At 42.0% G+C, this 560,972-nt stretch overlaps 1 protein-coding gene, 3 long non-coding RNA genes, 1 other non-coding gene and 5 pseudogenes across 10 annotated transcripts, besides 13 other annotated features; 5 read left to right on the top strand and 5 right to left on the bottom strand.

The window, feature by feature from the left end:
* On the bottom strand, window positions 9,880-14,211 carry PDZRN3-AS1 (PDZRN3 antisense RNA 1). The gene is made up of 2 exons (NR_046681.1): window positions 13,814-14,211; window positions 9,880-12,367 (listed from the first exon to the last, which is right to left on the bottom strand). It is a non-coding gene; the product is annotated as a PDZRN3 antisense RNA 1 (long non-coding RNA).
* On the top strand, window positions 12,838-255,348 carry PDZRN3 (PDZ domain containing ring finger 3). 6 transcript variants are annotated; one of them, NM_015009.3, is made up of 10 exons: window positions 12,838-13,676; window positions 29,095-29,181; window positions 35,318-35,425; window positions 233,384-233,631; window positions 236,770-236,857; window positions 246,663-246,761; window positions 247,901-247,963; window positions 249,710-249,811; window positions 251,994-252,110; window positions 252,849-255,348. In NM_015009.3, the coding sequence occupies exons 1-10, from the start codon at window positions 12,954-12,956 to the stop codon at window positions 254,412-254,414; spliced, it is 3,201 nt and encodes a 1,066-aa protein (NP_055824.1). In that variant the 5' UTR covers window positions 12,838-12,953; the 3' UTR covers window positions 254,415-255,348. The 6 variants fall into 6 exon arrangements, with proteins under 6 accessions (NP_055824.1, XP_016861431.1, NP_001290068.1 ...); XM_017005942.3 differs by lacking the exon at window positions 29,095-29,181; NM_001303139.2 differs by lacking the exons at window positions 12,838-13,676; window positions 29,095-29,181; window positions 35,318-35,425 and adding an exon at window positions 68,264-68,628.
* Window positions 14,905-15,419: an enhancer, noted in NCBI's record as "H3K4me1 hESC enhancer chr3:73671511-73672025 (GRCh37/hg19 assembly coordinates)". NCBI's record gives its function as "activates a minimal SCP1, AML or CMV promoter by ChIP-STARR-seq in naive H9 embryonic stem cells {active_cell/tissue: H9 hESC(naive)}" and the evidence as "EXISTENCE:reporter gene assay evidence [ECO:0000049][PMID:30033119]".
* Window positions 43,777-43,839, top strand: RNU7-119P (RNA, U7 small nuclear 119 pseudogene; annotated as a pseudogene).
* LOC101927296 (uncharacterized) lies at window positions 68,005-116,457 on the bottom strand. The gene is made up of 2 exons (NR_121660.1): window positions 116,136-116,457; window positions 68,005-68,584 (listed from the first exon to the last, which is right to left on the bottom strand). It is a non-coding gene; the product is annotated as an uncharacterized LOC101927296 (long non-coding RNA).
* Window positions 135,043-135,112: an enhancer, noted in NCBI's record as "active region_20102". NCBI's record gives its function as "activates an Ori minimal core promoter by ATAC-STARR-seq in GM12878 lymphoblastoid cells {active_cell/tissue: GM12878}" and the evidence as "EXISTENCE:reporter gene assay evidence [ECO:0000049][PMID:35858748]".
* Window positions 138,205-138,284: an enhancer, noted in NCBI's record as "active region_20101". NCBI's record gives its function as "activates an Ori minimal core promoter by ATAC-STARR-seq in GM12878 lymphoblastoid cells {active_cell/tissue: GM12878}" and the evidence as "EXISTENCE:reporter gene assay evidence [ECO:0000049][PMID:35858748]".
* Window positions 152,675-153,208: an enhancer, noted in NCBI's record as "OCT4-NANOG hESC enhancer chr3:73533722-73534255 (GRCh37/hg19 assembly coordinates)". NCBI's record gives its function as "activates a minimal SCP1, AML or CMV promoter by ChIP-STARR-seq in primed H9 embryonic stem cells {active_cell/tissue: H9 hESC(primed)}" and the evidence as "EXISTENCE:reporter gene assay evidence [ECO:0000049][PMID:30033119]".
* Window positions 152,675-153,239: a biological region, named in NCBI's record as "OCT4-NANOG hESC enhancer GRCh37_chr3:73533722-73534255".
* Window positions 153,000-153,239: an enhancer, noted in NCBI's record as "active region_20100". NCBI's record gives its function as "activates an Ori minimal core promoter by ATAC-STARR-seq in GM12878 lymphoblastoid cells {active_cell/tissue: GM12878}" and the evidence as "EXISTENCE:reporter gene assay evidence [ECO:0000049][PMID:35858748]".
* Window positions 188,712-188,781: an enhancer, noted in NCBI's record as "active region_20099". NCBI's record gives its function as "activates an Ori minimal core promoter by ATAC-STARR-seq in GM12878 lymphoblastoid cells {active_cell/tissue: GM12878}" and the evidence as "EXISTENCE:reporter gene assay evidence [ECO:0000049][PMID:35858748]".
* LOC107986098 (uncharacterized) lies at window positions 320,310-542,545 on the bottom strand. Its single transcript, XR_001740754.1, has 3 exons — window positions 542,423-542,545; window positions 523,443-523,557; window positions 320,310-320,371 (listed from the first exon to the last, which is right to left on the bottom strand). It is a non-coding gene; the product is annotated as an uncharacterized LOC107986098 (long non-coding RNA).
* Window positions 342,751-343,251: an enhancer, noted in NCBI's record as "H3K4me1 hESC enhancer chr3:73343679-73344179 (GRCh37/hg19 assembly coordinates)". NCBI's record gives its function as "activates a minimal SCP1, AML or CMV promoter by ChIP-STARR-seq in primed H9 embryonic stem cells {active_cell/tissue: H9 hESC(primed)}" and the evidence as "EXISTENCE:reporter gene assay evidence [ECO:0000049][PMID:30033119]".
* RNU6-1270P (RNA, U6 small nuclear 1270, pseudogene) lies at window positions 395,883-395,990 on the top strand (annotated as a pseudogene).
* Window positions 445,407-445,701: an enhancer, noted in NCBI's record as "tiled region #9383; K562 Activating non-DNase unmatched - State 13:Ctcf". NCBI's record gives its function as "activates a minimal TATA promoter and a strong SV40 promoter by Sharpr-MPRA in K562 cells {active_cell/tissue: K562}" and the evidence as "EXISTENCE:reporter gene assay evidence [ECO:0000049][PMID:27701403]".
* On the top strand, window positions 454,423-455,910 carry GPATCH11P1 (GPATCH11 pseudogene 1; annotated as a pseudogene).
* Window positions 472,693-473,299: an enhancer, noted in NCBI's record as "OCT4-NANOG hESC enhancer chr3:73213631-73214237 (GRCh37/hg19 assembly coordinates)". NCBI's record gives its function as "activates a minimal SCP1, AML or CMV promoter by ChIP-STARR-seq in primed H9 embryonic stem cells {active_cell/tissue: H9 hESC(primed)}" and the evidence as "EXISTENCE:reporter gene assay evidence [ECO:0000049][PMID:30033119]".
* Window positions 526,343-526,904: an enhancer, noted in NCBI's record as "NANOG-H3K27ac-H3K4me1 hESC enhancer chr3:73160026-73160587 (GRCh37/hg19 assembly coordinates)". NCBI's record gives its function as "activates a minimal SCP1, AML or CMV promoter by ChIP-STARR-seq in naive and primed H9 embryonic stem cells {active_cell/tissue: H9 hESC(naive and primed)}" and the evidence as "EXISTENCE:reporter gene assay evidence [ECO:0000049][PMID:30033119]".
* On the bottom strand, window positions 526,600-526,785 carry RNU2-64P (RNA, U2 small nuclear 64, pseudogene; annotated as a pseudogene).
* Window positions 526,905-527,467: an enhancer, noted in NCBI's record as "NANOG-H3K27ac-H3K4me1 hESC enhancer chr3:73159463-73160025 (GRCh37/hg19 assembly coordinates)". NCBI's record gives its function as "activates a minimal SCP1, AML or CMV promoter by ChIP-STARR-seq in naive and primed H9 embryonic stem cells {active_cell/tissue: H9 hESC(naive and primed)}" and the evidence as "EXISTENCE:reporter gene assay evidence [ECO:0000049][PMID:30033119]".
* On the top strand, window positions 545,522-545,631 carry RNU6-557P (RNA, U6 small nuclear 557, pseudogene; annotated as a pseudogene).
* Window positions 555,689-555,792, bottom strand: LOC124906349 (small nucleolar RNA U13). Its single transcript, XR_007096316.1, has one exon. It is a non-coding gene; the product is annotated as a small nucleolar RNA U13 (small nucleolar RNA).
* Window positions 556,866-556,925: an enhancer, noted in NCBI's record as "active region_20098". NCBI's record gives its function as "activates an Ori minimal core promoter by ATAC-STARR-seq in GM12878 lymphoblastoid cells {active_cell/tissue: GM12878}" and the evidence as "EXISTENCE:reporter gene assay evidence [ECO:0000049][PMID:35858748]".

The following is a 560,972-nucleotide window of genomic DNA, read 5'->3' as shown; positions in this document are numbered from 1 at the left end:
TTTAAGCAGGGGGTGGTTCTGGACCATTTTTCCATTTTAAAAAGACCTTTCTGGCAGCAGTGTGCTGAATAAAATGCAAGGGTCATGCAGGGATGGGGGGTGGGGCTACTTTGAAAAGCATCCATTTTCCAGGAAAGAGAGATGGTGGCTTGAATGAGGATGGTGGCAAAGGAATGAAGTAAATGGATGGGAGAGAGATTTAGAAGGGAGAGTCTATAGCATCCTACAGATTAAACTCCCACTTTGAGATTTAAGGAAAAGCAGCTTTATTCATAATTTTTTTAAGCTAAGAGAAAACTAGGAAATGATCTCTATCAGCACGGTCCACATTGGGGATCTGATTCAGCCTCAGCTGGTCCTTGTCTGCTACTTTTGTCTTTTCCTTCTGGACTCAAATGCCCATTATTTGTCATCTTCTTTGGACAAAAGCCATCCTGATTCTCCCAAGCATGGAACTCCAGGCTTAAGTGACTCAGGATATAGACATAGAGTTCACAAGTCCCAAATGTAATGAGTGGGCAACCCCAGTGCTTGACATAAGCAAAGGGAGGATGTGACATGTGTTTTGAGACTGGCAGGCACCAAGGGAGACAAAAGCCTATGGTGTAATTATGCCAAGCATATAATATGATGCAATCACTTTCTGTCTCCAATATGCCCCTCAGCACTGTGAAAGGGCTTTGAATAGCAGAATGCTCCAGACCTGTGTGTCTGTGCCCTTGGAAGTCTGAGAAAGCCATGGCACCTTCTCTTCTTTCAGTCAACAATGCCATGGGCACTTATTGAACATCTACTCTATGCCAAGGACCATGCTCAATCTTGGGGACACAGAGGTGAATAAGACATGAACTTATGACTTCCTCAAACAAATAGCTCTCCAATTGCTGCCTCCAGTTGGTCCCTGTAAACAAAGGATGAACAAATGTTTTCCTCATTTGTTAAAAACACATTTTTAGTAATGAGGGCATCTTAACTGGCAATCTCAGTTATAGGGTTCCTGCAAAGTTCCTTTCGTTTTTTAGTTAGCATGGTGGACACATTTAGCTTTGAAAGACAATGACGTCTAGTTATTCACTTTCGAGGAATTGCCTGAAAGACTATTGGCACCATTTCTTTTTCTAAAGAGAGAGGACTTCGCGTTCTTTGCATCTTCATTTGTTTCACGTGCTGTCAAAATCGTTATAGTGATTAACTGGCTAATAAACAGAATAATAAATAACTACAAGAGACAGATGATTCACATGTAACTCTGATATGGTCTTTTCTTATCTTTTGTCCTCTAATTCCTTTATGGCAAAATTTGCCAGAAAACTGCTTCTTAATATCACTCCATTTCTCCCTCCATATCTATAGCCCATAACTAGTCATGTGCCACATAATGACATTCCTGCCAACCATGGACTGAATACACAATAATGGTCCCATAGTTTACAATGGAGCTAAAAACTTCCTATAGCCTAGTATTTGCTAAACTGTACTTTTTATTGTCATTCTAGGGTGTACTCCTTCTACATCTTTTTTTCTTTTTTTTTTTTTGTTTGAGACGGAGTCTTGCTCTGTTGCCAGGCTGGAGTGCAGTGGCATGATCTCAGCTCACTGCAACCTCCGCCTCCTGGGTTCAAGCAATTCTCTTGCCTCAGCCTCCCAAGTAGCTGGGAGGCTCATGCCACCACGCCTAGCTAATTTTTGTATTTTTAGTAGAAATGGGGTTTTACCATGTTGGCCAGGATTGTCTTGATCTTTTGACCTCATGATCCACCTGCCTCGGCCTCCCGAAGTGCTGGGACTACAGGTGTGAGCCACCACACCCGGACTCTACTTATTTTTTTAAGTTAACTATAAAACAGCCTCAGGCAAGACCTCCAGGAAGAATTCCAGAAGAAGGCATAGGTATCATAGGAGAGGACAGCTCCAGGCATGTCATTGCACCTGCAGACCTTCCAGTGAGAAAAGATGTAGAGGTGGAAGACAGTGACACTGATGATCCTAACCCTGTGTAGGCCTAGGATAATATGTTTTGTGTCTTGGTTTTTAACAACAAGTCTAAAAGAACAAAAATTTTTAAATTAAAAATAAGAAAAAGCTTATAGAATAAGGATATAAAGAAAGAATATACTTTTGTACAGCTGCATAATGTGTTTGTGTTTTAAGCTATTACGAGTCTAAAAGTTTTAAAAAATTAAAAAGTTTAAAAGTAAAAAAGTTATAGTAAACTAAGATTAACCTATTATTGAAGAAAGAAATTTTTAAAAATTTGGTGTAGCCTAAGTGTACAGTGTTTATAAAGTCTGCAGTAATGTCCTAGGCCTTCAATTCACACACCACTCACTCACTGACTCACCCAGAGCAACTTCCAGTCCTATAAGCTCCAGAGTAAGTGCCTTATACAAGTGTTCCATTTTTCATCTTTTATACTGCATTTTTACTGTATCTTTTTTGTGTTCAGAAACATAAATACTTACCATTGTGTCACAATACATGTTGTACAGGTTTGTAGCCAAAGAACAGTGGACTATACCCTATAGCCTAGGCATGCAGTAGGCCTTACCGTCTAGGTTTGCAAGTACTCTCTATGATGTTTGCACAACAATGAAACTGCCTAATAGTTCTTAGGACGCATCCCCTTTGCTGAGCAACGCTTGATTGTAGATCCCTGGTATCTTTGAGTTCCATGGCTCCAGGGCAGAGCATCTGGGCCTGGGCCTGGTTTGTGGGTGATGGCTTCAGGAAGCATAGGCAATCCCATCCTCCTTACAGCCATTCATTTAGTCTTAATGTTATTCAGCTCAGTGTGTGCCCTGCACTATGCCAAGCACTTTACCTGTGTTTCCATTTAATCTAGCTCAACTCTATGAAGCAGATACTAATAATATCTCCCTTTTACAGAAACTCAAGTGAAATGAGTGACTTGCAAAGGTTGTACAGCCAATAGGTAGTAGAATCAGGATTTGAATGTAGGTTTTTCTCACTCCCAAGTTCATACAGCACTACTGTCTCCTTTAAACAATCTTTTTTTTTCCTTTCGAGACAGGATCTCACTCTGACACCCAGGCTGGAGTTCAGTGGCATGATCATGGCTCACTGCAGCCTCGACCTCCTGGGCTCAGTTGATCCTCCCACCTCAGACTCTTAAGTAGCTGGGACCACAGGTGGGTGCCACCATGCTTGGCTAATTTTTAAAAAATTATCTGTAGAGATAGGGTCTCCCTATATTCCCCAAGCTGATTGTACAATCATTTATTGAGCATCTATTTATTATAAAGTCCATATTAGTCTATTTTGTTACCATGGCCTCAGTAGTCTGAAGTTCTAATCATTTTGTCTTGCCAGAAAAGCAGCATATTCATAGATAGTTGCGGAAACTAAGACAAACTAAGGCACATGTACCAAATCCAGCCCTTTTGAAAATAAAGTTTTATTAGAGCACAGCCACATGTATTCATTTACATATTGTCCATGGGCTGCTTTTGTGCTACAACATCAGATCTGAAGAGTTGTGACAGAGACCACATGGCCCGCAAAGCTGAGAGTATTTACTATCTGGCTCTTTGCAGAAAAAGCCTGCCAACCCTGATGCAGAGCACAATCATACATATTGTTTCTTTGATGAAATTCTTTCTAATGAACAGACTCGTCTTATTCAATGACTCAGGGTTGGTTTAACCATATATACTATTTGCTTAATTCAATGATTTTTTTATCAAATGCCAAAAAACCAAGATAAGAAGTCTATCCATGGGGTGAATTCTGCAAGGAGAAAAAAATGCGTCATTCCCAATTAAAGTATGGAATGTGGAGCATCTTTTGGCTCTGCCCAGAAGATACTCATAAGTCTTTGCTAGTCTCTGGAATTGTGTGCAATTTTCAGACCATCACGCTTCATCCCTGCCTACCCCATTCCATTTGTAAACTGGTTAATCCCCATCATGGCTAGGCAGTTATGACCCTTCTGGAAAAACAAAAACAAAAACAAAAAACATACATTACAAAAGTTAGAAACACTTCCTCTAGTTTAAAGAACCATCAGAAACTTAGAATAGAGGGAAAATCAGTAGGAGCTCTCTGATTCCAGCTTTATCTTCATCTGTAAGCTTACACAACCCACAGATAAATTATAAGTTACTACGAAGATTCCCACCAATGACAAACTGACTCACTGTCCTTCAAGTCCTTTCATCTTTCTGGATTCCACTTCTAAGGCTCTTTATATTCTGTCAAGATGGAGTGTGATGTTTGCCAAAATTACAGAGAGTATGCCAGCATTTGGACACATTTTCCATTTTACCTGTATAGAAAAATATTACCATTGCTGAAGTTTTTTCCACGATTACTTTTTGTCCCTGTAGAAGTTCATAGCCAGCTTTGTGAAACGTTACGTGTCTGTTCTTGTACAACAATGAAAATAGAATGAAAGGTTAAAGTGAACTTTGTTAAAATATAACAAACGATTATCCTAGAAACACCATACCACTGTAGGACCAGTTTTGTTAATATTTTGTTCTGGCTTTTTCATTGCCAAGTGCCAGTTTGATCTGGGTACCAAAACCACAGTCTCAGGACACGATTTCAAAGAACAGGAATGTCACATTTCTCTTGGTTGGCTGACATCTGAAAAATGTTCTGCCTGAAGCCCTCCCAGAAGAAAAGATGTTATTCTTTTGTCATAAAAATGATTAAAAAAAAAAACAGCAACAGAAAAACAAAACAAAACAAAGGGCAAGCCTAATTTTTTAGTACAATCAAATGACATTTAAATGAAAGCATTGTGTGCTATGTATTATGGGCAGGAGGCTCTCCGGAAGTCACTAGTTTTGAGAGCTGCAACACTGCATCATCTGTGTTCAGGTCTGTGTCAGCTGATGTCCCTGCCAAAGCAGTTTATATTTTACTGTAAAGAGGCCCCCTTGGATGAAACACTGAACACAGTTCTGGGTATTTGAGGCTCTAGGCATCAAGAGAAAGTGCTATCATACTGCAGGGTTTCACATGTCAAATCAGTCAGCAATGGGATGGCCCATGGAAGCAGTTTATAATATTCCATTCCTGAAGAGAATGCAATATTTGAGTGTGACCTGTCTCACTTGAAAACAGAAAGTTGAATCTGTACCACCACCCTAAAATAATAATACTCAGCACTTGTGTAAAATCTTCAGGGGGTTCTACATATAAAAATTAGTTAATTAACAATTATTACTGTATGCTACCTAAACATGGATTATTATTATCATAATTTTACAGACCGAGTAAATGAGAGTGCAGTAGAAGGTGCCAGGAGAAAAATTAAAATTAATGAGTTCCTAGATCACAGGCTTGAGCTGCAAGGACTTTAAAGAGCTTGTTTATGTTAAGGAACATACTGTAAATTGATACTTAAATATTGGAAAAGCAGCTTTTCCAAATTAGTTATTAATGAAATTAGTGCTTGTGTGTATTTCTATGTATGTGTACATATACGTATGCCTGTATGTATATATATGTATTTTTATGATTTTATAACTTCCCATGCATTTGTGATGATTAAGTTGTCTTATTTTTGACAGAGGAATTCATGTAATCATAAGTTATACTCTTCAGATGTCATGGCTTGATTTTTTTCACCTTAGGAATAACCAAGTATCTCTGAGGTTTAAGAACCAAAAAGTGTGTTAGGACCAGGAAATATATGGGTAAATTACAAAGCCAATCAACACGTTTATTGAGCGGCCGGTAGGAGCCAAACAACATCCCTGGTCCTGGGGATGCAACACTGACCAACATTACAGATATCTTTTACACTTTCAAACTTTAAGTTCCACTTCAGAAACTGTACCTTTCATGTGATTTAGCTGAAGGAAGAGGGTGATGACTACTGATGACTCTTGTAATAAGACTATAGTGGACATACTTTTTTTGTCTTTCTGGCATCTCTTTGTGGGAAACCCCTCATTCCCTTACCTTCATTTCCTGTGGTCTGGGTGAGAATGTTTCCACTCCCTGGCTCAGGAGTTGGCAGATAACCTAAGGCAGGTCAGGAGTCATGCCTTGAACACTTATTGGAACTATTAGGAAAACAGTGCTCTTTGTGCTAGGGATGATAAGGTAGTGAGATGCAAATATGGACTGCAGAAGGTGTATAACCATGTGGGGAGAGTGCCTGAGAAGGAAGCTAACCCAAGGGAAAGCAGAGCAGATTCTTAATGTGTTCATGTGAGCACCTGGATGCAGCCATGCCTGAAGTCACTTTACTTCCTGGACTTTTTAATGATGTGGCCTATTCTTTCCATTTTAAAAATTCCTATTCACTTTGAATTGGGCTTCAGAAACTTGCAGCCAAAAAGAGTCTGAATGCAATTTAATTCAGTAATCTTTAAACATGCAGCCTTTAGCATGAACAGGAAAATAAACCCTACTTTAATACAAATAATTTTGAAAACAAAAATAGCTTATGAATGTATCTAGACAAATGGAGAATGACACTTGTGTATCTAATAGCCATCAACCCCTTCTTCCTTATTAACAGAACCCTACTACCATTTTTGCACTTTTAGAATAGCTTTATCAAGATGTAATTCATATGCCACAAAATTCACCGTTTTAAAGAGTACAATTCAGTGTTTTTTAGTATATTCACAGAGTTAGGTAACCATTGGCACAATTAATTTTAGAACATTTTCATCATGTGCAAAGAAGAAACCTCTACCCATTAGCAGTCATTCCCCATTTCCCCCTTCCCCAAGCTTTTGCTAAGCCCTAATCTAATTTCTACCTCTACATATTATATATAAATGGAATAATAAACATGTGGTCTCTCATTTGTTCTTTCACTTAGAATAATGTATTCAATATAAATCCATGTTGTAGTATGAATCAGTACTTCATTTCTTTTTATGGTGAATGGTATTCTATTGCATGGATATACAACCTTTTGTTTATACATTCATCAGTTGGTGGATATTTGGATTGGTTCAACTTTTTGGTTATTATGAATAATGCTGCTATGAACATTTGTGTATGAGTTTTGGGGTGAACATGTGTTTTCAGTTCTCTCCATGAGAGGGACTCCTAGGTCATATGGTCACTCAATATTTAACATTCTGAGGAACTGCCAAACTATTTTCCAAAGTGGCTGCCCCATTTTACAATCCCAACAGCAACATGTGGGGATTCCAATTTCTCTGCATCCTTGTCAACACTTGTTACTGTCTCTCTTTTTGTCTTAGGTCGTCATAGTGGATGCAAAAAGTGATATCTTAGGGTAGAACCTATTAATATTCCAGGAAGCAATGTGCCTTTGTAAAAGAGTACATTTCATAAATTCTGTTGCTGCTGAGATGCAAGAGAAGGTAGTTGGGTGGAGCTTCCAGAAAAGCTCCTGAAGGAAGGGGCAGGCCAACCTGATTAAGTTAAGCTACTTCCCCTAGGTTAATCAGGTTGGCCTGCCCCTTCTTCCTCCATTTTTCTGCCTGGAATGGTTGGCTGTGCAGCAGCTATCTCGCTCCATGAAATGAGCATAGACGCCAGGCCCTACAGATGGTGGAGCAGAAAGAGAAAAGAATCCTGAGTCCCTGGTGACCTGGAAGCCACTATACCAGCCTCAGCCTGCTAACAATGGCTCATATTTTTTCACTTGAGAGAGAGATTAATTTCTAACTAGTTTATTCCATGGTTATTTGGATGTTCTGTTATGCTCAGCTAAACAATTTTTTTGTTCCACATGCATGTATGTATGCACGTACATGTATGTTTATAAATACATAGGTATGTATGTGAACATTTATATGTATATATACACATGCATAGTCTATACAAAGCCTACCAATTCGCAACCAGATAGTGATCTACTTATTCATGTGGGAGTTGGCTGTTCATAATTCTGAATTGATTTTGTTATGGGAACAATGTTCTAAATGTTGATAGGTACTCCAACTAGGACACAGAGGCCTATTTAACTCATACTGTGATACATATACCTCATGCTGGTAGTACCAACCCACGCTTAAGAGCTGAGCAGCAGGAACTTACATGGAGCAGGAAGAGGGAACAGTTATTTGTTCAATATTTATTACGTTTCTACTAAGTGTTAAACATGGGGGACAGAACGTGAACACGATTGCCCTACTCTATAATAGAGTGTAATATGTGGCATGGACACTAGACATTGATCAAGCTGTGCTCCTCTGCTGCCCAAAATACTTCAGTGCCAATCAGCACTAGAATCAATTCAATCTCTTTCCTCCACAGGTCCTGCAGGCCCGTGTCCATTTGGTTCTCGCCTACTTTTTACCCTTGTTTGATTCTTCTTCGCTCGGCTTACTCTGCTCCAAGTTCTAGGCACACTCTGTCTAATTCAAATAGACCATGTGCTTGCTTCGAACCTCAGCACTTTCTCTTGTTCTGCCTGGATTGTTCTTCTCCCAGCTATTGCTGGCTCAGTCTCACCCTTCAAGCGACAACTCACACTTCCCCTCCCCAGACAGCCCTATTTCAAATGGGCCCCTTTGATTTTTCTCCAGCATGTAAGCTGCTTTTATGGTGTTGACAGCAGTGATTCTCAAACTTTAAGTGCACACAAATCACTTGGTGATCTTGCTAAAAGGCAGATTCTGATTCAGTAGGTCCAAGGTGCGGCCTGAGATTCTGCACTTTCAACATGCTTCCAGGTTATGCCCATGTTTCTGGTCCCCAGACCACACTTTGAGCAGCACTGTATTAGGGAACTTATCATATTCCATAATCATCTCATTTATTATTCATTTATTGATATCTGCTGTTCCTTATCGTGAAATGAAGGCTTAAGAGGGGAGGGACACTGCTTATTATTTTTGGTAGCCTTTGTAGCCCCAGTGCAAGAACAGCCTCTTCTTTGCATATAATAGCTACTAAATAATTATTAGATAAATTAAGACATTTCAAGTGTGATCATTGTTATACAAGGGTATGTGCTTGGGGCTGTGGAAACTAATCCCATCTGGAGAGTTGGGAAAGGAGAGCCAGACTTTTGCAGACCAGAATTTGCTCAAATTTGTAAGAAGTATTTTCGCAATTCTTGTTCTTCTGCCTAGTGTCCCTACTGTGATAACTCATCCTGACTTACCAAAGTCTTCAAAAGTCTCCAGAATAGAGAACTACCTTCTCTTCTCCCTACCTTTCAACCCATGGCCAAACGAATGTGTCAGGCTCCAGGATGGCTAACATTGGCTATGTTAACAGGCAAGCAGTCTGACCGAAATGTTTCACACTTGTTTTTGTGGATGACTGCTGTACCTTATTACGCTCTGGTGGTACTTTCATTTGGTAAAAGCAGATCCTTATCTAATTGTATAGTGCTATTTTAGCTAGTAGAATACAAATATGTACGCCTGGGGAAGAAAATTTAAAAAACAAATGTAAAAACCCTTGACTTTCTTTTTGTTTGTTTTTTCTAGTACTGAAGCCACAAATTATCCAGACCCTACGAGCAGCTGAGGATTGATAACCAGCAAACATGGAGGGGTGGAGTTCTTATCCATATCATTTGTAAGGGAGTGCCTCCTGAGCTGGAGCTTATGGAGGAGACGCATAATGCTTATGGTGATTAAGAGTGAGGGTTCTGAAATTCTCCTGTTGACATCCCTGACTGGAGGCATACCTTATGTAACCTTATAAGGTACCTACGCCTACTTAGATATCTTATGTAACCTCTATAAACCTCAGTCTCTCCATCTGTAAAACAGGGTGGACAACATATCTACCTCTCTATGTGCAGTGAGGATTAATGAGACAATGAAGGTCAAGTGCTGAGCACAGTGCCTGATACCTAGTAACAGTTCCCAAAAAAGTGGTAGATATTATTATCAACTTCTGATTAAACATGCTGATGGAAAGAACACTAAAAACAGAGTTTAAAATCAGAATGGGATCGTGGTGAATATAGAAATAGTATTTTTATTAGGCTTGGGGCCACATTTTGGTTAGAAAGTGCAGAATCAGATGATAAAAGGAAGGGGTAAGAGCAAGAGGTAGTGGAAGTCGCAAAAATAATTTGCAAAGTGACCAATCCAGCTGTCCACAAGGAATTCATCCATATATAAACACTCAGATGTTTCTGGGACGGTTGAGTAAGTATCTAATCCATGTCAGAAAAATCAGCTACTTTTCTCAGGAGGCCTGCCACACCAAACATTCATCTTCCTACAGTTTTTATTCATGTTTATTGGTATGGTGCCTTGAGTTTTCGATTTATAATAACATCCCTCTCTCACTGTGCAGCATTCACCAGGTGGTTCCACAGCCAGCAGAAAATGTGGGCTGACAGCATTGCCTGACTTCAGTAATGAGCAGAAAGCTTCCTTAAAACTGTGGTTCTCAACCTGGTTGTCACAACAAGGGGTTGTTACTATGTCTATTGGATAGTGGCCAGAGATGCTCCTAAATATCCTGCAATGCAGACGATAACCAACCCCCCACCCCCACACACACCACAACAAATAATTATTTGAATGAAAATGTCAGTAGTACCAAGGTTGAGTAACTCTGCCCTCAACTCCTTTTTCCTAATATTTTTGGCTCTCGTTTCTCCTGTTAAGTTTGGTGACTGAAATAATAGTCTTGCCAGCTCTGACATTGTAGGATTTTTTTTCTAACCTCCAAGAATTTTGATACTAAAATTAACCATTGAGGAGTGGCACAGACTTTCCTTTTGCCTAAAGAGGCCAATCCACAGTAGGCTATGGCTTCTCTGTGGCCTCAGCTGTAGCATTTCAGCAACAACCTCTCAATCTGCCATCTGGGAGACCACCCGAGGGGTGGTAGAACATCTCCAAAAAAGTGTACACCCCAAGTAAGCACTAATTTACATTTATGGTGTAGGACAGAACTTCTCTGTTTCTCAAAACCAGTTTGGTTTGAAGATTATCACCCTGTTGACACTAGCTCATTCTGTGAAACTGACAAGCCCACACACCTTTGGTGAAAGAATTTGTTTCCTACCCATTATCTGAGAGCCCATGAGCAGTTTAATGAATATACTGATGGAGGATTCCCTGGCACAAGCTTATCTGAACAAAGGCCAATAATATTCCACCCCATGCAGAATCCTATCAAAGCAATGCATTAATTGATTAAAGCAATTAAAAGAAAGTCTCCACCTCAAATAGGCAACAAATGCCACCAAAACTGATTAAAGAACACTGTCCAGTGACCTCAACCATGCACTGAAAAATCTAGTGAGTGACAACTTTTTAAAGGTCAGTGTGAAACAAGTAATCCTTATGAACATCAAGGCAATTCTTTCACTCTGATGAAGCAGTTAAATAGTGAAGGTCATGGGGCTTTAGCAGCCACATAAAAGAAAGAAGGAAAGCAATTAGACAAAATGGATGCTGTAATCCCACTTTCCAGGCCCCAGAGTCTCGCTGAATACAGAGCTCCTGCTTTACTGTTCAGAACTCTCCCGCTTCACTGTTCAGAAACTGGAAGCAGATTCCAAATGAGAATTCCATAGCTTGATTCCACTCTCACCAAAAGCTGACTGCGTGTTTCTTAGGAATGTCTATAGCCTTGGGAGGTAAAAATAAAATAAAATAAAATCAATGGATGATGCTATGAACTTTACACCCAGTTTGGAATTCCAAAAATATTCCTCCATTGCTCAGGACTGTTGCTGAATCCTACCCAGCCAGGTTTGCTGTACTGCAGGGAATGAATGTCCAGATCTATGGATCGCCAGGGTTTTCCAATCAAGTGGGAATCCAAGGACCAGCATGGACTAGCAGCATTGGCATCACTTGGAAGTGCTTTCAGTATGGAGATTCTCAGAACCCGCCCCAGACCCACTGTATCAGAACCGCAACCACATTAAAATGTGAGAAACACTGACCTACAGGACCCTACAGGGCACTTTTGTTTTGTTTTGTTTTCTGTTTTGTTTTTATCCTTCTTCTAGCCTGAGTTTCCTCAATGGAAAGATGACAGAGTGTACACACAAAACAAACCAAAACTGAAGGAGGGCAGTTGTTGACATGATCATGGGGGTGATGAGTCTTCTCCCAGTTCTAACTTCTGCAGTCAGCATCGCTTCTTTTGTAATCACGGGAAAATAATTTTCAAATGGAGCTAACCCTCTCACAACATTGTACTAATGATCTTTAAAGCGACGGATTTAGAAGCGCTCAGCACCACGCTTGCCACACTGCAGGGCAGACACTTCAGAGGTGTTAGGTGAAGTGGATGGAGCCAGCACGCTGGCCTCTCCCACTCCGACAGCTGGCGAGCAGCTCTTGTCCACCAAAACTTCCCCGGGTAGATTCACCCACCGGTCCTGGAAACCTGCTAAATCCTGAAGGTTCACAGAACCTCTGGTCAGAACTGAAGTTGCAGCCGGAGCTTCCCGCAGGCTCTGTAACTTTCCCTGGAATGAAATAAATAAATAAAGACCGTAAGTGCTGAGATAGCGGGCCCCAAGATATTTTTAGTCCTCTGCAATCAGCCACTAGAGGAAGGGGGAGGGAGAAGGGAGTAAAAAAGTTTTGATCCGTTCGGGAAGGGGCTCGAAGAGAACCCTTGGGAGAAAGCAGTAGCCTCAGCTCCAAACTCAGCGAGCTTTTCTCGGCTGGCGTTTTGTCTCCTATAGCGTAGACTGTAAGAGAACAGAAAGGAGTTTCCCGAGAAGATTCAGGCTGGCGTCCTGGGCTGGCCCGTCCCTTCTGGCGAGCCTCAGTGTCCTCCCACGCGCTTCTGCCTTCCAGCCTCCTCCCTTTTTCGGGGGGCTGGCGGGAGGCATCCAAGGCACGATGTATGTGCGCTCGCGCTCGCGCAAATACGGCCGGAGGAGTCCTGTTCCTCGGGCATTTTCCGAGGAAGTCTGGATCAATTAGGCTCAGTCCGGGGAGAGCCAGCGAGCGCGCGGGCGGCGTAGCCGGCCTGTCTGGGCCGCCTCGTGGGGAGGGAGGGGGCGCCCGGCCGCCCGGCGGCGACCCCGGGGCCTGGCCGCCACCATGGGCTTCGAGCTGGACCGCTTCGACGGCGACGTGGACCCGGACCTGAAGTGCGCGCTGTGCCACAAGGTCCTGGAGGACCCGCTGACCACGCCGTGCGGCCACGTCTTCTGCGCCGGCTGCGTGCTGCCCTGGGTGGTGCAGGAGGGCAGCTGCCCGGCGCGCTGCCGCGGTCGCCTGTCGGCCAAAGAGCTCAACCACGTCCTGCCGCTCAAGCGCCTTATCCTCAAGCTGGACATCAAGTGCGCGTACGCGACGCGCGGCTGCGGCCGGGTGGTCAAGCTGCAGCAGCTGCCGGAGCACCTCGAGCGCTGCGACTTCGCGCCCGCGCGCTGTCGCCACGCGGGTTGCGGCCAGGTGCTGCTGCGGCGCGACGTGGAGGCGCACATGCGCGACGCCTGCGACGCGCGGCCAGTGGGCCGCTGCCAGGAGGGCTGCGGGCTACCCTTGACGCACGGCGAGCAGCGCGCGGGCGGCCACTGCTGCGCGCGAGCGCTGCGGGCGCACAACGGCGCGCTCCAGGCCCGCCTGGGCGCGCTGCACAAGGCGCTCAAGAAGGAGGCGCTGCGCGCTGGGAAGCGCGAGAAGTCGCTGGTGGCCCAGCTGGCCGCGGCGCAGCTTGAGCTGCAGATGACCGCGCTGCGCTACCAGAAGAAATTCACCGAATACAGCGCGCGCCTCGACTCGCTCAGCCGCTGCGTGGCCGCGCCGCCCGGCGGCAAGGTAGGCGCCTGCTGCCCGCCCCGACCTCCAGCCAGGATCCCTGGGGACCCAGGGCCCCGCCCCATCCCTTTGGGTACAGGGATGCCCCGAGCTTCCCGGGAACATCCTTGCTTCCTCCCTCTTCTTCCACTGCTTACCAGCTGTATCACTACTTGCAGGTCGCTGAACCTGCCTGAGGTGGAACACTGTGGTCCTTTATAGTCTAGACGTAACCGGTAAAGTATAGCTGTACAGCTTCAGGGATTCTGGAAGGACGAAAAAGAATTCACAAGCAAGTGTAGGATAAGAATGAAGAATGCAGCTCCAGAGTCAAAACTGCGTTCAAAGGCTTTGCTGCTCAGACCAGCTAGGGGATCTCGGGCAAGTTGCTTACCCTCTAGAGGTCAGAAACCTATAGACTGACACTTAGGAGAGGAGAGATGGACACATTGGGTGAATTGTATCCGTGCATCCTCTAGGATTCCAGAAAAAAAAATAAAGGGAACCCACAGCCAGTGTAGATTAAGTTAAGAAGGATATCAGAAGAGAGGCCTCTGGGGTAAAAGCTGGATGCAAGCGTGGGCTTTGCAGCCAACTAGCTGGCTGACCTTGAGCAAGCTGCTTAACCTCTCTAAAGTTGGAAACTATGGTCCCTAGAGACGTGGTATACAGAGTAAAAACACAGCCAGGCACCCCTGAGGTATTCATCCAGGGATTTCAGAAAGAATTAAAGGAGCACTCTGCCCCCAACAAGTATAAAGTAATAATTAAGTGTGAGTCCTCTGGAGTTAAAACTGTTTTCAAATCTGGGCTTTTTGCTGACCAGCTGGGTGAGCTTCTGGCTTAATTCCCAGATCCCTCAGTTTCCCTCAGTGCGAAAGGTTTTTGTCAGGCTTCAGGGAGAGAGTTTAGTAGAAGGGCCTCGTACTGTGCCTGGCAGAGAGTAAATAAATGCTCAACAAGTGTTACCTAGAATTATTTTTAACATCTCCACCTGAGCGGTCCCCTTGAGCGAGGGTTTACTTTGCTCCAGGCTGGGTGCTGCATTCTTCCCAGTCATTTCCTTTTTAATCAAGTGAGGTTGGTGTGACCCTTCCCACTTAGTAGATGAAAAAACTGAGGCTCATTAAGGGGCAGTTTCATGCCTGGGTCACAGCTTTTGGGTGCAAAGCTGCATGTTGAACCTTTGCGTGCCCATCTTTCCAGCCCACGTTCTATAAACTATCATGTTGCTCCTCAGTGCAACCACAAGGACCATTTATTGAGTGTTTATTAAGTGCCACCAACAATAGGAAGTACTTTACATGCATTACCTATGTTGTCCTTTGAGATGAGGGAACAGACTCAGAGAAGTTATATAACTTGTCCAAAATTAAGTAGTGACTCAGGGAGCAGAGCCGGACTCAGATTCTACCTCAGAGTTCTCAGTTTTGGGGCATATTGGCATTTTGGGCCCCATAACTCTTAGTTGGGAGGGGAGGTACTGTGCTGTGCATTGTAGGATGTTTAGCAGCATTCTTGGCCTCCCTCCCAAGTCGTGACAATCCAAATATTGTCAAGTGTCCTCTGGAGGGGCAAAGTCGCCCAGGTTGAGAACCACTGGTTTCCCTGATTGCAGAAGCCACATTTTCAACAGCTGGGTACTTCTGCCTTCCTGGGGAGGGGCCTGGGCCTGCTGCCACCGCTCTGGTTGCCTGCTCCAGATGGTGTGGCAGAAAGGGGAAAATATTTGCCCGAGGCTCCCCCAAGGGCCTGTGTCTGCTTTGCCTCTCTCTGCCCTCTCCCAGCCCCCTTTCCTTACGTGCACACCAGGCCTGCAAGTTTTCCGACCTGGCCCCCCTTCCTGGCCCCTGGCCTGTCTGTCAGCTGCAGTCTCAGCAGCTGGCCAGCTCTGGGCGAAGGGCAAATATTTACAGCTCCACAGCTTGCCCAGGACCTCACAGGCACACAAAAGACTGGTGTGAGCCTTCGAATCACCAAAACAGAGGGCAAAGCTTGGTCTTCAATCAGGCGCCAGATTTAGGGTGAAGGAGTTCCCGAGTTTCTGCTGTTTATGCTGTCATCTGGACTTCCTTCGTCGTTTTAAGTGACGCTTATTTATAAATAAGCCATTCACTGCCCCAGAGTTTATGCATCATTTATTGTTGAGCTAGTTTATTATTTCTTCTTAACTTTCTGTTTTCTTTCTGGAGTGTTTGGGTAAAATCTCCCTCAGAGTCAAAAATATGATACTTGAATCAAAACTGTGGATGTTTTTGAGGCTCTGTTGAGTTAGTGGGTAGCATAAAGAAGGATGTTAAGCTTAGAGACAAGATGTTGATTTTGAACTTACGGAGAAAGGTTTGTTCCGGTGTTGGAGCCCTGCTTGGAACTTTTACCAACCTCAGTGCCAGCCTTGAGAACAGCAAAGGATGGTCTGGCCCAGAAGCTGCCCTAGATAGTTTCCCTGGCCTCAGACCCAGCCTGGCCTCAGCTGAGGCCTTAGGGAAGCTTGCTGTCTCTCCTTGCCCCGAAATTAACCCTCAGTGGCCCTTACTGAACGCTTTTGCTGTTCCTGGGTCAACCATAAAACTCCTCCCATTGGAAGCTGTTTAAGAACTTGTTTATTTCATTGGGCCGGCTCTCTGCTCCTGCTGGGTACTGTTTATTCTCTTCTAAAAGGCAGAAGGATTTATATGTCCTGGAAACTCTCATGTGCAACATTTTTATTTTCTTTTTAAAATAAGCCCTAATGTTTGCTTCTCTGTTATAAGCTGAAGGAGATTAGAAACACTCAGATTTTCAGTACCAGCTCTTCAGCAGCCTAGAACTTGCACAAATGATGTGGCATTCTTTAAATTATCTTAGGTTTCAGTTTTTTTGACACCTGCTGAACGCTTAGGGTTTGTTAGTGCTGTACCAGCATAGACGTTGTCTCTTCTGTTCTACCATGTGAGCTATATTAAGGATTCTCAAGCCTTAGCGTGATTGGAGTCACTGGAGAGCTTAACACAGATTCCTCAGTCTCACCCCTAGAGATTCTGATCCATTAGGGCTGGCCAGGGGCCTGATATTCTGCATTTCCAATGAGCTCCCAGATGATGCTGGTCCTTTAAGTAGCCGCTAAGCTAGACGAAGAGCTTACGCTCAGGTAGATATAGACCAAACATGTATTGGTCTTCACACAGTTATGGTTTCACTGGTCATTGTCTAAACACCTTCCTAAATTTCTTAAGACCAGGATAAAATTTTAAAACCCAGACTGCCTAGGCCGGGCTCAGTGGCTCACGCCTGTAATCCCAGCACTTTGGGAGGCCGAGGCAGGCGGATCACGAGATCAGGAGATCGAGACCATCCTGGCTAACACGGTGAAACCCCGTCTCTACTAAAAATACAAAAAATTAGCTGGGCGCGGTGGCGGGCACCTGTAGTCCCAGCTACTCGGGAGGCTGAGGCAGGAGAATGGCGTGAACCTGGGAAGCGGAGCTTGCAGTAAGCGGAGATAGTGCCACTGCACTCCGGCCTGGGTGAAAGAGCAAGACTCCGTCTCAAAAAAAAAAAAACAAAAAAAACCCAGACTGCCTAGCAGTTAAATGACAGGTAATCATAGCCTAGACAGGCATCTCTGATCTCACTGAGGCCACATCTGAGCTGCAGCAGACTTGGGATTGCTACACTTGAGTGAGTTAAAGAGTTCTGCTCCCAGCCTCAGTTTCCCATCCTGACTTACCCCCTGATTCTTAGAGCAAAAGCACTCCAGAGCAAACATCTTTTTTGCTTTTCTTTCTGGGAAAGGAACAATTCTGGACATAACTTTCCTTGGATTGATTGAAAAACTTGAGATACATCCTCGATACCTTTTGTTCTTTAACCTCCCATCCGGTCTGTCTTTGAATCCTGCGGATTTTACCTCCTAAATACATTTTGAATCTATTCACAGCTCTCCAGCTCACTCAAATGACCACCGTGGTCCAAACCAGAGTTTCTGAATCAGCACTGCCAACATTTTGGAATGGATAATTCTTGGGTGTGGGTGTGTTGTTGGTGGTGGTGGTAGTGGTGATGGGGGTGGGAGGCTGACCTGTGCATTGTAGGATGTTTAGCAACATCCCGGGCATCTACCTACCTACCTACTAGAGGCTAGTAGCGCTTTCCAAGTAGTATCAACAGTATTTGTGGACATTGCCAAACGTCCCTTGAGGGGCAAAATTGGCCTTTGTCTCAGACACTCTTGCCTGGACCATAACTCTTTCCTCTACAAATCTTCTTGCTCCTCTTCAATTCCTTCTTTACCTAGCATCAGGAATTAATCTCTTATAAATGTGTATCTTTTATCACTCTCCCTCAAGCCTCCTATGCTGTCCCATTTCTCTTGGTTGGCTATAAGGTCCAACATGCTCTGGATCCTACCGGCTTCCACCTGCCTGGATTCTTCTCCCCTTCATCCTCTTCTTTCAGCTTCTCATGTCTCTGAGAGTCGATGCATGTGCCCCTGAGCTCCTCTCTGCCTCCAGGCCTTTGCACTTGCTCTTCTGTCTACCTGGAACAATCTTACCAAGTACTCTGCACTAAATAACCTGCAAAATTTCCACTTCTCTCCTCTTGCCCACAGCCTTTCTGTCTGCACTTAGGATTTGCTTATCACTAGACAATGGTTCTTTCTATTCTCATCTCAGCTGAAGCATCACTACCTCTAGGAAGCCAGGCCTCTCGGACCTCGCAGACTACATCTGGTGCCCTGAGACTCTTACTTTGGTTATCCTCCTGCATGGCATTTATCATAGCTGTAACTAAATAAGTGGAAGAGTCTGTCTTGTCCAGTACCATGTCTGTGGCACTAATCCATTGCCATGTGCACTGTAAGCTCTTGATATGTATTCATTTGGTGATGAGTTCAAGATTGAAAGGCCTGTCTTGGCAGTCATCAAAACTTTTCAGGTTGCTAACCAAAAGTGGGCTCGTGTTTAAAAAGAATGAGTTTCTCCGTGATGACCCAGTTAACAAAATTGTTTTCAGGTTTAGGGGAGGCATTATTTTTGTTCCACTAGATCCACCCAGATCAAGTTTTATAAAGCCCCAAATCCTAGAAACTATTTTGTCCTTTTCAGAACTGGAAATAAGTAAATCTGATAGACAATTGTATCAAAAGGTGTTCCAGATGTCCAAACACTTTGAAATGTATCTGTTAGAGTATTCACCATGAAGTATATTTTGTTTCTGAAAAGCTCCTGCACAGGGCCATTCCATAGTATATCTAACAAAACAGCGCACTTCTGCTAAAAAAAAGTTACAGATTGTCACTTCTATTTCATTTCTGTGATTTATAAGGAAAATTAGGATTTGTTTTACAAATATGTTACCCAGCTACACTGGATTAAATGAGTATAACCAGACAATTTGAATTGGCAATTCTGTTGAGATTTGTCTGTAAGTGGCTCTTTCTGTGTTCAGAAATGGTGCTTGCCTCGCTATAAAAATATTTGATGAGTAAGAATCTATTTATAAGGCAATTATGCATTGGACCGTAGACCAAGGAGCTTAAAAGAAAAGAAAATAATATTCATTGAGTTCCACTGGGTGCCATACACTTAAGGTGCTTTCTGTATGTGCATACATTATCTTCTCCATGTTCTTCATTAGATAGACCTCTTTTTTTAATGGGAGTAGCAGATTATGAAAGATTAAGGCTAGAAGTTAGATTCTAAATGTAGAGCTGGGATTTGAACCCAGTGTGGCCCATCTCCGAGCTCACACTGTTACCAAAATAAGAAAAGAATTTTTTCCTGGGGCGGTGCCCTTCTCTGAAGTCTCACACAGGCTTTCAAAGCACCATTATTATGTATGCCAAGTACTGTTTGGATTGGAGGTGTACATGCATTATTTTATTTCATCCTCAGAAAGACCCTGCAAGGTCGGTGCTCTTACCCATGACTCTTTCCTTCCATTTTACAGATGAAAAAACAGAAGCTCAGAAAGTTAAATAACTTGCCAAGTGTCCTCCACTGGCTCATGTTAGTTTGCCTGTTGGCTTCTGGTCCATGAAATGTTTTCATCCCATACCATGTTCCCATTTACATAGGTCCAGTGTAGAGCACATGGAGTACAAAACAAAACAGATCCTGGCTGTGAAAGAGATTTAGGCTGGGCATGGTGGCTCACGCCTGTAATCTCAGCAGTTTGGGAGGCCTAGCCGGAAAGATCACTTGAGGTCAGGAGTTTGAGATCAGTCTGGCCAACATGGTGAAACCCAGTCTCTGCTAAAAATACAAAAATTAGCCAGGTGTGCTGGTGCACACCTGTAGTCCCAGCTACTGGGGAGGCTGAGGCAGGAGAATTGCTTGAACTCTGGAGGCAGAGGTTGCTGCGAGCCAAGACCAGATCGTGCCAGTGCACTCCAGCCTGGGCAACAGAGTGAGACCCTGTTAAAAAAAAAAATAGATTTAGACAAAAAAGAGATGATGTCCTGGATGGAATATGAGAACAGCTCTTTAATTTTTATCCTGGTAATTTTAAGAGTGGTTAACAGTAGGAATGAAGTGAAGTTCTTCCAAATGTATTCTGCAGTTTAGCTCCTCACATTCTCATACCCCTAGTGCCAGGCCCTGTGGTAGGCACCATTGGATAGAAAGGTAAAACTGAGCAGCTTTAACCCAGGGGATCAATCAGACACCCACATATGCCTTTGAAAGCACAAGTCTTACTATTCTTTGCTCACCCAAGCTTTTATGCCATGGGTTAGCCTCTGTCTCCCCTTGACTAATAGTGTCCTAATAAGCCTGTTACAATAAGAAAGGGAAGTGGTATAACATAATGATTACTCTTGTAAAGAAAATAACTACCAGATGGACCTGAGCAGCCATCTTTCTCACTCATTCCATCCATATATTTACAGGGAATTTAAAGAGCAGAGGCACCGCGTAATCTTTGTATGTTGCAGGCCTTGCAGCCACCCCATCCCCAGGAAGGGCAGTGATGAGCTTTTCCCCTGGCATCAGCAGTGTGTGTGCAGAGAAGAGTCCTGGGCAGGAGATCACCCCTAGTATTTTGCTAAAAGCTGTTTTTAGGTGCCCCGTGTCTTTGCTGTGTTTGGATAGGTGAGGGATGAAGTCCCATCAGATCGTGGGTGAAGGTTAGATGCAGGCGTTGGGTCCACAGGCTGACTCCAAGGTGCCCTGAATAGAGCTAGTGTATTGCGTGTGGTTAGTATCCATATCCTGGGATCAGCAATATTCGGGTTCATGTGTTCTCTTTGCCCTGTTGTTGAGGGCCCCTGGGAGGCTCTTCTAACCTTCAAGCCTTAATTGCCTCACCTCTAAAATGGGATCATAATATGCCTGTTGTTAGGGTTGTTATTAAGATGAAATGAGATGATGTACATAAGGGCACAGTAAGTCTTATCAAGCATTTCTTGACTGTCTATTAAGTGCTGGACACCTGTAGGATTTTAACATTTTTTCAAATAAATCACTGAAGAAAGTTTAGGAATTTAAAGCAGTTGTTATCTAGAAGAAAAGAGATTGTTACTCAATAATTTGGTTTCATTGTAAGCCTCCTGCTGCCCCTGAGTAACCCATTCTCTGGATTTCTATCCTCTGTCTGTTTTGCAGTGGTGGAAATGTGTGAAAGAGGGATATTCAAGTTCATTTGGGCTAAGATGTAAAGGTGGAGGGCTAAAGCTTATGAATAACATATGGGTTACAGAGTTGTTTATGTTTTTCCCACCCAAATTAACAAAGCTATGGAGAGACTGGCCAGAAAAACCTCCTACCTTCATGTAAGCAAGTGCACTTATGGTTTTTTAGATGAGTAGCCTTGCTTTCTATCTTAGTCTATTTGTGTTGACATGAAGAAATACCTGAGGCTGGGTGATTTGTAAAGAAAGAGGTTTGTTTGGCTCATGGTCCTGCAGGTTGCACAAGAAACATGGCACCGGCGTCTGCTCAGTTTCTGATGAGGGCCTCAGGCTGCTTCCGATCATGGCAGAAGGCAAAGACTAGCCTGCATGTGCAGAGATTACATGGAGAGAAAGGAGGCAATGGAGAGAGAGAGGAGAGAAGTTCCAGGCTCTTTTAACAACCAGCTCTTGCAAGAACTAATAGAGCAGAGCTCACTCTCTGCCCACCACCACCCTGGGACAGCATTAATCTCTTCATGAGGTGTCCACCCCCATAACCCAAACACCTCCCATTAGACCCCACCTCCAATGTTGGAATTAGATATCAACAGAGATTTGGGGGGACAGTCATCCAAACTATAGCACTTTTTTCTTTATTTAGGGAAGAAAATGCTTCTGGTTGGTAATTGGATGTATACATTTGAAAACCACTCTGTCTTAGGCCATTTAGGCTGCTGTAACAGAAATACCAGAAACCACTCTGTCTTAGTGCATTTAGGCTGCTGTAACAAAAATACCAGAAATTGGATAGCTTATAAACAACAGAAATTTATTTCTCGTAATTTTGGAGGCTAGGAACCCCTAGATCAAGGTGCTAGCAGATTCAGGGTCTGGTGAGGACCCACTTACTGGTTCACAGATGGCTGTCTTTCTGTTGTTGTGCTCACATAGTAGAAAGGGTGAGGGTTTCTCTCTTGGGCCCCTTTATAAGGGCACTAATCCCTAATCACGTCCCAAAGGCCCCACCTGCTAATACCATCACTTTGGGGATTAGGATTTCAACATATGAATTTTGAGGGCACATAAACATTTAGATCGTAGCACACCCCATAAGTAAGTGGAAGTGTTAAGATGCTGTAACACCTTAAAGGTTTGTTGGTGTCATTTTTGGTGAAGCATTGCTTGTGGTTGTTCACCAGAAAAGCAGATGAGTCAGTGACAAAAATGAGAGAGAAAATTTGAAATCAAGCTCGTGGAAATAAGAAATTAGACATTTATGGATTTTTTCAGGTTGTGTAAATATAGTAGCAGACTTTTTTAAACGAGGAAAGTACTGAAACGTCTTCTCATATTAGTTTTCAAAAATATCTCGTTTGGCTTAGGACCATGTGAACTATTGTGCAGATATTATGACTCTGGAAAAGCTCTTGTTTTTTTTTCTACCTGTTCCCCCATGCCCTTTGTCTCCCTTCATTCTCTCTACACCTTTTTCTGATGACAGAAACATCCTATTAATACTTTTGTTGAGTGTCTCATCCAATTTCAACTTAATTTCAAGCACCGTCCTTATGACTACCTTCAGTCTTAGGCTTTGGAACAGTTTCCTCTTATGTTCTTCTGCAAGAATCACTTCCTTAGAGCTGGGTTGAATTACAAGGCAGGGCTGGTCCAAACTGCTTCACCATTAAGAATTTTAAAGTTTTAACTACAAAGAGGACAAAAGCATCTGAGCATAGGGAGTGAAGACATCAGCAATTCTTCAGTAAAGAATTTCTGGCAGCCAGCTCTACCTCTTGGTCCCCTCAACTCCCATCTCTGCACATTTTTGCCTGGAAACAGCCAAATATACAGTGCTTTCATGTCACTAGTCAACAGACAGAGCTGTTTCCCAGCTGTGTGAAGACTAGTGAGTCTTTGTGAACTTTGCATAATCTGAGGCTGCGAGGTGTTACATCACACAGACTAGCGGTCAGTCAGTTACATTTCTCAAAACCTACTGGGCAGCTTTCCAGTCTAGCCAGTTCTCTGCTGTGAGTCCCACAACAGACATCATTAGGGAACACCTGTCCTTAGGCAGAAAAGGAGTTTTTAAAAAGAGTCCACATTGACAGTGGCGTGGATGGACCCTGTGAACCACCACACTCATTAGGAGATGTCTTGTGTCCAAGCTTTTGAGGCTGGATGGTTTGGAGGAGAATGGTGACAGAGTAATACTAAAGAGAAAAGGGACTTTGCCAATAGATGGTTCACATTCTTGGATGCTTAAAAAAATGCAGCCTCATAAGATGTCATTTTGACATTCAAATTACATTCAATTTTTGATTTTCCACTGTGACTTTTCTTCCCCCAACCAATTCTTATCCAATTAGACCTTGAGTTGAAAGCTGAGAAGATTATTTGGGGTAATTTTAACATTGATCTAATAGTTACATGTTCAAATATGATAGCAAAGCTTCTTTTAAACAAAATCAACTGTATCTTCTTGAAAAGTGAGCTTGCATTTCTGCTTGTGACTTGGCTTAGGCACTTTGGATGGTTCATGTCAGTGTTAAGGTCTGGATACCCACAACCCCTTCTCCAAGGTTAATATGTCCCTGCTTTTTCTTAATCCTAAAGACCTAAGCTTCTCCCAGGGAGATCCTGTGTTGCATTAGGGGCCCAGCTAACCTCTTGAATTGGGTTTGGGTGGGGGCTGGGGTCCTAAGTATCTGATAGAGCTTCCTGCCAAGCCCAAGGAAACAGATGTCACTGGGCTCCAGAATATGACCAGAACTGCCCTTCTGCACCCTGCATCCCAGGTTCTGTTGAGAACTCCTCAGTCTTCAGGGTCGGGGTTACTGAAGGGAAGAGACACTTGCCCTCTGGGAAGAGTTACTGAATAGAAGGCAACTCTGTGAAAGCTGCCAAGAAGGTGCCACTCCATTTCCATTTGTTGTTTTTCCTCTGTTCTTCACCTTCTTTTCGTACCAATCCATCGAGACCCACTGATATGGTAGAACTTGGAGCAGTCTGTAGTGTGTAGCAATCCCCAAGTACCCTGTACTCCCAGACTCCCCAGCTCGTTTCTGTCTCCACCGTTCCTAAGTTCACCGTTTCTTAGTCTTGATGTTTCTCCTATCCTGTTGTGAGCCAAAATCTGTTTCCCTTCCCCTTTGCTCCTGTGGCCATCCCCTTCCAGGTGTGACCATGTTATGTATGTGATTTCCCCTTCTCCTGGCCCACAGCCCACTTGGTCAGTATCATCTCCCTGTCATATCTGTGCTCTACTGAAAGTCCAAGCGGAGCTGCTCCCCTCGTCTTCCTTCCCATGGCTCCTCCCACCACCTTCAGAATAAAAATTGTCTACCTGGTGGTCACTCCACTGGTCCCCTAAAATGTGCCACTCTTTTTCCAGTCATGGAGAAAGATAGATACAGTTAGGAATATATAATGATATTTATTTACTTAGCTTTCAGGCCCCAGCTCTTCCAAACTTGCTTTAGCCTAAGTTAAAGTGAGATTAGGCATTCTCCATTGCCTAGATTTTGTAGAAGAGTAATGTATGTGGGAAAAGAGCATCATGACCTCGGTGTTGAACTATGTGAATGTCCAGCTTAACACTGTGCCTTGTGTTTTGGGTGCTAATTATTGGCCAGATGCCATACTGAGGCAGTCTTTGGGTATCTGTCTATCTCAGTCATGCATCCTAGTAACCTGGTGACATGAGAACTGGTGACATGAGAAGGAACCATTATCATTCCCTTTCTGTGGATGAGGAAACATCACAGGTTCTGACTCTGATGTTGCGCCAATCTGAGATTCCTGAAGACATCTTAAGTCCAGCCCTGAACTCAGAGAATCTCTCTCAAGGGACAATTAAGACAATGCCCAAAACACATTTCTCAGCCAGACAGCATCTTGCAAAGAATGTTTTTGAACAACCAAGTTCACCTTCTCTGCTTCCTTGCCAGATGCAATGGACATAATGGTCCCAGAACTTAACCATTATGCTGCTCCTGTCATGGCATAATAGTCTTATTATACTTTTCAGGGTATAATAGACATTCTTAATCTTTGCAATTATTATTGCATAGTCCAAAGAAGCCTTACTTAAAACTCTAATTGCCAGATGAATTAATTGTCTGATCCTTCATGCCAGGCTCAGTCTTTGGAGGCAGAAGGATTTAGAACAGGGTGCAAACATTTACCAGCACAGTACAAAGATCGTAGGCACCAGAGTCACATGTGGACCTGGGTTCCAATCGTGACCTTCCCACTTTGCCACTATGTGATCATGAGCAAGTGTCTGATTTTCCCTGAGCCTCAGTTTGTCCAGGTTTAGAGCATTGATACAATGTCTGCTTCGGAAGGCAAGTGTGTTTGTTGGCTTATCAGTTTCTATGAAGTTAGGCTCATTTCTCTCTTTGTTTTACTATGTTTTGAGACCATTGCAAATCATGGGTTATGATAAACTACCCAAACAGACCAATATTGGTTAAATTTTCCTGTAAATGAAAGATGCTGCTGCCTATCACAGTTACCATGTCTGTGAACAGTCGGGAAAGCAGCTTCGATAAGAGCCTTTGCCCTTATCCCATTTACACCTCTTTTCAATTGGTGGGATGTAACTGAATGATAATTATTTAAGTACCCTCTATCCTGAAGCATTTTGACCCTAGGAACAGGTTAAATGGGTAAGCAGAGGTTAATGTTAACATGTTAAATGTTTTATATGAAGACTATCTGTTTACAATCTCAATTAATACTTCTTGTGAAAAATTAGAAGTTAAACTAAAGTAGTTAAGGTTGTTTGTGGAGAAAGGAGTGAAAAGGAAAAACCAGAATCACGTTGTCAAAGAATAGCAATTAACCTTTGGTAATTAGTTGGAGAAATGAAAGGAATTCAGCCCAGACTGAACATTTTCTTTTATCCCTCCCTGCATCCTGTGTCGAATCTTCTACATGTTGCTTTACTACTGTAAATCAACTCTAAAATAGGCAATGCAGCCTAAAGCCAATGTCTGACACTTGTGGACAGTAGACTAGATCAAGATGCTTATAGAAAATAAGAACACCCTTGTTTCTCCCCAGCATTGCATCTGGCAAGAAAGCATAGAAGGTCAGCTTAGTTGTTCAGAAACATTCTTTGCAAGATGCTGTTTGGTTGAGGAATGTTGTATTTCAGACAGTGTCTTAATTGTCCCTTGGGAGAGATCTCTGAGGTCAGGGCTGGACTTAGATGTCTTCACACATCTCAGATTGGTTCCTTTGGAGATAAATAGTTCAGTAAACAGTTTGGAATTTTGTTCTGATACTGGCCTCCTGGGTAAGCCTTCCTTTGATAAGTTCTTTTTTGGAATTTCAACAATAAAACCATCTTGAACAGGACCTAAGATGTTGCTAACCCATGTGGAATTATTTTTTATATTCTACACAGAAAGAGAGTAGTATAGAAGTGTAATGAAGATGTAGGATTGGGAAGTATGGGTCTGAATCCCAGCTCAACATTTTACTAGCTCCTTAGCATGGGACAACTTTCTTAATCACTCTACCTCAGTCTTCCCACCTATATCATGAGGATGGTAATAGTGCAATTTTTAAGATTGGTTGGATTAAAAAATGAAATAAAGCATTTTATTGTCAGTATAGTTTCTGGCACATAGTTTGCAGCCAGTAAATGTTAGCTGTTATCATTGTCAATGCAATGTAATAAGATTATTTTCTTCTTCTTTTTTTCTTGAATAAGTGGTTATCACACAGTAGATTGAAGACCAATCTTTTAAATCATATGATTGTGCATTATTCTTTGTGCATCACTTGAGATTGTCAAACTAAAGCCATCTGCCTTGGATTACTGTGTAACTGTGCAGTTTCTATCATTGATTAATTATGAAAGCCAGACATGTAAGATATGTAAGATAACTTGCCAAATTCCCATGTATTTCTAACTTTTCACCCCTTTAAGATAGCAAAGTAAGAAATGGACTTAGTGAGATTTTCAGCGTCCTAAGTAGAAAGACATAAACTGTTTCAATTTGAAAATCATGTTTATATCTCAAAACTATTAGGTTGATTCTGGATTTTCTTTTAGAGCAGTGAAAGTTATTGCCTATTAACTTGTTACAGTTCAAATTGGTTATAAAGAGGGATAGTGTTGATAGATGCTTTTGATGGTGGTGCTGTTTGTCAGAACATTTTTTAAAAACCAATAGCCTGTCATTAAAGAGGCTCTGCTGTTTTTTGTTGGGTACAGTAACTTGATAGAGACTAGCTTCTTTTTTATATATAATTCTGTATTTTATATATTGAGTAAGTGACTCTTAAGAAATGAATGCTGTGTTGTCCTTATAGGACACCTAGTTCTTTCATCAGAAACAGAGTATCTTTTTCTCAGAATAAATTGTCATTTTTGTTTTTACAGTGTATTTCTAATTGATGTTGAGGCTCACAAGAAAGTTCTGAAAATGTCTTTAATTTGGTTGTATAATAACTACTCGTGAGAAAGGGGTTGTGGTTATTAAGACTTTAAGCATGGAGATAATTCTACATGGTGAAGCCCATTGATCTTTCGTAATATTTTTTTAGCTCTACTGGGCACAGTTCTCCTGGCAAAATGTGAAACCAGAGTTGCACATTGACAGCCATAGCAATAAATGAAGCGGTGCTCCAGAAAACTCACAGGGCACTGCAGGTAGAAACAGTACTTTCCTTTGCCAGTGTGGTTGAGTCAGAGAGTTGCATTCATGCCTTTCCAATGTGGCCATTTATTTCCCCAGAAAAGGTAGAAGACAAAAGTTTGAACAGAAAGCAAAAATGTCAGAGTAAAATCTCTCTTGTCATAAGCTGTCAGTGTTATGTTTAAAACAGCTTATTAAATATTTTATATTTAAAAGAAATACCACATTTGAATACTACCATGTTTAAATAGAAAACGTTAAGTGAAGCAAATGCCGATTTATAGGCAGTACACAGGCTGTGATGTTTTGCATATCATCCATATAATTGAAAACTGTCAAAGGTGTATCAGCGAGTTGAATGTTTATGTCAAAGAATATTACGTGACAGTTTTCACATAAGGTTAAATCTATTTTTATCTGTCTGCTGTCACTTGAGAGTGTTAGTTGAGAACACTCTCCCTGGCATCTCTGTTGCCTTTGACTGTCGAACACTATGCTCTGTGACCTGCCTGGGTCACTTCTACTTTTTTGATTTAAAGGTCACATTGACCAGCCTTAAACAGAGTGCTTTCTGTTAAACAGCTCTGCGTCTCGTGTGGATTGGACAGTAATTACTTTGTGAAAATGCCCCCTCCCCCTTTTCAGTAAGATTCAGGATTTTTTGTTTTCTGTGTGTGTTTGCATCTCACTTTTCATGCACTATTTTTCCCCAAGTCTCCCAAACAGAGATGGCTATTGATGGGCCATGCATGCACTCACACTTCCGAAAGAATTGCTATTTGAACCTTTCATGACATGACATGAATGCTGCTGTTGAGAATGGTTGAGAAACAAACAGAAAGTAGCCGTCTAGACAGCCTGCGTACGATGGGCCGGTCAAAAGAAAGATGCATTTGCAGACCAAGGTGTCATTCATAGAAAATGTTCATTGGGCATGTCTGGACATCTCCAGACATTCTTAGGTGGTCATTCCAGGGTTAGATGGTATCTAGAAATGTTTATAAGCCCTTAAACACAAGACAGAATTTCAGATTGGGTTCCAGAAGTTTCCTTGGTTAAACTTCCCAAGAGATAACAGGATTTGTAATGATTAGCTGAGTAGTCCTTGAGTACACTTAGATAGAAGGAAAATTCCTACCATCTATTCCCTGTTGGTAAATAAAAGTTTGATCTCATTTGTTACCTGCAGGGCGAAGAAACCAAAAGTCTGACTCTTGTCCTGCATCGGGACTCCGGCTCCCTGGGATTCAATATTATTGGTGGCCGGCCGAGTGTGGTATGTTAATTACTAAAATGTGTTTTTCCTTTTCCTGGTGTAGCTGGAAAGAGAGGTCAAGGTTTGAAGGGGACAGTGAGGAGCAGGAAACTTTGCTCACTTCATTCTGCTCTCTGTCATTAGAGGGTTCATTGGCTGTCTAACATCTTCACACTTAGGGATTTTTATTGCGTAGTCTCCTAAAACAGCATTGGCCTAGTAATATAACAGCTAATTTAAACTGTTTGGTTTTGGGGGTGCATTTCTTTTTTTGTTAGGGGGTACATTTCTGTTTGTATAGCAGTTGGGCTGAATGAAGTTGCGTGAGATGTGTGCAGTTGGAACTGGGTAACCAGCCACCGTCCTAGACCGAGCTGGAGTGTGGTGCTCCAGACTGGAAGCCTGATCTTGAGTTCTGCTCTGTCAGCTGTTCATTAGTCAGAGACAATTCTCTAATTTGTGGGTGACTGCATCCCTTTGCTTTCTCTTCCCACTGCAGCTCTTTGACCACCACATTCATCAGCAGACCCTCCTCTAGAAAGAAGAGGCCGAATTCAAATCTGCCAGTTTAATTATGGGGAAAATGTTCAAAGAACGGGCTCCAGAGAGTAGCAGTGGATGTGTTTCAGAATCTCACACTTCAAGGGGGATTATCTGAATATGTCCCATCCTTTACCCTTTTCTTTTCCTGACCATCTCCTTGTTTATTAGCTTAAAAGGAAAGTAGTTAAAGGAAAAGAAAACAAAAATCTTTCATTCAACAAATAAGTATTGAACATAGGCTGTTTGCTAAGGGCCAGGAGATACAATGGAGGCCAGAAAGACTGAGGCCCTGTGGTCATTGAGTCCTGGTGGGGATGTCAGACAAGAAACAAGTGAATACAATAATTAGAGATTGGATTGGAAGAAGTATGATGAAGGAAAAAAAAATGGGAGGATGGCACATGGCAGATACCAGCCAAGAAGCAAAGGGTATCATTAGCTTGGGTTATCAGGAAAGACAAGAGGAGATAGTAGTAAACAGAAACCTAAAGGACGAGAAGATGCCAGCCATCCAGATAGGAATAGTGTGTGCCCTGCCCTCATGGAGCTCACCTCCAGATGGAGAGACTGATGAGTTGGGAGAGCATAGCACTGCTCTCATTGATGTACTCTGTGCCTGCCCACAGCTAATGATGCCCTGGGATGAGTTAACCCTGCGGGAGGAGGTGTCCTGGGGAGGGGCCGTTGGAGCTGAGTTCAGAAGGTTGAACAGGAATTTGCTAGATCAGAGGACCATATTTTATTTGTATATATAATGTGTACACAGTACCAAACGAATACATTATGTGCCTTATAAAAAGTTACGTACAAAAGGGAGTATTTTAAATAATGAAATTAAAATATGACTATGAAGAAAATGTGAAGTATGTTCTCCTGCCATTCCAATGCATTGTGTTACACGCATTCACCTGTGAAGACCCCTGAGCTAGAAGAAAGCGGTTGGACGCTGGGGTTTTGCAGGGGTGGGGATTGGCGCTCATACAAGGCCTGGAGCAGGAACAGAGTTGGGAACTGGGGGAGCTGCAAGTAAGCAGAGTGTGGAAAGAGTTGAGGGATGGGCAGGGAAGTGGCCAGAAAGAGGCCTGGTGAAGAAAACAAGGGCTTGACCCCAAAGGGCCTAAGTCTTGAGTCTGGGATTTAAATTACCTAGGGCGGGAGTGGCCAACACATGGCTTCAGTTGAAGGGAATGACACAAAGAGATTTATGATTAAATTCCCTTTGCTTTTAGCCCATTCCACAGTTTCAAAAAGAAACAAACAATGGCTTATTATAAGAAACAACAACTTAATTATGTGTTTGCAGTTGTTAAAATGATGAACATTATCTGTCTTATCAAACATACATATAAAAAAGAACATTTTAAATGGTGAGACTAAATTGTAAATATGAAGGTAGATGGGGACAGGGATAATTCCCACTTTATTGAGCCCCAGGGATGTCATCACATGGTTGTATTTCTTGCATTCGCTCTGTGGAATTCTTAAAAAACTATAGAACCGCGTGAGGTTGGTATATTTTTATTTTTTCCTTTTACCAGTTGTCTGAGATCCCAGGCTGCATGTCATCATGTGCTGTTCTGATTTAGTCCTTGCTGCCAGGGGTCCTCCGTACTCTCCAGCCTTCGGAGGGACTGAGGGAGCAAACTGCACTCAAATATCTAGACATTTGGCTCCAGGAAGCAGCAGGGTCAGACTTGAGCCCGTGGTTCAGAACATGAGCCCATGTTCTACAACTTACCATCAAGAACATGTTTTGCCATTTAGCACAGATGAGTTGGCTGTTCCTTGTTTACATTCATAATTATTCCTCCACCCTTTGTTACCAGTTTTGAGAAACAACTTTAATAAATTAAGATTCACTTCACAATTAGGTGTTTCACAAGCTATAGCAAACAAAAGAACCCAAACCAAGAAGACCTATTCCCTGCCCCAGGTCTAAACCACACCAAAGCCTACTGTTGGAAATTGCTCAAAATGGAGAGGCCTGTGGCCAAGTGATTGTTGGGAAACCTACTGTGTTAAAGCCAGTGAAGATGGTGTTCAGTTTCCACACTCACCAGGTGCAAAATGACATTCCAACCCCACTGGAATACAGTTCTTCCCTGTGCTTATCAAAGAGCATGTCTAAGTTATTTTCTTTTTCTTTTTTACAAAAGGTGCTTTAAGTACAAGCCAGACCTGATTTTGTAGCTTGCATTAGTATTTTCAATTTATGTGGTCTTTTTGCAAGAACTGCCTGCATGGTCCCCAGAGGAAAATTTAATTCCATGTGCATGTGTTTGCCATAGTGTTTTTCAAAATTTGCCCTGATTAGCAGAAATAGCATCATGAAACCTGAATGTATTCTGCACTGTTGCCTGGAAAATCTGGCAGGTCATTGAGTACATGCTAAAAAGCCAAGATGAGCAACAATGCACACACGTTGTTAGTTACTAGAAGAATACAGTACAAATGATGTCTGTGTTTCCCAAGGAATTCCTGTGTTAGATGCTTGGTTGGGTTGTGAAATAGCCCAGCCATAGCTCTGACATAAGGCTTTTCATTGCATGATCAGTATGCAATACTCTTAGCAAAATCATATCATTCATTTGTTAGTCCTCATAACCCTAAAGAAACAGCAGCTAGTCTGTTGTATCAAACCTCTCACTTAAGCCTTTGGGAAGTGTACTTTATCGTTAGGTACCCTTGCTATGAAAACAATCCCCTTTCATTTCTCTCTTACTCAAGGCAGCAAAACAAAATAAATTCCAAGTCATATTAGTTCACCTTGATAAATAGCTGTAACTAACTCTCTTAGGAGAGGAGCCAAACAAACTAAGAATAAAGAGATGCCTTTTAAGAGAGAAATCTAGCTTTTTTTTTTTTTTTGAGACGGGGGTCTCACTCTGTCACCCAGGTTGGAGTGCAACGGCACAATCTTGGCTCACTGCAACCTCTGCCTCCCAGGCTCAAGCCATCCTCCCACCTCAGCCTCCCAAGTAGCTGGGACCATAAATGCTCGGCTAAATTTTTGTATTGCTAGAGATGGGGTTTCACCATGTTGTTCAGGCTGGTCTTGAATTCCTGAGCTCAGGCGATCCACCAGCCTCGGCCTCCCAAAGTGCTGGGATTGCAGGTGTGAGCTGCCATGCCTGGCCTGCTTTATGTGCTTTTTGCATCCTTCCCCACCCCTCACCACTGTCTCAGTTTAATCTCACTGCTGGTGTTTGTTCTTGCTTCTTCCTCTCTGATTTTTGCTTGAACTTTCTAGTACTCCTTAAGAGTTATTACTTATGTGCAATGTGGTATTTTGCAAAACAAACGAAAGCCAAAATCCTATCCCCTATCTCCCTCTTTCTCTCCAGCCAAGAAATGCAAAGTGGTTAAATCAGAGTAAACACAGATCTCTTTTCATTTGATATATTGACATCACCTCTTAGGGAACTCAAGCTTGTTCATAAATCTTTTGTGGTCCATTGAGACTCTTCAAGTTCATCTAGTGGAATATTCCATAGCCTGAAATGTTGGACTTCTGAATTCCTGTGTGTTTTGAGTTTTCTCAGTGGGAGACAATATTGCACACAGAGCATGTAATGTGCAAGAGGATCCGCTTCGCCTCAGTTTGAAACTGAGCCATACCACTTTTTAGCTGTGTGACCTTGGATGAGTTTCCGAACCTCTCTCAGTCTCAGGTTTTTCACCTGTGGAATGGGTAATAATAGTACTTACCACTTGTGGTTATTGTGAGGATTAAACAGTGCACATAGAGCACTCACTATGTACCTGGTACCTAGTTTGTGCTCAGTAAAGGAAGCTGCTTTGCAGCTTTATACATATATTTCAGGTGTGCATGTAGGGAGCTACACGGATGTGTTCAGACTAGTGCCTCAGTAAGGCTGCCGTGAGAGAGGAAGGAGGCACAGAGGTATTCAGATGGTAAAGGGTTAGTGTGCAGGAGGTCTGTGCAGAGCACTGTGATGCTAGGCAGGGATGCCTTTTGAGGATAGATGATCCTACACAGCACCCACAGGCTCCCTGACCCTTCTCTTGGAAGAGCGTTGATGGAATCCAGATGCCAGTTAGAGACATATCTTTGTCATGTGGGGATAAATGTCAGGAAAAACACTTAATGCTCATTTTAGGTTGTGATTTTGGTTTCTTTTGGTGAATCATATAACATTTTACTCTGTGTGTGTGTGTGTGTGTGTGTATGTGTGTGTGTGTGTTTGGGGAAGTGTGAAGAAGGAAGGAGAGAAGGACTGAGAAATGTACATTTTTCCAAGCTTAGTTATTGCTGTTGCATTTGAAGGGGTAGACTGAATCACACTTGAAGTCGTTTCCTTCCCCCTTTAGAATATAGGGATTGTTTTTTGGTTTTGTTTTTTGCTGTTTAAAGTGGAAAATGTTTTATTTGAAGAGTTATTTTTAACAAATGGAATTTTTATGTATTTGTATTCAGAGTAATTGTTATTGAAATAAATCTTCTAATGACATACGGCAAGGAATTTACCATGACTAGATTTTGGAGTTTTTGTGGAACATTCTGAGCTTACATTTCAAATGATTTTGTTTGGAAATATCACATGCTTGTGCCATTTAATTTATAAATCCATCTGTTAATCACTAGAAATTTAATCCGTACACTTGGAGAGAATTCATTGCAGTGCTGTTTGAAAAGAAGTTCGTGAACAAGCTGTGAGGGTTTTTTATGAGCTTGTTGGAGCCTTTTGATTTTAAGGAAAGGAAGGAGTTTGAACAGTGAGCTGTCTTCGTTCCCAGAAAGTTTTAGTTCTGACATTTAATTCAAAGATCTAAAGAGATTCAAGGAGGTCAGAGATCAGAATTTATTAGGACTAGAGTGATGGTAGTGCATCGGAACAAAAACAAAATATCTGTTTTCACAGTCAAATTATTAGATATTTACAAGTTTAATAACATTCTGTGCAAATGAGGATGTGGGAAAACACTCTGTCTAATGAACAATAAGTATAAACTCTCTGAAAAGCCATTTGGCAATATCTTTGAAATGTACATATCCTTTTACCCAACAGTTCCATTGTTAGGGATTTGCCCTAGAACTATAATAGCAAAGATAATTTAAAATACAAGTAGGAGAGTATTATCACAGCATTGTTTAATCACAGCAAATGAAAACAGTGTTTATTAGCCTCATGTTGGATACTGTTCAGTCACTTTAAGAAGTAAGGCAGACACGAATTGGTAGCAGAAGATCTTCATGATTTTTAGAGTTAAATGAGAGAGGCAAGGACATAAGAGTCAGACTAGCATAATCACATTTGTATGCAAAAAGGAACAAATGCATATTTAGGAATATGATGTGTTAAAATGTTTTCAAAAGGATGCATAAAGTCAAATAGCTACCATAGGCGGGGGAAGAAGGACAATGGGTTGGAGATGGCAGGGATGCATCATTTTATGTCCTTTGGTGTGGTTTGAAATATTTTACTGTGTGTGTATTTTAGTTTAAAACAGAAATTAGGAGAAACAAATACCTTTTACCCTATTGCCACTCTTGACACAGCAAGAGTCAATTACTGTTTTAAGAGTGCAAGCTTTACTTTCATGCTCAACTTAATGCCTAGCATTCATGCATGTTTTTTTTTTTAACCCAAAGGATAACCACGATGGATCATCCAGTGAAGGAATCTTTGTATCCAAGATAGTTGACAGTGGGCCTGCAGCCAAGGAAGGAGGCCTGCAAATTCATGACAGGATTATTGAGGTATGTGAATACTGGCCAGTGTCTTTGAATAGGCTGAATGCCATCCCATCTTCGTCTAGCTCAAAGCAAGATGTTTGACTGGGGAGGGAGGCCTAAAGTGGTAGATGGTTGAGCGGGAGTCTCACTTTTCCCATTGTGTGGGACCAGATTGAGTGTTGATTGCCTTGGTGTTAAATTTTTGTTAAATGTAGAAAAGCCAGATTATGAGTGGAATGTTCACAATTTGGCTTTTTTCATGTGGACCTCAATCTGTTTCGTATGCATCAGTTACAGTTTCGCGCGAAAACCGTTGAAGAGTTGGATGTTAGAACCAGATGAACGAACCCTGTTGTACAAATTGTGCACCCTGTTCATATTGATTACCAGGGTACAATTGTGTCAGCTTTGGAGTCATTCTAATGTCCTCAGAGCTCACACAGCACACACTTATTTCTACAAATGCATTGTTCTCTCTGTTAGTTTGTCGTCTTTGCCTGTTGTTAGTTGTACAACCTGATTGCCCAGGGATTTGCAGGCAGAGGTTGATATTAGGGTTCACATATCATCACTTACTCCATTTTCAGTTCGTCATTCATCATTTCAAACTTTTATACAGCAGGTTTGTAGACTCATGTAGGGGAAGTGGATCTCTCAGCCCCACCAGACAACACTTTGTAACAGGGTTGCAGTGTTCTAGGATGCTCTGAGTCACTAAAAGGGAGAGAATGATTTGTTGCCTTCTCATATGGGCTCTTGTTGCAAAGTTTGATATAAATGAGTAATTTTTTACTGGTGTTTTGACCATTTTCATAGCTCTTTGGATGGATACACATATGGGCTAAATTGATTGGCTTTCCTATTAGGCAAAAAGTAAATTTGAGAATCCACGATGATATGCCAGACCCCACAAGAAATTCACCCATGGGCCACAGCCGTAATATAGTGCAAATAGAAGAAACCAGAAAAACAGCACCGATACCAGTGGGTGTTTGTTTTCCACATGCATTTTTATCATGTCTGTATTTCCTGAGTATTTTCATGGCCTATTTCAAAATTTAGGACTGAGTGGGAGCTAGGACCACGAGCTAAGCCATAAGTGAAGTTCACATCACTCACTGGAATGTGGCCACAGGCTTCTCCTGGGGAAAGGAGCCTCAGCAAGACAGAGAACAAAGTCTTGCATTTCCAGTCTCATCTGGACACATTCTGCAACGTGCAGTATGCTTCAGGATAATTTGTAATCCTCAGGAAAATACACAGTTAAATCTCACAGGGAAAGCAAACTGAACTAGTTAGGGTGTAAGGCTCCCTCCTCGGAGGGAGTGTGATGTGCTAACTTACATGCTAAAATGATACTTGATTTTGTTTTAAGGACATTATTAATATTGTTGCATCCCCTTTGAATGTTTGAAGGGTTCTTAAACTTGGAGCTTTTTTTGCTGCATGGTTTAGAGTCAGTCTTTGTACTTCCCAGGTCAGGAGACTGGATTTTCCCTAACAGGAATTTGCTTGGGCAAGAGTGCTTTCTTAAGAGCTCAAATGCGTTACTTACTGTCTTTTTTGAGAGTGAATACATTTTCTGAGACTATTGTTCAAAAAGATAAGTACAGCTTCCGTTGCCAAGGGTTTGGTGGAACAGCCAGTTTCTCTAAGTAATGGAATTTCATTGCTCTTGTGTTTTGCAAATGAGAAATCTACAGCTGGGCAGGATTTTCTCTTGGCAAAGGATGATCTGTATTTGAAATGTTGAGTACGGTTTCTGGTAAGTCACATTCCTATTTTGGACAGTATGTAAAATATTAATCATGTAGTGTTGAGATGGAAAGAAGGATGACCACAATAGAGAAACGATATATGTATAATTGCAATTGACAACACTGTGCCTTTTGCAGTCAAATTCTAATCTCTTTTGACATGATACAGTGATTCCCATGACTGAAAATATGTTCTCTGGTTTACCTCATCTGCGTCTGAGTTTATTACCAGGAGGCATAAATGTGATTATTTTGAGAGAGAGAGAGAGAGAGAGAGAGAGAGTGTGTGTGTGTGTGTGTGTGTGTGTGTGTGTGTTTCATTACTAAGAAGAGTCAAAGTCTCTAGTTTTCCACCAGATGTCTTCTTTTTCAGGGGAATGGGCAAACCACCACCAGATCTTCACCGTAAGACCCTTAATTCTTGCAAAGGGGTATTATTAAATCCAGAGATACTAATTGAGTCTTTTCTTTGCTGCAGAGTTCCTCTGCTCTTAATGGTATCTGTTCTCTGAGACCAGAGCAGCGGCTCTTACCCACATCGGTGCCAGCCCAGCTCCTCCCTGTTTTTTTATAAGAAATATTTTGGAATTCCACCAATACTGTGGTGAAATGAAATTTACAAGTAACATTTATATGCATACATACACAAATAATTGTAAAAATATATAGGCTGTTGCATAAAAGAAAATCAAAGGAAGATAATTTATAATAAAATATATCAATATGCCAGTGTTCTGGCACAGTGACATTAGATACCATGGCACTGTCAGATGCTCTCACATCTGTGTAGACTCACTGGGATGCACCTTATGTGGCTGCAGATGCTGCCAGATACAAGAGGCATCTGCTGGTGGCCCAGGCGCCATGAATGGCCTTGCCGTACAGGATGTGAATTTCCATGGTAGTGAACAGGTCATGGTTAAATTCTGACACAGGCAACTACAGTGTTGCTTTGATTTATACAAGAGTTGCATTTCTTGAAATGTCCGTGTGTGTATATGTATATATGGCAAGACATACATGTGGCAAAATATACATAACAGAATTTACCATTTTAACCATTTTAAATGGTTATGCAGTGGCATAAACTACATTGATTTATGTTGCAGAACCAGTACCACCATCCATCTCCAGAACTTTTTCATCTTCCTCGACTGAAACTCTACACTCACTAAATACTAACTCCCTCCCCACCTCAACTCCTAGAAACCACCATTCCACTTTCTGTCTCTAGGAATTTGATTTATAAACGGAATCATGTAGTATTTGCCTTTTGTGACTGGCTTATTTCAGTTAGCATAATGTCCTCAAGGTTCGTACATGTTGTAGCATGTTATAATTTTCTTCCTCTTTAAGGCTAAATAACATTCTGTTGTCTGTATTTACCACATTTTGTCCATTCATTCACCCAGTGATGGACACTTGGGTTGCTTTAACCTTTTGGTTGTCTTGAATAATGCTGCTGTGGATGTGGGTGTACAATGTGTGTATGTTTAAACTGCCAAAAACTCTGTTGTGTTTATATGTAAAACAGAGCTAGGTCTATGCTCAGGTAATTATAAAAAGCTTGTTATTTTATCTTCATGACTGTCTGGTGGGATATGTGATAGTTGTGCTGGAGGCAGAACCATTCTTCATTGCAGGAGATTCTTCGTGTCATCTCTGGCACATACCCCTATTGTTGTGATGGTGAAAAATGCCCCTGCAGATTGCTGAAACTCCCACTGGGGAGTGACAGGGACATCAGGGACAATCACTGAGGTAGAGGTTTGACTTATTCCAAAACCTTGAGATAGGAATTGAGTTGCTCAGGGACAGAGATGTCAACATCCCTTTCTTCCAGCTAGACTGCCTACATGATGTCCCCTATTTGGGTTCCCTACATGAGTGCTCCCAAGGCCTGGTAAGAAAGCCTGAGCTGGCCTGTCCTGGGGCTGTGGCTGGGAATCTGGGGCCCCCTTAGATGAAGTGCCCTTCCAGCCCACATGGCTGCAGGGCCCATGCTGTCCCCTGGAATCCTGTGTGTCCATCTGCCCTGGGCTTGTTGGGCAGACTTTGGTCATACCTATTCCATCTCACATTTGGTACTAGGATTCAGCAAGTTCTGACTTACTCAGTATTGGCTTCTGATTTTTTTGTGTCTTCCCTGCACTCCTCTTACCTGTGAGCTGTCCTGGTCCTTTTTACAACTTCCGACCCCACCTTTGATTGCATATACTTATTGCAGTTAGAAAACTAAATTTAATTTCTCCCTGATGTCTTTAATATTCATTCGAAACTGTAAATATCTCAGTGCCTTTTGTTTTTCTGCCTCTGAACCTACTGTCTGAACTATATTTTAAAGACAATGCAAGGTTCCTATACTTTAATATCACCAGATTTCTTAAAGGAACTATGCTCATATTCTTTCAAATAGTTTGAGAACTTTGGAAAAATTTTCCCAGTGCCCAAAGTGTGGGTTATCCAACTGAGGCAGATTTCCTCATCCACAAACACACCACCTTTCTCTGTGGACTCTGGAGTCTACTTTAGGCCAATCTTACTCTACTGAAAGTTATTTAGGAGAAGGCAAAAATGTGAAAAATCACATAAGATCAATATTACCCTCAAAATTCTCTTAGGGATGTGACACGTGGAGAACATACCATCTCTTCGTAAGTCCAGCCAGCTGGTTTTGCACAGCATTGGATCACCTCACTGTTTCTCAGTTGACTGTCATATGGAGTTTTTGGATTGTTCTGTGAATACCTCATTTGACAAAATGCTCACACTGAGAAAACACCGAGAAACTGAGGCCTACTAAGAAACCAGCAAATTCACTTTGAGGCATGTGCTGTTCAATATATTATTTCTCTCTTCATCTTTTTTTTTTTTTTTTGGTCATGGCTTGCCTATAAGTTAAACACTCCTCTGATGCAACTCCACTGAAATTCTTTCTCAAAGACTTGTAGAGGCCATCCACATCTATATTTCTTGCCAGTCTTCAAGCCATATGGCTTGGAGAACCAAGCTCATTTTTGTGTTACAGGAGGCTTGCCTTTGGTGATAAATGAGTCTGTGTAGTGATTGCGTGGGTTAAACGCTGTTCTGCTTTGAGCTAGCAATCTTGATTCCCTGGATCCAATGAAAGTGGGAGACTTAAGCCCTCTATTCCCAATAACCATTATTTCGTACAATCTTCTGTAAATATGCATTCATCTTGCAAGTGTTATGATTTGAAGACCCGAGGATATGATTACAGAAGCTGTGGAACCTCAAAGGCTTTTGTGTAAACCGGTCATTCTCTTTTTTTGTTTATTTTTGGTTTAGTTGGACTGTCATTGCTAACAAGGTTTGTTACAGGGTCAGCTAGAAAGGATTAGCAATGCTTTCCCTCCCAGAGCCAGGCTACTTGGTGGAACAAAGTGAGATTTCACTGCTTGTGATTATTAGGTGAGAAGATACTGTTCTGAGACCCACTAAAGTTGCAAAATGGAATGTGAATTAAGCTGGAGTATTTATTTAAAAATAAAGTAATAGAAGACTCCCCTTTAAAAAATGTTTCATTTCGACATAATTTCAGACTTGTAGACATGGATTTCTGTACACCGTTAACCCAGATTCCCCAAATATTAACATCTACTACATTTACTTTATTCTTTTCTTCCTCTACTCTTTATCACTAAATTCATCAGTGTGAACTTTTTAGGAATAAGACATTCTCATATGTAACAGTATGGTAATCTAAACTAGGAAATTCATGTTGGTACAAAACTGTTATCTAATCTTCAGAATTTATTCTGATCTTGCTAATGGTCCCTATGATGCCCTTTATAGCAAAATAAAACCACTGTCATGGGTTGTATTCCATTTTCATATTTATTTAGTTTCCTTTACTTTATAACAATTGCTCAGTTTTTGTCTTCCATACCATTGATATTTTTAAAGACTCCAAACCAGATCTTTTCTGGACTGTCCCTTAATTTCTGTTTGAAGTTTCCTCATGGATGGATCCAGGTCATACGTTTTGGGCAAGAATACCACAGAAGTGATAGCATGTCCTTCTCAGTACATAATGACAGGTCTCACATGAGGTGAAGTTGTCCCTTTATGTTAACTTGAACCACTTGGTTAAAGTCGTATCTCTCTGTCTCCACTATAAAGTTACCATTTTCTTCTTTATAATCAATAGTTATCCTGTAGGTAGATGCTTTGAGGCTATGTAAATGTCTTGCTACTCCTCAAACTGTCACACACTGGTTTTATCATCCATTGACTGTGTTTGGTTGAATCTGTTATTGTGATGATTGACAAATGGTGATTTTTCTAACTCCAATCCTTCCACATTAGTTGACTTTCCGCTATAAGAAGTAGTATTCCTTTTTCCCCTATTTAATCTGTTTATCTGTCTGTCTCTTCCTCTGTCAATATGGACTCATGAGTTTTTATAATTTGGTGGTCACATTGTCCCAAGTTTTGGCCCAATGGAGCTCTTTCAGGCTTTTAACCTGTGTTATTTTGACATGTTCCCATCATGTTTTGAGCACTTTCCTACTTCCTGGCACAAGATACTCCAGGTTAATCTTCTGTCCTTGCTCCACTTCTGACATGTGCATTTTTTTCAAGGACCTCTAGCTTCATTTAGTGGAGAATAGTGTTTAGAAACCAAAATATGGGTGCTAGGGTGCTCATTATGATTGAGATTTCATTGCTTCTAGGCACCTTCAGCAGATAGAGCTAGAAAATGTAAATATGTAATATAAACACATGTACACATGTACCACGATAATAACATATACATCTGTCTTTCTGCATTCATCCATCTGTATATCTTGGAAACTATGCCTATATCAATACCTCTAATTTCAGTCCAAGTCAGTTTGTAATCCAGTTTGTAATTCCTAGAGGAATCCTTTTTAAAATACTGATCCACGTGCTTTTTTCCTTTGAATTAAATCTGTGATCTTTGCTTAGATGTTATCAGTGAATTAAAAAATTATTGGTGAAAATTGTTTAAAGTGTTTTAATTTTTGGTTTGGTTTTGGAGAAAAAATATGCTGTAAACCAAATGATTTTGTAATTATATATTTTTTCATTTTCTTTCATTTCTTTAAGAAAGACTTGATATTTCTTGCTTAACTATACACAGGAAACTTATTTTGCTAAACACACACAGATATGCATAATCCATTTTTGGTTAATGTTAGAAATAAACACATGAGGCTATACTCCTCTCCTTCACAGGGACTGATCCCCATTTACCATATTCAGCAGAGGAGTATGAAAAGTTTGATAGCAGTTATCCACTTAAGAAGTAAAACCTATTCATGTTATTTGAAATCTCTGTTTTCTTGGTTACCCAAATATTCTGTTTTGATTAAAGAAACTTGATATAATTCAAGCTGCGTTGAGAAGATTCTTTGTTAGCTGCAAAAGTAAGCAGATTTTAGAGATCAGTTATTAGTAATGGACTCCAACTCTCCGTTTCCAAAGGTGGAAGCTAGAGTTTCTTCTTATATATCAATTTCAGTATACATAACGACAATGACATCACCTTGGATTATGGTGTCAAAAAATTCTGAGGACATTCCTGGATTGAGTGGAGATGAGCATTGTGATCATTTATTGATGTTTGTCATGGGCACATAAACAAGGAGAAGGGTGACTTTTTGCTGTGTATTTGCTATCTCTGGATAGACTCACTTAAATGATGTTTTTGGAACTATTGCATTGTCATTTGGTAGTAATGACTGTCTTTTCACTAGCATAGCTGCACTCTCAATAAGTCAGTACATCTCCATCTTTTTAGTCTCCACTTGTAAAATAAAGTGAATATCATATTTTCCCCTCTCTTATTTCCCGATTTAGCCACTTTTATCACTTTTGCTTTACCTTAATAGTCTTTACTACAGCAACAGAAGACTCTAACACAGGTAAGACTTCTCTGAAATGCAGCTGATCTCCTTACTATTAGAAGGAACATGTTGAAATGGAAAGAACCATTTAGATTTAAATCAGGAGACCCAGGTTTAAGTCTCCACCCAGGTATTCACTCTGGTGTTGGGATTCTAAATGTTGAGTCTTCATCTCTAGAATGGGAGGAGTATTTACTGCTTGTCTTTCCTACCTGTCATGCTATCTGGGTGGACCAAGGAAACAATGTAGGTAAAGGATTTTTGCAATTAAGTACAAAGGTGGAGAGTTGTTATTTCAAGTTAAAATTTTTGTACAGGATACGAGAACTTAAAGCCAAATATAGAAGTTAACAAAAACTTTTCTGAGATCTGTTTTCTTCTTGTTTATGTATATCAGCAAGTATGTGGAGCTGCTATAGAATTATTGAGAAAATCTTAACCTATTTCATGGAGACATACTTTCCAGAATTAACAAGATGACCAATTAAAAACAAATAGCCCTCCTTTAGTCCATGGTTGCCTTAAACAATATATTATGTATTAATTTCTTTCTAATGACTGTGCATAGCTTATTGTGTGGTATATGGGCTTTGTTATATTTATTACTGTCATTATTTTCCTTATTTTCCTATCAAAACTAGCCTTTCAGTGAATATCTTTCTAACATACATCACTTTATACTAGTCAGATAAATATAAAACTCAGGTGAAGAGTGGACAGTATGGAGTGCTACAACTCTTGCAGAATTTAGCTAGCAGGTTTTTCACTTTTTACTAGAAAAACCAGTAGAAACAAAAAAATAAAACATGGTATGATGCAATTTGTTTATTTTTAAGGCATTTATATTAGTCTTTGCAGGGGAAAAATGCTCTGAGCTAATGAACAGTTTATAGTTATTGTAGTTATTTTGTTTGATGGGATTATGGGGAACTTTAAGTAAAGCCACATTTCTGTAATGTTGGAGTTCTCCAAAGTGTGTGTGTGTGTGTGTGTGTGTGTGTGTGTGTGTGTGTGTGTATATTTATTTCGGTAAACAGTAAGAATTAAAAACTTGGTAATTTAAAAGTGTCTTTTGATTTTAAATATCACAAAGTGGACACCTGCTTATGTATTTCCTTTTAAAAGTCACTTAACATTCTCATTTCTACAAGCTCATAGCATATGGCGCCAGGTATGGAAACGCAGAGGCATCTGTCTCCTGCTGAAACCCTGCAGTCAGGATATTGGGTGCTTCTCTTTGGCAGAGTGTCTCTCCCATCCTCTGTCCGTGTTAGAGTTTACTTTGTATTGACATTATGTACTTTTTTGGGAGTTCTGACTCCACAGAAGTTTTAAATCTGTCCCTCAAAGTCTTCCTTTCATAAAAAGATTTAATTAGGTAATCCACAAAGCATTTTAAAATGAAGAATAAATTAGAAGTAACCAATGTCCGCATTAAATTCTTGAGTGAAGATTAGGTCAAAAAATTAAATCTTAGGTAATTTCCTGAGGACCATAAAACAAAACAACAAATTCTTGACAATAATACAGGTCAAATATATTTTATATTGTCATCTTTACATGTGATATCTAGACACTTATCTTTAAATATGGGGGTTTTGAGAGCAGTAACCTTATCTGTTTTTTTTTTTTAAGGAAGTTTTTGTCTTTTCATCTGTTGCTGTAACACAAAAAGAGCCAGATGCATTTTTATTCAATTTGGAAGGTGTGTTAGGGATGGGCTGACTTAAATGCTAATCTGTGAAGTATATGTAACATGAGCGAGCGCTAGGGGAACGCTTCAAAGCAGTAGGCAGACATCATTGTGGAGCTAAACTAAGCACAGTGCCTATAGACCAGGGTGCTATGAACAGGCGGAAAGAGTGTTGACAATCAGAAATTGTCAATGGTAATTGCAAATAGGAAGACGCAAGGGCAGAATGGCAGCTGCAAGCACTGATTTGCAATTATGCCACTTTCACTGGGAACTCTGAGTACTCCAGGGTGGGTAGCTGCTGCAGCTTGCTTTCTTCTAATGAGGATTAATGATTACTTTGAGCCTCACGGTGGAGAGCAGCTGGTATGGAATGAGTCTGCCATGCCAAGTGCCACAGTGCTCAGTGGAGACCTCTGGCTCTTACCCTGTTTAAATCTATTTTGATGACCACGTGAACTGCATAGAAACTGGGTCTCACCCCTTTTCTCCTGAGAGTGGCACTCCCCTCTGCCCTTTAGGCTCTTCTAATTCTCTTTATTTCCTTCTTTCATTGCTTCCTTCTTTCCTGCTAACCCTAGTGGGTCATTTGACAGCTTTCAGGGATCGGGAGAACTCAAAGCCTAAGAGTGTTTGGTTTCCTAGGCACTCCCACACCCCTCAAAAAAAGAAAAAATGCAAGTCAGCATTAAAACGAACTAAATATGTTTATTTTTTATTTTTCAATATTTGGAGACACTCTGGGGTGGAGCAAAATTGACAGTCTAATTTAAAAAGACAGGTTTTTTTTGTTCTTTTCATAGAATGATTGTTGCTAGGAAATGGACATATGTTTCCAGACATATTGATTTGAGGATCCGTTAGCCAGATAAATGCAACGCACATCCAAAAACTGGTTAGATGTTGATTTTAAACATTGGATAGGGGATGATTTATATAGCATGATCTGTATAATTGTTGTGACTTGTTAAAAAATCTTCATGTTGTGTGAGTTGTTAGGATAAGAGAGGATAACAGGGGAAGAGAAACCATTAGTAGACATATGTTCACTTGTTGGGTGTGCACTGAGTTCTGCCTAATATGAGATAGGTCAGGATACCCAGAGATAAACTCCCTGGCTCTAGGGAGTTTACATGTGAGACCTATGTTTATAGGAAAATAACACCAAGTTAATTAGAAGGGCAGCCAGTATATGCAGAGGTTAAGAGCTAAGGACTCTGGAATCAGATCAACTTTTGAATTCTAGTTCTATCATTTGCGAGCTTCATGATCTTGGGGAAACTTCTTATCTCTGAGCATTGCTTTCTTCTGTAAAATGTGGATAAAGTTGCCATAATAAAGAAAATATTCTTTGTGTGTCTGAATACTGCAATTTTGGCCCCGGAATAAATGCTCACCAGGTGGTTAGCTATGCTGTGTTGTTTCCTGTGGGTCTTTAGAGGCTGGGCTGGAGGAGGTTTCCAGCAAGCCAACACTTTGATGACGGCTATATGACACAGTTTCATAAACCTGAAATTACAGTTGTGAGTAGACCATTTTAATTTGTTTTTTATTTCTTTTTGATATTAGTGAGCCTTTGTATCTGCATTAAGAGCTGCCACTTCCTAAGGCCATATAAATCAGAATAATTGATCAATCAGGAATAATTCTTAATTTACATCTTAGTGTGAACAACATGGTAATTCATTGCATATGTGCTGACATAAGTGTTCCAAAAATAAAGTCAAACAATTGTGTGTTCAATATCAGCTATTTTTAAAGTGCCAAAAACATTAAGATTTCTGTTTTTATAATGACTCATGAGTAATATTGGGATTTTCTTAAAATTAGGAACAGTTCATCTTTCTTTAGCAAAAATGTCCCTTAAAATTGAAATAGTTTAGTTTCTTTTTAGGGTAACTTTTTATGTCTTGATATGAATGTAATACACCATTGTAGAAAAATTGAAAAATACAATAAGACATAAAGATGAATATAGAAACCCTTACTGATACTAAGTATTATCTTGACAAAATATCAGTTTGATCATTCAGGAATGCATATAATGGCTTCTGTGTTAGAATCTGATGGGGCATGGGAATTGCATAAGGATCACTAATATTTTCATTACTTGTTCTAAACTCTAGTTTAAATGAAGAGGGAGAACTTCACGTAAAATAGAATCGATTAAGTATGATTGTGTTGCAGCATTATTATTGGATTTCTGATGCTTTGTGTCATTCTTTGAAATATCTGAAAAAGTCAATGTGCTTGTAAGAAACATGAGTGAGATAATATTAACATATGAGGGGGACTTGGAATAGAATTGCTGGTGATACAGGAATTTGTAGAAGCAAGAGAATCAAGCAAGAGAAAATATTTCATCATTTTTATTGAAAGCTTGAAACTTTTTAATACTCTCAACAGAACAACATCTTAATTTTACAAGGTAAATTTGAAAACTAGAAAAAAGAACTACTTTCTTTTTAGATGATGGTACCAAAGTTGTTGACGTTTATTATTTCTCCATTCAAATGCCCAAGTTAGCATCTTAGTACCTAGAGAACTAATTCCCTCTGGTATGTGAACCAGTAGAGAGAGACCTAACCAGAGGAAGGGCACTAAGTGCCAAGTTAGACGGAATTGTTTTCTCAGAGAATTGTTACCTAAACCTTGGTATTTGCATTTTAATGAAGTTCCAGAAAACAGTTTAACTTTTATTAGCTACAGTCTTTTAATCTGCGTTTTTTCTTTTTTCATTCTCTTTCTTTTTTTTTTTTTTTTTTGAGACAGAGTCTTGCTTTGTCACCCAGGCTGGAGTGCAGTGGTGCGATCTCAGCTCACCATAACCTCTGCTTCCCCGGTTCAAGCGATTCTTGTGCCTCAGCCCCCCAAGTAGCTGGGATTACAGGTGCCCGTCACCACACTCAACTAATTTTTGTATTTTTGGTAGAGATGGGGTGTCGCCATGTTTTCCAGGAGGGTCTTGAACTTTTGACCTCAAGTGATCCACCTGCCTTGGCCTCCCAAAGTGTTGGGATTACATGCGTGAGCCGCTGAGCCCAGCTAATCTGCGTTTTGACAAATAATATTTTTCAGATTGCTTAGCATTAAAGAGCTTGTAAAATATATATGAATATATATGACTCTATATGAATATATATATAAATCTGAACATTTATGCCTGAACACAAGCACTTTGTTGGCTTCACGTTAGTAACTCATGAGATTTTGCCTTCATTTTGTGTAAGTCACTTGAAGACCCAAGACAAATTGGATGAAGTTTTAAGCTGTTTTGTATATAGTCTGTGTTTAATAATCTTCATTTATACTTTGTAAGAAATGAAAGGAGAATCCTTTGGGCAGATGGTATTATGTAAAGTGGTGACAAGGAAATCTTTATTTTGATGCAGGGACTTAATTACTTGTGAAGCCTATTTATAGGTAAGTTTAGGTTGATTTGCTTGATAGACTTAGTAAATCTTACAAGTGAAATTCAGAGATTCTCATCTATTAAACTTACCAGATTTAACAGAACATACAGGGAGTTACACTGATTCAGAGGGAAAAGGACAAGGAAGGAAATTGCTATTTCTATTTAAATAACATTTTTCTTTTCTCCTTTAGTTTGTTTGAAAGTTAAGCCCATAACAAGTGTTCGTTGCTTTTTGTCATGATCAGAATATTAAAGGATTCAGTAATAAGAGCCATTTGTGGCCTTTTGTAATAATCCATCCCAGTTCTAGGTGATCTTTTAAAACTTAAAATAGTAGAGATAGATGAGAGAAATTCAATGTTCTTCCTTTCATTCTGAGTCAGCTTCTTCCAGTCTTGATTAAGCACGTTGCTTGTGACAAATACAAACCAAAAGTGTCCCAGCTACTTGGGAGGCTGAGGCAGAATGGCGTGAACCCAGGAGGCGGAGCTTGCAGTGAGCAGAGGTTGCACCACTGCACTCCAGCCTGGGGGACAGAACGAGACTCTGTCTCAAAAAAAAAAAAAAAATCATATCTTCTGGGAGGATGGCCATTAAACTGTTTTATGAATATTCAAGAGAGGAAGTCAGTCCTTCTGATATATCACAGGGCAGTGGAAAGAGTCCCCCTTCATCGGAGAAAAATCAGAGTGAGGGATAGTCAGTGAAGCCTGTTTAGCATTTTGCATCGATCATCAAACCTAAACAAGTGTTTCTCAGACTTGAGTCAGTCATACACCACCTGCTCAGTCTTTGCTATATATGTGCCACCTGTTTTGCTAAATGCTCAACATTATTCTTAAAGCAACATTCTTTTAACTTTATTTTAAAAAGAAACTGTGTGTCATGACTGTAAATGGAAAGTCATTGTCATGTGTTGTAAATAGAAGATAAGAGTAAAAATAAACACTGAACATGTAGAGGTAGTCAATTTAAGCTAGACAGCTGAAAACTCTGGTCTTTGAGCCTTGCTTTCTCTTTGTCTAAGAGCAAAACTAATTAGTGGGAGTAGAAGTCAGGACAGTGGTGGGAAACAGGACTGAGGAGGGCTTTTGAGGGTGCTGGTCCCATTCTGCTCCCGATCTGGGCAGTAGTTCAGGAGCATGTTCACCTGTGTAAATACACCAAGATGTACACTTAGGATGAGTTCACTTTCTTTATGTTACATTTGGATAAACTTTATTTTTAAAAGTGGTGTTACCTGTTTACAATAGTAAAGATGTGGAACCAACCCAAATGCCCATCAACGATAGCCTGGACAAAGAAAATGTGGTACATAAACACCATGGAATACTATGCAGCCATAAAAAGGAATGAGATCATGTCCTTTGCAGGGACGTGGATGAAGCTGGAAGCCATCATCCTCAGCAAACTAACACAGGAACAGAAAACCAAATACTGCACGTTCTCACTCATGAGTAGGAGTTGAATATTGAGAACACATGGACACAGAGAGGAACAGCACACACCAGGGCCTGTTGAGGGGTGGAGGGTGAGGGGAGGGAACTTAGAGGACAGGTCAACAGGTGCCGCAAACCACCATGGCACACATATACCTATTAAACAACCTGCATGTTCTGCACATGTATCCCTGTTTGGTTTCGTTTTTAGAAGAAATAAATTTTTTTAAAAAACAAGTAGTGTTAACAAACATTTTTGCCTCAAATTGACTCTGTGCTCTAGATGTAAGCAGATGGGTTAGAGATTGACAATGGAGTGACTTGGATAACTTGGGTTAGAGATTGACAGTGGAATGACATCATGTCATTCAAGGTCGTTTTAATGGCAGAGCCCAGGGTCACCTAAAATAAAGTGAAGTGCTCCCTGACTTCAGCATGCCCAGGGCTGTCGTGTACCAGTCTGAGCTAAACTTTTCATGTGCCTGCTTTGGTTTGGTTGGTTGAGGAAAGAAAGAGTCCTTGGAGATTAGAATCCACTATAGAGAGGAAGAATTCTTTCACTGCTAAAACTTCAGAGGCAGGAAGATAAATATTAATGTTACTGACCAGAAATTGGGGAATCCCTCTTTGATAAACAAACTTTTGTTTGTTTTTATACAATTCTGAAAAACTATACTATCTTTATACATTTGTAGCTATTTACTGTATGTACATTTGTCCGTCGTGCGGCCTAAGCATAGATGTAAGTATGACTCAAACAGCAACTCATTCTACACTGTTCTTTGAAAGAGTATTCTGCAAACTTTTTTGGTACTGACCTACAGTAAGAAATACATTTTATATGTGACCCAGTGCAGCACTCACAAATGTAAGTGAGCCTGGGATGTATGTATAAAAATGGAAAAAAAGTTTCATGCGAGATATTTACCCTTACTGCATACGGTGTAGTCTGGTATTGGTATTTTACTCTTTTTCTTCTAATGCCATTTGCCACTCACTACATTGATTTCATGGCTCACTAAAGGGCAGTGGCCCACAGTTTGAAAACATTCTGCTTTGGAGGATAGGGCTGTGCCTTCGTGTTAACAGCAGATGTCTTTCTGATATTGTACCCTGGGGTCTGTTGGATCTGCTCATGGCAAAACTAAATCAAACCTGTTGCAAAAACAATGGAGTCAAATTTGATATTAGACTATATTTGTAAAAATAATCTCCTCTTCCTGTCACCTTTCCACTTATGAACTTCTTATTTGAGGCAAAGTTCATGGGCCCTGCACTCCATCAGCAGTTGGATGGCATTAACTGGTGGTCGTTTGCATCATCATAGACTTACCACAAAGGGACATAGCTCCAGCCTTTGGAGGCATAACTCATTTCTAAGTGTGTAGCTTTGGTGTGCAGGGTAATTTCATCTCCAGTTGAGGAGATTTGTATCAGCTTGATGTTTGATGGGGATGCTTTGTGTGGCATGTGTGGTGATTGCCTGCACTCTGGATTCTGGTAGGAAGGTAGTAAGTTACACCTAAATAGGTCTCTGAATCCAGCATCTCTGAGACCCCCCCGGTGAAGTGTCCCTGTGAGGTTTGCAGTTTGTTAGGAAAAGATCAAGGAAGGCCCTGCTTGAGTGTAAGCTCTTGAGAGCAGGGACACATTGATTGTGCTCTGCACACCGCATATTCTCAGTACTAGCACCATGCCTGGTACAGAGTATTCAATCAGTAAATGTGTGTTGCCTGACTCCGAAATAGATGTACAAGTCACACAATCAACTTCTGAGGGTAAAACTGCAGGCAGTCTAACATTAGAAGTATTCAGGGCAGGTGACAGTATGTCATGAGGCCTTGGGGACATTTGATACTTCGACAACACCTCCTGCAGACAGGTGGAATCTGCCAGCTGTCCATACAGGAATAGCAGCGGGTTAAAATAGATATCTCTCCCAGTGCCAGGAGGAATTTAGGAGTAAAGAGTTCCTTTCTTTAGAAGCAGGGGAATGAATGGGGTTGCCAGAGGGAAATCGTGAGGAATCCCTGATTTTGCTCTTTTTAAAAAATATAAATATAAGGGTATCATAAGAAAATTAGGAGTTTAATTTTTGGTATGCCACATTGGGTTTTGTAAAATCTAAACTTTAAAAATCTGCATTTATGAATTCCAGTATTTGTATTTCAAGTAAACCTTTTTCTTAGTCCTGTTTAACAATAAGACTTAGGAAATTGTGTTATTTCTGGTTAACTGGTTCCATGCAAGACAGTGTAAGTTTCCTTTAGCAGTTGTGCTTTTTGCTTATGAAGGTGCCAGCTTTGCCACCATTTTTGGAAAATATTTAACATTGGTCACCTTTGTCCTGTCTTCCTTCAATGACTTGGATCTTATCTGCCTGTCAAAACCCGTTTTGGCAACATAAAATCAGTAGCAACTAAGTTCTGGAAGATGCCTTTGCTGACACCTATTTTGAGTGTGCCATTTCTTCGATGGAAGTTTAGTCACTGTTGTTGTCACAGAATTTCCATCCATCTTCCAGGAAATAATTGCTTTGCCACAGCTGCTTAATTAAACTGAATTCTCAGTGAAGCAATAAAACACAGTGGAACTTTCTGAGGGTTTCTGGGGGTGTGGGGGTGCGGCAAAGGGGTGGATGCAAATGAGGGCATTAAGCAAAGGCCTTGAGAAAGGTCTTCATGGCTTCCTACCACCAGGCCACAACCTTGCTTTGATGAACAAGATGATGTTTAAAGCCTATTGTAGTAAACAGATTTATTTTACCTTTTTATTGTTAGCTATCTGCCAAAATGTTCATTTGTGTTCTGTGCTGAACTAGTGAGAAAATGTGACAAGCTGAAAATAGAGGAATATTCTCATAGAATGACAGTTATGCTGAACCCAATGTAAATCTTAATATAAACGAAGAGACCAAATAGAAACTTCCTAATAGACATTTCTGATCTGTTTTTCTAATATCATTTGCTAAGAAACTTTAAAACTTGAATTCCTAAACTTTAAAATGGTAAAACTAAGGGCAGCTATCTTAGTTTTTGCTTTAAACACTCAGCCAAGAAAGGAAACTAAAATTGTTTAGAGTTAGTGGGGCATCTGCTTATGTGTTTATATGCCAGCCAATTTAAAGCTGAAATGTTATCTCTTCAAAGTGGAGGCAGCCTGGACTCACATTAAAATAGTTTATTTTGAAAAAAAATTTTTTTAAAGATTTCTAAAGGAGTAAAGGAGAAGATAAAACCAGTGCAGTTTCTTTGTCCTTTTGGAGTGTTAGATGGCAGAAGTCATTCAAATGGATGTTTTTAGTGGGTGATATCCCAATTACAAAAGTTAAAAAGATAGTGATAAGCTCTCTGCATACTTAGCTGCTTATGTCAAAATATATTGGTAATTTTGAGTGCATTTAATGTAGCATTTTGCTTAGCTTGGTATTCTAACAAGAATGAACATATTAACTATAGAATGCAACGTAGCTTTTGTATTTAGAGAGACTGCCATGGAATGCTGTTAAGGACATACCATAGTAATACTAGAATCTAAATCAGAACACTAGAGGAATCAAAATAACTGTTACAAGTGACTTTAAAACAAACAAAAAACTAGGTAGTTTTATTAAATTTAATTAATATTTTCTCTGTTTTCTAAATCAGCTTTTATTTTCTTATCCACAACGCATATGCATACACACACACACACACACACACACACACACACACACACACACACACACCATTAAATGAAGCACCACTTAACTTGTGCTGGAAATGTAGCCACTTAGTTGGACAAAACTTGTTTTTAGCACTCAAGTTCAACTCCAAAGTGAAAGGGTCTGTCTGTCATTATCCTGTTTCCTGGATGGAAGTGGTTATTCTTCTCTATTGATCATTTTTTTCCTTTCCTTCCTAACTTAACCCCTGTGCCACCTAAAGTTCAGTAGTAATCTTGAAAGATGCTCCTGTAACAAGGATGCCAGATTCTGCTCATTAAGAGCATTGAAGTAAAAGTCGCAAGTTATAAATGGCCTGCTTTTTTTTTCCTCTTTTTTTTTTTTCTCCCCTCATTTACCACACTAGACAGAGGGAATGTCCTGGCCTTGTCAGAGAGAGAAGAGAACTGCCCTGGCATTGGAAGGGAAAGCACAAAGCTAATTGTTGGTGGCTTCATGTTACAGACCACCTAGGAGACAAAGTTAGAACTTGACATCATTTAGACCTTATTTAAGGAAACTAAAATGCCATTTTCATTTAATTTAGGGAATACTGAAAGTGGTGGTAGACACCTTGCTGAATGTCTCTGGAGATTGGAAATAAGCCATTTTTGCTTGATGTTAGGGTTGCCTAGTAGGTTTAATAAGCTGGTCATGGCATTCCTGTGAGCAGAGTCTAAGGTGGGATCAGTCCTTCCATCATACGTTTGTGAGCTATTTGCTATCATAAGTTGGCCACTTTGAGGGTGGACTCCTACAGTGACAGATTGTGTGAGGTACTGTGGTTTTAGGTGAGTACAGACCAGAGGCCATCCTGTGCTATTTTACTTGCAGAGTTTTCTCCCTTCCTGTTGTTAAATTTTGTTTTGGGTCCTGAAGGTGCTTATGGCTGCCATGTTTCCTTGGCAGAGTGTGACCAGATGGACACATAGGGAGAATGGGAGGAGGGTGCAGAATATCACAGTGGGCTAGTGTTGGGTATCTAGTGGAGTTCATGCATATGTTCCCAGGTGAAAAGGTCTGGAAACCAGTGCTGAGAATATCAACTGCTAGCCTGAGGCTATTTTCGCCATATAGTTAATCTGTTACTACATGATCCACAGAAGTGCTTATGTAGGAAGAATTTACTTCCATAAAATTCTACCTCAGTCGTAGCATTGAGCAGCAGTATGTATAGTGGATAAGGGTAAGCTAGCTGTGTGGGTTTGAATCCCAGCTCTGATATTTTTGCTACGTAGCCTTGGGCTAGTTCCTTAAATTTTCTGGACCTTCATGTTCTTGCCTGAAAAATGAGCACGACAGTTTCTATCTCATAAGGTAGGTGTGCTGATTTAAATGAATTAATAAATCTTAAGATGTTAGGGGCTGTTAGAAGAGTTCTTAGTACGTAGCAAGTCCTCAGTGACATTATCACATTATGATTATTGATAGTTTCCATTGTTGAGTGGCTCCTGTATGCAGTTGAGTACATACACAATGAGCTCAGGCAGTGAGTTGGTCCAAAAAATGCAAAAAATGTAAGGCTATATCAATAGAAGTATCACTGAATAAGCTGGGGTCACATCCATGTGATGAAATAGTATGCATTTATTAAAACCCGTGAGTTATATCTGTGTCTATTGGAGGAATGGGCTGTTTCCTAATGTGCTATTTCATTTCATTGTCCCCACAACACTGCAATAATACATAGTATCATTCTCATTTTACAAGTGACACCACTGAGACGCGGGGTAAGTGCCTTCTCAGAGGTCACACAGCTGACCATTGTGGATGACAGGATCCAAATCCATATCTGGCTCTGTGTGCTTTCCTTTATGCCACATTTCTGTCCAGCCAGATCCCATGCCAGTGGATAGTTGGAGCCTCATTAAGTTGTTGGAGCCTCTTCGAGTGAACAAGTATATACAAAACTGTGTGTGTGTATAAACAATAATCATCATAAAAACATTTAGCCAACTGTATATATATATATAAAATATACATTTTGTTTTAAAATTTATTTTTGTTAGTATAGGTATAGGAAGTATTGAGAATTTGTACACAGCAAGTTGCCAGCAGTGGCCTATCTTGGTGAGTGGAGTGGTTTCTGAGATTTTTGTACTATAATGTATAGTTCATTTTCTTTAAAAGAAATATTTTATTCAATGCACCATCCCCCAGATTAAAATGTTTTGTGGAGTTGCCACAATCATTGAAACAAGACATTTTAAAATAAAAAAAGACAAATCTACATGTGCCTTCCTCTCCTTTTCTTCTTCCCATACCCTGAGGTAAGCAGTTTGCAGCCCAGCACAAAGCCTTCCGTAGCCTTCTTCATGATTATACAAAATAGAAACACATGTACACATATGAGATGTCGGTTTTTCTTTTCTTTTTTGAGACAGGGTCTCATTCTGTCACCCAGGCTGGAGTGCAGTGGTGTGATCTCGGTTCAGTGCAGCCTCAACCTCCTGGGCTCAAGTGATCCTCTCACATCAGCCTCCTGGGTAGCTGGTACCACAGGCACGTGCCACCACACACAGCTAATTTCTTGTATGTTTTGTAGAGATGGGGTTTCACCATGTTACCCAGGCTGTTCTTGAACTCCTGAGCTCAAGCTATCTTCTTGCCCTGGACTCCCAAAGTGCTGGGATTACAGATGTGAGCCACCATGTTCAGCTTTTTTTTTTTTTAATCATTGTCTTTACACAGAAGCAACCCTCCTGTGCTCATTTTCCAACATGTTTTCTGTAATAGCATATTGTGCCCATTCCATCAATAGATACAAATATAACTTACTGGTTTTAATAAATGCATGATGTTGCATCATATGAGTGTGAGTCCACTTTATTCAGTGACAGTTCCATTGACAGAGCCATAAATAGTTCTGCATTTTTTTGGACCTACAAGCAGTACTGTAATAATGTCCCTCTACCCATTTCCTATAGTCCTGGGACTCGGACTCCAAGAAGTTGAATGTATAACATACACTCATACAGTTTTTAAAATTGTATTTTCCACAATAAGCAGATATTTCTTTATAATCAGAAATCTTAAATAAAATAGAAATGAAATCTTAAAATATAAATAACTAAATCATGCGTTCACACCCACACACAGACATACCCACACAAATTCCAAGGCTGGTTATTGAAAGATGTGTCTTCCAAAAGTAGAGTCATGTTTATTCAAAGACAAACATAACATAGTTGAGTGTGTATGTTCACAGCATGGGGAGTGTTTAGTGTGTTTTAAAATATGAGGAAAAATAAAAAACATCATAAGCAAACCATCAGTTCTCTTTGAGAGAAAGCTGCTCTCACACACAGGTGATTCTTTCCATGAAAACTCCAAAAGGAATGTTGCTTATGCTTTTGCATAGGTCTGTTCTTCTTATGTAGGAGTACATCTGAACTTTAGAAATTTACATTTGAGTAAACCTCAAACTCCAAAATGTATCCCTCCTCCCCAAAAAGGGACATTTTACTGAAATAAAATCTGTTGCTGGTTGCTTCTGGTATGTTATGTCAAAGTTGTTAACCGGATACAGCAAAGGCAGCTGCATTGTATTTCAGAATTAGTTTGAGGTAGATTTTATTGTTATAAAGCAAGACGCAATTGAAGCCACACTCTGGGAAAATAGCAGTAACACAAAACATAGTAATTTAGGCAGAATTACTCAGCCACAGATGTCCAGAGAGGTATAGGAAAAGGTCCATATGCACTTTTTGTAGGCAAACAAGTCAAGGTTAAATAAAAGCCCTATTTTGAGTCTTAGGCTGGATGTCAAGAAATTGCCTCACAGGTGAAACAGGTCCAGCCACAGAAGAGGCTCTGTTGTTACTTGAGTCACTAAACCATTTGGATGGAGGCCAGTGCAGCCTTCTCCTCTTTATGTCAAGTTCCCATCTGTAGGAAATAGTGCCTATAGTGCCTGGTGACATCACAGGATCACTTTGAGTCAGTGGTGAGTAAGGCATAATGCAAAGAGTAATGGGAAACACTCTACACTTGAGAGAATTCAGAAGAGCAGGGAAGATGCTGGCGTGTTTGCCTCTCTGGCTAAGCCAGCATGGCTGTGAGAGCTGGCTGCACAACAGACAAGAGGCCTGCGTTATCTCTCAGCTCAGATTCTTTGTGGTTTGGGAAAGACAGAACCCCATAAGGATCTGAGGAAAGTTATGGATCTTCATGCCAAAAAATTTACATTCTCAGAGGCTCTCATCCTCTCTCCCTCTCACTTGTATACATACAATTTCATGGGACTTGTGGACTCCTTGGGACCATTCGTGAACCTCTGTTAAGAATTCTTAAGTTCTTTGCAGGGTCCTAGACAAAGCTCTGAAAATTGATATTTTTCCTCAGTGAAGATCAACTCAATCCTAAAATGGATTTTCAGTTTTTCAGCTGAATAAATCAACACCCATAGGAGCACTTTACAGAATATGGAGACTTGGGAGTCTGAGGTACCAAATAACATGGAAATGATAGGTGGAGACTTCTTGGGGATGTGAAAGGCCTTCCTTTCATGGGTTAAGTTCATCGGGAATCATTGCTGCTTCGGTGAGATTTGAACTTACACATTTTTCTGTATAGGTCTGAAGGAGCTTAGTCTAAATATTATGTAAATATGACCCCATATAAATATATATACACACACACACACACAGAGACACTCCATACATAATGGGATAGATCCCATGGAGCAAACCTCAACAGTGGTGCCGTGATTTACAAAATAACCTCTCAGTTGCACCCTTATTACAGTCAGATCCTCAGTGGCGGGCTTCTTACTTCTCTCAGAGTGAAATTCACTCTTACACAGGGGCAACTTGCAGTGTGCCACATTCAGAAAAGCTCTTTAAAGTGTAGTCCCTGTCATTTACAAATGTGGGCTAATTCTCAATACCTGTCGACCTCTATGTTCTCATCCAAAATATGGAAATCATAGTAGTACTTTTAAAATAAGTTTGTTGGAATCTGTAAATAATAAAACAGTGTAAAGTATTTGTAAGGGCCTTGGCATATCTAACACGCTAAATAACTGGTAACTCAAATTGATTACTCTTTATGATTATCTAGCAGTAGCTGTTTATTGGCTTTAGACCCCACAGAGTAGGACTACCTTTTATCTATGTAGGTTGTTATAATAAAATGCCTTAAACTGGGTAATTTATACACAACAGAAATTCACTGTTCATAGTTCTGGAGGCTGGGAAGTTCAAGGTCAAGGTGCTGACATATTCATTGTTTAGTAAAGGCTGTCTGCATCAAAGATGGTACCTTCTTGCTTTCTCCTCACATGGTGAAAGGGGCAAGGGAGCTCCCTTGAGCCTCTTTTGAAAGGGCGCTAATCCTAGTCCCAAGGGTAGAACCCTCAAGACTTAACCACCTCCCCAAGACCCCACCTCTTAGTACTATCACGTTGGGTATTAGAGTCCAACATATGAATTTGATGGGGACACCAACATTCAGACCAAAGCAAGGACCTTCCAAAATCAGTGCACCTTGGAAAATTTTTGTCTTCAGATATTACTGAGGTAATTTTAAAAGTCTAGGGAGTAGGGACCGGCTAAGAGGAACTGTGTTTAACCATGTAATACTCTTTTAGCAAACCAAGTGCCTGCGTAATTTTTCACACAGTTCAAGAATGGAGAAATAATTCTGTCCTAAACTCTTTCCACTTCATTAGCTGAAATGTTCACATTTCTCATATCCAAGCAGAAAGGGGGGCAGGTTCCTCATTGGTCCCTAAAGCAAACTTGGATTAATGGCTCCTATTAATTTATCTTTGAAATAAGAAAGAAATCCTGTGGATCCCCAGTGTATTGACAGATTTTTAACACTTTACCCATAAAATCAATCAATCTCTCTCTTTCTACCCCTTCTTGCCAGGCTTTTACTTTTTGTCACTCATTCTCCCTTTCCTTTTCATCAAAACATTTTGTCCTAAAGGAATCTTTAATTTCCTTTTCCCCTATGTAACGGGAACAGTTACAGTAACTAAAGGTACCTTGAAAGAATGGTCGGCTGGGCGCGGTGGCTCACACCTGTAATCCCAGCACTTTGGGAGGCCAAGGCTGGCGGATCACGAGGTCAGGAGATCGAGACCATCCTGGCTAACACAGTGAAACCCCGTCTCTAATAAAAAAATACAAAAAATTAGCCAGGCATGGTGGCAGGCGCCTGTAGTCCCAGCTACTCGGAGGCTGAGGCAGGAGAATCGCGTGGACCTGGGAGGTGGAGCTTGTAGTGAGCTGAGATCGTGCCACTGCACTCGCACTCCAGCCTGGGCAACAGAGCGAGACTCCGTCTCAAAAAAAAAAAAAAAAAAAGAATGGTCAAAGACCATATCATAAAGGATCCCAGTAGTAAACAAATGGCACACTTAAGATAGGATCCATCAGAGAGTTTAGTAAAAGGACGATTTTCAAGGATATGAGAAGAGTGTAGGACAGAGATCGGCAAACTTCTGTAAAGGGCCGGATGGTAAATATTTTCAGCCTTGCAGGCCATGTGGCGTTTGCTTCAACCATTCAACTCTGTTGCTCTAGAGGGAAAGCAACCATGGACAGTACCTAAACAAACAGGTGTGTCTTCCAGTAATATGATTCACAAAAAGAGGCTTTGGGCTAGATCTGGCTCCAGGGCCATAGTCCATTAAACTCTGGGGTACAGGAAGAAGAGCATAGGGCAGTAACTGGGCTAGTAGCAATGCTGTGACCGGCCTTTGGCTTGAAGGGCAGGAGTGGAAGGAGGTACCAGAACCTAGAAGAAAGGCAGTCTGTGAAGAGGGCTGTCAAGACAGGAGCTGTGCACTCTGGAGAGAGTGCTATCAAGAGACATCCCACAGGAAGGAACTTTGGGGCGGGGCACAAATCTAGGGCGCATTTCTCCTCTCTCCCTTGGTTTTCCTCTGCTGTGCCCCATTGACTGGTCCCAGCTAGAAGCCAGGGAGCGAGGGAGACCAGAGAACCATTCTATACAAGGTATCCTCCCTGGGGACAGAGAGCAGGGTGGAAAAAGGGAAGCTCTCTGGCAGGAGGAGGAAATGAGATATGGCACACAATGCACTTAGCATGGATTCCCCAGGTACCAAGGACTCTTGTTATTTATTAATCCTTGTCATCACAAACATCTGCGTCTCTGATTACGTGTGGGGTTGCAATGTAAAACATAAGTGAGTAAAGGGAGCATGAGTAGAACTTTCCACAGAGATCCAGTCACAGCAGAAGCTAGTCATGTAAGGGTTTCTCATCCCTTGGGTTTATCAAGCTTTCCTTTAGATTCATCGTTCTGAAAAGTTGCTTTTGGAAAGACATTACACCAAGCTCTCAATTTGGGTTTGAAAGCTGGGAAAAACCCTCTTTGCTAGAATGAATGAATGAAAATTGACCTCTTATAGAATGATTCATCAACCATGCATGAGTGAGCGACTCCATTTAGAAAAGTATTAATTTAGTCATGTCCCAAAACATCACATCACATTGCAGATTAAGGTCAGCAAAAATGAATGTTTTGACAACCCTGTAATCAGTGCTAATAGAAGCATTGAAAATAAGTGTCTTGAGAATGTGGGTTGTGCTTGATTTAATGTGTTATTTTTTTTTTACTTATTCTAATTTAGTCTCATTGTTTCTCCAGAAATTTCACTTATCTCTAAGACTTTGACTTCTTTGTCTATAACTCTAAATGTATAGTAACACACACCAACAAGATGACAGTTCTGTAAAGTCCCACTTTTTTAGCACACAGGGTAGATATTCATGTCTATCAACAAGTGTATTTAGGCAGTGAATTCAATCATGCAAAATTGAAAAAGGCAAAAGTTGGATGATTTCACCAGGCTCTTTAAGAAACTTGTGTTTGGTGGTGATGCTTGTCTTGAAAAGATAAATTTCCTAGTACTTAGGGGGACTTAGAATTCTACTTGCATCACCCTGAAAACTTGTTTCTCTACCTTTTATATAGCTGGGATCACTGATTTTTTTTATACAGAAAGAAAAAGTACATGTAAAGTCCCTGCTAAAGTCAGGCTATGGCATTCTTCTTTGGCACACTGGAACCTAGAAACACTAGCAGTTGTCTTGACTCGTAGATTGATTATGGGACACATAGGTCTTGAGGATGCAGTTTCACTCGGCCTATATCACGTATATAGATATCAGCTTTATATCAGCTTTAGTTTTGAATGGCTTTGGGTAACACCTCTAATCATATATCTAAACTGTGTTATTTTAATCCATCTCAATTTAGACCTTATTCTCCCATCCTTAACACTGGATAGAGCTCATTTCCTCAGTTTGGGGTAGTGGAGGGTAAAGGAAAGAAGTTGGCAGAAAATAGGCAGCTCCGTATGCCACTGTGCATATGTGTGTGTGTGAGAGAGAGTATGCATGCATGTGTGTAATTTCTTCCAAAGGACATATAATGACTCCCTGCAGAATGATAGCAATATAACAGAAGATGACTTCGCTTGATTTTTCTCTCTTTTTCTCCTGTCCTCCTTTCCTCATCCCCCTGCCCCTCTCTGTCTCTCTTTCTATGATATTTCTCCTGAACTTCCAAATTGTGTGACTCTAAGTTTTGGCAGTCAAATATACATTTGTTAAGAGGCTTACTGCTTAGGTAATATGCAAAAATTGGTTAGATCACCATAAAGAATCATAGGAAAAATTTAAAAACTCAGGGATCAGTTAATTTGGTCTCCTGTTTGTCTAATGAGAAAACAGAGGCATACAGAGCTGAAGAACCTGTTCCCATTCCGTCATCTGATGGCTGCAGAGTTGGGACTAGAGCCAGTCTTCATTTGTCGTCTCTACAACACAATGCAGGTTCTTTCTATAATGCCCTTCTCTTTCTTCTTCTGAACTTTCTTGGATAAAGTTCACATTTGTCTATAAGCATTTTTTAAGCACACCTCACATTTTTGTCCCAACTGTAAAGTAAACATTATGAAATTTGGTAGTTAACTTTCTATTCAATTTGACTGCTGTTTCTCGCGTTTCTACTTGAGAAGGTCACTGTGTTTGATCAAATTCTGGGAGAAAAAGATGAGATGAGGCTTCTTGGAGCAACTTCTTCTTGTGTGGTGCTTCACTGAGCTTGTGGCACATGTTAGTTTGGAAAGGAGATTTGCCTTGAAAATGGGGTCTCTGAACCTTCTGGGAGGGATAAGGTAGTACAGTGGAGTTGGTCATGCAAGGATGGCTCTTCCAGGTTCCAGGCACCGACGTGAACTGCAAAAAACACACATACTGTATTTGCTCTATAGTTATTTGTGAACTTCTCAAGAAGTACCTGTGTAATTATAAACCCCTGTTCTTCCTTGTCAGTACAGTATAATGCTGCTTACGTTCATTACTTCTTTAGGCGATCATGTTGAATTACAGAAATACTAATTTTTGTGATAAACATGAAGTCCTTTAGAGCTTGGGGATTTTCTGCTGTATTAACTTACTAACTTTTTTATTTTTAAAAAACAAAACATCACTTTGCTCTCTTGTACAACACTTCAAAGGAATGACACCTTATCAAGCCCTTTGGTGAGCTGAGAGATATAAAACTCGGTTATATTTGACAGCATGCTCCAATAGGACTGTGCTGTAAATGAAGGGATTGTTTAGCACAGGGCTGAACTGCCAGAGACGGAAAGGGGCTAGATGAGGGGGGAAGTTGAATTTGTTGTAAAAAGCACCTTCTTATCTTTTAGATTTAGTCGATACTGGTTTCTGCCCTTTGGCTAAGTTTGCTGTATTAAAAGTGCTTGTTCCCCCTTTGGGAGGCCAAGGCGGGTGAATCACTTGAAGTCAGGAGTTTGAGACCGGCCTGACCAATATGGAGAAACCCCATCTCTACTAAAAGTACAAAAATTAGCCGGGCGTGGTGGTAGGCTCCTGTAATCCCAGCTACTTGGGAGGCTGAGGCAAGAGAATTGCTTGAACACGGGAGGTGGAGGTTGCAGTGAGCTGAGGTTGCACCAGTGCCCTCCAACCTGGACAACAGAGTGAGACTCCATTTCCGCCCTCCCCACCCCCCCCACCCCAGCCAAAAAAAAGTGCTTCTTCCTGTGAACTCATTGACTTTATTTCTGTTTTTAAAGAAGTGTTGTGAGGGGAGTGGCTAAGAAGGATTTCTCAGCTATACCAGCTCACTCTGCCTAATTACCATGGTCAAGTACTCAGTTTGGTTTTATCCTAGGGCAAGTTCTCTTGATGGTGAGAAGATTAGCAGTCAAGAGGCTCCAAGAGAGGGGTTAGAGTGTACTTAGAGGACAGCCTTTGGCTTTAGAAGATAATTGATGTTTGACATTTTTTCCCTTTGTAGGCTGAGTGTCAAATATCGGACAGGGCGAGAGCCCCCTCATTAATCCTGACAACTGTTACTTCTCTGTGATGTTAGAATAAAGGGTATTTGCCCTTTTAATGTCAGGCCTTCTTGCCTCCTGCAAACCACTCATGTCCAGAGGATGTACTAAGAAGCTAGCTGCATGCTTTTCCAGGCAGCTAGAAGTTTGCATATATGGCAAGGCAAACTTGGCCAGCTTATCTTGAATGGGATAGAAACACCCTTCTATATTTGCTGTGAATTTTTTTTAAAGTGGTACAATATGGGTTAATGTTTAGAGCTGACTATGGTAAGGACCGTATATGTATATGTATATGTATATGTATATGTATATGTATAGGTGTATGTGTATGTATATGTATATGTATATGTATATGTGTGTATGTATTTGTGTGTGTGGCTATTTTTAAAGCCTGCTAAAGTATTTTTGGTGGACTTGCATAGATTGGGAAAAATGAAAACCATCTCTGACGCTCACCTTTTACAACTGAGGTATTACCATAGAACGGGCGTTGGCAAACTTTTCCTGTAAAGAGCCAGATGGTAAATGTTTTCAGCTTTGGGGGTCATGCAGTCTTTGTTGCAGCTACTCAACTCTGCCATTGTAGTGTGAAAGCAGTTACAGGCAATATGTGACTGGATGAGCATGGCTTTGTTCCAATAAAACTTTATTTAATAAAACAGGTGGTGGGACAAATATGACCTGGTGAGTGACGTGTGTTAACCTCTGCTAGAAAGTTCTACTGCTTAAATATAGCTCTGGCTTTGTGGCTAGATTTCATCTTAGAGGACACTTTGCCCCTCACTTTGCCTCCTCGTCTTCCCAGATGCCACATTGCAGATTGTCACTTGCTACAGTCTGTAACAAGAACATATGATTCTGGGTGCTTTATATATACTCTGTCTTTCCCTGGCAACTGAAGGCCCTGGAGATCTTGCCTAGCTGTTGATCTGCTCTGGGGTCCTACCTTAATATGTTCTGGGGTCTTGTCTTGCCAGAGAGGGTCACTGTAGGACCTCAGAGAGGCCCTTGGGACAGGTAAGACAGATCAGCATTTCAACAGATGACCCCTGGTTTCCAGTCAACTATCAACAACCAACCTCTGTATCTTATTAGAGGCTCTGAGATAAGCCTTAATTCCGGCACACTGTGGGACACAAAAGAGCCTAAAACCTCCCTTTTGCTAATGAGTTGTGTGTTATTTTCTCACTTTATCTCAGTTCTCCAGCCTAACTGCTCCCGGAGCCATCTTTTCAAAATTCCAACAATTTTTTCCAAGTTTCCCATTAAATCATTGAAATCCAAATGATACATATGCATAGTTTTCCCAAATGCAGGAGGGAATCTGCATTTTTTTATTGAAAAAGGGAGGGGGCACTCTTGCAAAATAAAGCTACTCCCTCTGCCTCATCCCTCTTGGCTTGATGTAATTATTTCTCTGAGTATCTGATTTGTTGCTGTCTCTGGACAGTGCTGCTCCTTTTTTGTACTGCTGTCCCACTGCTTGCAGTGACTCAGGTGTGCTTGGAACAAGGACGCAACCAACTGTGGTTGAATTATATGCACCCTGACAGCCGGAATGTACAGTGTGATTTATGGGAGTTGTTCACACAGAGATCCCCAGATAGCCTGGTTTTCTGACATACATGTGAAGTTTTAAGGCCCAGGGTAGAGGAATACACTCCAAGGAACCAATGGATGCTAATGACATTTCTAAGCACTGTGATGAATCGATCCAGGACTTTTTTATGTCAACTTAGAGTATACTGGAATAGAACACAGCATTGGATTTCCATAAAACTGAGCTAGCAGCTAGAAGTTTAACCACATGAACTTTGTTACTTTGGAAGAGCTTATTAAAATCTCTGAAAGAGGGAGAAGAGATAAAGGAAGAAAACCAATCCTTGTGACCACACATTAAATGGGTCAAAACTTAGCAAATTCACAGCCCGGGCAAATGGATTTAATGGTTTATTTTTATCAATATTTTACAATAGAATTTGAAACAAGAATGACTTTGGACACCTGAATTCCACCTATTCACTCCAGCTTGCTTTTCTTTAAAAGAAAGGTACCAAATGAAATGATTTTTAAGACCTTTTTTTGCACTGAATCAACATTTTGTTGTCACAAACCTGATTAGATTTCTAAAAAGTATCATACTGTCCCTTGCTCAAGTTAAGTACAAAATTGCCTAGGAAATTTTTTCTAAACCCAATGCCATGTTCCATTCTTTACCCTGCCGTTTCCCAGCCCGAGGATTGGAGTGAGTGGAAAGTATGTTCCTGTTTTTTCAAAACGGTGCTCGGGACACATTTGTGACCACACCAGCTTCCATCTCACTGCCACTTCTGCTCTTCCGGTTCTGAGCAGCCGTCTTAGAGGTCAACTCTTGGAGCAGTCTGTTGATGAGGTGAGAGCCGCCTGCTCAGGGGAGATAAAGGTAGAGGTCTCCAGGCTCTTCTCTGGGGGCAGGACTCTCACCCCGGCAGCTGCGGCTTTGATTGAAAAGGTATGTGGCCCTCTGGAGCTGACTTCAACCAAATGGCATTGGTCTTTGAAAAATGTACTTTAGCACAGCCCCTGTGGAACGTGTTTACTTAAGGATTTTACCCTTGCTTTAGAAGTGAGAATGTGACTACAGCTGGACTGCCCCTCACTGAAGGCATTTGCTGCGAATGTGTCTTCTGCTAATATGTTTAAGGATCTATAATGAAAACAGAGTCATTCTGAAATAAAAGGACATTGACATAAAAAGCAGTAATGGTTGACGCTATCTGTTTTTGAAGATAAGGGTTTTGTCACAAAGGCACGATTTATGGTGGGAATACTGAATAGCGGGAGTGTGGCAGGTGATAAATCACTGTTCTCACCACTGGATATGGAGAAAAAAGGGATACAAAGACCTTTTAAAAATAGGAAAAATAAAAGCACTCCAGGGCATGTAATTTTATGGAAAACATGGTAGAGAAAGTACAATAGGACTGAGATTGTATGTTGTTGACTGAAATGTTTTAATCTCATTTGGAGGAAAACCATAGTTAAGGTAGATTTTTGTAAAACTGAATCGTCAAAAACTTAGTCCATACACTGAGCAGCATATAATCATGCTTTTTAATGTAGGGCTTCCATGGTAGCTATGATGGTGATAAAAATCACAATCTTTCTCTTCTCTTTATCTTGTGCACAAGTTTTCTTCTGCCCACAGCCAGGTAGATGAGAGCAAGCAAAAGCAGATGTATTTATAGGATGTTAAGGGCAAGAATAAAACTAATACCTTAAGAGACTTTTTAGGAACCTCTTGGAAGGCATGAGTCCAGGGAGGGGTTACAGAGTCTGGGGACCTCCTGGGCACCTTCATCCTCCTTCTCCTCCTCCTCTTTTCTCTGTGCTGCTGGAAACCTGATACATTGCCACATGGATGGGGGCTCATACGGGCCACCATTGATGCTTCCTTGTAGATGGGAAGGCTCTGCTCCCGGATCAGTCAAAATCAAGGGCTAGCTTTTGAGGAAACCTGAATCTAGGCAGCCGGTCATTTGGAGCAATAGATTATCTTAGAGAGGATTCCTTCTCTTTTAGAGGACTCTATGAATGCATAATCCCATCAGTAAGTGAGCATGTGGGTTAATGCCGCATTTATTACATATCTGGGGATATGTCAGGTGCAGGTGTGAGGATTCCTGTGCCACATAGCAGAACACCAAAAATCAATTCAAGAAGTGTATTCATACGCAGCCTTTACTTTTTGGCCAGTACAAAAGCAAGTGAAATATGCCGGTAATTGTTGCCATAAAATAGCAGTTCATAGTCTCACATTTTGTTAACATTCGTTGTCTCTTCTAGATGTATGCCTCATAAGTTAGTCAGTATTCGTTTGTTTTGTCATTCATTTATTTGTTTTTTCATTCATTCATTCATTCATTTGAGAAATATTTGAGACCTTCTACATGCCCATTGTTGTCCTTGGTGCCAATACACAGCAGAGAAGAATACAAGAGTCCTGCCTTCATGCTGCTTAATCCTAGTAGGACAGAGCCAGGCAGTAAGCGAGACCAAATATATAATGTGTCAGCGGGGTAGTATAAGGGCTTGGAAGAAAAATGAAGCAGGGTAAGAGAACAGAAAGTAATAGAAGGCTAAAGGCTGAAATGGCATCATTTTCTCACCCCCTCTCAGGAGTCAGTGTCACCCAACTCCTGTCTGCCTCCTGCCTTTTATCCTAAAAACAGCCCTGTGAGGGGGCAAGCAGGACTGTCATTTCCATTTACAGATGATGAAACCAAGGCACAGTGTTTAAGAGATGGCCAAGATGGCACAGCAGGTAGATATCAGGTCACTCAGAGCCCCTGTTCTCAACCCCTCGAGAGTTCCTTCTCTTCACCACTGCCAGCCCTAGTCCAGCCCAGCGCCTGGACCTTTGGCCAGGGGTAGGCTCAGTGAGTGCATGTTTGAACCAAGGCACTGTGCTAAGCACTAGGGAGGAAGAGAAAGGTAACCTCAGGTCCTGCCTGGAGAAGACCCCAGACACAGGGCTGAGGTTTGGCACAGGGCTGTCTGTCCTCTGTGTCTGTCAATGTGTGTGCGGGTGTGGGGGTGGGAGGCTTCTGAGAAAGCTTCACTGAGGAGCAGCTGATCTCATTGCAGAGAAGAGGAGAAAGGCATTCTGTGCAGTGGAAATTGTCAGTGTAGACGCCTCGGGGCTTAAGAGAACGTGACATGGAAGAGACAGGAAATATGTACTCTTGTACAGGTATGCGGCACACATGTGGCCCCCTCCCTCCCAGCCTCCTCACTAAAGATTATTAACCTGCTTATTCTCCTGGTTCACCTGAGGCTGTTTTGAGAGAATCTCAGTATCTCAGTCTTCATTTCATACGACATTCTTCGGGCTCCTCTTGTTCATCTTTGCAGACTGAAGTATTTATGAAGGACCTTCAGAAATCTGATTCCTCCTGATGAATCAAAGAGTAAAGAAGAATCAAACATGATTAACCAGGTGAGGCAATGTGATGAAAAGGGGTGTGTGATTTAGAATAGGTGAGCTGGGTTCAAAGTTCAGCTGCAGCACATACTTTGGGCCAGTTATTTTACTTCATAGGACCTCAGTTTTTTCATCTAGAAATGGGAATAATGATACCTACCTCCTGAGAGATAAAGGGCAGAACAACAATTTCAGCAAGGCTCTATCATTTCAGTTATCCTTCCCTGCTACAGTGCAAATCTCTCTTAAAGACTGTAGGTCTGGCTTCCGTGAATCAAATAGAAACAGTTACAGCATAAGCCTGGGCCACTGTGTTGCCTTGGGATATGCATATCACCTGTTTTAATCCCAGGATTTGACTTTCCTCCTAGTGCTGTGGCTGATTATTTAATTTTTAGATAATCATGTAGCAAATATCATGTATTAGAAGGTAGGGCTATAAAAAGAGTATGCCACAAACAGAGTTTGGTTGTTGGCCAGCAAGTCCCAAGCTGCCTCTGCTGCCATGTGCTACCATATCAAGCGAGTTGCCCGGGAATCCCCTGCTGACATCGGTCTGTCTCACATGCGTGATATTTGGAAGGTAGTTTTGGTGTGTATTTGTGTTGATCATTATAGTAATGACATGCATTTACCACAGTTTTGTAGGAGAGCGACTCTCAGCTGTGGTTTAGAGACATAGCCCTTTGGATCTCCAGGTATCTCAAAGGCTGTAAAACTTCTCAAGTCAAAACTAGTTTTAATTTTACTGCTTGAGAGATGCAGTATGAAACATATGACAGCAATGAGTGTCTATTTCTGTAGCAACTCAAGCCACCTGCTTTTTTAGGGGAAGATTTATAATAAAGGCACATAACTATAGGGCTTTTAACCTTGATTTAAAAAGAAAAAAAAAGACTTTCCTGTTCATTATCATATCTAGCTCTGGGGAGATAGACAGGTTAGTGATGATCTGCACCATTTTACAGATGAGATCCCTGAGGTGGCTTGTGGCTTTGGTCCAAGAAGCCATTTATTTTTGATTGCTGGCTTCACATGGCTCCTCCCTTGGCTGGCTCCTTCTTATCCCTAATCCCCTATCTTTGTTGCTTGTCTGTTACCTATCAAAAGAAGCCATGCCTGATTTCTCTATTGGAGGTTAAACTGCTTTTCCCACCTCTGGTTTCCCTTCAACTCCTTATTTATTTCATTATCGCATTAGCCACTAGTTTTATTTCTTGGGTTTTCAAATGGTAATTATTATTTAATTTTATTGATTAGTCTGTCTCCAGCATTAGAACAAAAACACATAAACTCCATGAAGGCAAGGACCCTATCGTTGTATTTCTGTTGCCCTAGGGAGGTGCCTGACATACCAGACACCCTTTGTTAACATGTTTGGAAGGGAGATAGAGGCTAAGTTTTAAAGACTAAGCTGATCATTGAGTTCCTATGTTCCAACAGTAGGAAACGGACTGGAGGAAGGCTGTTTGAGGTATGAGGATTATTATAAAAGGACATTTTTACAAATGAACCAGGTTTAGACTTCAATATGTGTAGAGTTCTCTGAATCATGTCTGGCAGATAAATAAGACTTGCTTTTGGGGGAGTTTTTTCTAATTCAGTGGGCTTTGAATTAGAAGGAATTCCAATGCTTGTTCTTGTTCTGCTTGAGTAGAATTGATAAAATCTGTTAATCATCAGTTTTGCTTTAAACCCTTGAGGAATTTTTAAACTTTGGAAACTCAGGTCATGATTTTGAACTTTTATTTCTAATAATGTACCTGGCATTTTTTTAAAAACAGATTTTGTTACTATTTTTTTAGATCATTCTCATATTCACATATAGTTTGAAAGTCTTGTTCCTAAATCTCCATTTGACAGATTGTAGAGTCCAACATATGCAAATAATTAAGGCATTGTCTGCTCGATGTGGAAGTATCCAGGAAAGTTATGAAAAGCCCCAGGAAGGATAGATGTCCATGTTGATCAAACTACCAGATTCTTATAACATGTTGCTTTTACATTGTGTCATATGGCTGAACCAGAACAATTCTGTTCTGGATGACTTTTTGAGGGCATGTCTAATAACAACTAGGTTTTTCTCTTATATTTTTCCACTGGGTCAACTCTATTACTTTAGATATTTGGGGCTACAAGTAATAGAGATTTCAAATCCAAATAGCTTACACATATTATTTTAGGTACAAGGACAGGTGATTCCCAGGTTAGTGAGTAGAGGAGCTGAGTGGCCTTGTCAAGGATCCAAGTTGTTTGTGGTCATCCTTAGCATGTTGGAGTAGTCTCCTCATGGTCAAAATATGGCTGCCACAGATTCAGGCATTGCATCTCGGCATGACAGTCTCCAGAGACACCAGCAAGACACCGTTTTCTTGTCTTTATAGGTGTGAAGAGAGCTTTCCAAGAAGCTCTAGAACAGGCTGCCCCTTGTTAGTGGTTTGTTGGACAGAATGAAACAAACCACTAATCCTATTATGGGCCATAAATTACCATGAATGGCTTGGACCAATTGGGATTTATGCACTTTCTCTGAGGGCAAATAAAATATGGGTCACACCATCAAAGGAAAGGCAGCAAAGAGATGAGTAGGCAATAAGTAGTCATTGCCATACCAGATTCATCCTACTGGAACCCCCCTTTATGGATACATTTTCTTACTCTCAAATAATGAGCATTTTCAAAATCAGGACAAAGGAGTGGTTCTTTTGTTGCAGAGTTCCTTACATAAATTCATATTTTCCTTCTAAATTTTCTAAGAGAATTTTATGGATAAAGACTTTCCTTCAGTATTTTCTCTTATGAGTTGAATGTTGTGCTCACAGTTCATGTAAATATTTTGAGAAAATGTTATAATTCCATTTTAATCTAAAGACTTGTGAGCCTGCCTGTTTATCGCTGAGGTTTTCTGCAATCCTCGTACTAGAGGAAGTGTCATTTTGTGTAAACCAGGAAAAGAAATTGGTTCAAGTAAGTCTAATTGCAAAGTTGCTGAATGAAGATATCCCTTTCTCTCTCTTACAACAAAAATTTAAAATATAATTTAAAATTGTCAAACAATGATCATGTCACATCTGGAAATTTCAGGTTTTTACTCCCTTGCCTTTTTTCCTAATTACCTGAATGCTCTGGATATTCAGGCTTTCAGCTGTTTGACTTTTCTGGAGGTAAGAAAAGGTATCCAGTTTATTTCACTTTTCTCAGATGTGACTCATGTCTTTGACATAAAAATCCTTATCGCACAGGATAAGCCTCAGGAATTGGTTTGAAGAATGAAGACAAACCTGGTTTTTATGAGAATAGGGAATTTTTTTTTTATTGGAAGCATAGTTTTCTGTGTGTGTGTGTGTGTGTGTGTGTGTGTGTGTGTGTGTGTGTGTGTTTTGTATTTTTAGTAGAGACAGGGTTTCACTATGTTGGCCAGGCCGGTCTCGAACTCCTGACCTCAGGTGATCCACCCGCTTCAGTCTCCCAAAGTGCTGGGATTACAGGCGTGAGTCACCGCGCCCGGCCCCTGAAGCATAGTTTTCAATGAAGAGTCGGCTTGGAAAGCGGTAGGATTTGTCCCAACTTCCCAGGGCGTAGTGGAAGGTGAAATAAGACCACAGATTTATCAACCTAATCCTTAGAGACAACATTCATAAACATGAACTGTCAGTTCATCCAACCTTCTCTCCTTTTCAGATGAGGCCTAAAGAGATTAAGTGACTTGTTCACTTCCATTAATTTTTGGTGGATATAGGCCGGGTATGGTGGTGCACACCTGTAATCCCAGCATTTTGGGAGGCCAAGGCGGGCGGATCACAAGGTCAGGAGTTCAGTACCAGCCTGGCCAAAATAGTGAAACCCCGTCTCTACCAAAAATACAAAAAATTAGCAGGACATAGTAGCAGGCACCTGTAATCCCAGCTACTTGGGAGGCTGAGGCAGGAGAGTTGCTTGAACCTAGGAGGCAGAGGTTGCAGTGAGCCGAGATTACACCACTGCGCTCCAGCCTGGGCAACAGAGTAAGAATCCATCTCAAAAAAAAAAAAAAAAAAAAAAAAAAAAATTGGTGGATATAGTATTTCCCTAAAGCCCTGGAGAACGGGTGGTATATACAGTATTACATAGTGCTATGCTGTCTGATATTGTGTGTACAGTTACCTTAACACTCTGTACTTGGGTAACTTTGATAATGCAGATGTAGAAATTGGCAGTGGTGGTAATGATGATGAGAATGATCATGAAAATCATAAGAGAGCAGCTACCTGACATTTATTGAGCACTTACTGTATGCTGGGCAACATGCTTACACCTATTAGCTGTAACACAATAATTATATTATTGCCCCATTTGACAGATGAAGAAAGTGAATTTAGAGGTTAGGCTTGCCCAGTGTCACACAGCTGGAAGTGGCAGAGTTAGCATTCTAGCTCACATTTGCCTAATTTCAGAGCCTGAGTTCTAAATTATGAGGCTTACCACTAATTATTGGGGAGGGAAAGGATAGTATTTATGATGCTGAGAAGGAAAGTTCCTGAGTGGTACCAGGAATGACCTGGAAGAGTGAAAAGCCCTAAGAGGGATTGGACCATCCAGTGAGCATAGGGGATTGTGTAGATCAGGTGAAAATTGGACCTGCCTCTTCAACCCACAAGAGAAAGTGCAGGGCGGAGAAGAAACCTCAAGGAACGGAGTTGAGCTTTGAAAGGAGAAGTTGGCTACAGGTGCTGGAGAGGGCTGATGGAATGTATTTGGGGCAGAGGTTGAGATCCTGGCCCTCCCATGTCACACACCCTAAATTGAGGCCACATGGCTGTCAGTGAAAACAAACCCAGGTGCTGGTTTCAATAAAAGGTGAGACTAGGACACAAAGAAGGGTAGGGAGGGCAGAGAACAGCTAAGGTCTGAACAGCTCTGCAAAGTAGGTACATGGCTCCCAGGATTATCAGACACATTTTTCACATGGGAAGACAGAATTTTCAAGATGTTAAGTGACTGTTCTAAATCATTCAGCTGAGACTTTCAGTCCCCATATTTGGGATATTTGATGTAGAGTTATACAGGTTTGGCTACAGAAGGCATGACTCAGGCAGAGAGAATTAGAGGAGCCAGGAAGAGGGCAGAATAGGCACAGCCTCTAAACCAGCAACCGTGCTCACAGCAGCCCAGAAGCCCAGGGGGAGAACATGTGTGTTCAAGGTGGTTGCATGTTCATGGTAATAATTACACTAATACCCAATAACAGAGAGGTTACCTTGTGGTTATGAGCCTGGGCTCTGGAGCCAGCCTGCCTCAAGTCCTACCTCTGCATCTTCTCGCTATTTATGTTCTGTCAGATTGTTTTCCCCCTCTGGGCCCCAGTTGCCTCTTTTGCAAAATTAGAATGATAATTATACCTCATAGGATGTTGTAAGAGTTTATTAAGCATGTAGAGCAGGAGTCAGAAACCTTTTCTATTAAGGACTCAATAGTAAATGTTTTTGGCATTTATGGCCATATAGCGTCAGTCATGACTACTTAACTCTGCCATAAGTTGGTAGAAAATTCAGGCATTTAAAAAATCTGTTTGCCATAGGAAATTTGCAGAAGCCCACAGCAGGCAAATGTCTCTTGATTTATAAATGAAATTGTATAAAATAGTAGCCATAGAAAGTAGACTTCTGATTCCAAATTATCAGCAAAGTCATGCAGAAAACAGGCAACTTTTTAAAAAATATAAGGTTTTAGTCTGTGTAAAGGTGATTATAAGAGGAATATTCCTTCTACGGGTCTGCTTAGCTTTCTCCTAACCACTGCTTTTGATTTATCCAGTTCATCATCTTTTTTTTAAATAGAAAATATAATTTGGCGGCTGGGCACAGTGGCTCACACCTGTAGTCCCAGCACTTTGGGGGGCCGAGGCGGGCGGATCACGAGGTCAGGAGATCGAGACCATCCTGGCTAACACGGTGAAACCCCATCTCTACTAAAAACACAAAACAACAACAACAAAAAAAAAATAGCCGGGCGTGGTGGCGGGCACCTGTATTCCCAGCTACTCGGGAGGCTGAGGCAGGAGAATGGCGTGAACCTGGGAGGCGGAGCTTGCAGTGAGCAGAGATCGTGCCACAGCACTCCAGCCTGAGCAACTGAACTAGACTCTGTCTCAAAAAAAAAAAAAAAAAAAAAAATATATATATATATATATATATATATATATAATTTGCCAACTTGCAGCCCATGGTTAAATAAGTACCACCAGAAAGTCTGAAAATGTATTTTCCATTCATAGAAAAAAGGATTAAGCTGACTTAGAAATGTTTTATGTTGACAGTATCACTTAAAGGAGATATACTTCATTCTTAATGTGAGAAGTGCATCTTGGAATCATTTCTGGTAAAGAATTCTCTTGCCCTTTCCCCAAATTAAAAAGAGGAAGAAAAGCAAATGAAGTACAAAAGCCTTAAATTTCAGTGAATAGACAGCTGTGCTCTCTATTCGGGCTTTGATGGTGGGATGGGGGTGAATCCATTGTACCCCAAATTATGTAAGCTTCAGAAGCATTTGCACTACCTGAAGTCCCGGAAATGTAGATGGCATGCATTTAACGGGGCTGACCTTGGTAAATATAGGTTTGTGATTGGGAGGATGGTTTTGTGACACAACTTCTCCAAAAGCAAAGTGACGTCTTAGTAATGATATACTTTGTGTGTAGTTTACAGGGAATGGAGACTTTTTTGTTTTATTCTTTTAAAGGGAATCTGGAAACCACGTCTAATTTCAATCTAATGAAACACCTCCTAATGCCAGGGGTTTCTCAGGTCAGTTTCCTAAGAGAGGCATATCATGCCCATCTTATACTGGATGTCCTATGTACAAAACACTATCTATATTACACTTACCTACTAGATTTCTTTTATTAGCTTTTACCCTGGTGATGTTAATGGTATTCTCATGACTCTTTTTTTATCTGTGGGACATTAATGTGTTAAGGGTTATTTAGCTCCCACTGTGTGCAATAGAGAGAGGTAGGGAGAGAATACTGAGATATCAGTTCATACATCTCTGTACATGTGAGTGTAATGGGGATTTAGGCTTTTCTATTCTGTTTTAGAAACTGTAAATCAAACCAGATCAAAAGATGGTTTTTGACCAGAATTTATGAATTTCCTAGTAAGTGTTGACACAGCACTGAAATTTAAGGAGCAGATGTATCTTCTTGAAATTCAGGAAGCTCACATGAATTCCTAATGAAAAACAAACAGCTTTTCCAGCAAAAAAAAAAAAAAAATGACTTGGGTTTCTCTGTGATGTTAATTGTACCAAGTTCTGATTATGTGTTTCAAATCACAGTAAAAATCGAGGAAAGAGGATTTTTTTTTTAAGTTTGCTTGTCCAGGAATTGAGACGTGGGATTTCAGGAGTTCTGGCCCAAACACGTGCCTCAGAAAATGGGGTAGACAAGTGCACAAGCATCCGCATGTGAGGATCCGCATGCGAAGATGCACGTGAAGACCACAGCTTCCTTTCTGGTGCTCACCATGTGAGTGCATCATTTTTCAACAGTAGTTCAGTTCAGCCTTTCTTATATAATAGCCTTGCAAGTGAACGGATAAGCAAAGTCAGTTGCTGAGAAATAACACTTCCGAGCTGACGCATCCAAATGTTTAGGATACACCTGAGATGTCTCTCTTACTGAATAGAAACAACATCCCTGGAAGCTCTAGACTTCTGAGGCACCCCAGCTTTCCCTGGTGAGTATATTAACCTTTTCCCTTCTTGACATGCTGTGGAATCAGCTGGAATGCTCATTTCATTGTAGCCACTGGACAAAAATGCAGCTTGCCCTGGTCACAGCAGTAATGACAGATAAAGTATGGGAGTTTGTCTAAGAGGGGGTGAGCCCTAATGGTTGAAAGGTTGACAGCTTTCAGAATGTTTGCCACCTCTCTTTAAAGCAGCTCCACCAGGGCAGTTTGGCAAATGTAAAAACAAAACAGTTATACTGCTTGCAGCTCTAGGATTTTAAATCACAAACAAATTCTATATTTTATTCAGCCATCCAGTAGATCAATGAGAAGTAAAGCATCCTAACTGAAGGTGAGAAAGTCATGTGTGTAAAGTTTATTGTCGGGATCTCTTTATGTGGTTATGTTCTGCTAATAGGCAAATTCATTTAATTTTTACATGGTTTCCCCAGAAGAGCTGTTTACATAGTTGCTTGTTCTTCTCTTCCCTTCCCTTGTCTTCCCTGCTTCTCTGACCATTACCATCTAGACCCAGCAAATAGACTTTAGTGTACAAATGTGCCAAACGCATTTCATGTGCACGAGCCGTGACTCATTGTCAGTCACCTGGAGCCTAGGGGGCTTTCTGCATTAAGAAATCTTTTACTCCTAATAATGCTGTTTTCTGGATCATGAATGAGGCTCAGCCATGGCTGTGCTAAATACAGAAATATCTGTGTTCTAAAATCTCCATCTCTACAAAATTAATCTGATGCTGATGCAAAGGGATCCATCTGCCGAACATTTCCATCCCATGAATATGGGAAAAGGGGCAGATACAATTGAGTATGCACAGGTGCATTTAAACATTTAAACAACCCTTTGAATGATGAGTAGGTTGAGTATTTCTCAATGGAGCAAAATGTGTCTGACATGCCATTGAGCAGGTATATTTAAATGATTTCCCGGTTCTTCCACCACATATACAGTGGTGCATATTTTCTTATGGAAGGTCTTGTTTCTCCATCTGTATATTGTGCTCCAGAGCTTTTGCCCCCAAACACACCCTTATATAGTTGGGGGATGAGGAGCACTCAGCCTCGAGGTTGAATTCTGTCCCTTATTCCGCTCACTCTCTCTTTCCTGGCCTCTGTTTCTTCATCGGTAAAATGGGGACAGTAATAATGGTAAGTCATAAGATGCTTATAACAGTCAAATTTGGCAGATTTGTGAATATTGTCCAGCATAGCTTTTGGCACATAAAAGGAGCTCTTCGAAAATGTTTTTCTTCTCTTGAGGGTTTTCAGGGAAAAGGTTTTGAAGAAAAAGATTTCAAGCCTTATTGGATTAAAGTCATGTTCGTACCTACAGATTGTTGGTTCTCTTGAGAGCAGGCACTGTCTGGTGCAGACTCTGGGAGATGTCCCCTGCAGAAACCTAAGTTTTAACATAACCCATGCTAATTACATCATGTCAGTGACAGTGGGCATGGCAGAGCTGCTCCCGCCCTTGACAGAAAATAGTGTATGTGATTTGTAAATGAACTGGGTGCTCACATGTTCTCTGGGAATGTAAATATTGACTCTAAGGAAGAACTAAGATAATTTTGTGGTGAGATAGTTTCTAGTTGTTTAGGCTTTCATTTTGCTTTGTTTTAATTGCACACACATTGAAACTATATTCCAGCCTTGGCCAAACTTCAGTCATTCAGACACCACCATCCATCCTTCTACTATCCATGTTTTTATTTAATATTTTTATTTAAATCCCCTCTTTTAAAGTGTAAACTTATTTTAAAAGCAAACCGTCTCTTTCTTACATAAATAGGAAACAAGTATCACATGCAGTAACTAGAAGGTGGCCTTGATGTGCAGTGAAAAACAACATCTTCAAATCAACTGAAGGCTCCAAGGCCTGAAACCCATGTGCAAGAGGGAGATTAGCAAGTGTGTGAGAGCCGTTTAAGACACTTTCACACCAGAGAGGTTCTCCTTAATATAGACTCCTGAGACAAGTTCGGAAGGTTTTCTTGTTTGGATTCTTGTGTCAACATATTTTGTAGATTAGACCTCATTTAACGTCATAATCTCATCTTTTATTAATATCATTATCATTGAGGGGTTTTGTTGCCCCTTTCCATAAAATGGCACCAGAAACAAAAGAAAATAAAGTTCTACACATTGCTGGGCCAAACTGTGAAACTGTGTTTAAAACAAAACAAAACCCACAGTTTTCAGTAACTCTTTCTCAGTTAAGCCTTCAGGTTGAGAACAACATTGTCAACCGGGCATAATATTAATTCCAAACCCACTGAAAGGCATCAGCCAGAGAAAGGTTGTGACAACCCCCGCCATCCCACTAATTGTGGTTAATTGTGTCTGCCTGTGTGTTCCAGTTGCTTGGTGTGCCTGGGGTCTTATTGAGGGTAGGAACTGTGTCTCAACACTACTGTAGCATTTCTCTTGAATTCTTAGCCTAGTAAGATGCATATGGTCAATTCCATCAATAGTTCTTGGGTAAACTTGAAGCCTCCCACAGCTTGCCAAACAGAGCAGACGCATGTCCTTGGAAGCACTTGTGATCCCTTTGCGTAGGCTGTCAAACAGTGCAGCTCTGGGCTGTTCCTGGCTTGCAGGGTTAATGTCGAAACTCATAGGCTTAAGAGAGTCCATGATTAAGAGGTTATTGTAAAGCTTACACAGCATATTTAGTTAATTACAGTTCTTCGTTTACCCTCTCCTGCCATTTTGCATTTGCAAGGAATAGAGGGAGCCTGCTGTGTTTGTCTTGGAATGGATTCTCCAAAAGCTTAGAGACCTACTTCTCCCCTTTCCTTATCAGGTCCTCTGGGTCCCAGCCCCTGACCCAGGGAGCGGGACCGAACAGGAAAAAGAGGAGGAAGGGGAGTTTGCTCATTCACATTTCTGTGTCTGAGTGGCTGTGTCTCTTGCTGCAAAAGGGCCAGTGAAGGATGAGTCATCTAGTTTATCCACTTTTGCCTATATATCTGTTTTGTTGGAGTAGATACCATAACTTGAGAGTATACCGTGGTTTATTCTGTGGAGAGTTGTTAATGATAAAGAAAATTTAGTTTTTCAAACAATATTTTTGAATCTTGCCATGATACTTAGACCTTAGAAGAAACTTATCACACTGTACAAAAATTAGGACATTTAAGATTCATATTTAGTACTTTGTTTTTTAAATTATCTCCCTGCTGACTTTCCAGATATGCTCCTGGATTTTTTTTTTTTTCACATACCCAAGCAGCTTTCCCTCCATGGTATAGAGCTAGCCAAAGATTTTATTTGCATTACATAAACATAACTGGTTATACTACAGAGGGCTATTTTTGGCAACAGAATTTCTGTATTTGATTTTTTCACTCCTAAAGAAAAAAAACATATATTAAAGATATAAACTTTTTAAATGTAAAAATTATGCATTTTCATTTTATAGAAAATACAGGAAAATATGTGACAAAGTGAAATTCTATACCCCAAAGATAATCACTTAAGATTTTGGTGTGTTTTTTCTTTTTATGCATAGAAAAAAATTGAGGTCATACAATTTAACTCTTGAGTTTTTGTATTTTTGCTTCTCTTGTCTGCAAGACATAAGTTGAAGTAAATGGTATTTAATGTTCTAAAATCACTGATTACAGAGTTAAGTGATTTTAAATGATATTTTAAAATTTTATTAAATTGCATACCTTTTGAATCATAACAACATAGTCTCCAATATCTTTAAATATTTTTTCAGAAATTTAATGTTAGTCATAAGACATAAGACACAACCTTTAAATAGTGAATGGCAGAATGGCAGAATGGCAGAAAATTGCCCATGAGATTAATTGGTTAAGAGTGCTGAGATAAGTTCCAGCTTTGTAATTACTTTTCTGTTATTTACGGCCGTTAGTTTGATTACATAGTTTGTAATATGAGGCCTTGGATTTAAAGTATATCATTGTTAACTTAAAATGGGAATAAAGAATAACCACATGCTCAATTTTATTGCCACACAGCAATGAAAAATTCATATCATAAGATGAGAAATAGTCACAGAAATCCAACTTAAAACTAGTGATCAGGTTCCGAGCGAAGATATTTCAGATTTTATTAACTTGAAGCAGCTGTTGTCTCTAATATGACACACCCCACAGAAATGGAATAGGTCTTATAAAGAATACTTGTGTTTTTTCTTTTTTAAAGCAGCTGGCTTCCCATCATTGAGCTGTTTTTGAGTTCAGGAACTCCAGCTCTTGGCCTTTTCCTTGTGAGAAGGAAGGCTGAGGCTCTAGAGATTTTTCCCTGTGCAGCTGCTGGGAGGACAGGGTGAAAGGGGAAAGAGCCTTTGACCAAGTTCTGTGCAGGATCTGGGCACAGTGGTGGGGGGATTGGGAAAGAAGGATGGATAAACCCTCCCTGCATCTATGAGCACCAGCCTTGCTCCTGGGCATCTCATTGTCATAAACTCTCAGTAATAGGAGGGACAGGACAGGGGACAGTCCCAGGGGCATGTGGGAGGGGCTGGAAAGAGGAAAACAGGCAGATTCCAAGGGGCAGATGCCAGGAGGGAAGGCTGCTCCTCAGTCAGGTTCAGGGTCCCAGCGTGGAATTCCAGGAGGAGTACTTGAATCTCAGCCTCCAGCATTCTTGAAAGAGACTGGTGGGGAAGACCCTCAGGCTGGAACGTACTGGAGTTCCTGGCTTGCTGCAGTTGACTTGCTGCCTGATCTCTGGTGTTCTTCAAAGAGCTGCTCAGATGTCATTCTTCAGGTCTGCCTTTGATTCCTGGCATGAAATCATCTCCATGCACTGGGTGGTTGTCCCTACCACAGCTTCTAGTTATGTATTAGCATGATTATTTGAGTAATATTTTCCTCCCCATATTTTATCCAACATTCTATCCCCAGCACCAGGCCCTGTACCTGGCATCCTAAAGTCCACCGTAAAAATTCATCAAAGGAAAAGATGACCATTTAAAGGTCATTTTACTTCTCTTTGCTTTATTTAGCTTTCTGAAATCTTTTGATAAAAATATATATGGAAATTTTGGTAGCTCTTTTTTGGGTGAGATAGCAGTGTGTTTTCCAACAGGAAAAGGACAAATTACTATTTGTATTATTGTATATTTATTATATTTCAATATAATTATAAAATAATTTGCTGTGTTATATAACTTTTATATCCTTAGTTTCTGAAACCATTTTTGGAAAAAATATCTTAACTTTCGATTTAAATATTTTTCTCAAATGAAAAACTTTCATAGATTATGATTATTACTTATTAAATGTGAGATTTTCTTGATGTTTAAGCCACTAGAAAAATTTCAAAGAGGGAAGAGTGTGTTGGCAATTATTATGTTCATTTTATGATGAAGATATTGAAAGTTAAGAGGATTTCTCAGTCAGTGGTGAATTGAGGAAAGAAAATTGGGAGGTGGGGAGCATTTCTAGGAATTTTCTCTTATGAATCCTTAAGCATATTTTGTAATTATTGCCTTTTCTGAATCACCCTCTTCAGTGATTAGCACAGTACTCTGCATGTATTAAGTACTGGAGTTACAATTGAATTTATGTGTGTAAGAACAATAAGGATGTGGAAGGAAGAGGTATTTCCAGCTATAGATAATCTTGTGTTTAAGCCTATTCTTTTTATTTTTCTACATTTTAAATAGCTGATTTCAATTCAGAAATAGAAAACCAAGGTTACCATTGACTTTCCTTTCACCTCTCCAAAGTTCAAATCCTGAACTTCGATCTTTTCCTAGAGTTTTCTCTTCTCCTGCTGTTAAATTCACTGGGTATATTTTCTGTCAGTGTTACCTCCCCAAAGTATAGGACTTGGTACACATGCCGTTGATTGAGACTCAAGCAATGTGGAATTGGAGGTCATCATACTGGAGCAAGCCTGAAGACAACCCTTATTTTCCATAAGGAAAGGGTATACCAAAGAGAATAATACTTTTAACAAAATGTCAGTGGGAAAGTTTTAATTACTTCAGAGAGTTGGATTCTTTCTAAACATCCTGGACTGCAGGAATCTCTGCAAATTAGGATTCTCCCTACAGGTTTGTGGATTCAGAGTTTGGCTCTGCATTTCAATAATCATTGCAGCTGTTTTATTTGTTGTTTTACTTTGAGAACAAAGGTGTTTCTTCCGAGAGCTTCCCCAGGGCCTCACACTCAAATTTTCTTCCTCGTCCCAAGTGACATGGCAAGTTTTAGTAACTAGTGCTTGTTCTAGGGAAACAAAGTTGTGGCTCCAAAATGTTCCTTAAAAATGTCAGTGATTATGGTATAATCATCCTCTCTGAAAGAAAAAAAAAATTACTGGCTCTGATTCAAAAAATAACAACACATTGGCTATAAATCCCCTAATTGCCTCTGAAAAGCAAAAACGGACATGTTTAATTTTTCTATCCCCCCTGCAACTTATCTGCTTTGTCTGGTGATTAAAATAGGCGACAGCCAGTCAGGCCTGTTGGAATCTGGTCCCTTCCCTGCCACTGAGGGCTTGGGCTCAGACCTTATCATGTGGAAAAATGTAAGAGAAAAATCTAATTGTTATTAGACATACTCTCCAAAAGTCACCTAGAACAGAATTGTTCTGGTTCACCCATTTGGCATGATGTAAAAGCAACACGTTTTAAGAATCTGGTAGTTTGATCATCATGGACAGTAACTTCTCATAACTCATTTTACGGATAAATTACCAAGACACTGAGAATATTTGTGTGAAAGAGCATATTCACTGCCAGTGAGTGTGGATGAAAATTGTGGAATTTGGCTTATTTTTTTTCTCTTACCTTTATGTCTTGGAGACCTTTCTAAGTTGGGATATGGAAGTCTTTACCTCAGTTTTGAAAACTGCAGTGTGACAGTCCATGGTATAGATATTTATTTCCTTGGCCATTTCCCTTTGAACGTACATTATGGTTTGTTTCTGATTTTTCACTGTTGCAAACAACGCTGTGGCCCATGCTTCTGTGAAGAGTGATGATGATGATGATGTCGATGACGATGATGACAGCAGCAAGCGGACACTTACAGAGCACTTATCTGTGTCTGGCCTTGTTCTCATCTTGGGAGTGTGTGTGTGTGTGTGTGTGTGTGTGTGTGTCTTCTCTCAACAATCCTGTGAGATATTCTTATATACCTTCTTATTCTCTTTTTATATTTGAGTAAAATGAGGCGCAGAGAAATTTTGTGACTTGGCCAATGTCACACCTCGTAAGCTGCATACTGGATTTGAATCCAGGTGGAACCTCATGGGTATATATAAGATTGTAAAAATACACGTTCCCCTTCACCAGGCCTTTCTTCTGACCTAAGTGGTGGCCATTCTCCACATCAGCCCTTGGCCCTCTATTCTCCATCTCAGGCTGCATATAACCTTCACTCAGCAGCTCTGTGCTGGTCATGCCCAGATATCCAGGCCTCATGGGCCTCTACTTTGTACCTCCAGCTGCCAGTGAGATAGTTGTATACAGTTGTCAGTTTCTTCCTTCCAGCCCCATTCTTTCTCATTCTTGTTTCCATGAGTCCTTATGCCCGTTGTGGCTCTGGCCAGCATGAACTTCCTGGTCATGTGTGTGCCATGCGTATTCCAGCATCTCCTGTCACCCTGTCCATGCCTTCCTCACCTATCCAGATGCCGCCACTACTTTGCCAGAGCTGAAGTAGGGATAAGGTACTCCCTGTCACCTTGGCCTACTCCTCCAGCCTGTATTGACATTTCTTCCTGCGTGTTCTGAAGTCACACCACGGAATTCTTAAGGATATACACTGTGACATTAGAGGGCTTGAGTTCAAGTACTGGGTCTGGGCTACTTTGCTTTGCTGCCCTTTAGTTTCCTTGTCTCTGAAATGGGGATAATAGTTCTTTTTTTTTTTTTTTAGATGGAGTCTTACTCTGTCACACCCAGGCTGGAGTGCAATGGTGCCATCTCGGCTCACTGCAACCTCTGCCTCCCGGGTTCAAGCGATTCTCCTGCCTCAGCCTCCCGAGTAGCTGGGATTACAGGCATGTGCCACCACGCCCGGCTAATTTTTTGTATTTTTTAGTAGAGATGGGGTTTCACCATGTTGGTCAGGCTGGTCTCGAACTCCTGACCTCAGGTGATCCACCCGCCTCGGCCTCCCAAAGTGCTGGGATTACAGGTGTGAGCCACCACACCTGGCCGATAATAGGTCTTACCTCATAGAATCAGGAGGAATAAATGAGATCATTGTGTCAACCGTGTTAATTATCAGAAGCGTAAGCACTATTCTGAACTTGGTGCATGACCTTCCCATATTGGTGCATTTTTACAGGCTATTTCTGAAGTTAAGACATGTCCGCTTACCTTGAGTCAAACATGAAATGTCTTACATTTTCAAAACACTTTCCCTTCCTTGTAGTCTCTACTTTAACCTTTAATTATTCCATTTTATATGTTAGCTTTCTCTCTTTCAATTATCTGGACTAGAGTCACCTGATACTCCTCTCCTCACCAGGGAATCAGCCACCGTGGTGAGCACGTAGTAGGTTGTGTTTATTATTGTGTGATCCTTAGTGAGTCTCAAGTAGGCTGAAGCTGCATGATGAGTCATCACACTGAGCAACTGTGCTCGGTAGGACTGTGTTGTTTATACTCTAATAGAAATATTTACCTTCCTTCTGAAGATCTGTTTTCCAAATACCTATTTGGGCATCTCAAATCCTAAACAGTGTTTATTAATCATACTTCTTCCAAGGACTAGCACCTGTTCTTCTTGGGCAAATAATCCGTAAACATACATCTGGATAGGTCCAGTTAGAATTCACTAACATAAATAGCGATGCCTTGTCAGTAATGTTTTAATCACATTTCTCTTAAGTTCTGCAGAATCTAGTTGATAAGAATGACTGTTCTTTTGAAAGCTACTGTGGACACACACACTCACATGCGCAAAAACCTCATACACACCATAAACATATGTTCTTTGTATTTTGTATTTCTTCCAGAGAAGAAAACACCCTAATTTTACAGGGTCATGAGGAATGAATGAGATAATTGTGTAAACTCCTCAGTGAATCTGCTGCTTAGTCCAGTTATTATCCATTTAAAGTTAATCATGAAGACACTTCATGAAGGAGAAAGTTTTGAGTGGTGAGAAAGTTACTAGGGTAGAAGTATAATAGTGATTATGTATATAATGCTATCTCCCAGGGACTGTTCTAAGGTGTTTGGGTACACACACACACACACACACACACACACACACACTCCTTTAATTCCCACGTGAAACCTAAGAGGCAACATTTAGGTGGGGAAACTGAGGTACTGAGATGAGTAACTGGGAGGATAGAAGACGAGGACGTGGGAAGGAGTGAGAAAAGGAATGTGCCCCAGGTGATTGGAGTGTTTCGCTTTGTAGTGCTGACCCTAAACTTAGGACTGTCCACAAAGAAGGAAAGGCAGTGAAGGGGGATGGAAGGTCATAGGAATCAGTCACTTGGACAGGCATGGGTATTTCAGCTCAGCCACTGCCTAGCAGTGTGGCATTGAGAATTACTGACCTTCTCCAGACCTCAGGCTTTTCACAGGTACAACAGGGGAAGGATAATGGCCTTTGTGTTGCTATGAAAAATAAATAAAATCACATGCAGGTATAAACATAGGCTTAGTCTACTGCTTCAAGAAGGTAGCATCTCAAAAATATGACCCTTTAGCACTTTTAGGATTTTCTCTGTAGGCTTCTAATATTAGAAGTGGGGAAATAATTATATGTTTCTTTTTTTCCTTTTTTTTTTTTTTTTTTTTGAAACAGGGTCTCACTCTGTTGCCCAGGCTGGAGTGCAGTGGTGCAATCACAGTTCGCTGCAGCCTTGACGTCCCAGGCTCAGATGATTCTCCCCCATTAGCCTCCCAAATAGCTGGGACCACAGGCACATGCCAATGCCACCATGCCCAGCTAATTTTTTTATTTTTTGTAGAGACGAGGTCTCACTGTGTGGCCTAGGCCAGTCTCAAACTCCTGGGCTCAAGCGATCCTCCCACCTCAGCCTCCCAAAGTGCTAGGATTACAGGTGTGAGTCACCACTCCTGGCCTCCGTAAGTTTCAAATGATGCAAAAGGAACATTAAACAATGATAGCCATTACTTTCATTTGACAGAGCTGATGATTTTTTGCTACATTGACTTTTCTTGGTTCCCTCCTTTTCTTCTTTCTATACCAAAGTATTTCAAAGCTCATCCAAGACAGTGTGTCATTTTCCCCTACAGACTGCAGTATCCACCTCTCAAAAAAATACATTTTCTTAATAAGCCACAACAGGAGTGACAAAATTAAACCTAAATTAAAAATTGGCAATATTACACCTTTGGCCCTGCACATACAGGGATGTTTAGCTGGTTTACTTGTTCCAAGTGATCTTGTTTCACTCAAATTTAAATGAATGACATCACAGTTTTTACAATTTCAAACACAAGGTGTTCCCTGAAAGCATCCAGCGTTATTCTGCACTGTTCAGTTTTAGCTAGTTTTCTTTCTGATAACTCTCATTATAAACATTTAAAAGAAAAAGAACATTTTGCAACATTCTGCTTCTCCAGGGCAGAGACACTTCAGAGTATTGCTGTCTGTATGACCCTTGTTCCAACAAATCTGCTGATTCCTGAAACAGCGTGTTTTTGTTTTGTTTTGGTTGTGCTTCTGTTTCAGTTTATTCATCCTTTCCTTACCCTGATCATTGGCACTTCTATTTCTTTATAATTCACAAACCTGATATTAGACCAGGACATCTTTGGGTAGACGTCACCATATACAGGTGTGCCTTCATTTTTTAGAAACCAGCATTTAATCAATAATAGTAAGTTGCTTTGGGGTAACTACTTGCAGTTATTGGCAATGTCTGCTGCTGTGAGATTTGGCTTGAAGCTGCACAGGGCAGGTCTGCTTACAACAGTGGTTTTCAATTTTGCCTTTGCAGTCAAATCAGGTGGGGGGCTTTTAAATAAAGACTGATTCCTGGGCCCTGCCTTAGAGATTTCTGGTTTAATTGGTCTAGGGTAAGACCAGGTATTGATTGTTTTTAAAAACAACCCTCCAGGTGATTATAATGTGCAGCCAGGATTGAGAACCAGTGCCTTAGAGTGTCCATTCTCAAACTTGAACGTGAAGCAGAATGACCTAAAGGGCCTGTTAAAACGCAGGCCACTGGGCCACACCCCAGAATTTCTGGTTCATTAGGTCTGGGGGGTTGAGGGGTGGCGGCGAGACTTTGCATTTCTAACCAGTTCCCGGATGATTCAGCTGTTGCTAGTTCTGGGAACCCACTTTGAAAACCACTGGCCTGCGGAGATCTTTCCAGTAGCTTTGTAAGATTTTATAACAAGAAAAAAGACAGGATTTCCTGTGCTTTTAAGTAAAACAACTGCTTAAGGCACAAATATTAAAATATTATGCTTCCCGGTTCATAGGCAAGTTGGACCATACCCTCTGTTTGCTAAGGCAGCATCTGCACTAACAGGCAGCCAGGGCCCAGGATCTGAAAGGACATGGATTAGAGGCAGGTGAGAAGTTGGTTTTTTAAATAAAAAATGCTACAAGGATCTATAGAATTGTTACTAAGGTTAGCAAATTACCTATGGATTGTACAGCTCTACTGAGATACGTAGCTTAAGATGTGAATAATTCCCTGGGCAGCATGAAATATGGCACAGAAGTACGAAGGTGACTCAGACAAACATGGTACTTGATCCCCTAAAGAGGGCAGTTTAACAGTAGAATGTACTGCCTGTGATGAGACATATCCATTTCTTATTTAAATTCACGCCCTACATTTCTCTTTCTCCGATTCTTGGGACTTCTAGTTCCATTTCCTTTTCCAAACCCTTCTCTCCGTCTTTGAGTGAAAAACCCTTTATGAAATGTTTGGCAACAAAGGATGCCACCTTTGCCGATTACCAGGAGTGTACTTGCTGCATCATCGTCCATTTGTCCTCACCTGATTTTATAGAAGTGTGAACTTGTATAAGCAGCTGTTCTGTGTCCAAAGACTTGGGATTTGGGCTTGCAGGGTTGGACTTTGAACCTAAGCCTGCAGCAGACAGGGCAGCTTGATTCACTCTTCCTGCCATGCAACTTCTCTCGGGTACAGTGCCCTTTGCTAGCTGGTAGAGAAGAAAAGAGCCTATTCTATCCATTTGACAGACCGCTAATGAATAGTAATCATGAAAATTGAAGTCGTGCACTGCCACTGCATTCACCATTGTTATATTAGCAATTCCTGGACTTCATGAACAGAGCACTCGTTATTCTGCAATTAAATGAAAAATAATGGCATCGCTTAGCTATAAGGAAGGAAACGTTCAAGTGCAGCCTCTGTATAATTAAGCTTAACATTATTATCAACAGAAAGTGATTGTAGTTGTGTTCAGAGGCGAGAAGAGATATGCCACCAACCATTTGACCTATCAAAAGAAAATGGCTTTTGTGATGTTTGATGTTCTTCCTAACAACCAGCTTTGTGCCTTGCATGGGGCAGGTGCCATTTTCTGCACCATTTTCTCTCTTTTCCAGCTGTTTTAAAGTTCTTTCTCATCAGTTCTCATGACTGCCTTTGTAACACTTGTCTGTTTTCCATTTTTCCTTATGTCTTCACCAGCATCTGTTGTCCTGCTTTTTGTTTTATCTTTTTCTTTCTTTGGCGACAATCTATTTTCTTGACTCAGACACACTGGCTTTCTGACATAAAATTAAAACAATCCATTTAATTTTTAACTAAAACAGGTGTTGAGTGATTGACCCTATCAAGCAGCTCCCTGCAGAAACCTCATTTACTACTAGCTTCTTTATTGCCCCCTCATAATTCATTAGCTTAATAAATGCTTGTGTGAAAAGGCAGAGGCCAAGATTACCAATCTTACAATATGGATGTCTGCCCACTCCCTCTCCAGCCCACATCCCAGGGAAGTCAACTAGGTTGAGCTCTCCGCAAGACAGTCGAAGCTCCAGGGTGTGTGCTTCAAAAAGCCTCAAATTAGTGAGTGCTCTAAAGTAGGATCCCTCCTTTGCTTCAGCATACAGAGTGTTCACCTCTCAGGGACATGCTGCCTGCATCCCCTTTAGTGGAATCTGGGGAAATAAAACGTCTGTATCTTCTGCTTCGTAACTCCCAGCAGCCAGCAAAATATTCAATGTTTTGGAGCTGGTTACAAGAAACTTCCAAATCCTCAAACATCATCAGAGAAAGCCACAGACCCCAAGCGCCTGTCACATTTGGGTATGTAGTGCTTGCTCTCTCTCTACGTAGCACCTAAGGTTAGCTGGTGGATATCAAAGCCCCATAGAGGAAGGGGTGTGGGCGCGGGGTTGTTGGCCTAGTCTTAATTTAGGTTCAGCATATGTCTGAAGCTTCCCCCGCTTTAACATTTTCACAGAGCCCAGACTTATCTCAGCAAGCACTCCACAACCTCTTCGTTCTGAAACCCCTGTGTATTATGAAGGAAATGAAATCCATATGTTTCTGATTCATTTACATGTAGCTCATCAAAATGTAGTTTTGTAAGAGCTCTTTGGTGTCCAAGAAGCCTTTGGAGCCTTTTTATAAGACTTTTAACCCTCCCCCGCTTCATTCTTCTTAGAACCAGGAAGTTGGGACTTGCCAAGAGTAAATAAAAGCAAGCTTCAGAGTTGACTCTGGCTCTGGCCTGACCCATCTCTGGTCTGAGTCTGCAGTGGACTTAGCTTCAGCAAAAACAGAAATGACTGTCTTTACCCTTTTTCTGGAGCCATGGAAGTAGGCACTAATCCCACTTACACCCCACGTGACAGTGAGTTTGGGCTCACAGCATCTCTTGGAGGCAGCCACTTGACTCTATGTAGTTATTTCCAGCTGAGCCTCTTCTCTCTGTCCTGTGAGCAGAGAGCTGATAGGGCCAGATGGCCACACCTGGACCAGAACCTCGAGGAGGAGCTCCTTTAAGCAGTGCCGCTCATCTACCCGCTTGCAGGCCACTGCACTGTATCTCCAAGACTTTCCAGGCCAGATTCTTACCAAGGGACTGCCTATGCATCAGGGACTTCTATCTTTTCACTGGGACCATGACAGAGGCACCCACAACTATACCAGGTTTCATGGTGGTATTGTTGGTGCTGCTGTCACTTAATGATACTTTTGAGTGTTTAGTTTTTCTTCATCAAGAAAGGCTTATAAGCTTTAAAGAAAACAACTATCTACTGCCATGAAGATTCCAGAGCTTTTACTCTGAAAAACCACAGAAATGAAATGAGTCAACCTGTTTCCAGAGTTCGGCTAGGGAGAGGTTGTGGGGTATTTTTTCTCCTCTATCCTAGGATGATGAATTATGGAAAGCCATTCAAGAGCTTAGTATTCCTTACTTGGGCTGTTGTCGTGAGTGGGGTGGAAGGAATTCTGCCCTCATCTTTGCACGTCCTGGCTTGTTTCCTTGATTCAGAATGGTGCTGTGCCTTTCAGAGGCAGAACCTGGGTACATGGAAATGCATAGGCATGTAGTTGGGAGTAGAGCTGGACCTGGGAGTTCTCACCTCATCTTCCAGCTGCTGAACTCAGGCTTTTTCCAGAGTTTTATTTCTTCATGTGGATGCATACGGTGTAATAAAAAATCATCCGCTCACTTACAAATTATATCACCTCCAAGCATTCATCTTCAGAAACACGCTTCATCTTCCAGGATACAGAATTTGATAAAGTCATTGCTCAGCTTCAGCGTGAAGACACTGCATTTAAATTTTACCATACACATTTTGTGTTATATGTAAATGGGAGAATCATTCTCAGCAGAATTTTTGAAATATTTCAGGGCAACTATAAAATGTTTTAGACAAGTTGGAAAGCCATCTGAATTACGTATTGCAGAACCTTGAAATCTGAGCTTCACCTGAAATCCCATGGCAGGGGAAGCCATTACAAAAAAGCTTGTATTGAAGCTGTTTCCTCACTGATGAATGGGCATGGCACAAGTATGCTGGGCTTATTTGGTTACATTTATTTCTCAAAATGAACAAGCCAGTACTTTTATGATCTAAGGACAGACAGCTGTGAGTCCATCCCAAAAGTACTTTCAAGTGGCTTTGAAATTTCCCTTATAGACAGTGACGATCATTTGATGCAATGTGGTGGTGAGATTGTCTTCGTTTTGTGTTGCCTCCAACAGGTCCGTACTCTCCAGTAATACTGGTTTACAGATAATGAGGCACTACACACATCTTCCTTTTAATACCCTCACTGGGTCGCCTGTGGTATCATGCCAGGTGGAGAAACAGAAGCTAAACTTCCTCCAGTGAATTTCACCCAGAGTTATTCATTCATTGATTTGCTCATTTATTCAACATATATTGAGTGCCTACCCTGTGCTGGGCCTTATTCTGTATACTGCGGACACAGTATACAGAATAAGACACAGGAGGCCCAAGTCCAAGACACAGGAGGCCCCTGCCCTCAGGCAGCTACTGTTCTTGTGGATGGAGCTTATTTGTATTTTAGCAGTAAAAGGGAGTGGCAGAGCCGGATGGTGACCTGGGCCTTTTAGCTTTGTTAAAAAAATAAAAGATCCTCCGATCCTCCCCCTCACCTCCCACCAACCCCTCCTCCCCGCAATAAGTGTCTTCCCTCAGAACAACCCTTCTAATGTGGTGTGGAAAAAACTCTGCCATGGCCCTCAGCAAAATCCACACACTAAAAGCCTTTGAGGGAAAAGCATTTTCATCAGAAAATTGCTGTGGTCAAGAAGTTTAAAGATCCAGCGATTTTTATTGACATGTTTTGAGTACTTTCTAGTTGATAGAGTCTCAAAACTGGAACTTCTGGAGTGTACCCTGTGAAACTTCTTTTTTCTTGTAGGTCAGAATGGTTGGACATTGGCAATTCCTCATAGTGCAGACCGTGACATTTGCCTCCTCTTTGTATCTGGTGTGTAGTAAGTGCTCAGTAAACATACCCAGAATTGCTGTTATGTCCCAGGCACTCAGACATCTCTGAGCAATCTTAACCATTTGCCTGTTGTCCAGTTGCATTTTTTTTCTTACGTAGCTAAAGTTGTAGAACATATTATTAAAATTTGGTTTTCATAAACTTTACAGCAGTAGCTACCAGGATTTTTCACAGTGTGATCCTCCCTTCCCCAAAGAGTTTCTTAAACCCTCTGATCCGCAGATTATGACCTTTCTAGGGAAGAGGTTGCTGTTATTATCACCTATGGAGGCTTTAATGAAAGGGGCCCTGGTGGCACAGGAGATAAAGCAGACTTGAATTCAGCACCATCCGTCGTGGTGGGGGCTTCCACTCATCCCTCCCCAGGCCCTGTCAGGAGACGCCAGGCGCTTGGCACCCAGTGTGGGCTCAGTAAAGGTTAGCAATGATTTTTGTTATTGCTACTAAATGCCAGTATAGGTAGGCATGCTGTAAAATGAACAGGATAATCTAAGCGGACCTTTTTTTTCCTTTTATTTCTTCCCTTTTACATCATTTCTATTGTTTTGCTGTTATTTGTATATATGTGTGCATGCATTGGAGATGGGGAATACAGCTACGGAGGTTTTGAAGAGGCACAGTATTGGGTTTAGTTTTCATATCAAATCTCACACATTCTGAAATCTGTGAAGAAATGTGTCACATGGTGATGCCTGGCATATAATCAGCTCCTCAGAAAATGCTGTGATTAACAGTAACTCCAACAGATATTTCCTTCTCAAAAGAAAAGCACATGATTTTATAGCATTTTTAAATGCCAGGGCATCTCATCAGCTCAGTCTTTTCAGTAATTTAAAAAAAAAAAAACCCAGATAGTGGAAATTCAGGGTAGTCAATGGAAAAAATTCAATAAAGCTGAATATCTCGGCACCACAGAGTGGTGTCCTTTGAATGTTTGTTTATCATTCAAATATAATAACACCAAAAAGAAAAAAGCATATGAAGTGACGGATATGTTAATTAGCTTGATTATGGTGATTTCACAGTGTATACACCTACTATCATATCAACTAGCATACCTTAAATTATTTTTATTTGTCAATTATACCTCCATAAAACTGGGGGGAAAAGCCACTCTTTTAAAGGCTTAATAGGAAAAAAAAAATCCAAAAATACGTAACAGTTCAAAATGCATTGTTAAAAGAGCAAGTTTAAAAATACTGTGTATAATATGGTCTCATCTGTGTAATATAATAATGGACATGGGAGTAGAATAACAGTAGAAAGAAACACACCAACGGTGTGGGGTTGGATAAGCACACAAAACTTTAACTAGTTCCTTTGTTTTTGAGACAGAGTTGTTGCCTAGGCTGGAGTGCAGTGGTGCAATCTTGGCTCACTGCAAGCTCTGCCTCCTGGGTTCAAGCAATTCTCCTGCCACAGGCTCCTGAGTAGCTGGGATTACAGGTGCCCACCACCACGCCCAGCTGATTTTTGTATTTTTAGTAGAGACCGAGGTTTCACCATGGTGGCCAGGCTGGTCTCAAACTCCTGACCTCAAGTGATCTGCCTCCTTCGGCAGAGCGCTGGGAATAGAAGCGTCAACCACCACACCCGGCCTTAAATTAGTTCTTTATACATGTTTTATTTTTTAAACTTTTTGTAATGAACCTATATTTATTTTGATAATAACAGCTAAAACTACTGAATCTCAGTTAGGCAAGTTGAACACCCTTTTTGCTTGTTGGTGTCTGGTCAGTTTTAATAGTCTGTTTTAGATGTTAAAGGTATCAGATGTTCTGTGCAATAGCCCCAAGGATTGACTTTGCTGAGCTAACTCTCTACAGCGCAGTTCATTTCTAAGTTAAATAGTTGGTCCAGTTTTATCAGCGTGCTCTAGCATCTGTCAGTGCCAGCTATGTTTACAGCTTTCCTTGGAATTGGACTGTGGAAGAGCTGAGAAGCCTAAAGGAAATATTGAATCCTTTGTCTGTTAGAAACCCTAGTAAAGAGAAAGAGAGAGCACCAAATAGCATTGCAAGCATGCGAGAATAAATTCTTCCATTGTAAACATGAAAGAACAAATTTAAAGTCTGGATGAGATACCTTTTTTCTTTTCAATGTTAAGACTCAATTTTGCCTCATTTGTAGAAGAGGGAACCCCCTCACCTCTCAGGTGCTGCCTACATCTCACTGCAGAAGCTACCTTTTTGCTTCTGAGGAGGTGATGGGCCAGTTAAATGTGTATAAGGCAGTTCTGCTGTGCTCTTGGGAAATCCAGTATGCTGGGTGCTCACACCCCAGTGCTGGCCTCCAAGGTGCAGGGCACTGGACTTGCTTGCCTGCTAAAACCAAATCCTTTGTCCCCTTTCTGCTCTGGATGCTGTTTGTCTTGGCATGCCACTCCTAATAACACTTGGAAATAGAAAACAATCCTGAATCCTTGGGGTTTCTCTCTAGATGTCATCTTTACCTTCTTAAAGCTGTCTTTGAATATGAGCAGTGTGTATTTGCATTTATCCAGGTAAAATATTAATCACCAAATAGAGTGTGGAGTGTCCAGAAGTACCAGACACTTGGAGTACACACAGGAAAGTATCTTTTGCTGTGGCAAACTCCAGTTATGGAAGGGGTGTGGATGCTTGAGGTTCCTGAAGTACCAAATTTGATGATGACGTTCCACATGACTGTATGAAGTTAATGTATATATGTGTGTCTCATGTAATGATCTTCAGCAAGAGAGTCTTTTTTATTTTTATTTTATTTTATTTTATTTTTTTGAGATGGAGTTTCCCACTTGTCGCCCAGGCTGGAGTGCAATGGTGTGATCTTGGCTCACTGCAACCTCCACCTCCCGGGTTCAAGCAATTCTCCTGCCTCAGCCTCCCAAGTAGCTGGGATTACAGGCGCCTGCCACCACGCCCAGCTAATTTTTGTATTTTTGGTAAAGACAGGGTTTCACCATGTTGGCCAGGCTGGTCTCAAACTCCTAACCTCAGGTGATCCACCTGCCTCGGCCTCCCAAAGTGCTGGTATTATAGATATGGGCCACCACACCCGGCCAGCAAGAGAGTCTTAAAATGCCTTTTTTTATGTCATGGTCCACGTGGAAGACTTGTTTACATTTAACCTATAAATCTCCTAGAACAATCAGTTACTGAAGATCCACTGAGACAATGTTGTTGGCCTGGGATTGATGCCCAGGCAGTGTGATTGTGGGGCCGTTGCTCATGGCAACCATGTAAACAAACAATCCTTGTATTCTTGCCCAGGTGCTGGTTACCTGTTGCTTTCTGGTCATCTAGAGAGACCTGTAAAATATTTCTGCTGATTTCATTTTTGCTTTGCCTTTCTCTGCCCATAATTATTTAATAAAGCCATCAAAGTGGGAATTTCATTGTGTACTTTTTTCCTTAGGTTGTTTATAGGACTGTGAAGACCTGTCCTAATGCAACCCCATTAATAGTTCCCTCTGCAGAAAAACTCCAGGTTATTCTTATCTTCTCTTTTTTTCCCCATAATTTTAGGTTCTAATGGCATCTCTTTTATCAGTAGCTCGGGGTCTAGAATATTTCCAAAGGTCTTTTGAAAATTATTACTCAAATACTACCTTTTAGCTTACCACTCTGCTGAAACTATTTCAAGCACCCATAGGTTTCTAGCATTTACAAACATTTACATAGTATGAGAAAATTGGAAAGTGGAAATAAAATAAGATGTGGTCTCTGCACTCAGTGACCTGTGCAATACATTGAGCTAAACACCACAGTGTAAAATACTAGATGCTTGAAATTGCTAAATTAGCCACTTAGGAGACTGTGTGGATTTGGAGACACCTAGAAAGTCTTCTTGGTAAAGATGAGACTTTGCTAATAGTTATTCAAAAAAATTGCTATAGAAGTCCAACATGTATATATCACATATATAATGTAGAAAAATGACTGGAAAGAAGTAGCAGAATCCCAGCCAAGTGACAGCATGTGTAATGATTCAGAGCTTGCAGCCTTAAACCAGAATGCCTAGTTCTTCCTATTACTGGCTGTTGGACCACATAACTAAGGTTACTTAACCTCTCTCTACATCAGTTTTCTTGTGTAAAAAGGAGATAATTATGGTACATAACTCATAGGCTTATGTGGGTTAAATGAATTAATATGTATCAAGAATTTAGACCACTGTCTGACCTAAAGAGTACTCAATAAATGTTAGCTATATTGGGCATATTTAAATGGTGAGATTAGGGGAGATTATATTTTCTTCATAGTCTTAAATTTTCCGGACTTTCTACAGTGAACATGTTGGACTTTGATAGAAAAAAATATTTCTAAAGTCAGGTCTTTCAGTAAGCTTTTAAAGATATGTATACCACAGGTGAGTCATACTTTGATGACTAAAAAGTCAATTTGAGCATATTTTAATGGAGGTTAGGCAACATTTTTTGCTGACATTCAATTCAAAATTTTTTATTAACCTCCATAAATGGAATTAAAAGTTTTCCACAAGTTCCCAGGACCCCTTTGCTTCTTAAGAAGTTTTAGCATACATTAGAGTAGACAGTTTGATTCCCTTTGTCATTTGTAACAGTAAGGTATAGTTTAAGAATTGGGTAAACATGCATCTCAGGGGTAATGTAATGTGTTACAGTTGTTTCCAGAAAATATTAATAAATGTAAGTGTTTATATCTTCTTAGAGTAACTTTCTGCTAAATTGTAGTCTCTAATCATTTGTTATACTCTTGTGCTTTATCATTGTGTTAGTCTGTTCTCATGCTGCCATAAAGAACTGCCCAAGAATGGATAATACATGAAGGAAAGAGGTTTAATTGACTCAGTTCTGCATGGCTGGGGAGGCCTCAGGAAACTTACAATCATGGTGAAAGGGGAGGTAAACAGGTCATTCTTCACATGATAGCAGGAAGGAGAAGTGCTGAGCAAAGAGGAAAATGCCCCTTATAAAACCATCAGATCTTGTGAGAACTCATTCACTATCACAAGAACAGCAGCATGAGGGTAACCGCCCCCATGATTCAATTACCGCCTACTGAGTCCCTCCCACAATACGTGGGGATGATGGGAACCATAATTTAAGATGAGATTTGGGTGGGGACACAGCCAAACCGTAACAGTCATTTTATAAAATACTACATATGTCCAATATAGAGGGTAGTTCCCTTATTTCCCAAACAAGATTCAAAAACATGTTTTTTGGTTTTGTTTTTATTGGAGGGGAGTAACCTGAACAGAATATGTAAATGTTTACAGAGGCATGTGAAATACCCATTCATAACATTTTTTTTTAGCTATATATATTTAGGGTCACAGATAAATCACATATAAAATGCTAAGTGAGAAATACTGACTTTTTCCTATTTTATGAGAATTTTTTTAAAATTTTTCTTAGTATTTAACACCAGTTATTTGCTTTGTTAGCTCTTGAGAACTGTTTTTTTTTTTTTTTTTTTTTTTTCATCCAACAGTTTTCAGAGCATCTGTCCTCACTTTTATCTAAGTCGTTAGAGACACGGCACTTCCTGAATCATACATGTCACAGGAAGTATTATCCTGAGCCATGAATCTTCATCCGTGCAGTACTTTAACATATTTTTTCCATTCCTTTTATGAAAGTATATTTATGCTCACCACAATTAACCACTTACTGATTGCTTTTTAAATTAATCTTAAAAGTTGTTTTCAGTGCCATCTGATGCTTGGAATTGTGTAGCTATACCTAGCAGGAATAAATACTAAGTCTGTGTCAGTATTCTTCCCCTTGGTTTCAGTTATCTATTGCTGTGTAAAAAACCATCCCAACTTTGTTGCTTGAAGCACCCAGGATTCATTGTTTCTCATAAGAATTTTCTGCTGGTCTCATGCGGACTTGCTCGTGTCCTAGCTGGGATGGCTGGATTGTTCATCTTGCAGTTGGTGCTGGACAATGGTGGGCTCTCTCTCAGTGGCTTTCATGCACAAGGAGGCTCACACAGGCTTCTTGATACAGCAGCCTCAGAGCATCAGAAGGGCAAGAGTGGATGCTGTCTGGTCTTTGAAGTCTCACTCAGAAGTCACCTGTTGTCACTTCTGTGTTCTATTAGTGCAACTGAGTCCTGAGGCTTGCCCAGGTTTGCACTGAGGAAATCGATTCCACCTCTTGCTGAGAGGAGCAGCAAAGAATTTATCGCCACTTTTAACCCACTACAACCTCAATTTCAACTGATTGTCTCTAATGACTTCTTCTGTAAGCATCCAAAACATCCCTTGATTGAAACTATCTCAAGGTGACCTATCTTCCTTCAACAATATTTTGTGGTTCGAAACTATGTCATTAAGAGAGTGACTTTGAAAACCTATATAAGGACCCAGATGTGAGGTGACTGCCTAGTCTGAGGAATAATGACTTTAAGTTATATTTGTAGAGAGGTGGTAAAGCCAGCGAAGCAGACCCATGGAGAAATGCAAATCTGTCATCAGCCTTGAAGGATGGGGCAAATTTGGTGGTGCCCTGGTTAAGGAGGAACAGCACTGTGTCTTGCTGGCAAAGCCTAGGAGACTAATTTGTAAAATTAACATTTCTTTGAGAATATGCTTTGTTACTAGAAAGCAGTTTGATCAATGTACTCTTGTATAAGCAACTAGATTAAGGAACAAAAGAGACACCTTAAAGAAACACAGTGAGCCTTCAGAGGAGGAGAGCCTTCATATCACTGTAATTAGCAAACGTCTCTTATGCATCAGTTGGGCTGCCATGAGGCTGTAATTACCAGGTCTTAGAGTTTGCCTCTACCTACATCATTGTATAAAATGAAAACCAGATGAAACAATCAAATGTTCTATGCAGGAGAAAAATGGATGCAAAACAAGGCTTGCAAAACTCTTAAGTGCTCTATATTGCTAAAGGTTAACTGCATTGCCTGACATAAGGAAAAACCAGGAAACTACTCTAAATGAGGAGTAGCATCAAGAAACCACAAAAGAAAGAGCTCGACATAATAAATACATTATTAAAATGCATAGTATACAGTGTAAAAGGCAGTCTGCAATTTTTGAATTATGTGTCCTATAAAAGTACATCAGGTAAATATGTGTAATTGGAGTCCCTGGTGCTCTGGCAAAGCTCATTTTGCTGACCTTCAGAAAACTACACTGACTTTTTTAGGAGTATTATTTTGATTTGAAAAAGCTCTTCTTTGCCAGTAAGGAAAAGTACAGTATTTACAGAAAATGAGACAACCACAGTGTACTTAAAGTGTATGTAGTGCATGCGTGTTCTCTGCAAGAAAATTAAAAGTCTCTGTTTTTCATTCAGAAGTAATTAGAGAATGTCTTTTGTGGCTGCTGGAAAACAGATGCAAGACTCCTAGAAGTCTGAAGTGTAAAATTAAAGTAGAATGTATCATTGGGTGTCCTAATCTTCAGGTAATGGCCCAGGCCTGGGAAAAGTGAACAGACTTTGTGTTCCCAGTTGTAAATGTGCTCCATGGAGTCTATGATCATGCTCACTCAAGATGTGACAAAGCATAAAGAGTCATTTTGGTCCAGAAATCCCTGTTGGAACATTAAACTGGGTGCTGATATTGACTATGATACCTGGAAAAAAGGCCTCCCATCATTTCTTAAAGAAGATAACAGTTGTACCAGGCACAACGGTTCACTCCTGTAATCCCAGCACTTCAGAAAGCCGAGGCGGGCGGATCATTTGAGATCAGGAGGTCGAGACCAGCCTGGCCGACACAGTGAAACCCCGTCTTTACTTAAAAAAAAAAAAAAAAAATTAGCCGGGTGTGGTGGCGCAGGCCTGTAATCCCTGCTACTTGAGAGGCTGAGGTAGAAGAATCGCTTGAACCCAGGAGATGGAGGCTGCAGTGAGCTGAGATGGTGCCACTGCACTCCAGCCTGGGCGACAGAGTGAGACACCATCTCGAAATAAATAAATTAATTTAATTAAAAAAAAGAAGATAACAGGTCTTATTGGCCTTTCATTAACTAGTACTGTCCATAATTTCAGAACATTCCATAGAAGGTGGAAAGTTGAGGCCCTTGCCTGGGAATTGTTGATGCCAAATATCAACACATTTCCAAATATTAGACTGATTAGTGTCACAGGTTTAAGCCACCTGGTCAAATAAAGCAAATTTTTCACCCTTATTAGAGTAGGTTAACTGCTGTAACAAACAACCGTAACACTTCAGAGGCTTAACACAATATTTATTACTTGTTCAAGTCAAGGGCCAAATACAGTTCAGCAGGCCAAGGGCTCTGTTCTTTGCAGGGATTTAGGAACACAGTCTTCTCCATCTGTGGCCCCACCTTCCCTAGGATCTCTGAATCTTTCCACTTGGAAAGAGGATGAAGATCCAACAGGGGAGATTTTTATGGGGCAGGCTCAGGAGTGGTGTACATTGCATCTGCTCACATTCTGTTGGCCAGAACTCTGTTACCTGACCCCCAGCCAACTGCAAGAGAGGCTGAAGGCTGAATTGAGCTCAGAGCCCAGAGCAGCATCAGTGAGCATTAGCAGTCTCTGCCCTAGCTTTCCTGTTGAGGACCAGGGCAGAAGGTCATGGCAACTGGGACTCTCAGACATAGTTTTCAGTCTGAGTACAAAATAGGAGGCCTCTCCAGTGGGCCTGGATTATATGCAACGAAAACAACTCTTGCAATACAGGAGAAATTCTCTGCAAACAGAGGGATTAAGACCCCACCTCTGCGACCCCCGTGACCTAACAGAAGTAAAGCCACTTGATCATATTTATCTCAGAGTCCATTTCCTTTCTTGTGTCTGATGCATTGGTTCTTGAATGTGGAAAACCTCTTTCCCTTGGGTAGAGACCTACCACCATGTGGGACTTAAGGACCAGGACAGCTGAATAACACGTGTGGCATTCTAGACACATGGCCTTCCTTTCAGTCTCTAAATTACGTATATTGGTTTAAAGAAGCCTTTGTTTCTTAAAATAAGTTCTCAATGCTCCAGATTAGAAGCAGCTGGAAATCTTTGGGAAGGGGCAGAGGTTTCAGATGTGCTTCTGTGTATTTTTTTCAGTGGACATGACAGATGCTCCAAAATGACACACATACCTGTCATGCCAGCAAAGCCACATCCTCAGGGTGTCTGCCTTAGCAGCAGTGATGCCTGGGTTGTCAGGGTGGGCTCTGGACCACCACAAGCAGTACTGCTGGGGATCCCATTGTGGGACACACTCCACCATTTCCATCCTGTCAACTCCTCTTGCAGGCAGGCTACAAGGACACCAGGAGAATATGGAATGGAGCACTGGAATCAGAATGCTCATTCTTGATATTTTATTAATTCAATGTAATGAAGCTTTCAACATCTCTGGGATGCACAGTTGGTTCCTTGGAGTCATTAAAGATAGCAGATGCCAAGACCTATTAGAAATGGCTTACAGTGGAGTGCAGTGGCAGAGACCTTTGTATTTATTACCATGAGCAAAGGTTACATTCTAAAGAAAGAAATTACAGTTACATTCCTTGGTATTGTTGTTGTTGGTGTAGCTCAATCACATTTATTGTTTGTATGTGTTAAGGGGACCTGTCTAAATCATATCATATTTTTCTTTTACTTTGGTGTTACATAATATATAATTACAGAGAAACCCCAAATCCAAATCCTTGTAAAATTTCCCTTTACCTGCAGTTAATTCCTAAGCCAAGTTACTTCAGGGCATAGCTAGAGTCTGCTTTGCTTGTTTTTGCAATATGCCATGCATGTGGGTGCGTAATAAATGGTATTCTACAATCACCTTCAAGGTGTACATTATGGGCGAGATTTACACCATATGTAACAACAGAGGACTGGAGAATGACAGTTTAGGAAATGCAGGTTATAAGCGTGCAATTACTCTAATTATGGACCTAAATGGAACTTGACTTGTTTTCACTCTGTAGTCAGTCCATGTGAACTGTCAGGCGAAACTTTCACAAGATATTCTCTCCCCAAAAAGGCAGCTCTGTGGATATGTGTCTGTTTTTATTTTCTCGAGAGCCTTTGCTTTCACTTTAAGCTTTGGGAATATGGATAGGGGCACTGATAGCCCATGGCTTGGCTGATACATCTTTGCCTTTGCTGTTACTGGGCATTTGTATCACTGATGCTCCAGTTAAGTCTCCATTCAGGTGTAGAGAGAGGAATCCTTGGATACTGTGAGGGCATTTCCAAGTCCTTATTTGCATATCTTGATGATATATTGGAGTGTGAAGAAATGCATGATCATCACAAAGTGATTGTCACTGTATTGCTCTGCTTAGAGTAAGCCCTGCTGCAATAACAAACAACTTGGAAAATTTCAGAGGCCTGCAACAATAATATATTTCTTGCTCTTGATACATTTCCATTTTGGGTCAGCAGCTGCTCTGTTCCATGTCATTAGCCTTCTAGAACCCAGGCTAAAGGAGCAGCCTGCCACCTGGGTCATTGCTGGTGTTAAGGCAGAAGGAAAAGACAACACGGCAGACCCAGGTGATGGTCCTTAGCCTTAACCCCCGAGAAGGGGCAACCAATGACTTCACAAGGCACATTGCATTAACAAGTGACAGGATGAAGTCTGACATCACCAGGGCAGGGAAGTATCATCTCCCCACAGAGAGGGGCAGCAAATAGACTGAGCAATAAATAATACAGTCTACTGCACTCAACAAGACACAAGAGTGACTTGCTCAATGCTGTCCTTTGTAAACCAGAAGTGTTTTGAAGACCGGATAGCAAACTATTAGAAAGATAGAAATGACATCTACCCTCTTTTCTGAGCCTCAGTTCCGTAAAGGTATCTTAGAATCATCAGTGTCAAAAGATATTATCTACAAGATATGAAGAGAAGAATAGGAAATCTGTGAAAAGTGGAGCAGAACAAGAGCTTAAGAAAGGCAGTACTGCCGAGGCAAGACCTAGGGGCTCCTGCTGGCCCACAGACTCCTTGTAAATCTTGACCCATGGTTTTCTGAACCTCTTGAGATCTGGTCATTAGTTCCCATGAACATATTCCTTTCTACAAGCATTTCATTCCAGGAAACTACTGGAATGAGTCTGCTCCTTTCACCAGAACTCTTAAGTGTTAAAATAACAAAAATCAACACATAAAATGAGATGCACTAGCTGTAAAATTCATTTCCAAAGATGTAGGGATGTCCCAAATTCAAAAAAAGAGAGACGGAATTTAACCTCCATTGGAATCTTGACTGAACATGGAAGATTACTGCCAATGGAATTAGCGTAGCTTCAGAATAAACAAGAGTGGGTCAACTCATTCACCCACTGATTCAGCCCTTCATTGTTATGTGCTGGGCATTGTTGCAGGTATTCGGGGGTTAGAGGAAAAGACTGAGACAAGCAGGAGCCCTGCTTCTGAAGCATTTACCTTCTAGTGGGTGTGACAGTTAATGATCAATCATTTGCTCACTTGTAAATTAATTATTCAAAAAAACCTATTATTAAATGTTGGGGACTCAACGGTAAGCAGAAGAATCAAAGGTCCAGTCCTCATGGATCTGCATTTTAATGGGGGAATAAATAGAAAATAAGTTATAAATAGAAAATAATAACTGCCAAATTGACATATAAGACATCCGGTGGTACTAAGTGATAAAAAATGAAGAAAGGAGAGTGGGGGTAGGGAATTGGGGGTAGGGACTACAGAGTTGTAGTCAGATGTGCTATTTGGTATAGGGTGGTCAGGCTAACCTCACTGAAGAGGTGACCTGCATGCAGAGGGGAGAAAATGAGGCTGATATTCAGTGAAGGAACACAAAATGCAGAGTGGAACACCCAGTAACACACCTATAGCTGATTTCTTTGCCTTCTCTATCCTGGGTTTCTTATTTTGTGTATTACACCTTGTAAGACCCTCCCACTTCAAATGCAGGGGCAACTGATGACTTCACAAAGATAGTGGTGGTTACTGTGGACATTTGGTGGATAATCTGTTTCTTATATGGGATACGTTCCCAACATAATCCCCTAGGCCACTCTTGTTACAAAATTTAAAAAAAAAAACAATTTTTTAAAGTCCTTTGAGTTTCTAATATGCCATGGATAGATATGTTTTCAATTATTGCATTTGGAGTTCAAAATAAAAAAAAGATTGATATGTGATTTAAAATTCTGGTGATTCTACAGCTCTGAAAGTAATTGAAATTTGTTTTTGAAAAGATTTGAGTAAGTGGATAGAGGTAGAAGTTTTGGGAGGAAGTTCTGTCCTTCGCAATGGCTCCATTGTCAAGCAAAATTAAGGCAAGTAAAAATTGCAGTTGGCTTATGTGCTGAATCCCAAATTAGTTTGGGATTCAGTTGCTTTTGCCTTAACTTTCGCCATAAACAATATGGAAACTTGATTAAGTTAACTTAATTAAGAGAGATTGCTAGATGAGGTTATTAGAAATCTTTTGTAAAATGCTTCATTTCTGATCCATTTGATGTCAAACATTTTTTCCTGTCTTTGATGTTGAAATAATCAGATTAAAATCAACTTGTTAAATATGAAACCTATGGACGTAAAGACCCATTGAGTTAAAGACTTCTCAAAGAGTTTCTAGGTTTGCCTTTTTTAAACTGTGATTTTCAGTAGCAGATTTGTTTGCGAATGCAGTTAGTGGCTAGATTTCTAGATTCTTCTGGTCAGGAACACTCTAGCCGGCAGTCACTACACTGAAGGGCTGAATGATAAATTTGAAATGAGATCAGATTTCTCGCTTCTTACATTACCACAATAGACCATTGACCCTCTAAACAACAGCCATGGCAATATGTGCCCCCAGCAAATAACATGGAGATCTGTAATGCCTCTTCACTTATTCTCCCAGGACTGAACATGCTCTTTCTGCGAGGTCATCTTTGTTCTTGGTTGTTTCTAGATGCAATTCAGGGTGTTTAGTGGAAAGCAGGTAGATCTTAAAGTCATGCAGACCCAAGTTCCAATCCTGCTGCTGTCGGCCTGTGAAAACTTAGACAAGGTATTTTCTAAGCACCTTTCTTCATGTGTTTGCCAGAAGTAACAATATCACAGTGAGTGTGTAATGAGGATCAAAGTGAGATGACTCAAGGAACGCCATCAGCACAATGCCTGGCGCACGATAGGTGCCCATTATTTGTTATTTATGTTTGCAAAGCTGGAGAGATGGAAATTATTATTCAGGTGTCCTGACCTTGTTTGGGAGTATCTCCGCAGTTGGTAGGCTTGAGCTGAATGTCATCAAAGAAGAGTTTTATTGAACTAACACTGTGCTTAAAAATGCTTGGAATTTGGCTGGGCGTCGTACCTCACGCCTGTAATCCCAGCACTTTGGGAGGCCGAGGTGGGTGGATCACGAGGTCAGGAGATCGAGACCATCCTAACACGGTGAAACCCCGTCTCTACTAAAAAAAAAATACAGAAAATCAGATGGGCGTGGTGGTGGGCGCCTGTAATCCCAGCTACTCGGGAGGCTGAGGCAGGAGAATGGCGTGAACCTGGAAGCAGAGCTTGCAGTGAGCCAAGATCGCGCCACTGCACTCCAGCCTGGGCGACAGAGCGAGACTCCGTCTCAAAAAAAAAGTTTGGAATTTGTTGCCAATGATTCAAAATTGGGAGACTTTTACAGAAAAGTCTGGAGTTTTGGCATTATTTTATACAACACTCTCCTCTCCCTGAGTCCCCACAGGGCCAGCTATCAGCAGGGGCTGAAAGTGGCTGCTTCCGTTGGGTGGAGATGTATGTGCTGGGTTCATTTCCCTCCTTCATGTTTCTGCCTGAACCCTGAATGCAGCTAAAGTATTGATGACACTCGGTCTAGACATTAGGCTGATTAGACTCGATGAGCAAATGTGTGTATTTTCTGTGTGTAGCATTGGGAATTTGGGAGGCTACATGTAGGCCTTGAGATGTGTTTGTCTCTGGACCAGGAAGGCAGTCCCTTATACACCAATGACTGAAGGAGAGATGCCTCCTTCTGAGGAGCCTGTCTCTTTGATTGAGAATGCAGCTTTGGTAGCAACTAATCAGAAGTAGTATTTGGGAAGAGGGTTGGGACACTGGGTCAGGCAGAAAGATCAGCCACTATAACCAGCCATGGAGCACAGTGATAGATACAATCCCAAGTCATCCTCAAGTGTAACACAGGCAAACATGGTTATGATAGAGATAGGAACAAGGGAAGATTAGGGAAATAGCATCAGTAGAATAGGACACATGACTGACCGTGGAGAAGCCAGGGAGAAAGGCAGGATTCATTTGATTCAAAACAAACAGGATAGTTCATTTTCCAACACCTTTTGGGACAGTGTTAGCACTCCTTTTTTTTTTTTTTTTTTTTTTTGAGACGAAGTCTCGCTCTGTCACCCAGGCTGGAGTGCAGTGGCGCGATCTCGGCTCACTGCAAGCTCCGCCTCCCGGGTTCATGCCATTCTCCTGCCTCTGCCTCCTGAGTAGCTGGGACTACAGGCACCTGCCACCATGCCTGGCTAATTTTTTTGTATTTTTAGTAGAGACGGGATTTCACTGTGTTAGCCAGGATGGTCTCGATCTCCTGACCTCAGGATCCGCCCACCTCGGCCTCCCAAAGTGCTGGGATTACAGGCGTGAGCCACCACGCCTGGCCAGCACTCTTGATAAAGTAAAGATAATTAGAAATTATAGTCAAGTAATAACCTTTTCCATTTATCTGGTTTTCTTCAGAGCTTTATCCCTTATCTGATCTTCATAACCTGCTAAATTTGTCACAACAAAGTAACAGAAGAGTTGTCAATATGCTGGTCCATTGAACGAATTAATGACATCTCTTTCTTAAAATTCAAAGTTTTGATTGATTAAATTTTGAGGTACATAAGAAATGAATAGAAACCAAAGATTTTCCTGATTTTCTCTCTAAGAAATAAATCCAAAATTTCTGGTTTAAATTTACTTTAAAAAATAAACAAAAAACATTTGATCTGCATTGTTCTCATCACAATTTAAGAGACTATATTCAGCTATGAATGCCATTTACGGTTTTGTTCTTATATTTGACCCAGATTTAGCATAACCAGGTAAACCAGGACTTTTTACAAGATCACTTTAATGGTTACTTTGATTTAAAAAAAAATTCTCAAAGCGCCAAGAATTGCCTTGGTTTTCATAAAAACTTGAATATGTTGTCATTGATACTGTGGTTATTCATGTTAAGTTCTCAACTAATGTCCATTTCTGTGAAGGATTTTGTAGGGAGCCAGTACATAATCGTGGTTTTGTCATTTGGTAGTGGTCTTATGTAACCACTTAATTTTTATTGCAAGAGTGTTAAGTCATAAAAAGTGTCTACACTGTGCTCAGTAAAAGAACCAGACCTCTCTAGACATCTTTGTGGTCATTGTTCCAGCATTCCAGCGTTAACTTCAGGCTGACAGAGAATTCAGATCAACAGAACCACTGTGGTGAGGCCAAAATTTGACCCCCAGAGTGCGATGGGAATTTTTGTTCTGTGGCTTTGCACTGGGCTTTCGTAATGGTTATCAGAGTTTAAGAAATTATGATTACATGAATGGGTAAGAAGTAAAATCATGCTAATAATGATGATGATGATGGTGACAGCTAACATTTATGGAATGCTTACACTTGCCCGGTACTGTTCTGAGGGCTTGCTGTGCATTAATGCATATAATTTTTACAACCATCCTATAAGGAAGGGACTGTTACTCTCTCCTATTTATAGATGATGAACCTGAGGCATAGTGAGATTAAATGACTTGCCTAATATAGAGCATTTAATGAAGTGGCAGAACCTAGACTCAACCCAGCCTGGCTGATGTTTGTTTTTGGTTTGTTTGAGGGAATTAATGAGTAAGTCAATCAAGATGATGTAGTTGGACACAGGCACTTTGAAACAGATTTCTTATCTTTCTATCCAGCCCCTTGGCATCACCTTGATAACCAGCTTTATTTTACTGTTTCTGTGATTTCTTTGTCCCACCCTCCCACAGCCCTTTTGCTTAACAAAGTGCTTTGCGGATAATAGAAAGCCAGTACTTGCTGGCTTGAATTAGAAATGGATGATCTGAGCCATACTAGAGTGCAGTGAGGCAGAAGGAGTCCCAAAGGTGGCAGTGCAAACGTTCTCACTGTAGCAGGGGTACAGAGCCATAGGGGGAGGGGTGGGGACTGTGGGCAGTGAAGAACATGTAGCAGAGAAACCTCAGGTCACCTGTTTGCAGCCCTGGATAGAGGCAGGTGTTTGTTTGCCCTGGCTTGGTACAGTTTTGTCTTAATGCCTTGGGACAAGCACATGGCCAGTGGCAAGGGTGCCGGCACCAAACACTTGCACGGTCTCTTTCCCCACAGCTACTAAACAAGAAGCTAGACCACCAAGCTCTTGAGATTTCTTAGTCCGTGTTTAGAAGATAATCAACAAAACCTTTATGTAGAAAGACAGACCGTAAGATTTTTTCCAGCAGAGGTGCTTACTTTTTATTTGCCCACATGGACCCCGGTTCCAAATCCTTGCTCCACAGCCCTAGCCACAGAGACACAAAACAAAAACCCCTGAAATATCTGTAAGTATACTTTAACCTTGTCAGAGTGATTTTGGAAAACAGGGTGATCAGCAAGTTTTATCCCCACTAACCTTTGGGTTAGTGATTTTTTTGTTTAGAAGGTTTGCTCTGTGTGTGCATGTGCGTGTGTGTGTGTGTGTGTGTGTGTGTGTGTGTTTCCCACAAAAGATTCTTAGGACTAAATGTGTCCACTTTACCTTGCCATTCCCCTTCTTCCTCCACTCCAAAAAGCATTGATGCACAGACCTCAATGCCAGATTGTGTACAACAAGAAATTCTTTACCAATATCCAGTCCCGCAATCTAGTTCATGCTGTTTCACCATCCTTTAAAAATGGTTCGTTTTGTTACTTTTTTTGATCTTCACAACATGGCTCTATTATATTCACAACATGGCTGTGAATATAATTGAAATCCAGCTGGAAATAGAGTGAAGAATAGCATTTAGTGTTTAAATTAGCAGAATTTGAGATCATCCTTATTACTTCGTAATCGCATATAAAAGATCATTCTCTTTCTGAGTCAGTTGTTTATTCTTGACAGTTTATCCCCAAGACTCTCTCTTGGGCTAAAACTGGGCCGTGTTTTCTTTTGGTAACATTACTCTAACTTTAACAGTGCTCCCCTGTATATTGCGTGATTTGTCTAATCTTTATTGATGATTGCTTGCCTCCATTGGCCATTCTTCCCATTGAAATGTTTTTCTCTACACTGGTAGCCTCGAGACTCCTTAGGAAGCTTCCCCTGGCCTTCGGTAAGGTTATAACAGATAGTCAGCCTTCCTGGCACACCAGTTAAAGCAGGACTGGGCGTTGGAAGGTTTTTAAAGCCAGCTGCTCAAAATACCTGCATCCCAGGCAGGTCTAAGGAGGAGAGATCCAAGGCAACCACGTCAGTAATAAGGAGCCATCCAGCCCTCAATCTCTTTAGTCTGGGGGAGCAGCCCTTGACCTCTGAGCCCACTGCTTTTTGACCTTGACCTCCATACTTCTGAGTGTCAGCAAGAGCGATTTGTCCAGGTTTATTGTGTGTGGACATAAGCCGGTGGGCTTTTGGCTATGCCAGCACAGAGAGACCTCATGAGTTGAGCCAATGAACATCTGCTCATCGTGGGATAAGAGTTCTCTGTAGTTCGTGTTTTGCCTCATGCGAGTAAATAGGGGTTTATTTCCATCCTTTGGTTTTTAGGTCAAGTGGTCTTTCTGGGTGGTCTGGGACATGACATGAAAAGTGATTATTTAGGATTCCTCTTGTCCTTCTTTCAACAATGCCGAGCCCACATTAACCAGAGTTCTGGAAAATGAGTCTTTCTACTATTAGGAGTGGGCAAATTCTTTTCGTAATTAGTTAGACCACTTTAAATAGCTCAAAGAAAGACAGCCACTTTCCCTGAAACAACTTTATTCATAGACCTGAGAATTCTGAGAACAGCTCAGAATGTATGATTTTTTTTTTCATGTCCTAGATTTAGGAATTGGAAATAGCGAGGCTGACAGTCAGATTCTAGTACAGATGGAATTTTTGATTCTTCATATTTTATCATAAGAGAAATTAGAAACTTTTAGAAAGAATCGCCTAACCTAATATCTACTGCACATTCGAGGACCTCAGCATTCTAGCTGCCCTTTACTATGAATGCAAGATATCCGTTTCTAATGGATTTTCAATATTGAATTGATAAGATCTAGGATGAAGTATAACTTGTGGCCTTAAAAACCATTTACTGGTTCATATCCTATGCGGAGGATAGGAAGTGAGTAATGGAAGCTGCCTTTTACTGAGCACCTACTTGATGCCAGTCCCTGCATGAGGCCTTCTCCATATATTGTCTCCTTTCATCCTTACCACTGTGCATCAGGAAGGTTATATTGTCCCCATTTCACAGAAGGTAAAAACTAAGACTCAGCCAGGTGCAGTGACTCACGCCTGTAATCCCAGCACTTTGGGAGGCCAAGGCAGGTGGACTGAGGTCAGGAGTTTGAGTCCAGCCTGGCCAGCATGGCAACACCTACTAAAAATAAAAAAAATTAGCTGGGGGTGGTGATGAGCACCTGTAATCCCAGCTACCCAGGAGGCTGAGGCAGGAGAGCCGCTTGAACCCAGGAGGCGGAGGTTGCAGTGAGCCAAGATCATGCCATTGCACTCCACCCTGGGCGACAAGAACAAAACTCCAACTCAAAAAAAAAAAGTAGCTGGGCATGGTGGCAGACGCCTATAGTCCCAGCTACTTGGGAGGCTGAGCCAGGAAACTTGCTTGAGCCCAGGCAGTGGAGGTTGCAGTGAGTCGAGATCACCCCACTGCACTCCAGCCTGCGCAACAGACTGAGACTGTCTGGAAAAAACAATAACAACAACAGCAACAACAACAACAACTAAGACAAAGTTTATGGGACAGGACTAGAGAATATGCACATTCTCCACATTGCTCTGTCTGTATGTCCTCAGTTCATAATTGAATAAGCTTTTGTTTCATGGCTACAGATTTGTTCTTCATAGATATATTGTACTTTGTTTCTGACTGCTCCTGGATGCAAAGTTGATGTGAAAACCTGACAGGAGAGATGTAATGGAGATAATGTTCTGAGTTTATGCTGGTGAGGTGCTGGCAAGGCTGGGGCTTAGAAAACAGAAGTCTCCAGCTCTCTAGTTCCTTATCTGTGGAATGGGTATGGGGATACTTGATGGGTTGGTATGAGAATACTCTGATTGAATTATGAATATACAAGTAAATTGATTTGATGACTCCTTATTCAGCATCTTTTAGTATTGAGGCTGTGGATGGCATTAGATATACAGTGGTGAATAATAATAGTGCTCATTTTACAAAGGGCTTATTATGTACCAGAGAGCGTATTAAGTGCTTTCCTTGCATCATCACTTTTGATTTCAAGCACAGAAAAAACATGAGGTAGGTAATATTAACCCTACATCTACTTAAGATGAAGAAACTACCGCCCAGAGAGGTTCAGTAACTTGCCGAGATCACGTAGTCCGTGCACAGCAGAGCTGAGATTGGGAGCCGACAATCTACCTCTAAAGCCTGTGTTTTCACCATGACATCCTAATGTGTGGCTCCATCTACTGACACAGAGGGTCCCTGCCCTCAGGAAGCTCACAGTCCAGTGGGGAAAGGACAGAAGCGAAGCAAACATAAAGACAATGCACAGCTAAGTGCCATGAAGGAAAGGGACAGAGTGAGATGAGAGAAACAAGCAAGGAAAACCACGTGAGACTGGCGAATGCAGGAAGCCCTCGCTGAGGGGGTGAGACCCAGAAAATGCAGGAGGCAACAAGTAGGGAGCAGCATGCCTCGCCTTGGCAGGGGGACCACCATGTGTGAGCCTAGACATGGGAAAAATCTGGATACCAGGGGCTCAACTAAAGTAGCTGCTCATCATGAGTGCATGTGGTTATTGGTAAAGAATACTTTGAGCTTAAAACGTATTCCCAATCAGTTGGAAGAAGAACTCTGCAGCTCTCTCTCCGGATTTAGTGCCTTCTCTATTTTGTTACATATGTTCAAATTTATGAACATGAAAGGGATTCAGCCTTTGCTTGAATGCCTATAAGTGGCCACATTTCACAAATCCTCTCCCTTCTCCCAAATGTGGGAAAACAGAAGGAAGGAGAAGTTTTGAAGTTCTGCCTCCAGATATTTCCTCAGTGGTCTTTTATGGGGCTTGATTCCTTAGAAACTGACATGTGTTCATAAAACATGGCATTCCTCTGCATATATATACACACACGTATACATAGATACATGACTTAACAAAATTATAACTATGAGCAAGGAAGCCCTCAAAAAAGCAGTTATTATAAATGCTGAAACATGCTATGCATAAAATTAATGAATGTTAATTTATTTGCTCTGCTTTTAACAGGGCCACATCATGGAAACCACCAGAAAAGATTTCAAGAAAAACCTTTCTGCTAGTACCTACCCAGACCTTTTGACTCTGGCATAGAAGGCAATATTTAAAAAAGAAATTATATAGATAATATATATAATTTTATTTATATAAATACATATATATTTTATTATAAATTTATAATTTCTTATATCTGTGATTTTCATATATATGAATCAGATCTATGATTTTCATATATATGAATCGGATCTGTGATTTTCATATGTATATGAAAGATGAAAGATCGTATATATATGAAAATCATAGATCTCCTGCCCTTCTGTGGTATGTTTCACCTCCTGAGACACACTGAATATTTTCCTAAAATTTAAACTAGGATTATGTTCACTTTTAATTTGCATGCCTGGGTAACAATGTCACTAACCTTTGCTACTCCTTTATAAATCGAAATTAATTAAACTGGAGCTTGCCAATGAAAACACAGCCTTTTAAACATAGATTTCTGGTCTGTAGCCCCGTCTAGGAAAAAAAAAATCTCTTTTATTAGAAATTGTTGATCTCACATCAAAGCAGCAAGAGAAAACCAAATTCTCTTTCATTTTTAATAAAAAGGCTTTCTGATCTCCAAGGGCACACCTGACCGTGCCACTTGCAGTACAGGCAGCCTGTGATAAGTGGCCCACAGCAGTCAAAGCCTGTGCTTTCAGAGTTCACTGTTTTTTCCGAACTTGATCTGTTCAGAGAGGCTAATTTGTTACTCAGAGGGAACTTGAAATCTCCCTGTGATTGCCTTGATAGCTGGTGGTAATATGCATCACTGTGGTTTTTAAGCTTTTTTAAAGACTTACTTTGACTATCTTTAAGAGAAAGGAGTTTTGTATTTTCTTGCTTTACATAAATTAAGCCTCAACTTTAAGTTTGCAGCTAGATTGTCTTCTGGTCTCCAAAATTCTTTGATATGTTTACAGCCTTGACTATTAAAAAGGATGATGGTATCTTGCCATGCCTTCTTTTTTGCAGGATTCTATATTAAATAGTAAAAGTCAGCCTGTTAGTCCAAATGTTTCCCAAATACCCTGAATATAGTGCCTTGTGAAAGGAGAGGTCCCGGGGAAGTGTAAGCATGCCCTGTGATATCTACTTGTAAGAAATATTTCATTTCACTGAAACTATCCATTACTGATTTTTGCAAATCCAATAAATTGACTCCCAGGCTCTGAACTCCTTTTACAGAATGCTTTGGATCCTTTGCCAGGGTCTCAGTGAATGCGTTCTCTACTTGTTCATTTCCTGCTGCTTTTTGAAAAGCCTTCTGCCTCCTTTCTGCCAGTTGCATCTGTTCATTCCTAAATGAGTGCAGCTTCCAGAAAGCAGTGGCCAAGGACATCTGAGCAATGGGAGGGCTGTGTGCTCTCCTGCTGTGTAACACTGAGGTTGATGCTTGTCTTATGAAGCCATTCCATCCCTGTAGTTGTGCCACCATATTTTTCTTCGGACCTTTAACCAACTGTTCTGTTTTTGTGATCATATTTTTCACTTATTTGAAGTGCTGTAGTAAATATTTTTTCATAGTATTCCTTATGACCCTCAGTAAAACTTTGGGTTTTTTTCTTCCTGCAAAGAATCCCTATACAGTGCTTTTGTTGTTTGATATTTTATATGCATAAATGTGTGTATTTGTATGTATGTACATATATTAATGTGTACATATATATATATAGCTATTGCAATTTGTGACTATTTAAATAAATGGTATTATAATTTGTTCTAAAGTTTCTTAAGGTAGTCCATTATGTAATCTCTAAATAATGAGAATTGTTTCTCTCTTTCAAATATCTCTTCCTTTTGGCCCCGTATGGTGGCTTATGCCTATAATCCCAGCACTTTGGGAGCCCAAGGTGAGTGGATCACCTGAGGTCAGGAATTTTAGACCAGTCTGGCCAACATAGTGAAATCCCGTCTCTACCAAAAGTACAAAAATTAGCTGGGCATGGTGATGCATGCCTGTAGTCCTGAGCAGCTACTCAGGAGGCCGAGGCAGGAGGATCACTTCAACCAGGGAGGTGGAGGTTGCAGTGAGCCAAGACTGTGCCACTGCACTCCAGCCTGGGCGACAGAGCGAGACTTCTTCTCAAAAAACAAACAAACAAACAAACAAACAAAAAAAACTCTTCCTTTTATTGTGTTTTTCTTGTCATATTTCATTGGCTAGAACATCCTGTGCTATCATAACTTTTCATTTAGACACACATCATTGAGGTTTGAGTGAATTCATAGTTAGCAATTATGTCCTAGAGTAGTAATTCCAATTTTGTCATAAAATATAAAAACTGCAGACTGATACAAGTAATTCATATTAGGTACAACTATTGAAGAACAAATTATGTCATCTCTAAATAATGAGAATTGTTTCTCTCTTTCAAATATCTCTTCGTTTTGGCCAGGCATGGTGGCTTATGCCTATAATCCCAGCACTTTGGGAGGCCAAGAGCAAATCTTCTGTAAAGTGAAATATTCCTCCAAAAACAAAGAGGAAAATTATTGCAGTTCCATTTATCAGGTGCTTCCAAGAGGTCAGATACCAGGTTCAGAGGTAAAAACTCACTGTATTTGATTCTCACATCAAATTTCTGAGGTCTTACCATTGTGCCCCTTTTACTGCCAAGGAGACTAAGGCCTAGAATGTAAGTAACTTGTTAGACATTGTCATAGCATGGCGATAAATGCAGACCCTTCTGAGGAGCACACAGCCTGCTCACTTTATAGCACTAGCATGTTTTGATGCTTATGGCCCCAAGGTAAGTTAAAATGTCTTTCATTTTTATGTCAGTAACTGGAAAGTCTAAAAGTTAAATTAAAAAGAATTCCACTTGTGAGGAAGATCATATCTGGATGTCTATCTCATGTGTATCTCCACATTTAGTGTTACTGTCGATCAGGGGCCAGCATACTTCTTTAAAGGGCCAGAGAGTCAATATTTTAGACTTTGTGGGTTATGCTGTCTCTGTCGGAACTACTCAGCACTACTGACGTGGCATGAAAGCGGCCGTCGACAAGATGAAAGTGAATGGGTGTGGCTGTGTTTCAATAAAACTTGATTTATGGACAGTGAAATTTGAATTTCATATAATTTTCACATGTCATAAAATATTATTATTTCAACCACTGAAAAGCTTATAAGCCTTACAGAAACAGCCCATGGGCCAGATTTGGCTCACAGGCTGTAGTTTGTCAACCCTGCTCACTACACTGAAGTCTTAGAACTTTGACAAAACAGAGAGGGAGAGGTGCATGCAACCACTGCTTCTACAACTCGTCCTTCCCCATGACAACAGGTATTTAACAAACATTTCTGAGGGCCTGCTACTGCATGACAGCCCCAATTTGGGCAGGAAAGATACAGAGACAAAACAAATGTTTTTCTGGAGGTTTTGTAGTCTACTTGGAGAGGCGTTGCAGGGTGGAAGAGGTAAAATAATAATAATAAGAAGAATAATTACAACGCAGTATGCAAAATGCTTTAGACTTACAGCAGAGTGTGCAGCAGCCATCGACTTCAGCAGGCATCTGGTGGATGCTGGGCTTCTAGAATCTCAGGCCCTCTGGAAGTGCATCTCAATCCCCCTCAGTATCTTGTAGCAGGCTAAGTCTTTTTGGAGAGACTCAACAAGTTTTTAGGTCGTGTGATGGAGTTCCTGATTGCACACTGCTGTGCTGGAGGCAATTCAGAGACCTCAGAGCAGCGAGCGAGCCCAGCATCTTTTTAATCTGGCGCCATCTGCCCGCCTACCCCTCCCAAATGCACATTTTGATCCTCTGAAGCTTGGCAAAGCTTTCCTCAGCTGATCTCAGCTCCTCAGAATGAGAGTTAATGGGGAATTGGAGGGCTGTGCACTGGCCCCAGTAAAGATGTCCAGAGCGTGAAGTCTTTCTGCAGGCTGAGCAGAGGAGGGGTGCTGACGGAGTGGCACGCACAACAACCCGTTTAACGAGTCCACCGGCAACCCAGTGCTCCTGAGGGAAAACATACATTGGCAGCACTTCCCCGTGCCTGTCTCCTCCTTTTTCTCTTGCTGACACGTCTCACTTGAATTAAATCCTGGGCTCTGCCATGCCAAGAGTCTTTGGTTGTATTCCTGCTGGCCTTTTCCAGCTGCCTAGCTTCCAAGCCATGTGCAACACATTCCTTCACTAGCTCCTGTTCTTAAATGTAGAGGTTCTCCGGGGCTCTGGCCTCAGCCCACTGATTTTCCAGTGTTTACACGCACCTTGAGTGATGTTATCCTTGCTTGTAGTTGTATTACCATCTGGGTGCTGATGGCTTTTGAATCAGTATTGCCAGTGAGACCTGCCCCCTAGCTTCAGGTTTCTTCCTCAAACTACCTCCCCAAGGGGCTCACCTCTTCCTTATCAACACCTGCTTGCCCCTGCTCCCCCTACCCCTGCTTTCATTTTTTTCTGTGTGTGTGTGCTTGTGTGTGTACAGACACGCATGTAATGTAGGACCTGGGAGTCTTTCATTGTCCTCCTTTTTCCTTTTCCCGCCCCTCTGCTAATTGAGACCCAAGTATCTGGAGGCCTTGATTCAGGGTTGGGCTGTAAAGACAACTTGGATTCTATTCAAAGAGTCTTTTACTTTAGTTCACTCTTGTTGTTGTTGTTGTCGTTGTCACAGGGTCTTGCTCTGTTGGCTGGGCGGGAACATGCAGTGGTGGGATCTCGGCTCACTGCAGCCTTAGCTTCCCGGGCTCAAGCGTTCCTCCTGCCTCAGCCTCCAAAGTTGCTGGGACCACAGGCACACGCCACCACACCCAGCTATTTTTTCATTTTTAATAGAGACAAGGCCTCACCATGTTGCCCAGGCTCCTCTTGAACTTCTGGGATCAAACAGCCCTCCCACCTCAGCCTCCCAAAAGTGCTGGTATTACAGGTGTGAGCCACCACACCTGGCCTAGTTTACTCTTGATATAGCTAATTAGCAGCCCCAAAGATATATAGGAGACAAAGCAGTTTGATATAGCTCTCTGTTACCTCTTTCTTCTCTAAGCAGAGTGCCAGGGGTGTCTTTCCATATGCAAACCTGATGATGTCATCTGCCTGCTTAAAACTCTTCTGTGTTCCCCCCTGCTTTAAGGGCTGACAGGTATGGATGGGATGCAGGTTTTGCAGTGCGCCACCCCCAAGGAACGCCATTCTCATCATAGTCTATGTGAATAACACCTCCTACAGCTGCAGGAGCATTGTACAGCCTGTACTGCTGTCTATGGCAGCTCTGGCCAGTAAGGTCTAGCAGTGCTTGGCCTTAGACTCCTGTCCCACCACATCACATATGACCCTCTCCCTGGTAGATAATCCCAAGGTTTCTGAGTCAGTAGTTCTGGGGTCAGGTATAAAAATCTGCCCTCCTATCACATTCCCGGGTGATGTGATGCTACTGTTCTGGGGAACACACTTTGAGAACCACTGGCATAGCCATAGCTTGACGTAACTTGATGTTTTTTCTGTTACGACTCTTTACTCACTTAGGGCTTCCAGGACATGCCTGGACATGGGCTGCCTAACCCAATTTTGCAAAAGCTGGGGGTATCTCCATTTTATAGAAACAATTAATGATCCCACTTACTCTTTTTAAATTAATATTGAACTCTCCATGAAGCCCATAAACACATTCCTTGTGGAAGAACTTGAAACAGTACAGATTAGTCTAAAGTTCCTTCTTTCTCTCATCTTTGCCCCAGAAGTTAACACTCTTGTCAGTTTGGTATATATCGCTTTTAGACTCTATTCTGAGTTTGCTGGTAGAAAATAGCCTTCGTGCTGGCATTTCCCCCTCCTCTTACCATGAATCACATCATACTGAACCTCCTGTTCCACAGCTTGCTGTTTTTCATTCAGCTGTATGCTCTGGCCTCCTCTTTACGCTGGCGTGTATAGATTTTGCTCAGTCTCCTTGCTCTTCACAGCCACTCTTTCCCACCCTACTTTCTGCCCAAGGGACTCCATCAGCCAGTGCTCCCTGGCTTCCAGGTGGGTGTGGCCAGTGGGAGGAGATCAGAGTGAAGTAGATAAGTGAGGTTGGGGTCTCTCCCTTCGAGGTGGTCTCATGAGGGCTGTGGCTGTGGAGGGAAGTTTCCTGAACTCACTGCACCTCTTCCAAGCACATTCTGCCCTCTGCACCCACTTTGCAATTAGACCTGATTCATCTTAAGTACGTCACTTGTCTCCTCAGGGAACCTCACTACATAGGTGCTATGGGCTGGATATTTGTGCTCCCACAACATTCATGGGTTGAAACCCCATCTTCACGGTGATGGTGTTAGGACGTGGGGATTGGGGGAGGTGATTAGGCCATGACACCTCTGCCTTCATGAATGGGATTAGTGATTATAAAGGAGGCCCCAGAGAATTGCATAGTCCTTTCCACCATGTGAAGACGGAAGGCAACATCTATGAACTGGGAAGCAGGCCCTCACTAGACACTAAATCTTCCAGTGCCTTGATCTTGGAGTTCTCAGCCTCTGGAACTATGAAAATAAATGTCTGTTGTTTATAAGCCACCCAGACTATGGTATTATGTTATAGCAGCCCAAGCAAACTGAGAAAGTAGGTATACCTCAGTCTTTTTTTTTAAGTTTTAAAAAAATTATTGTGGTAAAATATAAATAACATAAAATGTACCACCTTAACCATTTTTAAGTGTACAATTCAGTGGCATTAAGTGCATTCATGTTATTGTACAACCTTTACCATTATCCATCTCCTGAACTTTTTTATCATCTCAAACCAAAACTGTATCTGTTAAACGATAATTACCTATTTTTCCTTCCCCCAGCCCATGGCAACCACCATTCTCCTTCCTGCCTCTTGAATTTGACTACTCTAGATACCACATAGGTGGTATCATACAGGATTTGTCTTTTTATGACTGGCTAATTTCACTTAGTGTAAGGTCCTCAACATTCTTCCATGTCATAGCATGTATCAGAATTTCCTTTCTTTTTAAGGCTAAATAATATGGCATTGTATATCACATTTTGTTTATCCATTCATCCACTAAATGAACACTTGGGTTGCTTCTACCTTTTGGCTATTGTGAATAACACCACTATGAATGTGGGCATCCAAATATCTCTTCAAGACCCTGCTTTCCATTCTTTTGGGTATATACCCACAAGTGGAGTTGCTGAATCATATGGTAATTCTATTTTTAATTTTTTGAGGATGGCCATACTCTTTTCATCTCCAGTTATGTGTATTCTTTGCTTTGACCTGAAAGACATAACAGTTATAATTGCCCTATCTGTATGGTATCCCACATCAAAGAAACTTATTTTAGTCGTGCATGTGAGGTCAGCTGTTTTTGTCTTAACCATTTATAATTTTGATGCTGGAAAATATTTTGGTGCACAAAACATATTACCAAAGTATTATACATTACAGAAACTCTACATCGTCTTGCTTGTGAAATGTGAAGCCATTTTCAAAGCAGATGTGTAAATTACAGATATGGATTCAATTATATGGCATACTGAATATTTTGATTGCCATTGCTATAGATTCTACAAATATCCTGTAGTTTCCTCCCTGCCATTTTGAGAATATTCTCTTGTGTACATTTCATTCAGCCTTTTAAAGAATCTCTTAGCATCCTTTGGGGCCTAAGCCTCGCTGTGACGTTAACTTTGAGGGCTTTTGTTTACCTAGTATCTGTTCTTCTATAAGTAAATTTTAGGTGCCAAAGAGCTCTCGATAATTATGCAATGTTTTGTTGAGAGCTCTTTCACATAGAAACATGACCAGCATAGCTTTTTTCACATAGAAAGAAGACCTGTTTGGAAAATCCTTGGCAAACTAGGATTATAAATTTAAAAGAAACTGTGATTTGTTCTGAATTGTATTATAACTTGCCAAAAGTTAGTCACACATATAAATTATACAGGTTAACTAAGTTAGCCAAAGTCACAGGGCTAGGAAATGGAGGATCCAGAATTTAAATGTGGATCTTTCCACTGTATCACCTTTCTATCCTTCCACATGTGGCCACCTGTGATAGGGTAAACGCACACACACACCTCCTTTCAGATGTTTGGACTGTTTCAACATGCCCCAGATGGGAAGTGAAATAAGCACTTTGTATTCTCCCTTTCGTGATGGAATTTGGGTTACTGGGATTGAGGAGGGGCCACCAAAACTTCAGCATGGCTGTGATAACCGAGCACAGCAACTTGTCCTCATTTTCCATTGTGTGTAGTGTTTGCTTTGACCCGAAAGGCTCCTCATAGCCCATTCCATAGGCACATGAGCACAGCCAGCACCAGACCAAGACCATAAATGGATCTGTAGAAGGTTTGGGCAGGTGTCCAGGACTCCGTGTCCTGTAACAAGTGTAAACGTTTTCTGGAGTGTTTGTTTTAAATGTCAGAACTTGAGGATAATTTTGGCCAGGGTTGTTTTTACATTTTTCATGGATGCCTATTTATAGGTCTGAATCTAAATCTATTTTTTATCCAGCCTACCCAGAAACCATAAAGAAAAAGATTGGTCATTTGACTATATAAAAATTTAAAACTTATGTATGGCAAAAAACATAACAAACTAGCAAGAGGAGATGAAGGGCTAATTTTCTCCTTTCTTAACGTGTTTCTACATGTCAAGGAAAAAGACACACTACCCAATAGAAAAGCAAGATAAGAATATAATCAATAGACATGTGAAAAGGTACTCAACTTCATTCATAATTAAGAAAATACACAACCAAATGATGTTGGCAGAGATGTAACAGTTGGATAATAGGCAACATTGATGGGTGTGTTGACATAAGCACTCATAAACTGTTGGTGAGAGTTTACATTGGTGCAGCTTTTGGCAATATCTATTAAAATTAAAATGTTCATTCTGTCTGGCTTATAAATTCCATAATCTATACTGTGGATGTAATCACAAAAGAGTGTGCCAAGATATGTATGTATACAGGCACACATACATGCACACAAGAATGCTACTTGTAACATTATGCAATGGAAACCCACCACAACAATATATCCCTTCCTCCCAAATTAGAAACAAGATAAATGTTAAATAACAATACATCTATACGGCAGGAAGCCCTATTAAAAAGAATGAAGTAGAGCTCCAAACGCTCAGTTAGACAGATCTACAAACTTTGTGGCAAGCATTTATAGAAGTTATTTCTTAAAATGAGATCTCTATACTGGTATATGCTTTTATCTGAAAGGATACATTAAAAATGAGCAGTAGTTAAACTTTGGGGACTGTTGTTTTAGGTATGTGCATAGGCCTGGTTTGTCCTGCTTTTATTTTGTACTTTTTAAAAGGACTTTTCACCCATGCATTATTTACTTAAATTAAAATTTGATTGAAATCCATGTGAAAATGGTTCTAACAGTTATAGATAACTAAATTTAGCTTTAAGTCTTGATTTCCTCTCTGCAATATAATTGTCCAGAGCTATGCTTTTGGAAAGGAAAAAATGGAGCTGAGAGCTGATTTCCAGAGTATGATCTAGATATATCCTGGGCTCTGCTTTTCTGTGGAAATCGATCTTTAAAAAATATTGGGTGGAGTTAAATTTGAAATAGAGATTCTGTAACGGGTGGATGAGGTCATTTCCTTATAGGAACTTTTTGGAGTTGGGAGAGAAGCACATTTATTTCTAGGTGTTTAAGAAGGGCTGATTGGGCCGGGCGTGGTGGCTCACGCCTGTAATCCCAGCACTTTGGGAGGCCGAGGCAGGCAGATCACGAGGTCAGGAGATCGAGACCATCCTGGCTAACATGGTGAAACCCCATCTCTATTAAAAATACAAAAAAATTAGCTGGGCATGGTAGCGGGTGCCTGTAGTCCCAGCTACTTCGGAGGCTGAGGCAGGAGAATGGTGTAAACCTGGGAGGCGGAGCTTGCAGTGAGCCGAGATCGCGCCACTGCATTCCAGCCTGGGTGAGAGCAAGACTCCATCTCAAAAAAAAAAAAAAAAAAAAAAGGGCTGATTGTTGGTGGAAAAGGAGGCTCTCACCCAATTACCTAGTCAGAAAAGGACACCTAGGCTTTTGTGTCCTTGGAGTCCTTTGTTTCTATACCACCAATGAATCTGTAGGGGTAAAGTACTGGGGTGGAGTGGTTATTCATGTTAGAAAACAGTATAGGGGGATTTTGTTTTACAATCAGGTATGCTAGATTTAGATGTGGCTTCCATCGCTTTCTCACTTTGTAATCTAGCTGAGTTTGTTTACTCGTCTGTAAAATGGGTTTATAGATAATATCTCCGGTACAGAATTGTTAAGTGCTAAATGAGATTATGCAGGTGAAATGCTTGTCTTTGTACCGGGAACATAGCCTTTGTATCTGCCATTATTGTTGGACTACAACTGTACAATTTTAGCTCAAGATTGTGTTCATTTCTGCCAGGATGAAACCAGCAAGCTTAGTTCATTGCTTGGAATTCTGATAGTTAATTGGGTTATAGAACCAGCACTGGTCAACCAGGAAAGCCAAGTCAGAAGATCAGCCCTCAACCGTTGGCTAGGTGCCTGATGAGAAGTGCAAAATATAGAAGATTCAGACCAATTGGTTGAAATTTCTTACATCATATATACTGGAAATGTAGGAATTTAAGTATATTTGTGTATTCATGGCCCTTAAAGCCCAAATCAAGACCAGAAAAGTTGCCTAGATAAGATGTGAGTAAACCCTAAGTATCACTCTCCTTCCTCGACCCAGTCTTCCAGCCCAGCCCTTTTATCATTAACTTTTCTCAACCAAAATCTTGATAGAACTGTATTTTATTGTTACACACATGCACAGATTACACATTATAGTCCATTTGCGTAATTCATCCATCTGCCTCAGACCTGCCTTAACCCTGAAGAGTAGTTTAGGGTCATCTCACATGTTTAACAGCATCAATTCCAACTTGAACTAAGTAGAATAAACAGATCCCAGACCTCCTACCTTAGAGACCCAGCTTTTCAATCTTTTTTCTATCTTCCTTTCAACATGATCAAAGCAGCATTCCCTAATCCTGAAGACAACACAAGTACTTCTAAGTATCCTTTGTTTGTCTTGCTTATCCCAACCAAGGGTAATTTTACATTTGCATTACTAATCACCTTCCTAAAATGCATTGTTCCTAAAATTAGATTAAATGTCTCTAAATGGTTTTATTTTGTTTGACAGTGGCAGCCTGACCCTTAAATATCCTATCTGTGAATGTACCAACTAGAAGGACATAGAAACCTTGTATATAGAAACAAATAAGATTCTTCTATTTTGTCATCTCTGAAGTATAATTTCATCAATGCACTTAAATTTTGTGGGTGTCTCTTTTCGGGTGCAATAAAAATTCATCCAAGAACAACAAACTAAGCTATTACCAATTACCATTCAACTGTGGGTCAGAATATTTTAGTCTAGTGGGAGAGTAATATTTCTTTGGTTGGTTCAGTAAAGGTTCAAAAGTCTGAGAAAATTGAATGAGCTTTATGCTTAGGTCTTAGTTCTGGACCTCCATGTTAAATTCTTGGTTTGAGGCAGGGAAAGATGAAAACTTACTTGCAGTGTAGTTAGTGTAGAGAGAGAAAACAGTGGCTGTAGTTAGGAACAAGTGAATGTTAACAAGTTTGCTTCTCAGGGGCATTGGTTAAACAACTTCTTAACTGGCCAGGGTCCAGCACGTTAATCATTAACCTAGGGCTGAGCATCTGCTGCCTGATGTATCCAGAATTAGTTTATCATTACCTCTAACGACCATCTTTTATGGTTCCGAAGAGCCTCTATGCAGTCTCTTATCACCGCCATGCCTAATCTTCATTTACCGGGAGCAGTGTGCTGATGTTTCTTAGTTAGACCAGAGTAAGAAGTTTATGGTCAGTTGATGAATTTTTAATTATAACTGTTTAAAAAGAAGACGATGACTATGAACAGCAGCTCACTCGTAGCAATCTTTGGACAGTACTTCGAAGTGACCCACTTTCCCATTTAACTCTTGGGAAGCCTGGGTTGCCCTGTTTTCGACTTTGGAGGTCCGTGGGCTAGATTCAGAGTGCCCTGGCAGGCTGGCTTGGGTTTGAGGCTGTGGCTGCAGCCTCCGCAACACCCTATCTCAGCACCTGGGAACTGGCCCTTGGTACCCGATTCTTTCTTCTTTGTGTGTGTGTGTAAATCATTTTCATTTTTTCTAATGATCAAAGTATACATTAAAATAAATGAAAGCAATACAAGTCCATGTGTATGGTAGAAAATCTGGACAATACTAAAAATGTACAGAAATGGCTTTTAAAGATTAATTTTCAACCTATAAACTAAGCTACTTTTCATTTTAGTGTCTTTTTAAAAACAGCTTTTAAAAACATTTTAAAGGGCTCATCATGTTCAAGAATGAGGGAATGTTTGGCTACAAGGCCTTCAGTATGACTCTATCCTATAGCTGGAGGTTTAATAATCAATTATATTAAAGCTTTTCTAAGCCTCCAGAAGGGTTTGTCTGGGTCTTATTTACTATAACAGGCAAGTTAAAGAAACTTGAGTTTAATTTATATTTCAGTTCACTTTTTTTAGACAACAAGTGCAATTTGGGCTTTATTTATGGAAGGAGAGAGTTGTCCTTCTCCCCGGAAAAAAAAAAGAAAAAAAACAACTAAAATTCCCATATGACGCTATTAAATGCCTGCCATTGGGTTTTATGTTTCCAGGATATTGTCCACATAAATATATGCAATGTTAAAAGAATGTGGATGCCTAGTAGCGTGTACGTTTTAGCCTTCTGAACCAAGGGTTTATGAAACTGGTTGAAGAGTGTTTTATTGAAACAAGACAAATATTTATGAACAATTTAGAATCATCTGTTTTGAAATGTAAAGTGCGTTCCTAGTGGTGCACAGAGTTCCAGGTGTTTCCTGTCTGAATTTGGAACGGTTCGCTGCTGTGATGGGCTTACAAAGTTGTGCTCTCCTAGCTTTTAATCAGAACTGAAGAATCACGCAGCTTCCCTGCTAATGCCAGAGCAACTGAAAGCACTCACAGGAACACACTTGATTAAATGAGTAGAAAGCCTTCTTGAGACACCTAGGTGTGTGTATGCTGAGCTGTTACATTTGTCATGGAATTAACAACAATAACAAACTTGCTTACCAAAGGAGCGCGTTAACTTCTGCAAGTGTATAAGTGTATAGGCTCTGCTGCTTAAACACATTCGTACCAATCAGAAGTTTACTTTCTGGTCTCTCTGGCTTCTGTGTTGTCACCATCCCTGGTTTCTGTGAAATGGAAATATTGTGTATTCGCCCAGACGGTTGGAAGCCGTTCATGTAAATATGGGCCGTTGTGATTTAACTGTCAGCCTGAAAGGCCCTACTTCCAAGGGCTCCTTTTAAACCAAGCACAATGAGGTGTCTGTTTTAGATGCGGCCGCCAGTCCTTGGTTGCAAATACATGGATTTGTTAGCCGTTTGCCAGCAGAACTGCTTTTTACAACATGCCCCGCTTTGTCTGCTGGCGTGGTGGACGGTACTTTAGGGCAGTGAGAAATGCTGCCATTATCTGCCTCCATCCCCAGATCTGTTCCCCTCATTGGCTCCGGGTTGGGATTGTAGGGGGAGGCGTGCAGCAAATCATCTTCTCTAGGAGCAGTCAGAAAATAAGAAGGGAAAAGCTTGCCCCACAAAGAATGTCCAAATGCACAAGCAAAACCACATGTGAAATCCCACCACGTTCACCCCCTGGAAACCCAGCTCTAGAGGATGCAGACGGGGGGCCCAGCCGACACCCAGGGCTGGAGTAGAGGCGTTTTATAAAGGATGATCTTTTTTCTAGCATGGACAACAAAGGGCTAAGAGAGTCGTCCCGCTTCCTGCTTGGGCCTTTCTGTTTTTGGGTTGGCGGGAGCCTTCTTCAGTAGACTTCACTTTCCCTGATGGTGAGAGTGTCAGAGACCACGATGGGTTACAGGCTTGCTTAATTGTTTTTTACTGGGGGTAAGAGAGGGGTGAAAAATAGAGAAAAGCATGAAAGAGAAATGAAGTCACCATATTTCTGCCATAAAAAAGTAGCCACTGGTAACATTTTGCCGCCTCTGCCTTCAGTGTTTTGTTTTCTCCCTTTGTATATGTTAAAAGCGATATCTGAATATTTTTCCTTCATATTTTCATGTCAGAACTGTAGAGTATTTCAGTGGTCCCCCCAGCCACGGTTTCTCTGTCCAAGGTTTCAGCTGCTTGTGGTCAACCATGGTCTGAAAATAGATGAGTATAGTACCTATCATAAGGTATTTTGAGAAAGAGACCACATGCATATATAACTTTTATTACAGTATATTGTTTTAATTGGTCTATTTTATTGTTAATCTCTTACTGTGCCTGATCTATAAATTAAACTTTATCATATGTATTTATGTATAGGGAAAAAATGTTTGTAGGGTTAGGTACCATCTGTGGTTTCAGGCATGCATTTGGGCCCTGGGCAATATATCCCTAGAGGATAAGGGGGAGATGACTATGCATATATAATTAAAGCTGTCCTTGGATCTACCTCCTTGACTCCAAGCTCCAAACCAGCCTCCTCCCCACTGCAGGAGTCGATCTCTATGAATGTTATGTTTTCTTTCCTTCTGTATTTTGTGCTTATGTGGTCTTTTAAATTTCCTTCTGACTCAGGCCTCTTCACTGGCATAGAGCACATGCTTTATTTATTCCCCTATAACTGGATATTTAGACTGCAGCTTTTTTGCTTTTCCAAGCAATGGTGCTGCGAGCCTTCATAGACCTTTTTCCTTGTGCGTGTATATGTGCTAGTGTTTCTTCTCGGGTAGAGATCTAGAAATGGAGCCACCAGTTTCCAGGCAAGACCAGACGTAAAAGGTTGTACATAAGGAGCACTAGTTTTACATACCCATGAACTATATTTATTACGGTCGTGCTTGAGTTCTGGCTGAAGAATTACGTGACACAAAAATGGACAGAGTTAGCTACAGGAGGCAGAAAGCGTGCAGTAGGGATCCTGTTGAATCCTCAAGCTAAGTAGTTTACCAAGCTGGTTGCAAATCTATTTGGTATTTTCCTGATTATCAAAATACTTGCCACTGATAGGAAACATTTGTTTGAGGGCCTCTCCTCCTCCACCCCCAACCTCCAGTGTACGACAGATGAATCAGTCATGGTAGAAGAAACAAATGGCTTTCTGTTGTTACTGCTTCTTTAAAGATAATCCGTTGTTTTCAAAACATTTGCAACGATTGCTTTCAAGGAAAGGGTGGCTGGAGGCCTCAGCCCCTGATTTCCCCAGGTGGAAACATTTGCAGTGGGTTTTCAGGGAAGTCACAGAGAAGAGCCGCCCGCCCGTGCCAGGATTCAAGGCAGGAAGTTGTCTGTTTGGTATTTACTCAGGCGTCTTTGGGCAAGAATTGATTATTCAATCAGAGTTGAAAGTTACTGCTAGGAGTTGCTTAGGCAGTAAGAGAAGAGGCTGTTTTCCTTGGAAAGGCCTAAAAGCCTGAATCTCCAATTTAAAATTAAATTTTGCTGTGACTTTCCTGCAGGATCTCAGGTGAGAGATACTTCTTGCCCTCCAAGACTGAAAGCCTAGTTTGTCAGTACGTTAGTTGAGTACTGAGGGAACGCCCCTTTGAGCCATAGCACTGGGAGATCCAGAAGGGACATGAGCCACCATCTCTTTCAATGACCTTGTTTTTATAGAAGAGGAAACTGAGCCAGGGGAGATGAAATGATCAGCCTAGTGCCCACATGTTGGAGAAATTACAGGACAAACAGACAGAGGTCCAATTTCTGCACCTAAAGGGCTGAGACCGCATGGGTCTGCGTCCTCCTGGGTCCGCCCTTTCCTGTGCCTGTTGCATGGTAGATGCTTAGTGAGCGTGTTGCCCTGAGACCATCCCATCTCCAGATGGCTGGTTTCCAATGTGATTATGAGGGCAAAGTCACTTCCTCACGGGGGGCTTGGAAAGTAAAAAAGGAAAAGTCAAAACACATAAGAAATGGAAATAACAGAGTAAGCCTGTGTGTTTTAAAAACTACTATTTATATCTTGCCTCCTTCCACAAAGGATTTAAGGCAGCTTAGGAGAGTTAAACACCAACACCAGAGCCCTCACTACACAGTAAGTAACTAATTGCCACGTGAGGCTTACAGATAAATGCTGAGAGCCTGGGTGGGGGAAATTGTCTTTGCTGCTGCAGAGACGTTTTAGGCCTGTCTGGATAAACCATAGGCATAATATATAAATAGAACCTCAAAGGGACACTAGGGGCTCTGTTGCCAGAGGTTTATTTTTCTTTTTTGGTTTTTGTATGAGAGGGCCTTGGTTATGGCTAGGGAAGTGGACAGGGGAGAGAAAAAATATTTATTTTCCAATGTATCAATTTTGTGTGCCATACCCTGCCTTTTCACATATCTCTTTCAGAAAGTTCTCCACGTTTACATTTCTGGAGAAGTTAAAATGAAAGACCCTGTTTACATTTATAGTTAAAATTAAAAACAGGATTTACCTGGGAGCTAATACCCTCCAGTGACTTAAGGTTGGAAATTAAGGCTTCCTGGCTTATCTTTCTTAAGGATAGAAAACTGTTCACTCCTAAATCGCCCCCTAGTGGTCCCTTAAGTCACTGATAGTCTCCTGCCCGAGGAGCTGCACGGCAGGTCCCAGTTGGAGGCACCATCATCTGTTGCATTGCTCCAAGGTGAAATTGGCCATCACGATGACAGAATTCTGCAAGGAGAAACTTCGGTTGACTTTTCTTCTTTCACTCCCAGGGTTTTCCTTTATGTCTTCACTGCTGTTTCCAGATTTCTGAAGAACAGTGCAGGACTGAGTTTATGCACGAAGCTCTGAGGACCAAAGGTGGAGGGAGGTCTTCCTTGAAAATTACTTTGCTGAGGCCTTGCTCCTTGTTCAAGGCAACACTATGGGAGGGGTTGTATGGTGGTGGCTGCTGCTCAGCAAGGGTGTCCAGCATGTGCCGGGGAAGAGAGGTTTTTTGAAGTACATTTCTAGTCGATAGCCAAGCCTATTGTGAAGAGTGGGAACAGGGCTGGTAATAGCTGCATCTCTTTTTTTTTTGAGACCGTCTCAGTCACCCAGGCTGGAGTGCAATGGCACAATCTCGGCTCATTGCAACCTTCACCTCCTGAGTTCAAGCCATTCTCATGTGCCTCAGCCTCCCAAGTAGCTGGGTTTACAGGCACGTGCCACCATGCCTGGCTAATTTTTGTATTTTTAGTAGAAACGGGGTTTTACCATGTTGGCCAGGCTGGTCTGGAACTCCTGGCCTCAAATGATCGCCCACCTCGTCCTCCCAAAGTGCTGGGATTACAGGCGTGAGCCACTGCGCCCGGCCAGCTGCATCTCAGAATTTTTGTTAGCGAGTCTGACTTACAATTGCCAATACCTGAGAGTTCCTTTAGTATGCAGTTTTAGATCTCCACTAAGGCTTCATTTAAATACATCTTTTCTTTGCCAAGTGTTCAGCTGCCAGTAGTGATTTCTCATATGGCTGATTCTAATTAGACCTGACATTGTCAAACTCCATAACTTCTCCAAGTTACAGAAGTGATACAGTTTCATTTCTAAAAGCACTGGAAAGCTCAGAGTGAGAAGTAACCTGTCATCTCACAATACAGAAAAATACCTATGCCTTACGTGTGCTTCATGAGGGGGTGGTAGAAAATGAGAATGAAATGGCCGGGCACGGTGGCTCACGCCTGTAATCCCAGCACTTTGGGAGGCCAAGGCGGGCGGATCACCTGAGGTCAGGAGTTGAGACCAGCCTGGCCAACATGGTGAAACCCCATCTCTACTAAAAATACAAAAATTATCCAGGCATATGGTGGCAGGTGCCTGTAATCCCAGCTACTCGGGAGGCTGAGGGAGGAGAATCACTTGAACTCGGGAAGCAGAGGTTGCTGTGAACTGAGATCTCACCATTGCACTCCAGCTTGGGGGACAAGAGCGAGACTTCGTCTCAAAAAAAAAAATGAGAATGAAATCTATGCTTATATGTGTGCATAAATGTTTTTAAAAAGAGATCATTTTCTGAGTGTATTGTTGCCTACTTTTACTTTGCAGTGTTCCACAAACAATATTTTGTCATTAGGTAGTTTTTCAGCCTCAGGGCTTTTAATGGCTATGTAGTATTCAACCTATGCCTGTGCTGGCTGTGATGCAATTTACCTCACCTATTACTATGGTTATTTTTACCATTAAAAACAATGCTGGGTTGAAGTTTTTTTTGTTTTTTTGTTTTTTTTTTTTTTGAGACATGGTCACCTGGGCTGCTGGAGTACAGTGGCACAGTCATAGCTGATTGCATCCTCAACCTGGGCTCAAGCCATCCTCCTGCGTCAACCTCCCTAAGTACTGGGGTTACAGGCATGAGCCACCGTGCCTGAAGATAATTATATGTAAATCCTTCCATTAACTTATGTTTTCCTTAAGAAAAATTTCTAGAATTGGAATATTTGTGTCATCATTTTAGATATCTCTCCAGAAAAGTTGTGACTATTGCTTTCCCACAGATCATATTCGAGTAAGTCTTTTCCCTGCCCCTTCCATAATACAGGGTTATTTTCAACTTTGGCCATGTTGTTGAGTAAAAAGTGGCACTAGATTATTTGAGTAGCTGATTGTTATCTAGTTGGATTGAATTTTATTTTCTTTTTCATTAGCCAATTGTATTTCTTCTTTGGTGCAGTTGCTTATGTTCCCTGTTACTGGGCTGGGCTGTTTATCTTTTTTCTTATTGATGTAGAAAAGCTTTATTTGTATTAAAGATGTCAACCTTTTCATCTTTGTTGTACACATTTATTCCCTGAATATGGTTTGCCTTTTCCTGAGACTGGGAGATGCCAATCATTAATTATATGATCAGAAAACTGTTATCCTGCCCAGGCCCGACTTCAGAAACGGACGTTGCAAGATCAACCTGACCAGCCCTGGGGCCTGTGCTCTCTCAGCCCTGAGGTACCACCTGCACCCTGTTATTCTGCTTATGTTGATATTCAGACTTGAAATTGTTCTGAGGATATCTTGTGTATTTTATCTCAGTGCAGAGATAATGAGTTTCACATGGATGGAGGGGATCACAGTGGACACCATTTCCTTTATTTTTTTTCTACCTGCTCTCTACCTGCCCGTACCTGAGTTCCATGGTTTGTGGCTGTGTTGATTCATGGGAGTCTTAGGGGGGATACTTGTCATATTTAAATGAGTTCACTTGACCATCCAAAAGATGGTTGAGTGCCTCCTCTGTGCTTATTACAGAGGGATTGGTTGGAAAGTCGGTTGGGGGTCTCTAATCCAGCGCAATTTTATTTTTTGCCTCAAATTTTTAAATAGAGCTTATTTTTCCTCACACTGACTTTATGTGCTGTTTTTTTTTAAAAAAACAAGAGGACATATCAAATCACCTATAAACTGATGCAGTTTGAATATGTGTGCTCTTCTGATACCCAGTAAGTTTCTGATGATGAAAATAAATGACCTTTAATAAACAAGTTACTTAGTAATATGTATATTAAACAAATAGTAATTCGTATTGTAAGGTTCCAAGCTTCGAAGGCTTGACAAATTCAATAGAATATCATCCACAAGGTAGACAATTTGAAAAATCCTGATTTTCTGATAGGTCTACTGGTTTGTTAAATAAAATGTTTTTTTTAATTTGAATAACCAATTGATGTTTTGCAATTTTTGTTTGGGAGAGGTATTTTTGCATTATTATTTCTACCCAGTGTATTTGTAGTCTGATTCTGCTAAAACAATAACAAAAATCTTGATGGAGTAAAGATAGTTGGGTGAATTAAATTCTATGACTTTTAATTCTGTGCCTTGAATCCTGAAGCAAAGTCTATCTTTAAGGACTGGGGTTTTCTCAAAGGGCTCAATCAGAGGGTAATTTCATATCAGAAGTGCTCCCAAATGATTATTCGTGGGTAACCAGTTACATAAAATGTCATCGTGTATAAAAGTATAGTTTAGTTCTTAATTAAAAAGCAAAATCTTTGCCTTCAGCTTCGTAATCTCATACTCTCAAATTCCAAGCCACCTCCCATGGGTGTCACACTATCTTAGACTAGGAACGGGATTTGGCTATAAATAAAAAACTAGATAGAATATCATTTCCAAAGAGCCAAGGGCACTTGCTGGAGTTGCTACAGAGACTATCCTTTTCCTATCACAAGCACATTCATATGAAAACATTGTTGTTTTGCTTTTTCCATACTTACTTGGAGAGAATTTCCCAGGAAGCCTTTTTGTGTATTTCCCCACAGGTCAATCAATTATGTTGTTAATTAATATAATGAAAAATTAGATCATATACATGCACTTAAATGATACTAACGCAGTTATCTTTATATATACAAGCTAGTGACTTATGTGGGTATAAGACCTCCTTAATAAAAAGTGGTATACTTTGGAGATGGGAAAGTGGCTTGTGGTTGCAGGGAGGTGTTAAGTCACAGCATTATTTCACTTCTTGAAAATGAAGCCCTCAGAAAATGGAGTCATTACAAAATATGTCAGATCTGTAATCACCAACCAAATGATTTGTCAGAAGCAGCCCAGGTTAATAATGGCTGTCCAAGAAAGAGTGTTCAGATGCATGTCAGGGCCGAATTGAGTCCACTGGTGTGGCTGAGATGAGGAGTCCAGAAAAATAACATTCTCTGTTTGGAACCAGGAAGGTTGTCATGGAGATGAAAATCTTCCTGGTCCCATAAAAACCCTGCTTGTCATCTGACTTGAGCCCCGTATTTGCACAGGTGGTTCTCCTGAGAAGGGCTGAGTAAAAACAAATCTATTCTTCCTGAATGGCGCCTTTATGTGTCCAAGAGAATATGTTTCCTTTCTTCAGTCCCTCAATTAATGACCCATTATCAGCTAATTAAATCATGTAAATTTTATGTGAGTTCATTTGTTACACCACATGCTAACTAAGTCTATTCCTGTGTGTTTAACCATATAACTGTTTTAATTGTGAGAATGAGGTACATCAGGTGGGCATCTGGAGAGAATAATAAAGTACTCAAGAAAAGCAGACACACATACACAGCAGTGTAATATTAATTTCTGTTTATAAAGAAGGCAGAAATATGAATAAGTGAATGTCTAGCACATGCCCTGTGACTTCGGGATACTGTGTTCAACTCTATTCTCTACAGAAAAGGAGTCACATGGCTGGGTTTCTGTTTCGCTGAGTTACGTTTCAGATGCAGAAGTCGACTGCATGATACAAAAACACATCTGTTTAGGCTCTCCCCCTCCCCACTCTTGCTTTCTTTCCTATGTGTCAGAGAGCAGAACTTGATCTTTGTATACATTTTGTATAAAAGCCTTAATTCTAGGTTTAATTTCAGTTTGTGATACCTTTCTGCCCCAAAAAAGTTCAAAGCTTTTACCAAGTTTCTCAAGGCACGTTCATGGTTGCACTGAGAGAGTTGAGTTCAGACACAATAAATGCTGTGTTACATTTTTGGAAACGTACTTGTATTGTCATTTAAGACCTTGCAAAGTACATAGGGAAAAGCATTAGATGATGTCCTCTATAGTCAAAAACTACCAAACAAAGCAAAAGAAGAATTTTTTATTGTTCATTGGATAAGGCCAAGTAGACAGCAATGGGAATAATACTTTCATTAAAGCTTTACGGATAAAGAAATGATTTAAAGTGAAGAAATCATACTTTTTTTGAAGCCTGGTATTTAAAGAATGAAATCATACTTCCTTGAGGTTTAAAAATATTCATGTGTAATGCTAGACTTTGGTTATGCATTCCCAGATGTTTAACGCACTCATCATTTGTAAATGGAACTTACGTCAGATTTATGACCTCAGAATCTTCAAGTAAATAAAGGACCACTTATACATTTGCTTGTAAAGGTAGCACCTAATAGAGAAAATTTGAGGGAACCATTAAAACAAGTATAGGTTTAGCTTATAAAGGAAACACTAGTATCTAAAACTAGTTTAATTTCTTTTAAATGGACTGGGTTACCAAAGTACTTCATGACATTTTATGTTAGTAAAATGTTAAAATTTTTAAGTTAAAATCAAGAAAGCATTGAGATAAAATTGTTTTATTCAAAACAACAAAACTACTATCCATGATAGTATAATATTCTCTGACCAACAGTATTCATATACACAGCCCCAGAAGTGCAAAACCACAACTGTGTTTTCACACCTGTCTCTTGCAAATTCTTACTTAACAGATCAAAATGACCATCTTGTAGAAAGTATTTTGTGTAAGACACTGTCACCTGTGAGCCAGCAGGTGGTGCTCTGGTACCACGTCTTGATCATTCGTTTCAACTGAGAGAGGAGGGCTGCAGTCTCAATGATACCAGGCTCTAGGATTTTCTGTAAGATGCCACACAGCTGATCTTTAGAAATACCTGGCCTCTGGGGGATTTGCTTTCCATCTGACCATTTAACATCCTTGACCGAGCTGCCTTCTCTATAGCTGTACTGTTGAAATTTGTCATTTCTTACAGCTGCCTGGTTTCATGAGCTGCCAGTCTCAGAACATAGCATACCATAAAATAGGAATTCTGACCACGCAGCCTTATGGGTAAGGCAAGGGAGGGAGTTGAAGGGAAACCGCTATAGTAAAAGAAAACTCAGAAAGATAAATGTTAAATAGAATCAATGGATATTGGAGAAGATAATTTTAGTTGTTGGTGGCCTTAACTTATGGAGAACTCAGTATCTTTTCTCAGCTCCACCTAACAGTTCCCATCTTTTAGGAAAGCAATTATTTAGATGCCAGAGAACACCATTATGGAAATGGAATCTTTTTAAAATAAAAACCTATCATTTTGACTGCAACCAAGTTATAGTTTTGACTGAATGCATAATTATTACCCCAAACAAAAGGTTTTATACCTGATTCCATGCCATGATTCTTCATTGTGACCCTTTACTTGATTCTCCATCATGAGCAACCAAATCAAGATGCACATGTGTAAGTAGTGCCTTATTTTTTTCTCACTTAGCCCACTGTTGTTTCTCTTTGCTTAATAGCACAGCTCTAAGAAAACGGTTGCATTTGGTCTACAAGCTAGCAGCAATTCAAGGAGCTTCATTTTCTAATGACTTGTTTTATTTTATTTTATTTCATTTCATTTATTTATTTTGATACTGAATCTGGTTCTGTCACCCAGGCTGGAGTGCAGTGATGCGATCTCAGCTCACTGCATCTCCGCCTCCCAGGTTCAAGCGATTCTCCTGCCTCAGCCTCCTGAGTAGCTGGGATTACAGGTGTGTACCAACATACCCGGCTAATTTTTTGTATTTTTAGCAGAGATGGGGTTTCACCATGTTGGCCAGGCTGTTCTTGAACTCCTGACCTCAAGTGATCTGCCCGCCTCAGCCTCTGAAAGTGCTGGGATTACAGGTATGAGCCACCACACCTGGCCTTCTAATGACTTGTTTTAGAATGTGGATGTCAATGTCACCCACCTTATTCTCACCAAATATGGAGCTAGAGAGCCAAGTTTAACGAGGTTTTCCTTTGACACCCTGAGAGCCTCGCGTTGCATCCACTTCTTTCCAACATTATTATTTATGCTTTTTACATAGTAGGCACACAGCAGGTATTTGTTGAATGAGCCATTGCTAGATTAGAAGTGGGAAAGACTGACAGTCGAATCGTTAGGAGTCGTCTGCAGTCGTCAAGGTGAGTGATGACAGTGGCCTGTATAGGGAAAGGGGGAAGCTGGAGATGGGATGGATGTGCCCTGTTGGAGAGACAGATTCCACAGAATCTATGAGCAAACTCCAGGAACATGTTAAAAGTAGATGAGATCCTGAATGGAGGGCATCACCTCCAAAGCCCGTGTCCCAGTTGACAGTGGAAAGGACTCAGAGAGATGCCTCTAGCTCAGGTGAGGAGTGGATGTGATTTTAAGCCAAGGTGGAAAACAAGTGGGGAAACTGGTTCTGCTGTTAAGAGCCCAACAGCTGTGGCTATGTGTTTGGATTTTGCGACTCGAATCAGGTTCATTAATTATGGCCAAATGTTAGCAAGAGTTTATAATGATAAGCTGTGCAAAGAGTTTCAAAAATTACAAGTATTTCTGAATTGCTTACACGGACATTGGTAGGGAAAGAGAAGAGAAGATGGAAAACAAGGAATATACGACACCATGCTTGCCCTTGAGAATTTTAGAGTCTGTCATGGGAGACCAGACTTGCACGTAGGAGGCAAAACACCAAGTAAGAAAAAAAAAGAAATGATATAGCTCAACATGAGCAGAAGAGTTGGTGGATAGATTCACATAGGCAGCAGTGGATCAGTTAGGCTGTGTGAAGAAATGAAAGCCTTAAGATTGAAGGCTTTGGAGAGAAAAAGAGGTTTCTTTAGAAGGCATTGGTGTGGTGGACAGAGGTAGAAATGACCTGGAATAAATTTTTAGGTGGTTTAAAGGGGTGACCCAGCTTGGGAGGAGGCGAGAACTGGCAGGTGGGCTAGGCTAGGTTAGTAAGATGCCAACATAAAAAGATGAGGAGCTTTACCCTTAATCCACTCTAGAACAAGAAGGCATTGTTGGGAGGAAAAGAGCATGTTAAGGCTGTGTTTTAAGAGGATTATTCTGGCAACAACACTTATATAGAGTGGAGCCATGGTGATTAGCATTCAGCAGTCCTGGCAACTCAGCTCAGAAATATTCAGGGCCCAAAGTGAAATGTGGCAGAGCTCATGTGGAAATGGGGTTGGAGAGGGGAGTATCAGAAAGCATTTTAAAAGGCCAAGTTCAATCTTAGTGACAGATTAAAAAAATAATAATAAATAATAAGGACAGCCAGGCACAGTGGCTCATGCCTATAATCCCAGCACTTTAGGAGGCTGAGGTTGGAGAATTGCTTGAGCCCAGGAGTTCCATACCAGCCTGGGCAATATAGTGAGACCCAGTCTGTACAAAAAATTTAAAAATTAGCCAGCTGTGGTGGCATATGCCTGTAGTCCCAGCTACTTGGGAGGCGGAGGATCACTTGAACCCATGAGATCAAGGCTGCGGTTAGCCATGATCACGCCATTGCATTCTATCCAGGGTGACATAGTGTGACCCTGTCTAGAAGGTGGGGGAAAAAAAGCAAGGGCTTTCTTTGTAACCCCCATTCCTGTGGTGATGGGGTTTTCCAAATAATGAAAGAAATCCTCAACACTAAATAGCAATAACAACCACAACAATAATATTAGCTAATATCCACCAGGCTTTCTGTGTGGCCAGCTGTGGTCTAGGCTCTGTATGTTGACTCATTTCATCATCACAATAATGTAGAGGTAGGTACTTTCATTATCATCATTTACTATAGGCAAGGAAGTTATGTCATGGAGAGATTATGTAACTTGCCAAGAAAATACGACTAGGAGGTGGGAAACCCAGGTATGAGCCAGGGAAGCTTCCCCAGATCCCCTTACTGCTTTTTGTAATCTAACAGAAGACCCAACCACCACCACCACCTCAGGCTTTGGGCATTTTAGAGGATGTCATTTAGATGCCACAATATTAAAATTTCATCGATTTCTTATCTAGCGATTGACTAGAATAGTTTCAGAATTAGGATCATTCCAGAAAATCCAGAACTTGTGGTTGTTAATATCTAGAGCATCCACCCTGGAGCCTTACACGAATAGTAGCAGATGCCTCAGATATGTTTTAGGTGGTGAGTTGGTGTAAGGACTCGAGACAGAGATGACTGTGAGTCAGGTCTGAGAGCCTGGGAGGGGAGCGGCTCATGGCTCAGCCTACATGTGTGAAAACCACAGCGTGTGGCCATGTGAGTTACCAGCGTCACCTGGGGCCAGCCTGGGCCTCGTAGGTTTATAATTTGGTCATGGATGCTCCCTAATCACACTATACGGATTACAAATGAAAACTCCATGAGATCAGGACTCGCCGGTCTTCACTGATGTTTGTAACCAGTGCCCAGAGCAATGCCTGGCACCTGGCATTTGCTGAAGGGGACAAGGAAAGAGGCATGCTGTTGGCAGGTGGTAAGGGATCCAGGACACTCAGCAGAGTGATTACGGAGCATAAGAACCAGCCGTGTGGTTGTTTATCCCTTTCGTGCGGTGTCACCGGCCACTGGGAATCTCCTGGTTAAACCTCGTCTCTCAGGCAGGAACAGAGCCTGGTTTCTGCCTATGCTGGGACCCTGCTACCCCAGCTTGTATCTCAGAAGACAAGCAGCAAGCCTGACCAGCGACCCGCACAGCCAGCATCTGGGTCTATGCTGTGTGTATTGTAAAAAGTTAACATACGGGCCAGGCACGATGACTCACACCTGTAATCCCAGGACTTTGGGAGGCTGAGGCAGGTGGATCACGAAGTCAGGAGTTCGAGAACCAGCCTAACCAACATGTGAAACCCCGTCTCTACTAAATATACAAAAATTAGCCAGGCGCGGTGGCGTGTGCCTGTAATCTCAGCTACTCAGGAGGCTGGGGCAGGAGAATCGCTTGAACCCAGGAGGCGTAGGTTGCAGTGAGCCGAGATTGTGTCATTGCACTCCAGCCTGGGCAACAGAGCTAGACTCCATCTCAAAAAAAAAAAAAAGTTATGAATCACTGTGGGCTTGGAGCATCTCCCCCTTTCTCCTGCTAGCACAAAAAGGTAGCGTTAGGTTATAGGGAATAGCAATTAATTCATTGTTTTTGATGTTGCAGTTAGGGAAAAAGTACTCGACCATTTTTCAAATGCCTAGGTGGTGTTGTTTAACTCTGGTGAAAGCAGTGCTTAGAGTCCTGTGTTCTCTTTTGATACTGGAGCCAGCGGTAGTTTGGTACATACTACCAACTGTCCCCCAACACTAACCACTGAATGTCTACTTATCCCAGCTGGGAAGGCCAGGAGCTTTTCAGGTTAGTCGGGATACACATAAAGTCACTGTGGATGGACTTGATAGATAGAAACTCAAGTCAGGAGGATGGAGAAAATGGGATGGGTCTGGGAAGTATTTTCAAGTGGAGTGACAGGGATTGATGACTTACTATGTCTGGAAAGTGAGGGAGGGAGAAAGATGATTTTTGTATCTCTACATGACAGAGGCAGATAACCAGGATTTGTGGCCTTACCTTCTCTGGCGGAACTTCAGATATAACAGATCTCTGCCTAGAGGAGAGGAAGGAGTTAGAACCAGCAAGCTCAACTGTTGTTACCTCAGCATCTTCCCAGACCCTACCACCCTTTCAGGTCTCTCTTCAATTATCAGCATACTATACCTAAAGTGCTTCTCCCTTGGGCAGTGGTGGGGGGTTCTTGTGGGTGTGGGCCCAGAGGTTCGAGTCGTGCCCCTGTTACGTCCCCATCACTGCGCTGAGCTGTTGGCGGGGGCGGGGACGGGGGGCGCTGTGCCGGCCCTAAATGAGTTTTCTTTCCTCCCTTATATCCCTAGATATATATGGAGACAAATCTGTTGCTGTGTGCTGTCCCTGTTGTAAAACCATTTGAGGTATATTTGAAACAAGATTAACACGTTGATAACTGTTTAAGCTGGGTGATGGGTACGTAGAGTTTCAGGACGCTGTCCTCTACTTTTATATACGTTTGGAATTTTCCAGAATAAAAAAAATTTTACAATGGCAATAATCACCTTTAATTCTTGAGCCTTTCTGTACTTTGAGTTTTCTTAAATCAGGATGCACCTCTAATATCAGCAGTGATAATGAATCATTTGCTTTATAATAGTAGCTGATATTCCAGCTCTTTTGATTAGTAAAAAAGTTAAAAAAATTTTTTTAAAGTAGCTGAATTCACAAAAATCTGATCATTTGGCTTAAAGATGAGTTTTCATGGCTTTCTTCATTATTGATAAATACACCAAGAAAAGCAGGACCAAAATCCCACAGAAGCTGTTTCCACATTTACCTAAGTCTCCCTGTAAAATGCATGTGTGTTACTGCTCTCCAAATGTACATTTTTTTTTCTGTTCTGAGTGTAAAAAGCAGACAGAACAGGGAAGCAAATGTTCCTGAATGGCCACATTTAAATTAATCATATGCTGTCTTAAAGAAAGCAAAATAAACAAGCTCCAAACCGAAATACTCTGTAGTATTTACCCAATTATTTTTAAGCATAGAAAATAAGGCCCAAAGTGTGTATTAGTCACATTTTAACATCAGAGTCACCATATAATTTAGTTCATTTGTTAACCACATCAGCACACGTGCGAATCTCAAAACCCTGCCATTTGCTGTGCCCATACGTTAATGATTCTGCTGAAGACAAGGCCAAATACAGGACGGGAGAGGAAGAAACTGTGTCCTCAGTTAGCTTCCTTGAATATAATTAGTAATGGTCAGCGAGCTATTGATTACATAGTAAAACTTACAATTGTTTGCTAATTTGAGGGATGGATTGGCCACCTGGTAAAGCTTTAAGTAAAATATTTTTTAAATAATGTGGGGTTTTCTTGGGTTTGTATCTTTTTAATTTTTTTACCTTTTTTATTACTAACTATAAAAGGACTTTTTGTGTGTTGAAATTTGAATATGGATGGATGTTAGATGAAATTAAAGAATTGCTAATTGTGTTATGTGATATTAGCATTGTAGTTATAATTTTGTTTTTTTTTAAGTCCTCTTTACTTAGAAATACGTTATAAATTATTTCTGTGTGAAATGACATGGTCTCTGGGATTTGCTTTTAAAAAAAACACCCAGGAAATAAAAAGAATGGCGAGTTGACATATGAAACAAGAATGGCAAAATGTTGATTAATCATTCAAATTGTGTTGGGTACATGAGAGTTTATTAAGTTAGTTCTCTATGTTCGTATATATTTGAAAATTTCCATAATAAAGTGTTAATAAGGAATCAAAGGAAAGATAAACATAAAAATCAGAATATTTACCTCTCCGAAGAAAAAGAATGAGGTAATTGGATTGTAACCCTCAATAGGCATCAACAACTTGGAAAATGTTCTTAAGTTAAATGATGGGTACAGGGTATTTTTTATTCTTTGTACTGTATATACCGTGTGTGCATTATTTTGTATGTATCATACATTTCACTTTAAAAATAAATGAAGTCCATCAATATGGAGCAGTTTTTTTTTTCAAGTGCATATCTTGACTTGAGACTTAGTCTTTCAGGCTGTACTTTGATGAACAGATAATCCTTATAATTAACACATCAATTAAGAACAGATATATGGTGCTGAAAATCTTGGCAGGGGGGATGGGGATAGGGGGAAGGGTAGGGAATTAGATCAAGTAAAAAATCGATGTTGAGTACCAGCTATGGTTTCTATCTTAATTAGGCAACCTTCCTTAAAGATATAGCAGTTCTTGAAAAGCAAGAAGAGTGATCTGATCCTTAAAAAGTGGAGAAAAATAAACAACTTTCATTTACATAAACTTTCTTTGGCACTGCATTTTTGCTATTGCCAATATCATAAAAGTCTGCCTTGTGTTTTATAACACTGGAAACGTGAGCATAAATCAGTCCTAGAGAAGTTCTAGCCTTATGTGTGTAAAGAGGCTTATGCCTCGATGTTCATTGCAGCATTGTTTGTAATAGGGAAAAAGACAATCAGAAACATCCTAAGTGTCCATCAATAGCAGAATAATTAAATAAAGTATAGAATTAAAAATAATAAGACAAATATATGCGCACGGATAAGAAAGGTCTCTAAGACATGCTGTCCAGAGGAAAAAAAGTTACAAAATAATACATGATGTTTGATGGCATTTATGGGAAGATGCATATACATGAATCAATATAAATCTGTAAGTGAAAAGATCTGTGAGGGCATACCCCAGGTAGATGTCAGTGGTTTCTCCTTGGAAGAGGAGATGACCAAAAGGAATTTTAGCTATATTAAGCATGTTCTAATTTTTTTTTACAAGCAAAATATATTTGTTTCTTACTTCCATAATTAAAAATTCTTTTAAAAAGCAAACCACTTGCTGAAAGAATCTTGCTATCGAAAGAAGCTTTTCAATAAATGATTTTGTAAAATGATTGTTTTTCAGGGTAAAGTGATTGTTACATTTTGTAAAGTGATTGTTACATGGGCATATTGCGTGATGCTGAGGTTTGGGGTATGCTTGATCCCGTCACCCACATAGTGAGTAATACCCCATAGGCAGTTTTCCAGCATTTGCATTCCTCTGTCCCCCCTCTAGTAGTCCCCAGTGTCTGCTGTTGCCATGTTTATGTCCACGAGTACCCAATGTTTAGCTCCCACTTACAAGTGAGAATATGCATTATTTGGTTTTCTGTTCCCTTGTAACACTATCTCTTCAAGTTACATGTTTTCTCGATTGGGTGTTGGAAAAGTAAGCTATATCTTCTATACTGTGGAAAGTTAAGGAACCAGAAATCATGTTTTTCATTCTCTAAAAAATTATGTGTGCTCTTTAGATATTATCTTTTGATACTGAGACTACATAAGTGTCCTTCAAATAATGCAGAAGAAAAAGATCATAGGCAGGCAAAAATTACTTAATAAATTAAGCTTTTTAAAGAAGTGAAAGAATTATATCCAGAACCAACAGCTCTTAAATATTCTATTTCAATAAAAACAATTTATATACAATTGCGGTGAAACTTATTTTTGGCAAATACTCTTCCGTAAGTTATGAACATTTCTCTTGATAAATTTTATACTAGGTATATAAGTTCCTTTATTGGTGTTTTGGATGACAGCAAATGACTTTCCATAAGGCAGATGTAGATTTTATTCACACAACTTTTCAGGAGTAGCTTTATGTAAATATGTTAGGACTGTCCTTCCTTGAGCTTTACAGTTAACCAATGAAAGTGAGTTATTTTAGGGAATGGTTAGATTTGGACATGGACCAAAATTAGTTTTCTAATGAGTGGTGTTAAAGATGTGTAACTACTATTACAGAGATAATGTAAATGGCCTTCTACTTCTTAATTCTCTGATTCTGATCTTGTTTTGTAGTAAGAAAGGCTCAGTATGAATTTGAGGTACTTAACTAACTTGTTACAGTGGTGGTCAGTGAAGAAAGATTCTATCGGGCAGGACTCTCTGGAATGCATGTGTCAGAAGCCCAGCCCAAATTGGCCTCAGCAGAAAACAAAACATAGCGAAAAGCAAATGACAATTCATTGGCTAAAGCAATGGAAAAATACAAGGATATCTAGCTTGAGACTCAGCTAGAGCCAAATATTCAAATCTGGTCATCCAACGTTGATTGGTCTCTTTCAATTTACTTAGCTGTGCTAAACACTGTTGGCTTGGTTTTGGGGCACGTTCTTCTCAAACATGGTGAAAGTGGCCCCTAGCACCGCCAAGATTGATCCTGTCACAGCCCAGCAATCCCAGTGGTTGCTTAAAAGCAAGTCCTTTTCTTGATAATTCTAGCAAAAATCATAGGGAGGTCACCCATTGGCCCAGTTTAGGGCATGTGCCATCCCTTAACCAATCAGCAATCTGACTAGCCAGGCCTGAGGCACCTCTTCATCACTAAAACTAGTCGTGATAGAATCAACTTAAGTGGAACCCTGTTGAGAGAAGGAGAGGAGGGATGGCTGCCCTAGTGGAAATGAGCTATTACCAAGAGTGGATGAGGGCGGGCAGAAACAAGAGGTGCACATTACAGGGATACCAGGGATTTGAGTCTGCAGTCTCTCTGATTTTCCATGAGTGCTTATCTTCTTGGGGGAGGTGGGGGCGGTGTGTGAACATCCACACAGCCTCCTGCTCCTCCTCATCTACTGGGGCGCTCAGTCACCCAGGTTTGGAATGCTTCTGAGGTGATACTTAATGTTACAGTTCATGGTCACCGTGCTCCATGTACGTGAGGTCATGTGTATTGTGTATTGTCACTGTCTCTCTTCCCAGTTATTTTTTTCAGTCAGGTGCTAGGGAATTCTCCTTTTCTTACTATGTCATGGCTGTCCTCCCCACTCCATGGGGCTTTCAGAAAGACAGGTAGAACATAAGAGTCTAGAGAGACCTTGGGTGTCACCCAGGCCATTGAGGCTCCATCTGGGCTTGAAAGAGCCCTCACCTGCAGTAAAGGTGCCTCTGAGGCCAAGGAGAAATTATGGCATAAGAAGGGAACACCAAGGAGATGGGGGCCCGGACATACCCTCTCCCACCTCCTTCAGATTTCATTCTTTATAAAATTTCACATAAGGGAAGAGTCTCCAAAGTGTAAGGAGGGCCAAAAAAAAAAAAAAAAAAGGTTGAAAAGCCTTCCATCTAGTCTAACCCTAAGAGTACTCATTTATTTTTGTTTTAATTTTTAAAAATTGATACATAATAATTGTACATATTTATGTGGTACATATGATATTTCAATACATGCATACAATATGTAATGATCAGATTAGGTAATTGGCATATCCACCACCTCAACCATTTATCATTTATTTGCACTGGGAACATTCAAAATCCTTTCTCCTAGCCATTTTGAAATACACAGTACTGTTAACTGTAGTCACCCCACAGGCCTATGGAACAGCAGAGCCCTTTCTTCCTGTCTAGCTGTCCAAATGCCAGTGCTTAGCAGCAGGGCCTCAGTACCACACTGCCTCCTTGGGTGCTTCTCTGCTGAATGTGCCTTATCTTTTCACCCTTCTCTAAGCTCCTGTGAAGCGGGGTGTTCTTAAACACCTCTGCAGCCCCAGATCACTGAGAACAGCACCATGCACCCAGACATCCAATGAATACCCTTCACGTGTGCTTTGGATAATTGTTAAGTCCCATATTTTTTAGAGCATATTCAAGGCAAGGGTCATAAATTCAAATGCCCCCTAGGGCCAAGAAGGCAAAGGACAAGAGGGAATGAGACCAGGGACCGTAGCGAGCTCACAGGCACACAGCCCAGCCTATGATATAAGCTACTCCAGAGCCCTAGTTATCCCCAGGAGGAGATACAAGCCCACAGCTGCCTGCACATCCACATTTTTGCACGAGAAGACAGAAATCTGGGTTTTTCTGTGAAATATTTTGATAATTTTATTTTGGAAACCAATTTAGAAATTTCAGAGGCCCCTTGAAATTGGTTTGGGGGCCTGATATGCTCAGGAAAGGGATTCTACAGTTAGAGAATATGAGAAGCACTAGTTGAAACTTTCTTCACTGCTAGTTTTCAGAATCTTTTTAAGAGTGTTCTTTTCAGTGGTCTGTGTGTTTTTCCTTTAGAGAGGGTGGGGTGTGAAGAAGCACATATCAAAGGCAGAGGTCCCTAAATTCATTTCTTGCTAGAGCCTTGGAGTACCCTGAGACGTGTGAACCCTGCACCTCTGGTCCAATCAAGAACCTTCTGGCTTCATGGTCGCTCATGCCTGTAATCCCAATGCTTTGGAAGGCTGAGGCAGGAGGATTGCTTGAAGCCAGGAGTTCAAGACCAGGCTAGACAACAAAAAGGGACCCCCCAACTCTATAAAAAATAAGTTAAATATTAGCCATACACAGTGGTATGCACCTGTAGTCTCAGCTACTCTGTAGGAGGTGGGAGGATTGCTTGAGTCCAGGAATTCAAGGCTGCAGTGAGCTATGATTGTGTCACTGCACTCCAGCCTGGGCAACAAAGCAAGACCCTGAAGACCCTGCTTCTTAAAAAAAAAAAAGGAACCTTCCACACAAGGTTTTTCTTTTGCTCTTCCTGTTGACTGGAAGTCTGTCTACTTGAATTAACAAGGGCTCTTCTTCCCATGACCTCATACTCCTCTCAGTTTAAAATCTGCATTTGAGCAATGGATGCAAAACCTAACTGGCAATATAAATTTGCATCTTCTTGAAATGGGCTCCAAGAAGCAGGTTTGTGGCCAGTAGAGCCAGCTCAGAACCCAGGAGTGGTACAAAAAGCATTCAGATATCAAGATTCCCCTCCTGGCTGCATCTTCCATGGGGGAGGCCATGAAAGGGGCCCCTGGTGAACCATTGAGTCATTTATAGGCTAATCTTAGTACACTCCCTGAAGTAGGGAATGACATGGGCTGCAAGAATTCTTCCTAAGCACCCCAGAGAGAACTTCACCGATTTAAAATATGAGTTTCTGTAACCTGAGCAGGAGCTTGCGTGGTACAAGGGCTTATGCAGCCTGCCTGCCAGGAGGCCAGAGGGTCGCACTTATGAGCTTGAGCAAATGGGGCTTTTGGGAATCAGCAGCCTCCCTGAGCTTTCCTGGAGCGAGCTGAACTGACCCTGAACTTGGAGGGCTTGCCTGGCAGGCTTTTGCTGTCTCCTGATATTGCAGTTTCAACATGAGAGGGGCAGGAAATAGAAGCCCCGTGCGTTGAAGGACTGCTGTGCCTGCACTTATCTCTGGCCAGGGAGTCCTTGGACACTGTTTTCTTTGGCAGCCAGCTGGTCTAGGTCACTTGAATTCCTTTGAAGTTCAGGGATACAGGGAGCGGTAGCCACTGCCTGCATTCCTTACTCAGGAGGCAGGCATGGGGTCTGCCATTGCTTACCTGCCAGAGAACCAGGCCTTCATTAGAAAGGTCATTTTTATGTGACTATGACTGAATAGTTCAGCCTTTTCCCCTTAAGTGGGATTTTGTGCTGATTCAGCAGTAAAGAATAAGCCCATACCCCCCATTTTTGTTGCCATTGCTCACATTTGAATTTATAGGTGGAGAATGGGTGAAGAAAAAAAACCTTTGATCTTTGGTACAAATACAGCTGTGGGGCTGTTGCCCACATTTGCCGTGATGTAGATGCCCATCCCAAAAGGAGCAAGATCTGCTCTTGCAGTGGGTGTTGAGAGGGGCTGGGAGGCTTTTTCAGTCAAATATGGAGCTGAAAACTGTCAGAATGTGCTGGTTGTACATTATCAATAAGAATCCTAACAGGAGCACAGTGTGATTTCTCTTCGTAGTGGGCGTACATGGTCTTGGGTTTCCATGTGCAGCAGTGAGAGTTGGTCTCCAAAGCAGAACGGTCAGCATTAACTTCAGCCAAGCAAGCATTCTGTATGGGGTGCTCCCTTTAAGCCCAAGGGAAAGCAGGCTCTGCTGCTTTTGCCACCTTTCAGAGGGAGAGGTGTGCCCCACCAGGGGTGCAGGTGTGCTGGGGCGTGAAGATAAAATTAGTTGTTTGGAAAAAAATAATGTCTTTAAGTTTCTGCAGAGCAGATCGTACCAATTAAAATCAGTTCATCAGAGGATTTTTTAGTCAATCCATACATTCACACATAAAGAGATGTGATTATAAGTAACTTGGCTGATTCCACAAGCTACTCACAAAATCAGATCATTATTTTGTAATCACATTTGTGGGTTTAGATGCCTGAGAGACCTTCTGAACCATCACCGTTTTGGGTGCCTGTGAGAATATTTGAAACTACCGGCCGGGCGTGGTGGCTCACGCCTGGAATCCCAGCACTTTGGGAGGCTGAGGCAGGCAGATTACTGGAGGTCAGGAGTTGGAGACCAGCCTGGCCAACTGATGAAACACCATCTCTACTAAAAATACAAAAATTAGCCCAGCATGGTGGTGGGCACCTGTAATTCCAGCTACTGGGGAGGCTGAAGCAGGAGAATCGCTTGAACCGAAGAGGCGGAGGTTGCAGTGAGCCGAAATCATGCCACTGCACTCCAGCTTGGGTAAAAGAATGAGACTCCATCTCAAAAAAAAAAAAAAAGAAAAGAAACTGCCCATATGCATGGCTAGGACAGCCTTGATGTTGTATTTAGTCTTATGCAGGGCAACTCCTCTGAAGTCCTCCTCTCACTTCTCACTATCTTACACTATTTGTGATAGACAATGGAGAAAGAGGGTTTTCTTCAGCAGAGTTGGAGTATCTACTCTGTACTGGATGCTAAGGATACAGTGCTAAACAGGATCAGCCACATAATTTGCAGGGACCAGTGCAAAATGAAAATATGGGGATCCGTTGTTTGAAAAAGCAGGAAAAGGTACCATTAAAGATATGAAAATATAAAGCTTTTCCTTTTCTTTCATGATCTTTCTGTCTCCCTGTCCTGCTATTTGCTATTTAATGCCATGCATTTTCAGGCAAGGAAATATAGCACAAGTGGAAGAAGCTGCACCCTGCCCACTAGCTGCTGGGTACCTCTCCTGCTAGTCACCTGCTCAGTGCACTGTGCCTTGGCTGGGGCTGGGGAAATCAAGCCAGGTATCTCCCCCATCCCAAGGGCCTGCAGCCCTAATCCACACCCAATGCATGATGCCCAAAGATATGGCAACCAATGTGCCAGGATGCGTTAGGCCTATCGAACACACTGTGGCACTGTCATGCCCACCCACTACAGGCACACACACCTGACTCCAACCCTCGCCTCTCCCAGGCCCCACCAAGGATGGAAATCAGCAGCAGAGATGGGGAGGAGGGGGCCAGGAGGGGCCAAGCCTCCAGGTCCCCAGTGCATGCTCCATGATCCCATCAAATTTCACTTACAAAACACAAATTTTAAGATAAAATTATTTAGAATTTTAAGACAACCACTAGAGCATTAAGCCCCAAGCACAGGGTTCTCCTAAGTGCACGAAGCCAGCCCTGTTGGTAATAGAAAGATAGGAAGATGCCTCCCCTTACCTATGAATATAATTTCTTCTAAGGGCTAAGTAAGACATAAACAAAGAGGTCAGGACAAAGAAAGGCCGAGAAGGTGAGAGACTTGTAGAGATGGTAGGCAGGTGGCTTCTTGGATGACAAGTCATTGAAGCCAAGTCCCAAGCTATGAGAAGGTAGCATCCAAGGGAAGAGCTGGGAAGATTGTTCCAGGCAGCAGGGACAGCCTGTGCAGAGACCCTGTGGTAGGAAAGAACCTGGCTCATTGGAAAAACTGAAAGAAGGTTTTGTGACTGGGGCCTGGGGACTAGGGAGGAGAGTACCATGGGAGATAGTAGGAAAGGTTGATAGGGGCAGGCAGATATTTGGAGACAGGGTAAGTTTTATCATCATAGCCTTTAATTTCCCCAAGTGGTAGCTGTATCTTTCTACTCCTCCCCATCTTGGGTTAATTTCTTCCTAAAAGGCAGAGGCTTTAATCCCAAGGAAACCTTTAATAGAAAAATTTACATTTTAGTTCATTTGTTTCCTTAAAACGGGGTTTCATCTGGTAGCTATCAGACCTGTGCTGGCACCTGTTGTGGCAGTTAATTTAAAACTCAGAACACTTTGTGCCTTTCATTTGCCCCCTTGAAATATAAAAGCCTAGTGCCACCGTTGCAACCTTATTGAAAAGAGCTTATCTAAAATTGGGGAATATCAGCCCACAGTAGGCATATAATGTGTTTTTCTCCTACACACTGCTGTGAGATAAGAAAATGGTTTCTAGGGTTCTCATTAGGTGATGTTTCTGGGAGTCTTTGCCCTGTTGTGAAATGGCCTTAAAGGTGAATGCTTTAAGTAATGAGCAGCCAAAGGCCCCGCTTCTGGCAAAGAGCAAGAAATTGCTGGAAAGGTCAGATGGGTTTCAAAAATGTTCTGCATTTGCCTCAAATAGTGACACAGGAATTATTCAGCTTACATAAGAGCTGTTTATAGGTGCTTGGAGAAAATCAAGGTTGTGATTGTTTTGGCTATTTAATGGGGCATATCTGTCCCAAATTTATGGGGGAAAAAAAAGAAAGTAAGTTTTAGCCAGAGAAGAAAGCTTAGGGTCACAGGAGAACAGAGCTTCGAAACGGCCTGGACAGTCCCAGCAGTCATTAGCTGGGATCAAGCAATTGTGACATCTTCATCTTGTGTATTGTAATGAACTGATTAGTCCACCCCTCGGAAAACATAGAAAAGCAAAGACAGCCTTCTCCTGGGAGGTGTAAAGAGTGAACGTTTAAAATGACTGTCTAGGTTCCTCTGCTCCGTTTTATTATTTAAGTACTTATATTGGTGGCTTTTCCCCCCAGAGGTAAAAAATCATTTGCTTCCTTTTTAAAGAAGAACGTGACCCTCTAATAATAAGGCACAGAATTAAATGCCACTTAAATTTATTATAGTTAAAAAAAATTTTTCTAGAAAGTGGCTTGAATTTTAGAACCTGACACTATCATGTAGGAAATACCTATAAATTTAGAGATATTGAAGTTATTGAAAAAAAATCCAGCAAGTTGACATTTAGATGCCCCTATTAAAAGTCAATTAATATTGTGGATTTTTTATTATATTGCTATAAAAATCCATTTGATTCTCATGTAGATGAGAAGTTTTGAATATTTAGATGTCTTAACTAATTTATTGGGGGAAAGAGGAGACAAGGTGTAAAATACAGTGGGCACCAACTTTGGAGCAAAAAGACATTTTAACTAGACAAAGATTTAGCTTATAATAGGCCATAAGTTTAAGGCTGTTTCTTAGGTTGATTTATTTATATCTCTCCAGTCCTTTCCAAATAATCAGTTTTCCTGATATGAAATAAAATATCTGACCTTTGATATGTCCGATGATAACGTTTAGTTGTTATCTATGCCAATCAGTTACCGCCAGCTTTGCAAATAATCACAAAACAAAATATCTTCCAGCTCTGCCTCCCAACTTAACCAATGCTACATTGAGGAAACTTTCATAGACCTGACAAATTGCATGTATGACTTTTTCCTTCTTTTAAAATTATGGTAAAATATACTTATTATTTTACTATTTTAACCATTTTTAAATGTACAATTCAGCGGCATACATTACATTCACGTTGTCTTACGTCCATCACTTCTATTTCTTAACCTTTTCATTACCCTACACAGAAATTCTGTAACCATTGAACAAATGCATGGCTTTTTGTTTATTTTTTGGCTGGTTTAATGGGGCTGTTTTCAGGCTTTTAAGAATCATAATGCTTGGTGGATTGATTTTTTTTTCCTTCCACCTCATGCTCTTCTCCATTCTATGAGTGCCCTGCCAGCTCCAAAGCCATGGGAATCCCCAGCTGTACACTTGTGCCTGGATTGGAATCCCACCCCTCCTATCCATGGGCTCTTACACAGGCCATAGAACTTGGAGTTATTGCCCATCAGAGTCAAATTCAAGCTGTTGACCTAAAAGCGAGCCATTCCCAGCCACTGGCATCTCCCAGCCCCCACTGTCTGCTAATGTGCTTATTATTTTTCTGTTTCCTTCACTATGCAGTCTCTTCTTGCAGCGTGCTCTTTCCCAGCTTCCTGTCAGCTTTATCCACTTACCTTCCTCTGATGAAGATAAAGGTTTTTTGCACAAAATCTGCTCAGCCGCATTCCATGCTGTGTGCTGGCAAGGGCATTGCTAATAGCTTTAAAATTCACTTAAAGAAATTGGAAACAGCAAGTCACGTGCAATCATTGTCAGGCATGTTGTTAATTACTTGATAGAGATGCTATATGGACTGCCTTTTGGTTGTAATTAGAGGTTTTTATCATCTTTGCCTTGCCTGTAAGCTTTTCCAAATTTCTTTATGAACATTACAAGTGGAGATGGATAGGCTAACACATATCAGATTACCTGCCAGTTTCCCTGAAATTGTCTTATTTAATTGTCACTCTTTGCATGCCACTTGCATTTCTTTGGGTGCTTGGATTAGAAAAATGATTTTTCATCGTCTTATAGTTTAAAATTAGCATTTCCTGCCACCAGTAAGTTTGGACTTGACCAAGATCTCATTCAGAAAGTTGTTGGAAGATTAAAATACTCTCACCTATGCTAAAATAAGAGCTTAATTCTTTGCAATGCTTTGTAGTATTTGACTTTGAAGCTGCCAGAAGTTTTAGTAGCCAAGTAGTAGTAGGAAAACTACTTCAACCACGAAGAATCTGAATTAGGAGCAAGCTCTAAACCACTGAAAAATATTTCAAAATTTGTTTGAATCTGTAAGGGTCTTCTTTTGTAAAGAAGTAAAAAGAGTTTGAGGAAAGTATTTCTTATTCCACGATGATGCTATTAAAATATTAATATTATAAATATTAATATTATAAAATAATATAAATTATTTTGATATTACCAATTATAAGTTAATTGGTAATTTTCCTGAGTGCTGAATCTGTATGTCAGATTTTTTTCTGGGGCTATGTGTGTCTATCATGTAATATTAGGTTGGTGAAAAAGTAATTGCCACTCAGTGGCAAAACCGCAATTATTTTTGCACCGACCTAATATTTCATGCTCAGAACAGTCTTGAGACAGGTATCTTCATTCTTCTTGTTTTACAAGTCAGAGAACTGAGACTAATAAAAAGCTTGTTTTTGTCGCTTACTTGGGGCAAAGGAAGAAAGGTTAGAATAGATGAATGCTCCTTCTGGTTTCATTTTAAAGTTAAATTTACTCTATTTTAATCTCATCTCACTTCCTCTAGGAGAAGGTTGGCTCGCCCTGGTTTCGGGTGCCTCCCAGTCTGCTCAAAAAGAAAGCCCAGGCCTCCTTTATACCAGCTTCTAGGACTTTCATATGCAAACGCATCTGCTGGGAATCTTGCTAAGAGGCAAGTTCTGATTCATTTCCTCTGCAGAGGAGCCTGAGATTCTGAATTTCTAAGAAGCTCATGGGTGTTGCTGGTGCTGCTGGTCTGTAGACCACACTAGGAGCAGCGAGTATATTTCTGTATTTCACTCCTTCCCAAAGCCATACCTAGTCCTCTTCAAGGTACTGCTACATTTCTCTCTTATCCTTTAATACTAGTCAGCTTGGAAGAACAATCTGCTGCAGCTTTCTTTTCTTTCCTTACTATCTGTGCTATAGTTTATCTTCTTCCCCCAGCTCTCCATGAAGCTCTTCTGTCAGAGGATTTGTAGGGCCTTTCTGCCATCACATCCAACACATACTGTCAGTTCTCACCTTTCCCTCTGTTCTCTGGGGCATCGAACTAACCACCCCCCTCCATTGGAAAATGATCCTCTGACCTCACCACTCTGGTGCATACACTGGGTAATCTCATGACTTTGGCAACTCCCAAATCACCCATGCGTCTGCTCCAGAACCCTGATCTGGGACATCTCTGCTCAAATGTCAATATACCTCAAACCTAAGGTATATGAATCCAAACTCTTGCACTTTCTCTTTCTCCTTCTCCTCCTCTTTGCCTTTCCAGTCTTTCTTAACATAGGACACCTTAGAGATGCTTTAGACTCTGCTTCTCACACACCCGCTGTCAATTCCTTCCAGTTCTAACTTTAAATTATTTCTCATATCATCCCCTCCTTATCCACCCCAGGCCCCCGCATCATGTTTGCCAGGATTGTTATACCTCCTTCCATAGATTCTACGTCCCTCCACTTTTTTCTTCCTTCCTGCAGTCCTTTCTTTTATAATACGTTCAAGCATTAAAATTTTTCTAAAACCTTGATTTGATATATATTTTCCTAATGGGTAAAGTTCTGACGGCTTCCCAGTAAAGAATATGGTTCTAGTCACTTTGCCTGGCCTCCAAGGCCCTTCACAGCCTTTTTCACACACACCACTTCCCACTGTAGCCGGCTCTGCCCAACCCAAACGTCAGCCAGACTGCCTCCCAAATACATCTGGGAATGTTCTGCTGCCACGCCTTTGCATTCACTGTCTCCTCCTTCTGGGCTACCCTTCCTGGTATGGTCAATTAAACCCACCTCACCTGTTCACTGATTGGGTTGTAGTTGTCATTTCTAGATTTCATATTATCTACCTCACTTTGTAGCATATGCAATTAATTTATGTCACTTCCATATATGCCACTTAAAAAATAAGTATATATTTGCTTAACTATGTGGCAGCCACTTTCCCCAGAAAAGAGAGAATGGCAGGAAACCTGAAAGAGCATCATGATAGCATCTGGAAAATGCAAAAATACATTTCTTCTTTTCTGTAAACACTTCAGCATTTGTGAACCCAGGGCACATTTCCTCCCTGGGACAGCCAACAGCACTGTGAAGATATGGTTGACAAGAGTATCCAGCTTACATTAAAAATGCATCTAACTAAAAGGGTTTAAGTCAACTGCTCTTTCTTGCATCTTCATTATGTTGACTTTACAAATGGGGAAAAAGCAAGTTCAAGAAGGAACGTCTCTGTGGCTTCCTATAAATTGCTTCAAAATGAAGCCTCTTCCCTTCATCCTTGTAGATTTTTCTTGGTGACATTCTCCTTTCTGAGTGCTTTGAGCAGCCACTCAGATGCCTGGTATCTCTGTGACAATCACAGTAATCTTTTCTTTGTTAATTGACCTCCTCTGAAGTACGGAGAAAGTTTTATCTTCTACCCTGGATTATAAAGCAAAGGCAAGGCATGCGTGTTTGTTCTCTTCTGTTCTCTAAGGCACTAGAGTTTAATTTACGGTAAAATAAGTACCATCAAAAGCAATTTCCTAAGCCCCTTGGTGTCCAAGGAAAAATCTGCATATGTAATGATGAAAGCTAGAGAGCAGTGCCTTCTTTGGATTGACCCAAAGCAAGTAGCATAGCTTCTGAATCTGCACTGAATAAACAACAGGTTGTGGCCTGTCCTCAGAAACAGTGTAAGTTAAAGATCCCATAAATTCTGTGTCACTATGTAATGGTGTCTTATAGCAACCTGGGGTCCTTTACTTTTGTTGCTGGGGGGCTGTCCAGACCAGCCCTGAGGATATCCAAGGGCACTACCCAACTCCTTAAAGTGTGTTTAGGTATTTAATTGAGCTTGCCTAGGGGATTTCTGAGACAGAGGAGAATTGCCACCTTTGGGGTACATGATGTTTTAAAAAATGGAGTTGAAGACTGTCAGAGATTTAAAAACAAATACAATAATAACAACAAAAGCCTCAGATGAGCCAGGTAGTAAATGTGTGATTTGGCCATTCTGAGACGCCTAGATGAATGACAGTCACTATAAACGCGTAGGAGAGGTTGTGTCTATCTAAAGTTGTCCACTATTTTTTTTAGAAGAGAATGAAGAGTTGAGACTCTCCAGTGGATTTATCTCCTTTTCTTTGTGGCTTTGCTTTAAGGATGGGCCCAGGGTTTATATCATAATGTGTTTTCTCTTAGAAACAGGGAAACAATCTAATGAACTAAACCTGTGGTGGTATGCATATAATTGTTCTTGAAATGAATTATAAATACAGTACAATTAAATAGACACAGTTCTGTGAAAAACAAACTTGATAAGGGAGCAGCTAGCTCTTCCCTGCTTCTATCTCATACCTGCGTCAGACATAACTAATCATCACATTCTTATCCTCAGAGTCCACCCATGGCTCCAGAGTGCTCTCAGTGTTATCACTCCAGGCAGCCACTGTCAATCTATCAAAGATGCTCTTAATGTTGAAAACCATTTGTTTGCCATTTTCGCATAATGGAAAGAATGCTAGGCTGTGATTTAGGACATCTGTGTTTAGTCCTTAATGCTACCACTAGCTAGCTTTGTGTGGGGGTGCGAAGGGATGGTTTCTGTTTTTTGGAAGGGAAGGAGGAATTCTTTTTTTGTCTTTTTCTCTCTTCTGGACTGTTCTTTTCTATAAAATGATTGAATAATCGTTGAGGTCCATTATACTTTTAAAATTACACTCTTTAAGTTTTATGAACAACCTATTTATAAATTTGAACATTTCCATTTTTAAGGGCAAGAAATAAGAGTAAGAGGTTTGCTGCTCATGAACTCAATGGGTATCTCTGTGTCCAGCTTTCAGTCTTATAGGAGATAGAATCCTGCCCTCAGGCCAGGTGTGGTGGCTTACGCCTGTAATCCCAGCACTTTGGGAGGCTGAGGTGGGCAGATCACCTGAGGTCGGGAGTTCGAGACCAGCCTGACCAACATGGAGAAACCCCATCTCTACTAAAAATACAAAATTAGCCAGCCATGAAGGCGCATGCCTGTAATCCCAACTACTTGGGAGGCTGAGGCAGAAGAATCCCTTGAACCTTGCGGTGAGCCGAGATCACACCATTGCACTCCAGCCTGGGCAACAAGAGTGAAACTCCATCTCAAAAAGAAAAAAAGAATCCTGCCCTCACACATTTTATTAATTTTAATAAATTGTATTCTCTTCATTCTTGGTTATTTCTAAGTCAAGGGAAAAGTTTAGTCTCTGAAGTGATAAACTCCTGGCTGAGCACTGTGACCCATTTACCCTCTGCTGTGCCTAATGACCGCACATAGTCTTTGTGTCAGAGGGCTCAGAGCCATGTAGGAATCATTAGAGAGCAAGAAGTCTGTATGCATAGAGGTGAGAGCACGGGTATCTGCATCAGTACAGGCTGGGGCCACATTGCAACTCTGCCATTTACTAAACATGACTGTGGGCAATCACTTACTCAAGCCCTAATTCCCTAGCTGTAAATGAAGAATAATATGAGTATGTAATTCTTAGGATGATTGGCATTAAATGGAATAGTATATATAAACAAGCCATCAGTGACCAGAAAAAATTATAGAAACAGCTTGTGCTCTTATTTTGTTGGGAGAGAAAATGTTATGGAACATGTTAAGAAAGTAATATGAATGCAAGGGTCTTTGGCCAAAGTATGCGTACTAGGTTGGGAGCAGGGCTTGGGGAAGGACACTGTTTCTTTAGACAGATATATCATCTGGTGATGCTGTTGTACCGGATGCCAGAGATACAGAATCAATTAAAGACAAGACTTGACTTTTAAGGAACACACAGTATGGTGGGGAAAGAAGTGGAAATATCAACCCTGCTTCTCCATGTGCTTTTACAGAGGCAAGCGTGCACTCTGGGTGATGGGGTAGGCAGGAGGGCCAGGGGAGAACTTTCTATGTCAGGCTTGAAAAGCTGGCTAGAGAGTATGTCCAGGAAAGAACAGGGTGGAGTATGCAGTCAGCATGATTGAGAAGAGAGCCAGACAAAGAAGTTAGACTAAAATTTGGAAGCCTTCCCAAGCCGAGAGACTTATGTGTGCAGAAAACCAAAGGTCTGAGACTTCTTGCCTGGATCTTGAACAAGAGCCAAGGAATTCTGCTTGAATTTCAACAGAGGCTTCAGAATATGGAGGGTCAAGGGAGGTGTTAAAACCAGATCACAAAGGGCCCGCCCCAGGTGCTAACCTCTGAGAGGTTTGAATTCTTTCAGTCATTATAGCCTGTTGGCCACTGTTTTGACAACAGTGGCTTCAGCCAGGCTGGCCTTCATGCCCCAGTGGTTTTAGAATCAGGGCATTCTCTGACAGGTAGTCACAATGGCCAAGGGCAAACTGCTATGTCTAGTGATGGGGGAGTATTAGTAGAGTTATTAATAGTTAGACCCTGGCCTCAGGTCCTACCCCAAGGATGGTGGCTTGAACTTCTTCATAATTGGATTGCCCCCAGTAAAATCACATTACAAACAAAAGAGTTTATTGGAACACCTGGTGCCTGTATCTGTATTGGAAATTGTATTCCAATGTACTACCCTGTCCCTTGCAGCTAATCTAATTTCCTTTCCTTCCCCTCATCATCTACCCCCGCCCCCCGCAACTCATACATGTTTAGTTTTACAAAATAATACCACCTATAGCCATGTATGAATCATATTTTTCTTTTATAGTGAACGTGAGTCCCCACCACATTTGTGAAAGGGGAGTTGAGTTCACACAAGGCATTGGGAGCACAGGCCTGGGCTGGGGTCAGGCAGGGGAGATGGGATTTTTGGGGGTTGCTCCATCCATCTGGTTATGTTATTTGAGGAGGCTGAGACCAAGGGAAAAGGGAAAGGCTTGGGCCTGTTCAGCAAACTCTTATTACAAAGACCATTTTGAAGCACTCTGCTGTGCCAGCACAAATCGTGATTGGCTTCTCAGGCTGAGCCATGCACCGATGAAGGGTTTGAACAATTCCGACAGGTGCCTGGCCTGAGCTACAGCGGGCTGGTGGATGACTCCCCTCGGTATTCCTGGAGAGTTATTGAATGTGGCCAAGCAATGAAATAACAGTGAAAAGGGAAGTCACTTTTTTTTTTTTTACTTTGAGAAGGTGTATGCTGGCAAAAAGGAGCCTGTCCATGCCAGAGAGACCCTTGTGGTCATATTCTGCTAATTGGTCTCTTTACAACTTGAAAACATTGATAAACAGAAGGAATTTAACTTTTCTTCCTTGGGGGCTGAAAGAGCATGGATGCTCAGAGTGGCAGTTTTATTTGAAGTTGCTGGGTTATTCTGATATACAATGACAGTATCCTAAAGAAATGAGATCTTTAAAAGCCAGGACCTTTTTCAAGCAGTCTAAGCTCAAAGGAGCAGAGAATTATTGAAGGTAGAACAGGATTCAGGCCACATTTCTTTTAAATGCTCATGGAAGTCAGTCTTGATAGTGAACAGATGTTCATTCAGTGCTGAATTATTAGGTTGGTGCAAAAGTAATTGCGACTTTTGCCATTACACATAGAACCTAAGTTTCTGCTCTGAGAATAAAGGCTAAATGCTGATTAATCCATTCTGTAAGACTTGGCCAAAATGTGTTTTTAACCATTATTAGCATGTAGTTTCTTTTAGCCCCATTTTAATCTCTTGTGGGTTATAACCCCACTTGGGATGCAGTGAAGAAAAAAGCAACATGGTTCAGAGAACTGGACCTTTCTTTTGACAGTTTAAAATTCTACAACTATTACTGACCTTTTACAACTATTACAACTACCTTTTCAGTCAGTGGTCCCCAACCTTCTTGGCACCAGGGACTAGTTTCATGGAAGACAGTTTTTCCACGGACTGGGCGGGGCAGAAGTTGATGGTTTTGGAATGATTCAAGCCTCTTACATTTATTGTAATGCTATTATTACTACATTATTATTATTATTACATTATTATTATATTATTATTACATTGTAATATATAATGAAATAATTATACAATTCACCATAATCTAGAATCAGTGGGAGCCTTGCAACTGGATGGTCTCATCTGGGGGTGATGGGAGACAGTGACAGATCATCAGGCATTAGATTTCTATAAGGAGTGCACAACCTAGATCCCTCTTAAGCAGAGTTTGCAGTAGAGTCCATGCTCCTATGAAAATCTAATGTCGCTGCTGATCTGACAGGAGACAGAGCTTAGGTGGTGATGCAAGTGATGGGGAGCAGCTGTAAATATAGATGAAGCTTCACTCACTCACCCACCTCTCCCTTCCTGCTGTGAGGCCCAGTTACTAACAGGCCACAGACTGGTACCAGTCCTGGGGTTGGAAACCCCAAGTTTTAGATCACAGTTCTATACAGATTCAGGATTTGGCCAAAGTAATGCAAATTCACCCTTCTTTGCTTTGATTTCATCTCAAAGTGATGTCATTTGGCTGTGTCCCCACCCAAATCTCATCTTGAATTGTAATTCCCATAATTCCCGTGTTTCTTGGGAGGGACCCAGTGGGAGGTAATTGAATCATGGGGGCAGGTTTTCCCCATGTTGTTGTCATGATAATGAATAAGTCTCACAAGATCTGATGGTTTTATACAGGACAGTTCCCCTGCACACGTCCCTTGCCTGCCACCATGTAAGACATGCCTTTGCTCTTTATTCACTTTCCGCCATGATCGTGAGGCTTCCCCAGCCATGTGGAACTGTGAGCCCATTAAACCTCCTTTCCTTTATAAATTACCCAGTCTTGGGTATTTCTTAGAGCAGTGTGAGAATGGACTGATACACAAAGATAGTGATGATTTAGGGATTCATGGCAGCATCTAGCCAGTTCCATACCCTAAATGTCATTGACATTCAATAAATCCTTAAATAGGAATTTAAAAATCTTGATTTATGGGTGATTTTTTGCTCATGAGCGTTTGTTTTCATTATTTTTGAATGTTGGAGAACATTTTTGCACATTAGGGAATACTGTTGGCTCAGCAGCCCTCACCAAGCAGACTTTAATTTTAATAATCCAAGACTATGGTTAATCCAAGACTGTGGACAATCCAGGAATTATCTGTCTCACTTTTAGCATGCATTTCTGTTTGTTCATTGGAGACTGCTTTGTCAGAGATGACATTCTGAGTTAAGAAGATGGATCTTGGAACCAGAGAGACCCGGAATTTATATTTTTTGCTTCCTAGTTATGTGTCCTGGAGCAAGATACTTCCTCTTGCTGAGCCTTGGTTTTCTCCTCTGCCTAATGGGTATAATAATAGTCTTTATAGCTAACATTTAATTAGTGCCTACTGTGTGCCAGGCACTGTTCTAAATGCTTTGTCATTTAATCTATAATACAACCCCATGAGGTGTATCAAGGTATAATAATGATGGTGCCTGCATAATAGAATATGATCCATTATTAAGCAAGATAGTTCATGAAAAACATTTCACATGCTGTCTGATACATTATAAGAACTCAATAAATATATGGTATCAATGGTAGTTACTGTAGTTATCTATTGCGTGTAACAGATTGGCCTAATATTTAGTGCTTAAAAAAAACCGATTGTCTCACACAATTTCTGAGGGTCATAAACCTGGAAGACACTTAGCTGGGTAGTCCCATGAGGTTGCAGTCAAGCTGTCTACTGGTACTGCAGTCATCTGAAGGCTCAGCTGAGGGTCGGCTTCCATGACGGCTCACTCACAGGGCTGTTTGCCAAGGCCTCAGGTCTTCACTGGCTATTGGTAAGAGGCCTCAGTTTCTCTCAACATAGGTCTTTCCAAAAGGGATCCTTGTGATACGTCAACTGGCTTCCCCCAGAGCAAATGATCAAAGAGAGGGTACGTGTGTACAAGAACAAGCAAAAAATGGAAGATGCGGTGTCTTTTATAACCTAACCATGAAAGTAGCAGCCATCAGTCCTGCCATCTTCTGTTGGTCACACACAACAACCTTGGGACAGTGTGGGAACATACTACCTGATATGGTTTGGCTCTGTGTCCCCACCCAAATCTCATGTTGAATTGTAAACCCCAATGTTGAAGGGGGGTCCAGGTGGGAGATGATTGGATCATGGGGGTGGTTTCTCATGGTTTAGCACCATCCTCCTAGTGCTGTCTAGTGATAGAATTCTCACAAGATCTGGTTGTTGGAAAGTGTGTAGCACTTTTCCCTTCACTGTCTATCTCTCTTCCCTGCTCTGGCCAGGTGAAGATGTGCCAGCTTCCCCTTCACCTTCTGCCATGATTGTAAGTTTCCTGAGGCCTCCCCAGCCATGCTCCTGTATAGCCTGTGGAACTGTGGGCCAATTAAACCTCTTTTCTTTATAAATTATCTGGTCTCAGGTAGTTCCTTATAGCAATGCAAGAACGAACTAAGATATTATCCAAGGGCCTGTGTACCAGGAGGCAGGGATCATTAAGGCCATGTTGGAGGCTGACTGCCACAGTGGTCTGTGTTTCTAAGAATGTTAAATCACATTCCAAAACCATGAAGGTGGGAAGCTGAGCTTAGGAAAACTTGCCTGAAATTAAGGATTTGCCACCAAAAGCCTATCAGCCTAAGCAATCAGTCTGTGGTACATTTTGCGGGTAGGTGCAACCACCATGCATGTTTGAAGGGTGTTTCCTGTGGCTTCTAATTTGCATATCCTGAGATGGTATCAAACGCTTGCATTTGCTCCTTTGCCATTTCTTCACTCCAGCTTTTACTTTAATATTCTGGTACATATTTTTTGATCATCCAGTACTGTGGGCATGGCTCATCTTACAGTCAGTTCTAAAAGTATATAGCAACCCCTAGGTAAAAGTTCATTTCATTACCAACTGGCTGAAGGCAGTGAATTTATATTCAATCACCCATCTGAGTGTTTTCCCCCGATTTTCTGGGGATGGATTCACTGCAGTATTCCCTTAAATGGATTTTTTGGCCTTTCTCTCAGGCCTGCATTTGACATTTTCTCAAGAATGTTTATTTTTTAATTTACAACTTTGAGAGGTTTATTTTATGAGATGGGTTTTATGCAACAAAACATAATGGGTTCAGAGTTGGGGGGGGAACCCTGTGAATTTGAAATTGACTGCCATGAGGAGGAATTATTCATTTCATTTGTGGGAGAAAAATGACAGCTAACAGGAAAGTAGAAAGGTTTCAGGTCTCAATTCACAGATGAACAAATCGCCTTTCATAAGTCAGCACGCTTGGTGTTTTGTATTTGCCGTAAATATCTGTGAGGCTTTTGGAAGGATGTGATTAGGGTATGATCTCTCAGTGGAGGGTTTTTGCAGGGTCTTCTTGGTTAAAGGGGCCTTTTGAATTAAAACGGAAGAAAATGAAGGCCCTTGCCTCATGAACATCAGAGCTTGGAGCCAGACTGGCCTGTCTTTATTCCCTTTCTTCTGTGTAGAGCTGGTGGTCCCTTCTGTTTTTCAAAAAGAAGATGCTTGGATACTCAATGCCTGGACTTGCTCATTCTAATAATATAATGGTGAAATATTAACTTATCTAAGTACTGGAAGCTTCAATAACCATTCTGCCTGACTCTTTGAGCAGAAAAGACTGTGGAAAAACCACTGTGCTCTCATTTTCACCCTCACACCCCACAACCCTCCATTAATTTCCAGGCATCACCCTTCATTAGCCACCCCAGGGCTGAAGGACTGTGTTATGAGGCTGCAGGGTCATGAACCTCACCATCCACCCCTTGGTTCATTTCACAGCTTGCTCCTTTCTTAATACCTTATGGCCCATTTTCCCCCCTTCACTTCGCAAGGGGAACCTTTCCCAGGGCCTGAAATGGATGGGGCTCCTGCTGCTCCTCTTTTGTTCAGTGCCTCCCTATTCTGTGATCTTAAAAGTGTACACCCTTGCCACAACCATAGCATTTGCTCAGTACTCTCAACATAAACCAAGCTTAGATCGCAATGAAACTGCGGACCTGCAGGCTGCCTTGCTTCACTGAGTCAATTTTTAAATGAAGATGGAACACAAGAGGATGATCTTATTGTTCAGTAAATTTACTCTAATACATAAACCCCATGGTGGAAGATGGTATTTGGTGAGTTTAATCTGCTCCACCTTTTTTAATGAATAAGATAATTATAAGATGTGATTGTATTTGCTCATTATACACCACCGATAGCAGTTTGCTTTAGAAATACTGCATAGGTAAAGTAAACTTCCTAAGCTGATCAAAGCAAGGAGAAGGGCGCACCTGCCAAGCACTGGGAATTTTCCCATCTGTCTGTACCATGAACCATGTTACCTTTGATCTTTTTCTTTGGTGATTGACAGGCTGGTGAAAACCATAGCAACTTCTGAAAGTGCCTATCAACGTGGCAGTGGGAGCAAAATTAATGTGTGTTTTCCCCCAAAGAAGATACTAGGTGTGTAAAGGAATGGTTTAGAAGCATCAGGGAGACAGGGTAGCACTGTGGTTAAGAACATGGACCCTAGAGCCAGATAAGCTTAGGTTTGAGTCCAGGCTCTACCGCTTAGTAGATGTGTGACAAGTATATTAGTTATCTGTTACTGTGTAATAAATTACTCCAACACCTAGTGACTTAAACAGCAACCATTTATTATGTCACACAGTTGCTGAATGTCAGACACCCAGGAGTGGCTCACCCGAGTGGTTCTGTTTCAGGGTCTCTCACAAAGCTGTGTTAGGATGTTGACTGGGGCAGCAGTCATCTGAGGCTTGACTGGGGCCAGAGGATCCACCTCGAGGTTCACTCCCATGGCTCTTGGCAAGAGGCCTCAGTTCCTCACCACGTGGGTCTGCTCCTGGCATTTTACTCAGAGTGAGTGCCTAACTTCTCTGAGCCTCTGTTTCTTCATATATCATATAAGGAAAAGAGTAGTACTTCAAAGGATTATAGTGAAGATTGAATTTCAATGAAAGTGCTTAGCATGTCATCTGATTCATGATTAAATTCTCCCTTACTCTTCTTACCATTTTTATCATCATTGTGATCGTCACCTACCCCATAATTCCTATAATGTTTAAATGGGCCTATGTATCTCCAATTTCTGTTTTTTTTTTTCCTCTTTGCCACCAACAATCTTCCCATTCCTCTGAATTTCAAATTCTTTCTTGACTGCCTACAATTAGAACCCATCAAAATGTCAATACCCAAAGACAGATGGAGCCCTCCTGGGGTCTCAGTTGGCTGCCAGGACATGGAAGGATGTGGCTAATGGTAGAATTTGCAGAGAACTTGCACCAAATATTGGCCCTGTCATTAAAACAAAGAGAAAAAAAAATATTTCTGCGAAAGAGTTTTTGGTCAGAGAACTATAACTACAGTTTGAGATGAAACACAGGAAAAAAGACATAGTGGAAGGTTGTAGAATATATACACAGAGTTCACTTAATAAGAGATATTAAGTAGAGAGCATCTCTATCTGTTACACTCCTTTTAGGGGCTCTTAGGATCTTTGGACTGTCTTCAGTGATAAGGCTCAGGTGTACACATCCAAGTTTGCCTAGAATTTTGAGAGGTCCCCAGATATCGTCCATTCACTGCACGTTAATTAAATCTATATAAACAGACAAAGAATGCAGTAAAGACCAACATGGTATATCTTGAATGCATATTTGTATTGGAAAGTGAATAGTAATTTGATATTCCTTTGTACATGTCAAACAGTCATTTATACAAGCACACATATTAAACTTTTGGTGTTTTTGACAATTTACTTGCTAATCCAGCTTTCTGAACGATACCAGCTACCCATAATTTGTTTTTCTCAGCCATGATGTAATCATTAAGTTGCCATAATGAAGATTGAAGGTTTAATAATGGAAAGTGTTACAAATTTCAATTTAATCATTCCTAAATTGATTAGCAACTTTCCCCAAATGCCTGGCCACAGAAAAACAGAGAGCTAAGAGAGACAAAGTGCTGTGGTCCGAGTTTGATAAATGGTGCTTTGGTGCAGCTGTAATTGAGTTATTGAATTTACTCATCTTCCAAATGATGTTTGCATTGTCTCAGCCATATGTGTTGAGGGCCAGAGAAAGGTCATTAGAAGCTTCAGACCGAGGGCATATACGGGTTACAGCAATTTTGAACAGCAACACCGTGGTTAGTCAATTAAAAGGAACACCCAGCAACGTGTCCCTGAGCCTCTTGCCACAGAATGGTCAGTGGTGAGATCCCAAAGGCCTATTTAAAAGAGTCTGAAGATTCTGTAAGTAAATGTCTACTCTCGGCCTCAGGCTATTTAGCCCTGACAAATGACGTGGGTGAGCCCCTATGGGCAGATTTGAAGGAAAGGACACCTATAAACAAATCCAGCCTGGCAGCTCTAACAAAGCCAGAATTGAAATAATTAGATAACAGCACTGGCCTCGCTCACCAAAGAGAGGAGCTGTGTGTTGTTTTCTGCATTGCTTTGCTAACACCAGATGTGAACTTTTTAACTTTCACCTAGATTTCTCTCCACAACAGTATCTTAAAAATAGTAAATCAGCATGGCACTTCAGCTTAAGACATTTTGAGAAAAGGCTTTGTTGGTCTTTTCCCCGTAGCCCACTAACTTATCCCTGTCTACCCGCATTTCAGGTGAGTGTGAACATTAATGCCGCTTGTGTTTCAGTGATTACTAAATAGTCTTCCTTTTTGTCCTGGACCCATTTATATAGCTGTCACATGGTAAATTTTTAATCTAAGATGTGATATTTTACAAATCCATTAGAATTCTTGTGAATAAACATTCTAAACGGAAGGGGCTAAAGCCAGGAGGCCATTTTGCCTGGGAACTAGAAAAGACAAGCCTTCAGGATGTGGACTGAGAGGCCAAGAAGCAGGGAGAAGCCAGTGACAGACAGCAAGGGAGTCCCAGCCCTCCTTGAGGGCAAAACCAGTAGGGAAGGCTGACTGGGCCCAGCTGCTAGTTGGCATGGGTGAGGACCCCTCAGAGGACATGGCCCGGCTCCAAGACATGCATATGGCAGGCACCACTTGGATGACAAGCCACCTCAAAACACTTGGTTTGCTTTACAGTCATAAAGGTAAAGTTCTCTAGAAGCCCCTAGATTAATTTATTACATAGATACTATATGAGTTTTTTAGGGCTGCATTTACAAAGTACTGTAAACTAGGTGGCTGAAAAAAAGAGAAATGTATTGTCTCAAAGTTCTGAAGGCTAGAAACCCAAAATCAGGGTGTTTTCAGGGCCACGTTCCTTGTGAAACCTGGGGGGGGACCTTTTTTTGCTTCTTCCTAGCTGCTGGATGGTTTGCCGGCAAGCTTTGGCGTTCCTGGGCTGGAAGATGCACCACTCCAATGCCCTGTCTTCACATGGTGTTCTATATCTCTTCACATCGTTGTCCCTCTGTATCAAAATATCCCCTTTTTATGAAGACACCAGTCATGTTGGATTAGGGCCAACCCTTAATGACCTCATTTTTACTTAATTGCCTCTGTAAAGACCCTATTTCCAAATAAGGTCACATTCTGAAGGACTGGCCGTTAGGACTCTAGCATATCTTTTGAGTCAGTCGGGGGTGGAGGGGCACATTTCAACACATTACAGACATCAAGTTTTAAAATTGCAAAATGGAATCAATTATTTCCTTTTGTTGTCTAAGTCAATTTGGAATGTGTTTCTCCCAGATATTTTCATTGAAGGTTAATTTTCTGGATGTTTTAGGGGAAAAGAATAGCACATACTAACAATGGATCTCAAAAATGTCCGTTTGGGACTAGTTGGTCGGAATGATTGGCACAGTGGGTCTTTGGGTCCTGCATGTAGACTTGAGTTAACCATTTCAAGTGGCTTCAGCTCTAGGTGACAGATTTCACTCCACCTGTGGCTGGCTTCTCTGTATGTCTGTGCATTGTTTCCAGAAGGACTTGTCAAGGAGCATAGGAGTATTTCCCTCTTATTCAAGAACAGCATCCACAGCACATGGCGGGCAGTAAGTGGGGTGGGGGAGCATTAGGCTTTGGAAAGTTACAGCCCTGGATTCAAATCCTACCACCACCTCTTACTAGCTGAGTGACCTTGATCATGTTACTTCTCTTTCCTGAGCTTTTCCTCCTCCATAAAACCTAGTGGATGAGGCTCAAATGAGCTGGTATGAACAAAGTACTTAGCACATAGCACAGACTTCATGAAGGTTAGTTCTTCAAGCAGCCCATCCTTTATATAGTCTCAGACCACACTGGTATAATTTTAGTTATCTAACACTATATAGTTTACACGGCAATTTCACTTACTATATTTAATTTGTATTTATTGATTGAGGGACACGATTAAAAATATAAAAATGCTTCTTTTAAATTATTCACAACTGGTAGCTATAACTATGAATCTTCCTATGTTCAATATTTTAATTTTTTTTTTTAGCCAACAGCCACTAATCTTGATTAGTTAGTAATCTCAGAGCTGATATCATACCCCAATGCAGTGGTTCTCACCTGGAGGCAATTTTGCCCCCAAGGAACATTTAATAATGTCTGGAGACGTTTTTGGTTGTCACTGCTGAGGAGGAAGGACAACTAGCATCTAGTGGGTAGAGGCCAGGGATGCTGCTAGACATCCTACAACGTACAGCACATTGAACTAACTACCCACTTTCAACATAGAACTATCTGGCCCAAGATGTCAACAGGGCTGAAGTTGAGAAACTCTGCCTTAAGCTACCAAGATATTTTCATGAGTAAATGCTCACCTTCAATCAGTGCATCCAATCAGAAAATGGGTGCCATGTAAATAGCACTTTGTTTTAATTTCCATCCTGCAAAGAAAACATTCAAATCAGAAGTAATATTTTCTAATGTTATGAAAAAAAAACCCCATCAGCTTAAGTCAATAAGCGTTTGATGAGTACATTGCCCTGGGGTATTGTGTTGCTGATAAATGACAGCTGTGGACAAACCGGGCATTTGGGTCAGGCTTTAAACGTGAGTTGGCCAAAAGCTTTTGGGCTGACCCCTACATGAACGGTGATTGTAATCACAGTGAGTAAGCACGGAGTGTTGGTGAATTTCACTAAAAGCAGAGCCATCCCCAAGAGCATGCATACCTTGCCTTGATGGAAGACTCCAAAGTCACCTGACGCCAAATAATGCAACCTCCACTGGTGGCTAGAGTTGTTCAGATCTCATTCGTATTAAAGAGATGAATCATGACCGGGAGTGGTGGCTCACGCCTGTAATCCCAGCACTTCGGGAGGCTGAGGCGGATGGATCACGAGGTCAGGAGTTCAAGACCGGCCTGGCCAACATGGTGAAACCTTGTTTCCACTAAAGATACAAAAATTATCTGGGCATGGTGGTGGGCACCTGTAATTCCAGCTATTCGGGAGGCTGAGTCAGAGAATTGCTTGAACCCGGGAGGCGGAGGTTGCAGTGAGCCGAGATTGTGCCACTGCACTCTAGCCTGGGTGACAGAGTGAGACTTCATCTCAAAAAAAAAAAAAAGATGAATCTTTTTTTCTTGAAAGAAATAAAATAGATATTTGGTAGCATCAGAATGCCTAGTAATAATAAGTATAATCATAATAATAATAGGAGCCAATATTACTTGAACACCTATTAGGTGTCAGGCGTAAACCAAAAGTTGTCATGCTTCTTCTTTGATTCTCATAGTAGCTCCTTTGAGGGAGGTACTAATGATCCCATTTCTCAAATGCAGAAGCTGAGGCTCTGAGGTTAGGTGATAAGCCCAAGTTTATTCAGCTGGTAAGTGGCAGAGCCAGGGTTAAATCCAGGATCGCTGGCTCCAGATCTCCCGCTTAACCTCTGGTGCACTTTTGCATCAGTCAACACAATGAGAGGGTTTGGGTGGGGGTGCTTTTAAAAATTAAAGAACACTGCCTCAGTTGGGGTTATTTAAAGCTTGTTAAATACCTATTTCAATCTGTCACCATGGTAATGATGCCTTTTGTGTATAAGAGATCTTGGAAAACATGGTTTGACTTTTACAGCCCAGGAGATAGGGCTTCTGTTCAAACATTAAGCATTCTCATGCCATCTTCATGGTTTTTCCATAGACATGTACCTCGTCACTATAATTTCCAAATGTGCTTTAATTGACTCAAAGAAAAAAAAAAAGAGTAAGCGACTGTATTTGGGGCATGGAGAGGGGGGAAAAGGTGCTTAAAACAACACAAATTTGTAAGCCCTGGAAGCCAGAATCAAAATGTGTAACCAAACTATAATCAAGGTGTGAACATGGCTGCATTCTTTTCTGGAGGCTCTAAGGGAAAATCTGTTTCCTTGACTTTTCCAGCTTCTAGAGGCTGCCCACATTTCTTGGCTCATGGTCGCTTCCCATTTCCAAAGCCAACAGTGTGCCATCTCTCTGATGATGCTTCCATAGCACAGCTTCCTCTGATCCTCCTCTCTGCCTCCCTCTTCAGCTTTTTTTTTAATTATTATTATTATGGTACAATATACATAACATAAAATTTGCCATCTTAACCATATTTAGGTGTGCAGTGCAATGGTGTTAAATATATTTGCATTGTTGTGTGACCAATCTCCAGGATTTTCTCATCTTGCAAATAATGAAACTCTTTATCCAATAAATGACAGCTCCTAATTCCCTCCTTCCTCTAACCCTGGCAGCCTCCATTCGACTTCCTGTCTATGAATTTGACTACCCCAGGCACCTCATATAAGTGGAATTATATAGTACTTGTCCTTTTGTAACTGGCTTATTTCACTTAGCATGAGTAACTATATTTTCCATGAAAACATTCTCTGACTTCTAGAAATGGAAAATCAGTAATGCTTGTCATAAATAGAGGGAATAGCCATAAAAATGAACAGAATGAAAGCAGCCCATTATTAGATGCTAGCTGAGTTCTACTGTGTGACACTCTGAGGTTCTTATCTCCCACTGAGATTAGCAAATATTAGCAAGGCGCAAAAGATGTAGCAGCACCGAACTGAGACTCTTTCATAATCTGGAAGATGGTAAGACATTTGATAAAGCCAAACCCTCTTGCTATGGGACTCAGTGTTAACTCAAGGCCTGCCTTTCCTTCCACTACTTCAAAACAGTTCAGGTGTTACTGGGAATCGCTGTGTAGAACATCTAGGCAGGAAAGAAGAAATGAACAGGAACACTGAGTGAGCAACTAATCTAATTGGAGAAACAAATATTTGTCCTTTTGTATTTGAGCGTGTGTGTCATTGAGTATACTGAAACAAAAAAATTGGCTTTGCCATCCTGCTGCTTCCTTCACCTGGGTAGATTCCAGTTGATTGTCAATTATATGTCACCAGGTGGTATCAAAAGGCAGTTTAATTCCCCATGAAAATTAGGACTTAACCTGACTCTGTGGCTTTACTGCGAGTACATGGTGCTTGGAAGCTGCTCATTAATCCCATTCTGTAATGCCCTTGAGATCACCAACCTGAAAGTGAATCTCCATTTCCTGCACCATCTCTGCAGCTGGGGTCAGATGGAACATCAGATAGGGTCTGATGACAGTCCCTAGATTATGACTGTAGACAATAAACTGGGGGTATCTTAGCAGCAGATCCAGGATAAATTCCTGGGGACCCATTTTTGCCCCTTTTTAGAATCTACCCAAACGTCCTACAGAGGAAAAATGAAATGATGCATCACTTAATATGTTCAAGTGGAAAGAGAACACAAATCCTTGCTCTGCTTTTTCTGGAAAATTTGCATACATTCTGCCTAGTGTTTTATGTTCCAGAATAATCTTTCTTTCATTCTTTTGTTAGTTAAAACAGAAACCAGAGACCTCATTGGGGGTGTATGGTTTTAAGCAAGATTTATATTATAATAAAGAAGCCCTTTTTGGATCCACATCAAAACAATTTGACCCTTTCTACAAATTCATTCTAGAGTTTCTGCGTGTTAAGGGAGAGGGTGAGGATAAACCCAGAATTGTTGCTAGTTCCTGCATGTCTTTTATTTCCTCTTAATTGCTGCGTGGACCAGCCCCATCCTAAACTGAATAGACTCACTAAGGATTCTCTCCTGGGCCAGAATCCTCACTCCAAATGAGCTAGCCATAATCACCTGTCGTTATTGAAGCACCAATTCAGGTGAGGTTTTTACCATCATTTCATCACCAACTCTTGGAGACACAGCCACCGTGAGTGTCTTGCTTTTGTTGTTATTAATAGGTTTTTTGTTAAGACCACAGATTTGCAGGCCCCATAAAAGAACTCCAAGGGCCCCCCCTTTTTTTTTTTTCTATCACTCTTTGTAGTCCTATCCTGTGATAACTGCATTTGTTTGGGGAGATAAGGAACTTTCGTTGGTCATTTTAGATAGGATACCATATGTCAAATTTGTAAAATCTTGTTAACACTGTGTTTTCTTCACTAGAGAGTTACCCTCTAGTAGGGGAAAATGGAACTGCCAATTACAGCAGGCTCCTGCTGTGAATAAACTGGTGTTATATTCCCAGACATCAGGCTCTGCAAGGAGAGAGCCCCCAGTTGCCTTTTCCTTTCTAGCCTGATAGACAAAGCTTTAGAGTAAAGCGTAATTAGCTTGACTGACAATCAGGAAAATACAATCTTCAGTATCTGTTTTTATTTTAAGGTCTACTTGTTTTGGAGACATATTCCAAAGTCATTCAGCAATTCATTCCTCAATGCAAAATTCAGTCAATTGAAAGGCCAGAATTTGCTTAAAACATTCAATGTGTTTTTCAAAAGAGAGATAAATGAATCCACCTAGTGACCAACAAAACTTATGGTATATCAGACTATAACTATTAAAGGAGAAACTATAAATCCCCGTGGCAGTAGAGATAATAAATTTTTTTAGGCTGACCCCTTTGGGGGGAATTTGGATCTTACACTGCGTTCTTAATTTTATTGAGGCAAAGATATTGCAGAAAGAAAATCGTTTCTCTGGCACTAAACACAAATAATGTACAACAATAATCGTGACTTCCTGGTAGCCGTTTTCTCATCCGCGGGCTAGCTTCATCATTGTATAATGGTGAGATCTTGTTCATCAACTTCTGTCCCTTAAGAGGTTTTCCTTGCAAAATTGGAAAGGGATATTTTGTATTTTGTTTTGTTTGTTCATTTTGGGTTTTGTTTTCCAAATCTTCTCTAATTCTGCAGGCTGGAAACAGGTAGCTCAGTGAATGTTCAGATCACATCCTCTGGCACCATCTATATAAGGCAATTTGTTATAGAAAGAAGTTAATTGATTTAAGGTAAAGGAAGGGAAATATACAGAAAAGGAGGAGAGATGGAGATTCAAAATGCAAAAACTAAAACACATAGAAGAAGGGGTATACTTCATCATCCATTGGCTGTTTAGTACCTGCTGTGTACCAGGCACCAGGCTGGGCTCCGGAGATAAAGTGATGGATTTTATACCGACTCTGCCTGTGAGTGCTTTCATTTAGCATGGGAAAGAGATGGTGCATACCCTATTCCAACATAATTAAGACTCATTTTATTACAGATAAGCAACCTAGAGACAACTTAGCAACAGAAACTTGTGATCACAGGTATTCAGAAATTTAGCAGAGCAGATGGTTGGGAAGACGTTGGTCAAAGGTTACAAATTTTCACTTAAATAAGAGGAATAAGTTCAAGAGATCTATTGTACAACATGATGACTACATAACAATATATTGTATTCTTGAAAAGTGGTAAGAGAGTAGGTTTTAAGTATTCTCACCACAAAAATGACCACTATGATAGGTAATGCATATATTAATTAGCTTGCTTTAGCCATCCCACGATGTATATGTACTTCAAAACATCATGTCATACATGATAAATGCATACAATCTTATCTGTCAATAAAAAATTTAGAGCAGAATCTAGGTTCCAGATTTTTTTAAAAAGAGACACCTTTTTTTCTTTTGAAATATAGGAAAATTTAAGGATGCCCTTTATCTTTGTTTTAATAATGATTCAACGTTGTACTGGGGATTCTAGCCAATATAATAAGAAAAATAAACAAGATACAGAAACTGGAAGGGAAGAGACAGAATAGTTATCATTTATAGATGATATAATTACCAACATAGAAAATCTTAGCAGAGTTTAGAGCTTATGTGAGAGTTCAACAATGACAATTAGAGCTCATATGAGAGTTCAACAATGTTATTTGATATAAGGTCAGCTTACATAAATCAGCTGTGCACTTTCTATACCAATAATAACCAACTAGAATATGACAAAAAAAGATATTACTCACAATAGTGAGTAACAAAACCCATGAAGTATCTAGGAATTACCCAATAAAGAATACACAGGGCCAGGCACCATGGCTCACGCCTATAATCCCAGCACTTTGGGAGGCCGAGGTGGGCGGATCATGAGGTCAGGAGTTCAAAACCAGCCTGGCCAACATGGTGAAACCCCATCTCTACGAAAAATACAAAAAAATAGCTGGGTGTGGTGATGTGCGTCTGTGATCCCAGCTACTATGGAGGCTGAGGCAGGAGAATCCCGTCAACCCAGGAGGCAGAGGTTGCAGTGAGCCGAGATCGCCCTGTTTCACTCCAGCCCGGGAGACGGTGTAAGACTCTGTCTCAAAATAAATAAATAAATAAAAAATAAAAAAGAATACATAGCACTTTTTTTTAAAACTTTTAAGTTCAGGGGTAACGTGCAGGATGTGCAGGTTTGTTACATAGGTAAACATGTGTCATGGGGGTTGTACAGATTATTTCATCACCCAGGTATTAAGTCTACTATCCATTAGTTATTTTTCCATGGTGTATATGTACCACATTTTCTTTATCCAGTCTATCACTGATAGGCATTTAGGTTGATTCCATGTCTTTGCTATTGTGAATAGTGCTGCAGTGAACATACATGTGAATGTGTCTTTATAATAGAATTATTTATATTTCTTTGAGCATATATCCAATAATGGGGTTGCTGGGTATTTCTGTCTCTAGGTATTTGAGGAATCACCACACTGTCTTCCACAATGGTTGCACTAATTTACACTCCCCACACAGTGTAAAAGTGTTCCTTTTTCTCCACAATCTTGCCAGCATCTGTTATTTTGTGACTTTTTAATAATAGCCATTCTGACTGGGAGACACCCTTTTCTAAGTTACAGATCCCTTCATAGGAAATGTATACATATGGAGTTTTCAAATAATGGAGAATGTCTGTAATAAGTAGTAGCATGTGACTGAAAAAATGGCTTCTGGTGCTACTAGTGTCTCCAGTCATCTCAGGGACAACACCTTTTCAGAGTAAGTAACCAGGCACCTTTCAAATACTGTGTCATAGGAATTAGCTTCTTCCACCTAAGAGACCAAGCTCTCTGTTTCATGCTTTGGGTAATCCTTTCCTGCTGGAGTCTGACCAAGTAAGGATGGGCCTTGGTTGAAGTCACAATGCAGCGAGCCCTGGGAAAGCAGGAATTTGGCCATGGCTCGCCCAACAAGATGACCACCTCTTTTTGACACTAGTCTTCCCTTCTCACATGTATGCCGTCCTTACTTGCAATGGTAACACTTTGTCCTAGCATCTCTCTTTCCTATTCCTTTCTATCAGAGGTGGTCTTAATAGTAAGCAGTCACAAAACAAAATGACTGAAGGTGATTGCATATTTAGCTGGTCAAGAGCACAGGGTTTGGAAGCAAGACAGACCTGGCTGTGAATCCTGATTCTGGGCATAATACTTAGTCCCATTAAGCCTCCTTTCTCATTTGTAAAAGTGTGGGCCAATAAGACTTAAGGCAAAAGGTAGTTGCAAATGTTAAATGTGCTAATGTGTGCAAAGAGCTTAGGGTGGTCCCTGTATCTGGTGGTGGCCACTTAAACGATGGCTGTTGTTAAGTGACAGAATGAGGATAACCCCCTTCCACCACATGCAGAGAGGTATTGAGAATACAAGTGGAAAGCTCAGTTTTCTCTTGACATGCCATCACACCCAAACTAAAGTGTTTCAGGCTTACCTCTTGCTGCTTTCTGCAATATGATGAAAAATTCTAGACCCAAATGGAATCAAGTTCTTTTTTTTTTTTTTTTTTTTGAGACGGAGTCTCACCTGTTGCCCAAGCTGGAGTGCAGTGGCGCAATCTCACTCACGGCAAGCTCTGCCTCCCAGGTTCACACCATTCTCCTGCTTCGGGCTCCCAAGTAGCTGGGACTACAGGGGCCCACCACCACGCCTGGCTAATTTTTTTTGTATTTTTAGTACAGACAGGGTTTCACCGTGTTAGCCAGGATGGTCTCGATCTCCTGACCTCGTGATCTGCCCGCCTCGGCCTCAAGTTCCTTTTTTAAAGGTTCACAAACTATGTGACCTTTTAATGACAAAAGTATGACTTTATACCTCTAGAGAAAATTACCATTCAGATTGTTCTGAGCTGATTACCCTTGCCTTTCAACTGCAAACTTTCCCAATCAAAAGTGTGAGCATAAAGAACAGCATCATTGCAAACATGTAATCTATCTGACATCTTGCTTTTCATATAATTGAAAGAACACATATGTCAGTTTATACTCAAGCAAAAATGATATATGGTATCAATGTGAAACATGAGAGATGATCTAATTTTTTCTCTCATTAATGAATATTGAGCAAATAGAGCATTTCAGGATCAAGGAATATATGAGATTCTGTGTATTTATTTTCTTCATTACTCTAGCTACAGTGTCACCCGAGAGTATCTGGGAGATGACAACCAGGCAATTAAAGGCAACTCTGTCCAAGCGCTGGCCCTGCCGTAGTGAATCATGACCCTTTCTCTGGCCTCCCCATGGCTGAACCCCTGTCCTTGGGGAACCTAGGCTGTGAATGACTTGGCAGTTACCACAACACATACTTTTTTTATGTACACATGACATGTCTGTGATATGATGCATCTGCTGTCCGCAAAACCATCTAAATGGCTTAACTTCTCCAGATTTCATTTTAAAAGAAAAAGTCACTAATCTACATGAAAAGTTTTGTGTTTCATGTCCAGATTATCTTAGGAACTTCAACTGTTGTTGTAGGGTGAGGATGGGGAGATGGTGTCTCTCAATAGATGAATGAAGCCAACTGCCCATTTTTAACAAAACACATTTGTGGTGACCATTACCTAATACATTCATGAGATGGGTTCCACTAACACAGATCTCTCCGGTGTTTGTTTATTTAATTAAATGGGAGACATGTCCAAATGATTCCTTTTGAGATTTCTTTGGTCTCCAAACTCATGCTGCACATTCCATGTTTACATAGCTTCCTGAATTATCTGCAAAATTGACTAAGAATGCTGCAAAATGCTAAAAATAAAAACATATACATGTAGAATAAGCCTGGCTAATGGTTCTTTTCAGGCATATTTCTTTTCACTGAAATAAATGATAGGGTTTAGATTTTCAACCACTTCCTAACATGATAAAATGAGACACAGTGCTGGTCTCTACTGATTCATTCGTTCTGAGATCAACTTCCACTACAATGAATAATAGCAAATGTAAAATAAATCTTGGCCAGGTACGGTGGCTCATGCCTGTAATCCCAGCACTTTGGGAGGCCAAGGTGGCTTGATCACCTGAGGTCAGGAGTTTGAGACCAGCCTGGCCAACATGATGAAGCCCTATCTCTACTAAAAATACAAAAATTAGCCCAGCATGGTGGTATGCACCTGTAGTCCCAGCTACTCAGGAGGCTGAGGCAGGAGAATTGCTTGAACCTGGGAGGCAGAGGTTGCAGTGAGCCGAGATTGTGCCACTGCACTACAGCCTGGGCAACAGAACGAGACTCCCATCTCAAAAAAAAATAAAAAATAAAAAACAAATCTCTGTGTTTCTGCCTCATCATAGAAAAGGCTGTGTTAAATTCATTTACTAGATGAAAATAAGTATTATTAATTTGTTTCTTTGTTCTTTGATCAACTTCTTATTTAAGAACTCTTACTAAGAGCACCTTCATGCTATATTCAATGCTATAACTTTGCATTAAGAAAATGTGGTTATCATAAAGAAAATGGTGAGGCCACATTTGTCAGATACCTGACATACTCCCTGTGGAGAATTTTTAAATTTCTTACTTTGTAAGAAGCCTGTCGTTTCCAGTGGATGGTCAAGATGAATCAGGATTTGAGGCTTAAGATTGTTGGTAGTGTTTACTTTGATTTAATGACTCCAACAGATGAGGGGCCACTGGGCTTGCTGATTGGGTCTGTACTGACTTTTAGCCATCATGATGGAGAGTAAAGCTCATGTCCATGAAAGACACAAATCATAATGCAGGGAGGAAGGATCAATGGAGAGAATGTTAGCATAGGTAGTGATTTGCCCTGTCATCGCACTCTCACCTATTGATATATTTTTTCAGTGACAGGATTCTTTCGCTCAGACTTTTTTCTTTTGCTATTATAATAGTTCTCAAAATCAACAAACTTTTAGTTGCTTAGAACAACCACCACAGAAAAGAATGTGAATGTTTATTACCACTGAACTGTACACTTGAAAATGGTAAAGATGATACATTATATATGTATATTTTACCTCAAATCATTTTAAAAGCCCCCATAATGTATATATGAGAATTCTAACAATAACAGATTCTGTCATCTTCCACAAACATTGTCATCTACATTTTTCACTTGGAAGGGGAAGTGCAGTGAGCTCTAGTGAAAAGGCATGCATGGACTTCCACAGGCAGACATCTGGATGTGACTCCTGCCTGCCACGTATTAGCTGGGTGACCTGGGCAAGTTCTTTACTGTTCTGAGTCTCAGGCTCCCCATCTGTTAGGCAGATATAAAAGAAGAGTGCTTCTATTCACAATAGCAAAGACATGGAATCAACCAAAATGCCCATCAATGACAGATTCGATAAAGAAAATGTGGTACATATACACCATGAAATACTATGCAGCCGTAAAAAGAAGAAGACCATGTCTTTTGCAGGAGCATGGATCGAGTTGGGGGGCATTATCCTTAGCAAACTAATGCAGGAACAAAAAAACCAAATACCACACATTCTCACTTGTAAGTGCGAACTAAGTGATGAGAACTCATGGACACAAAGAAGGGAACAACAGATACTGGAGCCTACTTGAGGGTGAAGGGTAGAAGGAAGGAGAAGAGCAGAAAAAAAATAACTATTGGGTACTGGGCTTAGTACCTGAGTGATGAAATAATGTGCACACCCCCATGACATGAGTTTACCTATAAAACAAACCTGCACATGTACCCTTGAACTTAAAATAAAAGTTAAAGATGAAAGAAAATAAAATTAAAAAGTACTTAATTCATGATATGGTTTGGCTGTGTCCCCACCCAAATCTCATCTTGAATTATAATCCCCATGTGTTATGGGAGGGACCTGGTGGGAGCTGACTGAATTATTATGGGGGTGGTTTCCCCAGTACTGTTCTTATGATAGTGAGTTCTCAGGAGATCTGATGGTTTTATAAGCAACTGGCATTTTCCCTTGCTGGCACTCATTCTCTCTTCTGCCGCCCTGTGAAGAGGTGCCTTCCGCCGTGATTGTCAGTTTACTGAGGCCTCCCCAGCAATGCCGAACTGTGAGTCAATTAAACCTCTTTTCTTTTTTCTTTTTTTTCTTTTTTTTTTTTTGTTTGAGATGGAGTTTTGCTCTGTTGCCCGGGCTGGAGTGCAGTGGTGCAATCTTGGCTCACTGCAACCTCCACCTCCCGGGTTGAATCGATTCTCCTGTCTCAGCCTCCCAAGTAGCTGGGGCTACAGGCGTGTGCCACTACGCCTGGTTAATTTTGTTATATTTTTAGTAGAGATGGGGTTTCACCATATTGGCCATGCTGGTCTCGAATTCCTGACCTCGTGATCTACCTGTCTCAGCCTCCCAAAGTGCTGGGATTACAGGTGTGAGCCACCGCACCCAGCCCAAACCTCTTTCCTTTATAAATTACCCAGTCTCAGGTATTTCTTCATAGAGGTGTGAGAACGGACTAATACAACTCAAAATGTATGAGATGCTCAAAATGCAAGCTTTGAGATCTAAGAGATCATGCAGGTCAGTTTCCTAGCATTGTATCTAGTATGTAATAAGTGTTCAATAAATGCTAGTTTGCCATGAAAACTTCAAATAAGCATAAACGTTGGAGAAAAATTACTTTAAATGGGAAAAAAACCTATTTAAAAACATCTCATTGAGGCATAGGATCTGTGCACAGGGAGTTTACCTGACCCTGTAAGATAAAGTCCCTTGGCTTTCTTCAGCAGCAGAAGAAACCAGTACTTAGAGGTGGCCAGTCTCTGAAAGAGAGGTATTGGCATCAGACTTGGGAGTGGTCAGTTAACAGCTGTTACGGGCATCTGCTGGGCACCGAGCAGAATCCACTCATGAAGACTGCTCTGTTGCCTCCTGTTTTCTCATTGTGTGGATGAAGAAAGCAAAGCCACCCCAAGCTAAACTGTAACCCATTGACAAGGGCCACATTTGGAGGGTCCACTGTGCTCAGAATCCTTCAAGGGAGAAAAAGAATAAAAAGCAAGGACAGACCACATTTTTCCCCACTGGTAACAGAACCTCGGTCTCTGAGCCCTGTGTGCCTGTCTCTCCAGTTTCCCTGGTAGAACTGCTGCTGCCTCTGCCATTGCATGTCTGTTTCCATCTGGTCAGGCTGCTATAACAACATGCCATAAAATAGGTGGCTTATAAACAACAGAACTTTACTTCTTGCAGTTCTGGAGGCTGGGAATTCCATAATCAGGATGTCAGTAGATTTGATGTCTAGTGAAGACCCATTTCCTGGTTTATAGGTGATGCCTTCTTGCTGCATCCTCACATGGTGGGAAGGGCAAGGGTGCTTTCTGGGGCCTCTTAGAAGGGCACTCATGGCATTCGTTGAGGTCTCAGAATCACCTGCCAAAAGCCCCACCTCCTAACACCGTCACATTGGTGATTAGGTTTCAAAATACGAATTTTGGAGAGACACATACATTCAGACTACAGTAACATCTCTGTGGTGGCAAGTACTGGGCTTGCAAAATGATGAGAAACAGGACCAGGCCAGATACCGAGGAAGAGGTAAGGGAATCCAGGGGGCACATGGAACAGCACGCACCCTAGGAGTATGGCTGTCAATATCCCAGAGTTGGTTCTCTCTGGAACCCAACAAACCCATATTGGGCCATTCTCCACTCAGTATACCATTTCTTCACAAACACTGTTTCTCTACTCCAGAGCCTTGATGGTGCTCTTAATATGAGCTAAGGTACGGCCGGGCACGGTGGCTCATACCTGTAATCCCAGCACTTTGGAAGGCTGAGGCACGTGGATCACCTGAGGTCAGGAGTTTGAAACCAGCCTGGCCAACGTGGTAAAACCTCATCTCTACTAAAAATACAAAAATTAGCCGGGCATGGTGGTGGGCGCCTATAATCCCAGCTACTTGAAAGGCTGAGGCAGGAGAATCACTTGAATCCAGGAGGCGGAGGTTGCGGTGAGCCGAGATCACGCCACTGCACTCCAGCCTGGGCGACAGAGTGAGACTCTGTCTCAAAAAAAAGTGAGCTAAGGTAGAAATTTCTTTCTCCCTGCCATGAATCCATTCATATTACTTTTTTAAAGTAAGCATTTTGTTTTAACATACCAACAGGATACATACATTTTAAATGGTAATGTCTATTAAGTACCAGGTGTTTTTTTTTTCCCCCTACTCCCCTTCTGGAGAGACCATCCTCTCAAAAATCAGCAGAAGAAATTCGTAGCACAGAAATCAAGTTCTTTATATATTATTTATCTCTCTGGCTAAATTTTATACCACGCTGGGCAGTATTTATGCCTGTGGTATGATTATAGCTACCTTTAACATTTGGCCTAGTCTTGAACGTTGGTCCAGGAAACAAAACTTTTCAGCCCTACGTATCTTGCTTAACCTATCAATGGTTGAATAAATGGATGCCTTTTATCTTAATTCCTATTTATACATGACGATGTTATTGTGATGGGAGGCATATATCTGTGTACTGTCCTATCAGTCATTTTATTCTTCAGGGGAAAAACTGTGAACATCATCTGGCTTCAAATTTGGAAATGGTGACTATTTAAAATGTTAAGCAGGACTTAAGGCAGATAGTTTTTTAAAAAGAATAATTTTATTTTTTCTTTCTTTGTAGCAATAGACATTATTTTGTTTCACTTCTGTCAAATCTTTATTCAACCATAAATGTAAATCTTGATTGCCTTTAGAAGAATAAGATTGGCTCACTTGGGACTTTGTTTAGGATGAGCAAGGCTAAAATGAAAGCTCCTGTGATATCAGGGTCAGATACAACAAGTATTTGCCAACTCTAGGAAAGTTTCACCATCTGACCTTAATTATTCCACAGAAGGGAGGGTTTCACCATGATAACAAGGAGAAGCGCACGCGCGCACACACACACACACACACACACACACACACATTTTTCTTCTCTTCAGTACCTAAGACGTCAACATTTATACGTAGACCATATGAACAATGTATTAGGTTTCTGCCCTAACACCATTCCAAGAAAGCAAAGCCCATTTTCTGATACTAACAATTTAGTTTTTGAATCTGTTTCTTCCTTCCACCATTACCACTATTTTATAAGATACCCAGAAGAAATGGTTATTATTTATGCAGGGTTTGTGCTCCCTCTGCTGGTTCTGTAATTAACTAATAAGTCTAATTCCCATAACTATGCTGATGTCATCAATTATTTTTGTGCATGGACATGGAATTACCCAAATCAGCATGTTCTGCTCAAACATCATCAGGAAAATTAGCAGGGGGTCAGAGGAGGACAGTTGGCCTAGCGAAGAAAGTGTACCTTTTGATTTGTCCAAGTCTGTATTTGAAAAACCTAAATGCAGTTTTATGCTTTTATTTGCTCCATGCTAGAGAAAAACGATCTATTATTATTTAAACTAGCATATTACATCCCATCCTTTCAGAGGTAGATAAGGTTGGAGATAAATAAAGGTTGTTCATCTTTTGAACAAGATTTATTATAATATCTGTTTTGCAAGTGAGAAAAAATTAGAAGTTCAGAAATCATGTATGCCTTGCTGCTGAGAGTCTCTGCAGGCTAAAAAAGTAGATTTCTATAAGTGGCACATAATGGCCAATGCCTTGACTTCCCAGATCTGATATGTCTTTTTCACAAGTGTGGAGTCGGGACATAGCCATTTCTTAATGTCAGCACAGCATCATGTATTCATGAAGACCATAAGCTCTGTAGCTGGGTCAACTGAGGTTTAATTCTGGTTCTAGCACTTACTCTGTAATCCTGAGAAGGTTAGGGTACCTAACTTTCTAGACCCCACCTTTCTTGTCTACAAACTGAAAATAATATTGTTGGCAAGAGTTCTTACCTTGTAAAGTCATTGTAAGGATTAAATGAAATAACAAATGGTACTTAAAGTAAATGGATGATGATGATGTTGATCTGAAAATACTCTGGTCATTACTCATGGTGATTCTTTTTCCAACATGAAAGCAGCTTCTTTTCCTGATAATAAAAACTTACTGTGAAAACTGGGAGGGTAACTTTCAAATGATAAGGGTTCAATACTCCAGGAAATATTGTACTCATAAACAAATAGTCTGAAATAAGAGGGGCATAATTGAATGGAACTCCAGGAGAAATTAGTCAAGATAGTGTAGAAAATCAAGACATTTCTTACAGATGATAAGTCAGTCCAACCAAGATCGCAATTAAAAAAAAAAAAATGAAGAAACTTTAAAATGGGTAAAATCCTAATACATAGAGATGATATTTGAGTATATATCCTTTGGATGTTTTGTAGTATTTGTTCATGCTTTTAAAAAATCTATTTAGTTACTTGTAAAATAATGCCACACTTTTCAAGCTTTTTTGAGAACCTCCTTATTCTCAATCAGTACCATATTCTGGCCATCTTTCCATAGCAGTAAATGTGGATTAATGGTCAATATTATTCTTGGCCTCCTTGGTCCTGTCACTCTTAGCATTTATAGATACCACCCCACCCAGTTCAATGACTGTATTCTTAGATGATGCAGATTAATTCCAATAACAACCCAGGCAAAGCAAACAAGTAAATCCAGAGTCAGGATAGGTTACGTGTCGTCCTTCCCAAAGTCAGGTATCAGGAACTCTTGGACGACTCAAATCAGCCCCTTTTTCATTACCTCTTCCAAAGGAGAGTGGTCTGGAGACACATTGATGTTGCAGGGCCTCACCCTGCTCAGGAGGGGGTTGAGGTGTCATTGCTGATGGGTTTTGGTGAGGGAAAAGAAAGAGGTGGCTCCAAGTGCTAGGCCCCTTCCTCTCCCTACTCCAAGTTTCTCTACACTCTCTGGTTCTCTGGCTCTTGTAGGCTTCTCAGAGACTCTCTGGGTTTGTATAGATGGTGGTTATTTCTGCCATGTGTGGGAAACTCTTGTGAAACATATGTGCCAGGGGTAGGAATCCCAGGCCTCCTCTCCTGCCCAGGGGATACCATCATCTATGTTTGTTTTTAAGCTGGTCTTAAAATGAGGAATCTTGTGCTGGAATAGCTTGCTGTGATCTGTTTAACTATAATTTTTACCTGTACTTTTCACAGGCCTGGCCTACTCTCTGTCGTGAAAATATTTGGAATTTATACTTTAAACAGTGTAGGCCACTTTGGTTGTTGATTTAAAACATGCTAGAGGTTTTTATAATGGTTATTTATATTGGCCAACACTGACCCCTCTGCAATGACCTGTTGATGTTGGACAAGGATAAGAGGCACTGAATACAATGCAGGAAATGGAAAGAGATCAAAAAGAATGAATATGTGAGCTTAGTAACAATGCTTTGTGGCTTAACACGGAGATCAATTGTCTGTGTGTGTGAGGTTTTCAGAATTGCGGTATTTGGCCCACTTACAGGAATTAAGCGTTCTCTTTGGAGAAATTTAAGAGTTTTTCAAACTGTGTTTTGCATTACAATATCAACGTTGCTAATTCTACAAAATCATTCTTGATTATATATAATTATATATAAATGTATATATACTTAAAGCATGAAGAAAATACTTCATATATCTATATATTGAAATTATTGTACCTTTTTTAAAGAAAGCAAAACAGCCATTGAGTAAAGCAAGTGTCTCTGGAAAGTAAGGCCATTTCTGTGGACTGTTCAGGAATTAACAGCGAATTCTTTCTTCTTTCTTTGTTTTTTTTTTTTGTTTTTTTTTTTTTTTTTTTGAGACGAAGTCTCACTCTGTCTCTAGGCTAGAGTGCAGTGGCTAGATCTCGGCTCACTGCAACCTCCGCCTCCCGGCTTCAAGTGATTCTTCTGCCTCAGCCTCCCAAGTAGCTGGGACTACAGGTGCACACCATCACACCCAGCTAATTTTTGTGTTTTTAGTAGAGACAGGGTTTCACCATGTTGGCCAGGATGGTCTTGATCTCTTGACCTCATGATCTGCCTGCCTTGGCCTCCCAAAGTGCTGGGATTACAGGCATGAGCTACCACACCTGGCCAACAGCAAGTTCTTTCTAGCCTGACTGCTGGAAAGGGAAAGTGGCATACTTTCTCCAACCTGTTTCTCTTGCCCCCATACTCCATTTCTTCCTTGTATTCAATGGCAGAGTGTCAGTTTGCTTGTAGTCCATTTCCTATGTCATTTATCACTGTACAAATGTCAGCTGTGAGACAGGAGAACATGTGTGTTTGACAGCTGCCCAATAAATTATGCAGAAGAACAAGTTAAAGACAACTGCATGGACTTAAAACACACACACACACACACACACACACACACACACAGATATATGGACCGTTAGAGAATTGGCACTAGTCGTTGCCTCATGAATATCTTAAAATATTATTCAACTGTAACCACTGAGCGAAGTGTTAGCATGGTTTGAGAGACAGCATCAGAGTAACTCACAACTTAAAACCAAGTAAAATCTGGTCCCCCACAAAAAGATCTGAAAGGAGATGCATATGCTTTAAAAATCCAAGTTTTCAGTGAATGCCTGAATAATACCACCAGTTAGGATGGTGGATGAGATGATCCTGGAAGCCTGGCCCAGCCAGGACTGACTTGGCCATACATCTTGTTCCCTGTGAAAGTAGAGGTCCCAGCATGCGTTTCTGCCTTCAGTGAAATCATAGAGAGAAGCAAATTTAAATGGAATTACCTTTGCAAAGTTAAAAAGTATATTCCTATACCAGTTTTGGAGAACTCTCTGTGGCAGCTATTTTGTGATTTCTTGGAGAAGATAACAAATAATTATCATGTTGGTGGTAGAGAAAAGCCGTGTGTTTTGTGGCTCAAGTCTAAATCCATTTATTTACTCTCTTTAGTGACCCCACCCCTATTTGAGACCGTGCTACTAACCTACCACCTTGACAGTGCCTTTGAGTCGTGTAGCCCCACATTCCACCCTGAGAGCGTCTATCTGTGGAATGATGGCTGGAGATAAAGGAGTCAGTCTGTAGCCAGGAGGTCATTTGTCCTCTTCACATGGGAATCAGACTTATTGCTGTGGCCCGAGCTATATCCATCGTCTAACCAGCTGAGCTAATTAGCCCATAGCTGAGCTAACTAGCCCATAAAGACATAGCAGGTTATTGCTTACCCACATTAGTAAAGATTCGATTCTGTTTGGCCCTCACAATTTTCTCTGTGTTCACAGTTCATACCAGCAAGGGATTCCTGTTCCTTAGGAGAACTGACTTCCCAGTAAACACCCTGAGCACAGTCATCTTTAAATCTCTGTTTATAAGGCTGTGTGTGTGTGTGTGTGTGTGATGAGAAGCTAGAGCATCTGCGGGATTCAATAGGCAGAAAGCTGATGACCTATCATATGATAGTAAATGATTACGACATGAGTGAGAGTTACTTGGCATCAGCAAGCTGGTAGTTATTTTAAGAAAGGGGAAGCGATGTTTTAACACAGTGGGCAGGTGTGCTGGGGCAGGAAATATATTTTACCTAATCAAATAGCATTTAGCCAGGTAGTTGGCAGCTCAGCCTCTCTCTAAAACCAACTTTGCTTTGGTATTTTTCTCCCATTTATTTACTCTCTTTAGTGACCCTGTTTGGCACATCTTTGCACCATGACCAAAGTGACAGACTTTGGTCTCTGTTGGACTAATCAGTGTGTTCTCTGATCCATGACATATGTTCCCTGTAGACATTTAAAGTCAACATATTCAGCACTTGTGGTCTGGCAGGTCAGAGTTATTAACTGAGCTGATAGACTGGTTTGGATATTTGCATCCAAAAGACTTTCCTCCTCATCCTCTAACACATAGAGCCACACATCCACTCCCAACAACACAAATATTGACTGTACCAATCATTTATTAGCAGTAAAAATTTGAGAGCAATTATTTTTTTACTGCGCTTGCCCTGAAAGACACCATTAATTACTATATTGCCTGTGGATGTGAGCCAGTTTCGGTGTCCCAGGGGCCTGCTCCCCACCCGGAAGAAGTATTTGCAGCTCCGAGGAACACAGCATAGGATGTCATCTGGCAAGCAGTGCACTGACATTGTCTTCTGAAGTGAGATGTCAAGACTGTTTCTGCCATCCTATTGGATTCCTCCTGACTTGCAGTTTACAGGTCAGGATTGGCGGTGACGGTAGGTTTCCCCAATGGCCTGAAAACTCCAAATAGAGGTGGGTGTGGGTGAAATTTGAGATGTGCCAGCTTTTTTTTTTTTAAAGAGCATGAGAAATATTCCAAATCATCCTAGAATAATTATCAGCGGAAGAACTTTTTTGATTGTTGATTCTGCAGGTCTCATCCAGAGGGTGAAAAGAATTAAGGCTTCTGATGGGCAGCACCAGCCAGTCTGCCTTTTCAGTTCTGATCTTTCAAAGGCAGGTGTGATGCAGAGATAGTAATGGTGCTGTTGGATGGTTTTCCTCCTCTTCCTACTCTAGTTAGCAGAAATGCAAAAATGCCTTTTGGAATTTAAACTTGTACCCTAAACCAGTTTGACCACATTTTTTGCTCAATTTGGAAAATCACACAAGCTATTTGGAATGTATGTATGTATTTATTACAAGTGGGCTATTCCTTTATTAAAAATATACTGATTAGATGTATAGCATGTCCTCCCTGCTAAAAAGAAAATGAATCGTGACTTATTAATGTGCCTGATTACGTGATAGGCCTCGATATCTATTGGCTGCACTGATCAGCTTGAGCCTAGCTCTTACCACACCTTTTGTATTTTGTGTGTGTATTGATTATGATGCCAATCTGCACATCCATGAGCAATGTCACCCATTTTTAAATATAACTTGGAGAATAGCTAAGTAGTATGTTTAACAAGGGCTTGAGAATGTTTAGTACGCTCTATAGGGTAAGGAAGAATTGCTACTGAGAAGGCATATGGGATCAGTGGCATGTCAATGTAGAACACAGTAATGTAGAATGGACTGGCATCATGAGAGGGAAGCCTCTCTCACATTAAATATAAAAATATCTTAGGAAACATTTTCCAAAAACCAATGCTGTTAGAACTTGCAGTGGAACTGGGCTGACTTATTTTCTTCCTTCAGAGGTCTTTAATTAATAAAAAGAGAACTGAGAGTAAAGGAAAAGGCACAGTCCATCCAGTGCCTCCTAAGGACCCTTCTCATCATCGTCCTCCAGAGGAGGTACCTATGGCGTGTGCTGCCCAGCTGTTGGTGGTTGGGAGTGTGAATCAGACTGAGACTCTGTCTAGGGGTGCTGGTTTGAGTTTTTTAAGTCAATTGCCTCATCTACGTAAAGCATGCAGTTAGAACAGGCTTTTCTTACACCCCAGACTGAAGCATTTTTTAGTCGAGAAGTCAATTTAAGGGAGGCAATATATTCTTTTGCAGCCTGTGCCATAAGAATAAAAGTCCAGGCTGCCACTTATTACAGTTTAACTGAATGATGGATTCTAGCCTGTTTTAATTAAATTACATATTCAATTATTTTTGTTTGAAATTAAAAGCTTGATTATATTACCGAATGCTATGTAATTTTACACGCGTTGTTCGCTTATTTAACAGTGAGGCGTGGGATATGATTAACAATGTGGCTGCCAGTAGAAAGAAGCAAAATAATTATTTGTTCAATATACAAGTCCTCATCATGATTCAGAAATCAATATGCATCCACGGAGGATTTGCTCGCACTGTGGATTATGGAACTCAGTGTGGCCTTCCCTCATTTCCCTATGAATGTAAAACCTGGAGACTTTGGTTCACCAGGCAGGTTTTTATTTCCCTCTCTCTCTTTTTTTTTTTAAAGACTGATGTTTAACTACAGCCGTTGGGACTTAAATCAGAGCATCCAGTGCCCGAATATGAATATTAATCAGATGCCAGGCCATGGAGTTCCTCGCCGAGTTTGACAGTTTAAAGGATCAGTTAGTTAATTAGAAGATGACATGGCACGCTGGGTCCCAAGGCTCTGTCCTGCCTTCTGTCTCCTCTTTTCATTTCCCTTTTTGACAAGTTGGATTACATCATTACTTGTAGTTTCACTTGTTAGCCCCACCATGAAATGAGAATATTTTATGCTTTAATTATCTGTGATTTCTTCCCCCTTTCTCTGCAAAGACCAGGCTTAAAATGAAACTCAAAGAAACATAAGAATCAGAGGTTCAAAGTCCCATGAAAATCAGTCTTGTGACTCCAACCATGCCACACACCACATTGCAGTGAGAAATAGAAGGTTTGTGGTAGCATGAGAAACTGGGTTGTGGTAGTCATGGTGACTGGTTTTAAATATAAAAGGTGCCTGTCCTGACTTTCGTGCCACAAGTACAGATGTATCACACCAGGTGTTTCCATGGCTTCTCTGGCTTGAGGTGTTACATACTGTGAATATCCTCAGGGGTAGCCACAAATTATTCTGGCCTATGTTTCTTGCCCACCCTAGTAGCTAAATGCACCCCAATGTCTGAACAATTCTGTTCTAAATGTTTTTTTCTTGCCATGATATTGCTCACTTGTGAAGCTTCTATTAAATAAAGTTTACATGTGGTCTGTATAGCAGCTTAGTCCCCAGGAAAAAAAAACAAGATTGAGATTAGTGTTTAGCTCTTCAAATGAAGGTTTTTCTGATGCCCTAAGTAGAATTAACTCTTCACTCCTTTCTCCCCATCTACTCTGCAGACAGCTGCTGTGGCACATCTAAAGTTTAATTACACCAGACGCTGAGCTATACAAGGGATGGAACTAGGGTTCAGCATCATCCCTAGCAAACATTAAAAGTGAAAATGTAAAAAAGAAAGGAAGAAAACTAAAATCTACTGAGCATTTACCATTAATGCTGCAAGCCAGCCACTTCACTGAGTAACTCTGTATGAGTAATTTCTCATTAGTCTTCACAACAATCGTAGGTGGTTAGAAGAAAAAATGAAGACTTGGGAAGAATCTTGCCAGGTCACAATGGCATGTGCTAAAGAAGCTGAGCTGGGATTTGAAATTAGGCAGTCTGATCCCAGATTCCCCTCCTGTGCTGAATCTCACATGGTAGGTGCTTATTTACGGGTGATGAAAGAGAAGGATGTTTTTGGTTGTCAGAGGGCATTTCTAATAGGTTGAACTCCCACTGGCAGTATATGGAGACAGAAGAGAGGTGGGAAGAAGAAAATGTGTGTGCTAGATATGATCCTTACTACTGGAAAAGCTATGATATTTAGGGCATATCTATATTTATGTAGAATGCAAGAGGAAAAGGAGCTAGCAGGCATTACCAGAGGGATCTGGGTAGATGAGGAATGTATACTATGAAAGGACCAGGGAAGAGTTAAGAAGGAGTGTAGAGTCAACAGGGTCAGGTGTTACAGGGAAGGTCAAGGCAGGTGGTGGTCTTTAGGAGAAAGAACATCAACATGGTTAACAGAAGGCTGGGGCCACATCTCAGTTCCGCCGGTAAGTAATCTTTTTGGACTGCAACTGAATTATCTCTAAAGCCAGTGGAGGTAAATCTTGAACTATGGACCTCCACGTCCTCCTATTTAGATAGTTTGAATGGAGGACTTACAACAAGCTCTTGGTTGCGGCAATTGGGAGGTCATTATGACCCCAGATGGGACAGCTATAGTAGTGTGTGTTCGGCTATGGAGGAAGGATTGCAGAGGGCAAACCAAAGAGAATGGGTGGAGGTGAGAAAGAAGAGAAGTTAAGTGTAGACTGCTCTATGGAGGAACGTGTCAGCAAAAGGAGGGAGAGGGAGAAGACTGGGGAGTGGCAGATTTGGGAGCCTTCAGAATGTCTTGAGAAACCTCTGTCGGCCTGGAGAGGGAGGAGACAGGCAACAGGAAGCTAGGACAGACAGCACGAGTGGGAGGGATGGAGGTCTGGGAGAGCCTTGAGTCCGAGGGCACGAGGCTTCGATTTCCTGCACAGACTAAGAGAAGCAGTGCAACTGAAGGGAGGGCAGAGCAAGGTTTTGCAGTTGAAGAAGGGGCACAAAGTTTGTTTCTCCACCATGAAAATAATTTGGGGATGGGAGTGAATACAGAGACAAATAAATGGATTGCAAAATTATATATATTAGATCTAATATATATATCTAATATATATATATATATATTGCAATTCTTTATATATATATATATAGTCAAGAGGTTGGCCAGAAGCAGGGAAGGTTCAGCTCACGTCCATCCGAATTAGTCAGGAATCCTTCCATATCATTGTCTGACTGTCACCAGAGGGCTGCAGCAAGCTGGGAAGTGGGAGAAGGCAGGAGCTAGGAGCCAGCTCACCCAGCACTGTCGAGAGCAACAGAATACACAAGTCACGAGGGTAAGACATGAAAACCTACTCACTCGATGCAGTAGGATTCAGTATTTTAAAGAAGGAACTGAGAAGAAAAGGTCCTCAATTCGCCATTCTGTGCACCCTGGTTACCCTTCTTCCTAAGGTAAGGGAAGGTTCACATCGCCAGAAGCAGTCTGTTTTCCATCCACGTTCTTCCTCAGCTTCCCTGGGACATGTTGCTCTCTGTCCCCGCCAGCAACTGAATCCTTGTACAGAGAGTCAGGCAGATAAGAAAGTGTAGTGAGTATTCTGTAAATTTAAACTTACTCTGTTTTGAAACTCCTGAGGTTATGTCTAATAATTTTTTCAGGTTTTTGTTTTCCAATTAAGGTACTAACGCATGAAGTTTTTAAATGTCCTTATAAGACAAATATGTATTTGGCCACTCTGTTAGTCCTCAGCATTGTTCCCCTCTAATTTTACCAGTCCATGAAATCCAAATGATGGAATAGTATTGGTGTATAGAGCACACGGTATGATTGGTCATTAGCTGCTGTGGTGGGATCGTGGCATGGCTTGGCCAAGCAAAGCTTTGAAGAAACGCTCACTGCCCATGTAACTGTATTTATTCCTTTTCCTGAAATAAAATGCCTCACGCCAAGGTAGGTCATGGTAGATGGACTCAAAGAGAAGGTGGGCAGAACTCAGAGTGCTGACGGGGACCCCTCTGCAGTGAAAGGTGTAAAATGAAATAAGCTGTTAATGTTCCCCATTTCATTCCAAAAAATAAATTGTGGTTTCAGAGCACCCACTTATCAGCTTTCTAGTTGATATCACCCAGCACACTTGTGCTTACCCCCAGGGACGAATCACCTGAAAGATGTTGGGGTCAAGGCATCAAAACATTTGGACGCACATTGATGGGTTTTACACCTTTGTATCTCTCTGATATTACTGTTTCGCTTCAGCAAGCCCACTAATATCAGATATATCCTATCAGGGACTATTTTAAATCACTTCAATTTTCCCTGCCCCTGGGCTCTGGCCATCAGACCAGAATCCTAAGCATGTGTTGCCTGTGATCTAGTGTTTTCCTTTCCCCCATTTATAGGAGAGGGAACTTTATTAGCTTTTGGACACACATATATATCAGTTTTAAGGATTAAGTACAACATCAGTAGTTCTTACCCGGCTCTCAAGTGTATTGAGTTGTTATATTTTCTCAGAGAATGTTAAAAAATTAGTATTGCCATTTGTGGAAGCATTTTTCTCTTAAACCATTGGTCATAATGGTGTTTACTTACTTATTCTCTGAAGTACTGTTTTATAGAGAAAGTAAATCTAGGATAGAGGCTTGGTAAGTAATTTCAGACTTGATAGCACATGAACCTTATAGGTACGAGTGAATTATGAAGCCTCACTTTGCAGTGTTGTTTTGTTTTGTTTTGTTTTGTTTTTCTCAAGTGTCTTTCTTGCAACTACTTGTTTTATCTTCTGGGTGACTTTAAAATATTAAACTAGCTTCCCTTTAGTGCCTAAGTTATCCATCCAACTCCTGCTTCTCCTAGCCTCCAAATTCTTTCAGACACGAACACCCAAGTTGCCTATGACTCAATTACCGGCTGTTGGAAAGGACCATCTACTACGAGGGCATGTCCTGAATCCTAGAGTCTGGCCAAGAATAAAAACAAAAATCTGTGTTTCCCAGATCCACTTCTGGCTGTGGTTTGACCTGAGATCTACCAAGCAAGATACAAAGTAATTTGGTAATTGAGATTCCCAGTTCTGAATTCAGATTTAGGCTCTCCCTATCTCTGCCCCAGTGTCACCCTCTCGCCATTTCATACCTTCCTGCTTCACTTCAGCCTACACGCCAGTCACAGGCCTCTTCACCAGAAATCATTTCTATCCCATCATTCATTTGCCCTCAAGACCGCCATTCATGTGGACTCACCTTCCCTAGGCACCACAGCCCATGTACCTGCTTCATCTCTAGTCAGAGAGCTCTTTCTGCGTTTCCTCACGTGTGGCTCTGGCCTGGCTTGTTTTTCCCTATGTCTGTATTCCCTCCATCTTGCAACAACCAGCTCAGATTGTGCCTTTTCCACAAAGGCTGTAGTATCCACAGCAAACCAAAAAGCATGGCCCCAAGAGTTATATTGTAGTTACCCCATGGGGGTTATCAGGAGAAACCTTCCTTACTCCACCACTACCTCCACTCTCTACAGCTGACTTCTCTCCCCCTTTATGGTTTAGTCTTGTTTCCCAGGAGACATCATCAGCTGCTTGAGTATAGAGACAGGCTTTACAATTTTTCTGTATTCCCTGAGCTGGGACGATGTGTAGCACAGATGCTCAATAAGTACTTGCTTGTTGATTAATCACGGTAATGAAGCTATTTATTGGTCATAAACCACGGTGGGGTTTTTGTCTTCAAGAACTTGTTGCTTTCCTCTTAGAAGGAAGAGGCTGGCCACAGTCACCATTCTGTCCTAGACACTTAGCATAACATTCACCTGCTTAAATGAAAGGAGTAGGAGGACAGATGGACATGCCCTCAAGAAACTGGCACAGTGCAGATGGCAGCAAATCCTCTGGCAGAGCACCTGGGAGCTAGAGATCAATTCTGATGGACAAATTGGGGTGGGCTTTAATATGCATGGGATTGGAAGGATGGAGCTCACATCTCAACAAGCACAAATGTATGTGTGGAAGGTATTCCAGGTAGGGCTAATGGGTCCAATAAAAGCATCATGGATTGAAAGGATTAGGGATGTCAGTCACAAAGCAGACCCAAGCATGGGGTCAGGGGCAGGATAGCAGGAGACAGATAGGAAAGGCTGATGAGACAGATGTGGGAAAGGTCACAGTGAGGCTGAAATTCAGTACCAATTGCGCGTTCGTTCCAGCCATGTTACATATGGTGGGATCAAAATTATGTGGCATAAAGATGAGCCCTTTTTAATTTTGAAATTGATGTGATTATTTTTATAGTAATTTTTAATACATAGCAAATGATGCTGATTTTCCATTTACAGTGGGGATTAGATTTTATTTCAAAAGTACTTTAAGTAAAACCATGTGAATAGCTTTAAAAAAAAAAGCTGGACCAGGCTCAGTGGCCCATGCCTATAATTCCAGCACTTTGGGAGGCCAAGACAGGAACATCGCTTGAGGCCATGAGTTCAAGACCAGCCTGAGCAACAAAGTGAGACCCACCCCATCTCTACAAAAAAATAAATAAAAAAATAGCCAGGCATAGTGGTGCCCATCTGTAGTCCCAGCTACTCAGGAGGCTGAGGCAGGAGGATAGCTTGAGCCCGAGAGTTCAGTGCTGCAGTGAGCTATGATCGTACCACTGAACTCCAGCCTGGGCGACAAAGCAAGCGCTGTCCCCCCCCCAAAAAAAAAAAAAAAAAAAGAAAAAGGAAAATAAATCAAGTTAATAGTAGTAGAGGCTGTAAGTCAAAAATCATGGTAGTTCCCTGCAGCCGGAGGTTTGGAATGCACAAATATGGAAGTGGGAAGACTCCATGTGGAAAGTCACCCAGGCCAATGACTCCAAAGACTTGGGGATGGTTGGAGTTTGGCAACTGGGAAGCCATCTGCGAACTTAGAGCAGCTGTTGTCCTGGGGTGGCTGCAAGTCAGATGCACACAGCAGCTTCAGGAGGGTAGGGGGGGTTTTGTGTGTTTTGTTTACCACTAAACAACAGTGTCTGGCTCATAGTAGGCAATCAATACGGAGGCGTGAATGAATAGGTGGAAGGTATGAGGTGAGGTTTTTATTTCCACCCATGACACTGACACCCACTGGGCCGGTGGTGGGGCGCGGCTGGGAGCAGCCGGATTCCCACGCCCCCACTTGAAGTGAGCTCATAGGAGACACAGCCTCCCTTCAGGTGAAGGAGGAAGAAAGGGAGGGAGGGAGGTAGGCTGCAGTCTCTGCCTCTGATCTTATACCAAGGCTCTTCTGTTTTATATTGTCCTTTATAAACAACACCACAGGGACCTAGGCACCTTAGTGTACTCCAGCTGAAAGTGGCCAGTGAAGAGGCCTGGGAGGAGCTGTGGCATGGGGGGACCACATACCCCATCTCAAGGGACAGCTTTACCCTGCTTCTGCTCATTTTTGTCACATGGGAATGCAAGGTCATATGTGCCACACACTAGGAATTTTCAAAAGATGTAAAAAAAAAAAAAATCCACACATTTTCAGACGACTGCTGCTGATTTTTTTAATTAGTGCCTAAGTTAAAATGTTAAAGACACCACAACAGCCCACTATAGAGTTTGTGACCTCTCACCTAATTCTTTTAACTTAATGCCATCACATCTCCCTCGAGGATTTGTAACACCTAGTGTTCCTCGTAACATTTTTCCCAGTGTGTTATTCTAGTCATTTTTCTGAATCCACAATAACACAATTGGTGTCACGTTCACGTGCCCTGTAGCGCCAGTTCTGAATCTCTCCCCTTTCTTCATCCTATCACTTGTTCTCCTTTTCTCTCCTTAGGGTCTCTCCCCTTGCAGCTAAGCCTGGCTTAAGCTACCTAGGACTTTGAAACATGCAAAGGCCCGCCACCTGAATTCCTGCAAATCCTGGCCTGATGCCCTCCCCACTTCCCCTCTGTCTCGAGTGTTCACCATGCATCTCCATTGGTTTCTACCATCTGTCCTGCCTGGACTCCAGGCCTCAAATCTCTTTTCCTGCTGTCAGGTGGAACCCCATATCCAAGGGTTGAGGCAGGTCCTCCAGGAGCCCAGCAGGGAACCCCCAGGGTGGCTGGGAGCCTGGCCCAGATCACAGAGCCACAATGCCCACCACTGCCCCACCATGCCATTTAGAATGGAGCCTTTGATACATTGGTCACATTCACATGGGCAAAGAGATTACCCATGGACCATGATTGAGACCCTTCCTATCCCCCAGACTCAGCAGGGACTTTGTGATCAGGCCATTTGGTAGCTGTAAGTATTAAAAGGAAACCTTGTATCTAGAAGGAGATAGTCTCAGCAAGCCATGCCTTGTCCTGTTCAGCAGGCCAGTCATTTACAGACTCTGTATGTTGATCGGCATCCTCACGAGTACATTGTGTTTCCTGGATTGTTTTCTTTACCAGCCCCTGCCATTTCCCAGGAAGCCAGTTTTGAAAGCCTGTTTGCCCGCCTCAGCATTCCTAATGAAGATGTAAGGTCTTACTTGCTTTGGGGTTACAAATTCTGATCTCATTTCTGCCATTTGCAGGCTGTGTGCTCTTGGGCAAATTACTCTGCCTCCCTGAGCCCCAGTTCCTTCCTGGGTAAAATAGGGGTAAGAGAAATACTTCGTCCTGACCGTATCATCACCAAGTGTCAAAGAACTCTTAGCTCAGTCTGTGATTGTTTTGTCGTCAAATTATGGTCCACATGCCAAATCCAGCACACAGCCTCGTTTGGTACAGTTTGCAATTAAGAATGTATTTTACTTTTTTTTTTTTTTTTTTTTTTGGGACAGAGTCTCACTATGTCACCAGACTGAAGTGTAGTGGTGCGACCTCAGCTCACAGCAACCTCCGCCTCCCAGGTTCAAGTGATTCTCCTGCCTCAGCCTCCCCACTAGCTGGGATTACAGGCATGCTCCACCACGCCCAACTAATTTTTGTATTTTTAGTAGAGACGAGGTTTCACCATGTTGGCCAGGATGGTCTCTATCTGCCCAGCTCGTGATCTGCCCGCCTCGGCCTCCCAAAGTGCTGGGATTACAGGCGTGAGCCACCGCTCCCAGCCGTATTTTACATTTTTAAATGGTTGTTATATAAGTATCTATATACTCTTCTTGATTTTGCCTCTTGACCCACAAAGTGTAAAATATTTTCTGTCCTGTCCTTTCTAGAAAAAGTTTGCCGACCCCTGCACCAGAAAATGCTGGAAGGGCTTTCCGCCCCTGGTTTGTGACTGTTCCTTTGGTTTAGTGCACACCCACAGACTGTGCTTCAATACCTTTCAAGGCTTTCTCTCTTTTCAGGAACCGTCCCCCTGGTCGGAGGACTGCCCGACTGTTAGTAGGGGAAACCAAGTTCCTAAGAGGCTGTGAATTTCCCACACTCTGTGCAAGTTGTTCTGAGGGACTGGGCTGAGTTCACTCTCTACACTTCCCTGTCCCATCCCCGAGACACTCACTGTGCGAACTCACAGTTGTTCATTCCAAAGAGTTAGCAAGGGCCTTTTGGAGGCTGGGTGTTGTCATAGGCATTTCAGGGGTTACAAAGATGACTTGCTCGGGAACCGCCCTCGGGAATTTCCAATCTAGTTGGGGAAATGGGGGTACCCATTTGTCGCCAGTGTCGGGAAACACAGTGTGTTCTGGGACCTCCAAGGAGTCAAGGTGTCTCACGGGGCGTCCGTGAGGCCTCAGGCCCCTCAGCTTGGGCTGCATGTTGTGACATCAAGGCGCATCAAATCTCCTTCCTGCTGGTGGCCTAGGGCAGGGATGCCTGTATTCTGGCCTCCCCATTCTCAGTTCCTGTGGCAGTTGCAGCAGCCTGTTTCCGGGTCTGTTGCATGACTTTCAGAGACTGATGCTCACTGGCCTGCGTGGGATTTGGAGCTAGCCATGACAGGCACATAGTAGGCTGCCCTCACCAGCTGCCTTGCTCCCCTTCCCAGCAGGGCTCAGCATGTGCCTCCTCTCCATGTTATTGTAAAAACCGCAATTACTTTTGCACCAAACTAGTACTTCAAGTGAAACAGTGAGCCATCAGTCTCAGGCAGCCAGGATGTTCCTCAAGATCTCTGCAGCCCAAAGAAAATGTCCTCAAGACAGCGGCACCTCAATCAATTTGGCAAAGGAAAAATATTTTTTCATTCAAAAAAAAAATAAGAGTCTGGGCGCGGTGGCTCATGCCTGTAATGTCAGCACTTTGGGAGGCTGAGGTGGGTGGATTATTTGAGGTCAGGAGTTCAAGACCAGCCTGGCCAATATGGTGAACCCCAACTCTACTAAAAATAGAAAAATTAGCTTGATGTGGTGGTGCATGCCTGTAGTCCCAGCTATTCAGAAGGCTGAGGCAAGAGAATCGCTTGAACCTGGGAGGTGGAGGTTGCAGTGAGCCGAGATCACACCACTGCATTCCAGCCTGGGTGACAGAGTGAGACTCTGTTTCAAAAAATAAAATAAAATAAAATAAAATATGAGGGCCTAAGCAGATGTTCTGAGCTTACATAGCTTTTCAGAAACAAAAACTGCACTCACAGCTGCTGTTACATATTTTTTACTTTGACATTTTTTGTGTGTGCATTCTGACATCTTTGAAGTTGCTTTTTTTCTTGCTATGAAGACACAGTTTTCATCCACGTCTTACTCCTTGTTCAAGAACCAGTGGCCACTCACTAAATAGGGTTCAGACAAGCTGTTGAAAAGTCACTTTGACAAGGATGAGGGTTCACGAGTGACTAAACCATTTCTTCAACAGATTGTGATTTGGGCTCTCTAGCCATGCATAGTATACAGGGCTTGTGGGAGCAACTGTCCTACCAAAGGCACAAAAAGTGATTCTTTTAGGTCTACAGCCTTGACCTTCTTGTGAGAGCCAACTTCTTTGTTCATGTCAGACACTATAGTCCATCTGCTCACTACTGTACTCCCAAAGCCCAGAAAAGTGACTGGTGCTGAGCAGGCCCTCAGTATGTATCTGATGCTGAATTTATTCATCAGATATTTATGGAACATCAGAGGAGGAAGTTGGTGGGCATATACCGCTGACTGAGGCCTGGTTCTTGCACTGGAAGAGTGCTCTCCAGGGAAGAACAGAGGGATGCAAACAGAAAGTGACCATCCGTGTGAATCGTGCCATAAGGAGGCACCTGGGAAAGTGTGCAGGGCACTGAGGAGGGTGGGACAGAGGAGGTGAGACTTAAGGGGCACCCTGAAGGAGATGGAATTGAGCATTCCAGGCAGAGGTCATGGCCTATGTGTAGACGTGGAGGTGTGAAGGAACCTGACCCAGTTCATTCAGCACTGCCAGAAAACAGCACGCATGTCCAGAGGACGCAGATGAGGCTGGGCAGACTAAGAGAAGTTGGGTCCATGCACATGAGAAATTGGGCTGTGTCTTGAGCTTGATGGGTTTATTGGCTGTGTGTGTATTGTTAAGGACTATTCTAGCCCGGCGAACAGTAGTAACTGAAGGGAGAGTGGGGTTCCACCCGGGAAGAAGACAAGTTAGTGAATCTGTGTGATCCAGAAGAAAGATGGAAAGATCCCCAGGAAAGAAGAGCCAGCGGGCAGGTCTGAGAGATTTGAGAGAGGAAGAATCTATCCCGTGACTGGCCGGTGCCTAACAAAGGGATGCCATTGCTCCACACAGACCTGTTTCCTCCTCAGTCCTGCCATCTCACTTCTTTTTGACATGACTCTTCCAGAAGTCTATATGGCTGGACTGGAAGTTCATAGCATGGTGAGACCTGTGCTCATCATTACAATAGAGAAAACAAGGTTGTATTTTAGGTATCAGGCAAATAGACAATCCAATCAGTATGCTGAAAATAATATGCTTGAATTAGATAGCTTATTCAGCAATTAAATAAATATAAGTTCATGTCTACATCTGCTGACTGTCTGTAGCACCCTGATGACTTATGGAAGTTCAAAGAACGATTATGAGGGATATTCCCTGGGCACTTTAAGCCCTTTGTGTATATGCCTTGTCTATCTGTTTGTCTCATTGTGTGTTCCTTGGTGACCCCTCTTTGCACTTTATTTTTAATTTCCATGAAGGCAGGAAGAGGCAGGCGTCTGATGGTGCAGAGCACCCGAGAAGAGTGCCTTGTGCTCTGGTGAGCTTATTAGGCACTTTCCAGTGATGTGATTACTAACTTGAAAAAGACGTTAAGCATCTTCATCAAACAATGTGTGCCTTTGTGTGGCCAGTAGTTTTTTCATTTTTACTGGGACAGCTGTTCTCTCAAAAACAGTTCTATTATAAACAACTTGCAATCACTAACAGACTTTCTTTGCCCTTACACTGCCTCTGGGATGAGCTTTACTAAATGGTAGGGTGTGTATCATCAAGCAGGTGAACCTCCTTTTTTACACAATTGTGTGTTCCTTACTATAGGAAAGCAACATTTTGAAAATAAAACACCATTCTAAATGTGCTAGATGATTTTCCAAAGTAAAGGGTACTTTAAATTAGAAAAAAAAAATCACTTTGGTATGTCTTGTTTTAGGCATAATGGGTGCATGAGTGTTTTCCATTTTTTATTCCAAATAACACATATTAATCACAAGAATGGAAACTCAACCATGAGTCGAATTTGTATTAGTATCCTTTCCATTCCTCTCCGCCTCCTGCAGTGTGAGGCTCTTAGACACCAGACTCACCAAAGTACCCTTGTAAGGCAGCTGTTCTCAAAGTGAGGCCCGGGCACCCCTGGGGGTCCAGCACACTTGTTTCTGGGGATCTGTGAGGTCAAAAACATTTTTGTAAAAATAGCAAGATGTTATACTGTCATTCTTTTATGAGCATGTAGTACAGTGGAGTTTTCTAGCGGTTACATGACATATCACAAGCATTTGAATTCAGAAGAAAATGTGAAAATCTAGCTATCTTCAATTACACTAGCCCTTAAAGAGCTTTTGGAAGATGTAAAACTATGCTTTCCTTCTCAAAAACTTCTGTTTTGGAAAATATAGTCATTTCATAAAAATGTTATTTATATTATTATGTAATGGGTTTGTTATTGCTATTTTAAAATGAATTAATGAATAAATTTAAAATTTCTGATTATTTCTAATATGATAAATATTGCTTAATATAACCCATATAAACAACAGTCCTTGAGGTTCTCAGTAATTTTTTTTTTTTTTTTTTTTGAGACAGAGTCTTTCTCTGTCGCCAGGCTGGAGTGCAGTGGGCACCATCTTGGCTAACTGCAACCTCCACCTCCCGGGTTCAAGCAATTACCCTGCCTCAGCCTCCCAAGTACCTGGGACTACAGGTGTGTGCCACCACACCTGGCTAATTTTTTGTATTTTAGTAGAGACAGGGTTTCACCATGTTGGCCAGGATGGTCTCCATCTCCTGACCTCATGATCCGCCCACCTCAGCCTCCCAAAGTGCTGGGATTACAGGCATGAGCCACTGCACCCGGCCGGTTCTCAGTAATTTTTAAGAGTGAAAGAGTTCCTAAGGCCAAAATGTTAGAGAACCACTGCTCGGAAATACAGTGCCATATGCAGTAAAACTGTCCCAGCTTGTTATTGAGATTGGGAAACTTTCTAACAAAGAGTAAAAAGGATGTGTAAAATTTCCCTAATCATGTAGCTTAGGCCCATTTCGACTTTGATTTGTGGATGTGCAGGAAAAAGGTGAAGGACTACTTTGAAACCACAGAATCTTATGAAAAACATAACTTAAAGGCCCTCAACTTTGGGGGAGGAGAGCCAACCGTGATTGCAAGCCTTTTTTTGTGGGGACACCCAAGCACACTTTGTTTTCCTCTCCCTGCTGGTACTTGCCAATTGTGCTGTGACTGGTGGGTCTGTGAGACCGCACAGGTCATCCTTCATCTCTTCATGCAGTGAGTATGTTTTCCTGAGCACCTTCACGGGGCCTGGGCTGGTAGAAATTCAGACCCAGTCCCTGTCCTCAGGAAGCCAAAAGGCTTGCACAAGGAAACAGTCAGCAAACACATAAGCGTTAAGTGAACAGAATCATTACTGATTTTGGAAAGCGATGCAAAGGAAATGAACGGGGTGATACGACACAGTACTTTGGAAGATCTGAAAGTAAATTCATACAAGATACCTGGCAAAGGCTTTTCTAAGGAGGCTTCATTTGAGCGGAGATGGGGATGGGGGTTGGAAGGAAGGAGAAAGGGAAGAGCGGTTCCAGCAGAGAGACCTGCAGAGGCCCTGCAGAAGGGCATGGCTTGCTGGCAGTGTGGTGACCACCAGAGTGGGTGAGCAATGATGGGTATGAGACATTGATGGACAAAGGTGAGATTTTACAGAGCACTATAGGCGCTGGTGAAGAATTTGGGTTTCAATCCAAGAGTGATGGGAAGTGATCTGAGGGCTTTTCAGCAAACGGTGGAGTCATCCCTTTCTGCTTTGTAAAGACCAGCCTGGCAACTGTGTAGGGAATGAACTAGGGTAGAGAAGCAACTGGTGAGTAGGCAGGAGAGGAGGCAGAGAGCACCCAGGAGGCTCTGGGCATCATCAAGTGAGAATCCATGGTGTGCAAGGGCAATAGGCAGAATGGACAGGTTTGAGATCTAATTTGGGGTCGAACAGACCAGACTCACTGATGGACCAAGGGTGGGGATGAGGCAAGGAGAGTGAAGAAATATGACCTCTGTTTTTTATTAGAGCTGCTTTTGTTTTCTCAAATCATTGCAACAAAACTCTGCAAGGTAATTAGCATCATACCTATTATTTAGAGATTAAGAGACCAGAGGGCCAATAACGTACTCATGGGTTAATAGGGCCCTGCGCAGCATCAAAACAAGTCAGCAATTACTGCAGCTGCCCCGCCCCATCTGTGGCTTCCTTTCCCTGGTGGCACGTTCCAGTTTACTGCTCCAGTCCAGGCAGTGACACCAGGTGAGGGCCTGGAAGGAAGGCTCCTCACCCTCCAGCAAGTCAGGGCTGTTAGCTGGTGTAAGCCAAGTCACTGTGCCTCGTCTTCGGTGTCTGAGAAATGGGTCCAGAGGCATCTGCTGGCCATCAGCCCAAGTGGGATTTTATTGGGACTGGTTTATTCACGTCTCAGGTGTGTCTCGGCTCCCTGAGAAAGGGAGCATTATTCTTCAGGCCCCATGGCACGTCTCAGCAAGGGACGTGGGAGTCCTCCCCGGAGACAGTTAAACCTTTGTAAAATGAAACCTTTGTAAAATGGTGAAGGCTCTGGAAGCAATTGTGAGAATTTTAAACATCGACCATTTTCGTTGAGAAAAAGGTACCTGTGCATTTCGTTCAGGCAATGGGGCAATCATTTATTTAAAAACAAAGTTTTTAGAAAAGGTGTCAGGCTTACTCAGCAGGACAGAGGCTGAAGGAGGAGAGAAGCAAGGCAGCAAGAACCAAAATTCTTAAATGTTGTCTGTTGTCACCTCCCAAGTAGAATCTGGCAGCTCTCTGCTTTCTTCACACACAACTTGGGGCACAGCTTCAGAGGTCTAGGCAGGTATGGAACATCAGATACAGATCCGTAGTAACCAGTGACAGTCAGCCCAGCCATATCATCTCTGAAATATCTGCAGCATCTATATGGCTGAGGGGATGGCATGAAGCTGACTGCTTCTCTTCCTTCCAGTTAGTTGGGCAGCCCTTCAACAAATAACTTTCTGCTTTTGGAATTGAAAATGCATTTGGGGAATGATTATCTGCTTTCTCACCTGTAGGGCAGCCTCTCTCCTTATAACCCCTAGCTACTTTGCATACTCATGGATATATCCTGCAATTTAAATTTTTATATTTTATTCATATGTGGAGTATTTTCCCTGCAACTTTGTAAAGCACTAAATATTATATGAACATTATTCAAAACATGTCCTTTCCATAAAGTCCGTTTATATGCCATCATTATCTGCAGCATTAAATACATTTTATATCATCAGAAATTTTATGATATATTTAAAAATGAATTTCTACCTAGCCGAAACACATTAGGGATTATCCTAAGAGACCTTGCTAAAAATGCAGTCATGTTTATTTGTAACTGCCAGAAAATAGCTTGCAAAATTGTTAGTGTCTTTTATTATTCCCTACCACTGGAGCACTTGCTTGTTAATTAGAGAAATTTCAACTGTCATAGTTGGCAATTATAGCTTCTGTATCATTGTCTGTTATGAATAGTCAATGAGAGCTGATTAATATGCATGAGCAGCAGTATATATAGCGTGTGCATTGGACCACAATCCAGCTGCCAGAGTCACTCAGAGGAGGGAGTGGTGTGCGTGTATGTCTGTGTGTATGTGTGTGTGTGTGCACGCGCGTGCATGCATGCATGCTGCGAGGGGAGGAAGGGAAGCGTGGAAGGGGGGAGAGAGTTGTTGTCTAGCCTCTGAGAGCAGCGCCAATGTGAAGCGTTGCAGTCGCTTGACTCACCTGAGGCTCTCCAAGGATACCTTCAATGCCTGCACTGTAAGGGAGCTGCTTTTCCCGGGTGCTGGCGAGAACGGAAGCCTTCCTTTGACGTTTTTCTAAACATGGGATGCAGTCTGTGCAGCCTGCAGAAGCAAGAGGAGCAGTACAAATTACTCTATGAAGTTTGTCAGGTAACACCCTGCATTTTATTCCATAGAAGTGCATAGGCACCCACCTGGCCAAGTGTAACTTCTAGGAAAGGTAGTGGGGATTTTTATGTGTGTTTTTGTGCATATTTTGTGTTCTGAAAGACGCAGCCTTTCTGACTTTTTTGTGTATTTTCTCTTAAGTCTGTTATAAAATTTTCCATCCAGTGGCACTTTGGTGCCTGCATTTGAAAATATAAATAGATGTTGATGGTCATAAAATGTGTTTCAAGCAGTCTTGTCACAAGGCTCCTTCACAACTGACCTCTCTCCAGAGTGTCGAACTCAAAGGGTCAAAGAGTGGTCATGCACCCTTTGAACAAGTTAGAGAAGACATGGATGATGATTAATGCTAGCAAGGTTTTGTCTGTGTTTACAAATAGTTATAAGGCGCTCCTTTCAGTACAGCCCAAGCCCTCTGCTGACTTGGTTCTTTTAGCAATTCTTGTAGTGGGACATATGGTTCAAATTGGTACTTCTCACTTGCCATTTCTGTACCTCTGTCTGTGAAATTTTTAAGAACTTCAAAAGCAAGTGACTTGATCTTGGGTGCTGTCATTCACATCAGATGACTTGTATCTTCTGAGTCATTGTGAGCAACATGAAAATTTCAGTTGAGATGAAATGGGATATTTACGATACAACCCAGATAATTTATCTTACATCTTTGTCAAATGTTTTATTTTTAAATATTCAAGTCCTACTCTTAACTAGGAGGTTTAATACTGCTGTTGGTAACCTACCTTGGCAGGTAAGGATTTTCTCCTAAAATCATTCTTCAAATGTGTCTTGGCAGTAATAAAAAAAAAATAATCCAGCTAAGGTTTTCTTTTTAGATAAGCACTTTAAAAGAAGGTTGTTACAGCAAGTGAGAAACAAAGGGTGTGTGTTTCTTGATTTATAACAATCAATGGCATATTAATATATTTTTTAAAGAGCCAGAGTTTTTAAAAAAGAATTTGATTTGAGTGTCATTTTTTGCTTAGGCCACCAGGGGGTGATATGCTTAAAGAGACACAGGGAGACGCGGCAAAAGGTGGGTTGGCTGCCTCTCTGGACAAAACCTAAAGATAAAATGACCCTGGGTGAACAAAAAGTATCTCTCTGTCTGTCTGCCTTCCCCACTGAGACAGAGAGAGGGTCAAAACAAACCTTTTGAGGCTTGCTACTCTCCTTAGGCAAGGGGTACATATCTTACAAAAAACAAGCATCTTAAATAAGTCTTGTGAATAAATACATTTCCGACCTGTGACTTCACACTCAGGACTTCACTGGACTTAAGTCCTTTTCAAAGCATTTGGGAGACATGTTGGAGATCTCGGGCAAAAGCGCTTTCACCACTGGCGATCTGGCCCCCATCCCTTGTGTGATCATGTGGTGAGGTGTAGTCCTCAGTTTGCCAAGTTATCCCACTCAGTGAGCTGGGGAGTTCTCAGTGAGTCCAGCACGCAGGCAGGAAACAAGTGGAACAGCAGACGCTGCCATTTGGGCAAGGTGGTTCTGTTACAGACTTTTGACGCTATATTTGAAATAGCTCAACATAGTAAGTCAAAAGGTAGTTTTTAAAATTTGCCTTTTAAAAATGTTTTGCTTTTTACCATCAATGCACATAAAATATCATTCAGCAGTCACAGTTGTGGATGTATTAATTACACTGGCACCCTCCAAAAAGTAACTCTACTACATCTCTGGCAAATCTAAGTGAACCTGTCTTTTATTCTTCTGTATCATTTGTGCTCAGTCCCCCCAGCCCCACCCCCAAACACACACACACGACTGCCCCCAAAAGAGGGAGCCTGGATTCTGTTGTTTGTTTTTTACTAGGTGAATTTATGTGGAAATACTTCTGGCTGAAGCATTGCTCAGTAAATTGCTGATAAATGACTTCCATCTGGAATATACTTGGTCAGCAATTTAGGAAGCCATGCAGATTTATTTTCAAGAAACTCAAACTACTTTTCAGACCCATTACCCTTGTGCCAACTAAGTAAAATCCCCCCTGCTCCTATTCTTTGGGAGTCCTGAACCGTAGCATAAAGGAATTCACAAAACACTTGCAGGAATTAATAATTGCATTCTCGCTCTTATTATGCAAAGCCTTATTAGGGCAGAGAAATTAAGGTTTCCATAAATTACAGTTCCAGAAGGTCCGGTGCGTCTGGCTTCAGTAAGCCCTCGTAACAGCAGCACAAAGAGGATCAAATATTCCAGGGCTCAGACTTTATCCTTTCCTCATCCAGAGATAATTCAAAGAGATGCTCTTCATTAGGGCCATTGGCAAGCTGCCTACAGTTTCTTTTTGGGGGCTGCTGTGAGCTTAATGATGCAGAACAATGGCTTTGCCTCTTGTTGCACACATACCTCATTGTACCTTTAATCACATTAGAAAAACAACACCACCACATAAAGTTGCCTGGTCATTAAAGGGCATTGCAAAGAGTGCAGACGCATCAGTGATTGGGGCCATGCATTAAAAGATGCACCAAGACATTTAGGGACACTCAAACACTTCTATAGGGAGGAAGCCTCCTGCCTACCTGGGGTCGTAAGGTCAGGTCAGACAAGTATAGCAGTTCTTTATGCTTTTATGATAACTGTGGTGTCCAGGTGGTGGGGGTTGCAGGGCAGTGTGAAACGTCAAGACAGGGCCTCTGCCTACCAGAAATTTGAAATTTAACAGTTGCTTCATGATTTGGAAAACTTTAGCCTGTCTTGAGTACCTTTGAGTACTCAGAAGCACTATTAAGGTGAAAGGACAGGGAAGTAAGGAAGATGCTTTAAGGTTGTCAAGGAGTACAGTCTCCTACTTGGATAAATTAATTGGCACAGGAGATCTCATGTTCTGGGAGTAATGGGATAGGGAGCCTCACAGCTCTTGGGCTGTGGCTGGAATCCAGCTAAGGGTGGTTACCAGGTGTTGGGGCCAGGGAGTGGGAGTTGGGGGTGTAAGGATGGGAAAGTCTGTGGCTCTGTGGGTTTGATGCCAGTGACTCCAGCACAGGCTAAGCACCAGCCTTGTTTGTAGCCATGTACTGTCAAGTCAAGGGGACAGCCAGTCTGTGGATGCTTTGAGGAGGGTCTTCCAATGGAGGCCAGGAAGAGGGGAACAGAGTGCCACCCCAGCCAGTATCATTTACTCCCTCCACCTCTTCTAACATCGACCAGAGACTTTTTGTAAAATGGTGACCTTTTCTAATTTGATGAGGCAACAAGGAAATAATTCTGATTGGGAGTTAAGCTTCAAACTAGAAATTATGAGTAGCACATTGTCCTAAAGTCTGCATGCACATTTTCAGGATAAGGAAAACTTATCTATAGTCACAGGACTATTCATTACTGACAGCCACAGCATTATTTATTGTGCACTTACTATGTGCCGGCACAATGCTGAGTGTCAGCTGTGCACTTTCCCATCAGATCTGTACACAAGCATGAAGAGATAGGTGATACTGTCATCCCTATTTCAAAGAGAAGAAACTGACATACAAAGGAATTATAGTGGGACTGGGAGTCAGATCTGCACTATAATTCCCACATCTGTGAATTCTTTTCTTGTATAAATCATTTTCCAGCATTGTCAATGAATGAATGATGATCAACTTTATAGGGAACCTGCGGGTCAGTTTCCAAAAATCATGCTTGCCTTTGTGGGGCTAACATAAAGACCTTGGTGTCTCAGACAGGCCCAGGTGCTACGTGGTACCTCCTGAGAAAGGTTCCTACGGGGTTGCTGGTCCTTCATACCTGGAAAGGGTGATGTGCAGAGAAAAATGAGCTCCGGAGTAACACAGAGTTCCCACTGGCTTATCAGGCAACCTGAAGAATGAATGATTTGAGAACGCTGATGTCCTTTTGCCTCTCAGTAATAACAGGAAACATCACATAAGATTAATTTGTGCCTCTTATGGCACTTGAAGTTGTTAGCTTTGAGAAGCAAAAACTTTACCACTAACTGTGACCTGCCAGAAAACTATAGATCTGATACAGATTTGTGACCCTTTATACATCAATCTCATAGCCAGTTGGATAGAAAAACACAGATTTCCAAAGTAAATACTAATCAGAATCAAGTTTATGGAGAAGTCTGGAAACTTGACTTTGCACAATCCTGCTTGCATATTAGCTAGATGCAGTACTCAGATGAGTTTACTGCTGTAGAGCAAAGAGACTCTGCATCAGCTGAGAGTCAGATGGGTCACGGTTCGATTAAGTATGGACCCAATTAATGACGGTTAATTGGATGAACATAAACTTGACCTCCACACAGCAGTTTTGAACCTGGCAAAATTTTCCTGCAAGTAGGAGTGTGTTTGCTTAAACAGCCTATTAATTCTAAAAGCTTTGTTTTAGAAGCAGCTTTACATTCTGAATTCATTTAGGCAAAGTAGGTATGGAAAAAGAAAGCTCATCTTGGCCAGGCATGGAAGCTCATGCCCTATAATCCCAGCACTTTGGGAGGCTGAGGTGGGAGGATTGCTCGAGCCCAGGAGTTCAGGAATGGCCAGGGCAACTTGATGAGATCCCATCGCTACAAAAGAAAAAAAGAAAGAAATTTAACTTAGCCAGGCATGATGGTGCATGCCTGTAGTCCCAGCTACTCAGGAGGCTGAGGTGAGAGGATCACTTGAGCTTAGGAGTTGGAGGCTGTAGTGAACTATGCTGGTGCCACTGCATTCCAGCCTGGGTGACAGTGACAGAGCAAGACCCCTTCTCTGGGGGAAAAAAAAAACAAGCCCATCTTCTCCTCCCACCTTGACAAACAGGGCCCTTTATTGAATATGGAGCCAGCATATGGCTGAGAAAGTCACTTTTTAATACATGGCCGTTATTTGTCACTAACTGTTGTTTTCTTGTTAATTAACAATGGATTATAAACCACTTTTATGTTGATTCTGAAAAGAAACGACCTAGGGTGGGACCAGAGATTACCTCTCTTCTTTCAGTTTGTCTCCTCTTAAGACACAAAGCTTTAGAGGACCATAAAGGAGTTTTCCTTCCTTTCCCTTAGGACTAGGGCTTGATACCCACCGTCCTAGCTTAGGTGTCCTTCTGAAGTATTCCAAGGTGCCCTGCACTTCCTTCCACCTTGTTTCCATATATATGTTAATTTGGCCTCCCATGTTACACTGTAAACTAGGAAGTCTCATCACCACTGTTACTCTCAGCACATGGTTGGTTGAATAAGTTGGATTTTGTAGTGTTTGTTAGGAAGAGTGAGGAGCAAGAAAAGAAGAATACAAATCAGGAATTTAGAAAGAGAACTAGGTGTTGAATGAAATGACCATGGTTTGGACCAAGGAGGTGAGGATGTGGAACAGAGGGGACACAAGACATTCATTTTTCATTCATTCAGCCAACACGTTCACCCGACCCACCAAGTGCTGAGAACCGAGGTGCTCACCCACTTGCTCACTGGCTCCCCAGTGCCCTTGGAATTCAGTGAATTAACTGTGGCTCACAGAGCCCTGTGAGATCCAGCCTCTTCTGACCTCTCCCATAAACCTCCTGCCCTGCTCATCTGCCCTGGTCCTGCAGGCCTCCTTTCAAGACCCAGAACCCACCTTATTCCTTCCTTCTCAAGACTTTGCAGCTGGCTGTTCCTTTCTGCCTGTAAGTTAGTTCACCAATTCATCTTTGAGCTCAGCTTAAATGTCCCTCTCCCTGGAGGCCTGACCTGACCTAAGAAAATCCCCCGACCCACTCTAACCTCTCTGTGCACCGCTCCTGTATTTTGTTGGCTTGCTTATCACCTGTTTTCAACCCCAACCTCCTGGACAAATGTCAGCCCCATGAAGGTAGGGACTTTGCATCGTTCTCTGTGAAACCCCAGGTCCTGGCACATAACTAGTAACTGTTCAGGATGTGTTTACCAGATTAACTTCTGAGTGAGAAATGTATCAAGTGGATCCCACTTTGGTTTGGGAAGGGTTTTACCGTGACAAATGAGTCCATATCCCTGGTCTCTAATGGTTTCCACAGATACAGCTGCACGTTGCCATGAGGCAGATGGTACGGGGTCACAAGGGAGAAGACAGCCCCTCTCTCTGTGTTCCTGTCACCCACCTGCCATGGCATGCAGAAGGAAACATATGGAATAGTGAAAAAATCCAGCTTTAATAAATGAGTTCTCTTGTGTTCATTAATAATGCAGGAAGAGGTCATGGTTAAATGTGGGCGGTGGTGGGGGGGTGGGTAATGCACAAAAGAATACCGTCAACAGTTCGGGGTGAAGGCACAGCAGAGCCCCACTAATCCTGCATTCTCCGACCAGTGTGGAATTAAGCAGGGAACAGCCTTCACTCTCTGAAGCCCACAAAGCCAGTTTCTGGCAGTGCCACTGTCATTTATGTGACAGGCGTCATAACGTTGGTAAAATGTAGTCGAGCTGTGCTGCGGAACAGCTGGTGCTGCCCTGAGAAATGTCAGGAATGAATGTGTCCTGCCTAGAGTGACCTGTTTGCCTACTTGTTCATCAAGGGCATTTTGAGTTGTGTATTCATTGGTGAACTTCAGGGAAAGGATCCCTTTTCCATCTACTAATTGCCTGCCTCATGGGATAATTTTTTTTTCCAAATACATTTGATGATATTCATCAGCTTGTGATAAAGAATATGCCAAAATTATGCGGAAGTGAAAGAATATTATTGGCACTAATGTTCAGTTGTGCTGCATGCTGGTCTTGATTTGAGTGGCAGTAGGAAGCAAGGACAGCTTTTGACTGTGGAAGAGTCTCTGGAAGTTTCTTTTAAGTCATTAGTTCTCAGAGTAGGGTCCTGGCCCAGCAACAGCATCTGGGAACGTGTTTGTTAGAAATGCACTTTCTCAGGCCCCGCCCCAGAGCTACTGAATCAGAAACGCTGGGGTGGGGCCCAGCAATTTGTTTCACAAGGGCTCCAGGTGGGTTTGGCGCAAGTTCACGTTTAGGAGCCTATGTTCTGTATTAAATCAAAAATGCTGGAAGAGGGAGGACTGCTAGGTGACCTAAGCCTTCTGACAGATTTTCTTGAGTCTTTGTCGGATGAGTAGGCAGCAAAGAAGTCACATCTCAGACACTTAGATGTGGATCAAAAATTTAGCCATCTGTTGGTTAATACCAAAAATAAATTGTTTTGTTTGAGAACTTTTTTCAAGCAAATAGTTCTGTAATATCTAGTTTACAAGTAGAAAATTGAAGGTTATTGAATTTTGTCTGTAAAGGAGAGAGAATATATAAAATTTTCAGATACATCTGATATTCATCAGCTTGTGATAAAGAATAAGCTGAAATAGTGCAGAAGTGAAAGAATATCATTGGCACCAGTATTCAGTTTGTGTTGCACACTGGTCTTGATTTGAGTGGCAGTAGGAAATAAGGACAGTGTTTCTGACTATGGAAGAGTCTCTGGAAGTTGCTGTATATACATGATAAATATTATGTATACATTATATACATAATGTATACATATGCATGTGTGTATATATATATCTCACCATATTCTTTCTCTGAATCACTCCAGGCTCCAGCATTATCCTATATCCTCCTAAACAAGACACCCCCTGCTCCTACAAATACTCCCTTCCCAGTAGTAAATAAGAAAGTAACCTGATTAATTTCCAATAATGTGAATGATGATGGGTAGAATTCTCCTGCCGGAAGAGAATGTATTTTTAAGAAGGACCTTATTACCCAAATGAATCTGAATTGGCAGAATTCTTGTGGAAATAAGTTTGAGCAGGGGCCTCTTTCTGATGAGAGCTGTATAGCTATCACCATAATGATAGGTCATGATTTATAGACACCACATCTGGGGGGCTTTCAGGTTACAGCCTGTCAATTAAACAACATCATTGGTCAATCTTTAGTGTACATTTCTAGAAGTCGATTTTTTTGTATCTGAGGATGACCATTTTTAAAAGTCTTAATAAAGATTGCCCCTAAATGAGTCTGTCTGCGTAATACCCACCAGTGTATAAGTATCCGCCTTACCTCGCTCTTCACCCCAGTACTCACTGGGTGAGAAGGGGATTCTCTTTTTTTTTTTTTCTTCTTATTTGCCTCTTTGGTGTTCAGCTTGTCAAGGTGACAGACTGGTAAAGGATGGAATCCTGTTTTTAACTCACAGGATTATATCAGTCACAAGGTAGAAAAATTCCGCTAGGGCAGTGGTTCTCAAACTTGAACTGGCATCAGAATCACCAGGAGGGCATGTTTAAACACTGTGCGCCACACTTTACCCCTAGACTTTGGATGCTTCCGGCCTGGGAATCACCCTTTGAAATCTACTCCTCTAGGATAATCATTATTATATAAGACTAAGACTGATGATGGCTGGGCGCGGTGGCTCACGCCTGTAATCCCAGCACTTTGGGAGGCTGAGGCGGGTGGATCACTAGGTCAGGAGATCAAGACCATCGTGGATAAATGGTGAAACCCCATCTCTACTAAAAATACAAAAAAAAAAATTAGACAGGCGTGGTGGCAGGCACCTGTGGTCCCAGCTACTCAGGAGGCTGAGGCAAGAGAATGGCATGAACCTGGGAGGTGGAGCTTGCAGTGAGCCGAGATCATACCACTGCACTCCAACCTGGACAACAGAGCGAGACTCCGTCTCAAAAAAAAAAAAAAATACTGATGGATGAGTGGATGAGTGAAAGGATTGGGGAAGAGAAGGCATTTATGTGCCTCTTCAGTTCTACTAGTGTCAAATTGCTTTCCATCATTATGGTAGAGAAGTTCGTGTTGCTTCACATCCCTGCCAACACTTGGTATTGTCTGACTTCTTAGTTTTCCAATATAGTGAATATGAAGCGGTATCTCACTGTGGCTTAAATTTGCTTCACCCTGACTATGAAGTTAAGTATATATTTATGTATATTGGCCATTTTTTAGTTTCTTCCTTGTGTGTAAAGTGCCTGCTCCAACTTTTTGCCCATTTCTCTGTTGGATTTTTCCTCTTCTCTGTTGGATTTTTCCTCTTCTTCCCTGGTTGTAGGATTTGGAAAAACATAGTCTGGATACCAACCCCTCTGATGTAAGTGTTGTAAACATTTCCCAGTTTGTATCCTGTCTTTGCATATTCTTTTTTTTTTTTTTTTTTTTTTTGAGATGGAGTCTCACTCTGTCTCCCAGGCTGGAGTGCAGTGGCACGATCTCAGCTTACTGCAAGCTCTGGCCTCCCGGGTTCACGCCATTCTCCTGCCTCAGCCTTCCGAGTAGCTGGGACTACAGGCACCTGCCACTACACTCAGCTATTTTTTTTTTTTTTTTTTTTTTTTTGGTAGAGACGGGGTTTCACCATGTTAGCCAGGATGGTCTCAATCTCCTAACCTTGTGATCCACCTGCCTTGGCCTCCCAAAGTGCTGGGATTACAGGCGTGAGCCACCATGCCTGGCCTGCATATTCTTTATCATGTTTTCTAATGAACCAAATCTCTTAATTTCATAAAGTCAAATATATCCCTTTTCTTTTGGTTTGTGCTTGTTGAATCTTTGCTAGGAAATGTGTTTTCTCTCTCTGAGTCAGAAAGATATTTACTTATATTTTCCTCCCAAAGTTTTATATAAATTTTGTCTATCACAGTTACTTTTTTATATATGGTAAGATGTTAGAGTCCAACTTCATTTTGTATAAATACAGATTTTCTGGTATATCTTATAGACAAGCCCATCTCTTCCTCGTCACGGGGAAATGCCAGTTTCCCTCTGTGGTTGGTAGGTTTAACAGGCATTCATTGTAACATTCTTTGTAATTCCATACGTGTATCTTAGAAATTTTAAAACTTATTTGACATTTAAGAAAATATTAAGAGGAGACCCAAGAATAAATATCTTTTATTAAAAGCCTCCACTACCCCAAATTCTGAAGGAAAGTAAATCAGAAATACTAATAAGGGGAAGACGGAGTGGGCTGGCTGTAAACATCTTTACAAAAAGTACAAAAAGCCACTTTTAAAAATATATATATAAAGCATTCTTCATCTGTAAAAAGATTTTCTCAAACTGTAACATTTGTTGTAAAAGAAGACACATCTGTAAGACTACAGTTAGAACTAATGTTTTTATAAACACATTTCCTAAGTTTACATGTTTCTAGCTAAATAAATCTTAAGCAAAAAGTTTATCTTTTTTTGTGAACAAACAACACATGAACCAAATACGGCAAACAAATGCTTACTATTCACAGCACTAAACCAGTGAAAACAGAGGTAATTTGTTAGACATCTGGGAGAATAACAGTTTTCTCCCAGTGCGTTAAGCAGTTTACCATAACACAGACACATTCCTGTTTTGCCTCACATGACAATTATTCCCCTCCCTTGCCCAAAAGTGTCAGTGGTTGTGGCACATAACATTAGAAGTGACATGCACTTTAATAAAGTAAAACTCTAAAGAATATGAACCAATTTTCCTTTATCAAGCAGCTGTTTTCTATTTTGGGAGTCTCAAAACAGAGAAATTACTATCCTTCATAACAATATTTCAGTTAGCAGCGGGAGATGAAAAGCAGCAGCTATTTCCCCTCAGAATCACAATGGTATTTTATATTCAAAATTAAGTTCCTTTTATCTAGTTAGGGGATGACTGGCAGGAATAACTTGTAATGCACATACTGTACATTTTATATACTAGTTACTATATGTTGCAGCTAACTGCCTCCATTGATAAGTTCCTATCTGGACTAATTCCTTAATAAGAGATACCTCTGTTTCCTTTGCTTGGTATTTTCTCCTTTTTATTTCTCTCTCTGGCGACTTTCTAAATCCAAGATTTATAGCATTGGACTGAGTACCTGGAAACTTCCCAGTATTTAAAGTTTGAGTTGTTTAGCATGTCTGTCTAATCTCTCCCTCCCCAGTTAAATTAACTTGAACTTTTTGTTCCAAGTTGCGCCATGGATTGGAACAGGAAGTAGTGGCTGTTCCCCAAAGAGGAAAGGGAGGGAGTCAACCACCACTGAGAAATTGACCAAAAGGGTCCATGCATCCTTTTTCTCAAAGTTGTCCATGAAGTCTCAGAACCAACTCTACTCCATATCCAACCATGGTTAAGAAAGCCAGGGGAGGGAGGACACAGTTCCAGTGTTGTATTTTTTATCCTTGAATTAACAAGTGCCAACCCAAATTAATATTTCAGTGATTTTTTTTCCTGTCCTCATAAGAACAAAGATAAATAGCTTTTGAGTGTTACTTATCCTGCACAGGCTTTAAATGCATGAGTTATATCCAAAAGCTCATGTATTTCTCACACAGCCCCTTAAAAGTATAGATACAGTTATTATTTCCATTTCACAGATGAGACAGCTGAGGGTTAAAGTAGTTGACAAAGCAGCCTGGAGTCACACAGCTGGTAAGTTGCAGAGACAAGATCATAACACAGGACTGTCTGACTCCAGTGACTTTGGGCAGGCTCCCTCACTCATCCTGTCACTCATTCCATTAAAAGACATTAGTGGGCATCTCCCTCTAGTGTTCTGGAGGAATGTTCCAGTGTAGTACAATGGAAAGAAAAGTCCCTGCCCTCAAGGGGCTTACATTCTAGAGAGAGATGGGGTCAGAAGTTAAATACTACACTGCTGAGAATATAATTACAATGTGGGGTAAAGGCTCTAAAGGAATGTGGTTCTACTGCAGAAACATCATATAAAGACCCAAACAAGAAACTCCGCCCAGTTTTCTCCTCTGTAAAATGGAAGTACTTGACCAGGCACGGTGGCTCACGCCTGTAATCCCAGCACTTTGGGAGGCTGAGGCGGGGAGATCACGAGGTCAGGGGATCGAGACCATCCTGGCCAACATGGTGAAACCCCGTTTCTATTAAAAATACAAAAAAAGAGCTGGTCGTGGTGGCACACACCTGTAGTCCCAGCTACTTGGGAGGCTGAGGCAGGAGAATCGCTTGAACCTGGGAGGCGGAGGTTGCAGTGAGCCGAGATCATGCCACTGCACTCCAGCCTGGCAACAGAGCAAGACTCTGTCTCAAAAAAAATTGAAGTAGTTTTGTAGCTTTAGCAGTTAAATTGAGGTATCAAGGTGATATCTTATATCTTGCTCAAGTGGAAGTTCATCCTGTTTTGTTAAAGCAGGAGAAGGATTCCATTTGCAAGTTACCACAGTCTAGAACCACCTGATTGTCTTAAAGGCAGCATTTAGTGAGTGCCTACTATGTTCTCCGGGTCATATGCTGTGCTGAGGGACAGGTTAAAATAGCCACTTGCTCACAGTGTTCATGTCCTACTTCAGAGGACCTCCCTCTCCCTCAGAGCCTCAGTTGTAAAAGGGGAAGGCTTGGGTTCTTTTTATGGCTCTGCCATTGAGTGACCCCGGAAGAGTCTCTGGGCCTCTCTGAACCTTAAACTCTTCTTCTGAAGCTCAGGAATATGAGCTGTTTCTCCTAGGGTGTTAGGAGTGTCCAGGTGAGCTTTAATGTGTGTGTGAGTGTATCTGGAACCCGTATGGCACAGTGTAGGCTCTTTATGTGGGCATATAGTCAGCACTTCATATCTATGGGTTCTTCATCTGTGGATTCAACCAACTGATGATCAAAAATATTTGGAAAAAATAATTCCACAAAGTTCCAAACAGCAAAACTTGAATTTGCCACATGCCAGTACTATGTTGAATTCCCATGATGTAGGCATTGTATTAGGTATTATAAATAATCTAGAGGTGATGTAAAGTATATGGGAGGATGTAGTTGGTATGCCAAGCCTACAATAGCAATTAGGACAAGTATATGGCCATGTGATTTAAACTATATGGGAGGATGCAAATACTCTGTGTGCCATTTTATATCAGGAACTTGAGAATTCATGGATTTGGGAAGATACTGGAGCCAATATCTCATGGATATGGGGAGATGACTCTATTGTCTAATAGGCCAATCTAGGGGTTGAAGGAAAAAGCCAGCATTTCTAGAGAAGGTGGGGGCAGCCAGGCTTCCAAAATTGGGTCAAAGAGGGTCATCTTTATGGGTTGAAAGTCTCTTGGGGGACAGTTAAAATGATGGGAATAGATCCAGAAAGGTCAACTTATGTGGACATCTTCAGAGATCATTGGTGCTACATCATTTTCTTGAAAGGAACAGTGGAGAATAAGGGTTTCAACAGAAGTATGTAAAGCCAAAGCTTCTTAAAAACAATATATGGTGGTGGAAATATGCAGTACTTTTAGGGAAAATTCTCAGATTCAGTATTTGTTCAGTAGGGTATTTATTGGACACCTCCAGTGTGCCAAGTAGGGGCATCCACTGGCAGGACTGCAGTGGTCCAACTAACAAGGTCCTGGTCTTAGATGGAGGAAAACATCCACCAAGTTTTATCACACAGATGAAAATGCACCAGCGCAGCCAGCACTTGGGGTGGCCAGTGCCAAGTGCAAGGGGAACAAAACAGAGGATGGGACCCAGTTACGATGGCCAGGCTGGGCTTCCTGAGTCATCTCAATATGGAGCAGTCAGTGTCAGCCAGGCATAGTCTCCAAGACAGAAGGAGTCATGGATTTCTAGGAAAAGCATTTCACTGATAATACTTTAATGTGCATCTGTGTCCTACACTGTCTCGTATCCAGAGAGGGCCATGTTTCTAAGGGGCTATCCCAAGTTTGACACATATTCCTGGAGCTAAAGCAAGTGAAAACACTTAGGAAAGTATGAAAGCTCTGTGTGGATGGTGGTGTATGACTCTGCAATGTATATTTTAAAGAAGAAATGTTTTGGAAAGTCATTAAAAATGTTAACCACATCCCCCTCCAAACTAAAAAGCTGATGAAGGGAACATATTTTCAAATTACACATTTAAAAACATATATGTTTATATCAACAAAAGATAGCCTATGTTAGACCCAGATATAGTTGATATGCCAAGCCTGCGATAGCAATTAAGACACGTATATGGCCAGAAATGTCCTCTGGACATACTCAGCGGATGGTACCGCTGCAAAACACGTTTTTCAATGAGCTCATCTGTAAGGCACGATGAAACGAGGTCAAAGAAAAGCTTAGAGAGCTTCATACTCACAGTTTTAAACTCAACTGAGAAAAGATTTAAAGGAAAAAAAATCCCTGACCCAAACAAAAGCAGGGGGAAACTTAGTGTTGCCTAAAGCAACTAAAGAAAAACACCGCGTTCTCCTGGTGGCTGTTCTCTGCCGTTGCGTGTGCAGGGGATCCGTATTTTTGCCTCCAGCATGCTCATTTCTGTTTCTCAGACCCACACACCATTTTGCTGAGACAAAGCTGCAAGTGCATTTCCACCCAGCTGGGCACACTTGATAACTACACTGATGCATCAGAACTATAAATGTCACCCCCGTCATCTCCTTGTACCCTCTGATAACTTTACTCTTTAAAAACTTGTTAACATCCTTTTTCCAGCCTTACATTTGACATAATCAAAGTCATGTACATGAACTCCCCTCTCTCTCTCTGAAAAACCCCTACGTTTCCTCAAGTTCTAATTGCATTATCAAGTGTTTTGTTTGGATCATTAATTCCTTCCCAGATGATTTGCTCCTGGTAGGTTTCTAGCAAATTCTACCCATGTCTAATAAATCATCTTACAAAATGCTGCAGGTTTTTCTCCGTCATAGGGATCTAGTCCACACGCTAATTGCTGTGCCCCTGTGAAGTTTTATTCTCCTACCTCTCACTAAAAGCAACCCCTTTAGCTTCATTGTTAAAACTCTAACAATTCGACAACAAAGAAAAGATTTCAGAACTGTGCTTTGGCCAGGCCAAGTCCCCAGAGTCATTTCAAGCTTGCTGAGCTGGAATATACCCAGGGTTATTCTGTCATCTAAACAAACTTTCTCCAGGTGAACGCAGGCAAGGCATCTGTCTCTTCTGTGTCCCCTGTTGGACCTGGGAGTCAGGGAGATGAATGATCCATTGTCCTGAGGCAACACTACCATGTAACTAACCTGAGAACAAGAAAATGAAGTCAGGAAGTTTTAACTGCATAGCCATAGGGTGGGGAAGGACGGGGGCCCAGTTCCTGCTTCCAGGATGTGATAGGATTATTGGGGCTGGAGATTGTGGAGTTGTAGCTACAAAGGCTGTAAAGCATTCATAGAAGACCAGATGGGGAGTGATCTGAAATAATTCAGAAGGGTGTAAGTACCAGTCTAGTGAGGTTCCTCTTATATTAAAAATCAACATTATCTAATTTCCCAGTTTCTACAGGTAAGGAAATTGAGGTCCAGAAATGATCAGTAGTTTCTTCAGATGCAAGTATACTATTTTGTTTACTTTATCATTTGATTCCCAGCATGTATCAATGGACTCACCTATACATGAATCTTGCAGTGTTTTTAGCCCAGTTCATACTTTCCACAAACATGTTTATTTCTGTTCAGTTCTCCAAAGGTATTGTGGGCCTCCTATGTATAAGTCAGGTGTTCTGTGCGGCTAAGATAAGGTATTAACCCACCATTCTTATTTTTAAAAATGTAATCACAAAAAGCAAGGATCAATTATTATAATATGGCCATATTTTAAAGCCCTTCTGTGCCTGTGAAGTCGAGAGGGTGAGTCATTTTATTTCCCATTTTACAGGTGATAAATATCTTAGGATGTCATTATTATTCTTTTTGTGCCATTTGTAAATCACATTTATAAATCTTTGAGAAAGAAGTACACACTTAAGTTTACTTTTGATTCATATAGGTTCTAAATCTTCCCAATTTCTGTGTCTTCCACCGTAGATGTCTCCACTGTTAGTTATTCCTGCTCCTTTTCATTGGTTCTTCTTGCAAAGCCAATATTTCCAGAAATCTGCACCAATTTCTCACAGTGATTGCACATTTCAATGGAGATAGATAGCTTGGAGACAGTTTATACATTCTACTGATAAAAGTTGTCTCTGGTTGCATGGAAGGGTCTCAGCAAACTGAGAATATTTTGGCAATTCAGTAGATAGAGCCAGATTCATTATTGCACATAAGCACTCTTCAGTGGAATATTCATACATATTACAAATTAAGTTTGAGCTGATAGGGAGGGTTTCTTTTTCTCTTATAACTTAGTCAACACAGCAGAAGAGAGGCAAATATTTTCTCCTCTAGCCTAAATTTCACCAAGTTGAGCAATAATTTGCAATTAAAATACAGAATTTTGACAAAGTTTAGGACAAACATAAAGTTAGTTTTTGTGCTTTAATTCTGTATGTGAACTAGATAAGCAATGAAATGGTATTTCCCCGCACGTGCACACACAGCATAGTTCTCCAGAATAGTTCAATTGTCATAACTCAGTAGAATAAAATACGGACCACTGCTCCTCACTCTAAGAAAGCCTGAGCAGCAAGGGCTGCCCTGCTAACTGCAGGCTTCTATTCAGTTTTCCTTATGGGGAGAAGCAAGAGGGAGAAAATTATCAAAATTTGCATAATGAAAATGAAGAAAATCACCCATGATAATGCCACTTTGAACTGTTGATGTTCCTTAACTTACGATGGAGTTACATCTTAAAAGTCAAAACTAAAAATCATCCAGGTGTGGTGGCTCATGCCTGTAATCCCAGCACTTTGGGAGGCCATGGCAGGAGTTCAAGACCAGCCTGGCCAACATGGTGAAACCCCGTCTCTACTAAAAATACAAAAAAAAATTAGCTGGGCCTGATGGCGCATGCCATCAGGAGGCTGAGGCATAAGAATCGCTTGAACTCAGAAAGCAGAGGTTGTAGTGAGCCAAGATTGTACCACTGCACTCCCGCCTGGGTGATGGAGTGAGACTCTGTCTCAAAAAAAAAAAAAAAAAAAAAAAAAAAAAAAAACCAAAAAAAAACAAACAAAAAAAAAACCTAGGCAGGTTAAAGATGGATATGGTTTGGATTTTTTAATATGGTTCTAAAAACAACGTGGGACAGTTCATGTGAAGAACAGAGTTTTAAGAGCAAGTGGGTAGAGCTTCCCCCACTGGGGCTAGGGAATATGCATCCCTTTTTGCAGAGAGTTTCAGAGATACAAGATTCAGTGGCTTTTCTAGCCAGTCACAGAATAAACCATTCTTCCTTCTGCATCCAACCTTCCTGTGGGGGGAGATAAATGATTCCAGAGTCTTAGGAAGCAAAGTTTCTAGAAATAAATAATACCCCAGGTTAGGGTAAGAATAGTAGGCAGTGTCCTCAACATCCACATGTACTTGTGAGGGAAGCCCCCAAGAAGGAACAGTGACTTGCGATCCAGAGCCCATTACAGAAAGACTATGTCGGTATGGCGTGATCTAGTAGCAGAACAATTAAAATTCTCAAGAAGCCCAGGATCTATCTAAGTCCTAATTTATTTCAAGCTTTTGAAATTTAGTGTTTGCATTTGCTTTGTCTTGAGACCTCACACGTCAAGTATTTTAGCTTAACAAAGAATAATGTACTTGGAGGTAAGAGGCCAAGTTCAAGCTCCCAAACTACTATTTAGTAGCTAATAACCCTTAGGCAAGTCACTTACTTTCTGGAGCGCTTACGGTGGGAGGGCTACCCTTCCTGTCCCATGTCATCCTAATTTTTTCTAATCTCTTCTTCACACAGCAGCCAACTCCCATGATCATGTCTCTAAGGTACAAACAGAAGGAAAAACAAACAAACAAACAAAAAAAACCCTTAATCTTGTGGATTCTCCACCCTCCTCTTAAATCATCTCAAAATCAAAGTCTTTTTTTTTTTTTTTTTTGGTGATGAAAGTACCTAAAAATCTACTCTCTTGGCAAATGTCCAGTATGTGACACACTATTATTAGCCATAGTTAATACTAAAAAAATGAAAAAAGGTAACTATAACATGATGGATATGTTAATTTGCTTGACTGTAGTAATCACTTCATTACACATATGTACAGGTGTTCCTTAACTTACGATGGAGTTACATCTTAAACCCATTTTAAGTCAAAAATGCATTTAATATTTCTAACCTACTGAACATTGTAGCTTATCCTAGCCTCCCTTAAATATGTTCAGAACACTTTCATCAGCTGCAGTTGTGCAAAATCATTAAACGCAATAATAAAATTTTGAATATCTCATGTAATTTAATACTGTACTGAATGTGAAAAATAGAAGGATTATGTGGATACCGAAAGTGCAGTTTCTATTAAATATGTATCTCTTTCACTGTAAAAGTGAAAGATCATAAGTCAAACCATCATAAATTGGAGATCATCTGTATAGCAAAATATGCTGTACATCTTAAGTATAAACAATAGAAAATAAAAATATTTTTTAAAAACAAAGTCCAACCTGAAGCCTCCAAGAGTCAGCATAGCCTGCCCTTGCCCATGCTTCCAGGCTTAACGCATGATAGTCTGCACCCCACTCACGTGCACCAGCAGCCCATCAGTTGTACCAGGTTTTCTCCTACCACAGGACCTTTGCACATGCCTTTCCCTCTCCTCTCTTCCTCCCCACTTAAATCCTGCCCTTTGGATTGGTGCTCTACACCTGTTCCTCAGGGGACCTCCCTCTCCCTGCCAGGTTTTCTTTCCTTCTCTCAGTAGTGGGATTCCTAGCATCCTTCTCCTTCACCAGACTGTCAACTTCCTAGGGACAGCTTCCATTTCTAGTCTTGCCCACCACTATATTGGCAGCCCCAGGCCGTGTGCTGAGCATGGAGACATTCGCAATCATTATTTGACCAATAAACAAATGAATGAGCCATTGAATGTACAGTGCCAAGCATACTGCATGGTACGTAGAAAATAACGCGGAAGTGTTAAGCATTGCTAGAGATTCAAAGAAGCAAAAGATGATTCCTGCAATAAAGTGGCTTTAGTCTTTGAAGAGTATTTCAAATGCATGCCATACTCTTTAGTTTATCGCTGATGTAGAATTATTTTTAAATGCTGTCTAGGAAATTGGAGGCATTTGAGAAGATCTGTCATAATTTATTTAGAATGTTGATTATGGACAAGCCAACTAATGATTACTGTTATAGGAAAACAAAAGAAAAAATAGCCCATTCTATCAACATTCACTGGTAGTTTTATATTCATACTGGCACCAGGCTCTTTTAAACTGAGTTGTTTGTTTTGAACCACTAAAACCATGGTTTAATATCAACAGCATTTTCTTCCAAGGATCCTATCACAATCAATTTAATGAAAGTTTTTCCACATGGTCTGTAAACTGCAAGATGAACTAGTTGGCTATGCAGGAGCCAAAATTAATTTTGATCAAGTGATACACATCATAATTTTATTTCTTTGGATAGAAAACAAAACAAAAAAAAAGAACAAAAAAGATGCCAAACCACTCTTTGTAGGTTACACTAAAATTCTGAAACACAAATCCACAAGACCCAGGAAATTCTGTTTACAGTGAATCAACTTTAGCTTTGATTTTTCCTGGCATTCATTGGTTTGTTACCTGACTTTTGTGTTTAAGGAATTTTCATAGTCTTGTAATAAGAGGAACAAATAAAGTATAGGACATTAAGTCCAATAGCATTTTTCAAAATTTGCTTTCTAAGATTCAGGCGCTTCAAAAAATGTGTGATGTTGCTTGTTTTCTTGCTGCTCAGAGATTTCTCTGACTCTGAGACATGACTGACATTACTTTTGTCTTAACTGTACTATTTTTTTATGCCATTCCATCCCAGGGGCCTTAGACGTTGCCTATAGGACATTTGTAGGGCAAACACATTGAGACAACTTAGTAAGAAATGAATTGACAGAAGAAAATCAATTTCCGGTAGGTTAGTGAAGATCCACAACTAGTGTTTTTCTCCATCCTGCTTGTTAAACATACCATTCCCAAGGTGAGTTCCTGGGAAAGGTCAGTAGACTCAGCTGACTTGGTTCTCAGGGTAAAGCGCACGTGCCCTTGCCATGGCATGCACCATGAACGTTCTCCTTTGGCAAGTATCCTTCTCACTGGAACATCACCTTCCACCTCCGGGCCCCACCTCTCCCTCTTGTTGATGACTGCCCCTTTTCACTACACCCTCACATCTTGGCATCCTACAGTCACCGGTGAACACCTCGGCCTCCTTTGCTTTACAGCCCAGGTCAGGTAACAGCACTGCCGGCTGTGCTGCTCGGTGGTTAGAACACGCATTTCGAAGCCAGGCAGACCTGGGTCACATCCCCATTTCTACTTTCATAAGCTGCACAACTTTTAGGAAGCTGCTCAGCTTCTGAGGTGGTAGAGATAACACCACCTACCTCACCAGTGACATCCTTATTCTGAAGACGGGATGAAATCATGTGTGTGAAGCATTTATTGCACTGCCCGACACAGAACAAAAACCCATGTGTGGCGTTCAGTGTCATATCCTTGAAATGGCTCCTCCCATAGACATGACTGCAATATAAACTGCTTTTCATGGGTTTTCTTATGTGACTTATTTGGAGTATGGTTTTTACTGAAATTTGGCAGCTGGACTTTTTAGGAGCCCAAACCTAGGCTAGTATTTCCCGAAAAAGATAGCGTTTACTGAGTGTGCTATGAGCCAGGCGCTCTTCTAAGCTCTTTACAAGGAATCTTCACAACCCTGTTTATAGATGAGGCACAGGAAGAGGCTAGAAAATTTGTCTAAGTGTGACAGTTATAACAACAGCTGACATTGGGCACTGTGCCAAGAGCTTTACTTTAATTACATCATTCAGGTATCACCTATGAAGCATGTACTTAAATATTCCTCATATTCTATCGAGGGCACTGAGGCACACAGAGATGGAGTAATTTACCCAAAGTCACACATCTGATAAATGGCAGAGCACGGACTTAGACCCCCATGTGTCTCACCCTGGAGCCCCAGTGATGCCCACTCTCACCCAGTGTTACTGAGCCTTCCTCACCACTTTATCAATACATGGCACATTGATTCTGCAAATCAATGAGGATAATAAATAGCTAACCTTCACTGAGCACTTGGTATGCACTAGGCATGAACCATAACTACTTTCTATGCAGAGCCTAATTAATTCCAGCAACAACTCTGTGAGTTAGGTCCTGCTGTTAACCCATTTTACAGAGAAGAAAACTAAGGCATCAAGAGATGAATAACCTGCTCAAGATAGCACAGCTCACAAGTGCTACAGCCTACTTGAACCCCAGGCAAACAGACCCAAAGCTTTGCACCTTGACAATGGCCCTCATCAGACGTAGAACTCCTGCCTGCTCCTCTGCATCTTCATGCAGCATCCTTAAGGCTCCTCTAATTTTAAATGTAAATGACTATGGTGACACAAAATAGAAAACACCATTAAACGCTCTTTTTAACTCCGTGTGATAACAATTCCATTGATGGAGGACTCTTCCTGTCCTTTCCTCTGATGACTAGAGGCTTGAGAGTAGAAATTTTATTGTAGCCAGCCTTCTAGACTCTGATGAAAACAGTTAACAAATTCAAGTTTATTCAAGGTATTTATGAGACCAATATGAAGTTTACACCAGGGAGAGGAAATGGCATAATAAAGCGGCCTTCATAAAGGCTTCGGGCATGACGCTTGCAAAAACCTAACCACACCTTCCTCCTTCAATTTGTGGCTGTATTTGCCTTTACAGCAAGAGATAATGCCAAGGGATCATTAAATGCAATAACATTGACGTGTAAAAAAGAAGCATGTCATCTTCTATATTGTGAACTTAAAGCATGCCTCTCCCAATTCAAGGTGAAAGCCACCAGCATCTTAAATGAAATGTCTGCAGATGCGCAGATGCCCTCTGTGTCTCTCGTTTTTGTCTGCGAAACAGTGATAGTAGCTGTACTTCCCTTGTGTGAGGATTACATGAGTAAATATAGGTAGAGTGCATAGAATAGTGTCTGGCACAGAGGAAGTGTTGTACCACTGTTGGGTTTATCATGATTAAAGTGTCAAAAGCTCCAGCATTTTATTTGAAGTATTCCGGACACTCATATATAAAAAGGTGAGCAACGAAGCACGGAGTGGCTGATAGCGACTTTCATGGACTGTTCAACCAGGAAGTGCTCTGGGAGACACCGTTTTCAAGCCCTTTTGCTATAGAGGGAGCTGAGTCACCCAGCAGCCCCTTCTATGTGTCCAGGGCTGAAATGCAGGAGTCTGGAGGCCAGATCATCACCTGCTGCCACTATGGTGGACTCCCGACCTAGTGAAAGCCAGAAGCAGGACCACCACCAGCCCATACGAGCACTTCTGCGTGATTTAGAGGAAGGCTTCTCTTCCTCTGGATGGACACGGCCTCTAGCCCACTGCCCTACTTGCCACCTTGCCTTTGCTCACACCTCAGCCTACACATCCCTAAGCAGGGGTACTACAGAGAAGTTCTAAAACAGAGACAGACAGAGAAATCAGTTATCCAAGAAAAGCCACTTTGCATGTTGTGATTTTCTGTGAGGTCTATAAACTTGTTATTTCTTGTCTCTTTCCTCTCTGTCATTTTTCACTTGAAATGGCCCCACCTTGTCACTTGCAGTGCAGAAACCAGAGACAGCAGGAGAGCTTGGCCAGAGCCACTTGGTTATTTTGCAAACACTCCAAGACCTTCTGGACCTCATTTTTTCATTCTCGACAAAGCAGAGGATACTGTCCTTGATACTATTTTTATCCTATCAAGAAATGGTCTAGAATAAGCTTAAGAGCAAAACCACTTCTCACTGAATACTTGTGTACTTTTTACTGGAGAAGACCCTCAAGTTGCAAAGAACTTAGGAGATGTAGAAGATAGGGAGATTTGGCTGTAGAAACAGCTTGTTGCCAAGTACTTGCCATTGGCTTTCCTATAATATCTGGAGCTACTGCTTCAAATTATCACCTGTAAGGTGATGCAAAAATGTACATGTTAATTTTTCGATTCATACTGGTTCAGATATACTGTAGCTTAATGGACATTTGGATGCCATTGCTTGAAATGAGATTTCATGTGATGATACCAAGGTTTCCAAAGGAGATACTAAGGTGGGATTGGTATCTGAAAAGAAAGTATTTTATAAAAGTAAGTACATGTATGTTTTTAACCTCTAAGACTCATCTGTTTTACTAATCAGAGGCTGGTAGCCAGATGTATTCTACATTTAGGAAAACAGTAAAGAATTTTAAAATGTGAGACACATCAGTTAGACACAAAGACGACTTTTCTAACAAGAAAATTACCCAAGCTATAAATTTATCTGTGCAGGATGCTTGAAATGGAGTAAGGAGGGGATCTGATGGTTGTAAAAATACCAAATCTAGGGAAATAACATCAGGATGCATTTAGAAAATACCATGGACAAACTGCTGAGGTCCCAACTAGAACCCAACACATCCATACATAGAAACTGACAGCTGTGGCAGTGCCATCTACAGATCTCCATCTCTGAAGTAGACGTACTTTCCTCAGAAACACGTTAATTTGAACACCATTCATTCCTGAAACTCACATTTCTTCTTAACTGCCATAATACCTGCATTTTAGATAAGTTGCCTTCCCTTCTCCAAGCCCTAGAGGAGACTATAAATTTGAAATAAATTAAGACAGACAGGAGTTGCCTAAATGAAAAAAAGACTTTTTTTTATCCAACCTAAATCAGGGCTTGAAACCTTTTACTTTTCAGTATATAGTGTATTATCGTCTATTGCTTCCAGTGAATTCTATGTTTTAATTAGTTTGAAAACATAGGTGTGATATTTTACAGAATGAAATCACTCCCCCTGTATTTAATTAAATGAACCCTATAAAAGTTGGATTTTAGCCAGGGGCATAATTTATACTAGGCTGAATTTAAAATTGCATTCGTACTTTATATGAGGTCATTTGCACATGTAATAGAAATAGAGGTGACTGTGATATGCTGAACCTCAGAAAGCAAATGTCCCCCATAAATAGGTACTTAGTTTCTAATTTGGAGAGAGTATAGTATGCCTTTTCCAAATACTACATTCTAAAATATCCTGAACTGCTTACGATTAAGTTGTAGAAAACTTTGAAGGCTCTCTGGGACTCTGTGTTTTGAAAGGTGCTACTGTATGACAATAGTTTAACCCATGATATTTCTAAGTAGACCGTGAAAACCAAGCCTCTCTCTGGTTTATGGGCCCGGCTAGCATTCCATCGTGTGTAGTCTCTGAGTCACTCGATGTCTTGGTAAAACGCCACCCATAATGCATTCATCTTTCCATTTCTTAAGTGATTCCCATGTGTTGTAGCTTCATTTTTCCTCCAAGAACTTCTTTCAGTGACATTCCGTCAGCCAAGAAGGGAACTGGTCTCACTAAATAAGCTCAGTAAATTCTTGCTGAATGAGTGAATGACTGAAAGATAGACAGATGGGTCGTCAGTGAAATTTACCTCCCAAATGGAAAGCTCGCCAGCTTTGTGTTAGTTCTCAGGACCAACTGGAAAAGACAGCTACAAGTACCTCCTAGGAAGAGCAACAGCAATGTTATTCCGGCCCAAATTGAACCCGGAAGGAATGGTTCCATGCCCTCAGCATAATTGTCTGTCTTGTCTCAGGAGACCTTATGCTAAAGGATCTCTTTAAGGTCCCTTAGTGTCATGTCATATTTGCAGCAGGGATGTTTGCCTTCAGACTAACTGATTGGATTTTTGCCATAATTGCACCTAAGTCCCAGGGGACCAGCCAGAGCCTTAGGTGAATAATTTAAGCATTTAATTTATAATAAAGTTTGCAATCAGCATTTCTTGTTCCAAAACATTCCATTTACTTGGTTTTAAAGCTGCATAAACTGTTTTAAAGGCAATCTGCTCAATTGGGCAAGTTAATGATATTGAATTTGACCGGGCCAAACGTCACTGGGTGCATCCCGTCTATAATCACAGCCATCATCACCACTGTTTTGTGTAATGTAGATGCAATGCTAATCCTGAGAATAAAAGTTGTCATTCTCGGTTGGCTGACGGCGTGCACCGGAGTCATCATCTCGCTAAGAGTCTCAGTGATGTGATTCCAAGATGACAGTGTAATAAGTGTTATGTGCACAAGGTAATTCAAAACAAATTTGGCTGCAAAAATGGATCGTCTAGGATAGTAAACTCCCGCCTTGTCTCATCATCTTTTAAGAGAATGTAATGATCCCTAAAATACCTTGTCAAGAAGCTCATGTGGCAGGGGTCAAGTCCTGTAAAATTTTTCTGTTGCACCCCCCCCCCTCCTCCAAGAATCCCAACTCGAGGGCTGAAAATATCCATGTGCATATTGGTACCCCAGCAACACACAAGATGGGCAGGGAGCTTCTGGGAAGTCAAGAAGCCTTACGGCATACAAATGTCTCTTAAGAACACCTCACTAGGCTGGGTTTTGCTTCTTTGATTTATAGATTGTTTCCTCCTGGGAAAATGTGTCTCTTCTACTACAGGATCCCCACGAGCACTGGAGTCTTAGTAAATTCTTATTATTGGCATTTAGGCATTACCAGTAAGTTATCTCATCTAAACTTTATATTACCCTAAAAAGCATGATGCTATATTTATTTTGCAGATGAGAAAACTGGAACTGAGAACAGTTAAATTGCCCAAAGCCCACAGCCAGGATTCCAACGCTGGCTTCATCCCACAATTGCTGTCCCTGCACACTCCACCTCTGAGCTGTGAAAAAGGAGGAGGTCATCTGGCTTGTGGAGGGGCTTATTTGAACTGTATTTGATTGAAAACTGCATGGGCTACTAAAATTGTTTTCTTGGGCACAGTTGTCAGAAATGCGTTTCTGTGGAACCCAGCTGTAGGCAGGGGGGACATTCTTGTGTGGGATGACAGGGCATTTCTCAGTCACCCCAAAGTCCCAGTTCTCCCTTTGGGGTTGCTACTGCTCTTCCCTCTGTAACCTGGGCAGTATGGATGCTGTTGTATCAATGCCGTGTAACAGTACCCAAAGCTGGACAGATTCAGAACAGCTTTCCTGCTTTTTGTAATTGAGTATGCCTCAACACAGAGGAGCTCTTTGTAGCCAAGAATGCTTTTAGCTTTAGACTGATCCAAGCGGGTCCTTCATGCATCATTTTCTTGGTACCATTTAAACATCCACTCAATGGTACTAGCATTTGGTTTATAAAAATGTATCCAAGTAAAGCAATAGTTGCCATCACCTTGCTATAAAAATGAACTAAGATGTAATCCTAATCAGAGAAGGATTTTCACTAATTATTTTACCCACATAGAAGAATGTCTCTAGGAATGAATGAGAAAACATTTGTGCCTAATTTTACAATATATCTATGTGATATTTACACTTTTTAGGATGTTTTGGACTGTAGGTAGTTAATATCCAAGTCAAATGACCTAAAGTATAAGGAATGTATTATTGAATATAACAAGAATTTTGGGGATAAGACGTTCTAAACTTGGTTAATTCACTTATTCAGTGATATTATTAGGACCACAATTCTCTCATTTTTCTACTCTGCCATCCTCAGTGTGTTAAGCTGGCCTCTGAGGCCAGCTCCCCACATGGTCCCAAGATGCTGCCACAAGTCCAAGAAAGCATGCAGATGACTTGTCTAGAGGCAAAAAATGGCCCTTTCCTATCTCATGTCCTAGTTTAGTCCTAGTTTAAGGATGGACAAAACCTCAGAGCTCCCTAGCAGCTCTCTCATCCCATCCAACCAGCCAGAATTATACTGTATACCCATGTCTAAATCCATCACGAGGCAAAAGGACCAAGACCACCATGATAGGCGGGAGCCCATCACAATCCACACCTCAAATCTCCCCCAGAGGGAAAGATATAGGATCTGGTAGAAAGGTAACAAAGAGTTCTTTTAGCAGAGAGGGAGCATTGGGGTGAGGATGGGTGCGTGCTGCCCAGGCAGCTGACATTGCCTGCTCTAGTGTTTGTAAGAATTATGTGTCTCTAAAAAGTGTAAACTCATAGGTTCCTTTCTGGACACAACTAGAAGATGCCTGGATTCTAATTCCCCATCCTCTCCTCACCTAGCTTAGTGTTCCTCTTAAGAAGAACAGGAAGTCATAAAGGAAAAATATGCCATAGTAAGAAAATCCCATTCTTATTCCTTTTTGGCAAAAGGCCTGGTATTTGTATACTGTTAAATAGAAGAAGAACAAATTTGACACATCTTGTAGCACCCACTCGAAAATCCTAATATCTGAATTCATTGTGGGTATAACTAACGTTGGTGCAAGCCATTCCCAGGGAATACCAAGGGCAGAAGACCAGCGTGACTGGGTGGTATTGACCACAGCCACACCTCCTAAGGGTGCTATATGTTGCATTAATTTATTCTCAGCAACAAATTTGCTGTAGCATTGTAAATTCCTGTATTATGTGACTCTTGGTGTCACACATTTAATGAAAGATATGGCTCAAATAGTCCGGCCCCAGCATGAATTCCACAGCACCCCAAGTTGTTTTTCATCCCCATCTACACCCCATTCCTTCCCATGCCAAGCCCTCAGCATTCTAGGGTCTAAGCAGGGAAGCACTTACCAAGGTCACTTGGGATAGAAAGCTAGAAAGAATTCTTTCTTGTCCTTTCATTCTTTTCTCAAAGGGAGAAACATGGCAACAGTCGTAGTGTTAAACCCTGCTTTCCAAGTCCTCCAGGATGGGGAATTTAAAAGTTTGGTGGTTCAGACAGTTCCTTATTTACTGGTGCACTCAAGTCATTTTGTGACCCAGAGTTCTTTTCTGCCGAACTCCCTCGTGATGTAAATAAATTACTTAAGTGGATTGAATCCAAATCATTAATAACCTCCACTGGCATGATTCATTTGGGCTTCATTACAAGGAAAGAATTCAACATCTATTTCTCAACCCAACAGTTGTTTACAACGCACTTCAGCCTAAGAGTTGTTGTCCCTACAGGGCCAGAGTGAAAGGGTTTGGGGGAAAAAAAGAGAAAAACAGCTTTACAACCAATACTTATGTTCTGCCTGGACATAGGGAAACTGAAGTGCTCTGAGGATAGACCTAATTGTCAGCATGCTTTGAAGTCCAAGATACTAAGGGAGGAAAATGTATATATGCCAAATAGGAAAAGGCTGTGGTTCAGTGTTCATTTTGACATTTATAAATACATGCTAAAAACATGCACATTGCAAGAGTGGACTATTAATCTAAGAGATTTAAACTCAGGAATTGCTATGAGGAGTGACTTGAATGGGTCAGTGTTCTCCAGAAAAACTTTGAGAAGCTGAGCAACTTCTGCAGCCATGTGTCCTATGGAATATGATTCCTATACCATCATTTTACATTTGCTTTTTAAAAACCAACCAAACCACTTGAGGAATACTATAATATTAAAATATTGTGGAGCCTGATACATTTTATGCAGTCCAATCATAAGATGTTACCAGACTTTCTGCATATAACCACCTGAACATAGTTCCTTTGTTTTATGGGGGAAGGGAAAAGAGAGGATAAATTAAATCACTGGACTTCCATCTAACTTGGAACGACTTTGATTTTTAGAAATAAGACTCTGATTTCTATTTCATCTTATGTCAGCTGTTCTAAAGATAGCTGGGTTGAGTGAGTTTTGATTGTACCATTTGGGAGAATCCTGGACACCGCGTCCAACGTTCTGACCCAGCATAAACTAGTAAGGTCCTCTCATGAGGTTTGAGGCTCTAGGGAGGGAGATGATCTTACTTTCAGTCCTGCCAACTTCACAGGACTATGATGAGAGAACTGTTGAGAGGTATCTTCATTTAAGTCATGCAGCAGACAGTAGTCACTCAATAAGTGCAGGCTTTGAGGATGCAGTAATAGCAAAGCACTGCACACAGTGGGAACCAAAACAGCAATTAAGCCAGCGGTCACTTCCCCCAAACGCTGGCCATTTGAATTCCTTCTCCATAATAACTTGCCATATGCCGCTATGGCCTGAACTGTCATTTACTTAATATTTTCAATGGACTTTTTAAAGAGCGAAAGGATTATTAAGAGGAAACTTCATATTACTTCCATGAAGGGAAGACTGGTATCATCTGACACAAACTGGAAAAATACACACTATTAAAACATAACAATGTAATGAATTTCTAGTTAGCTATTATTGCCTGATAAAGGCTCGGAGCCTGAGGCTGGCCTTTTCTTTCACAGGCAAGATTAGCAAGTGATGAAATTGTGTTAAAGACATTCCACGGGGAAGCTAAGCCTTCCCGCTGTGAGATTTATTATTGCATGCCAGATCTGAATACCTCCAAACTCACTCTCTTTCCACCAGGCATTCTTCGGGAAACCTAAACACAGAGAACTGAAGTTCTCTGACACCACCACCTGCTTCTTTCTTTTAGCTGCTTACACATGAAAGCAGGCAATTCATGTATTTGTCCTTCCGTTTTCTGCTTTATTCTAACCTTGTCCCACCCTAAATATTTTTCCACAGGTCAACGGCAGAGACTTATCCAGAGCAACTCATGACCAGGCTGTGGAAGCTTTCAAGACAGCCAAGGAGCCCATAGTGGTGCAGGTGTTGAGAAGAACACCAAGGACCAAAATGTTCACGCCTCCATCAGAGTCTCAGCTGGTGGACACGGGAACCCAAACCGACATCACCTTTGAACATATCATGGCCCTCACTAAGATGTCCTCTCCCAGCCCACCCGTGCTGGATCCCTATCTCTTGCCAGAGGAGTAAGTAACCTAATCTTGAACCCCTAATGCATTAAGAAGTATTTCCAAGTTGGTTTCTTTCTCTTCTATGTGGTGAAAAAAATTAATGCACCCTATAGTTTTCCTCCAAGTTGCCCATGTTTAACTTTATTGTTTATAGAGGCAATAAATCGAATCCTGCTCAAAACCGCTCCGACATATTAATTACTTTATTATAACCCTGGAGCGGACTTATTCAAATTATATCCTAAGAACAGAATTACTTACAAATGTTGTAAAAGTTGTTTCAGAATAAAATGTAATCACCCCAAATGGTAATTTGAAGATCCTGCAGTTATTACTAGGGAATGTTGATCATTCTTTTAAATAGACAAAAAAGTAAGTTGTGTGTGTCAAGAGAGCCCTGGAGGTTGTGCCTTCTGCTTTCTTGGGTCTCATTTCAAGCCTGGATCCATGTAATAAGCCCGCACATGCCTCATCTAAGTACTGCATCAACCAATTAAATAACAGCTGCAACTCAGCACGCCACATGGATTTCTTTACACACACCTCTTCTCTCAACTTATTTCTGCCAGCGATAAAGAGTCCTTCAGAGGCTTCAAGTCAGACAAACCTGATGCTCAAAGTGATTTCTAGTTGTGGAACTTGGGTAACTTACTTTGTTTTGTGGGGCTGTATTTTTCCTATATTAAAATGGAGATAACAGTATCAATCTCTTATCATTGAAGGATTAAATGAAACAATATGTGGGAAGTGCTCATGGGGCATATGGTAAGCACTCAGTAAATGGTACCAGCGATCACCGTTAATTTAGTGGGTGATGTAAAATATTCAGGAAAAAATGAAGAGCAAGACACTTTCTGTGATAGACTGCTGGCCCCCAAGGTGTCCAGTTCGACATAGCTTTTAACATAGCTTTTCAAGGCCAGGCGTGGTGGCTCACACCTGTAATCCCAGCACTTCGGGAGGCCGAGGCAGGTGGATCACAAGTTCAGGAGATTGAGACCATCCTGGTTAACACGGTGAAACCCCGTCTCTACTAAAAATACAAAAAACAATTAGCCAGGTGTGGTGGCGGTCACCTGTAGTCCCAGCTACTCGGGAGGCTGAGGCAGGAGAATGGCGTGAACCCGGGAGGCGGAGCTTGCAGTGAGCCGAGATCATGCCACTGCACTCCAGCCTGGGCAACAGAGCGAGACTCCGTCTCAAAAAAAAAAAAAAAAAAAAGCTTTTCATGTGTGACTTTGCACATCTGAGGACACAGCCTCTCCAGCTGATGTTAGGGTCGCCCCTGTGTTTTCTCATCTCAGCTCCATCTCGGATCAGATCATTGACTTGATACATTATTTCAAAGGGCATTTTCACCTCTTACAGGAGAATCCACTGGGTAATACCTGTTGGATTCCTACTAGTAACTCAGTAGCTGGAGTGAGCACATGTTTCCTATGGTTCAGTCAAGTTCTGGATAAAGGCTTGCCCTTCATCCCTTGGTCTTAGTGGCTAGCTGTCATTGGAACCCAGGACTAATTCCCCAGGCTTGACAGAGTAGGTTTGGCAGCAGCTGGTAGCATAAAGACAGAGGACAGGGCATCCGTCTCACATTCACTCACAGTGTGCACATGTGCAAAGAACTATTATCTATCTCCTTCATTTCTCATGACTGTCCCTTTATACAGATGAGGAACTGCAGACTCACCAGGTTCCACTGAGCTGATGGAAAGGCAGGTCAGTCAGACCCCGACTCCCAGCTCTGAACCACAGTACCCTGTAGTGACCCATTCCATCCTCTGGAACAACTGGCTGATTCACTGAGTATGATGATCCAGACCATTTATCTGACGTTACAGACCAAACTGCCTCACATTATTGATGAAGCCTTTAAGGCTACTTCTGACTCTTAAATGTTGACCTGTCACAGTGATGGGCCTTTTAGAAGCTAAACCTGTAATTTCCTCTTAGGTCTAGTTAACATGACATGACTTATCCCCTGGGGGCGACTTGAGAAATGTCAGAAGAGTCCAGAGGTCAGGCCTCTTCAGGTTCTGGCTGCAAGGTCAGACAACAGCAAGAGCGTGTGTCGGGACTGAATGGGGAATGTTAAGTTGATGCTTGAAAGCCCAGACCTTCCAACAGTATCCTCAGTACTAAAAGCCCTTTAAGTGCAGGCAGTATATTTGCCTGATGGGTCCAGAAAATTGAAAGCCAGCCCTTGTTTGAATGGCCACTCATGTCTGATCTGTTGTTTCAAAACTAAGTGCCTGGGAGGGAAGACTAGAGCCCATTGATTGCTGTGCTGACCTTTGAGGACGTGAAGGTTTGGGTCCCCAGCCAACAATCAGAGGCTGAAGCTTTGCATCTGGCACCGTGGACTGTTAAGCTCCTTTCAAAGCTGCTGATGGAGTATGTTATGATTCCCACTGCCTTGGCTCCTTGAGGTTGCATTAATGACGTTTCCAAAGATGTCGTGAGTTCTGTGGACTGTGTTTTGCATATGTTGTCCTAGGGAAACATAAGCTTCCAGTCTCCTAGCAGAGTGAATGTGTGTGTACTCATTATATGTAAACATATACACACAGATGCACTTATGCCTACATGTTTGTATGTGCATTTCAACCATGTAAGTGCATACTGTACGTTTGTGATATCAAACATATTATTGTGGGTAACATTCAAAAAGACACGGTCCTAGGTAACAGCAGAACAGTTTCATTCTCAGCCTTTTGAACTGATCTCAGAGGCCAGCACATATCTTAGACTGTTGCCTGGGCTCGAGCCTAGTTCTCTGCAGAGATAAAATCTAACAATGAAGCAATAAGCAGTAAAATATTGTCCTGTTTCCTGCGTAGAGATGGAGTTAGAAATCAGTCACGCTGAATCACGTGACTGGCAGGCTCCGGGATGGGCTCTGCAAACAACAAAGCCCATCAGGCTTGCACTTTGCATCTTAAGTCCTTCAGGAGGAAATGTACTAAAGGCAAATGGTAAAATTAGGATGATGGAGGTCCTGACCGTGCTGAGAGCCCCATCCAGAGGGAAGTGAGTCATGAAAGGGCCCACACCCTGGGAATTGCTACTGTGCCACTGGCCTGACAATGGGTGTAAGAAAAACAGATACTGACAACGGAAGAAGGGCTGTAAAGATGTTGCATCTCTTTTCAGGCATCCCTCAGCCCATGAATACTACGATCCAAATGACTACATTGGAGACATCCATCAGGAGATGGACAGGGAGGAGCTGGAGCTGGAGGTATGAAGAACATCCTTGTCTCATTTTAGGAGTCATTATTAAGAACACAGAATGCCTAATAAGTTCTCTATAAGCATAAATTAGTTTACGGATGCCGATGGAAAGTAACAAAAGCAGAACCACTTTTACTGATGCCCTTTGAAAGGCACAACTGAGATTCTTCTTCCTTCCTTGGAAACAGAGCTTAATAATCAAGTCCCAAAAGCAGAAATGTAAACTTTTTTTAATTTGAATCACTTAAAAGTTAGGACAGTAAATCCTGTTGTCAACCTTTGAATCCACATAATCCATACATTCTTGTAACTAACATAAGCCTCCTCACCTTCCTCCCTTTTATGTCATCACCACTCTTTACTCAAAGGCAGATGGCTCAAGAGTAGGTGGATAAATTACTTGAGTGAATGCTAGCCCGCCCTAACAAAAGGGTTTGTTCACTGCTTCACTTGCTTCAAGTTTGCTAACATTGATACAGAAGAAATTAAACAAGTCTGCAACTCTTCTTAAGTGTTATTTGAGGCCACACAGGAATAAAGATTCAAGATGCTACATAATGTCAAATAGGTCTCTGTTAAGGTTTAAAATATTTAGAGGACACCAGGTTGCCAACAGAGTTCTACTTCCCATTTTCCTTTTATTAAGGGTGATAGAAAATACAGAAAACACTAACTTGTATAATATATTTATATTTTGGGGAAAACACTTTTATATTTCAATGGGGTTTCAAAAAATATAACAGCATTTTTGAAAGCTGATTTTATGGAATAAGGTAAAAAGACACCTGATGTTGACAGGTAAGCCCTTGGGTACCATCAAAAGGTCACCCAGGAAAAATCGAACATTTTATCCAATTTCATGGCTAACTGTTGTGTAATCTATGCTGTCCTACCAATACTTCTGAAGTTGAATTGTTCAGTGGCAGTAGGTTCTGTGCAAGGACAGAAGCAGTCAAATAGTAGAAAACAGCTATGTTCCTCAACTTAAAGTTACCAAGAGTTCTCATTCCAAGACAGAAGTTAAAAATCAATAATTGTGTGCAAACGATGACTTCACTGATGGTTAGCCAGATACAGTCAAATCAAAGGACTTGTTGCCAGTGGCATGACTGACTCTGTGCCAGTTTTCAGAAATTTAAAATTTTCCCTAAATGCACCTGGTCTAAACAGCAATGGCCAGTATTCTCACTATAAAAACTTGACTGTTTCTGCTTGCTGTCAGCCACTTACCAAAGCGCTTGCCATTTAACAATTGTTCCAGAAAATGTAGTTTTGTCATTTTCAAAAATCAGGATTCTGCCTCTTATTTAGTGTCCTATCACCCCAGCTTCAGGGCTGTTTGGTGAAGCAGCCGTGACTCCTTCAGGACACTTGTTCCTTAATTTGTTATGTATGTTCCTTCCAAAGGGGGTTCATAATGAAATACATTTGGGAAATGCCAGACTGAAGACAACGAAACAGATTTCTTGGAGGACTTCTGAGAATCTTGACTATCTACCTAGAATCCCCTGGGGGAGTGGGCAGAATTTCCCCCACCTCTCTGGCCAAGTACCTGTTTATATTTCCTCAGTCTACAGTTCTCTGGAACACTGTTGGAGAAACACTGCTCTCCAAACAGAGGGCTATTTCGTAATCTTTATGGGACGACACTGCTTTTTGATGATGTAATTGTGGCAAAGTAGAGTTCTTTTAAAAAGCTGTAAAGTGTTTCAGAAGCTAGAGTTATGAAGTAGTAGAGACTTTGTAGTCTTTGGTATTTAGTTAAACTTGACTTTGTAGCAGTGGGTTCTTTAGTTCTTTTTTTAGTTTCTAATACCTTTGAGAATCTGATGGAACCTACAGCCCCCCGCTCTGGAAAAATGCTCCTGTCTGTGAGAGCTTGCATATGGTTTCAGGAGATTCACTGAGCCCCCACAGTATCTGCCCAATTTGGGCCATTCTGCCTTACAGTTTTTCCTTATACCTGACTATCACCAGAACTCTTACGTGCTTTCTATTTCTCTTTAATTCGACTCAACTTATTTAAACTACGGTAATTTTATTTTAAAGGAAACACTATACCACTGCGTCAAGCAGAAAGTCAGCATCCATTGCCTTAAATAGAAAATCCCATACAATTAAATACAGTGGACACAAGCCAGTGTTATTTATTAAATCCTGGTGCTCAATAAGGGTGCCTGCTGAGGGTTGGGAGCCTGGGGCCACTACATCCTGCCTTTTCTCTAAGGAGATTAGCTAGTATTAAAGAAGTGTTAAGACTAGCCCAGACTGAGTCTTTCTCCTCAAAGCATGAAGCACCTGAGAGCATCCTGCTTTCAGCAGGAGGGAGCCACTCAGAAACTGTTCCCTAGAACCCTGTTGTTCAAAGTGTGGTAGGAGGACCAGCAGCCTGGCTGGTCAAAGTAGAGTTCTCACCTAGGAGATGTGGGAACTACAGAAACTTGGCCCCCTAGATCTTCAGAATCAGAATCTGCACTTTAACAAGGTTCCTAGGTACCTCGGTGCCCATTAAAGCCAGAGGACCCCTGACCTACAGGCCACAGACCCAGATAAAGCAGCCCAAGCTATCATTTCCTCTTGTTCTCTTGAGTCACACCAGCGAGGCTTTTGTGGTGCCTTTCATTCACTGCAGTGTCGAGATGTGCCGCCAAGTCACGAATATTGTCCACACTGTCCCTGCAGTGTAACATTATCAGGGCCTAGGAACGACTGAGCCCCTCGTAGGCATGTGACACTGTGTTCCTAAGACTGCTTCTCTCTTTTCATGAATAAAAGCAGACACAACGCAGGTGTTTAGAAAACTAGTCTGGTATTAATATTTTAAGCTAGACCTTGGATGCCATCAGACTTTATATTCGTGTTTATTTTCAATTCTGTTCATTTTATTGTCTCTTACATTAAATATACTGTTTGGCCCTAGAAATGCAAAATCACGAAGTCACCACTCTGCCTGCCCTTAAGGAGCTCACAAGCCATTAGGACCATTAGACATTAGCTTTTCGTTTCTTCTTAAACAACCAGAATAAGGGCATTCTCCATCTCTAGCCCCTTTGAATGGTTACCCTAGAGTACTCTGAGTCCATAGCAGCCAGGAAGTCTTGCTTTAACATTTTGTCCACAGCAACTCAGATGTCACCAGGTCATTTCTCTTACCTAAGTACCTTCTCATAAAGTGAACCTGGCAGTTTTGGACAGATGTCGTCCTCAGTCCTGTGGTGGTGATGGCTCAGGCCTCCTAGGCTAGGAACATATCAGCTAAGGCCTACTGCAGCCACTCACCAGAAGGGTCTCTCCACTAGAGAACAGTAGCTGCGCCTCCAGCATTGCTCTGTTTCAGAGGTGTGTCTCTCTGGTCAGTCAGTTCAAGAAGGTTAATTAATAAACCCCGCATGCTGAGAAATGAGTTTCCTCAAGTGGGCCCAGTTTTCAGGGAGACTGGCACATGCCTGTCATCCCTGCTTCTACACGAGATTTCTTAGAACAGTCGCAGTCTGCCTTCTAGATTCCATCCTGTTTTGTTCTAACTCTTGGGTTCAATTTTAGAAAAATCAGGCTGTTATTTAAGTAAGGGGCCAATCTCAACAGACCACTTATCATCTAAATTGAATTGGACTAAAGTCAGCGCCTTCCAAAGAACAGCTAGTTCCATGGATATTATATACGAGGAAAATATGTATGAGTGTGTTGAGATATTATTAAAGCAAATGCACAGAGAAAAACAGATGGTTCTGGCCAGACGCAGTGGCTCACACCTGTAATCCCAGCTACTCGGGAGGCTGAGGCAGGAGAATTGCTTAAACCCAGGAGGCGGAGGTTGCATTGAGCCAAGATTGTGCCACCGCACTCCAGCCTGGGCAACAGAGCAAGACTCTGTCTCAAAAAAAAAAAAAGAAAGAAAAAGAAGAAAGAAATAAAAGAAAAACAGATGTTCTCCCTTTTAAAGTACACAAAATGATCATATTTAGGTAAGTGTCAAATCTCTGTTATTATGAGACTGCTTAGAGTTAAAGGGATTACACCCAGTGTACCCTAGGGTTGAGCAGACAAATAATTACCCATAAATTTTCAGGCACTGAACACCTGCTCTACATCTTCCTGTAGGCAATTAAGAAAGAAAATACATGCCCAAAGAAGGCTTTTCCTTTTGTCTATTGTTTTAATTTCCCAGGCGATTCATCAGTAGCATCCTATGTAGGCTGCGAAACTGCTGTCACCTGTATTGTATTCTCAGGATGTGTCACCTGTATTGTATTCTCAGGATGTAATTCTGAGACCAGAAAGGAAAGGAAAACTACAATTTCAATAGGAGACTAAAATGCTCTCCAAACCTGGTTTCATAGAGGAAGCTAAGTATATCAGAAGGGAACCAGGATTGACCTGGAGATTATGCAGGATGCCCCAGCCAGTCTAGAATTTTTTTCTTTAGCCTTTGAGGCACAGGACAAGGAATAGATCTAGGGAACCTTTCCTGGTCAGCCCCATCCTGGATTGAAGTGGCTTCCTCATTACTTTTCCTGTGTAATCAGGGTCTTTGCCATTTTTTGTACTATGCCTGCAAACCAGGACCTACCTCGGCCTGCGTGGCAGTGCCCCAGATCGTTACATGCCTCAATCTTTTCCCAAATGTCATCTCTCCAGAGGATCTTCCCTGGCTACTCTCTGAAGCATCCCTATGCCACCAGTACTATTATTTACTTTTTTTTTTGTTTGTTTTGAGACTGCGTCTTGCTGTCGTCCAGGCTGGAGTGCAGTGGTGCAGTCTTGGCTCACCGCAGCCGCCTAGGTTCAAGCAATTCACCTGCCTCAGCTTCCCAAGTAGCTGGGATTACAGGTATGTGCCACCATACCTGGCTAATTTTTGTATTTTTAGTAGAGACAGGGTTTCGCCTTGTCGGCCAGGCTGGTCTCAAACTCCTGACCTCAAGTGATCTGTCTGCAATGGCCTCCCAAAGTGCTGGGATTACAGGTATGAGCCACTGCACCCGGCCCATTATTTACTTCTTGTCTTTCTTCCCCACTAGAATACAAGCTCCCTAAGAGCTGGACTCTTGTCTAACTCATTTACTGTATATTCCTTTTGCCTAGACCATGTCTGGCATATAGTAGGCACCCAGGAAATATTTTTTGAATGAAGGAATAAAATGCCTTGTTACCCTATCTCAAACATAAGGTCCTTGAGGGAAAATGCAGTCTTTAAAGATATTTCTGTATCCCACATAGCACCATGACTAGATACAGAAACTGTTGAGATAACTTAAATGTGCACAGCAACCTGGACCAGTAAGTTGAAGAGTTATGCTTTAGTGGCCAGTCTTCCTGGAGGTGGATAAAGCATTGAAATTAGTCTTTGAGATCCCCTTTAATTAAGGTAGCTGATGCTGCAACAGAGAGTTTGAATCAACAAGGTGGAATGGCCCTCTTAATACTCTTCATTGGAATATCGTTTCAATTTCCTCTGAAATGTCAGGCTTAACTGTTCATTTTTATCAACAGTCCATCTAGACCAGTAAGCAACAAGATACCAGTAACAGGGGTAGCTGTAATCCAGATAATGCTACTACATTATTCATACCAGTTTGATTAATAGTCTTCTTTGAAATCTTATCTCCATCACAGACAGATAACATATTGATAACTTCTATGCTTTCAGCAATATGCTTAATTGTGTAAAACTAGATGAGAGTCACACAGAAATGCTGAGAATTTACAAACCACCCAGTAAGTTTGAGGAATTTTACTTTCCACTGAGCCCCAAAATACTGTATTTTGTTTTAAAACCACAGAATGGCTAAGTTTGTCGAAGTTCAATGACTTGCTCAAGGCAACCTCCCTCATTACAGATGGAGCCAAACTGGTTTTTCATTTGGATCATCCTGCCTTGGACTCTCAAGCTCATTCATTCAATTTTATTGAGCACCTACTGTGCACAGCATACAAATCTAGACACTGCTTTCATTGCACAATTCATCATTCAGCTACTATTGCCTTACTGTAATCTTTATAAGAAAACAAGGTAAACCATAAATCCGTACAGATCCAGAGGCAATACCAGCTCTTACACTGTTGTTTTTCAAGAGCTTCTGAAAGCCTATTATGGATCACTCTGTGCTTAACTGTCAGCAACCAGATTCTTCTCTGTGATGTTGAACCATCCCTTGAAAATTAAATGACCAAGGCTAAGTGGTATCCTGTGCCTTCTAAATGAAGCTTTTCTAGCTTTTGTTTAGAGTTCCTAAGAAGGGCCAGAGATAAGGCAAGGAAATATTATAGCCCACACCATCCTGTCTCACATCCACGTCAAGTAAATACCTAGAGTAAGCTCCAGAATACCCTTTGCTTTTTTATTATTGGAAATGTGCTTCACCAGCATTTGTTCATCCAATATCACTCATCCTTTGATAACACAGACCACTTCTAAGATAGAAAACTGCTCCTGGAGTGCTGCCCTTGAAGTAGAACACTGCCATTCTTATGTCTGTTTTAAAGATCCAGCTGAGAATGTGACTGTCCCCATGACGGTTTGTTCTGAGAGGATTTATGATGGGTGTTGAAGGCTAAACGCAGCATTGGGCTCTACGCCATTCTGCTATTGTGAGGGAGTATGTGTTCTAAAATGAACACTAACTGGGAACAGAACTATTAATTGGACCCTCTTCTCTCCCGTGCAAAAATATCAAACTGCATTTATGGAGAATCGATTACTAATTTACTAAACACAGGTGAGGTTAGTGGCAACGTATAAAAAGTGTGTAAGGAAGGAAGCGTAAGTGGTTCTTGATTCAGATGAAAATATCTTAAAGCAATAAATGTTTTGAATATCTTCTGTTGCAGCCTGAAACTTTGTTCTAAGAAAGTTTTCTCCCTGATTAAAAAAAAAAGTCATAAAGATTTGTTGGAGGAATTGACAGATTCAGAAGGAAAAATGTACAGAAAAATCATGATTAGCAACATGAACAATGTCAACTACTCTGTAGCTTAACAGTCCTCCAAATCTCTGTCAATCAAAATACTGACAAAAGATAGAACAGAAATGCTTTTCAGGTTAGGTTTTATCAAAACTGTATTCTAAAATCTCGTGATATCAGGCCACCTACATGTTTGGTAGTAGGCCAAATAAATCTAATCGTTTTCTACATAACAGAGCGTCACTATCACATTCTTTAGGAGTCTTTTTCTTGCTTGAATACAAGCAAGAAATACAAGCAAGGAACGAAAATACTCATACCTTACACCTCTCAAATGGAACACTCAAATCTAGAAGTGTATTACAGAGTTGTGCTTGTCAGACTGTACTGAAAAGCCACAAGGACCAGGTTGGCTGGTTTGTTTACTTTTCAGTCTGTCTCTAACCAATACACGGTCCTACTGTGTGTGACTGTGTAACTCACCCCATCTGCGACGCGTTCACCAACACCTGAACTGGTCTACACCTTGTCCAGTGAGACAAGTCTGCTAATCATGCCCTTGGTTATCATGACAATGTCCAGCTGCTATAGAGGTTTCTGAACACTTCCCTCAATTTCTGTGCTCACCTCGTCATGACCAGGAAGCACGCTTTGAGTAGCAGTAGTAGTAGTAGTAGTAGTAGAAAGTCCAGTAGAACTGTAGAATCTTCTGTACTTCCTTGAAAGATAGTCACCTTGGCGGCCAGCCATTCAGAAAAAGTTGCAACTTGAATTATCAACATTTCTTGTCTTTCTCATTTTTCTTCCTACAATCTTCCCACTGCTCGCTCTCTCTGCTTGGGTTGCACGTGGACCTGTTTCAGCAAGATGTGTCTCCTGCAGGGGTAGCACTGGGCGAGCTACATCTGTGCAGTTGGACCTAAACCGTCGTGATATTTCGTTGATTCACACTAACCTTGAGGAAATGTCAAAACTGAAAAAGTGTTCCCTCTTATGCATATTCAAATGAAGTGTACCCTAAGAGAGACAGGGGGATGTGTTTGAAACATAAGAGGATGATGTATGACTAGTATATTTGTGGAAACATAAGAGGATGATGTATGACTAGTATATTTGTGGTATGCAAATTGGTTATTCCAAAGTATTTGGAAACCCAAGTATTTAGGCTTGCTCTCATTGTTAAATATGACCCTTAAACCCACTTAATTATCAGAAATTAATGGGGTTTCATTTAATAAGAACTTACCATATTGCTAGAGCTATAATTAGGAAGCTGTTGAATTAATTAACATATTGGTGTTCAGAAAATAATCTTAGTAAGAGGGGCACTGAAATATACCCACTCTGCCACAAACAACTTCTTGTGACTTCAGGGAAGTAACCATACCTGCATGTAATTATTATACTACTGGTGACCGTGGACTTTCTATGGGGCAGTCAATGTGCTAAGAGCTCTTGTGTGCCTCATGTTGGTGACTCTGGGAGGCAGGATGGCAGGTACTAGTGAGGACACGGACCTTAGATATAATAACAAGCTCATGATCGAGCTGCTAGAAAGAGGGAGAGTTGGGATCTGAACATCTGTCTTTACAGTTCCAACTCTTCCCCACCACATTATACCCCATATATCAGCAAGACAGACTGCTGAAAGTCGTTAAGATCATGGCAGTCCTCACTTAAAACCTTTTGATGGGTTCCCATTATGTTGAAATAAAATCTTAGCTACTCATGCTGGCCTGTGGGCCCTGCCCGGTCTAGCTCTGCCACCTGGCCACCCTCAGCCCACTTCTCTCTTCCTTGAACATGGGGCTCTGGCCATGCTGGCCTAGGGCTTTTGCACCTGCTGTTGCTCCACCTGGGAAGTGTCCGTGGCGCCTGGCACCCGCCTTTCATCGGGGAAAGTTCAAGAAGTATCTTCCAAATAACTGCTTTGAGCTTCTCCGCATAGACAGCTGCATTCTCCTTCCCCGCTAAGAAGACCCTTGAGAGAGACCACTTGGAAATAGTCCCCAGATAAAGTGGCACGAAGACCCCATCTCAGAGCCCCTCCATTCTCCTGCTTGGTGAGCAGATAACACTAAAAATTAGACCAAAGGATCTACCGGAGAACTTATCACGTGGCCCTTCAAATAGGCTTGCAGCTTGGAGCTACAAAAACTTGCACAAGTCATTGGCAGAGTGGGCGGGGGAGTGACTTAGCCTGGTTACACTGAGAGCCCTAGGATGGCACCCTAAGGCTCCAACAATTTCCAAAGTTCTGACTTCATTCTGAAGCACAGACTAACTGGCAAATACAATAGCATGTATCCCACATTTGGGCTCACTTTGCTTTTCTCTTATTTAATTTGCAGTAATAGCGGCTGAAACTAATTTCTCAACTGTAAATATCACAGCTGTTGTGGAGAACATTAATTGCACGCTATCACATTACCCTCCTTTCTTGGATCAATTTATGTGTAATCTGTTTGCAAGTTCTATGACTGTGAATATTAAGGGAACGCAATGTGAAATAATCTAACCAAACACATTGGAAACATTTGTACTGAAATGGCTGGGTGGTTTGGGGTATGGAAATATTCTTGTTTGTGGCAGACATTGAAAAAGTGTTTTTGAAAAGCCCTGCCCCAGAAGTCTTGACGCTGAGTGAAATATGGGTAATTTTTCTTTGGGGGATCAATGAAATAACTATTTTCAAAATGACTTTATATTGAGTGAAAGGTCAGAAATGCCGTAGGCATTGATCCTGTGTCCATAATCACTTTTTGTTTAGTAAGTTAACCGGCCCTACACAGTTGAATGCAAAGAAATCCAGTTCCTCATTTGAAGATAATATTTTTAAAGCATTTGACATCCCCTCAACTCGCATTGCCTGCTGGAGTCTCACTGGGAATGCCTTTCTTTGTCTAGGAAGTGGACCTCTACAGAATGAACAGCCAGGACAAGCTGGGCCTCACTGTGTGCTACCGGACGGACGATGAAGACGACATTGGGATTTATATCAGTGAGGTACAAAGGCTGATTTTGTTTTTCTAACTATCGTATCAAGACCAAAAGGGTTTTTTTTTTCATGTTCACCAACCCTAACCCACCTCATCAAGATCTCTTTGGAAAGACACAAATTATTCTGTCCCCCTCATCACACTCCATGGCGCTGCATCTTTCCACGGAGGTTAAGTTCTAATGCCAGTACTTATGGCAAAATTACCCTTGAGAAGCCTGCAAATCAGCCATAAAATGGAGCCGTTTACATGGTTTTGTGTGTTTAGCCCCAAGGGAAGAGCAGATTCACATTTCCCAACTCGTGTTCATTGAGTGGAATGGTGGATGGAATCACTTACACTTTTTAAAGCCTCTCTCTCTCTCTCTCTCACACACACACACACACACATTTTTTTTTCTCTTGGTGGAGTATATATAGTTGACTTCATATAAGTTAAATGTGACTTGTATGTACTTATCAAACTACATAGATGCACGCTGTTTTGATCTTCCTTGAGAAGATAATACAAATCAACTGATTTCAGTATGGAAACTTTACAGTGCACACCCATCCTTGCAAACACAGAAACCCAATTTTGTCAGGAAATAAAATTTGTCGCTACAGAATGATCTACTAGACTTAATAATTATCTCTTTGGTTGTATGTCATTCACCAAGCTTAAGTTAACCCATCCTTTCTGCATTTGGGGACATCCCTCCCCTTACCAGTCCCCCTTGTCCCAATTATATTTCAATTTTAAAGTTATTTTCCAAATTTTAATACAAGTATTTGGTATAAAATAAGGTATAGTTGCTAGTCCACATAATGAAGGGTATCCTTTAACCTGTTCTACATCATTGATTTGATTTTAATTACCATGCATGCAACAAAAGTCAGCTGTGCCTCCTCAGATCAGCAGAGCCTGCACACACTGCTGTGTAACAGGGTTGCTACACAGGGATCCAAGAACCAGCCCTAGAAAGGGCTTAGAAGCAGATCAGCTCATGTTTGCCTCTCCTTGCACGACACTAAGTCTTGTTTATTTCTGTGCAAAACAGAAACACAGGGGTGAGCATGACTGTGTTTTAGAAATGGTTTTGAAAGTGCTGTTGCTTATTTTCATGCATGTCTGCGTTTGCGCTGAGATGGTCCATGTGTGTTTCAGATTGACCCTAACAGCATTGCAGCCAAGGATGGGCGCATCCGAGAAGGAGACCGCATTATCCAGGTAAGTCCACTTCCAAACAATGGCCTCATGATGGGCCTATCACTAAAGAACAAACTGGTTCTAATGATAGGTCTAGGGTTGAAAATGCAGAAGCGGTTAAAGAACAGGGATCACAAACGCAGATGTGTAGTGAGGCCAGACAAGTTAAACTAATTGTGAGGCTATCTCTGAGTCATAAGACGCAAGAGGGAGTGGTGAGGACTGGGACAAACTAGATGGGGCATGTTCTCTCCAAAGAGGGCCTTGCAAAATTTGAGCCAGTTCTCCTTATTTTGTTTCATTCTGTTTGGATCAAAACAAACATCAGTGAGCCAAAGTCAGGCCAACAGTTTACAACTTGTGAACTAAAATAATTCTCGTTTTAGATTTCTCTGAAAGATTAACTTTGGACCAAGCATTTCAGAGGCTCGTCCATAAAAGGGGAACATTTTTGGCAAATTTAGCAGCATCGATTGAAAAGTCTTAGAAATTTTCTGACTCAACATCTAACCATCCTGGAATCGCTTCTAAGGGTCATTACTTGACCTCGAGCCCTGTTGCTCCGTCTAGTCCAAATGAGACCATTCATGTCTCTTTTGGCTACAACCTTCTTTAATCTCACAGAATTGAAATTCTTGGCTTCATTGTGTCCACAAGGCTTAGCTTTCTACCTCTTCTCATCCGTATCCTCTCATTCTTAATCCACTGTGTTTTTCTCATTGCATACCTCACCACAGGTCATTTTGATTTTCTTCTTCCACTGCCTACTCTGGGTTTCTCTAGCCTTCAGCCAGAACCTGTGCTGCTCAGGATCGCTTGCCCTAGGGAAGTGACCCAAACCTTCACACCTGAAGGGTCAGGGTCCTCAGCATACTGCCTCTTTTTTTTTTTTTTTTTTTTTTTTTTGATTGCTGGAGTTTTCCATTAACCTTTACTACTGAGAATGGAAGCACTCAGAGGTACTCCAAGGAATCCCCTAGGTTCCAGACACAATCCTCCCTGCCTCCACTGTGTCACAGCAAGCCCATCTTCCTTGGTAATTGAGGGCAATCACTCCAACCAATAGAGTCACCCCTTTTGCTGCCTGTTGGCTCACTAGTGTAAGGAGGCATATGGAAGCCTCCACTTCCAATTCAGTGGAACCATTGCTGTGTCCCCTGGAGGCGGCGTTCCACCAGGACTAAGACCTCCAGACCAGCAGGGCTCAAAGTCACCAGGACATGCAAGCAAAAATCCTGCAAGAGGGTTAATCAAGTGTGATAGTGAGAGTGTCACGCCCACTTGACCCTCCGCCTGGCCCAAAGAAGTTTAAGTGTCAAACTGGGGACACAAAACACCATGTATAATTCTATTCCATTTTCTTAACCTCAGTTTGCTGCTTTTTCTTCTATATTATCCAATAATGTCTACATATACTCCTGCCTGAATATTATGTCTAATTGCTTCCATGTTCCCTCTGCAGAGCATTATGATTTTTCTCAGTGCCGTCTTCTGGAGGTCCAGCCCCTTCTGTTCACACCCCACACATCACAGTCACCTCATGAACTATACTCATGGAGGCTCCCTTATAGACCAGAGAAACTGCATTGGTCTGAGCAAGACCTTTCCTTCCTAACATCAGTATTCTTTTCCAGCTACACGGAAGTTGTATGTTCTAACTGTGAGTGGGTGACAAATGCAGGTCTGAAATAAAATAGAATGATTTTGCACCATCTAATCATGCTATTTGTCTCCCCACTCTCCCCACCCCCCCTTTTTTTTTAAAAGATTAATGGGATAGAGGTGCAGAACCGTGAAGAGGCTGTGGCTCTTCTAACCAGTGAAGAAAATAAAAACTTTTCATTGCTGATTGCAAGGCCTGAACTCCAGGTAAATTGGCTTCCTACAGATGAAACTGGGTCTATATTTCTAAAATCAAAAGATCCCCAGGCCTGCAAAAGAGCACCTGAGTATTGGCTGCGAACTTGAAGGTGCTTTGTTCCCTGGAAATGTAATCAAACTTGCTGTGATTCAGAATTCACTTTATGAGTTAGCCATTTAAGGTTGGTTAGATGCCCACCCTGGCATCTATACTGCAGGCCCACGACGTTCATTAATGCAGGGATCATAGGGAAGGAAAAGGAAACAGAATTGAATGGAAAACACAACCGGGGTCACGTCAAGACATTTGACTTCCCAAGGCCTGACATATGTTCCAGCCTTGATCTGTGCAGGTTTCATTTACAATAGCAGAGTATGGGGAATTAAAACTTGCTCTTTCAAATTAAAAGAAACATTGAATGATAAATAATTAAAACTGATATGACCACCGAATAAGTGCTAGGCCCTCCGTGGAGCACTTTACACACAGGAGAGCCTTCCCAGGAGATGGAAGTTCCCAGAGATTCAAAAGTTACCCAGGAAAGGCCCAGAAGGAGGGTGATAAAGCAGGGAGGGGTTCAGGCCCAAGTAATCTGATTCAGAAACCTCTGTGTTGTAATAACTCCTTCCACAGGAGGAATCATGAACTCACCCAGGTGGCACTCTTGATCCACTTAGAATGGCTCCAGCAACACATCTAGGGCAATCCAGTAGTAGATCTCTTTAGGTATGTGTATTAGTCCGTTTTCATGCTGCTGATAAAGACATACTCGAGACTGGGTAATTTATAAAGAAAAAAGAGGTTTCATGGACTCACAGTTCCACATGGCTGGGGAGGCCTCACAATCATGGTGGAAGGCAAAAGGCACGTCTTACGTGGCAGCAGGGAAGAGAGATGAGAACCAAGCAAACGGGGTTTCCCCTTATAAAACTATCAGATCTCATGAGACTTATTCACTACCATGAGAACAGTATGGGGAAAACTGCCCCCATGATTCAATTATCTCCCACGAGGTCCCTCGCACAACACGTAGGACTTATGGGAGCTACAATTCAAGGTGAGATTTGGGTGGGGACAGCCAAACCATATCAGTATGAAACCCGATTGAAAAAGCCGAGAGACAGACAGTGGCATACGGGGCATCTGATTCTCCACAGATGGGAGCCTCATGAGCTCAAAGGGAACTTCAGCAATCATCTCACCCACAGTCACAGACTTTTTCTTAAAGGGCCAGATAGTAAATGTTTGACTTGGGTGGCCATACCATCTCTGCCATGACTGCTAGACTGTCACTCTAGTGCAAAAGCAGCCATAGACAATTATGTCAGCGAATGAGCATGGCTGTGTTCTCATTCAACTTTTTTTATTATTATTTATAAAAATACCAGGCTGGATTCAGCCCATGGGCTATAGAGTGCCAACTTCTGAATAGTTCACTCTTTTTTGGGCAAGGCAGATAAAGGCCTCTTAAAAGTGATATCCAGCCAGGCTCAGTGGCTCACGCCTATAATCCCAGCATGTTGGGAGGCTGAGGCAGGAGGTTCACTTGAGGTCAGGATGAGGCCAGCCTGGCCAACATGGTGAAACCCAATCTCTACTAAAAATACCAAAATTAGCTGGGCATAGTGGCGCATTGCCTGTAATCCCAGCTACTCGGGAGGCAGAGGTTGCAGTGAACCTAGATCGTGCCACTGCACTCCAGCCTGGGAGACAGAGTGAGATTCTGTCTCAAAAAAAAAAAAAAAAAAAGTGATATCTTGCCCAAGCCAAACAGCTAGTTACTGTATCAGAAAGAACTCTTTTCACACTGAAAATCATTTTTCTATGGGACCTGTTAAACTCGTGTCTGGTCCAGCAAGCAGGTGGACCAGCTAAATCTACCTGACCCTCCTACACAGGTGTCCTACTGCACTGAAGGTAGCTGAGATGGATGAAAGAGTTTCACCCTGAAAAAAAAAAATCATGGATATTAAAGACTTCCCCAGATGTAGTGTAGGGTTGGAGGTCTGTTTAATGTAAGGGTTGGATAGTTTCCTGACTTAACAGCAAATCATTGGGCAGACTGCATTTTGATGACTCTTGGAGGAAGCCCTAGAAATATTTTCCCCCAAGGTAATGTCATTTTTAAAAAAACATAAATGAACATGAAAGGAAACTTCTAAGGCATGTGTTGGCTGCTCTTGCCTGCAGCTGGATGAGGGCTGGATGGATGATGACAGGAACGACTTTCTGGATGACCTGCACATGGACATGCTGGAGGAGCAGCACCACCAGGCCATGCAATTCACAGCTAGCGTGCTGCAGCAGGTAACGCCCACGCACCAGTCCCTGACACTCTGCCCTGCTGAGCTGGAGGAAAATCTGCTTCCTCCATCTCCCTTTATGGTGCTAAAGACCATCAGAAGTCCATCCACCTGGAAGGCAGCAAGAAAACAGCCTCAAGTACTTTTCTATTTGAGCACCAGACCAGTGAAATGCAAGCTGGTACTGTCCCTAGCTAAGCTTTTAAATCTAAGCAACATTGCCAAAGCAAAGCTGACCTTCTGATAATTTGTTTGGAAAACATATGCGTTGGCATTACCATAGATTGCAAAAAGCCATGTTTTCCAAAGTAAAGCAATCCCCTCTGTTTAACAGGAGCTGCTTGGAGCTCTCTAGCTCCCTGCTATGCTACTACCATTGTCAGAGTCTTAATGAGCCACTTATTGAGTCCTTATTGAGTTGAACAAGGACCTTTATACATCCTTCTACCTGTGTACTGATTCATTTAACAGAATCATTGAGAATCATTCATTGAGATAAAGTGACTATTATCCTCATTTTACAAAACTGAGGACAAGAACAAGAATAAGTGACTTGCCCAGGTAGATACGGGTAGGTGTAGCTAAGGCCCACGCTATTGACGTGGTCCTACTGTCAGATGCTGTCCCTTGGCCTTAGAAATGTACAGCCTGCCCTATCCAGAAACCGCAAGGAAAGGTCAAACCTGAGTACCTGCTGCGCAGGCCTCCCTCACTGTGACCCTTTGTTCTTGTGTTTATGCAGAAGAAGCACGACGAAGACGGTGGGACCACAGATACAGCCACCATCTTGTCCAACCAGCACGAGAAGGACAGCGGTGTGGGGCGGACCGACGAGAGCACCCGTAATGACGAGAGCTCGGAGCAAGAGAACAATGGCGACGACGCCACCGCATCCTCCAACCCGCTGGCGGGGCAGAGGAAGCTCACCTGCAGCCAGGACACCTTGGGCAGCGGCGACCTGCCCTTCAGCAACGAGTCTTTCATTTCGGCCGACTGCACGGACGCCGACTACCTGGGGATCCCGGTGGACGAGTGCGAGCGCTTCCGCGAGCTCCTGGAGCTCAAGTGCCAGGTGAAGAGCGCCACCCCTTACGGCCTGTACTACCCTAGCGGCCCCCTGGACGCCGGCAAGAGTGACCCTGAGAGCGTGGACAAGGAGCTGGAGCTGCTGAACGAAGAGCTGCGCAGCATCGAGCTGGAGTGCCTGAGCATCGTGCGCGCCCACAAGATGCAGCAGCTCAAGGAGCAGTACCGCGAGTCCTGGATGCTGCACAACAGCGGCTTCCGCAACTACAACACCAGCATCGACGTGCGCAGACACGAGCTCTCAGATATCACCGAGCTCCCGGAGAAATCCGACAAGGACAGCTCGAGCGCCTACAACACAGGCGAGAGCTGCCGCAGCACCCCGCTCACCCTGGAGATCTCCCCCGACAACTCCTTGAGGAGAGCGGCGGAGGGCATCAGCTGCCCGAGCAGCGAAGGGGCTGTGGGGACCACGGAAGCCTACGGGCCAGCCTCCAAGAATCTGCTCTCCATCACGGAAGATCCCGAAGTGGGCACCCCTACCTATAGCCCGTCCCTGAAGGAGCTGGACCCCAACCAGCCCCTGGAAAGCAAAGAGCGGAGAGCCAGCGACGGGAGCCGGAGCCCCACGCCCAGCCAGAAGCTGGGCAGCGCCTACCTGCCCTCCTATCACCACTCCCCATACAAGCACGCGCACATCCCGGCGCACGCCCAGCACTACCAGAGCTACATGCAGCTGATCCAGCAGAAGTCGGCCGTGGAGTACGCGCAAAGCCAGATGAGCCTGGTGAGCATGTGCAAGGACCTGAGCTCTCCCACCCCGTCGGAGCCGCGCATGGAGTGGAAGGTGAAGATCCGCAGCGACGGGACGCGCTACATCACCAAGAGGCCCGTGCGGGACCGCCTGCTGCGGGAGCGCGCCCTGAAGATCCGGGAAGAGCGCAGCGGCATGACCACCGACGACGACGCGGTGAGCGAGATGAAGATGGGGCGCTACTGGAGCAAGGAGGAGAGGAAGCAGCACCTGGTGAAGGCCAAGGAGCAGCGGCGGCGGCGCGAGTTCATGATGCAGAGCAGGTTGGATTGTCTCAAGGAGCAGCAAGCAGCCGATGACAGGAAGGAGATGAACATTCTCGAACTGAGCCACAAAAAGATGATGAAGAAGAGGAATAAGAAAATCTTCGATAACTGGATGACGATCCAAGAACTCTTAACCCACGGCACAAAATCCCCGGACGGCACTAGAGTATACAATTCCTTCCTATCGGTGACTACTGTATAATTTTCACTTCTGCATTATGTACATAAAGGAGACCACTACCACTGGGGTAGAAATTCCTGCCTCGTTCAATGCGGCAAGTTTTTGTATATAAGATAAGTACGGTCTTCATGTTTATAGTCCAAATTTGCAAACCCTACAACTCTGGGTGTCATAGGTCTATTTTAAGGGAAGAGAGAGAAAAACACCCTTACTATCTTGGAAGGCAATATTAACAAACAGAGCTTTTTTCAAATAGCAATTGTACTTTTCTACCTGTACCCTTTTACATAAAGTGTTTAAATTTCAGAAAGATCTTTTATTAAGCATACTTTCACAGAATAACTTGTTTAAACTATATTCATATAAAAAAGTTAAACACGCTTTTTTTCCTGCCTAAAACACAAATACAACTGCCAGTATGTATTTTTAATGGAACCCTATTTTATAATGGTACGTTACTGAATGTGTTTCATATGCGTGACCGTTAAGATATTATCATTTAGGTGAAGGTTTCAACTCAAAACCACCCAACCCGGTGGTTAACGATTTAATACATATAACCAAACCGGCAGCGTTTAGAGTTGGGATATACATTTAAACATTTTCCTGGTTAAGGTTCCCAAGAGAGTGTAAAGGTTTTAGCAGAAAGCAAAATATCTTGCATCTTTATGGAAGTTTAAAGCATGTTTGCAAATATTGCAGCCCATTGAAAGAATTTGCATGTACAGGAAAGTTGTGGATGGAGACGGTTTGTGGAATTTTAAGTGCTCATTGTAGTAAACTTTTGCTTTGTAGATTTGAAGGTACAGACTTATACAGGCAAGTTCACAAAATCATGATTAGTTACAAACAGTAAAATGAAGTTAAAATAAATTATTATTTTCTATTTGATATGTTTTGATGTGATTCCTCATTTTGCAGTGGTGCCTATAAAATAAAAGCCTTTTGCAGTGTTTGCTTTTTTTCCCTTGGTTGTGGTTGTATTACATGCTACTTTGGAAGGATTTAAGTATTTTAGACCATCTGATGTCTTCACATTCAGCCTCAAACCTAATGATGGATATAAAGCGAAGGTCTAGCAGTGAAGAATACAGGGTCAAATTTACAATACAACCCTGCATTCTCACTGCCTGTCTCACAGGAAGTTTCAGCCTGGCCCAATATCCTATAAACAAGAATAGCTATGAGCAACTTTATCAATCAATCAGGGTCATGTTTACAGTGAAATCTCTTTCGTTTATTGCAACCATTACTGCCTATCAGTAATAACAACTCCGGGTGGCTAGGTCCAGCTTTCCATTTCTAAGATGCATCTGCAAATCAGGCAATATTTTCATAGAAAAACAGGGGTCACCAAACTGGGTGGGCTTCAAATCTGGTATCTTTCTGACTACTGCAACCACCAGGATCCTAAATAATGAATTTGCTACAAATAATTGTTTCCTGATTGATTGTAATGTTTACACCAATTTCAGCTGTAATACTTACTGAAAAAAAGTAAGATAAAGATAGATAGGATTAGGAAGAGTGTCATTTTTATTTGCCATGATGCCATACATCTGGTTTACTCTCCAATCCAAATGGAATTTGGATTGAAATGACCAGGTGTTTTAGGCATTTCAGACATACATTCCTCCCACAGACCCTGCTCGAACCACAGTCCCTCCTTTGGGACCAGAATCTTGAGGCTAATTAGTAGTCACGCTTTTAATAAAACAACTTAATGAAAATAAAACACTGAAGTACTTATTCCTCATTATTAAGATGTCTGTTCATTACCTCTTCCAGAACCAGGCATTGTTAAGATAATTACATCTGCTACATTATTCTAATCAGCCCTCCAAGGTGAAATTTTTGCAAAGAGTGCACTATTAGGGCCTCGGTTTTCCAATATTCTCCAAGTTTTAACTTTCCACAAAATCTGATCCTTACCTCCCAGGAGAAGCTCCCCTTTCACAGCCATGTCACCTCATACCCTGTCTTCCTAGTTAATGTTTCACAGTGAACAAACATCAGTCAGATGAATTATAAATTGCTGCAAAGCATATATAAGCGTATGAGTGAGTTTATATGGGGAAATAGCTTTCCTCCCCTTGTGTGTTCTCGCTGAAGGCCAGAGGAGGCTACGTGGCCACAGGAACCGCTTTAACCTAAACAGTCAAGCACAAGGGTTTCTAACCAGGTCTCCCCACGTGTCTCTGGATTTGGGGGTCAGCTCGTGCACTTAGAAAAAGTAGAGGGAAATAATAGCGTGCATTCAAATCCAATTCTAGATCCTTTGATTTCAACGTATTTTTAAATCACTTTTATCATCTAGATATACTTAGTCATAACATGCAGTGTAATATGAGGCTTCCCAAATCTAATTTAGCCGATTAACTTCTAAAAGAAATTGGAAGAGATCTTAGAAATCATCACTTCAGACTGGATTAAGAAAATGTGGCACATATACACCATGGAATACTATGCAGCCATAAAAAATGATGAGTTCATGTCTTTTATAGGGACATGGATGAAATTGGAAATCATCATTCTCAGTAAACTATCGCAAGAACAAAAAACCAAACACCGCATATTCTCACGCATAGGTGGGAATCGAACAATGAGATCACATGGACACGGGAAGGGGAATATCACACTCTGGGGACTGTGGGGGGGTGGGGGGAGGGGGGAGGGATAGCATTGGGAGATATACCTAATGCTAGATGACGAGTTAGTGGGTGCAGCGCACCAGCATGGCACACGTATACATATGTAACTAACCTGCACAATGTGCACATGTACCCTAAAACTTAAAGTATAATAAAAAAAAAAAAGAAAGAAATCATCACTTTATCAATGAACAGGGCACTCAGAGAGGCAAAGAAATACAGTGCAGCTCATTCATAACCAAACTGGGATTTGAACTCAGAACCCAACACCTGGTTCCACAATTCTTAGCACCCCATACTCTGAAGAATCGTCCTCATGTGCACAGTTAACTTAAATGCATTAAATCCTTTGCCCTCAACCAAAAAACAAATGCATTTCACCAGTGGATGCCCCAGAGTGAACATAAGAGTAATCATGAATCTGCCATTTCTTCCAGAAGCATGAACTCCAAGTGCCTCACAGTGCATTTCTGAGCTGGCGGTTGGGATGAAAATTTTCCTGGGTAATAGTGATGAGACAATTTCTAGCTTCTGTTCTCACTGATGTAAAGCCCTAGTTTCTGTGTAAACAGAACGTCCACTGTAACTAACAGGCCTTTCTACCGCCCTGGCTGCATGTACTTTACTTCTTGGACCCACTGAAGGATCTGGTGGAAGCTATAGATTCTATCTGCAGAAAATGTACTTATAATGAATAATACATTAAAAAGTGCATATAATCAGAGACTTCACATACCCCCAAAGTCCATTCACAGATCCCCTCTAAGCATGCAAGAACCCCAAGTTTAGAATAACCAAATTTGATAGGTTTATTTCTCAGACTTTTATTTCAGCTTCATCTTATAGCACACTATTTGATTTGAATGCCTACTTTTAATATCAAGGACTACTTTTCTTCCTATTAGAACTATATTGTTTAACACAATTAAAATTTACCAAATCACTAGTACCTACACTCTTCCAGTCATTGTGCAGTTTTTCTCACAGCTATGTAAATTGAGGAATGATTAATACAGATTTCTGATTCTCCATAGCAGCCACCCCACTGGCTGGATGACTCAGGTTTAAACTAATTATAAAATACAAAAGAAGGAAATGACAATGTTTTGACCATCTAGAGCTGCACTGCCCAATACCATAGCCACTAGCCACATCTGGCTATTAAGCAGTTAAAATGCGGTTAGTCCAAATTGAAATGTTCTGAGAAAATGGATTTCAACGACTTTGTATTTAAAAATGAAAAGTATTTTGATAATTTTTATGTAGAAATCATTTTGCATATGTTGGATTGAATAAAATACATAGTTATCACTAATTTAACCTGTTTAACTGTTTAATGTGAATGCTAGATTTTTAATTACATATGTGGCTTGCATTATACTTCCATTGGGCAGCACAGATACAGAAAATATCGGGCAAGTACATGCTAAACCCTTGCCCTCATCATCTCACTAAATCCTTGGAGCAGTTCTATGAAGCACATGCTTTATCAGTAGTTTAGACTCAGATTAAGAACTTTGCCCAGAGAAGCATAAAGGTGTGATTTGAATTGGCATCTGCCTAATACCAAACCCTTTACCTGTGCTTCCATCTCCTCCTAAGAAGCAATTCAAAGTATGTTCAGTTTAGGTTAATATTTGTAACATATTCATAATCACAAAGAAATTACTTCAAAGTAGCAAGCATTTCACTCAGTTCCCTTTGAGTTCTAAATTGCAGAATATTCTAACTCTCGGCAAGAACACATGACAATGCATAGATATCTAGTAATGTGGGGGCACAAGCTAAGTTTTTCATCTTTTAAATGGAAACAGGAGATCCCAAATAGCAAAAATCACAAATATGATAAGGTGGGATTATACATCGCCTAAGGAATACTAGTTGGAGAACTAATTAAGACTATAAGCTGAAATATGAAAATTAACCAAGTAATTATCTACTTGTAGCCTTCAGAAGTAGGTTACAGATTACTTGTTAGCAACATTGCCCAAAACCAAGGAAGCAAACACAATTCTGCCACAAGCAATTGAGACTCCCACTTTTATTTCTGTTTCTCGCTTTTAAGTATTTTAGGATTTCTGTGGAGCATCAACTAATTAAAAAGAAAATCACTAAAACTGAGATAAGATGCAAGAATTCTCCTGGCAAATGCTGTAGTCTTCAATTTTGATTAAATGTGAATTCCCTAAAGCAGTTATAAAACAAAGTGTTGTTCTTTTGAGTTTCATTCAGATGGGGTTTTTCTGCTTAAATGGTTCATTTTCTTTAGCTTTCAGCTGCAACTAATCCTGAAAGGGCACAGTCCACAGGGACATGTGGTTTGCCTATAATGTGGTTTTGCCTTTCAATGGCAGAATGCTGACCTCCGTGCACTCAGCATCTCTTTAAAATGAAAAATGGGGAATTAATGATCCCTCCTTCATTGGGGCTATTGCAAATTTAAACTTGCTCACCAATTAGTAAGTCTCGCTAAAATCCTCAAAAGCCAAAAGAAACTCCCTAAACCTCATCAGAGTCTCTCAAAAATATACTAGGAAGTAATTAAATTGTGTTTTTAGTTCTCTTTGGAGAACTACATGTCTCCCAGACATTGTGGGCTTGACTTAGCAGTTTCAGCTCTGTGGAATTATGACAACCTTATGCATCGAGGAGCCATGTCAGAAACCAGCACGGATTCCTTCATCCACTAGTTACTATGTGCATACTCAATCTAGGGCCATGGGGAGGTCTCTGGAGTGTACAGTCCGGTGAGAAAGAAAACAGTAATGCAATCATCACACAAATACTTATAAAGCATCAACAAGATCGGAATAAGGGTCAGATAGGAGAGCCAGTGCCACAGATTTCACAGAGAGTCTCCCTTAAAAAGTTATGTTTGATCTGAGAGCCAATAGATGAATGTGAGTTAACTAGAAAGGTAGTTAAATAGAGGAAATAGCATGTACAAAGATCCTGAAGTGAGAGAGATGTGGCCTACATGAAACAAACAGACAGACAGTCCGGCGTGACTTGAGCTCAAAAACAATGGACAAAGAGAATAGAATTCAGTGTGAAAAGACAGGGAGCTAGGAAGGAATGACACTGTCTACTAGACCATAGATAACCTATTCGTTATGGCCAACCTTTATTGAGCATCTAATATGTGCCAGAAACTGTGCTAAGTCTTTTACATGTGCTAACTCCCTTAACCATAAGTAGCCTACCTGATGGGTGGGATTGTTCTTATTTTGTGGATAAGGAAATAAAGAAGGCTTAGAAAAGCAACCAGCTGGTACATGGCTAAGGGGAAAAGTGAAACCATCTCTCTCTGACCGCACTGAATCGCTGGGCTGGAAGTAGCACCTCCATGACAGGCACTGTGGAAAAGGCTCATGTATTTCAGCAGATACCTAACATCTGGAGACCTTTGGTGACTATTTTGTGCCCTGCCTTTTTCTACTCAGGACTAAATCTGTTTATAACCCTGTTACTTCCCAATTTTATGCCACAGCAGATGAAAACTTAACATGCTTTCTCAATCCACTTCTGCAAAGTCAACCACCTTGACCACTAGATAGAACATATTTCCCAATCCAGTGCTCCATTTTCCATCATCCACCAGGAAACACACAGGAGCTTAGGAAGAGAGCTTCCTTTCCCTTGCTTACCAGCTACAGTCTTTACCACCAGTTCTCACCACCACCCCAGAGAAGTACCTGATCTGATGAGATGGTCCCATTGAATGCATAATGAAGAAGGCAATTTAAGTGGTTTGAGGACCACAGCTTCTCTGCTTACCCACCCCCGTGAAATACCTGTCCTGAATTGTACCTTGCTGTGTAAATTAATGTGGGTGATTCCACATTGAAGAGCAAGGTTCTGCAATCCCTGCTGCCACCCAATCAGATCTTCCTTCCGTAAATGATCTCCAAAGCACTGTAAGCAGAGGCCACAAGGTTTCACAGGCACTAAACAGCCACCTTTATAAACAAGTTTCTCAGTGCCCATGAACTGGAGGCACAGACAGCACACAGGGGCTAAATGAATTCCTAACTATAATTTAAGCTTTGCCATTTTCTGAGAAGCAGGGGATTTAAGACATAGAATGTGGGTTTTATAAATGCTTAACAGTTACCAGAACAAACAAAATCTGCCTGTTGGGTTTCAGAGGAGAGTCTTATGGATAAAGGGGATTGAGTTTTGACCGAAAAATGAGAATCTAAGTACCACTTTCAGTATGACCTGTGTCTTTGGAAGTTGCCAGTTTAAACTGGGCCTTGTCACAAACATTTATGGACTTCGTTACCTTAAGAACATGGGCACACCCACTCTGGATTCCAAGCCACCAATGTTTTAAGTGGCACTTTTTTGGGAAGGCTTATCAAATATAAACCAATATATATGCAATTATAAATATATATATAATACCAATATATACCAATTTTTTAAACTGGCTGCTAAACTTCTGGCTCTTTTTGAGGCAGTCTTTACAGGAATGAGACCTGTTTCTATTTCTAGTCCATCAACTCTCCTGCTTTTTCCTCCTCCTGACTAGGGACACTTCTGTAATACTAAGATATCATGATGTTTCCCTTATGAACAACAGGTACAATCTATAAAACAGGCTTGGAGTGTATTCCTTCATTCAGCATCAAGAATAATTCCAAAAGAAGTACGTACACTGGGGCCGGGCGCGGTGGCTCACGCCTGTAATTGCAGCACTTTGGGAGGCCAAGGCAGGTGGATCACCTGAGGTCAGAAGTTCAAGAGCAGCCTGGCCAATGTGGTGAAACCTCATCTCTACTAAAAATACAAAAATTAGCCAGATGTTGTGGCGGGCACCTGTAATCCCAGCTACTCGGGAGGTTGAGGCAGGAGAATTGCTTGAACCTGGGAGGCAGAGGCTGCAGCGAGCCGAGATCACACCATCGCGCTCCAGCCTGGGCAACAAGAGTGAAACTTCATCTCAAAAAAATAAATAAATAAAAGGAGTATGTATATTGGTACATAGTTTTGCATTTAGAAACAAAGCCAAATATTTAAACACCAAGAGCTCAGTGAATACCTCAGCCTACATGGAAAAGCCCTGCAAGTATGATGGATCCACAACCAAACCCAATTAGCATATTCACAATCTTACCATACAGTGAACATGCCTTTCAACTAATGCTTTGGGAAATGTCAGTAGTCAGAACTCCAAAGCAATCAACCAGTAATTCATAGTATACCAAAATGCTTCCTTGTTATTTATTTTTGACACAGAGACTCTTTTAAAACTCCAGAGAAAGCTACAAAGAATGCACACAATTTTTCGTATAATTGGGAGGGATTTATAGAACCAATGTGCCATCTTAAGCAAAGACATGATAAGTGTTGACTTGATCTCCTATCCCAAAAGGCATCATTCATCTTCATGGCCTTGGATTTTGCAATGGATTCTTAGATAAGACACCAAAAGCATAAGCAATGAAAGAAAAAAATTGATAAATTGGACTTTATCAAAATTAAAAACTTTAATGCCCCAAAGGACTCTATAAGGAAAATGAAAAAACGACCTATAGAAGGGAAAATATGTGAAAATCATACATCTGATAAGGGTCTAGTATCCAGAATACCTACAGAACTCCAGCCATTTTGCATTAGGAGACCATTTCAACAAAACAATAACCCAATTAAAAAATGGGTAAAGAACTTCAGTAGACATTTCTCCAAAGATGATATACAGATGGCCAATAAAGCACAGGAGAAGATGTTCAACATCACTAATCATTAGGGAAATAAAAAATTACAACGAGATATTACCTCACACCCACCAGGATGTCTACTATCAAAAAAAACCCAGAAAATCATAAGTGTGGGCAACGATATGGAGAAATTGGAACCCTTGTACATTACAGTTTGGAAGTTTCTAAAAAAGCTAAACATAGAATTATCATATGATCAAGCAATTCCACTTGTATACCAAAAAGAATTAAAGATAGGGACGCAAACAGATATTTGTACACCAATGTTTCTTGCAACATTATTCGCAACAGCCAGAAAAGGTGGAAACAACCCGTGTCAATCAGAAGTTAAATGGATAAACAAAATGATATATACATACAGTGAAATATTACTCAGCCTTAATAAAGGAATGAACTGGGGGAGGAGCCAAGATGGCCGAATAGGAACAACTCCGGTCTACAGCTCCCAGCGTGAGTGACGCAGAAGACAGGTGATTTCTGCATTTCCAACTGAGGTACCGGGTTCATTTCACTGGGGAGTGCCAGACAGTAGGTGCAAGGCAGTGGGTGCAGCGTACTGTGTGCAAGCCAAAGCAGGGCGAGGCATCACCTCACCTGGGAAGCACAAGGTGTCAGCGAATTCCCTTTCCTAGTCAAAGAAAGGGGTGACAGACGGCACCTGGAAAATCGGGTCACTCCCACCATAATACTGCGCTTTTCCAATGGGCTTAAAAAACGGCACACCAGGAGATTATATCCTGCACCTGGCTCAGAGTGTCCTATACCCATGGAGTCTCGCTCATTGCTAGCACAGCAGTCCGAGATCAAACTGCAGGGCGGCAGCGAGGCTGGGGGAGGGGTGCCCACCATTGCCGAGTTAGCTGTTTGATTAAGTAAACAAAGCAGCCAGGAAGCTCGAACTGGGTGGAGCCCACCACAGCTCAAGGAGGCCTGCCTGCCTCTGTAGGCTCCACCTCTGGGGGCAGGGCACAGACAAACAAAAAGACAGCGGTAACCTCCGCAGACTTAAATGTCCCTCTCTGACAGCTTTGAAGAGAGTAGTGGTTCTCCCAGCACACAGCTTGAGATCTGAGAGCGGGCAGACTGCCTCCTCAAGTGGGTCCCTGACCCCCGAGTAGCCTAACTGGGAGGCACCCCCCAGTAGGGGCAGACTGACACCTCACACGGCCGGGTACTCCTCTGAGACAAAACTTCCAGAGGAACGATCAGGCAGCAGCATTTGCGGTTCACCAATATCCGCTGTTCTGCAGCCACCACTGCTGATACCCAGGAAAATAGGGTCTGGAGTGGACCTCTAGCAAACTCCAACAGACCTGCAGCTGAGGGTCCTGTCTGTTAGAAGGAAAGCTAACAAACAGAAAGGACATCCACACCAAAAACCCATCTGTATGTCACCATCATCAAAGACCAAAGGTAGATAAAACCACAAAGATGGGAAAAAAACAGAGCAGAAAAACTGGAAACTCTAAAAATCAGAGCACCTCTCCTCCTCCAAAGGAATGCAGCTCCTCACCAGCAATGGAACAAAGATGGACAGAGAATAAATTTGACAAGTTGAGAGAATAAGGCTTCAGAAGATCAAACTACTCCGAGCTACAGGAGGAAATTCGAACCAATGGCAAAGAAGTTAAAAGCTTTGAAAAAAAATTAGACGAATGGATAACTAGAATAACCAATGCAGAGAAGTCCTTAAAGGACCTGATGGAGCTGAAAACCAAGGCACGAGAGCTACATGACGAATGCAGAAGCCTCAGTAGCCGATGCGATGAACTGGAAGAAAGGGTATCAGTGATGGAAGATGAAATGAATGAAATGAAGCGAGAAGAGAAGTTTAGAGAAAAAAGAATAAAAAGAAATGAACAAAGCCTCCAAGAAATATGGGACTATGTGAAAAGACCAAATCTACGTCAGATTGGTGTACCTGAAAGTGACGGGGAGAATGGAACCAAGTTGGAAAACACTCTGCAGGATATTATCCAGGAGAACGTCGCCAATCTAGCAAGGCAGACCAACATTCAAATTCAGGAAATACAGAGAATGCCACAAAGATACTCCTTGACAAGAGCAACTCCAAGACACATAATTGTCAGATTCACCAAAGATGAAATGAAGGAAAAAATGTTAAAGGCAGCCAGAGAGAAAGGTCGGGTTACCCACAAAGGGAAGCCCATCAGACTAACAGCTGATCTCTTGGCAGAAACTCTACAAGCCAGAAGAGAGTGGGGACCAATATTCAACATTCTTAAAGAAAAGAATTTTCAACCCAGAATTTCATATCCAGCCAAACTAAGCTTCATAAGAGAAGGAGAAATAAAATCCTTTACAGACAAGCAAATGCTGAGAGATTTTGTCACCACCAGGCCTGCCTTACAAGAGCTCCTGAAGGAAGCACTAAACATGGAAAGGAACAACCGGTACCAGCCACTGCAAAAACATGCCAAATTGTAAAGGCCATTGATGCTAGGAAGAAACTGCATCAACTAATGAGCAAAATAACCAGCTAACATCATAATGACAGGATCAAATTCACACATAACAATATTAACTTTAAATGTAAATGGCTAAATGCTCCAATTAAAAGACACAGACTGGATAACTGGATAAAGAGTCAAGACCCATCAGTGTGCTGTATTCAGGACACCCATCTCACGTGCAGAGACACACATAGGCTCAAAATAAAGGGATGGAGGAAGATCTACCAAGCAAATGGAAAACAAAAAAAGGCAGGGGTTGCAATCCTAGTCTCTGATAAAACAGGCTTTAAACCAACAAAGATCAAAAGAGACAAAGAAGGCCATTACATAATGGTAAAGGGATCAATTCAACAAGAAGAGCTAACCATCCTAAATATATATGCACCCAATACAGGAGCACCCAGATTCATAAAGCAAGTCCTGAGTGACCTACAAAGAGACTTAGACTCCCACACAATAATAATGGGAGACTTTAACACCCCACTGTCAACATTAGACAGATCAACGAGACAGAAAGTTAACAAGGATACCCAGGAATTGAACTCAGCTCTGCACCAAGCAGACCTAATAGACAGTTACAGAACTCTCCACCCCAAATCAACAGAATATACATTCTTTTCAGCACCACACCACACCTACTCCAAAATTGACCACATAGTTGGAAGTAAAGCACTCCTCAGCAAATGTAAAAGAACAGAAATTATAATCAACTGTCTCTCAGACCACAGTGCAATCAAACTAGAACTCAGGATTAAGAAACTCACTCAAAACCGTTCAACTACATGCAAAATGAACAACCTGCTCCTGAATGAGACTACTGGGTACATAACAAAATGAAGGCAGAAATAAAGATGTACTTTGAAACCAACAAGAACAAAGACACAACATACCAGAATCTCTGGGACACATTCAAAGCAGTGTGTAGAGGAAAATTTATAGCACTAGATGCCCACAAGAGAAAGCAGGAAAGATCTAAAATTGACACCCTAACATCACAATTAAAAGAACTACAGAAGCAAAAGCAAACACATTCAAAAGCTAGCAGAAGGCAAGAAATAACTAAGATCAGAGCAGAACTGAAGGAAATAGAGACACAAAAAACCCTTCAAAAAATTAGTGAATCCAGGAGCTGGTTTTTTGAAAAGATCAACAAATTTGATGGACCGCTAGCAAGACTAATAAAGAAGAAAAGAGAGAAGAATCAAATAGACGCAATAAAAAATGATAAAGGGGATATCACCACCGATCCCACAGAAATACAAACTACCATCAGAGAACACTATAAACACCTCTATGCAAATAAACTAGAAAATCTAGAAGAAATGGATAAATTCCTCGACACATACATCCTCCCAAGACTAAACCAGGAAGAAGTTGAATCTCTGAAAAGACCAATAACAGGTTCTGAAATTGAGGCAATAATCAATAGCTTACCAACCAAAAAAAGTCCAGGACCAGATGGATTCACAGCTGAATTTTACCAGAGGTACAAAGAGGAGCTGGTACCATTCCTTCTGAAACTATTCCAATCAATAGAAAAAGAAGGAATCCTCCCTAACTCATTTTATGAGGCCAGCATCATCCTGATACCAAAGCCTGGCAGAGACACAATGGAAAAAGAGAATTTTAAACCAATATCCCTGATGAACATTGATGCAAAAATCCTCAATAAAATACTGGCAAACCAAATCCGGCAGCACATCAAAAAGCTTATCCACCATGATCAAGTGGGCTTCATCCCTGGGATGCAAGCCTGGTTTTCAACATACGCAAATCAATAAATGTAATCCAGCATATAAACAGAACCAAAGACAAAAACCACATGATTACCTCAACAGATGCAGAAAAGGCCTTTGACAAAATTCAACAACGCTTCATGCTAAAAACTCTCAATAAATTAGGTATTGATGGGATGTATCTCAAAATAATAAGAGCTATCTATGACAAACCCACAGCCAATATCATACTGAATGGGCAAAAACTGGAAGCATTCCCTTTGAAAATGGGCACAAGACAGGGATGCCCTCTCTCACCACTCCTATTCAACATAGTGTTGGAAGTTTCGGCCAGGGCAATCAGGCAGAAGAAGGAAATAAAGCGTATTCAATTAGGAAAAGAGGAAGTCAAATTGTCCCTGTTTGCAGATGACATGATTGTATATCTAGAAAACCCCATCGTCTCAGCCCAAAATCTCCTCAAGCTGATAAGCAACTTCAGCAAAGTCTCAGGATACAAAATCAATGTGCAAAAATCACAAGCATTCTTATACTCCAATAACAGACAGAGAGCCAAATCATCAGTGAACTCCCATTCACAATTGCTTCAAAGAGAATAAAATACCTAGGAATCCAACTTACAAGGGATGTGAAGGACCTCTTCAAGGAGAACTACAAACCACTGCTCAACAAAATAAAAGAGGACACAAACAAGTGGAAGAACATTCCATGCTCATGGGTAGGAAGAATCAATATCGTGAAAATGGCCATACTGCCCAGGGTAATTTATAGATTCAATGCCATCCCCATCAAGCTACCAATGACTTTCTTCACAGAATTGGAAAAAACTACTTGAAAGTTCATACGGAACCAAAAAAGAGCCCTCATCGCCAAGTCAATCCTAAGCCAAAAGAACAAAGCTGGAGGCATCACGCTACCTGACTTCAAACTATACTAGAAGGCTACAGTAACCAAAACAGCATGGTGCTGGTACCAAAACAGAGATTAGACCAATGGAATGGAACAGAGCCCTCAGAAATAATGCTGCATGTCTACAACTATCTGATCTTTGACAAACCTGACAAAGACAAGAAATGGGGAAAGGATTCCCTATTTAATAAAAGGTGCTGGGAAAACTGGCTAGCCATATGTAGAAAGCTGAAACTGGATCCCCTCCTTACAACTTATACAAAAATTAATTCAAGATGGATTAAAGACTTAAATGTTAGACCTAAAACCATAAAAACCCTAGAAGAAAACCTAGGCAATACCATTCAGGACATAGGCATGGGCAAGGACTTCATGTCTAAAACACCAAAAGCAATGGCAACAGAAGCCAAAATTGACAAATGGGATCTAATTAAACTAAAGAGCTTCTGCACAGCAAAAGAAACTACCATCAGAGTGAACAGGCAACCTACAGAATGGGAGAAAATTTTTGCAACCTACTCATCTGACAAAGGGCTAATATCCAGAATCTACAATGAACTCCAACAAATTTACAAGAAAAAACAAACAACCCCATCAAAAAGTGGGCAAAGGATATGAACAGACACTTCTCAAAAGAAGACATTTATGCAGCCAAAAAACACATGAAAAAATGCCCATCATCCCTGGCCATCAGAGAAATGCAAATCAAAACCACAATGAGATACCATCTCACACCAGTTAAAATGGTGATCATTAAAAAGTCAGGAAACAACAGGTGCTGGAGAGGATGTGGAGAAATAGGAACACTTTTACACTGTTGGTGGGACTGTAAACTAGTTCAACCATTGTGGAAGTCAGTGTGGCGATTCCTCAGGGATCTAGAACTAGAAATACCATTTGACCTAGCCATCCCATTAGTGGGTATATACCCGAAGGATTATAAATCATGCTGCTATAAAGACACATGCACACTAGGTTTATAGCGGCACTATTCACAATAGCAAAGACTTGGAGCCAACCTAAATGTCCAACAACGATAGACTGGATTAAGAAAATGTGGCACATATACACCATGGAATACTATGCAGCCATAAAAAATGATGAGTTCATGTCCTTTGTAGGGACATGGATGAAACTGGAAACCATCATTCTCAGCAAACTATCGCAAGGACAAAAACCCAAACACCGCATGTTCTCACTCATAGGTGGGAATTGAACAATGAGAACACATGGACACAGGAAGGGGAACATCACACACCAGGGACTGTTGTCGGGTCGGGGGAGGGGGGAGGGATAGCATTAGGAGATATACCTAATGCTAAATGACGAGTTAATGGGTGCAGCACACCAACATGGCACATGTCTACATATGTAACAAACCTGCACGTTGTGCACATGTACCCTAAAACTTAAAGTATAATAATAATAAAATTTTAAAAAAAGGAATGAACCTTAAAATATTACACTAAGTGAAATAACCCAGACATAAAAGGACAAATATTGTATGATTCCAGTTATACGAAATATCATAGAGACAGTAAGTTTAAAACTTGTTACCAGGGACTGCGGGAGAGGATGCAGTTGTTGTTTAATAATGGCTGATTGACTTGCCCCTTGTATTGCTATCATTATTAATAACTGCATCCTCTGTTTCTGTTTGCAATAATGAAACATTTTCGAAGTAAATAGTGGTGAAAGTTGCACAATATTGTAAATGTAATCAATTCCACAGAATTGTGTGCTTAAAAAATGGTTTAAATGGTAAATTATATTTTATATATAATTTTATTTTATGTATATGTACCTAAATACAATAGTTTTAAAAAATCATGCTTTCTAACATAACCAAATTCCCTTTGGTTTTTGGGAGCATAGATTGCCTCAAGCATTGTTGAAAGTTATGTACAGTCACCCAAGAAATGAACATATATGCCACATTTTATTTGCAATGCCAGGGGGTTCATAGTTTTTATAAAAGCCCTCCTAGATGCCAGAATGGATCCGAGGCAAAATGAATCTGATGTCCTTGGTCTGCAATGAGAGTGCTTTTATTAACTTCGGTACCCAGGAAATGAATTATGCCCATGTCTCCTAGGTCTGAAGACTGTTCAGGGCATGGATCAAGGCTTCTTTGAGACCTGTTGGAGGAACTATCAATTATAAATGGTGTCAAATGATACCAAAAGAATTTTAAAAAAAATTCCTTCAGCTGGCCCAGATGTGAGTTCCAAAGACACTTTGTGCTCTGGTATAACTGGGAGGGACAGAGGTCAGTCTCAAGAAGGGAAGTACAGCTGATTGATTTGCCTCTTGTTGCCCTCATAGGGAGATTTCATGGCACAGAGTTCTCTGGGTTAATTCTAGCCTTAAAATAACCTAGGCAAGAAGGAAGCTCTCAACAAGAGTCATTTTACTGCCCAAATTCTGGGACTCTTAAAAATTGCCTGGATGTTTAAATGCTACAGGGTCTCTGGCTGCAAAACCTTCCCTCCCACTACCGATCCCATAGCTGTGGACATCCACTATTAGAATCCTTCACTCTCACTCTTTTACTTACTCACCTGCTCCATAACATTACCCCTTGTGGCATTAAGCCTTGTTTGCTCTGCAGTAACAGAACTCACAAGATTTTGAGGAGGGCATGAGAAGCTAACCCAAGTTCTGCCTGTTCCTACTGCCAGGATTTCCCATGGGAAATGGAAGTGGCTGAATGAAGAAAGGCACGTATGTAGAGATAGGGAGAAGTTTTGCTTGCTGCCAGCCTTTCCACCTTCACCCCTTCAAGTATTTATAAAGCACCTACTGTGTGCTGGGCACCCAGATGCAATGAAAACAAGGCGGAGATGGTCTCCCCTTCAGAGACTGCCTCTTCTGGTAAGGGAGGCAGAAAAAGCAACACAAGGAAACAAAGAAAGAAAAGACAAAATAGCAAACCATGAGAAGGAATAAGCATAGGACCAAGAGGAGCATGACCCATGAGACCAACTGTTCTCAAAGTTGGGTTCCTGGGCCCGAGCACCAGCATAACCTGGGATATTGCTGGGAAGGCAAACCATCACGTCCTGCCCCAGACCCACTGATTCAGACCCTCAGGGGAGGGGGACTAGCAATCTGTTTTCCCAAGCCTCCAGATGACGCAAATGGATACAGGCTACAGTTTGAGAAATACTCAAACTAAGCAGGGGTTTCGACTGGTCCCCCCACCGCCCCCCATCGTTGAACCTCCTGTCAGTCCTTAGAACAATTCCTAGACATAATAGGCACTTTGTAAAATATGTTAAAAAGATGAACAAGCAATTGGATGGAACCAAGGTGGGTACTTTAAGTTGGGTTATCCGAGAATTCTCTGAATATTTAAGCTTAGACCAAAAGTTGGAGAAATCGTCGCAGTGAGTCTGAAGAAGAATATTCCAGGCTGACTAAAGCAGCAAATGCAAAACCTTGGGGAAAGAACTTTCTTCAGGAGCAGACTGCCTGGCAAGCCACCCTTTGCAGATCAAGAGTCCAATTTCTGACCCTGGGACCCGGAGTCCTAACTATCCAAGGAACAGAGTACGTATCCTCTTAGCTCAACTATCTGGTTAAAAACTTGTCTTTTCCCCGAACACAATTGCCTTTCTTGTTTGGCTCTACATATGTGAAGCCACCAACCAGGGCCACGCTGCAGACACGGGCATCATTCACAGAGCCTGGCTTGTTCTCCCGTCAGGATGAACTCTCAGCGACCTTGGACAAAGGGGTTCCCAGGTGTCTCCCAGCGAGCAAGGAAGGAAAACTGGCATAACATGGAGGAGCGCCATGCCAGGAGTTCTGACTTTCGACAGTTTATTCTGAAGCTAGCCCAGTCCTCGTCATTTCAAGACAATAAACAAAGACTGTTCCAAGAAAAATTCAAAATGGCAACACAAAGAGCAGATGAAAGGCAGCACAGGAGAAAAAGCAGTGAGAAACTCCACTGTAGTGATTCAAGCCTCCTGGAGCCAGAGCAAGGGAGCTGGAGCCAAGTCCAGCCCGATGCAGATGACATCATTCAGACCCAGGCCAGGCCAGGCTATGCACAAAGCCAGTCAGCCAAAGAAATGTGGACAAGGCAGCTAGGAGAAAATGCAGGCTTTATTCTAAATTATACCCACTGGGAAAATTTCCTTGATTTCATTTTTAACGTGAAAAAATACCGCCAAATATTAAGAGATTTTTTTAAAAGGGCAAAAAATAATCATGCCGTTGATATTAAGATACCCACAATAGGCCAGGCATGGTGGCTCACACCTGTAATCCCAGCACTTTAGGAGGCCGAGGCAGGTGGATCATTTGAGGTCAAGAGTTCGAGACCAGCCTGGCCGACACAGTGAAACCCCATCTCTATTAATAATTCAAAAATTAGCCAAGCATCGTAGTGGGCACTTGTAATCCCAGCTGTTCGGGAGGCTGAGGCAGGAGAATCGCTTGAACCCAGGAGACGGAGGCTGCAGTGAGCCAAGATTGCACCACTGCATTCCAGCCCGAGTGACACAACAAGACTCCATTTCAAAAAAAACGATACCCACAACTTGGACAAAAGGTTGGCAAACTTTTTCTGTAGAGAGTCAAACAGTAAATACCATACATAGGATACAGGAGCCAAGAGACAAAATCAAAACTGCTATATAGGTATTTACGCAAGAAGAAAGAAAATAAATTTTCGCAATTTTTAAACTGATAAATTGCAAAGTACATAAATATAATTGTGAGTAATATAGTTCTAATGAGAAGAATGGAATTCGAGAAACATAACACTTTGTTTGCTTGAGGTTCTAAGTTAGTGTTCCCTGCCATCAAATTGGTTACAAATATTCATTGGTAAAAATCATTTTTAGCTCATGGGCAATAAAAAATAAAAACAGGCATCAGGCTGGATTTGGCTGGTGGGCCATAGTTTGCTAACTCCTGGCTTAGACCATGTATTGGTTAGGTTTCCCCAGAGAAACAGAACGAATAGAATGTGTGTGTATGTGTGTGTATATACACATACATACATATTAAAACATATATATACACACACACACATATATATGTAATACATATAAATGTTTCCAAAACATTTATTGGAAATAGTATATTACATGGAATTGGCTTGCACAGATATAGAGGCAAGCAAGTCCCAACAGCTTCAGGATGAGTCAGCAAGACAGAGACCCAGGAGATGTCTGGGTCCTCTCCAGTGTAATTCCAGTCCCAAAGCAGCCGTTGCTCAAGACCCAGGATAAGCTATATTTCAAGCTTCAGTCTGAAGGCAAGAAAAAAGCTGATGTCCCAGTCCAAAGGCCATCAGGGCAGAAAGAACTCTTACTTGAGTGATGATCAGCAATTTTGATCTATTAAGGCTTTCAACTTATTGTGTTTGCTCTGCTAAAATAACAGTGTTGGCCGGGCGCATGGCTCACGCCTGTAATCCCAACACTTTAACACTTTGGGAGGCTGAGGCAGGTGGATTACCTGAGGTCAGGAGTTCGAGACCAGCCTGACCAACATGGAAAAACCCCGTCTCTACTAAAAATACAAAATTAGCTGGGCATGGTGGCGCATGCCTGTAATCCCAGCTACTCGGGAGGCTGAGGCAGGAGAATCGCTTGAACCCAAGAGACGGAAGTTGTGGTGAGCCGAGATCATGCCATTGCACTCCAGCATGGGCAACAAGAGTGAGACTCTGTCTCAAAATAAATAAATAAAATAAAATAAAATAAAATAGGCCAGGCACGGTGGCTCACCACTGTAATCACAGTACTTTGGGAAGCCGAGGTGGGCGGATCACGAGGTCAGGAGATCGAGACCATCCTGGGCAACATGGTGAAACCCTGTCTCTACTAAAAATACAAAAATTAGCTGGGCATGGTGGTGCATGCCTGTAGTCCCAGCTACTTGGGAGGCTGAGGCAGGAGAATCACTTGAACCCAGGAGAAGAAGGTTGTAGTGAGCCGAGATCACGCCACTGCACTCCAGCCTAGGCAACAGAGCAAGATTCTGTCTCAAAAAATAAATAAAATAAAATAACAGTGTTGTTGCAGAGTAGATGGGTACCCAAAACAGTTCTCGAATATTACACAAAACATGCAAATCATCTGGTGCTATGTAGACATGACCTGGGCCTCTTACAGGTCATATCAAGGAAGGGTCTACAGCTCCCTTCCTCCAGCTTTCCATGAGGAGTGGGAGATGCTGTGGTATCATCACCCTTCTGGTGATCACCAATGCTCAATATTATTAAGTGAATTGTGCCCCCTTTCCAAATTCATATGTTGGAATCCTAACCCCCATGCCTCAGAATGTGACCTTATTTGGAAATAGGGTCTTTGCAGTGGTAGACAAGTTACAATGTAGTTATTAGGAGGGGCTCTAACCTAATATCACTGATATCCTTATAAAAAGGGGAAATTTGGAGACAGACTCACACACACAGGACACCACATGAAGAGGAAGGCAGAGACCAAAGGAAGGTGTCTGCAAGCCAGTGAACACCAGATCTTGCCAGCAAACCACCGGGAGCGAGGAGAGAGGCATGCAACAGATTCTTCCCCCAGGCCTCAGAGGGAACCAACCCTGCCAACACCTTGATCTAAGCCTGCTGGCCTTCAGAACTGCAACAGAATAAATTTCTGTTACATAAGCCAACCAGTTTATACTACTTTGTTATGGTAGCCCTCACCAACTAATACTCAAACAGAGGATGGGGCAAAATGCTGCCTTGGCCTCTGTTTATTCCGAAGTGGTTTTCTGTTTGTTTTTTTGTTTCTTTGTTTTTTTGAGACAGGGTCTCAATCTGTTGCCTAGGCTGGAGTGCAGTGATGCAACTGCCTTGACCTCCCTTGACCTCCCAGGCTCAATCGATCCCCCTCGTAGCTGGGACTACAGGCATAATCCCCCTCACCCAGCTAATTTATTGTAAATTTATTGTAATTTATTGTAAAGACAGGGTTTTGCCATCTTACTCAGGCTGGTCTCGAACTCCTGGCCTCAAGTGACCAGCCCACCTTGGCCTCCCAAAATGCTGGGATTTTAGGCGTGAGCCACTGCACCCAGCCTATTCTAAAGTTTCTTATCATTCTTCTCGGTTTCTCTAGATAGGGTCATTGCCTGTATTTATGAGTGCCTATTTTTAAAAAATGAAATAAAATCAGAGCCAGTTTCAAAGTGCCTGGCACAGGTACCACCCCTGGGTCAATATGTGGGGGAAGAGGCTGGAGCCTGCTGGGGTAGAGACAGGGAATGTCAAGTCTCCTGGCAGGAAGCAGAGGACTTAGGTTTCCATTGTTAGAAGATTTTAGAGACCGGAACATCTACTTGAGCACTGGCCTACCTCAGTTCTGCAGAATAGGAAGAGGGCTGTCTAAGAGGAGGTTCTACATCCCTCACATCTGATTCCAGAAGCCTGGCCCAGCTATAAAAAGGCCCAAGAGGCAGGGGAGAGAGATCTCTCACAGCTCCCCAAAAGGTGCACACAATCTGGTAGGGAAGGCAGGAGAATGAGTGAGCCTCAACAAAGAGAACTCATACAGTTGCATCTTAGCTGGGCGCTTGGTAGTCAAATCCAGAACCCTCTACAAGGGTCCTTCTAAATAGAAGCTACAGTTTAGGGTTCAACTCTGCTCAAGGGGCCAACGCACAATCTTGACTCTTTTCAAAATATTAGTTCACCAATATGCCAGGGAGTGTTATTATTTACAAAAGGGTTCCATATTCTGAAAAGATTATGGACACATTGGATTAAACTACATGGGAAGTGTTAGTGTTTAATATAACAAGGTACTTTACGAATATCAAAAAATAATAAAAGAGACACACAAGAGAAAGCAATGTCACCAACATCTAACCAGACTCAGCCAGAGCCAAGGCCCACAGCACCCTGCAAAGAAAAGTAAAGTGTGTTGCTGCCATTTTTTTCCTAATGGGTTTCTCCCTGGGGCAGAAATAGCTGGAGTTTTCCAGAACTATCCACCCGTTCTCCCACACCAAAGAATCAAACTATCACTTAAAGATTTGTTAGGCAGTAAAAGCAAGCAATTATTCGAAGCAGAAAAACTCAGAGAGCTTAAAATGTGATTAGCTCTGCTGATAAGAGCATGGCATTCAGGTGACCATAAATTGTTGATAACAGCCTTCTGCAGGCCTATCAGCCAGTGCAACAAGATCAGGAAGCAAATAGAAACAGAATTCTTTGTTATTAGTCCCCCAGTGATCCCTTCTAGCCTAGGGCACACAGATAACCGACCTCTACCTGTAAGGTGGAACTAGATAGTCAAATAGGTTTTATCTGGTCCTTAGACCATGCAGTCACAGAATTAGAGACACAGAAGTTTTCCCAGTCTAACTTAACTTTCCTTAAAGTTAAAGAAACAGTAGGACTAAGTGGTACTGAAGGTCATACAGAGGATTTATGGAAAAACAAGGGTAGAGAAACCCAGTTCTTTGCTTACAGTCCAGTGCTTTTCTCACTACACCATTTTCCTTTCAGCGTGGTCCCCAAAGGATGGAAAAGCCAAGTAAAATTGAGGGGAACCTGTCAAGTGCCTGGAAGCAGTTAGTAACAATCTGTCTAGATTTATCAAGCACTCTAATATGTGCCAAGCATTGAGCCAAGCTCTTGAACGTCCCCTGGCTCTTAGGAACCCCTCTGAGGTTGTGTGCCTTTGCACAGGTGAGGATGCCAAGCTTCTGCAAGGCTGAGTGACTTGTTCCAAGTCTCATGCATAGCAAGCAACAGAGCTGGATACACACTCAGGACTCCAAGGCCAGTGCTCTCAACCAAAATCTATGTGGCCTGCTGAGTACTCATTGTGGAGGGTACCACTTCAAATAAACAAGTGAAGATTTTTGGATTTTCTTTTAGGGGTACAAAGACAGTCCTAAAACCAATTGTATGAGAGAGAGTGGCCTTGTGAGGGCACTCTGCCTTGGTCCTTATGTCACGGCAAGTGACCATCTAAATCCTCACAAAAGCAGTCTTTTTGTTTTTTCCTCATGCCTTAGTGAGAGCAAGCTATGAAGTTTCTTGCACAGGAAAACACTTTAAAAAGCATTTCTATATTTTCTTGGAAGCTGGCATATGCTTTTCTGTTTATTAACAAAAACAGGAACACAATTTCTGTAACATTCTTTTTCCCCCAGAAGAGGTCTTGTGGACATTTTCAAAAATAATTTCAACTTTTATTTTAGATTCAGCGGCTAGATGTGTAGGTTACATGGGTGTACTGCATGATGCTGAGGTTTGGTGTGTGCTTGCTCCCATCACCCAGGTACTGAGTATAGTACACCCAATAGTTTTTCAACTCCTCCCTGTCCCTTACGCTTTAGTAGTCCCCAGTGTCTATTGTTGCCATCTTTATGTCCATGAGTACCCAATGTTTAGCTCCCACTTATAAGAACATGCAGTATTTGGTTTTCTATTCCTATATGAATTTGCTTAGGATAATGATCTCCAGCTGCATCTATGTTGCTGCAAAGGACATGATCTCATTTTTTATGGCTACATAGTATTCCATGGTGTATATGTACCACATATTCTTTATCCAACCCACCATTGATAGGTACCTACGTTGATTCCATGTCTTTGCTATTGTGAATAGTGCTGCAACGAACATATGCATGCATATGTCTTTTTGGTAGAACAATTTATTTTCTCTTGGATATATATCCAGTAATGGGATTGCTGGGTTGAACGGTAATTCTAAGTGCTTTGAGAAATCGCCAAATTTTCACAGTGGCTGAACTAATTTACATTCTCACCCACGGTGTATAAGTGTTTCCTTTTCTCCACAGCCTCCCCGATATCTGTTGTTTTTTGACTTTTTGAGAATAGCCATCTGACTTGTAGGAGATGGAATCTCATTATGATTTTGACTTGCATTTCTCTGATGATTAGTGATTTATAGCATTTTTTCATATGTTTGATGGCCACTTGAATGTCTTCTATTGAGAAGTGTCTGTTCATGTCTTGCCCACTTTAAATAGAATTATTTGGTTTTTGCTTGTTCAATTGCTTAAATTCCTTATAAACTCTGGATATTAGACTTTTGTTAGATACATAGTTTACAAATATTTTCTCCCATACTTTAGATTGTCTCTTTACTCTGTTGATAGTTTCTTTTGCTGGGAAAAAGCTCCTTAAGTCCTACTTGTCAATCTTTGTTTTTGTTACAATTGGTTTTGAGGACTTAGTCATAAATTCTTTCTCAAGGCTGATGTCTAGAATGGTGTTTCCTACGTTTTTTTCTAGGATTCTTATATTTTGACGTCTTATATTTAAATCTTTACCTCATGTTGACTTAATTTTTTTATATGGTGAAAGGTAAGGGTCCAGTTTCATTCTTCTGCTTATGGCTAGCCAGCAATCCCAGCACCATTTATTGAATAGGGATTCCTTTCCCCACTTAGTTTTGTCAAGTTTGTCAAAGATCAGATGACTGTAGATGTTCAGCTTCATTTCTGGGTTTTCTATTCTATTCCATTGGTCTGTGTGTCTGTTTTTGTACCAGTACCATGCTGTTTTGGTTACCATAGCTTTACAGTATGATCTGAACTCAGGTGGTGTGATGACACTGGCTGTGTTCTTTTTGCTTAGGGTTGCTCAGGGTTGCTTTGGCTATTCAATCTTTTTTGGTTCCATATTAATTTTAGAATAGATTTTTCTAGTTCTGTAAAAAATGATGTTAGTAACTTGATAGGAATAGTATTGAATCTGTAGACTGTTTTGGGTGCTATAGCCATTTTAGGGATATTCATTCTTCCAATTCATGAGCATAAAATGTGTTTCCATTTGTTTGTGTCATCTGTGATTTCTTTCGGCAGTGTTTTGTGGTTCTCCTTGTAGAGATCTCTCACCTCCTTGGTTAAACGTAGTCCTAAGATTTTGCTGTTGCCATTGTTTGTTTGTTTCAGCTATCGTAAATAAAATTGCATTCTTTATTTGGCTCTCAGTTTGAAGGTTATTGGTGTATAGAAATGCTACGGATGGCTGGGCACGGTGGCTCACACTTGTAATACCAGCACTTTGGGAGGCTGAGGCAGGTCAATCACCTGAGGTCAGGAGTTCGAGACCAGCCTGGCCAACATGGTGAAACCCCATCTCTACTAAAAATACAAAAATTAGCCGGGCATAGCAGCACACACCTGTAGTCCCAACTACTCAGGAGGCTGAGGCTGGAGAATCACTTGAACCTCGGAGGCACAGGTTGCAGTGAGCTGTGATTGTGCCATTGCACTCGAGCCTGGGCAACAAAGCAAGACTCCCTCCGTCTCAAAAAAAAAAAAAAAAAAAAAAAAGGAAAGAAAGAATTGCTGCTGATGTTCATACACTGGTTTTATGTCTTGAAACTTTACTGAAGTCATTTATCAGTCACAATAGCATTTGGGTGAAGTCTTAAAGGTTTCCTAGGTATAGAGCCATATCGTCAGCAAAAGGAGATAGCTTGACTTCTTCTTTTTCTGTTTGGATGCCTTTTCTTTCCCTTGCCTGATGGCTCTAGCAAGGACTTCCACCTCTATGTTCAGTAGGACTGGTGAGAATGGGCATCCTTGTCTTATTCCAGTTCTTGCCCATTTAGTATTATGTTGGCTATGGGTTTGTCATAGATGGCTCTTATTATTTAGTATGTTCCTTCAATGCCTTATTCCTTGAGGATTTTATTATGAAAGGATGTTGGATTTTATTGAAGGCTTTTTCTGTCTATTGAGATGATCACATGATTTTTGTTTTTAATTCTGTTTATGCAGTGAATCACACTTATTGATTTGTATATGTTGAGCCAGCCTTGCATCCCAGTAATGAAGCCTACTTGATCATGGTGAATTAGCTTCTTGATGTGCTACAGATTTGGTTTACTGAGGGACATTTTTCCATGTTGATGAATAACTATGTGCTTTATCATTTTTCACAAATGAATAGTACACCATCACATGGATACACCATATACTCAATTAGGCCATGAGAAAGGCCATTTAATTTGTTGCCAGTGTCTGACTATTATAACCAGCACTGAACTAAACTTCCTAATAGAACCATATTTGCACATTTGGTCAATTATTTCATTATTTTGCAATCTCACAAGTGGAAGTACAGCATCATTTTGCAGTTTGAGAGATACCACCTCCAGGTAGGCTATGCCAACTGACACCCTGCCCAGCTGTGTAAGTGTGTGTTAGGAGATGACCTTCACTTGACAACTGTACAAACACCCAATCACACAAATGTCTTTTTTTTTCCAGAATATTCTTTCGCACTCAGGGTCTTTGAATATGCTATTTCATTTTCTAGAATCCCCTGCCCCTGCCCCCTCTTTCCCTAGTAACTTCTCTTCTTTTAGGTTCTAGATAAGATGTTACCTCCTTAGAGAAGCTTTGACATTCACACTCACCGTCCAGACTAAGGGAGGTCCCCCATTGTAAACATGCAGAGCACCTTGGAGTTTTCTTTCTTAATATTTACAGAAGTGGTAACAATGTGTTTAATGTCTGTCACGCCTGATTGGAAATTCCATAAGGACAGGGCACACAGCTCTCTTGCTGAGTACTACATGCTACACAGTGCCTATGACACAGCAGATACTTCAAAAAGATGTGATGGATGGAGGTATAAGGAGAAGTAGCAAGTAGAAGGTATAAGTAGAAGTAGGGTGGAAAAAAGGAAGGGAGGAGGAAGAAAGGGAAGGCAAGAGGAAGGAAGTGAGGGAGAAAGAGAGGGAGAGAGAGGGAGATAGATTTTCCATGGAGGTTTTCCAAAGAAATGGGAAGGGATGAAGAAAGAAAAAGAGGGAGGGAGGGTCAGAAGAAGGAAGGGGTTTTCCACTGAGATCTTCCAGGGAAGAGGGAATAAAAGGAGAAAGAAGGCCGGGCGCGGTGGCTCATGCCTGTAATCCCAGCACTTTAGGAGGCCGAGGCGGGCGCATCAAGAGGTCAGGAGATCGAGACCATCCTGGCTAACATGGTGAAACCCCGTCTCTACTAAAAATACAAAAAAAAAAAAAAAAAAAAAATTAGCCGGCCATGGTGGCGGGTGCCTGTAGTCCCAGCTACTCAGGAGGCTGAGGCAGGAGAATGGCGTGAACCTGGGAGGCGGAGCCTGTAGTGAGCTGAGATCGCGCCACTGTACTCCAGCCTGGGCGACAGAGCGAGACTCCGTCTTGGAAAAAAAAAAAAAGAGAGAGTGAGAGAGAAAGAAAGGGAAAGAAGAAGGGAGAGAGGAAAATTTTCCACAGAGCTCTTCCAGGGAAATGGGAAAGCAGGAGGAAGAACTTAGTGAAGAATGGGAGGTGGAGAGATATTTTATTATCTAGAACTTGCTCTGGACTTGGCCATTAAATACTTATTAATCAGGAGTTTATCACGTGCCAGGCACTGTTCTAGACACCAGGGATATGGCAGGAAATAGCTCAAACAAGGTCTTTAGCCTCCTGAAGCATGTGTCCTAGTTGGGTAGGGGACAAGAGAACAAATGGATGATCCACAAATATCTGGACAAGGCAATCTTAGACTGTGCAGGGTGCTAAAAAATCCATAAAGCATGATACTAGGTTTCGCCATTACTTTTAATGGCGAAAACCACAATTACTTTTGCATCAGCCTAATAGTGAGCACTGCTGTTCCAGAGGAGACAGAGGGGATGGTCGGAGAAGGCCTCTCAAAGGAGGTGACATCAGAGGAGACGGTTACAAGAACTGGGGCAGGGTGCTCCATGGCTGAAGGACACCAAGGGCAAATGCCTTGAGGTAAGAACTCACCTGAAGAACCCGAAGGGCATTTTTGAAAACAATATGGAGTCAACGTACTCTAAAGCTAAGGTTTAAAAACCTTCCAATTGGCCCGGGCGTGGTGGCTCATGCCTGTAATCCCAGCACTTTGGGAGGCCGAGGCAGGCAGATCACCTGAGGTCAGAAGTTCGAGACCAGCCAGGCCAAAATGATGAAACCTCCATCTCTACTGAAAATACAAAAATTAGCCGGGCTTGGTGGCACACGCCTGTAATCCCAGCTACTCAGGAGGCTGAGGCAGGAGAATCCCCTGAACCTGGGAGGCAGAGGTTGCAGTGAGCCAAGATCGCACCACTGCACTCCAGCCTGGGCAACAGAGTTCTCACTGTCTGTCTCAAAAACGAACAAACAAACAAAACCTTCCAATTGGCAGAAACAAACTGTCATAGAAATGACTCCTCAGTACTTGGATCATTTCCTAGGGCTACCATAACAATGTGCCACAAACTTGAGTGGCTTAAAACAACAGAAATTTATTGTTTCATTGTTCTGGAGGCCAGAAGTTCAAAGTCAAGGTGGTGTCAGGGCCCCGCTCCCTCTGAAGGTGCTGGGGAAGACTCCATTCTATGCCTCTCTCCCACCACCTGGTAGCCTCAGGTGTTCCTTGGCGTGAAGATACAACACTCCAATCCCAATCCCCACACCACCTGGCCACCTCCACGCAGTCTTCCTGCTGCGCATGTCTGTCTCTGTGTCCAGATTTCCCCCTTTTTATAAGAACTCCAGTCGTATAGGATTAGAGCCATCCTACAGACCTCATTCCAAGTTGATCACCTCTGTAAAGACCCTATCCCCAAATAAGATCACATTCCAGGGTACTGGGGTTAGGACTTCAACATATCTTTTTTGGGAGATATGATTCAACCCATAAGAACATTTGTGCACAAATATAGCCTTGTGATATACAGAAGCCAATCGGATATAACTGTAATATCAGTAAGAATTTGATTCTGCAAACAGAAAAATACATAGGATTTTTAAGGACAGAGGTCTGCAAAGTTCAAATATTTTAAAGGTCAGAGAATTACAAAATTCAATACAGTCTGTGTGGATCTGTATGACCAGTGGGCTGAGTTACGGAGACCCCGGTATAGACTAACAATTTTGCAGAGCTGTGTCTATCAGGGCCATGATATAAATCTAATCTGCATTCTAGCTGGTATCTCTGCTCTTTCAGAAACTTCAGACACCTGAGAAAATGAGCTCAAATACATTTGAAAAGGTGGCCCCCACATTATTGAAAGGACATCTGTTTCCTGGTATCTTTTAAATAAATATTTAGAATTAAGTAAAGAAATATTTATGAGCAACAAAGCCATTTAATATTTTTGCATTAGAGAATCTATGCTCATTTCTTTTCTGATATGGAGAACTTTGCCTGATTGAGTTAATCAATCATCCTTATAAATGCCAGTTTGAAATCTGTATTTGAGTAACAGATTTAGGCTTGCAATACTTAAGTTGCAATCTATTTTAAAAACAATATTGCAACATTTAAGAGACCTTAATGCTCACCATATTGACATAGTTCAACTTATTAGAGTTATAAGAATTAATAAAGCACATGGAAAGTTCTAAACACTCGTACAACTACAGTAAACCAAAGTTCTTAAAAAGGAAATTAAATATAGTCTGCTAATAAATGCAGTTTAAAATGTTTAGAAAGAATTAACTCAGTTAAATAACCTCCAATGGCAAAGTCTCCTTTAATGAGATTGTTAAAATGTGAGATTTATATAAATATGATAATGAGATTTATAAATTAGAGTTAAAAGTTTGAGGAAAAATTAGAGTATAACTTTAATAACTTGAATACTTTAAAAATAACTACTTAGTAGTTTCTATAACCTCCAAGACATCACAAAATTCACATTAATAGGAAGAAGCAAGCCCCCATGCCAAAGACTGGCATAGAAAGAATTGAAAATTAACCCTTGTTTTGCTGTGTCAGAATTTCCTCATTACGATAGGATGGTTGCTTTCTCTCTCTCTCTCTCTGTGTGTGTGTGGATTAGATTTTCCTTTTTGAGTCATTTACATACTTTACTTCACATCAGTTTAAATAGCTGAAGGATTCTTTGAGTTCCTGGAGACTCTACAAAGCCACAAAATCTGAAAGCACAACTTTCGGGCTACTGAAACGGGACACAGTGTTCACACCTCTCCCTCCCTCCAGCCTGGCCCTTAATCCCAGCCTTACAGCCTTCCCAGATTGGAAGTGCCTTTGACATCAAACCCACTCCGTTCAGACACAAGGCCCCAGGCCCAGGCTGGGTAAGTGGCCTAGCTCAGATCACACTGGCCGCTGGCAGATAAATCAGAGAGAACGGACATTTCCTCCCTGGCTCTCTGGAGCGAGTGGTTACATTGGTGGCTTTCTGGCCCTAGACAATGGCCAAAGTGCCAGTACTGCCACCAAAGAGCCAGGGAAAAAAAATTCCAAGGCAACCCCTAACATATTTGCCCTCAAGAAAGGTCAGTTCATAGTCTGCATTTTATATGCATCCACTGCAACTTACAAGCAACTGTCAGGGGAGAGGTAAAACGGGTTGACTTTAGGCCTTGAAAAGAGAAGATTAATCCTAACAAATGGGGTGGGGGCCTTTGACAATGACTGGGATGTGTTAATGGTGTGTCTCTGCACACCCAGGCGCTGTCCTTTATGGCTCTGCTAGGGCAAGGATAAACCACAGGACCCATAATAGCTCCCTCCGAAGGGTTGTGATAATCGTAGCTGTTGTCTGAGCTGAGCGAGTAATGGTGAAAATGGATGAAAAGTATATGTTTATGTCTTTGCTATTAAATCCAAAGCCATAAACACGGAGGGCACTAAAGTTGATAGTGTCACTGACAAATGCCTTCTTTTGAAGAGCACTGAGAAGGTTAAAACAACAAAGAAAAAGGCAGCAACTCTGGGACCTGAGATTTTCCACCTAGCCGTCTCCTGCCCTTTGCCCTTCCTTTCCCCCTTCATTTAGTTTAATTTCACAAATATGCTTTGTGGGTGGAAGGAGAGAATGAGAAAACAGATTTTTTTTTTTTTCCTGGGCTTGGGAATTTAGCCTTAAGGTGACCCTGGAGCAATTCCTGAAGCCTGGCACTATCCCAAAGTGTCACATGCACAATCGATTCCTATTCTACATCCTCCAGCTAATTGGGAAACTCTTAGCCCCTAGAGTTCTGAGGTCAGTGTATGATTTAGATTTTCTGAGATTCTTAGAGAAAGAAAACATCCAGGGCTAGAAATAGCATGAGACAAGGGAGGCATTCACCTGAGCTGTAAAATTTAAGGGAGAGGGGCCAAAAACTCAAAATTCAGATTATTTTAAGGCAATAATATTTTTAAAATCAAGTCATTAAACTATGGCTCTTGTGTCAGCCACCTGTTTGTGTTAATATAGCTTTGTTGGAAGTCCAGGGCCAGGATTAGGGTAACCCAAGTGAGGCAGGGCGCACGCTTGTAGGGTCAGATCATGTCATTATTTAAAATTTTGTTCAACATGGAGTCTGATGTTTTTAAAATATTATAAGAAAGTACTACTTATCAGGCCGGGCGCGGTGGCTCAGGCCTGTAATCCCAGCACTTTGGAGGCTGAGGCAGGCGGATGACGAGGTCAGGAAATCGAGACCATCCTGGCCAACATGGTAAAACCCCTTCTCCACTAAAATACAAAAAATTAGCCAGGCGTGGTGGTGAACGCCTGTAGTCCCAGCTACTGGGGAGGCTGAGCAGGAATCGCTTGAACCAGGGAGGAAGAGGTTCTCGGCAGTGAGCCGAGATCATGCCACTGCACTCCAGCCTAGTGACAGAGCAAGACTCCGTCTCAAAAAAAAAAAAACAAAAAAGAAAATACTACTTGATTACTGAGCTCTGTGGTACCCCCTTAAATCCTGCACTTCCAGTGAGTACCCCATACTCTTCGCCCACTTGGCCCTACAAAGACCACATCCCAATCTTCCCAAAGGCGTCTTACATCATAACTTGATATTACTGAGTTCTTACTGTTCCCAGGCACTGTTCTAAGAACTTTGTTAATACTTACATTCATTCACTGAATTCCCCTTCTTGTGTGCAAATTGAGGCACAGAGAAGTCAAGTAACTTGCCCCAGGTCACACAGCTCGTACAGCAAGTGAGCTGGGATTCAAACCCAGGCAGCCTGGCTCTGCAGCTTGGCTCAGACACCACTACATTCCTCCTCCCTGATTTTTTATTTTTTTGTCTCCTCTCTTCCCTTTCTAAACTTATTCTGTCCACTTTGTCAGCACACAGTGATTTCTTAATCTAATTTTCCCAGGCTTTATGCTGATAAGTTATTTCTACCGTCAGACACAGATGGCTTTATAGGAGACCAGCCAGCTAAGTGCACCGCCTAAGAATGCAATAAAACTTGCTTTTTTTAACCAGCTAGATTGGTTTACGTGGTGAGATAAATATTGCGCTAAGAGCAGCTCCCAGCACACCTCGGGAGAGAGTTGTTGCCCCCACTCCGGCTGGTAAGAGAGACAGCACTCCCTTCCCTGGATGCCCCAGAGCCAAGGGCATGAGGTAGTGGCTTCTTTGCCTTGTCTAAACCCTGATATCCTTGTTTTGGCATGCAGGCACTGACGGCTGGGAACTGCCTACGCAGGGTCTGCCAGGTATCTGTGGTCTCATTGTGTGGTTGCCCAGACACTATCTACTCCCCCAATTCCCTTTCCTTTTCTGGAGAAGGACAGTTAGAGGCGATAGGCTTAGCACTGTCATTGCAAGTGGCGCCTTAGGAAGAATTACTACAAACTGTCATTGTCATCCTCACCACCACCATTTATTGAGGGCTTAGTAGGCAGCAAAGCAGGTTCTCCCCTTCTCCATGCACAGTGTCCTACATAAGCCATATCATTTCATAATCTTCCAGGATAGCATTCCTCAAAGTGCGGTGCACGGATGACCTGTGCCAGAATCTCTAGCAAACACTGGACAAGACAGCTCAAGTTACTCAGGCTCTGTGAGTGTGGAGCCTGGGAATCTGCTCTTTAACAAGCACCCCAGGTTTCTTATATGCATCTAAACTGGAGAACACTTACTCAACACGCCTGTTTTGAAACGGTGGAAATAGGAGTGTGAGAAAGTTTAAGTAATGTGTTCAATGTCATATCTAGACATGAGCAGAATCCACAGGACCCCACGTCTGTCTCACTCCAAAGCTCAAGCTCTTAACCCCTGTGCAATACTGCATTTCGGAGGTTTATTTCTGCTCAATCTGTCTCTTGTCAAATTCAGTTATGCCAGCTAGAAATTTTGTCAGTTTTGTGGGAGCTGCCCCAAGGGAGTCCTTGCTAAAGTAAATGACCGTCTTAAGTTTCCCTGAAAGAAGAACCTGGAACAAGAACTTGGGGACATGGGGTTTATTTGGGAGGCAGTCCCAGATAACAGGAGCAAGAGGGCAGAAAGAGCAAAAGAGGGAGTAAGAAAAGGCCAATGTAAAGGTCACGGAGGCAGCCGTGAACATTGGGGCAGTGTCCCCCTGGGACCTCCTGACCAGATGCACTGCCTCCCAGAGTCACCCAGAAAGGTGGGAGAATGGTGATATTTCAGCCACCAGACCCCTTTGGTTGAAGGCTGGATCCAGGGGCATTTTCTCTCTCTCTCTCACACACACATACACACACATGCACACACGCACACACGCACACACACACACTCTTACCTACTTCTGGGTGGTGCATGTGCCAGATAAGTGCGCTTCCATGACAATGCCCAATGCCCTGGGGCAGAATTCAGAGAGATGGGTGGACTTCAGGTGGGGTCACAGGAGATTGAAATTGCTTCTGAACTTGCACGCAACAGCCTCCTGTGGCTTTGGCTGAAGCCAGAGGCAGGCTAAGGGGATGTGACTCAGGTACCAACGTTGCCTTCTACTCTGATAGATTGAATTCCTTACTATTTCCATCAGTCAAGAAGATAACACAGGTAGATGTCACCACATGTCACATAATCCCCAAATGATGTGCTAGAATGTGTGTGGCAAACTGATCCTTTACAAATGGAAGCAAAGCGAAGAAGATCTCCTTTGACAATCAGACGTGGAAGAAGCCAGAAATCAGTTCTGCTTCCTGATGGAAATCAGGAAAAGCACTTGTCAGATTAAAAGCCAAAAAGCACCAAATTTAAGGCAGTCACCTGTTCTCTCTCTCTGCTTGCACTCTGTCTCTATACTGTGATGGTGGCTCTGCAGAGGGGAGCAGAGCACGCACCACGCTGTAATCAAGTGGCCTTGCTCCAGCTCCACCACTGGCAAGCTCTGTATCTCTGGAGAGCTGACCTCATCCCTCCTAGGGTTGTTGCTGGAGCTAAGTATGTCATTTATGATGTATGTTCACCTATGCCTCACTGGTACCCAAGCATTTGAACATGGCTGGAGAAACAAAGTTACAACCGTGCTGATTGGTTTCATTTGAAATTCACACTTGCAAATCTCAAGTAGACACTGAACTTCATGGCCAACAGCACCTCTCTGGTATGTTTACTTCCTTAGTTTCTCAATTATTCTTTTGCACCTTCTTCTCCATTCTCATACCCCTGTATCTCTCTCCTCTCTACGCACTTCCCAGACAATGTCCTTGCCTAATACTTCAGGAAAAAAATGAAACCAGGGAGATGTGAATCCAGCACCTTCCCTGCAAGAAAAACTCACTCTCTCTGCCTATGATTTGTTATCATCAGAGATATATCCTTATTCTTTAAAATACATTTGTGCTCTGGACCCCTCCACTTCCCTGGTACATAGACTCACTCTTTCCTGAGTCATCACTTCCACTGGATCATTCCCAAGAGCTCACAAACTTGTATGCCTATCTCTCATCTTTAGAAAATCCTCCAGGTTAATCCCATCACCCCCGCCAAACACCATAGCATGTTTCTGCTCCCCTTCACAACAGTTATCTAATTTTGTGTCCTCTTGCTGTTTCCACTTCTTCACCATCCTACTTCTTTCTTCACTGACACCAGCTGTACATCTCCCCCACCAACAGGTGAAATGGCTCCTCAGTGTCACCAGGGTCCCTCATGTCACTCAGGGCAAAGAACACATTTCTAGTCTCTTTTACTCATTCTTTTAGCAGCTTTCAGCATATTTGACCATTCTCTCCTCAAAGCACAATCTTGCCCTCCAGCCCACCAGGGAGCCACTGCCTCTCCTACCTAATGGCCCTGCTGAGTTTCCTAGTATGAGTCTGCCCATTCTGCTCCAAATCCAACTGTCTGTACCCCCCAAGCTATGACAGTAAGGAAAAACCTTCTGGGTTCTAGCCATCATCTCTTTGTTGTTAATTTCATCTAGTTCCATGGCTTTAAACATCATGTATATGCCAAATGGCTCCTAAAGTTTTCCCTGTAGCTTGTCCTCTAGACACTTACTTAATATCCCTACTCGGGTGTCTAGGAGACTTCTCAAACTAACACATTCTGGGTGCCGGTAAGGTTCAGTGCCTTGATCTGTGAAGTGCTTATGTGAACATGTTCACTCAGTAAAAATTCATCACTGATGATGGCTGTTGCTTTTCTATACATAGCTAAGGTTTATACTTTTAATTAAAAGCCTTACTTTTAAACATTAACATTCCCGAACAGTGCTGCCAATTGCTTTTTCTGAAAACTTGCTCCTCTAAAATCCCCCAAAGAAACCAAAAATCCCAACGTTATTCTTTTTTTAAAAAAAAAATTATTTCCATAGGTTTTGGGGAACAGGAGGTATTTGGTTACATGAGTAAGTTCTTTAGTGGTGATTAGTGAGATTTTGGTGCACCCATCACTTGAGCCGTATACACTGAACTCAATTTGTAGTCTTTTATCCCTCACTCCCAACCCATCCTTTCCCCTGAGTCCCCAAAGTTCATTGTATCATTCTTATGTCTTTGCATCCAACATTATTCTTGATTCTTCTTGTTCCACATCTAATCCAATTGTATGTCCCGCCTTCTCTATTGCCAATCAAATCCCATCCACTTCAGCTGCCTGCTCGCCATCTGGCTGAGCCATCAGCACCTCTACCTGAGTTACTGAAAGTTTTCTACTGGCCTTGTGGGTTCCATTCTAGCCTCTTGTTATGGACTGAATTATGTCTTCCCAGAATTCACAGGTTGAAGCCCTAACCCCAATGTGACTGTATTTGAATATAGGGCTTTTGAAGAGATAATTCAGGTTAAATGAGGTTATAAATATGTGGCCATAATCCAGTAGGACTACTGTCCTCATGAAAAAAGGGAAGAAGCCGGGTGCAGTGGCTCACAAGTGTAATCCTAGTACTTTGGGAGGCCAAGGCAGGCGGATCACCTGAGGTCGGGACTTCGAGACCAGCCTGGTCAACGTGGTAAAACCCCATCTCTACTAAAAATACAAAAAAAGGGGCTGGGTGCGGTGACCCACACCTGAAATCCCAGCACTTTGAGAGGCCAAGGCGGGTGGATCACGAGGTCAGGAGTTCAAGGCCAGCCTGGCCAACATAGTGAAACCCCGTCTCTACCAAAAATACAAAGACTTAGCTGGGTGTGGTGGTGGGTGCCTGTAATCCCAGCTACTCAGGAGACTGAGGCAGGAGAATCACTTGAACCCAGGAGGCAGAGGTTGTGAGTGGAGTCGTGCCACTATACTCCAGCCTGGGTGACAGCGCGAGACTCCATCTCAAAAAAAAAAAAAAAAAAGAAAGAAAGAAAGAAATTAGCCGGCATGGTGGCAGGTGCCTGTAATTTCAGCTACTAAGGAGGCTGAGACAGGAGAATCGCTTGAACCCAGGAGGCAGAGGTTGCAGTGAGCCAAGATCACACCACTGCACTTCAGCCTGGGTGACAGAGCGAGACTCTGTCAGGAAAAAAAAAAGAAAAGAAAAGAAAAAGAAAGAAAGAAAGAGAGAGAGAAAAAAGGGAGGAGACACCAGGAGGACACACACAGAGGAAAGGCCATGTGAGCACACAGCAAGAAGGTGGCTGTCTGCAAGCCGAGAAGAGAGCCATAAATTTCTGTTGTTTAAGCCACACAGTCTGTGGCATTCTGTTGTAGCAGCTTGAGCCAGCTAATACACCTCCTATCATCCTTTCTGCTCAGAATATCATCCAGAGTGGACTTAGAAAAGTTGCAATCAGATCATGCTACTTCCTCTACCTCCCCCGCAGCAAAAATTTAAACTTATCAAAGCTTCAACTTAGGGTGAGATTCAAATGCCTCACCTCTCCTAGAAACCCACACAGTCTCATCCTGCTGAATACTCAACCACTTCTAAAACTGCTCTCTCCCATAACCCTCTGTACCCCAGCCACCTCTCTCTATGTTTCTTGGATGCTTTATGTTTCTACCTTGGAGCTTCTGTTCTAGATGTTCCCTGTGCTTGTGCAGGCTTTGCCATAGCTGGCTCCTTCTGATTACTCAGAGGTCAACTGAAAGTCCCCTTTCCAGGGAGGACTGCCCTGACTACCCAGTCAAAACATGTCCCCTCATAACTTTCCAGTACTCATATATTTTAGTTTCCACATTGCACAGCACTTAAAACCACCTGACAATGTTGACATTACTTTTTTGTTTACAGCCTGTCTCCCCACCACCACCTAGAATACAAGTTCCCCCAAGGAAAAGATATTATCTGTTAACCTCTGCATCTGCCCCTCTCCATTTAAAATTATGTCTAGCATATGGGAGGTGCTCAATAAATATATGTTGAAAAAACCTAATTTGTACAGCCCTACCATAATGCATAGAGCCCAGCAAAAACAGAAAAAATCAGTCTTCCCTGCTTTCTATCACATTCCTCAGCGGTGTGTAGACTTTAAGATATGTTAACACAGAGTAATTGAGACTTCGGAAAGCATTGATTGAAAATATGCAGTTATTTCTGCTTCCTTCCGAAATTCCATTTAAATATCAAGAAAGGTACAAGAAGATAGAAATTCACAAGGACAAAGAGAATAGGAGATAAGATGCCAACAGTTAAAAGATATCAGCAAACTTCTGAACACAAAACGCTGAGACCTAAATGTGTTTGGGTGGTGGGGGTTGCCAATGTGTGCTGGACCCCCGAAAGATGCAGGAATTGGAGCACCAGATATCTCTAAAAGAAGGACAAGGGATAAGACTAAAAAGAGACTAAATTTTTTTTTTTTTTTTGAGACAGAGTCTTGCTCTCTCTCCCAGGCTGGAGTGCAGTGGCGCAATCTCGGCTCACTGCAAACTCTGCTTCCCGGGATCACGCCATTCTCCTGCCTCAGCCTCCCAGGTAGCTGGGACTACAGGCGCCCGCCACCATGCCCGGCTAATTATTTGTATTTTTAGTAGAGACGGGGTTTCACCGTGTTAGCCAGGATGGTCTCGATCTCCTGACCTCGTGATCTGCCCGCTTCGGCCTCCCAAAGTGCTGGGATTACAGGCGTGAGCAACCGCGCCAGGCCAAAAGAGACTAAACTTTTAACTCAGAGTTCATGAAAGGAACCGTTAGACTTCCAGGGCACTTTTCGCAACACCTCACAGCCAGTTTGGAACCCATTCTAACCCCAAGAGTTAATGGGGTTTTTATATCTGTAGTTGTCAAATCAGACATGTTTTCCAAACCTGAAAACTCTTAAGGCACAGCAAAAATATAGATGAAGCATTGAACAGAAAAGAGGGATGCAGTAAAATTCTGCATACCGAATAATGAGAGCCCCTGTTCCTTCTGCCCACTGTGGTCCCTAGAATCATCCTGGGAGCTGAGCTTATTCTTCCTGAGGCAGGAGACTGAAAGATTCCTAGGTTGACTGATCCAACAGAAAAAAACCTCCAGACACTTACATTTGAAGAGTATCATGGCAAAATGGCTGGAGTGGGCTTGCTTACTTTACAGTGAAGCCACCAATCTTTCCCTGCCAAACATACTCCAGACACACACACCCCCAAATCCACATATACCCCAAATGCATACACACCCTTCCAAAGACATACACAGTCATACAGTGCATAATGACATTTCAGTCAATGGCAAACCATATATGTGACAGTGGTCCCGTAAGATTATCATACTGCATTTTTACTGTACCTTTTCTATGTTGAGATATATTTCAATGCACAAATACTTACCATTGTGTTACAGTTGGCTACAGTATTCAGAACAGTAACAAGCCATAGAGGTTTGTAGCTTAGGAGCCACAGGCTGTACCACAGAGCCTAGGTGCATTGTAGGCTATACAACCTAGGTTTGTGTGAGTACAATCTATGATGTTCACACAAAGACAAAATTGCCTAATGGTAGATTTCTCCAAATTTGTCCTCATCATTAAGCAACGTGTCTATATATGTACACATCCCAAACACACACCCCAAATACATATCCCAAACACACACACACACACACCCCAAATACCACACACATATTCCAGGCATGCACACATACTTCAAACACCCCAAACACACACACTCAATTTCAAGCAGCTTTTTCCCTGATTCCCAAAATATGAATGGACAATCAAACCAGATATGTGAATAAACCTCCGAAAACAAACGATCAAAACCAAGACAAATAGATGGTGGTGAGTTGGGGAGGAAGGAAAGGAGGAATTCAAATACCATAATCACAATAGTTAGCTTTAAAAAAAATCACATCCATGAAACAAGAATAGGATTCTGTAAAAGGAAGCACTTTGAGAATAACAAAGTGTCTAGAAATTTAAAATACAATAATAAAAAATCAATACAAGAAATGGTATAGAGTTGCGAAAAATCTCTCAAAGTATAACAAAAAGACAAAATATATGGGAAGCAGAAGAGAATCAATCAAATCAGAGGCTCAATCCGGAGAGTCCAAAATCAGAGACTCAGAGGAGCAAACAGAGACAATAATGGAAAGAAAACCATCAATGATAAAAAGCAATAAAATGTGCCAGAGCTGCAAAACCTGAATCTCTAGAATGAAATGGCCTCTGGATGTGGAGCAGAAGGAATTGACAAAGTCTGCTTTAAGGTGTATCATTAGGACATTTCAGAACACTAGCAATAGAGAGAAGACTTTAAGCTAAGGACTTCCTAAGAGACAAATATTTACAACACATCACCTGCAAACAGGAATTAGCATTAGACTTCTCAACAGCAAACCTGAAAAGCAGAAAGCAATGGAGTAAGGCCTTGAATATTCTGAGAAATAATTACTTCCAACCCAAAATTACATAGCCTAATAAATTATTAATCAAATGTAATAAAAAAAGTCTTTATGGCCAGGTGTGGTGGCTCACGCCTGTAATCCCAGCACTTTTGCAGGTTGAGGTGGGCGGACCACGAGGTCAAGAGATCGAGAACATCCTGGCCAACATGGTGAAAACCCGTCACTACTAAAAACACAAAAATTAGCTGGGTGTCATGGCATGTGCCTGTAGTCTCAGCTACGCAGGAGGCTGAGGCAGGAAAATTGCTTGAATCCAGGAGGCAGAGGTAGCAGTGAGCCAAGATCACACCACTGCACTCCAGCCTGGTGACAGAGTGAGACTCTGTCTAAAAAAAAAAAAAAAAAAAGTCTTTATATTTTCAGACATATAAAGTCTTAATATTTTGGTGTTCAATGTATCCTTTCTTAGCAAGTTACTGGGAGATGTGTGCCACTAAAATGAGTGAGTAAACCAATAATAATTTCTAAGAGATCCAAGAGAAAGAGCATCAATCAAAAGAGGAAAAGGAAACCCCCCATTTGATGGTAAAAGGAAATCTCTGAAAGATAATTGTACAGCTGACCTACAGGACAACTAGCTCAGGTGGGTGCAGGAATGCCTTTCCAGAAATAAAACTGATGGTTTGCCTTATGTGTTAGCCTATGTTGTGAAGAGTCTTATACTTTTATCAGTGTTTGAGAAAAAATTAATGACAAGAACATGGAAAATTAAGCAAATTAAAATAAATAATCAAAGCAATTATTAACTATCAGAAAAAGAAAAGGCTGTAAAAGAAAGGAAAAGTTAGCTATAGTATGTTCCATGGTTTGGCAGTGAACAATATTTTCATAATAAAAACAATATTAACACAGAATAGTAATTGACCAAAACTTATGACATAGTAATGGAAGAATGTGGAAAGGGGAAGCTTGCACGTGGGCTGTGTCTGTGTGTGGTGGCGGACATATGAGAAGTACATATATCACCTTCCATTTTAGGAAGTCAATAAATAGTCTAAAATGAATAAGCCAAGAAATAGCCAGGTAAGTGTATTTCTTAAAAATATGGAAATAAGGCCGGGCGCGGTGGCTCACGCCTGTAATCCCAGCACTTTGAGAGGCCGAGGGGGGCAGATCATGAGGTCAGGAGATCAAGACCATCCTGGCTAACACGGTGAAACCCCATCTCTACTAAAAATACAAAAAATTAGCCAGGCTTGGTGGCAGGCGCCTGTAGTCCCAGCTACCTGGGAGGCTGAGGCAGGAGAATGGCGTTAACCCAGGAGGCAGAGCTTGCAGTGAGCCGAGATTGTGCCGCTGCACTGCAGCCTGGGCGACAGAGCAAGACTCTGTCTCAAAGAAAAGGAAATAAACATCACATAAGAAACAGAGAAAAGTGAAAAAAGTAGTTTGCCTCTATAGAGGAAGATCCAAGAATGGGAACATGACATCTGGTATACATTTATTACTTTAGTAAGATTAAAAATTAAATTAAAAATAGAACAAAACATAAAGTAAATTAATAAATGAGGATATATCATCACAGATAGGTAGAAAGCTGGACCTACCATAGATAAGCTTCACTTTGATGAGGCCAAGCATGAATAACTGTAAGTAGATCATATGGAGTCCAAGTACATGAAGCTGAAAGTGTCCTCACCTTTCATGCTCACCTCTTGCCAAATCATCATAACAGTAAAAATAGCAGCTAAGATTAGGGGTGTACTGTGAACACAGAATAGTGCCAAGCAATTTCCTAACAGAAGCTAATTCCTTTCTCCACTGCTTAGTGAGAACAAGATTATATCATTTCACCTTTTTCAAATGAGTAAACCAAGGCCCAAAAAGGATAAATAACTGATCCAGCGTCTGCACAATTCTCTCTTGTCCCTGAATAAGAAAGGAAGGGAAAGAAGAAACTGTACCTGGTACTCTGCCTTTCCAAAAAATAAATGGCCAAAGGCTTGCAATTTTAAAGCCTTGGGAAAACTTGGTGAAAGACTAAGCTGACTTAGACTGGAAAAAGAGGCCGCCATGAATTGGGGGTGGTGGCTGGTGAGGTGACGCACTAAAGAAACAAAAAGCCCAGGCTGCTTAAAGCCAGACACAAATCTGTCCAATCATTTAGGGAGAAATTGCCAAGCTTGAAGCATTTATAAATCACCCCCAAACTAATCAGCCATTTAAGGACAATCCCATAAAAATATAAAAGGGACCACAGCAGGCTGCTCTTGAGAGATAAATGGCTTTGCAGCCTCATCTGGGGTATGCAAATTTGAGGATAACAGCAGGCATTTTCTGAATGATAACTTGGTTTATTTTTGATGGCAGCTCATTGAGAAATGGAGCTGAAAACCTGGGGAGAATTCTCAGGCTTTGAGATGAGCTATGTGTCCGAGAAGTTCCAGTGTAGCTTTTCTAAGAAACCCTTGTGCTGTAAGCTTGGAAGGCAGACAGGGAGTCAACCACCTCAGCTTTGGGCCTAGCACTAGAATGCAGTTGGTGAAACCAGGTTACTATAAAAGCCACTGCTGAGACACGTCCTTTCTTTCACCTCAGTGTCTCTTGAATTTTTTTCTCTCTCTCTTCTCTCAGTGCCATAATCCTAATGCAAGGTAGAGGGTTTCAACATTTTAGAGCTGTCTAGAATTGTCAGTGTTACTGAGTTTCTTCCATTCCAAAATGGGAAGCAGAGACCCAGTGCAGTGGGTTAAATGACAGACTCCCAAAAGGTGTGATCATTTTTAATCCCCAGAATCTGTGAATATGGCCTTATTGGAGAAAGTCTTCACATATAGGCAGGGCGCAGTGGCTCACGCCTGTAATCCCAGCACTTTGGGAGGCCAAGGCGGGCAGATCACGAGGTCAGGAGATCGAGACCATCCTGGCTAACATGGTGAAACCCATCTCTACTAAAAAATACAAAAAAAATAGCTGGGCATGGTGGCACACGCCTGTAGTTCCAGGTACTCGGGAGGCTGACGCAGGAGAATCACTTGAACCCAGGAAGCGGAGGTTGCAGTGAGCTGAGATCATGCCACTGCACTCCAGCCTGGGTGACAGAGTGAGACTGTCTCAAAAAAAAAAAAAAAAAGAAAAGAAAAAAAAAAGAAAGTCTTCACATATAATTAAGAATCTGGAGATGACATCATCATGGATTAGCTGGGTGGGCTCTAAATCCAATAAGTGGCGGGGCATGGTGGCTCATGCCTGTAATCCCAGCACTTTGGGAGGCTGAGGGGGGTGGATCACAAGGTCAGGAGTTTCAGATCAGCCTGGCCCAGAGGGTGAAACCCCATCTCTACTAAAAATACAAAAATTAGCTGGGTGTGGTGATGCACGCCTGTGATCCCAGCTATTCAGGAGGCTGAGGCAGGAGAATTGCCTGAACTCAGGAGGCAGAGGTTGCAGTGAGCCAAGATCGTGCCACTGCACTCCAGCCTGGGCAACAGAGCAAGACTCTGTCTCAGGGGGAAAAAATAATAATAATTAAATCCAATAAGGGTCCTTATAAGAGACAGACGAGAAGAAGAAGATAAATAGCAGAAGGCCATGTGAAGATGGAGGCAGAGATTGGAGTGATGTGGCCACAATCAGCTGGAGCCCCCAAAAGCTGGAGGAAGCAAGGATGAATTCTCTCCTCCAGCCTTTGCAAGGAGTGTGGCCCTGTTGATGTCCTGATGTTGGACTTCTAGCCTTCAGAATTGTGAGAGAATACATTTCTGTTGCTTTAAGCTGCCTGGTTTATGGAAGAGTTTTAGGGCTCCAAACAACTGATATAGTTCACTAATTTTAGAAATAAGGAAAATGGGGAACAGAGAGTGCTATCTGAAAGTCGCACAGCTTCTTGGTGATGGTTAATGTACCCGGTTTGACTTTGAGTTAGTTGCTTAACTGACTTACCTCAGTGTTTTCATCTAGAAAATTGAGATAACACCACCTACCTGATAAGGTTGTCTTAATGACCAAATGGAAGAAGAGATGCAAAATCCTATCACGTTGCCTCGCCTGGAGCAACTGAGGACAACAGCATTGCTTAAATCTCCATTTTTTATTTACTGGACTAGCTGCTTCATTCCATCAGTCCACCACACAATTCATTCCAAAACTCCTTCCTTAAATGCCACTCTAGACCCATGAAATGTCCTGAAAATGGCTCCTACTGCCTGTCAGATTAATTCATCCCATACAAATGGTGCCAGCATCAGCCGTGGGCTGTGTCATGTGTTGGCACTGGGGTTTCAGGGGTAAGCAAGATGACAGCATGTCACCTCACCAGCCATTGCCCACTTACTAGCTGTGCCCATCCAGTGACTAGCCGGTGTCACAGGTGGGACAGGAAGTGTCTGAACAGGGAGGGGATCAAGGAGATGCTGAGCCTTGGAGCTTGGTTCTGTTTCATTCCCAAAGCACACCAAGAAATTTCATGCTTTTAGGCCAGTGATGCTTAACAACGGTGGGTGGGTAGATTTTTTTCCCCCATGGAACATGTGGCAAGATCTGGAGACATTTTGGTGTCACATAGGCAGGGGTTGGGGGGTGAGCATGAGGTGTTTCTGGCACTACTGAGTAGAAGCCAAGGATGGTACCAAACATCGTACAATGCACAGGACAGCCTCCCACAACAAAGAATTCTCCTGCCCTAAATGTCAATCAGCCGGAGCCTGAGAAACCCCACTGTAGGCCCAAAAGAATCCCTGTTCAAACACAAGAAGGCAGGGAGAAAGCAGCCTAGGAGATTTTGGTGACAAAGCCATGGGAACATGTCCCGTAAGTGACCAAAACTATATGTCATGCTTTTTTCTCAGCAAATGACCTGCCCCTGGGGGACCTGGGAATGGATCTATCATACTGGTGGGGCCACTTGTGAGACTGGGCTCAGCTTGATCCCATGGACACACATGGGGACCAGAAGAAGGCAAAGGACTGCCTGGTAATGAGTACCCCACCTCAATCTCACCAGCTGCCTCTTTAAGACCCACTCAAGGGTTCCAAGATGGTCGAATAGGAACAGCTCCAGTCTACAGCTCCCAGCGTGAGCGACGCAGAAGACGGGTGATTTCTGCATTTCCAACTGAGGTACCGGGTTCATCTCACTGGGGCTTGTCGGACAGTGGGTGCAGCCCACAGAGTGTGAGCCAAAGCAGGGCGGGGCATCACCTTACCTGGGAAGCACAAGAGGTCAGGGAATTCCCTTTCCTAGCCAAGGGAAGCCGTGACAGATGGTACCTGGAAAACTGGGACACTTCCACCCTAATAATGCACTTTTCCAATGGTCCTAGGAAACAGCACACCAGGAGATTATATCCCGCACCTGGCTTGGAGGGTCCCACACCCACGGAGCCTTGCTCACTGCTAGCACAGCAGTCTGAGATCGAACTGCAAGGCAGCAGCGAGGCTAGGGGCGGGGCGTCCACCATTGCTGAGGCTTAAGTAGGTAAACAAAGCAGCCAGGAAACTTGTACTGGGTGGAGCCCACCACAGCTCAAGGAGACCTGCCTGCCTCTGTAGACTCCACCTCTAGGGGCAGGGCATAGCCAAACAAAAGACAGCAGAAACCTGCAGACTTAAATGTCCCTGTCTGACAGCTTTGAAGAGAGTAGTGGTTCTCCCAGCACGCAGCTTGAGATCTGAAAAATGGACAGACTGCCTCCTCAAGTGGGTCCCTGACCCCCGAGTAGCCTAACTGGGCGACACCTCCCAGTACGGGCCAAATGACACCTCAAACAGCCAGATGCCTCTCTGAGACAAAGCTTCCAGAGGAAGGATCAGTCAGCAACATTTGCCGTTCTGCAATATTTGCTGTTCTGCAGCCTCCACTGGTGATACCCAGGCAAACAGAGTCTGGAGTGGACCTCCAGCAAACTCCAACAGACCTGCAGCTGAGAGTCCTGACTGTTAGAAGGAAAACTAACAAACAGAAAGGACATCCACACCAAAACCCAGTCTGTACGTCACCATCATCAAAGATCAAAGGTAGATAAAACAACAAAGATGGAGAGAAACCAGAGCAGAAAAGCTGAAAATTCTAAAAATCAGAGCACCTCTTCTCCTCCAAAGGAATGCATCTCCTCGACAGCAATGGAACAAAGCTGGATGGAGAATGACTTTGACAAGCTGGCAGAAGTAGGCCTCAGAAAATCGGTAGTAACAAACTTCTCAGAGCTAAAAGAGGATGTTCGAACCCATTGCAAAGAAGCTAAAACCTTCAGAAAAGATTAGATGAATGGCTAACTAGAATAAACAGTGTAGACAAGACCTTAAATGACCTGATGGAGCTGAAAACCATGGCACGAGAACTATGTGACGCATGCTCAAGCTTCAGTAGCCAATTAGATCGAGTGGAACAAAGGGTTTCAGTGACTGAAGATCAAATGAATGAAATGAAGTCAGAAGAGAAGTTTAGAGAAAATAAAGTAAAAAGAAATGAAGAAAGCCTCCAAGAAATATGGGACTATGTGAAAAGACCAAATCTACATCTGATTGGTGTACCTGAAAGTGATGGGGAGAATGGAACTCAGTTGGAAAACACTCTTCAGGACACTATCCAGGAGAACTTCCCCAACCTAGCAAGGCAGGCCAACATTCAAATTCAGGAAATACAGAGAATGCCACAAAGATACTCCTTGAGAAGAGCACCTCCAAGACATGTAATTGTCAGCTTCGCCAAAGTTGAAATGAAGGAAAAAATGTTAAGCACAGCCAGAGAGAAAGGTCGGGTTACCCACAAAGGGAAGCCCATCAGACTAACAGCTGATCTCTCGGCAGAAACTCTGCAAGCCAGAAGAGAGTGGGGGGCCAATATTCAACATTCTTAAAGAAAAGAATTTTCAACCCAGAATTTCATATCCAGCCAAACTAAGCTTCATAAGTGAAGGAAAAATAAAATCCTTTACAGACAAGCAACTGCTGAGAGATTTTGTCACCACCAGGCCTGCCTTACAAGAGCTCCTGAAGGAAGCACTAAACATGGAAAGGAACAACCGGTACCAGCCACTGCAAAAACATGCCAAATTGTAAAGGCCATCAATGCTAGGAAGAAACCGCATCAACTAACGAGCAAAATAACCAGCTAACATCATAATGACAGGATCAAATTCACACATAACAATATTAACCTTAAATGCAAATGGGCTAAATGCTCCAATTAAAAGACACAGACTGGCAAATTGGATAAACAGTCAAGACCCATCAGTGTGCTGTATTGAGGAGACCCATCTCATGTGCAGAGACACACATAGGCTCAAAATAAAGGGACGGAGGAAGATCTACCAAGCAAACGGAAAACAAAAAAAAAGCAGGGGTTGCAATCCTGGTCTCTGATAAAACAGACTTTAAACCAACAAAGACCAAAAGAGACAAAGAAGGCCATTACATAATGGTAAAGGGATCAATTCAACAAGAAGAGCTAACTATCCTAAATATATATGCACCCAATACAGGAGCACCCAGATTCATAAAGCAAGTCCTGAGTGACCTACAAAGAGACTTAGACTCCCACACATTAATAATGGGAGACTTTAACACCCCACTGTCAACATTAGACAGATCAACGAGACAGAAAGTTAACAAGGATACCCAGGAATTGAACTCAGCTCTGCACCAAGCAGACCTAATAGACATCTACAGAACTCTCCACCCCAAGTCAACAGAATATACATTCTTCTCAGCACCACATCGCACTTATTCCAAAATTGACCACATAGTTGGAAGTAAAGCACTCCTCAGCAAATGTGAAAGAAAAGAAATTATAACAAACTGTCTCTCAGACCACAGTGCAATCAAATTAGAACTCAGGATTAAGAAACTCACTCAAAACTGCACAACTACATGGAAACTGAACAACCTGCTCCTGAATGACTACTGGGTAAATAACAAAATGAAGGCAGAAATAAAGATGTTCCTTGAAACCGATGAGAACAAATACACAACATACCAGAATCTCTGGGACACATTTAAAGCAGTGTGTAGAGGGAAATTTATAGCACTAAATGCCCACAAGGGAAAGCAGGAAAGATCTAAAATTGACACCCTAACATCACAATTAAAAGAACTAGAGAAGCAAGAACAAACACATTCAAAAGCTAGCAGAAGGCAAGAAATAACTAAGATCAGAGCAGAATTGAAGGAAATAGAGACACAAAAAACCCTTCAAAAAATCAATGAATCCAGGAGCTGGTTTTCTGAAAAGATCAACAAAATTGATAGACTGCTAGCGAGACTAATAAAGAAGAAATCAAAGAGAGGAATCAAATAAATGCAATAAAAAATGGTAAAGGGGATATCACCCCCAATCCCACAGAAATACAAACTACCATCAGAGAATACTATAAACACCTCTATGCAAATAAACTAGAAAATCTAGAAGAAATGGATAAATTCCTGGACATATACACCCTCCCAAGACTAAACCAGGAAGAAGTTGAATCCCTGAATAGACCAATAACAGGCTCTGAAATTGAGGCAATAATTAATAGCCTACCAACCAAAAGTCCAGGACCAGATGGATTTACAGCCGAATTCTACCAGAGGTACAAAGAGCTGCTGGTACCATTTCTTCTGAAACTATTCCAATCAATAGAAAAAGAGGGAATCCTCCCTAACTCATTTTATGAGGTCAGCATCATCCTGATACCAAAGCCTGGCAGAGACACAACAAAAAAAGAGAATTTTATACCAATATCCCTGATGAACATCGATGCAAAAATCCTCAATAAAATACTGGCAAACTGAATCCAGCAGCACATCAAAAAGGTTATCCACCATAATCAAATGGGTTTCATCCCTGGGATGCAAGCCTGGTTCAACATACATAATCAATAAATGTAATCCATCTTGTAAACAGAACCAAAGACAAAAACCATATGATTATCTCAATAGATGCAGAAAAGGCCTTCGACAAAATTCAACAGCACTTCATGCTAAAAACTCTCAATAAACTAGGTATTGATGGGACATATCTCAAAATAATAAGAGCTATTTATGACAAACCCACAGCCAATATCATACTGAATGGGCAAAAACTGGAAGCATTCCCTTTGAAAATGGGCACAAGACAGTTTTCAACTGTCTTCTCTCACCATTCCTATTCAACATAGTGTTGGAAGTTCTGGCCAGGGCAATCAGGCAGGAGAAAGAAATAAAAGGTATTCAATCAGGAAAAGAGGAAGTCAAATTGTTCCTGTTTGCAGATGACATGATTGTATATTTAGAAAACCCCATCGTCTCAGCCCAACATCTCCTTGAGCTGATAAACAACTTCAGCAAAGTCTCAGGATACAAAATCAATGTGCAAAAATCACAAGCATTCCTATTCACCAATAACAGACAAACAGAGAGCCAAATCATGAGTGAACTTCCATTCACAATTGCTTCAAAGAGAATAAAATACCTGGGAATCCAGCTTACAAAGGATGTGAAGGACCTCTTCAAGGAGAACTACAAACCACTGCTCAACAAAATAAAAGAGGACACAAACAAGTGGAAGAACATTCCATGCTCATGGATAGGAAGAATCAATATTGTGAAAATGGCCATACTGCCCAAGGTAATTCATAGATTCAATGCCATCCCCATCAAGCTACCAATGACTTTCTTCACAGAATTGGAAAAAACTACTTTAAAGTTCATATGGAACCAAAAAAGAGACCACATTGCCAAGTCAATCCTAAGCCAAAAGAACAAAACTGGAGGCATCACGCTACCTGACTTCAAACTATGCTACAAGGCTACAGTAACCAAAACAGCATGGTACTGGTACCAAAACAGAGATATAGACAAATGGAACAGAACAGAGCCCTCAGAAATAATACCACACATCTACAACCATCTGATCTTTGACAAACCTGACAAAAACAAGAAATGGGGAAAGGATTCCCTATTTAATAAATGGTGCTGGGAAAACTGGCTAGCCATATGTAGAAAGCTGAAACTGGATCCCGTCCTTACACCTTATACAAAAATTAATTCAAGATGGATTAAAGACTTAAATGTTAGACCTAAAACCATAAAAACCCTAGAAGAAAACCTAGGCAATACCATTCAGGACATAGGCATGGGCAAGGACTTCATGACTATAACACCAAAAGCAATGGCAACAAAAGCCAAAATTGACAAATGGGATCTAATTAAACTAAAGAGCTTCTGCACAGCAAAAGAAACTACCATCAGAGTGAACAGGCAACCTACAGATTGGGAGAAAATTTTTACAATCTACTCATCTGACAAAGGGCTAATATCCAGAATCTACGAAGAACTTAAACACATTTACAAGAAAATATCAAACAACCCCATCAAAAAGAGGGCAAAGGATATGAACAGACACTTCTCAAAAGAAGATATTTATGCAGCCAACAGACATGTGAAAAAACGCTTATCATCACTGGCCATCAGAGAAATGCAAATCAAAACCACAATGAGATACCATCTCACACCAGTTAGAATGGTGATCATTAAAAAGTCAGGAAACAACAGGTGCTGGAGAGGATGTGAAGAAATAGGAACACTTTTACACTGTTGGTGGGACTGTAAACTAGTTCAACCATTGTGGAAGACAGTGTGCCAATTCCTCAAGGATCTACAACTAGAAATACCATTTGATCCAGTCATCCCATTACCGGGTATATACTCAAAGGATTATAAATCATGCTGCTATAAAGACACATGCACACGTATGTTTATTGTGGCACTATTCACAATAGCAAAGACTTGGAACCAACCCAAATATCCATCAATGATAGACTGGATTAAGAAAATGTGGCACATATACACCATGGAATTCTATGCAGCCATAAAAAAGGATGAGTTCATGTCCTTTGTAGGGACATGGATGAAGCTGGAAACCATCATTCTGAGCAAACTATCACAAGGACAGAAACCAAACACCGCATGTTCTCACTCATAGGTGGGAAGTGAACAATGAGAACACTTGGACGCAGGGTGGGGAACATCACACACCAGGGCCTGTTGTGGGGTGGGGGGGAGGGGGAGGGATAGCATTAGGAGAAATACCTAATGTAAATGATGAGTTAATGGGTGCAGCACACCAACATGGCACATGTATACATATGTAACAAACCTGCACGTTGTGCACATGTACCCTAGAACTTAAAGTATAATAATAAAACAAGGACCCACTCAAATCAGGATTAAGAAATAACCACTGGCTTGCGGTGATGAAATCTGGAAAGTGCTAATCCACATTTAGCCAGATACGTTGTCTGGCATAAACCACTTCCTCACATTTTGTGAAATGAAACCCTAAAGAAACAGATACCTCCTCCACCTGATCTCCCTTGTAGGACAAGATAGGCTGAATTAAGGCATCTGGTCTTTCTGGATGGCATATCAAATAATATTGGATTCAAAACCAGAGACAAAGCTGTTTCCTTACTAATTCTCTTTCAGTTCTTTTGAAGAAATAGCCTCAGATTCATGTAAATGGATCCTTAAAAACTTCAGTAATATTTGCCATTTCTTTTTTAAACAGAGGCTTGGACCTGTGGCTCAGAGCCCTCAGACAACAGTATTTAAACGTCAGTTTGAACTAAACATCAATATTTGGTTTTCACAGCATAATTTTTTTATTGTTACTGCTATCTATTGTTTTTTTTAAATGGCCATGCAGGAATTATTCCAGGGATATGAGGGTGGTTCATGTTACGAAATCATTAAGTCATAAGAAAATATCACATAATCAAATCAATAATGTATTTTACTTTGTTAAATTTAGAACATACTAATAAAACACTAGCTAAAATAAAAACAAAAATAACCTACTTTGCCAAGAACAGCATATATAATTTTTTAACTTTGTTAGTTTGTGTTTTGAAATAATTTTGAACTTATGAGAGTTGAAAAATAGCATAAAGAATTCTTATATACTTTATATTCCGATTCCCCAAATGCTAACCTCTTAATATCCCTAGTATTATAAACAAAAATCAGGAAATTTACACTCATAAAATACTATTTTCTAGTTTATAAGCCTGATTCTAATCTCACCTATTGTCCCATTGGTATCCTTTTTCTGGTACAGGATCTAACCCAGGATCAAATGCCTCATTTACATGTGATGTTTCCTTATTCTCATTTAATCTAGAACACATTCTCAGTGTTTCTTTTTAAAAACTTCTTAAAACTTAAATACATTTTTTGCTAAAAAGATACTTGCACACGTGAGTATGTGAGTATGCGAGTTTATAGCGGAACAATGCACAATTGCAAAAATGTGGAATTAACCCAAACATCCATCAATCAATGAGTGGATAAAGAAAATGTGGTAATGTGGGGTGTGTGTGTGTGTGTGTGTGTGTGTGTGTGTGTGTGTGTGTATATATATGATGGAATACTAGTCAGCCATAAAAATGAATGAATTAATGGCATTTGCAGCAACCTGGATGGCATTTGAGACTATTATTCTAGGTGAAGTAACTCAGGAATGGAAAACCAAACATTGTGTGTTCTTCCTCATAAGTGGGAGCTAAGGTATGAGGATGCAAAGGCGTAAGGATGACACAATGGACTTTGGGGACTTAGGGGAAAGGGTGGGAAGGGGATGAGGGATAAAAGACCACAAATTGGGTTCAGTGTACACTGCTTGGGTGATGGGTGCACCAAAATCTCACCAGTCACCCCTAAAGAACTTACTCGTGTAACCAAATAGCATGTGCGCCCCCAAAACCTATAGAAATAAATTTTTTAAATTAAACATACTTTTTTGAGAGTAGTTTTAGGATCATAGCAAAACTGATCAGAGAATTCTCATATATTCCCTGCCCCTCCCCAGGCATAGTGTTCTCTGTTATCAACAGCCCCCACCAGAGTGGTCAATTTGTTTCAGTGGATGAGCCTACATCAATATGTACATCAGTAGCACCCAAAGTCCATAGTTAACATGAGGATTCACTCTTGGTGTTGTACATTTCATGGGTTTGGACAAATATATAATGACATGTATTTATCACTATAGTATCATACAGAGTAGTTTCATTGCCCAAAAAATCCTCTGTGCTCCACCTCTGCCCTCCCTCTAACCCCTGGCAACCACGGATGTTTTTACTATCTTCATAGTTTTGCCTTTTCCAGAACATCATGTAGCTGGAATCATATGGTATGTAGCCATTTCAGATTGGCTTCTTTCACTTAGTAATATGCATTTAAAATTCTTCCACATCTTTTCATGGCCTGACAGCTCTTTTTTTAGTGCTGAATAGTATTCCATTGTTTGAATGTACCACAGTTTATCCATTCACTTACTAAAGGCCGCCTTGGTTGCTTCAAAGTTTTGGCAAATACCAGAGTACAACGGCTGGATCACATGGTAAGAGTATGTTTACTCTTGTAAGAAACTGCCAAACTGTCCCAAACTGGCTGTACCATTTTGCATTCCCACTAGCAATGAATGAGAGTTCCTCTTGCTCCACATTCTTGCCAGCATTTGGTGTTGTCAATGTTCCAAATATTTCCAAAACACATCTTCACTTTTTACTTATTTTCTTATTGTTGCACTTTAAGAGTTCTTCATATATTCAGAAAACAGTCTTTTATAAAATGTCTTTTGCAAATACTATCTCCCAGTCTGCAGCTTATCTTCTCATTCTTTTGACATTGTCTTTTGCAGAATAGAAGTCTTTATCTTTAATGCCGTTCAGCTAACTATTTCTTTCATGGACTGTGCCTTTAGTGTTGTATCTAAAAAGCCATTGCCATGTCCATTGTCCTCTAGATTTTCTCCTGTTCTTGTCCAGGAGTTTTATAGTTTTGCATTTCATAGCATAATATTTACTTTCACAGTTACCTCCAAAATAAATGTCAACATCTATTTTCCACTGACAGTTGCAACTTACTTTTTTTCTTGTGCATGCCAATTTAAGAATAAATTTATTTTTAAAATATTAAGTAATTAATGGCAAAGGCAGCAAGTGGATATGTAAAAACATGACATGGAATAGAAATGACTCAAGTTTGGAGGAACATAATTATGGGATGTGGGATCTTCTGCCAATAGAATGAAAGCAAAGCATTACAAGGAAGTCTTAAATGGCCTCCCCCTACAGCCTGGGAGCTTCTGAGTTCTCTAGTCACCAAGCAGGGGGTTTTTACTTGAGCCAGCCATAGCAGGAAGATGGAGCTAGAAAAAGACTACATACTTTTTAGGGAATTAAAGAAGAACCTGAGCCAAGACCTAGGGTTCTTTCTTCACACGAGGTGTTGGGGGCCAACTTAAAGGAATAAAAAGGCTCTTGCAGATAAACTCAGCTCTGAACTAGAAATGTAAGCTGGACTTAGGCACCACTTGCCCTCAAACCTAGCACACTTGGTCAGTGCACAACCTGAACAATCATACAAGGAGCCCTGTCAAAAACAATCAGCTTTTGACTGTACAAAAAGATCACAAATAGAGGAAACAAAATAAGACTAAGCAAACTTGATTGCTCATGAGCTCAGCATAGCTGGAGTTGAGTATTCAGTCTATAACCTTGTAAATGTCATCCTTCTAAACATTGTGCGGGGCACTTTTGCATCTGGGGCTGAAATGGGAAACATGTTTAATCAGCATACTCATAAATTGGCCATGGCTACTTGAAACTCTTTTTAATAAGGTCTGTGGGAACACATCTACGTTTACAATTCTGATTGATTAGTTAGGTCTGCTCTAAGCATGGGATTAGGAAGGGGCAGTACCTGGGCCATGTACCTGTAGGGTCCTGCATAGGAGCGTCACTGCCTGCTCAGCACAGTAACAGGAAGCTGTAAGACTAAGAGAAAAAGGGATTTGTTGGAAAAGGATTCCAGACCTACCATGCCTCTTCCTGACATACCTCTGGTCCCCACACTTCCATTTCTGAGGAGTTCTATCTCATCTTTTGGCCCAAACACCATCTCCTCCACAAAGAGTTTCCTGACCCTCTCAAATGGGCAATCTCCTCTCATTCTTACTCCTATCATCCATATCACAATCACTTGAGATGTGGTAGACGAAGTTCTGTCTATCCACCTTGATCTCAGCTTTAACCTGGGTTTTAGGAACAGAATTCAAGGGTCCCTGAACTTAGATGCAAAATAAACCTACACCTCCACTTTCACTGACATCTAACAGAAGTTGAGCATATCCTTCAGTTACAAATAAAGGCAACAAGTATCTGTGACTTCCCCATTAATAGAAATTGTATATTTTATACATCGTAGTTATTATAGATATATAAAAATATTATTTATACAAATTTTTAATCTGAAATTAGCTATTAGCTCTATCATTAGCTGAGTTATTGAAGGCATTAAGAACCATATTCACTAATATATCAAAATATTTTAAATCTATTGATAATTGCCAGTATAATTGGTTTCCTTTGTGACTCTGCCATTTAATGCATTTTCTCAGCTTTATTGAGGCATAATAGATGGGATGGTTTGAATCTGCATCCCCACCGAAATCTCATGTTCAATTGTCATTCCCAATGTTGGAGGTGGGGCCTAGTGCGAGGTGATTGGATCATTGGGGCAGTTTCTCATGAATGGTTTAATACCATCCCTGTTGGTACTATCATGGTGATAGTAAGCTCTCATGAGATCTGGTTGTTTAAACGTGTGTAGCACCTCCCTGACTCTTTTGTTCCTGCTCCTGCTCCTGCCATGTAAGATGCCTCACTCTCTCTTTGCCTTCCATCGTGATTGTAAGCTTCCTGAGGCCTCCCCAAAAGCAGATGCTGCCATGCTTCGTAAACAGCCTGTAGAACTATGAGCCAAATAAGCCTTTCTTTTTTTTTCAAATAAATTACCTAGTCTCAGGGATTTCTTTATAGCTATGCAAGAATGGACTAATAGACAAAAATTTTATATATTTAGGGTATAAAATGTGATGTTTTGATATACATATACATTGTGCAATGATTACCACAATCAAACTAATTAATGCATCCATCACCTCATGTGGTTACCTCTTTGTGGTAAGATCTACTCTTTGCAAATTTCAAGCACACATTATTGTTAACTACAGATCTCACTTATGTGTGGAATCTAAAAAAGCCAAACTTGTAGAAATAGAGAGGAGGAGGGCAGTTGCCAGCAATTGGGGGTTGGGGAAATGAGATGATGTTGGTCAAAGGGTACAAACTTTCAATTATAAGACAAATAAGCTCTGGAGACCTAATGAACAGCAGGGTGCCTATCATTACTTAATTTTTAAAACAGTGTTCTGAGAAGGGAGCCCAAGTCTTCATCAGATAGCTGAAGGGATCCATGGCATACAATAGGTTAAAAACCACCTCTCTCCTCCCCTAGTAGCCCAGAGGGTGAGCTCTCTGACTTGAGGACATAGTCCAGGCCTCACTCAGCTTTGAACTGCTGGCACCAAGCACAGTGCCTGGCACATAAGAGATGCTCAATAAGCAGTCCCTGATAGGCTGCTTATCGCATTGAGGTAAGCATAAAAAGCTGCATTTTAGAGACAGGCTGGGTTTTCTTAGCCAGTTCAGTCCTGGAGAGAACTGACCATTTCTACTGCCTCTCACCCTTACTCATCTGTGCCCACATGTACCCATTTTGGTGTGGAAGTGTCTGCTCTCCCGCTAACAACAAGGCCCAATTTGATGTTTGATGTCTGTGTTAGAGATGGACAGTTGGACCTCTTTCCACAACCTACATGAGGACTCCACTCAGGAGCTGAAGTGAGAATCCGAGGGTGCTGACGAGCCAAGTGGGTATGTTCAGTGCCCTCCAGAAGGCATGTGAATCACTGCTGCCCCATAGCTGTCAGGTTGCAAATTTCTCCATACTCTTGGTAGTCTCTCCTTGATTTTTGGCTGCTTTCATTATTTAACTCTAAGTCTCCTCTCAGAGGACAAGAACAACCAATAGTTAATGTCATGGCTCAGAAAACATGGCAAGGGCCAACCAGATACCTGAAACTGATTGTGCCAGGGGAAGGTTTGTAACAAACCCATTTCTCCTGCAACAGGAGCAAGCGGGACTCGGGAGAAACTTCGCTGTGGTGTGCAGCAGGCAGCAAGGCATGGCCTCACTGTGAATGTGCTCCGCTTCTTTCTACAAATTTCCTTCTTATTTTGGGATTACTCTGATTGGCTAATGAGATGTCAAAAGCATGAGATTAATCAATGCGAATCATAACCTCAGCTGTGCTTACCCTGCAATAGCCTTCACTGCCATCACCAAAAATATAGGCTCTCTCCACAATAAACACTTTTTATAATACCAATAAGACCACACCAGGGAGTGTTGTTATCATGAAATAATCATGGCCCTGTGGGACTCAGCCTGGCTGTCTTTCATGCCTCATAATGCTGGGGAGGGGGATGGCAGAGGGGAGAAAGGAGGGCGAGATAAGGGGTGATTATATCAAAATAATGGCACCCCCTATTGTGCCCTTTTGCTTAAAGCTTCAGATACCTCAGCTGAGAACATGTGCCTGTGAATCGTACCGGGTTGAACAGCTGTGACTTTTGTGCATACAGCCATCTGCATTCATGTATTTTTAATGGGCCACTTTGGGGCTGTCAACCTGCAAACAAAACTTAGGTTAGGTTTTGAATCCTGGTCAACAATATTGAATTCTGGCTCTTGGTTATTCCTCCTTACCAACTTACTTCTTCTGCAAGAATTATTAACAAAATTGAAGTTGTAAGAAAAACAAGAAGAAAATGCAGAATCTTGCATCTCACATTCACAAAAGGGGTCCTGACAATGGATGGATGTGAGAGGTCTCCAGGGTTGGTGACTCAGCCCATTTGACTTGATTTGGACTCATTTTGATTACACGGGAATTTCCTTCCCTGATTGCCAATGTGAATTTTTGGATACTGTGGCAAATCAATCAGGTTTACATGGTAGACAGCTACTCGGGTGGTTCATACCTGTCCATAATAATGCAAAATGACAGCCAAAAGCAAAGACAGAGGCGTATGAAAACTGCTGTTAAGATGTGTGGTTTTAAGGAATATGGCATGTGTATATAATATATATTCTGCTAGTAATAATGACTTAGTGAATGAAAGCAATTGTTTACCAAAAATGACTTCTGAGCTCACTTAGATTTTCTCCACACATTCTGTGAGGCCGAGAATGCCATATTTCCTTCCAGATGCATTATAAATTTGAACATGTATAGAATCAAAGGTAAGTTTTTAAAGTTAAGGTAATTTTATAGCCTAAATAGACAAAGAGTTTGCTTTCTTATAACAGCTAAACTATTTAAAGGGGTTAAGCTGATGGTTTGTTTTATGGTGATGGTTGTTTAATGTCAGTCTGTTTTATAAGGAAGTCTAGATATGGCTCAGGTGCAAAGGTGATTATGTCCATTTCTCCTCCTGCCATAAAGGAACCACACAAAAAAACCCGAAGAAATCAATCAAAACCAACATTTATTTGAGGCAATTTTCCTCTTTTCAATTCTTTAACATTAATTCAGAATGGTTTCAAAGTTACAAGATTCAAATTGGACTCTGAAACACCAAGAAAATTATTTTTCAAAAACATGTACACTCATTGGGCAGGGAAGTAATGCCATCAAATGCTCCCATGCTGAGCCCTCAAATCCCCTCCTAAAATAAAACCATAACTTGGTGTCTTCCCCTGATAATTATTCTCACTAAAGCAACTATCTTCTTTTTAAGCTCCTTAAAATCATTTCGTGGCCAAAGAAGAGAGGAGCAAGATGGTTTTGATCTTTTAATGACAGTGATTCAACCACTTCAGCATTTGCTGGAGACTGGCTGTTCCTTTTTTTAATTTCATCAAGCCAAAATTGTTATAAAATGTCCTCTGTGAAAGAATATTCCATTTTAATCATGATTTCTCTTAAGAAAAAGAAACATAAACATGTCAACATGACACTAGAGAACCACAATGTGTCTTCCTAATACAATAATAGCCATGGTTTTATGAACCATTCGATGAAACAGCCAAAGAAGAAATTAGATCCTTTGGCCCTGGTTGCTGAATGTAATAGATCTCCCCTCAGTTAGATAGCTGGGAACAGGCCGAAATGATTAATAGGAAAGCTTGATGGTGCAAAAACTGCTTAATGTAAGAGTGCAATATGGCATGCAAACCAAACTAAAACAGCCATAAATATTTTAGGCATCTTATAAAGATTTAAGAATATTTATTCCACATATAAATCCATTGTGTAATATCAGTGAAAGCTAAGAGTCCAGAGGTCTGGCAGCCTGAAATACAATGCGGTGGATGAGGGCTGTGTGTCTTCTCTCTGTTTGCATTTTCCTGTGATGATTAAACCAAAGTAGTTGGCTAACTGCTTCCAAAATGAGGCAAAACTCCCAAGTGCCAATCCTTTTACAGCTTTGTCAGCACTTACTGCTCAGAGAAATCTGATCTCCAAAGCTTTGCGACAAGGAGTAAGGTTGGGGCCAGAGCCTCTCCCTGGTAGTTTTATCTCACATTTCAGGTCTCTTACATCTGTGCTAACCAAAGTGTTATCTTGGGTCAGCTGCAATGGTATGGCCTGGATGCTGGTTAGAAATGCAGAATCCCAGGCCCCAGCCCAGACCTGCTGAATCAGAGGCTACAGTGTACCAACATCCCCAGGTGGTTTGCATGCATGCTAAAGTTTGGGAAACCCTGGGTTACACCTTCAGCTCTCTCACATCTCCCATTCCTGCCTTTATCCCCAAGCACCAGATGGCTCCCAGAGTGTAGCTAATGAGATGGAGCTTTGTCACTGACAGGACGTGGATTTTTGTAATCTTACTTTGCCTCTCTGAGCCTCCATTTTCTCATTTAAAAATAAAAGGAAATAACGATAACAATTTCACGGGGATGGTGAAAAGACTAAGTGAAATTATGTATTCAAAAGCTCACAGTGAGATGTCTGGTATATAGCAAATGCCCAATCAATGGTTGAAATTGAGGGTGATAAAAAGACACAGACAGGACAAATTTCAGTTTTCACAAAACCGTTAAGAACTCCCTCATCAATTTCTTTATCTATTCGATGGGATCCATAAAACAAAGATGTTTGGAAGTTGGGATAAGAGCAGAGAAAAGTGTCAGTTACTAAGGAAGAGAAATAACAGCAATAAGAGTGTGACTGTGGATTAGTTATCTTGTCCTGTGTGTCAATTACCCTAAAACTTAGTGGCTTAAAACAAACATTTATTATCTTGTCATGTCTGTGGGTCAGGAATTCAAGACCATCTCAGATAGGTAGGTTCTATCTCAGGTTTTCTCATGAAGGTTAAATCAAGAAGTTGGCTGGGGCTACAGTCATCTGAAGGCTCAACTGGGGCAGGAGAATCTTTTCCAAGAGAGTTAATTCACATAGTGCAGAATGTTAGCAGGAGGTCTCAAGTCCTTCCCCTGTGGACTCTCCATGGGCTGAGTATCTTCATGGTATCATGCCTGGCTGACAGAGAGGACATGGAGGAAGTCGTGGTGCCTTATATGGCCTGGCCTCAGAAATCATGCACCAGACACCCTATCTGAGAAGCATCCATGGTTGTGGCACTAATAGGTGGCCAGAGGTAAGCTTTGGTCCTTAATCTCTTCAGACCTTAAACCCCTGCTAAAAACAAAAATTAGATCCATGTACAAATTGTTCTTCTTATGCAAATACTACTTCAAAGCAATTCTCTCTTTCAACCAAATTGTTGCCCCCAAATCTCTACTATATAGAAATGCTGGAGTCCCCAATGTATCTCTACTACAACTTGTAAAATAGCTTCTAAAGTGTCATAAATCCAGATAGTCATAAAAGTTTTCAGTGATTACATTTTCAGTTCAGTCTGAAACACTTCCCCACTCCCAATACACCTTTTTATCCAGCTCAAGTCCTGCAATCCTTCTAGTTATAGGTTAAATAACCCTTTCCCTAGGAGGCCCTAGGTTAGATAGGACTGTTGCAGTATCTCCCAGAACCCTCTCAAATTCCTTTAACATAATACTCTTCACATATTCGGGAATTTATGTGTTTGTATCAGTACAAGCTTTTGTGATTGATCTTTTAATCAATCACAAAATTCAAGATGGCAGGGACCATGTCCAGTCTTGTTCAATTTGTATATACTGGAACCTGATACAGGGCTGGCACAGAGTAGGTTCACAAAATCTGTTGCATAAATTTTTGTTTATCCATTTATTCAATAAATATTATTGAGGGCCTACTGTGTGCTGGGCAGAATTCCATGCACCGCAGATATAGCTGTGAACAAAATCAAACAAGTCCTAGATGGGTGAAGGCAGATTAAAAAATAAATAAATAAATAAAGAGGGGAACAACACATACTGGGGCCTGTCACAGGGTCAAGGGCCGGAGGAGGGAGAGCATCAGGAAAAATAGCTAATGGGCACTGGGCTCAATACCTGGGCGATGGATGATCTGTGCAGCAAACTACCATGGTACACATTTACCTATGTAACAAACCTGCGTATCCTGCACACGTACCCCAGAAATGAAAATAAAAGTTGGAAATTTAAAAAAAACTAATAACCAAACAAAAATTCAACACATCAGGATACAAAAAAATTATTCAAAGAATAGCAAAGAGCAAGAAGACAGTGATGGAGTGGTTCTAATTTAGAAAAGGTGGTTAGGAGAGGCCTCCCCAAGACAGTGGTATTTGAACAAAGCCCTGAATAAAGTGAAAACACAAGCCATGAAAATAGCCACAGGGAGAGTATTCTAGAAGGAGGGAACAGCTAGTGCAAAGACTAAGGGGGGAGAATATTTGTCATATCCAAGGACCTGCAAAGAGGCCGATATGCTAGAGTAGAATAGGACATGGTAGGTGGCAAGGTTGGAGGGGTACATGTGGGGACAGCAAATCACATAGGGCACTGAAGGCCATTCTATGGGAGGCTTGACCAGGGGATCTGATGTGAAAGGTGTTATAAAGACCCATCTGGCCGTTTCGGTGGAGGGGACTATGGAAGCAAGGCTGGACATATAGAATGTGATGAAATTCAGCCCACTCTATTGGATACTGAGAGGGATAGAAGATGAAGACAGCATTTGGTCTTCTTTGATGGAGGAAAGAAACAAGTAAACAAATAATTCAAACATGGCTAAGCCATGGTACGAACAAGAGCCATCAATTCTGACTCAGCGATAATGACTGCCACTTCTTACTCACTGACAACATGCCTCATGTTCCTCACCGTTTATCTGGCTCATTCCTCCAAAACACTCCACAGGGAGGAAGCATTAGCCACAGGCCATCAAATGGCAAATGCCCCCGTTTCTCAGCACCGACGTTGTCAACAGCATACAATGACAAATGGAGGCCCCAAGAGGTCCATTTTTGTCCTTCCATTTTTAAGCAACTTGCTCAGAAATCAAGCTCATTGTAAATGGCAGAGCTGGAATTTAAGCCCAGGCAGCCTGACTCCAAAGCACAGCTCTGAACCAGGCCGCTACATTGCCACCAAATGTCTTCCCTGTAGGTATTTGGGCTTCTGGCCTCTGGTTTGGGGAAACAGAAAAATGAGCAATGAAAATACAAAGAGCTCTCGAAATGATAAAGCAGAGTTTTATGATGCTGAGGATGGTTGTAAAAGCAGCAATAGGTTTTAATGAGCTAAGAATTCTTTTAGCCCAGAAAAGTGATTTATATCTTTCCCAGTGCTATACTCCCAAATGACAAAAAACATCATTTTTTCCCAGCCTCCTACAAGTTGCTCTATCTTATTTATGTTGTTCTCCACACAAATGGAGAAAACTCTTTTCTTCTTAAAATTCAAATCCATTCCTGCTTAATTTTCCTCTCCTTTTATTTTGGTTTTGTCCTTTCAGGGAAGTCCCCCTGCTAATTGTAAGGGCAGTTGTGATGGACATCCACTAACCCCAAGATGGCAAATGTCTGGCCATTGTGCCATCTCTCTCTCTCTCTCTCTCCTCTTGTGTCCACAGCAGACATCTCTAATTGATACTGGTGTCCTCCGCCTGTCCTTTCTGAGATTTCACAGTGCTTTCACAGCACTCCAGAGCATTAGATGCTACCAATAGATCAACGTTAAACCCATGTGCCATCTTTGAAGTTATAGTCTTTCTCAAGGCCTTGGTTATGAAAACGGGGATCATCTCACTCAGGGATACTCTTTGAAATACCCATCAGGTTTCTTAGCTCAGAAGCCATGGTGAACGCAGATACCTGGTAAGAGGCAGCATACGCATAGTAAGGATGGCTGGTGGGTTGTATTAAAGGGGGCCTGGAAAGGGGAGAGCCGAGATGCATGAATAGCACTTGGGAGGCTACCATCTCGTAATAATCCAGACAAGAGAGGAAGATGGCCAAATTGAGGTAACAGCAGCGGAAATGGGAGAAGGTTTTGCAGAGTTTTTTCAAGCTGTGGGTCATGAAATCAATTTGCTGGGTCATGACCACCACTTCTTAAAAATGAAGTAATAAAATAGAATAGGTATTGTTTGGTGAAGCTCATTTCAGCCCTTATATTACATGTGTGTATCAGGTTTCAACGTAAAAGATATGTCTTACTATGGGTTGCAGTCTATGATAGGTTAAATAACAGTCCCCAGGCCCCTTACTAAAGACCTCCATACCGTAATCCCCTGAACCTGTGAATATGTTACATTACATGGCAAAAAGGACTTTGCAGATAGAATTAAGGTTACTAATTAGCTAATCTAGAAATATGGAAATTTTCCTGGATTGTGGACCCAGTGATTTCAGACTGGTGGGACCTCAAACCAAGAAAACAGCCTGGCCCACAGGACTTTTGGCCTACAGAATTTTTAGATAATACATAGGTATAGTTTCAATCCTCCAAACATGTGGCAATTTGTTGTTGCAGCAGCAGAAAACTAAAAATGGCTTGAAAAAAGTTTGACAGTTTCTGATGCAGGAGTTTAGAATCAGATTACTGGGTTCTACTTCCTAGTTATTCTTGTATTTAGTAGCCTGTGACCTTGGGCATGTTATCCAACATTTCCTTGGATATAAAACTGAGGTATAATAGAGCAAACTCACTGGGTTTTGGAGGGACCAGGACCAAAATCAATGGTGGTAATGCACATAAAATGTTCAGAGTGATAATTATTATTATGACTTTGATTTAGTAGAAAGGCAAGCTCTTGACCTTCAGTTTCTTATCTGAAAAATGGAGATAATACGACTCCCTCATTTGGTTGGGGTCAAGAACTAATCAAGTATTATAAAATGAGGCCCAGAAAACTCCCTAAAAATTATAGATAAAAGATGACAAGAAACTACTAGTTCTTCACTTCAATATCTGCTCTCTTATTCTTCCTTATTAATATAACCTCCAACTTTTAGCAGAGACATGTCTGCTCAGGATAAAGAGGATGTGACCCAGTCTCCCTGGGAGCTTGATGTAGCCATATGACTTAAGTGCTGGCTAGTCACATGTAAGCAGAAGTGTTATATGCAGCTTCCAGAAAGTCTTCTTAAAAGGCGGTGGACAGACCCTTCTTCTACTGTCTTTTCTGTTGACAGGCATGAGGTCATGATGGCAGGAATTCAAGCAGCCGTTTGAGACTATGAGATTGAGAACTCCAGAGCAGCAGGATAGAAAAAAGGCTGAGTCCTTGGGGATTTACGGGGCCACGTTTACAGCCTGAATTGCCTATCTCAGTGCTTTGTTTAGACAAGAGAGAAACAAACTTTATTAGTATGTTTTCATACTGTTGTAAAGAACTGCCTGAGACTGGGTAATTTATAAAGAAAAGAGGTTAATCGTAAGTTACACCTGAGGCTAGAGAGGCCTCAGGAAACATACAATCATGGTGGAAGGTAAAGGGGAAGCAAGGTACCTACCTTCTTTGCAAGGCAGCAGGAAGGAGAAGTGCAAGCATATGCCAGATGCTTATAAAACCATCAATCAGATCTCATTCACTATCATGAGAACAGCATGGGGGAAGCTGCCCATATGATCCAATTACCTCCACCTGGTCCTGCCCTTGACACATGGGGATTATGGGAATTACAATTCAAGATGATATTTGGATGGGGACAAAGCCAAACCATAACACTTCTGACACTTGTGTTGTAGAACTTACAGGGCTCACAGCTTTACAATTTGCTACTCACAGCATCAAGCAACTCACCACAAGTTGAAGCTCTTTGATCAACCAGTTTATTATATTAATGATGCTTTAAAACTTTGCAAACTGCTATACACATATGCCAACAGCTCTCCAAAGGATCCCAAATATTTATAAAACAACTATATAGATTCTTTTAAATGCTTAAAGTAAGGTGAAGTATTTACATGGAAATGTTTTAACTCAATAAGACATTTTTCAAATGGCTCAGTTTGTCTCATGGATCAGTCATCAGGAAAAATAAACTAACTTGGCATCTTTGTGTGGACTCATAAAGGAAATTAGCTTGCAGTCCACAAGGAAGTTGCTTTTCATGCACCCAATTGTGTTGTGTCAAAAGAATCAATAAAGATGAACGATTTCAAGATGAATATCCCAATATAATCCATTAGAGTGCATGGGTCATTTGCATTTTCTAAAGATGCAAATAATGAAATCAGGACGAAGAGTAATCCAAAACAATTTTCTACCTTCCAGAGAAGCCAAAGCATACAAGTGGAATGAGAAGCTCCCTCTTATGTTATTCAGAGCAAGACTCTGGCCCAACCAGTTCATCTCACACATAACTCCGAGGTCCCCAAATCCAGAGGCATTTGAAATTTATTAAATGAACTGGCCCTTCCTGACAGAAATCATGAACCAATTTTAATTCAAAAGGAAGCCTCCAAAAAAATACATCATTGTGTGATTTGAGAAAAGAAGGGCATTTACCATGGGTGGCACAACATACTCATGATCTTACTTAGTCCTTATAATATCCCAGGAGGCAAGTATTGTTCTCTCTTGCAGATGAGGAGTGTGAGATATGAAGCGACTTCTGCAAGATCACAGGGAGACACCGGCAGAATGAAGAAAGAAACCAAACTCTGTTTGATGTAATAGCCTACAGCAGAGCTGTGCAGTAAACATCTAATATGACCCACATATGTGATTTAAACATTTTAGTAGCCACATTAAAAAAAGAAGCAAGTGAAATTAAAGCTAGCACTCTTTCTGATTTTGACCCAATAGATTCAAAACATTATCATTTCAACATGTAATCAATATAAAAATTGAGATATTTCACACATTCCTTTGTATTAAGTCTTCAAAAACTTGTGTGTATTTGACATTTATATCACATCTTCATTCTGACTAGCCACATTTCAAGTGCTCAATAGACATGTGTGGCTAGTGGCGACTGTATTAGACAGCATAGGCCTAGAGTAATACTCAGCATTGTTACCTACCATTTCATTTTTACATACAGTGATAAGCCCCAAATGCCTGAATTTGTAGACTTATAAAATTGTAATAACCTGATGAGGCCCTACACGGTTGCCTATTTTTAATTTTGCCAAGTATATTGGTTTGCTTAGGCTATGTCATGATGCACTAACAAGCAACCCCAAATCTCAATGGCTTGCAGCAACAAAATTTTATTTCCCTGCTATGCAACATACCTATTATGAGTTGGCTGCCACTCTGCTCCTCGTCATCCTCAGTCTGAGACCCAGGCAGATGGTACAGGCAATACCCTGTGGAAGAAGGAAGAGAGATACTAGAGAATGTTTCTCTCTAGATATATACTGTCTCTTAAAGATTCTGCTATGAAAGGGTACATTTGACGAATGAAATAGCCAAAGCAAGTCTCATGGCCAACCTTCATATCTTGGGGGACAGAGTAGGAAAGGATATGTGGTTCTCCTCTGCAGATGGGCAACAAATACTTTGAATAACAACCTAATCTCCAACTCCAAGGAAGGACTTAATAACACTAAATTTATTATCATTTCAAAAATGATCTTTTAAGACCACAAAAGTGGGAAGGAGAGAATGCATTATTCTTATTTTCTCATCTCACCAGAAACTGGTGAAATCTATCCCTTGGACAGAGAGTCAGGATTTGGGATCATTGATCTATGGAGTGACCACACCTACTCTGCTTTGCCCCATTTTCTAAACCGTATGGTTTCCAGACGTTCTGAGTTTTCCAAGTCTTTTAAAATCCATGTAATGTGATATGCACCAAGTAATAATTTATTTCTAAAAGTGATTTACACAGATTTTCACTGTCTACTTTTGTACATTTCTGTACTATTTGATTTTTTAAAAAAATATATAGTTTGGCCATAAGAAAAAAATAAACATAAACATTTAGCTCAACTCACAGGGGACCAGTGATGGGGTTGAGGGTAGGTTTTGCCTCCAAGTATGAGTGAGGCAAACAGCCTCCTGTGTACCATAGGGGTGCCAGCCACTCAGGCTCATTTCCCCTCAAGTTCTGCTTTATAATGCAGTTTAAGACTTAGGAGATTGGACAGGTTTAAATTCCTCAAAGGAGCCATGTTGACCCATCCAAAGGAACCATCCAATAGCTTACAGAGTGAATTGAAAACCTGCCTTCTCCCTCCAAAGCAAATGTTTGCACAAATAAAACACCCAGCAAATATTACACCAGTAACGCAAAGATGTCCATTTCTCTTAGATGGATGAATTACAAAGCCCCAAACTTCCAGTCACAGTTCAGTAAAGTCCTCATGAAATCATAAGGCATTTTCTTTTCTGGAAAAAAAAATGAGGTAAGTATGACCAAAAGTCATAGCACCTTGTATAGCCCCAGGAAACCAGCAGAACTTTATTAATCTTTAGATTAATATTTGGACACTTTAATTAAAAAAAAAGCAGCTACCCTGGGTCTCTCAAGAAAACTTATTATATCTTTAAAGTATATCTATTTTTAAATAATAAATATCTAAACAAATAAATGCCACAGGCCCAAAGTCCCACAATGCACAGGAACAATTTCATTGCTCTTTTTACTGCTCCCAATATCACAAAAGTTTACAATTAATAGCCACCAACGTGAAAGAAGAAAAAGATAAAGAAAATGTTTATTGCTTTAGAAAAAGTGGTGCTCCCCTCTCAGCTCTGTAAACACCCTCCTTTCTGAGTGTCGCTGAGTAAAAGAGACAGAATAAAACATGTTCTTAATGTGGACGCCATGCATTTCCGCAGACAGAAGCTGAGACGTGGCAGGAAGCACGAGCTCCAGAGCAGGGGGCTGGAGGGAGGAGGGTATCGATGATGCTCCCTAACGCAATTACTGCCAGTGACAGACAGTGTAAAATTCATATCGCCTCTGAGCAGGATAAAAAATGTGCCAAGGGGCATCTGAGTTTGAATTAAGGTCATCAAAATGCCAAAGGGGGAAGAATATCTGAAGTTAAAACGAAAAAAAAGGGGCTTATCTTGAGATTTGTGAGTTTTCTTTTTTCCTTCTGCATTCTTGATTTCAAGTATATATGTAGTTCATTCATTTATTCATTCAATAAACATATGTCAGGAACTGGAAACAGTAATAATAGTAAAATACAATATTTTTTATGTTCCTAAGTATGAAATTGCATCAATTTATGAATTAAATTTGAAGAACGTCACAGATTTAAAAACAAAGTACAAAAGTGCCTGATTCTTTTTAGTTCCACAAATACCTAGCATCCCAAAGTAACATGTAAACAAATTTCTATGCTGCTCAATGAATCCTTCCAATTTCGATAATAAACTAAATAGTATCAGATCTAGTATATGACTTTGATGTGTTAAGTTATGGTTTTATCCATTACTTTGACAATATTATTGATGTAACAGATGTAATATATGATGTAACAGATGTATTTCAACTATTGTAAAATACAATACTTTTAAAATCCAAATAACTTAGTATTTTTTTAAAATAGTACACATTCTAATCTTGTCATGTGTTAATAGTATTGTTAAAACAACAACAACAACAACTTTTAACTAGGTTTCTTGTTAATTTGATGTTCTTGATAACTGGACCAGGTAGAATGAGAGCTGATTTTTACTGCGTCTCCAATAAAACACACACACACACACACACACACACACACACACTCACCATGTTTCTTCTATATTGCAGGAAATAAGCAGCTTTTGCATGTGTCAAAGGATATTTTACTAAGTATTTTTCCTTGTGATTTTTTTTTCTTTTTATTTTCCCTTCAGCCCTTTCACCACTAAGGCTAAGCCATGATGCTAACTGGGAAAGGAAAAGGCAGTTTCCCCCACAACAATGAAGTCCACAGAGCAGGGAGATATCAAGACACCAGAAGCAGCAGCTCAAGAGAGAAAGCAAGACAGAGACTTAACAGCTCAGAGCCCTCAATTCGCTCCTTCCTCTGCCCTTAGGGTTGAAACTTGAGAGAAGGAAATGGTAGAAACTTTGGGGCTGGCACCCTGCTTCCCCCTAGATCACCTGGGGGGACCCTTCACCCCTTTGAGAGAAGTATGGGAAGAAGACAGTCCCAGGTAAAGGTCTTGGCCTCAGGTCTGGCCTCTGATTCCCTCTACCTGCATGTGCTTAGATGAGACGTTCTTAAGGGACCCAGGAGGCGGTGGTGGAAGTTCTCAGAGGACTGGAGAGATCTCATGAACAGAGGTGTGGCCAAGTCTGCAGTCACCAGCAGCAGGGGACAGATGCAAAACTCAGAGACTGAGCATTCACCAGAACGACAGCCCAGCCCATCTCAGCCACACCACAGCAGGCACCAGTCCAGGCACAGAGGGTCTCCCATCACCCAGCTGTCCCGTGAGGTGGTTAGCCTGCTCCTCAACCAGATACCACTCAGGGGTAATAGAAAGGGGAAGAGAGAAGAGAATCAACATTTATTCAAAGACACAGTTACCCTGAGAGCAGCTGTTTGAAACCAGAAGAGGCACAGCAACATTTACTTGGCAAGTCTGTTTCTTTGGCCTAGTGGAATAAGCAGGTGCAAACACTACAATTTTTTCAACTTTCTCGGTAACAGAATCCTGGTTTTCAACTGGGTACATTGCCTTCAAACCAGAAGATTGGATTTCCCAACCTCTCTTGCTGCTTAGGTATGACCAGGTAATTAAGTTTTGGCCAATAAGATGTAAAGAGATCCCAATAGCTTTGTTCTTTTTGCTTAGGATTGCAGTGGCTATTTGGGCTCTTTTTTGGTTCCATATGAATTTTAAAAATTTTTTTCTAGTTCTGTGAAGAATGTCAATGGTAGTTTAACAGGAATAGCATTTAATCTATAAATTGCTTTGGGCAGTATGGCCACTTTAACAAAATTGATTCTTCCCATCCATGAGCATGGAATGTTTTTCCATTTGTTTGTGTCATATCTGATTTCTTTGAGCAGTGTTTTGTAGTTCTCCTTATAGAAATATTTTACTTCCCTGTTTAGCTGTATTCCTAGATATTTGTTTTCCTTTCTTGCAATTGTGAATGAGATTGCATTCCTGATTTGGCTCTCCGCTTCACTGTTGTTGGTGTGTAGAAATGTGAGTGATTTTTGCACACCGATTTTATATCCTGAGACTTTGCTGAAGTTGTTTATCAGCTTACGAAGCTTTTGGGCTGAGATTATGGGATTTTCTAGATATTTCCTACAGGGCTACAGTAACCAAAACAGCATGCTACCAGTACAAAAAGAGGCACAGAGACAAATGGAACAGAATAGAGAACCCAGAAATAATGCTGCATACCTACAATTATTTGATTTTTGACAAACCTGACCAAAAAAAGCAATGTGGGAAGGATTCCATATTCAATAAATGCTGCTGGGATAACTGGCTAGTCATATGCAGAAGATTGAAACTGGACCCCTTCCTTGCACCATATACAAAAATAAACTCAAGATGGATTAAAGACTTAAATGTAAAACACAAAACTACAAAAACCCTGGAAGACAATCTAGGCAATGCCATTCTGGACATAGGAATGGGCAAAGATTTCATGATGAAGATACCAAAAGCAATTGCAACACAAGCAAAAATTGACAAATGGGATCTAATCCAACTAAAGAGCTTCTGCACAGCCAAAAAAAATAAAAACTATCAACAGTAAACAACCTACAGAATAGGAGAAAATTTTTGCAAACTGTGCATCTGACAAAGGTCTAATATCTAGCATCTATAAGGAACTTAAACAAATTTACAAGAAAAAAACAATCCCATTAAAAGTGGGCAAAGGACATGAACAACACTTTTCAAAAGAAGACATACATGCAGGGTTGGGCATGGTGGCTCACACTTGTAATCCCAGGATTTTGGGAGGCCAAGGGGGGTGGTTCATGAGGTCAGGAGATCAAGACCAGCCTGGCCAACAAGGTGAAACCCTGTCTCTACTAAAAATATAAAAATTACCCAGGGGTGATGGCAGGTGCCAGTAATCCCAGCTACTTAGTTGGGAGGCTGAGGCAGGAGAATCGCTTGAACCCAGGAGGTGGAGGTTGCAGGTTTCAGTGAGCTGAGATTGCACCATTTCACTCCAGCCTGGGCGACAGGGGGAGACTCTGTCTCCAAAAAAAAAAAAAAAAAAAAAAAAAAAAAAAAAAAAAAAAAAAAGAAGACGATGTACATGCAGCCAACAAGCATATGAAAAAAAAGCTCAAATTCACTGATCATTAGAGAAACACAAATCACAACCACAATGAGATACCATCTCATACCAGTCAGAATGGCTACTATTATAAAGTCAAAAAATAACAGATGCTGGTGAGGTTGCAGAGAAAAGGGAATACTTATACACTTGATGAGAGTGTAAGTTAGTTCAACCATTGTGGAAGATGGTGTAGAGATTCCTCAAAGATCTAAAAACAGAACTACCATTTAACCCAGTAATCTCATTACTGGGTATATACCTAGAGGAATATAAATCATTCTGTTATAAAGACACATACACATATATGTTCATTGTAGAACTATTCACAATAGCAAAGACATGGAATCAACATAAATGCCCATCAGTGATTGACTGGATAAAGGAAATGTGGTACACGTACATCATGGAATACTATGCAGCCATAAAAAGACGAGATCATATCCTTTGTAAGAACATGAATGGAGCTGCAGGCCACTCTGCAGGCCACTATCCTTAGTGAAATAACACAGGAACAGAAAACCAAGTACCATGTGTTCTCACTTATCTGTGGAAGCTAAATGATGAGAACACACAGACATTGTTGGGAACAACACACACTGGGTCCTATCAAAGGGTGGAGGGTGGGAAGAGGGAGAAGATCAGGAAAAATAACTAATGGGTACTAGGCTTAATACCTGGGTGACAAAATAATTTGTACAACAAACCCCCATGACACAAGTTTACCTATATAACAAAGCTGCACATGTACCCCTGAATTTAAAATAAAAGTTAAATAAATTTTTTTAAAAGATGTAAATAGAAACGTTGTGTGAGACTCCCACAAAGTCTCCTTAAAAGATTGTGAGCAGAGACTTCTCTTCTTTCTCCTTCATGCTGCCTGGAACCTGGCTGTGATGCTTGGCACTCCAGCAACCATTTTGGGCCATGAGCCAATGATCACACATTCTAAGGATGGAGAACAAATGGCTAGAAGCAGCCAGGGTCTCCAATGCCTTTGTGGTACCATCATATTAGCCCTGAACTTCCATCTCTAGACTTAGTTTTTTAAACATAAAAGAGAAGTTAAGTTAATCTTATTTTTTCCTTTCATTTTTCTGTTACTAAAATATACAGCTGAAACAGTCTTAATATAGTGGCATGTGAGCTATATGACATCAATAACAGCACATAAGAAAATAGAATTTTTAGATACCTAATAAATAATGTAATATTTCTCCTGCAACAACAAATATATCTTTTTATATTTTGTACCATGTTGGAAGTAGTTAGATGTAACTACAGTGGGGGCCAAAATTTATTTTTAAAATAACTATTAAAAACTGTCAAAACAGGTTAATTCCAGTCTTTTGGAGGACAAACTGGTTTGATCTTATTGTCTTAAGAGGATGACAAACTATTCAACTGATTGCTCTGGTATAATGGAAATGTAATTCAATTTTTAACAATTCTAAAAGTTTATCAGCTGTGACAGTCTTAAATAGAACCTGAAAACCCGCCGGCCACTCTGAAAGCATTTCTCTGTGCCCACCTACCCCAGCTTCTAAGATAAAGGTGTGCATAGGGTTCCAAGGAATTTCAGTCACATCATGATTGTTTCAAAACTGCATTTTGACACTTCTGGATACATTAGTCAGACTCACATCATTCATTTTAGAATTTGCCCTTGCCCTTCAAAACTCAAGAAAATGTGCATGGTAGAAAGTGGTTTAATAGTAAGCAAAATAGGAGAAATTTCCCCCAAAGCTACCAAATCAAATAGTGGCCAAGATATTGCTGGTTATTTGGAATTATTTATGTGCCTGTGAGAATAAAGAACCTAAGATGAGGGTATTTTTTTATCCTAATGATAAATACAGATAGACCATAAAACTGCCTGTTAGCTGGCATAGACAATTGTATTAAAGGAAACCTTGTAAATTTCAAAAGCCTATGAACAAGATGTAGAAAATCGCCTACGTTTATGGTGCCATTTATCAAAAGACTTCAATAAGTGTTAGAAACTTATGTGTGTGCTCTTACGGGAAGAATTCACATGGACCCTAAAATGAAACAAAATTCTTTTTTTTTTTTTTGAAAAAAAAAATCACAGCATCAACTCTAGCCCATCAAGAGGGAGTTTAAATGGGCTAGATTCAAGCCTTTATTATTAAATGACTCGCAAGAACATCAAAACCCCATCATTTATCCAGGTAAGGAGAGAAAATGAGACAAAATTTAACTGATTGGATTTGAAAAAACGCTGAGCAGCTATTCTGCAATATTGTGTTAAAAATACTTAGGCTTTCTGATTCTGAGCTTTATTTCGATTCTACCAAAGCAGCATACAGTTTTTTTTTTTTCAGTAGCGGAAACGCAATGTCCTGGAATTCAAAGTTTGGCTGGAGTAAAGCTCTTAAGCTGATGTGGGTACTGACACAACAACAACAATAACAGTAATTATAATAGGAAGAAAAGCAAAATGTCAACATAACCTATCACCTGTTTGATAATGTGGTCTCACTGCCTTGTCTCACTGCCTCCTCACGGAGGACTTGGAATGTTATGCCATCTATTTGTACATTCCAAACCCCATAAGGCAGGGATTTGTATCATTTGATTCACTTCAGCATCCCGTCCAACATCTAAAACAGTGCCTGACATATCATAAGAGTTCAAAAAATATTTGCTGTAAAAATGAACAAAGGAACAAATCAGAAGCCTTCTCATCAATAGAAATTGCCCAGTTTGGCTAGGTGCAGTGGCTCACGCCTGTAGTCCCAGCACTTTGGGAGACCGAGACAGGCAGATCACAAGGTCAGGAGTTCGAGACCAGCCTGGCCAACATGGTAAAACCCTGTCTCTACCACAGATAAAAAAATTAGCTGGGCGTGGTGGCATGTGCCTGTAATCCCAGCTACTCGGGAGGCTGAGGCAGGAGAATCACTTGAACCCTGGAGGCGGAGGTTGCAGTGAGCCGAGATTACACCATTGCATTGTAGCCTGGGCAACGGGGTGAGACTCCATCTCAAAAAAAAGAAAGAAACTGCCCAGTTCAGGTATGCAACCTGGGCTTCTAAGCAGACCTTATCGTACTTCTCAGGGTGACAAGAGGCATTGCGATTTAAAATCTCAGCTCTGGGGATATGTTGCATCCTTACCGACAATGGGTGTAACATCTAACTTCCCTGTGGCTCAGGCTCCAGCTGTGCAGAGTAGGAAGTAATTGCTGGTAGGCAGCTGAGTATTAAATGCTTTAATGTATATAAATCACTCAGCACAGTGACTTTCAACTGGGGCCATTTTTTCCTCCCAGGGGATATTTGGTACTATCTTGAGGCATTTTTAAGTCTCATAACTGGGAGTAGGGTGCCACTGGCATCCAGTGGATAGAGAACAGGGATCCTGCTCAACACCCTGCAATGCTTAGGATAGCTCCCTACAACACAGAATTATCTGTCCGATAATATGTCATTAATGCCCAGGTTGCAAAACCCTTAGTGATGTGTCTTACTCGGAGAAAGGACTCAGTGGGTACTTAATATATTTAAGTAAGGAGTGACTAAAATGAGCAAGGAAAAAAAGCCAAGGTGCTGTTTGTAAATTGATTTGTTTTTCCCCTGAAGTCTAGATTAGTGTCTTCTCAGTCCATCCTGGCCTAATCTCAACAACCCCCATCCCTAAGAAAGGTAGCCAGTCACACCCCAGCAGTCTAAATGCACCAGCCTCTGGCTCCATGTTGCGGTATCCCTGGAGCTTCTGTTTAAAAATGCCTTCCTCCAAGTTTCCCCAGCTGATTTCGGAGAAAGATGTGCCTGGGACAGTGCTCTTGCCTGCAGAGCCACAGGGCAGGGTTTTAAACAGATTTATAGGAGGCTAAGTACAGAGCAAGAAGTGCCAAGGAAACTAGAACCCTTCTGGCAAAAAAGTGCAGTTTTCTTGTAGGAACCTTCAAGTTTTCCAGTGTAGATATAAAGAAATTATAAAGAATACCTTGTTCCAACTCCTAAGCTGGAATAGTGACATCCAAATTCCTATGGGCTGAACTGTGTTCTCCCTAAAATTCCTATGTTGAAGTCTTAACACCCAGTAACTCAGAATGTGATTGCATTTGGAGATAGGGTCTTCAAACAGATAATTAAGGTAATGAAGCCTTATGGGTGGGTTCTAATCCAATCTGACTGGTGTCTTTATGAAAAGAAGAGATTAGGACATACAGAGTGACATCAGATACGTGCATGCACAAAGGAAAGACCACGTGAGGACATGGCAAGATGGTGGCCACCTCCTGCCCAGGAGAGAAGGCTCAGAAGAAACCAAACTTACCGGCACCTTGATATTGGACTTTGAGTCTCCAGAACTCTAAAAAAATCAATGTCTATTGTTTAAAGCCACCCAGTCTAGGGTATGTTGTTATAGCAGCCTATGTGTACCCATCATGGATGGTCCAGCATGACTGTTACATATTGCTGACCCAAGGTAGAATGGGCCACACTTTTATTTCTAAAAAATTTTCTAAAGGCTGATTTTCCCTCATTATAACTGTTAACTCTTACTTGGAGTAGACAAATGATTCAAGAGATCCTGGGTCCCCTGCCACCTTGGGCAAGTTACCTAATCTCTCCAGACTTCACTTACTGCGTCTTTAAAATACTGATTCATTCGTGGATTCAACAGTAATTTTTTGAATCCTCATTTGCTAGACACTGCGTTAGATACTAGCAACATATTGGTGAACCAGAAGAAATGATCCCTACCTTCATAAAGTTCAGATTCTTTTTTTTTTTTTTTTTTTTTTTGAGATGGAGTTTTGTACTTGTTGCCCAGGCTGGAGCACAGTGGCGCAATCTTGGCTCTCTGCAACCTCCGCCTCCTGGGTTCAAGCAATTCTCCTGCCTCAGCCTCCTGAGTAGCTGGGATTACAGGTGCTTGCCACCATGTCCAGCTAATTTTGTATTTTTAGTAGAGACGGGGTTTCTCCGTGTTCGTCAGGCTGGTCTCAAACTCCCAACTTCACGTGATCCGCCCACCTCGGCCTCCCAAAGTGCTGAGATTACAGGCATGAGCCACCGCGCCCAGCCTATGAAGTTCAGATTCTAATGGGGGTAAGGGGATCAAAACAAAAGTAAACAGACAAAACTGTTACAAATAGTAGGGACCATGACAGTACCTCTTTCACTGGGTTGCTGTGGGGATTAAATGAGATAACACGTATCAAGGCCTTAGTGCAAAAACTGGTCCCTAGTCCATGCTCAATTAACTCCAAGTATTAAAATTTTTGTTATGATCTCACCCCAGGAAGATCCATCTTTCCAGCATTAAAAAGCAGCATACTGCTGACAAAAGGATGTCCACCCAGTATTTATTTACTGTCTCAAGGTAAGCATTATCTTCAAAACCCAAAGGCACATGTGAACAGCAGTTGGGGCTGGGGATAGGGGGAGGGATTTAGGACTATCATCACTAAGAGCACAGGAGGGCTCTGGAGTCTGAGAGGACTGGGTTTCAATCACAGCTCACTGTGCATTAGCTGTGTGATCCTAGGCATATTATGTAGCTTCTCCTAGGCTTGGCTTTCCCATCTGTAAAATGAGCTAATAATGATGCCACAGATTGGTTTTATGAGCAGCTAATGAAATGATGTATGTAAACCATTTAGCATAGTTCCTGTTGCATAGTAAACTCTGGGTACACATAATATACTTTCTAAATTATAAAATTAGGGTAGTTCAATTCATCTCCAAACACATCTTGGAGTGCATTTTCAAGGGTCTGTCTGGATTCCCTTAGCCTGCTTCCCCTCCTTCACATCCTATAACACTCATTTAAAAAAAAAAAAAAACTTGCTAGCACCTCCTGTTTCCTCTCAAACCACCATATCTTGTGCCTACTAGGACCCACTGTCCTCTGTCTTCTCTGTCACTCCATTGTTTCAGTCACTGTTGTCTACAAGTTGAGGAATGGCTGTAATTGCAAACAAAGTCTGCCAGTGATTGCAATAATCTCAGGAAGAATCACAAGGAGTAAGAGTGAGTATGGGGACACTTAAAAATAGATATAGTTTTGTGTAAGGCTTTTTAAGAAGCTGTGCAACTGGACCCAGGTTAAACTCTTTTGATGATACAGGAACTGTGCCTTACATGTATGTATACGGGTGCGCATGTGGGTGAGTGCATGCGTGCACACACATAGCCTTCCTGTCCCCTCCCTACAGAGTAGCCCTGCGGGCTCCAGAAACCAAAAGACAAACAAGCCAAGAATTAGACATCTATAGACATCCCAGGAGACAAAGATCTACTGGGGGACTGTCAACCCAGATGTCAGAACTGCCTGAGTTTTATAATCTGTCATGTGCAGGTGATCTGAAAGCAGCCTTTGGTGACATAAAGAATAATTCCAGCTTAAATAAAATGCCATGCATCAATTCCTCTATTTAATGCAGGAAGGACTTTAAAACAGGAATGCAGGAACATTTTCCTGGAGAGTAAAGGGCCGCTTGACTTGTCTCTTGTTTCTGTTTTGTTTGGTTTATGCTTGGCTTTAAGAGAGAAAAACCCCTGCCCACTCTGTTCAACATAAAATCCACCCTCTCCCCGCAGCCTCCTGGGCCACAGTGAGCCCACCTCCTGCTCCAGTTAGTACCCAGTTTGAGGCCAGAGGAGATCAGGCCATCTCACAAGCAAGATTTCAACCCAGATGTGGGAAGAGCAGAAATCTACAGCTAAATTGTAAACCAGACAGAAAAACTTATCAACTCTTAGTGATGAGGGTAGCGGCCTCATCACTGGATCTGTGCCTGCCGCTGCAGGAGAACAGGGCTCTAGGCTATAAATTGATATATGAGAGCAAAGGAAATCATGCCCAATAACATGAGCAGCCTGATGCAAACTCCTGCTGAGAGACAGCACCTATCCCGGGCCCAGGAAACTCATTCTCTCGGCTACTTGATGTTACTCATAAACAGATTTTCTCTCATTGTGTGTGTTTGGGGAGAAACTGTAGTTACCAGGCCACTACTAACCTATTCTCCTATCTTCCTGTCTAAGGCAGAACACACCCTTTGGCCTTGCAATTCTACTTCTAAAAATTCATAAAGAAATGTGGATAAGAACAGTCATTAATTTATTGCTAATAATAACAAACATTTGAAAATAACCCAAAACATCTATGCATAGAAGGAGTAAATATAGTATGAAATGCCATGTAGCTATTTTAAAAATTAGATGTAGATCTATACATATTAACATGGAATTTGGTATCAATAACATTTAAATTAAAAAGACAAAATATTACATACAACACTGCCCCATTTATGTTAACATGTGTGCATGCATTTGCATATACATACATTTGTTTTTAAATAACAAATAAGTCTGGAAGAAAGTATATCAAAGTGTTAACAGTGTCTATTTCTTTTTTTTTTTTTTTTTTTTTGAGATGGAGTTTCGCTCTTGTTGCCCAGGCTAGAGTGCAGTGATGCGATCTCGGCTCACCGCAACCTCTGCCTCCTGGGTTCAAGTGAGTCTCCTGCCTCAGCCTCCCAAGTAGCTGGGATTACAGGCACCTGCCACCATGCTCAGCTGATTTTTGTATTTTTAGTAGAGACGGAGTTTCAGCATCTTGGCCAGGCTGGTCTCGAACTCCTGACCTCGTGATCTGCCCTCCTTGGCCTCCCAATGTGCTGGGATTACAGGCGTGAGCCACCATGCCCAACCAACAGCGTCTACTTCAGGTAGGTGGGATTAGGGGTGCTTTATATTTGCTTCATATTTTGCGTTATCCAATTTTCTTAAAAAAAAAAATTACAGTAATAACCTGACACAAAGTTTGTTCCTTTCTTAGAGAAAACAAGAAAGGAGTATAAGGATTTGTCTAAATGTAACATTTTACCAAACATAAAGTCTGGGGAATGTGACCAGCTTCCCAGTTTGGTCAGGGCGGGCCTGAGTTTCGGTTACCAGACTGAAAGGGACCATGTCTTGCCAGCTCTGCTAAGTCATTGCTAAGGTGTCTGCCAATAATGACTGGCCACTTAGGGGCATTTACAGTTCAGAAGTGGGTGGGGGAAGCCAATGTGCAAAGCTTCCAGAGCAGACTTTTTGTGGTTCTTGTAAATCTCCCCAATCCACAGGGATAGGTGTTCTTTCTCCCTACCCCTAACCCACCATGTTGATTTTGTTGGAGGTACATGCCTGTCGCTTGACTCAAAATAGGCAAGTCAGTTTCCATCTTCTGGAGGCTTGAAATTTAGACAGAGAAAGAATTGGTGTCACGGGTTGAACTGTGTCTCCTGAAAATCCATATGTTGGAATCCTAACCTCCAATTCCTCAGAATGTGACCTTATTTGAAATAGGGTTGTTGCAGATATAACTAGTCTGGATGAGGTCATTAGGATGGGCCCTAATCCAATGACTGGTGTCCTTACACGAGGAGAAATTTGAACGCAGACACATGTACTCAGGGAGAACATCATGGGAATGTAAGGGCAGAGATGGTGGCGATACTTCTACAGGCCAAGGAATACAAAAGTTGCCAGAAAACCACTGGAGAGAGGGGCATGGAACAGATTCCCACAGCTCTCAGAAAACCAACCCTGTGGACACCATGTTCTTGAGCTTCACACCTCCAGAACTGTGAGACAACAAATAGCTGTTGTACTTTAAGCCACGCAGTCTGTGATACTTTATTATAGCCGCTCTAGCAAACTAATACAATTGGTCTCTGTAGGTGTCCAGAACTATAATATATAAGCTCCAGAGGTGGATCAGCAGGGTACATGTGGCCACTGAGCCCAAGACGGAAGAAAACCCATAGGAAAAAGCAGGCACAAGAGGTGCACAAGAAATCCTCAATCCTTCCTAAGCCTATTTCTGGTTCCTTCCTGAGGTCTTGTTTCCAAGGTATGTTCATCACATCCCACATTCTGCTTGAGCTAGTGCTAGAGGATTTCTGTTTCTCCTAACTGATACCTCAGGGGACTGACTATTTATAGATCTTGAATCTCCAATCCACAATAATAGTAACAGAGCAGACCACTAGCATGTAGAATTCAATAACATCTTATTGGATAAGACAATCCATAAGTATGCAAATACATTTATCTGACACAAACTGATCAGTAGCCACAAATCCAAGAAGGTGGTTGCTTTAAAATTCACAGGAACTTCTAGGCAGAATGAGACTGCCTAGAAATAAGAAGGGAAGAAGGAGACATTATTTGGTGCCAAAATTAGACAATATCAGACAAAATTAGATAATATCAGATTTGGCTGTAAGGCAAAGGACAGAATAAAATGGGACCAGTTTGTACTTTTGCTCTCTGCCCCTATACCTTTCCTCCTCTCCTTTGGTAAAAGTCACCCTCTCCCTACCTCTTCCCCTTCCAACCACATGATTTTGCTGCAACTTCCAATGACAATTCCTATTCGCCCTCACCCTAGGGTCATTCACACGTCTCATGCCCCCTTTCCCAGGCCATAGTGATTATTTCAGTAAAAATCTATCATCCAAGTCTGGCCTGTCAGAATCTTTCTCTTGGATTTTGTGCACTGTCAATTTGTCAGCTCATGTGGCCTGTTTCGGATTTATGAAGTGGTAGAAAGAGAAGAAGAGGAAGAGAGAAGACAAACAGACCCTTGATGGTTTTGAAGTTCCTGAATCCTGGCATCCCCAGGCTAGTTAGACCTCTGCTCTTTATAACCTTCCTCTTGGCTGCAGTTAGTTCAAGTTGGTTTTCTGTTGCTTACAGCCCAAAAGCTCTGATTTGTAGAGAGAGGATATAAGGCTTTACTCATGCCAAGAATGATGAACATTGCCCATACCCCAAGACAGCTGAGCAAACGGCCCCCTTCTGGGGAGTCTCAGAGTGAAGGACCCCTCTCCTGTGGGTGGCTGCATCACAGAGGTTGGCTTGACTGAGGCTGCCAGTGGGGTTGGCAGCAGATCTACAAACAGGTTATGGCATTGGAAGCAGTCTTGCCTGAGAGCTCTGCCCACGAGGACTGCTGCAGTGGATGGCTGCAGGCTGACTAATCCGTCTCCCCTTTAAAGCATTTGATCCCAAAAGCTGCGGAAAGGAGGTGTTAGTAGATAACGCTGGAGCAGTAACAACAGAGACAGACAAAAGCTGAGCCACAATAACGTGAGCTGGAGCAGAAAGTCAACTCCTGACTGAGCACCTTATAGAATTGCTGTTGACAGAAGCAGTATAGCACAGTGGCCACTAGAACAGACCCAGGCTCAAACCCGGGCAGCTCCACTTCTAGGGGCATGATTTATGTGACCTCTCTGAGCCTCAGTTTCCTCATCTATATAATGGGAACCTGAGGCCAACCTCAAAGAATTGTCATGAAAATTAAATGAAATAATGCTGTATAAAGGCGACATCTCAAATCAGAGAGAAAACATGGGTTTTCAATAATTGGTATTAGGATAACAGGATAGCCACCAGAAACATACACAGAAATACACACATCTTGTACCAGAATAAATGGCAATAGATCAAAAATGAAAATCCGAAAATGAAGCTTTAGATGTACTACGAAAAAACATGGGAGTATGTGTGGGTAACATCACAATGGGAGGCACCCTTCCGATACAGCACAAAACCTGGAAGAAAAAATTCAGTTACATCAAATGCTTTAAAATTAGTACAGCAAAACCGCATATATAAAGCTTAAAAACCAACTGACAAATGGGGGAATATCAGCAACTCACATCACGGACAAAAGATTCACTTCTCTCATGAATAAGAACTTCTAGAACCAGTCAAAGAGATAAGCCAAAGCAGAGAGAAAATATAAATGCAAAATGCAAATCATCAAACACACAAAAAGATGTTCACTCACAATAAGACCAGTGCCTGTTTTAACTAAACTAAGGGGACAGTTTTTGCCTAGCTCCCTAACAATGACACAGAAGTCGAAGATCTCAGTGTGTTGTGGGCAACAGAAATGTGTCCGCTGCCATATAAATAAATAGACTGACCACCACGCAGGGCACACTGGCAATATCTACCCAAAATGATAAAGACATATACCTGTTGACAGGCTGGGTGCGGCGGCTCATGCCTCAAATCCCAGCACTGGGAGGCTCAGGTGGGAAGATCACTTGAGGTCAGGAGTTTGAGACCAGCCTTGCCAACATGGTGAAACCCCATTTCTACTAAAAATACAAAAATTAGCCAGGCGTGGTGGCAGGTGCCAGTAGTCCCAGTTACTTGGGAGGCTGAGGCAGGAGAATCACTTGAACCCGGGAGGCAGAGGTTGCAGTGAGCCGAGATGGCACCATTGCATTCCAGCCCGGGCAACTACAGCAACTCCGAGGAAGGGAAGGGAAAGGGAAAAGGAGAAAAGAAAAGGAGGAAGGAAAGAAGGAAAGAAAGAAAAAAAGAAAAAAGACATAAACCTATTGACTTGGCAATTCCGCTTCTGGGAGTATCCTACAGATCTACTGGCAATGGAAATATCTTCACAAAAGAGGTTTTTCATTGCAGCACTATTTCCATTTGTAAACAAAAAATTTCAACAGTTATTAACAGAAGACTAAACAAATTATGTTATCCAAACAATAGGATATAATGCTGCCCTCCCCAAAATAAAAATGAATGGGTTCTTTTATGTTCTTCCCTGGAAAGAACCACAAAATCACGACACATCGTTCAGTGAAAATGCTGAGTCTGGAACCGGTATACAGAATGCCTCTGTTTGTGTTTAAAAAGTACAAGAGGCAGGGCATGGTGGCTCACACCTGTAATCTCACACTTTGAGAGGCTGAGGGAGGGGGGCAGATCACGAGATCAGGAGATGGAGACTATCCTGCCCAACATGGTGAAACCCTGTCTCTATTAAAAATACAAAAATTACCTGGGTGTGGTGGTGCGCGCCTATAATAATATCAGCTACTTGGAAGGCTGAGACAGGGGAATCGCTTGAACCAGGGAGTTGGAGGTTGCAGTGAGCCGAGATGGCACCACTGCACTCCAGCCTGGTGAAAGAGTGAGACTCTGTCTCAAAAAACAAAAAAGAAAAAGGAAAAGATAGGGTATAGAATAGATACAGATACTTGTTTATGTATGCATGAGACATCTCTGCAGGGATATACAAAAATAATAACACAGTTGTCCAGGGGACAGAAATATCCATTTATGCTTCTCTGAGTTGTGACTCTGTTACCTATTTTTAAAAAATAAAATTTAAAAATGAAATGAAACAACAACAAAAAAGAGGTAAGGATATACAGCTTAGTGCAGTGCCTGGAATGAAATAAGTTCTCAGCAAGTATTAGTGGCTTTTGTTACAATAATAATTACCATCATCATGGCAGCCTTTATCAGACACTCAGTCTCCTGCTGTGTCCTCAGTAATAGCCCTGATATCATGGGATGTCCTGTATTCCTTACATGTTGTCCTTATGCTAACTTCCCTTTACCCTTCCCCATTATCAGCTAAGGAAGCCGGTTCATCACTTTAATCCTTTCGATCTGAAGGAGCCTGCCATCTATGCAAGGTAGATGTAGGGATGTTGACAAGCACGAGACAATGAAATGCAAACTTCTGGGTTCTCTTCTTACACAAACCCACCCAAGCCACCTCCGCCAGCACACCAGTCATCCTGTGCACACAGAGGATTTCTTTAAGGGAAGTCCTGGCACAGTGCAGTGGGAGGGGAGAGCATACTGCTTTGCATCTACTTTCCATCCATGGTCCCTGTTCCATCAGGTATAAAACTCTGCAAGCAAGAAAGAGGCGATTTTACAGATGGAAAGTAGACACATGGGCCACTTGCTGTGGTTTTGCTTCTGTTGCTACTCTGTCTCCACACCCCTATACCCACTCTGACAGGTGTGTGGCTGTTAGGCACATAGGAAGAAAATGTATTCTGGAGCACTTTGTAATTTTAAAATACTGTCTTTGCAAGGTACTATTGTAAACCCGTACAGAACAGGTGTTACATCATACATGTCTTCTGTATTCCTCCTAGAATGTAACTTAGCGCTAATCAATGCACAGTAGTTCCTCAATAAATGCTACTTAGTTGAATGAAAGTGCAGTACAAATCAGTTACGCATATTACAGTGCAGTTGGAAGATTCAAAGATCTTTACATGGTGCTCTCTAACCCTGAGTAGAATATTTTTATGCAACATAAGCAATTTCCAGGTCTGGTTAGGAAAATGTTACATCTTTTTATGTATACGCACTCATTCAGAGATATGTGTGGTAGAAATTGGGAGGAATGCATTCTCCACTCTGTTAAGAGATAGTTGCAGTGGAAGCATTGACAATGGATTCTTGGTGCCTCCTTCCTGTTGCCTGGATCGTGCCTCAGAGGTGCTCAGGGAATCATTTCTGGAGGCCAGGACTTGAAGTATTCCTTCGATGCTTCCTGGGATTTTATAAGCCTCTTATTTCCAACATAAAATCTCTGCCTGCTTAAAATACCTGGAGTAGTTTCCTTCTCTTGCCCTGGTCTCTGACTGATCATTTCTCAATGGAATTGTCTTACTCATATTTGCACATTCAGTGGCCAGCACGATATCTGGCAGCAGGTGCTCAATAAATATTTCCTGAAAGCTAATGAAATTAAAATATATGTGTAATTTCTTGGCAACCAGAGATTTATTAGTACTACAGACCATCCAAGCATGTCTGGTCTCCTGTGTTTAGTTTTCAAACCCAGGTCTTGGTACCAGATATCCTGCTGTTTGGGAAAACAATGTAACAACGTTTGACAAAAGATATCCAAAATCTCTGAGGGACAAAGGGCACCTTTCCTTATACATTGACCCGTGGTTTATATAAGCACGGGCGCTGATAACACACTGGCGTTATTAACAAAAGAAAATTCTATGATCCTGACATGGTCTGGTGATTTAGCACCTGCAGGTAACTTTTATTCTGAATCTTAATTTACTACCCACTGGTGACCCTTGTATAAAAATCAGGACAGGGGAGATTTGATCTTGCATGTAAATTTTATGTTTTGTCTGCTGGCAGATTTATGGTTTGGGCTGCGCCCAGCGCATTCAATGAGGGAGAGCCACATAATGGCCATACGTGTCATCACCCAGCACATTAAGCTGCCTTGCAATATCCCAGATTACAGTAGTACATTGCAAAGCATGGCCATTTGAAGGTAATTCATTCCAAATTCAACTTGGATTGCTTTTCCTCTAAAACTGACAGAGGGCTATGCAACAAGATCATCGGTGTGTGTCTCCATCCTAAAAATGAATTTCTTGTTTTTGGAGTGCTTACAACAAGAGGCTAGGATATTCAATCCATAGAGAGAGAGCAGGACAGGGTGAGAGAGAGATCGAGATATCTCGAGAGAGAGAGCCTTGTAAGATCACCTGCCCCAAACAAAAGAAAACAGAAATGCCACAGAGACAGCTGAAAAGAGTGAGTAAGAGAATGGACATTCGGGCCATTCAGATCTGGGGTCCTAACTCTAACTCAGCAGGGTGTGCCATGGACAGGTAACTCCACTCCCTGAAGCCTCAGTTGCCCAAGTGTGCTGTGTACTTGCCCTCAGGCTCATCGTGAAAATTTATGGTGCTACGTACCCAATGCTTAACAAAAGATAAGTACACAGTGTGAGGGATGATTACTTTTTTCCCTGCCCAGTCAGTTCTTCTCGAACTTTTTCCACTAAACAACTTAATGGCAAAGAAGAGTCTGCTTGTTTTCCTGGAGAAATAGACAGCAGCTTTTCCGGGGTCAGAACCTACAGTGACCCATAAAGAGCTCTGACTTATTTGAAGTCTGATATTTATTTTTAAACATCAGATATACTATTGTAATACATCTGTACTTGCTTTAAGTAGACTATGTGATTAAAATTGACACTCCAGGAGTGATTATGGGGCACGTGCATGGGTTGAAAATTTGAGTTGTGCAATTGTGATGTGTGCTTTTCTGTATATGTGTGTGTATCATACTTCAACAAAAGTTATTTTAGGGACAGGCGCGGTGGCTCACACCTGTAATCCCAGCACTTTGGGAGGCCAAGGCGGACGGATCACAAGGTCAGGAGATGGAGACCATCCTGACTAACATGGTGAAACCCCATCTCCACTAAAAATATAAAAAATTAGCCGGTCATGGTGGCGGGAACCTGTAGTGCCAGCTACTCGAGAGGCTGAGGCAGGAGAATGGCGTGAACCCGGGAGGCGGAGCTTGCAGTGAGCCGAGATCGCGCCACTGCACTCCAGCCTGGGCAACAGAGCAAGACTACACCTCAAAAAAAAAAAAAATTTAAAAATGACTCTTCAGGAAAATACCCTTGGTTTATTCTGAAGCTCTGAGGCGACCCCTACGGTAACCCTCCCTTGTTCACAAAGCTTGTCACAAAGGAAGCAAAATCTGCATTGAAGTGACAGTATTACTGGGGAAAACAGTAAGACTTCTTCACATGATGGGGGACATGGTAGAGTCAGGAGTTTATCACAGCAGATGTGGATTGGTGCTGACTGCCAATTCCCAAACGCTCATTTGGAAGCTCGCAGTTCAGGCAATTAGGGCTGATTCTGTGCTGTATTTGAAATACAGGATTTTTTTTTTAACCAAAACTCATCATCCACAACCATTGAGTCAATGCGCTGGTTCATTTTTTCCAGTGGCTGACCTTTAAGTGTCAATTATAAAGTTTTATCATTTTTACCCCCTTTTCGACATTACCCCCTTGGGAAGGAAAGAATTCAGGGCTAAGAAGAGTACAGAATTTGAGGCCAGAATTTGATTAGAAACTGCAATTATAAAATCTCTAAACCCAAACACCATAAACAAATTTCCAAGAACAACATTAACATCAATAGCACAGATTCCCAGGCCTAAATATGATTTTATAAAATTCCTGAAAAGATAATTCATAACATTATTATGAGGGCATGGGGTTGTATGACCTTTAAGATTCTGTCTAGCTTTAAATGTATATGGAATATATTGATCTTGAAATAATGCCTAGGCTACTGCGTCCCAAAATGTTTTATAAAAATAAGGGTGGCGGTGGGTGAAGCTCATGTGAAATACATTTGAGAAATGCAACACCTTATCTTCTGCTCCCAGAGCTCTGTGAGTCATATTAAAGGCTCTGAGAAGTCCTGCAGCAAGTAAATACGTTTAATTTTCTTTAACCCAGCATTTCCCTAACTTATCTGATATGTAATACCAAAGAATCATCTAGAAATTGGGGAAATGCTAAGTTCACCCTGGTGAGCTGCTCTACTAGTTGTCACATTTAGTGTGGAGCTTCTAAAGCAGGATGCTAATGCAATGGCCTCCGGGCCGCATGTGGCGCATATTCATGCATCCTATGGCTCTCTGGAGTTTTGAATTTTTACTTGTGAATTTTATATTACACTGAACTCTTCGGGGCAAGTTGTTATCATAGATCTCCTTGGGCTGACAGTGATTATACTGTAACTCCATAGTCCCACAGAAAGTAGAGCTGTCAGGAACTGTGAATAACAGTCATTCCATATTTGGTTGAAAGTGGGAAACAGGCTGAACTGAAAAAAGAGCTCACATTTGCACAAACAAAATCTAAGAAGCTCTTGCCTTCTGCCTCTCCACGTACTTTTTCTCCTCATTCTTCTTCTAAACCTCCTTATTTTTCCCCGTTTCCCTCCTTTCCTTCCCATCCTATTTTACCCAGTACATCTTTATCAATGTCAGGGGGTGGTAAAGTTTCTCTGTAAAGGGATCAGATGGTAAATATTTTAGGTTTTCACGGCCATTTGGACCCTGCTGTAACTACTGATTCTGCCACTGTAAGGTGAAAGCAACCATAAATAACACGCAAACAAAGGAGTGTGGTTGCGCTCCATTCCACTTTATTTGCGAAAACGGGTCGTGGGCCAGATTTGGCCTACGTGTTGTAGATTGCCTATCCTGGATCTACGCTTTAACTGGCCATGCTAAGGAAGGCAAACATGTTTCTTCATGTTTTTTAACTCCTTGAATGATGTTACCCATTTTCCTGTTGCTAATCCATTCCCAATACTCTTCTGTAAAACCGATTCTCATTTCAAAGCTGATTCCAAATCCCACCTCCATCAGAGAGCCTCCCAGAACTGCCCCCAGCCACCTACTCTCAATTAGTCTTTCCCCTCACACTCCTAAGTCAATGTAAATCGACATAAATCCTAGTACTTCACACTCTGCTTTTTCTTAGAATTTAAAATATCTTGTCTATTTCAAATGCAGTATCTCTCATGCTTGCAGCTCAAGCCTTACACACAGTTTTCTCTCAGTAGATTCAAATGTCTGAAATTCTGATTTAATTTTTTTAAGGAGAAAAATTTCTAGGAATAAAAATCAATCACAAAAAAAAACCTAAATAAGGATGCTTTTTGAACGAGGTGCTTGATGAGCGTTTTCTTGGAATTGATGAGTGCTGCAAGGGAAAGTAGCATGAAATGGAAAATAATCTGAAGAATATAGGAAGTACCTTTCTCCTCTCATGCCTCCAAAACATATGCCCTACTTATGCCGCCGTAGTATGAGCACCAGGGCTTTTGAGACATACCAACTAAATTTATTCTAACAGGGACTCACTCATAACTCCTAAAAAGCAATGCCTTCAAAGGAAAAGCAAGGGACACTCACCTTGCAAAACCATCAAAACTATTCCCACAGACGCCACATGAGCCCCCATTTATCTGACTTAAAAGAAGCAGGGTCTGCTGGGATTCGAATCCTCTGGTTCCAGAGAGAGAAGGTATTACCAAGACTTGCTTTAGCACACGGCTTAAGAGGCACGCCACTGGAATGTGCCTTGGCCCACTAGGTTTTCAACTAAATCTTCTCCTCCCTCCCAGATGCAAATGAGGTCATTACTGAGGCTTGGTTCCCCAGGAAGAACGGATGGGCTGCCGAGGAGTTAGGGTGCACCGAGGAAAGAAGGCGGGGAGCCAGCTCTCCAAAGATCAAAGACAGTTGTGGCCAGCCTGGATTAGGCTGTCAGAGTCACCATGGAGGGTGATGGCCTCACCTGTCGGTGACACTGCTTCTGTAAAAATGCTGTAGCTGCAGTGTGTTCTCAAAAGGGCTTGCTGGCTGGGCGCGATGGCTCATGCCTGTAATCCCAGCACTTTGGGAGGCCAAGACGGGTGGATCACCTGAGATCAGGAGTTCAAGATCAGCCTGGCCAACATGGTGAAACCCCATCTCTACTAAAAATAAAAAAATTAGCCGGGTGTGGTGGTGCACACCTGTAGTCCCAGCTACCCAGGAGGTGGAGGTTGCAGTGAGCCCAGATCACACCTCTGCACTCCAGCCTGGGTGACAGAGCAAGACCCCATCTCAAAAAAAAAAAGTGTTTGCTTAGGGTAGGGCATGGTATTGAGGGGTGGGGACCTGGAGTCCAGTTCCTGCTTACTGTGTAACCCTTGGAAAGTCATCTGACCTCTCCATCCACATTTTCCTCATCTATCAAATGCAAGGAGAGCACCTATTCTCTAGGGTTGTATTCATAGAAGTAAAAGTGCCTAGAATTGTGCCTCTTGATGTCTCAATTTCCTCACATGTAAAGAGGGGGTTAATGATGACATCTGATTCAAAGCCATTGTTGAATTAATATAAGTGCCTAGAACAGTGCCTGGTCCACGGAAAATGTGATATAAATGTTCACTATTATTAGTGATGATTAACAGGTAGGTAATTGTGTAAGGATCAAGAGGGGTGGGCAGAATTTTTCTGTAAATAGCCAAATAGTAAACATCTTAGGCTTTGCAAACCATACAGTTTCTGTTGTAATTAATTACTCTACTTTGCTGTTATGTAGCAGAAGTAGTTCAGACAGAGCATACATAACGAAGGCTTTGTTATAATAAAACTTTGTTTATGGACACTGACATTTGAATTTTATATCACTGTCACCTGTCACAAAATATCATTCTTTTGATTTTTGTTGTTTGTTTGTTTGTTTGTTTGAGACAGACTCTCGCTCTATCGCCCAGGCTGTAGTGCAGTGGCGCGATCTTGGCTCACGGCAAGCTCCGCCTCCCAGGTTCACGCCATTCTCCTGCCTCAGCCTCCTGAGTAGCTGGGACTACAGGCACGTGCCACCACACCTGGCTAATTTTTTTTGTATTTTTAGTAGAGACAGGGTTTCACCGTGTTAGCCAGGATGGTCTCGATCTCCTGAACTTGTGATCCGCCCGCCTCAGCCTCCCAAAGTGCTGGGATTATAGGCATGAGCCACCACGCCCGGCCCATTCTTTTGATTTTTCTAAAGCCATTTTTTTACCATTCTTAGCTCATGGGCCATACAATATAAGGCAGAGGCTGGATTTGGCCTGTGGGCCATAGCTTGCTGACTCCTGATTAAGACTGAAGGTTCTAGAGTGATCCCTATTATGTGACCTTGAGTGAATTAACTCCAAGCCTCAGTTTTTTTAGCTCTGAAATGGGATAATGTCCCCTACCTCCTAAAGTTACTATAAAAATTGACTGAATTAATGCGAAAAAGTCATCATGATTCCTGGCACATAATAAGTGTTCAATAAAAGTCAACTCTCATTATGAACAAAGTTTAACCACGTTTAACATGAGCTACATAGCCACTTTCTTAGTGGCAACACCAAAACACCAGTCTCTTCACAAGACCAGAACCAGGTTGTCACCATTTCCAATGTTGTTGGCATTGACCAGGCAGTGTTGGCAGCTGACAATTTGATGTCTCCAAATGAAAAGTGATTCTCGGCATCTATGTCCTTTAGACAGCCTGGAACTGGTCAGTTACAAACTACAAAGCGCACGTCCCCAACACTAAATCCCTGGGAATGTGAATGGTCTGCAGGTGACAGAAATCACTTGAGAATGGACCCACTCTCTTCCTCACTTTGGAGCAACTTGGAATTTCTAAAACATCAAACTCTGCACACTCCAGACAAAATATCAAAATATCATCTAGTCAAACAGCCAGACCCCATTTTCCTGTCTTCTTGAGATCTAGTTTGAGTTGTTCCTTCAGGTGGGAATATTTTAGGCTGGTCTTGGTGGTGGTGGTTGTTACTGCTTTGGTTTTTGTTTTCTCTTTTACTCTCCCTTTGAAAACATCAAAGCAAAGCCCAGCCTACCGTACGATTTATGGGATAATTGGAACCTGATCGCCTGCCAAGTCTCCCTGAGTCTTTAGATGCTCAAGCAGACCCATTCTTTAATGTTCTGGCCAAACTTGAGTGTCGGGCAGAAAATTCATATTTTTTTTAAAGTACACATTTCAAGATTAAATCCTACTAATTCAAACTGAGCCAATATTAGCACACCAGAGAAGGTGAGAGAAGGGTCTAGTTTGTGGAAATCTGGACCGTTAATCCTCCTCATCAGAAAAGGGTAGCAGAGAGATTACTTTCAAACAAATAAGCAACAGTGAAGGGAAGAGCAGCACTAGGGAGGGATTATTTTAAGAAAGGCTTGAGGCTCATCCAATAATCTGTCTCCCTAAAGCACTCCAGGTAGTAGTAGTCAAGGTAGTAACCACAGCAAGAGTAATAATAATACCTGACATGGACAACTGACATCATAAATCTTGCATAAAATGTGAATGAACACTTCTTTACAAACACTTGCTGTTTTATATTTTAACCCATCTGTAATATGCACTCCCCTCTGGAACAGTCCGTGCCATGTATAAGGCAGCCCACAATCAGCCCCTAACAGCAACACACAGCCACACTCCATTCAGAAGCCCTGCCAGTAGACAAGTGCTGGAGAACCATTGCCCACAGGGAGCTCAGGGCTTCCAGTGCCTGGGATTCAGAGAATGGCACCTCCCGGGGAGCCTAACTCTCTCATGCCCTCTCAGCCACTAAAGGGTTGCTGGGCTCTGCGTGTGGCTGCCAGCACCACCCCAGATGCGAAGGGACTCTTGTGAATCCCGACAGTTGCGATGGTATGGACAGGTGTCTGATTACAAATCACACTGCCATTATTTACCAGGCCATATCTGAGCACCCCTCAAATTACGAAGGCAGGCAAACAAATGGGAGACAAAGCAGATTGCAGTTCTCTCAGGTGGGGTTTTATTAAAAAGGTATCTTGCCTCCATAATTCATTAAGCCAAAGCTCAGTTTGGGCCAGCTTGGAACCCAAGATGGTTATTGCAGAGCAACAGCAGATCAACTGCTCTCCCTTCTGCCAAGGCGGAAGGGACTGGTCTGCCTTAAGAGCAACAAGAAATTGTTGAGAAGTTGCGCTCTGACTCATTATGGTTCTGAATTGTGTTTCATTATTTAGCAGTAAAAGGAGAAAATATTTTAAAGACTCAGTTTCCCTGTAACAGCAAAAACTTGGAAGTAATTTAATGTCTACTAATATGGAAATGATTCAAAGAGCTATTTACAATACCATGAAACACCAGGCTGCAGTTAAGAGGAATGAGGAAAAGCTACATTAATGCTGAAGAGAAACCTCTAAGACCTGCTGTTAAGTGAAAATATACACATTAAAAGTGGAAGAAGACAATTTTAAGAACAAGATATTCTAGCACAATGTGAATGTACCTACTGCCATTGAACTGCGTGTATATTTAAAAATGGCTGATGGTAAATTTCGTTATGTGCACTTTATCTCAGTGTTTCATAATTTTAAAAGACAAGGTGTTCTTATGATATCATCTATAAAAAACTAAGCTATATTTTCTCATATGTATGGCTTAAGCATGTGAATGAGTGTCAACAAGGTCAGATATTGACCTCCAGAGAGAGGACTTGAATTGAGGATAGAAACAGCACAGAATTTAGCTTTGGCAGCATTATACAAATGTCTTATAACAAGAATACAGCCATAGATACTATACTTAATAAATAATTTAAATGAAACCTGCAAGTGAAGATCAAGTTTCTTCTCTAAGATGGGGGTATTGAACTAGGTCAGCATTTCAACCATTTCTTCCTTTAATAGTGATATCCATGGCATTGAAAGATTTGTGTTTATGGAATTACTATAATTACTAGGCATCAAATTGATCCCATGCAATTCTTCTTCATCTAATTTCTTGAAAAATATTATTTAACAAATATTTATATGGTGCTTGCTATGTTCCTGATACTATTCCAAGTGCTTCACAACTGTCAGCTCATTTAATTATCACACCAACACAATGACGTAGGGCTATCATTGCCCCCACTTTACAGATGAGGAAGACAAAGCACAGAGAGGTTAACGAACTTATCCAAGGCCATAGAGCTAGTGAGCGAGGCAACTGGAACTCTAGTGCAGGCTCCTGAGTCCATGCTCTTCGAAACAACTCCATGCTGCCTCTCTTGTCATTGTCTACGATTCCTCTCTACTAATCTCCTTACTGTTCTTCACAGATACCAAGTTGATTCCTACCATGGGGCCTTTGCACTTGCTATTTCCTCTCCTTATAATGCTCTTCCCCAGACCTTTGTATGGGCCAATCTTTCTAATGGCTTAAGTCTTAGCTCCAGTGTTGACTCCCCAGGAAAATTTTCTCTGATCATCTTATCTACAGTGACTCTCCCTCATCTCGTTCCCTCTACCACACTATTTTACCTCTCTTATGGCAGTGACCACTATCTGAAATTATTTTGTTGCCTTTTAAAAATTATGATTAATATTTTGTTCACCTTTTTGTCTTTCTCCAAATAAACTGTGAGGTTTGTGAAGTTAGGAAGCCTGTCTGCCTTGTTCACCACTGTGGCCCTGGCTCCCAGCACACAGCAGGTGTTCAAGAAGAATACTATTGTAGAAATGACTTTGAAATCATTCATTTACTTTTAAAAATAATATATAGTTAGATGGCTTTGATACTTTGATTATTAGGATCAAATCACTTGCAACACAGCTCACAATGAGTGGAGACATCTGTTGATGGGACTAGAGAGTCTTTACGACAAATGTTTTAGTCTATCAAGAAAAACTACCCACCTTGAAAGGAAATGATACCATTAATGCACGGCAGCAACATAATTTTGGGTGGTAAGGACTCCTAGACCCTGTGACAAAATCCTCAGCAACACAAGGGCACAGACGAGTGACCCAGCAGCACCCAGGATTCAGCTGTTTATCTGGTGTGGCTAAGTGCTATATTTGCACGCAATTTAAACGCTGGTTTTCTCTGGTCTTCTAGTCTCCTTTCATTAAGCACTTTTGAATTCTTTGCTTTAAAAGAAAATAAGAGAAAATATCCCATAGCATGTTCCAGATATTAAGAATCTAAACAAGTAATCTCCAAGAGTAAAGTATGAGATATTGAACTGGGTTCCCTGGAGCAGCAGTCTACTGCATGCAAGTAATTTTAGGAAGATGGAATTGATTTCTGACCTTATGCCTTGGTGTATTTATAAGCATTTGTATTTGATGAAAAACAGTCAAAATAAAGGGCAGTTTGATTTTTCAAGAGTTGCAAAGTATAGACAAGGATAGCAGGGGGTAACTTGCATATTATCTGGCAAGTGGACAAAGGAAAGTACTGATGACAGCAGGCAAAAAAATAGCAATAACCAAAACCAAACAAAATTTCCCATTTCATTGTTTTTCCTTTTTATTTTAACCTTGGTTGGATGAACTCAAGACAGACAGCTTTGTTCAATAAGCACAGTTCTCCTCCCTTTCTTATTCCCTCACAAGCCCTTAGGCAGATCTGAACATTATGTAGCTCAGGAAAATTTCCTTGGTTTCATTGTGAGATGGGTCTCATGGACCCAAGTGAGTAAGATTTGAAGGTCCCAGACCCTATTGAAAGAGAAATCCTGACACCAACTCCCACACCAAACTCTCAGGTAGCACTTAAGTGATTTCAGTAATTAGACATTAATCTAAAAAGATTAAATGAACATGTAGTGTATGTAACAGGAATCTATTATCCTTACACACACTTTTCTTTATAATTTCAACAAGTTTACAGTAAATCCAAGCTCTTCTAGCTCAATGACCTTACAGAAATTTAGATACCAAACTTGCTTTGCACAAGTAGAGAGAGAGAGAGTATCACAAACAATTTACAACTTGAAGGCCTGTGATTAAGCCTTTAATAAGATTCGGCTTCCATTTCAAAGGTCCATCTCAACGTTCATAAGGAGTGATGAGTCTGATAAACATGGTTCAAGTCAGACATAAACAGAATTGGGAATTTCATGCTATATCTACCCCATAGCAAATAAACTCAAGAATGGGACAAGGCAGGAGGCTGTACCAATGGAGCTGCCAGCCCTAGAGAAGGCAGTTGGTTCCTCAAACACTAGGGAAGTTGTTTGAGAACTGTTCGATGATCCAACGAAACAGCAGCCTTCTTGGTTGCCAAGCCTTTGGAGACAGGTCTTATCAAGGAGTACCAATCACATGATTTAGTTGAAACAGCCTAGAGGTAATTTCAGGATTCACATCTGAGATTTGGGGGAAATTCTAAAGCCCATGTGACTTTGCCAAAACAGAAAACTCTCATTCCTGACAGTTTGTGTTTTGTCTGAATATACAGTTTCTCATGGCATTTTCCAATCCCTTTTCTTGCAAATACTCTACTGCCTCTCCTTTAACCATCCCACCCCACACAGTAGGCATGAGAGTAGCATCAATTATCTCCTCAATGCAGATGCCAAAAATTGCAGCAACAGAATTTTATTGAGATACCTACTCTGGATAATCATTGTGATCAGAGGTAACTATCATTTGTAGAGAGGTGTTTGCAACTCTGCCTGGGAGAAAGATTCTCTTCCTTCCAAAGAATTCACCAAGGACCTCTATGTTTCATACCTCTCAATTCTTCTACAGTGAACAAGCACAAAGATGGTGGCTCACTTAATATTTACTAAAGGGCCCCACTGTCCCGGGGCCTACACCTGGGCACCACAGTAGAAGTAGCCCTCATGCTTGGAAACCACAGTAAAGGGTACAAACCTTGCTGAGGCATTCTCTTGGCTGCCATTAGAAAATAATATGTAATTAGAAAAATATGCTATATGCATAATGAGTGGGTAGTAGTAAATCACACAAATAAATGCAGAAGGTAACTGATGAACAGAAGCTGACTCCAAGGTTGAATCTAGTAAATTATCAAATTCAGTTGACACTCTCATGACAGGGCTCAAATTTGCTATTGTCTTAGCCCCAGAGCTCATTAGCAGTTACGTGGACCCACCTGAAGCATACATCTTTCCCTGTGCTCCCAGAACTTTCTAAGACCCAGCTCTGTCAATACACCTTTAAGAACCCCCAACTGGCCATTCAATGGCCTCCTCTCCTCCAGCCCCACAAGTCTCCAGACCGTGTGCTCTCTGCCAGCCCCACTTCATTTCATGCTCCCAGCAATGCTTTGAGGTGGGCATTGTTACCGCCATCTTTACCAATCAGGAAACAGTCTGGGGAGGTTTAGTAAATGGCCCAGTTATACAGTCAGTGAGCAAAGGAACAAGAGTGTGAAATCAAGCCTGCCTGATCCAACACGTTTGCTCTTTCCCTTCCATTGCTCTAGCCAGATGGAGAACAATATTTTACTTCTTGAAAAGTGCTTGTGGTATAAAGTGAAAACTCAGGAACTTTGTACAGAACTATTCTGTAGAAAGCACAAGAAAGATGTCTTTGGACTCCAGAAGGGAGGCCAATAGGAAGATAGAAAGAAACATGGTGGCACCAGGAGGTGGCAGAAAGAGCCACATGGATCCTAACATTGCTCCTGTCTGTGTGCACCCGCAAATTTTCAACAGTTCCTATGCTCACCAATTGCTAGGGTGTGAGTTGGTGTTCTGTGGAAACCAGGGAAAGACCTGGGCTTTGTTGTTTGGATATTAACTAACAAAGATCAAAGCAGCATGCCCAGATGAGGGCAGAGTAGAGGCAGAAAGACACAGGCAGAAATGAGGGGATGCTGGACTCACAGGGTCTGGTACAAATGGAGCTGAATCTCCAAGGGGCGAGGAAGCTTCTGACTTTTATCTAATGAAGCACTGAGCTCCAGTGTGTCCCCAGAGCCACCTATGTGTTTGGTGTTATCCTCACCCCTCTTTCCTTCTCTCCTACTGACCCTTTTACCGTCCCCCAGCCAAGGAGCACTCTCTTGTTCTCAGAGGTCCAAGATTTTCTCTCACCTCCCACCAAACCCCCATAAAGGGAAAAGGCTTAGAAAATATTCATTTACCTTAAGGAGTAAAAGTGATTCAGTGCTAACATTATCACCCCTCCAGGGCTAAGATCTTCATTTTTCAAGCAAAAAGGAAAGGAGCTGCTGAGGTGGAATTCCAGGCAATAAAGAACAAGTCAGGGCTTTCCTGAATGTTTAGGAAGCTCTACTTTCTTTTTTGCTGATGATGGCCAATCCTACACCTAATATGATATCTCTTGTTTTCTGGCTTTAAGAAAAAAAATCTATTTAATGAAATTAGGAGTTTGGGGATAGCCAAAGACACACAAACATGAAGATATAAATTGCCAAGGGCTCTGAGGTGGATGCTCTATGATTGCATTTATTTAAATGGATCCTCCTTTGGCTAAATAGCATATGTAAGAAGATTATATAGTATTTAAAAAGAAAGCTATAAGAACACACACAGAGGTGTACACAAAGTGGAAAATGAAGCTACAGAATAGCAAAGATTCTATAGAGCATTCCTCTTGTTTTTTTAAATTAAAGTGTATGCGTGTCTAACTAGCATTCTTTCCTTTTTCTAGTGCCAGCAACTCCCTTCCTTCAGTTCATGTGGTACTGTCATTTGCAACATCCAATGATAACCACCACCCCACCTGGGCACAGAGATAAGAAGTAACCCAAGTCCAGCCTGTTAGAATCCCCACTAGCTGCAGAGATTGGTCTAAGCAGTAGGAACATGGCCAAAACAGAGCAAGAAGTCACTGTCCTTCTCAGGGATTGATCTACAGGATTGTGGCTACAGACACTCCTCCCTCTACAGGAATCACTGAATAGGTGCATTGTGAGTCTGGGGGTGTGGGTGAGCATCTTTCCTACCAAGGGAAGGAAATCCATCTGCAGTTGATTGAAATGAAAAGAGAAGAACAACTAAATGATGGAAAAGGCAAAAGGCAGAAAGAAGAGGGAAGACTTCAAATTAACCCCAGGATCGAATCATGCCAGAAACCAGATCCACACCTGGACTTCCCAATAACATAAGCGATTGATTTCACTTTGGTGTAAGCTAGTCTGAGTTGGGTTTGTCTTGTGCAAGTAAAAGAACTCTCCCAGATACCATGAATGTATACATAGATACCTACATATGACCCCTCCCCAAATTCAAAACATATCCAGGCAGTTTAACAGTACTTACATCTGATTGAGATTTGAATTAGGGAAAAAAAATTATCAACCTTATTCACTAATTTTAACTTTTTACAATAAGCTATTATTTTATGATTTTTTAGTAAAAAATGTTTTTTTTTTCATAAACAGAATCTGTATTCACTCTTAAGGTGGGAACCATGGCATACACTGTAGGCAGCAATATTTGAAACAGGCAAAACTGCAGATGCTGTGCAAAATCACACCTCTAGTCTGTTTGCTTGATTCAGTTCATTGTATAGTGAACGGCTGCAAACTACAGTCTTCCAGAAATGTAATTTAGCCTCCCTTCATCTTTGCCATTTCTACTAAAATGCTCTTCTTCCATGTAAATATTACTCTGGGCACTAGAAAATCAAGATTTCTTACAGATTCCAGCTTGTCGCTCTATCATTCGAATAACCCCCAAATTATGCTCCATTTTCTCTCTTTATGCCAACTAAGAACAAGCAAGTTACCTCTGAGGAATACATAACAACATGGCCAGATTCTGTCAGATTAAAATATGAGACAAATTAACCCTCATTAAGAGAATGCACCTGCAACACTGCCTACCAACTGTGAAAAAACAACTGGCCGCATCTCTGAGTCCGTATTGTATTCACCCCTCATTAAGCAAACCCCCCTGGATTTTGCTGAACAGCCACTGCCGTGAGAGGCTCTGCAGTAGACCGCTCCGGCTGGACTGCACGGAGGTGGTTTTGCAGGCACATTGAGGCTTTTCAGTCTGTTCTAAAATGCATTTTTCATGGAAAACGGAGGGAAGTTTGATTTTAGAAATGTATCTTTATTTTCTCGACGAGAAAAAAAGTTAACATGTTTAAAGGATGCCAGTTACTGTCTGGTTTACTCCTTGATTTTTAAAGCAAAATATTTTTGGTAGATAGTTTCCTTTCTGATGCCTTATGTTGCTCAGAGTCTCAAGTGGCCACAGGATCGTGTTTTGCCAAGGTTAAAAGAAGGCCTAATCTTCTGCTTTAAAATAGGATTTTTTTTCTCTCCTACTAAAGAGATTCCATTTCTAAGTAGAAGGTACAATGTTCCTGATGTAATTTCTCTGAGTTGATAACAGCAATGTGAAGGCCTGTGCATTTTCCTCATCGGAGCTCTTTGATTCCTCCAAACTTTAATAAGTTCAGGGGAGTCAGTGTCCTCCCCAAGGTCACACCACCAGAAAGCTGTGGAGCTGGCATCTGAAACCAGGTGCGTTTCATTCCAGAATTCACATTTGTAATTACAATGCTATAGTGCAGGGGCAGGCAAACTACAGTTTGCAGGGGCCAGATCCAGACCACCTTCTATTTCTATAAAGTTTTACTGGAGGCCAGGCACAGTGGCTCATGCCTGTAATCACAGCACTTTGGGAGACTGAGGCGAGCAGATCACTTGAAGCCAGGAGTTTGAGATCAGCCTAGCCAACATCATGAAACCCCAGCTATCTCTACAAAAAAATACAAAAATTAGTGGGTATGGTGGTGCATGCCTGTAATCCCAGCTACTTGGGAGGTTAAGGCATGATAATCGCTTGAACCGGGGAGGTGGAGGTTGCAGTGAGCTAAGATCACACCACTGCACTCCAGCTTAGGTAATAGAGCGAGACTCTGTCTCAAAAACAAATACATAAATAAAGTTTTATTGGAACACAGCCTCACCATTTGTGAATGTACTGGCAAAGGCTGCTTTCAAGCTACAGCAGCAGAGCTAAGCACAATAAGTGCTCACTTAACACCAGTGATAGGTGTTTGGAAACTGTGGCACTAAGTGAAACCATGTATAACCAATTTTTTTCCTCATCAACATTATAATGAAATGATGTTAGTTGAGGACCTGCTGTACGTTGTTTCATTTCGTTGCAGTTTCCAAGAACCTATTAATAACATTAAGTGAAGACTTACTGTATTTGTGACAAAGACCCCTTGGCCTGTAAAACCAAAAATATCTACTCTCTGGCCCTTTACCAAAAAGTTTGCTGACTGTTAGCACCATACAATTCCCTAGTTCACGTGAAAACCGGAGCTCTACTCAACATCACAGGAGACCAAAAGATGTCACTGATAATGTTCATTGCCAAAAAGAACCCCACCTCATGGCAGATACCAAGCCCAGGGGGCTGCCTTTTATGCCGTGATGACCCAGCCTTATCTGACCAACTCAGCTCTTTCAAAGACTGCATTCTGGCCCACAAAAGAAGGTTCCTGCTTACTGGAATCAAGAGGTCAAAGGTAAGAAGACCCAGAGGTCTTTCTGGATTGTGCACAAGCTCCTTCCCTCTTCAGCTACCCCTACCCCCAACCCTCTCACACATAAGGCCCACTCCAGATGTGGCAAGGACTCACAGGTGTTCCAAATACTATCTGTCAGCTTTTCAGTGATGGCCTTTTACTGAGAGTGGGGAGACTTAAAGGATAAAGATGCTGAGCAAAACAAAAAAGGATGCCAGGCACAGTGGCTCATGCCTATAATCCCAGCACTTTGGGAGGCCGAGGCAGATGGATCACCTGAGGTCAGGAGTTTGAGACCAGCCTGGCCAACATGGCGAAACTCTGTCTCTACTAAAAATACAAAAGTTAGACAGGCACGGTGGCACACGCCTGTAGTCCCAGCTACTTGGGAGGCTGAGGCAGGAGAATTGCTTGAACCGAGGAGGTGGAGGTTGCAGTGAGCTGAGATGCTGCCACTGCACTCCAGCCTAGGTGACAAAGCGAGACTCTGTCTCGAAAAAAAGAAAAACGAAAAAAAAAGAGGGCAAGAAGAAACTACTCTATCTATAGGACCTGCTTCCCAGAATTTTATTTGAGAGAATACCACCAAAAATGAGCACAACTTCAGTCTAATTGAGGCAAAAAGTCATATATGGTTCACATTTGTCATCATTTTTAACTATGCTAAAAAGTTATATACCTTTCCAGGCCAACAAATTAGATTCTAGAAGCTCAGGTTTCTTTGATATAATATTGCTCTGGTATAGGTTTTTCATTTATCAGATACTTATTGTGCACTTACTATGTTCTCAGTGCATGAGATACAATGGTCCCTGTGCTCATGGAGCCTCCATTCTAATTGAGAAGAAATAGAAATAATAAATAAGAATATTTTAGATAGAGGTAGATGTTTATGAAGAAAATGAATAGGATGTTTAGTATGGAGTAATGGTGATTGGAGATAACTTTAGGCAGGAAACAGAGGCATCTACCTGCTATGCACCAGGAGTTGCGGTATATGTTAGTGACACAGTTGGGAAACAGTAGCCAGAGAGAGAAGGATGAGGTCAAACATCAGATCTACATAAAGGTGGCTCAGAAATGAAGATAGAGTTGTCCTACAAAGCTAGGCCTATGAACCATCTCTGGTGGTAGAACAACAAAACATTTTGTAGGGAGGCCTTTCGTCCCCTATGATGTCACCACAAATATATTACTTCCTTCCTTACATCTCTCTTGTTCCAGAAATAATTTTTGGTAACTGCATCAAAAACCTAGGAATGACAATATAAGTATCCAACAATGGTGAAACAGTTCATTAAAATGCAGTGTAATTTTTTTTTTTTTTTTTTTGAGACGAAGTCTCGCTCTGTCGCCCAGGCTGGAGTGCAGTGGCATGATCTCAGCTCTCTGCAACCTCCACCTCCCGGGTTCAAGCGATTCTTCTGCCTCAGCCTCCTGAGTAGCTGGGACTACAGGTGCCCGCCCACACGCTCGGCTAAATTTTTTTGTGTTTTTAGTAGAGACGGGGTTTCACCATGTTAGCCAGGATGGTCTTGATTTCCTGACCTTGTGATCCGCCCTTCTCGGCCTCCCAAAGGGCTGGGATCACAGGCATGAGCCACCGCGCCCAGCCTAAAATGTGGTGTAATTTAAAAGGTGTTGCAGAAGACTATATAGTGAAATGGGGAAATGTTGCCAACATGTGATGTGGAGAAAGTAATTCTAAAACACTATTGTATTGTATAATGTCATTTTTGCTAACAATATGGGTGTATAAATACAAAAAACTTCCCATTAAACATTAACTGAGTGGTTATAACTGCATAACGGGATTACAGATGATTTCTATTTTCTCTTCGGTGCTTCTCTGGATTTTCCAAATGCTATTCTAACAAAATTTTTTTCTCTTTGTTAAAGGCAATTTGGAAACATTTTAGGCAATAGACATTGAGTCTTTCAGTCTCATGGATAAAGCTATCCCTGGACATCTGGGAGATGAGAAAAACAGGCAACCTCTGCCTATGGCCTGTGGACTTACTTCATTCAACACCCTGATGTGCGTTCCCTGCTTCCCGAGCAGCCTTCTGGGTAGGGCTTGGCTTTCCACGTGGTTCTGCTAAGAGGGACAGAAGCAGGTGGTCATCTGGGCATGGGCATTTCTATCTCTTTGGCAGCTGCAGTTTTCACTGGAAATGAATAAGTTAATAGTTTGTTTTCAGGTCACAGGAGCCTGGTCAGCACAAGTGCGTCCCTGAAAGACAGGCACAGTGGTGACGGTGCTGAGACAGGAGTCTGAGGCCCAATGCCTGAGAGCCAGACCCCGAACCAAGGAGAGCTTCTGTCCACACCCTAATTAAATCTCTAAATTGACACTTCCCATCATTAAGTAACAGTTCCTAAGAATCACCTGCCAAATGGTGACGTTTCCTGCTCTCATTTCTAAAACTAACCCATTCAAGGGTCAAAGGGTGCTCTCCAATTTTAGTCTCTCCTCTCAGGATGTGGTCTTCAAGCCCTCCAATCACACTTGGAACTCACCTTCATTCAATCTTCCATGACTCAAAGTTGAAAAATACTAAATACAGAAGAAAATAATACTAAACACTACACTTCCCAATACAACTTCAAGTAATAAGAGAATGTGATCTGAGTCTTAGAACAAGCTTCCACGGCAGTAGGCATGGCAGGCAGGCATCAGCAGCCCCATTGTATGAGTGAGGACACTGAAGCTCAGGAAGCCTCAGCTAGACCAAGGTTGCACAGCTTGTTAATGGCACAGACAGGCTTAGTCTTTGTTCTAACGAATGGCTCCAAACTAAGAGAACCATCTACTGGAGCCTGCCGGCCCTTGTTCTCTCTTCCCCACCCTCAAGTGTCCATCTTCATTCCCCTCCCACTCAGCAGTGACACCAGCTATTTGAAGACATGACATATAAAGGATTTGAAGGATGATGTTATGCTTTGAGCTCATTCCTACAGCCTAGAAGGTGCAAACTTAATAACCTATAAAAGTCCGATAGGTCATGTAAATAAAGCAGCAGTCAGTTCATGGGAGGGAATGGTCTGTGGGAACCTGAAGAGAGGATGCCCTATCTACACGGTGAAGTCTCTACAACCACTATATCAGAGGTCAGCAAACTGCAACCCATAGGCCAAATCCAACATGCTGCAAATTTTTGTATAGCCCATGAGCTAAGAATGGTTTTTGCATTTTTAAATCATTATATAAATCACCACATAGTATCCTTGATTTTGTCTTTTGACCTACAAAACCTAAAATATTTACTATCTGGCCCTTTACAGAAAAAAAAAAAGTTTGGCAACCCCTACACATTACAACCCATGTTGCCATGGATGAATGCAGGCCTGGTGTGGCCACATCTTCTAATTGTTCAAGAACTGTTATCTTAACTTTCCTATTAGTAAATGTTCATAACTAGCATTTGAACTCAATGCAACACAGGTCAACAATTTGCAGGCTTTCCTGTGACCTCAACAACTGAAAGGTAGAAAATAGACACTTATTTCAATTCATAACCATAAGTTCTTCAAATATCATTTTCCATGATCATATTTATTTTTATTATCTGTAAGGTGGGAATGAGGTATGGGGTTGCTGGAACACTTCACTCTAATTTTGAAATTACTAATGAAAGTTCATAGGGTTAATATAATGATATAATGAGATAATAGATACAGAACACCTTACACCCTTCATAAAGAAAGCACACAGTAAATATTAGTGACTGTTATTAATACTTATTATTTTCACTAACCATATTACCACAGTTTCCCTAAACATACTATGTTGTTTTCACTAAACATATCTACCAGATACTATGAATTACACTAGATGTTGCAGACACTAAGATGAGAAAGAAAAGCCACTCAAGCAACTTGGACCCTAACCAAAGAAAGTATGTAATCAGCTCATTTCAGTTAGGTGTTGAATGTGCCAATAGGGGCATATGTGAGGTGCCTTGGGAGCCCAAAGCAGGACCCATAACTCAACCTCAAAGGAAACAGGATGAGAATGGGTAGAGACAAGTCCAGAAGTGGGTGGTTATGGAAAGTTGAGGTGGCCTATAACACATAAACATTTTAAGTTTTTTAATGAGATAGTCTTGCGTTTTGTATCATTTTATTATAGGGAACAAAAAAAATTAGTCTCTTTGAGGTATCTAAATCTGGTTCACATTATGTAAGTATTGAACAAATTCCAGAACCAACTATATAATTACAAACCAAAGGAGAAGTAGATACTTGGGCATAATCTCTGTTGCTCAAAAACCAAAGCTGTCACATCCTCCTCTTTTGTGTAACAGCTGCCTGCAAACAAACTAGAGACCATGGGTCATCGCTATAGAAGCTCCTCTACTTATGAGTTTTCAACCTGTGAACACAAGTATTCACCAAAACCACCTCATGCCAGCGTCGCAGTCCATCAATAATTCCCTCTACCAGAGGGCATCTGCAGTTACTTTGCAGCAGGGGTTGGCAAACCCATGACTCAAGGGCCAAATCTGGTCCACTGCCTGTTTTTTTAGATGAAGTTTTATTGAAAATCAGCCATGCCTTTTATTTATATATGGCCTATGGCTGCTTTTGCATGACAGTGGCCGACTTGAATAGCTGGGACAAGCACTGAACAGCCTGCAAAGCCTAAAATATTTACTATCTGGCCCTTTATAGGAAAAGTTTGCCAACTTTTGCTTTACAGTCATTTTAGCCTTCAGAACAACTGGACATATATCTACCCACAGAACCTAAGCAAATAGACCTATTTGTCTATTAAAACTCTCCAAATCAATCATTAAGAATGAGGCTATTGTCCAACCTATGTAATGGATTTGCATTGCATAGTACTTTTCTGGGATAGCACCTTAGCTCAACAGTAACTTGGTGACAGCCACTGCTTGATACACACAAAACCATCCTCCTCTCATCTCCACGGCAGACATCACTAATCAATTGTGGCACTCTTTCTTGCCAAGGCCAGGGATGACCTCTGAATCCTTCTCAACACAGCGGTTCAGTCATCTACTACCAATAAATCAGAGTTATCCAAAGAAAGAAACCCGCCTGTCATTATGGGTTGTGATATTGGAGCAAGACTTTGAGAGATGTTTTGAGTGTTGCTAGCTAATTTCTTCCCTTGAATCCCATAACTTGGGCCCATGTCCACACTTAAGGCCAAGAGCTGACTTGATTTTCACGTTTGGTTCAGAGAAGGTGGAGAGAGGCTATATTTGTCCCATAGTGCTTCCTCAAAGTCTGTACTTAGATTTGAGAACTGAAGCTCCATTCAAAAGCCTCTGATTACTGAACATTTCTGTGGCTAAGATTTCCGCACTAAAACTGTATTTTTATTTTAAATCATTTTCTTTTCTTCCTGCATTTTCCATGCTACTGAAGCTGCCTCAAAGAAAGCCATATGAACATTGGGCACAATAGATATCTATGATTTGTAATTACTTCTGGCTTCTCAAAGTCAGGAAAAAATAAATAAAGGCATCCAAATGCATTGAATCGTTTGCTAGGTTCCAGTTTTCCAGTTCTTCTTCCACTCTGCTGCTCCCCAATAAAAATCCCCTTCCCTCAGAATCCGGCAGAAACCCAATATGCCTTTACACTCCCTCAACCACACACTTTATTATCTTAAGGTCAATACCTTTATAAACGTGCTTTTGACTGGCTTTTCTTAGATAACTTGAGGGCACTTCTTCTTTGCAAGCAATAAAAATAACCTGACCTGGGATGTTATCAAGATGAAAGTAATTACAAAGTCCTGAGCTGAACTGCCTGGGAAAGCCAGCACCCCTTATTGTTAATTCTTTGAACAAGGAGGACCTAGCTTTATGTAATTATCAGTCTCATGCCTGCCTTGTTTCAAAGGGGCCTCACCCTTAAAACATAGGTCATAAGAAATTATATATTTGGTTTTGCTAGCAATTCTTCATCACAGGTTAATATTTTTCCATAGTCATCTCATTGGAACTTTCCTACAGGCAAGTGGATATCGAGCCACCCTTACCTTTGTAAGTAACCTTGACAATTCAGTTTTCCACATAGTATCCTTTTTTCCCCTCTACCCCCCACTGAGATCTCAAGTTAGTTGGATGCTAAAGGCTATTCCAGCAGCATCAAGTTCAGTGTCAACAGTGTCAAACATAATGAAAGAAGCGGAGCATTCGAGGGAAATGAGCCTAACCTGTCCTTTTGGCATTTCCTCTATTCAGATTTTTCTGAATCATGCATCCACGGAGAAGAGCCCATTGGTGCTATTCCAGCAGACAGCAGTAAGGATGTCCATGAGCTTTATGTTGTTGTTGGGAGCTGGGATTCTACTCTTCCAGAAGAATATGACCTCAAAAGGAGCCACCACAGGTAGAAATCATGATCACTTGGGATGCTTTAGGACTAAGTTCCAGACATCTGTTAAGAACACAGACCTCTGGGTGTGAGCCACCCTTCTGCCGTTTTCCAGCTGTGTGACCTTAGCCAACATAGTCAAACTCTTTGAGCCACAGATATTTCACCTAAAAGTGGGGATAAGGAAGAGTGGTTGGAGGATGAAAGAGCTAAGACCAGTAAAGCATTCCATAACAATAGAGCAGCCAGGAGTTACTACCAAGACCTTGGCTCCTTTACCTAGAAAACCAGAGGGTTTCTTCTGAGTACATTCAAGATCCATCAGCACCAGCATTCTATTGGTCCAGTTATTGGAAGAAGAGACTCAAGGAGCCCAGCTGAAAATAACTTTAGCTTAATGGACTTTGGAGACTCAGAAGTAGGCTGGGAAGGGGATAAGGGACAAAAAACTACATATTGGGTACAATGTATACTATTTGGGTGACAGGTGCACTAAAATCTCAGATTCACCACTATACAATTCATCCATGTAACCAAAAACCACTTGTACTCCAAAAGCTATTAAAATATTTAAACTTTAGCTTAGAGTTCAGGAGATATGGGGTCCAAACCAAAGCCAATTCACTACTCTGACAAGTGACTCCTGACAAGTTACCCCAGGGAACTTCTAAAACATTGTAACATCTCTTAAGCCAATACTTACGTAAGCCGGGTTTAAGCCTTTTAACTCACTTACTCTTCACAACAACTTAGTAACATTGATGCTGTTATCATCCCCATTTTACAGATGAGGAAACTGAAGAAAAGAGAGAATGACTTTGCATATAGTCACACAATGGAATACTACACAGCCTTTAAAAAGAAGGGAACTTTCTCATCTGCAACAACATGGATGAACCTGGAAAACATTTATGCTATGTGAAATAAGCCCGGCACAGAAAGACGAACACCACATGATCTCTCATATATGTGTGATATGATTTGGCTCCGTGTCCCCACCCAAATCTCATCTTGAATTGTAATCCCCACATGATGGGGGAGCCTGGTGAGAGGTGATTGGATCATAGTGGTTTCCCCCATGTTGTTCTCATGATACTGAGTTCTTGTGAGATCTTATGGTTTGAAAGTGTGGCATTCCCCCACCACCCTGCCACCATGTAAGATGTGCATTGCTTCCCTTTTGCCTTCCGCCATAATTATAAATTTCCTGAGGCCTCCCTATCCATGCAGAACTGTGAGTCAATTAAACTTGGTTTCTTTATAAATTACCCAGTCTCAGGTAATTCTTCACAGCATTATGAAAATGGACTAATACAATGTGGAATCTTACAAAGTCAAAACTATAGAAGTAGAGAGTAGGATGGTGATTACCAGCATCTGGGGTTAGGTGATAGGGAGATGTTGATCAAAGGGCAAAAAGTTTAGACAGGAGGAGTAAGTTTTAGTGGTCTATAGTACAGCATGGTGACTATAGTTAATAATGTATTGTATGTGTCCAAATTCCTAGAACAGTAGGTTTCACACATTCTCACCACACCACAAACAAGTTAAGTAGACGAGGTGCTGGATATGTCAATTAGCTTGATTTAATCATTCTGCAATGCATACAGATATCAAAATGCCCCATTGCCCCCTATAAATATATTCAATTATTTGTCAATTTGAAAAAAGGTGTTGAGAGAAATAGAGGGTGTGACATGCAAAATAAGAGTGAGATGACAGTATAGACTGGACAAGGAGGCATCTTTAGACTGGTGCTCAAGGAAGGTCTTCCTGAAGGAGGGTCACTTGAGCTGAGGCCTGAAGGACAGAAGAAGCCAGGCACACAATGATCTGAGGAAAGCTAGTCCAGAGAGAAGTGAGTATGTGACGACCCCAAAGCACGGAGGAGCTGGATATGAGGTAGTGTTTCTCAGACCGTAAGTGCATCATATGCACCTGGAGGACGTGTTAAACACAGATCGCCGGGCCTCATCCCCAGAGTGTCTGATTCAATGTGTCTAGGGTGGGGCCAGGAGATTTTCATGTCTAACAATTTCCCAGGGATGCTGATGCTACTGAATTAGAAACAACTTGAGAACCACTAGTCTAGAAAAAGAGTCCACTAACTTTTTATGGAAAGGGCTAGTTAGTAAATATTTTTCATTTTAAATGACTAGAAGGTCTCTTGGTTGCAACTACTCAACCCTACCGTTGTATCACAAAAGCAGCTACAAATAGTGTGTAAACAAATGAGCACGGCTGTAATCCAATAAAACTTGATTTATAAAAAGAAACAGCAGGCTGGAGTTACTTCATGGGCCATAGTTTGCTGGCCCCTGGTCTAGCGGAAGCAGGGGCCAACTATAAACCCGCCTTAAACTCCCTTCAGGCTAGAAAGCAAAGCAAGTCCCTATTGCCCCACATCATGGCCCCCACAAGAAACAACTGCAGGTTCTCTTCATTTTGATTACACTTTCGTGTCTCAGCCTAAAAGCCACTTCCCTGGGAAGCCTTTCCAACTCCCTAGGTCTGGGTTGGGTGTCCATCTTCTATATGCCTATGGTGCCACTCACTTGCTCCATCACAGCACCGAGTCCAGTGTGACATGAGTGACTAGGTGGTCGTCTTTCTTAGAGAGGGGGACAAGTTCTGTCCCCTCCAGGCCCCATCCCTGGTACCTGGCACAGGGTCTGGTGTACAACAGGCCACTGAGAGCATTGCTTCCGTTTTTCCCATTTCCGCATCCATTTCAGTGGCCTTGAGCTGCTGTCTCCATGCACACAGTTGACCTGGGGGTCTTGTTAAAATACAGAGTCTGATTTCTTCAGCCTGGGGTGAGACCTGAGACTCTGCATTTCTAAACAAATGGGATGAGATGTCAAGGCTGCCAGCCTGTAGACCACACTTTCTATGGCAAGAATTTAGAAAACAGAATAAAAGCATCCCTCTGAAGCTACCATAGAAGTGGAGGCCCTTGAATCACTTTCTCAAACACGACTGACGTAGAAACCCAGGACCCCGGGCCTGGCTTCCTGACTGATGTTGAAAGAAACCATACTTAACAACAAACAAGGGAATTATACTTCACAAGCCTCATTATATTTCCTGTTATTTTAACTATCATTGTAATTAAACTCAAAGATTTACCACACACAGCTCACTTTGGCACATTGTACACACTTTGATTTTCAGCATATTCAACCTACTCTGGTGCCCTTGAAATTCATTTGTCAAACAAAGGGATGTCACTGGCTATAAATCATAAGAGCACTTTATTAGGCAAAGCTCCCAACTCTCTTGTGCCAGGTTTGTCAAGAAACAGAGCATTTCGATATGTTCTAAATTGTATGTTGTTCTCATGCTCCTGGCCACTGGCATCTGCCGCACAGAAGACTTAAAATCAACATGGAATGATAGTGCCTTGGAGCTAGCAGGGATCTTGTATTTCTCGGCTCCAAACCCATTTATTGACAGACAAAGAGGTTGAACTCAGAGAGGTTAAGTAAGCCACACAGCTCACTTTTTTGAGAGCCACACAGCAAGGTACATGCAGGTACTAGAATTGGTGATTCCTGAATTCTGAGCCTGAAAGCTTTCATTTTTCAATAATGATTCTCAAACTGTGGCCCATGCTGGCACTGGTTCATGAACTATTTTTTACCTGTCTAAAACGAGATCAATAAAGAAATTGAGAATATGTTTACTAACTTTTACAGCAAGTTGACACTGCTGAGACATCTGAGCATAGGGTCTGTGGCGTGTCTCACCAAACCAGGTATAGGTCATTTGGGGTGCTTGCTCCCTGGTAAATTTGGTGTGGCCCAAGCTGCGTTGGAAGTAAGGCCATGAACAGATCTATGATGAACTGGAAATAAAGCCTAGTACTGGCCAGGCGGGGTGGCTCACACATGTAATCCCAGCACTCTGTGAGGCCGATGCAGGTGGACCACCTGAGGTCAGGAGTTCGAGACTAGCCTGGCCAACATGGCAAAACCCGTCTCTACTAAAAATACAAAAATTAGCTGGGCATTGTGGCGCACACCTGTAGTGCCAGCTACTCGAGAGGCTGAGGCATGAGAATCACTTGAACCCAGGAGGCGGAAGTTGCAGTAAGCCAAGATCACACTGCACTTCAGCCTGGGTGACAGAGCGAGACTGTCTCAAAACAAAATTAAACTAAAACCTAGTACTTCACCAGGACTACTAGTTTGAGAAGCATTGATTTATACCATGAATCTCTTCTACTCTATTACCACAAATCTGTAGTGCTGTCCTAATTCGCAGTTTAATTCAAAAACATATTATTGCATTACTTATCAGTTGGAAATCCCTAAGAAGCAAAACTCTAGCTACCTCCCAGGACAAATCCTCAGTCTGGTAGGGGAATGAATGCAGCCTCTTGCAGCTAAGAACTTCAGCTCTTGGGAGAGCTAATTTGTGGGCTCATCCTGGTCCACCACTTCCCTCCCATTTGACTTTAGTCAGTCTCCTTCAAGTCTGTAAGCCTCAGTTTGCTCTTCTATAAATTGGGAGTAAGAGTAATATCCACAGGCTGTAAGATTGTTGTGAGAATTCAAAAAGAAAAAACAAAAGAAGAAAACTCTGATAATTCACATGAAGTGCATAGCACAGTTTCTGGCACATAGAAAGTGGCCCCCAAGGCCGGGTGTGGTGGCTCACACCTGTAATCCCAGCACTTTGGGAGGCCGAGGCAGGCAGATCACGAGGTCAGGAGATGGAGACCATCCTGGCTAACACAGTGAAACCCCCGTCTCTACTAAAAAATACAAAAAAAATTAGCCGGGCGTGGTGGCGGGCACCTGTAATCCCAGCCACTGAGGAGGCCGAGACAGGAGAATGGTGTGAACCCGGGAGGCGGAACTTGCAGTGAGCCGAGATTGCGCCACTGCACTCCAGCCTGGGGCCACAGAGCAAGACTCCGTCTCAAAAAAAAAAAAAAAAAAAAAAAAAAGAAAGAAAGAAAGTGGCCTCCAAATGTGCACTGTTGTAACTATTAGTACAGGAGGTAGCAATATAGACCCGTGAAGTCAATTTGCTTGTATTGCAATCCCGGTTTCATCACTTACTAGCTGGGTGATATTAAGCAAGCCACTATCCTAAAAACCTCCTCACCTGCAAATGAGAATATTTCTAGAATATTCTAGAAGAATATTGTGAGGATTAAAGGGAATAATCCATACAAAGCATTGAGCATCATACCAGACACGCAGCAAACACACAGACAACATCTAAGAGGGCTGTCTCTTATCATCCCAGTTATTTTGGAAAGAATTTGCCTTAGAGGGAATTCAGATATAATAGTTTATGTGGGTAAATTCCTGGCCTCTTCCTCAATTTGTGGAACTATAAGTTATGATTAAAAAATAAAAGGCAACAATAGTCAGACCACAGAGGACCAATGTAGGTTTACTCTCAGAACAGTTAGACAAGTTGCAATGTCCTCTTCAACCCAAGAGCAGATTCAAACATTTTTACCATTTCTTGTGGCCTGTTTCTTTTATGGGTTTAAAATGATTTGATCTATTTACAAATGAGATTATCCATAGCTTGGGCTTGCCAAGAATTAAGTAACTAGACAATACAGTATGGCATTAATTTCTCTTCTGCTGTGGTCAGGAGTAGGCCACAGGGCATCTCCATGTCTGCCAAAAGCCATTTGGCAGCTGTTTCCTTGGGCAGTTTGGTCTCGCTCAATTCTGGCCCCGCTGGTCAGGGATGAGCAGATGGAGCAACACTTTGCAAAGGGACCTGGCTGACTCTCCATCAGATGTATTGAGCTCAGACCTGCAGTGAGCCATACTGTGTTACTAGTTACATGAACAGAACAAACAATACTGAATATATTACAAGCTAAGCATTTGAGGAGTGAGAAACTGAAACCCTAGATTCTAAGCAAGGACCGTCATCTGTTGTTGAAGAGGCAGAAGGAAGCAGGCTCATCAATTTCCAAACAAACACACAAGCCAGGTGGCAAAGCAACAGAGAAGGCTTTTCTGGGGCTTCTATAGCGCCCTGGAAATAGGTCTAAATATAACAGGGTATAAGAAGCAGCAACCTTGGACAACAGAGAAGAGAATATAGTCAATTACTGGGTACACAACTTAAATCCCCTATAATGAAGAAGTGTCCCCAGTACTCTGGGCTGGTGGCCTTCTGGGAATACTGCTGAGTGACACAAGAAGAAAAAGGAAGATTACTTCCCAATAATCATCCCTGGTGGTTGTCCTGCTATGTCACCCAGCTCCCAGCACAGATAGAAGAGAGCCCTATATGAGCTCTAGAGCAGTAATGCACTCTGTGTTCATGGTAAAGAGAGTTCGGAGATGAACTGCCCAATATAGTAGCCACTAGCTGTATGTTGCTATTTAAATGTAAATTAAGTTTGAAATTCACTTCCTTGGTTTTGTGTCCGGAATTGGTGGGTTCTTGGTCTCACTGACTTCAAGAATGAAGCCGTGGACCCTCGCGGTGTTACAGCTCTTAAGGTGGCGTGTCTGGAGTCTGTCCCTTCTGATGTTCAGATGTGTTCGGAGTTTCTTCTTCTGGTGGGTTCGTGGTCTCGCTGGGCTCAGGAATGAAGCTGCAGATCTTCACGGTGAGTGTCACAGCTCATAAAAGCAGCGTGGACCCAAAGAGTGAGCAGTAGAAAGATTTATTGCAAAGAGCGAAAGAACAAAGCTCCCACAGTGTGGAAGGGGACCCGAGCGGGTTGCCAATGCTGGCTCGGGCAGCCTGCTTTTAGTCTCTTATCTGGCCCCACCCACATCCTGCTGATTGGTAGAGCCCAGTGGCCTGTTTTGTCAGGGCGCTGATTGGTGCCTTTACAATCCCTGAGCTAGATACAAAGGTTCTCCACGTCCCCATCAGATTAGTTAGATACAGAGTTTCCACACACAGGTTCTCCAAGGCCCCACCAGAGCAGCTAGATACAGAGTGTCGATTGGTGCACTCACAAACCTTGAGCTAAACACAGGGTGCTGATTGGTGTATTTACAATCCCTGAGCTAGACATAAAGACTCTCCACGTCCCCACCAGACTCAGGAGCCCAGCTGGCTTCACCTAGTGGATCCCGCACCGGGGCTGCAGGTGGAGCTGCCTGCCAGTCCTGGGCTGTGCGCTCGCATTCCTCAGCCCTTGGGTGGTCGATGGGACTGGGCGCCTGGAGCAGGGGGTGGTGCTCGTCGGGGAGGCTCGGGCCGCACAGGAGCCCATGGAGTGGGTGGGAGGCTCAGGCATGGCGGGCTGCAGGTCCCAAGCCCTGCCCCGCGGGAAGGCAGCTAAGGCCCGGAGAGAAATCGAGCACAGCGCCGGTGGGCCGGCACTGCTGGGGGACCCAGTACACCCTCCGCAGCCACTGGCCCGGGTGCTAAGTCCCTCATTGCCCGGGGCCAGCAGGGATGGCTGGCTGCTCCGAGTGCGAGGCCTGCCAAGCCCACGCCCACCCGGAACTCCAGCTGGCCCACAAGCGCCGCACGCAGCCCCGGTTCCCGCTTGCGCCTCTCCCTCCACACCTCCCTGCAAGCTGAGGGAGTGGGCTCCAGCCTTGGCCAGCCCAGAAAGGGGCTCCCACAGTGCCGGGGGACGCTGAAGGGCTCCTCAGATGCCGCCAAAGTGGGAGCCCAGGCAGGGGAGGTGCCGAGAGCAAGCGAGGGCTCTGAGGACTGCCAGCACGCTGTCACCTCTCACCTTCACATGTATTATTGCCTTTAATCTTCAGAACAACCCTCAAAAATAGTAGCCATTATTCTTCCCATTTTAGAAATGAGGAAGCTGAAGCTCAGAAAGCTGGTAGTCAGGGACCAGGAACATACATTGGGGAAAGGACAGTCTTGTTAATAAATGGTACTAGAGGTCAGGCACGGTGGCTCACGCCTGTAATCCCAACACTTTGGGAGGCTGAGGCGGGCACATCACCTGAGGCCAGGATTTCAAGACCTGGCCAACATGGTGAAACCCCATCTCTACTAAAAATACAAAATTTCGTCGGCATGGTGGTACACGCCTCTTGGGATGCTGAGGCAGGAGAATAGCTTGAACCCAGGAGGTTGAGTTTGCAGTGAGCTGAGATGGCACCACTGCACTCCAGCCTGGGCAACAGAGTGAGACCCCGGCTCAAAAAAATAAAATAAAATAAATGGTGCTAGGAAAACAAGATATCCATATGCAGAAGAATGAAGCTAGGTCCCCATCTTTCACCATATATTTAATCAACTCAAAATGGAGTAAAGACTTAATTTTAAGACCAGAAACTATGAAACTACTACACTTTCTACTACTTTCTGTAGAAGAAAATGCTACAGGACATTGGCCTGGGCAAAGATTTGTTGAGTTAAGACTTCAAAACCACAGGCAACCAAAGCAAAACTGGACAAATAGGATCACATCAAGCTAAAAAGCTTCTGCACAGCAAAGGAAACAAAGTTAAGAGAAAACCCATGCAATGGGAGAAAATATGTGCAAACTATCCATCTGAGAAGAGATTAATAACCAGAATATATATAGAACAAATGAAGACATACAAATGGCCAACGGGTATATAGAAAAATGCCCAACATCATTAATCATCAGGGAAATGCAGATCAAAACCACAAGGAGATAGCTCCTCATCCCAGTTAGAATGGCTGTTATCAAAAAGGAAAAAAATAGCAAATGCTGGCAAGAATGCAGAGAAAGGGGAACCTGCATATGCTGTTTGTGGAAATGTAAATTAGGACAGCCATTATGGAGAACAGTATTGAGGTTGCTCAAAAACCTAAAAAACAAAACTACCACATGATCCAGCAATCCCATTGCTGGGTATATATCTGAAAGAGAGGAGATTGGTATATTGAAGAGATAATGTGCACTCCCATGTTTGTTACAGCACTAGTCACAGTAACCAAGATATGAAATCAACCTAAATGCCCATTGATGAATGAATGGATAAAGAACTGTGGTACATATATACAATAGAAAACTGTTCACCCTTAAAGAATGAAATCAGCCAGGTGTGGTAGTACATACCTGTAATCCCAGCACTTTGGGAGGCCAAGACTGGAGGATCACTTGAATTAAGGAGTTCGAGGCCAGCCTAGGCAACATGAAAAAACCGTCTCTCCAAAAAAAAAAAAAAAATAGCAAGCTACTTGAGAGGCTGAGATAAGAGAGAATTACTTGAACCTGGGAGGTTGAGGCTGCAGTGAGCCAAGATCACACCACTGCCCTCCAGCGTGGGGGACACAGTGAGACCCTGTCTCAAAAAAAGAATGAATCCTGTTATTTGCAGCAACATGAATGGAACTAGAGGGCATTATGTTAAGTGAAATAAGCCAGACACAGGAAGACCAATGCCACATGTTCTCACTCACATGTGAAAAGCTTAAAAAGTGACTCTCGGGGAGGTAGAGAGTAGGATGGTGGATACCAGAGGCTGGAAACGGAAGTGGGGAGGGAGAATGAGAGGTGGTGGTTAAGGGGTACAAAAATACAGTCAGAAGGAATAAGTTCTAGTATTCAGTAGCACAGCAGGGAAATTATAGTTAACAATAGTTTGTTATATATTTCAAAATAGCTAGATTTGTTTTGAGGGGGATACTTTTAACTTTTATTTTAGGTTCAGGGGTATATGTGCAGTTTTATTGTATAGGTAAACTCATATCACAGGGGCTTGTCATACAGATTATTTTGCCACTCAGGTACTAAGTCTAGAACCCAATAGTTATTTTTTCTGCTCCTCTCCCTCCTCCCACCCCCCCACCCTCAAGTAGGCCCCAGCATCCGTTGTTCCCCTTTGTGTCCATGAGTTGTCATCATTTAGCTCCCACTTATAGGCAAGAACATGTGGTATTTGGTTTTCTGTTCCTGCATTAGTTTGCTAAGGATAATGCCTCCAGCTCCATCCATATTCCCACAAAAGACATGATCTCATCCTTTTTTATGGTTATATAGTATTCCATGGTATATATGTACCACATTTTCTTTATCCAATCCATCACTGATGGACATTTAGGTTGATCCCATGTCTTTGCTATTGTGAGTAGTGCTGCAGTGAACATATGTGTGCATGTGTCTTTAAAATATAATGATTTATATTCCTTTGGGTATATACCCAGGAATAAGATTGCTGGGTGAAATGGTAGTTCTGTTTTTAGCTCTTTGAGGAATCACCACACTGCTTTTCACAATAGTTGAACTAATCTACACTCCCACCAACAGTATATAAGCATTCCCTTTTCTCTGCAACCTTGCCAGCATCTGTTATTTTTTTTACTTTTTAATAATCGCCATTCTGACTGGTGTGAGATGGTATCTCATTGTGGTTTTGATTTGCATTCCTCTAATGATAAGTGATATTGAGCTTTCTTTCATATGCTCATTGGCTGCATGTATGTCTTCCTTTGAAAAGTGTCTGTTCATGTCCTTTGCCCACTTTTTAATGGGTTTTTTCTTGTAAACTTAAGTTCCTTATAGATGCTGGATATTAGACCTTTGTCAGATGCTAGTTTGTAAAAATTTTCTCCCATTCTGTAGGTTGTCTGTTTACTCTATTGATAGTTTCTTTTGATGTGCAGAAGCTCTTTAGTTTAATTAGATCCTATTAGTCAATTTTTGCTTTCGTTGTAATCGCTTTTGGCATCTTCGTCATGAAATCTTTGCCTATTCCTATGTCCCTATGTCCAGAATGGCATTCCCTAGGTTGTCTTCCAGGGTTTTTATAGTTTTGGGTTTTACATTTAAGTCTTGAATCCATCTTGAGTTTATTTTTGTATATGGTACAAGGAAGGGGTCCAGTTGCAATCTTCTGCATATGGCTAGCCAGTTATCCCAGTAGCTTTTACTGAATAGGGAGTCCCTTCCCCATTGCTTGTTTTTGTCAGCTTTGTAGAAGATCAGATGGTTGTAGGTGTTTGACCTTATTTCTGGGTTCTCTATTCTGTTCCATTGGTCTATATGTCTGTTTTTGTACCGGTACCATGCTGTTTTGGTTACTGTAGCCCTGTAGTATAAAGTAGGGTAGTGTGATGCCTCCAGCTTTGTTCTTTTACTTAGGATTGCCTTGGCTATTAAGGCTTTTTGGTTCGATATGAATTTTTAAAGTTTTTTTTTCTAGTTCTGTAAAGAATGTCACTGGTAGTTTGATATGAGTAGCATAGAATCTACAAAATGCTTTGGGCAATGTGACCATTCTAATGATATTGATTCTTGCTATCCATGAATATGTGATGTCCTTCCATTTGTTTGTGTCATCTCTGATTTCTTTGAGCAGTGTTTTGTAATTCTCATTGTAGAGATCTTTCACCTCCCTCGTTAGCTGTATTCCTAGGTATTTTATTCTTTTTGTGGCAACTGTGAATGGGATTGCATTGCTGATTTGGCTCTTGGTTTGGCTGTTGTTGGTGCCTAGGAATGCTAGTGGTTTTTGTATGTTGATTTTGTATACTAAAACTTTGCTGAAGTTGTTTATCAGCTGAAGGAGCTTTTGGGCTGAGACAATGGGGTTTTCTCAATATAGAAACCATGTCATCTGCCAACAGGGAAGTTTGACTTCCTCTCTTCCTATTTGGATGTCGTTTATTTTTTTTCTCTTGCCTGATTGCTCTGGCCAGAACTTCCAAGACTATGTTGAATAGGAGTGGTGAGAGAGGGCAACCTTGTCTTGTGCTGGTTTTCAAGGGGAATGCTTCCAGCTTTTCCCCATTCAGTATGATGTTGGCTGTGGGTCTGTCATACATTGTTCTTATTATTTTGAGGTATGTTCCTTCAATACCTATTGAGAGTTTTTAATATGGAAGGCTGTTGAATTTTATTGAAAGGCTGTTCTGCATCTATTGAGACGATCATGTGGTTTTTGTCTTTAGTCCGTTTATGTGATAAATCACATTTATTGGTTTGCGTATGTTGAACCAACCTTGCATCCCAGGAATGAAGCCCACTTGGTCATGGTGGATCAGCTTTCGGATATGCTGCTTGATTCAGTTTGCAAGTATTTTGTTGAGGATTTTTGCATCAATGTTCATCAAGGATATTGGCCTGAACTTTTCTTTTTTTTGTTGTGTCTCTGCCAGAATGAGTTGGGGAGGAGTCTCTTCTTCTCAATTTTTTGGAATAGTTTCAGTAGGAATGGTACCAGCTCTTCATTCTACATCTGGTAGAATTCGGCTGTGAATCCATCTGGTCCTGAGCATTTTTTGGTTGGTAGGCTATTTATTACTGATTCAATTTTGGAGTTCATTATTGGTCTGTTCAGGGATTCCACTTCTTCCTGGTTCAGTCTTGGGATAATGCATGTGTCCAGGAATGTATCCATCTCTTCTAGGTTTTCTAGTTTGTGTGCATAGGGGTGTTTGTAGTAGTTTCTGAAGGTCATTTTTATTTCTGTGGGGTCAGTGGTAACATCCCTTTTCTCATTTCTAATTGTGTTTATTTGGAGCTGAAGAGATTTTAATGTTCTCAACACACACAAAAAAATGTTAGAGATGATGAATGTCCCAATTACCTTGATTTGATCATTACACATTGTATGCAGGCATCAAAATATCACATATACCCCTAAAATATGTACAACTATTATACATCAATTTTTTAAAAGAAAGCTAATTGTCCAAGGTTACACAGCTGGTAATAGGAAAACCCAAGATTCACACTTCGGCTATGGACTCCAGCGCCTGCATTCTTTACCATGTCATAAAATGACCATACATTTTCTCTTCCAACAGGACACTTTTAAGAGTGAAAGAAGAAGCTATTAATAAGTATTCCAGGACAATAAGTACAAACTGCAACTGTCCTAGGCAAATCAAGATGTCCCAGGCAAAGCTCTACCACTAGGCTATGCTGCCCCTCTACAATGTTGCTACAAGAGTCTGCTGGACCCTGGGAACCATCAGGGGATCTCAGTATAGCTGAAAGGACAACACTGTTGTAGGTTCCCAGGTACCTGTTACATGACAAATTATAGACACTTGCATTTTGGTGCTCCCAAAATACACACCGGCATCTGACTGCTGAAACTAGCCTTGTGGGCTGACTTGGGGACCCCAGAGCAGGGAACGAATAAGAGAAACCCAAGCTCGTATTTCCATGGTATGAGGGTGGAAGGTTCCATCTTCAGCCACTGAGAACAAATTCTTGTCAATGAGAACAAAGACAAGTCTGGGTCAATTTCACACCAATCATAATTCATCATCACATGACTCCCTGCACAGTCCCTCACATATTATTTAGAGGAGGCAGACCGCATTAGGGGGAGAAGAGCCTGCTAATCAACAGATCTGAATCACTGCTCTGCCCCAGGAGCTGTGCTCTGTGGAGCTCACCCACTGCAGAACGAGCTCGGCACCCATCTACGAATGTATTGCTAAGGATCATTGGGGATGGGGTGACCCAGAAGTGAACTGGCTCCATGATCCATTAAACAATCACCCTGAAATCCACAGTGCCAGTCAACTAATGGGGCTTGGAGCCATCATTAGGTCACTGGAAAATGATATCTTCCTGGAGGTTGATACTGGCTTCACCATCCTGAGAGCAGAAGGCTTGAGGGAGGAACAGCCTCCTGGGCATGGAGGCACCTGCCATCCCACATCAAATCACAGAGCCATGCTTAAAAGGTGGGTGGGGTGGGGTGGGTGGGGAGATGACGACAAATGAGGACAATGGGGCAGAAGGCCTGGCTCTACTGTCATCTTGCAATGTGTCCCAGAGCCCATCTCTTCAATCCTGTATACAAATTTCTTTTTGCCCATCTATAATGAGCAAAATGATTATACTCACCTACAGGTTTTATGAAGATTAGATGAGATGATAGATGAAAAGTATCCTTAGTATCCTCTTTAGCACAGCATCTGGCTCATATTAGGGGCTCAATAAATGTTACTAGTGATAAAAATTATTATTATATCAGCAGTGATAAAGTATACCATGATATCAACTCGTATATTAATATTATGCAAAATATTAATGATATAATAACTGGTTATCATTATTATATATTGTTATTACGTGTTGAATCAGAGTTACTTGCTAAATGTGATACTTAAAATCAAAGACATACGGCTGGGTACAGTGGCTCACACCTGTAATCCCAGCACTTTGGGAGGCCAAGGCAGGCAGATCACCTGAGGTCAGGAGTTTGAGACCAGCTTGGCCAACAGGGTGAAACCCCTGTCTCTTCAAAAACACAAAAAAATTAGCCAGGCGTGGTGGTGTGCACCTGCCATCTCAGCTACTTGGGAGGCTGAAGAAGGAGAATCGCTTGAGCCCAGAAGGCAAAGGTTCCAGTGAGCCAAGATCACGCCACTGCACTACAGCCTGGGCAACAGAGTGAGAGTCCCTCTTGAAAAATAAAAAATAGGATAAAATAAAAGAGACAGAATGGAGTAAAACAAAACAGATTGCAGTGGAAATATACAAAGAATGAGGCCCCAAATTCCTAGGTCAAAGATCAAGGTCAAGATATCACTTATACAAAACACCTCCAGATTTCAAGATTCTCCCAAAAGTCACTCTTTGACATAACCCAAGAGTGTGGGGAGGGCAGGGAAGGAAGTAGAATCAGTATTCCATGGCCGTGTCTAAATGAACATTGATAATCAACAGAAGTCAGCTTCAGATCCCAAATCCTAGCTGAGCAGAGAAGCACAAAAGTACCCACAGCACCTAAGTACATAGTGTTGGGCAACATTAGATCTGCCTCACTAAGACCCAACTGGTCTATTGTCTCCATAAACAAATCTTCCTTTCTGGGACCAATGTTTCAGCAAAAGAAAAAAGAGAGAGAGAGAGAGAATGAATTGAATAGCTTTATTTATTATTTATTTATTTACTGAGACAGAGTTTTGCTCTTGTTGCCCAGGCTTGAGTACAGTGGTGTGATCTCGGCTCACTGCAACCTCCGCCTCCTGGCTTCAAGAGAATCTCCTGTCTCAGCCTCCTGAGTAGCTGGGATTACAGGCATGAGCCACCACGCCTGGCTAATTTTTTATTTTTAGTAGAGACAGGGTTTTGCCATGTTGGTCAGGCTGGTTTTGAACTCCTGACCTCAAGTGATCCACCCACCTCGGCCTCCCAAAGTGCTGGGATTACAGGAGTGAGAAATAACTTTATAATATGGAAATAGCAACATTTCAAACATTTACTTTCCCCTCTCTTCTTCCCCAGGGATGCCTCTGAGTTCAAGGGTGAGAGCTACAGTCAGAACTGTTTCCTTCGATCCCTGATTGACAGATGTCACCTTATTCCTTGCCTTATTTACGTCACCGCATGTTTGGTGATCTTCTCACTAGTACTCTCCTCCCCAAATCCCAAGCAATCATCTACAAGCACAATAAGATTTCACACTGGGCTATTGCTAAACTAGTGCAATTCACAAAAGACTTTTGAAAATCTGGAGCTAGATAAAGAAAGGAGGGACTTCCATGAATTACAGCCCATCCACACAAAATCAATACTATGCAAGTGGCAGTATAGCATGGAGAGCTGTTTCCCCTTCTGAGCAGGATGCAGCAGTTATCAGTTCAGCTAACGTAACATGTGAGTGACAACTTAGTAAAATTGAAAAACTCGATGACTTCCAGCCATCATTCAAGGGCTGGGACTATAATTCATCAAGTTACTGACCAGAGTTCAATCGTCATCTGTCCTTCTCTATCCACACCCTTCCACTAGCTCTCCCCTGCCCTACATTCTAATTCTCTCACTGTTTCTAAATTCCTTCTTTTTCAATAACTCATAAAGGGATGGCCCATGGTAGACAGCTTTTACCTCCAATTCTGACCACAACAGACAACTCCTCCAGTCCACAGCTCCTCGAAGGCTCTCCCTCCCTTCTCTACTGGCCTTCAAATTGGCCTATTTATAAGCAATGCTTAAGATTCCCCCAAAGCAAGGTCATAAACTCAAATCCCAATCAGGGCCAGGTGGATGACTTATGTGGAAGAAGTGAGCCGGGTGAGGATTTCTACTTCGAGAAATCTTGCTCGAAGCGCTTTCATGATTCTCTCCTACACAACAAACCCTGAACTCTTAGAAGCAGCTCTTGGCACAGGAGCCTCCAACCCGTTTTTCAGCCGGCTTTCTCTACTTGTTTCTCATTCCATGATCACAGAAAACAGCTCCATTAAGACTCTTTTCAGGTCTACCAAAGAGCTAGTGATTGGTACGTTCTGCTTAACCTCTAAATCTAAAAAACCAGTGACTTTGCCAGCCTCTACAATTAGGGCAACTAAGATAGGAATAGCAGCCAGTAAATTTTCCTGCATTATTGATTTTCACTAAGCGTGTGGCACATTGTATTTTCTCCAATCGAGTGGAGATACTTGTTTCCTCAGCACTCAATCGATGTTTCTTCGGCATTACTCAAAGTGCAGCTGTGAGTCTGGGCTGCAAGGGACGAGACCCATGTAACAAAAACATCCAGAGTTTTCAACATCCACTTCTGACTTTTCTAGTTCAATCTCCTGACTCCACTTGGAGAAACTCCAAAATAAATTTCCTTCCACCTTTAAGTCACCTCTTTTCTTATTCTTTTAAATATACTGTCTGCCAAAGAGAGCTAGCATTGCCTGTGGATTATTTCACTACCTTCAGGGAAAGGACATGGTTTTTCCTTTTTGATTCATTGCATATTAACTCTCTCCAGAAATAGCAAGAATTCCTTTGAATTAGTAAACCCAAGTTACACACGAAATTCATGTGGAGAAGCCAATCAACCCCAGATGGAGTAGTATGTTGACAAGAGGCATATCCTGGGGGGATGCATGTAGACTAAGAAATGGTGAGGGAAGAGAAAATGGAAAAAACCTTACTGGCTGCTGATTGTCTTCCCCACCCCAACACACCCACCCATGTACCCCACATCCCTCAGGATTAGATGATCCTCCTGGAAAATAGGCTGATTTGGTCCAAAGTTTCAGAAAGAACTCATTGATTCAGAACTGGCCAATTAACTTTTTCAGGAACGAATATTCCATATTTGTGCTATCCAATATGGTAGCTACTAGCTATATGATGCTATTAAGCATTTGAATGTGACTAGTGTAAATAAGAATTTTAAAGTGTGCTTTAAATTTTAAATGTAGGAAAAGATTGCTGTTTGCTGAGCCTTGCCAACTTTGTCTTCCTGTTAGGGCCAAAGGATGCTAGAAGGGATTTCCAGGTTGTCTCCAGAGGCAGTGCAGATTTTTGGAGGAAGCTAGCATCATCTGATGGCAGCATCTGTCTTCTATCGATCGGAAAGCCAGAACTGATTAGGCTAATCCAGTTGATTAAGTAGAGTCTCCTTGCTTTTCTGCCCTCCTCCCTGAACCTCCCTTAAGAAACATCCAGTCCATTCAAAGAATAAACAGGTGATCAAAGGTGCCAGTTAATCCCACTCCTCCTCAAATTTTTATGCTGAAGATGTGTAGCAAAGCAATTTTCCTCACAATTCCATCTACAAAACAAAGAAAAAAATGCTTAACCATTTGCTTAGGTCTGAATGCACTAATCCTAGTTCCTGGTAATTCTCAAGCCCCTATATAATTGTTGCTTTATCTCCTTACTTTATCTTGTTTGTTGTTTGTGTCCTTTAAAATCAACTCATACTTTTCTATCTAAATTTATTTGTGCAAGTGACTTTATACCTCTATACAGAGGCAAACACACAGGTCTGATGTCCTAATGACATTTTCTAATTTACTATTTTTTTTTATTTTTCAGACAGGATCTGACTCTGTCACCCAGGCTGGAGTACAGTAGTGTTAGCTTACTCCAACCCCCAGCTCCCAGGCTCAAGTGATCCTCCCACCTTAGCCTCCCAGATAGGTTGGAACTACGTATACGCACTACCACGCCAAGCTAATTTTCTTTTTTCTTTTTTTTTTTTTTTTTTTTTTTTTTGTAGAGATGACGTTCCACTATGTTGCCCAGGCTGGTCCTGAACTCCTGGGCTCAAGTGATCTGTCCACCTTGGCCTCCCAAAGTGCTGGGATTACAGGTGTGAGCCACCACGCCCCACCAAAATGTTTGAATAATATGTGCCTAACACACTCACTGACCTGATGAGTGTGGGTGGGTGGCTACATTTTGGACAATGTTGCCTATTATCCTGAAATTCAAGGATAATTATGAGTTGTTCATTTCTTTCACTTCAGTTTTGCATAGACATTTGCATTATGCATTACTTTATATGAATCCTAGGAGAAACCATTGCACCTGCAAAAAGTGTAGGGATATGTGTAATTGTGAAAAACTTCTTTGTGCTTAAGAAGGAAAAAAATCTGTAGAAAGAGGACCTGCTTGCTTCTGATCACCAGATTTTCAGATCTGACCCTTTGTGACTCTACATCCCTTCTCTGCAGCACAGGATTCTGTCCTCTGATTCTTTTCTTACAATAGAAGTGCAACCTTGCAATTGCCATTTAGGCTCCTTGAAAGACTATGCTTCAGCCAGGACCCCTCGTTCTGGGCACATGATGCCCTTCACATGCAGACAGCTCTGACCTCTGTGATGCTAATCGCCTGTCTGTGCAGCCGCCCCTCACAAGTCATCATCGTGGATGGCCTCCTTGCCTAATTTTACTACTCTTTCAGAAACAATTAATTGAGATTAGCCTATAAACCCTCCATATAAAATGGGCAATTATCAATTACTGACACTTCTCCAGCTCCACTCCTCTGTAAGAGAAGCACTCCAGGGCTCCTTAATCACCCGTCAAGTCTCCCTCCCACCACTGTCTGACCTAGGCTGTGATGGGCAAACACTGAGAAGTCAACTCAGAGCAAGGGGAAGCCAGCTTGGCCTCCAGTTTCCCCAAATGTAGCCCAAGGGCCATAAAAATCTATCTTCAGGTTTGTCTGGAGTTGCTGATCCCTTGCAGCAGTTGTCACAGAACAAAGTACCTGCAGCCCCTGATTTAAAGGATTCATTTATTCAACAAATATATCTGTGGACCTACTACCTGGCAGGGACCTTGAACAGCAGTGACTGAGGCAGACAAAGTCCTTACCCTCTGGAAGCCAATTTCTAGTTTGGGAGACAGATTATACGCTAGTAATCAAGTAAATAAACAAGACAGTAAAATTTGATCAGGGCTACAAAGACAGTAGACAAAGAAATATGAGAGCGTAACCATGATATGAAAGGGGCCCCATGGAATTGTACAGCCCTTAAGCTGCACAAATCTATGTGGTGTCCATGTAAACACGGATGGCCAAGGAATGCCTCTCTAGAAAGGGAACATTTGAGCTGATGCTCAAACAGAAGGAAGGAGCAGCCCAGCCAGAGAGGACAAGGGCCAAGACCTGTCATGGGGCAGGGCTCGACCTGTTGGAAGAACAGAAAGGAGGCCCACGTGCTGGTGCATGTGTGAGATGCGGAGACAGTGTGGCTGCAGTGTCAGGAGGGAGTAGGTTGAGCAGAGTCTGGAGGTACATGGAGTACAGATCCTGAGCACATGGGAAAGTAAATGAAGTTGTTTGAAGCAGAGAAATGCTGTGATATTGGCCAATTCATATTTTAAAAATAACCTCTGCTGCTGAGCAGAGAATGAGTGACAGGGCACAAGACTGGAAGCACAGAAATGTGATTTAGGCCAAGCCAGTGCTTCTCACCTCTGGCTGCATGTTGAAACAACCCTTGGAGCAGAGCATTTAAAAAATAGTGATGCCCTGGCCCCACCTACAGACACCAATTCCATCAATGTGGGGTGAGTCCCAGGGGTCCGTATTCTTAAAAGCTCTCCAGGCAATTCTAAGGTGAAGCTAAGGATAAAAACACTGGCCTAGAGGTTATGCTGTGACAACCTATAGAGAAAGTCTACACAGTGGTTCTCCATGTGGGCTCCCTGAACTAGCAGCATCAGCTTCACCTGGGAACTTGTTAGAAATTCAAATTATTGGGCCCCACTCAAATCTACTCTATCAGAAACTCTGGGGGTGGGGCCCAGTCATCTGTTTTAACACAGCTTCCAGGTGATTCTGTTACTGCAAATATTTGAGAACTTCTGGTCTAGATGGTACCTTTCTAGAAAAATGAGAATATTCCAGGGCCAGAATTCCTGGTACTGGGAAGATGAACAACTATGCCAATAGAAAATGGTACTATTACAGAATATCTCAGAATTAAACAATAGTGATAAAGCTGCTCCCCCATTTACAAAGATAAGGCATTAGGCATTAAGGTTTCATCACCAGGACATGTGCTTAGAATAGCTTTTTTTTTTTTTTTTTTTGAGATGGAGTCTCACTCTGTCACCCAGGCTGGAGTGCAGTGGCACAATCTTGATCATTGTTCATCACTGCAACCTCCACCTCCCAGGTGCCAGCAATTCTCCTGCCTCAACCTCCCAATTAGCTGAGATTACAGGCATACGCCACCATGCCGGGATAATTTTTCTGTATTTTTATTAGAGATGGGGTTTCACCATGTTAGTCAGGGTGGTCTCAAACTCCTGACTTCAAATGATCAGCCTCCCAAAGTGCTGGGATTACAGGCATAGGCCACTGCACCCAGCCCAGGACAGCTTTTCCAATAGCGGTAATGAATTCATGGTGAATCAGTGATACTCACCGTATTAAGTTCAAGTCCCAGACCTACAAGACCAGTTGGATAATAATCAAATAGCAAGGTGTTGCTTTTTCATACTGCCTTACTTATACAAAATGTTTTTGTATACATCACCCAATTTCTGCTCCATGAGGTACATACTGCTACAGCCTTTATGTACCACTTTACAGATAAGAAAACTGAGGTTCAGATAGTTTAAGTGATTGAAGGTCATACCGCCAGAAATGGATTCTGTGGCTATGTTAAGCCTCCCACTCCACATTTTTTCCCATCCCTAAGACACTCAGCCCACAGCTTCACATCAGATTTATCAGCAGAGAACAAAAGAAGTACTTGAAATTGCCACTTACAACGTTTATGAGTAAACTGGAATCCAAAGTCTGGCCTCTAGCCAAGCGGGTGAGTTATCGCCAGTACCATGCAAAGGCAGACATCTAACTGTGTGGGAGGAAAGAAACCTGCAGGCATCTGGGACTGGAGATGGGGAAACAAGGAAGTAGCAACCCTCTGCCCTGCCCAGCCCAGCCAGAGGTCAGGTTCTGACCTGCGTCTTGCAGAGCCACAGTGCTCAGACCATTAGAGTCACCTGGGGAGCTTATAAATTACAATCCCAAGGCCTACTCCATGGGATCCTAATTTCAGTGGTCTAGGGTGCAATCTAGACCTCAGTATCTACAGAAAGCTGGCTGTGGGGCTCCACTGTGACAACCCCAACTGCAGAGAGCAAGGTAGCCCGGGAGACATGCAGGGGCTGTTTTCAGGAAGAACCTCATGGAGCTCTGGGCACACACAAGGTTGCTTTATAGAGGGAATTGGAGAGGGAGCCTTGGGACCTTGCAGACTTAGGAAGACCATGGTGGGGAATAGGAGAGCAACTTTAGTGCTCAGAAGAGCAACTCAGAGTGGCAGTAGTGCCTGTTTGGCTGGACCAGGCTGCACCCTGGGATGCACAGGGTGGGATGCAATGAGGGGGCTGGTGCAGAGAAGCAAAGAAGGTGTGCTTAGAGTGCTCACCAGATATGGCCCCTGGAGCCCCCAGAATTAGCTGCTTGCATGGGAAGGAGTCCACAGATGAGGGTCATTGACATTTGGTTAGCAACGTTGTTCTGTTGTGCAAAATACTATGAATGCACTAGAGTCTGCTTCTGCAAGTCTCCATCCAGTTGCTGGACTTGTTTCATCCTTCATCATCTCCTTGTTTCCACTTCTAACTCCCCCTGACTACAAGGTATCAGTCCCCTAGTGCATAGCTGTGGGGGTGGGTGGCAGAGAACGAGACATCCTGATGAGGACCGCCTCAACACTGAAGTGGCAACAGAAATCCTTCTGCAACTTACAGCTCACAACAAAGCTTCCTCCCCCTTGGAAACCTGTTTTTCTTAATTGCAGGGGGAGTCCCTCAGCAGAGGTGTTCCTGGTGCTAAATGTCTTGACTGAGGTTTGAAAAACAACAACTCCTCATTGAAGAATTAGCTGAAAGCCTGTGACTCCAGATGCAATCAAAGGTGCTAATGGGAAATTTTTGGCTAGTGCCCTAGAATCAGGTAATAGATGCTGCCTTTCTCGGGGCCGTGTACAGGAAAGGGGCCCAGGACAGCATTTCTAGGAGTAATTATGCTCTCATCCCAACCTCGCTACTAAGGGAACATGAACTTTACTGCAGTGTTCAACACCAGTTTTCATTTTACTGCACAAGCAAACTTGTATTCCACCAGGAAGATGAAAGATTTCGGGTTCTGAGGCTGTCAGACATTTCCACTTACGAATTTAGTGAAACTCCTAAATCATGGCTGAGGCACAGCTTCCGAAATCTCTCCCCTCATTTTCAGGTTTTCTAATAGTTCCCTGCTCTTGTGGTATCTTGGTGCAATCACGCTAATAGGAACAATTTAACGGAGTCCTGGGGAGGCAAAGGTTTGGAGGATTACATTTCAACACTCAGCTCCTTATCACAGAGAAACACCCTTCCTTAATAGACTCCCTGGATTCTAGACCTGCTCACTTCTCTCTCAGCAGATCCAGCTGCACCTGAACAGGAGAGAAGAATTAGAAACTTGGTTACTGCTCCTTCTTGAATCTCAGTCCCAGACAAAAATGGGCTGAGGGCAGGTTAAATTCTAATCACAAATTAGGAGGATTCATCAACATGCAGAGACCAAAGAATCATTTTTCTCAATGCTCGGAACACCTGGTCTTAAAGCACAGCCCTCTTGTACCTGTCCTATTTGTATTAACCATCCGCCAAGTAACTCCAGCTAGAATCCTTGAGGCTTGCTCCTCCAGCTTCCTCATTCCCCCCAATCATCTAGCCAAGAAGTAAATTCCCTTAAAGCTCTCTCTGAAGTTTCCCTGAAACACATCCTGTTCTTTCTACATTCAATGCCTTTGTCCTAACTTAGGCCTCGTCAGCTCCTGTTCATATTCATCTCAACAAATATTTAAGAGGCTGCCACTATGTACCAGGGCTAGGTACTGGGATCACAGGATTCCAGGCTCTCGTGGGAAAGACACGTTAAACAAATAAGTATGCAAATAGTTATTTAATAACAAATCCCATAAGTGCTACCAAAAAACTGCTATTGAAGTTTGTGGGTGTAACCTGCCTCAGAGGTTCAACTGTTGGAAGATAAATTATATTACTTCCTTAGAACATATAGGAGTTCAGCTTCTGGTCTGGCTAAAGAGACTCCTACAGAAATCAGGGGTCCCAAACATAACAGCTATAAACTCTGGATAAAACACAAAATAACGAACAATGACTTGAAGGTACTGGAGAGTGAACAAAAACAGACATTCAGGAGGATAGTCAAAACCTGGAAGAAAAGAAAGGCATAAAATGAGCCTGGGCAACATAGCAAGACCTCATCTCTATTAAAACTCAAAACAATTAGCCAGGTGTGGTGGTGTGTGCCTTTAGTCCCAGCTATTCAGGAGGCTGAGGCAGGAGGATTGCTTGAACCTGGGAGATTGAGGCTGTGGTGAGCTATGATCGTGCCACGGTCTCTATGGCTTTAAGCCTGAAGGCAAGCTAGTCAGCTCCACATGGAGTACATAAAACCCTGCAAGAGGAATTATGATTTTTCTGACCTGAAGAACAGGAGAACAGTCTGGGGCCATCACAGCCACTAGAAAGTAAGGAGAGAATTTTTGAGAAGAGAAAGCCAAAAGGGAGAATTCCAATTTCTGCATATGTACGCTACCCAAGTGTGTGTCTGACCTGTGAACTAAGTATGCACAGAGCAGATTTTGAAATAGCCTAGACAAGGATGCGGAATTGAACTGAGATTTGAGCTGCTGCTCAAAAGACAGAGTGGTTTTTTTTTTTGCTTTTTTATTTTGAGCAGTCTCACTCTGTCACCCAGGCTGGAGTGCAGTGGCACCATCTCGGCTCACTGCAACCTCTGCCTCCCAGGTTCAAGTGATTCTTCTGCCTCAGCCTCCCAAGTAGCTGGGAGTACAGGCACGTGCCACCACACCTGGCTAATTTTTGTATTTTTAGTAGAGATGGGGTTTCACCATATTGTCCAGGGTGGTCTTGAACTCCTGACCTCGTGATCCGCCAGCCTCGGCCTCCCAAAGTGCTGGAATTGCAGGCGTGAGCCACCACACCTGGCCCAGAGTTTATAATTTTAGTTCAACCAAGTTAATGACTTGATAAAACAAAAACACCAATGCTCTTCAGAGGAATATGATGGTGTCTAATGTGTATCCAGGATACAATCCAAAGTTACTCAGGTAAAGAATCAGAAACTGTGATCCAGTCTCAAGAGTAGAGACAATAAATGGAAACCAATCCTGAGATGACCCAGATGTGGGATTTGAAAAAGAATTTGAAGCAGCTATTCTAACTATTGCCAATGAAGTAAAGAAAATTTTGCTTATAATGAATGAGAAGAAAATGGAAATTATTTTTAACGAAAAGAACCAACACCAAGCATGGTGGCTCACGCCTGTAATCCCAGCACTTTGGGAGGCCAAGACAGGAGGTTCTCTTGAGGCCAGGGGTCTGAAACCAGCCTTGGCAACATAGCGCGACTTAATCTCTATTTAAAAAAAAAATAACCAGGTGTGGGGCACATGCCTGTAATCCCAGCTACTCAAGAAGCTGAGGCAGGATTGCTTGAGTCTGGGAGATTGAGGCTGCAGTGAACAATGATCGTACCACTGCACTCCGGCCTGGGGACAGAGTAAGACCCTGTCTCAAAAATAAATACAAAATAAATTTAAAAATTTTAAAAGAACCAAATGGAAATCCTCTCACTGAAAATTGCAACATTAAAAGTAAGCATAGGCCAAGTGCAGTGGCTCACGCCTGTAATCTCTACACTTTGGGAGGCCAAGGCAGGCAGATCACTTGAGGTCAGGAGTTCAAGAACAGCCTGTCCAACATGGCAAAACCCCATCTCTACTAAAAATACAAAAATAAGCCAAGCATGATGGTGTCCTCCTGTAATCACAGCTACTTGGGATGCTGAGGCACAAGAATCACTTGAACCCAGGAGGTGGAGGTTGCAGTGAGCCGAGAATGTGCCACTGCACTCCGGCCTGTCTCAAAAAAATTAAATAAATAAAATAAAAATAGAAGTCAGTACAGGGGCTTAACAGAAAATGGAGATGGCAGAGGAAAGACTTTGTGAAATTTAAGATAGATCAAAAGAAATTATCAAATGTAAAGAAAAATATACAGAGCCTCAGAGAACTTTGGGATAATAACATATTGTCTAGCTTTTGTATAATTATAGTCTTAGAAGGAAATAAGAGAGAGGGAGGGAAAGAGAGAGAAAGAAAGAGATGGGTAGAAAAATATTTTAATATATAAAATTCAAATTTTCCCTCATTTGGTTAAAATTATATATTTACATCTTTACAAAACTAAGCAAATCTCAAGCAGCATAAATACAAAGAAAATTATGCCTATCACATCATAACCAAACTGCTGAGAGCCAAAAATAAAGAGAAAATCTTGAAAGCAGCCAGAGGAAAATGACACATTACATACAAGGGAGCAACATGATCACAGACTCCTCATCAGCAACTGTGGAGACCAGAAGACAGTGGAACAACAACTGTAAAGTCCTGAATTTAAAACACATGCACATACACACACACACACACACACACACACAAACCTAACTGTCCAAAGAAAGTTCTATATCCAACTAAAATATCTTTCAAGAATGAAGACAAGTATTCACTTTGGCACACATACTAAAAAAAAAATTTGAAGACAAAATAAAAATATTTTCAGATGTAAGGAAATTAAAAGAATTTGTCACCATCAGACCTGAACTCCAAGAAATGCTAAAGGAAAATTTTCAGACTGGGAAATAATTTTTCAAAATCAAAACGATTTTTTATTCCTAAAATTATCAATGATTCAAATACTGCCTAAAAATTACATTAAAGGAGGTATAAGGTATTAATAGTTATCAGAATGGGATATTAACTTTAAATTATTAACAGCACTCTAAATAGAAGTCATCAAACTGGAGCAAAATGGTTACGTAAGGTACAGTAACTGTATACCTGCATATTATTCAAAGAGTAAAATGGTACTTGTGAATAGTTTTTAGTAAATTAGAAAAAATGACTATGTTGCAAACTAACTAAAAGTTATATCTCTAAAGCCCTAAAATATTTATAGTCTTTGACCTAATTATTTCTCTTCCAGGAATCTACCTTAATAGAAAGTCACACCAAGAATAATGTATGAAGATGTTCATCACTGTTTTTTCCAGCAAAAACCTAAACCTGGAAGTAACCTGTTTTAATAATTGGCTTGTTAAATATACTGTAATTCACCTTTATAATTCACTGTTGCAATAAAAAGATCTATAGTTGTAAAGTCTATTTAATGTCAAAAATCATTTTCATTGCAAGAAGCATAGCAATTTTATATTTAATGTGTGTATATTTATACTTCCATAAAAAATACTGTAAAGCCTATTGCAAATATTAATGATTATCTCTGGATGGTTTATCATTAGAAATTTAATTTTTATCTTAGTTTCTAAATTATTTTTAATAAGGAAATTAATTATTGGATAAATTTGGGTATTCAGTATAATCTTAATTATATTTTGATGTGCATAGACAAAGATCACTGAAACAAAAGAGAAGATATATATATGTTGGTATACTCTTTCTGCCATGCAACCTGGTAGTTTTATATCCAAATTATGGTCCATGATGCTTCCTTGCTTCTTGAAGACAGGAAGAAGCTGTATAAGTTGATGGTTAAGGAAAGACCCTGTAGTCAAAGTGCCCAGACTGTAATCCCAGCTCTGACATTTATTCTGGTTACCCTCTCTGTGGCTCACGTACAGTATGAAGTTTGTAATAAATCCTGACTCCTAGCATTGTTATGAGAATTAAGTGAATTAATTTTTATAAAGTGCTTAGAGCAGTGTCAGGCATTTGGTGTTATTTAATAGTGTTTATTAAATAAAAACTAAGTAGAAAATTATCCTAAGGAAAAATGTTCACTGCAACATTGTTTTAAAAGGGAAAAAAAAAAAGACATTGCCAACAAGAGATTAATTAGAATTGCAGAGTAGTTAAAAACACAGACTCGGAAACCAGACTGTCCACGTTCAAATCCTAGTCCTGCTACTCACTAGCTGGATGACTTTGGACAAGTGACTTAATTTCTGTATGTCTCATTTCTCCCCATCTATAAAATGGAGAAATAATAGTACCTACTACATAGTTGTTTAAGGACTTCTAAAACTCTCAGAACAGTACCTAGAGTGCGATAAGCACTATAATTAAGTGTTCCCTCTTGTAGTAGTGATGTGGATACGGTGGTGGCAGTAGTAGTACCTCCATATATGATAATAGATGTCTTCCACACATTGCTAACTGAAAAGATCAAATTATGAAACAGCAGAGGTGCCGCCTATATTTGAACAGCTTGAATCTTGCACAAACCCAGGGAGGCAGATGAGAGCTGTATACACCAGGAAGAGGGCGCCTTTTTATAATTTGCACAAAAAGCACACAGCACGTGACAGCTGGCTCTCTAGAATAGTTAAGTCGAATCCCATTTCTGTAAAATCCAATAAATGGACATATATGTGTTTTTCAGTGTGCACCATGTTAATGTGAACGGTGGGCCTGAGGTATTATTATTCTCTTTTCTGAACCTATCTACATGTCCCCTCTCTTCCCACCTCTCCCAGCAGGCTTTTTTTCTTTTTCTTTTTCTTTTTTTTTTTTTTTTTTTGAGATGGGGTCTCGCTCTCTCGCCCAGGCTGGAGTGCAGTGGCACCATCTCAGCTCACCGCAACCTCTGCCTCCCAGGTTCAAGCGATTCTCCTGCCTCAGCCTCCCTAGTGGCTGGGATTACAGGCACCTGCCAACACACATGGCTAATTTTTGTATTTTTAGTAGAGATGGGGTTTCACCGTGTTGGCCAGGCTGGTCTCAAAACTCCTGACCTCAAGTGATCCGCCCACCTTGTCCTCCCAAAGTGCTGGGATTACAGGCATAAGCCACCGCACCCGGCCAACAGGCTTTTTTATATGAAAACAATAAAGCTTTGTTGTGCAACACAGACCTGACTATTGGCTTAGAAAGATATCCATGATAGAATATTAGGTGGACAACATCTCATTTACATATATGTATGTGTGCAAGAGTCTTTGGGGAGAATAAACAGGAACATTTATATTCAAAAATGAGCAGTTACTATCTCTGTACCCAAGGGTTGCATGCTATTATCACAGCTTTCCGTATTAATAAAAAAAAGTTTTAAGTTTTTTAGATTCTGGCACACATGAAAAGGAAATGTATTGAGTGGTTGTCTTTTGGTGGTAATGTCCTAGAAAATTCTCATTTTCTTTTTTATATTTTTCTATAATAAATACATATGACTTTTATATTCAGAAAATATATATTTAAACTATATGTGGTTTATCTACATACATCCTTAGTTGTAGTATAGAATAACTAGAATTAAGATAATTTATAGGTGAAAAGGGGAGTTTTGTACATTCTCCCCCATCCATCCCTCAAACCAATGCAAGCAACTGAAATATTTGTTTCCAGCAGACAACTCTATTTTATCACTTAGCAAGATACATGTCCATGGCAGATTCACTGCAGTAAGCTTCTGCCATGGTAGAAAGTTCAGGAAACCTCATTTCCGAGTTCCACGTATGCCATGTTCCCAGCTTCCCCTAGGAGTGCTCGGGGAAGTGACTGTCTTATTTATAGATTATTTTTATTTCTTATATTCCCAGCTGTGCTGTACTCAAACATCTTCTGAGCTAGAGCTGAGCAGTAAATACCTCCGTACATGTGCATATGCGTGCGCGCGCGCACACACACACACACACACACACACACACACACACACACACATACACACACCCCAGAGTGGAGAAATATAAACCAGATATTAAACACAGATCAGACCCTACAGACTGTCAGGCTGAGGGATGACTAGGACACGTGCACTGGCCCACAATCTCCAACGTGTTAAAATAATTTAATTGGGTATTTCATGGCACATTTTGCATTATTATGGCTCCCTTTGGATGCAACAAATGATTTGCTTCAGTAATATAGAGTCCCAAGTAGTGGCATTATGTGATTAAGTAAGTGAGAACATCGACCATTAAATTCAGTTCAGTCAGGCTTACATCCATCTTATTTTTTTTATATAATTCAAATTTTCCTGCCGGTATATATTCACTTGAGACCATTTTTAAGTCATATGTTTATGAGAGTTTCTCTTCGTACTTTTCATCCAATTGCTACTACATTTAGAGTTTCAAAACTGCAATTTGATTCTCCTTTGTTAAGTGGATTGATTGTTAGGTTATAAGGCACAAGAATACCATCCTCAATTTCCATATTTATAGCAGCTCTCCAAAATATCAAAAGGCTTGTTTTGTGGGCCTCATAGCAATTCTAGTTTATTAGACTTGAACACTTGATTAAAACTTGCATAGTCGTTAAGCAGTGCTCTTAATCAGCCTCTCTGCCTATTAAGCTCAAGGTGTATAGGAGGTTAAAGGGAAACATGGTGAATAGTTGAAAAACAGCTTGAAAATTCTAGAGCAATGGCTCTTAACCTGGCTGAGCCATTGACCTCCTTGAGAATATAATGAAAGTTGTAGGCACTCTCCCCAGAGCAATGCATGTATACACAACAACAGTTTCACATTATTTTAGGGGGTGCACGCATACATATCCTACCCAATAGTTTATAGAACTCAACTTCAGAATCTCTTCTCTAGAACAGTAGTTCTCATCCAGGAGCAATTTTGCCACCCAGGAGACACCTGGCAATCTCTGGACACATTATTGTTTGTCACAAATGGAGAGGGGCAGGAGTGGTACTGGAATCTAGTAGGTAGTGACCAAAGATGCTGCTAGACATCGAATATTGCAGAGCACATTCCCTCACTCATGATGAAGAACTATCTGGCCCCAGATGTCCATTAAGCCCAGGCTGAGAAACCTTGCTCTAAAGAGTATATCAAAAATTCTTATGGGATATCGAGACACCTCCCTCCCACCCCTCAGATGGGAAACATGCCTAAGGAGAATAAATATAAATCATGGAAAAATCCATACATTTTCACCTTGATTTATTTATCCAACCAATTATTTATTCAGCAAACTTTTACTAAACACCAATTTCCTGTCGAGTACTATTCCAGTCACTGGGAATACCACTCATCAGAAATAAAGTCAGTTAAGTAAACAGCCAGTTAAAAAGCTGTACTAGATTAGTTAGGAATGTGTTCAGCCCCTTATAACACAATAATAAAATAGGAATTTAACAGAAACATGTCCATGTAAAAAGAAATCCAGCCAGGAGTGGTTGCACGTGCCTGTAGTCCCAGCTACTGGGGAGGCTGAGGTAGGAGGATGGCTTGAGCCTGGGAGTTAGAGGCCGCAGTCAGCTATGAGTGCACCACTGCACTCCAGCCTGAGCGACAGAGCAAGGCTCTGTCTCAATAAAAATAAAAACAAATAAAAATTATTTTAAAAAAAGAGAGAGACAGAAATCCACGGGTAGACAGCCCCAGACAGTTAAGGTAGCTTCCTATTGTTGCTAAGACCACAGGTCCCTTCAATTTTCCTGCTCTGCCATCCTTGGTGTTTGCCTTCATTTCTGATTTCCTAAGATGTCTGCTGCTCCTTAAGGCTCAAATCCAAATTCCAAATGGGCAGAGGAGACAATGTGAAGGACAAAGGCAAAACAATGTACAGACTAGTTGAGCCTGCTTCTGCTTTAAATGGAGACAATGACTTTCTGGACATTCGATCCAGTAGGCTTCCCTTACATGTCATTGGCTATAACTAGGTCATATGACCACACACAGCTGCAAGGGAGTCTGGGAAGGTTAAGTATTTTTTAACTGAGCACACTGTTACTCTGAGAAAAATCAGGGCTCTACTAATAAGGAAAAAATGTAGAATGGGTGTTGGGAAGGCAATTAGCAGTGCCTGCTCTAAGTGTGGTAAGGGCAAGAAAACAGGATGCAGGAAATACTAAAGGAGCACTTAACAGAGGTTTGTAACACACTGTTGAGCAATCAGGGGAGGCAGAAAAATGAGGAAGAGTTACCCTGCGTGTCTGCAGGTGTGTGTGTGTGTGTGTGTGTGTGTGTGTAAGAGCAGTGGGATGGGTGTGGGGTCAGTACCAAGGTGATTCAAGCAGGGGGAGCCACATGTTAAAAAGGCTGGAATTGGAGGAGCAAGGAGTAGTGAACAATGAGGTAAGATGGGCAGGTAGAGCAGTGCAGGCCCTACTGTTGAGTTTGGCTATTATCCTAAGGGCAATGGGGGCCTTTCATAGGTTTAGAGCAGGGAAACACACTATCATAACAGTCACTTTAAAAGATCACTCCAATTTCAACGTGGAGTACCCACTGTACAAACGGCAAGACTTAGCACAAGGAGGCCAGGACAGCGTCCCTGAAGACAGAAACACTGGGTGCTCATCTTTGTAAAATATAAGCATGCTGTCCCCACCCTCAGTCATTCAGCAGGGGTGACAGTTGGAAGGCTTTGTCAGACACAGGGACACTACCTGAATGTGCTATATGGAGCTGTTCTAGAAAATCCCCATGGGGATACGTTCCTGAATCACGCAGTAACTTCCATTTTCTTCAGTTCTTGAAGATATAACTTCCTCAAGCTAGAGATTTTTTTCCCAGAAGTCCATCATTTAACTGTTGATCACTCATCCCGGTGGGCAAGGTTTGTTCATGATAAGGTCAAAAGACTCCTACCTGTCTCCAAGTGTCTGCCGACTTTGACTGCATTTCCTCAAGCATTTCCCTGCAAGCACATCGACCATTCTTAACTAAATGCAAGTCTTGCATCTACATCTAACTGGAGGCTCTCTCACTGATTCTCTGGAGTAAGCCCCGTACTATCACTTGTGTGCCTCTGATACCATTATAAGTCACATCAGTAACACACAATGGTAGAAAGTCTGTGGATGAATAAACACAGGTGGCTGAACAGACTCAACTCAGAATAACATGGGAGAATACTCATGGGCTGAAAGCTTTTACTGTATGATACACACAGCAACACTTGTCAGCAGATCATACACTGCTACCTGCCAAACACCGTTGGATGAGGGCATGTGATATAGCATGCAGATTATAAGGAAGAATGTATTTATAGTCTAACAACATACTATGAAGGAAGGCTATATATTAATGTATTTTGAAAGTATTTCCCCTAAATAGCACTATAAAAAATATGAGCTAGTTGGCATTTAACAGGGCACGTCCCTAAAGGAAGGTACTTATTCATCAGGAGATTTTTGCACCAATAACATCTCACAAAGCTGAATGATTGGGAAAATGGATTCATGGTATAGTTCTGCGTATGTATGAACTATAGGTCCAAAGTAAAATTAAGAAAAGTATTACAGATACTCATTTCGAAAAGCTTCTCTCATATCTGACCATAGAGTAAAGATGTTCAGAAACCCAAACATTGGAAGCATTTACCTGAATTTTTTAATGAAACTCTTAAAATAATTCAATATTTTATGATTTAATATTTTTACAAAAGCCTTATTGAGATATAATTTACGTATTATAAAACCAATTCATTACTCCCACAAGTTCCCCCATTTCTATGTGCACTCAATCCCCATTTTCTTTGCCAGCCCTAGGCAACCATTGTTCTCTACTAAATGTGTCTTTTCTGAACACTTCATACGAATGGAATTGTACAACATCTGGTCTTTTGCATCTGGCTTCTTTCACTTAGCAAAATGTGTTTGAGGATTATTCATGTTGTAGCATGTATAGGTTCCTTTTAATTTCTTAATAGTATTCCATTGCATGAATAGACCACATTTCGCTTATCTATCTACCAGGATGGACATTTGGATTTTTCCTGTTTGGGGCTGTTATGAATAATGCTGTTATGTGTACATGATTTTGTGTGGACGTAACTTTTCATTTCTTTTGAGTATATTCCTATGAGTAGATTTGCTGGGTGATATAGTAAATTATTTTCAACATTTAAGAAACTTCCAAACTGTGTTCCCAAGAGGCTTCACCATTCTACATTCCCATCAGCAATGTATGATACTTTATTTCTCCACATATTGCTAACATTTAGGATTGTCTGTCTTTTTGATTATAGCCATTCTAAGGATGTGTTTTAATTTGAATTTTGGTAATGATTAAGATGTTGAACATCTTTATTTATTTATTTATTTATTTATTTATTTATTTATTTACTGAGACAAGAGTCTCACTCTGTCGCCCAGGCTGGAGTGCAGTGGCGCGATCTCAGCTCACTGCAAGCTCCACCTCCCAGGTTCACGCCATTTTCCTGCCTCAGCCTCCCGAGCAGCTGGGACTACAGGCACGTGCCACTAGGCCCAGCTAATTTTTTTTGTATTTTTAGTAGAGACGGGGTTTCACCGTGTTAACCAGGATGGTCTCAATCTCCTGAACTCGTGATCCGCCCACCTCAGCCTCCCAGAGTGCTGGGATTACAGGCATGAGCCACCGCTCCTGGCCAAGATGTTGAACATCTTTTTATATATGTTTATCAGCCATTTATCTATTTTCTTTGTTGATTGTGCATTCAAATTGTTGTCTATTTTTTAATTGGATTGTCTTATTATTGAATGATAAGAGTTCTTCATATATTTTGTAAACAAGACCTTCATCGGATATATGATTTGTGAACATTTTATCTCAGTCTGTGGCTTGTCTTTTCATTTTCCTAATGGTGTCCTCTGAAACACAAATGTTTTTAATTTTGATTAAACCCCATTTATGAATTTCTTTTGGCAATTGTGTGCTTTGTTTTATATTTAAGACATTGTCTTGCTTTAAAAAAAAATCTAGCTTGACAGTCTCTGCCTTTATTGGGGAATTTAGATCATTCCTAGTTAAAGTGAACTACTAATATGGCCAGTTTTACATTTGCCATTGTATTTGTTTTGTGCGTGTTTATTTTCTTTTTAATTCCTGTTTTTCCTTGACAGCCTTCTGTTGAACTAAATGAATGGTTTTTCATGTATCATTTTAATTCCTCTGTTAACTATTTTAATTTTTTTATTATCTTCCTAGTGGCTGCTCTAGAGATTACAACATGAATCTTAACTTATTGCAATCTATTTCAGATGAGTACAACCTAATTCTAATAAAATATACAAACTTTGCTCCAGCATAATAGCTTCATTTCATTCTCCTTGTGTGTGTTCAAATTACTGTTTTATCTTTCTTTCAAAGAGATTAAGAGAATATATAAAATATATATAAAAGAAATATATATTTGTAAAGTTTCTTATGTTAGTGTATATATCACTTCTGGTGCTTTATATTTCTTCTGTGGATTCAAGTTATGTCTAGTGTCCTGCCCTTTCAACCTAAAGGATTCCTTTAGTATTTATTGACAGTCGGTTCTGCAAACAACAAATTCTCTCAACCTTTGTTTATTTTGAAACGTCTTTATTGCCTTTATTTTTGAAGGGTAGTTTTTCTGGATATAAATTCTTAGATATACAGTGGAGTATTTTTTCTTTCCTTTTAGCACTCTGACTATGCCATCCCCCTGCCTTCTGACTGTCATTGTTTCAGATGAGACGCCAGCCATCAATCACATTGGTGTTCCCATGTTTGTAATAAGTCACTTTTTTCTTGTTATTCTTAAGTTTTTCTGCCTTTCACTTTCAAGAGTTTGGCTGTACTGTGTCTAGATGACAATCTTGTCTTCATTCTAGTTGGGATTTGTTAACGGGTTAGATGTGAGTTTTTAAAATCAAATTTGGGCGCTCACTTCAGTAGCACATATACTAAAATTTGGGATGATACAGGGAAGATTAGCATGGCCCCTATGCAAGGACGACACACAAATTCGTGAAGTGTTCCATATTTTTGAAGCCATAAAAAAAAATCTCCCAGTCAAGAAAAGCCCAAGACCTGATGGTTTCACTTCTAAATTTTACCAAAGGTTTAAAGAAGAATTAATAGCTATCCTACTCAAACTATTCCAAAAAATAGAGGAGGAAGGAATACTTCCAAACTCAATCTGAGGCCAGTATTACCCTGATACAAAACCAGACAAAGACACATCAAAAAAATGAAAACTAGCCATGCACGGTGGCTCACAGTGGCCCTCATCTGTAATCTCAGCACTTTGGGAGGCTGAGGCGGGTGGATCACCTGAGGTCAGGAGTTCGAGACCAGCCTGGCCAACATGGTAAAACCCCATCTCTACTAAAAATACGAAAAAATTAGCCAGGTGTGGTGGCACGGGCCTGTAATCCCACCTACTCGGGAGGCTGAGGCAGGAGAATCCTTGAACCTGGGAGGCAGAGGTTGCAGTGAGCCAAGATTGCACCAGTGCACTCCAGCCTGGGCGACAGAGACTACGTCTCAAAACACAACAACAACAATAAAAACAACAACAATGACAAAGACTACAGGCCAATATATCTGATGAATATTGATGCAAAAATCCTCAACAAAATACTAGCGAACTAAATTCAATGATACGTTAGAGAGATCATTCATCAAGACCAAGTGGGATTTATCCCTGGGATGCAAAGGTGGTTCAACATGCTCAAATCAATCAATCTGATACATTATATCAAGAAAATGAAGGATAAAAACCATGTGATGATTTCAATTGATGCTGAAAAGCCATTTGATAAAAATTCAACATCCCTTCCTGATAAAAACTCTCAAAAGGCTGGGCGCAGTGGCTCACGCCTGTAATCCCAGCACTTTGGGAGGCCAAGGCGGGTGGATCAAGAGGTCAGGAGATCAAGACCGTCCTGGTTAACACGGTGAAACCCCATCTCTACTAAAAACACAAAAACAAAATTAGCCGGGCGTGGTGGCGGGTGCCTGTAGTCCCAGCTACTCGGGAGGATGAAGCAGGAGAATGGCGTGAACCTGGGAGGCAGAGCTTGCAGTGAGCCGAGATGGCGTCACTGCACTCCAGACTGGGTGACACAGTGAGACTCCATCTCAAAAAAAAAAAAAAAAAAAAACTCTTAAAAAACTGGGGATAGAAGAAACACACCTCAACATAATCAAAGCCATATATGACAGATTTCACAGCTAGTATCATACTGAACAAGGAAAAACTGAAAGCCTTTCCTCTAAGATCTGGAGCATGACAAGGATGCCCACTGTCACCACTGTTATTCAACAGAGTAATGGTAGTCTGAGCTAGAGCAATCAGGCAAGAGAAAGACATAAAAGGCATGCAAATTGGAAATGAAGAAGTAAAATTACCTATGCTTGTAGATGATATAATCTTATATTTCGAAAAACCTAAAGATTCCAGAGGAAATCTATTAGAACTGTTAAACACATTTAGTAAAGTTGCAGGATACAAAGTCAACCTACAAAAATCAGTAGCATTTGTATATGCCAACAGTGAACAACGTGAAAAAGACATTTAAAAAGCAATCCCTTTTACAATAGCCACACATAAAATAAAATACCTAGGAATTAACCAATGAAGTTAAAGATCTGTATAATGAAAACTATAAGATACTGATGAAAGAATTGAAGAGGACACCAAAAAATGAAAAAATATTCCAAGTTCATGGATTGGAAGAATCAATAGCTAAGATCTGGAAGCAACCCAAGTGTTCATCAACAGATGAGTGGATAAAGAAAACATGGTACATCTACACAATGGTACATCTACTATTCAGCCATAAAAAGAATGAGATCTAGTCATGTGCAACAACATGAATGGAAATGGAGATCATTATGTTAAGTGAAATAAGCCAGGCACAGAAAGACAAACATTGTATGTTTTTATTTATTTGTGGGATCTAAAATCAAAACAACTAAACTCATGGACATAAAGAGTAGAAGGATGGTTGTTACCAGAGGCTGGGAAGGGTAGTGGGTAACTGAAGCAAGAGGTGGGCATGGTTAATGGGTACAAAAAAAAATAGAAAAAATGAATAAGACCTACTATTTGATGGTACAATAGGCTGACTATAGTCAATAATAATTTAATTGGTCAGGCACAGATGCTCACACCTGTAATCCCAGCACTTTGGGAGGCCAAGGCAGGCAGATCACTTGAGCCTGGGAGTTCAAGACCAACCTGGCCAACATGGAGAAACCTCATTTCTACAAAAAATACAAAAAGTAGTAGGGTGTGGTGGCATGTTCCTGTGGTCTCAGCTACTTAGGAAGCTGAGGTGGGGAGATCACTTGAGCCTGGGAGGCAAAGGTTACAGTGAACAAAAATTTACCACTAGACTCCAGCCTGCATGACAGAGTAAAATCCTGCCTCACAATAATAATAATAAAATAATAACTTAATTGTTCATTTTTTAAATAACTTAAAGAATGTAATTGGATTGTTTGTAACTCAAAGGATAAATGCTTGGGAGGATAGATACCCCATCTTCCATGATGTGCTTATTTCACTTTGCATACCTGTATCAAAACATTTCATGTACCCATAAACACCTACTATGTACCCACAAAAAATTTAAAAATAAATAAAATCAATTTTGCAAGTTTTCAGTCATGACTCATTCAAATATCTTTTCCAACCCCTTCTCTGTATTCTTTATTTTGGGACTTTCATTAATTCCATTCTAAATATATGTCAGTATATTTAATGTTCCATGTTCTCTGAGGCTCTGTTCATATTTTCTTTATTCTTGTTTTCTCTCATTAATTTTTATTGATCTATTTTTAAGTTCACTGATCCTTTCTTCTGACATCTTGAATCTGCTATTGAGCCCCTCCAGTGAATTATTCATTTTATTTATTACACTCAACTTGAGAATTTCCACGTGACTCTTTTTGGTAATTGCTGTCCCATTATCGAGACTCCCTATTCGTGGATTCATTGATGTCATACCTTCCTTTAATTCTTTAAACATGGTTTCCTTTAGTTCTTTGAGTGTATTTATAATAGCTTCTTTGAAATTTTTGTGCACTAAATCCAACCTCTGGGGACACTGAGAGACAGTTTCTATTAACTGTGTTTCCTTCTAAAAATACTTTCCTGTTTCTTTGCATGTCTCATAATATTTTGTTGAAAACTGAACATTTTAGATAATAGGCGGTAACAACTCTGGATTCTGATTTTCCCCCTCTGATGGCTTTATTGTTGCTGTTTTGTCTGTTTTAATTACTTAGAAACAGAAACATAGAAACTATATACTTAGAAACTATATACTAAACTTATAAACTTTAGTATATAGTCACTGATGTCCCTGCTCAGGTTTGAGTTGCTCCTGCATGAGTACAGCTTAGTAGTCAGCTAATAGTTGGAAAGAGATTGTGCTCCAATGTCTGAACCAGTGCATCTACCATCCTCTGATTATGGTAGAGAGTAGTAGACATTCAAAGTTTAGGCTACTCTCAAATCTATTCCTACTTTTACTTCCTGCTAGGCCCTTTTGAGTCTGTGGATATGTGCAAAGTTTCAGGGTTGGCCAGGAGTATATGAACAGCTTAGGCTCTCTCCTGTCTCTACTGTGAATGTGCACAGCCTCAGCCATGAACATCTTACCCCAAACATGAATGAAAACTCAGGCTACTAGAGCTATTTGCCCTCTCCCACTTGCTGGCCACCAAGATCATCACTTTCACAAATAACACCCCTGCATCACCCACTGTTCCAAATCAAGCAGGCCTCTGTGATGGTCAGTTTCATGTGTCAACTTGACTTGGCCACGGGATGCCCAGATACCTGGTAAAATATTACTTCAATGTATGTCTGTGAGGGTGTTTCTGGAAAAGATTAGCATCTGAATTGGTGAACTGAGTAGAGGAGATGACTCTCCTCAAAGTAGTGGGTGTCATCCAATCCACCAAAGGCCTGAATAGAACAAAAAGGCAGAAGGTTGAATTTCACTCTATCCGATGGCTTAAGCTGAGACATCAATATCTCCTGCCTACAGTGCTCCTTATTCTCGGGCCTTCAGATGCTGACTGGGATCTACACCATCAGCCATGGCTCTCAGGACTTCAAGTTGCACCACTGACTTTCCTGGGTCTGGAGCTTGCAGATGGCAAATCATAGAATTTCCTAACCTCTATACTTGTGTAAGCCAGCTCCTTATCATAAATCTCATTCTAGATATACACTGATACCTAAATATACAAAAATAACCAATAGAATATGGCTCTGTGTGTGTGTGTGTGGCTGTTCCTCTGAAAATGCTAATACAGCCTCCCTTTGACTGTGGCAGCACACGCCAACCCAACTGAGCAGAGAAGGGGAGCAACTCTATTCCAGACCAGAACGCTACAGACTACCACTGTTCTTACCTGAATTTCAGCAGTTGTTTAAGCATGAATGCTTCTCAGATTGTTGTATGCCATTCATTAATTTCCAGAACACTGAAAGGGTTGTTTTTGTCCATTTTTCCCATTTTTGGAAGAAAGAATTAACTGACTTCCTTACTCAGCCATATCTGGAAGTCCTGACAATAATTCAATTTTAAAATTGCACCATTGTAATTTGCACACAGAACACAGTGATGGAATATTTGCAAAGCTGTGAATGCCTAGTGGGTGATGTCATGACAGACTGATCCATCAACTAGGACAGAAGGGGAGAGGTCAAAATAGCTGGTCATATTTGCATTACTATCAGTCCCACACATAATTTACAAGTTGAGAGAGTTGATGTAGGTCATTTATATGTCTTGGCAGGTGACAACTGTTTTTTTTTGGTTTTTGTTTGTTTGTTTTTTTAAGACAGAATCTCGCTCTGTCACCAGGCTGGAGTGCAGTGACACGGATCTCAGCTCATGGTTACCTCCGCCTCCCGATTTCAAGCGATTCTCCTGCCTCAGACTCCTGAGTAACTGGGATTACAGGCACAAGCCACCATGCCCAGCTAATTTTTGTATTTTTAGTAGAGACAGGGTTTCACCATGTTGGCCAAGATGATCTCGATCTCTTGACCTCGTGATCTGCCCCCCTCAGCCTCCCAAAGTGCTGGGATTACAGGCGTGAGCCACTGCACCCAGCCGGTGACAACTGTTTTAAAGCACTGAGTTACAATTCTGCCTATAAATGTGTGTATGTGTATATATCCAGGTATATGCACATATATCATTACATATGCACATATACACATTTCATATAATCACAATAATATACATGTGTATATATATAGATTGATATATAAATATGCATGCTAAAACAGCTTTCCTCATCTTTTTATTCACATTATTGTGATTGTTATAAAGTTTTATAAATTGCAGATTTATTGTTAATCCAATAGAGAGCAAATCCCAGGAACTCCGGGAACACTCTTCTACAGAGGCAGGGAAAACACTCCAGGTACACTATCCTTTACTTCCAGGCAGAACATTTTGAACAGAAGAAGCAAATGCTAATGTGAGCCCAGTTCCATGAAAATTAAGCATAAAACCCTATTATTAAGTCTAAAAGTGATTTCCAAAACTATGTCAATAGTACTTAATTACCCAAAACAACTTGATTGGCTGTGATGACTGCCTTGGGGGTGAAAGAGGCTAGCACTTAGTTTAACGACATCCCCAAAGTGGTCCAGAATCTTAAACTTGCAAAAGAAAGTAAAAAGTGCAAATTAATTTCAAAGCCCAAAGTGGCTTCAGTCCCAATTTTTCATGCTAGATCACGAATAATGTCAGTTGGCTGAAACTCTCTGATGACGTGTGTCTCCAGGGAAATGTGTAAAGCACGTGTTAATCTTCATCCTCTACCCAAGAGTTTTTCTTCACAGTCATTTGCCACCTGTCACCATCCTCCCTGTGACAGGGTGAGCTTGGTCACTGCAGTTGCCATGAGCAAGAGCAAAAGAGATGGTGGTGACGAGGAGGTGGATCTGAGACTTGCTGGCAATGTCCTTTGACAAGGACTACTCGAGACGGCAGTGGGGGCTGCTGTTCCTTTTTCTATCACCCTCGGAAGTTGAGAACACGCTTGCATTTTCCCTGATGCCTTGGGTTGAGGCAAACATAGAAGCGTATTCATAAACCAATATGAATGCACATTACCATAGCAGCCACTATTTATTCTGTACTTACCCACTGCCTGGCCTTGTATTGTAGTTATCTGAAATTAATTTGAGCTTTTTATTTACAGTATAACACAGGCTGCCGAGAAAAGCCATTGCTCTGACTGTCATTTTTACAGTCACCTTTGTCTATTTTATTAATGCTTCATTCAAATAGATAGCATTGATTCTTCACACCAACTCTGTGAAGTAGGTACTATTAATATTCCCATTTTATAGATGAGGAACCAAGAATTCAAGTGGTAATAAGTCACTTGGCCAGTGGCTAGATAGGATTCGAATAATTTTATTCTACTCTCGGTATTCCTACTTCAGCCATTGAATTAATCGGTTGGAGTCTTTCTATTAGAAAATGGCTCCTGCTGTACTATTTTTATTAGGCTAGTTGTAATGTAAAATAGGAAGAAAGATACCGCTGTAAAGGGACTGCCTTGAGCAACAGAGATGATGTGAAACCGAAGCTAACATTTGATCTTAATGTATTTTTAACAAGGGTATGTCTTGGGTGAAGTTAAGGAAATATAGCAAGGGACTGGGAGAAAAATATTGACTTTTAATGATTTTGAATTCAAAAGCAAGCCCATATGCTAACACTGGCTTTACTCATTTATCACTTCATTCATTCATTTATTTAAACATTGTTGAATACTGATAAGGTGTAGGGATTTTGCTAGACACAGAGGATATAGCTGTGAACACGATGGCTTGCTCTCAACCTCAGTAGAGTGAAGGGCAAACTAACAAGAAATCGGGCAAATAAAATCTGTTGCAACAAGTGCGCAGACAGAAGAATCACAGAGTCTTGTATGAGCATATGTAGATGGAAGAGGCCCCAATGTCATCTTGCATTTTGAGACAGAGCTTCCCAGAAGTTCTACATCAGCTCAGACCACAAAGAGCAGTCCTGGTGAATTGGGGGTGGTGATCAGTGTTTCAGGTAGAGGAGAATTTTCAGAAACAGCACCTCATGAGCAAATGAAGGAACAAGAGCAGGAATAAGGATTATTCAAGAAACAAAAAGAAGTTTGCTATAGTATATGCTTAGCATGCCAGTAAGTAGCAAGAGATAAGAATAGACTGGATAAAACTGGAGCTGTTTTTAGAGCAATGAAAGCAGAAATGCAAACTTGCATAACCAGAGTCCTTGGCTTGGAACAACAAGCAAGGGAGATACAGAAAGCTAAGGAAACCATCCCTTACTGGTCAAGGTGCATGAAGACATGAACAGTGATTTTTTTTCAAAGCCAGTAAACAGGAACATATTAATACTCCCAATCATAATTCCGGCCTGGCTTCTGACATACTCTTCTCTACAAGGTACATTGTGGTGAACCATGGAGTAGACCCTTCTTTCAAAATGAGCCAAAAATATGCTATAAAGGGAAATGCCATCTAATAAAGCATTCAATCTGGTCGTACTGACCCCATCAAATAAGACTCTTTGGAGAAAAATAAAAACAGTAATCACAGAGCACAATTAATTCTCATTTTAAGAAAAAGGAAGTGTCTTTAGGAGATGAGGAAATGGTGAGTAATAGGCCAGTGGAGATGGAGAAATTGAGGACTTGGAACCAAGGCTTATTTCTAGAAACCCAAGTATCCATAAAACTCGTACAGCTGCCAGGCAGTTTGGAAAAAGAATGGCCTTGGTTGTAATATAAAACAGGAAAAAAGATCACCACTATAAAAAGGACTGCCTGAGACCTGGGGACAGATGAGACCCTTTGGTGGGTGCCATAAACCAAGCTTGCTTATGGGATGAGTTGACCTGCTCTGTGCACGGCGGTCAGTGTGAAATTCCTGATTAGAAGTGAGAGTAGGCTCATTGTCTAGAATATTGTTTCTCCCCTCTCCTCTTTGCCTGGGAAACACCTAAACATTTTTCAGGTCTCAGTTTACACATTTCTTGATGGTGTCATTCTAGTCAATCTTTCTGATTTTCCAGGAAATATGAGGGCTGCTCATCAAACCCACCCAGAGTGCCAACTCCTCTCTCCCAGCGCTGCTCACCACCCTGACATCAGGCGTGTTTGTAAAACGTGCTTTGACGGCATTAAACCTTCATAAGCACAGGGCCCTGCCTGTCTTGTTCATCACGGATTACCTAGTTATCAGTTCATTTTTTTAAATGATTCTTTCTTAATTCAATAAAATGTTGCACTTCCAACTTAAAAACAAACATTTGTTTTACACCAACTACTTGCCAGACAGCACACTAGGAATTTTCTCAAGTGTTCTCTCATTGTATCTGTACAGCCGTCAGTGTTTATCAGCATTTGGTGGGAGAGGAAACTGAGGTTCAGCAAGAAGACAGACTTGACCAAGGCCATGTGCACAAGAGGTGGCAAAGCCTGGATTCAAACCGGTCTGACTCGAATCCCCCATCCTATCCCTTGTCCTTGTAAATGACATCAGCCTGCCTACCATAGTCTCTGCTGACGCACACCTTAGCAGGGCATCCAAACCTTAGTCAGTGCCACCAGCTACATTATTTTACCATACCCAGGCACCACCCACCCTATATATTTATGTTTGATTACATATAACATTAAAAATAAAGCTACTTAGATTTTAAAAAGAAACTAAATCAATTGCTATAAGTAAAAAATAACCTTAAAATATGATATTAAAATAAAGCAAAACCAAAAAGAGTTCTATAGTTCTAGCTAGATGTCAAAGCTTCTGAGCCTATAGCCTGCTCACTGTGGATTAAAGGAAGGAAATAAACAAGCCATGTCAGCACCTAGCTCAGATTTCTCTCCTTGATGCAATTAAGACTATCAATTTATAATTGGTGCTTAGAATAGTATCTGGAACATAATAAGTAGCATAAAAATGTTTGTTAACATGAAAATATGTAACTGATGGGTGTCAGGTGTTACCATCTGGTGAGTATGAAAGAAGGGAAGGAAGGAAGGGAGGGAGGGAGGCAAGGAGGGAAGGAAGGAAATGAATAATAATGAATAAGAAATGAAAGAAATTATAGACATGAGGCTGGGCGTGGTGGCTCACACCTATAATCCCTGCACTTTGGGGGGCTGAGGCAGGTGGATCACTTAAAGCCAGGAGTTCAAGACCAGCCTGGGCAACATGGCAAAACCCTGTCTCTACTAAAAATACAACAATTAGCTGGCCATGGTGGCACATGCCTGTAATCCCAGCTACTCGGGAGGCTGAGGCACAAGAATTGCTTCAACCTGAGAGGCGGAGGTTGCAGTGAGCCAAAATCACACGACTGCATTCCAACCTGGGTGATAGAGTGGTACTCCGTCTCAAAAAAAAAAAGAAAAAAAAAGTCTGGGTGCAGTGGCTCACGCCTGTAATCCCAGCACTTTGGGAGGCCAAGGCGGGTGGATCATGAGGTCAGGAGATCGAGACCATCCTGGCGAACACGGTGAAACCCAGTCTCTACTAAAAATACAAAAAATTAGCCAGGCACGGTGGCAGGCACCTGTAGTCCCAGCTACTCAGGAGGCTGAGGCGGGAGAATGGCGTGAACCCGGGAGGCAGAGCTAGCAGTGAGCTGAGATGGCGTCACTGCACTCCAGCCTGGGCAACAGAGCGAGACTCCATCTCAAAAAATAAAAATAAAAAGACATGATATATACATAAAAAGAAGAAAATATCTACATCACTATATGATGTGCTAGTTAATATTCTCCCAGGACCCACCTAAACACATCTTTCACACTCTCACATTGGACATCCACACTTTGAAAAAGAAGAAAAAAAAATTTAGAAAATGTTTCAGGAAGGAAAAAGTGCAACTTAAAATAAAAAAAATCCCAGATGTTTTCCCACAGGAGAAGAATAGCCTATTCATATAAGGGGCGACAGCACTTTTTTTGGGGATGTATCTTGATGGAGTCTTTGTGCAGGAAAGGTGAGAGTCCCAAACCCGGGACAGATTTAGAATGAGGCTGTCAAAACAAAAAAGAGACTAAAGACAGAAAAATGAATAGAGTGAGAGGGATTTGGAGTTTCCTAGGTGACCTGGGAAAAGAGGGAGGTATGCAGGAATATGAAGAAGCAGGGAAGCTATTAATCTTGCTCACAGTACCCAGTTCTCTACCTCCTTGTCCTTATTATCATGTATCACAGCGAGTATATGTGCACGTGCATGTGCTGTGCGATGGATGTCTCCTCTCCTCTTCACTCCTCCACTGAAGGCTGAAAGCTCCATGGTGTCAGGGCTGGCATCTGTTTTGCATTTACTGCCCTATATCCAAGCATTTTCCAAGGTAGGAATATCTCCATTGCTCAAAGCAGTTGCTTCACAGTGCTCTCTTCCTGTTTTATATTACAACTAGCCTAATAAAAATAGTACAGCAGGGCCGGGCATGGTGGCTTACGCCTGTAATCCCAGCACTTTGGGAGGCCGAGGCAGATGGATCACGAGGTCAGGAGATCGAGACCATCCTGGCTAACATGGTGAAACCCCGTCTCTACCAAAAATACAAAAAAATTAGCCAGGAGTGGTGGTGGGCGCCTGTAGTCCCAGCTACTCGGGAGGCTGAGGCAGGAGAATGGTGTGAACCTGGGAGGCCAAGCTTGCAGTGAGCTGAGATGGCGCCACTGCACTCCAGCCTGGGTGACAGAGCAAGACTCCGTCTCAAAAAAAAAAAAAAAATAGTACAGCAGGAGCTATATTCTAATAGAAAGACTCGAACCAATTAATACAGTGGCTGAGTAGGAATATGGAGAGTAGAATAAAATTATCCAAATCCTAAGTAGCCACTGGCCAAGTGACTTATTATCTCTTGAATTCTTGGTTCCTTATCTGTAAAATGGGAATATTAATAGTACCTACTTCACAGAGTTGGTGTGAAGAATCAATGCTAAATATTAGCCCAGCTCCTGGCACATAGTGGATACACAATGTATATTTGTTGAATGAATGAATAACGAGAAGCGGGGGCTGCGCCATGGCAGGAGCCCAGAACCTGAGGAGCAAAGGCCACTAGTGAGGGCTCCCCTTGGTAAGGGAAACCAAGGCACGGTTCAGAAAAGTGATGTCCAGTGTTCAGGTGTAATGTGTTCTCTCTGCTCTCCTCTCTCCCTTATCCTCAGATTTACTAAAATGCTGTTCTACATTCCATCCATGTGTTAGTGGGACTTCAGGAATGGGGATGGGCGAAAGGAATCAATTCCCATAGAAATGGTGAGAAGACAGTCGTTACCAGACATCTGCCAGCTTTGAAAAATCCAGCTGAAGTGTGGGGTGGCCTGGAGAACACAAGCCCCCTGTGACTTCTTAGAAGTCGAGGGAGGCGGCAGGGTGTGGGCTCCAGGCAACTTAGAAGGCTGGCAGGCATGGAGACACTCTTCACCCTGCTCCTCCCTGGCCAGCTGACTCTTGGAACAAACTAGAAGTTCAGCAAATCAAGTGGAAGAGCCACTGAAGTTCCAACACCCACCAGGTTCCGGCAGACAGGAATGGCATTGCATGGGTAAACATCACGCCCAGCATAGATTCAAACAAAGACAATCTAGAAAGCAACCCTTAGCATCTTCTATAGAATAAAGCACAAGCTATAAGTGCCTCATTCCCCGTGGAGCCATCCAGGAAGTAGATGGGCCTATATTCCAATATCAGCAAAAGCTATTGATTGGTACTTATTAAGTACTCACATGCTCCTGGTGCTGGACAAAAGATTCAGTTTCATTTATAAAAGCACTCACTCACTAAGAGTATCAACACTAATATAAATACCAAATGACAGTCCCAAGATGACCCTTAGAGGCCACATCAGAGAAGACCATGGTGGTTCAGAAAATAAGCTGTTGTTGGCACAATCCCCTCCCATATGACAGGCAAGAGCTTCAATGTGCTGGTTACAAAGGACGTTGAAAACAAATGCTGAGATACCTATGGAAATAAAATGTTAATTCTTTAAGATACATACAATAGTGAGCAGTGGTCTGTTTCTGTCCTACAATGTAAGTGTTACATCTCCATGGTTTCCCCCAGAGGTAACAAGGAGGTTTACAAATTTTAAATTCTCCTGTAAAGGATTTCCAAAAGGAAGAAGCTGTTCTTCCAAAAGGTAGGGATAATTTAGTATTTCTAAAGCTATAAATGTTTGGCCCTAGGAAGTGGGAAAGTGGTGGGGGACAGGGATGGAGTAAATAGAAAACCTTTGCCATCTATGCTCCACTGCTTATCATGACATCTAGAGGAAAAATAAACAATACCTCAATTCAAAGATCGGTTCCTGAACTGTAAGTCATTTGTAGGAATAAGTTCCCATTAATCCCTGGAAACATTTATATCTATGAAGTTTGAACAGCTCTTCCATCAATTTATTGGGGATTTATAATAAGGTAGCTGTCATTTTCCAACAAGGAGATGATACGCCCGTTGATTCCATTTCTCTTTCTGGCACATGAGAAAATAGTGAGTAATGCTTCTCACCCTGTGGGGAATGAATCAAGGGTGGCATAAACACACCCGGAGCCTTACAATGGAGAACTCTGGTGTTCTGCTTGTCATTCCTTCTCCGGCAGCTGATCAATGACAATATGGAAATGCACATCCAAGACAACCCGCCCTCGTCTGCCCGAATTCCAGGAGCCCCTCCCTCCAGGGTCCCTTTGTGCATCTGTGACAGAGAGGCTTGATGAATGGTCTCCCTGATGCTATCTATCTCATTAGAGGACAATCCTTTGCTCGATTCTTAATGGAGTTTACAAATTGGTCACCCTCCCTCTGGTACAAGATTATTATAATTTTATTATTCATTCCGGGAATTAGTTGCCAAAAATGACAACGTGATCAGTGCCACTGACAGATACAAGGAACATCTCCCATGGCATCTTAGGAGAAGGACTATCTGAAATCATGTTTGATCGCTAATTAGGAAGAAATGATTGGCTACCTTTCAGCAGGAGACATGGGAAGCTGCAGCAGATGCACCCTCTGCTCTGAGAAGCCTGCAGGCCCCGCAGCGCCAAAGGCAAAAATTAAGCAAGCTAATACATGCTGAACAAAGCCCTCACTATGCCAGCTGTAATATGCAAGTCAAATGTTAGTCATAGTCAACCTCAGTTCTATGTCGTGAGTCAAAAAATGTAGACATGTAGACTCAGACTTTGGATCTGACACCAAGCTGTGTGGGCAGGTCATTGATTCTCTTCTGGTGCCAGTTTTTCGTAAGACTACAGGGTAAAGCAGTGGTCATTAAGTCTTTTCAGTTTCAAAACTCTAGCTATGGCTGACACTGCTGATTATCAACACAGCAGCCTGGCACTTCTCCCTTCTGCCCTATAGGCAGCATCCACTTCCCACAAGAGAAATGGAAAATGCTAGATACTCACTTGCCCAACCTTCCTTGCAACTAGGGACAGTCGTCTGATTCTGTTCCACCAATGAAACATAAGTGAACACGTGCAGCGGTAGGGAGGTATCTGGGATTTAAAGAGGAGAGGGAGCGAGAGAGAGAGAGAGAGAGAGAGAGAGCACAAGAGAGGGGAGAAGAGAGAGAGGGAGAAGGGAGAGAGAGAGGGCGAGGGGGGAAAGGGAGAGAGAGAGAGGGAGAGAGAGGAGGGAGAGAGGGGGGTAGAGAGAAAGAGAGAGAGAGAGGGAGGGGGAGAGAGAGAGAGGGAGAGAGAGGAAGAGAGAGAGAGAGAGGGAGTGGGGAGAGGGGGAGAGAGAGGGAGAAGGAGGGAGAGAGAGAGAGAGGGAGGGAGGGAGGGGAGGGGGAAGGAAGAGAGAGAGAGAAGTACAGAAAGAGAGAGAGGGAGGCGGGGAGAGAGAGGAAGAAGGAAGGGGAGAGAAACAAAGAGAAAGAGAGAGAGATGAGCAAGTAGAGCATGTTTATCCTCTCCTCCTTCCTTCCATCTTTGGGCATTCCTGCGTTAGGATATAAGCTTGGAGCTGTAGGAGCCATGTTTAAACCGGGGGGGGTGGGGGCGGGGAGAAGGGTCAAAAACTGCAGAGACATAATGCCCCAGGACCACGGCATTAAGGACCTGCTGAACCAACCCGGTAATTCCTAACTTCCCAATGTCTTGTTAGAAGAAACAGAAACGCAAATTAACGTAGCCACTTTCAGATGCTATTTTCTTTCTGGTAGTCAAAAGTATCCCAAATAATTTGTTGTCCAAAGTCATCTCTGCCCCTTTTTTTCGTATTTTGTTTCACAGATGACACCTGCCTGCCCCACTATGATAGAAGTTAGACCAGCTCCAGTGGGAGGCCCACATAACCCCCAGGAAAGACTCGAGGGAAATACCCAGTCCCTCACAGCCACACTCCCAGCCTGAACTGGGATCAGGACGTTTCTTTTCTTTCTACTTCCCTTTAATTACTTCACTTCTGTGGTCTCGGTCTCTCAGTAACTCAGAACCTTCAACTGCCAAGATGCTTCTGAAGCCTTTGCCTCTGGATTCTAGTTAAATGTTTTTGTTAAAAAAAAAAAAAAAAAAAAAAAAAATCCTTAAGGAAACATCTTCAGAGATGATGCCGGATCTTAATATAAACCAAAGTTGTGCAAAATAATAGCAAATGTTACAAAAGATGGAAGTTTTAAGTTGATTTAAAGAAATGTTTTTAAGTTATTTTTTCAACCATCTAACAGTGTTTTAAAAAATAGTTTCAACTTTTATTTTAGATTTGGGGATACTTGTGCAGGCTTGTTACCTGGGTATATTGCTTGAAGCTGAGGTTTGGGGTACAATTGATCCTATCAACCGGGTAGTGAGCATAGTACCCAATAGGTTTTCAACCCTTACTCTCCTCTCCCCTCCAGTCGTCCCCAGTGTCTGTTGCTGTCATCTTTATATCCATGAGGACCCATTGTTTAGCTCCCACTTATAAGTAAGAACACGTAGTACTTGGCTTTCTGTTCCTACATTAGTTCGCTTAGGATAATGGCCTCCAGCTGTATCTTTGTTACTGCAAAGAACACAATTTCATTCATCTTATGGCTGCATAGTATTCCATGGTGTATATGTACCACATTTTCTTTACCCAATCTACCGTTATTAGGCACCTAGGTTGATTCCATGTCTTTGCTATTGTGAATAGTGCCACGATGAACATACGAGTGCATGTGTCTTTTGGTAGAATGATTTGTTTCCTTTTGGATATATGTCTAGTAATGGGATTGCTGGGTTGAATGGCAGTTCTGTTTTAAGTTCTTTGCATCTCACAACTTTTAAGAATCTACTCAACACCCAAGATATCAGAGATTTTTAGAAGGAATTAAATGTCCACTTTCCTGCTAGATCCCAGAAATCATGACTTTTACTGGCTAACTGCTCCTTGAAATGTCAAACTAACATACTTTTCTCCAAAAATAAACAATACCATTCTGAGTAACTCAGACAGAGTCTATTTTTTGCCTAATTTTGACATAATTTCCACTCATTTTGGAATAGCAGGAGCAGCCATAGCCGACCTCATATCTGATTAGTTCCAGGGAGTGAAGGGGACAGTTAAGAAATTGATTTATGGTCACTGGATACTCTCTGAGCTCTCTGCTCCATACCAAAGCTAAGGAGGCTGGAAGGAAATGTCACTATGACAACCATTTATGTGGCTAAAATGGAAAAGCAAGATTTGATAGGAGGAAAGAAATGCGTGCACCTATAACTCTAAAATATATGGCAAGTTTTATGTTTGTTTGTTTTTTTAAGACTAAATCCACCACCTGCCCCCTCCCCTAGATGTGTGTGTGAATAAAAGGGACCATAATGAAACCATGAATAATAAGTAAAGGGCTTCAGAAAGAATAGCACAGTGTCTCCAAATACTCTAATTCAACCCGCACGCAACATATGCATGTGCCCTAACTAGCCAGCGGTCATAGGAAATCCATTTGCCCTTGCCCACTGTTTGTTATTTTCTCTCCCCCATTTGAAATATGTTCTGCCAAAACCCCCACAGCAAAATATATAAAGTGTCTCAATGCTGCCTTTTTAAAACAACAGGTAGAACGAGTAATGAGTTATTTCAATGCATGCTTGGCCAAGTCTGCTGACGACAAACCCCAAACTGCCTTTGGGGGAGTTGACAGTCTCGAAAGCCCCTTGCCAGTCAACTTCATTCTCCTGGAAACCCTGAAAAGGTGTCACTGAAGCATACAGTGCTGCATGTAAGTGAAAACCAGGGGATTAACAGCCAGGGCTTTTTGTTGTTGTTGCTGTTGTTGTTGTTGTTAGTTGGTTGGCCTGAGTTTTAAATGAGCCTTCAGGAAGATGAGAGGCTTCCATAGGTGAGTGATACGGAATAACTAAGCTGTTTCCATTAAAGAAAAAAAAAGTTGTTGGGCAGGTTTGAATGTAATCTGAGCAATCCCAAACCTCACCAGTGCGGAAAGTACAAGCGAAATTACATTTATGTCTCAATTGCACTGGCTCTGTGGCCCCCACTTCAAAAGCTCCTATTACTGCGGGGAGTTTTTTTCGATGTATCTTTCTTCTCTGGCATCCTGGTTGGCACCTGCTGGGTGGAGCAGCCCCAACATCATCTCCCTCCCCTATTGCCACTGCAGCCCAGCCCCTCAGAGAATGCTGTTTCGCTGTCCAGAATGCAATCTCACTAGTGCTCCCAAAGAAGAAAACCCTGCATGGCACTGAGCTCCCTTCAGTCTTTGCTGCACTAAAGCCATGCTTGATTTCCATGCAGGAAAAAAAAAAATTGTCCCTTTTTCAAACTCTGAGTCCTGCTCTGTTACCTTGGTGCAGGGCAGCCAAGCTTGTGTCTTAAATCTCAAAAGTCCCTCAGGAAAACAATTTCTTTAGATATCTACCTGAGGCCCTCCGGATTTAAAGGTCAAACTTTGTCCTAGAGGCTGAGCTGGAGAATTCCTCTTGTCTCCTCCCACCCTCAAAATGACCAGACATTAGTCTTCCTCCTCTGGGCCACTGTCCCTACTCCCACACGTATTCAGGAGACAACTGTAAGGATGCAGGATCTGCCCCCATCTATGGGAAGTGGCTGCCCACAGCTGGCAGCCATGTTTCCACCAAGTGGCATTTCCTGCCTGGCCATAGCTAATTGGACTTTTGAGTCGAGCTGGGTTTATTCAGATTCCCTCTCTCTCTCTCAAACCAGGGAGATACGATAAGGATGAAGATAGCCATCTCTACCATCATCATCGCCAACTGTGGCTTTAGTAAGAAAGTATTATTTTTTTTTCCCGAGACAGAGTTTCACTCTGTCACCCAGGCTGGAGTGCAGTGGTGCAATCTCCACTCACTGCAACCTCTGCCTTCCGGGTTCAAGCAATTCTCCTGCCTAAGCCTCCCGAGTAGCTGGACTCCAGGCTCGCACCACCATGCCTGGCTAATTTTTGTATTTTGAGTAGAGATGGGGTTTCACCATGTTGGTCAGGCTGGTCTCAAAATCCTGACATTGTCATCCACCCGCCCCAGCCTCCCAAAGTTCTGGGATTACAGGCATGAGCCACCACACCCAGGAAACAAAGTCTTTTAAGGTTGCCAGAGAATCTCTCTGGATCTCTGCTGACTTGAGCTGAGCACTGGAAGGTCTGAGCCTGTCATTCCCTTTCGGTAACAGTGAGTACATTCAGAAGAACCTGCCTCACACCACAGTCCTAAGAGTCATCATTACTGCTACAGTGGTCAAGGGCAGCAAGCAGTCACTTGTTCCCCCAAGTCCCTGGCTTCAGTAGGCACTTCCTCACAATCACCCAAATCTGACTGATTTTGATGCCATTGCACACCATGGATTACCAGCATTGCATTTCCCATGGGTGAGAGCTCAGTATCACACTCAAGCCTGAGGACCCCAGGAAACAAATCCCTAAATCTACCTGTTTCCTGGGATTGACCCTGGTACCAACTTCCATAACATCCAGGGTTCAGATGGGAGACAGAAACACCAAGTTTAGGGGCTTTTTTTTTTTTTTCTTGAGACAGAGTCTCACTCTGTCACCGAGGCTGGAGTGCAGTGGCGCGATCTCAGCTTACTGCAACCTCTGCCCCCCAGGTTCAAGCGATTCTCCTGCCTCAGCCTCCCAAGTAGCTGGAACTACAGGCTCGTGCCACCACACCCGGCTAATTTTTTTGTATTTTTAGTAGAGACAGGGTTTCACCGTGTTAGCCAGGATGGTCTCACTCTCCTGACCTCATGATCTGCCCGCCTCGGGTTCCCAAAGTGATGGGATTACAGGCGTGAGCCACCGCACCTGGCCAAGGGTTTTTTTTTTAAAGAGGGAATGTAATAAAAAATAAGTGTCATTTAGAGATAAGGATATAACTTTGTATCGGGCAAAAAGGGAATGTGAAGGTACCACACAGGCAGCAACTGCAGGAAGTTGCTCCCACTCTTAGGGATGCAGGAAACAAAGGAAGAAGTTGGAGTTATTAATTTAGAGAAGATTCTCTCAAAGTAGACCTCTGAAGAAAGGGTACTACCCACATGGTGCTGTTAACCCCGAGGTTAGAGGAGGGATTTCCATGGGGCTGGGACCCAAAACTCTATAAAGAGGTCACTGGCCAGCCGGTACTGGTATCACTGGGCAGGCATACTGTGGCAGATATTGCCAGCACTGGGAAAACTACAGATGAATCCCAGTGCTGTTACGAGAAGGAACTGCTGCTGCCAGGGTGAAGATGCACTATGGGGCAGTCATTTCAGGAATAGAATATCTTCCAGTATCCTCTAGTTCCCCATATGGGTAGAGCCTCACACAAAGCAGTTGGCAAATGCAGAAATGTGGTTCGTACAGTCCAGTCCCAGCATCACAAAGCAGAGTATAGAAGCATAGATTTGAAACTGAGACACCATAGCTTAATAACTGGCACAGAAAGTGTGAATAGAATATCTTCCAGTATCCTCTAGTTCCCCATATGGGTAGAGCCTCACACAAAGCAGTTGGCAAATGCAGAAATGTGGTTTGTACAGTCCAGTCCCAGCATCACAAAGCAGAGTATAGAAGCATAGATTTGAAACTGAAAGACCATAGCTTAATAACTGGCACAGAAAGTGTGAGATAATATTTATCAAAACAGAACAAGGGTTCAAAATGGTAGAGGTGAGAAAAGAAGAATGGTCCTGGCTGAGAGAATTGCATAAGCAAAAACAAAGACCCAGTGAATGGTGGTTGTTATACACAGCTGAGAGATAGAATTCCTGGGAGAGGAGGGCAGAAGAGAGGGGAAGTAGGAAAGAGATGGAAAAGTCAATTGCAGTCTTATTGCAGAAGGTCTTGAGTGGCAAACCGGGAGGTTGGGACATTTTCCTGTAGTCATTTGGAACCAACCAAACATTTTTAATCAGGAAAGTTAAATGATCAAAGACGGGTTTTTACAGAGATGGCAGAATGGAGAAAGGAATCGTCACTGTTTTCACTGTTTTCATTTTTTAAAACTGTCACTGAAACAGCCAAAAGATAGTTTTATTTTAGCCACATCAACCATTCTGCTTAAGTTTTCTAGGACAAACCATATTTTTCAAATGAAAGCTTTTTAAATGGGGGTTGGGAAGAAGGGGAAACTTTCTCCTTCTGTACAAAATTTTATTTCCCTCATTGCCGTGCTACCAAGTTAAAAATCACAGATTAAGTTTTCAACTACAAAGGGAAATATAGTGACTTGACAGGGAAGAAATTTGGCAACCGCCAACTTAGCCAAGTGATCAAGGAAAACACCCTCTGTAATAAGACATATCAACATCACACACCCCTTCATGTAACTCATTGAGGACACTATATTTTTGTAGAATTCTTGCCAAAAATGTATAGCATCAGTCCAATTATGAAAAAACATTAGATAAACCCAAACTGAGGGCTATTCTATAAAATAACTGATCAGTACTCTTCAAAAGTGTGAATGCAGGTCATGGAAGACAAGTAAAGATTGATATACAGTCCCAGACTGGAGGAAACTAAAGAGAAATGACCACTAAATGCAATATGGGGGCCTGGATGAGGTCCTGGGGCAGAAAATGGGCATTGGGAGAAAAATTGGTGAATTTTGAATAAGGGCTATAGTTCAGTTAATAGTACTGTACCAATGTTAATTTCTTCTTCTTGATAATTGTACCACAATTACAAACATTTTGTTTTTGTTTTCTTTTGAGATGGAAGCTTGCTTTTTCACCCAGGCTAGAGTGCAGTGGTAGGATCTTGGCTCACTGCAACCTCTGCCTCCAGGGCTCAAGCAATTCTCCTGCCTCAGCCTCCCAAGTAGCTGGGATTACAGGCGCACACCACCATGCCCAGCTAATTTTTTTATGTTTAGTAGACACGGTTTCACCATGCTGGCCAGGCTGGTCTTGAACTCCTGAACTCAAGTGATGCACCCAACTTGGCCTCCCAAAATGCTGTGAGCCACAGCTTACGGCAAAAGTTTTGAGGTTTGTTTTTATTTGAGACAGGAATTCAGTGTGTCACCTAGGCCGGAGTGCAGTGGTATGATCTCAGCTCACTGCAGCAACCTCCCAGGCTCAAGTGATCCTCCCACCTTGGCCTCCTGAGTAGCTAGGACTACAGGCACATGCCACCACACCCAGCTCATTTGTGTGTGTGTTTTTTGTTGTTTTTTTTTTTGTTGTTGTTATTTTGTTTTTTTTAGATTTGGGGTCTCACTGTGCTTCCCAGGTTGGTCTCAAACTCTGGGGCTCAAGCAATCCTCCTGCCTTGGCCTCCTAAGGTGCTGGGATTACAGGCATGAGCCACAGGGCCCAGCCTAAGATCTTATCATTAAGGGCCGAGTGCGGTGGCTCACACCTGTAACCCCAGCACTTTGGGAGGTCAAAACAGGTGGATCACCTGAAGTCAGGAGTTTGAGACCAGCCTGGCCAACATGGCAAAACCCCATCTCTACTAAAAATACAAAAATTAGCCAGGTATGGTGGTGGGTGCCTGTAATCCCAGCTACTTGGGAGGCTGAGGCAGGAGAATCACTTGAACGTGGGAGACGGAGGTTGCAGTGAGCCAAGATCACGTCACTTCACTCCTGCATGGGTGACAGAGCAAGACTCCATCTCAAAAAAAAAAAAAAAAATAGATCTTATAATTAGGGATGTGGGTGACATATATAAGAAAATTCTCGGTGCTCATTTTGGAATTTTTCAGTAAACCTGAGTTCAAAATGTAAAGTTTTTTTCAAAAAAAAAAAAACCACATATTTATTTACATGGATTGGAGCCCCATAAGATTTCCAGCCATTATCAGCCAATTTAGCTTGGGTAAGTAAACAATTCCATGGTGCTTTTTCTAGACAACAAAGACATGGGCAATAGTCTCGGCACACCAGACAGGTAGGATGTTACTTAGGACAGAGGCATGGGTAAGGTAGATTAGACAATGGGGCCTAGTGAAGGAGAGATGAGAGGTGAGCAAAGACCAACATTGTCTGCTTCCTAATGGAGCCAGTGACCAGCTGGGTTTACAAGACAGAATATTAAGCCTCCTTCAACCAAACCACACCTCGAAACCTGCTCCCAGGACCCACACCTCAGTCATCTTTGCCTCCTCCTTCACATCCCCATAAATCAGTCATCAAGTTCTGTTGACTCCAGCTCAATATTCTTCAACCCACCACCGCCTCTTCCCTTTATCCCGCCTTCAGCCATTGTCTGTTGCTCTCTTGTAATACGACCAAAGCCAAGTGGCCATGACCAGTCGTCAAGCTCTTTTGGTGAATATGGGGGACCTCCAATGTTTGGAGGTGATTGAGAGTTACAGGCTCCTCAGCCCTTCCTCTTACCCAGGTGGCATGTCACAACGCAAGCAAGCCTCAGATCGAGTTCTACCATACCATCAATCATTTATGGGTAAGTAGGTCCCCAGAGAATCAAACCACCTGGACCTAAGCAGGGCAAACTCTCTGTTCTCAGGGTTTTGAGGTACTTTGTAAAGCACAATTAATAGTGTTCTAAGGACAGATTTGCTTCCCATCTAATTAAATTAGACAACAGAATTCACCCATGAGTGGGGGACTTGGACCTTTCAGTGTCCTAGACCTGTAATAGCCTTATTCTTGAACCCCATTTGTGCAAGAACAGATTTCTAACCAATTAGATATCTTGAACATCATTTATTTTACCAATAGAAATTATTTCTAACATCCTTTATGTTAATTAACAGACCAGATAGTACAGACTCAGACAGGGATATCAGATGGCAGGCCTGGAATGTCAATTCCTGACTAGATTAATCCAAATGTTAACTTCTTCTAAATTATAATTTAAAGTTAACTTACACCTACATGGAGAGATATATTAAACTGTCTATATTAATTTTTTTTTAGTAAATTACAGGAAATGTAACAATTTCTATATTCTGGTAGGTGCTGGGGATAATGCTGAACTAGAACAGACGTGGACCCTGTCCACAAGGCGCCTATAGTCCAACAGGGACAGACACCACTCATACAATCCCACCAATCAATATAGAATTAGCCAGCGATGTGTGCTCAGAAGAAACTGAACACTATTCTAGAAGAACCAATAACAAACAATATGGCCTTTCAGGAAGAATCAAGGAACATCACCATTTTCTGGGTTTTTTTTTTTTTTTTTTTTTTTTTGAGACAAAGTCTCACTCTGTCACCCAGGCTGGAGTGCAGTGGTGTGACCTCAGCTCACTGCAACCTCCATCTCCTGGGTCCAAGCTATTCTCCTGCTTCAGCCTCCCCGAGTAGCTAGGATTACAGGCGCACACCACCACACCCAGCTAATTTTTGTATTTTTAGTGGAGACAAGGTTTCATGATGTTTGTCAGGCTGGTCTCAAACTCCTGACCTCAAGTGATCTGCCCACCTTGGCCTCCCAAAATGCTGGGATTATAGGTGTGAGCCACCATGCCTAGCCGCAATTGAGCAGAAATCTGAAAAATAAAAAAAACTCGGTAAAGGGAAGTGGAAATGGGGACAAGAACTATAAGCAGAGAGGACAATCTGGCAGGATAGAAGGACAGAAGGAAGGCCAGCATGGCAAGAACAGAGAGAACCCTCTCCTAACCTACTCCTAACTGGCTCCCCGATCCCTGTGGTCTGTCTCCATTGACTCCATTGCCTACACCTGACCACTAGCAATTTGCAGGCCGCATTTCAAGGTCATGACAGTATATTATTCCATTATGTATTTGGAATTTTTTCTTTAAATAGACTCACTTTTCACATTTACACAAAAATGAGAAAGGAAGTTTGTAACCTCTCTCTGAGTATAAAACAAGTATCACTCATCATAAAGGAAGGTAATTCTAAATATAATACAATGCAAATGACATTATTAATTTCAGGCTATAGACAGTCTCAACAGAAAGCTCTGAGTGGGTCTGTTCTCTTAGCTAATAAAGCAGTGTTAGACTGTTCTTAGAGAAAAGAACTCTAAATTAAGACTTTATCCTTGAGTTAACAGAAAGATTCTAAGAAAAACAAGAGAAGACCATTTTATTTAATGCCTTGTCCGTAAAACTCCTAAAACCATGTAAACCTCCCAACAGTGGCATGTGTGTCACATATTGAGAAACAGTCCTGTAAGAAATATTTCTAGAGTCCCAAAATGATAGGCATGAGGAAGGAGGCATTATTCTCCCATACTGCTGATAAGGAAGCTGAAGTTCAAAGAGTTTCGGTGTCCTGCACAAGGTGCACACTAATAGGATGTGATAGAACCAGAATTGGTACCAGGAAGTCCAACTCTGGAACATATGTTTTTTGTAACTGTGAACTCCGTCATGTTGTACAATTTGTCAGAGAAGGGGGAAGAGGAAAGGTATAAGGAGGAGGAGGGAAAAGAGAGAGACAAAGAGGAGACGGAAGGGAAGGAAGAAAAGCAGGTAGGTAGGAAGAGAGAGAGGGAGGAGAGAAGGAAGGAATAAAGTAGGAAAGAAAAGAAAGGAAGGAAAGGGGAAAGAAAAGGAAGGGAAGGAGGGAGGAAGAAAAGGAAAGAACGAAGGAAGGAAGGAAGGAAGGAGGGAGCGGCGGGAGGGAGGGAGAAAAGGGAGGGGAGGGGGAAGAGGGAAGGGGAGGGGAGGGGAGGGGAGGGGAGGAATGAGAGGAAGGAAAGGAGGGAGTCAGTCTTAATTGAAGTCCATCAGATATGTTTCCTCACCATGTTTTCTGACTCAGTCATATGAAAGGAATCAAAAGATAGTGATTTCCACAACCTGGTTCCAACATTGGTCTGCAAATTCAGAGCCACTCCTCCTACCTGGACTCCCAGCAGATAACTAATTGCCTATGGCATTCTTGCCACCAAGCCCAGCTGTAACTTCAGAATTCTTCTCAACACTGCACTCCAAGAAACCTCCAAGAAGAGTGAGGGTAGGTGCTTAAGATAAAGCCTATTGCCAATCCCTCTCCTAGCTTATCCTCCATCCTAATTCACCCATAGTTCTTGACTTTCATGAAGAATGAAATGAAGAAAGGAAGTAATAAACAGGTGATGAAAGGCTATTTTTATATTTTTCAACATTAATAGTCTGACTTTAAGTTTCTAACATTTACCCTACAAAAATTGTTCAAATATCCCATATAATCTTCCTAAATGGCCACTCTCCCTCATTAGGTCTGTATTGTAGAAGAACAATGTCAGTTATAATGCCTTCCCAATTAAGAACAAAACAATTAATTTGCTGCTTCTTCCAGACAGGACTTTCAAAGAGAAGATAAGGGGTGGGGGATCACAAATGAAACAAGTAAGTCCCAGGTTTTGTCCTGAGATCATTAGAAATGCCACCTGCTGGCTTATACTTTCTTCATCTGTGGTCCAGTGGGTTAAAGACCCACCAAGAGGCCCCTGGACTTTCCAGATCAGACTTAGTTACACTAGTAAGGCATGCTTCGTAGCTTTCCAGCAAGTGAGTCAATGAATTTATGAACACCTTGGTATTTTTGTTGAAAATCTTCCTATCGTCAATGTTCTCCTTCCAGATCTCCGGCCCCTTACTTGGCTTTATTTTTATTGCACTTTGCACAACCTGAAATTATATTATACACTTATTTGCTTCCTTGTTTATTGTCTGTGTCCTCCAGGAGACTATCTGCTCCTTGAAGACAGGCATCCTATCTGCCATAAACATGCCTGCTCCCGAGTGCCTATAGCAGAACACAGCATGCAGGGTGTCTACATGAGCACCTGAGGGAAAGAGGGAGGGGATCCATGTGATTTTCAATGCCTCCCACTAGAAGGACAGACAGGAGGTAGTGAAAACAAGCATAGTGATGAAGAATGTGGACTCTCTAGGTTGGCTGCCAAGATCTTACTCCCAGCTCTATTACTGGCCACAGTTTTCCCTAAATAGGGATAATGTGACCTACTTCAAATGACTTTCAGAAGGAAGAAAATGAACTCATGGATGTAAGACATTCAATGCCTGGTACAGAGTAAGAATTCAATAATAATTAAGTTATTAAGCAAGGCCTTTCCAAACCTCTCTTTTAAAATTAAAAAAAAAAATCTAATCCAGGGAAAATCATAACAAGATCTCAGCAAACAATGAATTTGTTCTTCCTCCTACGGACATCTAGAACAACAACGTCTAACTAAGCTGATGCCACTGATGTCGGTTTATAAGCTTGGAAGCCTTCTTGTGATTCCAATGCCTTCTTAAAAGAATTCCTGGGGATATGAGGTAGTGTGGGAGGTGAAATCCATTTGGATGCCTGGGAATTTTTATCTTCTGATCCTCTATCTAAAGTGTTCATTTCTAAGCTACAGAGATTTGCTCTGGATCATCTTCAACATGCATTGAGTCGCAATAAATGTTCTCATCAGTTAGGTGTTTATAAATCACACCTCAATTTTCTGATTTGGAATCTATTTGATTTTATCACCTTTCCTATAATTATATACTCCCCCTCCTATAAGTAGATCTCATTCAACTTGTGACAACAAGTTCAAGGGCATGCATTATACTTCAAGCTCTCTGTACCAAACATTCAATAGCAATGGCAATAAGCATCTCAGAAATTCCTTTCTAATTTTTAAAATTATAGCAACTGTTACAAATTATGAGCATCAGATGCAATAAGTGTCCAAGATGAAAAATAATAAACTTGTACACTGCCTATGATGCTTAGATTTGCAAAGTAGAAAGCAAAAAGTATTCTGATGTACAAAATAATAGGTAATAAAGCCTTTTTAAAAAATCTGGTGTAAAATTTGATTCCAATAGCCTTCTTGGCAAAGAGATTTCCTGTTGCTATTTAAATGTAAATGAGTCATGAAGGTTGTGTCAGAAATATTTAACTCAAAACCAGATCCAATACAGCAAAAGAAGCAGAGAATGAAGCCCAACCAACCATTTCCGCAATAAAATGTTTGAGTTTCCAGATTTTGATAACTTTATATATCTAGAAACAGAGGGAAGTGATAAATGGGTACAATTAAGATACTCTACATGCCATTTATTAAATATTGTGTGACATGCAACTGTATAGATTTCTAGCCTAACCAATCACAAATCTAATCAGAACATTTAACACTTTGTCTTGATGGTGCTTTGGAGAATTCAACTATCGATTAAAACATATTTATGCGTCCTTTCATAACAATCCATTTTAAGAGTCTTTGATTTTTTTCAGAGGAAAAAAAAAAGACATTTAATTGTGGCCTTAATGTCCTAACAAGAAACATAAGCTTGAAATCATATCTCTGTTTCATTCCAGTGAAGCAGACATGCAATTTTAAAGAATTTAAAAGAATTAATCACAGCTGTGAGAATATGGTCTACAGAGACTTTTACTTAACCAAATATTAATGCAATTCACCCAGCTAATTCTCCTTGTTTGGAGGGAAAATATCCATGTAGACTTGCAATAGAAGATAAACATTAGAATTTGTTCAACAATAAGAACAACAATAACAGCAACAACAACTTATCAAGCACTGACTAGGTACCAGACACTTGGCTAAATTTTTTTTATTTTTATTTTTTTTTTTGAGACGGAGTCTCACTCTGTCACCAGGCTGGGGTACAGTGGCACCATCTTGGCTCACTGCAACCTCCACCTCCCAAGTTCAAGTGATTCTCCTGACTTAGCCTCCCTGAGTAGCTGGGATTACAGGTGTGCGCCACCACACCCAGCTAATTTTTGTATTTTTAGTAGAGACAGGGTTTCACCATGTTGGCCAGGATGGTCTCAATCTCTTGATCTTGTGATCCGCCCACCTCGGCCTCCCAAAGTGCTGGGATTACAGGCGTGAGCCACCGTGCCTGGCCTCTGCTAAAATTTTATATGCAAAATCTTATTTATTGAAGACAACCCTGTGATGTGTAGGTATTGGGGTCAGTTGGGTTATTGTCACCCTCTCCTGTTTCCATGTGATTGTCATTGCCTCCCACTAGAATAGATAGTGTGTTTCTGCCTATCAGGCTTGGCCAGGTGACTTGCTTTGGTCAGTGAGATCCAGCAGACATAATGTCATAAGAAACTTCCAGTGGGTTTGCAACATTTTCTTGACCTCTTGTTCTTCTGCCTTATTTCATGGCAAGAAAATGCCCCAGGTAGCTGCCAAGTACCAGAATGATAAAGGCACAAGGAGTAGATCTGAAGCCAATTGGCCTGGAGTCTGTACAAAACCACAGTCAACCCACAGGCCATGAGCAGGAAAAATAAATGTTTTCTGCTGTAAGTCATTGAGATTTTTAGATTAATACATAGCATCATTATAAATGAAGTTGGCTCATTCAGTGTATTAGTTTGCTAGGGCTTCCATAACAAAGTACCACAAACTGGGTGGCTCACACAAGAGAAATGTATTATCCCACAGTTCTGGAGCCTGGAATTCCAAAGTCAAAGTGTCAGCAGGGTTGGTTTCGTCTGAGGGCTGCAGGGGAAGGATCTGTTCTGGGCCTCTCTCCTTGGTTTGTAGACAGTCATCTTCTCCCTGCATCTCTTCCATCGGCTTCCTTTCCTTCCTTCAGAAAACGTGTCTCCGTGTCCAAATTTCCCCTTTTTATAAGGGCACCAGTATTGATTAGGGCCCATCCTAATGACCTCCCTTTAACTTGATTGTTTCTGTAAAGTCTTTATTTTCAAATAAGGTCACATTCTGAAGTACTAAGATTTGGGACTTCAACATACAAATTTTGGAGGGACATATTCCAACCCATAGCATTCGGGTACTATTTTTAATATCCAGTTTACTTCTGTAGAAATTGAGTTTCAGGCCGGGCGCGGTGGCTCACGCCTGTAATCCCCGCACTTTGGGAGGCCAAGGCAGGTGGATCACGAGGTCAGAAGATCAAGACCATCCTGGCTAATGTGGTGAAACCCTGCCTCTACTAAAAATACAAAAAATTAGCCGGGCGTGGTGGCGGGCACGGTGGCGGGCGCCTGCAGTCCCAGCTACCCAGGAGGCTGAGGTAGGAGAATGGCGTGAACCCGGGAGGTGGAGCTTGCAGTGAGCTGAGATCGCGCCACCACACTCCAGCCTGGGAGACAGAGCGAGACTCCATCTCAAAAAAAAAAAGAAAGAAATAGAGTTTCAGATAAAGTAACTTTTTCAAGATCACAGAGCAGAGACATGTGAAGCACTGAGCTTGAAGTCAGACATCTGACAGACTCTTTGTTCTTAAAACGTCCGCTATCCTGCCTACTCACTACTTTGCACAAAATGCCCATGGTGAATTTTTGGAAGCTGATGGGTTTATCTGTTATCTCTTATTCTCATACAGACGTATATAGACACTACTTATGAACATGGCTTTCTATTTTACTATTTTATCAGAAATACAGGAACTCTCATTAAAGCCTTAAAATATAAGGACTGGTATTGTGTAAGACTTCATTTATTAAATATTTCTGGAGCACCAACTGTGAGCTAGGTCCCCCAGAGGGCAATGATGAGAAAAATCATTCTCATTTCCTGCCCGTACCGAGCCCACAGTTAAATAAGGGTGACAGATGCATCAAACCATCAGACAGCTTCCTCTGAAATCACAGCTGTGATCCATATTACAAAAGGAAGTTACATGGTTCTATGAGAGTATAAAAGACTCAACAGTTGTAACCTAGTGAGAGATGCCAAGGGCAGCTAAGAAATCAAGAAACTAGCCGAGATCTCAAGTGTGAGGAGGAACCAAGTAGGCAAAGGCATGGGAGAAGAATATTCTGGAAAGTAGGGAGACAGCATATGCAGAGATTTAGTAGCAGAAGGGAGCTGATATGGTTTGGCTGTGTCCCCACCCACATCTCATCTAGAATTATAGTTCCCATAATCCCCACATGTCATGGGAGGGACCTGGTGGGAGGAAATTGAATCATGGGGGTGGCTACCTCCACGCCGTTCTCATGATAGTGAGTTCTCAAGAGATCTGATGGTTTTATAAGAGGACTTTTTTTTCCTTTTGCTTGGCACTTCTCCTTCCTGCCACCATGTGGAAGAAGACATGTTTGCTTCCCCTTCCACCATAATTGTAAGTTTCCTGAGGCCTCCCCAGCCATGCAGAACTGTGAGTCAATTAAACCTATTTCCTCTAAAAATTACCCAGTCTTGGGTATGTCTTTTTCTTGGGTATGTCTTTATTAGCAGCATGAGAATGGACTAATACAGGAACACAGCATACCCAATGAAGTGAAAAGAAGTCCAAAAACAAACAAATAAAAACAAAAGAAGTCCAAATCATCTAGAGCATGAAAATTCCAAGGCAACATGGCAGGAGACACATCTGGCAAGGTAGGTGTTACCAAATGTGAGCACCTACTTTTCAGCGATCCTATGCAGTAGGTACCATCACCGGCCTCATTTTCAGATGGAAAAATAGGCTCAAAACCTTCCCCTAGGGCAACCAGCTGGTACACAGGAGAGCAGAGGCTCAAACCCAAGCATGACAGACTATGGGGCCAGGCACTAGCCACCACACTGTGTTGTCACACAAAGCAAAAGAAAAAAGGACCACTACTTAGTGGAATAGCTGCTAAAATCACCACCCACACCATGATGGCAACATCATCATGAAGCCTCTTTTGGGCCTATATGTATCTTGTGACCACTGATATATTTGATGGTATTTTCACAATCTTGTTTTATCATTTCCTGGGTAAAATATATTATATTGAATTATACACAACTGCCATTTTTTATATATTAAAAAGTGGCCCACTCTTAGCAATTTCATGTTTTAACTTAATTAATATAGCAATGTAAATATAACATGTGAACTGTTGAACCAATGATCGTGAAATGAACTGGTGTGGCACTCCCATCTGGATAAAGAGACAGAATGTCAACAGTGCCCCAGGAGACCTCTGCGTCCCCTTCACAAGGACATGTGCCCATGGATGTGCCAAGGGCTGGGGAGACAGCAGTGGTCCACCCTCAGAGCAGATAAGAAGGAAAACGGGTATTTCCATGAAAAACGATCCACTTTTGAGGTCAGATATGCCGGGCATGTGTCTGCTCTGATTTGAGTCTCAACTCGAGGGCAAGAAGAGAGCCAGATGAAACATTTCTTCAGCAACTGCAACAGTGCTTAGCATCCATGTCATTTAGAGCAATTCATCACAGCTTTTCCACAGACAGTTCTGAGTCTTAATGAACTGCTGCTATCCAGCAGCCCTCCCTTCTTGAAGAAAACCCAACTTTCAGCCCCCACAGTAGAATGAATCACCTGGTTGACCATTGTCCAGGAGCCCAAGAAGGTCAAAAAGCAAGGCCCTGTGTTGGCCTCTTCCACAGTCACCCTCTTTGGGTGGCTGCACATCCTCTATGTCAGGTAAATGCTCTGCCCTGGGCCCACCCTGACAGCTGGGGCACCTGCGTGTTTAGCTTGGCTCTCAGCAAAGGCGCACTGGAGGCTGGTTTCCAACACAGCTTAAACACAATTAACTTTCATTTGATGTGGCCTGCCTCTCTCTGCTCCTAATGTTCCCTCAGGACCCGGGATCCAATAAAGTCCAGCATGTGACCAAGAAAGCCAGGCAGAGAAACTGACCAAATATTGTTCAATGTGATATTACAAACCTATGGGAAAGGAGTTTAATTAAAGACCACAACAATTCTTTGGGGAAATGTTTCTTTTATTAACCATTCCTGCCGAACAAAGCAGCTTTAAACAAACCCTGACTGCTTGGAAAGTGTGTGTGCCCGAGATTTCTTTTTTCTTCTTAATCTGTTCTGCTTTTTGGTTATTTGGTCATTAGGAAAATCAGAAGTGTCTTGGACTCAAGAAATCCAATTTAAGTAAGCTCATTCCACATTTATAAATATGAGCAGATGACATTTAAAACAGACAAACCAACAGGGACAGTTCTAAGTGTGAAATTGTAGTTCAGCATAAAGTATTACCATAAATATATAGAGGAGCTATTTGTGGATCAACTAACAAGTTCAGGGCATTTCCGTGAAATGTATGCACAGCCTGAATGTGGATAAGACATTTAAAAATGTAGAGGAAATGCAGTTGTTTTACGCTGTAGTATAATAAAACCACTAGTTAGTGTCACTGATATGATAGCACCAATTGCAAAACAGTGAAAAAGCAGAAATCAAAATGGAAGACCCACATCTGATAGAGCAAAGAAACTGGATTTTTAGGTATTATTGGAAAAGAGGAAATACCACTGAGGAGTTAAGACAGGAGTGTATGAATTTTTTAAAACTCAAGAAAAGTCAGAGGATATATAAATCTAAAATTGGCTCATGAGTACATTCAAACATTCCAAGGCTATGCAATACATTGGACGCACTGATTATTGAAGTCTCGCTCATGAAGAAAGTGTGTAGGACAAATGAAATAAATGTTAAAATGTGCATGTGATATGAGTTTGCTTTTCTCAAAAATGCCAAGAAAATATGCAAAGAAACAGAGTAAACATTCTGTAAAGATGGAATTCTATAATATTCTACCACCCACATTTCCATTACCAATAAATGCACTTGTTCCTAAATGATACATATAATATGACCTTCATATCTAGGTATATGTACCTTAGGAGACTGTTTCTTTGCCTAATCTTGAGTGAGTGACATGTGACAGATTGTATTTTCCAAAGATGGCTTTGGAAACATCCCCCATCCCACATACTCTTTTTGAAATGAGACCTTACAATACCTCATCAAGTAGTGGAGTTTATTTCTATGCCCCTTTGAATCTGGGCAGGCACCATGACTCCTTTGAACAGTGTAATACAGCAGAAGTAACACTGTGCCAGTTACACATGTCATCCTTAACTGGCCTGGCAGCTTCCAGTTCCTGCTTCTTGAAAGTCAGTCACCATGCAAAAAGTACCACTGCCCTGAAACCATCTTGCTCTGAGAAGCTGAGCCACATGGAGAGGCTTTAGAAAAAATTAGATAAATAATGGATGGATGGATGGATGGATGGATGGACGGACGGACAGACGGACGGACAGACGGACAGACAGACAGACAGACAGACAGACAGACAGACAGATAGATAGATAGATAGATAGATAGATAGATAGATAGATAGATAATGTCAAGAAACACTGCAGTACCAGGTATGTGACTGTAAAGGCTATCTTTAAAGTGGATCATCCAGCCCCATAGGCCCAGCTGACGGCCTGCAGGTCAGACTCAAACTGCCCCACCAAGCTCTTCCCAAATTCCTGACCCACTAAATCAAAAGCAGAACAAAATGGTTATCTTAAGCTACAAACTAGGTAGTTTCCTATATAGCAATAGATAACTTCAACATTGTCTTCCATATTGGACTTTACCCGGAATACATGTGCATTCTACCCAGGTTGAAAATCCTAAGGTTTTTACCCTTTCTTGAAATTTTGAGTCATGTAACCTTTTAATACTTCTTCAGAAATCTCGATGCTACCAACAACTCTAATGTTCAGTTTTCTTTTGTTAATGAATTAGGAGGAAATATCAGGGTTTTGCAAACTGCTTTCTGAAGACCCCCTTCATCTGCACACCTGGGACTGTTTGTGAAATATGCAGATTCCTGGGCCTCATCTCAACCCACTGAATACTCTTTGAGGGGTACAGCTTAGAAGCCTGTATTTTTTAAACATTCCCACCATATCCAACACACATACATTCTGCTTTCATGACCCTCCTAAATTCTGAGCCTGCTTATTTTCAAGGCAATTTCCAAAATAATCCTAGAAGCATTTTGGCAGCTGCAATAGTAAGACATTTGGACCTGTCAATAGCATGATTTCACCTACTTCAACATACTATTTGGTACAATTGTACATGGCATAAGATGAGTCTGTTGTACTCACCCTCTTTAGTTAAGCAACCAATTTTCTGCAAAATAAACTTGGTATGTGAACACCAACAGCTCATCACAAATCTACCAGCCATTTTTTCTGGTGAAGGAAAATCAGTAGCAAAATTCAATTCAAACAAGCTTTCTTAGGTAATTACAATAGGATACCTTGCAAGGTGGCATTGGTAATGGTATAAAGAAGAGAGGGGCCCCTGACCTCTGGCAACTCAATTTGGTAAGGAAAGCAGTCAGTTACATAAATAACACTTCCCATTATGCAGATGGCAACAGACAGCTATAAAAGAAGCATTCTGCTGTACTTGGCATCTAAGACCTACCGATCTTGAGCAAGAGACCGGGCTATGTTTGCAAAGCAGATCTGAGAGGAGCCTTTTATTTTCAATAAGGAGAACTTCTTCCTCCAGGATAGAACTGCCATAGAGCACAGTCAAATCCTTTCACAACAGACGAGGGTGAAACAATAGTTAATTGAGAGGACCAGGGCCATTTATGAGCAAAGCAATGAGTTTGGTAACAAACTATTAATGACACAGATTAATGATTCACTGAATCCTGTCAACATGATGACAACCCAAACTTTTCATGTAGGAGAAGTAAAATTCCACTGAGGAAAGAGATAGTCCCAGGCCACAAGAAACTAATAAGCAAATAAATGACTTCAATGTCCATGCAGTGATGTCATGGCTCTGTTTGTGGAGATTTTTAAGGACCGGGAGAGGTGAAGAATGTGATCACCCAGGGACTGAAGCAAGTAAAGGCAGATCAGAGCAATTAGAAGAGTTCATTATGTTATCTGTGTGGTGCCTATAACTCACTAAAGGCTTCCAGTATTTTCATCTAATCCTAATCATCTTAGTGCCGTTGGTCAAGCCAGTGTTTTAGATTTTAATAATTTTAGATCAAGGGAGGTCAAGTGATTTGGCCAAGGTCACACAACAATAGCAGCATGAAAGCCAGACTTCCAGATGTTCTAACATTAATTCTACAGCTCTGTGCAGAGGGCATTCAGAAGTGCATCCCCTGTATGGTGAAGAGTTGGCTCCCACTGATGGAGAGGTACACAAACAGGTTGGACTTCAGGTGGAAGAACCTAGGCCTAACCCAGCCTCCAGCAGTGTAATTTTGCCCAAATCCCTTCATCTCCACAGGCCTCAGTTTCCTCTTCTGTAAAATCAGCATGCTGTGCCAGACTCAGAGAAATAAGAGAAAAATGCAGAAGCAGGCTGATATCACCCCCTGCCCTGTGTTTTATAAAAGTCCAAGGCCATGAAAGACATAATGCAAGAAGAGCTGAGGAAGAAGAGAGGAGAGAAAGACAGCTTTGGGAAAAGAGCAGAGAAGGGAGGAGTAATTCCCTCAGACCAGAAAGGAGACAGGGGTCTCTGTGTCCTTGGAATGGCTGCAACACAGAACCTGCTTGCTGCCTAATCCCTGGCAGGTGGCCAGATCTCAGGAGAGATGGCTGTGTAGAGCAAGGGAAGGAAGACAAGGTGCCCAGGCCTCAGCTGTCCTAGCTTGGCCAAAGAGCCCCATCTCCTCAGATGGGCAGAGCCACCAGAACCAAGGGTTCTATGCAATGGACACTCGTAAATAACAAGTAATCAGTGTGTACCCATGCCTTATCACCCCAGATGTTTTATGCTCAGTGCAGATGTGGCAGGAGGGAACACAACTTAAGAACAACTGAGGTACCACATTGCTACTAAACTGTCTCACTCATTAACTCCTCTGCAACTAGTTTTTCCTTCAGCACATAACACATCATTCTCTCTCCTACTGAGCCCCAGAAGAACTAGCTCACTTGCCTTAAGGGATGATGTTTCATGAAAAGAAAAAAGCAAAATATTAGACTCACTGAGGGAAAAGTGGATCCATGACTCTGTCATCTCCTGCTCGCTTGAGGGCATCTGCTCATTGACTAAAACGACAAAGCCAGCGAAGACCACCATTATAACACTTCTCTGCTGTGTCGTCTCCAACTCCTAAAGACAACTGAATTTAGTTGCATTGGTCTGGTTGCCTTTTGTGTTTCAAACTGCAATCAATATTAGCCACCAAAAATTCTAATGTGGCTTCCCTGCTTGCCTAACAAGGAAGGTGAACAGGGCATACAGGGCTGCTTCACTAGGACCACCAAATAATTTTTATTAGCAACTCCATCACATTTAACTAGCTCCTTTAGAAACATTAAGGAAAATCTATGTCAGAGGTTTGTCAGCCTTTGACGGATGTTTTCATTCTTGGAGCGTTATTATTGCTCTCCTTATGTGGTCAGGCTGCAATGGGGGAGTGTACGCTGATTAGACACTGTACTCCATCTGCCACCATGCCCTGGGGCTAGGATGTTGTCGCCGGAGCCCAACACTGGTCTTGACAATTACATAATCCCACTGAACAGAAAGGACAGACAATTGTTTCAGGGAGGTTTCTCTATTTCTTTTACCTAGAAAATCCTGAGCCTTTCACTGGTGCTGGTCTGAAATATCAAGAAGAATTGAGAAGAAATCAGTTCGTTTGTCATTTGGCCAGTCATGCTACCAATGCCTTGTTCTATGTTGAACAGGCTTACTGCAGTCATAGTCAGTGATCAGAGTGGCTAGATTAGGGCAAAAAACCACACCGTATACTGGCCACAGCTTTGTTCTAAGATCCTATAACAAGCATTGTCGTTGTTGTTTTAGCCAAAGTCTCTTGTAATTTTTCTGGTAGTGGTGGTGGTGGTGGTGGTGGTGGTGGTGGTGTTGTTTTTGATGGAGTCTCACTCTGTCGCCAGGCTGGAGTGCAGTGGCATGATCCAGGCTCACTGCAACCTCCGACTCCCTGGTTCAAGCTATTCTCTTGCCTCAGCCTCCCAAGTAGCTGGGATTACAGGCACGCACCACCATGCCTAGCTAATTTTTCTGTTTTTAGTAGAGACAGGGTTTCACCATATTGGCCAGGATGATCTCGATCTCCTGACCTCATGATCCATCCACCCTCCCAAATTGCTGGCATTACAGGCATGAGCCACCACGCCCAGCCAATTTTTCTGGTGTTTAAAGGAATATGTTCTCTTCGAAAATCAGAAAGTTATATATTTTTTAAAGGCTATAAATGTCATCTTTAGTGTTTGTGGCAGTTTGTATTTTCTCAAAGATGGCTACATACACACACCCCTACCCCAATCCTCAAGTTCTTCTTACAATGGGATATTAACACTTGTCTACACTGAGAATCCATGTTCTCTTCCCTTGAAACTATGTGGGTCTTTGTAACTTCACTGACCCATTAAAATTCAGTGGAGATGATGCTATGTAACTTCCAAGGTTAGGTCATGAAAGGTGATGTGGCTTCAGCTTGACACTTGCCTGCTCTCTCTCTTTTTTCCTCTTCCTCCTCCTCCTCTTCTTCAAGCTTCTCCCTCTCTCTCTCTCTCTCTCTCTCTCTCTCTCTTTCTCACTCACTCTCTGAAAACATATGCCTTGGGGAGCCTTGAGCTGACATGTAGGCAGTCTCCATGCTGGAGAGATCACATGGAGAGATTAGATAGGGAAAGATGCTCAAAAGCCCTAGCCATTCCAACCTTCAGCTGTTTTAGTCTCCCCAGCTCAGGCACCAGACATATGAGTGAGCCTTCAGATGATTCCAGCCTTCTATTCATCCCAAATGACCCCAAGGAAAACAGAGATAAGCTGCCCTGCCAACTCCTAGACTGCATCCAGACTGCATACTCAAGAATCAACTAAGTTTTGGAGAGTTGTTTGTCATACAGCATTAGATAACTAGAACGACCTCATCAACTACAGATAGACCACTGTTACCACATTGGTGTCTATTACTATCAAATGATAAATGAATTTCTTATTCATTCCAAAGAAAGAAAAACTTGCTCAGCCAAGCAGTTTTTGTTCCAGATGACTGTTTTTATAAATTATCAGTTTGAAATGTAGAACCAATTCTCTTTGACAAAGCAAGTTATCTTGGTGGGCCAGGCCACAGAAGCCTGCTCAACCCCTAATCCAACAGGATAGTCCTCCAACATTAAAAGTAATGTTTCTTCCTTTATTTTAGCTTTATAAGGATGTATTTAACCTCCAGGATGCTTTCATGCCTGGATGTGTTACCACCATAAAAAATTTGATCAATTTCATACAGTAAATGTTAAGGAGTTCAGTGAGGGATAGATTACTATTGATTGTAGTTACTGGGGAAAGTTTCATGGAAAATTTAGAAGCTGTGTTCACTGAGCCAAAGAGGTGAGAAAATGGGCTGACAGAAAGGAAGTATAGTGGCCATCTGTGTTTTTTTTCCATCCCCAGCATCATGATGCCTAATGGTAACTACACTAAAATGTTCCTTAAGACCTTTTTACTCAGCTGGGCATTTAAAGGCTCACGCCTTTAATCCCAGCACTTGGGGAGGTCAAGGCAGGCAAATGGATTGAGGCCAGGAGTTTGAGACCAGCCTGGCCAAAATGACGAAACCCAGTCTCTACTAAAAATACAAAAATTAGCCCAGTATGGTGGTATGCACCTATAATCCCAGCTACTCAGGAGGCTGAGGCAGGAGAATCATTTGAACCCGGGAGGCAGAGCCTGCAGTGAGCCGAGATTGAGCCACTACACTCCAGCCTGGGCAACAGAGTAAGACTCCTTCTCAAAAAAAAAAAAAAAGAAAGAAAGTAGTAAATATCCAATTGGCAGACAAATTGCTGACTCAGTTGTCCTTGCTGTAATATAAAGGAGAAATAAAAAAGAAAATAATCCATAATGAGCTGTGTATAAATGTGTGAGCATTATTATTGTAGGCTGGCAGTCAGCAAACTTTTTCTGTAAAGGACGAGAAGGTAAATATTTTAGGCTTTGTGGCCCACATAGGATCTTTATTGTATAGTCTTTTTTTTTTTTTAACAACCCTTTAAAAATGTAAAGACCATCCTTAGCTCATGGGTTGTGCAAAAGCAGGTCACAGGATGGATTTGGGCTACAGGCCCTAGTTTGCTGATTCCTGCCCTAGGCTAGACCATATAACAAGACGTCAGGGGCTGGCACCTCCGTATAATGAGTGGGTTTGCAGTTGACACGTTGAAATAAGGGCTAAATAAGTACACTTGTGTATAACTGCATCAAACCACCCTGGATGCCACAGTCAGTGTGGATTCATACAGGCATGCTGTATCAAGAGTCCAGTGTCACTAGCAGTGTTGCCATCCATGACAAAATTTCAAAGATAGCAAATAGTTCTCAGATTGGTTCCAGATGACACAAACTATAATATTCCTTCTAATTTGACTGTACTTGCATTCCTGAATGATGCCATACATATTAAAAGCATGCAAAAAGTATATTGTACTTATGTGGAAAATGGCATCAAGTTCCTGGCTTCTGTAAATGAAACCAGTGTTTACCTACAAGAAGATCTGATTGGGTCATTTGAATGTCATGTGGGACATCATGTGGGGACACAGGAAAATTCTGACATGTGGGACCATGGGGTGCATTGTGGCAGTCTAGCCTCTCTTACCTCTACCCACTAAGGGCCAGCATTGCCATCTTCCAATTATCATGCACTGAAAACATCCCGTTAACTTCTAGAAAGTACTCCCTAACAGCACGGGTAGAGTCAAAGCTTAGACAATTTTGCATAAAAATAATTTTTAAATTTCTAGAGGTCCACCCAAAGCCTTGAGAGATAACCTGCAAAGGAGAAGCCATGAGGCTTTAAGGTCACTGGCTTCTCCGTCCATCCACCTCTGTCTTACAGGTGAGAGCATCAGCAGCAAGAACCTCTATCCTGGACTAGAATTAGTGAGGCCAAAGAATGACCCTCGACCTCGAATTACGCCTGCCTGGAGCAGGGGCCCAGTAACAAAAACATCTGTGCAAAACAACCATGGGCCTGCAATCAAGACTGGATACATAATTTGGGAGATCCAATGTAAGATGAAAATGCAGAGTCCACTATTCAAAAATTATTCAGAATATCAAGACGGTGACAGCAGAGTATTAAACCAATACAGGGCCCCTCTGAACACCTGTCCTGTGTGACTGCATTAGAACACATGCCCAGGAAGCCAGCCCTGCCATCAATCAAGTTTATGTTAACTGGTGTTTTCATATCCATCCGTTGGTTTTGTTTCACAACCCTGGGCTTATCTTGACTTCCAAGATGAGAAAAGTGAAGCTTGTGGAGTATTAATACATATGGAGACCCAGCTGGGTGGCTCACGCCTATAATCCCAGCACTTTGGGAGGCCAAGGTGGGCGGATCACTTGAGGCCAGGAGTTCGAGACCAGCCTGACCAACATGGTGAAACCCTGCCTCTACTAAAAATACAAAAATTAGCCAGGCGTGGTGGCACACGCTCTTAATGCCAGCTACTCAGGAGGCTGAGGCAGGAGAATCACTTGAACCCAGGAGGCAGAGGTTGCAGTGAGCTGAGATTGTACCACTGCACTCTCCAGCCTGAGCAACAGAGTGAGACTCCATTTCAAAAATAAATAAATAAATAAATAAATAAATAAATAAATAAATAAAATACAAAGGGAGATATCTAGAACAGAGGGGAAGGAAAATCAGAACCAGAGATCCTGACTTGTTCCCCCATCCCTGGCTGCCATTCTGCAGCTGGGAAGGCTTCTTGCCCCTTGTCCTGCTTGCCAGGCTCAGCAGTAGTGGTTGGGGATTTAAATGAAAGCAAATAGTTTGGGCCTGTGCCCCAGTAGAGAGATTGTTGCCTTAAAATAGCCATGAACATCACACACCTTGATGCTGGCTTTGCTGAGTCCCTTTTCACTGGAATGCCTGCATTTAATTTCAGGAGACCTCCAGTTATTTCAGGAAATCTCCAGTTATAGAAATGGTACCTATGATTTGCAATGAGTTTTAAAACTATGGCCTGGCTAAAAAGGGAGATTTAACTAATTCTTGCCGAAAGCACTTTTGAAATTACTGGGGAAGTATTAGGACTAAGGCCAAGACAATGGCTGTCTGGCATGACAGTGGAGGCCCTGGTGATTATATTGCTCCTAAAAAGACTTTGCCAAATCCCACCCCTACTGTTGTGTTGAAAGACAGAGCACATCCACATTCGAAATGTGCTACAAAGCAAGCAGGAGAAAATAGGTGGAGGAAAAGCCTCTGTGAACTGTCCTCTTGGGGTGAAAAACTGCTGAAAAATGTCCTTTATGATTCATGGATTTCCAGAAACTGAATTTATAGATATTGGCCAGTTTGATGGTGGGGAAACTGGACACTTCCTCTATTCCTGATTATCTTAAGCCTCCTAAGTATGTTTCAATCTATACGTATCAATAAATTGCAGTATTTGCAACAAAAAAAAAATGCTAACAGAAATCTCAAATATACGCTATAATAGCCAATTACCACCCTGCAAAAGCAACTAAGTTTTATTTAAAGTTTCTATACCTTAAACACACACACACTCACACACACACACACAAAGAAAATAGGGAATAAACAAGTTTATTCCAAGATGAAAACAAGCGATAAAGCAAACAAAGCATAGGTCGTTAGCAAGAGAAGTCAGGCTGAAGGGAATGAGGAGGGACAGAGAAAGGCAAGAATAGTTACCAAGTTGTCAGCAAAAGCCCAGCATGAGTTACAACTTATGGAACAAAGAGAATACAATTGAAGCACCAAAGATATTTCATCATAATCTACATAGACCACTGAGTTTATTTGGTAGTTAAGGAGGTAATGGCTTTCTTTCAAACTCATTTTAAAAGTTCTTTTTTTTTAATGGTGGCAATAAATGTTTTTTAGTGCTGGGACTATATTCACTAGAGTGGCCACATGGCCACATTCAGCCCTTGCTAAGGATGCTTAATGAAGTGACGCTGGTTTAGCTACAATATTCTGTGCTGTTTCAACAATTTCATAGTTAAGAGAACTAACTCTCAAGGTATGAAGACAATGCAGGGGAGGGAGGAGCCATTTTACCCAGTGTGTGAGGCACCCCAGGGGTTTTTTAAGTATGATGCCAACTCTTTCTTTCCCATGAAGTACTAAGTGGCATGGAACTTTAACTGGGGCATAAAAACAAATTAACAGAAGTAATGTATGAAATAAGCTTTTGCCAGTATCCAATTATAGCATCAAGTTATGCTTAAAAGTTGATTGATGTATTTTAACATCAAATAGCACGGAGTTTCAGGACTATGTGTGTTACAGAGTCTCATCCATCCATCAACCCTAAAATTTAAGACCAACCACTAAGATAATAAGGAATTTGCTGCTGTCTCTCTTGCTTGAGAAGACCAGGTTGCCACTCAGGAAGTGCAAAGCCAGATCAGGTTTTTTCTATTAACCAATTATCTTATGAAGAAATGCCACTGTTGAAAGTTCTTTCTCATCAATGCCGACACCATCAAGTCAAGCAGCATTGTTAAAATCATTATAATTGCGTGTGAAACATCTCATGTTTCCAAGTCGCCACAGCTCCTGGGAGCATTTAGCAGTTGGGTTTTGAAGAAAAATAGAAAAGGAGGTATCGGGGGAAAAAAGGTGAAAATTCTATTAAAAAACTATTGTTTGGATAGCAGTTGATGACATAAATACACACACACATACATAATGTATATATGTATGTATGTGTATATGAAATATTTTAGGTTTCTATTTGCCACAACTAAGTCTCCACATTAATGTGACTATAATGCAATAGATTAAAAACAAAGATAATGCATTGAGGTTGAAAAACAAAGCTAAATCTTGAAAATCAAATTGCATCCAAAATTAAACAAATATGCCCAATATTGAAGAAATGGAAGTATTGCAGGTTGATGAATAATTAAACAACTCAAAATCAAACCAATGGTGGGGGGGAAGCTGCTTTAAAAAATATCAGAGACTTAAGGGCATAAATCATGATTTATAACCTATCCCAACTTTGACCTCATAGAAAGCAGGAAAGATCAAAGGTGATGTTTCATTATGTATTTATTGCTTGGCCAAACCATTTTTCATCGGTCTTCATTTTGAAAGATCTATATGGAGTATGTACAAATTCTTATACATAGAACCGTTGCAGGGAAATTTTTATGTACAGAATTTACCATGAAATCTGCAGATAATAGTACAATATGCCTAATTTGTAATTTCCCTGTCTCTTTCTAGATGTATAGCATTGCAGCTTTATAGCCAAAAGATGCAAGCTGCAATGTATCATGGGAAGATGGCTAACAGTTCAAATACAGTCACTGTAATTCCGCAGAGACCTTATTCTTTAATGCTGTAATGAGGATATCACTAAATGACAACCACTGCCACCATTAGCACACATATCCACACATGTGCAAGCTAGAAAATCCCATTTAGAAAGATTGCCATGTTATATCTAAAACGAGGTCAGGTATAAAAGATTTGAGGTGTGATTGCTTTTTTAATTGGGAATGCTTCAATCAAATTAGAGAATACGCTTTTCTACGCCTTTCTGTGGGGAAAAGACTAGATGACATCACTAGTTTGCCTCTAACTCCAGAATACGATAATCTGTTAACTAAGCACTGAAAGCAGTACTGACCCCAAAGGTAGTTTTGAAATACTTAAGACACCCCTAGTTACCTTGACTGGTGTTATAACAGTCCCAAAATCTATTTTAACGCATTTTAACATTTTTAGAAGATGGCACACCAAGTTAGCGTGCCTGTGTATTTGAGGAAGAAAGGAAAGAGAAAGTCACTCGGAAAACATAAGCTATATCTTGCAATGCAGGCAGGTCTAAAGAGGAGCTGGAAATTCTGAACTAGCACCAAAAGGGCATGACCTAGACCACCCCCCACCATTGTGGCACAGCACGCCCAAATTACCAGTTTATTTTCCCCCATGCCTCAAAGCAGCCACAGCCCATGGACAGATCATCTCTGGTTATGAACATCTTCATCAGTTTACCTAGTAGGAAAATGTTGGTACAGTAAAATTTTCCTAAATGATGTTCATTGGAAGAGATGTTAATGAGTATTGTGTTTTCCAAGGTCCAATTAGGTTAGTAAATTCTGAGTTAAACAAAGCTCAACAGGGTTTATTATCTTAAGGCTTTTCGGATCCTCTAATACACTATATGCTGTGAGTCCCTGGAGGGAGATAATCTCCTGTAGCTTTCTCCAGGTAGATGCAACCACAGGTATTTTTGTTTGCCTCTTCTTTGCAGAATGTCTCACATGACTGGAGTTCTCAGGAAAACACCCTGGGGAATGATAGAATGATGGAGAGTCATTGGATCTACGAAGACTAGGATACAGCTCCCAACACTTTCCAGCCATGTGCACCCTTGAGCAAGTGACTCTCCCAGAACCTTGTGAAATGGGATATCTGGGGAGGGTGAGCAGTGACCATAACCAGCTCCTCTGGAAGCAGGTTTTGTTGATATTGAACCAGGTTCCTTCTGCTGCATGTAGCAAGCCAGCCACTATGACAACAGGTTGGGTTTTTTGTCGTTGTTATTGTTGTTTGAGATGGAGTCTTGCTCTGTCGCCAGGCTGGAGTGCAGTGGCGCAATCTTGGCTCACTGCAACCTCTGCCTCCCGGGTTCAAGTGATTCTCCTGCCTCAGCCTCCCAAGTAGCTGGGACTGCAGGCACGTGCCACCACACCCAGCTAATTTTTGTATTTTTAGTAGAGACAGGGTTTCACCGTGTTGGCCAGAATGGTCTCAATCTCTTGACCTCGTGATCCGCCCACCTCGACCTACCAAAGTGCTGATATTACAGGCATGAGCCACCATGCCCGGCTGACAACAGGTTTTACAAAAAAGAAAGAGTTGATTCATGAGGCAGCCAAGAAAGGACGTGGGAAAACAGGTGTCAAATCTGCCTCCCTGAAGATGGAGTTTTAGGGATATTTATGAGATAGAGGCTCAAGGCAGGCCAAGGTGTGGGGAAAGATGATTGGGCATAAGAAAGAGTGAGATACTGGGTGACCTGCACAAGGTAGTCGAGATTCATGGATCTTCATAGAACACATGTTCAGAAAACAGCGGCATTAGCATGATCTTAGGGAGGAGTTTTCAGCTTTCTGATGCCAAAAAATCACCTCGCAGCCAACTGTGCAGGGCCTAGTTGAAGGACTGTGGTTTCAACCAGTTTGAACTGGGTAAGAGCTGTCCCCTAGTTCCTAAAAAACAACTTTAAGCAGCTGTTACCATGGTGACCTATCTGTCAGAGATGTTCTCTCTAAGGAGCTAGTGGATTGCTTAGCGACGTGATGTTTAACTATACAGGTTTCAAGATCAACTAGAGGTGGGCAATTAAAAGCAAGCAAGGCAGGTTTCTTTTGGCAGCTTCATCGGGTTAGCCCTCAGCTTCATAATGGCACAGTGGTTGCTATCCCAGGCCTTGGGGTCCGACCCACCTGAATTAAAACTCAGCTGTCTTGAGCCCAGGAGGTGGAGGTTGCAGTGAGCCGAGATTCCACCACTGCACTCCAGCCTGGGTGACAGAGTGAGACTCCATCTCAAAAGTAAAAATAAAAAATAAAAATAAAACCCAGCTGTGCTACTTTTCCAGCTGTGTGAACTTTTGTATTGCAGCTCCTTGGGCCACAGATGAGTCAGTTCATCTATAAACCAACTTAAATGAGATGATGCTCTTAGCCAAGTGTCAATAAACAGCAGTTACTCTCAGACCCTACCCAGAGAGACCAGAATAATAATTAACAAGGAGCCATCTTTCATGGAGCATGTGGTGAGTACTTGTCCCCTGGTGGCTGCTCAGCTTCCATGTCCCCTTCCCAACAGTGGCCTGATTCCCTCCAGGGAATCACCTCTTCGTGTGCAGTCTTAGTGGGATGGTTATTACAGAGACTCATGCCCATTATGGAATCCGAATCACAAAGCTCCTTCTTCCCATATCCATGTCCACTGGTACAGACAGAGGAGCCATGTGACTCAAGCTCAGCCTCTAGGATTCTCTCTGCTGGGACTCTGAGTTTTGGGGGTCACCATGCTGGAAGATGAGGTTAGAGTCAGCCATGTGGGGGGTAGCAGGAGCATCCCTATTCCCAGGGGGCTTCCAGGCTTTCTACCTACTCCCAAGTCTGCAGCTGTAGTATCCGGTTTATTTACTAAGCCCCCTAAATCCATCCGATCAATTAACCTTATAAACATGAACAATATTTGTTATCAATAGCACACAGAGGAGCAGAGACATAAGTCTGGAATAATTTAGGTCTGGTCCTTGCTGGAATCCAAGGAGGAGGATGAGAAGAAGAGGAATAGACATTCCTAGAAGTGAAGAATAAACTGAACAGCAGCCTCATGTATGGTTCTCACTGGGGTGTGTCCTTCATGATCCTACCTGAAAACCAGAAACTTCTCTATATTTGAAACAGGAAATTTAAAGCAGGGAATTGGCCACCCAATGGAGAAAGAGTTAAGAGGCCACCAGGGGCCACTGAGGCAGTCCAGAGATGAGCAACAGCAGGACGCCATCACAGCCTAGAGGTTAAAGAAACAGGTGGGGGGCCAGGCGCGGTGGCTCATGCCTGTAATCCCAGCACTTTTGGAGGCCAAGGCAGGCAGATCACGAGGTCAGGAGATCAAGACCATCCTGGCTAACATGGAGAAACCCTGTCTCTACTAAAAACACAAAAAACTTGCCAGGCGTGGTGGCAGGCACCTATAGTCCCAGCTACTCAGGAGGCTGAGGCAGGAGAATGGCATGAACCCGGGAGGCAGAGCTTGCAGTGAGCCGAGATGACACCACTGCACTGCAGCCTGGGCGACAGAGTGAGACTCTGTCTCAAAAAAAAAAGAAAAAAGAAAAAGAAACAGGTGGGAGCTAAACAATGACAACGCATGGACACACAGAGGGAAACAACACACACTGGTGCCTTTCACAGGGTGGGGAGTGGGAGGAAGGAGAGAATCAAGAAAAATAACCAATGGGTACTAGGCTTAATACCTGAATGAGGAAATAATCTGTACAACAAGCACCATGATACAAGTTTACCTATGTCACAAACCTGCACTTGTACCCCTGAACTTAAAAGTTAAAAAATAATTAAAATCCCAAGAAAGTTAGCTACAGTTCTTTGTCAACCATCTTAATTCTAAGTTAGTATAAATAATCTAGTTGTATGGGAATAGTCCACACTGTGGACTACTTGGAGGGGAGGAAGAAAGAGAGGGGTGGGTTGAAAAACTACCTCTTTGGTACTATGCTTGTGACCTGAGTACAATATACCCATGTAACGAATCAGCACACGTACCCTCTGTATCTAAAATAAAAGTTAAAAAATTTTTTTTTAATTTTCTAGCCTGGCATGGTGGCTCACGCCTGTAATCCCAGCACTTTGGAAGGCCGAGACAGGTGGATCAACTGAGGTCAGAAGTTCGAGACCAGCCTGGCCAACATGGTGAAACCCCACCTCTACTAAAAATACAAAATTAGCCAGGCATGGTGGCACGCACCTATAGTCCCAGCCACCTGGGAGGCTGAGGCAGGAGAATCACTGGGACCCAGGAGGCAGAGGTTGCAGTGAGCCAAGATCATACCACTGCACTCCAGCCTGGGCAACAGAGCGAGACCCTATCTAAAAAAAAAAAAAAAAAAAAAAAAAAAAAATTAATTCAAGATGGAGTAGAAACTTAAATATTAGACCTAAAACCATAAAAATCCTAGAAGAAAACCTAGGCAATACCATTCAGGACATAGGCATGGGCAAGGACTTCATGACTAAAACACCAACAGCAATGGCAACAAAAGCCAAAACAGACAAATGGGATCTAATTAAACTAAAGAGCTTCTGCACGGCAAAAGAAACTACCATCAGAATGAACAGGCAGCCTACAGAATGGGAGAAAATTTCTGCAATCTACCCATCTGACAAAGGGCTAATAACCAGAATCTACAAATAACTTAAACAAATTTACAAGAAAAAAACAAACAACCCTATCAAAAGGTGGGCAAAGGATATGAACAGACACTTCTCAAAAGAAGACATTTATGCAGCCAACAGACATGTGAAAAAGTGCTCATCATCACTGGCCATCAGAGACATGCAAATCAAAACCACAATGAGATAGCATCTTACACCAGTTAGAATGAAGATCATTAAAAAGTCAGGAAACAACAGATGCTGGAGAGGATGTGGAGAAATAGGAACATTTTGACACTGTTGGTGGGAGTATAAACTAGTTCAACCACTGTGAAAGACAGTGTGGTGATTCCTCAAGGATCTAGAGCTAGAAATACCATTTGACCCAGCAATCCCATTACTGGGTATATACCCAAAGGATCATAAATCATGCTGCTATAAAGACACATGCACACGTATGTTTATTTCGGCACTATTCACAATAGCAAAGACTTGGAACCAACCCAGATGTCCATCAATGATAGACTGGATTAAGAAAATGTGGCACATATACGCTATGGAATACTATGCAGCCATAAAAAAGGATGAGTTCATGTCCTTTGCAGGAACATGGATGAAGCTGGAAACCATCATTCTGAGCAAACTATTGCAAGGACAGAAAACCAAACACCACATGTTCTCACTCGTAGGTGGGAATTGAACAATGAGAACACTTGGTCACAGGGTGGGGAACATCACACACTGGGGCCTGTCGTGGGGTGGGGGGATGGGGGAGGGATAGCACTGGGAGAAACACCTAATGTAAATGATGGGTTGATGGGTGCAGCGGGCCAGCATGGCACATGTATACTTCTGTAACGAGCCTGCACTTGTGCATATGTACCCTAGAACTTAAAGTATAATAATAAAAAAAAGAAAAAATTTTTAAAAAAGAAATAGAAGAAGTGTGATATGGTTTGAATGTTTGCCATCTCCAAATCTCCTGTTGAAATGTGATTCCCAATGCTGGAGTTGGGGCCTGGTGAAAAGTGTTTGGGTCATGGGGGCAGATCCCTCATGAATGGCTTGGTGCCCTCCTCATAGTAATAAATTCACATGAGATCTGGTTGTTAGAAAAGAACCTGGGATATCCCCTCTCTTGCCCCACCTCTCACCGTGTGATGCACCAGCTCCCCCTTCACCTCCTGCCATTACCGGAAGCTTCCTGAGGCCCTCACCAGAAGCAGATGCCAGCACTGTGCTTCTTGTACAGCCTGCAGAACAGTGAGTCAAATAAACCTCTTTTCTTTATAAATTACCCAGTCTCAGATGTTCTTTTACAGCAACACAAAATGAACTAACTCAGGGTGGCTTTATCTAAGCCCGGGACCTGGGGCCACCAGCATAAGCTAGAACCATCACATGCCTTCAGGCATACAATGGAGACAGAGCTGCTGCCAGAAACACTGCCCAAGGCAGAAAGGTAGGGCTAGTGGGGAAGATTCCCTTGTTTATTCCTGCCCCCTGGCCTCTAACCTCCTACCCCTGCATCCCATTGGCCCAACCCAGACAGGTGATAAAAGAACCTGAGAAACACAGCCTGCGAGGGTCAATCCCCTCTTCCTTGAGCACAGTAGTAGAGCAACAAAGAACGGATCAGAGGCAAATAGGCCCTGGACTGGCAAACAACCCCTCACACATGAAGTACGTGATGCCTAATAGGCTTTGGTTTGTATTATTCAGGGTTCCTTGGGAACCTCCTGGCCTAATCATGTTTTATCTTTCATGTGAAACAAAGCACTTGCAGTCACCTACCTCCTACTCCCCAAGTCCCATTTGTTTCTCCCTAAAAATCCTGCAAGAAACATTTTATTTGCCCCTCTTCCAGATGTTCTGTAGACTTATTAGTCTCAGAGGCTCCCAATGCTCCTAATTTCAGTAAGGATTCTATCCCACACTGAAAATGGAAGACACTTGCTGTATTTATTGTTTCTATGGTAAAAATAAAATCTCTAAGAAGTGAGCACTAGCAAAATAAGGATGAATGCCTGGGTCTTTTCGGTCTTATCACACAAAGGACATATTTTATAGGGGCTGTCTTTGTATGTAATTAGGATTCCCTCAACCAAATTTAATACTAATTTTTCCTCCAGGGGAATTTCTGATGAGATTGTCCAGCAAAGGGGCCATCTCCTAATGGGATTAGCTGATCAAGATTGTCTCCTGATACATGGTGCCATTCAGCAGCCATTTTAGAAAAAAATCGCAACTGGGGGAGGGGGGATAAGTACAGCTGATGAAAAACAAAAAAAAAGCAAAGACCGAAACAACTTGCTGGCATGGCTCGAAGAGCTGGGTTGGCGCTATTTCTGCCTCAGGTAGCAAGGGGGAGGGCTGGTATATTTAAGCACCTTGGTAAAGAGATCCAATCTTGATACCGACAATTTACCTTTGCTCTATACTAGAGTTATAGGGCATTCTGACCACAGTGAGACACCTGGGGGTTGGGAGTGAGCATGACAGTGATTGAGACAAATTCACCCCCTCTGGTGGGCGACTTAGAGCTCCTATTTTCATGGGGGTAGAGCAATGGCTCATACACTCAGACTGGACTACATCCTCCAAAAGACTGCATTTCCAAAGAATCCTAACCCTGGCCCAGATTCTGTTCTTGAGGACCTCTCATTGGAGAAAAGTGGTGGGAAAAGAGAGTCTTGAAATGGGCTAGAAATAGCTCAAAACATCTGAAGCCAAAGCAATCCTTTCAATAGAGATTACTGAGGGCCAGGCAGGGTATATGATCCTGGAAATAAAAAACGACAATAAAACTACAGTACCTAGGAGTTGGTCTCCTTTTCATAATCACCATACACTGGCAACTAAAGAATGTTAATGAAAAAATTATCCGTAAAACAAAAACAACAAAAAACTTTCATTGGTGCAAGTCTAAATAATCGTGGTTACTCTGTTCAGTTTCAATAATACATATATGTAAGCTTCAAATTAGCATGGCTTTCCAATTTATCCTTTAATAAACATCATATTCTACATGAAAGTAAATTCTGAGAATGTATTATAGTCATCTCTGAACACACAGGGACTCAACTGCTCGTGTTGGTATCAAAAGTAAGTTCCCAGGCTGGGTACAGTGGCTCATGGCTGTAATCCCAACACTTTGGGAGGCCAAGGAGGGCAGATCAATTGAGTTCAGGAGTTCAAGACCAGCCTGGCCAATATGGCGAGACTCAGTCTCTACTAAATATACAAAAATTAGCCAGGCATGGTGGCGCACACCTGTATTCCAGCTATTTGTGAGGCTGAGGCACGAGAATTGCTTGAACCTAGGAAGTGGAGGTTGTAATGAGCCAAGATCTCGCCACTGCATTCCAGCTGGGTGAAACAGCAAGACTCTGTCTCAAAAAAAAAAAAAAAAAAAAAAATTCCAAATAGTTTGAGCTTGCTGTGGTCACAGTTCCTATTTCCAATCCCCAGAGGACAACATATTTCTGTGTTTACACAGAAGCTCCAGAATAAAGACAAAGACAACACAGTGGTTCTAAAACCAACAAACAGAATTCCAGTTCATTCAATTGTGTCATTTAGTGTGATCAATTGGAGTGTTTATGTTTAAATTTTTTCAAGTGCAAAGACGTTTGAAACCCCCTAAAATCCATCCTGAATAAACAAAGATATGGGCAATGTTGTGAATTCTAGAACGTGCGGTGAAACACTATTTTTAGGAATCACTGTCAAATTTAGCCTTATATTTAAGACTTTCCCCAGTATTTGTATATCTGTTGCTGTGTATGAAAGAAATGTTTTAAAATTAAAATTAATAACTGTTGTGTGACCAATCATGAGCAAGGATAGCTTGACAAAACTGGCTACCATCTGCTAAACCTGCATATGTGAAGATCCACTTTATTAAAGTAATTGACAGACTGGCAGAAGCTTTAAAAAAAAACTATATTACTACAATAGAATATCTGTATAAAGATTCTCCCCATTTAAAAAAACACATTAATATAATCAAGTTTTAGTTCACTACTTTTTTTCCATTTTGGTGCAGTAACATTTATTTTTTAATAGCATGACCATACATAAAGTTGATAAAAGAAAATATAGACTGAGTGTCCTTTTTGTCCATTACTATCCTTTGTTTCATTTCATAATTGTTCCTGAAAATAATTTTGTCATATAAAGAAGGGAGGGGTCAAATATAGGAGGTCTCTCCTACAGGTAAATCTTTATTGAAGAGGAAAATCATCTTGTTTATTCCCCTTCATCGTCAGCCTCCAAACAACCAAAACAAGAGTTGAAATTCTTGATTTTATTTTCCTTAAGAAATTCTGTCCTAAATTTGACTAAAATAAAATTCGAGTCTGACAGGTTTTTCTGTTTGTTTGTTTGTTTGTTTGTTTGTTTGTTTTTTGAGACGGAGTCTAGCTCTGTCACCCAGGCTAGAGTGCAGTGGCGCAATCTCAACTCACTGAAACCTCCGCCTCCCGGGTTCAAGCAATTCTCCTGCCTCAGCCTCCTGAATTGCTGGGATTACAGGCAACCACCACCAAGCCCAGCTAATTTTTCGTATTTTTTTAGTAGAGATGGGGTTTCACCACCTTGGCCAGGCTGGTCTTGAACTCCTGACCTCGTGATCCACCCCCTCCACTGCCTCCCAAAGTGCTGGGATTACAGGCATGAGCCATCGTGCCCGGCCAGGGTCTGACAGGTTTCGAGGGTCACTTAGTGGAGCTTACACTGGGATGCCATTACACTAGGGTGTCCACCTACTCTCTTCTAGGATGGGCTTCCCAGACTCCAAGCCAGATTTCCACCTTCCCTTTGCCTGAAGATTTATCCTCTTTCTATATAAGAAATACAGCAGGTCCCATTTCACCAGCTCTCATCCCATGACCAGTCTCACCCCAAACAAATGGAGTATTTCCACAACCTACACCGTCTTGTCTGCTTCCTGGCTCAGTCAGACAACAGTTCCTAAGTAAGACTTCTTGTGGTTGTAACAAGAAGTTCTTCACTGTCTGAGTCCTCCAAGAGCTTTGTTCAAGATGTCAAACTAGAGCCCTAGGCATCACTGAACATAGACAAAGCCTCCGGGATGGACCTAAAGTCTGGGATGCCTTGAGCATGAGAGACTGGGTTGGTAGGACCTTGAGAATAACTGCATTAGAACTTGGACCTCTTGAGATTCCATGGGAGTCTTTTCATTGCACTGACGCTCCTGGCAGAATAAACCTCTTCTGTTCTATGAGGTCACTCAACCAGCAGACATCTTAATGCCATTTTCTAAAGCTCCTTCAATTTTGGGGAGGACATTTTGTTAATTCACTGACTTTAGCATCCAGGCGACCAGGGGTGGAATCCCAGCTCCGCCACACTAAGGCAAATTCCTTAACCCTCTGAGCCTCAGCGTCTCACTTGTCAAATCATGATGCCCCCATTGACCTCAAAAAGAGATGCAAGGATTATGTGAGTAAATATATTTATTCACCCCAGCACCTGGCACGCTGGAAGTGTTCAAAAAGTGGTGGATATACGCCACTGCTATTATTTGAACAAAAATTGCCACCAAAAGAAGACAGATGGACTGCATAGGTTAAAGATTACTCATGTGACAGAGGATGTCAAATAAATGTCATTAACTAAAAGAAAGCATGTGGTGGCTATTGGCATGGCAAATATCAAATTACAGCAGTCACAACAGAGAGAAAAATCCACATCACTAGTGTGTCACATGGGTATGGATGGATGAGAGTCCCTTGGGAAGGTTTGCTTTCATCCAGACAGGGCCAGCTGAGAAAAGATGTGGTGGGGGAGAAGAAGCAGGAGAAGGAGGAGGAAAGAGGAGGAAAAAGAAGAGGAGAGGGAGAGGGGGAGGAGGAGGAAGAAGGAGGGGGAGAAGGAAAAAGAGGAAAGAGGAGAAGGGGGAGGAAAGAGAAGAAAAAAGGGGGAGGGAAGAGAGAGGGAGAGAGAGGAGGGTGAGGAGATGATTTATTATACTAGTCCCAAATTGGATCTCATAAAACTTCCAAGAGGGTGGGGAGAGAGAACCAAGTAGGAAAGGAGTCAGCAACAGAATTGTTATAAGGCCTTGGACGCATCTCTAAGAACTCCACAGTTCTTTCTCCTCTTAAGAGGTACTCCAAAAGAAAGGCAAAGTGTGGCTATATAGATCAGATGTTGTCAAAAACGTTCTAACAGGGAGTGCTGTAAAATGCAAGCTCTTGAATAAAATCTAAGTTTGGAAGATTAAGAGTCAACTATGCCAAAATATTAACTGAATTATCTGAGGGAAGTAGAACTGAGCAATGTTCATTTTCTCCTTTGTATTTTCTTAATCTTTTAAGAATTAAAACTGCGTTACTTTTTGAATCAAAATGGAAACCTTAATTTTTGACCTCATAAGTTCAATATAGGAATTATGTATGACATCAGTGGTCCCCTTGGGTTAGATATGGTGGGAAAAATAGGACAACTTCATAGATTCTGGAATTGAAGTAGAAAAAAAAATGTTCTGGTTTTGCAATCAGCTTGTTTGAAAATAAATGAGGCACTATAGAACATTGAGAATTTTTAAATGGGGGTAGGGTACAGAGGGGAGCAAAGTACAGGGCAAAGGAAATGCTTTATGCTATTGGAAATAGATGCTAAGTCCCAAATAAATCGTTAAACTTTATCTTTAATCAAATATCATTGTAAACACAGGCCCCAAATCTTACAAGAAGCAGCCTACAAATTATGTTTTTGGAGCTGGGAACACAATCTTTCTTCAAATCTAGGCCCTAGAGTCTTTAGGCCCCCTACCTCAATTCAAGCCAGAGCTATGAAAAAGGTAGAGATACAGTTAGGTACTCAATGTATGAGTCACGTTTTGCAAACAGTTGTCATTCCATTTCTAGAATGATCTCTGGGATACTATAATATAAAGACTCTGAACACACTGGATGGCCAAGAAGAGGGAAAAACATGCTTCTACATATAAGCAGACTTTAATATTTCAAATTTGGGCCCACCTGATTAGGGGGTGGGAAAAATTAAATACTTTTACATAGTAGAAAAACAATAAAAGAAAAAGAAGAGGGGCAATGCCAAGGGGAACATTTAATCTACCAAAAGAAACCAGTGTTTTCAAAATGTGTTTCCTTGTGTGTGGTAGTTATCAAAGATCCCTGGACTCTACCCAAAACTGCTGAATCACTATCACAGAGCAAAGCCCCCAAATCTGCATTTTACCTCATTTTCAGGACGTTTTTGGCACGTTCTAGTTTGAAAATCTCTGCTTAGGAAATTATTAAGAGTGAGATATTTCGGTAACTCATTCGAGATCTACCAAACAGCTCTTCATTTTCTTATGTGAAGTAGTGAAACCACTATCTTTCCGAGACTATTTTCTGATTGGCCTTTTGCTAATCAGACATAGGCCAGTATAAATGAGCAAGAAGTGAGTTTCTAAAACCAAGTGAATTCCCTAAAGCCATACACACATCTTAAGAATCTTCAATACTCCTGGTATACTGTAGCTACTTGCCTTGAGCCATATATTCCTCTCTGGGTATCTTCCTAAATTCAAGAACCTTTTATGATGAGGAATTAAATGTCTCCAGTGAACAGAGAGAAATTAATTAGCACCCACCAAATGAACAACTATTTCATTCCCTGCATGAATGTATATTTTGCTTTTGACACAGCCTGAAAAACACGGAGAAAATCTCTGTAAGAATTAGTTATGCTCTATGGTTTCTGGTGGAGCTGCAGAGACTCCCCCTTGGGCTGTTATTTGCAGTATTTACTTTTTTTTTTTTTAACTGAATTATCAAGTGAAAATCCAATTGTTCCTAATGGTGCTCACTCTGTGTGTTTCCCATTCTCATATATGAGAAAGGGTTTATTATCCATTTGTAGTAATTAAGACACTGATGTTATATAGATCCATAAAAATCCTTCATTAAGCCAGTAAAGAGCTTTTCATCAAAATCATGGTAGCTAAATATTTATTTAAAAATAAAAACCAAATTAAAATGAAGGGCCCCCCCCCCAAAAAAAAAGCAACAAAAAATTGCTATGAGACTATTTTGAAAGTTGTTGTGGGTATCCTGAGCAGTTTCAAAGCATGTAACTATATTTTCTTACAAAGTAGGAAACAACCCTAACTGGCAATCCATCATGGCTGGCTATAAAGAAATGAAGTAATTAACCATAAGGAAATAATTCAGCAAGATGCTAACAGTTTAATAACATTTGAGTATTTGCATTTAAGCCTTATTGTTTTTAAATGATTTCATAATTGTTTTAGATTTGCAAAAGGTGCTAACACGTAAACAAAATAAAAAGCAACACAAGATTTTGTGTTAGATATGGTCAGTTGAATGTGTTATTAGATACAGGAATAAGGTTTGTATTGTCCTCATGGAATTTGGAATACAGCCCTTGGCAACACAGGTCTGTACAGAAAAAACTCCTCAGCCTTTAGAAGCTTATACACCTCCCCAGCCAGGGGAAAAAGGAGGAAACTAAACAAATCTTTCTCATGCAGAGAAAAACCTCATGTTGTTATCTTCCTTCCTATTACAAGGGAAGTTCATCTAGAGAGCCACAGCTGAGAAAGGAAAACATGTTGATTGGAATACGTAAGAACCCCCTTCTGTGTACCACTTGGGGATAAAGATTTTATTAGAAAGAACTTTCTTCATCTTTGAAGCACCTGAAAAAATTACAGCCAAGAAGAAAGCTGTAGTTGTCCATTATCAAAACCTTCTGTCCACAGTGGAAGCTTTCTGCATTTCCATCACCAACCATGGGGAGAAACTAGGGCTACTCCTATTTTCCATCAAACACCAGAACAGTGTTTCTCTCACAGGACTCCAGGGATAGATTCTAAAGTTTCTATGAGTCTTCTACATTTTATTTAAATATCCTGCCTTAATTTCTATGATAGCTTAAAAAATATCTGAAGGACTAAGTATTACCATAGGGCCATAGGGCCCTCCCTCCTTTGCAATTGCATTTATGAACATATTGGCACCAATGAACATAGCTTCAATCAATGAGGGTTAATGAGAAGAATAATAATGGTAGACTTTAGATTAAAAATTATATTGGTGGCTGGGCACGGTGGCTCATGCCTGTAATCCCAGCACTTTGGGAGGCCGAGGCGGGTGGATCACGAGGTCAGGAGATCAAGACTCTCCTGGCTAACACAGTGAAACCCCGTCTCTACTAAAAATACAAAAACAAAATTAGCGGGGCGTGGTGGTGGGTGCCTGTAGTCCCAGCTACTCAGGAGGCTGAGGCAGGAGAATGGCGTGAACCCGGGAGGCAGAGCTTGCAGTGAGCCAAGATTGTGCCACTGCACTCCAGCCTGGGTGACAGAGCAAGACCTCGTCACAAAAAACAAACAAAAAAAATTATATTGGTGCAAAGTAAAAGCCAACAAAACCTGCTGCATGCCCTAGGAACAACCATTTTGTAATTTTCTGGTAGCTTTTGTAGAGAGACATACTAAGAGAAGTGAGTTATCCTCCAGCTTATGGAGTTTAGATACAACAAACTGAAAAACAACTAGCACCAAAGCAGTCAGGGCCACCCTTGTATTGTGAGCAGCAATTTAATTTCAGCAAAATAACTCCATCCTTAACTTTCAGTTAACATTGTAACTTGGAATTTCAGTGGTTCTTATTTATATGCAGTTTGTAAACGTGTGTTGACTTTACGGTTGTGCTGTGATAGCAGATGTGAGTGAAGATCTAAAGTGGGGTTTCTCAACCTCAACACTACTGACATCTGGGCTGGATAACTGTCTGATGTAGGGGACTGTTCTGTGCATTGCAGGATTTAGTAGCATCCCTGCCCTCTACTCACTAGATGCCAGTAGCAAACATCCCCAAACCACCTCTAGTTGTGACCATCAACAGGGTCTCTACATGAACAGACACTTCGCAAAAGATGACATACATGTGGCCAACAAGCACGTGAAAAAATGTTCAATATCACAATCATTAGAGAAATGCAAATCAAAACCACAGTGAGATACTAGCTCGCACCAGTCAGAATGGTTAGTATTAAAAAGTCAAAAAATAATAGACGCTGGCAAGGTTTTGGAAAAAAAGGAATGCTTATACACTACTGGTGGGAATGTAAATTAGTTCGACCACTGTGGAAAGCAGTTTGGTGATTTCTCAAAGAACTCAAAGCAGAATTACCATTCGATTCAGCAATCCCATTATTGGTTATATACTGAAAGGAATATAAATCATTTTACCATAAAGACAATTGCACTCATATGATCATTGCAGCACTGTTCACAATAGCAAAGATATGGAATCAACTTGGGTGCCCATCAATAGTAGACTAGATAAAGAAAATGTGGTACATATACACCATGGAACACCATGCAGTCATAAAAAAGAGCAAGATTATGCCCTTTGCAGCAACACAGGTGGAGCTGGAAGTCATTATACTAAGTGAACTAACAGGAATAGAAAACGAAATACCACATGTTCTCACTCATAAGTGGGAGCTAAACACTGAGTGCATATGGACACAAAGAAGGGAACAGCAGACACCAGGGACTACTTGAGGTGGAGGGTAGAAGACGGGAGAGGACCAAAAAACTACCTATAGGATAATATTCTTATTACATCAGTGACAAAATGATCTGTATACCAAACCCATGCAACATGTAGTTTACCTGCCCATGTACCCCTGAACTTAAAATAAAATTTAAAACCAACAAAACAAAATAGTGTCTCTAGATACTACCAAATGTTTCCCGGAGGGTAAAATTGTCCCCAGTTTAAAACCACTGACCTAAAATATGTGTTGGGGTCCAGGCAGGAAAGAGATAACATACTCAGGTTGAATAATTTAAGGAGAATTTAAAATAGATACTAGTTATAAAAGTGTAGGGAGGGTATAAGGAAAGATAATTACCAAAGTCCTAAAGGAGCAAAATAAGGGTGAAGCATGTTGGGGGTCAAGGGAGAGACAGAGAGGGAAGGAGGAGAAGGGGGGTGCAGAGATGGAGATAGGGGCACAGATCCTATTGAGAGGACATCCTATTAGAAGCTGAGACCTGCAGGTAAGAGGTAAAGTGATACATTAATGCCCTGACTTCACAGTCTGGGCTCCCCATGAGCTGAACCCAATCAGGTGCCAAAAGACAAGGGAGCGCACTGATAAGGTTCAGACAGGTCAGCCTCCCAGGGCATAGAGCAGAGTGGAGGGAGGGAACATAGTGTAGGTTAGAGGAGCAAACAGAAAACATCCACCACACCTAGTTCTCCAATTTTGAGAATTTAAGAAACGATTAAAAATGGTAGGCAGCCGAGGCCCTGAAGTCCATCGCCGGTCGGTGCACGCTTGTGCAGCACGCACTCCCCGGAGCTGAACCAGGGTGAGTAGAGAGCTGTCAGATGCTATAGCCATATGAAGTTGAACATGGCAGAAGAAGAGGACTAACGTCTGATTCCTTCATTAATGTCCAAGAAGATATCAGACCAGGCTTGCCAATGCTAAGGCAAATCCGGGAAGCCCGTGGAAAAGAAGAAAAGCAACAGGAAGCTAACTTGAAACATAGGCAGAAGAGTTTAAAAGAAGAAGAACAAAAAAGACGTAACATTGGGTTGAAGAATGCACTAGGCTATGAAAACAAAGGGTTTGCCTTGCTCCAAAAGATGGGCTATAAAAGTGGTCAGGCACTTGGCAAGGGTAGGGGTGGTATTGTTGAACCCATTCCTCTCAATATCAAAACAGGGAAAAGTGGCATTTGGTCATAAGGCATCATTAAAACGGAAAGCAGAGGAAAAATTAGAAAGCTACGGAAAAAAGATTCACATGATGAATAACCAAGCTGAAGAAAAAGCTGCAGACCAGTTTCGAATGCGACTTAAAAATAAGCAAGATGAAATGAAGCTAGAAGGAGATCACAGAAGAAGCCAGCAAGTCTGTCAACAATTGGACACCCAGAAAAATATTCAGGTTCCCAGGGAAGCATGGTACTGGTTGAGGCTTGAAAAGGAGACTGAAGATGAAGAAGAAAAAGAACAGGATGAAGATGAATATAAGAGTGAAGATTTAAGTGTACTGGAAAAATTACAAATATTGACTAGTTATTTAAGAGAAGAACTTCTGTATAGTATTTGGTGTGGAACAGCCTATGAAGATAAAGAAGACCTATCTTCAAATTGTCCAGGACCAACTTCGCAGATCATGACTAAGATTATTCCCAATAAACTGGAAACTTGAAAAATGTTATTATTTCCTAGGGATAGACAATTCAGCAGTTAGAAATCCCAAATTTTTTATGCCAGTAAAGAAAGAGGGACTTTATATAATGTTTTGTTCTTTTTGTACTTTAGAATGTGAGAGTTCACTGACTTGAAAAAAATAATGCAATGCCATTTCAGAACACAAGTGTCATAGAGATGGACAGTTACAGTTTATTGCTGTATTGTGATAGGTGAGGGGTTTAAGGACACCAACAGGTAACTCTCTTACTCCCCTCTTCACTTTGGAACAAATTGAGAAATAAGAAACAGGAGTCAGAGGAAGAGAAAAATATCCACTTTATCAGTGAATAAGCTGAAATAGAGAAGGTTGAATTTTTCTCCAATCAGACACTGTAATATTTCTCCCTGATTGGAGAGAACTGCGGGCCTCTGCCTTCTTGGGGCAGAGCTCATCTTTGCATTCTGAGACCAGTTAGCTTTCAAGGTCCACCAAGGGCTGGACCACACATGCTCAGTTCCTTCTTGTATCACCCATGGGATGAGACAGTTCTTTGTTGGGAAGGAATGAATGAGGGTTCAGAGAGCTTTTTCCTACACTTCTCGCTTTGGAGGAGCAAGGAGAAGTTCCCTTCCCTCCATCCAAGCATGAAGAGGAGGGGAAACGTATTCCCCGCAATAAGACTCATGTCAGAGGCAATGTTCCACCAGTACTACTAAATTCTAATCCATTTTACAGACAAAATAACTGTGATAATTTCTGGTAAAATCATGAGTTTTCATGACAATGTCTACATCCATTAAATGTGATCTATTGGAAGTTTTGGCTTTAGAAACTTAAGAATTGTGAGGAAACTCAAATATCATGTGATCCAAGTACTTACTGAATTTGGAAACCCCTTGATAGCATTCCCAGTGAGTGGTAATTCAACCTTTGCTTTTATTCTTCCCTCCACAGAGAGCTCACTGCTTTAAAACCATTCCAGGCCGGGCGCGGTGGCTCACACCTATAATCCCAGCACTTTTGGAGGCAGAGGCGGGCGGATCATGAGGTCAAGAGATTGAGACCATCCTGGCCAACATGATGAAACCCCATCTCTACTAAAAATACAAAAATTAGCTGGGCATGGTGGCGCATGCCTGTTGTCCCAGCTACTAGGGAGGCTGAGGCAGGAGAATTGCTTGAACCCGGGAAAGCAGGTTGCAGTGAGCCGAGATCGTGCCACTGCACTCCAGCCTGGCAACAAAGCAAGACTCCATTTCAAAAAAAAAAAAAAAAAAAAATCCATTATTACTGGGTAGCCCTAAATTATTTTCATTGTTTTCTCTTAAACTGGCATCTGCTTCCCTGTAATTTTACTGAATACAGCTAAGGACATACCATGTGGCATACTATGAGAGAGCTCCATCCAGGGTGAGGCATCAAAATCATGAACCTTTTTAAAAGTTCATATGCTCAGATGTCTCTCTTAGTGACTGATTTTGATTTATCTAGTCTAAAGCAGTTCCTGGATATCTATATCTGTATTTATTTTGAAGTCCCAAGAATGAATGACAAGCACCTGAGGATAAGAACTAGTGCTGAGATTAAGTATGGTGCATCACTAGTCTTTGGATAGAGTTGTGATCACCTGTGTCATTTTATAGCCCACCTTTTAGTTGCATTGAGCAAGAGATCAACCTCTTTTTTTATTAGAAACAGCATACATAAGAAAATCACAAAAACTAACCTGTACTTGCTAGGGTAAGATAATCAGTAGTAAAACTTGTATTAATCTCTGACCTAATATGAGCTAATTCACTTTTCAAGTTTAACTTAGGGGTCTTTACAAAATAATAATAAAAGGATCCCACCCCAAGAGATTCTGATGCCACTGGTCACTATGACTTGGGCATCAGTGGCCTTGATTCTAAAATGCAGCCTAGCTTGAGCCACTAATCTAGTTAACTTCTGGGCCTCAGTTCTTCATCCAGAAAACTAATCATTATTTTTATGAATGTAAATATATATATATATATATGTGTGTGTGTATATATATATATGTGTGTGTGTGTATATATATATATATATCTAAGTTTATATGGTTGGATGCTATTGTTTAATAATTTTTTGGTTTAAAAAAATTATAAAATTGGCTGAGCACAGTAGCTCACTCCTGTAATCCTGGCACTTGAGGAGGCCAAGGCAGGCAGATCACTTGAAGCCAGCAGTTTGAGACCAGCCTGGCCAACATGGTGAAACCCCATCTCTACTAAAAATACAAAAACTAGCTGGGCATGGTGGCACACACCTGTAATCCAGCTACTCAGAAGGCTGAGGCATGAGAATTGCTTGAACCTAAGAGGCAGAGATTGCAGTGAGCTGAGATCATGCTACTGCACTCTAGCCTGGGTGACAGAGCAAGGCCCTGTCTCAAAAAATATATATATAAAATTATATTAGTAGCTATTAATAAAACAGAGGAGTACATTTTACCCTTGCAATTACAGTCAATATTTTGGTGTCACTTCAGCCAACATACCAACATTCAGTCAAATCCCAAAGCCAAATGGATATTTTCAGATGGAATCGAGATAGACAGGAACTGGCTTCCCTTTCTCCTCTTACTGACTATGGGGACAACCCACACCTGCTCAGTGGCCTAAAATATTTTAAATATGTTCATGACAATTATGCTAAGAATGTAGAATAACACTGATGGAACCCAGGATTGTGGTCTACATTTACAGGCCTAGGACTAGAACTAGACCAGCTTAGAGAGTGGGAGATATCCCTCTGTTCTTGTCCATCAAAGGATAAAAATATAGGCTTTCGGCCGGGCGCAGAGGCTCACTCCTATAATCCCAGCACTTTGGGAGGCTGAGGCAGGCAGATCATGAGGTCAAGACAGCGAGACCATCCTGGTCAACATGGTGAAACCCTGTCTCTACTAAAAATACAAAAATTAGCTGGGCAAGGTGGCAGGCGCCTGTAGTCCTAGCTACTCGGGAGGCTGAGGCAGGAGAATCGCTTGAACCAAGGAGGCGGAGGCTGCAGTGAGCTGAGATCACACCACTGCACTCCAGCCTGGTAACAGAGCCAGACTCTGTCTCAATGAAAAAAAAAAAAATACAGGCTTTCAGCTGGGTGCGGTGATGCAGGCCTATTTCCTAGCTACTCAGGGGGCTGAGGTGGGGAATCCCTTGAGCCCAGGAGTTTGAGACCAGCCTGGGCAACATAGTGAGAGAGCCCCATCTTAAGGAAAAAAAAAAAATCAGGTTTTCAATATGAGTAAAAACTTATTTTTAGGCCTTTTATGACTTTCTAAATAGGTAATAATGAACACCGAGGGAAGCAAAACATTGAAAAGAATTTTAAAATTTGTTTTAGAACATTCATATGAAATTTGAAACTGCAAAACAATGTAAAATTTAATGCCATGTCATTTATTTTTGTGTATATTGTGTTATGTTTATTTTCAAAGTCCTATCTAGAAATTCTAAAATGTCTTTTCTTAATTAAAAATCAAAAATACTGTAGTTTTTGAAATTCAAAATAAATACTTTAACATACAAGAAAAATTTAAATTAAAATGGTAAATCAACCCTAGAAGTCCACAAGTCAGCTTTCATTTAAAAGGAGGTTGCTTCTCTGCACATCATTAAAGTTTGTAAAATTACATCCCAAGAACCTTCCTAATGTTCATACCAGACCCATTGCCTGCCCTGGCCTCTTATTGCTGGGCTCATTAACTCAACAAATGCTTATTTATATCCCACCATGGTCAGAGAACTGTACTGGTGCAAAGTGGCTGAAGAAAGGGCAGTTCATAGGAAATGTCAGACCTGAGCCTCATGTCTCCATCAGGAAACAACTAATGCACATGGATAAAATAGCACTCTCCTCAGCCATCACCAGTGTGAGGACAGTATCACAATAATAGCTTCAATGTCAGTGGTTCATGTCCACCTTGCCCCTGCAGGATTCCATCATTGTCTCTGCAGCTGTATCTAGGTATCAGCAAGAGTCTTAAATACTTTTGCTTGGGTATCCCTTCCTCTATTCTCTTATTTCCAAGGGGAGGCTTCTTCCCTATTGCCTGGAAGGGAACAGCAGTAGAGTGACCCCCTTCAGCTCTTACCTGCTCCTCCCATTGGAAGGAGGAGTAATGAATATGATTGGTGAGATGGGCCCAGCTGACATCCCTTGGGCCACCTTTGTCCTGGGCAGGGCCACTGCACTAAGCAAGGACAGCAGGAGCCACCTACTCTTGCCAAGAATGGTGGTTGCTTGTGCCTCTTGCTCCTTCTGGTAATCAGATGAAGTAGGGCCTGCTGCAGGCCAGCCTAGCCAACCTTCCAATTTACCAGTTCCAGTTCTTCAGCCTGCAACTAAATATGCAAATCAAAGTCATGTGAATCCCAAGGTCCATGTGAGAGAGAGAAGCTCCATTGCCAACTGACCTAAGCCCATAGGGCTGCTCAACATTATCAGATTTGGAACAAGGAGGCAACATTGGTCAAGCCAAACTTTAAAGGTAGCGGGGAGCTAAGTGGCTCCTCCCCCACAGCTCACTGCTATGTAGCATGTTAGAACAAAAACAAGTCTTAGACCAAATTTTCTGTTTGTCTAATCATTTCTTAGAGCATGTGGGCTCAAAATAATCATGCAACCTGTTCTGTAAACTCAGAGACATCTTGTTTTCTATACTTGGGCTCTCCAATAAGAAAACTTCGAGAGAATTTCATTCATTTGTAATCAATTCCCTTCTAGTTGGATCAAACAACAGGTGCCTCTGAGAACTGGAGGACACAGAGCTAAGTGACCTTCTAACCTTCAGTTTGTGCTGTCATATTATCCTGGCCGGGGTCTTAAACCTCCTTGACTCAAAGGTGGTGATGCCTGCAGAGTCTTTCTGGCAAGCAAATATTTTTAACCAATCACTCATCCGGTGAAAATTATTATTTCTACACATCCCTTATGCAAATAAAAACCCCTCATTGGAGATTTCAGATCAAGATATTTGAAGCCACCTCTGAAAGGTGGATTCCTCATTAGGCTCTTTCAAATCCCAGCTAATTACCCAGAGAGTGGGAATTTCAGATGAGAATTATGATGGATTGGAGCTGGCTGAACATTTTTTTTTATGCTCCTCTGTTTGGAAATCTAATTCCCCTCCCTCTGAAACTAGGCCAATAGGATATAGACAGATAGAAATAGAAATAGAGATAGAGAGACAGAGAGAGAGAGAGAAAGGCAGGGAGCGATTTTAAGGAATTGGCTCATGAAATTGGGGAGGCTGACAAGTCGAATCTATGGGGTAGACCAGCAGGCTGGAGACTCAGGGGAGAAATGCTATCATTCATGTTCAAAGGCAGTCAATGGGCAGAATTCCCTCTTCCTCAAGGGAGAACAGTCCTTTTTCTCTTAAGGCCTTCAACTAATTGGATGACTCCCACCCTCACTAGAGAGGGCCATCTGCTTTACTCTGAAAGTCTGATGTAAATGTTAATCTCATCTTTAAAAGATAGCTTCACAGAAACATCTAGAATAATGCTTGAACAACTATCTGGGTACTGCAGCCTAGCCAATTTGACACATAAAGTCCACCATCACAGTCAGCATTGGTGGCAGGAGATGTGATGTAACATGACTTCGAGGGCTAAGTGATAAGAAGCCTTGAAACCTTGGCATGGGTCTCCTGGAATGCTCTCTTGGAAGTCTGGCTCCCTGAGATCACCATAATGTGAGGAAGCCCAAGCTAGCCCCATGGGGAGACCGCATGGAGAAAGAGATGCCCAGCTAGTCTCATTGTTCCAGCCATCCCAGCCCAAGCACTGGACACACGAAATAAATCATCTTGGATGTCCAGGCAGATGAGACTTCAGATGCCTCCAGCCCCCACTGCCATCAGGCTGCAAGCACATGAAAGACTCTGAGAACTGCCCAGCTGATCCCATTCAACCACAGAACCATGAGAGAGATTCATATATTGCTTTCTAACTCACCAAATGTTAGGGTGGATTTCTATGTAAAAAATAGGTAAACAGACTACGAATACTTGAAATATTAACCTACACTCCCAGGGTACATATTAAACTTAACTTCACACATATGCACATCATCTACACCAAAGTATTTTAAGAAAATTACAGCCAGTATAACTGTCCTGCCACATGCTCTATATATTCTGAGCCCATTTGCCTCCTGTGTCTGTTTCCAACAAGTTAAGGACATGGAAGGGTGTGAGGGGGGTTAGATAGGACCCAAAACCATCAACAGGGGCCCACACATCTTCTCCAACAGCACTAAAGTGTCTGCCAGGCCCTGCCAATAACATTACAGGTGTGCTTATAGTGTGTAGAATAAAACACAGGTGGGTTGCCTGTGGGGTAATGAGGGAAGAATGTCTCTTTATCTCTTTTATGTCCAGCTCTGTCAGAGAGATACCCCAGAGTTTGTAGAGAAAAACTCTTCCTTCTCTACCTGTTGCTCTGCGCTCTAAGGCTACAGAGAAGCCAATAGGAGCTGGGAGAAATCAGGTGTCAGGCACCATGCCATTATCTGATAACTGAGCTTTCTCTAACAAGGCCAGGCTCTCCATACCTGGTTCTCCTATTTCATCAGGATGAATTGTCCCCCAGGAGGGGCCTCAGCCCTTATGCAAATTGGCTTTCCAGGGTGCCCACTCCATCAGCACAGACATGGCCAGATTTTCTTAATTCCTCTTAGACTCAATCTAGAAGCTCTGCTTCCCATAAATGAAATGGTGGCAAATACTGACAATCTAACAGATTAATCAGTGTAACAGAGTGACCCTGGAGTCAGAATTTAAATTTATTTTTTAGCAAGAAGCTGACAGCTGCTTCTTTGTAGAGCAAGGTTAGCAACTCAAATGGCTCCAAGCAGGGGAGATATTAAAAATATTTAACAACTGGAACCACCTGAGCCCAGTGGGCTCAGAGCAGGCCCTGTCAGCCATAGATATCAGCCCTGCTCATACAAACCAGGCAGGTAAGTGGGAGGAATGGGCACATGGGGGCTGTGGAAGAGGACAGCTCACGCTTCATGTAAAGAAGAAGCTGCTATCCAGCTCCAGGCAATGGAGGACATGGGAATGGAAGCCTAATGTTATCGAAAAAAAAAAAAAATAGAATTTTTTTTTTCCCAGAGAGGCTGCCACGAAATTTGTGAAATTTCCTGATTTAAATGTTAGCAACTACTTTGAATATTTACAAAAATATCTTTGCAAGCTGCTATGGTCTGAATGTTTGTGTCATTCTCCCAAAATTCATATGGTGAAATTCTCACCCCCAAGGTGATGATATTAAGAGGTGTGGCCTTTGGAGAGGTGGATTAGGTCATGAGCGCGGAACTCTCACGCATAGCATTAGTGCCTTATCAAGGGGGCTGGGGGCAGGGTGGGTGGGGTGGCTCCTTCACTCCTTTCGCTGAGTGAGGAACCAGAAGGCAGCCATCTGCAGCCTGGAAAAGGGTCCTCACCAGAACCTGACCATCCTTATCTTGGACTTCCCAGCCTCCAGAACTGTAAAAAAATAAATGTCTTTTGTTTAGAAACCACCCTGTTTATGTATTTTGTTATGGCCAGAATGGAATAAGATACAGGCCAAACCACATACATGACCTTCATGCTATCATTGTTACTGCTTTTCGAAAGGCAGGCCCAGAAAACTGTCATTATTCTATGTAGAGTCATGTAAGTAGCCTGTGCATTATGCAAACAAGGTTAATAGGCATTTGCACTTTGAGGGGATGAGCCTACTGGTCCTCTGAGTTAGCAGAGCTGTTCTCCGCCTTGCTACATAGACCTCTAGAATGAGAAAAGTCAAATTAACATCAAGCTCTAGGAAACTCCTGGGTAAAAATATTGGGGATCCCAACTTCTATTCTCCCAAAATTAAAGTTGGAGCAATTCATCAGGATGAATTTCGATGGACTAGGTGAGTTCTGCCACCAAAGTTGCCCGAATGAAGCTTCAAAACCGTGGTGGACATCTGGGTGAGCATTCCACGCTCTACCAAGAGCTGGCCCTTTCATATTGTTTGTGATCTGGGGAGAAGTCACTGGTCATGTTGTGGGAGCCCCAGGAATAGGAGCATGGCAACCTAGGCGGGGCCTGGGAAAGCAAAGGCACCACTGCACTGTGGCTAAGTAGCATCTATTGAAATGTACAGCATTCACCTTCAACTACAACATCACTGGCCACCAGAAGCAACAGCTTTGTGGGCGCAGCCGATTCTCCCTTCTGTCCCAGCCTGGTGCTTACAGGTGGTCTCTCAGACTGACTAACCCCAGAATTCAGGGCTGTCTTTGTAGGCATGTGACATGTGCAACCACAGAGGGCCAACAGGTTTGGTTTAATGCTCACCTTGAAAGTCTTAATTTTTATTTTAATTTTATTTATTTATTTATTATTTTTATTTATTTATTTTTTGAGATGGAGTCTCGCTCTGTCTCCCAGGCTGGCGCAATCTCATCTCACAGCAACCTCTGCCTCCCAGATTCAAGCAATTCTCTGGCCTCACCCTCCCAAGTTGCTAGGATTACAGGCGCCCGCCACCACACCCAGCTAATTTTTGTATTTTTAGTGCAGACGGGGTTTCACCATGTTAGACCAGGCTGGTCTCAAACTCTTGACCTCAGGTGATCTGTCCGCCTCAGCCTCCCAAAGTGCTGAGATTACAGATGTAAGCCACGGCACCCAGCAAGAGTCTTAATTTTCCAACAAGGGGTCTTGCATTTTCACTTGGCACTAAGCCCCACAAATTATGTAGCCAGTTCTGCCCTTGAGGTTCTTGAACGATTGCAGAGGGACAGCATCGAAAAGAAGGCCTTAAGAAGTAAGTACAATTGATTCTCCTTATTCACAACAGTTATGTTCTATAAAGCCGTTGCAAACACTGAATTAGTGAATACTGAACCATTGCTCCTAGGGAAAATATAGGGTTAGGTTTATGCAAGCTTCTGTTCATAACGTTTTCATCCACCAATCAATACATAACCTTTTTTCAATGTGGTTTCTGTTTCAATACATGTTATTTAATATATACAGTTGATTAATTGACATTGAACTCACAGCCAAGAGCACTAAAATTCATGCTGGAATGAAACTTACCTAACACACATATTTTCTGTGTAAGACACATTGTAGCCTTCCTGCAGTTGGAACCACTGGACAGCATTTCAGCACTATGCTTGGGGACCATTGTAAACAGCGAAGTCACCAAGAAAAAACACAACAGTGTGAAAAACAGCTCTAAACAGACCATGAGAGGGACATTGTTGACAGTATGAGAGCTGAAGCGAGAAGGGAGAGTGTCATGTCGTTCCACCTCACCTGGGAACATACATATCAGGTGACTCAAATGTCGCCACTCTGTGCAATGTCCACAAATGCCTGTGAAAACCCCTTGAGTACTGGTTTGGGGATTATGAATAAAATCTAGCAAGTAGAAGAGTTCACAAATACACAATCCACAAATAATGAGGATCAATCGCACCAACTTCCTTTTGGTATGTTATATGGGAGACCAGGTATTTGGTGGGAAAAATAACATGACCATATAAGACCGCATGCTCTTAAGATAGATCAAAGCACTTACTTTGATATGATATATTGATATAATATTGATATAATAATGATACCATATACTTATATAGCACTTACAATTAGATGATATTATGAACACATTACATAAAGTAACTCGAGGGAACATCATAACAGCCCAAAGAGGTACTGGTACAAGGTCTGGAATTTACTTTCAAATGCTTTTATATACACAATGTGACGCTAAGCATGTGCTGCCTAGTCCAACCTTTAACTCTAAGGCCAATTGGTTGTTTTCACAAAACAGAACACTCAAGAGTGGTGGCCAGGCACAGTGGCTCATGCCTGTAATCCCAGCACTTTGGGAGATCTGAGGCGGGCAGATCACAAGGTCAGGTGTTCCAGACCAGCCTGGCCAACATAGCGAAACCCTGTCTCTACTAAAAATACAAAAATTAGCCGGGTATGGTGGTGGCACATGCCTGTAGTCCCAGCTACTCGGGAGGCTGAGGCTGGAGAATTGCTTGAACCCAGGAGGCGGAGGTTGCAGTGAGCCGAGACCACGCCATTGCACTCCAGCCTAGGTAACAGAGTGAGACTTTGTCTCAAAAAAAAAAAAAAATAAGTGGTTTAATGTCATATCAGAAAGGCCATTGCCCCAGAGGCGTCTGCGACAAAGTTTCTGTTTTCCATATTGCCATCAACACTCAAGGTTGGGCTAATTAGCATAGTGAATGTCAGAACAGGTTCTTCTTGGTGAAATGGTTGGCAAAACCCCATCTCTACTAAAAATACAAAATTAGCCGGGCGTGGTGGCACATGCCTGTAATCGCAGTTACTCAGGAGGCTGAGGCAGGAGAATCACTTGAACCTGGGAGGTGGAGGTTGCAGTGAGCCAAGGTCATACCATTGCACTCCAGTCTGGGCAACAAGAGCAAAACTCTGTCTCAAAAACAAAAATAAATAAATGGTGTAATGAATGTTCAAGAAGTACTCTTGGCAGGCAACATTAAAGTAAAATATTTGGGGGATATCCTCCTCTCTTCAACAAGGTGTAAGAATCTAGCAAGACCTGTGATCTGCACCCTCTGGAATGGCACCCAAATCTCAATCCCTAAATGGTCCTGTGTCTGTCCACTGTGGTAGGAGGATTTCTGGCTGCCTGATGCTAACCGCAGGAGAGTCTCAAGTCAGCATTGCATGAAAGGTGCTAGCCAAAACAGCTAAAAATTACAGAGCGCTGAGAGCATCTCACACTTGCAGAAAAAAGGGTACGCACCGTTATCTGTCTGCTCGTGACTATTTGGTTACCGAATCTCTGTGTGAGTGACGGGATTTTATCTGAGGCCACTTTGTCATACAGTACGCCCTGGTAGAGACAGTATAGGTAAGTAGCTAACCCTCACTCTCCTCCAACTTCTTCAGTGGGTTTTGTTATCCACTGATGGGGACAATGGTCCCCAAGTTACACAGCTACTAAGAGGTAGAGCCAGGATGTCCACCCAGGCCATGTGGCTGCAGCTTCTATATTCTTAACCATATGCCATACTGCCTCTTCACCTAAAAGCAACATGCGACCTAAATCCATTGCAGCTTAGATTAATTTGGCAAATCTACAGAGCCCTAAAAATACACATATTTGCAGGAAAGAGGAAAAAAAGAGTCTGAAATTTAAAAAAAGATGAAGACAATGAACAAGGCTAAACTATCAGGAACTTTAAAATGACACAAAGTCCATATTCACATCTATCCCTAATTCTAACACCATGGTTTTAGGTGGTATGTGAATTTTCTGTCACAGCATCTAAACATGCACATCAGTTAGAAAACATGATTGTAAAATTACTGAAATACGAAGAAATGACCCTCTTGGAGTTGATGAATTAGGGTATTTTTGTCACTGTCCTTTCAGCCATGGTCACAAACCCACACCTCCCTGAGCAAGCGTAGGCCCTGTTGACTCGTGGCTCTCCTTATAAAACCATGAGCTCTTTACCAGGCTGAAATGAAATTCATAGATAATATCTACCTATGTGTGTACTTTTTAAAAATTAATAGCCTAACTGTAATATACACAATAAACAAAAGGACAGGAATTGAAAATATTACTTTAATATGTAGATATGGAGACAAGACACACTGAAAGACATAATGATGCAGACACGTGCTTGCACCTATATGTACAATCATAATAAATGTCATTGTTAAAAGTGCAGACTGAGGTGGGCATGTAGAATTGACAATCTAAATACAAGTAGCTTCCAAGAGCCAGGGAACTTACTAAAATGCTAACTCTTGGTGGTTACATTATTGGAATGCTCAGCATATACTCAAATGGTAAAAAAAAGAAAGGTTTTATTATATAAAAAAGAGTTAGTGTCTGGCCAGCGCGGTGGCTCATGCCTGTAATCCCAGCACTTTGGGAAGCCGAGGCGGGCAGATCACGAGGTCAAGAGATCGAGACCATCCTGGCTAACATGGTGAAACCCCGTTTCTACAAAAAATTAGCCAGGCATGGTGGCGGGCACCTGTAGTCCCAGCTACTTGGGAGGCTGAGGCAGGAGAATGGTGTGAACCCAGGAGGCGGAGCTTGCAGTGAGCTGAGATCATGCCACTGCACTCCAGCCTGGGCGACAGAGCGAGTCTCTGTCTCTAAATAAATAAATAAATGAATAAATAAATAAATAAAAGAGTTAGTGTCTAGATAATTACACAGGTTTTTCTCCCATATGCACACCCAACAGGGCATTTCAGAGCTATACAGGGTTTCTGGCAATCACTCTTGAGTAGAACTATCCCGCACATTGCAGGGCATCAAAAATCCCTGGTATCCACCCATCACATGCCATTAGAGCCCCGCAATCCTTGTGAGGACCCCACCAATTCCCAAAGCACCTCCCAGAAGGCAGCACTGCCCCACTGAGGACCTCTGCTGTAAGGTTTTTTCTGAAGCTTTGCACATCTCTAGGTCTATGGTACCAGGAAGCAGTTGATGCTAGGGAGGAAACAGCCTGCCTATGGCCTTGGGAAAAAGGAAATTCCTTCAGCTCTCCACAACCTGGGCTCTGATGTGGGGGACTCAGGAGCAAGTTGGCCTGGAAGCAGACTGGGAATCAATGATGTTATTAAGCCCCTAACTCAGTTCCACTAGTGGTGGCTGCAACTGCGTGATTATAGCAGAACTGCATTCAGCCCACTGCAAGTCAAAGTAACAGCCAATATCCAAATCTCTCCAAATTCAAAAAGGTGCTGCTGAGTTCTCTAGCACTATCAAGAAATCAAAGGTATCAAGATTGACCATTTGTACACAAGAAGAACAGTGCAGCTTAAACTGCTAAGAGTCCCGGTTTGAACCCAGGATGTCTCAAAGGCTTGGGTTCCTACTCATTGCACCAAATCAAGGTTCTAATAGAATAAGGAGTGATCAGAGCCACAGAATGCTCACAGGAGGCTACTGCAAGAAGGCCAGTCATGAGTAACAAGGGGAGAAGCCAGGAACAGAACTTTATTCATGGGGAGCATTGGCCAAGTCTATGCTGTATTATAAAAGGACTGTCACGATTCACACACGAGTCAAGGACTCTTTGCTTCAGGGAGAGATTGGTAACCACCAATAATGATGGAGAAACTGGAAAAACACCACCAGCTTTGCAGGAAAGAAAAGCTTCATTTTCATCAGGATCCAGGAATAGGCTAGACAATTAAAATGAGACTGAAAGAAGGGGAGAAAGAAAGGAAGAGAATAAGCATCTGACAGCCACTGAGCCGGGGCTGCCACCAAAGGGGCCTTGAAGAGAGGTAGAGGGCATGGACGCTCTGAATGCAGATAGAAAAAAGAAACAGACAAGAAAGAGAAGGTGGTAGAAAAGGTGAGAAAAGCAAAGTAAGAGAGGTGATTAAGAGGGTCCAACATCACTAAGTTGAGAAAAATGCAAGTTTCCAGGAAGAGGGGCAGCCGACAGTGTCAGAATATGTGAGGGACTGAGAAGCTGTGAAATCATCATATTTCAGAACGTGAGGTCAGTAATTCTGAGGGTAAAAATAAAAGCTGCAATGGAATGCAAGATGAGGCACACAGGCAAGTGTAGAGGGATAAAAAAGGACTTTGCTAAGAAGAAACAAATGCAGAGCCTCCTGGAGATAGTGAGCTACAAAAGATGCAAGAAAAAGAAGGTGTTTGCTAAAAGAAGACAGTAGGGTAAAGAGGTTTCTTCCCACAATAAAAAAAACTAGCATCCACAGAAATGGAGAAGTGGCTGGGCGCAGTGGCTCACACCTGTAATCCCAGCACTTTCGGAGGCCAAGGCAGGTGGATCACCTGAGGTCAGGAGTTCGAGACCAGCCTGGCCAACATGGTAAAACTCCATCTCTACTAATAATACAAAAATTAGCTGGGCATGGTAGCGCATGCCTGTAATCCCAGCTACTCCAGAGGCTGTGGCAGCAGTATCGCTTGAACCCGGGAGGCAGAGGTTGCAGTGAGCCAAGATCATGCCATTGCACTCCAGCCTGGGCAACAAGAATGAAATTCCATCTCAAAAAAAAAAAAAAAAAGAAAGAAAGAAATGGAGAAGCAAAGGAGAGAAACCAGCTGTAGAACAGGGGGTGGCAGGGCTTTATGTGAGTTCCTGTAGGGAAGGACAAGGGATTGGCTTTTGAAGGTTGGATAACCTTTCCCTCCAAACTTCCCACAGAGAGGGTAGGCAATGTAAAGCCAAGAGTGTGGCTCTAGCTATCACCTTTCCTTTTCCAATGTGGGTGTCCTCATCTCAATTTGTGTGCAACCTCTGGTCTCCAAGTAACCCATTTCTACTCTGACAAGCTGAGAGAAACAGCCATGGGCCAAGACAGATTTGAGCTGTGGCTCAGCAAGTGTTCTGTGGTGGGAAGGCTGTGGCTAGGAAGCTTTAGCAAAGGGGAAACTTAACTCTCCCTAACAAAACTAGAGGTTCGTAGTAGTCCTGGAATTGAAGAAGTCCTGGAATTGAACATGTTTAAAGGGATCCACTTTAACAAACCTAGAAGCTCAGCATCTCAGAAAGGACAATTTTTAGCACTGAAGGCCATGCTGAGACAATGCAGCTGACAGAATCGCTACCCAGAATCTGAAACCAGCTCAAGGCTGACAGCCCAACCTGACTAAGAAGACCAGCCAGGGCTTTGTCCAAAACACCACAGATGAGGAAAATAATCTTCTGTCTAGTAACAAGTTGGTGATGACAGAATCCCAAATGTCACTGCCAGCTTGGGAAAAAACCCTCTAATAACAAGGTAAAGATGATTTTGTCAATCTGTGGAAAGGATAAAATTTTAAATTACATTCTATTTCCTAGGACAATTTTTTGGGGTCTAACTTAACAAGGTTGGTGAGACTTAGCTCTTTACTATTTTAAGCACCTTAGGCACATACAAAAAAAATGTCTGGAACTTGTTATACATAATTCATTCTCTGGAGCTGAGAATAAGAAACTAAGAGATGAAGTTTGAAATAAAGGTTAATTAAGGGGGAGAAAAAAAACGGGACTTATTGGAGTTAAAAAGGATAACAGCTGAGGCATTTCTCACCAAACTGAATAAAAAGAGCCGATATTTCCTTCTGGAGTATTTACGGAGAACCCAATATGTTCCTGTGGGGTGATTTTAAAGTATGGCCACAATTTTTTTTTGGTTTGTTTTTTACATTCCTCCCTTCAGAAAGTAGACCCTAATCCTCTTCATCTTGGATGTGTGCTGGACTTAGTGAATCACATGTAACAAATGGAACATGGCATGATGGCAGTGTGTCACTTCTAAAGCTAAGTCATAAAAGACATCACCACTTCCATCATATCTCTCTTGGATCACCTGCTCCGGGGGCTGCCAGCCACCATGTTGTGAAGACACTCAAGCGGCCTGTGGAGAGGCCCATGTGGGAAAGAACAGAGGTCTCTCACCAACAACTGGCACCAACTTGCCAGCCAAGTGAGTCAGCAACCTCCTTTAGCAAACATCTTTTCTTGCATCTTTTATAGCTCAATATCTCCAGGAGGCTCTGCACTTGTTTCTTCTTAGCAAAGTCCTTTTTCTCCCTCTGCACTTACCTGTGTGCCTCATCTTGCATTCCATTGCAGCTGTTACTTTTATGCTCAGAATTACTGACCTCACATTCTGAAATACGATGATTTCACAGCTTCTCAGTCCCTCACATATTCTGACACTGTTGGCTGCCCCTCCTCCTCCAGCCCCAGTCAAACCTTCAGATGACGACATCCCCACCCAACATCTTTAATGCAGCCTCATGAGAGACACCGAGGCAGAACTATCCCCTGACAAGCTGCTCCCAAATTCCTGACCAACAGGAACCATGAGGATAATAAATGCTTATTATTTCTCTAAGCCACTAAATTCTGGGCTAATTTGTTACACACTGAGAGATAACTAATACAGTTTGACACTGTGCAAAGTTCTGGCAACACAGGAGCAAAAAACTGATAGTCCCAACCATCAAGAAGCTCATTGCCTACTGTGGAGATAGTCTGGTAAAGCCAACAATAACAAAACCACATGGCTGGGCACAGTGGCTCATGCCTGTAATCTAGGCAATTTGGGAGGCCAAGGTGGCTGGATCACTTGAGCCCAGGAGTTCAACACCAGCCTGAGCAACATGGTGGAACCCCGTCTCTACCAAAAATACAAAAATGGCCTGGCGCGGTGGCTCACGCCTGTAATCCCAGCAGTTTGGGAGGCCGAGGTGGGTGGATCATGAGGTCAGGAGATCAAGACCATCCTGGCTTATATGGCAAAACCCTGTCTCTACCAAAAACACAAAAAAATTAGCCTGGTGTGGTGGCGGGTGCCTGTAGTCCCAACTACTCTGGAGGCTGAGGCAGGAGAATGGCGTGAACCCAGGAGGCAGAGCTTGCAGTGAGCCGAGATTGCACCACTGCACTCCAGCCTGGGGGACAGAGCAAGACTCCGTCTCAAAAAAAAAAAAAAGAAAAGACAAAAATTAGCCAGGCATGGTGGCACACACCTGTAATCCCAGCTACTTGAGAGGCTGGGGCAGGAGGATCACTTGAACCCGGGAGGTGGAGGTTGTAGTGGGCCAAGATCATGCCATTGGACTCCAACCTGGGTGACAGAGCAAGACCCTGTCTCAAAAAAAAAAAAAATCATGTGATAACTACTATAATAGAGGTATATCCATCAGGACGAGCATGAGTATACTGTACTAACAAGCAACCTAAAAATCTCAATGGCAGTTGGGCGCAGTGGCTCATGCCTGTAAACCTAGCACTTTGAGAGGCCAAGGTGGGTGGATCACTTGAGGTCAGAAGTTTGAGAACAGCCTGGCCAACATGGTAAAACCCCATCTCTACTGAAAATAAAAAAAAATTAGCTGGGCGTAGTGACGGGCACCTGTAATCCCAGCTACTCAGGAGGCTGAGGCAGGAGAATCACTTGAACCCAGGAGGCAGATGTTGCAGTGAGCCAAGATCGCACCACTGCACTCCAGCCTGGGTGACACAGCGAGACTCCGTCTCAAAAAAAAAAAATAAATAAATAAATAAATAAATAAATAAATAAAAATAAAAATCTCAGTGGCTTAAAACAACACAGCTCATCTCTTGTTCATGTTATACACCAGTTGCATGTTGGCAGGGAGCTCCACTTACTCCAAGGCCTGGTATCACAGAGCAGCCATCATCTGGCTTACCGTAGCAGAAATAAAGAAAAAATGGCAAATTGTGACTGCCTATTGACGTTTCCATCTGGAAGTTACGCATGTCAATTTCACTCATATTTCATTGTCCAAAGCAAGTCATTTGATAGTGCTGAAGTTTAAGGAAAAGCAGGGAAATATATGCTACCATGTTTCCAGAGAAGGGGAAATAAGAAGTTTGTGAACATCCCAGTGGTGACCAGATGTATGCTGGGTGCTACGAGAACACAGAAGAAAGACAAACTAATTCTCCCCAGAGGAGAGGTGTCAGAGATGGCTTCTAGAAGAATGAATACAAAGAAAGAAGAGTTTATTAACCAGTCAAGGATGGAAGAGCATTCCAGATAGAGGAAACAGTACACGAAAAGCTCATTTGCACAAGAATATTTCACATTCTAGAGAGCAGCAGGGAGCAGAAGTACAGGGTATTATGCTAGGCGGAAAACATAGTCAGGGACCAGGTGTGATGAGGTTCTACGTGCCTTGCCAAAGTTTGTGCTTTGATGACTACCAATGCTTCCCAATGAGGACACCTGGAGTGGGACAATTATGGAACTGTCTCATGTATTGCAGGATATTTAACACCTTGGGCTCCAGACCACCCATAGTACCCACAGCCATTATGACATTACCAATCCCCGTATCCATCCTAAGTAACCTCAGAGATGGGGGGAGAATACTGTGCCCTACTGAGAACAATTGGTAAGTAGGATAATCTGTTTTTCTAAGACACATGAAGCATAATCAAATTTTGAGAAAACTCAAGAAATACAAATAAGACATAAATCATTGCAATAAACAATGATTGCCACAAAATAAATGCTGCAACAGTAACAGTTGGTTACTATGGTACAGAGACACTAGACTACAGATTATATGTAATTTGTATCACATCCCTCTAACTCTGCCCCTCAAGAAAGGATTGCTTTCACTCATTTCAAGAAGAATGCAAGTGATTGAGAGTAAAGGATTAGGAATGCCTTTGATTCTGCTCTATTGTATTTTTTCTAAGTAGACAGCACTAAGTCTAGTACTTGAATAACATTCTTTTTTTTTTTTAAGACAGAGTCTCACACTGTCGCCCACGATGGAGTGCAGTGGTGCAATCTCTGCTCACTGCAACTTCTGCCTCCCGGGTTCACACCATTCTCCTGCCTCAGCCTCCCAAGTAGCTGGGACCACAGGTGCCCACCACCCCACCCAGCTAATTTTTTGTATTTTTAGTAGAGACGGGGTTTCACCGTGTTAGCCAGGATGGTCTCGATCTCTTGACCTCATGATCTGCCCACCCCAGCCTCCCAAAGTGCTGGGATTACAGGTGTGAGCCACCGCATCCGGCCTTGAATAACATTTTCTAACACAGCTCAAAAGTTTGTGACACAACCACTGCTAACTGCTAATATGGAATTTAAATAGAGGTGTTATGAAATTTCCATATTTAGAAGATTATTCTGGTAGTTTAGAGTCAAGCAAGACTGGTTCATACTTTCGTAGAAGTTCAAGCAACCAATACTGAGGACTGGGAAACAGTAAAAGGGATGGATTTAAGATATGTCTGGGGAGGAAAAAAAATCAACAAGATTTGCTGGCCACTAAGAGAGGTGAGAAAAGGAAGAGAGGAGACCCAGGGAAAGCCACCGGCCATAATAAGTAAACAGAGGACACGAAGAGACAACAAAATCAAGCCATAAGGTAAAAAAGGAAATTTCCAACAGCCAATTTAGTGAATAAAGGACAGCATTCCCCAGATCCTGGCCTGCCAAATTCTAGACTTGCAAAAAATCATACTGTAAAAGGGTTCTGTGGTCAAGTAAGTTTGAGAAATATTTTCTACTCTCCCATCTTAGAGATTTAGTATACATATTTAGTGTATTACTATTCTAAGCTGTTTTACAGGAAAGAAACAAGTTTAAATTTTATTTAACCCACTGCATCCCATAAGTTTGGTCTCAGAACTCTTTTTCCTCCAAAAGCCATGAAGATCCTACCAAACCAATGTTCCAGGGAACACGCTTTGGGAAACAGAATTTTAAAATGTATGTAGGAGAACTCCTACAAGTCAATCACAAAAAGACAAACAACTGAATTTTAAAATGGACCAAGGACTTCAATAGACAGTTCTTCAAAGAAGACATACAAATGGCCAAAAAGCACATGAAAAGACACTCAACATCACTAGTGATTAGGGAGGGAAATACAAATCAAAACTGCCATGAGGTATCTCTTAACGTGAGATAGGAAGGCTATTATCAAAAACAGAAAATCACAAGTGCTGGAGACGATGTGGACAAATTCAATCTTTGTGCATTGCTGGTGAGAATGTAAACTGGTGCAGCCACTGCAGGAAACAGTAGCTCCTCTAACAGTTTTTTGTTTGGTTTTTCTGTTTTTCTTTTTTTTAAGACAAGGTCTCACTCTATCGCCTCAGCTGGAGTGCAGTGGCATGATCTCAGCTCACTGCAGCCTCAACCTCCCAGGCTCAAGCAGTCCTCCCACCTCAGCCTCCTGAGTAGCTGGGACTACAGGCACAAGCCACCATGCCCAGCTAATTGAGTTTATATGTTCATGGAATACAAATACGGTTTTGCTACACTGATATACTGCATTGTGGTAAAGTCAGGACATTCAGTGCATCCATCTCTGGAGCAATGCACATTGCACCCGAGCAACCTCCCATCATCTACTCCCATCCCACAGTTCCTCAGAGAGTTAAACACAGAATTACCAGGTGATCCAGCAATTCCACCTCTGGGTATATCCCCAAAAGAACTGGGGCCAGGCATGGTAACTCACTCCCGTAATCCCAGCACTTTGGGAGGCCGAGGCGGGAGGATCATGAGGTCAAGAGATTGAGACAATCCTGGTCAACATGGTGAAACCCTGTCTCTACTAAAAATACAAAAATTAGCTGGCCATGGTGGCACAGGCCTGTAGTCCCAGCTACTTGAGAGGCTGAGGTAGGAGAATCGCTTGAACCCAAAAGACAGAGATTGGAGTGAGCCGAGATCATGCCACTGCACTACAGCCTGGAGACAGAGCGAGAGTCTGTCTCACAAAAAAAAAAAAAAAAAAAAAGGAATTGGAAACAGGGATTCAAACAGATATTTGTACACCTATATTCAACAGTAGTATTATTTACAATAGCCAAAAGGTGGAAATAATCCAAATAACCATTGACAGATGAATAGATAAACAAAATGTGGTTTATACATGCAATGGCATATTATTCAACTTTAAGACAAAAGGATATTCTGGCACATGCTGCAATATAGATAAACCTTGAAGACATTATACTATGTGAAATGTTGACATTTTAAATTCTGGTTGATTTGCATCTCTCGATCTTTCCACCCATTTGCCATACACCCAGCAGCATTTATCTTCTTTTTCCTTCTTTTTTTCTGAGACAGTACCCAGCCTGGAGTGCAGTGGCATGATCTCAGCTCACTGCAACCTCTGCCTACCAGGTTCAAGCGATTCTCCCACCTCAGCCTCCCAAGTAGCTGGGACTACAGGCACTCGCCACCACATCCTGCAAATTTTTGTATTTTTTGTAGAGCCGAGTTTCACCATGTTAGCCAGACTGGTCTCGAACTCCTGAGCTCAAGTGATCTGCCCACCTTGGCCTCCCAAAGTGATGGGATTATAGACATGAGCCACCGTGCCTGGCCCATTTCATCTCCTATGGCAGTGTTTCTCAGCCTAGCTTCTTAGAATCACCTGGGAAGAGTTTGGGTTTTGCTGTTTTTTTAATTTGTCACAAAAAGACAAATACTATATGATTCCCATCATATGAGGTATCTAGAGTAGTTGAAATCATAGAGACAGAAAGTAGTATGGTGGTTGCCAGGAGGGCAGGAGGGAGGAGAGAATGGGGAGTCCTTGTTTAATGGGTATCGAGTTTCAGCTTTGCAAGATTAAAAAGTTCTGGAGATTGGTTATACAACACTGTGAATATACTTAAAACCACTAAACTTGCAGATGTAACTATAAATTTACATTTTTTAAATGAAATTTTTTGTTATGTGTATTTTATAACTAAAACATAACTAGGATCAGGGAGCATCTGAGACCCCTGAAATTTGAAGCATAGGCAAGTATTTGACTACTTTTGAATTCTGGCTGATTTGTGTCTCTCGATCTTTCCCTCCATTTCCCATAGACCCAGCTGTATTTCATCTTCCATTGCAGTGTTTCCCATCCCAGCTCCTGAGAATCACCTGGGAAGAGTTTGTGGGGAGATGGGGTCGGGGGGGCGGTGGGGTGGGGTGGGGGTGGGGCCTTTTTTTGTTTTGTTTTTTTAATGCTACTTTCCCTCAACCGCCACCCCCCCACACCTCAATAATGTTCTATTTAGTTGGTCTGGCATTGGGCAGGGGTTTTTCTTCAAAGATACCCAGGTAACGGGCAGCCAGGATGAGAACCACACTTGTCATTGAACACTGTAGCTCACCATTCCCATCCCATGTGCTAGGCAAGTCCTGTGCCAACCTCCTGCTAATGTATTTTCTCTCTTGAATTCCACAATAGCCCTAGGAGGGTTCTCGGTGTACAGGTGAGGAAGCCAAGGTTTGGAAGGGTTATAAGCTGCACATATCAGCCTAGCAAGTAAATCGTAAACACAAAATTCGAACTGTGCTTAACTATAAATCCAATGCCTCCTCCCCTGAGGTTGCTGCCCCAAAAAGAAAAGCCTGCTGTGATTCTGCAGACAATCAGGTAACTTTGGTTTGATATCTTCTCTCTTGACAGCACAGTGATACCCATCTTCTGGCAGGACCCAGTATAACAGCAGCACCACGAATTTAGGATCAGAAGAAACACACTTTGGTCAGCAAGGAAAGATGTCATACAGGAATCCCTCTAAGAAGCGTCTTAGCCACCCTATGGCAGAAGACAGTTCAGGTATCAAATGATTACATAAATCTCATTGTTCATAACAACTCAACACTTGCTACTTAATGTTAATATGTGAGCAAGATCAAGTGCTCATATGTGGTGTACCTTAAATCCAGTTGCTTTGTCAAAAAGGAAGATGTAACAGATTGATTGATTTGTCCACGAATGACTATTAAAATGGAGGAATTGGATGGACAGAAAGTCTCTTGACAATGGCTATAAACAAAAGTCCAGCTCTTCTAGGAAGTCCATCTCTGCCTAGCTACTACAGGAATAAACCAGCTAACATTACTTCTGTAGTCCCCATAACAGGTCTTTTATGAAATGCCCTAGTTCCTAGAGCTGCCTCTATGCTCTTATTTCTTATAATCAAACCAAAGATATAAAAAGCAAAGTGAAAAATGTACCTCTTGAATGTGTCATTTTATTGATTTTAAGTATTCTACTCATTGCATGATTTTAATTTATACTTTCAGTCTTTATTTTTATAAAAGCCCTTTCTTAAAATATTTTAATTTGTATTAAAATAGTTCAAGCACATAATTTATTTTAAAAGAAAAGTCATACTACAGAGATACAGTTAAAGTAATACTTTTATGTCACATTGACAGGTGAAGCTGGCTGGGCTTCTAGGTCAGGTGGGGACTTGGAGAACTTTTCTGTCTAGCTAAAAGATTGTAAACACACCAATCAGCGCTCTGTATCTAACTAAAGGTTTGTAAACACACCAATTAGCACTCTGTAAAAATGCACCAATCAGTGCTCTGCGTCTAGCTAAAGGTTTGTAAACACACCAATCCACTCTGTAAAAACAGACCAATCAGCACTCTGTAAAATGGACCAATCAGCAGGTGTGGGTGGGGCCAAATAAGGGAATAAAAGCTGGCCACCTGAGCCAGCAGCGGCAACCTGCTGAGGTCCCCTTCCACGCTGTGGAAGCTTTGTTCTTTCTCTCTTCACAGTAAATCTTACTGCTGCTCACTCTTTGGGGCCACACTACCTTTATGAGCTGTAACACTCACTGTGAAGGTCTGCGGCTTCGCTCCTGAAGTCAGCGAGACCACGAACACACTGGGAGGAACAAACAATTCCAGACGTGCCACCTTTAAGAGCTGTAAAACTCACTGCGAAGGTCTGCGGCTTCACTCGTGAAGTCAGTGAGACCAAGAACCCACTGGAAGGAACCAATTCCGGATACATTTTGGTGAACCAGATGGGACTATCGCCTATCGTCAAGCAGTGAGTACCATCGGACCCCTTTCACTTGCTATTCTGTCCTATTTTTCCTTAGAATTCGGTGGCTAAATACCGGGCACCTGTCGACCAGTTAAAAGCAACTAGCGTGGCCACCGGACTAAAGACACAGGTGTCAGGCTTTCTGGGAAAGGGCTCTCTAACATACCCCGACTCTTCGGAGTTGGGAGCGTTGGTTTGCCTGGAACCAGCTTCCACTTTTCCTTTACTTCTGGGCTGAGCCAAAGGTTGATGGAGAGGAAAGCCATTCAGCTCCGGGGAGCCAACAACAAGTTGGTTGACCCTGAGCCATGAGCGGAACTCTCAAAGTCATGTCACCCAAGCAAGACTCACCCGTCTACCCTATCTATCCTGACCCTTGCCGCCTGGGTACTAAAGCCTGTCAGACAAACTTCCTCTCACCTCTCTTCTCCAAGGCTAGTCCCACTTCTAAAAACCACTCCCTGTCTCTAGTGCTTTTCTAGTTTCTCCTACAAGAATGATTTCTAGTATAAACTTCAGGACTCTGTTACCTTCTTTAGGCACCCAGGCCAATCAGAAAACATAATTTTTGCCCAAAGCCCCATCGGGGCAGGGGACTATCTTATCTGGAATTTTAGGATCCCTCCTCAGACTAGCAGGCCTAACAAAAGCTATTCCGGAAGCTAGGATATGGGGAGCTTCAGAAATGATATCCTTCTTATTCATATAAGTGAGGATCAAAAGGCAGCACTCTTCCAACTCTGGAGATCCCTCCCCTCCTCAGGGTATGGCCCTCCATTTCATTTTTGGGGCATAACATCTTTACAGGACACAGGTAAAGTCCCAATACTAACAGGAAAATGCTTAGGACTCTAACAGGTTTTCAAGAATGCATTGGTAAGGGCCACTAAATCCAATTTTTCTCAGTCCTCTTTGTGGTCTAGGAGGACAGGCAAGGGTGCAGGTTTTCAAGAATGCGTTGGTAAGGGCCACTATATCCAACATTCCTCAGTCCTCCTTGTGGTCTAGGAGGAAAACTAGTGTTTCTGCTGCTGTGTTGGTGAGCGCAACTATTCCAGTCAGCAGGGTCCAGGGACCGTTGCAGGTTCTTCGGCAAGAGGTGTTTCTGCTGCTGTGTCGGTGAGTGCAACTATTCCCATCAGCAGGGTCCAGGGACCATTGCAGGTTCTTGGGCAAGAGGTATTTCTGCTGCTGCGTCAGTGAGCACAACTATTCCAATCAGCAGGGTCCAGGGACCATTGCAGGTTCTTGGGCAGGGGGAGAAACAAACAAACCTAAACCACGGGTAGTTTTGTCTTTCAGATGGGAAACACTCAGCCATCAACAGGCTCACCCTTGAAATGCATCCTAAGCCACTGGGACCAATTTGACTCGCAAACCCTGAAAAAGAGGCGGCTCATTTTTTTCTGCACTATGGCTTGGCCCCAATATTCTCTCTCTGATGGGGAAAAATGGCCACCTGAGGGAAGTATAAATTACAATACTATCCTGCAGCTTGACCTTTTCTGTAAGAGGGAAGGCAAATGGAGTGAAATATCTTATGTCCAAGCTTTCTTTTCATTGAAGGAGAATCCACAACTAAGCAAAGCTTGCAATTTACATCCCACAGGAGGACCTCTCAGCTTACCCCCATATCCTAGCCTCCCTATAGCTCCCCCTCCTATTAATGATAAGCCTCTTCTAATCTCCCCTGCCCAGAAGGAAATAAGCAAAGAAATCTCCAAAGGACCACAAAAACCCCCGGGCTATCGGTTATGTCCCTTTCAAGCTGTAGGGGGAGGGGAATTTGGCCCAGCTCGGGTACATGTCCCTTTCTCCCTCTCTGATTTAAAGCAGATCAAGGCAGACCTGGGGAAGTTTTCAGATGATCCTGACAGGTACGTAGATGTCCTACAGGGTCTAGGGCAAACCTTCGATCTCACTTGGAGAGATGTCATGCTATTGTTAGATCAAACCCTGGCCTTTAATGAAAAGAATGTGGCTTTAGCTGCAGCCCAAGAGTTTGGAAATACTTGGTATCTTAGTCAAGTAAATGATAGAATGACAGCCAAAGAAAGGGACAAATTCCCTACTGGTCAGCAAGCCATCCCCAGTATGGATCCCCACTGGGACCTTGACTCAGATCATGGGGACTGGAGTCGCAAACATCTGTTGACCTGTGTTCTAGAAGGACTGAGGAGGATTAGGAAAAAGCCCATGAATTCTTCAGTGATGTCCACCATAACTCAGGGAAAGTAAGAAAATCCTTCTGCCTTCCTTGAGCAGCTACGGGAGGCCTTACGAAAATATACTCCCCTGTCACCTGACTCACTCAAGGGACAGTTAATCCTAAAAGGTAAGTTTATTACCCAATCAGCCACAGATATCAGGAGAAAGCTCCAAAAGCAAGCCCTGGGCCCTGAACAAAATCTGGAGGCATTATTAAACCTGACAACCTTGGTGTTCTATAATAGGGACCAAGAGGAACAGGCCCAAAAGGAAAAGCAAGATCAGAGAAAGGCTGCAGCCTTAGTCATGGCCCTCAGACAAACAAACCTTGGTGGTTCAGAGAGGAGAGAAAATGGAGCAGGCCAATCAGCTGGTAGGGCTTGTTAACAGTGTCCTTTTTTAAAGGACACTTCAAAAAAGATTGTCCAATGAGAAACAAGCTGCCCCCTCATCCCTGTCTGCTATGCCAAGGCAATCACTGGAAGGTGCACTGCCCCAGAGTGCAATGGTTCTCTGGGCCAGAAACCCCCAACCAGATGATCCAACAACAGGACTGAGGGTGCCTGGGGCAAGTGCCAGCTCATGTCACCACCCTCACTGAGCCCTGGGTATGCTTAACCATTGAGGGCCAGGAAATTGACTTCCTCCTGGACACTGGCACGGCCTTCTCAGTGTTAATCTCCTGTCCTGGACCACTGTCCTCAAGATCTGTTACCATCCGAAGAATCCTGGGACAGCCTGTAACCAGGTATTTCTCCCACCTCAGTTGTAATTGGGAGACTTTGCTCTTCTCACATGCCTTTCTTGTTATGCCTGAAAGTCCCACACCCTTATTAGGGAGGGATATATTAGCCAAACCTGGAGCCATTATCCACATGAATCTAGGGAACAAGTTACCCATTTGTTGTCCCCTGCTTGAGGAGGGAATTAACCCTGACGTCTGGGCATTGGAAGGAACAAACTCAAACTCCAGCCTTAAGCCTTCCCACAAGACAAAACTTCTCTTTATACGTCACAGGGAGAGGAGGAATAGCTCTTCAAGTCCTTACTCAGACTCGTGGGACAACCGCACATCACTGGCATACCTAAGTAGGGAAATTGATGTAGTAGCAAAAGGCTAGCCTCACTGTTTATGGGTAGTTGCAGCAGTGGCTGTCTTAGTGTCAGAGACTATCAAAATAATACAAGGAAAGGATCTCACTGTCTGGACTACTCATGATGTAATGGCTTACTAGGTGCCAAAGGAAGTTTATGGCTATTGGACAGCTGCCTACTTAGATACCAGGCGCTACTCTTTGAGGGACCGGTGCTTCAAATACATATGTGTGTGGCCCTCAACCCTGACACTTTTCTCTCAGAGGATGGAGAACTACTTTTCTCTCAGAGGATGGAGAACCAATCAAGCATGACTGCCAACAAATTATAGTCCAGACTTATGCCACCTGAGATGATCTCTTAGAAGTCCCCTTAGCTAATCCTGACCTTAACCTATATACCAACGGAAGTCCATTTGTGGAGAATGGGATATGAAGGGCAGGTTATGCCATAGTTAGTGATGTAACTGTACTTGAAAGTAAGCCTCTCCCCCCAGGGACCAGCACCCAGTTAGGAAAACTAGTGGCACTTACCTGAGCCTTAGAACTGAGAAAGGGAAAAAGAATAAATGTATATATAGATAGCAAGTATGCTTATCTACTCCTACATGCCCATGCTGCAATATGGAAAGAAAGGGAGTTCCTAACCTCTGGGGGAACCCCCCTTAAATACCACAAGGAAACCATGGAGTTATTGCACACAGTGCAAAAACCCAAGGAGGTGGCAGTCTTACACTGCCGAAGCCATCAAAAAGGGGGAAGAGGAGGGGAGAACAGCAGCATAAGCAGCTGGCAGAGGCAGGGAAAGACCAGCAGAAAGGAAAGAGAGAAAGAGACAGAAAGCCAAACAGACAGAGAGAGGAAGAGACAGAGACAAAGAGGGAGTCAAAGAGAGAGAGAAAGAGACACAGACAGTCAAAGAGAGAGAGGAAGAGACAAAGAGGGAGTCAGAAACAGAGAGACAAAGAAGTCAAAGAGAAAGAAAGATAGAAGTAGTAAAGAAAAAACGGGGTACCCTGTTCCTTTAAAAGCCAGGGTAAATTTAAAACCTATAATTGATAATTGAAGGTCTTCTCTGTAACCCTATAACACTCCAATACCATCTTGTTATCAGTGTAAACAAGGGCATAGCCCAAAAGCACTGAGGCCACTGACAAGCCATAGCCTTCCTATCAAAAATCCTTAACCCAGCAGGTTTCCTAACAGGGGATCTAAATCTTAATTAATTACCATACAAAGGTCTGACCAGATCTAGGAGGAACTCCCTTCAGGACAGGAAGATAAATGGTTCCTCCCGGGCAATTAAGGAAAAAAGACACAATGGGTATTCAGTAAATGATAAGCAAACTCTTGTAGAAGCAGAGTTAGGAAAATTGCCCAATAATCGGTCTGCTCAAATGTGCGAGCTGTTTTCACTCAGCCAAACCTTAAAGTACTTACAGAATCAGAAAGGAGCCATCTATACCAATTCTAAGTTAATAGGGACTGAATGAGGTCTTATTAATAGCAAAGAATAATTGAAATCCCAAACTTACAAGGTTTTCAACAAAAGTAAAGTTTGCTAAAAGTTAACAGTGTAAACATATATTATCCTAACTTCTAATCTTGTGGAAATCAGACCCTATCAGTACCTCTCAAAGCCCAAGTCCGTCAGCGCAGAGCCATACAACTAATACCCCTACTTACAGGGTTAGGAATGGCTACTGCTACAGGAACCAGAATAGCCAGTTTATCTACTTTGTTATCCTACTACCACACACTCAAAGGATTTCTCAGACAGTTTGCAAGAAATAACGAAATCTATCCCTACTCCACAATCCCAAATAGACTCTTTGGCAGCAGTGACTCTCCAAAACCACTGAGGCCTAGACCTCCTCACTGCTGAGAAAGGAGGACTCTGCACCTTCTTAGGGGAAGAGTGTTGCTTTTACACTAACCAATCAGGGGTAGTACAAGATGCCGGCCCAGCGTTTACAGGAAAAGGCTTCTGAAATCAGGCAATGCCTTTCAAACTCTTATACCAATCTCTGGAGTTGGGCAACATGGCTTCTACCCTTTCTAGATCCCGTGGCAACCATCTTGCTATTACTCACCTTTGGGCGCTATATTTTCAACCTCCTTGTCAATTTGTTTCCTCTAGAATTGAGGCCATCAAGCTACAGATGGTCTTACAAATGGAACCCCAAATGAGCTCAACTAACAACTTCTATCGAGGACCCCTGGACCGACCCACTGGCCCTTTCACTGGCCTAAATAGAGTTCCCCTCTGGAGGACACTAAAACTGCAGGGCCCCTTCTTCACCCCTATCCAGCAGGAAGTAGCTAGAGTGGTCATTGCCTAATTCCCAACAGCAGTTGGGGTGTCCTGTTTAGAGGGAGGATTGAGAGGTGAAGCCAGCTGGGCTTCTGGGTCAGGTGGGGACTTGGAGAACTTTCCTTTCTAGCTAAAGGATTGTAAACACACCAATCAGCACTCTGTGTCTAGCTAAAGGTTTGTAAATGCACCAATCAGCACTTTGTAAAAACACACCAATCAGTGCTCTGTGTCTAGCTAAAGGTTTGTAAATGCACCAGTCAGCACTCTGTAAAATGGACCAATCAGCACTCTGTAAAATGGACCAATCAGCAGGATATGGGCAGGGCCAAATAACGGAATAAAAGCTAGCTACCCGAGCCAGCAGTGGCAACCCACTGAGGTCCCCTTCCAAGCTATGGAAGCTTTGTTCTTTTGCTCTTCACAATAAATCTTGCTACTGCTGACTCTTTGGGTCCGCACTACCTTTATGAGCTGTAACACTCACTGCGAAGTTCTGCAGCTTCAATCCTGAATTCAGTGAGACCACGAACGCACTAGGAGGAACAAACAACTCTGGATGTGCCACCTTTAAGAGCTGTAACACTCACTGCGAAGGTCTGCGGCTTCACTCCTGAAGTCAGCGAGACCACGAACCCACTGGGAGGAACAAACGATTCCGGACGTGCCACCTTTAAGAGCTGTTAACACTCACTGCGAAGGTCTGCGGCTTCACTCCTGAAGTCAGCGCGACCACGAACCCACTGGGAGGAACAAACTATTCCGGACGTGCCACCTTTAAGAGCTGTAACACTCACTGCAAAGGTCTGCGGCTTCACTCCTGAAGTCAGCGAGACCACGAACCCACTGGGAGGAACAAACGATTCTGGACGTGCCACTTTTAAGAGCTGTAACACTCACTGCGAAGGTCTGTGGCTTCACTCCTGAAGTCAGCAAGACCATGAACCCACTGGAAGGAAGAAACTCCAGACACATCTGAACATCTGAAGGAACAAACTCCAGACACACCATCTTTAAGAGCTGTAACACTCACCGTGAGGGTCCGCAGCTTCATTCTTGAAGTCACCGAGACCAAGAACCCACCAGAAGGAACCAATTCCACACAACATCTCTTTTACCCCCAGAGGCAACCAATTAAAGCCATTTCATTTCTCATTCTTCTGGTGATCACCACCATATAATTTACTGAATTTTCTTCATTCTCCATATGTAGCCACTTTGTTCTCATCTTAAGGCATAAAAAGAAATTCACATATTAAAACAGAATATGGACTTAAACTTTTTTAAGAATACCGTTTCTAGTATATAGGTAAAATTTCTCATTCCCCTAAGATGTAAAGGCACACAGGAAGGTAACTTTTGCTATCATTCCTTTTATTTTTAAAGTAAAATATGTGGCTGGGTGTGGTGCTTCATACCTATAATCCCAGCACTTTGAGAGGCCAAGGCAGGAGGATCACCTGAGCCTGGGAGATGGAGGCTGCAGTGAGCCAAGATTGTGCCACTGCACTCCAGCCTGGGCATCAGAGTGAGACCCTGTCTCAATCAATCAAGTAAAAAATTTAAAAGGCCATGTTTGGCTGGGCGCAGTGGCTCACGCCTATAATCCCAGCACTTTGGGAGGCCGAGGGGGGTGGATCACGAGGTCAGGAGGTCGAGACTATCCTGGCTAACAAGGTGAAACCCCGTCTCTACTAAAAATACAAAAAATTAGCTGGGCGTGGTGGCAGGCACCTGTAGTCCCACCTACTCAGGAGGCTGAGGCAGGAGAATGGCATGAACCCAGGAGGTGGAGCCTGCAGTGAGCCAAGATCGTGCCACTGCACTCCAGCCTGGGCCACAGAGCAAGACCCCATCTCATAAAGAAATAAATAAATAAATGGCAGTGTTCTGACACTCAAAATGTAATATTTTCCTACATTCCCTGTAGCAGAGTAGCTACCTGCTCAGTATCTATCCTCCCCACCATCCTTTAACAGTTTTGGCTCAGCATGAGGCCACCTGTCTCAAAACTACATATCCCAGCCTCCCATGTGCTTCATACAGTCATATATGGCTTTCTGACCAACAGGATGTAAAGGGAAACTATGTGTGCCAATTCAAGTCATATTTTTAAAAGATATAAGGGAAACTGGCTGGATGCAGTGGCTCACGCCTGTAATTTCAGCACTTTGGGAGGCCGAGGCAGGTGGATCACCTGAGGTCAGGAGTTGGAGACCAGCTTGCCTGGCCAACATGGTAAAGCCCTGTCTCTACTAAAAATACAAAAATTAGCTGGGCATGGTGGCGCATGCCTGTAATCCCAGCTACTCAGGAGGGTGGGGCAGGAGAATCACTTGAACCCGGGAAGCTGAGGTTGCAGTGAGCTGAGATCGCACCACTGCACTCTAGCCTGGGTGAGACAGCAAGACTCTATCTCAAAAAAAAAAAAAAAAGATATAAGAAAAACTCCCTGAGTCATTTTTTTAATGACTTAATAATTAACGGTGGAGCCTCAATCCTGTATGAGTGATATTTGAAGACAAAGAGACACCAGAGATCTCTATATGCAAGCACAGACAAAAGGCCAGTTGAGGACACAGTGAGAAGGTAGCTTATCTACAAGCCAGAAGGAGAGCTCTCACTAGAAACTGAATTTGCTGGCACCTTGATCATGGACTTCCAGCCTCTAGAACTGTGAAAAAATAAATAATTGTTATTTAAGCCACCCAAGTCTGTGATATTTTGCTATGGCAGACCTAGGAGGTGAATACGGCCATACGTTGTTTAATGACAAAGATGATGGAAATATGTTCCAAGAAATGCATTGTTAGGCAATTTCACCATTGTGTGAACATCATAGCCTGTACTTACACAAACCTAGATGGTATAACTTACTGTTCACCTGTACAATAGGCTACAAGTTTATAGCCTATTGCTTCTAAGCTATAAATCTGTACTGAATATGTAGGCAACTGTAACACAACAGTAAGTATTTGCGTATCTAAACATAGAAAAGGTACAGTAAAATACAGTATTATAATCTCATAGGACCAGAGTGACATAAGCAGTCTGTCCTTGATCAAAAACATTGTTATATGCTGCTTGACTGTACATCTGTCAATCAAAGATTGATTATATAATTTGCCCCATATTTATACAACTAGAGTACTATGAAGACTTCTAAAGAAACAGGTGGGGCTGGGTGCAGTGGCTCATGCCTGCAATCCCAGCACCTTGGGAGGCCAAGGCAGAGGATTGCTTGAGCCCAGGAGACTGAGGTCATAGAGAGCTATGATCAAGCAATTGCACCCCAGCTTTGATGACAGAGTAAGACCCTGTCTTAAAAAAGAAAAGAAAAAGATGGTACATTCACATGTAGTGCCATAGAAAGATGTCTCCACTATCTCGCATGATAAAAACAAATTGTCAGTGCATGTATAGCATAATCCTGTTGAAAAGCAAACTGCTATATTGGCTCATGCAGACTTTTCAAGTCTGGAGAGATAGTGGCTACAAGGAGATAAAAAGCAATAATGGGAAGAAAGAGACACTGGGAGGGGTTTCATTTTTTAAGTTATATGTAACTGTAATTCTTACGTTTTGAGATAACATGGGTTTTTTATAGCAAATGAATTTATAAATATATACATTTTATTTATTTATTTATTTTGAGATGGAGTCTTGCTCTGTCACCCAGGTTGGAGTGCAGTGGCACAACCTCGACTTACTGCAATTTCCACCTCCCAAATTCAAGTAATTCTCCTGCCTCAGCCTCCCGAGTAGCTGAGATTACAGGTGTACACCACCACACTCAGCTAATTTTTTGTATTTTTAGTAGAGATGCGGTTTCACCATGTTGGTCGGGCTGGTCTTGAACTCCTGACCGTAAGTGATCCACCCGCCTCAGCCTCCCAAAGATCTGAGATTACAGGCACGAGCCACCACGCCCAGCCTATAAATATATACATTTTAAAAAACAAAGAAAGACAGCAAATTCATGTTAACTGAGAATTTCCCAAACTTCAGAGTTCCTGAGTTTGCCTATAAATCAGGACTTTTGTGGGTCTAAGAGTGATTTCTTTCCTAGAGCTTGGGTTTTATATAAGTGAGAATCCTATATGATAGAAACTTGACCTTTTTCTCTCGTAATATCTAATTATAAAAATTTTCATACATACATGAAAGCCGAATTTGACAGTGAACATCTATATGCCCACTATATCGATTCTACAATTAATACTTTACTATCCTTGCTTTACGACATGATTATCCAACCCTCTGTTCCTTGATCCATCTTATTTTTCTATGTATTTAAAAGTTGCAGACATGAGTTTACCTCCTCCTAAATATTTCCATATGTATAGCATGCAATGCACTTTTAAATGGATAAAAATAACAAAAAAACTTTCACATGCCAGAAGACCACACACTTAATGTTAGACAACAAAAGAGAGGGGCTTGGAAACAGAAGAAGTGGGGTGTAGTTCAAACGGACTAATTAGATTTTGTTTGCCACCGTGGTCCAGCCTTCACCAAGAAAGAGCAGTAAAGCACCACACCTCACAAGCCAAACACCAATATGTTTGTCATTAGTCAACACTGCAGTTTAAAAAAAAAAAAAATCAAAGGGAAAATGAGGATCTGGACATATTTGTTGCTGTGAGCATTTGCCAAGAGAAGTTTGTGTCTCAAACTGGGAGGTTTTGCCCAGGTTGGCTCTAAGCCTTTAGTTTCTGGGAAGATCATGCCTGCCAAACATCCTTTGAAGTGCTTGAGATATGGTCTGTTGCTGTTTTCCTACAAATATTTGCATGTTGATATCATTGAATATTCTCAATTTTTTCAAGTGTTAACTATAGAAACACCTAACTCCAGACAGCCCAAGAAGACTTTCATGTAACATAGTGTGTCAACTTTTTCACCCTACCTTCATTTTCAAGGTAGTTCCACATCTTCTCATTTCTAATTGGCAGGTAACTTAATAGGATTTAAAAACCATGCAAACCAGCTTCCCTTTGATAGATGGGCTCACCAGACAGCCTGGTTTATAGGAAGCAAAGCAACACAATCCTCTTCCTAAACCAGAGATAACATTTGTTCCTGCTTTAATGACTGTGCCCAGCATGGCACTGCCCGTAATCATATTTAGAAACACAGCTGCTTGATTTATTTGCAATGATGGTGCCTTTCCATGGTTCCCACCAGAACAGGAATTACTGAATGTCTCAGTTCCCGCTCAGAAGTCTGACACTTAAAGGAAATTCCACAGAGATTTTTGTTTCCAAGGAAGTCAGTGCCTGCTTGATAAGGGAAACACATAAAATTCCAAATTTTAAGACTGCTAAAAAGAAAAAAAAATCTGGAATAAAGCACTATTTATTAAAAGAAAACACTGCTAGAACATTTGTCACCAATATTAGAAAATCATTAGATGTTATTATTTTACTCCCTAGGTACAATGCTCCCTTCTCACCCCCAACTCAACTACAAACTACAGAAAATACATACAGGTGCGATGCAGGTAATGCATGATTTTTAAGTGCTTGCATGGTATGCTTGGTTCAGAAAGATTTGAGTCTGGCCAGTCATGGGGGCTCATGCCTGTAATCCCAGCACTTTGGGAGGCACAGGCAGGCAGATCACTTGAGGTCAGGAGTTCGAGACTGGCATGGCCAACATGCAAAACCCCGTCTCTACTAAAAATACAAAAATGAGCCAGGCATCGTGGCACGTGCCTGTAGCCCCAGCTACTCAGGAAGCTGAGGCAGGCAAATCACTTGAACCTGGGAGGTGGAGGGTGCAGTGAGCCGAGATTGCACCATTGCACTCCAGCCTGGGTGACAGAGTGAGACTTTATCTCAAAATAAAAATAAAACAAAAAAGATAAGGCCGGGCACGGTAATCCCAGCACTTTGAAGGCCGAGGCAGGCAGATTACGAGGTCAGGAGATCAAGACCATCCTGGCCAATATGGTGAAACCCTGCCTGTACTAAAAATACAAAAAAAAAAAAGATGAGAGTCCAAGGAGAAAAAGCAGCTTATATGTCTTTTTAAACATATCTGTTCTAACTTACATTCCTCTTTTTCTTCCCCTTGTTTAAAATTCAAGAATAAATCAAAAGCTAAATCCACTAAGACTTTAAATGGCCTTCATGGCAAGGAATAAATGACTTTACATTTATCTGTTGAGAACATCAAGGAAAAACTAATTTGAAAAAGAAAAGGCTAATTAATAAGAGCAGAAATGACTACTTAACTTCCTTTGATCTTAGGAATTATTAAATAGTAAAATAACCACTCCATTTTATTAGGTACAATAAACCCGAGAAGGAAAAGGAAGATGAAGCAAATAAAGTGCTGACCTTAAAAGACAAGGCAAGTTCTCTGCCATGGGAGCTCCAACCCACTTGGGTTTCTGCAGAGAACTCGGGATCCTTTGTGTGGTTTACTGACTTTGGAGCACACCATTTGCAGGTCTTACCTCAATAGCAGGGATGGAAAGCATGTGTTCTGAATATCTACCTGCCCACTATGAATCGGTCAAGCTTCAGAGGGACTGTGAATAAAACACTGACCTGAGAACGGTGAGCAAATCTTAGAAGTAGTCATAGTCAGGCCGGGCGCAGTGGCTCACGCCTGTAATCCCAGGCGTGTAATCCCACTTTGGGAGGCCGAGGCAGGTGGATCACGAGGTCAAGAGATCGAAACCATCCTATCCAACATGGTGAAACCCCGTCTCTACTGAAAACACAAAAATTAGGGGACTGCTGGTGCATGCCTGTAAGTCCCAGCTACTCGGGAGGCTGAGGCAGAAGAATCACTTGAACCCGGGAGGTGGAGGTTGCAGTGAGCTGAGATAGCACCACTGCACTCCAGCCTGGCGACAGAGCAAGACTCCATCTCAAAAAAAAAAAAAAAACGAAGAAGTAGCCGTAGTCCCTGCCCTCAAATTCCTTAGTCTCTTTGGAAAGTGCTAAATAAACTCCTATATAAACCATAGCAGCACACTTGGAAAACAAAAACACAGGAGAGATGTAACACAAACAGAAAGTTCGGGAAGTTTTAGAACTCTGGGGAAGAGGGAATGCATCTCTGCACTCTCAGAAGGCTAAGGAATTAAGAGTTTGGATCAAGTTTAGTCAGATCTCCATGGAGCACGCAACTGACATCTGCAATGCACATCTGATGCCCCTGGCTTCCTTGGAATCAGTTTACCTATACTTACATAGATGGGACAGAAAAATATAATTACAGCGTCTGAATCTCCAAAAAGTTCTATCCCCACAGAACATATTATCTGCATATCATAAAACTGCTTTGTAAACAGAAAGGCCTGCACACAATTGCTGTAAATTCTGTAATGGCGCGATTATGTCTTGACCATTTTGTTGTTTTTGTTGTTCCCAGGACTTAGCAAAATGCCTAGTACTTGGGAAGGTGCCAGATTAACAAGGTCAAATGATTTAATTGTCTTTAAAATGGTAAAAATAAACTATACTTGAACTTTAAAACCACAAAATATATGAAACTAGTTACATTTCTAGGGTTACTTGATTTTGTTAATTTCTAAAAAGAAAGGAAAAACTGCACAAGGGCTGGGCGCAGTGGCTCACGCCTGTAATCCCAGCACTTTGGGAGGCCGAGGTAGGTGGATCATTTGAGGTCAGGAGTTGGAGACCAGCCTGGCCAACATGGTGAAACCGTGTCTCTACTTAAAATACAAAAATTAGCCGGGTGTGGTAGTGGGCACCTTTAATCCCAGCTGCTTGGGAGGCTGAGGCAGAAGAATTGCCTGAACCAGGGAGGCGGAAGTTGCAGTGAGCCGAGATCGTGCCACTGTACCCCAGCCTGGGCAATGAAGTGAGACTGTCTAAAACAAAAAAAAAAAAACTGCACAAGAAATTTTGCTGAAGTGAAATTTCTTTGTACAGGAACATGACTTAGAGAAGGCATCTGTATACTCTAAGGCCCTTAGAGTATTAGCTCTGTGGAATTTCAATAACTCCATGTACTGAGAAGAGAAGCAGCAGGTACCAGGAACTATATTATAGCTTCCATTTCATAGACAGGAAGACTAAAGTTTAAAGAGCTTAAAGAGCTTGTCCAAGGACCTACAGCAACTGAAAGCCAAACTGCTTCCAAGCCCACACTCTTAATGCTCACACTAGATTGCTTTACCCAAAATCTTATCACAAACACACCCTTACCAATACCTTGAACTATAGAATTTATTCCAAGAATGGCCTTAAAGAAGCCCTTTGTAGGAATTATAATTCTCCTATCCTTGTCTTAGGTAGGATTCTGTTCAGCTGAGAGTGATATCAAATCCAAAATAATAGGGCTTAACTCACATAAATGAAGCCTAGAGGTGGACAGTGCAGGGCTGGTAGCACAGCTTCAGAAAAGTACACAGGATCCTTCCATCTTGCCGTCTACCATCCTCACAGCACAAGACAGCTGCTGAACTCCAGGCATCATATCCATAGTCCATTAGCAGGAAGTAAGAAGACAATAAAATGACAGTACCTGGAAATCACACATTTATATCCAGTATGTGACCATGCCTAGCTGCAAGGAAGACTGAGAAATACAGCCTTTATTCTAGGTGGCCATACGTCCAGCTAAAAACTGGAATTCTATTTTTAAGGGATGAAGATACTAGAGTAATATCTAGTATCTCTGTGACAGGCATATGATTAACTTGTAAGTAGCTATGAGGACAATGTGGCTACAAAGCTTGACACCATCCATCAACAGGATTGATATTACTGTACATAATCATCATTCTGTTCCTAATAGCTTGTTCTCCTGTTTAGAGCAAAAAGTTCTTTCTGAATGAAATCAAAAGTTTGTGTTTTTTTAAGTTTCATCTTCCACTGTATTTGGAACAATGCCCATTAGATTTCATAAGAAGCACTTGTTTGCCTGCAGCATGCACATCCATCCAAGCTCGTATCAAGAGCTCATGATGTACCAGGCACATGCCTGGCACTGCGCACCACCAGGAACAAAATAGGGCCTGCCCCTCCTGGAGCTTCAGTCACACCCACATTACACAACAAGCATGCTACAAAGGATAGTCCAGGGGCCATACGGGCACAGGCTAGGGTCCTAGATTCATTCCTCTGGAGTGGTCTGAGAGGGGTCCCCCAAGGCGAGGTATTTACACCGAACCCTGGATGATCAAGTGGCTTCACTAGACCCAGAGTCACCAACCAAGTTCATCTGGAAAGACTTCTCAAACTGGGTTCCCATGCAATAAAGTGTATGCATTTTTTTCTTCCACCAACAGTCTTCACACTTACAAGAACTTCCAAGTCCTCTCCCCTCAAACAGGCCTCTGAGATAACAGATGTCACCTCTATTCTGTAAGCTGAGACAAGCAGGAGGAGCCCCATAATCAGACACAAGCACACAGACCATGACACACACCCTGGCTTAGGACACGGATGCGGTCTGCCATTCCCATTAAGCGTAATACTTGGACAAGGGAAAGCATTTGCATAAAGCCACAGAGAGAGAGAAACGATATCAGAACTGACAGCTTCACAGTGGGTGGTTTGATTCATAGGCTGCTCAGTGACATAAATTTAAAAGCCCAGGCCCTCAAGCAACATTTTAGCTTGGGTTCCTTTCCCCTTAATTACAAAATAAACTAAAGCAAAGAAGGTCTCTGCTCTCCTGAGGCTCCCCCTGAAACGCAGGGAGCCTGCTGTTTCCGATTCAATACAATCTCCATTGCACCAGATCAATAGACCCTTTGGCTTGTGATGTCGCCTTCCTCCACCACAGGTTCAGGGGGATGGGGAGAGAGCTGGGTCTCCCTCCCAGGGGTCTCAGGCTTTTTTTTCCCCTTTTCATCTACAAAAAAAATAAAAGCAGAGGGATTCTGAGTTGGCACAAGGATACTCAGACATGGGCAGGCAGCTGCATGAAACAGGCCATAGGAAGGGTCCTTTAGTCAGAGACAGAAATCTACCCAATACAGAGCTACTCAAAGTGTGGTCCCCAGACTGGCAGCACCAGCATCACATGGAAGCCTATTACAAATGCAGAGTCTCAGGGCCCCCGCCAGACCTACTGAGTCGGAATCTGCCTTTTAACAAGATTCTCCAGGCGATTCACAAGCACAGTGAAGTTTGAGAAATATCGTGCTAGAGAGCTACCAAACAGAAAAGGTACAAGCAGAAACAAGTTCTATAGTTAGGCAATCGCTATTGATCTGGTTTGGAAGGAGCCCTTGATTAAAATGACCAGAAAGCTAAGTTTCTAACTAGCTTCCATTCGCTGGCTTAACACAGTAAAACAGACCAAACACACGTGTGGGACATTAGCAACATGTTGGTGTGCGCATGGTGATGGTCACTGTGGAGAAGGTGTTAAAATTCAAATTCACTGATTCAATGGGCTATGGCGAGGCCCAGGAACCTGTATGGGTGAATCAGCACCACAAGTGATTCTGAGGCAGACAGTCCCAAAACACACTATAATAAACTCCACACAGTTTATTAATTACAGTATGAAATCAAGAGGAAATGGTGCTTATGTTAGAAGTGCACTCACAGCCAGTTGAAGGAGAGACCTCAGGACTACCAAGGTGAAGCTGGGCAAGAAGTAAACCTTCTCTGCTCCTAAATATATTACACATACACACACACACACATGCATGTGTTAAGTTTTATAGCAAGGGGCCAGGAACATGTGATTCCCAGATGGTGATGGGGTGTTTATAAGTGGCTTACTTGGAATAGACCTATTCCTAATGAGAACGGGAGGGTGTCTCATCCACAGCTGGTGTAGTTAATTGGTGGGAATGTTTTGGGTCCTGTGGTTCATGCGTTGCAGAGTTCTGTTTAGTCTAAGACAAATGACAACACTTATTCCATTGTACATTCCACCTGAAGGTAAATAGTCAAATCGACATTAACTCCTAGTGGTCCAGGTGAGACAGGTTCTTATAGAGATGGATGAAACTTCTATTTAGAGTTGGCCAAGACTTCAGAAAGCCTCTGGTTCTTGCCGGCCTCTGGGCCGTGGCGCACCTGCACCAGAATCGCCTGGATGACTTGTTAATAATATGCTTTCCTGGACCCCATTGCCAAGATGACTGCAGAACTTCCAGGAGCAGGACCCCGGACTTCACGGTTTTTAGAAACCCCCATGCAGTTCTGGTGACCATCACATTTGTGAACCACAAAAACTGTATCTCCCAATGAGAAAAAGAAAGCAGCATGCCCATAGACACGAGCCCTCAATTTCTATCCGGTGCCCACAGAAGGATGCTGTTAGCCATGCAGAAAACCACCTCTGCCCCAGGGGCTGGCCTTGGGAAAAGGAAAGCAGAAGCATCAGTTTGAGGGGACTTTGTGCCAATCATGAGCCAATCCCCCCCACCACTGAGTCTTTGGTAGATACTCAAAATGTAGCATGTTGGCCGGGCGCGGTGGCTCATGCCTGTAATCCCAGCACTTTGGGAAGTCGAGGCAGGCGGATCACCTGAGGTTAGGAGTTCGACACCAGCCTGGCCAACATGGTAAAACCCCGTCTCTACTAAAAATAGCCGGGTGTGGTGATGGGCAGGCGCCTATAATCCCAGCTACTCCGGAGGCTGAGGCAGGATAATTGCTTGAACCCAGGAGACAGAGGCTGCAGTGAGCTGACATGGTGCCACTGCACTCCAGCCTGGGTGACAAGAGTGACACTCTGTCTCCAAAAAAAAAAAAAAAAAAATGTAGCATATTACACAATCCCATGTCTCCAGCCTAACCCCAGAGCATGGCTCCAAACCAGCTCCAAATCTCGTGGGAGGAGCTGATGTTTGTACACATCTGTTTGGGATTATGCAGTATTTAGTATGAGGGAAAAAGCAATAAAATTGACACAGGCATTATCACATTCCCTTCCTAAATTCTGCCCTAGAAAGCAACACAAACATCTATTTAAAAACGTTAAAAATCAGTGTATGTAGTATGCTACCATTTGTGTTAAAAGAATAATTCTATATACATACCTCTATCTGCTGTCATTTGCATAAAAATCCTTCTAAGTTATACAACAAACTAGAACCCTGGGATAAGAGACGGCTTTTCACCATACCATCTTTTATACTTTTAAAGTTTTGAACCATGAGACTGAATTGCTGATCTAAATCATTAAATTCACTCTTGCTTTTGTTTTCAAAAAAGGATTGCATTAAACTTGCCAAGTTTGCAGTTGACCTTCTGCATCTGCCTGTTCTTAGTCCAGTGGGGCCCTATGACTCCGCAGGGTCAGACCAACACTCCCATTTGTCTCCTCTACTGGTTCCAAAGAGCTGGGTTGGTTCACAGGGTGTGGTCTCCCCACTGGGCACGGGGGTTAAACACTTCCATCACAAGCACACCTCAAACCCTATTCACCATTCGCCAAAGCTTAAAGTGCACAGGATTTAGTTTTCCTAAATAATGCCAAAATTATGGCCAAATAAGTAATCTGCATAGTAAGAAAAGGATCTGATTGGAACATAGCAAGCCGCCCACTTGGCACCATTTACATCCAGACGCTAGCCAGCAGCCACCAAGTAAATCCCAAAGGCCTCCAGCAGAATGAACAAACTGAGAGAACACTCAAGGTCCCACAAGGAGGCCTCGCATGGGAACCAAACAAAAAACTCCTGGGTGTGTCTCTGCTTAATTCCTCTTCCAGGTGAAACTGCTTACCCACCTCCATTAAAAAAAAAAAAGATGTATACTTTTGAGCAGATTCTCAAAAGGCTTTCTGACCCCTAGAGGTTTAAGTGTCATGGCTTTGGAGCAGTTTCTCCATGTGTGGTCCTACAGCTTCCCATCCAGAACCACCTGGAGCACTTTTCTCAAACGCACATCCCTGTGCCTGCAAGGAATAGGAAGTGCCTCCTTCAGAGTATCTGGAGGCCTAGGAATCCACCTGTAAAATAAGCCATTCTCCCACTCACTTCACTAACGATTGAGAGTCACTGATCTCATAAGCATTCGGAAGCTACGGTGTGAACTCAATGAGTAGTGTGTAAGTTGCTAGAATGAAAATGAGATTACTAAGGTTAAGAAAACTCTGACAAACAGAGCCAGGGCAGGTCGCGGAGAGAGAGTTCTCACGCTTGTAGGCCTGATTAACGAAAAAGACTCTGCAAAAACCACAACCTTGCGCAAAGGCCATGACAACCTCACACAAAAAATACTTCGCGAGGACATCTGCCTGTTCACCCTTGGATTGGTGTCACCCTTGCTATTGATCACTGAAGGCAAGGATAATTATTTCAAAGCACTGATGTAATCCTCCTCATTTTTTCCTTTAAAAACCTTTGTCTTCCTTTACCTCTCTGAATGCACACATTGTTTACTAGGCACAGCATTCTCATTGCAATACGCTATTCCCAGATACACATCTTTTCTTTTAGAGAGCCTCTCTCTGTCCGTTATTTAGGTTGACAGTAGTATATGTCCCCTTTTGAAAACTCATGGGGATGGGGAATGAACCAAAATCTCCCCAAAAAGGAAATAAAGTGCTGTGTGTTTGAACTTCCCCTGGAATTGTTTTTCCCTTAAAAATCAGTGTGTGACAGTCAAATGCAGAAAATGCCACAATTGTAATAGCTTTTTCAATGCCATATTTAAACAGCTGAGTGTATAACTTTTAAACCCTTCTTCAAAAACTCATGCCTGACTTCTAAAGATTAAAAGAAAGTCTGACTTGTTTATTGATCATTCACTTAATTACCAAGTATAACAGTTTGCATTCTCAATATGATTTATTAATGACATAAACTTAATATTAACTCATGCTCAACTTGATACCATAATAGCCTTATACAGGAAGCTCTAAACATGTTACACTATTTTTACAGCCTTCTGGGGCTTAATTCCATCCTATGTCTTGATTGAAAACTTCCTCATCTGATCCAGAGAGTTTTCTCCCCAAGTTTTCTTATTGTGAGTCAAGATCTGTCCATGTAAGATTCTTTTTATGTTGGTATTTTAATTGAACACTAAAAAATAATAGTTCTTGGAATACAAGATTTAGTGTAGCCCATAAAAAAATAAAATGATAATAATAAAAAAAATCTAGCTCACTCACATAAATTAAGGCAAAGCCCTAAAAATTCAACCCTCTGAATACCATATATTCTGCAGTTGATTTTCCATTTTCACCTCAAAATGCAATCAATTACAAAGTATTAGCATGTAGCAGTGCAACATGGATACAGATCAGACACATAATTCTCCCTTAAAACATGGAGGCCATTTCTTATATTTGTCTTTCCAAATCTTTATTAACTCCACCAAAAGAGCTTACTGAAGCCCTACCTTCACTTTGACCTCAGGGGCTTTCAGCCAGTAAAAAAAAAAAAAAAAAAAAAAAACAAAAAACAAATTAGAACTCTGATATTCACATACATATGGGGGAAAATCAATAGTTTTAATTTTCACATTGAGGCCCACAATTTTCAACTGATGGCCTCAGCAGGTTTTAATGGACACAAACAATTTACTTTTACTCTTTTAATTGTTTTTAGTCAATCACTTTTTATTGCGCCTCTACATCTGACTAAACAAATTAATCGAGCTATATTCATAAATGATGACTTGGTAAAATGGCCGGTTATGTGTATTTTACTATTTGAGTCTCAATTACAGGCGGCATTAGGAACAAGCTGGCCCAAAAGGTAGCACTGGTCATTAAAGCAGAAAGCAGAACAAGTCGGGAAGAAAATGACAGAGCCGTGGCCTTCTGTGGGTTAGGGCATCGAGGGCAGCTCCCAGCAGTTCGCTTTCTGCCATCTGAAAGCAAACGGCCCTCAAGTTGTTCCCTGGGGAGAAGTGCAGGGTCGTGGGTTTTGGGGATGGCAAAGGCCGTGGAAGCCAGAAGGCAGGTGAGAGCTGTTTGTGTCTAGTTAATTGGAAGACTCTATTACAGCCCAGGCCAGCCTGTAGTCAGACATGCAGACTGTTGTGTACACAACCCACTTTCTTTGGAATCAAATAAACCCTCTTCACTTTCCAAAAGCCCATAATATCCTGGAGCTGCAAGTTATCACCTCTAAATAGGTCATTTGGGGACCCTTTACAAACATCAGGAAAACCCCCTTCTCACTGAAAAAGCTTAAACACAATTTCTCCTAACTTAAAAATCTCCTTACAGATCTAAGAGTTGATCTGTAAGAGCCTCGCCAGAGATAAATATCTATGCCACCAACACAATGTTACATTTTAACTCCTAGAATCTGCTTTGATCATATGATCCAGTCCTGGGCTTGATTTGAATCATTAGTGAAAGTTAATCAATTCCAGTTGTCATCATGGTTTATAGGACACATTTTCCAGGCCTGCCACCAAAGTGCTTTTTAACTTTGAAAAGTCATGGCGGTTTCTGGGTATCTCACTAGAGAGCAGCTGTATCGCAGTGGGTATGACTTTTGCAAATTCGGTTACATGCACTGGCCAAAAAAATAAGTGGGGGAGGGTGAAAAAGGAAATAATTCAAATAGTGCAAATGATTGTGCCATCCATCCACTTGATGAGCACGTGTCCCGGAGAGGGCATGAGATTGGAAATATGATTCAGCTGTCCCCATTGCTGCTCTAAGCTCTGTACCAATTCACACCTACTTGCTGCTCAGCTGAAGAAACTGCAATGAGTTCTAATTCATGAGAAGTTAACTGTGTTAGACTCACTGACAAACAGAACCTTAACTTCCAAAAAGCAGTGGCTTCCTAAGGGAATGTCAAGGATAATTTGGGCTCCCCTAATGTGTTCCCAAACACCATCTTTTTTTTTTTTTTTTTTTTTGGAGACGGAGTCTCGCTCTGTCACCCAGGCTGGAGTGCAGTGGCACGATCTCGGCTCACTGCAACCTCCACCTCCCGGGCTCACGCCATTCTCCTGCCTCAGCCTCCCGAGTAGCTGGGACTACAGGCGCTCGCCACCACGCCCGGCTAATTTTTTGTCTTTTTAGTAGAGACAGGGTTTCACCATGTTAGCCAGGATGGTCTCAATCTCCTGACCGCGTGATCCGCCGGCCTTGGACTCCCAAAGTTCTGGGATTACAGGCACGACCCACCGTGCCCGGCCCCAAACACCATCTTTAGCATTAACTCCTCTGGGCATCCTAATCTGAAAGTTCTGCTGCCTCAAACCAAAATCCAGGAAGATTCCTCCCTAGCTTGATTTATTTACACGTTCCAGTAGTCAAACCCTTAAAATCCACGACTTGACCCAAAGGGCAAATAATTATTCCTTTTAATTGTGATAAATCACTCTGGAGTAGGCAAATATTTGATTCACAATTAATTCCCCCCAGCACTCTCAGCAATTACAGTGCAGCTGCTCCACGACTCCCTCCACTTCCCCATTAGGACAGAGCGTGGGTCTGATTGAAGGGACAGGTGGCTGACAGTGACTTGTAGGGGACAGGCTGTGCTCTGAGAGTATATGGCAAAAGCAAAAATTATGAGGAAATTAATATGCAGCTGTGAATTGGCATTCAGATGTAGCAGACGAATCGGAGGCCATAGTCTGATTTGGCTAAACTGCTGAAAAAGATAAAATGCTGACTACAGCTAGCACACATCCCTAGTGCCTAAAGGAGCAGTCATTTCTTTGAGAATTCAGTTATCTATTGCATCCTCCTCTCTAAAGACAGGGGTTTTATCTATCTATCTATCTATCTATCTATCTATCTATCTATCTGTCTGTCTGTCTGTCTGTCTATCTATCTATCTATCTATTTATTTATTTATTGAGATGGAGACTCACTCTATCTCCCAGGCTGGAGTGCAGTGGTGCTATCTTGGCTCACTGCAACCTCCGCTTCCTGGGTTCAAATGATTCTCCCACCTTAGACTCCTGAGTAGCTGGGATTATAGGTGTGTGCCACCATGCCCAGCTAATTTTTTTATTTTTAGTGGAGATGCAGTTTCACCATGTTGGCCAGGCTGGTTTCTGACTGCTGACCTCATGATCCGCCCGCCTCAGCCTCCAAAAGTGCTGGATTACAGGCGTGAGCCACTGCACCCGACAAAGACTGGGGTTCTGTAGAAGAGCAGAGAACTAGAACATTTTTCCAGGTTCCACTCCTTACTAGCTATGAGACTGTATTCAAGTTACATAAATGATCTGTGCCTGTTTCCTCATCTCTAAAGTGGAAATAGGCATAACACCTCCTACTCCTTAGGCTGGTTGCTAGACTCTAATAAGTTCATACACATATTTGTTACATGAATGAATAAATAAGCGTTAGTTGCTATTATTACTACTCATAACGGTATCATCTTCATTACTATGAAAGTTTAAAAATATACAGAATAGGCCAGGTGCGGTGGCTCACGCCTGTAATCCCAGCACTTTGGGAGGCCGAGGCGGGTGGATCATGAGGTCAGGAGATCCAGACCATCCTGGCTAACACAGTGAAACCCAGTCTCTACTAAAAATACAAAAAATTAGCCCGGCATGGTGGCAGGCGCCTATAGTCCCAACTACTCAGGAGGCTGAGGCAGGAGAATGGCGTGAACCCGGGAGGCGGAGCTTGCAGCGAGCCGAGATCATGCCACTGCACTCCAGCCTGGGTGACAGAGCAAGACTGTCTCAAAAATATACATATATATATACAGAATAAAACAATAACGTAAGAAACTAACACATGGCAAAATTTCCTCCCACTACATTCCCTTTCCACAGTTGCAGCCACTTGGTCATTGTGTATTAGGAGGCTGTGCCTCAATTCTCTCTTCTGCCTTCTTTCTTTTTAAGAGATGGGGGTCTCACTATGTTGGCCAGGCTCAAGCGATCCTCCTGCCTCAGCCTCCCAAGTAGCTGAGACTACAGGAATGCACCACCATGCCTAGCTCTCTTCTGTCTTCTTTCTGTGCAGCTGACTGAAGAGCTGTAAAATCCAAGTCTTGAGTACTGGGGAGATTAAATACAATAAAGTCACAGAATCTTCTTTGGTCCAGGTCCAAATGACCTAAGAGAACTAGGGAACTCCACATGTACCAGTCCAGTTTACTAGACTCCTCCACATGGGGGTTTGGGGTCTGTGGTGGTCATCCTAACAAAGTCCAAGAGTTACTTGCATCTCACTCAACCACATTACATAGTAAAAATGAAAACATAAATCTGGATCACAATTACTGCCAGGTCACTGAAGTAGCGCTAGATGGGATATTTGGTTTCAAGTCTGGGCTTAGGAAACCCCAGCAAGAGACCTACTGTGAAGAAAACTGAAGCTATATCATGTTGACTAAGCATCTGAAAAGAGAAGATAGAGGTCGCAACCCAAAGCTATTCAATCAACACATTTTGCTGAATTGCCTTGCCTAGACACTAGGGCTATAGTAACTAACTGGGGAAGATGGTCTTAGCCCCCATGAGACTTATAACCCACAAACGAATTATCTTTTTACCTAACTATGGAATACAAAACTATACTATCCAGGTTCTTTGCTTATAAGCAAGAGAGATGGACTCTAAGAAAGTAAAGAGGGCTTTACTAGAACTATAACACTGTGGTAGTTTATAAAGATGGCCCTAATTTCTCACCCCTCCTAATCTCTACACCCTTTGCCATGTAATTTTGCAGTATCCACCCACCACGGCAGGGCTGAGTTGTTCCTCCTTGGACACGAGGCTTACCTGTGTCACTTGCTTTGGCCAGTGGGATATTAGCAGGCATGACATAAGCAGAGGCTAAAAAAAGGATTTGAGGGTAGCAAGCTGTCATAGACTCAGTTTTTCTATTCCTCACCTCTAAATACAACTAAATACCCTGGAAATAATTCAAAAGATATGATAAAAGGTGAAGAGAGAAACTAGACTACCTAGGGACCTCAGGACTTGAAGAATGAAAGAATAGTAAATTCTCTGGGTTTTCATTTTATCTCCCACATATTCCAGACCGGGTACCAGAGAGCATGTAACCCAAAACCACCAACAGGCATGGACCAAAATCAAAAGAGAAAAATTAATAAAGAAACAGAAAAGGCCCACTCTGGCCAGAGTTCCCATCAGGGATTTAGAAAGGAGAACCATTCCCAGTGAGACTGGCAGCCTGATCTACCTTTACCATCAGCACCAGCTCCAGAAAACAACCATCCTAATCTACCCACAGCATCAGCAACAAAGTAACCCGGGCAGGGGAATCACCCCCCATCCCACATCCCACACCAGGCTGCACCAGCAGACCCAGCATCTCCCAGCCCTCTGCTCAAAAGGCAACCCAGGTCTAGCATTCCCAGCCTTCCACTCAGTAGCAGAAGGTAAACCAGGCCCAGGGTCTCTTGATTCCCACCTAGTGGCAGGGAACCACCAGACCTTGTAGCTCTTAGCTTTCCACCCAGCTGCAGAAGGTGGCCTACAAAGGCACTTTTCTTCCCTAGGAGCACCAACAGAGATAGAGTGAGAAGCTCACCTGTACCAGGTGGCAAAATAAAAGGCCAGGAGAAACATTCTCTGTCCTCTAGGTCCAGCAACCCTAGGTCCAACTTAGTAACACCAGATGGCACAGGAAAGCACTTTTGCCCTCTCCTATTCTTAAATTCTACTCCCCATTCCTGGGCAGCACCAGGAAGGACCCAGCAGAGGCTCAAAGGAGCCAAGAGAACAAAGCAAAGCAGAATAACATTGCAGGAACTTAAAAAACTAAATTGTCATTGGAACACAAGCCTATTAAAGTAGGCCAGAACCTACACACTAAACCTAAAAAGGGAGTTTTCCTGCTAAAATAAAGATGATTTAAATAGAATCAAGAACCAGGAAAATCTCAGCTTGAATAAGAAAAGACAGTCAACTGGCACCAATACTGAGATGAATCAGATATTGTAACCTGACAAAGATTTTAAAGCAGCTGTCATAAAATTGCTTCAACAGGTAATTATGAATTCCCTTGAACAAATTAAATTATATAGAACTTCAGCAAATCAATAAAACTTATTTTTAAAATGAAAATTATAGAAATAAAAAATACAGTAACTGAAATAAAAAACTCATCAGACAGGCTCAAGAGTAGAGTGAAGATGACATAATATAGAATCAGAAAATTTGAAGACAGATCAATAGAATTTGCTCAATCTGAACAAAAAAGAAAATTGACTGAAAAAAAAAACGAGCAGGGCCTCAGGGACTTATAGGACAATAATAAACACTTGTATCTTTGGGGTTATTGAGGAAAAGGAGAAAGAAGGTGGAGCTGAAAAAAATATGTGAAGAAATAATAGGTGAAACTTCCTAAATTTTATAAAATACCTTCCCAAATTTGATTTAAAACCTCTAGATTTAAGAAGCTGATGGAATCCCAAGTAGGACAGATCCAAAGAAATCCATGCAAAGACACACTGTAAGTAAACTCCTGAAAACTAAAGACAAAGAAAAACCTTAAAAGCAACCAGAGAGAAATGATGCATTATAACAGAACATCAAGTTAAACAACAGATTGTCATATGAAAACACAGAGATCAGAAGGAAGAGGCACAATATTTTTCAAGTACTGAAAGAAAATAACTGTTAACTATGAGTTCTGGATCTGATAAATCATTGTTCAAGAATAAAGGAGAACTAAAACATCTCCAGGTGAAAAAGAACTATGAGAATTTCTCACTAAAAGACCTATCCTTAAAGTATAGCTAAAGGAATCTCTTCAAGCAGAATGAGAATGAGAAAAGAAAAGCATTAGAACTTCATAAAGGAAAGAAGATGCTATAAACCTAATATTTGTCTCCTCAAAATTCATATATTGAAATCCTAACCTGCAATGTGATGGTATTAGGAAGTGGAAGGCTTTGAGAGGTACTTAGGTCATGAGGACAGAGACCTCATGAATGGGATTTATGCATATATTACATGATCCCAGAGACATCCCTTACCCTTTCTACCATTTGAGGACACAGCAAGAAGACAGCCATCTATGAACAAGGAAGTGGGCCCTCACCAGACACTGACTCTGCCAGCACCTTGATCTTAGACTTTCCAGCCTCCAGAACTGCAAAGAATAAATTTCAGTTGTTTATAAGCCACCTGGTTTATGGCATTTTGTTATAGTAGTCCCAACACACTAAGACAGACTACATGAAATAGATAAAAATAAGGATTAAAATTATAGACTATTGGCTGGGCGCGGTGGCTCACGCCTGTAATCCCAGCATTTTGGGAGGCCAAGGTGGTTGGATCACGAGGTCAGGAGTTCAAGATCAGCCTGGCCAACCTGGTGAAACCCCATCTCTGCTAAAAACAAAATACAAAAATTAGTTGGGCAGGGTGGTGCATGCCTGTAATCCCAGTTATTCAGGATGCTGAGGCAGGAGAATCACTTGAACCCAGGAGGTGGAGGTTGCAGTGAGCTGAGATTGCGCCACTGCACTCCAGCCTGGGTAACAGAGCAAGACTCCATCTCAAAAAAAAGACAGAAATTATACCCTTGCCCTCCTGAGTTTTAAAAATCATATTTTATGGTTGAAGTAAAATTTATAATACCAACTGATGTGGCACTTAATGTATGTAGAGGAAATATTTGAGACAATTGTATTTAAAAACTATGGAGAGTAAAGAGACCTAAATAGAAGTAAGGCTTCAATGCTTCATACAATGTGATAAAACATTGATATAAGTAGGTTGTGGAAAAGTATATACATACATTGTAATATCTAGAACAACCACTAAAAAATCTATGAATACTATATAAAAAATAATACAAACAATATAAATATACTCGAAACCAGCGTAAATAAAATAATCCCTAAAAAATGTTCAAGTAATCCATAGGAAAGCAAGAAAAGAGAAACAGAGAAATGAGAAACAGAGGAACAAACAAAAAATAAAGAAATGTAGACTGAAGCCTGACATATTGATAGTTATGAATGTTAGTGATCTACATGTAACAACTAAAAGACAGGGATTGACAAAGTGGATAAAGACACATAGTCCAAAGGTACACTGTCTACAAGCAACTTACTTCAAACACAATGACAAAGTTTGAAAGTAAAAAAATGGAAATGAATATATCATGCTAACATTAATAGTAATTAAAAAGCAAGAGTGGCTATAGTAAGTCAAATAAAGCAGAGCTGAGAGCAAATAAAACTATAAAGAATAAAGAAGGATATTACATAAAGATAAAACAATTCACCAAGAAGTCACAGCAATCCTAAATGCATATGCACCAAGCAACAGAGCTTCAAAACACATTGCTATCATCTGAATATATGCCTCAAAATTGACATGTTGGTAACTTAATCCCCTGTGCAACAGTGTTGAGAGGTAGGACCTTTTTGGAGGTGTTTAAATCATGAGGGCCCCCCTCTCATGAATGGATTAATGTCCCTATAAAAAGGGCTGGCACAAGTCGGTTTGTTCTCTTGCCCTTGTGCCTTCCATCATCTGAGGACACAGCAAAAAGGACCTCATCAAATGCTAGTGCCTTGATTTTGGACTTCTCAGCTTCCAGAATTGTGAGAAATAAACTCCTGTTCTTCATAAATTGGCAAGTACCAGGTATTCTATTATAGCAATTCAAACAGAAAAACTGATAGAGCTGAAGGGAGAAATATACAAGTTTACAATTACTGTTGGGGACTTCAACACCACACTCTCAGCAACTGATAGAGTTACTAGACAAAAAATAGGCAAAAATATAGAAGACTGAACAATACCTTCAACTAACAGGAACTAATTGGCATTTATAGAATACTCAACAACACCAGAATACACATTATTTTCCTCAATAAAAATGTGGAAAAGAATACCACAATAAACCATATTCTGAATCATAAGGCAACTCCCAACAAATTTTTAAAAATTAAATCATAGAGTTTTCCAGCAAGAATGAAATCAAACAAAAAATCAATAACAGAAAGAGAAAACGAAAATCTTCAAACACTTGGAAATTAAATAACACCTATTTAAACAACCCAAAGGTCAAAGAGGAAACCTCAATGGAAATTTGAAAAAAAACATAAACAGAATGAAAATTAAAATACAACATTTAAAAATATGCATAGCATAGCTAAAGCAATGTTGAGGTGAAAATTTATAACACCAAGTGCTTACATTTAAAAAGATGAAAGATCTCAAATCAATAATTTAAGTACTAAATCAAAAAACTAGAAAAAAAGAAAAACAAAGTAACAGTAAAGAAAGAATGATAGTAATCAGCAATCAATGAAATTTAAGATAGGAAGAAAGTAGAGAAAATCAATGAAACCAAAACCGATTATTGGAAAAACGTTAATAAAAGTAATAAACATCTAGCAAGACTAAAAAAATAAAAAGAAAGGAGACACAAATCACCAATATTAGGAATCAAACACAAGAGCTATCACTACAGATCCTGAAGCCAAGAAAAGGAGGCTAATCAGGGAATACTAAATACAACTTTACACTCATAAATTTAACAATTAGAAGAAATGGGGCTGGGCGTGGTGGATCATGCCTGTAATCCCAGCCCTTTGGGAGTCTGAGGTGGGCAGATCAGTTGAGGTCAGGAGATCAAGACCCCAGCCTGGCTAATGAGGTGAAACCCCATCTCCACTAAAAAATACAAAACTGAGCCGAGTGTAGTGGCACACCCCTCTAATCCCAGCTACTTGGGAAGCTGAGACAGGAGAATCACTTGAACCCAGGAGGCAGAGGTTGCAGTGAGCCAAGATCGCACCACTGCACTCCAGCCTGGTGACAGAGTGAGACTCCATCTAAAAAAAAAAAAAAAAAGAAGGAAGAAGGAAGAAAAGAAGAAGAAGAAGAAGAGCAAGAAGGAGGAGGAGGAGGAAAAGAAGAGGAGGAGGAAGGAGAAGAGGAGGAAGAGGAAGAGGAAGAGGAAGAAGAAGAAGAAGAAGAAGAAGAAGAAGAAGAAGAAGAAGAAGAAGAAGAAGAAGAAGAAGAAGAAATGGACCAATTTCTTGCAGACTACAAACTACCAAAATTAACCAAGCTAAAATAGATAGCCTGAATACTCCTATAATCATTAAAGAAATTGAATATATAATTTAAAAGCTACAAATAAGAAAAACCCTCTGGATCATATAGCTTCACTGGAGAATTTTAGCAAACATTTAAAGAAGAATTCATTCAAATTTTACACAATCTATTCTTCCAGAAAATAGAGGAGGAAATTAGTCTCAACTCATTTTATGAAGCCAGTATTACCTTGACACTAAAACCAGAGAACTACAGTACTAAAAGAAAACAAACAAGCAAACAAAATACCACAGGCCAATTAGCTCTCATGCTACCTAGATGTAAAAATCTCAACAAAATAATACAAATAGAATCCAATGGTATATTTAAAAAAATCATACACTATAACCAAGTGGGATTTATTCCAGGCATGAAAGGCTGGTTCAACATTTGAAAGCCAATCAATGTAATCCAACATATCAACAGCCTAAAGAAGAAAAATTATATAATCAGTTCAATTGATGCAGCAAAATATTTGACAAAATCCAACACTAATTTATAATAAAAACTCTCAGCAAGCTAGAAATAAAGGAGAACTACCTCAACTTGATAAAGTACATCTACAAAAACCTATGGATAATACCATACTTAATAATGAAAAGCTGAATGCATTCCCACTAATGCTGGAAACAAGGCAAGATGTCCTCCCTCATATTCTTCTTTAACATTGTACTGGAAGGTCTAGCCACTGCAACAAAGCAAGGGGATAGGGGAAGACATACAGATTGTAAAGGAAGGAATAAAACTGTCACTATTTGTAGATGATAGAACTTTCTACATTAAAAAAAAAAAAAGCCCCAAGGTATCTACCAAAATAAACAAGCAAACAAAAAAACATTCCTAGGCCGGGCACGGTGGCTCACGCCTGTAATCCCAGCACTTTGGGAGGCCAAGACAGACAGATCACCTGAAGTCAGGAGCTTGAGACCAGCCTGGCCAACATGGCAAACCCCGTCTCTACTAAAAACACAAAAATTAGCTAGGTGTGGTGGCACATGCCTGTAATCCCAGCTACTCGGGAGGCTGAGACATGAGAATCACTTGAACCCAGGAGGCAGAGGTTGCAGTGAGCCAAGATACTGCACTCCAGCCTGGATGACTGAGCAAGACTCCAACAACAACAAAAAAATTCCTAGAACTAATCATTAAATTCAGCATGGTTGCAGAAAACAAGATTACACAAAAATAGAAAATCAATTGCTTTTTTTTTTTTTTTTTTGAGACAGAGTCTCACTCTGTCACCAGGCTGGAGTGCAGTGGTGCGATTTTGGCTCACTGCAACCTCCGCCTCCTGGGTTCAAGCGATTCTCCTGCCTCAGCCTCCCGAGTAGCTGGGACTACAGGCACACACCACCACACGCAGCTAATTTTTTTGGTATTTTTAGTAGAGACAGGGTTTCACCATGTTCGCCAGGCTGGGGTCTTGATCTCTTGACCTCATGATCCTCCTGCCTCGGCCTCCCAAAGTGCTGGGATTGCAGGCGTGAGCCACCGTGCCTTGCCCAATTGCATTGTCATATGCAGTCATATGCTGAATAGCAATGTTTCAGTCAATGGTGGACCACATACATAAACGTGGTCTCATAAGATTATAATATCATATTTTTGCTGTACCTTTTCTTACTTAGCACTGTGTTATAATTGCCTACAGTATTCAGGACAGTCACATGCTGTATAGGTTTGTAGCTTAGGAGCAATGGGCTACACCATCTAGCCTGGGTGTGTAGGAGGATAGACCATCTAGGTTTGTGTAAGTACACTCTGTGATGTGCCCACAACAATAAAATTGTGTAACACATTTTACAGAACATATCCCTGCCATTAAGCGATGCATGACCGTATTAAAACTTAACACATGATAGCTGAAATTAAAAACACAATACCATTTACAATCACACCTAAGAAAATGAAATGCCTAGATACAACTGTAACAAAATACATACAGGATCTGTGTGCTAAAAATCACAAAACTCTTAGTAAAGAAATCAAATAAGACCTAAATACATGGAGAGATACATGCCATGTTCATGAATTGACAAACTCAACATATTAAAGATATCAATTCTCCCCAAACTGATCTATAAGTTTAATGCCATTCCTATCAAAGCATCTAAGCAAAGTTTTTTGTAGACATAGACAAGCTTATTCTGAAATTTATACAGAAAGGCATAAGCCCTAGAACAGCCAAAATAATCTTGAAAAAAAGAATGAAACAGGAGGATTCACTGTACTTGATATTAAGGCTTACTATATAGCTACATAAGACAATGTGGTATTGGTGGACGGAGAGATACATAGAACAACAGAACAGAATAAAGAACTCAGAAATATAGCCACACAAATATGGCCAACTGATTTTTCACAAAAGTGCAGAAGAATGGAGGAAGGATGACCTTTCTAACAAATGGTGCTGGAGCACATGGACATCTGTAGGCTAAAAATAAACTTTGACCTAAATTTTACACATTATATGAAAATCAACTCAAAATGGGTCCTGAACATAAATGTAAAATACAAAACTGGAAAACATTCAGAACACACATAGGAGAAAATCTTTGAAATCTGGGGCTAGGCAAAGAGTTCTTAGACTTAAAACCAAAGGTATGATCCGTAAAAGGAAAAATTGGTAAATTGGACATCATCAAAATTAAAAACATCTCTTCAGAAGACCCTGTTTAGAGGCTGGATAGACAACTCACAGACTAGGAGACAATACATCTGACAAAAGATATATAGAGCATTTAAAGAACTCTCAAAACCCAACAGTGAAAAAGCAAACAATTTAATTCAAAAATGGGCAAAACCGTGAACATAAGTTTCACTGAAGAAAGTACACAGATGGCAAATAATGACATTAAAATTTTTGTTCCACATTTGGATTTATTTTAAAAAGACATTAAAATATTTTCAACTTCACTAGCCATTAAGAAAAATGCAAATTAAAACTGTAATGAGATAATACTGCACACCTATCATAGTGGCTAAAATTTTTAAAAAACAGTGACCACCAAATACTGGAAAGGATAGGGAAACTAGATTATTCATACATTGCTAGTGGGAATGCGGAATGGCACAGCAACTCTGAGGTTGGCAGGTTTTTTTATAAAAACCAAACATGCAACTGCTGTACAACCCAGTAATTGCACTTTTAGGCATTTATCCCAAAGAAATAACAATTTACATTCACACAAAAACCTATACACAACAAGAAAACAGCTGTTCATAACAGCTTTATTTGTAACAGCTAAAAACCAGAAATAATCCAGATATTTTTCAATCAGTGAATGGTTAAACAAACTATAGGACATCCATATGTTGGAATATTACTCAGCAATAAAGAGGAACAAACTACTGATTAGCAACTTGGATGAGCATCCAGAGAATGATGCTGTGAAAAAAAAGCCAATCTCAAAAGGTTATAGACTGTATGATTTTATATATAACATTCTTGAAATAAAATTATAAAATCTGGCCAGGCGCAGTAAGTTCACGCCTATAATCCCAGCACTTTGGGAGGTCGAGGTGGGTGGATCACCTGAGGTCATGAGTTTGAGACCAGCTTGGCAACATGGCGAACCCCATCTCTACTAAAAAATACAAAAATTAGCTGGGTGTGGTGGTGTGTGCCTGTAATCCCAGCTACTCGGGAGGCTGGGGCACAAGAATCACTTGAACCCGAGAGGTGGAGGTTGCAATGAGCCGAGATGGCACCACTGCACTCCAGGTTGGGCAACAGAGTAAAACTCTGTCTCAAAAAAAATTATAAAATTGAATGCACACTCATTCTTGAAATAAAATTATAGAATTAAATACACACTCATACACATACATACACACACACACACACACACAAATGTGTACAAGTTAGCTGGGAAGACCTGAATAAGATCAGTGCATTGTACCAATGTCAATATCCTGGTTGTGATACTGTACTACAGTTTTGCAAGCTATCATCACTGACAGAAATTGGGTAAAGGATACATATATTACTTTTTCTTTTTTTTTGAGACAGAGTCTCACTCTGTTGCCCAGGCTGGAGTGCAATGGCACAATCTCGGCTCACTGCAACCTCTGATTCCCGGGTTCAAGCAATTCTCCTGCCTCAGCCTCCCGAGTGGGATTACAGGCATGTGCCACCATGCCTGGCTAATTTTTGTATTTTTAGTAGAGATGGGGTTTCACCATGTTGGTCAGGCTGGTCATGAACTTCTGACCTCAAGCAATCCACCCACCTCAGCCTCCCAAAGTGCTGGGATTACAGGTGTGAGCCACCGCACCCAGCTGATCTCACTATATTTCTTACAACTTCATGTGAATCTATAATCATCTCAAGTTTTTTAAGAAAAGGGAAAAAACAGAATTTCATTTTTTGTTTAAACGGGTTTGTGTATCAGAGCCTTCTCTTTTTTGCCTCTGCCGTTGCAGAGGCAAAACATGCCTGGATTAGTCGGCTTGGAGGATAAAAGATATGTGCACCAGAGCCCATCACCCTAGGTGCTCCAGCTGAGGCCACCTTAGATCTGTCAACAGCAAACCCATCCTCAGTCATGTGGAAACCCATGCAAAATCAGCAGAGCCGAGCACCAGCCGACCCCAAACACACAAGCAACTAATACTTACTGCTGAATACCACTGAAGGTTTTGTGGCTGTTTGTTATATACCATTATCATGGCAATAAATAACTGATACAACAGCCCAGTCTCAGAAAATACACAGCCAAGTTAGCTCCATGGAGGCAGGCAGACCAGCATCACTGGGTTTTCCATATAGGGATACAGCTGCTCCCACCATTTTTTGTACTTGAGTCTTGTGGCTCAAGTACAAAAAATTCAAAATCTCAGGAAGTGTCTGCTTGGCTTAGCTCAGATTCTGTCCTCAATGAATATGGGACCCCCTAAGGAAAACTGGAATACAATAAAAGAAGGGATAATAGCCCCTAGCCAGGCAAAAATGAAAGATGTCCTCTGCCAAGACCAACACGTAGTATTTACTTATGCCAGAGTGAGGGATTCACTTCTAAAACAGATTTTAGAATTCACCATTGCCATTTTTAAGTCATTTTAAGGGAGAACAGCTTTGGGAAAGTAGACCACATTGAGAGTCAGTGTAACAAAATAGTTAATAATAAATATGTTGACCCTAAAACTAGACTGTGTGGGTTTGAACTCAGCTTCTCTGCAAAATTACAAACTTCTTGAGTTGAGCAATTAATTAATTTGAAAAATGACATATCCTACACCCAGATATGAAGAGATTTTTTCAATGTCTATTACCACATTTAAAGCTCCAAAAGTCCTGAAGTGCAGAAACCTGTGTATGTGGGATTAACTCAGCATACCACTCAGGTTACTACGACAGAATGGTTTAGGGGCAGGCTCAATTTGTATCCTGGCTCTGTGTAACCTTGGATAAATCATTTAACCTCTCTGTGCCGCAGTGAACTTATCTGTAAAATGGTGATAGTAACTGCACCTATCTCACAGGGTGATAACTTAGTTATTCTGTGTGTAAAGCATTTAGAACAATGTCTGAAGCATAACAATTTCCAGTACATGCTGATTATTATTAATTCTTTAATCCTTTGCTTGCATAAAGAAATTCTTTGCTTTATCATTCCTCCTGGTGGATGAAAACAGAATTTACAACATTTGACCTGTGAGTTTTAACAAGAGGAAAGGCCATATGTCAAATTTCATCCCTTGGCAATTGAGAGGGAATAACTAAAGAGCATCATAAATCCCTAAATCCTGATTTTAACAGCTACAGCGACTGATCCTTTGATACCTAACATCCCATTTCACTATTGTAAATGTCCAAATCCTTTCAAGGTTTCACAAGGATACTTTATGGCCATTCCTCCATTGATCACATGGCTTACTGACACAACACAGCTGAGCCAACCAAGTCTTTCAGTATACAGAGCAGCTCTCTTCTCTGTTTGTGGGCATTGGATTAATAGTCAATGGTTGCCATGGCTGTGTGGTCATCACACATTGGGCCACACAGGATTAGATCAAGGGAAGCCTCCTGATAGAGTGGGCTAAATAAGTAATTTTTCATCTCTGAAGACCTAGGTTCAAACCTCACTGACACCACAAGATAAAACAGGTTTTGTGGTCTCAGTCCATCCCACAATTTGTCAAAATCCAGCAGAAATGAAATCCTTCTTGAAGGCCATTAATCAAGAACACGAAGTCATCACAGTCAAGGATTGATGGGTTATAGGGAAGCTAAGAGCTACAGTGGGCATCGTTGGCCTAATTAGAAATGGCTTCTTTTTGTTAAGAACTTCTCCAGAACATAGGCTCAGAAGTAGACAAAGGCACAGACAATAATACTACCAGTCCCCATCCCCTCCTCCCTACCCCTGGCAGATAGTCACCTACTTTCTGCCTCTAGAGAGCTGCCCATTCTGGACATTTCACATAAATGGAAGTAGATAATATGTAGTCCTCTGTGCCTGGCTCCTTTCACTTAGCATGTTTTTAAGAAACATTCATGTCATAGTATGTACCAATACTGCATTCCTTTTTATGGCTACATAATATTCCAATGTAGAGATACACCACATTTTATTTATCTGCTCATTGGTAGATGGACATTCATTTTGTTTCTACATTTTGTCTAATATGAATAGTGCTGCATGCTTTATTTTTTTGTTTCTACATTTTAGCTCACATGAATAATGCTGCATGCAAGTTTTCATACACAAGCATGAAAACACATGCACAAGCTTTTGTGTGCACATATGTTTTCAATTCTCTTGGGTATATATATCCAGAAGTGGAATTGCAGGATCATATGTAACTCTATGCTTAACCTTTTGAGAAACTGACAGTTTTCCAGTGTGCACCATTTTACATTCCCAACAGCAGAGTATGAAAATTCCAATTTCTCTGCATCCTCACCAATACTTGTAATTGTTTTTCTTTTTTATTATAGCTATCCTTATGAGTATGAAGTGGTAGCTTATTATGGTTTTGACTCGTTAAACATATTTTATGTGCTTACTGGCCATATATATTATATATTTTTATATATATAAATAATCTTTAGAGAAATATCTGTTCAAATCTTTTGTACATTTTTAAACTGGGTTATTTGTCTTTTATTGTTGAGTTGTAAGATTTCTTTATGTATTCCAGATACTAGTTTTTTATCAGATATATAATTTGAAAATATTTTCTTCCATTTTATGAATTGTCCTTTCAATTTCTCGATGGTATCCTTTGAACCAACTTTTTTTTTTAAATGAAGTTCAATTGATCTAATTTTTCTTTTGATGCTTGTGCTTTTGGTTGGGGATTTCTTTTAAGTGGCAAAGCCATAAAGAAGACAGGAAATTTTGAATCACTCATAAATTCTATAAAGGCTGCCTACTTGATGTTATGAACAGTCACAAACCCTTCAACCCACAGTCTGGGGTATGTATATCTTTCAGTTGGCCCACAAAGTAGCTTTGTTTTAATGGAGCTGAGGTAGGAAGTGGGGCTCAACTCCAGAGGCAGGGCTCAGACACAGGAACAAATTGAAGACTAGCTAAAACAGGGATGGGGGTGGAAGAAGTTTCCCATAAGACACACCCACCACTGGGCCATGTCAGTTTACCATTGCCATGGCAACACCCAGATGCTGCCACCCCATTCCATGGCAACAACCCAACAACCTGGAAATTACCACACTTTTCCTAGAAATTTCTGCATAATCCACCTCTTAGTTTGCATATAAATAAAGTAGGTATAAATATGACTATAAAACTGCCTCTGAGCTGCTACCCTGGGCACACTGCCAGTGGGGTAGCCCTGCTCCACAAGAAGTAGCGTCTCTGCTGCTTTGCACTGCCACTTCAATAAAAGTCGCTGTTTAACACCACTGGCTCACCCCTGAGTTCTTTCCTGGGCAAAGCCAAGAACCCTCCCAGGCTAAGCCCCAGTCCTGGAGCTTGCCTATCCTGCATCAGAGCCAAGGTTTAAAAATCTGGAATTTCAGCCTCTACAGAAATATTTGAAAAACTGGCCATATAAGGCCATCTATTCCCACACTCTACAGGAATCAAGAAGTGGCTACCACTTTAGCTGGGCCCTAGACAGTATTTACTATTCTCATTATTATTAGCAGCTGCCTCAGAGCCTCAGAGGCCTAGTTCCTCTCTCTGTATCTTTACAATAAATCTTCTCCTTGTAGTAAATTGAATGCATTGCTTATAACCTACATATTCCCAATAAAATACATAGGAGTATTTTCTTTTAGCAGGCAGACCGTAAACGACATTAATATGAAGGGAAGAGAGAGAGCCCTCTTCCTCTTTACTCTGGTATTTCCCAATAGAGCAGTAGCAGTACTCTCCACCTCCCCTTCATGTCCTACCCTGGGATGGTACAGATGAGGTCTTTGAGGGTGGATAGAAGGAGGAGGCAGGGCAGTGGGCTCAGGACTAAATCCTTGGCCCAGCCCTGCCTCAACTTTTACATTAAACCCAGGAGTCTTATTTTTAAAATGGAAACACCAGCTGCCTAGGTATTCTATTAGTCAGCATTCTCTTGGTTATGGATGGCAAAAAACCTTGCTCAAAGCAGCTCAGGAGAAAGGGGGAATTTACTGGCTCACATTCCCAAATCAGGGTGTCAGCAGTGTAGGCATGGGCCCAGGAATAGCTAAGGCCATGAACTGGAGCTCTCTCGACTTCCCACCCATCTCCTGTCTCTGCATTTCTCTGCAGCACTTCTGCAGTCTCTCTTCCCACAGAACTATCTGTCAAATGCCAGAGATCACAGAGGCCTGACACACAACTCCCAGACTCTCATCCCTATATCCTTGGCCAGAGAAAACAGGGCCTTTTTCTCCCCAGTCCAATTTGAGAAAGTCCAAGGAAAACCTCTGATTGGACCAGCTTGAGTGACCAATTGCATTCACTCATGGACCAATCACAGCAGCCAGGGAATGGGATATTCTCATCGGCCCACCTGGGTAACAGACCAACCCTTCCAACCATGACTCTGGTCAGAGAGATATGGTTCTGTTATTTAGATCAAATGGCCAGGCCAGGTGCAGTGGCTTTTGCCTATAATCCTAGCACTTTGAGAGGCCAAGGCAGGTGGATCACTTGAGGTCAGGAGTTCCAAACCAGTCTGGTCAACATGGAGAAACTCTATTTCTACTAAAAATACAAAAATTAGCTGAGCATGGTGGTGTGTGCCTGTAATTCCAGCTACTCAAGAGGCTGAGACATGAGAATCGCTTGAACCCAGGGGACGGAGGTTGCAGTAGGCTGAGATCGCACCACTGCCCTCCTATAGTCCAGCCTGGGTGACAGTGCGAGACTCTGTCTCAAAAAAAAAACAACAAAAACCAAACCAAACCAAATAAAACAAAAAGGCTAAAGTGTGGCAGGAGGAGGAGAGGATGAGACCGGCATGAGTTGATCACTGAAGGTGTGTAGACATGCCTGGGATGCATTTCTTAATATATAAGAACTATTAGGAATGAATTTTTTAAATGATGGTCAAAGGAAGAATGTGTATCTGGCACTTGCGTTGTTTCAAATAGCGTGCCATTTACTTTTTAATGTTTCTTATGGTCTTGTAGGGTATTCTTTTCCCTACTTTGCAAACAAGCAAATTAAATCCAAGATAAATTAGGTAATTTACCCAAAGTTCCCAAATGGACAAGTGACTTCGCTTCTACTAAGGATAATGCTAAACTCTTCACTTGTGCCACCATTCCATGCTGTTTTGTTTTGTTTTGTTTTGTTTTGTTTTGTTTTGTTTTGTTTTCCCCTGGAAAGACGAAGGTTTAGAAACAGCAGCAGAATTCATCAAAGCCTCTGCTAAGCCCCTCCACCCAGACCTCCGGCCCCTCATGTAGAGGAGATCTCTATAGACCTGGATAGCAAACAGTTACCTGGCTAGTCAGCTCTGACTAATTTAAATTGGCCTAAAACAATAAAGAAAGAAGACATGTGAAGCTGCCTCTGGGTTGAAAGATTTAAAAAAAAAAAAAAAAAGATGCTGTGATAAATCGACAATGTCTGTCATGAGCAAAGGAAAGATAATTTAATTTCACCCCCAAATTACTAGACAAGAGAGTATCACCCTGATTATTTTGACCTCTAGATGATGTTTTTATTTTCTATTGCTATCCAACTTTCCTTTCAACATACTTTGGAATAACATTACTTTCTTTCCTAGCATCCTTCTTTCTGTACCCCCGAGTTCCTGAAATGCTGCCATGGTTAAAACATCATTTATTAAGATCCCCTGTTACTATACTTTGCTCTTCATTCTTAGCGCCTTGTGGCCACTCTGTTTCTCTTATGCAAGTGGGGGTCTTACATTATTCTGTGCACATCTAGCTCCCGCATAGCTCAAAGCATGGATCTGCAGCCTGCAGCCTCTTTCTTATTTATCAAGACTTTCCAGGAAGAGCAGGGTCTTCACCATCTTCACCAGCACAGCTTTCTCATAACCCATGCAATAAATATAATCATACATAAGTAATGCATATACAAAGAGATTCCTTTGCCATTGAAAAATGCACAACTGTGCAGATCCCAGATGCACACACACACATATACATGGCTTCCTAAACCCTATAAAGAAGTGCTATAAACTCCAACTTTTTTAGGATGTGTGTGTATGGAGAGAGAGAGAAAGCTTCCAAATTTATACATTCTACTCCAGTCCATTAGTGAGAAATGGGTGAAAAAAACAGTTATACAGACATATAATAGGATAACACACAGCCACAGTCATCAAACAAAGCAAGCAGTGGATCTACAAGTCCTCGTATGGAAAAGTCTCCACCATAGGTCATTAAGCAAGCAAAGCAAATCGGCCTATGGAAAATTGTCAAAACATAACAAGGGTGTTCAAAGATAATGGGCAGTCACAGATACCAATATCCACCAACAGGGAGCAAAGCAAAGATGTATGAACAGTCCCATTTCTGATAAGACAATAATATATTAGCATATATCTTACAAGTAAATCTGAAGGCCAGGCATGGTGGCTCACACCTCTAATCCCAGCACGTTGGGAGGCCAAGGCGAGCGGATGAGTTTGAACTCAGGAGCTCAAGACCAGCTTGGGTAACATGGCGAAACCCAGTCTCTACAAAAAGATAATAGTAATAATGGTAATAATTTTTTTTTTTAGACAGAGTCTCGTTCTGTCACCCAGGCTGGAGTGCAGTGGTGCAATCTTGGCTCACTGCAACCTCCACCTCAGGTTCAAGCAATTCTCCTGCCTCAGCCTCCTGAGTAACTGGGATTACAGGTGACTGCCACCATGCCTGGCTAATTTTTGTATTTTTAGTAGAGATGGGGTTTCACCTTGTTGGCCAGGCTGGTCTCGAACTCCTGACCTCGTGATCCGCCTGCCTCGGCCTCCCAAAGTTCTGGGATTACAGTCATGAACCACTGCACCTGGCCATTATAATAATTTTTTAAAAAATAGCTGGGCATGGTGTTGCACACCTGTAGTCCCAGCTACTCAGGAGGCTGAGGTTGGAAGATTCTTGAGCCCAAGAAGCAGAGGCTACAGTGAGCCAAGATTGCGCCACTGCAGCCTGGGTGACAGAGTGGGATCCTGTCTCAATCAATCAATCAATCAATATGTGAAAGACTATATGCCACCATAAAAAGTCATAATCCATGGGAAGTGAGATCACGAGAGACGTTTACTTTTAAGGTTATACATTTCTATAATGATTGAATGTTTATTAACAGAAATGGGTTAAGATTTTTTAAAATCTACTTCGTAGAAATGGAGGTGTCATTTAGATTTAAAATTCCACCTGAGGCCTCCCTCAGAAAGAAAGGAGGGAAGAGGGGAAAGAAGAGAGGGAAGGAGGGAGGGGAGGGGAAAGGAAACAGGGAGGAAGAGAGAAGGACTACATTAAGCTCCTCCTTTAATGTAGAATCGTAACCACTAGGATTATTTTCAACTACCTGCATAAACCAAAACTATCAAAGGCTAACTTTTTAAAGTTGGAGATGAAATGCAGCAATGTCCTGAAATATAAAAGGCCCTATATCCAGACACAGCCTCTCTCCCTAAGTGCCTGGGGGAATTGGATTCCTCCTATAGCCTCTCTTTCCCACCTCTCTGAGGTTCCTGAGCTCCGCCTGTGTATGTCAAGACACACTTTTCAGTGTTCCGGTGCAGCCCTGTGGCCTAGCAGAGCTCACATGGCTTCAGTATTTCCATTTCCCGCCTCCCCGCCGGGATGACAGCGAATTCTCTCCCTACACCCCTGATATTTCCAACTGTTGTATCTTGAAAGAGACACTCAGACTATTTGGCCCAACCATCATGGTCAATGGAAACGGGCTTCTTTGACATCTTTTCTCTCCAGATTACTTCTCCTCTGATCACTCCTCATGCCACTGGATCCCTTCGGCCCTTGGACGACAATCAGGCCTCACCTTGAGCCCCTCGGGGAGCCATCCCAGGGCAATCTCCTCATGGCCATCTGTCACATCTTCAGACAGGGCAGAAAGTTGTTCTTCCATCAAGTGGACTATTCATTCCCCTCCACAAATTAACTCTCTGCTCCTCTCATCCAGGTCCCCGCTGTGTTATTGTTGTGACGCGCTCCATCCTTCCAGTCGAGGTGACTTTTCATGGTTTTCCTAGAAACCTTGGTTTGCTACCATGTATGCCTTGATTAAAAATGTGCTGTCGGGTGAAACATACTATTCAGGGGAGGGTTATTTGTTAATTAGTAAAACAAATCAGGTCAAATATTTCTCATAAAGATTTTGCACATCTGCAATTCTGAAATGGCTTACATTTAGCTTCTTAAGTGATTTTTTTTATAAAGAATAAACACAAAAGAAAATCTACTTTTTTTAGACAAGTTCTAGAAGTAGTAACAACAGAGACCTTATTTGTTCCTGTATCAATATTTTTTCACACAATCATGCATCAAAAAAATCATTATTTTTAAACTATTGCTTTTGTTTTTGTTTGAATTTAAAAGTAGGGGCGGTAGGGTGTAATGGTTCATGCCTGTAATCCTAGCACTTTCGGAGGCCGAGGCGGGTGGATCACTTGAGGTCAGGAGTTCAAGAGCAGCCTGGACAACACAGTGAAACCCCAACCCTACTAAAAATACAAAAATTAGCCAGGCATGACTCGGAGGCTAAGAATCGCTTCAACCCAGGAGGCAGAGGTTGAAGTGAGCTGAGATCGCACCACTGCACTCTAGCCTGAGTGACAGAGCAAGACTCTGTCTCGTTAAAAAAAAAAAAAAGTAGGGGCTACCTAGGTGAGAGAGGCCATTTGACCCATTCTATTATTTGGGAAGGCTTTTTGCTTTGGACCATCCACCCAATATTTCATAAAATTCGGATGCTTTTTGGATAAGAGGTCTTCAAACACAGGGTTTACTCCATTTATACAATACCTCTTTACCTGTTCCTAAAATTATATGGGCAAGTTGCTCACCTCTCTCATGGGCCCTGGCTGAGAGCAGGAGCCTCCTGTCTTTATTCACTGTAGCTCTCTTAGCATGGTGCCTGGCAGGCAGGAGCAGCTCAATGTGTGCTGCCTTAGTGAACTGCCATGTGTTATGTTCTATTTTTATTCTTTTTTTAATTTCTTATTTTTAGAGACAGAGTCTCACTTTGTCACCCAGGCTGGAGTGCAGTGATGCAATCATGGCTCACTGCAAGCTCGACCTCCTGGGCTCAAATGATTCTTCTGCCTCAGCCTCCTGAGTAGCTAGGACTACAGGGGTGTCCTACCACACCTAGCTAATTTTTTTAGTTTTTATAGACACGGGGTCTCACTATGTTGCCCAGGCTAGTCTTGAACGCCTGGACTCAAGTGATCCTCCCTCCTCAGCCTTCCAAAGTACTGGGATTACAGGTATGAGCCACCTCACCCCGCCATATCTTTATTCTTGATTGGTCTTCAATCAGGCCATGGCTCCCCCCAGCCTTGAGGAACTGGAACGGACAGACTGTGTCTCACTTATCTTTTTATTCCTAGAAACTGGCACAAAAGCCCTTAACACTTTAAAATTTTTTCCAACCTCCAGCTATAAGCCAGGCATTGTGGAAGATACAAAGAGAAGAAAGGTAGGATTGCTGCCTGTGATAACCTGCCTTTTATTTATAGTAACAGTGATAAAAATGACTCAAATGCAAATGTTTAATATGAAACTGTGTTAATGCCACGCATACATTACTTCGTTTCATTCTCCCAACAGCCCCTTGATAGAGGGTGTCTTCCCCACCCCCACCCAAACCCGCAATTTTACAATCAAGGAAACTACAGCTCTGAGCAATTAAGGAATTTGCCTTGGTTCTAACTTGCTGTCAGCTAGAGAGGGCAGAGCAAGGATGCCCACCCAACACAATCAGGAATATTGAGCAATACTTGGCAGTGTGTGGTTTCACACGCAGGATGATGGGAGGGCCAAGAAGGACACACCATAATCAAACAGCAGTGAGGGCCACTGTTCCAACAAAACTGCTAGGGTTGCAAGTGACAGAAATGGAAATCCAACTCAATGTGGCTTTAAAAAGAGAGAAAGGAAATTCATTGGCTCAGTACATGGAAAAGCCCAGCCATCTGAACGTAGCTGGATCCCAGATGCTCAAACAATGTCAGGAAGGCTCATCTCTAAGCCTGGGTTCCACTTTCCTCTGGGTTCCTTGCCAGGCAGGCGTCTGCTCTGATGATGGCACAGATGTCACCAGCTCCAGGAGCACATCTTGCAGCTTAGCATCCCCAGCCAAAAAAGAGGGCATCATTCCCGGGAACTCCAGCAAAGTCCTGAGTCTGACTCTTATCCCAAGCAGACTGCTGTGTGTGTGACTGGCCTGGGTCATTTTCCCACCCCAGTCAATGTGAATGAAGTTGTGGATCAATCTCCCCAAGCGGACATGGACCTCAAGAGGAAAGGATTAACCCCAAGGCACTGGCCACCAACAGGCAAAGATAGCACAATTCAACTCTGGCCACCATATTTGTTTAGCTTCTCTCCCAGCCTGATACAATAAAATAACATTTTAAAATTAAATGTTAAGTTAGTAAAAGTAATTGTTATAAATTAAATAGTAAAAATTAAATTATTTCCATTTAAAAGATGTAAATAAAGAATATAAATGAAAATTTTAAATATATGAATGAAATAATTTTTTGAAACTACGAGCAGCTTTATGATAGGCTGGCTGTGAGCTGTAAACTAGAAAGGGAGAGAAAGTTACCTGTAAATTTTTCTTTGTCCACAAAAATAAAGGCAGATGTCTGAGTGAGCACCAGCAAATGCTACAGAGGCACTTCTTATTCCAATGGCTGGGAAATGGTGAATTAATCAAGAATCTGTCCAGATGAGATACAAAAACAAAAAAATATATACACAATATTTTTGAAAATAAACATTTTATTGTAGAGTGATTTTAGATTTACAGAAAAGTTTCAGTGATAGCACAGAGGGTCTCCTTATACCCCTCACTTGGTTTCCCCTTTTTTTTTTTTTTTTTTTTTTTTAATTTGAGACAGGATCTCACTCTGTCACCCAGGCTGGAGTACAGTGGTGCAATCATAGCTCACTGCAACCTCAACCTCCTAGGCTCAAGTGATCCTCCCACCTCAGCCTCCTGAGTAACTGGGACTACAGGTGCACACCACCATCCCCAGCTAATTTTTTTGGATCTTTTTATAGAGATGAGATTTTGCCATGTTGCCCAAGTTGGTCTCTAACTCTTGAGCTTAAGTGATCCACCCGCCTCGGCCTCCCAAAATGCCAGGATTGCAAGTGTGAGCCACTGCCCCAGGCCAGTTTCCCCTGTTATTAACATCTTATCATGATTTGTCAAAACTAAACTGACATTGGTACATTTCACCAATTTTTTCATTCATATCCTTTTGTTTGTTCCAGGACCCAATCTAAGCTACCACATTGCATTGAGTCATCATGTCCCCACAGTCTCCCATGTACTGTGAGATTTTCTCAGGGTTTCTTCATTTTTTTATGACCCTGACAGTCTTAATGAGTGCTGGCCAGGTATCCTGTAGAATATCTCCCATTGTGGGTTTGACTGATGCTATTCTCATCTCATCTGGGGCTACATACATAACATTTTGTTTTAACTTCAAACATATAGATTATCATCACTAGCCAATATTTTGATGAACGATGAATACCTTTAAGGATGGGTTCCCTAATTGGAGTTGCACATCTTCCTTGCATGAACCACAGCCATAATGTACCATCTCTGAATTCTGGATTCAAGTTCTTTGAAGAAGCTTTATCAATTAAGAATGCTTTGGGTTGCAATTAAGAATGGCTTAAGCAATGCAGATATTTAATAATCTTATATATCAAATACTCTCCTCTCTCTCTCTTTTTTTTTTTTTTTTTTTTTTTTAGACAGAGTCTTGCTCTGTCGCCCAGGCTGGAGGGCAGTGGCGTGATCTTGGCTCACTGCAACCTCTGCCTCCTGGGTTCCAGTGATTCTCCTGCCTCAGCCTCCTGAGTAGCTGGGATTACAGGCATGCACCACCACACCCAACTAATTTTTTTTTTTTGTATTTTTAGTAGAGACAGGGTTTCACCATGTTGGCCAGGATGGTCTTGAACTCCTGACCCAAGTGATCTGCCCTCCTCAGCCTCCCAAAGTGTTGGGATTACAGGCGTGAACCTGGCCCCAAGAAACATTTTTAGGGGAGTTAGGAAGTGAGATGGGGAAGGAAGGAACCCGTCCAGATGGCGTTATCAGGCCAGCTACCACTGTAGGCACCCGGAGCTTAACACTGCTGGGCAGCTCTGGGAAGCAGTGCAGAGCACACCCCAGAGCCATCACGCCAAGGGCAAAGGGCTGGGGGACTTATACAGTGGCTCCTGCCAGTCATCTGGGAGGCAGATCTGGGGGTGGGAGGGGGGGTGCTAATTCTCCAGCACTTTGGGTCAGAGTAAGGTGTGTTTGTTTACCTGAGTCAGAAAATCCTCAGGTAAAAGGATGCCAGTGTTGGCCGTTGGAATCAGGCCTGTGTGCACTGCAGTGCAAGGCAGAGAGGATGTGGGCTGGGTCTGGGCAGTGTCCACTGTAGTCTTTTTACCTGGACAGTCTGTTCTGTCCAGCACTCAGCACTCCTCTCTCCCCACCTTCTTGAATCATTGAGGCCCATCTAAGCTTACTCCCTCCTTTACTCATATCCCTGATCAGCAGGTAGTGCTGTTAGGACAGCGTAAATCTCACTTCTTATCTGTATTTCTCACAGAGCCTAGCACAGTGCTTTGATGGGTAGAAGCTCTCTCAGTTGACCCCCGTCTAGCTTACTTCCCGATTAGCTGCTGATGTACAGTCCCTCAGCGAAACCCCTACCTGAGGCCCCTCGCTCACCCAGGGCACAGGCACCCCCTACACCTCCCTGCTGCTGACTCGGTGCTCCCCTTGAGTGTCCTGCGTTTGTGCCTAAACCTGCTTATGTCAGCTGTGATATAATTTACAATAAATCAACTAAATTAAGTGCATTGAATAATAAATGAATTAAATTGAACATTATGTCATCTGATTAGACACAAGTGCAAACATGGTCTTTTTTTTTTGACACATGGACATGTATGTTTATTGTAGCACTATTTACAATAACAAAGACTTGGAACCAACTCGAATGTCCATCAGTGATAGGCTGGATAAAGAAAATGTGGCACATATACACCGTGGAATTACTACGCAGCCATAAAAAAGAATGAGTTCATGTCGTTTGCAGGAACATGGATGAAACTGGAAGCCATCATTCTCAGCAAACCAACACAGGAACAGAAAACCAAACACCGCATGTTCTCACTCATAAGTGGGAGGTGAATAATGAGAACACATGCACACAGGAAGGGGAACATCACACACCGGGGCCTGACGGCGGGGTTGGGGGGCAAGGGGAGAGAGAGCATCAGAACAAATACCTAATGCATATGGGCTTAAAACCTAGATGACTGGTTGGTAGATGCAGCAAACCACCAAGACACATGCATACCTATGTAACAAACCTGCACGTTCTGCACATGTATCTAGAACTTGAAAAAAAAAAAAAAGAGGAAGAAGTTCAAGTCCAGGCTGGGCCACACTGGTGGACCCCGTTCCTTTAAAAGGTCACCACCACTCGACTGCCAAGCTGAGATCTAAGGACCTCCAAGAAACATTGAACACGCTCTCTCTGCATGCAGATACAGAAACGGGTAGTCTCGTTTTGGGTTCTAGTCTTCCCAAAGTGCTGTAGACACAGCGAAAATGGGAGTGCCGAAAAGTCCACCTTATGTCCGCAGACCAGGAACTTCAAGGTAGTTCAAGGAATAGGAAAACCAGCATATCACAGATACTAGGTGTGCAAGCTACTCTGCAGTGTTCTTCCCTTCTAAAGGGGTGCACAGTTCGTGGAGCTACTGCAATACCAGGTCGATGTGTGGAGTGGAGAGAGCAAGCTCCTATTCCATCTCCCTGCTCCAAAAACCCATTTAATATATTGTCCTCGGATAGAGAACATATCAGATATTAAACTGATAAGAACAGTTACTAGACTTGATCTTAGCCCAAAGGTCAAGAAGCGTTACCGTTGCTTTCGCCCCCGCCGTCACCGTCCCACTCTCATCCATATTAAAGTCGCGGTGAGAGCCCCAGCCTCGCTCCTTGCCTCATTGCCTTTGTCTCGTCCACACCACTATTGACGCCATTACACACTCGGGCTGATTTCTTATTCTCCACGTTTTAAAAGGGAAATCTTACACCTGTGCTTGTTCCGGCGTTCCCGGGCTTTCATTTCGAGTTTGCATGCCCCGTGCTTTCCCACAGAGCGTGGCCTCCAGGGTTGACTCCACCCCCGGGGCCGCCTCCTCGTGGGGAGACTAGGCTCCACTGGGGTCGACTTCCTTGTTTTTATGGACCGAGAGAAAAGACAGAATTGAAAGAGACTGAGGGCTAAAGCGAGAGGGGTCTGTGGAAGACACCTGTTGGCGGAGAGCGGTCCACGCAAACATGGTCATTTTTAAGAAAACTAAGATAAGTGCTTTGGAAAGAAAATTTGCTAACAAAATTTGCTGTTAAATGGCTTTGAAGTGCTTTTAGGTTCACTCTTCTTTGGCAGACACTGTTGACTGGGTAACTCCACACCTTTTTCCCACCCTTTTCTTCCTGATCTGCTTCTGCTACAGATGCTGGAAAGCTAAGTGCATGAATTCCCAAGCTGTCTTCGTGGCTGGATATGTCTATGACCCACTTCTGACTAAAGAGTAGCTAAAAATCTGATGGGGAAGGGGGCAGTCTGAGAAAAATTGCTTTCCTGATATAGTGGACAGATGTACTTCAGCTTTTTCCTGCCTTGAATATAGATGTTATACCCAGAGGTGCAGCAACCATTTTGTGATCATGAGGCTACAAGCCAACATTGAAGACTAATAGAATGGAAAGAGAGACAATGCTTGGGTCTTTTGCGGAATCACGGAGCAACATTGATGTTGGAATGTCTCCCTTTAGACTAAGATGCCCTCGGCTGGGTGCGGTGGCTCACACCTGTAATGTTCCTAACTCCCGCAAAGATGTTTCTTGGGGCTGGGCGCGGTGGCTCACGCCTGTAATGTTCCTAACTCCCGCAAAGATGTTTCTTGGGGCCCGGCGCGGTGGCTCACCCCTGTAATGTTCCTAACTCCCGCAAAGATGTTTCTTGGGGCCGGGCGCGGTGGTGCACGCCTGTGATGTTCCTAACTCCCCCAGAGATGTTTCTTGGGGCCGGGCGCGGTAGCTGACGCCTGTAATCCCAACACTTTGGGAGGCTGAGGAGGGCAGATCACTTGGGATCAGGAGTTCAAGACCATCCTGGCCAACATGGCGAAACCCCATTTCTACTAAAAATACAAAAATTAATCTGGTGTCATGGAGGGCACCTGTAATCCCAGCTACTCGGGAGACTGAGGCAGGAGAATCGCTTGATACCGGAAGGTGGAGGCTGCGGCGAGCTAAGATCGTGCCTCTGCACTCCAGCCTGCATGACAGGGCATGACACTCTGTCTCAAAAAAAAAAAGGTTTTTTGGGATTACCTCCCAAATAAACTATGTAGAGGCAAATCTGCATCACAGGATCTATTTAAGAGAAATACTAATTTAAGACAAAGCATATTAACAGTAGTCACTTCCATTGATTGAGGCTTTAAATATGGGCCTGGTGTTGTGCCAGGCGGCTCACATGCATTATCTCACTCACATTTACAACAATTCCACAAAGGAGTAGCTATGTTATTATGGTCAGGCAAAAAGTTGAGGTTGGCTGAGTGCAGTGGCTCATGCCTGTAATCCCAGCACTTTGGGAGGATGAGGCAGATGGATCAGTTGAGATGAGGAGTTTGAGACCAGCCTGGGCAACAAGGCATAAAAAAAAATCACTACAAAAAAGTATAAAAACTAGCCAGAAGTGGTGGTATATGCATGTGGTCCCAGCTAATTGGGAGGCTGAAGTAGGAAGATCACTTGAATCTGGAAAGCAGAGGTTGTAGTGAGCCATGATCACGTTACTGCACTTCAGCCTGGGTAACAGAACAAGACTCTGTCTTTTAAAAAAAAAAAAAGTTGAGGTTCAGAGAGGTTAAGTAATTTGTTCAACTACACACAGCTAAAAAATGGCAGACATCAACAGATGAATGGATAGGATAAACAAATTGTTTATACACACACACACACACGCACACGCACACAGGAATATTATTAAAGTCTTAAAGGAATGAAGTACTCATACATGCTACAAAATGGATGAACCTCAAGAACATCATGCTAAGTGAAAAACCCAAACACAAGAGGCCACATGTTGTACAGTTACATTTATATGAAGTATCCAGACAGATGAATCGATGGAGACAAAACTGAAATAGTTGCCAGGGACTGGGGGAGGGAGGGAATGGGGAGAACTTGCTTGATGAATGAGTTCACTTTGGGGTGACGGAAATGTTTTGGAACTGAGTAGAGGTGGTGCTTACAAACCATTGTGAGTACACTAAACGCCACTGAATTGTTCACTTTAAAATGGTTAATTTTACGATATGTGAACTTCCTGCTCAATAATATTTTTATGGCAGAGCTGGGAGTTTAAGCTAGGTGACTCCAACCAAGAAACTCTGATGTCAGTGATCCTCAAAGTGCAATCCCAGAAAGCAGTGCAGCATCACCTGGGAAGCTGCTAGAAATTCTCATTCTTAGGCCTCACCTCAGATCTACAGAATCAGAAGCTCTGGAGGTGGGGCTCAGCCATCAGTGTTTTCACAGACCCTCCAGGCGACTCAGATGAGCTGAAGTGTGAGGAGGACTGCCCAGAAATCAACATGAGTCTTATTCTCCGTCACACTCAGCCAATCTCAACCCATACATTTCACGTGAAAATAAACTATTTGTGGGTTCCTTGATATTAGGACTTCAAGGGCTCATGTGGGTGTGAGTTTGAGTGTGTTGAACTCATCACACACACACAAGTTTAGCAGCCAAGCTGGGATCAGGATGCCCTTTCTTTCAAGGTGTGTGGACACCCCCCAAAGCACAGTACAGAGAGCTGGGCTGCACCACCTTGGCAGGGGAGAGGCCTTGGCAGGCCTGATGCATCCATCTTCACCTGACTGTCAGGAGGCTTGGGTGGGGCGGGGCGCCTGTTCACCAGACCAGCTGAGCCCAAACCGGCAAATGTTTCCCCACCATAAAACAGGAGGAGATTCAGGGGCCGTGCCAAAAATAAATCTCCTAAATATCCCCAGGCTCCGCTGCCTTCCAAATCTGTCCCTTTTTCAGTACCCAGTGAATTTACTAACAAAAGCAGTTAGATAGAGAATTGAAATTATGTTCCTTTTTATACTGGGTTTAGAGCTTTAGTTCAATTCCAGGGACAAAACTCTTGAAAAGTAGTGGTTCATTTTAAAAACAAATTCCAATGAAACAGCCAAAATACCCCAACCTAGCACATGGGATTCCCTTTTCAGTGTTCCATGGAGCATTAGTTCCTGAAGATGTTACTAGGAATGTCTGGGAAAAGGGCATGGTGGACAACTGAAGTTGAGAAACGGTGTTTCCTTGACCCACCTTTTGGAGAGTCACAGTGCACATTTGCATATTAAAGGCTCTGAGAGATCCTGCAGCACAAAACCCTGCTTAAGTGTGTCCAACTCAGGCTGTCACAAACTCCAAACTTATTTAAGAGGCAGCAGAGCCCAGCAGTTAAATGCGAGCTCTGGAACCAGCATCTGGGTTCATATCCTGACTCAGCCACTGGCTGTGTGACCGCAGGGAAGTTAGTCACCCTCTCTGTACTTCAGTTTCTTCATTGATAGATGAATATGAAAACTGAACAAGTTCAGGGGGACCTTATGAGGACCAGCTGAGTTAACGCAGATACAGCAAATACAAGGCCTTACACCACTTAGCACATATTCAGTCCATGTTAGATGTGTGTTACATTTTTAAAAACAACTTAATCGGGGTGGGGCGTGGTGGCTCATACCTGTAATCCCAGCACTTTGGGAGGCCGAGGCAGGTGGATCGTGAAGTCAGGAGTTCGAGACCAGCCTGGCCAACATAGTGAAACCCCATCTCTACTAAAACTACGAACATTAGCCGGGCATGGTGGTGCATGCCTGTAGACCCAGCTACTCCGGAGGCTGAGGCAGGAGAACCGCTTGAACCTGGGAGGTGGAGGTTGCAGTGAGCCAAGATTGCACCACTGCACTCCAGCTTGGGCGACAAAGTGAGACTTTGCCTCAAAAAAAAAAAAAAAATTAATCGGTTGATTACAACATCTTGCCAACCCTCGTCCACTGAGCACATTTTTGGAAATGTAAGAGATACGACCTTACCTCTGTCTGAAACACAAAGAAAAGGACAATGGGCTGTTCCTGATAAAAAGGAAAAAGTTTAGAACCAACTGTCCCTTTTAAAGCCTAACTGGATACGGACTGAGCAGCAAGTGTGGATTCATCATTCTGGTGGGAGCCCTCTACCTATATGCCTGCTCTTCCTTTTTTCCCTAGAAGATTTCCCCTGGATATAGATTCCCTTTGGATGGTCTCCAGATATGTAGATAGAAACAACAGATAGGGGCTGAGCGTGGTGGCTCACGCCTGTAATCCCAGCACTTTGGGAGGCCGAGGCGGGCAGATCACTGGAGTTCAAGACCAGCCTGGTCAACATGGCAAAACCCCATCTCTACTAAAAATACAAAAATTAGCTGGGCATGGTGGTGTGCGCCTGTAATCTCAGCTATTGGGGAAGCTGAGGCAGGAGAATTGCTTGAACCCGGGAGGCAGAGGTTGCAGTGAGCCGAGATTGCACTACTGCACTCCAGCCTGGGTCACAGAGCAAGACTCTGTCTCCAAAAATAAAATAAAATAAAATAGGCCAGCCATGGTGGCTCACACCTGTAATCCCAGCACTTTGGGAAGCCAAGGCAGGCGGATCACCTGAGGTCGGGAGTTCAACACCAGCCTGGCCAACATGGTGAAACCCCATCTCTACTAAAAATACAAAAAAAAATTAGCTGGGCATAGTGGCAAGGGCCTGTAATCCCAGCTACTCGGGAGGCTGAAGCAGAAACATCACTTGAACCCAGGAGGTGAAGGTTGCAGTGAGCCAAGATTGCACCACTGCACTCCAGCCTCGGTGGCAGAGCAAGATAAATAAATCTCAAATCTCAAATAAATAAATAAATAATAAAATAAAATAAACAGGAGAAAAGATGTGTTCGTGATTTTTTTCCAATTCTGCCATCTCAGAAAAATGAGTAATTAGCCAGGCGTGATGGCAGGCACCTGTAGTCCCAGCTACTCGGGAGGCTGAGGCAGGAGAATCACATGAATCCGGGAGGCGGAGCTTGCAGTGAGCCGAGATTGTGCCACTGCACTCCAGCCTGGGCAACAGAGCGAGACTCCGTCTCAAGAAAAAAGAAAAAGAAAAGAAAAATGAGTAATGCTGTCTAGGATCTTAAGAAATTCATCAGTGTCTTCAAATGTATTCAAAACATACTTATTGAACTTTTATTATGTGCTAGGCACCATCCTACGACTGGCATTATGGTAGGGAGCAAAACAGATGATGTCCCTGCTTACATGGAACTGTCAAAATGATTGACTCTGGGTTCTGTATTAGCCAGACAGAGATAGGCGGATGGTTGTGCAAATATTCATTATTAAATGCTTATTATGCACTGGTCTTTTGTTAAGCATTTTATGTGTATTATCTTACTGAGTCTTCACAATAACCCTAGGCAGGCATGAGTGTCTCCACCTAATAGATATGAATTGAGACTCAGAGAGTTAAAGCCTTTTGCCCAAAATCACACAGCTGGTGGAGAGCAGTGCTGGACCAGGATTGATTGACTTTAGATAGTTTGACTCCAGAGCCACATTCCACCACACCGCAGCTTTCAAGAAAAAAGAAGATATGGAAATGTCTTGCCTTCACTTCTTTCCTTTTTCTGCTTTAGTGTCCTGATTCCCAAAAAAAAAAAAAAAAAAAAAAAGATATAATAGGGATAATTTAACATCCTCTGGATTATTTTACATTCTTGCAATGATCATGCATTGCCAGAAAAAATATTTTTGGTTTTTTCCCTCAAAGGAGGGATAAATGCTAGTTATAAAAATGCAGGCCAGGCCAGGTGCAGTGGCTCACACCTGTAATCCCAGCACTTTGGCAGGTGGATCACTTGAGGTCAGGAGTTCAGGACCAGCCTGGCCAACATGGTGAAACCCCATCTCTACTACAATTACAAAAATTAGCCGGGCATGGTGGCAGGCACCTGTAATCCCAGCTACTTGGGAGGCTGAAGTGGGAGGATTTGCTTGAGCTCGGGAGGTGGAGGCTGCAGTGAGCCAAGATCGCCCCACTGCACTCCAGCCTGGGCAGCAGAGTGAGACTCCATCTCACACACACACACACACACACACACACACACACACACACACACACACAATGCAGGCCATCTAGAAAGGTATTCATGTCATTCACTCAGTAAAGCTCTGTGCTGCTGTTTGGTGGCACACACAGCAGAAACAGAGGAGGGAGACTGGCATCGTCCCTGCCTTCTTGGAACTGAGAACTGGGCAGGGGAGAAGGACTGGGCATTTCATCTCAATGGGGTCGGGGACCTCCAGGAGAGACATTTGGGGCTGGGAGAGTCTGGCCTTGGGGAGTCAGGGCAGGTTCTCTAAAGAAGTGAAGACTGAGCTGATAAAAGGAGAGGCAGCCAGGTGCAGTGGCTCACGCCTGTAATCCCAGCACTACGGGAGGCCGAGGCAGGCGGATCACAAGGTCAGGAGTTCGAGACCAGCCTGGCCAACATGGTGAAACCCCGTCTCTACTAAAAATACAAAAAATTAGCCGGGCGTGGTAGCAAATGCCCGTAGTCCCAGCTACTCAGGAGGCTGAAGCAGAAGAATCACTTGAACCTGGGAGGCAGAGGTTGTAGTGAGCCGAGATTGTGCCACTGTACTCTAGCCTGGGTGACAGAGTAAGACTCTGTCTCAAAAAAAAAAAAAAAACAGAAGGAGAGGCAGCAAAGGGAAAGTGGGCTGTCAGGGAAGAGGCTTCCCGGTGGAGGAAAGAGCCTGTGCAAAGGTCCTCAGACTACCAGGACCGAGGCTGGAGGAAAGGAGAGATGGCCTGTCGGACCAGAGAGAGAGGGAGCAACTCAGGTTGGCAAGGCAGGCATGGGTCAGACAACATGAGGCCTCATCAGCATATCTTGTGTGGTCCGCGAGGCTTCATCCTTAGAACAATGGGCCCCACTGAAGAGTTACAAGCAAGAGAATGAATCTCTTAGAATCACCCAAATGCCACCACCCAGAATAATAACTGCACATGCCTTGCTGTGTGTCCTTTGCAACTTGGGTCCAGGCACTCGCATTCACAAGCATAGAGCTATTGCCTTTTCGAATGCAGACCCACACGACACAGTCTTTTTTCCAGACTGCTTTTTCCTCTTAGCCATACATGGTGGACATCACTTCAGGTCAATGCTTGCGGCTCTGTGTCATTATTTTAATGGCTGCTTATTGTTCCATGACATTAAGGGATCAAACTTTGGCTCTCCAGCCTCCATCTATGGACATCGGGGTTGTCTTGTTCTCCCTCCCTTTGTGGACACCACAACAGTGCCATCCTCACACATGCACCACTGCAGTTTTTCTTCAACCTCAGCGTGGCTGAATTCCCTTTTCCTCAACAATGTGGTCATCCCAAGGCCTGGCCTGCCCTTGATCTGAAGGTTTAGCATCTGAGTGCCAGTGGGGCTAAACAAGATGTATGGCTTTATTTGGCAGGGGTGAAGATGGCAGTTTCTACCCTGGTCCAAAGCAGATGGAGGGACCCGGAGAGAGATTAGAATAAAGAGGGAATTGGCAGCTGGGTCTTCCTTTGGGAGTGAGGGAGGCCAGCGAGGATGAATTAAATGTTTAAAAAAAAAAAGGTGAAATGAGCTGGAATCCAGCCATGGGCTCGTCTTGCATGTGACAGCAGCACATATGTCCGAGGAAGCTGGACTCTGTCACATACACTTTTCAGGGGAGCCCATGGTAGAGTGGAGAGGGGCACAGAGTCAATGAGGCCCAGCCCATCTCACCCATCCTCATCCACCATGCCCCAGCCTCAGCAGCCCTCCAATCTCTTATCCTGCCTTGCCCGGCCTGCCCCACCTCGGGACCTTTGCATGGGCTGGGCCCTCCACCTGGACTGCTATTTCCACATCTTTCCATGGATGGAGACTTCTCATCCTCAGGTCTCATTCATCTGTCCCATCTCCATGACGCCTTCACCAAACATCCTATTTAAAGCAGTCCTTCTGGCCAGGCATGGTGGCTCACGCCTGTAATCCCAACACTTTGAGAAGCGGAGGCAGGCAGATCATCTGAGGTCACAAGTTTGAGACCAGCCTAGCCAACATGGTGAAACCCCGTCTCTACTAAAAAATACAAAAATTCACCGGGTGTGGTGGCGGGTGCCTGTAATCCCAGTTACTTGGGAGGCTGAGACACAAGAATCACTTGAACCCAGGAGGCGGAGGTTGCAGTGAGCCAAGATGTCTCCTTTGCACTCCAGCCTAGGAGACAGAGCGAGACTCTATCTCAAAAAAAAAAAAAAAAAAAAGCCGTCCTTCTTCCCTGCAGCACCCCCACACTGTCTGTCAAATCACCCTCTTTATTCTCCTTAGAGCACCCATCAAAAGCATCTTGGTTTTTACTTTACCTGCTCTGAGTCCACCATCCCTTCCTAGGATGAAGACTCTGTGAGGACTGGGATCTTGTCTTTCTTATTTCTTATTCCCCATTGCCTAGCACACTACCTGGGACAAGGAGCCCACAATATATGTTTGATGAATGAAAGGATGAATGAATGGAGTCACATGGACCTGGGTTCACATTCCAGCTCTGCCATTATATGACCTTGGGTAAATATTTAACGACTTTAAGCTAGCTCCTTATTTTTAAAATGAGTATGATCAAAGCTCCCACCTCACTAGATGGTCATGAAGATTAAGCAAGATGATGCCTGTCATGCCCCAATCCCAGTGCCAGCTGCAGGAAGTGTTTTGTGCAGAACAACAGGGAACAGAGGTCTTTCCAGAGGAAATCTGGCCTTTTCATGAACCAGTGCCACATTCAGTTCTTCCCTAGGCTTCCAAATCCATAATTCTACCCGGAACAGGTACACCACAGGTCTCTTTATGGCTGCTGTAGACAGTTGAAGATAATTATCAAACAGGTTCTGGGGACCAAAAATCCAACAGGTGTGGTGGTGGGTGCCTGTAATCCCAGCTACTTGGGAGGCTGAGACACAAGAATCACTTGAACCCAGGAGGCGGAGGTTGCAGTGAGCCAAGATGGTTCCTTTGCACTCCAGCCTGGGAGACAGAGCGAGACTCCATCTCAAAAAAAAAAAAAAAAAGCCGTTCTTCTTCTTCTTTACAACCCTGCTCAAAGATCAGTTTTTAACAATTAACAGGGCCTCCGAGGCAGGTTCTGACTTACTCATTAAGGCAGGAAACAAGCCTCTCTCCACCGTCCACTTACAGATTTAAATACCAATGATTACAGCCAACTAGGGCCACTCCCACAAGCTGACCAGCAGGATTAATTTTTACAGAATTTAACCATTGTTGGATGTATCTATCCTTGAATTCTCAAATTCCCAGCAAGAAAACTTTGGATTTCTTTTATTAGCTGCTGCACATGCAGAGAAGACAACTCCTACATGCATGGGGTTGGTAGCAAAGAGACTCCTCTTTCAGAACAGCCAGGAGCCAGGTTGTTCTCAAAGCATCGTGCTCCCTCTGCTGGACATTGCCTAAACTGCAACTCCAGTATCCACATCAGCCCCCTCCTGAGTGCCTGCTACTTTACCAGGGACAATGGGGACACACGACGACCTTTTTTACTCCACTGAATGAAAGATAATCCCCTGCCACATGTGACTTTTATTAAGTTATACATGGGAGGTGGGAGTGCAGACTCTTAAGATAATGAGAATTAAGGCTTTTGCCAAAATGAGGCCACACCTCGAAATCCTTTGCTGTGGATTTCAAAGCAAACTGGCACCTTGAGGGGAATGGGCGGTGGGGGAGTGTTTGGGCTTGTTTATGCTGAGCAAGAAAGGGCTTCCTGTTGCTAAGAAGGCCGGATCTGAAGCTCCCAGAGCCTCCATGGGCTGCCAACATTTCTTACACAACCCCCTTTGATGGCCTTGGCGCAAATTAATGAAACTGCACAGAGGTGATTTCCCTGGAAATCCACCGGGCTGAGAATTCAGGGAAGTTGAGGCTTGAGGCAGAAAGCTGGGGCTGGGGTGCCGCCAAGCCTGGGACAGAGGGCAGCAGGCGGACGCTTTCCCCGGGGTGCAGAGGGGGGTCCCCGGTCACTCGAATACAGGGGTGGGAGGGTGGGCCAATGAGGCCCAAAATGAGATCACTAGCAAGACCCCATCAAGCTCACTCCTTTCAACCATACGTTTAGTTGTAGACGTTGCCTGCTAGAAACAATGTCTTCCCGTCATTCTTGATAAAAGTGGATTTTCTGCTGCTAAATTGAAAAGTCCCCGACTTTCCTTCTTGTCCTCTTCTGAACAGCTCTTTCCAACCCCCCTCCCTCCTGCCCTATGGAGATTACCCCTTGTTCACCATAAATGGCCAAAACCCAGACACAAGGCTGAAGCCCGTCCATGGGAGGACAGTTGAGAGGGTGACGGCATTCCACACCACGGAATGGGCCCAGGATGGGAAAGACGGTGTGTAAGCCTCGACGCCGGGCCTGGAGGGATGGCCAGGTATACTGAGTGAGAAAAAACCACACAGAAAAGTTGTACAGTTCCATGTCAGACACCCTGTAAGTGGCCAGCAAGGTTTCTAAGTTATCTGTATGAACAAGAGGACACACCCCAAATAGTCAGCACTTGCTACTTCAAGGGAGCCACGTTGTTTGACAGGGAGGGGAGACTGGGATGTCCTTTCTACACCTGGGTGTCATGAGTCTGGTAAGAAGAGGACCCAGCTCTTGCCAGGTGGGTCCCAGATGTGCCTCCGTGGAGCCTTTCCCTCCCTCCCACCTTGATTTCCCCTTTGAGCTGTGTTGTCAGCTTTCACTGGAACATAGCTCATGGCTCGTGGCATATTTTAGCACTCATACATCAGTCCTATTTGCCCTAGGTTTTGAACTTTGTAAGGCATGGACATGTCTTTGTAGCCCCTATAACTAGGCCAGCCTAGCCTACAATACATGCTCAATAAATTCTTTCAAACTCTCTGGAATGAGAAGAAACATTCAGTAAATGTTTCCTAGCAACTGGGAGAAGTGAATGACTTAGAGCACACCACAAATGGAACTCCAATTGAATTAAAGAACTAAATAGAGAGAACCAAATACTCAGTGCATCGCTGTGGTTCTTAAATTTCAGCAGGCAGCAGCATCACCAGGAGGGCTTGTTAGTTTCTGATTGCATAGGTCTGTGGTGGGATCTGAGGTGTGCTCTTTCCAGTCGCTTCCCAGGTGACGTTGATGCTCCTAGGCCAGGGACCATCTGCTGAGAACCGCTGTCCTATGGTCTTAGGGTAACTTACTCCATTTCAAGCAAAGGAATAAATTAAAACAGAAAAGGGAGATTGGACCAACAGTTCTGGGACTTGGTTACCCATCAGAATTAGGCCCACCCAGCGTGCTGAAACGTAGATTCCAAGGAGGTCACCCTCCAAAGCTGACGGTGGAGCCCAGGTGTCTGTATTTTTAAAACAAATACCCCCAAGCAAGTCTAAGTCACAGCCAGGTTTGGGAACTACTGATTCACCTACACATATTTCAAACTTCAGAGAATGGAAAACACCACCAGAATGGAAGATAAAGAGAAAAACAAGGGTGGATTTGCATGGAATAAAATAGAAGCCTGAGCGGCTCACTCCTTCCCTTCCTTCCAATCTCTGCTCACATGTCACCCTTTGAGAGGCCTTCCCAATCACCTCATATCTAATTGCAGCCTGACCCAGCACTTCCTGTTTTCTCTACCCTGCTCTAGTTTTTGTCTCTGTAATAGTAATTGCCACCTAACATTAGGTATTTACCCACTTTGATGCTTGTCTTCTGTCTCCCTCTAGAATGAAGATGACAGGAGGTAGAGAACTTGATCTCTTTGGCTCATTGCTATTCCTTGGGTGCCTGGACCATACCAAGCCTCAAGAACAATTTGTGGAGTGACAGAATGAACTATGATATCAGTAATTTGGGGTTCATTGAGTCTTGTTTTATGGCTTGGTAATGGTCCAGTTTTACAACTGTTTCCTGAATATCAATAAGGATGTGTCTTTGCTAACTGTTGAGTACAGAATTCCACAAATGCCCTGTAAGTCAAGCTTATTGCTGATGTTATTGAAACTTTCTACATTCCTATTACATTTTTGCCTACTTGTTTGCGGCAAAATCTCCCACTATAATAGTAGACATTGTGTGACTAATAGTAGACAAATGTGTGACAATTAGGCACATTAGATACATTATCTCTCTTATCATAGTAATCGTTCCAGTTACTATCACTATGTAGTAAATTACCCCAAATTTCCTGGCCAAAAAAACCCACCATTTTCTCATGCTCACAGATTCTATGGGTCAGGAATTCTTGTCCAGCAGAGTAGGGACAGCTCATCTCTGTTCCACAGTACCTGGGGCCTCAGCCTGGCAATGCCAAGGCTGGGGCAACTGAGGGCTAGGGACCAGGATCGCCTGCAGGTGTCTTCATCACGGGTGTGATGTTGATGCTGGCTGTCAGCTGGGAACTGCAGTGGGGATGTCACTCCCTGAGGTCTTTTGACACATGTTGGCTTGGGCTTCCTCACAACATGGCAGCTGGGGTCCAGGAGTGAGCATCCCAGGAGAAAGCACATGGCCTTTTAATGATCTAGCCTCAGAAGCCACTCAGCATCACTCTGCCATACCACAGCCAAGGCCACATTCAAGGGGAGGGGACATGAACCCCACCTCTTGATGGCAGGACTGTCAAGGTCACATTATATGAAGAACATGTGGGAGGGGAGACAGTACTGCAGCCATCATTGGAAAATACAGTCTGCCCCAGCACCCCTCTGAAATCGATTTTATTGGTCTCAATTTTAAATTTATGAGAACTAAGACATAGAAAGGTTAAGTAACTTGCCCAAGAGCACTCAGCTAGTTAGTGGCAAAGTGAAGACTTAATCCTAGGTCTCCCTGACTCTAAATTACATGACTGATTGACAGATAATCTATATGTGTATGTTATGTGTGTGTGTGTGTGTACATATATATAATTCATTTATACTCAAACTTATTTTTAAAAATAATTTAAAGTGGCTAAATGCAAAAACAAAAATCATAATGTTTCATATTCAGAAAGTAATTCCCACAACTTATTCATCTACTACTAGTATTTTTGGGTTCTCAGAAAGAGACATTCTTACTTTATGTTTCCCAAGCATAAGGCTAGTTTTTATTTCTGCCTAATGCAGTTAAGAGAAAGAAGGTGAACTAACAAGCAAGAATCAATCAACTTTCCAGGACCTTGGGAGGACACAAAGCTCCCCTCTGCTGCCTGCCCAGCTGAAAGAGCTTCTCTCAGACTTTCAGCCTGGAGACGGCCCAGAGGTCGTGGGACTTGTATCCCAGGAGGACCAGATGAGCCCGCCTTTCTCCTCTTCTCCTCCACCTGAAGAGCAGAAATAATTACCCTTCCCCTTCCCTACTGCACAGGAATACGCCAACCACGTGAGCACGTGAGATCCAAGTCACTGGAGTCCAAGCACAGAGCATTTTCTTTTCTTTTTTTTTTTTTTTTTTTGAGATGGAGTCTCACTCTGTCACCCAGGCTGGAGTGCAGTGGTGCGATCTTGGCTTACCGCAATCTCTGCCGCCGGGGTTCAAGCGATTCTCCTGCCTCAGCCTCCCGAGTAGCTGGGATTACAGGCACCTGCCACTGCACCTGGCTAATTTTTGTAGTTTTTAGTAGAGACGAGGTTTCACCATCTTGGCCAGGCTGGTCTTGAACTCCTGACCTTGTGATCCACACACCTTGGCCTCCCAAAGTGCTGGGATTACGGGCGTGAGCCACCCCGGCCGGCCCTGCACGGAGCATTTTCAAGACTTCCCTGAATTGCTGGATAGAAAAGTTAACAGGACCCTAGAGACCTTGGGCTGTTGTGGGCATCAGAATCCTGGGAACCCTTTTTCGAAATACAAATTCCTGGGACCCCCAACCAGAGCTTCAGAATCCGCAGGCTGGGGCCTGGCACGTATTAAAAGCTCCCCACGTGACTCTATTGACCACCCTGGATGTAAACCAATGATCCAGTTTGAGGCCCATTATGCAGCTGGTAAACAGAGAACCAGGGGTGCAAGTGGCCCCCACATAGTGACCTAGAAGGTCAGTGCCAGGCTGGGACCCCAGCTCCGGCAGCCTCCCTAAGATTTCCTTAAAGTACGTTTTCCCTGCTCCAACGTGTGCCATGAGCTTGTTGGTTTATCAGGCTGAGCTGCTTAACATAAATGAATGGCAACAGCAAATTTCCAGGACAGAGTCACAAAGGTCACCAGACCTTGGTGCAGGACAAGCTGTTCCAATCATACACGTTGCCTATTTTCATCCTCACTACAGGCCAAGAGACAAAACTACAATCATGCCCATTTCACAGATTGGGACACAGAGAACTTGAGAAGACATCTGTTTCAGCTGGGCTCAAATAGAACTAAGTCACCACATCACTGCTGCCTCCACTTCCCTAATAGCTAAGCTCACCTCCCAGGCACCAGTTTAAGCCTTTTACAAAGTCTAGGGTTGTGCGAGATCTATGCTGCACTAAATATACTCTTATTATTCCTATTTAACTCATGATCCACTGACACTAACATATATTGAGGCCTATTATGCAGCAGGTGCTTTGTCAGGTGCTAGTCATTCTTCGTAGCATTTAATTATTTCAACAGAAGGCCCATTGCTCTACCCATTTTAGAGATCAGGAAACCAAGGTTTGGAGAAGTGAGTAATTTGACCAAATTTGCACAGCTGCTAAATGGCACAGGCGCCTATGCTTTGATGCTCTCGTCATAGTATATGGACGGGATGGGTGCAGTGGCTCACACCTGTAATCCCAGCACTTTGGGAGGCTGAGGTGGGCGGATCACTTGAGGCCGGGAGTTTGAGACCAGCCTGGCCAACATGGTAAAACCCCATCTCTACTAAAAAGTACACACACACAAAAAAAATTAGCTGGGCATGGTGGCTCATGCCTGTAATCCCAGCTACCCGGGAGGCTGAGGCACAAGAATCAGTTGAACCCAGGAGGCAGAGGTTGCCATGAGCCAAGATCACGGGCTCTGGCCTGGGTGACAGAGTGACACTTTGTGTCCAAAAAAAAAACAGTACATGGACAGTGTACTGCCTTCATCTGGAGAATGTAAGCTCCCTATGGGCGACTTCCATTCTATATGTAACTTATATACTAATAGACAACTTATAAGCTACTTATCCTAACTAACTTATATATAGTATAAGTGTGGTTTTGCACACCATTTTTGCTCAATGCCAGACCCATGCATAGCGGCGGGCACGCTGTAGGTCTTCCAATAATCCAGTTCAGTGCAATTAAATCCAACTCAACATGACAAAGACTGAAACGTTCAGCCCCTCCTGGAAACAAATAGTACCTGCGGTCCACACCTCACCTTTGTAGCTCCCGGCACTGGGCCCAGCACCCAGCAGGGACTCCTGGGTGACAGCCGTGAATGCTGAATACCGCTTCGAGGGGAGCTGTTTCCTCCGGAGCGTCCTAGGGGAGGATCTACAAAGAGGCCTTTTTGTTTGCGGCTGCGCAGCAAGCCCCCAGCAGGCCTCTGGGGAAAGCTGAGCAGAAAGCAGGCGGGTGGTTGAGCAATGGTGGAGGTGGGGACTGCTCCCCCTGGATCACCCTCCAGCACTACCAGTTCCCTCTCCAGAGCCAGCAACCCCGTGGGCGTCCAGCAGCCCCTCACTCCTGCCAAGCCAGGCAGGAAGCATGGCCTCTGCTTACTCCCAGTCCAGTCCCCTGAAGGGACTTGGTCTAAACCAGTGAGGTGTTTTCCACCGAAACTCTTCAATCAGCTCTTGTCATTCACTGGCCTCTTCTCTGTTTGATAGTGAGGCTTTGCCTTTGGAAAGGTTTTGTTCTGCCCTTCAGGGACACCCAAGCTGGTCCTGAGATAGTGAGTGCAGCGTGGCTTTTCCGAGGGTGTGCTCTACTGTAGAGGGTCTCTACTAAAAATACAAAAATTAGCCGGGCGTGGTGGTGCATGCCTGTAATCCCAGCACTTTGGGAGGCCAAAGCGGGGGGATCACTTGGGGTCAAGAGTTCAAAACCAGTCTGGCCAACATGGCGAAACCGCATTTCTACTAAAAATACAAAAATTACCTATGCATGGTGGTGGGCGCCTGTAATCCTAGCCACTCAGGGGCTCAGGCAGGAGAATCCCCACAGGCAAGTGGAGGTTGCAGTGAGCCGAGATCTGGGTGACAGAACAAGACACTGTCTCAAAAAAAAAAAGAAAAGAAAAGAAAGGCATGGTGGTGGCAGGAAGCACAGGAAATGACTCATGGGCATCTGGGAGGAAGCAGGGCACACTTGAGTGGAGAGGAGGGGTGACCAGGAGGGGAAGACAGGGAGTGCACCCCAACAGCAGGGGCGTCGCAGCAGGGAATGGGATTTCACCGGGAGAGAGAAAATGATTGCCCTGGGTCCTTGTTAATTGAAATACCAAAATTCCCCAGCAGATGGAAAACAAAGGCTTCTAAGAGATTCACTGTGCACCTCATTGGGTCGTATCTGAGACTACAGCGACACGTGTGGCCACCATCAGCACACATCCCATTAATGGTCCACACAAGCACAAATTCACATGGTCCATTCAGTCATAGACTAAACATCCAAATATGTAAGCCTGGCTGGGCATGGTGGCTCACACCTGTAATCCCAGCACTTTGGGAGGCTGAGGTGGGCGGATCACTTGAGGCCAGGATTTCGAGACCAGCCTGGCCAACATGGCAAAACCCCGTCTCTACTAAAAATACAAAAATTAGCTGGGCGTGGCCCAGCATGCCTTAATCCCAGCTACTTGGGAGGCTGAGGCAGTGGAATTGCTTAAACTTGGGAGGCTGAGGCAGGAGAATTGCTTGAACCTGGGAAGCGGAAGTTGCAGTGAACCGAGATTACGCCACTGCACTGCAGCCTGGCCAACCCAGTTGAGACTCCGTCTCAAAAAAAAAAAAAAAAAAAAAAGTAAGCCTATGCTATGGGTTCTTTCTCATCCAGTCTTGATGTCATAAAATATGGGACAAAAAAAAATGTTGTAGCATATTGAAAATTTATCATAAATGTAAACAACAGGAACTGAGTAGAACTCTGTCAGAGGAGACAAACATATATTTCCTTGACCAACAAGACATAGAAAAAGTTAGCAAAGTTTTGATTAAGCCAAATATTTTCTGAATTCCAGGAATTTTTACATAAATATAAAACTGAGTATAAGAGCATTTTTATTTTAATTTTTTAAAATTTTAAGCCCATCCTTTAATATTTTAGAGTAGAATTGGGAAAGTACCCCTCAGTAACAAGGAAAACTGTACAATGGAGTTAATTCAAGTCCTGCTTTTATGTTCGTCACTGAAGAATTCTGTGGCACACTGAAAATTTCGCTTTTATAAGCTTTTTAAAGGAGAGAGAAAGAGAGAGAGACGGATGACTCCAGCTCCATCACCCAGGGTGGAATGCAGTGTCATGATCACGGCTCACTGCAGCCTCCACCTCCTGGACCCAAATGATCCTCCCACCTTGGCCTCCTGAATAGCTAGTGCCACACACAGGCTTGCACCACCATATCCACCTAATTAAAAACAAAAATTGTAGAGATGGGGGCCTCTTGCCGTGTTGCTCAGGCTAGTCTTGAACTCCCGGCCTCAAGCAATCCTCCCTCCTTGGCCTCCCAAAGTGCTGGGATTACAATCGTGAGCCACCACGCCTGGTCTCAAAACTACGTTTTCTTCTATGTTTTTCATTTTATGATAATATCCTGGTATGTTTCCAGTTCACCTACAGAATGGCTCCTCCAAAAAACTATGAAGTACTTATGTTTTGTCTATTTTCTGAAGACAGTGAGGGTGAATATTGTCCCAGGTATAAACCTTTGGAAACATAACTTTCAGGATCCTGCAGGCCCTTTAAATTATAATTCTGTGTTCAAGGCTTGTCTTCTCCAAAAGCAGATGGAAGTTGGCCATGACTTACAATCATCATTGAAATCATGAACCTAAATCTTACACTCTCCACACTCCTTATGCCCCCTCCAAATGTCCCATAAGAGCTCTCAGTTCCTACTTCAGGAAGGAGGGAGGGAGGGAGGAACAAAAGAGGAAGGGAGAGAAGGGAATGGGGAATGGGAGAAAGAAGCAGTTTAGGTTACTTCAAAAGCAGGGCTGGGTGCGGTGGCTCATGCCTGTAATCCCAGTACTTTGGGAGGCCAAGGCCGGCGGATCAACTGAAATCAGGAGGTCAAGACCAGCCTGGTCAACATAGTGAAATCCCATCTCTACTAAAAATACAAAAATTAGTTGGGCGTGGAGGCAGCCGCCTGCAATCCCGGCTACTTGGGAGACTGAGGCAAGAGAATCTCTTGAACCTGGGAGATGGAGTCTGCAGTGAGCCGAGATCGCGCTGTTGCACTCCAACCTGGGAGACAAGAATGAAACTCATCTCAAAAATAAATAAATAAAAATAAATTTAAAAAGCAGATAGCATGCTTGCTTCGGCAGTACATATACTAAAATTGGAACAATATAGGCAAGATTAGCATGGCCCCTGCATTTAAAAATAAAAAATAGGCCAGGTGCAGTGGCTCACACTTGTAATCCCCACACTTTAGGAGGCCAAGGCAGGCGGATCACCTGAGGTCGGGAGTTTGCGACCAGCCTGACCAACAGGGAGAAACCTCGTCTCTACAAAAATACAAAATTAGCCGGGCATGGTGGCACATGCCTGTAATCCCAGCTACTTGGGAGGCTGAGGCAGGAGAATCGCTTGAACCCAGTAGGCGGGGGTTGCGGTGAGCCAAGATCGCGCCATTGCACTCCAGCCTGGACAACAAAAGCAAAACACTGTCTCAAAAAATAATAATAAAATAAAAAATAAAAAATAATTAAAAAAAAAAAAGCAAGTAACATATACTCATTGAACCAGGATTCCTATTTCTAGGAACTCATCTTACATACACACTTGTCCGCTTGTGAAATGATACATGTACAAGATTAAAAGACTCTTTGTATTAGCAAAAAATAAAAATAAAAATTGACAAGAACCTAAAATTTCATCTGGAAGGGATAAATTAATTACAGATTAAATCTGTACTATTAGGAGTTAAACAGGTACAATGGAATACACTGCAGCTATAAGAAAGAATAAAGAGGGTCCGTATTAACTGTTGTGTAATCATCTTCAAAATACACTGTTAGACGTAAGGGGTAAAAAAAGGGCCCGGGCCTGGTGGCTCACGCCTGTAATCCCACCACTTTGGGAGCCCAAGGCGGGTGGATCACTTGAGGTCAGGAGTTCGAGACCATCCCGGCCAACCTGGTGAAACCTCATCTCTACTAAAAATACAAAAATTAGCTGGGCATGGTGGCACAAGCCTGTAATCCCAGCTACTCGAGAGGCTGAGGCAGGAGAATCGCTTGAACCCGGGAAGTGGAGGTTGCAGTGAGCAGAGATCATGCCACTGCACTCCAGCCTGAGAGATAGAGCAAGACTCTGTCTCAAAAAAAAAAAAAAAAAAAAAAGACACAGCTCAGAACAATTCTATTGGATGCTTCCACTGTGTAAACAAGAGTGAGATAAGACGTAGGTCCAGGTATTTGATTACATTTGCATACAATGTATCTGGAAGGACCTGTATGAGCTGGGAACCCCGGACACCCTCACAGAAGAGAACTGGGTGGGCAAGGGATGGAATCTTTTTGGTGTCTTTAACATTTTGAATCATATGATTGCATTCGCCTTTCAATATAAACATTAAGCTCAGTTGTGGTTTTTTTTTAGACGGAGTCTCGCTCTGTCGCCCACGCTGGAGTGCAGTGGCGCAATCTCGGTTCACTGCAAGCTCCGCCTCCCGGGTTCACGCCATTCTCCTGCCTCAGCCTCCCGAGTAGCTGAGACTACAGGCACCCGCCACCACGCCCAGCTAATTTTTTGTATTTTTAGTAGAGACGGGGTTTCACTGTGTTAGCCAGGACGGTCCCGATCTCCTGACCTCGTGATCCGCCCGCCTCAGCCTCCCAAAGTGCTAGGATTACAGGCGTGAGCCACCGCGCCCGGCTAAGGTCAATTTTTTTAATTGAACAGGCAAAAGAAATCCAGGATCACTCCATGTCTGGGTTTGGCCAATATTTTCCCAAGGCACCAGAGAGTAAATATTTAAGCTTTTCAGGCTAGTAAGAGCTCAATCCCCACCACCCTCAGCAATGTCTTTGAAATTCAAAAGCAGCCATGGACAGTAAGTAAAGGAATGGGTGTGGCCACGTGCCAAGAAAACTTTATTGAAGATGCTGAAACTTTAATTTCATGTAAGTTTCACATGTCTTGAAGCATTCTTCACTTGATTTTCCCCCCAATTGTTTAAAAAATGTGAACCCATTCTTAGCTCACAGGGCTGTAATCGGCCAGCTCCTGGTCTGTGGTGATGGCCTCTTCATTTCTGCAGTGATCTCACTATAGCTTAGGGGTGTGTCCAGCTCGGGGCACCTGTGTTAAGAGGAATATTAACCAGCGAACTGGTATGCCATCAGTCTGGTGCCAGGATGGGAGGAATGTTGAAAAACTTGGGGCCGTAGATCCTGAGGAAAGAAAATTTGGGATTAGAGGGCAAGAGCAAAGTGGAATGAAACCTGCCATCAAATAGGTGATGGGCTGCGGGAGGGGGATCCCGGTCTCAGATGCAGCGTGGCCAGGTAGGACAAGGTGGCTTTGGGGCTTCACCCAAAGGAGAAATATTAACCATTCCTAGAGCTTCCGTGGAGAAGGAAGCCCTGGAGCAGCGACCAAGATGCACTTAAGGCACCAGTGGATCAGTGGATGGGATGCCCTCGGTGTCCCCACCCCATCCCTGTCCTCACCACCTCAGGGCACATGCACCCTCCACGGCCAGAACCTGCATTTCTTTTTTCTTGCTTGCTTTCCCTCTTTCTTTCTCTTTCTCTCTCTCTCTCTCTCTCTTTCTTTCTTTCTTTCTTCTTTCTTTTTTTTTTCTCGCTCTGTCACCCAGGCTGGAGTGCAGTGGCGCGATCTTGGCTCACTACAACCTCTGCCTCCTGGGTTCAAGAGATTCTCCAGCCTCAGCCTCCTGAGTAGCTGGGACTACAGGCTCCCACCACCATGCCCGACTAATTTTTGTATTTTTAGTTAGCGACAGGGTTTCACCATGTTGACCAGGCTGGTCTCGAACTCCTGACCTCAAGTGATCCGCCTGCCTTGGCCTCCCAAAGTGCTGGGATTACAGGGGTGAGCCACCGCGCCTGGGCGTCCTGCATTTCTTTACCTGGGAGCTTCCTTGGCTGCCACTGTCTGCTCTGCCCACCCACAAGGCAGGTCAGAAGCACAGGGAATTAACCCCCCTCAGAAGCAGCACTTCACCCGTGTTGGTGGGTAAATGTCCCAGTTGTGTCCCCACTGGGAGAATAGCTCTGTGGGGTGTAGTCTACACCAAAGAGTTCCTCAGCAGGGCCAAGCAAGGGTGAGCCAAGAGAAGAACTCACTCCCAGGCCCTGCAAATTTTTAAACTTTAATAATTATACATGGCCAGGCATGGTGGCTCACGCCTATAATCACACTTTGGGAGGCCAAGGGAGGCGGATCACTTAAGGCCAGCTGTTCGAGACCAGCATGGGCAACATGGCAAAATCCCGTCTCTACTACAAATGCAAAAATTCGCCGGCTGTGGTGGTGCACACCTGTGGTCCCAGCTACCGGGGAGGCTGAGGTGGGAGGATCACTTGAGCTCAGGAGGTCGAGGCTGCGGTGAGCCAAGATAGCACCACTGCACTCCAGCCTGTGCAACACAGTGAGACACTGTCTCAGACAAAAATATATATATATATTATATGGGCTGTCAATCAAGTGCGTAATAATTTTTTCTTTTCTTTGCATTTTTTGAGGGGAAATTTATCTTCCGAGCCTGACTCCTCCATGCCACCTGAAAGAAGACGTAACCTCATCTCATTCCGATTCCCTCCATGATTTCTGGGGATTTCTGCATCTCTCTGAGTTGAATCCAGTGATTCATATGGTTTCCCTCGGCCTCCTTCTCCTTCCCTGGGGTTGCTCGGGGTCTCAGTCCAGACTGACACATCCACTTTCTCTCTCTTCTCTCAGCAGCCTTCTGAGCGGCGATCACCTGTTCTGCGTGTTTCCATGTCTTCTCTTGAACCCTGACCCAATCTTGCGCTTACAAGTTTAGAACGTTCCTCCCTTTGTTTCTCCTCTTCACCAGCGCCCTTAAACTGAAGAGCTCCCACCTGTAGCAGGCCAACAGGTAAGCCTAAAGACAGGAGGTTGCTTGTGTCAGTTACCTGTATGTCCCCTGTCTATGCAACAGCTCAGATATGTGTCCAGCAGGCATTTCCGATATTTTCAAGACCCAGCTCCCAAAGGTGGCCCCATGTGGACCCGTCCCCACCTCAATATAGGGCAGTGACTCTGGCCAAAAATCTTGCTTGGCTCATGTTTCTTGGCTCATGTTTCTTTCATAGTCCATATTCAATCGGTCAACAAGTCTTGTCAGGTCCATCTGCAAAATGTATCCAGAATTTTATGCTGTAGAATATTATTCAGCCATAAAAAAGAATGAAATCCTGTCCTTTGCAGCAACATGGATAGAACTGGAGGTCATTATGTCAAGTAAGCTGGGCACAGAAAGAGAAATATCACATGTTCTCACTCATATGCAGGAACTAAGAAAAAGTGGATTTCATGGAGGTAGAGAGTAGAATGATGGTTACCAGTCTGAGAAGAAAATCAGGGGATGAAGAGAGATTGACTACTGGGCACAAAAATACAATTAGAAGGAATAAGATCTGGCCAGGTGCGGTGGTTCACGCCTGTAATCCCAACACTTTGGGAGGCCAAGGCAGGCGGATCACGAGGTCAGGAGTTCGAGACCATCCTGGCCAATATGGTGACAGAGTAAGACTCTGTCTCAAAAAAAAAAAAAAAAAAGAAGAAGAAGGAATAAGATCTAATGTTCAATAGCACAGTAGGGTTACTATAGTTAAAAATAATATTTTGTGAGTGTGTGTGTGTGTTTTAATACAGAGATGGGGTCTCACTATGTTGCCCAGGCTGGTCTGAAACTCCTGGGCTCAAGCAGTTCTCCCATCTTGGCCTCCCAAAGTCCTGGGATTACAGGCATGAGCAACTGCACCTGGCCAATAATGTACTATATATCTCAAAATAGCTGGAAGAAACTTGGAATGTTCCCGACACAGAAAAATGACAAATGTTCAAGGTGATTGATATGCTAATTACCCCGATTTGATCATTACACATTGTGTGCATGGATCAAAATATCATACTTACACCATAAGTGTGTGCAAACATTATGTATACATAAAAATTAAAATTAGCTGGGTGTGTCTGTAGTCCCAGGTACTTGGGAGGCTGAGTCTGTAGTCCCAGGTAGAGACTGAGGCAGGAAGACTGCTTGAGCCCAGGAGTTCAAGACCAGCTGGACAACATAGACTCTGCCTCAATTTCCAAAAAAAAGAGAAAAAAAATGCCGGGCGCAGCGACTCACGCCTGTAATCCTAGCACTTTGCAAGGCCGAGGCGGGTGGGTCATTTGAGGTCAGGAGTTGAAGACCAGCCTGACCAACATGGCAAAACCCCATCTCTACTAAAAATACAAAAAAAAAAAAAAAAATTAGCCAGATGTTGTTGCACGTGCCCTGTAGTCCCAGCTACTCTGAAGGCTGAGGCAGGAGAATCACTTGAACCCAGGAGGCAGAGGTTTCAGCGTGCTGAGAATGCACCACTGCACTCTAGCCTGGGCAACAGAAAGCGATTCTGTCTCAAAAAAAAAGAAAGAAATTTTAGAAATAATTTCTTTTAATGTAGCCATAATTTAACCACTTCTTTCAATGAGAACTTCTCGCTTCTCTCTCCCTCTCCCCTTCCTCCTCATGGCTCTTAATTTCTATCTATTGCCATCTCAGGACATTGTTTGATTTTCTCCACGGTGCATTTTGCTTTCTGAAAGTATCTTGTTTGTTCAATTCCTTGTGTGACGATTTTCTGTCTCCCCTTCCTCTAAAATGTAAGCTCCCTGAAGACAGAGACACTGTCTGGTTCACACCTGCTAGATGAATACAAGTGAAGGCATTGCAGAACTTGCCTTCTTCAAACATGTGCAGCTAACAGCTTCCAGCACCAGAAAATTGAAATTCTCTTTTGCCTTTTCTTTAATGCTCTGCCTCCATTTCTAAGCTGGTTTTCTTCTGGGTCTCTGTTCTGATTCTCACACACCTGAGTGTGACTTACCCTGCTTCCCTTGCAGATGTCATTGTTCGTCCCTCAAAATGTTTGTGGCACATTTCACGGTAAGGCTCTGAGACAGCGCTCCAAATTGTGTCTACATATCTTCTGTTGTGGTTACTTTGAAGTTTGTTGAATTATATTGTTTTGACAGAACTGTCACATCTCAAAACGTGTTGCTGACTAAAAACATATGCAGAACCTTTTTTCCTTCTTTTTCTTTCTTTCCTTTTTTTTAAAAAAGGAAAAACTCTACCATCATCTTGCAACTAAACGTATGGCCACAGGAGGGCACCATGAGGCCGCACTTCTGCTCTACGCAAAGTGGGTGGAAAATTGAGACCTGACGGTGGGGACAGTGCAAAACTCTGGGACTTTTATTCTTAATCTCTTTCTTCATTCCAAGATCTACCGCCCAGTGGTAACACACCCTTTGGAGAGCAGGCTGAGAAAATCAAATACTGGTACAACATTAACAAATAATAATAATTAATAATAAGCTGTGAATGTCTTCCAGTTCGTAGAAACTATAAAAGCACATTTACTCAGATATACTTTGTTCTAAGTTATTTTTATCAGGGTTGAGTAAAAGTGTATAGATCAACAGCTATGAGCAAAAATGGAAGAAATCTGAAACTCCTGTAATGACAGACTTCAGGAAAATGTCCTCTATTGAAGTAAAAAAAAAAAAAAATTAGCAAAGTGACAGGATTGGGATGCAAACCCTGGCTGTGTATACAGTGTCTGTGTTCTGCTATTACACTCCATGTTCAGCACAGCCCCATATGGGAGTCACTAGTCACATGTGCACATATTTAAATTTTAAATTAACTTAATTAAAAGTAAATAAAATTAGGCCGAGCGGGGTGGCTCACACCTGTAATCGCAGCACTTTGGGATGCCAAGGCGGGTGGATCACCTGAGGTCAGGAGTTCGAGACCAGCCTGATCAACATAGTGAAACCCCATCTGTACTAAATACAAAAAATTAGCTGGGCTTGGTGGCACATGCCTGTAATCCTACCTACTTGGGAGGCTGAGACAGGAGGATCACTTGAACCTGGGAGGTGGAGGCTGCAGTGAGCCGAGATTGTGCCATTGCACTCCAGCCTGGGCAACAAGATCGGAATTCCATCTCAAATAAATTAATAAATAAATAAAATTACAAATTCAGTTCTTCAGTTGCACTAGCCACAGGTTCAAGAGGTCAACAGTGAAATGACGCCTGTGGCTTCTATTGCATAGTACAGATATAGAACATTTCCAACATCATGGAGAATTCTATTGAATGGCAGTCGCATAGACAAAGCCTTGCAGTTTGTACTCCTAACCATGTCACTTTACTGCCTCATGGAATCTAGCAGTCTATCTACCTTGCCTATCTATTGTCATAGTTTCCCTTGAATTCAAAACAAAGTTTAAAAATATTTCATTCTTCTACTAAACAAGACGTTTACTTAGTACCCACATTTTACCCACCCATTCAATATAACATACCAAAGGTAGCAAAGCAAATAGAAAATATGCTCCCTGCTATTAAAAATTTAGAATCTAGGCTGGGCACGGTAGCTCATGCCTGTAATCCCAGCACTTTGGGAGGCCGAGGTGGGTGGATCATTTGAGGTCAGGTGTTCGAGACAAGCCTGGCCAAAATGGTGAAACCCCATCTCTACTAAAAATACAACATTAGCTGGGCGTGGTGGTGCACGCCTATAATCCCAGCTACTCGGGAGGCTGAGGCAGGAGAATCCCTTGAACCCGGGAGGCGGAGGTTGCAGTGATCTGAGACAGTGCCACTGTACTCCAGCCTGGGCACAACAGAGTGAGACTCCATCTCAAAAAAAAAAAAAAATAGAATCTACTTAAATAATGTGAGTGAATTATCTGATGCCTACCACAGTTGGGCAATACTGTATTCCAGTGGAACAAATGCACAAGATCGTGGAAAAGCATTATATTATAGGCAAATTTAACTAATGAAACATTATTCACCAAATATTTTCTTGCACTCTTGTGGCTTACAACATTACGTTTCTTCCACAGAATCACTGACTCACATAGTGGTTCAATCTATTTCATCTGACCAAAGCCTGTGTAAGTCATCTGCAATTCACCTGAAGCAGTGTATTGTTTGCTATATTACAGGACCTTTTCACTTGATGTGAAATGAAATCAGAAAACCCAAAGACATCTTGGCTCTGACATGCTCTGTAACAGTGGCTTTTCTGGAACAATGATTTTGCAACAGAGTAAGGCCAAAATTAAACTTAGGTAGGAGTCATGATAGAGCAACATGCACAGGTGTGAGGCAGAGGGCAGAGAACTTGAGTGTGGGCAAGCCAGACCTTGAAAAAAGAAGTCATTCATCTCTGTCAATTTTTTTTTTTTTTCACACAGAGTCTCATTCTGTTGCCCAGGCTGGAGTGCAATGGCATGATCTCAGCTCACTGCAACTTCCACCTCCCAGGTTCAAGCGATTCTCCTGCCTCAGCATCCCAAGGGACTACAGGCATGTGCCACCATGTCCAGCTAATTTTTGTATTTTTAGTAGAGACGGGGTGTCGCCAGGTTGCCCAGGATGGTCTGGAACTCCTGGCCTCAAGTGACCCGCTCGCCTCGGCCTCCAAAGTGCTGAGATTACAGGTGTGAGCCACCACCCCCAGCCTTTCCATCAATTTTATCAATGACAACCTCAAAGAGAACACTTGACCTTCAGTAATACTGCAAATGAGATGGTCTAATGGATTTGGAAGAAGTGGGGAGACAAGAATAGAAAAAGGCTTTCAAGGCCGGGTGCAGTGGCTCACACCTGTAATCTCAGCACTTTGGGAGGCCGAGGCAGGTGGATCACCTGAGGTCAGGAGTTCGAGACCAGGCTGGCCAACATGGCGAAAACCATCTCTACTAAAAATACAAAAAATTAACCAGGCGTGGTGGCATGCGCCTGTAATCCCAGTTACTTGGGAGGCTAAGGCAGGAGAATCGCTTGAACCTGGGAGGCAGAGGTTGCAGTGAACAGAGATGGCACCATTGCATGCCAGCCTGGGTGACAGAACGAGACTCCATTTCAAAAAGAAAAAAAAGAAGAAGAAAAAGTCTTTCAGTATGCACTTATTGACAGTTTTTCACATAAAAGGGGATGAAAAACAGAAAGTTAAATAAATAAGTTGCACATAAACTTTGTAAATTGCCCTCACACAGGGTTCAGGCAAAGGGGAGGCTGAGACTTTGGCATCAGAGAATCCTACTCAACTGTTAACTGGCTGTGTGTCATTAGAGAGATTAATTTCCCTCTCTGAGCCACCATCTTGCTTATCTCTACAATGGAGATAATAACAGTCCCTACTTCTGGGAGTGTAAGGATTAGGAAATTAAATCTTTTTTTTTCTTTTTTTTTTTTTTTTTTTTGAGACAGGGTCTCACTCTGTCGCCCAGGCTGGAGTGCAGTGGTGCCATCTCGGCTCACTGCAGCCTCTGGCTCCTGGGTTCAAGCGATTCTCCTGCCTCACCCTCCCAAGTAGCTGGGGTTACAGGTGCCCACCACCACACCTGGCTAATTTTTGTATTTTTAGTAGAGACAGGGTTTCACCATGTTAGCCATGCTGGTCTCGAACTCCTGGCCTCAAGTGATCCGCTTGCCTTGGCCTCCCAAAGTGCTGGGATTACAGGCATGAGCCACTGTGCCAGGCCAAGAAATTAAATCTAAATCACCTGGTGCATAAAATGCCAAAATGGCTCCACTAATGACCTTTTATTTCACATCCCCAGCTGTACGACTTGAGAAGTGCCACTCTCTGGTGTCAATTTTAAAAGAAATGTCTCTGTGTTATTAAGGATTACCAATTGGGTCCCCTTTGAAGTTCCTCAAGAGATACCAGGAAAGCTTTCAATAGCTTTTAACTCAAATAAATTTATGAAAATGATTATAACACCTCCATCATTGCCATTTGCCCCAGACATTGCTACCATAGGGACCAAGATGTTGTCAAGGACCTGCTTTTAGACTTTGTTGACATCAATGTCAGATCAATGGCTGAAATAAAAGCATCTTCAAAATACTTCATAAAGCAACTGAATGACATGAGTTGCACAGAACATCCAAGCCTGCTTGGAGTGCCATGTTTGGTCAAGGAGAGGGTGGAAGAGGGAAACTCAAGACCCACTACCTGCTTTCAAAAAGTCTTTCTCCATAAATAATACAGGAGTTTTAAAAAGATAACAGATACCTCAAGCATTCACTGGAAGAATCACATCCACAAATTCTAATTTTGGGTTTGTACTGACCACAAGAGTCTGTGTCCAACACGTGTAAAAGACCTTTTGGCAAATTCATCACTTTATATACAGTTTGATTTTGGATACCTTCTTCATTTTACTTTTCTTTTTTCACATCAAACGGGGAATGTGCCAACATCGTAACAAAGTCTGAGGGAGGCACATCTCACATACGAGCGTGAAAACCCAATCATCACACTTATGAACTATAAAAGGATCCTGGATTTTATTAACGAGCACATTTCTGGGTTTTGCTCTGCCAAGCTTCATGCTTTCATCCTCAGGCTAGTCTCCTCAGAGATAGAAAGCAGCTGTTCACTTCAAGACCTGAGTCTGAGTTCCTTGTAGGAAGAAGAGGTCAGAGAAGGGAAAAGGTAAAGGGGCCAAGGGCGCAGAACTTTCTCCCAGCAAGAAAACATCACTCCGGACTTCTGCTTTCATCTTGTCGGCCAGGGCTGTATCACAGGGCTATTCCTAGGAAGCTGGGTGGCCAGCAGGTCGCCTTTCCACCCTTTATAGAAAAGGTAGGCAATGGCCAGGCGCGGTGTCTCACGCCTGTAATTCCAGCACTTTGGGAGGCTGAGGCAGGCGGATCACTTGAGACCAGCCTGGCCAACATGACAAAATCGCATCTTTATCAAAAATACAAAAATTAGCTGGGCATGGTGGTGCATGTCTGTAATCCCAGCTACCAGGAGGCTGGGGTGGGTGAATCATTTGAGCCCGGGAGGCGGAGATTGCAGTGAGTCAAGATGGCACCACTGCACTCCCGCCTGGACGACAGAGTGAGACCCTGTCAGAAAAAAAAAAAAAAAAAAAACTAGGCAAGTGGAGAGTGACAGATAATGGCTTTGGGACATCAATCATTGGTCTATCAAGGGACCCAGCCAAGAGTTTTCAGTGTTTTCCTTTGCCGGTTAAAGACACTAAAACACTACCAGCAACTCTCACCTATTACCCCTATCATTTCCTAAAAGAAAGGGTATTTGAACACTGCCAAGGCCGGGCACAGATGCCTGTAATCGCAACACTTGGGTAGGCCGAGGCAGGCAGATCTCTTGAAGCCAGGAGTTCAAGACCAGCCTGGCCAACATAGCAAAACCCCATCTCTACTAAAAATACAAAAAAAAAAATTAGCCAGACGTGGTGGTGGGTGCCTGTGGTCCCAGCTACTCAGGAGGCTGAGGTGGGAGGATCACTTGAACCTGGGAGGAGGAGGTTGCAGTGAGCCAAGATTGCACCACTGCATTCCATCCTGGATGACAGGGAGCTTGTCTCAAAAAAAAACAAAATGAAAAAGAAAAAAAAAAACCCCACAAAACCTGCCAAAAGAGGAGGAAAGACAATCTCAGAATAATGATCTGCCCACACACTGCACCATCACTTTCGTTTTGTGCAAAATTCCCCCCATTGCTCTTAGTTTCTGAGACATTTTCAGTGAAACGTCAGTCCTGGGAGTGGTGCTGAGTGATGGTGGCCCTGCATTCGCAGCAAGATGCGTAAACCACAACACTGAAGGGCCTATGGCGTTCGGAGACAAAAACTGGAAAAATAATGTTTTTCGGATTTCTTCATACAAACGACCATGGAAGTAAGTCTTATTACAAACTTACACGAGTTGTCATAAATGGAATGAGAAGTAGAAGGTGGAGGGGAGGGGAAATGTCTTCAGGTAGGATACATGAGGAAATGTCTTCAGGAATAAATACACGAGGAGCAGCTGTCAGCCACAGAAGGCTTTCACAAAGGCAGCAGCAGGTTGGGCAGGTCTTGACAGAAAGCGCAGACAGCTGGCCCTCCCAGGATGGGAACGCTGACTCCACTCAAGGCATCTGGTTCATGCACACTCCGACGCAAACCGTGGTGGGATGGTAGCTTCAAGGGGTCGTGCTGTCATTTCTCTTCAGTGAATAGGTCACGTGGCTAGGGAGTTTGAATCTTTCCCTCCTTTTCCCAAAGAAGATTTTGTACCTCTCACAAACAAACCATCCCATTTAAAGGAAGAACGCAAATTTTGCCTTGGAAGAGCAGACTTGAAATCGGTCATTAAGAGTATGAAAGGTCATTTCTCCATTGAGAACATTCTAGGCATTTCAATTATTGGCAGCAGCCCTTCAAGACTGTTTTTCTGCTAATTTTCCCTCAACCTCTTCAGTTGCATTCTGAATTTTCAAAAGTAGGACCAAGCTAGTTATGAGTGACTGTAAATTTGGAGGACGGAAATACACATGAAAATAACCACTACTGGCCAGGCGCAGTGGCTCACACCTGTAATCCCAGCATTTTGGGAGGCCGAGGTGGGCAGATCACGAGGTCAGGAGATGGAGACCATCCTGGCCAACATGGTGAAATCCCATCTCTACTAAAAATACAAAAATTATCTGGGCCTGGTGGTGCATACCTGTAATCCCAGCTACTCAAGAGGCTGAGGCAGGAGAATCGCTTAAACCAGGGAGTCGGAGGTTGCAGTGAGCCGAGATCGCGCCACTACACTCCAGCCTGGTGATAGAGCAAGACTCCGTCTCAAAAACAAACAAACAAACAAAAACCACTACTTAGAGATCACTGGGTGCGGTGGCTCACACTTGTAATCCCAGCACTTTGGAAGGCCGAGGTGGGCAGACCCCATGAGCCCAGGAATTCAAGACCAGCCTGGGCAACATGGCGAAACCCCATCTCTACTAAAAATATAAAAAATTAGCCAGTAGTGGTGGTGCACTCCTGTAGTCCCAGCTACTCGGGAGGCTGAGGTGGGAGGATTGCTTGAGTCCGGGAGTGGGAGGTTGCAGTGAGCTGAGATCATACCACTGCACTCCAGCCTGGGCGACAGAGACGCCATCTCAAAAAATAAAAAATAAATAAAAAATAAAAAAAGAACAGAGGCCAGTAAACTTTTCCATCAAGGCACAAATAGTAAATATTTCAGGCTCTGTGGGCCACATGGTCACAGCTCTACTGCAGTCCTAGCAAGAAAGGAGCCACAGACAATACATAAAGAAATGGCAGTGGCTGCATTCCAATAAAACGTCATTATGGATACTGACATTTGAATTTCAAGTAATTTTTACACAAGTCACAAAATACTACTTTTCTTTGTGTTTTTTCCAATCATTAAAATATAAAAACTATTCTTACTTCACAGGCCATAAGAAAACAGGCAGTGGTCCCACGGGCTGTAGTTTGCTGATGATCCCTGAACTAGAAAATAAAATAGATAAAGCACTCAGGAACAAATTGAACAAGAAATATGCAAACCTCCATGAGGAAATTTAAACATTTTTGAAGTCACAAAAGTTAACTTGAATAAAAAGGTATACCATGTCTTTGGTTAGAGAGATTCAACATCCTGAAGATGCAAATTCTTCCACAATTAATTTTAAAATGTATTATGAGGCCGGAAATGGTGGCTCACGCATGTAATCCCAGCACTTCGGGAGGCCGAGGCAGGTGGATCACCTGAGTTCAGGAGTTTGAGACCAGCCTAGCCAACATGGCAAAATCCCATCTCTACTAAAAATATAAAAAATTAGCCAGGCATGGTGGCAGGTGCCTGTAATCCCAGCTACTCGGGAGGCAGAGGCAGGAGAATTGCTGGAACCTGGGAGGCGGAGGTTGCAGTGAGCCAAGATCGCACCACTGCACTCCAGTATGGGTGACACAGTGAGACTCTGTCTTAAATAAATAAATAAATAAAGTATTATGATCCAAATTAAAGTAGCAAGAGATCATTTTTTTCTGGAATCACACAGCTGACTCTGAAGTGGATATGACAAGATAAATAAGCAAGATTAGGTCTGGAAAATTCAGAAAAAGAAGAACAAAAAGGAAGCAGCTGTACTAGAATGTAAAACACTGTACACATCAGCAACTAAGCCAGTGTGGTATCAGCACACGAATGGACAGACAGAACACATCCAGAAATATTAATACATCCAAATGAACCCAGGACTTACTGTGTGATGAAGGTGGCATATCAAATCAGGGTGCTAAAGATGAAGTTTTTAATAAATGGTACTGGGCCCTAAAGACAAACAGATCCAAACCTCATAGTACGCATCAGGATAAAAAGCACTGCAAGAAAATCAAACATTAAATATAAGAAATGAAACCATATAAGTTAAAATGGGAGGAGCCAGATGGTGCACAGTGGCTAATGCCTGTAATCCCAGCACTTTAGGAGGCTGAGGTGGGAGGATCACTTGAGCCCCGCCTAAGTCAAGGCTACAATGAGCTGTGATCACACATTGTCCCTGTCCAGGCTGGGTGACAGAGTGAGACCCTGTCTCAAAATAAAATAAAATAAAATAAAATGGAGAAAGCCATTCTAAAACTAATTTAAAATCCAGAACCATTAAAAAGAAAAAACTCATGAATTCAAATATATAAAAATAATTTGCTTATGATTTTTTTGTTATGCAAAGATCAAAGGAAAAAGACAAACTGGAAAAACAACATGATTGTAACATCACAAAGATTAATTTCCATAATCTATCAAATAAATTCTAAAGAAAATTCTGAAATGTTCTAGAAATTCTAAAGAAAAAGACCAACAACCCAATTTGGAAAATGGGCAAAGGATGTGAACTGAGAGGTCACAGAAAAATACCAATAGCCCCTCAACCTGGGGAAAGACCTACACTGTTGGTGAGGCCATGAGAAACAGGCACCCCCATACACAGCTGGTGGGAGAACAGAACATAAAGCCTGAGGAAGGGGAATTTGATAGGAACTACCCAAATTACTGAAGCCGTTACCTTTGACAGGACCCACTTCTGGGAATCCTGATTGGAAACAAGTGGAGTGTACATCCACTCTAGAGACTACAGGAAAGAAAGAACAAGAGTGATCTCTACATGGAGTATGGTGTGAGCAGCAGGATATATTAAGTGAAAAAAGGCCAGGCACGGTGTCTCAGGCCTGTAATCCCAGCACTTTGGGAGGCTGAGGTGGGTGGATCACCTGAGGGCAGGAGTTCGAGGCCGGCCTGGCCAACATGGTGAACCCCTGTCTCTACTAAAAATACAAAAAAAAATGAGCCGAGCATGGTGGTACATACCTGTAATCCCAGCTACTCGGGAGGCTGAGGCACAAGAATTGCTTGAACCCAGGAGGCAGAAGTTGCAGTGAGCTGAGATCGCGCCACTGCACTCCAGCCTGGGTGACAGAGTGAGACAATGTCTCAAAAAAAAAAAAAAAAATGTGTAAAAAGCAAGGTGTATGCTACTTTTGTGTAAGGAAGAGAAATAAGACTACAGATAGATAGATAGAGACATAGATAGATGATAGAGATATAGACAGATGCTAGAGATATAGATAATAGAGATATAGACAGAGAAATAGATGATAGAGATAGATAGAGATATAGATAGATGACAGAGATATAGATAGATGATAGAGA

The sequence above is a fragment of the Homo sapiens genome, chromosome 3 (assembly GCF_000001405.40).
Source record: "Homo sapiens chromosome 3, GRCh38.p14 Primary Assembly".
NCBI lineage: Eukaryota > Metazoa > Chordata > Mammalia > Primates > Hominidae > Homo > Homo sapiens.
Note: the sequence above shows the minus strand (reverse complement) of the source record. Positions and strands in the feature narration are given on the sequence as shown.

Bases quoted from the DNA above. Each gene is read 5' to 3' on its own strand.
- PDZRN3 (NM_015009.3), top strand. From the start codon at position 12,954: ATGGGCTTCGAGCTGGACCGCTTCGACGGCGACGTGGACCCGGACCTG. The intron at 13,677-29,094 runs GTAGGCGCCTGC...TGTTACCTGCAG, and splicing joins CCGCGCCGCCCGGCGGCAAG to GGCGAAGAAACCAAAAGTCT. The intron at 233,632-236,769 runs GTAAGTAACCTA...ATCTCTTTTCAG, and splicing joins CCCTATCTCTTGCCAGAGGA to GCATCCCTCAGCCCATGAAT.